Source organism: Falco cherrug, chromosome 3, assembly GCF_023634085.1.
Source record: "Falco cherrug isolate bFalChe1 chromosome 3, bFalChe1.pri, whole genome shotgun sequence".
Lineage (NCBI taxonomy): Eukaryota > Metazoa > Chordata > Aves > Falconiformes > Falconidae > Falco > Falco cherrug.
Genome location: NC_073699.1, coordinates 62,685,799 through 63,194,004, shown reverse-complemented (window position 1 = coordinate 63,194,004; position 508,206 = coordinate 62,685,799). Strand labels below are relative to the sequence as shown.

General features: G+C 40.1%; 8 protein-coding genes across 19 annotated transcripts in view; 3 read left to right on the top strand and 5 right to left on the bottom strand.

The window, feature by feature from the left end:
• SPIRE1 (spire type actin nucleation factor 1) overlaps positions 1–44,936 on the top strand; it is a 133,967-nt gene extending 89,031 nt beyond the window's left edge. The window contains exons 5-18 of one of the 4 annotated variants that reach the window (XM_055704648.1): positions 4,660–4,743; positions 5,817–5,981; positions 12,102–12,188; positions 12,574–12,703; positions 16,270–16,311; positions 23,400–23,563; positions 27,440–27,530; positions 28,418–28,560; positions 31,227–31,400; positions 34,755–34,892; positions 36,426–36,496; positions 37,228–37,255; positions 37,342–37,478; positions 38,354–44,936. In XM_055704648.1, the coding sequence (XP_055560623.1) occupies positions 4,660–4,743; positions 5,817–5,981; positions 12,102–12,188; positions 12,574–12,703; positions 16,270–16,311; positions 23,400–23,563; positions 27,440–27,530; positions 28,418–28,560; positions 31,227–31,400; positions 34,755–34,892; positions 36,426–36,496; positions 37,228–37,255; positions 37,342–37,478; positions 38,354–38,606 (1,707 nt within the window). In that variant the 3' untranslated portion in view covers positions 38,607–44,936. The remainder of the gene's footprint in view (positions 1–4,659; positions 4,744–5,816; positions 5,982–12,101; positions 12,189–12,573; positions 12,704–16,269; positions 16,312–23,399; positions 23,564–27,439; positions 27,531–28,417; positions 28,561–31,226; positions 31,401–34,754; positions 34,893–36,425; positions 36,497–37,227; positions 37,256–37,341; positions 37,479–38,353) is intronic. The other 3 variants (XM_055704650.1, XM_055704651.1, XM_055704652.1) reach the window with 3 other exon arrangements.
• A 3,492-nt stretch (positions 44,937–48,428) lies between these two features.
• On the bottom strand, positions 48,429–60,104 carry PRELID3A (PRELI domain containing 3A). The gene is made up of 6 exons (XM_055704653.1): positions 59,885–60,104; positions 57,084–57,252; positions 56,596–56,685; positions 55,781–55,851; positions 55,584–55,686; positions 48,429–50,084 (listed from the first exon to the last, which is right to left on the bottom strand). Exons 1-6 carry the CDS (start codon positions 59,914–59,916, stop codon positions 49,971–49,973), a joined length of 579 nt encoding a protein of 192 aa, XP_055560628.1. The 5' UTR covers positions 59,917–60,104; the 3' UTR covers positions 48,429–49,970.
• A 780-nt stretch (positions 60,105–60,884) lies between these two features.
• AFG3L2 (AFG3 like matrix AAA peptidase subunit 2) lies at positions 60,885–87,211 on the top strand. Of its 2 annotated transcripts, none has more exons than XM_055705069.1 (17): positions 60,885–61,072; positions 65,636–65,735; positions 66,202–66,270; positions 67,694–67,809; positions 68,772–68,924; positions 71,108–71,182; positions 72,720–72,841; positions 75,071–75,344; positions 75,915–76,052; positions 79,198–79,351; positions 79,865–79,972; positions 80,143–80,268; positions 81,312–81,422; positions 82,064–82,179; positions 83,128–83,328; positions 84,945–85,139; positions 86,206–87,211. In XM_055705069.1, the coding sequence occupies exons 1-17, from the start codon at positions 60,950–60,952 to the stop codon at positions 86,446–86,448; spliced, it is 2,424 nt and encodes an 807-aa protein (XP_055561044.1). In that variant the 5' UTR covers positions 60,885–60,949; the 3' UTR covers positions 86,449–87,211. The 2 variants fall into 2 exon arrangements, with proteins under 2 accessions (XP_055561044.1, XP_055561043.1); XM_055705068.1 differs by having other exon boundaries at positions 72,717–72,841.
• Positions 87,212–91,468: 4,257 nt separating this feature from the next.
• TUBB6 (tubulin beta 6 class V) lies at positions 91,469–100,123 on the bottom strand. The gene is made up of 4 exons (XM_055705466.1): positions 99,965–100,123; positions 99,269–99,377; positions 98,096–98,206; positions 91,469–93,249 (listed from the first exon to the last, which is right to left on the bottom strand). The coding sequence occupies exons 1-4, from the start codon at positions 100,019–100,021 to the stop codon at positions 92,186–92,188; spliced, it is 1,341 nt and encodes a 446-aa protein (XP_055561441.1). The 5' UTR covers positions 100,022–100,123; the 3' UTR covers positions 91,469–92,185.
• A 13,192-nt stretch (positions 100,124–113,315) lies between these two features.
• On the bottom strand, positions 113,316–127,784 carry CIDEA (cell death inducing DFFA like effector a). The gene is made up of 5 exons (XM_055705416.1): positions 127,665–127,784; positions 123,514–123,670; positions 123,181–123,327; positions 120,791–120,972; positions 113,316–117,612 (listed from the first exon to the last, which is right to left on the bottom strand). The coding sequence occupies exons 1-5, from the start codon at positions 127,700–127,702 to the stop codon at positions 117,477–117,479; spliced, it is 660 nt and encodes a 219-aa protein (XP_055561391.1). The 5' UTR covers positions 127,703–127,784; the 3' UTR covers positions 113,316–117,476.
• Positions 127,785–147,193: 19,409 nt separating this feature from the next.
• Positions 147,194–168,562, bottom strand: IMPA2 (inositol monophosphatase 2). 2 transcript variants are annotated; one of them, XM_055705107.1, is made up of 8 exons: positions 168,432–168,562; positions 162,295–162,428; positions 157,739–157,843; positions 156,339–156,384; positions 153,951–154,059; positions 150,312–150,420; positions 149,980–150,131; positions 147,194–149,166 (listed from the first exon to the last, which is right to left on the bottom strand). In XM_055705107.1, the coding sequence occupies exons 1-8, from the start codon at positions 168,549–168,551 to the stop codon at positions 149,051–149,053; spliced, it is 891 nt and encodes a 296-aa protein (XP_055561082.1). In that variant the 5' UTR covers positions 168,552–168,562; the 3' UTR covers positions 147,194–149,050. The 2 variants fall into 2 exon arrangements, with proteins under 2 accessions (XP_055561082.1, XP_055561081.1); XM_055705106.1 differs by lacking the exon at positions 153,951–154,059 and adding an exon at positions 151,130–151,247.
• Positions 168,563–168,643: 81 nt separating this feature from the next.
• Positions 168,644–201,259, top strand: MPPE1 (metallophosphoesterase 1). Of its 5 annotated transcripts, XM_055705102.1 has the most exons (14): positions 180,166–180,203; positions 182,107–182,197; positions 183,309–183,387; positions 184,171–184,268; positions 186,583–186,729; positions 191,647–192,032; positions 192,878–192,986; positions 194,433–194,536; positions 195,140–195,220; positions 197,108–197,216; positions 198,120–198,191; positions 198,302–198,424; positions 199,202–199,342; positions 200,786–201,259. In XM_055705102.1, the coding sequence occupies exons 6-14, from the start codon at positions 191,758–191,760 to the stop codon at positions 200,966–200,968; spliced, it is 1,197 nt and encodes a 398-aa protein (XP_055561077.1). In that variant the 5' UTR covers positions 180,166–180,203; positions 182,107–182,197; positions 183,309–183,387; positions 184,171–184,268; positions 186,583–186,729; positions 191,647–191,757; the 3' UTR covers positions 200,969–201,259. The 5 variants fall into 5 exon arrangements, with proteins under 5 accessions (XP_055561079.1, XP_055561078.1, XP_055561077.1 ...); XM_055705103.1 differs by lacking the exons at positions 183,309–183,387; positions 184,171–184,268 and having other exon boundaries at positions 180,160–180,203; XM_055705105.1 differs by lacking the exons at positions 180,166–180,203; positions 182,107–182,197; positions 183,309–183,387; positions 184,171–184,268 and adding an exon at positions 184,275–184,851.
• Positions 201,260–202,622: 1,363 nt separating this feature from the next.
• On the bottom strand, positions 202,623–398,396 carry GNAL (G protein subunit alpha L). Of its 3 annotated transcripts, none has more exons than XM_005432003.4 (12): positions 397,679–398,396; positions 325,152–325,224; positions 324,241–324,295; positions 323,938–324,057; positions 261,855–261,952; positions 216,551–216,605; positions 213,750–213,823; positions 212,868–212,926; positions 212,511–212,631; positions 211,120–211,250; positions 209,042–209,109; positions 202,623–204,549 (listed from the first exon to the last, which is right to left on the bottom strand). In XM_005432003.4, the coding sequence occupies exons 1-12, from the start codon at positions 398,124–398,126 to the stop codon at positions 204,403–204,405; spliced, it is 1,449 nt and encodes a 482-aa protein (XP_005432060.2). In that variant the 5' UTR covers positions 398,127–398,396; the 3' UTR covers positions 202,623–204,402. The 3 variants fall into 3 exon arrangements, with proteins under 3 accessions (XP_005432060.2, XP_005432059.1, XP_027654412.1); XM_005432002.4 differs by lacking the exon at positions 397,679–398,396 and adding an exon at positions 325,571–326,312; XM_027798611.2 differs by lacking the exon at positions 397,679–398,396 and adding an exon at positions 325,345–325,464.
• Positions 398,397–508,206: the final 109,810 nt, after the last annotated feature.

The following is a 508,206-nucleotide window of genomic DNA, read 5'->3' as shown; positions in this document are numbered from 1 at the left end:
ATTATCCACAGTATGCCTTGTAATTAAGTTTTTGGTAGAATACAGATAAAGCTCCCAATCTGTCATCTTTGTACTGTTCTTTTAAATCACGTTGCCTTTAATTTATGTTCTTTCTAATGTAAAAACATAATTCATTCAGTCTGCCTGGATATATTTCGGTCTGATCTGTATAAAAACATAAACATACAAATTCTAATTAAGTACATGAGTATAAATGAAATTTTCTTTCTTTTTTTCCTGGTTTCATGCCATGCAAAGACTCAATTGAAAAACAGTTAATTAAAAGTCAAGTGTTACTTTCCATTTAACATGGCTATATTGGTGTATTAAATGTAGAAAATATGATAATAGAGGTAGTTAATAGATACCTAAAAAATGTTAATGGCTAACTTATTTGGGAAATATGGTCATTAGCCAAATTACTCTTAATAGTCTTATGACTGTTAAAGCTGTTAAATGCCCTGCTGCTTGGATTTTCAGAAAGCACAGCTGAAGAAATAAATTGATTCACAAACTCTTCTGTTCATAGCTTCAGATTTGCCTACACTTCCAGGCTTCCAGTGACTCCACTTCTGCAACTGTGGTGTTGTCAAGTTTGCAGCCCCATCGTGATCTGTTTGATCCCTCAGTTTAGGAGCTTTAATAAGGGAAAAGGCTGCTGCTTTGGTTTTGTGGGAGTTTTGTGGTTGGTTGGTTGTGATTTTTTTAAAGGCGTTCTCACTCAAGAAGTGTTACATGCACTTGGTTTGAGGGTTTTTTGCCTCTTCTTAAACAGTTACGTTGAGCAGCATGGTGACTATTGGCCTTTCCAGGGCTGATCAAAGTGCATCGACTCACACCACCGCATAAGAAGAACTTTGGTATCCACTCGAGAGGTTTTCAGGGACCGATTTAACTGATCCTATTCCCATGTTTGAATCAAATGGGGTTTGGGTCTTTTCAAAGAACTAGAGTGATGCTGCTGGCTAAGCCCTTGGAATTTAAACCCAATTTGGATAGCTGAACATATGTAAAAGCAGTTTTCCCCCTGTGTGCAGGTTATATATTTTTAATTGAACCTAGATATACAAGAATATTTTATTAGTTTTGCAGACAGCAGCGTAAGAATTACTTGCATCAGTGAACAAATGATTCCTGATTAAGAATATAAACTAGAATGAGCAGTAGACTGTGTTCTGCAATTCGTGAAAGGCAAGTCCAGATCCAGATTCCTGAGAATAGTCTTCATTAAAACATTGCATTTTAAAGAGCATTTTGTGGAATCGAGTCTTTGACGCTGTGCTGACAAGTGTCTTATATAAACTCCCATCTGTCACCAAGCACAGGAGAGTGCATCTCAAATGTGGGACACGCAGCAGCAAATCAGCTGCCTGCTTTTAATAGTGCAGCAAGACGTTTGAAGACATTTGGTATTTTTATTACTAGCTTTTCTCACAAAATGCAGTTCTTTTTAAAAAAATGGCCAAATGCTGTAATGGTTTAAAAAAAGCCAAAGCCGTTGAAACTTCCTACACATCCAACCCTTATTTCCTGAATGAACACCCAGGCTGCATTAGGGGAATGGGGTCTGTGGTATGGGTCTGAGGTTCTAGGATCGTTTAGAAAAACCCTTTCAAAGACTCTTCTGCTTTCTGAAATGGAAATCCATTTAGGCCATGTATTTATTATACTGTATAATAGCTTTTCTTAAGCCGTTGTCCCAAGGGTAAGTACAAGTGGCAAGGCTACAGCAGCTGAGGTTGCTTGCAGGTTTTGGGTCACTGTTAAGTTCTGACAAATGGTCTATTGTATTTTAGATGTGTTGGTTTCTGCAGTTTACAGTTGAAACAGATGCTGAAACCCACTGATGCTGGCTGGGGGTGCTGGAGGGAAATTAAAAGATTTCATTTTGTCTAGAGGTCTAAACATAATCATTTGTCACAGTGAATTTATTCCTTCCTAAGTAGCACCTGACAGGTGGAGAAGAGCTTAAGAGGCCTTCCTAAGCACTGGCTGCAAGGATAAAGCACTTGCTGTTTTGTTTTCTCCCCAGACCTCCAAAGCTTTCTAACTTATATAGTGATGGACATTCCTTTCCTTTCTACTATTCTCCACTAACTGCATGATGAGCTGTGTTTAGAGGTCTGAGCTGGGTGCCAGGGAGGTGAATTAACTGTCCCTATGAAGTGGGTGCCTGTGTCAGTATGAGGGCAGCACCCAGAGTACTCAGCACTAGGATGAGGAGTAAAAGCAGCCTGTCTTTGCCAGTGGCCTGTGCTTGTATCAGCTTATTTTTATCATAAAACTGCACTTTGAGAGACATATCTCTTGGCTGGCAGGTTTTGCTCTTGTAACTCTCCAGTGCGTGGTAGCCAGCATCACTTACAGCTGTGCTTTCTCGGGTAGAAACTCCCCCTCTAGCTATGTTCCATGTTCCAGAGAAACTAATTAGATGATTGCCTTATTTGGAAGATCTTTCAGCTATTCAGGGTTGAGTTTTTTCCCCCCCTTCTTATTTTCTGCTGTTAAGAAAACCAGGTTGTAATCTTTATAGCTTCATGGAATATTTATGTCAGTCAAAGGCATCAGGCTTTGGGCGTAAACCAGCCCGGTAAACTGTATGGTAGGGACCATGCTTGCTGAGATGGGTAATTGCCGCAAATCTTACTGAACAGTCAAGTAAAAGTTAAGTAGCTGGAACACCTTAATTTTTTAAAAATTAATGTGTACCTTCTAGTGTGGAAAGGAAGAGCAAATCTGACAGTTGTGAGCACATTTACTGTTAGTGTTAGCTTTGTGATTACAAAAAGGAAAAGAAGAAAGTATAAGAATGGTTTTATATTTTGCAGTTTTTCAATAAATGTTAGCAGTTTGCAAGAAAGCAAGTAATTTACAGTTCACAGACACTGTATTTGAAATCATTACGTCAACTGTATGATACAGGAAAGAAGAAACCCTGGATGGCAACATACATATAAGCAAGGCCTTTATATTACTCGTTCTTACCGTTTTTCTGGGGTTTTTTTCCCTTGGAAAATAATGATTGCCTGTAAGTGTCAGACTGACTGCTGACCGCAGCGGCAGGACCAACACAAGTTTCCATAAAGACATTCTTTCCCAGTTGGGTATCCTGAGGTGATACTGCAAGTCATGCTAAAACATTTCTGCATTGTCCCATGGTGTATTTGCTTCTGTAGTGTGGGTGATCTATCGATTTTTTTAGGGTCTTCCTGTAAATTACGTATTTTATTTTTTATAGGGCAATGGTAGTATTTCTTGTTTGATATGAAAGCAAGTGTGTTACTTAAGACAATAAATAACCCGTCTGCTCTCTTTCCAAACCCTTTGTGGTAGCTGACTCGTATGTGCTGTCTCTGTGACCAGGTTTGGTCGGTACTTGCGGTCTGTTGAATGTGCAAGTTAAGCACTCTTCCAGTGCTTCCATTTCTTCCACTGAAATGTTAGTAGTTTTGGAACTATTTCAGGAAATCGTTTTTACAGAATACTATTTTTAAGTTTTCTGGGAAGCTCAAAAGCTAAATTGAGACTGATGGTTCAGTTCCTTTAAAGGAAGAGCTTGAGTGCTTAAAAGTGAAGAAAAGACTTTTGATAAATAAATAACACCTGTTAGACCTCTGATGTATTGCTTTTGTCTCATAAAATATCGGAGGATTTCATTATCCATTTTGAATACATTAGTGAGTATTAGAGAACAGATGAAATTAAACATTGTTAAAGATTTCCTGGAAAACTCTGTAAAAGTGGAATCGCATATTGAGAATTTGTTTGTACTGCTGATTTCAGAATATTTCAATACAGAAGTAAACAAAAAATAGCATTTTGAATATGCAGTAGTTTATGTGTAGAAGAACATGCCTGTAAAGCCACAGCCTTCTAAATCTTTCACTTGCATTTTTCTTTGTGCAGGCTTGCCTATTCTTTGTTCTGCTGTAACTTCATTTTTTCATATTCTTGTTAGTATAAAAGCTTTTTTTTGCCTCTTTGTAGACAATATTTTCCATATTTGCATCATCTGATTTTGTTCATAAATAGCAGGTTTTACCTTTGAAAGATCTGTTTCTCTTCCTTGCATGGTTTTGTTACTCAGATTTCAGAGTCTATAGCCACGTTACACAGACTTCTTAATTGCAATGTATATGCAAGTCTGTCATTACTTGATTTAGAGGGTTTCTTACAGTTTATTTCTCCTCACAACTGACTGTCTGGGAATTTCTTCTACAAAAATGAGCTGCCTTGAATTCAACAAATAATAGTAATTTTGGTATGAATGGGATCCTTACCAAGTCAGTAACATTTTCTGTGTTACAGCTTAACAGACCTGGTAGGTGGTTGGGGTTTTTTTCCTGTGCATAGCCCAATTTTAGGAATATTAAAATTTCTATGTATAGTTTTTCCTCTGGCATGCTATTATCTGAGGTACTTTCATACTCAAAAATTAAGGTTTTTTTCCCCCCAGCATTTAAAGTCCACCTTGTAATTAATGGAAATATATTCAAATAATATTTCAAGTTACTTTTACAGTATTACTATTCAAGTCATAGAACATAGAGTAGAATACCCAAACAACATTATTCAATAAATGTCAAAAAATAAGCTTCAGTTTTACTTGAGAGTAGCGCCAACATTCATTTATTGACTCAATTTTCTTTTCAATGGCAGAATTTGAAGAAGATTCAAGAAATGGACAAGGAGGCAAGTGATGAATCCAGCACAGATCTTGATGACTTAAAAAATGCTGACTGGGTAAGAAACAATGGAATAGTGATTCAGTATCATTACTAGTATTTTATATTTCTTCATAATGCTTACCTAAAGTTCTTTGTTTTATGTTACAATCAGCGTCTGGGATTTTTTACGTATGAATTAATAGTAACTCATGACAAGTTGGAAATAAATGGAGTCTCAACCTTTCTTTGCAGACACATGAAACAATACAAGTATCCAAGCATTACATTTTTTTCTTTAGACTGTTTTCATGGAGAACCTTTTGCAATTTAAAAAGACTGGACACTTAGACAGATATCATGCTGACTGCCTTTCAGACGGGCAGTCAGGCAGTAAGCAGAGTCTCCAACTGAGTTTCTCCAACGGTGAAAGAAAAACGTTACAGAAAAACTCTTAACAGAAACTAGCTTGGTTTATTTTCTAGTTACTATTCTTCCTAGTTCATAGAGGATTATTATGAGTTTCTTAGAAAGTACTTGATTTCAATCTCCCTATCTTCCATCCATCACCTTTTCTTCCTCCTCTTCAGCTATTCACTGCCCAGAAAATGAGAGGGAGGTGTTACTTACGTGGGGCTTTTACAGGCAGAGCAAGAGGAAGTTTAGTGCTGAGAAGATATTGCTAGACCTTAGGATTTGGAGTCTATTCCAAAACTTCTATTTGAAGGACAACTGCTGGGAAATTTTGCAAGAAAGTACTGGGCCTAAGGGAAACAAATTTTCGCATTCAATCGCTGTTTTAATTCACGTACTATTAGCTGTAAGTCTAGAACTTCCCTGACATGCTTGCAGTATACTTGAAATGGAAAAATGGTGTAGGAATTTCAGATGCTTTTTCTTTATTATCTTAGACATGAACATCACCTGAAGTGTGACTCTGCGCTCCTGATGAGTTGCAACAAAGTTTTGTTACATTCATGAGGGTTAAAAATAGGCTTATATAAAACAAAACAGGTTTTGGTTGATTTGTTAAAAATAAAATAGTACAGCTGTAGATATTTGGTGGTGTTCTGAAAGGGGAATGAACAACTTCGGTTTAATCAGAGTTGGTATTCAAGGATAAGGTATCAAATAAAATTCCTCTCTTTTCAGGCTCGTTTTTGGGTACAAGTGATGCGAGATTTACGGAATGGTGTTAAACTTAAGAAAGTTCAAGAGCGTCAGTATAACCCACTCCCAATAGAATATCAGCTCACACCCTATGAAATGCTGATGGATGATATTAGGTCCAAACGCTACACCTTAAGGAAAGTCATGGTAAGTCAGGAGAATCACTACAATCTGTCAAATCTGAAACGTTCTTTTTGGGTTTTATTTTCTTTTCTTCTCTTTTTTTCTGAGGACCTTGAAATTATGATTTCATGTAATGTTCGTGGGTTTTATATGGCATCTTGACATAGTACATTGAGGGGAAAAAAAGAAACCAACAAATGTTGTGTATTTTGTTTTCCATATGTCAGGCATTTAAAATTCTGAAAGACATACCTATATATCATATGCTTGAACAAATGACTTGTGTTCGTTTTATGATAACCTTAAGAGTCATATCAAAAGTCCTGTCACGCTTTCCACTGAGAGATTGTTTTAGGCTTTTCTTATTGGGGAGAACATTTATCTTGATTTACAACATAAATTTTGCAATTCCAGAATGGAAAGTGCTACTGTGTTGTTACATGAGTGAAACTGTGATGGGAAAGGAAAACCTACAGTGGTTGAAAACTTATATTACCTACTACCTATATTACAGTGGTTGAAAACTTACGTTAGTATGACCTGTTAGGAATTTTCAAGGAATACGCTATGTAAAAAATGTTAAATCTACAATTTGTAGAAGTTGAGCTTAATTGTTTTCAGCGTATCCTATCACTGCTTTCAAGTCAAGACAATATGCCAAATCAAGCTGGAGAGTGTTGATGGATCTCCTTCTCCTAGATACTCGTAAAGGTGCATGTAAAATTGACTTGAGGCATGCTTTTTGTCAGAACTCATTTGATATTTACTGGTGTCTCCCTGTTCTTTCTTTCCTTTTGGTGTATATTGTGTTCAACATTAAGATGTTCTTCCTGATAAGCTAGCAACTGATCTAAAGGGCTTCTTATCCCTAGTAGGACTTTTTAAACCCTTGTTAGAGACATGTGTTTGGTCAGTGTCAATATTTATACCTTGCACTTACTTATCTTTGCCTGGTTTTGGTTACAGTGGAAGTATTGTCTTAGAATATTCAGTGATCAAATGCATTTGAACAAAAGCAAATGTATTTGCTTTCCTGCCTAAACCTCACACAACCTTTGTTAGTGAGAAAGCCGTTGTTCCACCAGAAAAATTCAGAAATGGGTGTGTGGAGGGAGACAAGAGAGACAGAAAGCATGTAATTTATTCTATCAGAGATCATTAGCAAAAAGAATAAAAGAGGAAAAAATTGGAACAACTACATGGGGAGCAAAATGCCTTTTATATATGAGCTAAAAGTACTTTCCTAATCAAGATCTGGATTAGACTATCAGATTGTATTTGTTCTCTGTGGCAGATGTCGCTTAAATGTTGAATCAGTAGGGTAAAATGCATACCCAGGTAATGATGTTATGTCTTTCTACTAACAATTCAGAGAACTGTGCTGAGTGTTCCTACTACCCACTGCAAAAGAGGAACATTCTCCTGAGGATCTTGATTACTCTATGCGATCAGGATGGTAGTTTTGTTTGAATGGGAACCCCTAGGTCATCTAATTTTGCTTTTGTCAGACTAGCCTTTAATTCTTCTTCTACTGAGCAAGCTCCTGCCTCTTCAGAAGAGATTTTCTTCATTATATGGTAGGTCTTGGAGGCACAGCTGCTCCTGTGCTCATCCAGACTGTTGCTGTGTATGAAATGCCTGCAAGCATCTACTTTTGTGCTGCTATCTGGTCTACTAGGTAGATTGTCCAAAGTGACCTCTGGGCATAAATATGAATTTTGATTACTATCACCTGTGGGGCTGTCTGTGATGCAACTGCTGGTACAGCCTGACAACTGCTAATGATATTGTGTTAGAAAAATAAATTATTTCATATTAGAAACCTTAAATTCAGTAACTTGGATTCTGCTGCAGGGTTTGCTTGAAGAACATGCAAAGCATGCACAATGATAAGAGTCCAGCTTGACATGAAATGTGTGGAGCCTGAAGGATTCACATAGAATTACAAGTTCAATTAGACTGCATAAATACAGCATCTTCTAGCTGGCTGTCATGGGTCAAAGCTGATTGTATGTATTCCCATCAGAGAAAACTGTTGCAGTTGTTGAGAAGGACAAGAATCCTAAATCTGAATTTTAAGGCAACCTGGGAAAGATGGATTATGTTTCTTTCTTTCACTCAAAACAGATGTTTGGCAAAACTTTCCTTAAAAACATTTTTTGCTTTAAATTTATAGATACTATTTTTGGACTTGGTAGCTTGTGAAAATGCATTTGCTACTAATGGGAACAAGAGGTTAAACTTTTTAAGTAAATGGGATGCACCATGGAGTCTTTACTGTTCTTTTTATTAATATAATGCTATCTTACTAATACAAAGCAGAGCTGCCCCCCAGGTGGCTGGTGTGTGGGGCTGTCCCTCCCCAGGGGCAGGGCCCTGCACCCCCTTTGCTGAACTGCATTCGGTCCCCCCCGCCCAGCTCTCCAGCCTGCCCAGGCCTCGCTGAACGGCAGCGCAGCCGCTGGGGTACCAGCCACTCCTGCCAGGGCTGTGTCACTGCCAGCCTTGCTGAGGGCTCTGCCCCTTCACCCAGGGCGCTGGGGAGCCCGTTGGACAGGGCTGGGCCCAGCGCTGAGCCCTGGGGAACCCGCCAGCTACAGGCCTCCAGCTGGGCTCTGCGCTGCTGGTCACAGCCCCTGAGCTCTGCCATCAGCCAGCTCTCGATCCGCCTCACTGTCCCCTCATCCAGCCCGCACGGCCTGAGCTGACCTCCAGGGCTGTTATTGCTGCGGTCAAGGTGGGCAACGTCCACCGCTCTGCCCTCATCTACCCAGCCAGTCATTCCATCATGGAAGGCCATCAGGTTGGTCAGGCATGATTTCCCCTTGGTGAGTCTGCTTTGACTGCTCCTGATGACCTTCTTTTCCTCCACATGCTTCAAGACGACGCTGGTCCATCATCTTCCCAGGGATGGAGGGGAGGATGACCAGTCGATAGTTTCCTGTGTTATAATACTTTAAATCCACAACAGAACTTTATCATGAGCTGTTCTGAAAACGATTGTAGCATGCACCCCCAGTCTCAGTGTCAATGCAATTTAATTTTAAATGAAAATTTCTTCATAGAACAAAACAATGTCAGTTTCATGTTGCCTATTATTTAGAGATAGCATTCTCCTACTTAATGCTTCACCTTTTATAGTAAGACAAAGAAATGGCTGAGGAATTTGAAAGTCAATGATAAGTGCTGTATTTTTTGTGAAAGTCATGTGCTATGTACTTGTTTGGGATAACCATTTTTAAAGCTGGGTCTTCAGCCAAAGTTTACTAACTACCATTTGCAGTTGGTTTTTTAACTGCAAATCCATATTTATATATTAAAATGTGATAGTAGCAGGTTGTGAGTAGATGATTACATGGTAATTCTTCTGTGCTTTAGCTGTTTAGGTCTCTCAAATTTCTGGCTGATTTTTGTAATCATTGGTTATGCTTTCCCCACACTGCCAGTTTAAATGCATACTGCTGTACAAAAGCTGGTTTACATGAAGACTTAAGATGGTCTTACAGTGTTTGGAGATACTTACTGAAATACGAGTTTGCAGTTGGGGCCAATCTGGTATGTAAAAGAAAAAAACAAAAAGATTATTTTATTGGTTGGGTTTTTCCCCTCTGCATGTATCATGGCTACATCTGTACAATATAGCTATAATTTAGACTTTAATGAAGAGCCATGAATTTTAATTAATTAAAAGTAAGAGATGCATGTGAAATTGCTCATTACAGAGCAAGTTTGAGTAAAGAAATACATCTACTGTGGACAGAGAGGATGAAGCTTCCTTTTGGTGTTTCATATCGGTATTTTGTTTGGGCACAGAGTACAAGAAGGTAGGTTCTGCCTTCTGACACTCCTGCTCGTGGCTTGTTGGCTGTGAAACATCCGCTTGCTTTGCCACCAGCTCCCCATGTATCCTGTGGAAAATCACTTAAGCAAATCTTACATTTTTCCTTTTCCAATCAAATAGGAATACTAATACTAATTATACCCTGGTGGCATTAAGTCAGGGTGTAGAGTGCCCTGAGGTGAAAGGCTCAGAGCCATGTATTATTTATTTCCTATTGTCATGCAGAGGGTTGTTCCTAAAGGCTGGAACAGGGATTATCAGTTTACAAAATGGCTGTTCTGATGGTAATAACTCTCAGCTTCAACTATCAGCTTTGACATCTGAAGAACAGTAACTCAGAGAAGAGAGACTTCTCATTTCATTAACAATGCTGTAAAGCAGGCTGGCCTCAAAAAATTGCTTAGTCTTTAAACAGAAGAAATCAATCACACTACTTTGGAATAATTTCTCCTCATCATAAAATGTCAAAATACCATTTAATATAAACCTTTTCAATTTTAATTTTTCTGCAGTATTTTTAGAAAGGTGATGCATATTGCTGAGTTTAGCAGCTTGGTGTTTTCTGCCAAGCTATATGAAATTCATTCTAAGAAAGCTAAGGGGATGGGGGAACAAATAGAATCTGGACCGTGTCTGCGATAAGACACCTCCAGAAAGAGTCCCTGAGAAAGCAATGAAATGTTCCCCAGGAGGGACTCTGCGTCTGCCTCCTTATCAGGGAAGGGATGAATCCTCTCCGGGAAGCTGTCGTTCTGCCTCAGCCTGGAAACAGGGCATGTCTGAGGTGTGCAGAGCTTATATGGAAGCTGCATGGCATTAGTGAAGTTCAGTTAGTGATCATATTCAGGTGACCTTATAAGCATTTGAACCCATTTTTCTGACAGCAGCATTCATTCTGGTTAGCAAAGTGTACATGTGATTTGACAAACCAGAGCTGTGTCTTTATATATATTTTCTGGCTACAGAGATTGTATGAATAGAGTCTTCCAAAGAAAAATAAGCCAACTGACCCTTAAAAAAAAAGAAAAAAGAAAAAGAAAAAAAAAAGAATAAAGAAAGTCCTGAAATTTGGGACACTTAGGGCCTAAGAAAGATAGTGTCATGGGATTTTCTGTCAAACCGGAGGACAGGGCTGATAGCCAGCTACCCTGTAGTAACAGAAGTACCAGAAGGATGTGTGGCATAGGATGCTCTCTCATTCCTGACAGTGTGGTTGGTCACTGTAGTGTATGAAGACTGAACCCGACAGGTGGAATTTTTAAGAAAATCCATACACTTATTCCCATTTACAATTTATAAATTCTTCATATGATAGGAAAACTTCTATTAGCTTCTTTTATATTCTGCACATATAGTGAATTGCTGGCTCTTTCCTGTGTTGTCTTGTATATAGTCTTATGTTTAAATGGGTTATCAAAGAAACATACTGTGTCTCTGGAGAAAACCAGACAAACAAGCAAACAATTCTCACCCAGCCCTTAGATATATAAAGAAATACATGATTTACAGCGAGGAAATGCACCTCCTGTACTCCCAACAGCATGCCAGGGCATTCTAGTGATTTACTTTCTAGACATATTGACAAACTGGTTTACACTTGAGTAATCTTTCGAGCACAGGTGGAGAGGTAGCTATGAAATCATGCTCAGGGCTTCCCTCTCCTGCTGGAATTTACTCATGAGACCTCTTCATGGTCAGAGCAGCAGAAACAGGTGGTAAAGACAAAAGAACAAAGGGAACCAAGTTTTCACCTAGTGCTACAAGCAAATCATTGGTGATTGCGCCAGGTCTAGCTTTGCTTTCACATCAGTGCTTGGGAGATGGTAAGGAGATCAAGAAAAAAGAGCATCCATGTTTTCTCAGAGGCTAAGAAGAGAGTATTAGAGACTGTGTAATGGTTGGCAGTGACCCACGATTCAAATAGTTGTTCTTAAAAATGCCATTGGCAAGTTTTCTTCCAAGCAAGATATAGTCTTCATCTGCATTCTCCCATAGACACGATTGCAGCCTTGACATTTGATTTAATCATTTCAAAATCCTAAGTATTGCTGATTAAAGCTGCTGCAGTTGTGGTTATTCTGCAGCTATCTGCAAAGCTGAAAAGCTGTTATCTACATTTTTGCTTGCCTGTGCTCTGCATATGGATTGTTGCTCTGCTCAGGACTGGTGAGTTTTATGTCAGGTGCAGGTGTCAGAACACTGCAAGCTCTCTGTCAAGGTTGTGAGTTTTCAAATTTATCTCATCGTCTGTGTGAATATGAATGCAAAACATGGAAATATATATTTCACTTTCTCCTTTCCAGGTCAACGGTGATATTCCACCTCGATTAAAAAAGAGTGCCCATGAAATAATCCTGGATTTCATCCGATCACGACCTCCATTAAATCCTGTATGTAATCCAGTGGGCTTCATTCCTAAGAAAAATAGGGCTTTTTAAAGCATGTTTGGGTCCAGGGAATATGTTAAATATTATGTTTTCTGACATGGGCTTTCAAAAATACCATCTTCTGAATATAGAATTCAGTCTCTTAAAAGAACAGTGTGTAATACCTTGTACCTACCAATTAATAGCTGTTAAGACCAGCAGCACTTTATCTCTGGGAAATCATGATGAACAGGGGAAAAATACAATCCTCTTTCAAATTTATATGAGTTTTACAATTGAGTGCAAGTAAAATCACATCACAACATTCCACACTTTTTTCTAAAAAAGTGTGAAAACTACTTTCAAGAAGTACTGTTTTATGTAAATATGATTATCTTTATATCTCGAGGCCTCAGCAAGAAAACTTAAACCAACCCCACCACGGCCACGCAGCCTTCATGAAAGGATCCTGGAGGAAATCAAGGCAGAGAGGAAGCTACGTCCAGTCTCACCTGATGAGATAAGGCGTAGCAGGCTGGGTAAGCACATTGCTAGTTCTTATGTGCAGCATCCACAGAAAACTTCCCACATAAGAAGCAAAAATATTAGTGGTGTCTGTGCAGATATCATGGAAGGTAAAATTATTCTCATCCCTTCAGAAAAAGAAAGAACCTATAGGCTTTGCTAGGGCTATGCAATCTTTGTGCTAAGTTATATTTAAAAATAAGATACTCTATGGCTCAGCTTGATTCCCTTCAAGTTTTTAATGTAAATATTAGATAAATTTAATGGCATTATATTGCTTGTTGCACGTGACAGTTAACGTTATATTTGCTTGGAATGGAATAGGTATTGCTTCTCCCCAGTGCAATATTCTTACGTGTCTGCAGATGTTCTTTACATGTCTTTTTAGTTCATTTTATTCTGTTTCCTGTTGTTAGCATCATCAACTTCCTTAATTTAGAATATGTTTTTATTTCTTTGCTGAATCTATTGCTTTTATTTTGAATCTAAGTGCTTCATTTTCTAAGTTATGGTACATGTGTTTGTATATATTTTCAGTGGGTATAATTCAGACTTGCACTGCAAAGCATTTCATTTCTGCAGTGTATATTCAACAACCCACTATGAAATTATACAAATATTATGCCTTCCAGTGATCACCAAGTTGCATTAGTTCAATGGTTCTGAAGACAAAAGCATGACAAATACAGTCTTACATTGTGACTTACATCTCTTTAAGAGCACGGTATTTATCTGTATCAGAAAAACCGAGCTAGCTGGATTTTTGAAGAGCAAAAGTGGCATCTTATGGCTGATAAGCATGAAATAATCCACATATATACTCCCTGTTGTGGCTTTCTGCAAAATATTTGTGCTTGCCACATGTGCTTGAAGGCACTGCTCCAGATTCAAGTGGGTTGTGACAACCCATTGTCTCTGGAGAAAAACAATTTCATCAGTCTTGCTTTGTTGCATTGTTTTGGAAGTGCTCAGTAGAGTTTGGTGAATGCTTGGGTGCATTTTTAAAAGCATGGTGCTTTGAATATTGTTTCTTTCGGCCTTCCAGTTTCTGGTTTGGATTCAGTTTATGCTTGCTGTATCAATTAATGTTTCTAATAGGCCTAGACATTTTTCCAAATGCAGGATGCTTGTAAAAACATGGAATGATTCCTTACTTTTCTTTCAAGCATTCAGTTTCAGTATTTTAAATGTTCTTCATCTGGGAACTATCATGTCCTCTCAGGGCTTCAAATCTGATCTAAGAGACCTTTAAAATTTCTGATATAAATGACATTAAACCCATTTAGTAAACAGTTTCCAAAACCAAGGTTAAATTTTGGAGTATTGCTGGTTAGGACTTCCCGGGCTGATTTCAGGGCACAGCCTCTAATGAGGGATACCTGTCTTCCACCAATTCTGTGTTTTTGTTAAAGAATTAAATTTTTGAGTTTCAGAACTGTGGTAAATCTCCTTCAGTCCAGTGAATTGTTTAGATTAAATGTCATATTACTGGAAGTGTAAAAGAGGATGCATGCAAGTTTTATTTCCCAAGTGTTTGTTTGCTGCTGGCATGAAGATGAAAAAAGAGCAAAGGCCTTGAAGGTAGTTTTTTCTTATGTTGAAATATGAGGTTTTGTTCTTCCTCACATTGAAATGATTGTTATTTCCAAAGTTCCTTTTAGAATAAAGTGTGTTTGTGCAAAATTGGGAGTGGAGTAATGCTAGTGACATTCAATATGTTACAAATAGATCTGTTGTATAGTTTAAATGACCACTGAATGTAATCTAGTGTAACAACATGTAAGGTAATGAGGTTTAAGGATTATAAATCTAATTAGAAACACCATGTGGGACACATGCACCATCTGGACAGAAATATTTGTTGCTATTAAAAAGAAAAAGAAAAAAAGAGCATTAGAGTGAAATATTTGGGAGTATAAGGTACATTGAAAATGTCCCAGAGTTATTCTTTGTTGCTCAGTTTATATCAGTCAAGAGTATAACTACACTTGACTACTGGGGTGAGGGGGGCTGTACTCTTGCTGTTCCTCCTCTGCAATGTGGGTGGACCTATGGCACTTGTTCACCAGCAGCCACAGGCTTTGTCCCTCTGCTCTGTACAACACATGCGTACAGGTAAGATCTTTACCCTGAGCTGCCACCAAGAAGAGCCAGCCTGTGGCTGGCCACTCTCAATCTAAAACTTTGGGGTTTTTGGTAGCTTTTTCACAGAGGGAGAGGTTTGAGTCAAGGAACTGGAGTGAGCTTTCAAATGACCTCATTAAATTATTGATGTAAGCTACGGAGACAAACACAGCCTTGAGGTACATGTCCCATTAAAAGCATGGATTTGTGACTCAAGCAAGTTGAGCTAATGGAGCTTGGAAAAAACTTTGTTTTGTGTACATGTTTTATCAACCTTCAGTTAGAATTCAGCATTGGCTGGTAAATACCCTTATGCTTTAAAATGTATTTGCCTTTATGCTGAGTTTGGACAGGGATTTAGATACTCTTTCTGTAGCCGTTTTCTGTGGCTGATGTTGTCTGGTTAATGAACTGCAGGAAACTCCCAAATCTGTCTCTGAGTGAGCATTCTACTGTGTTCACCACGTAGATTTATTCTCATGAGCGAAAGTTGTCCCAGCACAACCTTTTTTTAAACATCTTTTAATGCAGTGGTATGTATGGGTGACAGGCCTTTCATACCAACTTGCATGATTATCACCTGTCAAGTAAGACAGATAAGCTGCTACCAGTTTTGACGTGTTCTTATACATTCTTGTTGCTGGGCTTGGCCTGCTTACGGGATTAGTGCACTAAAATTTTGTTTTCAGTTGAAAAATATTTTGAGTGTCCGCTCCCTGAATTACATTGTTTAATTGGTAATATAGGTAGGTCTTCCAGAAATAAAGAACATATGACCACTTTCTTGTCTAGGAATGAAATGGTTAGAGGCCCAGAAAAAAGAGGATAATATTATGGATAGATTTGAAAGGCTAAGTCCACCTAAGGTTTGCAAAAAGAACAAGAATCAGCACAAACCACACTGCGTTTGGCCTTTTCGATCCTCTTCAAGGAAACTACTGCTCAAGCTTAGCTTGAGTGTCTCTCTTTATTAGTTTAATTATAATCATTGGAGATTATGCTTTAAAAAAGTTAGAAATATCTTTATTTCAGGTCACTGAAACTTGTGTGAAATGTGGCTTTGTACTTTTGAGATTTTTTTTCAGCCCTCCCCCCCCCCCCCCCCCCCCCCCCGCTATTCCCTTTCTCTCTTTCATGGCATTTTAATTGAAAATATTCTGTTTTTAAGGTACTTGGCTCTTGTTTTGGTATTTGATTTATTGAATTCCAAAAATCTCATTCTACAACTATACAAATATATTTGTAATTGCTCTGTTTGCAAGTCCTGTTTACGCTACTGTAGTTTTCAGACTTTGAGCTTTACTACAGTAAAGCAATAGTATGTCTGACACATTTTGGATTTAGGCAACAGAATCCAAAATGTCTCAAATGGAGTAAATCTTTTGGTTTCATTACCCCTCTGCTTTTCTAATAGTTGAATCATTTTCTTTTTGTTGTTTTTGTTTCTTTTTTACAGCAATGCGGCCACTTAGCATGTCACACAGTTTTGACTTGTCAGGTAAAAGTTGCAACAATACCTGACGTGGTTATTGTGCTTATTGTGAATTTTGTTCCATCTGTTTGTTGAATTCCCATTTAAGAAAGAAACTTGAAGGGATTCTTCCAAGATATGGTCAGTTAAAATAAAAATTAAGATAAATTACTTATTAATACCTACATTTCCCTTGCCCCAAAAGGATGCCTCGATATAGGAAACAACTGTGTTTCACTTGAAATAGAGTGCTGGAATTCTGTTTAAATAAATAATCAAAATAAGGTGGCCCAGAGCTATTCCAAACTCTGAAAAAGATTGCAGAATACAGTGTCACCTTCAAGACCGATTTACTTACTTATTAATATGACCTTTGTGTCTTTACACTCACTTCTTGACTAGACCATCTTTTGTAGTACTTCATTTCTCACGAGGATCCAAAACCTAGTTTTGAACTTGTCTGCCTTTCTAGATGTAGTGAAATATACCTATGAATACTAATCTAGAAAGGAACTCAGTTCTACTGAGTGTCTTTACGGTCAATGCTTTGTGAGTCATGAAATCAAAGACATTCACTCAGAAGAGGCTAAACCTTCCTTCTTTACTGGTTAGCAAAAGAAGTTGCTAAGGTTTGCTGGTAATAGCTGATACAGCGGATTTGATAACTGACCCTTCATCAACCAGCTAATACAAAATCTAAACTTTCATCTTGGTGGGCCATTAATTAGGACGTTACAGCACTGAACGTTAGTAACTGAACGTGTTCTACTTCAGAGACAGCAATGTCAAGAGAGAGTGTGTGCCTACTAGCCAGAAAATAAATTAATTCCTCCCTCATTGTACACTAACTTTCCAGGATTCTCAGGCCCAAAGACTCCGTCATTGAGGTTGGAAATACTCTACATTAGCCTTAAAGGTTTGTCTGCTGAGGAGAGCTCTTATGCTAGCTGTTACCTAAGTTCCCCGAGGTGACTTCCAAGAAAACAGTCTCCAAATAAATCTATGCTCTCATTTTGTGAAGAAGCAGCAGGAGCTGTACCTTCCCCCCTTCTTTCCACTTGCACAGGAACATCTCATCCAGAACTTCTGCAGAGTTTTCATCCTCTGTGTTTCTCTATGTACCCATTAACCTCACGTGGTTATTTTCCCCATAGTAAGGCATAATCTGAGTGAAATGCTAGCATATTGTGAAGTAGAAAGACCGTATAGAACTTCTTCCATTACCATAATATAAAAAAATGCAGTAGTTTTTATAATACGGGAGCAGAGTTCACAAGTGACCTGTCTGTGAACATGGCTTCATGTTTTGGCTGAGCCAAGTAAACAGCTTGCCACTGTCAAGAGGCAAGGAGGGGCTCTCACTGCTGCCTCTCCTCCCCCAAGCTCCCGTGTAAGTCCCCCTTCTCCTTTGTGCCAGTCCTGCTCATTTATTCCCCAGATGATCTGGTTAAACTCATGTCACCCAGAAAAAAATACTTACATTTTTTTATTCAGGTTTGTTTTCTGCTTTTTTAGTGATTTAAACCTACTTACTATCTGATCAGATGATCAGAGAGCTGGCTGAGGGCCTGTGATCATCATGGGTGGATGGGGTAAAGGAAAAGGCTCTCTCCATCAGACGCGGTGGCAAGCTGTTAATCAAGCTCAAACCTTTTTGTGACACCTTATACATATGATGTATTGTACAGCTACTACAGCTGTCTGGTGGGATTCAAATTATATATGTATGTGGTATCATGTTTTACTCCACTGAAAGCTGAAGAGGGTCCCCAGGGGTTCAGATAACACCACAAACAGGCAAACTTCAGTTTTCAAAAAGTATTGCTACTTTCAGATATGCCAAAAGTTCCTTCAGTTTTAAGACTATAAAACTGAATGTGCCAGTGACCAACAAAAGGAGAGGTTCAGATCTGTCCTACATGTGTCTGCTTCTTCTTTTGCCTTTTATTTCTAAGAATCCTGAGACATCCTCATTTGTTAAAATCCAAACAGTATTTTGTAAAAGCTCCCTTCATAATCCATTGTTTCATCACCATGTTTTTATTTTAAAGAAATGGTTTCATAGCAATCTATATTGTACTTGGATTTGCTCTTTTTTGACTGACCTCTGAAGAACTCTTCCTGTTTTCTTTATCCATCTTCCAAATGTGATTGTTTTTATTTTTTCAAGTCATGTGGTTCTCAGCAAGTAGTATCATATGGCATGACTGAGTGATCTGATAAGTTGTCTTCAGAAGTAAATTCAGGATGATTAAAACATTCCAGTTAGGTGGATGTGAGACACCAAATGAGCAGTACAAATGAATTAGATGGGTTGGAATGTCGACAGTAAGCAGATAAGCAGTACTTCTGAATGTTGTTGCTTTGCGTGCTTTTCATTTTTCCATTATTTTGGAGGCAGGGAACTATACTGTGCTTTTATCACTGTTTCCACATACTTGCTTTTTCACTGCTTTCATTACTCTCTGCTTGATGGAATTGCTGTCACAAAAAAAACCACAAACCAGCTGAAAAACAGAAGCGTTTCCTGCTAAGTGCTAAAGAGTGGGGGCAGGCATATATTATGCTTGCTATCTGCGACTGAGAAGATGCAGACCAGTTCTGAGAAGACTTTTGCTGGCACCAAGCTGGTGTAGTTGATATGTCACTCTGGCTTGGCTCCTCATATCTGCCTGCTGTTACCCTGAAGAGAAGAGGAGGGGGGTGCCTGGGACCTCCTTCTACACTGCTGTTCTTACCGGTAGAATAGAAGGAGCAAGCAGTAGCCACCTGTAATGAGTAATCTGAGAGGTACTCCGATACCAACAAGGGACAAGGCAGGCAATTGCCCACTTCCTCAAATAGAAAAGCAGTTTAAAAGCAGCTTAATTTCGATGCACTGTGTTGAATGCAGGTCAAAAGATCTGTCATTCCCACTCAACACTCAAGCTCTTACCTCAAAGCTGTATGCATGGCTGCTTTGAAGTTGTTACTACAGAAACAGTTTGTACATTTGGGGAGCAGGGACCAGGGGTGTTGGGTGCAAGGAGAGAAGAAAAAGGAAAGTGAAACATTTAAACCCAAACTTTGCGGGGATTATTCCTGTTGTTCCCAACCCCTGTGAGGTGATGTGTATCTGTTGCCTTTACATGATCTGTGCCTCAGACCAGTGTGAGGAAAGAACTCCACCAGGTCCTGGTAATCTCTTGATTTAGGTAACGCAATAATAAATGTGATGTAAACACCAGCAAAACACCGGTGGTTTGCTGTGCTGATTTATTAGTTCTCAGGTTTGGCTTCAACATCTAAGTCCATTGAAAGGAACAGTATATCTCTGTTATCCTTATTCATTATGTAATCTTTCCCAGTGTATTATCATCACCATAACTACCAAAAAGTAAATCAATATTAACTCTGCAAATCGATTTTAGCCTTCTTTTAAACTCAGTCTAAAAATGATAAGGTTGAGGAGTACATTTGCTGTATAGAACAAAATTCGGGTTTCTGTTATTTTGTAAGGAGAGCTGGTTAGGAGGCAGACAGCATATGGTTACATGACTGCTGTGGTTTGCACATAATCCTACATGTAAATAAAGGCTCATTTCATCTTATCCTAGGGTGGGTTTCTTTTCTCTCCCCCTTCTTAAGGCTAGTCAGGGAAGACCAACACAAAGATCAAGTAATCAAAACAAGACATTCATTTGCCTGTTGTAATGATAGCTTAGAAGCTCAAAAGAAACCAAACATACTCATCCAGTTTGCAGGTAGTGTTCATTGTACTTGCTGCATGAAAACATGGGAGAAATGACACTCTCCTAGTGTGTCTGACTAATAAAATCTTAATCCCAGACTGTTGCTCACGCAAGCCTTTTTTTAATACCATTTGAATCATCTTCAAAACATTTAGATGTTCTATGAAACTAGAGATTGTAAACCACTATCTATTTAAAAAAATAGATTTAGGGTTTTGTTTCAAAGAATTGTCCATTAATTTCTTCTGCCATGCATTTTCATAAGCAGTAGTGTATTGGTTATTTCTGACTCATTTATTGTGATTAATTTTATTTATGATGATGTACAATTATTTGCACCCAGTACTGTTGCTGTTGTCTGAGTACATCACTAAAATAGCTTAAACAAGGTAGTAATTTTTTGGTCTGTATCTGCTAACAAATTCTGCTTTTAATTTTGGAACAAGTTATTTTTTTTTTGAAATCTTTTTGCTGAAACTGTACAATTTCATTATGCTTTCCTTAAATTATGGTAATCCATTTATTCATATGTATCCAGTACTGTTAAGTGCGGTAATGATAAACTGAACTTGAGCACTGTTGACAAAACAGATTTTATAAATGGGATGATTTCTTACTTTACTTTTTTGGGGGGCTTTATTCTTTAGTGCTTGCAAGTTGTAAAAACTCCCTATTTATTTTTTTTTCCTTTAGAGGAAAGAGTGTTGATAAATGACTTTTCCTACTGAGGAGTCCTTCAAAACAAATACTAGGTTGGATTGTCTTCTTGATTCACCTAATACTTCTCAGGTATTTCGAGAAGACTTATAAACCAACATAAGAACAACTCAACAATATGTATGAACAAGTCATACATGTGTGAATTTAAATAACAGTTTAGTCTTTGTAGATGGTGATTTACTACATCGGTTACCTCCAAAATGGGTCAGAAATTTCCATTCTGGGGCCTAAAGAAATATGGCCTAAATTCTTAGAAAACAAAACAAAAAAGCCCCAAAACAAACAAAACCAACAATAACAAACACAACCACCACTACCCCAAATAACACAAAAACAAAATAACAAAGCAAACAAACAAAACCAGGACAAAACAACAACAAAGCAACCTAACAACAGGAAACAATGTATGATGTACCCTGGATATCTGTTCCATCACCTCCCATAGTGCTAGGGGATGTCTTGTGGATGTTCCCTTCTCTGTCCTTTCCCCAGACTTATCAGGTGTTTTTTTATTTTGGAAGGAAGGCAATACTGTTGGCCATCCCATCATTTATTCTCCCAGCAAGTCCAGCAGTGCTTACAGGCCATTCTTCACCCTCCCTAGCATCAGGCAGGGGAGTCACCACTCAGGAAGTTTTTGGGAGAAGGGACACCACCTTTGGCTGTTGTGTTGGTGGTGCTGGAACTGCTTCATTGCGCAGTCTGTTCAGGAACCACCCTGTGCAATCAGAAGACAAATCAAAGGTTTTTCTGTTGCTCATTCGGGAAGCCCTGAGCTTCTTCAATCAACTGCATGCCAGCTAATTATGAGGTCTCAAGAAGTGGTATTGGCAGCAGGGAGGTGAGGCAGCTCGGGTTTTGTTTTCCTGCTGTTGCTTTCTGGGATTGTCTTGAGCAGCTGTTAGAGCAGGAATGCATTTGATGTGGAGGACGCCCATGCTGTACTCACAGAAATCTAGGAGGGGAAAAAAACCATGACCTATAAGCCATAGTGCTAGTCAGGACACCCATTAGCAAAGCCTTTGAAGATAGGAACTAAGGGTTAGAGAGTCTTTGATTGCAACTCTTTGTAGGGAGGACCTGAAGGCAGTAACACTGTAGTGCACAGATTCATAGGCTTGGAATGTCACCATGACTTTAACAGTCCAAATAATCACCTTTTCTTACGCTCCCAGTTAAAGGCATGATTTATAGAGGAACTATAATACATCCCCTCTACTTTCTAGCTCAGTTTCCAGCATTTAACAATAACCTAATTCTTTAAAATATATATTGATTTAACTTATTCCTTTTCTTAATTCCTTTTCAATAGCTGCTCCAGTGAGAATGTTGTAAAACACACCTACAACTGCAACTGGGGCTTTGTCTAGACTGTGTAGTTTTGGTAGTGCAGGAACAGCCTTTATCGGTGCAAATTTGTTGTAGCAGCTGTGACTCTGTCTGTTTATACCAGGGCAACTATGTAAGTAACTCCAAATGATGTGTGAGTGCTTACATTGTTGGCACCAGGAATATCAGGGTGATATCATTTCTCTGTCATAGTCCTCCTGATAACCTAAGGTACAAGTCATTTGACCTTCTGTGCCTCTTTTCACCACATATAAAAATGGGAATAATAACTCGTTGTTACCCTAGCCTTAAAATACCTGGAGGTACTTTGTTATTACAAGACTGGGGAAGGAGTCCTGTAATTACATGGGTAGAAAACCACATTTGTAGAAAGGCCAGATGCTTAGGCGTACATGCAAATGGGAGATTAAAAGCTTCTCTTCCTTTTCCCTCTGACATAATTTTCTTCAACTGGGATACTGCACTTTGTACTTTTACAGGGATAAAACTGATTTATCAGACCAAACTCTAAGCTCTCCTAAAATATCAAAGCCTAGGTCATTATCTTAATGTCTAAGCTAAGCTGGGCTAAGCACAGCAGACCCAATGCTTACATTATCCGAGATGCATCTTCATTGCACACTGGCAGAAATCCCAAATAATTTGCTCAGTGGAGTTACATCCTTGTAAAACTCAGGTAGATGAAAATAGAGCTTGAGCCTCATGTTTGTGCAATTACGTGAAGATTTGACATCACAGATGTATTTTTAATACAAATGACCTTGCAAGCCTAAGAACCGTGCATGTTTTTGATGAACACTAGTTGTTTAGCTCATTTTCATTACTTTTCCTTTACACTGCACAATGAAGTGTAATTCTGTCCTCACTGGAAAAACTAGGTGTACTCCTGCTAAACCTCCTAATTTCTGTGTGGTGTTGTCTTCAGATTCACTGGCAACCCACTTGTCCAGATATGGTTGTGCATTCTTCTGATACTTGTGATATAGTTAATTATAGACTATGAGTTGAAGAAATAATATTTTCAGGTTTAATACAGGATTTTTTAAAAAAAGTTGATTGATGTTGGTCTGAGGCTGGTTTTTAGTATTCTGCACTGTTGCTTTTTCCACTGCTTTCATTCTTTCATATCGCTTCTGTACCACAAACCATTGCCTGTACTTCTCTGAGCAATGTATTCCTAAAGTAAATTAATTGCACACGTATAACTACCACAATATTTTTTTTTCCTTTTGTGTGTATTTCCTTGACAGTAAGATTTGAGAAGGCAAAATAAAAACTAGGTCCAAACACCAATTGTTCTGTTTCTTTTGCTAGATGTATCTACACCAGAGGCTGGAAGAAAATTAGTGGATGCCTCTGTAGTGAACGGTGGCCTGGCACCACAAGGAAAGCAGAATGGGGCCACACAAGTGACAGTACAACGCAAGAGACTCCTTAAGGCTCCCACGCTGGCTGAACTCGACAGCTCAGATTCAGAGGTAAAAATTCAGCACACAACTTGCTTGTCTGTTTGTCAGAATTGTGTCTTAGTTCTTAATTTGCTGATCAGCTGAGAAGTGACTTTGCAGATTATCATCTGAATTTTCCATGACTGCCTTTTCAGCCCACAGAACTTTCAAAATATTAGATCATACCTCAAAAAGGAGAATATACTTTTAAAAGGTTAAATGCCAGTTTTGGCCTTAAACCCACTATTTACTTATTTTTCTAAATGCCCAGTATCTGTCCACTATGTGTATGTAGCAATTAGGCTTTTGGGAATGCAGGCAAATGTGTTGCACCCTTCTGGCACCCATGCAGGAGCTGTCACTAAAGGACTCAGATGTGAAGCCAGCCTCACTGTACCAGCTGTTAAATAAAGAGCATCAGCTGTGCCAGAGTATGGTGCAAATGTCAGTGCATGCATTCGCTATATAGGCTTGGGAAGTAACACCCAGCAAATGTTTCACAGATAGGGACAAGCAAATGCCACTTAGATGGGGAAACAACTTTGAATCCCAAATGGGGAGTTAAAAGATTAAAAAAAAACAAACCCAAAAACAAACAAACCATAAAAAAGAGAAAAGCTTAAAAGAGCTCCCCAGCTTAAAAGCTGCATCCTCAAGAAGTAGCACCAATACATCCTTAAGAATGAGCTCTGTCTTTTGGACCAGTAGTATTATTGAGTTTGGACCTTCCCGAAAGTTAATCTGTCTGGAAAGCACATGCAGGCAGGGTTTATTCACAGAGGCTAATTTTAGCCTGAGGAAAGCAGTCTTCCCTGACTCTTTCTCTCTAGTAAATAGGGAAGGAGGGGTTTCTTGACAGGGTGCTTACAAAGACATCTAAGCTGAAAGATAGGAAGCTGGGGAGAAATACATGTGGGGAGAAATTTATCTCTCTGCATACTTTCTTGATCTGTGAAAGATTGGCTCTCTTTATATTAGGGGTTATCCTGTGGGTGACTTGTGTGGGTGCATAATTCGGTGCATCTATTCTGAATGCAGAAGAGATTTGCATTCTGAAATCTCTCAGCAGTCTTTAAAATTACAATAGAGTCTATGTGAGGTTTTGTTAATATGGATGAAGCTGGGAAGGGTGCAGGAATATTAAGACCTGTCAATGACAGTTGGATCTTGAACTTACAGCTTCCCAGCTTATAGCTCTCTGCATCCCGAAGCTAATGCAGCATTATATTTCACATGGAAAAATAAGCAGAAGTCAGTAAAAGAAAATTCTGTAAAGGGAAACGTGAAGTGATTCGTGTAGGAGGGAAAAACAAGATGTCCGACTGTGACTATTGATTAGGGAGCGCTCTGTAGGCAAGCAATTCATATAGTATAAGCTCTGGAACATACAGCAAAAGATAAATTAAAAATAAAACAGCCATACTGAGCTATCACAGAGAACAGATGCTGCACTGGTTTGAGTCAACAGAAGTAGCTGGTGAAGCAATTAAGACGATTAAGATGCTCGATGGTGAAATTTTCTGAGCTGACGAAAGGAGTGGGACATAGAACATTTGAAGTAAGTGAAGATCGCTCTGTCAGTGTTTTATTTCTTTCCTTTTACTTTGTACGTAACACACAGAGGAGAGTATGTGTTGTCATCCTGATCGCCTATAAATGACTCGGCCACCCCTTTGCCTGCAATTTGAATTTGGCTTAACATATTTAGAGTTACTCCCTGGGTGTTAAGTTTTGACAGTGTTATGCCCTAAATTACAAGCTGCAAATACCTGCAGTGCTGAGCTCCAAACGAGCTATGAGGCAGATGCATTTTCTTCCCCCTGCATCCCCTTTGTTCTTCTCTCAGCTGTGTTGCGATGCAGCCTGTGCCCCAACATTAGGGGTGGAAGGCCTGATACAGCCCTGTGCCCATTTGCTGGCAAAGTTGAATATTGTACAAACCAGTCCTGCTTTCTGTCCTTGGTTTTTTCTGCATCTCCATTAGAATCACAGTTTCAAAGGGGAAGCAGGAAGTGCCATTTTACTTTGTGTGGGTAAGAGAAGTAGCAAACTAACTGATTTTTGCTGCAGATACAAAAATGGTATCTTCCTAATGAAGCTACAGCTATCTGGACAAAAATCATGTTACTAATATATTCAGATGTTTTAAGGTGATGCCTTTAAATTTGCAGCTTTCTCAGTACATGTACAATTCTAATTGTTTAGTCTGCTGTGGAAAAGTGCAGATTTTGGGTTGATCCAACCTCAAATGTAAAATGTCAGATAGTCTACTATTCATAAAAATGAGCAGCAGAGTGCCATGGTTATGTTTTTTTAATTGACAGCTTGCTTCATTCTTTGTCTTAGCTTGTTAGCATCTTTGGCAATGGAAGAGTTATCTTCCACTCTTCTACAAAGTGTGAAGTTCAGTAGTTCCCTTTGTACAGGGGTTATTCTTCTTCACAAAATTTAAATGTTTAACACTAGACTTGTGAACATTGTTGCACCCCTTAGAAGGGGTATCAATGTATCCATTGTCTTGCAAGTTCTCCAGTGGTCTCTTGAGGCAAACATGCAACATGAAAAGCAGTGATATGCAAAGCTATCTTACCTAGCTCTGTAGCTATACTGTACTGGTTTCTGTAAAAAAAACAGCTGATGTTAAATGTGCTGCTCAAACTTCCCTAGAAGCTTCCTGTCGCAACCGGTTTGCGGGGTCACACTTGGTACGTTAAAGTGAATGTGTTGTTTTGGGATCTAAGCTGGTTTGAGTCCCTTTGCAGAATGCTATGTTGTGGCATATACGTGGGAACAGTGTACATCACGGTGTCCTCGCATACAGTGCGTACCCTTGGGCTAAGTATAAAGACGGAGCTCCTGATGGGAGTTTGTAGAGGCCTCTCTCCTGTGATGCATGGTGCTCATTGAGATGATCCTGCCAGCTTTTCTCTTCCGACTTGCTGTTACAAAAGACAGCAATCTTTCAGCCAGTGGAGGTTTTTCTGCTTATGATTTATGTAACTAAGGAAATCTGAGAGAGAAGGTCAACCACTTGCTGGATTTTAGAGCAGGTCACTTGTTTGATCTGTTAATCTTAACAACTTAAATGATGTAAGTCTCCTTGGTTAAAAGCATTCACATTAGAGCTAAAGAGCATTCACACTCAGTCCTTCAACTCTGCTCCTTTGGGAGGCTCCTGTGATGACATGCATCTTGCTGGTATCTGGTGGCTGAAGACAGAGGTTTTAGGTGAAAGCAAAGGATTTAATAATTGGGGTGGCATAATGCTTTAGATAGCTGAAAGGTATTAGTCAAAGCCTGTTTCACTTTCATTCTTCTTGCAGGAATTGCTCTTGGCTGTTCTGATGAAACATGCTTATATAATGAATGAGATTTCTTTTAAATACAGAAGAAAGGAGAAAGGCACCATGGTTAGGGATTAGAGAACAGGACAGTGAAGATCAGATTAATTTCTCTTTACTTTGATCATGTGTATGAGTGGCTGTCATTCCTTTGAAGACCAGAGGAATCCAAGTGTTGATTCCTTGCTAGCGTGAGATGTACAGTTGAGTTAACATATCTCCTGTAGCTGCAAATCCTTAAAAGTCCTTTAATACAATGAGGAAGATCAACAAGTTGCAGTGGATTCATGCACCTCTCTTCTGATCTTGTTCTTTCACGCAGTAGTTAAATAGAGTGAATTCCAACCATGTACCATTTATTCCAATTTCTAAAAAAATGAGCATTGAAAATTCTATTTACTCAGTCCTGTGTAGAGTCAATGTTTTTCTCAGGACTTCTCCTAGGGCTTTCAGTGATTGAATGATGCAAAATACCTTTGATATTTGTTGTTTCTGCGTACTAAGAAGGAGTAAGAGAAGAAAAAACAATACTTGAGGAATTCTGTCTTTTCCTCTTGCCACACAGGAGGAATCAGTACACAAATCAGCAAGTAGCAGCAGCATCTCCCCCTCACAAGTGGAAGACCCCTTTCAAGAAGGCACCAGCAGCAGAAAGAGTGAGTTTTGATGAGAGAGCCCAGTGGGTACTTTTACACACTTCTGTTGTCTTCTGGTCTATGAACTTTGTCTGAAACTTCTCTAGAAAGCTTAAGCTGGGTGTTGTTAATGGAATAAATCGCTGAAGTTGAACACTAGAACCTGCTGAATAGGTCAAATGTGATTAATTATTGGAAGGCGTTAGCCTCCACTGTATGCGGATATATTTGTGAAACAGAAGATTTCAATACTTGAAGCTGATGTGGAACTGTAGAGGGTCACAAGTGAATGGGGGGTGGTTTAGTTATGCTCATCTCATAAAATAATTTGTTGCTGCAGAAACACATTTTGGCCTAAGACCAATTTAAGTGTTTTTTTGCATCTCTGTCACCGTGGCAGTGAATGTACTTGTTTGAAAGATGTGTAGCAATCACTGGTATTTTTCAGAAGTACTTCCTGGGAAGAGGCGAGGATCTCTTATTTTTCAGGCACAGTTTTGTTTTTTTTTTACAGACTTTACTGTGTAGCAATAATTTTCATTTTTTTCAAGGTGTTTCAGTTTCACTGGAAAGGTTTTGTAATGAAATTGTTATCTGTGCATGTATTTTCTATGCACGATGGTAAAATAAATAGAATAAGCAGTACCCTGAAACACTGAATTTATATACAATGGTAACTGCTAGTAGCAACCCTATATTTGCTAGTTTTATGAGTATTCCTGTTTTCTCAGTTTGGAAGATGTGATGAATGTGATATGTGTCTGGAAGGTGCTCTGAGTATGGATGTGTAACTTCAGCCACCCATAGTGGGAATTCTACCAAGTCAGTGGCTGGTTTAAGTACTGAGCAATGTTGTCCAACAGTCTGTCTTACAAGAACTAACTTTTTTACACTGGTTGAATCTTTAGTGCCTCCAAAGTTCTTGCCCATATCATCTACACCACAGCCCGAGAGACGGCAGCCACCTCAGAGACGACACTCCATTGAAAAGGAAACACCAACCAATGTGAGACAATTCCTACCACCTTCAAAACACAGCTCCAGATCACTTGTAAGTGGAGTGGGTGGTAGGAGAGACAAAAAGAAGCATGCTAAGAGTATAATGAAAATTAAAACTTGGCTTCAGTGTGATTAGAACTTGACCCAAAGAAAACTCCTCAGTTCAGAAACAGCTCTTGGCTACTAAAGACATTTTGAAATCAAGATTTGAACTTTGTCTCTCTAGGATATTTATTCAAAATCCCAGGTACAGGTGCCTCAGAAAACATTTGCACTTTGATTAGGACTCTGGGTAAAGCCACGTGTCTTGATTTTATTTCAGAATGTTACCAAAACAGATGAACTTCACCTTACTGATTTTTCCATTTGAATAGAGACAATTCCAAAGCAATGGATCTATTTTGGGATTTGGGGGATTTTTTTAGTTGTTGGAAGTATTTTAGTTAATGGCTGAATGAATGGAGTGTTTTCTTCCCACCTTAAGAACTTTTGTAGTAATGTTGATACATATGAAAGCTCTTTCAGTAATCCAAATCAAGGTTTGTATGTGTTACTTGGATGAAGTTACTGAGGCAAAAACCTGTATTACTGCTTGAAAAGAAAGTACAGTACATTTGATCAATTAGCTTTAATTGAGAGCTGTTTTCCAACAGAGTACAAACAGCAAAGGGTATGAAATCCTGGTTCATTTATGCTGACATACTGATTAGTGGTTTGTAACTTCATGCAGGATGTGTTCCTAGTCTCTTTTCCTACCAGCAGGGTTTTGAAGTATGCCCCATGAAGTGCTGGTGGACAGAGAAATCAATAAACACATCCTAGTTTTGAAAGAAAGGGAATATTCACTTGCCCAATCCTGTAGTGCGGTGGTATTAATGGGCTTTGAAGCGTGTTTTTGATGGCCCAAGAGATGGTGGCTGGGTTCCAAACCTATTAGATGATAAAGTTGAACAGTAACAAGAAAATAATCTCCAAATATTCCAAGCTTCTTCCTCTTCTTTTCAGAGGGTCTGCTGGATTTTGTTTATTACATCCTTCCAAATAGAAAGTAGTTTCTCACTCCGGGCGAAGGTCAGGTAGTAGCGTCTTGATAAATGCACAACACAGGTAGACTTCTTCTGCCAAAGTGGACCTGGAGCACAACATGTTGCAGCAGAACCAAGCCGGAGGGTTACTTCAGCATGCATTTGAAGACACTGTCCTATAAAATGGATTGCCCTGTTGTTGCCTGCTGCGCTCACTATATGTGGAAGCACAAGCTTTATTTTCTGATAGGCCCCGAGTCATTCACAGACATATTGTTTAAAGGGAGGAGGGGAGAAAGCATTATACTGAGACATTTGCTCCATCACTTTTTTAGTGTATCTAAATATGTTACATCATAACATTGATCTCATACATATTTGCGGGGATGATGCAACTTAAACATCTCATGTATGAGGCTGTTACTTTAAATAGGTTAACCAGTTTCTTAATAGGACCTTTTTGACCGCATACCTATTTTCGGTCTGTCAGTCTGTTCACTGACATACGACTAGAAAAACACAGAAATGGAAAATAAAACCATTTCAGAAAAACGAATGCAATTACTCCACTCCCCCTTAAAAATACTAAAGGAAAAAGGAGTCGAAGCTGTTAGATTAGTCAGGCTGATGTGGTGACACATGGGAAGGGTTTTACTAGTTTCTATTGTGCTTGAGGTTTTCTTGGTTTTGTTTTTTTAATCTTTAGAGAACTGTCACCTAGCTTGGTTTTGGCTGTGGAGTGAGAAAGAAGGAAAATCGGTAGTGAAATGATGTTCCCTTAATAAGAACCTCTTTTATTTGGTGCCTGGAGACCTAAGTCTTTAACTTGGCAATAGTGCCCTCTAGGGTGTGACAGGCAACTCCCACAATACTTTCGATTTTAGTTTGGTAGATGATTTCTGACGTGTGGGCACTGGCCCAGTTCCACACTGGAGCTTACTGCAAGCCTTTCCCCGTGCCCGGCGGGATGCCAGCTCCTTTCAGTGGCTGCGCCAGATGCTGCCTATGTAACGTTGCTGTTCCCGAAGTGAACGCTTCTCAGTTAAGTGCAGAATATTACTTACTTCTTATTTGACTTCACACTTCTTCATCCCTTCCTCCAGGATTGATGGAGTTTCATTTCTTATCACCTGCTCCCGTGACTGCAGTTTCTCTCCAAGGCGAAAGAGGCCTTGTCAATAAATAGCCCTCAATGCCAGTGAAAACAGGCAGGACTTTGCTACAGTCTCTTAGCAGGATTAGCAAAAAACTGGTCTGTCTTGCATACTAACGACGGTTTTGTGAACTGGCATCTCATCAGACAGAGGGATTTAGACCTGAGTAGGTGGGGAGGGGAAATGAACTTGGAAGAATGCCAAACACAGTCCTTTTGATACGCCACCCTACCAGTGCTACATGGAAGGGCAGGGCAGCTCAGTGGTTTTGGGTTGGGGGTCAGCCTTGCTGGTGTGCTTGCTGTAGTGAGCCGAGTTGGTTCTTTATCAGTGAGATGAAGCCAGTGTCCTGAGATGTACATATGGATGCCTTTGTAGTCTGATTTCTTTTTCAATTATTATTACTATTATTACCATTATTATTATTATTACCATTATTATTATTATTATTATCATTTTTTTTCTTGACCCAGAGGACCAAAGCTAATGGTTTCATTTATACACAGCATTTGCTTCTCTGCTTCCTATCTATTGTTCAGGTTCCTAGGATAACCAGTTTATTTCCAAGGATGACTTTCAGACCACTTTTTTCAACTATGCAAACAGCTTCTCTGCTCAGCTCTCATCCCATTGAAGCAGCCATGTGTGGGGTGGCAGGGGCTATGTACTATCTCTGTGAGAGAGCTTTTGCGAGCAGGTGGAAACCCACAAAGGTTTGCCTCTTTTTGCTGGCTTTGGAAATCACCTTCACCAGCATGTTCCCTCCTAGGGGAGCACTTCCTAAGCTGTGGCAAGAATTAAAGCTTAGACTGGGACATTGCACCTGATTGACATTGATTTCAATGTGTGTAGGGTATTTGTGTGTCTTCAATCACCTCATGGGGAAAAGAAATCAGTTCTGAAAGGACAGCAAACTAAAAATGCAACATCACAAGATTTTCAATGGGACAGACCTTAAATGTTACAGCACATGAAGATCCTGCAGCAAAAATCCAGCAAAACTATTGTAATCCTTGGACTATGTTGAAAAGAATAAGGTTTTATGTTTCTACCAAGTTACACTACGTAGAACGGAAGGGCATTTGCAATCTGTTTTACTTGAAAACCTATGTGTTGTTTCAGTCCTCAGCACGCTTACATATCAGAACTTGCAGAATAGCTAATAGCTAGTACCAGGGAAGACAAATCCACCGAAAACAAAAACTAATTCATTTACCCCTATGTAGAATTGAATATGAATAATTGATTTTTTTCCTGCTTTTTCTTGTCCCAAACGTTGAGTGAAAGCGTAAAACTTGTTGCAAGAGAGTTGATAGTTGAGATATCCAGCTGACTACTTAGAAATTATTAGTCTGCAAAATCAACAAGAATTTAGATTGCTTGACTAATTGTGAATTGCAGAATTTAGAGGCCATTCCAGCACTTGTTCATATTGCAATGTACTAGTGCAGCTCATTTGAACGCCTAGTGACATCCTTTAATGAGAAGTTTTACAAGGAATATATTAGTGTAAAAATGTGTTAGTCATAAGGACCTATTAGGTGTGCGTATGCTGCGAATGACCTACAAAGCACTTTATTTCACATTATGGATATGTAATTCTTACTATATGCTCTTCCTGCGTAAAAAAATTGCATGTATACACCTTAAGCTATTACGGTGTATACAAAATGATTGCACAAAGTGTTAAGCCAATTCTTATGAGGATCATGGAAACTTTTAAGTTCAAAATAGTATTTTTAAGTAAGATTTTTTTCCCTTTAAAAGTAAGAATACTGACTTGTCTTTAATATTAAAATAGTATTGAGTACAATTCCAGAGAATCAAGACTGTTCAAACCACATTTTGTCTTTAGTATGTTCTGTTGTATGTGAGTGTTGCAGAGCTGAAGTTCTCTCACTTGGAGCTGCCTAATTTGGGTGCAGATTATCGTTGGAAGTTTGAGCAATAATTCCAAAGCATCATTGTTTAATGAAGTTTAGCCAGTGCTTAGCATAATTTTAATTAATTTCAATGCCTTAGAGGTGGTGTAGAAACAAAAGATTTTCTTGTGTACTTATTTCTACTCCGAAAAGGAAGGAGGGGGGGAAATCAAGCTGTTTTCTGAAATCAGCATAATATTTATCTTTCATTTAATGTTGCATTAACATTTTGTTGTCCTTGTGTAACCTCTGGAATTAAAACATTAGCATTTAAACATGTGAACATTTTCTATGTTTCCCCTGTGCCTGCTAGCTATTTCTGTTTGCTGTAGTGATAATAATTTTCGATTGGTACAACAACAGGCCCACACTATTTCCCTAGTACCTGCTCTACACCTATAGCAGATCCGCAGACATTCTTCAAAGGAGCAGTATTCCCTGAAGTCATCGTTCTGTAAATTAAAGGAACGGGCATTCATGAGGGGGAAGGAAGAGCTTCAAGTAAGAAACGTATTTCTGAAGGACTTAAAGCTCTGATTGAGTACAAGCGTTCAGTCAGCCTCATTCACCTCAGACAGTTTCTCTCAGCCTCCCACGATGCAGAATCGAGGGGGTTTGCTGGCATTGTGTGCATCACACTTTCCCCCCCGCTTCCTCTCCCAGCTCACCCCAGCCTTCAGCCATGCCTTCTCCATAGCGAGGCAGTTGCTATGGGAAGAACCCAGAATGAAATGCTGATTGCTGCTAGTTAGCTGTAAAGTTGCTCATAAGGAACAGAAGTTATTTTGTCTTGGCTGTGCAGTTTTACACGTCAGAGCAAATTGCAGTCGCTTTTGATGTAGCTTGTTCTTTCCAGAAAGCTAGTGATTCTATACCCCAAAGATTTAGCTGGCAAATCTAACAAAGTTAACTCAATTCTAGTCTTTTGTGGGGTACCTTAAACAGAGTGAAGTTTCTTTGTGTTCCCTTTCTAGATAGGTAAGACAACAGTTTTTAAAAATGTGGTGGTTCCTAAATGCTAATGTTTGCCAGGTCTGCAACATAGAAGGATTTTCTTTTTAATCTAACGGAAAGACCGAACAGACCTCTGAGTTCATAGAAATGGAGCATTTCACTACTAATCCAATTCATCACTTCAATTTGTAAACGAGATCTCCAAACTGTCAGCCACGTCTTTGTATTTGCAGGAGAAATTTCCTTCACTTATTCAGAGAGCATTACATGTCATTGTCGTTACTGCACAGTAGCCCCTCTGGGCTGACTGAAAAGGTTCACTAAGCATAAAGCGATGGGAGTTCCCACAGAGGTTTCTGTCTTTCTGTTGGAAATGTATAATCAAGTACAGGGCTGGATTACAAATTGGGTTGGTGCTTTTTATTCTCTGGTACCCAATTCAGAAGTTCTCTACTCAATATTCTCCTAAATGCTGTAATACAGAGCAAGTGAAAAAATTTGTAAGTGGAAGGTTGTGTTGTTAGTCTCTATTTGAGCCTCTGCCATTAATAATGCAACATTGGGTAACCAGTTTGCCTGGTTTGTATTTGAAGTTTATTCTATAAAGCTTAAATTGCTGCTGTTACTTTCCTGGGGCAGAAAGGAGAACTTTTCTGCCTGAACTGATGTAACCTCTTGTAGTCTTGGTGGGATTCTGATCATGTAAGCACCAAGATGTGGTACCACTGAATAAAAATTTTTGCTAGAATGGGCTGCTAACAACTTTCCTTGGCCACTCTGGGCATCACAAAGTCTCAGAGAAACTGCGTGTCTTCAAACAGTATACTTAAAAGTAATGCCATCTGCCAAATTACCTTTCCCTTTCAAATTATAAGCCTGATGGTCAATCCGTTTGAAACAAATGTTCATAACAAAAGACAAATGGAGAGAAGGGTCAAGTGGTTTGAGGAGGGAGGATGAAGAAAACTGTCTTTGTTGTGAAGGCTGAACATCAGACAATTTAGATCACACTAACGCAGTCTCCTGACAGTTTGGAACTCATGTGATGCCCACGAATGAGCCAGTGCTATTCCAGTTTGAAGGGAGAAACCCTCCGTTTCTGGAGTTACTAACCAGGTGGCTGGTTGTCTAGGTTGAAATCTGGAAGAAGCCATTTGGCTTGGAAATAAAATGGGTTTTTTTGGCTTCCAGGAGGAGTTCTGTTACCCGGTGGAATGTCTGGCTCTGACGGTGGAAGAGGTCATGCACATCCGTCAGGTGCTGGTGAAGGCAGAGCTGGAAAAGTACCAGCAATATAAAGACGTCTACACTGCTCTCAAGAAAGGAAAGGTAGGACTGAGTCTGTGGAGGCTCCGAAGCTTACTGACAGGGTCCAGTCACACCAGCCTCCCATTTACACACTTGTTTCTTACCCTGTATTGGAGAGAAAGAGGAGATACCCGCCAAACATCCCCCTAAATGTGTAATGCGTGGGTCAGCTTCCTTGGATTATGTGCAGAAACATCAAAACTTTTCATGGGAATACCTTATTTGTTCAGATTGTCTATAAAAATGCAGTAGTGTTTGCAATTACCAGAGCGTATCTGTAAGTTTTGAACTCCGTTGACGGAAGCGATTTCTGTCCCCATGCCTTCTGCAGCATTGCTTAGCAGTTCTATTCCAGAAAATAGAATTACAGATAAGTGTACGAGCTACAAGTTTTTCATATGAATCCTTACTATCAAGCAAAGAGGGAATGAAAGCCTTCAGAGAAGTCAGACAACATGTGACCCCAGAAGGAGGTTTAATATTAGACAATCCGTTAACTAACGCATTTTTTTCTGTAAACTGCAGATTGGGAATTGGAATTTACCAGTAGAAGCAGTGTCATATTCTCCCACTTTTGACTTGTGTTTCTTGAACACCTCCAGCAAGTGTATTTTGACTTCACGGTGTATTTTACCTACAGGCCTACCTGTGTCTAGTATGCAGATTTAATATAAACATTTAATACACTGATAGGCGGAGGAATGAGAATCTTAAAATGTCATTCATTAGATTCGTCTCTTGGCTATTGTCTTGATATATAAAGCTTAGTAATGAGTTTTTATCAAATCTCAAAGTAAGTTGATGCTTTAATTAATTTACCCTGCTATTATAATCGTTCACTTTTATTTCTAACCAAATTTATGTAGCCTCACGTGAGTCTCTGGATCTCAGCATGTCATCTTTTGTTTCACTGCAAAACTTTTCATTGTTCAATGCCTTTCCTTCCTAGAAATATTCTTAAGCTGTGATCCCTATCTCCTTTGAATAAACTGAATACGCGGGATTTCTTATCTGGCTATAAAGCAGGTTTTCCTCAAGTAAGATTGCTATAATAGCTCTTTCCTGCACCTCCTCGAGTTTTCAAGAATGTAAGATTGGAAGAAAATAATCAAATGTTATCACAGGCAAAATCTTTTGTGTCCCAGACCTGGCCCAGGTGGTTAGGAACCATTTCCAGTCTGAATGTATTCATGGCTGAATTTGTGCCCATTTGTTCTTATGTTCTTCAGGTGTAACTGTTACCCTTCCTTACTGCTATTACTCTTATTTTCCTGTTTCTTTTTTGTGTAGCAATGATATAAACATCAGTGAAGGAGAAGTAAAAGAAGTTAATAAATAACTGACAATTATTTAATTTAGGTAAAAAAATAAAGGAGTGTTTATAAATATATGAATATACAGTTCTGGACCATTATTTTTAATGTCATTGTAGAAGTATGGACCCCAGGACTGGATGTAGTACTGCAGCTGTGCTCTCGCTGATAGCAGTTTGATAGATGAAGTCATTACTGTGTGGGACTTTGCCTAACATTGTGGACTCCTTTGTTCTTGTAGCTCTGCTTTTGCTGTCGAACAAGAAGGTTCTCTTTCTTTACCTGGTCTTACACTTGTCAGTTCTGTAAGAGGTAAATACTTAGTATCTGTTAATAAAGGGGTACCGTTTCAGAGGGGAAAATACTGATTTATACGTTAGAAACTCTCAGGTGTTTCCACTGCATACTGTTGATTGTTTCTATTTCTGTAACAGTTGATATTAAAAAAAATTATGCAAAACCAGTTCCTTCCTAAGTGACAGAATTGATTCCTTGGGCAGAAACTCTTGGCTTTAAGGTGAGAGGAATACTCATATGTTCTTTTGTGCTCATGGGAGAGTGAGGTGGAATTTACTCAGACTCCCCAGTCAACAGTTCCATAATCTCTGTTGTTGGGGAAAACATTTCAAGGCAATTTACCTTTTGGATTATGTTTGGAGTACTGATGGGGGGAGAAGGGAAAAGGAATCTTTTGCAGGCAAAATGAAAAATTTTAAGTTGAACAGTGAGACAGTAAGTCTGGAGATCTGTGGAATCACAGTTACTGTCTCACCAAAGGAGGTTTCTTTAGAGGAAAAACAGCTTTCTCCACCCCCCACACCCCCCCTCCTTTTTAATTTAGCTGTAGTTCTTGTTTAGCATTTCTCCTTGCTTTTAGCTTCATGCAGTGATTAAAGTTATTACGTTGAAGAAACTTGAAATATAAAAGTGTTTGTTTAAGGGGAGGATGGGGAGGATTCTCACTCCTGAAAACGTTTATCCCTTATTCTTGATTTAAATATTTTTCCTAATGAAATAATTTATGCCCTTGCTTTCTTACACAGGCCTGTATGCTCACAGTGTTGCAAAAAAGTAAGTAAGTAAACTTATGGTTAGATCAGCTAAAAAGCTGTAATGTTTGTCATGATACTTCATGTTCCTTCTGGTACTCTCAACAGATGCGGTTGCCATCAAAGCCATATTCTACTCTCCCCATCTTCTCACTGGGACCTTCAACCTTGCAAAGAGGAGAGAGCTTTATGAGGCCAGAGAAACCCTCTACCAGTCACCACCATTCATTGCGAAGCATGTCCAGGTGAGAAACACCCCTAGCTCACATGTGTCTATTTCAAATGCTTCCGAAGTGTTTCATATTGAGTTACCAATCATTAAGAAGATGCTGTCTACCTGTTTTGTAGTTGTCAATGTGTCTAATGCTTGTAGTAACTTTTCTGAGGCCTGAAAATCCATGTCTCTCCCACTTACTGCTTTGATTTACCAAAATAGAAATACCAACAGTGTGTCTCAAACCTTTTTCGCATTACAGGTGAAAAATAATATGAGTCAGCAATGGGATAACTGTATTTCCGTAGGACCTCTACAAAAATTTCCTTAGCTTGTCTTTTTCTGGTATGAATAGACTTTCCAGAGATAAATCTTGCAGGCCAGAATCACTCACTGAATGGGAATTCAATGACTTCTTGCAGAGATAGATCTTTTTTTTCCCCTAATTTTTCTAATTCTAATTTTCAATATTTTTTTCACTTTGGTATTGTCAAGTTACCTACTGATTCTATATCTTACACATAGATGGTTGTCAAAGCTAATGAAGAAATTAAATATAAAAAAAATGCTCCTTTTTGAGGGGATCTACTGTATAAACCCTCTGCATAAATAACTAGTGCTATGTTGCTGTGTCAATGAGCCAAACGCATTATTTATTTATAGTTATTAGTAAGGTTGGTTTTGCCAAGGTAAGTGTTACACACGCCCTCAGTTGGTGACCCTGCAATCTTGTCGAACCAGGCAGACGCTGTCCTCTCTGGTGCTAGGTCTCCCTAACATTTCTGGGGAAGGAGAAAGGAAGATTTAAATCAAGACCGTTCTGATGTGCTGCCTCCTGAAGGCGTCCCTTGATGCCCACTGCCATGCTGCTAAATAAGTGACAGGTCCTGCTCTTTTGCCTTTCAGGTTGACCTCAAGGTCCAAATCTGTGGATAAGTCACATGAAGAGTTTCCCAAAGAATTAATGGAGGACTGGAGCACGATGGAGGTGTGTGTGGACTGCAAGAAGTTTATTTCAGAAATCATCAATTCAAGCCGGCGCAGTCTGTCTCTGGCCAACAAGCGAGCCAGGTTAAAAAGGAAAACGCAGTCCTTCTACATGTCGTCACCGGGAACCTCTGAATACTGCCCCTCTGAAAGGACTATCAACGAGATCTGAGCCTTGTGCCTTTTTCTTTGCTTTTGTCTACATGAGGTCATCGTCCATGAGCAAGGTCACGGAAACTGGATTATCATTACGTTGCTTCATTTCACTTGACTGGCTTGAATTTGCATTAGATCACAGGATTTCCTACTCCAGTGGTTCCCAGAGACACAGAACGCTATGTTTAGTTCTGTGCAGAATGATATGCAACAGGTCAGCTGCTCGCACTGGAAGAAAATCAATAGTTTGAAATTGTTGCCTCTTTTGTGTGTGTGCATTGAAACTAGAAAGCCTTTTTCTTGCTTTCGATCTTTTTTTAACCATACTTTGAATCATTTTTCAGGAGATGAGCTGAAAACATATGTTTAAAGGAGAACCAAATCTAACAAAGTGTCAGTGTTAGCACAGTAGCAAACAGTAAGTCATATTGGCATTACCACCCTAGTAATGCTCATGTCCTAGTTAAAACAGCAAAAGGTCATACTGCACACCGGACACCCAGTGTGAACGACTGTGGTCAGAACCATCTTTCTTTGAACTGTTTCGGTTGCTCTGAGATCAGGGTTCGGCACGGGACCCCGCAGTGTCTGTGTCCTAGGGCAAAATACACGGCGAAGCTCTTCGCCCGTGTGTTTGGCCGTTCCCCTGAGCTGCTGTACTTTCGAAGCCTTAGTGTACTTCTAAGTGTCTCCTGAGCAGGTTTTAGTAGTTTACTTTCTATCTTGAATGTATCATGATGACTACTAGTAGCAGTGAATTTTAGTAGTAGACAGAGTTGTACAGTTTATGGGGAGGATGGGAAATAAGGGAGGCTTCTAATTTTAACTGAATACCTGTAAAGTTGTTCTTGTGGTTACTCAGAGAAAATGGTGGGTAAGGTGTACATTTGTATTATAATGGAGCACACAAATACTGCTATAGTTCTGTCTGACAGCATATCCACTGATAACCCCATTTTTTCTGGGGTTTATAACTTGGCTGTAAAAATTCGTGTTTCTGCTGAAATTTGGGACAGTGCTGTCTCAGATTGGGAGCAATCTCTCTTTTTTTTCTTTAATCTTTTTTCATTCTTTTTAACTTTTTAATTCACTCACGAAAGAGTGCTATACTAGTTGTTTAGAAGTTCCAACAATGTTAAAACGTTAACTGACATCTTATGCTTTTTTGCACTTTTTTTTATATTCAAAACACTTTTTTTTTTTTTTTTAAATTCAGGCATAGCCAGAGTTTACTCCGTAATTTGGGGCCAGATCATTTTGGTATTTAAAACCAAGCTAACATAGCCAAGTTATTAATACTTGAAAATCAACTACTGTAACTTTTTCATAATTTTTTAATACCCTGAGGCATATTTAATATCTATATAGCAGTGTATTATAGAATGACATAGCAGAAAAGTTTCAGATCTATTTATTAACATTTCTATACTTCAGATTAATGAGAGATACCTCAGAACTGCTCCAAAGTAGCTGGCACTGGATTTCTGTAACATGATTTTAAAGATGTATGAATCAAAACAGATTCTCCTGTCCAAATCTGGTGGATTGAAAAGCCCAGCAGAAGGCGGGCTGCCCCACCAGCCCTGGCACGGCGCGCTGGAGGCCGGCGCAGAGGCTGTGGGGCAGCAGGGCTGGGTGGGTTCCCCCCACAGCGGGCTGCCTCCTGCTGCCCAGGGGAACACGGCTTCCCCTTCAAAGGGTCTTTGCATGTTACACTGCAGCCTTTGGAGCAGCCACTCATATCATCTCTTTTCAGTTGATTTGAAAAGCACATGCAAAAGTCTCCTTAAACCTTTGCAGGGACTCATCCATCCTTATTTTTCTTTAAACGCCCCCTTGGAAAATGAGGATTTTTGCATATGCAGGGCTTACTGAAAATAATGGTTTGATTTTTTTCTGAACCAATGCAAACAGGAAAGCAGAGCTCAAGGCTAACTCCCCCTCGTAGCTGCCCCATGTAAGGTCAGGTGTCAAGGCCCTCTCCTCAGGGTACCTCTGGAAGAGTGTCCTGCATATTAAAGCATCTGGAGTACTGGCATGAGCTAGGGATGTAGGGGGTGAGCAGCACAGACAGGCTGATTGGAAAGGTCTGCTGCTGCTGCTGGAAGGGTCGCCTGATCTCCGTCACATCAGCACTTTTTCTTGTTTCTGTGCCAAAACCAGGCCATGTGCTTGCTGCACAGTGCGTCAGGAAAACCAGACCGATAGAAATGCAGGAAATCTCACTTTGCATCTCCCCTGTTGTTCTTACCATTTTCTCCTGGAAATGTCCCGGCCACGTTACAATCACCCTGTCTGTCCCCTGCTCGCAGCCCTCTTCCCTGGTATCCTCCAGCCACTGAGGTGCAGAGTATCGCACATTTATTTTCCCCTTTGAGAGGGATCTAGGACGTTGCAGAGCAGGCAGGATCAAGGACTAAATCCTGAGTGTGCAAAGGGAAATGAGCCCCTCACGGCACGCCTGTGCCCCCCCCCCCCCCCGGCCTTGGCAGGGCCTGGGGTGGCCCCGGGGAAGTGGCGCAGCCTCATCATCCAGCCTGCGCCTTCCTGGGGTGCCCCGCAGCCCTTGGCTCGGGCGGGCTCTGCTGCGCAGGGCAGGGCGCAGACACCAAACAGCAACGTGGTGGTTGCACAAAACCGCCACGGTGATGTGATTGAGCTCCGTGTCGCTCGCCCAGAGCTGCCGTGGGACAGGGCCTGGATAACCTCCCTTTTTCCCTGGGAAAAACCCTCCGGGCTGCTGATGCACGCTGTGGCAGGCTCCACAAAATGTGGGGTGCAGAGGGCTGCTTCTCCCCTTCCCTCCCATCCCTTCCTCTCTGGCACAGTTGCCCCACATTATCCTGGCATTTCACTCCGCAAAAGAAGCAGCAGCGAGCTGGTCTGTCACGCAGCGCCTGAAGGAGCACAGCTCGCTGCTTGCCCAGCTCTCTGCAGAACGGGCTATTTTTAGCTCTCCATCTCGCTGCTTGCGCTAGCATCCCAAATCCACTGCAACCATTTGCCTGTGTCCCCGCAGTGCTGTCCTATTTATGGTCTGATCTTCACATTAGCGTCAGAGGATGAAATCAGAAGCTTGTAAATATGTGTAATATATTTATTAATATTTAGGAAGTCTCCATCAATCATGCAATGGGAATTGACTTTCCCACGACATTTTAAAAAGGAAATTAGTCTTATTTTATGTGTGTTGGCTATTCTCTTTATTAGAGTTAACGCTTTAAGCCCCCTAATACAGTTTGCACTCCATAGGCATTTTAGAGTGGATCGCTGCTGACGAGAACATGGGACTAGCACAGTGGGCTCCCTTCCATTAATTTTTACAATATTTTAATTTTTTTAATGTATTAATATGCCCGAGATCTGTTTAAATATAATGTAGGAGACCCAAGGAGTTAAAAATGCCACCGGCAGCATCGGTCTTGTGGTCTTGTATGTGAACCCGGTTGTGGAGAATTCAAACCCGGCTCTGCCTCACAGCGGCAGCTCTCAGACCTGACCTTCCAAATGGCCACAGCGACAACAGTGCTTTGGGCGTTTGTGGTTTTTAACCTTTCCCCGTTACTTCCTTTATACAGGGAGAGGTGTCACCTGGCAAAAATAAAATGCCTTTCCATTATAGCCCTTGTCTGTGTTAATTATTCATGTGGAAGATGATTTAAGGTTTTGTCTCCTTTTCTTTTTCGTGCTTTTATACTTTTGTGAGATCAGTCAGAAATTTCTTTGGGCAAAGAATTGTTAATGAAAATGATTGAACAACAGCTGAACGCTGGCTGGGCTGCATGAAGTGACGGAAACATGTTGAAGTACTCTTAGAATAGCAATAAAGCTGCTTGTGTAACCCCAGTGCTGTGAGTAGCTCCCAGTTGTCATTTCCAGCCAGCTCCCCATTACTGGTGCGTTGCTGCTTCCGACACTGATGGTCTGTGGCCGAGTACAGGCTCTGGGAAATCTCCATCCCTCATCTTCAGGAGAGAAATGCTGGGAGTCTTTTGGAGAGGTTTTGGATTGGTTGCTTTTAGTTTTTAAACCAGAAGCGGAGAGAACGTTTTTATCACTATTACATTGTTCTCTTTCAAGCTCCCCTTTTTCTGCAGGCAAGTTCAGCGTCACCTTCCATGGTTTGTTACTGGCTGCATGCTCTGTAGGTTAAAACTGATTTAGAAGCTCCAACTTTAGCCTCTTGATTGCTACCTTCATGCTTCACCTCATCCAGCAGCTCTGTACATCTTTTAGGAATGTCTCTCTTAAGAGCTCAGTCTCATCTGTGAAACAGTGACAGCACATGGGCATGAGGCAAAGGTGCTGTGACTGTGCGCTCTGGTGCTACAGCGTATGGGTTATGTTAACGTTACCGTAAAATTTTGTAGTATTTCCGTGTTGATGACTTGGAGCTGCTCTGGTTTATTTCTTCTTCTTTTGTATGTATGTATCTTGAGGCCAATCTGAGAATGTTTATGAATATTGATTCCAGCTATAAAGACCTGTTCTGTTGTTTCTGATTTTTACTTCAGATTTTTTGGGTACCTGAAATCACTACTCAACAGGGTTTCCTGGTAGGAGAACCATGAGAGGGGCATTAGCTTAGTCTGACATGATACACAAAGACACAAACCAGTTTCCTGACTCATAAGCCTAAGTTCAGGAGCACTGTCCTCACGGCAACTCTATCCCAGCATCACAGCCCCGTCCCACTGGGAGGGCTGGTGCCAGCTACCGTGTGCAAAGGGTGGGCGCCAAGTAGCACCCACAAGCTCCAGCAGCCCAGAGCAGAGGGAGCCTGTGGCCCTCCCTGCGTTTTCAGCTTGATATCGTAAAATCCCAGAGCTGCTCTTGCTGCTCAGTTGACCTGGCACAAGCTGCAAGCCCTTCTGTGCCTCAGAGTCCCCATCTGCAAACACAGGGAGTGCAAAGCAGCTAAAACCGTTCAAGGAATTTTGAGAGCTGCTGGTAAAGAGATGAGTGCCCAGAGTCAGACCTAGTAGGATCCTGCACTGCAAGTTTCCATTGGCTTCCGGTACTTGAAAGCACTTAGCCCCACTTCCAGGTGCACTGAATTCCAGATAGTTGAACCTTTACAATATTTTGTCAAGCAAAGAATTGTGAATCAAATTTATCGTGGTAGTCTGCACTCAGCGGGTGTCATTGGGTGTAATCAGAAGATGGAGCTGAACAGCTGTCAGACAGGCACTGCAAATTTTATGTGGCAGTAGCTTTGCTTGTTTATTTGCACCGAACTGCAATTTGGTAACTTCAGTTTCTTCTGCGGGGCGCTGCCTTGCAGTGGCAGCACCTGGCTGAACCGAGTGTCAGATGCGCAGCTAGCCTGGGCTCCGTGTCCTGAAATAACGACAGAAGCACCGCAGTCTGCAAAGGTTGTCGAGAGGGGCTTTGTAGAACAGTTCTAGAGGAACCTGTTTGGAATAGACCTTTCTGTAGCTAATGAAAAAAATACATGTTTAAGCAGATAGTCTTTTGAGGTGCCAAGCTACTCAACGTATAGTCACAGCTGGAAAACACCGGTTTGATTATTAACCCATTTGATTAAAAAAAACCCTGCAAGTGAAAAACTTTATGAAAAACCACGGTTTTTGTGCCTCCCATGCAGTTATAGCCTTTACATTAAGCTACAGGCCCTCCCTGTGTTTCTCTAACCAGAGTCACATCAGGGCTTAACAGTGGGAGCCAGCAATGCTTTGGCTTCTGCTGGACGGGCTGTGGCCAAACACTGCAGTCTGGGATTGTTAAATTGGATTTCAGGGGCTGCTAAATCTAGAACTAAAGGACATGGGCATGAGCTGATGCAACTTCTGCAGGGGGTTGGCTTGCGAAGTTCGTTGAAAATAAGCACCAGTGAAGTTGACTTATATATGGGGAGGCTGTGGTCTCATGGCCCAGCTTACGGGACAGGCAGAGGCCAAGGCCCAGCTTTGGCTTACGGCATTTAAGACACATTTCTGCTGAAGGGGCTGGTGTTACATTACCTGTGAATTAGAAAGGAAAATGAAAATACAATGTGGAGTGTATTTGAGCTGTATTTCTGTTAAAGCTGGTTCCCCCTCCCCAAACCCCTCTTTTAATAAAGGAGAAAAAAAACCCCAAACAAACAAACAGGAGATGCACTTTTTGGATATGAACAGGCCCAGAGCACAAAGCTCCTCCCCTGCAAACTTCTGCTTCTGTGTTGTCACTGCGCATGTGCCGTCTGCGCAGCTTCAAGTACACCAGGGGCATCGCCTCTAACAGAGAAAGGCAACAGATTTGTCTTATGCTTGTTTTCATGTTACGTGGTACTGAAATTCAATTTCTTGTTTATGCGTTCCTAATAAAAAGTTCTTTAAAATGACACTGCATTGCTCTCACCTTCTTGAGCTAACTGTGATGACAGCAAGCATCATTTCTTACACCAAACAGCGGGGAAGGGCATGTTCCACGTGTGTGTGCGTGGCCAGGTAGAGCCCTGAACCTTAGCTGCTGCAGATTTTAGGTTAGGTTTAACTGGGTTAGAAACAAAATTATAGAAGGGTAAGAAGGACAAGTATTGTACCAGCAGGGTGTGTAATTAGGAGCCCTTACTGATGATTTTACTTGCAGGTGCCTTCCAATAAAATAAGAAGCATACCTCAGTCGCCTCAGCTGTGGAAAAATTAACAGGACAAGACTTGCACCTCACAAAAATGCCTTCTCGTTGAACAAATTGATAGTGAAAGCACAACCTGCTTCCTGGAGCTTCGATTAAAAGGCTAGCCCATAACCTGCGTGATTCTGACCGGTAGCAAGTAGTGTTGGTGGAGTAAAAAGATAGTTTATTACATAACTTTTAGATAATCAGATAAATAAAAGATATTACTTACAAGTCAAGGCTAATCCTTTTAGATGAGTCTTGCCTGGTTTACTGCAAAACGAAGCAGCTGCTAGCCCCACGTGCAGTTACCAGTTTAGGCACAGAGGACCCCCACAGAGCTTTTGGGCGGTACCGTGTGCGGCTTACAGGGAGCTCCAGGGAGGCTGGTACTGTGTCCTGCTGCCTACACAGCACAGACTAACATAAATAATTTTTCTGCAGCCTTCTCTGAAAGCCAACAGCCCATTTTATATTACAGCAGTTACACCCAGAAGTGTTTGTTTAAACTGAGGATGTTGTTTATTTAAGATAGCACCATAGTGTACATAGACACTTACAGAGTCCTGCCCTTCACAGCTTACAATCTAGGAAGATGCAACAACAGGAAAGGTGTTGCCCACTGCTCCACCTGAAAATTTAAATGGAAAGTGTCACATCAAGGAATGCCACCAGTCATCTTAGTGCTACTTTATTACATCATCAGATACATCAATGCCTGATATGTGCTATACGTTAATTCCTGATGCACGCTAAGTGCTGCAGTTCAGTGCCTTGTACTTGGGTTCAGCAAGTCTTTCAAGAACTCTGTAACTTACACTAGGATTGCCCATTTTCCCAACAAATACGACCCTTCCCCCATTGCGCCTGCTGACCTGATGGGCGAAAAGAAGTCAGAAGTATGGGGGAGCAAGGAGGACTCACACTGGCACAAAGGCAAGTCAGAATTAAAAAAAAAGGAAAAAAAAGGATGGTCTATGCAAAACCAATCACACACAAGACCACTTAATTACACTGTTGTAAGGTAATGCCTTTTGTTGCTAACGTGAGCCTGTCTGCACTAGCATGAAAACCAGACATCAACCAGCAACCCGAATTTACCTCAAGTTTGGTATCTTTAACATCTTAAAAATCTTTCTGGGCCAAGAGCTAACATGCCCAGTTTGCCATGCTCTGGGAACCACTGCTGCCGTCTCCCCTCACTGCTTCCCCTGCAGTCAGGAACCCGCCGTCCCCAGCCGCAGCCCTCCCACAGCCAGGGTGTGCGGCGCAGCTCTAGTTACTGGGCAGGGTGGGCAGCCACACTTGTAACCAACCCGGAGACCCCAGACACTGGCACTAAATTCTTAAACCACACACAGCCTGCTCCCTCTCCCTTGACCTGCAACCTAACGGCTGAGGAACACCAACCGCAAACCTCAGTGGCTTGAATAACGGCAGCAAACCACCTCCCTCCCCCAACACACAGAACTACTTCAATTATATTTTCAACTCTCAGTGTGCAGAATTCTTACTCCAAATGGCACTTGCTACCCACTAATCAGCATGGTTACAAGTACTGAGCTTTCTTCTGCTTGGTCCCCAGCCCATCAAGATCCTTCCAAGTTAATGAGTGTTGACTTAACACTATTTCTTCTTTATACAATTTTTCCTCCTCTGTACCTGGCTGTTTCTGCACCAGTGCAAAAAGCTACATCCCCTGCCCTGCAAGCAGCTGAGCACTTTCCCTGACATACAGCTTTTTGTCTTCAATAAGACACCTCAGTCAATGCACATGACATAAAATTGACTTCAGAAATACTTTCTAACCATTTCCAGTAAATAAAGAAAAGCTGGGGGAGTTTCCCTAGGGAAGGGCCAAGGTAAGCAATTCCAAGGTAGGGTGCTTTTTGCCCCAAGGGTCAACCCCAGACTGTAACTGTGACAGAACTGGAGTGGGAAATGGAGTGCTTCAAAAACAGAGTTACACACAGCAGAGCTGAACGTACAGTTACAGATCCCATGGAGGAAAGTTACATGGTCAAGGGAGAAGGGTGGGAGCTCCGTGTGCAGACTAGATGGGCAGAAAGCAGAAGAGTGGAAGTGTCCAGGAAAGCTTATGGGAAATTAAGCACCACTTCATCTGCTAAACACTAGAGCCTACTTGGTCCCGGTGTGACCACTGCCTGCAAGGTCCTTTGTATACACTGGCAAAATGAGCGACCACAGGAAGATCAATAAGCCCAGAGGTGCAGGAGTGTCACCTACCCCAAAGACAAGGCGAAAGGCAGCAGCAGTGTCCGGCAGCAGAGGCAGGCAGCTGGGTGACAGAACTGGCCTCTGGAAGAAATTAGGTTTTTTCCTAACCAAAGCTTCCCCGTTCCCATTTAGCCTAGAGAAAGGCAGAAGAGGACCGAGCGCAAGCAGGCAAAGTGCCGATCCATGGCAAGCGGAGCAGCAGACAGACTGAAACCCAAGCATCTAGTCATACAGTTCCCAAGTAGCACGAAACGCGGAACAGAAGCAGCCCCAAACGAGCAGGGAATGAAACAGAAACGAGATGCTGCAACACAAGCAGATCAAGGATTTGTTTCTGGAAGGAAACAAAGTGCGAAGTAAGTAATCCAGAAAACTGATGCGTAACTGGTACTGACACTAAGGTGTAGCAGAAGAGCTCAGCCCTAGACAGAGCCTGTGGTGACTTTTCTGGGACACCAGCTAGTGCCGGATGGTGCTACACACAAGTCAGTCAGCTTTAAGACAACACTGACAATTTCAAATCTGATGCAAGGAGCAGCTTTATACAATTCTTCCAAACTGAAGCAATACATGAACTTCTCCAAAGACTTTTCTACCCACCCACCCACCCCCAACAGTCAGGTTTTCATCATCTCCAGCAGGCATGTATGGAAATGCTGAAGTACCAGTTTCCACATGCACACACACTTACTCATCTTTTCCTTTCATTTGCAGAGCTCTGCCATAGCTGCACTTCCCTTCCTAGCAGAACACCACCATAAGCTAGAACATCTTCTGCTTTCTTTATCTGGGATGTGGCATCACTCCTCTGGTAAGTGGACAACTGACCTGCAGCAAAGCTATCCAGAGTATCTTCTGGAAAGGAGCTTTTATCAGCCTTTAAGCTCCAAGTTTCTGTTTCAAAATAAGAAAGGCTTTAGGTCCATACAAAAAGAGCAATGTTAGTATTAGCTCTCATTTAATTGCTTTCAACTACTGTATTTTTAAAAAAATTAAGTTTATTCATTAGGATCATGTAATTTAGTGAGACTGTAGTTACACCCAAATTAATGTTCACTTTCAAACTAACCAGAATATGAATGCTGAAATTTCCCTTAAGCTACAGACACACCAACATTTTGGTCTTCTAGTTTTTTAAAAGTTACTCATGCTCTTTAACAGCTCCCTAAATGCATGCTTGCTACTTGAACGAGTAAACATCCTCGCAACGTTTATTTCACTTTGTGCGCACACCAAAAAAAAGTTAAAATGCCCTAGCAGAGGGCTGTCTAAGAAACATACACTATACCTGGACCAAATATGAAAGTTCTGTGAACATCGGACAAGGCTCAGACTGTTACCAATATGTGTTTATGCACGTTTTATAGGAAGCGGTTTCTGCAGTTACTGCAGTATTTTTCCAAATAATGAAATTTACATTGATCCTAAAACCATTTTGTACCAATATGGAAAGTGTTGAAAAGATTCAGTTACACTAGTAGTCAGTAGTTAGTAGAAAGCATTCAAAAAGGAGGGTCCATTTGTTTTTCTTTACTCTTGTTTTCTCCATTCAGGGCATGAAAAATACATGTTCATGAAAACTTACCATTTGGATTTCAAATTTCCTGCTTACTTCTCATTTCAACTCTTCTGGTTATTGCATCAGTCTCTCCCTCAGTTAAGACATGATGTGAAGAGCAAGGACCAGTGGAACAGCACAGACTCTTCACTCAAGTAGCCTACAAGTACCCTTCTTAGAGATAAACATGAGAAGTATGTCCCAGCACCTTCCAGGAATTACTACTCCTCTCCTCATAGGAAGGGGAGGAACTAGGGCAAGTTAATAAATATGAAAATAAATTATATCCTTCTCCTCACCAAAAACACTGTTTTAAGCTATTAACATCAATAGAAATTTTATCTTTGTTTGGATACAAACATCTAAGAGGCTATATATTTGCGTGCCATGTTCAGGCAGCTCATTTAAACAACGTAAGAAAAGTTAGTACCACACGAGCTTTCCAGGATGATCTCCTAGATAGCTATCTAATTCTACAGCATCATGTTCTGACTCATCTAGTTCCCTTTAAATGGTCATAAGACACTATCAGATACCAAAACAGACAAAATTCAGTGCTCTAGTACCCATCAGCCCTTCACAGAACAGATGTTCACATGGAAAACCCTTAATACCACACATGCATTCTTTTCAAGTCTGAGTATGAAAAAACAAGATGATGTAAATATAACATACTCTCTGTCTTTGTTATAAAAGGCACATTTAGGCAGTTTTAAATGTGCTAAATGTTTTGTTTCCAGTGTTAAAAATTAATTGTTTAAATGAAAAGAGCATCTGCAGGAGGTCAATTTAATCATCAGTAGGCAATGGAAGCTGCTGTGGAGATGACGATGAGGTTACTTTTCCGGTGATCCAGTATTCTTATAAATATATAAAACCTCTGCAGATCAGCCTTGGAAGGGAGATCCACAAAGCAGTCTGCAGAATAAAACTTTTCTGTCAGTTACTTGGTATTTTTGGTTTTATTTTTCTGTTGATGCTGCTGCCATAGCTGGTTTCATGCCCTCACGTGTTGACTTCAGCTCCTCCAATTCTGTGTTTAGTTTGGTGATCACCCACTCCAGGGCATCCCGACCCTGCCAGGAAAATACTAGAATTTAGGATCAGAACAGATACACCACCATTGCTCATGTTCCTATAGTTTTTCCTCTGTCAGACATGAGACATTTTAAAATTAATGTCATGCCCCGCACAGTTTAATACCAGTTTATATTGATAATTTCTTAGCATCTTCTCATGGAAACTTCACTGCAAAGGCATTTGCTTACCCCGTAAGCAAGAAGTAAATGCAATATTCGTGTGAGCTCACAGTAGCATACCTAGGCAAAAAAAGCCTAATTCAGCAGCTTTCCCTGTCATTTTTACTCTTTGCTACTCCCATCACCCAAAGAATATCAGCAAATTTATGGCAAAGTCCAGATACTGTTCTCAGATTCATTAACCAAGTTATACGGACAGTTTTTGAGAAGATCCTGGACAAAGAAAGATAGTCTTCCAAGTGCTCTTTGAAGTAGCAACTAATTGATTTAGTATCTAGCAAGAGTTCAGAGGTGGACTTGCACTGAATTCTGATTCATGCACAGCAACTTTTCAGCACATAAACCAGACTAATTGGAAGACCACAGGCACATATTTTGTATCAAGGTACGGTCCTTCTCTGTTCAGTACTCAGAATGTGAGTGCCCCAAAGCTAGGCACTGACAGCCAATGCTTTGTTAAGAGCTGGGGAATCCAGCAAAATAAGCATGTCAAAACCCTTTAACCTTAAGAAGACACTGTAGCAGCTGCAACCCAATAACCCCAAGATGAGCACGCAGCCAGGCACACAATGAAGCCAATAAAATAAAGAGAAGCACTTTAACTAAATAAACGTGCAAGATTTTAGAGCTCCACAATCTCAGAATGATAGCTTTTGCCAAAACAAGCAGATGGGATCAGACCAGGAAAACACCTGGCCTTTTTTCACTTAAAGAGAAGCCAAGAGACATTCACCTCTATTACCCTACCAAGAAAAAGAAGTACAGAGCAGAGCAGTAACTGGGAGCCATATGGCTCTGGCCAAGTCTAGAGGAGTTCTGGAGATAAAGGGTCTGAACCCACAAAGTCCTAACCTTCAGGAAAGCCAGTGTCAGTGTTCAAGCCCTTTGCAGAGACTGAGGGAAAGGAGGGGAACACCCATCCACACACAGATAATTTTGTTCAGAACTATGATGTGCTGAGTTTTTTGTATGCATTATAGGTGATAAAGTGAACTAAAACCTCATCAAGTGTCCAGAACCTACTATCTTCCTTTATAAACCACTAAGCATGAACAAAAATCTGCATGAACAGCTTTGAAAACCTCCACAACAAAAACAATCAAAACAAAACCCACACATACTCTTGAAGGAATTTTATTTTTTTTTGAGGCTAGAAATATTAACAGCCCAGTTCCAGGCTGTGAAGGGTAACCTATTAAAAGAAATAAAGATGTACTATGAATAACAGTGTATTTATCTCAAGACCTTTACTAAGTTCACTGAAGGACTGGCTCCATTTCTATTCAGGTTTTTCATATTACAGGAACTTACAGAATAAACACTAATTGCTATATCTGCACTGGGAGGCAGTCCTTAAACGGAGAAGTCATCCACGTATAGGCAACAAAGCGTTCAGCTCTTGGTCAGAGCTCAGAAAGGGGGATTCTGCTCTACCCAGAATTACCTCAAGAACTAGTATGTTTATGTTAACTCAGTTCAAGATAACCCTTTCAGAAATACTAACAATATTCAAGAAAGCACGATTTACATTGTCCAGTTCAAGTATGGGTTGCTGAAAAAAGTCCTTAGGAGAGTATGATTTAACTTCCGAGTTCCTTCCATTTGAGCACCAAAAATCAACCATGCTTCAGCAGGTGATAACTTCCACCCTCCACATCCTTGCAAGACCTGGGAACACCAGCAAAGCATGCATAAAAGCACCCAGACAGGAGTAGGCTAGCATAGCAACAAGTTGTAACTAGCCACGAATGGAGTGCTCCTTAAAGAACAAAGTGGGGGGAGAGAGGGGGAATCATCTTACAGTAAGCACGCATTAGGATATTTGAAAGTCAAGCTAAAACGTCCTCTCTTAGGTGACACAGGCACAGAGAACTGGGTAAGACGGCAACAGCTTAGCTGTTATGTTTGTCTAATTGCACAAAGAAGATATGTCAGAAAGTCAAACACGGTTGATGTAGCAAATGCTCAGTGGAAAAATCAGTCCCTGACTACGAAACCACCAGGTCATAGAGTTTTAGTTGTTATAATTGTTGATAAGGTAAAAAAAATACAATCCATGACGTTCAACTGAAGCACCAAGATATTTCCTTCAGTTTTTGAGACTACATAGGTCTGCGTGTCTCCTTAGACCTGCATGTGCTATATGCTATATTTTGCAGCTATGAATAAACCTGTGATATTGGCAAGGAAGACTTCAGAAATATTCTGCACAGGAAATTAAGTTACAAATCTCAATCAGAGGCAAAGCCTCCAAGTACTGCAGAACTTCCCAGTTACCAGAAAAAATCTGACAGAGGATTGGTCTGTAAAGTTTCACACTGTATAACAAATTCTGTAGTAGTCATTAAGCAAGCACATTCATTACCAAGCATGCATATTATATTAGTCTTTATTGCATATGTTAGCAGTATGAGGTGTTTGGCAGACCAAAGGCTGCATATGAAGATTTGTTGGTAGAGCTTAAGTGACTGATAAATGCTGAGCCTTTGTAGTTGATGTTTTCCAGAAAAACAGCCATAAAAGCTTAGTGGAATGAGAACATAAAAGCAAACACTCATGGCATACACTGATCTCAAAGTAAGCAGTATAAAAACCCCTACATACTTAACTAGGAGAAGCAGCATAATGACTTTTTTTTTTAAGGAATCTTTTTAGTCGAAGCATAAGCCAATACAGGAATGACAGAGACAGGCTACACTGACTAGTGGAAGGAAAACAATCTGTACAGAGGTATCACAGAGGCAAGTACACTCTGTTCTCAACCTTGAAGTCAGATTTTTTCATAGTCACATCACTTAAGGGATACGTCACTACTGAAATGAATATAACTACAAGACCAATGAAAAACACGAACAATCTGGCGTTCTGACAGCTTCAAGCTTTGTATGGATTTCCACGGAAGTTCACAGAAGGGCATCAAAATTCCTCAGGCATAAGAAAAGCAAATACAATTTCACTATGCAAACAATTAACCCTGTCAGGCAATCTGTTTCAAGTGATCAATTTTATATCCTAAGAATACAATTCTGTTTCATTTTTATAATGCCAATTCCAGTCACTAACCAATTCATTAATTTCTTCAGGTACTACATACTGAAATCACAGAAACTAGGACCAGATCAAACGCTTGGTAGAGGGACTCACTGACAGGCCTAGTTATCTGCAGTCATTATTCCACTTTCAAACCACAAGCAATACTGTGTGGCACAAGACGTGGCTGCAGCAAGTTGGCTGTCCAGGTGGCATAAGCACAGGTTAGTTGATCCAGTCAAGATCTGACCTACTCTCACTTTCTGCAACTGCAGTGTAATGAACATGTTTGCCATTCCTGTATGCAATGTATATAAAACAAACATGCAGGTTAATTTACGAAATTCACACGACAACAATCCATGCACATATTTGCTAGAAAGCTGAAATGCTGTACCAAGAAGAAGAATGCTGGCATTACCACTAGTTAGTACAAACTGTAGATGTGGAGAACTGCTAGCTTAGAGCGCTTTCAGAATTTTGAATTATCCACTCAATAGCATCCCACCCCTGGAGTAACACAAAAAAGATTTACAACATATGGCAAATGAGTTTTCCATCATCATTGAAAATAATGCATCATCTGCCACCTCTACCTCAGAGCAAAATCTCAATAGTTACTTCCTATTTCTTCAGAATAAAAAAACATTTTCCAGCAACTTTCATGAAGTTTAAGATGGGTTCTAAGAGCACAGAGGCACAGCACAGCATGCAAGAGCTAGTTATAGCAGAGTAGGTTACTGGCTAGCAATGAAAGAGTGGGCAACAGCAAGTACAAATTCCTGCCAAATTCAAAATCTCTAGAGACTCTTCAGTGAAAAACAAAGGTCTTTTTTATTTGCAAGAAGCTTGTGAGCCAGTGTGTTCCTTGAAAATGGCAGAACAGAAGAACAATCTTTAAAAGAAATTAAGCTTCCACACAGGCAACACCTGAACAGGTACCAAGAAATATTTACACGCTTTCGCTAAGTTCAATAGAGACATGCAAATGTGACAGATGCCACAAGAGGAATTCAGCCAGCACTTTTAAGTGTGCCTAGTTGATCTGGCCGTTTCAACTAGCTAGAGCTTTGCTATCTCCAAGTCAGACTGAAGTTTGGTTGTGAGGCCGGGTTTGGATTCTTTTCAAGAACATATGCCCCACAGAGACTTTTAAATGGAAACTCAATCAAAATAGAATTGTAATTTATCTGAAATACATTGCAGTTATGACTTTCAAACAAACACAGTGAGCACTCAGCTAGTTACAGTAACACTTTGGTGTCTAGAAATTACCCATCACTTCTTCCTCATCCCATGATTTTAACCTGTTTTCCTCTCATTTTTGAAGAAACACACAGAAGAGAGGAAAAGGAGGCTTTCTCCTCTCTGACCTAGTTGGTCAATACCTCCTATCAAGTTGGCTTACACAGCCTTGGTCAAGCTACATATCAGGACAAAGGGCTGGCCAAAACAGAGGCTCTCTGGCATGGTAGGAGTTATCTAGGCCACATTCCCACTGTGCTGACCCTCTGAGCACAAACTCTGACTTCAGGTGCACTTATCCTGCTGTTTGGCAGTGATGCCTATGCTCCTCTAGCAAGTCCATTTCTTTCCCAACTTCCCCAAAGAAGAACAGGACAAAAGTGCCCAAGAACAATCATTCCCCAGCTCTGCCTGTGCTGAAGTGCAGCTCCATGGCTGCAAGCCAAGTAGAAAAAGCGAGCGCTAGACAGAGGAGTCAGTGTAGTGTTACCTACAAAAGCCAGCATAGCTTCACCTCTTCAAAGAATATGCCTCTGCTTACACTACATTACTTTCAGCCAAAGGCACGGAGGCAGCTCAATAACGGGTAGGAACTGGAACAACTGACAAAGCAGCATAAAAAATATGCTAGGATTAAGTGCTAAATCCGGATTATAAAGGCTGAAAAGAAAGTTATATTCACTACTAGCACTAACTCCTGGAAATAGGAGTTTAGTGTTTAAAAAGGTGCTTTGGAAAAAAAACCCAAAACCCAACTAATAATATGTATATGCTAGATGTAACTGTATCATACACACAGAAGTTTGTTTGTTCTTCTGTGCAATTCTAGTTGAAAAACAGATTTAGTTGTGAAACCTTTTCATGCTTTGGGAAATTTTATTCTACTTGCTGAGGTCCTACAAAAAAATCAGTTGAAACTCTGTGCACAAAGTTCTGAGAAACTAAATATAGTACTCAGCACACATGATTGACAATTACTATTTCAACAAAAAGAAAGGTAGGGGTGGAGGGAGAGAGGGAGAAAACAGAATAAAGATGTACCTTTCTGGCATTAGAAGATATTGTGTTTGCCATTAAGCTCTCCAGATAACTGCTCAAGCTAATGCCTTTAACAGTAATAATTGCTTCTTGAGTTAGTACAGTTCTGTAAGAGAACAAAGAAAGGTTAATATTTAAACTGAACTGGACTAACATAATGTTTCCTATATACAAAGAAGCATACAGATATCCTTACTTACTTTTCAGGGTTTTCAGGATGAGGTGTGTAAACCAGTCTCTCATCAACAGACACTAGGTTTGTGAGAGTAATCTTAAAAAGAGAAAAAAAAAGAGCTGAAATCCTTACTTCCTGCCTTTCATTTTTCTGTTATCAACAGTACTACTCAAAAGTAGAGTGCTCAATTTAATGTCAGAGACAAAGCAGCGTACACAGAATACAAAACCCAGAACACAGTCAATAAAAAGACCTATAAAGGGTGATGCAGCTTCTCCTATCCTCGATCTAATTACATCAATCTAAGTTCCTATCCACACTACAAAGAAGAAACAGCTTTCCATTTGTTTTCTCTGAATGTTGAGTCTTATATGATTTATGGCTTGGGATTCAGAGAGGCTCTCCAAGACCAAGATCACCATAACACTATTTGGACTATACAGAAAATTAATACTCACGAAAAGACAATGCCTCTTGTACAGAGACAAGGCTCTCCTACAGACAACTCCAATCTGATAGTTACAAGTTCCCAGGACACCAAAATACAGCATAAGACTTAATTTACATTTTGTAGAACAAGCTATTCATATAGAATTCAAACTATTTTACATGCATTCTGAGAAATAATCTTACATTAAAAACAGAATCACAGATGTTTGATCCCAAAGTATTTAAAATTTCCTTTTCGTGGGAAGATGGAGGGCAAAAAGAGAGACAACTAAGACATGGAACTTGCCGCCTCCCAATGGAAGACGCAAACACATTTCTAATCTAAATGTTAAGAGCAAAACACCTTATCTCCAGTACTAATCACCAGAAACTTCTTAAGCTATCACTCACATTAGTTGAGGAAAGCTCCATCTTTTTTTCCACTGGATCTACCACAGAATGTTCCTCAATGTAAGTCAGAGTTCTACTTGTTCCTAAAATCTGAAAGTGAAGAAACAAAAAAATTTAAAAATAACAAAGTTAAGCACTAAAAAAACTCCAAAAAACCAACAAAGCTGAAATGCATAAATGTCCTTAGTGACCCCAAATAAAGGCAAAGTAATTAATGGATACCAGAACACTGTGATCCGTGGCAAGACTACATCCTCATAGGTTGTATCAGCCATACAGCATGACACAGTCCAGTCTGTAAGGCATGTACAGACATACAAACAAAACATTGCAGGCATATTAAAGCCTACAACATATTCTCACTACTAAGTACACTAATTACAGCTTATGTGATATTTCCTATAAATTAAGCTTTTACTTTGAATTCAGCTCCAACTCAGATGACGACATAAAAATGCATCACACCCTTAAGAAACCATTAAGCGCACCGCTTTTACAATACTCGGCAGTCTCCACTCTGTGCTGAGAAGACGGTGACTATGCAGCCTCCCCTTGTTATCAAGGCTTCGGTCAAGGACATCTACTCCTACCACACATGGATTCATAGGGTTGGGGTACTTTCTCATAGCAGCTTTGATCACTGTATCCCAGGGGTGTCTGTAAAAAGAAGAGGAGACAATATTTATAACTATTTTGTATTTAATAAAGTATTCAGACAACACTACATCAGGGATCTAGCTTGTGTAACATGGCGCATGCTGAACAACTTCACAGCTCCCCATAGTCCCTTCAGAATACAGTAATGCTTGGAAAGGCAATAAGAAAGTATTGATACAAAAACACAAAACAAAAAATATTCCTTTCTTCAGAGTGAAGAAAGGAATTATTAAACCAAGACTAACAGAAAGGAGGGCAAGGGGCAACAGTCACAAATTGCTGCAAGTGACACTCCAATTAGCTGTACAAAAACTCCACAATGACAGGGTAGCTGTCCACAGAGACTGTCGAATCCTGATTCATTTCAGAACTAAACCAGAAAAGCAACTTGACCTAACATTTTAAGTTAGCCCTGCTTTAAGAAGGGAGCCGGTCTAGATGACCTCCAGAAGTCCACTACAACATAAATTCTTCCGTAATTCTAAGCACATCAAATAAACTAAATTAGAAATCATTAGCTTCTGTTCTTCCTATAGCAAAAAAGCAAAGTTAAATTCAACTAAAAAAATCCAAAAAACCAAACCCAGAAAGTTTAAAATAAAAACACAGATTTTTCAGAACCCATATCAGCTCACTGCCATAAGTCTGCATCTATACTACTGCTTCCAGCAGCTTGTTAGCATGAATTACACTTATACATACTCTTCTCAATACAGAACTGTTTTCATGAAACAAGTTTTGGTTAATGTGAAACTCCTGGGATCAGAGCAGCCCCACTACTGGAGGCCAGGCTGTCCACACAGCTCTTGTTGTGGGACTTCATTTATCATCTTCTGAAATGGAGGAGGCTAGAGAAACCATGGACTTGTTCCAATACAGAAATTCTGTCCCTAAGCAATGATTTCTGTATTCAGAATAACTGACAGATCTGGAACAAAAGGTTTATACCCTTTAAAGGTACTTTTAAAAATTCAGCTATTGATATCTAACATAAGAAGGCTTAGGAGTGTAAAGTTGTACATTGGAACTGCACTTAGAGCCCTAAATGGATTTGATTTTTAAGAACACTAGTTTTAGTCTTAAAATAGACTGGTACAGAAGGGCATCAACAGTACACCACTGCAAGAGCAAACAGAAGCTTGGAAAAATAAGGGTCTTTTTTCCAATAAGAATAATAACAAAAGGTCTTTCAGCTTCATTGGTGCAAGCAGGAGAAACAGAGCTTTCAATTCCTACATCAGAAGGAAGGCTGGAAGACCATTCCTTGTTATCTTCAGTGACTACACATCACAATCGGCAGAAGATACACAAACTAAAATGTCAAATTTCTGTTAAGTGTCCTTGAGGGGTTTTAAGACTCAGAAACTTGATAAGGCACAATATTTTATTAACCCCTGAAATGCACTATGTACACACCTGCTGTGTGTACACATTACACTGTAGGATGGGGGCGTTCCAATACAGATCTTGATGAGAAAATGCCAAATAAAAATCGATTTTGTGTTTCCCAGATGACAGATACTCCTCTCAAACTCAGAAGTAACGCCATACACAAGCAGCCTTTACTAGCCTCTGCCTGCCATTTCACAACAGAAGCTACTGTTTACTTATACTAGACGGATGTCAAAGTTGAACACCTAATACCTATGTCAGCATAATTAATTCAGTTGTGTTATTTAATTAAAGACATTTTAAATGGCATTGAAAAAACTGGGATATTTTGTAAATATTTTAGGAAATATCACACCTGGCACTCTCCAGTTTCAAGATTTTTAAGAGACCGGTAGCAGATGAAGTACTGGGGGCATTTTAAGAGCTGTGCTGGAACTGCTGGGTCTTCCACGTCGGCTCCCGGCTATGGCCTGTTACACACCTGTTGGTACTTTCACCTGTTGTTCCCTCACTACACAGAAGTGGAACTGGATGACCAGAACCACGTTCGAAATACGTTCAACGCAGAAAAGGCCTGGCAGTAAGAACAGCTATTGCTTAATGGCTACCTGTGAGGTGTCTCTGTGAAAGCCACGGCTAAGGCAAGCCACATAGTCACTCTGTCGTCCATGCCCTTGGAATGTATCATCGAGCACGTCCGTAGCGTGGGGTTTGGGTTGGGTTCTTGGGCTTTTTGAGAGCGTAAAAGTTCTTTTTCCCTAAATACCTACACCTTTATCAAGCCGTTACGCCGCCGGCCAGCTCTGCCGCTGCCCGGTGGGAACGGTACTTCCCTCCGCAAGCGGCAGGAGGTGGGAGAAACCCTCGCAAGGGTCCGAGCACGCAGGGAAGCTCAAGGTGATGAAGGCCCCGCAGCGTGGGGAGCGCTGCCGCACCGCCGGGGACCGGCCCCCGCCCACCCCCCGAGCCGGAGGGAGTTAAGGCCGCCAGAAGCCGGTGCCCAATCCCCGGCTGCCGGGCGAAGCTTCGTGCCGGCACAACCGGTCAGGAACCCCCGCCGCTCCCAGCCTCCCTCCTCCGGCCGCGCCCGCGGTTATTTCCTATTTCCTCCTGGCGGGGCCCGGCTTCCCCGCACGGCCCGGCCCGACCCCGTCAGGCGCCGGAGCGGCGGCCCGCCCGCGCAGCCGGTGGAAGGAGCCGCGCCGCCGTTCCGCGGCCGCCCCTCAGCCCGGCCCCTCACCCGAACACATGCTCCGAGCTCCAGATCTTCATGGCCGCCCTCGGTCTCTCCTCAGGGCCGGCGGGAAGGCGGGCGGGCGGCCGGCGGCAGTTCTCGCCTGACAGCCACACGCCGGCCGGCCGGCGAGCGCGAGCAGCCACGGGGGGCGGAGCTCCGCGTGCCGGCGCTGGGCGTGCCCAGCCGGCTCCTGCGTCACGCTCTGGCGTCACGCGGCTCCGTCACCGCCTCGCCCCCCCCGCTCCCCCCTCCTCCTCGCGTCAGTGGCACGGCGGCACCGCGCAGGCGCAGCGGCACGGGCGGGCCAGGCGCTCGCTGCGGGCCTGCCCGGGCGGCTCCGAACGGTTCTGGGCGCCGTTCCGCTCCGGTATTACTGGAGACGGAGCGAGCAGCCGGCTTTGCGCGTTGCTTACGTTGGAGTTCTGCTTTCAGGGCGCCGGCAGCCCAGGGCGGGACACTGGGTGCAGGGCGCGCTGCTGTGCCTGGGGGTGAAGGGATGGCGCTGAACGCCTTAGCTGCCCTGAAGGCCTCTGCACACAGTAAATTTTGTAGCGAAGATCTCGGTATAAAATCGTTACGTATGGGGGAAAAATAATAAAGGAGACAAGTTATTTCCCACCAGGCTCTGCTGAACGTTACCGCTGGGTTATTCGGAAACGCCGCGGAGGACCCGTCCCCCTGGGGAGCCGCGGGGAGAGGCGCTCCCCGGGCTCGCAGCCCGCCCGGCAGCGGGGATGCCCGCCCTCCTTAGCGGCATCGCGTCGCGCCGCGCCTGCCGCACGCCTCGACCGGGCTGCCGCGGCCTGCCGCCGTCCCGGCCGCCCCCTCAGCGCGGTGCCGCCGCGGCCATGCCGCTGGGGGGCGTGGCCAGGAGAAGCGAAGGGAGCTGCGCGAGGGCGGGCCGCCGCCGCGGGGCAGGGCCTGCGGGAGGGGGCGGGGCTCGGAGGGGTCCTTCGGGCGTTGAGGACGCGCACGCAGCAGCGTGATGACGTCAGACGTCGCAGGGGGGGGTGGGCTGACGGCGGCGCGGGGCAGTGGACGCGGTGGGCCGAAGCTGCCGCTTGGGCCATGGCGCACCGGTACCTGCTGCTGACGCGGGGCAGCTGCCGGCGCCGGGGCCTCCCCGGGGTCCTGCTGCAACAGCTGCTCTGCGGAAGGGGCTTGCTGGGGGCGAGGCCCTGCCTGGCGCAGGTGAGGAGCCGGGCGTAGGCCCTGCCGGCCGCCCCCCCGGCGGCTGGCCGCTGACACGGGGAGAGGGGGACGAGGGAGGGTCTCTGCTGCCGTGCTGACGCGCGGGGCCGCCCCGCCGCTGCCCGTGGCTCCAGGCCGGGGGAAGGCGCCCCGCTGCCCGGGGTCGAGGACCCCTCGCTGCTCCCCGCGGCCTTCCCCGGCTCGTTCTTATCCCCGTCGGCGGAGGCGGCCCCACGGGTGCCCGCCCTCCCGGGGAGCGAGCGCCGGCGGATGGGCGCGAGTGCGGCGCCTCCCGGGCTGGCCGCGGCAGCCGGGCGCCGTGCGGGAGCCCCGCGGGCACTGCGGGCTTCTTCGGCTGTGGCGGCACCCGATAGCCGCTGAAGCACCCCTCCGGTGTTGCCGGGTTCCCAGCCGGTTTGCAGGTGCCGGTTGCTCAGAAGCACCTCCGCTGCATTTCCAGGGTGACGGCCGGGGCAGGGCGGCCGTGGCGGCCGCAGACGGCGGCGGGGCTGTGGCCTGAGCGAGTGGTTTGGGAGTTTGGGTTGTCAGTGAGCGCAACGGTAACGTGCCGAGAAAGGGAAGGCGAGTGGTCGGTTGTTTGGATTCTGGGCTTGCGCGGTGCATTAGCGGTATGGATATGAACTTAATATTCTAGTATTAACTCATAAATCATGACGGCTGGTTATTCATTCTTAGTTAAATGGTTTAGACCAGCGGTCCTCAAACTTTTTAACCAGGGGGCCGGCACACGGATGAAGTGGCAGGCAGCCATCTGCGGCTGCTTGGTTTCCCCCCGCAACCCCCGGCGGGGTTCTGTAAATACCGGGGGCCATATTCAGCCCACGCGTGGGCTCTAGTTTGAGGACCCCTGGTTTAGACTGTCAGCTGTATGATGAGATGTGTATTACCTTTGTTGTCAACCCCAATATATCGGAGGTGTGACAGACGTATGCTATTGCTTGGGGAAAGGGAATTGTTTAATTCCTGCACCTCTCAATTGCATCATTTTTCTGTAGTTTTTGTGGTGAAGAATTGCGCCTTTGTAGGTATGACAGTGATCACTAGGATAGTGATAATTGTGAGATGAATACTTTTTAAGAATGCTAGTAACTTAGTCCTGAGTATAAACATGTGTTTTGTTTTTAATGATTAATTTGTAGGTTTGTTTGGTCGGAGATGAACATCATGACAACAATAACTAAAGCACGGTCAGAAGTACTGCTAATCTGTCATGAAGCTAATTCTCATTTCTGTCAAAATTTAAGCAGGTCTTATTTGAAATGGAATGTAGGAATTATGAAGGGAACTTTGTATTCATTGTAGCGTGGGGGGGGGTGTATAGGAAGCAAAACAAGGACCTTTGCTTCCATAAAAGCCTCTCTATTTTTTTCTTAAAAAAACACACACCTATGTGAGTAACTTGCATTTAGATTTCTTTATTGGCTTTCTGTCTTCAACCCCCAACATGCTCTTACTTAGTATTTTTGTGAGTGCTAGATAATTAAGACTTCTGGCTTCCTCTTATTTTATTTTGTTTGGAACTTCTTTATGGATAAACCCGTGAACTTGTAACTTTCTGGAATTAATGCATTCTTGGTCTTTTGCTTACACAATTAAGTGGATTTTCTGTTCTTGCCTTGTGTAGCCTCAGGTCTTAAAAATGGATTATGGTTACAAAGTTTTTGTAAAGTCAGTAGTTCTGCTTATTTAAAATCATCTGTTATATTTAATATTGGAATCATGGTGAACATGCTTCCTCTGTATTACAGATCCTGGGTTTATGCTACACTCTGGAGTAGTAACAGTTTCTGTGTTACTTTAACTGCAAAACTGACCTTTGTGTACTTTGCTTATCCTGAACTTGTATTTAAAAAGAAGTCTTGATTTTTAGGAAGCTGTCACAAGGTTTGCCTAAAAAAATAAAGAACTAGATAGGTTTTTTGCTTTATGTGCTGTGACAGTTCTTTCATCTCTGACAGAGAGAAGCTGGACAGAGTTTCTTGGTAGCTAACCTAAACCAGCATCCAGCAAAAATGTGCTTTGTTTGCTTTTCCCTCTGCTTAGGCAGTGGGTGTGCTAAAGCTTGCTGTGTCATTCCCATTGCCAGCTAACCTAGGGACAGGCCCTGTATCGGGATCAATATGATCAGTTTTCATGCTGGGGACTTAGAGTCCAAAAAATAAAAAAACTAACCCCAAGCAGTTGTTATCAGTGTAGTATGGTTCTAATAACTTTTGCATTTGTGGAATGCTATGGTGAAAAGAAGCTGTGTGTTTCAGTAGATTGACTCACCTAGATCTGTCGGCAGCATAAAAGCACACCTCCCAGCCTCAGGCAGGTGATTTATTGAGCCATGAAGTCAGTTCTTGTTTCTCATAAAGCAACTTTAAAACACTCAGCATTCTGCATGTTAACTTGACAAGTGACTGTCTTTATTCATGGATCTGTAGAGACAATCCAGCAACAAACCAGTTGTGTTATTCAGGTCTGCCGCAAAGCTTTATCTGCTTACCCTTCTCTCTGTTCTTCTCTGCCCTGCCCTTCCCCAGCCCAATTAAACTATAACTTAGTTCTGTAATAAACCCATGCTGGTCTAGCTGAGCCAGGCAATTGGATTTGGCTTACTTAAACTTTTATTTTAAATGTGAGCAGTTGCTTTATTTCAGTTGGAGCAAAGGTTTTTCAATATGCTTGCCCTTTAAAAATAAAAAAGGTAATCTGAGCTTGCTGAATAACTAACTCCCAAACTTCTTGGTGTTTAGGAGACCTGTGACGTAAAAGAGAAGCCGGTGTTACTGGATGTGTTTTTGAGCTTTATATGTTGATGCAGCGTTCATTACCTGTTTGTATTTAAATTACAGATGGGTTGTTGGTCTATGGCAAGCTCTTCTTGTTTTATTGCCCACATAAATGCATCCCACTTATCTTAAAAGCTGTTTCTAGGAGCACAGATGCAGTTGCTAGCGTTGGAAGTCAGCATACTGGACCTAGTAGCTATTCTCCAGGTTAACTGCTCTCCAGATTCTGCACTGCATATACTTTTTCATGATTGGTAAAATATATTCTTGGATTTTCAGTATCAGGCTTTGCTCATAGACATGCAGTGGCACAAAATAATGGCTTTATTGAGCAGCCTAATAATTCTCAGCTCGGTCTATAGCAAAAGCAAGCAAGGATGTTTTGGTATTCCTCTTGGTTCCAGTAGGTGGAACTAGATGCTTGCTCAGAATAAGTCTAATGTATTTCATCATTTGATAAGGGCTGAAAGGTGAAGCCCGGACAGAAGGCTTCAGGAGAGTTAGCATACAGTTACTGATATGTCAACATTCCTAGGGTAGTCTTAGCATGTAATCTAGTATCCTAAAGGTTTATGTAATATGCAAAAATAGGTTTTGTCTACAACCACTATAACGAAATTGCTATCAAGATGCTAACGTTGAGCTTTCTTTCACAGATAACAGTCCTAGATGCATGTTTGCTGTCTTGCATTGATACCTGGAGTTGTGTTTCCAGGGCCTGTTGTTTTCTGGTTTTCAGTTGTTTGGGGTGGTTTAGTTTTTTAACTATTTATCTGGCTTGTAAGGTAAATAGCTTCTACTCAAAATGAACAGAAGGAGATGGAGTGCCACTATGAGGCAAAAGGGAATGGAGGCAGAGAGTCAGTCAGTCAGTGGGGAAATCGTGGTTTTCTGTTTTTTTTCTTAGAAGCACTGGGAGAGCTTAGGAAGGGGATAAGTTGGGATTTTATCTAAAGTACATCCTTCTCAAAGAAAGGGGGTTTGATTTCTCTGTAATAAAATTGCAGTTTACTCTGTGTTTAGATATTCAGGTACGATACCAAGAGTTTTCTTAAGGGTTAATCTTATTTATATTTCCTTCATTGCATTTAAATGGCGAATAAAAGTAAACAACTAGCCTTAGAACAAGGTTCGATAGACTTGGCTTTGTGTTTTTTAACTGGATCTCTACCTATGTAGGGGTTTAGGTCTCCTTTTTGAACTGGCATTCCTCCTCTGTGTTGGTTTCTTAGCTGGATGTAAGCATTATCTGCTATATCACTTTCTTTTGGATTCAAGCAGACCTTTCATATTCAGAAGTTAAAGGTTCTTAACTATTTGGAAAAAGTTGCAGTTCTTTAATAAAACATAATTCAGTACTGTGTGGATCATGCTTATACAATCACAGTGTTGCACTTAAGTGTCATTCAGCTGGTATTATGAAATATTTCCCATAGGTTCGGTGCGTAGGTATTTAATGCTCATAGCTTGTAGTGTTTCCTGCTTTATTTTTCTATTTTAATAAAGAATGTTATGTTGGTATGTAAAATGAAATTCTGTTCTTGACAAATAGAATAAAAACTTCCTTACTGTAGAAATTACTCATTTGATTGAGACTTCCTTTTCCGTTGTTGTGTTATGCTCCGGTCCACAACAGTTACTATGAAGTCTGTTGTAAAGTTCCTGCTGTAAGGTAACTTCTAACTTGTTTCAGTTCAGGAGTGAGAGAGCCTGAAGATTTTTGTGGTACCTTCATGTTGTCTTATCTTTGTTTTTCATCTTTCAGCTCTGTGAAAAAGTTACCAGTGGCGTTTCTACTGACAGAAGTACTGTCTTGGCAAGTGTAATTGCAGCTTGCAGAAGGCTTTTCTCTCAGCCTCCCAAAGGTGATTATAACTTTGATCAGTGAAGCGAAGCAGACTGTGTACTCCTTGCTGAGGACTGCAATTGTGTGCCATTTAGCTCTGTTGTCTGTGGGGATGTAAGTTGTTGTACTAACCAGCCATTAATATTGAAGTGGAACATTGATTTATGGGATCTTTAGGCACTATTAAAGAACGGCTCTGGTTTGCTCAGCTTCAGGCTGTGCAGTGCAGTTTTCTGTTGAACTAAGTCTTTCTGGTTTAAAGGATGCCTTTACTTCAGGTTATTAAATACATTTGGTATTTTCTTGTCAACAGTAGTAGATTTATTTATGGAAACCTGGTAGAGCTCTTCAGCAAAACCAGTTTTGCAGTCTGTGTGTTGCTAGCTGCTGTGCTGTTGTATATGTTCAGTTTGTGACTACTGAAGTGTAACGACAGAATTGTAAACTAAAAAACAATTATGAGCTCTTTAACTTTTTCTTAATAGGATTTGAAAAATATTTTCCCAATGGGAAGAAAGCTAATGGAACTAAAAGTACAGCTGGAGAAACAAAAGGTACAAAAAGCTGCTTGGTTTCAGTTCTCTTTTGTGGAATGTGTATTCATTAAATTAGATTTTGGCATAACATTGTGGGTTTGTTTTTCAGGGAAGATGTTTCTGTACCAGATTAGTTCAAAATTGCAAATTTATAGCTTTTTGTTATTTTGCTTTCTATCATGTGTATCTTCTGGAATAACATTTTCTCTTGAGCTTCTGTTGGTATGCTGTCCTTAAATTCTTGTTTTAGTATTTCTTATCGGTTGACATCAGTCGTGCATTCAGGAATTCTCTGTTTATAGTTCTCAGCTTTTCCTATAGCAAGCTAAAATACGCATTTTGTTATGTGGAATAACCAAGCTGTCATTCTAGTTGAGGATCCAGAATGCACTTTTCAGCCAGAATCAACCATGGAGTCAGTCGGCTGCTTGAAAGAGGAGTTAGTAGTGGCAGTGCTGGGAGGGGTGGGAATCCGGAAATTATTAGCAAATAACAGCCACTCTGTTGTATCAGAAATCTATATGACACATCATCCAAGGAGAAGGAGGGGCAGCATCCCTGTGAGTCTCTTATGAGAGCAGTAATAGGAGCAGCCGTTCTCCTTTCACTAGGTCTCGAATGATAAAATCTAGTGTCACACCTGGATACCCAAACTACCAAGCTCTTGAAAGAGGCAGGGTTGGAAGGAGTGTTCGTTCGTGTTGTGCTCTGTCTTGCCCTTGAGTATGTTGACAAATGACATTATGCTACACCATGCAGGCATCTTGTGAGTTGGATGAATAGAAGAATGATTAAGATGAACTCCTCAGCTGTAGTTGGCTGTTGCTATGCTGTGCTTGTCTCTAGAACATTAAGAAGGGATGGCAACCTGTGATATTGATAAACCCTGAGCTTTGAGTGCCATAGTGTGACTGGAGGGGTGAATTATGGGAGAAGGAAATGTTACTTAGAGCTTATGGATTTCTTAAAAAACCAAAACACACACATCCCCCAAAACACCTGTGTGTGTGTGTGTGTGCACATACACCTCCTAACCAACAAAAAGCCCCACCAATCCCACCTTCCCAACTCCCAATAAAATGCTTAGAATAATCTTGCGTGTCTTGGATCAATGCAGCAGAAATAAGTTTCACGTGGTCTCCACAACAGGATTCTCTTTATATTTGGGACATTTTTCAGTTCTTGATGCCCAAATATCATCTGTTACATAATTAACTCTATTTTGGTCATACCTGCGTGAGATAGTTGTGTCTCTGTCAGTTAATGCACTATATATCTGTTTTTCTATGGAAAATGCAGTTTCTCATATCTTTTAATTATTGTAGCGTTGCAAATGAGTTCATTTTTCAGAACAAATCTTTAATTTTAGATCTAATAAAAATTAGCATAAGATTGGTGTAAGATGCAAAGATTTTGGGGTTTTTTGTTTTATTTCTGTTAGAAGCAAAGCAAGCTAGCGCCCGACAGCCTAGTGGGACTAGTAGCGGAGGAGGTGGCGGTGGTGGAAAAAAAGGTGGCAAGAAAGAAGAAACTAACTGGTGGACCAGATTACAGAAGGTGTGGATTTTAAAATATGTTTCTTTATGGTAGTAACTGTTACAGAATCATAGAACAGCCCAGGTTGCAAGGGACCTCAAAAGATCATCTGACTTGTCTTGTCCCCATAAAGTAACCTTGCATGATTTTTGCTTTTTAGGGCTATGTTCTGATTGCTTAAGTGCCCTTTAAGCCTCCTGTGCCTAGTATTTCATAGTAACTGGCTCTAGGTGGCTCCCAACTCAGTGCCTTTCATAAACAACTGTTTTCTATGTACCTTCAGAGGCATTCAGCTCTGGTTCAGGAAGATTAATGGCATTTTAAGTTATACGAATATGGTTACTAGTAGTTAGTATTCTTATAGTGGAACCTCAGACCTTTAAAGGCTTCGTATTTTGTTTCAGAATGTCAATTTGTAAAACTTGCTGACAACAGTGCTAGTTAAATGTAGTTTACTGTTAGCCATTCTGACCTTAATGGGATACTTATGTAAGTTTCATTTTGAAATTTGTATTTACTTATAGCACAAAGGTGATAGCACCTGGCAGTTCAAGAATAGAAAGAATATTTTTCTGGGTTTACTTGGTGTGCATTTTTTTCCTTCTTCCTGGGTTTTTCCTATTAGTTTTTTCCTTTATTTTTGCCAGTCTTGCATGTAGTGCTGGAGGGCAGTGAAAATTGTTTTGGAATGAAGGGAGAAAGCTCATATAACAGATAGCAAAACTTTTTAAAAAAAGTTCATAGATCAAAACTCTTCAATTCTTACTTGTGAAACACTTGAATATTTTCTATTAATGCTGTAATTCCTCAGTTACATCTGAAATTACTGAAGCATGTTCATACAACAAAATACTGCTTCATTTGACATGTTTTAACCTTGAAGGCAGGGAATAGAATCCAGAAATATATGCTAGAACCTGTTGTATGTTTACTGTGTTACATAATCTAAAACTATTTTTTTTTTTCCCCCCTCCATTTCCTAGGGTGACATTCCATGGGATGTCAGGGAGTTTCGGATGTATGTAGTGGGAAGTTCTTTTTTCTGGACAATGGTGGTATATTACTTCTTCTTCAGGGTCCCTGGGAGAGAAATCACCTGGAAAGACTTTGTCAATAACTACCTTTCTAAAGGAGTGGTGAGTAGTGAGGGGAATCAAAATGAAAAATCAGTGCACTGAAGACGCTTGTTTCTGCCTCCCTGCTTATGCTTGTATTCGTGTATCTGTGGAGTGAGAACTGGCTTGAGTAACTTTTGAAGGAGAAAGGGATTTGCTTCATCTTAATCAGTTCCTTGATCTAATGTTCTGGGTGGCTGTGTGAAGATTTATGTCATTTCAAGAGATGAAACGGAACAAGCAGCTCAGGATGGAGCTTCTTTTTGTATAGCTCGTGTAGATGTTTGAAGGGACAGTGTAACCACAGTTTTTCAGGATATGGTTTTATAGTACAGGTAAGCTGACCTAATGATTTAAGCAGGCATGCCAGCTGCCTTTAGAAGAAACTTAGACCTAACTTTAAGTACTTCCATGACCCCACCCCCCTGAAGAAGATGATAAAGTTTTCTGCATGTTTCATGCCTTAAATGAGTTCCTCAGCAAATCTGAGGAGCAGCAGTGTGAACAGAAATGTGGGGTTGGGGAATGGAAGAATTCCTTCAAGGACAGTAAATTGACATAACTGTGTTTTAAAATAGCCTCCTTTAAATGTTTTCTCCTCTTCTTCTGTTCTCCTTACCTGGAGCCACTACTGGAGCAATCAATTTTATCACTGATGTCCTATCTCTCTGTAGAACTTGGCAGCTTCCCAGACTTGGAGTAATAGGTTGGTGATGCCCTGAAGTTCAGGAGATCCAAGTGTCTTACACAGGCCTCTTCCACTTCAGGAGCCACTAGTTCTTGGCTCTGTTACCTCCCTGTTCATAGTCTTGCCTGCAGGTTAGGAAAACATCGGCTTGCTTCCTCCTTTGGGTTTCAGACCTGGGATTTTGTGTTAACAGCATGCTTCCCACCCCTCTGCTACTTAAATGGGTTGTTTCTTACCTTTCTTTGTCTTGTGGATCTATGCAGAGCTGCTCCGTATGCTTTTCCGCTTTTGCCTAGACTGTGTCTTACAGTCCTGTTCTTAATTGACAGTTATGCATACATAGTGTGAAAAAACCTTACTGGTTATATTTGTTGTGAAGCAGTAAGACACTAACTCAGTCAAAAGGTTAGTTTAGCTGTTACAGTGAACAAAGCCTGAAGTCTTGTTGCAGAAAGGCATTATGAAAGTGGGTTGTTGCACAAAACCAAGTCTCTTGGGTCTTTGTAATATGTATTCTGGATATTCAGATAAGCTAAATATGTAGCTATCAAATGGTGTTGGTTGCTGTGGTGGTGGCCAGTTAATGGGGAGCATTACTGGAGTGAGGTGCTTTTCAAAACAGAGATGTTCAGGTAGTTTTGCATGAAGTCAGGCTAGATCTATGGTTGCTTCTTAGCTCATGGTGTGCAGCAATTATGTCAGAAATGGCCACATGTAATGAGTTCAGGGAAACAACCTTACCAAGCCTGTGTACAACTCGGGCCCAACTTGTAGAGCCATAGGTAGTTTATTTAAAGACACTGAAACAAGTTATTTTATGGAAAGAAGAAAAAATGGAAAGAAACTCTAGTTCTCTTCTGAAGAGACCCAGTCAAATTCAAGAAACTAACCATTTGAGGAGACTTCTATCAAAAATACCCCAAAAACTTAATAGTATGTATCTGCAATCCTGCAGCTCAAGTCTTGATTTTAGTTTACATGGTATCTGTTACCTCAACTAAATTCTTCTTTATCTAATTGATGTTACTGTGTTTTATGTGGTAGCACAGGAAGTCTTTTATATTTGGGAAAACAATTGTAAGAACAGTTAAGATTTTCCTCATTTTGTTCACTTTGGTCTGTTTTGGAAGCTGCAATAAGAGTTTGAAGAGATGTGATCTGTTGCTTTTGGTGTTTGACCATTGAAATAGTTGAGTATTGTTTAACTATTTCACTGTACCTGTGATTTGAGCTGAGGTGTGCACTGGGTTTTTTCTTGAAGGGTATGAGGTTATCCTTTCAATCTAAATTCTAACGTGCCAATATTCCTTGCTTACTGATTACATACATGATGCCTCATGCCATTCCTAATGTCAAACTGTAGATTGTGGAACCATCCTGATCTACAACATTATTCTTATTCTCCTTACTGGAAAACAGAGTAGGTTTGTATTTGGTATATGTAGCTCTTGGCTGTGACAAAAGTGCAGTGACTATACTCTTAACGCATCACAAATTTTGTTCTTTCCTCCTACAGGTGGACAGACTTGAAGTGGTGAACAAGCGCTTTGTTAGAGTGATCTTTGTTTCAGGAAAATCCCCTCATGAATGGGTAAACACTTCTAATACATACATGTGAGACATTAGAAACAGCAAAGCAATCTTTTTATAAGTAAGGTTTGATGCATAAAACTTTGGTATGTAGCAAAAATCTTACTGTTATATTATCCTGTATTGTGTGGTTTTCACTTTTCTGTACCAATTGTTTTGCCACAGATATCTTTAAACTATGGCAAGTAGTTTGTTTCCAGCACTATGCTCTTAATACAGATAGGCAAACAGGAAGAGTGAGAAATTACTGAAGGTCCTGTATTTTTAACTCCTGTTTTCCAGCTACTCAAGAAAACCCAAGAGTTAACTGTACATACTTTTGGATCTTTTCTCTTCCAGACTGCTTTTAGCCAGTTATTTGAGAAAATCAAGATAAATGTTTAAATTTGTCTCTTTTTGATACTGTAGTCTCTAAAACCAAGCTGAGAGCTCTAATTCTTGAGAAAAGTACTTATTTCAGGGAGTTACTTTTCTAGCAGCACAGTGAGGAACAAACAGATGCAAGTGAAAGCTCTCCAAAGAATAATACTCAGTGGCAGGGACCTATTTTAAAAAACAAACAAAACCCATAAAACAACAACCACCAAAAAAGCTCACCCAAACAACAACAACAAAAAAAAACACCCCAAAACTTATATGTGGAAAATCTAGGAGAAGCATTAGAGAAACTTTACCAGGTTACCACTTCCTAGGTGGTGGAGTGGTGTTTTCGGTTTTTTTGGTGGTTTGTTTTTTTTTTTTAGCTGACTTTCTGAAACAAGGTCTGCAAGTCCCTCTGGGGTACAGTGAAATCTGCAGCAATTACTTCATCAGTGGGCTTCAGTGTGACTTATTTATACACCTACTCTTTAGCCCACATACCACTAGTTGCCATAGTTTCTCAATCAGCTAATACTTAGGACTACTTATGTTTTTTTCGTTTTTCAATGTTAGGGTAAGTAGGGGCAGGTCATGGTGCAAAAGGGGAGATGTTTTTGAAAAACTGAATCTTAGCACCGTTTGAAAGTAATGTCTGGATTTAAAGTAATGTCTGGATTTTTTTGTGGTGTATGATATAAGTTCATGCTGTCTTTTGTGAAGACAGCTAACTTTAAAGCTAACATGGACTCCAAAAGTCAAGAATAGCCTTAATCAGAAAAGCTGAGATCTTCAAGTAAAACAGTAAGTTGTATGGCTGCTGTGTTTGCTTGTTCAGTGGCCTGTATTATTCTGACTGCATGGTGTCCTTCTAAAGATGTGTTTACCTACTCCCCTTCTGTTTGTTCCTGGAGAAAATGCCAGGGTTTCAAGCTATTTAAAGTGCTCCAAAACTATTTGGTGTATGGTCTCTGTAGAAGCAATGACAGATAGTGTGTTCAGGTTGGTAGGCCTTACATTTATTGTGTGCATCTTACATCAGTTACACATTTACAAGACAACTTAAACGTGGTCTGAATCTATTCTGAGAATTGCTTGTGTATGTGTTAGAAGTTGGCTTGTAATGAAGCTGCAATAAGATAGGGCACTTTGTGGTGATCTCTGCTTTTTTTTTATAGCAGTACGTCTGGTTTAATATTGGTAGTGTGGACACTTTTGAACGGAATCTTGAATCTGTGCAGCAGGATCTGGGAATAGAAGTGGAGAACAGATTGCCTGTAGTCTACTCAACAGAGAGTGATGGGTAAGAAGTTGCTTTAAAAAAAGTCTGTTAAAAAATGTCTACAGTAGGAAAATAGACTTGTAATACATGCACCTTATGCTTCACTAGGTGGCAGCATTATCAGAATAACAATCATCTTGGCTTTGTTTTTGAATGTAACTGTAACAGGAGCTGTTCTGTACTCGCTCTGTGTAGAAATCCATATCCTCTTGCCCTAAATATAGCTGGTTATTACATAAATGTTTGTTTACAAGTTAGTCCTTCCTTCATTTAAGCCCTTCCTCCAAGTGACTTGTACTAGAGCAGGAGTCAGCCAGACAGTAGTAGAGTTCCAGGGATGGCACTCATGCAGACTTTTGAACAAACAAAATGTGTCATAGAACTACAGTATGTTGACTGAGATGTAACAGGCACTAATTTCTGCCCATAAATTCAGCAGAAGTCAAATTCTGTGGCCTTGCAAAAAGGCAAAAAATTGGTGGTTAAATAAATCACACTATCCTGCCTGTTAGCAGGAACTAAAGATGCATCATGCTTTTAATCTCTAATTGGCTAAGAAAAATAGTACTGATGTTGGATTTATGGCTTTGTTGCTTCTCTAGTAGAGAATAATGGCTACAGTTCTAGATTTGTGTTCTTTGTAGTAGTCTTTTGTAGCTGAGATTTATTGACCTGGATTCTAGAGGACAGTAGAAATGCTTCTCCGATGTCGTTTTCCAAATGGCTTAGAAGGCAGATGTAATCTTGTATCCCAAGAACAGATTTCTTCATCCAAGTAAGCAGTTGTAAAACTACTTCTGCTGGGTGTCTGTGAAATAGGTTTTTCTACCATCAGAAAATTCAGCTTTGGGTGTAGTAGTTCGTATAACTAATGAAAAAGGTTAATTGGCTGCCTCTCTTGTGTTTTCATTCTTGATACTGTGGTATGTGTTTCAGTTTTTGGGGATGGAGGGGAAAGTTTTGTTTTTCTGCCATGTCTTTTTTCCAAGCTGCTGCTGCCTGGGTTTTTTGGTGGCAGCAGGAAGAAGTAGCCTTAACTCTGGACCATCCTGCAACTTGAGATAGAGGTTTTCTGTTCCCTGTTCTTGTACAAACTCTCTGCCTTGATTCTCTGTTTCTGTCTAACAGGGCATGCTTTTAAGGATGGTCTGTCAATAAACCTGCTGAGCCCTTGTTTAAACAAATTTGGGGAAAAAAATTAGAGGACAGGGCAACACGATGCTTGTGCGAAGAGGCTGCATGTCAGCCTGAGGCTTCTCACAACAGAGTGGGGAAAGTATGTTAGTTCCTATGCCACCTTGAACCTCGTGCAAATCTCTTACTTGCTGAACCCCTTTCTGACCAGTCTCTGGCCTTTTCCTCCTCAGTGTCTGTTCTTCATATAATATGTTGCCTGTAACTTCTTGCTCTGCCCAAGAAATGCCACAGGAAGCAGAAGAGAGTAGCAGCAGGATAGGGGAAAATCCTTTTTACCTTCATTCCAGATGTGCAGAATATCAGTAAAGCCTGGAAATCCTGTGCTTGCTTACAGTAGTGCTTCTTTTCAGCATTTTGTTTTTGCTGAGTGCTGACAGAACCTCTTGTGAGCTGTTTGTTCCCTGAAGGTCTTGGCACAGATTTTCCTGAGCTGTGCTGAGATGCTATGATAATGAGGACTGCATTACTACTAGTGTTCTTGGCTTGTACAGAGCTGTGCTAGAAAGCTGGAAAACAACAAAAAGCCCATTCTGTAGCCTTGGGGAAGGTAAATAAAGACAATGAAAGAAGAAAATGTAAAAATTTAAAGACCTAAAGGAAGAAGAGTGAGTATGTATTTTTGGAGAGAAAATTCTGCTTGAAGTTGTAGATACATCAATTATATGCTTCCTAATGCAACTCATTTGGGGAATATAACCATTTGCATAACTAGTCCTATGGACTGTGAAGGGCACGGGAAATGAGCTACTTCTGTATACTAGGTAACGCAGTTTTCCTCTGTAAAACGAATAATTGCCACTTGATGTGATACGTTACTTGATGTAAACATTTGTCCTGGTTTCAGCTGGGATATAGTTAATTTTCTTCCTAGTAGCTGGTATAGTGCTGTGTTTTGGGTTTAGGGTCATTAATGTTAAACCATGACAACATTACAAGTTAATAGAGTTAGTCATCAGTGTGTTCACTTATGATGGAACCAACATTTTATACATGTGCAGTAGTGGATTCCTGTAATATATGTGGTTTTCTGCTTTGTTTGGTTTTTCCCCACAGATCGTTTCTCCTGAGTTTGCTGCCTACAATCCTGATTATTGGTTCTTTACTGTACACATTAAGAAGAGGTCCTGCAGGCTTAGGTCGAGCAGGGCGTGGAATGGGTGGACTTTTCAGTGTGGGTGAAACTACAGCCAAAGTCCTTAAGGATGAAATAGATGTTAAATTCAAAGATGTAGCTGGCTGTGAGGAGGCCAAATTAGAGATAATGGAGTTTGTTAATTTTCTGAAAAATCCCAAGCAATATGAGGATCTGGGAGCAAAAATTCCAAAGGTAAGGGAATGATGACTTAGCACGTAAAGTATTTATTCTTTTGGTAGACCTTAGTATTCTAAATTGTGCTAGGAATCTTTACATGTGCAATGCTTTCCAGCTGCTTTCTTCTGACCGTCAGGAAAAAAAAAAAAGGCATTAAGTGTCAACAGTGTAACTGTGGTGCCAGTTGCCTTGTGGAATACTTGATCTGTTCACATGGGTCAGAAATCATATGTAGTGTGCACGTGTACCATTGTTCTTACATTTAATTGTGACAAAATTGCCTTTTGGCAGTGCTGTTGTGGGAGCCCACCAGGTGACACCTTTTTTTTTTTTTTTTTGTGTCAGTCAGAGAAAACACTATTCCTATAAATCTAAGACAGCATGGCAATGTTGTATCTATTTTTTTTTCCCCTTTTTCTGGTTTAAATAAGAGATTAATCTTCAGTTTTCCTTGCACGATTTTGGCTGTGGTGGAGGAAGAGCCAGTGGGCTCAACATCATAACATGTAGATCTTTTAAGCAAGATATTTCATAGGCTTATATTACGTTTTCTTCATGAGGAAAATACACTTGTTTCTCTTGCAGGGTGCAATTCTGACAGGTCCTCCAGGTACTGGGAAAACACTTCTAGCTAAAGCTACAGCTGGAGAAGCTAATGTACCATTTATTACAGTCAACGGCTCAGAGTTCTTAGAGATGTTTGTTGGTGTGGGTCCAGCTCGAGTAAGTTTTTGGCCTTGCTTTTGTTGTTTCGGTGTTGGTTGTTGAAAGGACATTTGTCAGTGTTGGGAGGCAAACAGTTTGATTACAGCTGAAGTTCTTTCATCTATGCAGATTACTTACAAGTGATGCCAGAAACATGTCTAAACTCAAGAATCATAGATGCACCTTTCATAAAAAGAACTAATGTAGTTCAGTATCTGGTTGCAGGCCATTGGGACCCTAAGGGTTCACCTCTTTGCAGGAACTTAAGTAAACAGAACAGAGCTCTCCAAGCTTTTCTCTGAAGTACATTTACTAGCTGGGTCAGAAATACGTAGCTTATTTGACTACTGGCATGGAAAAGTCTCCTGCTCTAAACCATTCCTATTTCTTTGAAGAACTTTTATTCTTTTTGTAGTTTGAGTCTTAGACATAAATAGTTGTCTAGGACACTCAAATTTGTGGTTGAAATAGGCTTCCAAGGGTCATGGAACTAATTGATTTTCTTTTTTTTTTTTTTTTAGATCAGATGATTTAAATAACTAAATATGTCTGACATTATTTTTGTGCTTTTCTGCACTAACTCTCTGAAAATAGCTCATTAAAAACATACTAAGTGGTATAAACAAGTTATTGATAGTATTTTACAGACAAGGCAGGTAACAAAAAATGTTCTTCATAATGTCCAAACTTCTATGCCATTTCCACCAGCTCATACCTTTCCCAAACTCCAACCATCTTGTATTAAGCCTTAAAAAGTCTACTGCAAGGTGACACGGTTTTGGAAAACTGAAGATTTGTTTGCAACAGATGCTGTGAACAGACTTAATGAAGTGTACTGTCATTTTTACTTCTGTTTAAAAACTAATTCCGCTAGCATGAAATGGAAATGCTTCAGTGTCTCAATTTGGATTTGAAATTTCACAGGGAATGGCTTTTCCCAGATACACATGTGGGTTTATGTCCTGTGAAAATTCACAGGAAAACTAATTTTGACTGGAGTTCTTTAAAGCCCTGAAAAACAGCAGTTTCTGAATTTGTTAGAGGTTGTCATATAAACTTTCCAAGACTTGGTCCTTAGTTTCATAGCTGTGTGTGCATATGCCTCTTGCAAGCCTAAGTCATCATCTTTCTGATGGTCTTTTATGGGATTTCCAGTAATATAGGTAGGAAAAGATAAGTGAAGCCAGGTAATTTTGGGTCTTCTGAAAAGACAAAAGGGAAGGGGGGTGTGGGACACGCAGGTAGGCACAGGGCTTGGAACTGAGAAAATAACAGAAGCTGTTCAGAATGTTAAATGCAGAAGCTGGTTGAGAGTGGAGGCTTCAATGAGGATGCAGGGGGAGACAGGAAATGTGTAAGGAAGTTGGCAAAAGGAGCAGCTATGGAGGGGAGAGCGTATAGATGGAGAGTGGGGAAATAGATGCAGAAATGGGTAACAGGGTAAAAAAAACCAGGGATGGTGACTGAAAAAAGTGACTGTAAGCCAGAGGGTGTGGAGATGGTGGTCATGCATGTACCATCAGTGGGAGTTGAAAAAGGGAGCATGCAGTGTAGGAGGGACTTTACTGAGAAAGGGTAAGAAACAAAACTCATCCGATCCTCTGGGAAAGTGTTATATACCCTGAAATAATAATGGTACACGAACTACATTGTTGTTAGTTGTCAGTGCATACCTGAAATGCCCCATAGCAAAGTGACTTAACCTTTTCCTACTGCTCTATGTAGATGATTAGCAGCTTTTACTACCCAGTGAAATCTGTTGACATAACAGTTGCTGCTTTGGCTATGAATCGAAGTTTCAGCACAGTCAATTTCTGATGCCTGTAGAAAACATGAGTGCATTAGTTTCATTTCCTGTGAATTTAGTAAATAAGATAGTCGTTAATGATGCTAAAGAGATTATTTGTAAATTGGGATGTGCTAGAATTAAAACTGCTTACATAGCCTTGGTTCCTTTGGTGTGTTTTTTAGTGTATATGCATTACAGTAATTTTTAGTTCTGTTCCTTCTGAAAAATAGTTTATTTCTGGATCTCTGTCTCTTTCTGGTCAAAAGATAGTTCACTTTAAACATCTGACACACTTATGTATGTTAATGCTTTAGTCTCGGCACACAAATCAGAGTGACTGTAGTAGTGTACTGTCTGAAGTTTGCATCTCTTCACAGCTGCTGTATACATTGTCATCAGAGAAGCCTTCTCTGTTTCCATCTCTAACGTACAAATTAAAGCTCTGAGCTGCATATGATTCTCACTTGGGTCGAAATTCTTCCATAATGTTTCACTTCCTGTTTGCTCCAGTTAAGATTCCTCAGTTGGAGATCTGTTAGCTCACTGAACTGGTTTTAATGAGGTCCTTCTGATATATTTGCAAGCAGGGTAACATTGTAATGTTGCATCTTAAAGGCAATCACATCGTGCTATAACTTCTGTAGTAGAATTTAATAGGTAGTATCTTACTTAAAATCTGAAAGCCTAAAAACATTTTCAAGTGTTTGCTCATGTCTTGGCCATTTTTTCCCACAATTATAGAAGTTAATTTAACTTCTGAATAAATATCTGAAGTGAATTCAGTTTTCCTAGCCTGTGTAATGGAGAGACAGGGTGGCTAAGGGTCAATATTTATAACAGCATACTGTTCAATGGTAAGCACTTGTAAGTAGGTGTTAAGCTCACTGTAGCTGCTATATCACCCTGTTCTAACTGCAGAAAACAGATTTGTATTTCCTTGGTATGAAGAGCGACTGTGGTAGCATGCCAGTTCACATTCCAGTTCTGCTTGTAATACTGTGCATTAAAGAAAAGCTTAAAAGAGAAATCTTGCTTTAAATCTTTGAAGTTTGGAGGCTCTGAACTTGAAGATATAACCACTTTTCCTGAATAACTGAAATACTTCTTAAAGCTGTTGTTTAATGTTCTTCTTAATTTATGGCTTGAAAGGATTTGTGAGCCGATGGGCCTCTGCACTTGTGATTCTTGCTGAGCAGCAGCTACAGTGTAACTTACCATTGCCTTGAGAGCTGGCTGGAGGCTTTGGAACACCGATTAACCACCATACTCAATTATAGTGATAGTGTTACTGATGCACCTCTTCCCTCTCCTACCCACTTACCAACCTGAACAATTGCAAACCGATCTGATACATACTCTTTTTCTCCTGTTAAGGTGAGAGACTTATTTGCCCTTGCTCGTAAAAATGCCCCGTGCATTCTCTTCATTGATGAAATAGACGCAGTAGGAAGGAAGAGAGGAAGGGGCAACTTTGGAGGACAAAGTGAACAAGAGAACACACTTAATCAGCTTTTAGTAGAAATGGATGGTAAGTTTTCCATGTCTAAGATATGGTTTCTAGCTTAAACATAAATTGATTTTGTTTCTTTGCTTTCTAAAATGAAGAATGGTGACTCATTTTGTTGCAGCTTGGTGTTTTGCTAAAATTTATTCAGAAAAAAGAACAATCGTTCTGTGTCTGATAACTGTCATAGTTGGATAGGCCAAAAAAATTCTTTGCATGAGACTAGTCTGTCTGTAAAAAATAGAGCTGGCCATGCTGGTTCTGCAATTTCCTGAGCAGTTAATCTATTATTGCGTTTTGAAGATAAAGCAGGATTTGATATAGTACTTCACAAAGCAGAGCCCAAAGCCATTTTTTTGCTTGTTATGAAAAGCTGGACAATGCTCTAATAAATGGAAGTATTTTCAGCTTTAAGACCATTTGTTTGAACTGTCATTTCTTATGTGGCCCTGTAAAGTGGACAGGTTTTTTATTTCTATTTTATTTTTTCATGGAAATTGTTTACACAGATTTTCTTTATTACATTTTTTTCAACAGGTTTTAATACAACCACAAATGTAGTCATTTTGGCAGGTACTAACAGACCAGATATTTTAGACCCTGCTCTAATGAGACCAGGACGCTTTGACAGGCAGATTTACATAGGTAAGTTTTATCTGCATCGCTGTATACTTCTGCATTTGTAGAATACCACTGAGGTTACTGCAGATATTTACATATGTAACTTCTTTGCAGACATTCAATTAAAATAGATGTGTGTGTATATATATACATATGTGTGTGAAAAGTAAAAGCATACTACTTTCATTTTAAAGGACCCCCAGATATAAAAGGAAGAGCATCTATTTTCAAAGTTCACCTTAGACCTCTGAAATTAGACACTGTCTTAAATAAAGATAACCTAGCAAGAAAACTTGCATCACTAACACCTGGTTTTTCTGGTAAGTGATTCCTAACGCTACTGTTCTTCTCCATTTACTATATAAGATGTAGATATTTTATTTCCCTACTACTTCTGGTTTTCTTGCACTTGATGTTCTGGATGGCACTCCTACTTGATTTTATTGTATTTACTGGTACAGCATGAAATTCTCTTAGCCTGTTTAAGCAAGTAGGAGATATCTCTAAGTTTTGTCTGCCTCAATCAGGATGACATACCAGGCAGTTTTTTTCTGTTGTCAGCAAAAGCAATCCAGAGAGTTTTGATTGCTATCACTTGTTTGTGTATTCTTCCTTTTAATGCATTTGTTGCGTTCTTTGAACACTACTAGAGAAGACCTGGGTTTTATGTGCATATTCTGGAGTGGGATTTCTGTTTCCGCATGTAAAAACTTCTCCCTGGAAAATGTACTGTAACCATGTGTTGAATTAGGAACGGATGTGAGAACTTTGCTTACTGGCTTGTAATTTAATCCTTTCAAAATCCCAGCAGTTGAATTCCTCACGGCTTTCGTGGTCTATATAAAACTGGTTTTCTGAGGTCTGATTGTCAATGCTTCTGGCACCTACAGTGATGATGTCTAAACTAAGTTATCTCAGTATCATTGCTACAAATAATGCTAATAAGAAGTGGGTGGCTTGAAACCAGTAATGTCAAAGGATATCCTCTAGAGATACATCAAGGTCTGAGCTATACTGGACCCATATATAGGAAATTTGCTATTTTTGCTAAATATGTACTAGTTTAAATATAGTCTGTTGCAGACAGAAAACTTAGTAGGATATATCAAACAAGTACTTCACTGGTAACAAGCTGTTTGGTAGCTGTCTACCTGAGAAAAATCCTAAAGCCTGTAACCGTAGTATGTGTATTTGAATATCTATTAAAGAATTATGCTATGTCTAATAAATTATTTTAGAGCACATTACTCTTAATTTTCAACTCTGTAAGAATTGCAGAAAAGTAATACGAAGGCTATCGTCAAGCTAGACTGAGAGAAAATTGTTGAAAATTGTCAGTAATTCATGCCTTGTCTGCTTTTAGGTGCTGATATTGCTAATGTTTGTAATGAAGCTGCTTTAATTGCTGCAAGGCATCTCTCAGATGCTATAAACCAAAAGCATTTTGAGCAAGCAATTGAAAGAGTTATTGGAGGTAGGTAAATCACGTCAATTGTTTCTCAAAACTTTTAATATGTCGAGCAACTTCCTTTTCATATATATGTGTGTGTATACATATATATATATATATATATATATAAAAAAAATTCTCCATACTTGGAGTCTTTCTCCTGTTCTTCAAGGCTGTATTTTTCTTTTCTGTCCTAAAGACAGCCTAGACTTAGAAAAGTGATATCCTGTTTATGTTTCTGACTTCTGTAATGGAGAAAGGGGTACAGAAAGAAATTGCATCAGGATGCTTTTCTGATTTCTTCTAAATGGCAAGAGGAATAGCTGTTTGGATTTAGCAATGCTTCTAACTGCTGTTAGCCTGAAATAGTCTAGAACACTATTTTATTTTTTTAAAGTGCAAATGTTTTGTTTTGTTGTTTGAATATTCTTAAGAGCTTATACTCTAAAACCAGAAAATCTAATCAAGGACAAGGTTACAGTAAAACCTGGAATATACAGATTTCTAAAACTTGCAAGTTTTGGGTTGATTCTTTTTTTAAACTTTTTCAGTAGATGTATACATGGCATCTTAAGTATTGCTCACCATCTTTCTCAATGAGGTAAGGGATTTCAGTGGAGAAAGGTATGTCTGAAACTAGTAATAATCAAATTTATTTTATAAAGGTTTGGAAAAGAAAACTCAAGTACTGCAACCAGAGGAGAAAAAGACAGTAGCGTATCACGAGGCAGGGCATGCAGTTGCAGGATGGTTTTTGGAACATGCTGACCCACTCTTAAAGGTAAAGAAAACAAATTTGAACTAGTGATTTAACAGTAACATGGAGAGCATCTTTTCTCTTTTTTTTTTTCCTCTCCCTGAATGTTGAGAGTGTGTTAAAATATGTAATCTCGCAAAAGGTACTGTAAGCATATAAACTTTAAAGTGCTTTCTTGGTTCACTTCTAGCTTTCTTAATTGTTTCGAGTTAACTGTTAAAGGGTTTGTAGTATAAATGTTCTTGGAAAGGATCTTCCTATTGAGTCTGCTTGCCTTGATAGCTTTTTCCCTGAGGCTTTTAGTACAGATCAATGGCTTAAGTTAATCTTATCAGGTTATGCAGGTAGATGTCTCTTCAGGAATATAACTATAAAAATCATTATATAGAGGGCAATTTTAGTTTCAGTTTGCTTTTTGGATGCACAGCGTGACAAGCTGAAGATAAAGAAAAAAGCACCCCGATCTCCCAAACTTGCTTTAACATTCGTAATTTTGCTTGGCTGTGTTCATAATCTTGTGTGACTTTCAAGCTTAAAATTACTCTTGTGCAATTTACTGCTGGAAGGGCATTAATAAATGCAGAAACTCCTCCCAACTGTTCAGAATGCTAGAGATGGAGAAATGCTCTCTCTGTCTGTTACAGAATACTTTAAGCCCCTAATATATAACTCTGAAAATTGTGGGTTTTCATTAGAAAACTTAGAAAATACCATACAGTCTTGGGAAAAGGTATGTGGTCTTACCTTTCTTTTCCAGATATCCTAGTAGTTATTATATCAATTTAGAGCTAGCCAGGGCTTTTAAGGATAAATCACAATGAGGGAAAACTGTAAATGGCAATCTATACCACACTCACCCTTGAGGTTTAATTCAGACATCGTTTCCATGTTAAAGCATTCTTCAGTTTGACTTAATTTTTATGGTTTTTAACACTATGTATGTAGTTCTAGCATTCTTGATTTTGATTGCAGGTATCTATTATCCCACGTGGTAAAGGACTGGGTTATGCTCAGTATTTACCCAAAGAACAGTATCTTTATACCAAAGAGCAGCTACTTGACAGAATGTGCATGACTCTGGGAGGACGTGTATCTGAGCAAATCTTCTTTGGAAGAATTACAACTGGTGCCCAAGATGACTTGAAAAAGGTGACCCAGAGTGCATATGCTCAGGTATGTGCTCAAGTGAGACTTTTTCTTACAGTTTTATCTACTGTTTAACACTAATGTGGTGAAATAATGCAATTTGATCAGGTATGTCCCTCAAAAACCTATTTCAAAAAATATTGCATGAATAAACATTATGCTGCTGTTGTGTAGAGATGCGGAGGACTCCAGTATTTTCTTACAGTTTTACAACAGAAGTCTATGCATTAGGCTTTGATTACTGTCCTACATCTGCCCACAGGAACATGTATGCTTCAGATGGATTCAAATCCATGTGGAAATTGTATACTTTTAAAATGGAATTTAGTGCACGGATTTGATCAGCTGATCCTGCTTTTACAATTGCCCAGTTTGAAGACATAATCTGGATTAATATGTGTAACTAAATCCAGAAAACCTTGTGTTTAAGTGCTATTTGCTGTCAGTTTACGCTGCTGAAATGGAGACATTAGTTTGTGTTTGTATCATATTAACTAGTGTAGATGAGTAATTTGAATTCTTATCAAGGTAATGACTCAGCTAAATGTAGCTATGTGCTACACAGGGGTGCATTATTCCACTTCCTGCATCAACACAAAAGATGGCATTTTATAAGACACAAGAGATAGTTTAGAGCATGCTTCTCTTCCCCTACACCACACTTATCCCTGTCCCCAAACCACACCCACTTGCTGGTCTCTGGTGTGCTTCTTGCTGCCCCAGTCTGGAAGTACATGTGCGATTAAGTCTTGTTAATGTTCATTTTGTGGGATCTTCAGTCACCTTTTGTTCAATTTTAAAATAAAATAAAAAAAATTCACATTAACCAGACATACTGTCTCCAGAGAGAATTGGAAGCTTAAATAAAAGTATTGAACTTAAGAATTCTTAAGGAAGCAGATTAAGATGCTTGGTTGTAATGCTGAGATCTCTTTGAATTCTGAATATTCTTTCATACCTGTGTTGATCTTGCAAGACCAAGCAGAGAAGCACTGCTTTAGTAACCATCAAACCTGATAGTAGCCATGGAGAGAATAAATAAATAGTAGTTGGAACTTGGTTCTGCCTCTGCTGGAGTAAAATGCAACTTGAAACAGCCACACATGAACAACTAGAGGAGTCAATATTCAGTGAGTCAAGCAAGATAAGAATCATTGTCACCTTTGTAGGGGAGTGTATTGGGATGAAGTATAGCATATGATAGGATAAAAATCTTCAAGATCCTCTACTTTAATACTTGGGTCAATTTATCCATATGGAAGAGTGGAATATGCTAGACTTGGGATGCGTTTTGAATTGGAAAAAAGCTTTTATTTCTGGGAAAGGGAAAGAGGTTTACTGCTTAGTGAAGGGTGAAAAGTTTTTCTGTAGTATCTTAGTATTTCAAGCGCAAAGCATTATGTACATCACAAGTAACCACCTTTAAATGCTGGTATTTGTGTTCTTCAATTTAATAGTTAAAACGTGAAAGTAAACTAAGGTACTTTAGGTAGACTGAGTTTTCAGGGGAGAGTTGGTTTTACAGGAAAAGACTGGGTCATAGCAAAACTACTTTCTTTCAGTTTTGTTTACTGTATTTTACATCAGCATACCCTAAAAATCTTACTTTCTCTGCTTTGTTTGAATTTTTCTTTTTTCTTCAGATTGTTCAGTTTGGTATGAATGAAAAAGTAGGACAGATTTCCTTTGATCTGCCTCGTCAAGGAGACATGGTATTAGAGAAACCTTACAGTGAGGCAACTGCCAGATTGATAGATGAAGAAGTGCGGTCACTAATTAATATTGCTTATGACAGAACCTTAAGTCTTCTGACTGAGAAGAAAGCAGAAGTGGAGAAGGTGAGCGTTACAGTATTTTTAGTCACCAAGTTCCAGCTGGCAAGCCAGAATCTGAATTGAACGGAATAGATTAAAAACAGTGCCTATGTCAGTATATGAGGAAGTTTGCTCAAAAACTGTTCAATGTCGTCTTAAGAGTGTGTCACGAGACTTAAGTAAATAGAAATCTCCTTTTGTGTTGGAACACCTCTAAGGTTCTCGTGAATATGGTCTAACATCCTTCCCCCTTTATGTGGAAAATACTAATTTGGAAAGTTGGAACAAAGAGTCTGCCTACTAAAGCAGGCTCTAGTAGATGTAATAGACTAGTATTAAAAAAATCTAAACATGAAATACTAGGACTCCAATTCATTAGGCTAAAAGAAGCTCTCTAAGAAGAGAAGTAGATATAACTTTCCTTCTCTGAATTCCTTTTGAATGTCAAATAAAAATCTCTTTCTACCACCGTCCTTCCCTGCTCCCTGGCTACTTGTGATCTGCCTCACTGCAGCAGAGACTTACCCTTGTACATATTCTCTTCCTCTGTGCTAGAAGGCCTGATACAGAAAAAGGATAATTTTCTAGGGTAGGCATCTGATAAGTTTCCTGACAAGATGATGAGTTTGTATGGATTCTGTAAATGACAGTGTAGTAGGTCACCATCCCAAAAAAGATCACTGAATATGGTTTGTGCTGATCAATGTGCTCAGTGACCCAAGAAAGTTACTACACAAGTGTAGTTTTTGTATTGTAAGCATTGGTATTTTATGGTGCTCTTTAGCTTGTAACACAGCAACAGCCCTGTCGAACCACGTGGTTTGATGGGAAGGGAATGCTTGTTTTCATCTATGGCTTCGTGTCTTGCATCAAGAGCATTTTGGCCACAGTGAAAGACTGCTGTTCTGAAGCAACAGTAACAGCAGTAGTGGCACATAGGGGGGGCACTTTGCCAGATCTTTAAAGTAGGATTTAAAAAAAAAATTGTATTTTTGCTACCTAGATGCTCACAGGAGAGCAAAATCATGTATTAAGTGAACTCTGAGCAACCTGTTTGAATTTGTTGTGACATAAGTTACTGCTATTGCAGGTTGCCTTACGACTACTGGAGAAAGAAGTGCTTGATAAAAGTGATATGCTAGACCTGCTTGGCCCGAGACCGTTTGCAGAAAAGTCTACTTATGAGGAGTTTGTTGAAGGCACAGGAAGTTTGGATGAGGATACTTCACTACCAGAAGGCCTTAAAGACTGGAACAAAGAGCGTGAAAAAGAGAAAGAAGAGACAACAGATGAACAGGTTGCTAGGCAGATCAGAGGAGGGATGCCATTTTAACTGCAAAGTGTGTGGTGATGTTGACTTGCACTCTGGAAGAGAAACAAACTCACCTGGTTTGTACTTCAAATAAAAAAAAATATTTATTCAACCAAACTGTATTAGGGATGGGTGGAAGAGTGATCTCTTGTGATAAGGATATTCAGCTCCCAATTTACATATGTGATATCATCAGTTCACTGGTAAAAGGTGATCATCTTTCATTTGTCAACTGAAGAAACATACGTTGGATTTGAGCTGCAGTGGAATGCCAGAACCGAGCCTCTCAAACTTTGAAACACTTCAGATTCATGCATAAACTTTGTGGCACTAATCTCTTTTTTTAAAAAAAATGTATGTAAGCTTACAAAAATTAGAGGTTTTCTGATTATTCATCTAAAGTATACCTGTATGTGACCTGTTTCCAGAAAAAAACGCACAAAGTGCATTGTTGAATGCTTAGCCAAAAGTCTGGTCTTAAAAATTACTAGCTTTGCAAAACTATTGGCTCTTTCATCTGACCCTTTTCCCCTCCACTCTTCATTTTGATTTCTGGGAGGAGTTTTATCTACAGAGAACTTCCATGTAAGTTGACAGTGAAACTGGACACCCACTTAAGTATCTTAAAATGTACTCATGGTTCAGTGTCTTTAAGACTGAAACTCAGCTTGGCTCCTGCAGTTTCTTAGTCAGTTTTTTTACAGAGTTCTGTAAGATATTGAATGTATGAATGTGTTGTGTAAATACAGTTTGAGTCAATAAAATCAGTACTTTTCTGAACAAAGCTTGTCCTTCTTTTGGCTAGTTTCCTGGTATAGAATTCAGACCAATACAAAAATTTCTCTTAAGTGTAAGATTTTGTTAAATTAGGGTAGCAAGGTTGTGCTCAGAAATACCAAAGCCAGCAGCCAACTCCGAAGGTGCGAAGTCAGATTGTCAGTTTTATATTGGTTTGCCTAACCTTAAGCTTCCCCCTGGCCACCCTCACCCCTGCTTAGTTGAATACAGTTGTCGTAGTATAGTAATCTGCTTCTGCTTGTCTGAAGAAGAGAGGGAAGCATGGCTGGGGAGTGGGGTGGTGGTGGAGTAGGGAAGGAGAATCAACCAAGCTTCTCTGCTGGACAAGAAATCCTTCAAGACTTATGACTGAGAGGGCAGGTTAAGGGTATAACTAGTGATTGAGTCTATTTCTATGTTGCAACATACTAGAAAGAGTAGGAAGACAAAAGAAAAAGTTGTCTCTGAAAGATCAGACACAACCTGTTTGTTTTAATTACTTGAAGCTGTTATCAGAAAATTTTTTTGCAGATTTTTTTTTCTTTGTGATGAAGCTGTTGCCATCTGTGATGTTGCCTAGATTTAGAGTGAAGAACAAGGGACACAGAGCAGTATAGCAATTTAGGGCTTATTTGGCAGGCATTGTTAAACAATACTTCTGTGTATCCCTATTATAGGATTTGTTGTAGAATAGATGATGTCTAAAAAAGCATCCTAAAAACCCCTAATCTTCAGTTCCTTTTACTATTTGAGTCGGTTTAGAATAGTTTATTATAACTTGTTTTATAAAACTTGTATCTTGCACACATGGTGAAGTAGTGACTGATTCCTGTGCACATACTCTAGTGCTGTACCTCACATGTATTCTACGTTAATGCCTTGTTAGTTGTATTCTGCCCTATTTAGCTGAACACTTAGTGTTTGGAATAGGCACTTTGTAGCCAGTGCCGAGGTCTAAATGTGCTAATGTCACAAAGGTCAGAATTGTGCATTTCCTCATTCTTTAAAAAAAACCAAAGAAACCAAACCACCCCCCAAAAAAAAAACCTAACCTAACTTCACAATGGTACTACCAGATGGTGAGAAAAAAAAAAAAAAAAAAAAGAGAAAAAAAAATCTTCTCCAGGAAATACTTTCTCTTACTCCCTGTTTGTGCTGTCTGCTTTTCAATGCCACTCTTGTTTAGTTGCGGCATACAATTAATAATTGTGAAGTTACATATGAAGTTATATAATGTAAAGGCGAGGCAAGGCCCTTTGCCACTATTTTAGGAGCATTAACTTGCTTTGTGTAGTCCTACCTCGTTAAGTCTTAATATTTTGTGCCGAAAGTGGTAGAATTTTACTGTGTTGGGATTTTGGAATCAAAGATATGGAAAAACAAAAAATCTGTTTACTCAACCTGTTTCTTTAAAGAGTAGCTAGCTGCCTCCTACTCACAAATTTAAGACTTCAGGTGATTTAACATCAAGAAAATCAAGTTTAGGCCATGGTGTGGCTGCCAATAAGGCCAGATTAATTTTTGTTGCAAACATGTTGAGTGGTGCTGCTTTGACTAGTAGGGGCTTGTACTGCAACAAGGGAACTATAAATTCCCTGCTCCTCCCAGTGCTGGGAGAAGCAGCAGGTCTAGACACTTTCCCAACCTGACCCCATTCCCAGGAGGTGACCACTTTTTCCTAAGGAGATGCAAATGTAAGAGAAGAAATGGAGAGCAGAGAAATCAAGAGCCTGAGGTGGCTTTGTTAAGGTAGCATGTGCGGGGACTGCCACGTCTGTAAACGGAAGGTCTGCCCAATTCTTTGGTGGCTTTGATCAGAGTGACTTTGCAAAGGAGCTGGCCCCTTGGGTTAGATCCCTGTTTCTGTCCTGATACACCTCCTTCCCGTGGCAGGCTGTGCCCGCTCCCTGTTTTCAAGTGGTGTCACCAGTGTAGGTTGCCCCTTATTCCCCTCGTACTCGTGTTGGCAGAGGTGTTTGTGTCCGGGCAGTACTGGGAGCTGCACTTCCAGGTTTGGCTTGCCCCAGCAGCCTGCTTCTGTGTATTTACCTGTGTGCCAGGTGCAAGGCAGTAAAAAAGAGAGAAAAGGAAGGTGGGCTAGGCACAGAAGAAAAAGGTACAAGGGACTAGGCTGAAAAAATAGGGGGGAAATGAAAACCATATAGGTGAGGAATGTGACAAGAGGAACAAAGTTAGCTGGGTGGGACTCGGCAGAGACATTTCAAAGTAAAAGATAAGTCCCCAAGGGAAAAGTAGGAAGGTATTTGAAAGGAAGTGCAACTGGAGGAATCTTTCACCAAACCTGTTACTAGAACAATTTTCAGTTTTGTCAGGAAAGGAAGGGGTCTGGAGTTGGTTGACTGAAGGGGAACAGGAAGCATTTGTGCTTCCCATGGTTTCCTCACTGCTTACGTGCAAGCTGGTCCTCTGGTAATGGTCCTACTACAGGTTCCTGGGTTCCTTTCCGTGGGTTGGGTTTTTTCCCCTAAGATCAGATGGAAAATCTGTCTCCCTTTTTTTTCTAAAGAGGGTTTTAGTTTGCCTCCCCCTCCTCCACACATTCTAGAAATACATGCCAGACAGTTGCAAGTAAACACATGTGAAAGAACAGCTAGAAGTCAAAGCAGGATCAGAGGATGTTGTCAGGTCTGGATTCCACAGGCTCGGAGTCTGTATTCTGGATTTTGAATCAGAGTACAAAAAGCAATAAAGAACAGCCTGGTTCACCAAGTGAATAACTAATTCAGTTATTTAGGAACTCCAAGATTCCTGGGTATTTTTAAGTGTTAACAACTTTTTTTCACAGCAATGTCAGAATTTATGGCTGTGACCTAGTTACAAATTCTGTATTACACCAAAATGCAGTTCCACAAGCTGTAAGATGGCTGGTTCTACTTCATTCAGAAGAAGCTATGCTAGTGGTTTAACTGCAAAGTCTGTGCCGCAGCTATATGATGGCAGACTGAGCCTGGAACATGTTCTCCTCCCTCATGAAGCTAATAGCCTGCCATGTACAAAGCATCAACTAATTCTGTGTTTAATGGCTTTGTTCCCTGTAGATTTTGCTTTGTATTGCACCAAGTGTTAACTTCTCTTTAACGCAGCTCATGCCATGATAAATACATAGCCACAACATAGCACAACATTTATAAAATGCATATTTAAAGGTGCTTGATTTCTATTCATGAGTTCTTTGGGCATCACTAGCCATTTCAAAGAATGTGGCCACCGTGGATTTGCAGACTCCATCATGACCCTTCAGAAGAATCAGCCAGGCCCTCCCAGTCTCTGCCTAACACCTCTGCCAAGGCCAGTTTGGTTGGCGTTTCCAACAACTGTGCTTCAATCCATGAAGTCACTTTATATGAAAAACTTGTAATTTATTAAAAGTAGTTTAGTTCCATTCTGTGTAGGCTAAAATTGTGCAGACAGCTTCAGCTTATGATGTGGGTAACAGCTGCCTGGTTCATATACTTTATAAAATACTGTCTCATTCCCTGGATCCCAAACTAACATAACATCATCTTGTTAGGAGCAGTGGCTCTTTGGAAAATATACTATGTTTGCATAGTGCCTTTCTTTTTAAGAAGTATTGAGCAACACTCTTGCTTAGAAAGTGCTTCTGAAGGCGAGAAGAGAAAGAGCAAAGAGTTCCTGAAACACTTTTAGTTTGCATTTCCAGAGGTTTTCTCCTTTGCTTATTTTTGTTGCTTAGAAACTGACCTAAATAAGAGTCTCCACGTAGACAGTGTTCTCTGGTAAAGGCTCTCTAATGGAGAACGGTTGTTTAATTGATATAAGCAGAAACATAAAGCATGCACAGAGTGAATGCCCTGTAGTCACTTTGTCAAGGCAGCAAGTCAGCTGGACAAGACAGAGACTCTTCTGTTTCAGTTTTAGTGTAAGCAGATAAAGTCGTGCATCTTTCATTTTACCAGCTGTTTCAAATACTGTGGATAAATACTTTTATTTGTACTTTAACCTTAATCTGTCCAGCGATTATAACCCATCTTGGTAACAAGACATCCATAGCACCTATAGGTGTGGTGAACATACAAACCTAGGTAGTGAGATTTATTGACACACAGCCTATGTCCCCTCTCCCACCATGTTCTGTGGAGTATCTACATTTCGGCTGAATGGGCTAGGTGGAATGGAAAATTAGCATCAGTAACTAGCGATAACCAGAGAGATGGGGGACCAGCAAGATACTAGGGTGCCACTTCAAACCCTAAAGGTCCTTAAAGAACACATCACAAGTGGATAGATTTCATATATGTAATTTGTGATTATTCAGCTGCAAGCGATGAAGTCACATAGCATAAATCCAGCCTCTGGCCTGCAGCTCACTGGATATATATATATATATAGCATTGACTGCCCAAAACACTTTTGCTTGAGAGGATACTGATTTCTTTATTTTGTTTTTAGAGGACTAGAGTCAAGTATCACTGTTGACAGTTACTGTACAGAATAGCTAAAACCTTTGTCTTCTTTTTATTACAAATAAATTTTGTTCCTGGCAGTTCAGTATTACACATTCGGTACAGAATGAATACTTCAAACCTACAAGATTTTCTTACTCATAATTGAATTAAAATAGTGCAGCTCTATTTTGTAGATTTTTCATGCCTATTTTGTCTTCTCTTGTATAACTTTATGGATGACACACTTCGTTGGGAAAAAAAAAGATCCCAATCTAGCAATCGCTGTGTTCAGACTCTTAGACCAAAGTCTTCACTGAATGCCTTGTTTGTCTCATGAACAGAAATGACCCGATTTCCAGAAATGCTAATGCTGAATGTCCTCAGTTCTCGGTGACCTCAATGGACTCTGAAGAGCACCTCATAACATCTGAAACTCATGCTCCTTTTTTCCTTTTTTTTTTTTTTTTTTTTAAGCCCAAATACAGATTTGTAAGCCTAATTATTAGAAATCCATATCTGAGAATTTGGCCTGCGAAATAATGCACCCAATTTCTTTATTCATTGATTTCCTCTTCATCATCTTCAAATGCTTCCTCTCCATCATTTGCTGTTGCTTCTTGGTACTGCTGATACTCTGAAACCAGATCATTCATGTTGCTTTCCGCTTCTGTAAATTCCATTTCATCCATTCCTTCTCCTGTGAACCAGTGGAGGAAAGCCTTTCGCCTGAACATGGCTGAAAACTGCTCCGAGATCCTTTTGAAGAGCTCTTGAATAGCAGTACTGTTGCCAATGAATGTGGAAGCCATCTTGAGGCCACGAGGAGGTATGTCACACACTGCCACCTTGACATTGTTTGGGATCCACTCCACAAAGTAACTGCTGTTCTTGTTCTGGATGGCCAACATCTGCTCATCAACCTCCTTCATGGACATGGGACCACGGAAGACAGTAGCCACTGTCAGATATCGCCCGTGTCTTGGGTCACAGGCTGCCATCATATTTTTGGCATCAAACATCTGCTGGGTGAGCTCTGGAACAGTGAGTGCTCGATATTGTTGGCTGCCTCGAGCTGTCAAAGGAGCGAAGCCTGGCATGAAAAAGTGAAGGCGTGGGAAAGGGACCATATTTACTGCCAGCTTCCGGAGGTCAGCATTTAGTTGGCCTGGAAAACGCAGGGATGTAGTTACCCCGCTCATGGTAGCGGAAACCAAGTGGTTTAAATCACCGTACGTTGGAGTGGTGAGCTTCAGGGTACGGAAGCAAATGTCATACAAAGCTTCATTGTCAATGCAGTAGGTTTCATCTGTATTTTCAACCAGTTGGTGGACTGAGAGCGTAGCATTGTAAGGCTCCACCACTGTATCAGAAACCTTTGGGGAGGGCATGACACTAAAGGTATTCATTATCCTGTCTGGATATTCCTCTCGTATCTTGCTGATGAGTAGGGTTCCCATGCCAGACCCTGTCCCTCCTCCCAGGGAATGAGTGAGCTGAAATCCTTGCAAGCAATCACAGTGTTCGCACTCTTTTCTTACTACATCAAGTACAGAGTCAACCAACTCTGCCCCTTCTGTATAATGTCCTTTAGCCCAGTTGTTTCCTGCACCAGTTTGTCCTAAAATAACATACAATAGGGAAAGAAAATACACAAAATTATTGGTAAAGTTTGCTATTTGCATGCTAAATGGATACACATCTGTAACAATATCTGTCGGGTAGATACCTGTGCTCTTCCATTTTGCCTACAAATACCTTTGGAAGTACCAACATGAACTTTATATAGTCTTTTTTTGACTCAAATCCCTGGTATTCTTCGTTTGTGCCTTTGTGTGATTTTTTTTTTTTTCCTTTTTGTATTTAACCTGCCATGAATGCAAAGATGGCCTTGACTCCTTGTTTTGAAAGCTTTCACACTCCCAATCCCACTTATTCCATAAACACAAGATGGCTGTTTGATATTTAAATACTTTCTAAGGACCATGATGTATACAAAAGTAAAACACAGATACACATTTCTAAATGAAAGGTTCTTGGACCGTTCCCATGAGACACAGAGGCATTGTTGTCATTCAAGGATAAGGCTGGGCTTCAGAAGTCCTGTTTAACCTGTCATATCAGTAACTATAGCTTTTTAAATTCATGGTTACCTAGCCTGAATGAAAATACTTATCAACAGAAGCTCCAAGAATGTTATTTCAAGAACTTGGAAGTTATCCGGCACCTTTTAGTTTTTACTGGATTCTGTACAAACTCATTCTTCAGTATCTGCAAAACAACTTGCAAAACTGGATTACTGATGTTTCATGAGCCCCTTATTTTCTCCTCAAGGAAGGCTTCCATTTTCCATTTATGTGCCACTCAGTTTATTAGTATGGACAGTGCGGATCCTTTGCTATGTCACTGTTTTGTTATTACTTGGATAACGAGGAGGATTAAAGAGGGGACCATTTTTCTTAATACTCCTGTTCCTCACGGTGACTACTACACACATACATCGTGCCACTAGACTCACTTACTGGTACTTTTGTGAGTGGTATTCAGAAAAAGCAACAGTTTCAGAATTAGGTATAGAGCTGTCAACTACTGCATCATTCTCCACGACCTTCCCCTTCCTTCCTATTAACATGTCTTATTTCAATTCCCAGCACACTGTGCTAGTGCCAAACATAAGAATCAAGGAAACTGCTTGCTGGAATAATGTTTGATTACGATGCACTTTATTTTTACTGTATAAATGCTTTGTTTCCTCATGATGTATTTGATTAGTTAATGCATTGTTCTATATGTTGCTCTATTTTTCTCTCTTTGAACCTAGGGAGCTCAGCACTTCCTGTCCAGCTGGGCAAAACACTAAGTAATATCCTTCCAGAATTAAACATGTTTGCAACTATCTGCGGTCTGCTTGAGTAGATCCCCTACTACAGATAGTGCAGTACATCAGGATGCACACTAACAAGCAGACATCACTCCAAAATGCAGAAGGATCCTAACAGAGCTGAATTCTGAATTTAGGACTTTATTTTACAGATTTCCCCTTGAGTGAACATCATGATGTCTTTCTTTAGTGGACAATGAGATAAGGAGAGAATAGGAACAAAGGACAAGGTAAAAGGAGAGTGGCAATTACTCTCACAAGTGTGGAAATTACATTTTCATAGGGGGTGTGGGGAACAAGAATCAGTTGAGACTGATTTTACTTGCTTTTGCTCAGTTTGCAAATTGAGTTAGGAAATAAAATGCCTAACACTGAGGCAGACCCTGTCCTCCTTTGGGCCCTCCACTGCACTAGACCCCCTTAGCCTCAATCTCCGTCTCACATACTCCTGGATGCCCACACTACCACCACTTCCTCTCTCTATTGCACTAATACAACCTTTACATTTAAACTGCCTAGCGGAACTGTAGGAGTGGCTGCCTACACCAATACTAACGGCGTCCCTCCAGCTCACAGCTATTGGCTACTCCAGTGGTAACATGGCTCTTCATCCACTGGTCCGCCACCTACCTGCCCAGGGGCTCCGACATTCGAGATTTCCTGCTGTGTGCATATATATGCCCAGTAATCCAATACTTCCAGACCCACTGGCTCCATAGCACTGTAAGACCACCACCGCCACACAGAACACTTAAAATAAGCCCTAGAAGCTCCAGACTTCTTACTCGTGACAATACGGTATAGTCTGGAGGTGCCATGGCTCTGACAAGGCTGCCACGTATCTGGAAATCTTGATCATAATCCTGTGAAACCCTACTGGATGCCCTCCACTTATCAGATACCTACCAGACCTCTGAAGACAAACACATAAAATGATCAAATTCCATGAGGACTAAGTCTCTAGGTTGAAAATGAGCCTGTGTCCACAAAAATCAGGACTTGGCAGATATTTTGCCAATCCTGGAAGCTCTGCATTGTATGCAGCCAGTCTCTAGCATCCTGCCTCTGCGTTTTCTCACTGTGCATTTACAGAGCTCTAAAGGAAGTTTATGCAAAGCAATTCCACTACTTATCTGCACTCTTGGTATCTCTGGATCCTTCTGCCACTATTTTTTTCTCCAACACATTGTAGGGTTATCACACATTTAGGTTGAGCTGCATGTGCACAGAAGCCATTTGTCTAACAGTCAATTTATTTTTTAATCCCTAAAATGCTAACTATTTCCTGCAATTTTCTTTCACTCCTTTCCTCTCTTTGCTGTTTGAAATAAAAGACAAACCTGGGAAGAGAGCTCAGTAGCTTGCACACTAACACTTAGAAGCCTAGTGCGAACAACCTCGGTGATGAACACATGGTATGATTTAGGGAAGAAAGGACAGTTCCTTTGACTGGCTAATGGCCATTTTGTGGTTGCCCCTACCAGTTCAGACAAATTAAATAGATGTGGCATGTATGTAGCAAAGCTAGCAAGGGTGTACACAAGAGAATAATGACAAATGCAAAAATGTACAAATGAAAACTGCCTAACAAGAGGCGGTACATCATGGCTCACAGCCATCCCTGGTGGGCAGCCATATGCTGTTAGAAGGCCAGGAGACCTGCTGCTCTCATACAGTGAGATTATTCCGCCTGCACTTCACCCTTTATATCACTACCTTGTCAACACAATCACTGAAGCAAAAGGATTGTTTTGTGTCCATCTAAGTCTCCTGCAGTCTAAGCTAAAATTCCTGTATCTGGACTGTGTGATCACATATGCAGTATAGCCAAATGAAATCCTGACTGATGGTCTGTGGAATGGAATTACTTGCTATGGAAACATGGGCATATGCAGGTATATACAAGCATAGGCAGAAAACATCTCCATCAGAATGAGCCCTAACAGCCTGGGGTACAGCAAGCAAGGAACTGCCAGCTTCTGCCACAAAACCCTTTGTGGGCACAGGCCAGATTTTTAAAAGAGAAAACAAAATGCTTTGTTGGCTTTTGACACAAGATCATTACTTCAGCACTCAGCCATTCTACATTATTCAGCAGGTTGGGAGGACAGTGCCTGATGCTGGCAGGGGCCTCAGTCAGATACAAGTTGATCACATGCTGTTGGTTCATTGTTATCTTGGCAGGAAGGGAATACACTGAACTGGACTATTGTTGAAGACATTCTAAACTGATTTCGCTCTGGTTTTACTGGTGGTATGACAAACTGCAAAGCTCCTGTTCAGGTATTTCCATAGATCAGGTGAATTCACTTTCAGGGGGCTTGTGTGGTCCAGGCCAGAGAAAGGGAATGAAAGGAGAAACCTGAATATAGAAACATACTTTATAAAGTTGCCTACATCTATGGCTTTTCTCCCCACGCTTACTTTTACATGTCGTAACTTGATGCTCCTTCGAAAGAGATCCTTGACATCACTGCCATGAAGTATAAAGGACAACAGCGATATAGAATTAAGAGTTTTAAGTCAGTTAAAGACTTGAAGTGGCTCTGTATGGCTTCTTTACTCCCCACCTCAACAGCAACAACCCAGACTTCAGTTTGTTTTATACCACCCAAATAATGTTTATCTTTTCTCTGTCTGTCCCTGGCATTGCTCCTTCCTTATGTTAACACAACATACCAAACTAAGTTGCAACCTAAACTTGCCTTGGCAGGAGGAAATGTGTTTTGTGGCTAGTGCAGACTTGGAACCACAAGGACACAAGAGTTCTCATGGTAGCTTTCATTCAGACTTCCTGTTTCAGCACACGGATCACTTCAATTTCACATGCTATTTCACTTTTATTGCAAAGGGACTAATAATGCTTCTGTACTTCATAAGGATGCTATGAAATTTAATCCTAGAATGTGCATTTTTAAGCTTTATGGGGAAAGTACTACAAAAGTCCAAAGTATAACAGGAAACACCAAAACAACTCTCTGCAAGAACACTGCAAAAACAGAAGTTCCCCACGTACTCTCAGACTGTTCCTTGTTATGCTGGAAAATAACCCAGTAACTGGCTGCATATGACAGTGTTTTCCATATTACAGTTGGTCTTCCTCCACTGTTTACTATACTGTAAGGATCTGCTGGAAAAGTTGAATTACACAGCCTATAAACAATTCAGTACTCAAGCATTTAATATGAATTCAAGTAAAGAGTAGTCTGGTTGGCTTGTAGTTGAGATTTCCACCACCACCCCCTCTATTTTCTGCAGAATTTCCATGCATTTTGTTGTAAAGAAGTGGTCTTAAGATTTCTCTGAAGTTTGTATATATGGAAAGCAAATGTTCTTTATCCGAATACCATAGGAAACTTTCAGTAGTTTGCTAATTGAAGGAATGATTAACAGAACAATGACTTTGTTAGTTAACAGGATCTTTTAGCTGACTTACAGATAATTGCAATCACACTGTTAAGCTAGTAGGATTCCTCAGTACCAACAATCACTTTGGAATAGAGAGATTAAATGCTTTTTGACCATTCACTTGGTAATCAAACACCTGTTGTATTGCTTTGTTTTTGAAAAAGTTATGTGCACATACCAAAGATGAAATTATCAGGCCGAAAGAGCTGACCAAAAGGACCAGATCGCACGCTATCCATGGTTCCTGGTTCCAAGTCCACCAAGACTGCTCTTGGTACAAATTTCTGGGCTATAACAAAAAGTAAGCGCACCCTTAACATTCTGAAATAAGCTAACATGGGTATAGTTCTCAATACAGAAACATATGACGTCTCATTATTAGTCTACATATAACAAATATTTCCTATACAGGAAGTCATGGTGGCGAAAACCAATAGCAATCAGTTCCACTTGAAAAACAGACCTGACATCTTTGGGGGCCTACAGATGTTACATTTTGTAAGCTCTTTTTTAGCAATAAAAAGCATGTTCTTTACAAGAAAGAAATAATCTTTTCTGTGAATAATGGGGTGAGTGAAGGGTTTACGTTCAAATTACCCTAGTATGTCTCACAAGCTTTTGTGCTTGAAGCATTCACCTCCACTGAGAAGAACTACATGGTATGTAGCAAACAGTAGCAGTTCAACCACGAAGCACAAAAAGAATCTGCATCCATTTGAAATTGGTCAAGAAAACTCAGGTAAGTAATATGAATTAACCTGAGCTGGACAAAAGATGAAACATTCACACTTGCAAGTTCGTACTAGTACACCAAAGGACTCATGATCCTTATTTCACGCTGTTAACACCCTTCAACACCAGACTGACTCAGGGGATTTGAGCACCTTTGGCATCTTATTAATGAATCACCTTTGAGTTCTCCATTACCTGTGGCCCAACCCTCTCAGTTATGAAATGAGAGTACTAAAGATGCAGGCTCATATAACCAACAGTTTAATTTGGGGTAATTGATAAGACACATCTGAAGTAATCATAGGTTAAAAGAACAAACGCCTAGCGTAGCGTTAAAATAGTAAACAAACCTCCTCTTCCAGGCTCCAAGGACAGCCCCTTGTGCCACTTTTCTCTGCCTGGGGAGGTGACACCCAGTTGCCAGTTTATAAGAAAGTAGGTAACGTTGTCTGTGTATAATGGGGTGTGCCGGGATCGGCTGGGGGACTGAGGGCAGGCACTGGAGGAGTGTGACCAGCTGTGCAGTACAGCTTCAGACACCCGTTCTCTCCCAGATTTCCACGCCCCTTCCCACGGAGTCCCCCGTCCCGCACCCCTCCCCTCCCCATCCCACACTTACACGATGATTCATTATAGTAGACATTGATCCTTTCCAGCTGCAGCGCTGAGTCACCAACATAGCCTCCGGCCGGGTCAATGCCGTGCTCGTCGCTTATCACTTCCCAAAACTAAGGGAGGAAAACGAGAAGCGGGTCGGGAACTCCCCTGCGGAGCGCGGGGGGCCCTGCTCAGCGCCCGGGCCGGGGGCGGCGGCGGCCCCGCGGCAGCTGCCGGATTCCTGGCGTGCCCGGGACCGCCCTGCCCTGCCCTGCCCCGCCCGGGGCGGGACGCGGTGCCGGCACGAGCCAGGCAGGCACCGGGGGGGTTTAGCCCAGCGGCCGGGCGGCGGCCGCGCCGCTCCGAGCCCGCCCGGGCCGCGGCGTTCCAGCCTCCCGAGGGGCCGCTCGGGCTCCTGCCGCCCTCGAGCCGCGGCCCGGCCCGCTTAAACACAAAAGTATTTTTTTAAATAGTTTAAAAAAAAAAAGTTCCGTTGGGTTTCGGAACTTTCCCAAGCCTTCTGTGGCCGGGGGAGCGGCGAGATGCGCCGTGGCCCGCGCCCCCGGGCAGCGGCTGGCTGCGGGCGCGGGAGGGCGGCGGCCGGCGCGGCGCAGCCCAGCCCAGCCCCGCGGGGCCGAGCGGCCCAGAGCTGCGGCCGGACGCGTCCCCCGGGCGCCGAGAGGCTCCGCAAAGCGGCGGCGGCTCCCCTCAGGCTCACCTTGGTCCCGATCTGGTTTCCGCACTGGCCCGCCTGGATGTGCACGATCTCCCTCATGGCGAAGCCGCCCGCCGCCCAGCCCGGCTGTGGGCGGCCCCCGCCGACCGGGTGGCGCTTTATGGGCTGCGAGGCGGCGCGCGCCCACCCCCCCGCCGCTGCCGCTCGCCCAACGGCCGGCGCCCCGCGCGCGCCCCGCCAACGGCCGCCCCCGCTGGGGACCGCCCTCGCGCCGCGGGCGGCTGGGCCCCGCCGACGGGCCGGGAAGGGGCACGGCCGCCGCCCGCGCTTTCCTCACGGGCGAGGAGGGTCTCGGGGGGCTCTCCTGCCCCGGGGGTGGCTCCCGCCCGTGCTGCGCCCCTCACCGCGCCCGGCAAACGCGGCTGTGTCACCTTCACCCCCCGGGGGGCCCTGCCCGCGCTGTGGGCGGGCGGGCACCGCCGCGCTCTCCTGCCGCACCCGGGCCTGCTGCCCCACGGCCGGGCAGACGGCCCCCTTCGCTGGAGGGGCAGCGTCCAGAGAAACGGGGGGACCTTCACAATGCCCTGCCACCGGCCACCCTGGCGTGGCTGCCTGCTGGTGTGGCGCTGCCCGCAGGGTGACAAGCTGCTGCCTGAAAACTGCAACTGGGAAAGGCGAGCGGTCTCTGGGGCAGCTTTCCTGAAAGCTTGTGTCACCACCACACGGAGCATGGTCTGGAATACGCATCGTTTGAATAGCTTGACTTTTCATGAAAAAGCAGATTTTCTTTCCCCTCCAGAGAAGAAACAAGTTCCCACTGAATCTCCTTTATGATCCCTTTAGGTACCTGTTGCACAGTTTCCCAGCTAGAGGAAAGCTCCCTAGCTTGGCTGCCTGTTTCAAGGCCACTGTGACTTGTTCCATGCCACTGTGTGATGCCATTGTCCACGTAGCCTGTTCTTGTATATAGCCCTGGCTGGAGGCAGTCATCTGTCTATGCACATCTCTGCTGTTGTGCAGGAGCAGCCTTGAAGCCAAAGTAACAGAACATCATTATCTGCTTGCTTGATCAAAGGTGACCCAGCTGGGACTTTCCTGGAGAATAATCTTGGGTGCTCTCTACGGCTTGAACACAGTTAAGGTAACCCCCATCAATCGATAAATAACCCCCAAATAACCCAAAATCTGCACTTGGGCTGGGAAGTCACCTCCTACCTCCCTGCCCTTATGTTGCTGTGACGTGACAATGTTAGCTAGACTGTGTGCTCTGGGCTCCAACCTTGCTTTTCATAAATGTTTTTAAGCAGGGCCAGCAGCTTATTGCAGATGACCTCTGAGTAGCCCATACGCACCATGCCAGGCCGAGTCAAATGTCCTTCTGACATCAGTGAGGCAGCTGGGGGACTGCTGTGTTTGCCTTGCAAGCAGCCACCAGTGCAGGATTGGATACTACGTTCCTTTTTTTTCTGCTGAAGGACTCAAAATAAATGCCTTTCTCTGTGTGATCTGCATTTTTGGGAGAGATCCGTGATCAAGTCATTTGTTCAGTAGCCTGATTAGTGAGGTCATCTGGGGCTTTGCTTGAATCTATATGTCCTTGAGTATGTCTTCCAGGCCTGGCTTTCCCCACGCTTTGCAAATCCCTCCATTTACTGTTTATGGTTCATACTTGCCATCAACTTGCCTGTTACAATCATTTCTGCTGGTATGCTACTTTTTAAAATTCAATTAGTTCCCACATCCAGCTAGTGGTAGGCCTGATGGTGTATTCCCAATAGGTGCATGTACATGCACACGCATGCATATACATACACACATGGCTGGCCACACTGATTAACACAGGAAACACAGCACTCGTGCAAACACAAACAGCACTAATGGCCTCGTCCTGTTCCCCTCCCTGGCTGATCAGGACAGAAGCCCATTAATGGAAAACAAATATGTATTTGTATACATCTATACAATATGGACCCCTCCAGCAGCTTGTCTTAGACACTCATCCTAATCAGTAGCTGACCCCTGGATCTCAATTCCTGGCACCTGGAAATATTATCCCCAGAGGCTCACAGCTCCATTCCAGTTGCTGGTATTCAGACCTGCAAGACAGACACCAACTATGGCTCCCTCCTCCAGTAGCTGGTCTTAGGACACTCAGCTGATTCAATAGCTGGCTCCTGGATCTTCAGTAGCCTCACAGAGAGACACACACAGGCAAACAATTTTCTCAGGTAGACAGTCCAGACTTGTGACCTTAACAGTCGCTGACCCTCAGACCCCACCACAGTCCCTCCAGTAGGTGGCTTGGACCCCCGATTCCTCCAGTAGCCGCTTCACAGATCCTCTGGTCCCTTTACTCTCTTACCTGGACTTAGGGCTGCTCCAAAACTTAACTCCCCAGCTTTTTACCCTTCTCTCTAGCTAGCCTGGCTTGATATTTACTAGTGACTACACACTGACACACAGATCCACATAATGTGTGTGCACTATTGTTGCGATGGAGGGAAGACACAGTCACTCAACATGAGTGATCAGCAGACTTGGTTTATTGTCTCTTACAGTCACCTTTTATGCCTTCTTATAATTAGCTCATACATATTAAAAAAGTTAAGCTCATTATTGGTTAGTTGCCTAAATACCAAGCCCACCCCTAGTTTCTCTTCTGTAGTTTTCTGTTCCCACCTGCAACATTCTTTTCCCACCAAAATCTTCCTGTTATTGTGTAACAAGGACAGCCAAAGACAGTGTATTTTGCTTTACTTCAGATAAGCTGAGAGCGATGTGCATTTTTGTCCAGCCAGCTGGACTATGTCTATGTGACCCTTTTCAGCTAGTCAGTTATCCACACACTATGGTCTCCCCAGTTGCTCCATCACAGACACAGAGGCCCCTACAACTTGTGTCCCCCACCACCAATGGCTGGCACTCAGACCACCATACACACACATACACACAGGATATAGACACCCCAACACTCCCCACCCCTAGTAAAATAATTAAATACAGTTCAGTAAGACAAGATAGACTGAGGTGATCAGATAGGCATACTGGCCAGCAACCTGTTTACACCCAACCAGGCCATTTTATCCCTATATTCTTTTATTTTTCCATACCAAACCACCTTTATCCCAACTTCGATTCCTCCTCTAAACATCCCATAAGTCATCTTGTACAATCCCAAAGATGTTCTTCCCCTCCATCCCCTAAAGAGTCCCATACTGCTGCAGACATTAACCCCTCTCCATACAGTGATCCACGGAGCCTCTCCCATGGACTAGTGGTGATGGGTGTCACACCCGGCCCACAGGCTGATCCCTCTCTCGGAGCAGCTGGGGCATGGGGATCCTTTTCTCTAGGTATGTTATTGGGTTTCCCCCACCTGCTACTGTTCCACTGTGCTCTTTTGTGTTTGTAGAGATAAGACTTGAACCACGCAACCCAGCAGTAGATCAAACCCATTCAATGATCTGAATCAAATTATATCTTGAGAACAGAAGTAAGAAGTTAAAAATGGACATAGGGAGGTCACTGAGAGGGTAAAAGAAGCAATGAGAGTGTATAGTAGTAGAGCCTTTAGTCTATGTGCTTCCTGAGAAGCTGTAATGGTTGCGCTGCCAGTGTCTGTCTTCTTTGAAAGGATTGTTTGCTGTTTGGGAGCAGCAGTCAAACACCGTTTAGAGGCCAAAACTTCAGCCAGTTTCCCACACATACGAAGTAACCCACTGAAGTATGTGTAAGACTGTAGAACCATGCACGCGATGAAGGTGAGCAACAGTTTACCCAACAAATTTGCATCTTGCTTGTACACATTTTATAGCTACATAAGTACATATGTTCATATTCAGTCAGACCTGAATCAACCTGCAGCTTCTCCATGTTTTATTGCTAGTAATCTGAAAAGAAGCAACACTTGTTTGTTGGTCATGTACCTTCAAATCCTTTTAATCCATGCTTGCATTAATTTAGTGGTTCAGCTGACTTAGGAGTTGGAGGTGCCATTATAACCTGTGTCTACAAAAGCCTGCACGTTCTCTTTAAGTCTCCATAGGCTTGGTCTGGGATTTTAAAGGCATTTAGGTGTTTCAAAATCCTACTATGTACTTAACTGCTATGGATTACTTCTGGATGTATTTTAAAATCCTACTAAACACGTCTTGGAAATTTAAGGCACCTAAATGTCTTTAAAAGTTTCCTTCTAGGTGATTCCTCTGACCGAGTCCCTGAGATTCCATAAATAGATTAACATAGGAACACACCATAAATACTTTAAATCCATCAGTACAATGGATTTCACTTATTGTATTTGGCTGTCTAGTCCCTTTCTCAGATACCAATAATATATATTGACTTTTAACCTTCATAACTCAGAGTCCTTTTTTTTTTTTCCATTCACTAGGCTAATTCAATATTTAGAGTATGCCTTTTTTTACCATGCATGGAACAGGAAGAAAGCTTTCTTCAGATTTCACTTGCAGATTTACACCCTTCATTGTTTTTCCTTTTTTCCTTCCTTTTGCAATTTTGACTCCACTTCTGTTGTTAAAAAAAACCAAAACAAACCAGTTAATATACTCAGCCTAAAAAAATTAGTAACATGTTGTGATAGCTACAAACCCAATAGCCCAGCTTTGCAAACCCACTCTCCAGACAGCCTCTTGAACAATCAGTTTACACGACTTAAAAATCTCAAAATATCTCTTGCTCCCAGGTGTGGAAGCAAAAGATGAAATAGTAAAAGGTCCATTTTAGGGAGTGGCATGACCCTTTATGACAGACAGAACATAGATTAAGGAAGATCTGACTGCTAGGCTAAGTCTGGATTAGCCTGACGTTTCTAGCTGGCAAAAGCCTAGAACATTTCACTTCCACTGGACAACTCTTTGGTGCTCCAACATGATGGGCAGAGCCCATGTGGTTCTTTCTTCCTGTTAGTCAGCACTGGCAAGGGTATTGGCTGTTCAGTCTTAGCAGTTGTATCAGAGAGCGACGGCAAATGCAACACACGTATTGCTCCTGTGTGAGATACAGATGCCTTGAAAAAGCTGTGTAAGTTCATGGTCAAGAAAAACTGTTGGGGCCACGTGGGGTTTGCAGAGCCTCCAGTGTTCTTGACTTCAGCCTTTCTCACGTACTCCTTGCAATGGCTAAAATAGAAGTGGATACCTACAAGATGATTTATTTCACAAGGCAGGACAAAATGTGCAAAGTGCCCATGCTACAGAGTAAAAGGATTTTCCAGTAATAGCAGCCCAAGCAACAGTCATGTCCCACAGAGTCACATGGAAATTTTCTTTAGTGCCCTGGAAAAACCCCAGCAAAGTTCTTCTGTATTTAGCTAGTCATATGATATGATTGTTAAGCTGCTTCCTGCTTTTCAGGAAACACATTTGTGTTTATATCAGGGTTGTTGCTAGGACTATTTCTATTTACTGGAGTTTTTAAGGACTAGAGAGAAATTCATGTCATAGCAGAACAGTTAACATGATAGCTACTATTTTCTTTTTCTGAATGATAAATATGCTGTATTTTGATACCGAAGAATATCAGCAGGGACCATCCAGTGTTATAAAGCTCATTAACACTTACATTAACTACCAAAGCACAAAATATAATCCATGTGATGGACTCACTCTGACAGCTTGTAGCAGGCTAGTAAATGCTACTAAACCCATAGTCACCTTTAAGAGGAAGGTCCAAGGGTCTCTGTTGTTCTTTTCTTTCCTCTTTAGTCTGAATTTTTTTCACGCAAGCTAAGAAATAGGAAAAAAAGTCTTAAAATGGCTTGGCTTTGGGTTTTTCTGCCAGTCTTCCTGAGGAAACAAAGCGTAGGAAGTCATGTTCTGTTCAAGTACGGGCCCATGTACCTCTACCACCACCTCCTTTTCAGTTTGTCAGCCTCTTGTGACAAAATCTGCCACAGGCACGTGAGAGATGTTGCAGCTGCAGAAGAATCTAGAAACACCTCAAGAACCCAACAGCATGGTCAAACCTTTTAAAAGGGGAGGAGAGCAAGACACACACACACAGAGAAGCATACCGTCTAATAAGGCTAACACCAGCATATACATTTATCACAGATGTTTTGCAGCTGATATTTTGCCTAGAAAAGCCATTATATTTCATATGGTCCTCAAACAGTTATTGCTTTGCTTCTCTGCCAATAAGCTTATAGCTGTGGAAGCTATGGTGTCACTAATTGTCACCCAGGCTCAAACTTAGTACTCACGTGTTTGTTTTAATGCTGCTCACCTGTCTGCTTTGTAACTGTACCTGTCAATGGAGGTAATGCTGGTGTTTGTATTTTAGGCCACAGATGCAGTCTGAACTTTAATGTTAAAGCAGAGGTCACTACATGAGATAAGGGCTAATTATGTTTATGGATGAAATGTCTGAGAGACTGTGAAGCAACCCAGGAGGAATTCCACTATACTGTTAAAAGGAGTATCTACCTGCATTTTCACATGCTTTTCTCACTGTTTGACAAGATGAATGGAAAACCAGTATAACTCCAACCCTGAATATTAACGGGTTTGAGTTCAGTTGCCTTTGCACTTTCCAGCGCTTATTGTCTTTTCATTTGTAACGCATTTTCTGTCCTTTGGAATTGAGTATTTTCTTTCAGTCCTTTGTTTCTCCCTGTGCTTAGCCTCAATGCTAACAATAACTCATCCAGGACTTTTTGCAGAGTTGCTTGTAGTGATTTTTATGCAACAGCTGTAGCAGCTGGAGATGAGGGAGGCATATACCTGCCTGTTTTGTCAGGCTGAATGTGTGTTTGGTGTGGCTATGTTTCTAACTTCCATTCTAATGGGTCACTTAGCTACATAAACAAACAGAGCCAGAGAATGGGCTGCACTGTGTGTTCAACATAGTCAGTAAAATATTGTATTTTCTTATAGCTACCACTGAGAGTATAGGAATACAAAATTAAGGCAGGAATTTATCCACATTCAATTCTCCAGCCTCTCTGCACATCAGAGATTTTTGGGAACTGAGCTGTTTGAAGGAGAGAGTGAAAACAAATCTTAGCTGGAACGTGTACTCTTCATTATCTGTATCATGCAGTAAGAGAACGATGAATCTGAGATATTGATGAATTGCTTTCAGAGTTTAGTCAGCTCTGAATAGATGCCAATATAAGCAGATCTTATCAGTGTGTTTTGAGTGCAGGAGACATCAGAACGAGGACAAAATGGTCTATTAACCATAAGTCATGCTAAAGGCTGTCGGGAGAAAAAGCATGTTCTGATCATATGAGTACACTGACAGCAGCTGGCCTTGATTAGGTGGAACATCCATCTAATCTAGAATTACATCTCTGATGGTAGCCAGTGATGGGTGCTAGGGAAACAGTATGGTAATGTTTCACCCAAAATGCCCTTCTACATCCTGGCAATCAGTGATTAAGGCTTTGTTGAACCAAAGAATGGATCTGGAACATCATATTTAATAGACCTTTTGAAGCATCCATCAAGTTACATAATTGCTTTTTAACCCAGTTACACTTTCAGCCTCCAAAGTCTCCTATGGCGTTGCCTGCCACACAAAACTGAATTCCCTTCTGCAAAGTACTTCTTTCTGTTTTAAAGCTTATGCTTTAGTTTGGTTCGCCATAATTCTATTCTGAGAAACAGTGACTAACAGTTCTTAATGACCATTGTACCTGTGTGTTGTAAAGTGAAGGTTTTAGTATTTGTTTTGTATTAGTATTTCTTTCCCTATCTGTCCAACATTTTCTGAGCTGAAAGCATTAGCTGAATTAATCTGTTTGAGGGGAACATGTCACTCCTGTGATAGTCCTTGCTTATCACCCTTCTCTATGTGTACTAGCTCTGCTGCAGCCTCTGTGAAATGAGAGTGACGGTATTCAAATCATGGCCATTGATTTATGCAGTGATATAGGATGGTCCTGGTCTTTATTTTCTAGTAAGTCTTAATGTTGTGTTTGCCCTCTTGATTGCTGCTGAGCTTTTTTTTCATTGAACTATCCACACTACTTCCAAGATGTCTTTTGAGAGCAGTGACAGCTAAATCAGATCCCTTCACTGCAGCACAGAGTTGTTTTTCCCTGTGTTATGCAGTTATGGATATTACATTTCATCAGGTGATTTTTTATTCAAATCCCTATAATGAAATGCTTCTGAAACACAATCTGTTAGCAGTTTTGACTGTCCTGAAGATTTTTATGCAATCAGATTCAGCAGTTCATTACTTTTTTCCCCAGATCATTTAGAACTAAGTTGATCACGTCCAAGCACAACCAATAGATCTGATCAAGACTTTGTTTCCTGTCTTTTGTTGTTACAGCAGAAGAGCACTTACATTTTATCCCATCCAGCTCAGTCTCCCTAACACTCTTGAGTAAAACACCTTGCAGCAGAGATCTGTACTGCAGCATGTGGGAGGGGAAGAGGGAAAGGATAGGTGTAGGTTGTATTCCACAAACTAACTTTTTGTGGGTTTATTCCCTGAGAAAAAAGAAATAGACCTCTAAGACAAAGGGTTGGAGTTCTGTCTAGACTGTCAGCTTTTTAACACTAAGCAAAACATGTATTTGAGATGAAATGTGTAGCTTTCCAAGTAAAAGTGATTCATCTCACTGATAAAAACACTTGTTTGTAAGAGTAGTTTTGCAGCTAAAATAAATTATAAATTGCTCAGGTCAGGTCTTGGATTTCACAGGTGAGTCACAGTTTTCTTTCTTACCCTTTTTCTTGGGTGGTGAGTGGCTCCTGGCTGCCACCCTTCTCTCACCAGCGTAGGTCCTACTTGTATGTCACATATGTCCAAACCAAATCAGCACACCACTTCCAGCCTGCTTCATAAATGATTCTCTCAGATTACATTTGTAAGGTGAAGAGCACCATTCCTCACAAGTCCATCAGCCCCAGGATGAACAGTACAACAGAAGCCACGACTGGACAAAGCCTGGCTTATTTTTAACAGTGCAGTCTGCAATACTGTCAAGGGTGGGTGGGTACAGCCTCTGAAGGAATGTGGTCTGGTACTGAACGCACAAAAACAGCTGAAACATCCTCCTCCTCTGAGCAGGGTACTCTGAGAGCTACCAGTTGGGAATTAGGAGGGGAAGACAACATTTACACACAGAGAACTGATCTGTTTGTTGGTTTTTTTTAGAAAACCACTCTGCAGCAGTGAGACTGAGAGTGTACGCCTGGTTGCCTTGGACGGCAGCCTATTAGCAGCATTACCATATTAATGATTTAAAGGCTTATGAATGCTAAGAATGTAAGAGGTCAGTCTGGCCCATGGCCAGGACTCAACCCACTGCTCGCCCCTAGTGAATAATCCGTTTCACGGTCCACTTGTTAAACAGTGTACTAGAATGCATGAGGATATGGGGTTACAATATATGTTGACTGCACAATTGAATGCCTTTGCTTTGCGGGAAGGGTGTGGAGACACAGTTGTTGCCTGCGCATGGAAGATTTGCAGAAAGATACATCTCTGTTGTGTAAAATGATTTCATTGCGGTGTCTGTCCCTCCTTACTGAATAGGGACTTTATGTGGCCTCTATGATCTGTCAGGAACAGGGTGCAGCTCTAACTAATCAAAAGCTTTAATCTCAGGACCCCAGTTTGGTCACTGTGAAAGACAGTTATGCTAAAAATGCTACATAAACAAGGAGGCTGGCCATCTCTATGTAAAAAGACTTTATATGAACTACAGATAGAGCAAGACAGTTACATTTGCTTAAACACCTGCCTTCCCCCCTCCCCCACGGGTCATTTAAGTATTTTTAGTTTGAATGTGGCCAAAGGGAATCTGGAAAAGGTGATAGAAGGCCACAACTGGAACAATGTAACAGTTTGCATGTGTAAAGGGGTCACCAGAGCAAGGCACAGAAAAATCGCAGAAGAAACTGAGTGCTTGAAGCTGGTGGCACCTAGGTAATGCCTCCAGACACAGAGAATGGTTTAGATGAAAGCAAACAAAAGCAGTGCAAGAAGTGCTGGGAGCTTCTAAGTGAAAAGCAGAATGTAGCAGTTGGAATTTTCTGGGGAAAGAAATTAAAAAACAAACACCGAAACCAACCATGAAAAGAAAAAAAAACCAAACAAAAAAACCCAAACCCAAAAACCAACCCAAATACCCAACCCTTTGGAGAAGTAGAAGTCATGGAAACAAAACTGACTAATATCCATTAGATTACTACTTCCTTTAGTCATTGTTAATGCTGCTAGTGACAAAACCTGCTTTGTTTTCACTGATCACAACTCTTGTGAAAATTAAACACAGTATGATGTCAGGGCCAGGACATAGGAGGAATTAAGATAATTGTTTACTGAATTCAGTGGTCACAGAAGCAAGACTGTACTTTCCTTATCTAGATGAAATTCTGATCTCAATGTAGTTTGCAGAAAATGTTTATAATGGTGAAGAAAACCAGCTTGATCATCCCATCCAAAGATTAAGTGGCTTTTCTGGGAGACCAGAACAGCTAACTATTTGCAGCAACTGTTTAGCAATTTCTGATTTCAGATGAAATGGGGTTATTGTTGAATAATCAAGTGTCTCTGAAAACACATCAGTTATTCTGGAAGATAGTGACTTTTTTTTGAAAGCTTGATCACTCAGGGAGTCAAGAGCAGATTAGAACAATATTCTGCAACTGTTTAGGCAGCTTTTCTAGACAACTTCCCCAAGTGGGCACAAAAGCAGGAAAGCTGCACCTGGGAGAGGGCCTAAATTAAGCAAATTTGGTTTGGGAATCACTGAAATGATGCCATTTGCACTCTAGCTTTTCAGGAATAAAACAGAGAATGCTGTAGACTTCAGTTTGTCTAGCTCAGTAAAAAAAAATCATTAGCCCTTAAATAAGATTACTTATCATTTTCTTGCTTATTCTTTCCTGATTTTTGTGATGGGGAAGAGTATTTGAAAACACTACTTAATAGACAGCAGCATCAAACCAAGTCATGTACTTATGCATGGGAAGATACTTTGTAATTAGAAGTGCTTTTAACATAAAGGATTATGGACTCCACGGTTAATTACAAAATACATCAGAAATAATTATACCTAGCTTTAAGACTTTAAAGGACTTCTTAGATGTCTGAGATTTCTCTGGGTCTATAATAGACTACCTACATCATTAAGCTGCTGTTTTCTTAAATACAGTTGTCTGAGTATCTAAGCTTCTTTTTTTTAACCACACAACAGAACCACAACCAACACTTGACAATAGTTATATTACTCAAGAAAAAAAACCCCAAAACCTAATCTATACATAATGTATGCTAATTATTAAAGTAAACTTTGTATAAAACTGATGATGAATCAACTTTTTACGTTAGAACTGCATAGAATGCATTATCCTGATTCTAGGCTCTAGTAAGACATACTGTATTTCTAGCGTTGCATTTCATTAGCTGTTTTATAAAACAACGGTACTATTTCAAGTGAAATAGTTTCTCTTTCAAGTGACAATATTTATTAATAAATATTCCTAACCAAGTATATATTAGGAATGGGGCCTGCTATGAATGATTCAGACTGATGGGTGACCTTAAACAAACCGTGCTTAATATTGAGGTTAGTAAATAGTTTGTATCATGACAACTGAAAAGATGAACCTTGTCCTATGTATGACTGGATTTTGTCCCTGCAAACACAGCTGTGAAAAACCATTCAGAAAATACTCCAAAAGATTTTTTTCCAATTTTACTAGTCACCTATAACACAGACAGCTTATTTCTTGCTTATTTTTACTTTTAGTGTTTTGTGCTTGTGTTGGGTTAACCTTGGCTGGCTGCCAGGTGCCCACCAAGCCAATCTATTACTCTGTCACCTCAACAGGACAAGGAGAGAAAATAAGATGAAAAAGCTTGTGGGTTGAGATAAAGACAGGGAGATCACTCACCAGTTACCAACACCAGCAAGAGAGATCGTACTCAGGGAAGATCAGTTTAATTTATTGTCAATTAAAAATAACATAGGATAGCGAGAAACAAAGACAACACTAAAACCACCTTCCCCTCCCACTTCTTCCCAAGCTCAACTTCATTCCATCATTCCCAAATCTTCTACCTCCTTCTCCATGGCCCCAAGCAGCACAGGGGAATGATGGTCACAGTCAGTTCACAACAGTTCCTCTCTGCTGCTCTCCTCACACCTTTCCTCTGCTCTAGTGTGAACCCTTCCAACAGGACACAGTACTTCAGGAACTGCTCCAGTATGAGTCCTCTCCATGGAGTACAGCCCTTCAGCAGCAGACCCCTCCAGTGTGGGTCCCCCATGGGTAACAGGTCCTGCCAGAAAACCTGCTCCTGCATGGGCTTGTCTTGCCAGGAGTAGGGTCTCCATGGGCTGCAGTTTCCTTCAAGGCATGTCCATCTGCTGTAGCACGGGATGCTCCATGGCCTGTAGCATGGATATCTTCTCTGGTGTGGTCCTCTGTGGGCTGCAGGGGAGCAATGTGTTTCACAGTGGTCTTTACCACAGGCTGCAGGGGAAGCTCTGCTTTGGCACCTATAGCACCTCCTTCCCTTCCTTCTTTTTTGACCTTGTGTCTGCAGGGCTTTTTCACATTTTTCTCAGTCCTGTCTCACAGCTGCTGCACAGCATTTGGTTTTTTACCCTGTCTTAAATATGCTTCCACAGAGGCACCACCAACTTGGCTGAGGGGCTCTGCTTTGGGGAATGTGGAGCCTGCTGGAAGCAGCTCTGTACCATGCAGAGGCAGCACCTGGTCCCTACTCATAGAAACTACTCCCACAGCATCCCTCCACCCCTGCAACTGCCAACACCTTGCCACTAAACCCACTATGCTGCCATTTTGTGCTTTTCCACAGCAAGAAATCAGACCTTGGCTTTCCCACAAGAGGTAAAGTGCTCAGTACTCAAGTTCTGAAAAACTGTCCGTTAAGCCAAGTACAGGATGTACTTAGTAGCTAGAAATGCACTAGACTGAGCACACTGAAGACTAAGGTAATCCTGAACTAGACAAACCTAATATTTCACTAAAGTTGTATTTCCCTGCAATCAACTGCATACTACTGTCTCTGTAGGTAAATGACTGTAGGGAGTTTTCATGAGGCATTAGAAAGAGAGGTCCTTGATCCTTACAGTATTTGGTGAAAACCAGAGGTTGCTGAAGCCTTCTTTCTCCTGTACTCAGTAGTTTGTAGTCTTTTGCCATTTTGGTAAAAGATGGAAAGCATTCCTTTTGTAGGAAAGGAAACAGTTTGCAGGGTTTCTCTGAGGCCAGAAACTGAGTCAGCAGTAAAGAGTTAAGAGTTCAGAGCCATGTAATAGTATCCAGTTACTTCACTGCTGCAGTGCAGCATTTGGAAACTGTCTGTGCCAGACCATAGGTCCATCAGCATCTATGATTTCAGGAATAAGTTATTCAGGAAATTAACAGAGACAACATCCAAAGCCACTATTTGATTTTATTTATTCATTCATGGACAGTGTTTCTTATAATTGGCACCACACATCAGAAAAATATTGCCATCACTGACAATTCTCACCCATTTCAATTTTCATAGCAAGTTAAACAACTGATCTTGAAAATTATGAAGTGGTAAAATACTATCTTTTCCCTTAGCAAAACAGCAATCCTCATGTATATAAATGTCTTCACTGCATATATCGCAAGGTAAGGTAGAGAAAGCAGTGATTAACTCTAAACCCCTCAAGGATACTAATACATAACTGAAGCTGTTAATCACATTAATACCTTCAGCAAAACTTGAGGCATCAAGTAAAAAATATACTTTGGTTTTAAAGTTTTTTGTTTTTAAGGAAGCTTGTGCCTTTAGTTCAAGTCCTATCTCAGGAAGCAGCATGCTGAAATGATTTAGAGTTATAATTCTAGTCAGTTACAAGTGATCAAATGTAGTTTTATCTTCACAGTTAATATTCAGACTTACAAATATTTCCTAAGTTGTTAACACTTCTCTACTCACTGTACTGAAAAAAACTTTCAGCTCAAAGTCCCATTTTCCTTTCTTTACCCTTCCCTTCTCTGTAGGGAAGGTATTCAGGATGTTTCCTAGGGCATATTCTAAATTGTTTAAGGAATTCAGACCCTGCCTTTTCCTCTCCCTCTGTACAGAAAAGCTTTAATTCTATTCCTCCTGAAAGAATAGGAAGGTGCAAGAAAGCAACAGCTTTGTCGATTTATGAAAGGAAGGAAATGAAATAATGATAAATTGCAAACAAAAGCTACTAGATTCTTCATTCTAGTCATAAAGACAGCAACTTTGTTTTGCCTGCAAAGCATGAACTGTGCCTGAGTCAACAAGAGAGTACTTCAGTGAAAATTCCTTTTTTGGTAACTAGAGAGTATGACTTGGTGCATTGTTAGTAAGTGATGCAAAGCAACAGGCAAAAAGGGTCACCACTGCAAACCAGGAGGCAGTAAACATGTTTCACACCTTCAAGCAATCACTGCTACCAACTGACTGCAACAGTAACAAGTGCAGATTAACAGAGTTTACTGAAAAACAAATTAAAGCCGAAAATGTCAACTAGAAAAGTTAGCTTCTTCTCTACATACCTGCAGTTAAAAGCCTATGCTTTTAGTTTTTCCTGTGTCTTGCTAGATATTGTATGCTATTTTTATATAATTTTATGAAAGAGATAATGTTGAAGTTGTTCTTTTCTGTGTACCACATACAGCTGAAGTAAAAGCTATGCTTCCTAAGCAGTCTGTAAAAAAAAAAAAAGTCAAACTGGTTGCAACTCTGAGAGCGACAAACTCCACTAGTCTGACCCACAGCCAAAACTTTATCTCTGGAATGAAGCTGGTATAGTAGCAAATACCGCCCCCCCAAATACTGAGCCTGTGGCAAAGCCCCGATTCAGAAGCAATGAAACATTTGACACTTACAGCTTCCAAGACACTTCTCCCATTTTGAAAAAATATCAAAGCTGAGTTACTTTGTTTCACTGTTTGCATTTTGAATTAGAGGGAGATGCTCTGAGGCAGAGACCTTGCACCTCACATGTCCTTCAGCAGCTCAAGTGCTAAGCTGTTAAAGAAGCTGCCTAAAAACATTGCAAGTTCATACCAAGCTAGCATTTTAGATCACACCAGTTTCTCTGATAGGACCACTGGAAACCACGGAATGTTAGTTCTGTAACAATCGCCCCGGCTATAAAAGGCTGGAATTTGAGATCTGCATAGTTAAGACTTGCAAAAGCTTTTATATTATAGATGTTGAAGAGACAATTCACACAAAGTAATACTGAACTATGCAAGTTGTTTGTTGAGGTTTTTTAATGTTAGCAACATAAATATTTTTAGGACCATTACATGGAGTTGCTTTCATGAGGTGGGTTTGTTTTAACAGAATAAGTAGTCATTAAAAACTGAAAGAATTAATGACAAACTCCTTGCACTGCAACAGTTAAATGCAATTTCTTGATAGGAGCAGAAAGACTTTGGCCTACAGTTATCATGGCAAAAATAGAGGCGTGTGTGTAAGGTGTCAAGAACAATACAGATGAAGTATAAACCTTCCATTTTAATATAAACTCTCTCACTACTCACAAAATAGTTTTTCTTCTGAAGGAAACCTGACAGTTCTGCAAGCTACAGGCATTCTTTCCTGTGAGAAATTAGGAAAGAACCAGTCCTCCCCTTGTCTCAGGCAGCGTGCCCTCCCACCTTCTCCAGCAAACACTCAGAAGTAGATGGGAAACAACAGAAATCAGGAAAAAAAAAATCTAAGGGTTTTCTTAGCTGTCTACTTATTTTTAATACCATTACTGAAGAGACAGGCAGAGACCTACTGAATTTGTGTCCATCAGTCCCTTTAACACTGGGATTTGGGCTGCTTTTCATCACAAGAGTGATTTGAAAAATACAACACCAGCTGGCTAAGTCACATCCACAAAGAGAAGGTAAAAATAAGCACATGAAGGTAAAATTTGCAGATAAAAGCAAAACCAACATTGCCACATACTAGTGACATTTGAAGTGAACAGACCACCGACAGATCAGAATAATTCCCACTGACCATAACACTTGGTCTTTTCAGTCTACCTGTTTCTCTTTCAGCAGATTAGGTTTTCCTCCAACTGATCAGCGCAGTTGATGCACATAGCTAATGGATTCCCATCTCAGGAAAGGCATGGTAAGCACTGTGAAGTCCACACTGGTCTTTCCCTTTCATTCCCATTACTTTCTTCCCCTGCTCCACTTGTTCACTGGCACCAGAGCTTTTCCTCCTAGGTGACACCTGCTGTCAGGTCAGACACATTTACCTGTATCTGCCATCTCCTTAACAGCTTTCAGTCTTAAGCAAGACTAACAACTTACTAAAATTCTTCATGAGCAAACAAATGGAAACCTCAAAAGCCACACCTAGGAACAATCAAAGCCGGGCTTTTTCCCCTTCAGCAATGGGAGTTTGTATTTTGATGCAAGATGCCTAACACTGCTCATTTTCCAGTTTTCTACCCTATTGAACAAAGTTTACTGGAAGCTGGCCACACTAGCAGTTTGCTAAACTGTAGAAAACATTACAGACCATTCTACCTAAAGATTAAAAACTTTTCCCTTTAATATAGCTTGTCTTGGGAGACTATCAAAACACAGATACCCGGTTTAGAACATATGTATGTCACACAAGACTAGCTGGTGTCCTGCTGCTCTCCCCTGAACACAGGGGCATCAAAATCCAGCATCTCTTACATGTACCTCAAGTACAACTTGGGATGTAGTGTCATCTTGTGACTGAACAGTAAAAACCTCAAGAAGTTTAATCCCTGAAGGAAGCTTCAGCAGGTTGCTTGTAAGCCATATTAATGAAACTATGGCAAGTTATTCATTATTTCAGGCAGAACTGGACATGAGAGCCATTAAATATATCAGGTTCTTCAACTGGTATCAGCTACACTAACCTGAACTTTCTGTAGATTTGAAGAAAAATATAGAGATATAATGAAATGTTGTTAGTTGTTTTAAGGGAAACAAGGCTAAGTTTTAATCTTCTGCTTAGTAGTTGTACTTTCTCCAACCAGACTTCATGAAAGTAGTCAGTTACTGAACCAAGATTCAGTTGTATTGTGTAGTTCTATTATTAGCAGGAGTAAATAAGTACACTTCACCCTTCTGTACCCTAATACCAGTTGGGCACCAATACAAGCACTGTTAAGGATTAAAACAAAAAGCCCACAGTGCCTCCACCTTACAGCCCAGTCCATTCAGAAGGCAAGTAGACAGCCATGAAAAACACCCCAATCAAACTACGTTTTGATCAATGCAAGAAATATTCCACTGGTTACAAAGCATGCAAGTTTCTAAGTATACTTAGTCTCCATTTGGTGTTGCTGGGGCAAAAACCTGCCCTCTCTCCTTCTGCCAAATTCTCAGACATTAGGCACCCATCCTTTTGCTGTGTTAAGAGCCTGTGAACACCCAATACTTATTTTATGACTAAGGCCTACAAGCATTCCCAAATGGGAAAAATGTTAGTTCACATCAGTGGACATCCCCCTACTATAACATCATTACAATCAAAACTGGGCAAGAAAATGTCTAAGCAAAAGGATCCGGTATCAGAAGTGCAGCTGTGCTCACTACTGCCGCCTTGATGTTGTTGTACATGCACCATCTTCATCATATTCACCCATCAACTGCAACATATATGTTCCAGTATAGAGAAGAAACTGTCCAGTTATTTGTGCTGCATGGGACATCAGCTGAAGCATCTTCCTAGGAATAAAAAAAAACCAAACCAAAATCACTATCAGGATGACATTACCCCCCTTTCTCCCCACCCACATCACCTTTAGGATGAATTAGGTAGATATATTTAAAACTCTCATTCCTTCTCACTTCTCAGAAGCTAGTAATTTTTGTACCATCATTAGAAAAAAATACTTGTGGCCACTGATGAAAACCATTGACATGTTGGCAGAATCAGAAAACACATTTAACAGAGCAGGCTGTCATCTTGTTAGCCATTTACAGGCCTTCTGCAAAGACATCACTCAAACTACTAGAGCACCACTGAAGACAACTTTGCCTGACAGCCCAGCAGCATTCCTGCAGCATGAATCCACCTCATGTTTCACTTTTAGGCCATTTACTAATATAACACTGCCAGCATCCCCAAGCTACAGATCAAAGTTGATTAGATCTGAAGCTGAGCAATCACATTACAGTGGATGCCCAGCAGCAAAACAAGTGAAGCCAGGCAAATTAATGCTGTCCAAGCTGCAAGCCTTAAGAATTCTCAGTTCACAGCTATTCTATTTTTTTAAAGATTTAGTAAGTACCAGCATTCAAATACATAATACCATGTAAGAATCAGTACAGATCCATAAACTAAGATCAGGTTCTTACATCAGAGGTCTACCATATAAGCTGCAGATCACTGCAGGACTGTAGAGGAAAAGAGATCATTGTATTTGAATGGTCATTTATTCAACTTATAGCTGTGTCTTCCTCCCATTCCCCAAGAAACAACAGGGACATCAGTACCAAGAGCTATATATTCAAGCCTCATCCCCCAAAAGTTAAGTGGGCCCTCACAAGTATGAAGCTGAGACTTTGGGGAAGTGGCACAAGAACTGGAACCATTCCAAAAGTGGAAAGGGAACAGTTCCTGAAGATGCAGGAATCACACCAGCATTCCTCTTCTGCAAAAAAAGGGGGAAGATAATCTTAATTCTTGTCTGAGAAAACATGCAGCTGTGAACCCTCTGCTACTACTTACTTCTCCTTTGAGCTCTAACAGAGAAGGCAAAGTCTTCTTCTTAAACATTAATTACACCCCCCGTGATGAAAGAAGGTTTGCAGTCAAAATCTGATGCTTCAAAAGAGCAGAACACCTTGTACTCAGAGCCTGGGAAGCCTTTGAAAAGCACTGTACCCTTATTTGTGCTTCCCACACGTGCCATTTCAGTATGTCCTTTCCTCCACCAGATAGCACAGGCCAAAGAGCTTTACAGTTGTAAGGAAAGCTGCACCTGGTACCCAGCTTTTGAGCAGCTGCAGTGTGTCACTTGCACACCAGAGCAGTTGTCACTTAAGCCATGGAGCAAGTTATTTGTTGAACTGGACATTCAATCCTTCAGTTGGACACTACAGGGAGAAACCATTAGGGGAAATACACTAACCAGGATCTGGCAAGCTTTGAGCCCCTCCCACCAATGAACAACTGCAGTGTTTTACAGTCCCTTCCCTTCACACTCTGCAAGCAGGCTCAGGGAGAGGGCAGAGTTAATGTGGAACTCATTAGCAGAGGCACTACAAGAACCTAACATTGTCTCCAGTTTCAACAGCAAGTTGAGACAGGCCACCTCACTGTTGTGTTCAAGAGTACCCAAGGTTATCTCTTCTGTCACCCCTGTTCTTTCCTAGCTGACTATTTTCCCAACCTGACCCTGGCACTTCTCTTACAGCTCAACTCTAACATAACAGTGCTTCCAAAAGAACTCCACAGCTACTTCAGCTGTTTGCCAGCACCACTTCTTTCTCACCAGCTGCCCTGTGTTGGCAGGGAGACAGAACTGTCACTTCAAACTCTCCTTAGCAGTGCAAGTTACAGTGCTGATACTCATCTCCATAGTAGATAGCCAGAAATCAAAATTTGTTCTGGCCCAAGAGACCTGACAAACATAGGAACTAGATCAGTGCAGCTGTTCAAGGGTAAACCTTTGCTTTGAAGAAAGGCTAAGGAAGTCATTGGTACAGGAAGGCATAGTATATAGCTGGATAATCACTGCAGCACGAGTCTCATTTATGATCACACCAGCTGTAGCCTGAAAGATTAAGCAAGGGACCACCTAAGCAGAGCGGAAGAGGTCAGTCAGGCCAAAAGACAGGGAACAAGATTAGCATTACAATACTTAATACCTGCATCATGAGACAAGGGACTATTTGAAGACTTCAAACTAAAGACTACAAGTTGCTCAGAGGAAGTGAAAGCCTCACTTTTGGCATGTACATCTGTTCGTTCTGTACAGGCAGATCTGTTCCTCAAGTATTAAGATGCAGCAACACTACACTGTTGTGTCTCAACTAGAATTTGGAAGGTCGGAGAGAGAAATTCAGGGCTGCAGCTTAAACACTTGTCAACATATGGCACCTTTGGGAAGGTGTTTGAACTTACAAGTTTTCTTCAACCAGGGTAGGACACAGCTGGCTTTGACAAGGCACAGACTTTCAACACACTGTTGAAAGCAGTGGAAGGGACAGGTATTATTCTGCCCCTGCATAACACAGCATTTCCCAACAGCCAGTTCTATCAAACTCACAACGCACCACAGATTAGTCCTGCACGAGACAGTGGGCCTTGATAGGCTCTGTTAGTTTGCTTAGAGAACAGCTAGCTTGAAACAGTGACATCAGTCTTACTACAGACAACAAATTCACATTAAGACATTAGAGTATGTCATCTCTCTTCCATTTTCCTTTGCTTCCATGTAGCTCAGGTGGTGAATTTGGCAGCCAGGTATTGAAAAGCCTGAGCAAGCTTTAAGATCTCTTGGCATTAGATCTCAAATTCCTTTCATTTCATCCCTTTGAAGTCCCCCCTTCAAAGAGTCCAATGCTTCTTCCTCAGTTTCCTGCATTCTTCAAACGAGTCAGAGAAATCTGGGGAAATTCTCTCAGGAAAACAAAGACTGTACCTAAACCTCTGCAGTAAACACAATCTGACAAGATTTTTGCCTTGGAGAAAATTTAAGATTCCACCATAAAAAGCTATGGTAAGTTTTTTACAAATCAGCTATCCACACCTTACAAAGGAAGATTCAGCATATTAGCCAGTATGTAAGAATTAGTAAAAATACCAAGTTTATAAATACACCTGCTTCACAGAAGCAATAAGCAAACACAGATTTTATATTAATGCATACACCTGATCCGTAGTGGAAACACTTACCGCAATATGCTTTTTGCTCCCATACATTTGATATCATACGAGACAGAGTAAATCTCGTAAAAGGTTGCCTTGATGTTTAAGCAGCCAATAAAATCCTTAGGGTTCAGCTTGTACAGATCAAACGTGATGTTAGCTACTCCCATTTTCTTCTTTTGTCTCACAGCAGCAACTCCATTTCTTGTCTAATTTAAAAAGAGGGAATGACAGTTTTTACCATGAACCAAAGTGAAATTAAGTGAAACAATCATTAACAGTGCAGCTCTTTAGAAAGAGCTTGCTTATTCCAGTCTTGGGGCTAGCTCTTGATCAATTCTAAACCAAAATTAAAGAGCATTAGCACAGAGGAAAAAAAAGTGTACAGTTTATATAATTTTGTTCAAGTCTTGACCAGGCTTCTGAGGCTATTCCAAACAGACACAGAAGTTCTAGAGTGACATAGCACCTCCTGAATATTTCTTTCCTGAGTTCTTTCTTCAGATATACTGAAGCCACAGGTAATGTGTTCCTGCCATTTAAGTATCCTGGTATGTTCCAGTTGCCAGCTCACGTAGCACAGTTAATCTGTACTGAAACGGGCCACCAAACAACTAGGATGACATTAGGTTCCTCTGCTTAAAGGAATACAATACTGATGAGAACTCTTTAGAGACAGCTGCAAAGATGACACCTGTGAAAAGTCAGGTCCAGACTTCAAATCCTGGCTCTTAACATTTCTCTTTCTTCCTACTAAAGTAGTAAGATGGGGAGGGAACCACTACTGATTAGGCCTGGGGTTTAATACTGAGTTTAAGAGAAAAAGCAAAGGAAGAGGAACATGGAAAGTCATCTTCCACCTTAAATCCAAGCCTCCTTTATTGAAAGCAGCACTTGTCTGCTTCAGGGCTGACAGTGAGGCTTTCAGGATCACTTGCTTCAAGAAAATGGTAAAGACAAACCATATTTATAGAGACATCTAGTGGGTAGATGGGATACTCTGTCTGCTCAGCATGTTGTGCTCAAGGTTAACCACTTGGCAGCTGCCAAGCTGTTTTTTGCATGCTAAACGAAGCAATAAAGTTGTGTAAGACTTTTTGTACTTGTCACCCCAGCACTCAGACAGTGCCATGATAAGTCAGACCAAGTTAAACACTGTAGTATATCATTAGCCAGCAATTTTATGCCTGTTTTACTTTGATAGCCTCTGAGCTCCAGCAAAAGGGCCCCCTATCAACAACAGTTTTGGATATGTACAAGTAGCTGGCATTCTTGGTAGCATGTGTGTCATGTCCCTCCCATCCCACCCACCCCCACTAGCACCCAGAATATTTGGATAAAGCATGATAGCGCTTGTGCTACAACTTCAGATGATTTGTGAAGCTGCAGCAGTCCTCCTGCTGTCATTCAGCACAACCTGAAGAGGGGGCAACGTTCAAGCTTGTTCTGCTGCCATGTCAGACAGGACACAGGGCAGAGAGGAAAGGAGCAACGTGGAGTCATACTCTGGCTGCAACTTTTATTCTGGTTTTGGAGCTCATGGCCCAGATGCAGCAGGTTGATAAACCAGTGAGGTATCTTGGGGAAAAATATGCAAACTGCCCACACCACAGCAGGAAACTGTGAGAACAGGGCCACACAATTGAGCCATCTGTGTACAAACAGAAAAATGGTAGACCTGCTTACAGCTCCTCAGCTAGCTCTGCACCTGGTAGAAGAAATTTTAATGCTAGCTTTCTAGAAACAACTATCCTATGGAAAGACAATTAGGAATTTGACTATCTTATTAACATTAATAGATGGCTATTCCCCCCCCAGAACCACAAATTGAACACTAAGTTGATACAATCAGAAGGCTAAAGCTAGCCAGCCTTAATGGTTCTTAAAAATATCTTGAAGCATGTAGATTAACATCAGGTTTTAATGACATCTTTCAGCTGTTTCCAAGATTAAACACAGGCATTTTTCTAACCTTCACTAAATGATTACTGCATTCACAAGGCAAAACTTGTTTTACATGACTTAATTTTGGTATTTCCCCCCCCAAAAGCTAATCTTTAAAAGACATCGTGTTTTTTACTTCACGCAGTCGAAGTCCTTATTTTCTTTATGTTACAAAAAGGCTCAAAACCAATGTTATTTCTGAAGCTCTCCAAAAGCAGGGGATTTTCCTTGTTTTTCCATTGTAATGTTTCATTTCAATTCTTGGCAGATTTTTGCCAATAGTTCTATGTCCAAGCAAGGGACAATAAAAAAAGAACAACTTGATTTGTCCTCCAGGAAAGCTTAGCAAGGAGTTGACACCTTGCCTTCTTCAAGGGAAGTTTTTTTCCTCTTCCCTTTCCAACAATTACAGCGGCCACAGGCATTCTTCCATTCACTTCTATCTAAGTGAGAGAGAGGTAGTCAACACTTACTTGGGTCCATTTCTGTCCTTTTTCTAGAACCATGAAGTGTGTATTATCATCCAGGGACTTGAAGAACTCCTCTGTGTCCACAACTGTGCCATCTTCCTCCAGAACCAGAGTAACTATCCCAGCAGATATAAGGAAGGCATCTAAAGTCTGCAAAAAACCAGTAGACTTTAGCATTCAAAAAAGGGCCATCATTTCATATTAAGACTGGCTTATCTGACATCCTCCTGAACTTCCCAAGTAATGATTTTTAGAAGAACAAGAGTCTGTGTGTTGCCTTTCTGGGATACCGTACTTCACTATAAGTTTCATCCAGAGTAGGAATGTTTGCTATACCTTGCTGATGAGCTCTTGTAGACTGCTTGCAACAATTCCTTTCCGGCTGCTTCTGGAGGCATTTGATACACGGAAGGGTCGCCCTGCAGGCATGAGAGAAGGGAACAGGGTCTGTTTTGTTACTGCTCCCACAGATGCTCCCATGGATACCAAAGATCTACAACAAATAAAAATTCAGCATAGTTATAAAAATAGTCATGTCAAGTACTGTGAGAAGCAGGACTGTTGAGTTCATTGATGTAAGCACGTTATACAAGTAATTCACAGGTCACATTAGACTCATGGAACTTGCTTTCAAAGCTAAATACTACATAGCCCTACAGGCATGTCTCTAAACTTCCTTTTGCCAGTGACATTTGAAAACACTTCTAAAATTAAGAACGTTTCAAGCAGATGTGGGCTACCCCTAGCTCAACTGATGTCAAGGTCATGGTTACAGTGAGGCTGACAGGTTTTAACACTGAATTAGAAAGGCAGCAGCTCTTGCTGCATTCAGCCACTTAGGTCATTCTCTTTACCTGCAAGAGAAGCACTCAATGAGATAACACACAAGACTACTTTCAGCTAGTTGAAATGAGTTTGCTTTAGGAAACTGAACATATTACCCAAATTCAAACCACCTTGCATCAGAACACAAGCAGAGCTTTTTGATACAGTTATGCTTGACTTTCAAACAGCCAAGTTGTTTATCTTTTAAATAGTATCTACAGCCTATGAAGCTTCAACCAGTTTTGAAAAAAAATCACAAAATAAGACTTGTTTGTGCCCTAATGTACCAAAAGTAGTTAAATGAAATGAAAATTAAGATCAAAGTTCATAAATGCATTGTGTTGGAGCAGGCCACCAGAGAGGCTGGAAGAATTTAAACCACTTTCTAAAAGTGTTTGAAGTTTTCCTAGGCAATCACATCTTTTAATAGTGACTGTTTAGGTTCCTTTAGGTAAACTGAGTGCATAGTACTGGTAATTGCCTACTCCCACACCAAGATACAGACCTGCTCCCATCTACACCTAGCAACAGCTTTTTGCTGCCACATTACATTGGTTAATTCAATAGCCAGCTTGCCAAAAATCACCCTCCACACAACACCTGGAAAGGATTGATCTCCAAGAAGTCTTTTAAAAAGGGAGGCAATATTTTGTCTCCCACACTCCTGGACTTTACCACCTGTATACCTTTTGCTCCTTAATACCAAATGGCACAGGGGGTGGGAAAGGGATGCACCCCCATTTTGTTCTCCCAAATAGGTATAAAAGGTCAACTTTATGTAGTAAAGTCTACTCTCGGAGACTTTCACAGGGAGGGAGTGAAATGGCAGTTTCTTTCTGCAGCCAGAGAAAGAATACAGGGATTCCTAGAATAGTGATGAAATGGTATAAAGTTACTCAACTAATAACATCCCAGTCACACCTTTTGTGCAAGTCCACGTTAACTAGGGAGAATAACTATTTTTTCCAATCCTCTTCTCTGGTCTTTAGGCATATTCTTGGGATGCACAGAAAGTCATTTTTGTGACTGGTCAGATTGAAAGCAGGAAATAAATTAATTGCTGAAACTATCTGAACTGCCTTTCTACAGGGCTTTGAGCTATTGCCTTTCCTCTGTACACCAAAGCCTACCTTCTTCGGAAACTCCTCAGCATTATCGGACCTTTTATTTTTTTAAAGGAGGGGGATGTTCAACAGTTTTATTCTAGCTCAAGCTACTACTTTCTTGGTAGTACTGTCTAACCATTAGGTTCCAGGCTTTCAACAGTTTGCATATATATACATACAGCTGGCAGAAGTCTGTCCTTCTTGTAACAAAGCTGGCAATGATGAACAGTCAGTATGGTTTTCAGGACACAGGCACTGTTTCAAATTAAAGGGCTAACAAGCACTTTCCTCCTGGAGAAGGGCAAAGACCAGGGAGGAAGACAAGGTGACAGAGTAGCACTGACAAAGATATTGAAGCTTCACAAAAGGAAGGCATACTAGGACAGGGCATGTTTGTTAATCTCTTCACTGACTTAAGTCTCCCAATTACCCCACTGGTCTGTGGGCAGGTCCCGTTGTGAATCACTCAAGTCTTTTCCTTAGATACAAAGCCTGCTCATCTACCTTGGGGCTGGTGACTCCTCTTCACAGGGCACTCTGATGTTAGAAATCACAACACTCAGGATTCAAGAGACAATGTTTTCAGAGCTAGTTACCTGCTGTTCCCTCTCGCACACTTGAAAACTAGCACATAGAATAGCTACTTAAGTGGTATATGTGACAGTACTGCCAAGACAATTTTTTTTTTTTGTGAGGACAATAAAAGCCAGTCCTGTTGAACAGTTTTCTTTCCCATTCCTTAAGCCGAGTTGTCATTCACAAAACACAAAGCATAAGAAAAAAAAGCCAAAACATACATCCTGATACACAGCGTTAGGTGTACAACTCATGGGCAGGACCTGAGCCAACACAGTTCACCTCCAGCATTAGCACAGCCAACTATACAAGCCATGTTTTGCAGCTCTGAGCAGCATTTTCTGAAGAAAATTAAAGAAATTTAAAGGTGATTAAAGATCAATCACCTCACACTGCTACACAGCTCTATCAGATGTAAAAAGTCAGAAAAAAAACCCAAACCCAAAAAGAATAATAAAACAGGACTTCCATTAGCTCCACCAGACAGTCACTTAACAGAAGCCAAAGTCTCATTTAACAGTTATTTAACATTGATGCCATTTCACCTACATGTCAATAAAACTAATCAATATAATCTTTAAACCAAGTCTGTTTATGAAGCAAGTCTGGGCTCCAGTGCAGGTTGAGGTTTCAGTTAATGAGACTTACTAGGAAACAAAAGCCAGTGTGATTAAAAAAAGCCAGGTAAACAGAGTATAAACCCTTCAGTTTCTGATGCTATTGCTGAAAGCTTGTTTTTCCTTTATTCCCCCTCAAATGCCACAGACTCAAACAGGACAGCCTACATTCAGGGCTCCTAGAAAGATCCCTTTTTGCTGCAGTTGTCCTCAGAAACCAGTCAAGCCAATTCATGATGCAGGGAAATCCTCTGATAGATTGGAGTTACCAAAAAGAACTTCCTATTAAAAGACTATCAAAGTCAGGAAATAAGTGGTGGAAAGGAACATACTGAGGTACAGTCAGCTTTATTAGAAAGTTGAGTGACATGTTAGATAGAGACAACTCCACTCCTGTTTTACTATTCTTTGAAGCCAAAAGAGTCAATTCATAACTCTTCCCTAGAAGAGTGAAGGATGCTATGTCAGTGGAAAATGCAAAAATGTTTATAATTGAGAGAGCAAATATCTTCAAACTCTAGTGTGTTGTCCAGTTTGGTATAACTACAATATTGCTACAGGGATGCGCAGACACTGCCCTAGCCATTCAGCATATTTTCACAGCTGGTGGGAGAGAATTTTTTTGTTGTTGTTGAATCCAGGTATTAAAAGCCTCCCTTGAGCCCTGTACATACATTTCACTCTATCTTTGTTTGCAGTATGCCTCATATGTTTGCCTAAAAATGTGGTGCAACTATCTTCAGCCTCACTCAGAAAAATCAATGTTGCACAACCACGAGTGGCTTCAGAATATGGCACGGTTTGGTTTTGAGGTTAGAGTTCACAGGCAAATGACAACAGCAGTAACAGCAAAGCAAAAAAAAAGGAGTCAGAAATTAGTCAGACAGGGTCTGACCAGGCTGCAGACTCGGTTTCCCCGCTAAAACATTAGCTGCAGAGATACCAGAACTGCAGCTAGAAGTAGATTCATTTTTGAACGGCGTACAGAACTGTACTTCTATGGATGTGGTTAGCACGCGGTGCCCGCTGCCACCGAGTACAAGTGACAATACCAACTACACCGAGGCTCCGCACCTGACGCTCAGGCTCTTTGCGCACACCTGCCGAGAGGTGAACGCATCCCAGCAACCGCACCGGCGAAAGGAGCTCAAACCGCAACGCTTCTGCTTGCGCGTCCCTCGGCAGCCCTTCGTGCGGGGCTCGGAAGGCTGCGAGAGCTGCCCGCCCGCCTCTCCCACCCCGCGTCCATCAGGTTTACCCCCACCCTCCCGCGACCAGCCCTCACGCCCAGCCTGGAAAGCGCCCTTCGCTCCTGAACAGCCGGAGCCGGCTCTTCCCCGGCCCCGCCGCCCCCCGCACTCACCGCGCCAGCGAGCCCACGTACTCCCGCACCGCCTCCATGGCCGGCCCGGCCGCGGCGCAGCGCCGCCCGCGGCGCTTAAGTGGTGCGGGAGCGGCCCCGCCCCGCGGCGCCGGGAGCGGGCGGCGGGGCGGGGCGTGCGGGGCAGGGGGCGCCCCGCCCCCGGCAGCGGGTCACGGCGGCGTTGAGCCCCGGCTGGATTTACAGCTTGCCCCGGCACTGGGAGCGATGGCAGGTGCCGGACGGCGCGCTTAGGAAGGAACGTTTCTGTAGGTGCATTTTGCCCTATGATTTACCTGGCAAAGGAGCAAGGAGAACTGCGTTTGGTGTCCGAGTTACGTACCACGTATTAGCTAGTTACAGCTAGTACAGCGGCAGTGGAAGCCAATCTCTTCTGAAGCCTCTCAGCGTTAGGGCAAATCAACAGATTAAGTGTCTCTGCTTCTGATTTTAGAGCCTGTGAATAAGCTTATGGATTGGATTAATGTATACCATAGCTTCAGTGGAGGCATTTAGTGTTATTCCTACAGGCAGGGGAGCAGCAGCTTCTGTTTACCGAGCAGGTAAAAGGCAGCTTTCCTTTCCATGTATGCCTGTGGACACAAGTACAGTATTTTTTGGCTCTGAATCCAAGTTGTTTCTCAGAGCTGTCCAATCAGAAAACAGAGGAAAACCAGGGAAAACATAACCAAGAGCCTCAGAACCTGGCTCTTGGGCAACAGCCTGGCCCAGGAAACACGGTCACTTCGGACCAGGGAAAGACCCCAGAGGCCCCAGCACTCAGGTTACCCCCAGGGTCAGGAATATGTAGTTACCTGGATTGTTTTTCCTGTGCCAGCCTGTCAAGGGCTGGGAGCGCCACTCACAGTGTTTCTTTCTTTACTCTCCAGGCTTCTCTAGCAGGCAGGCTGACCCCTGCCAGATGCCTTCAGTCCTCAGCTTTAGGGCCCTTATAAGCCATTAAAAAACAAACAACTAACCTTTTAGTCCAGGGCAAATTGTTTTCTTGGATGCCATCTTTCACAGCCTAGTGGAGTAAATAGCTCCTTCCCTCAGAGCAAAGCTTAAACCAACGAACTTCCTACTGAGATGCTGAGCCCAGACTTTTATCTCTTCCTCCTCAGGCTACTTAGGGCTTGCAGGTGTGTGGGCATATACACCCCCCCCACACACACACCTCCCCACACCCACCTAATACATTAACCCTTTCTTTTCCTGTTTTCTATGACATTTAATTTTGTTACGGTTCTGCAATTTGTCCCTGACAATACATCATGGAGGGTGGTGAATGGGGAACAGTAAATAGTCCTCTGGGCGCTGAACTCCAAACTGCCTGTTTTCCCCTGGATTTGTGTCTTGTGGTTGATTGTGGGCCACAGGTGAAGTTACTTATGCAAAGTGGCATGTTTGTAAGGAATTCTTACCAAGTGTTTATCTAATGTTAAAAAACTTGTGTATACACTGCAGCTTTTACTGCTGTGGAGGTAGAAAATAGGGGAGAAGGAGAGGATGTTTTGTCAGATGGTCTGTCTCTTCCTACCCCTCTGTGTGGAAAAGAAGGGAGAGTACCCCCTGGAAACCATATGGAAATCATAGTAACTTTTTTTCTGAACAAGCCAGGTCACAAATGTCTGGAGGAGGTGGAAATTTTGGCCTTGCAGAAGCTTAGCTTTCCTCCAGTCGCATGCCTCTTCCCAGAGGTCTCTGCAGAGACATCCAACCAGTGCAGTCACTGCCAAGCAGCCCCCCACGATGACGTAGCCAGTGCAAGGGCTGCCACAGCTCTAAGGCAGGGACATGTTCCTCCAGCAGCACTACTACTTGTCATAACTTATACAAACACAGCTGTTGACTTAGGAGTAACAGGAAAAACATGTCCTTTTGAAGTCTTTTCTGATCTGTAAGGAGAGGAGGGTATTACCTGTGGTTTCACAAGCTACACTAGTGCTCCCTTTTTTTACTGAGCAAGCAGCAGTAAAACCATCAGATGGGTAAAATCACTGACCTAGGAGCTGGGCATCTCAGCAAAGGAGTGTCTTTAAACACCAGTAAGACGGCGTGCAAATAAGATGTGTGCAGAACCTACTGAGGAAGAGTATAAGACAGTAACACAAGCCAAGACCGGCAGGCCAAGGCAAAAAATGAGATCTCATTAAAAAGGGATGTGACAAGATAACATTCAGTATAAGGACACCAGCTGTAAGAGGCAGAATCATCCCACTCTCTTACAGGGAGGGGAAATGAACCGTAGGTTGAGGTGAGGAGGCCAGAATACTTAGCAACATTTTGCTTCAGTCATCACTGAAAACATTAATCATGCAGGGAACAAAGTACATGGCTGATGTTGAAGGGAGTGAACACTAGAGGTGGAGTTAAATAAGCAACTGTGTTAATCCCTCTTACTAAATTACTGTCTTGCTGCCCCTTTGCTGAGGTGCAGTGACTGACTGCATACGTGTTACTTGTCCACTGCAGTTCATGTTAAAAAAGTTTGCTTAAGTCACTCCTCACGGGGGTCACATTGCTATGAATAAAGTCTGCACATGGAATATTTAACAGGGAGGAGAAGGCACTTGAAATAGTTTTGCATGCAATTTCACATTGGTGAGTGCGCAGTATCAGACCAGATTTTCCTTACCATCCTTTAAGAAAAAAGTTGACAAATTGCAACAAACACAGAGGAAAGTGGGAATGATCGAGATCTGGAAAACATGGTATATGGGCTGTATAGTTTGGGAAATAGAAAGACTGAGTGGAGATGTGAATCATGGGCTGCAATGATTGTAGAGAACACTGTGAAGAAGAATAGAATTACTTTTTCTTTATGCCTACAGGGGCATATCCTGTAGGAAAGGAGAATTAAGCTGTTCATTAAGAAACATTTCAACTCTAAGGTAACTGTTAGGTGTTGGGATCAGTTGCCTGCTGAAGATGTGAAGTCAATTAGACACAGGCATTGCTTGGACCAGTATTCAAACTAAAGATAAATCAGGACACCACCAAGGATCTGTTTGGGTGTTCCTTCTGTTTCTCAAAGCTCTGACAAATTACATGAGTGAGATTAATGCAGAATAAATTGTTTCTGTACCTTGCTTCCCTTGATTTAAGAGGGAAGTGCAGAGGTACACCAGCCTTAGCAACAAAGGTAATAGATTACAAGGCTCAGCTTCGATTTGCAGAAGCTAACCTTCTGTTCAGTCTTTCTGCCCTTTCCTATTTTTGACTAAGGCTGATCCTGACTGCTGTTAGAACCACTCTTGTGACCACCCCTAAGTAAATTTAATTATTTTTTATGCCTTCCATAGCGACCCAACTTTCTATTCTTCACTGTGTCCTCAAAATAACAGTATTTTTTTCTGAACTGATTTTGCTGTTCAGCAGGTTTCTATCTCCACTGTCTCTGATTCTGCTTTATTTCTGTCAGGCTGTTCATGTTAAAAATTTGGTTGTTCATTCTTCATATTTATATTAAGTGCTACTATACCACCACTGAAAGTTTTTAAGAGCAAATTAGACAAGCATTTGTCACAGAAGGCTTAGATACAGCTGATTATTTTGAGATAAGACTGTGGAGTGAAAGATCTCATGAGGTTGATTTCTATAATTTTCCATCTATTTCAGATTCTTTGTTAATGAAACTATTATTTTATAATGCCTAACAGTTTTGCAGGAGTCACCAAATATTTTTATTAGCTTTATAAGAGGGAATGAGGCTCCTCCTAAAGGTGATCTTGCTGCTCCACAAGGCCATGCAGAAGATGCCAGGAACATTTTTTGGTACTAATTAAAATCCTCTGCAGTTGGCTGGAAATGGCTTTGTGGCAGGCAAAGTTCCCAAGCTGAAAGCCCTGATTGAACAAAAGACTAACTCTTCACTGCAGTGAGGTAACAGTCCCAGAAAAAGGTTCTTTTATATGAGATTTCATGGGTGGGTATTTTGTTTGTTTTGTTTTCTTCTTTTGGTTTTCAATAATTTTAACAATAAGATCAAGACAGTGTTGATGGATGGGCACATTTGTATACATGGGAAAAAATACCCTGCCAAGAGTATTTCAGTGGTGTGAAATTCTTGAACAGAAATCTAAATTTAGATGTTTTATAGTTAGACAGGATATTAAAATCAGAACTTCAGGCTTTGCCCTCATTTACCCTCTTTGCCATACTGTATGTTTGAATGAATTGCAGAAATTTGTGGGCAGCATTTAGATGAAAGCTGACTTATTGAGAGCTTCATTGTGACAGCAGTAATGAAAAGCAGAGATGTTGCCCATGAGATTCATTATTGAAGATAATATACTGGAAATTAATATTTCTTTATTCTGATCATGCCAAGGATAATCTGAACTCTTTTATTTTACATTTCAGGTTGCAACTTCAAAAATGTATAAGCTCCAAATAAAACTAAATCACTGTTGATTTTTTTTGCTTGTTTGTTTCTGACATTTTTACAATTTATTACTGTTTAGTGATGCTCCCTACAGGAAGAAAAGAAAATATTATTCAGAAAGAAATACAATTTTTTATTTTATAAGCATCTAAATTCTATTTCATGAGGCTTTTTGCCACAAAATGAGAAGCTATCAAGGGTGGAATTGTCCCATAACTGCACAGTGGTACATGTAACAACTTCTACAGCAGATCTTGAAGAGCTTCAGACTCCAGGCAACACTCCAGAAATACCAATCCCCAGACTGAACTGTGAGTTCACGCTTCTTTGGTAGCAGCACTAATTAACTAAAAAGGTAGATTTAAAAAATCTTCTTAGACAAGGAGTATCTCTAGCTTATGTCTTATGTGGCATGCTTTCATCATTTAATAAAAAATAACAATTATTGTGTTTTGGTTTTATCCAAAATATAAAGACTAAGGTAATAATAGTCAGACAGATTAATGAGCGACCTTCCTGAGGGCCCCACTGCATTTAAATCAATGAGTTTTAGCCCGTGATGTGTTGACCTATGAGCTTGATCAGTCATTTTCAAGGGGTGCACAAACAGGAACTAGATTCATAGGTGCTACACAGTAACCTATGTGGACGTGAAATTTCCAAAGCAACTCTACTAGGAAATTTTTAGGGATCGCATATTGAAACAGACCGACTTACTTGCTATGACTCACCACTTTTAAATTCTGCTCAGGTACTTTCACTCTGGATAAAAAGGCTCTTGTTAAGCTGTGAGACCTCTCAAAGTCAAGCCACTGTCAGAGCTAGTTTGGAGTCCAAGCCTGACTCAGGAGCTAAATGCCTTCTGACCAGAGCTGGCCTGCCTCTCTGCCCATTCCTGCAAAATATCCAGTCAGCTTTCAGACTCTAACAGTTCTTTTTTTATACTCTGACTATTTTCTTATGTGTGTAGCTGTCTTTTATAATCCCTTAGGAACAGTAGTAGTTGTTAGCCATTGGGTTGGTCTGTGGTGCAACCAACACCCACTGGTTTCCTTCAGGTGTGCCTTCAGGTGGGTCAGGCTGCAGGAGGGGAATGGGTTTACACTGTAAGGATGATATTTTCCAGAACTGAACAACTGGGCCTCACCGTTCAGCCCTCGCTTTCTACTACCACTTAACTGCAGCTTCCTGCCTGTGGTGGCCTTGGCTCCAAAGTCCTTGTCCTCTCCCACTCCATAACCTCAGACTTCTGTTTGTGCCTCCCCCACCGACCCGGTGTAGTTGTCTCCCGGCCTGTCTGCCCTTCAGCTTTGGCTTTTCTGGTTTTAACTCTGACCATTGGGTAATATGCCTGACAAACCCAATTAGTGTGGGTCAGACACTCCAGAACACAAAGTTATCACACCCTTTCACTTGTGGTGAGGCTAGAGCAGGTGAACATTGAGAATAAGTCTGGATGATTCTTGAGAAATCACGCCATTTATCACTTTGCTCCAACTGGGCATGTTTTCCTGGTGGTCTACCATCCAAGTAGCACCCAGCCTGATCTTGCTTAGTTTCTGAAATGGAGTGGAACACATTAAGGAGGATATGGGGCTGCCAGCCTTATCTCATGGTCACATTTGAGCCCTTCTCTTTCTGACAGGTACTAGGGGCATATTACTGCGACTGCAGACCTGATAAGAGAGCTCTTAAACACACCCAGAGCTGGAATATCAGCTGTCCTATTCACCCACACTCCCATGATGAGTGACTGAGAATGACTCTGTTTCTGTGACGCCTTATTGCAGAGTAACTTTGGAGCCAAAGGGCAGGCATGAGTCTGGATGTCAGTCATTCTGCTGGCTTCCACAAGGTTCAAAAACTCACAGTTACAGCTCCATTCACGCAGCAGCGATCACAAGTTTCTTCCACATGAGTCACCAAGGTTAAATACTTCATCATTGTTTTGTCACCTTTGGACATGTGTGTTATGTAAATTAGTCTCTTCTGAAATGCCACTGAACTTCTGTAAAGTTATATGAAATCTTCATTTTATCTGTAAAATATAGTATGCTGAAAAAATATAACTACTGCTTGGGTCTTTACAAATCTGAAATTAGGAAGGGATTTCTTTGGAGTCAGAGTCTGTAAAATCTTCTGGATGCTTTACAAAGGTACCCCAAAACATCCTGAGGGCCTCAAGTTGTATGTGTACTTATTGTTTGGGTGGCTAAACCCAACATAATTCCCTGGAATCTGAAGATCTGTTTATTACAGATCATCTTAGGTTGATCATGAATTGCGATGGCCTCAGGAAAACTTACTACAATTAGAAAGAGGCTATTTCATCCTAGGCGAAGGATAGTGCTCTCTTGCTACAGCACTCTCCAAACTAGCTGGCTGCAACAAGGCCTTTTACCACCTCATACCAGCATACTCTTCATGCCAGTCCCTCTGCTGCCTTCTGCTAGTCTCTCCTCACCCAGTGCACACGTTCTCTCTCTGCTTCTTCCTCAGCTGCTCTCTCTTCATTGACTCTCAACCACTTCACTTAACCAGCCACAGCTGCACCTTATCTACATCAGCCAACCCGCTGCCCCTGAAGCCAACCCACAGTTGTATATTATCAATATTGATTAACCCAGCTTCATTCCTCTACACTCTCTGATGGAAAACAATCCACTCTTGACCAACTGGTAGAGGGATTAATGTAAATATGGTTGAAGTAATCATCTCTAGAGGAAATCTGAAGAAGAGCTGTAACTTTTCTGTGTGGTATGATTGCCTGGCGAAGAGTTGCTGGGGAAGTTACATTTCCAGTTATTTTGCTAGGTTAGGAGCTTGATAAACAATTCTGTATTTGCAGTGAGCGCAAAAGTCTGAGGTGGTTTTACATACATATGTCCCACTGGCTTGGAGTCACTACACTTGCAGACTGTGCTGAGCATGCCGCTCCTTCCCATGGAAATAGATTTCACATCCCCTTTACAAGCAGCCAACTGTGTCCCTTCCTTCCCTCTGCAATGCTGACTGAACACTGATTTATCAGATTGTTGCTAAGCTTCTGTACTCTTGCTTATAGGTGGTTACTCTAAAAAGAGGATTTGTCCTCCTGTTAGAACAGATCTATTAATCTGGTCCTCTATAGCTTTTCTCATCTCCATGGTGTCATACCTTTTTCTCCCCCAGGTAGACATATACACATAACACTGTGTGAGATAGCATTAGATTCCTATAATCAGCTCCATGTCCGTATAGTTGGAGGGAGTTGAGCAATGACATGAAATGTTACCAATCTTTTATTAAAGGAAACTTAAACTTCTTTCTGCCCTCAAACCCAGATAATGTTATTGGCCCCTCTGAACACAACAGAAATCTTATAACATCTTTTTGAGGCTGAAGAAATTTACTTACTTTTATAACTTGCATGATACATGTACATACGTAACAGCTGTAGCCTCTTAATTTCATAAGTAATTTCAATTAATTTCATTATGAATTCCAATGAATTAATTTCATAAATTCATTCATTCAATTTCATAAAAACATTAATTTGTTGGAATTATGCAAGGAAACCTTCCACAGGGTCAATGGAGATAGTTCTTGTGGAAGGTGAGAAATGCAAATGGATAGTTCTTGTGGTAGTTAATTCTCTATTCATCTGACGGATTTTCTGTTCAGGCCCAGCTGAGTGGGTTAGCAAAACAAAGACAGATGGCAGCAGATTATTTCAAACGCTTCTTTGTTAGTGGGTAATCAGTACAGATTTCTCCCCCCTGCCCCCTTCAGTTAGGGCTCAATGTCCATTAAGTAAATGGAAAGACTCATATTGATTTTGATGGGCACTCAGCCAAGGCCTCTTGTCTCAACAACTTTCTCAGCTAAACTTTGGCCTACTCATCATTTTTGAATATTTTGGAATTGGGTTTTTTTTTTTGTTTTTAAAGAAAGAAGAAAGCAATGATGATGTTGTCACTCTTGGGGGACTACTGGGAGAAAGAACAAACTGTACTTTTATATGGACAATATACTGCCATAAGCATATCCAAGGTAAAAGATCATCCTGTTTTAAATCAAGGAGTTTTATGCCAATTAAGTTCAATTTTTAGGAAAAGCATAAGGATGAGGGATCTGGCTGAAAAGTGTGCTCTGGCTGCCTTCTGAGCTCCATCCCCTGGAAGAGGTCAATGAGCAAGCTGTGTTTGCGCTGAGTGCAGGCCTGGAAGCTTGGATCTGCTCAGACTGGATTCTCAAAGGCTCTTGGCTACAGATGTCTTGCAAAGGCTTTGGCCATCTCTGCTGAGATTTGCCAGATGCTGCCTACTTGCTTCCACTTTGAGACACACTTTATTAGGCCCATCTGTCATCTTGGTCTAAAACTTGTTGCTGTCCCTGGGAGAACCTTGTAGAGATTGGTTGTATTTCATGTTATTTTCACAGATCTAACTGAAGCACCGTACCCTGTTCCCACACATTAACTTTGTTCACATCTAATTGTCTTTTCTGCAAAGCACATTCCTTTTCTGTGATGCTGACTCTTCCCTATCAGTGTCAAATGTCCATTTTGCTTTTTACAGTGGGTACATGTAGATCTATGATCCCTTAGAAGGAATCCTGTCTCAGATTATGTGTTTAGCCCTTCCATCCTAAGGCACATACTCTTAACAGCCCAGAAGCATTAAGTATGCAGTGCCTGTGTATTGCTTGACAGAGGCTGCGTGGCTATGCAAGCATTAACCAGAGGTGTGTGCACAGAAATTAATTCCTCTCACGGAGCTCAAGGAGAGCCATAGGGCAAGGATTTACAGCGCTGCTCTCGTGCTTCTGTAGTGCAGCACATCGGCAGTGCCAGAGGTGCACAGCGAGGCCGGACTGGGATGGACGGGGAACGCCGGTAGGCATGCAGCGGGCGCCACGGGCACGCGTGGGTGCGAGGCAGCGAGGCCATCCCGGTGTAGGACTGCCCTCTGTTGGCGGCACGGCCGGCTGGGTGAGCGCCAGCGATGCGGGCTTGTGCCGGCGCAGGGCTCGCGGTCGGGCCAGTTACAGCTCCACCATCCCCGAGCTGCGGGGCGGTGCGGGGCGGTGCGGGGTGGCCGGGCAGCCAGGTGCAGCCCCAGGCAGCAGCCGCCTAGTCACACTGGAGACGTTTCAGGGCAGTAAGAGCGGAAAGGGAACAAATGTTGCCGGATCAGTAACCGCATCAGAATTTGTTAAACTGCTTCTGTACAACCCTGAGAAGGAAATACATAGATACCTAAGGGTCTCGTGTATGCACCCCGCTCGTTTCTTCATACAACTCTAAGCAGAAAGAAACAAACACAGTCTTCAGGATTTGCAGAAAATAATCTGGCTTTGCATGGCCTTAAGCCATCATATGTACTTGCCACCTAATACATCAGCACATGCACTGGCTGTTTGCTTTAAAAAGGGATTGAATGCAGGTGTTTTGTCATAGCCTCTCAGTTGCGCACAGGTGAAGGCATCTGAAATGTCCCCAGCTGCATGAGGCAGAACAGACTGAATAACCAGTCTGAAAACAGGCCAGTTTAAAACTTCCAGATTTAAGTCTTTTCAGAGCCAGCTGCTCCACTGAGCATTCTTGATCTGGACACTGGTCAGAGATACGCTGTATCATACTGTGCTGTTTGCCCTCTGCCTTTGACAGCCCATTTCACTACTGAACAGAATTGGGATGAACGGAAATTTGCCCACCTCTGAAATTGAAATCCAGAAGTGTTGGTAACTGCCAAAAGGCATCTCTCTCAAATGTCATGTGTAGTATCTGTGTGGGTTTACAAATGTTTAAAGATTCAACAGGGTTGCTGCATAGTTATGTTTGTTTTTAATGACCTGCTTTTTAACTTCTCTCCCTCAAAGCCTTTTATACAGATAAAGAACCAGAAAAAAATATTTGCCAAGATCTGTTGTTCTCTAAAAAACAGAGACAGCAGTCCAAATTCAACGTGGCTAGGAATAAAAGGTTTCTGTTGGTTAAAATTGACTTGCATATTGTCTATCCATTATTTTCTATATAGCAATATACTTGGCTGTCAGCAGGTGGCTCTGTGTTAAGAGCAAGCTCTGATCTTGACGCATGCACAGAACTGGAACTGTTTCAACCAACCTCTTATTTTTTAAGCCAACGGGAAAATAATAAAGGCTTATGATTTGTCAGTTAGAAATCTTGTTATTTCTAGATTTGTTACAGGAATATATTTGTTAGAGGAAAGGTAAGTAAATGAAAATCTCTTGCTTGAAGGGAACAGTGGCAGTGCTGACATTATGCTGCTAGAGGAAACATCCAGTCACTTTAAGAGTAGCCATGTCAGCTCTGCTAGATAGGCAACTAGGTTTTCAGGTATTACATCAAGGATTTTATTTCTGTTTGAGGGTTTGGGGTTTTGTTTTCTTTTTAAAATCCCTACTGCTTACATAAAGGACATGAGTCACTGAACGACAACAGTGTTAGTGGAAGCACTGAAAGTTAGGATCTTACCTATTTTACTGCAGTAAATGGGGATTCTTCCATTTCTTTCAGTGTGAGTAAGATTGGCTTCTTGGTGCCTCATAGGATCAGGCTGAGGGTTGCTGCAGTGGCTCTCTGGCAGGGCTGCAGATCAGATGGTGTCTGAAGCTAATCCAGCTGCAGCAACAGCTTAATGAATATATAACAATACGTCCTTGTTTGAAGTTGTTTGTGTAGCTATCAAAATGACATTCATGACCTAGCACAGCAAGCTTTGCAGCTACTGCAGGTAAAGGGCAACTCAGGGATCCCCTGCACCCTGAGTTGTGTATGTGACTTGTTTCCCAGTTTGACATTTTTCAGTCTTTCTTTGGAAACTGAAATTGTGTGCTGCTCTGCACATGTGTCTTGTCCAAAGAAAATGACAATTTAATTAGACAATCAATGTAACATGTACTGGATAAACAAGAGGAATGTGCTTTCCCAGTATTTCTGTTATCTTTGTTCTTATTTTAATGGTGGGCAGTAGCTGTCTTTCGTAAGCAGGTGAGAGGATCCTGTGCAGAAGTATATTTAAGAGCCTTTCTGAACATATGAAAATAGTGAATTTGAGTTAGGTTCTGCGCAAGACAACTGACTTATACTGGGTGACTGGGCTGTGGAGAGAGTAGAGTGTGTAAGGAGGGGGCACAAAAGGAATATTATGTTTGCCATAGCTAAATATTCCTGGCCATTTCCATAGTTCAGCATGAAGGTTGAATCAAATGTACTTACAGCACTTATGCTGAAGGTGTTTTGGTCTGTTTCATGAGATTCAGAAAGAAATTACATCCTTTTCTGAAATTCCATTCTGACACATCTTCCAGTCATACCAGTCCTGTTCTGTGACATTCTGCTTGACAGTTAATTATTTGTAATTAGAGCTTTACTTTCCATTTTTTTGGGGTGGTGATGGTGGGGGATTTTGGTTTGTTTTTAGTATTCTACTTCATGTAAGGTATTGGTTTACCTAAGGTAAACCTGAAGTGAGACTTTAAAGAAGCAAAGTAGTAAATCGGGTTCTTGAAGTTCTCTTTGTACCTTGCTTTTCAATATACCCTCGCAATGCCAGAGAGCTACTGCCCATCACATTACTGTCACACTGCATTGCAAAGAAGAGTTTTCCAGTCTTTTGGTTACGGACTGGTGCTTCCCAGTGCATGTTGTTCACTTTGCTCTTTTTAAACTTTAAAACAGTGGAGATCAGTTTAGATCTCTAGGTGTCCCAGGGGACAGCTGTTTACTGCTAACATCTGTATGCTGATGGTGCTTACTTTCTTTTTAGTTTGTGTCTTGGAAAAGATGTTGTCAAAGGGTCCTGTGACAGCCACTGAGGAGGACTTGCATAATCACAGAATTGCTGAGGCTGGAAGGCAGCTCTGGGGATTGCCTAGTCCAACCCACCTGCTCAAAGCACAATCAACTACAGCAGGTTGCTCAGGGCCATGTCCAGTAGGGTTTTGAATATCTCCAAGGATAAAGACTCCATAGTCTCTCAGGGCAATCTGTGCCAGTGCCCAGTTACCATTCAAATAAAAAGTAAACAAACTTTTTCTTATATTTAAACAAAATTCTTATATTTCACTTTGTGTCTGTTGCCTCTTGTTCTGTCACTGGACACCACTGAGAAGAGTCTAGCTCCATCTTCTTTACTGTCTCCTGCTAGGTATTTAAGTACTTTGATAAGATCCTCCTGAGCCTTCTCTGCTCAAGGCTAGACAATCCCAGCTCTCACAGCCTCTTCTCCTATGTCAGATGCTCCAAGCCCTTAATCATCTTAATGGCCCTTTGCTGGATTTGCTCCAGCATGCCTACCTCTCTCTTGCACTGGGGGGCCTAGAACTGGACCCAGCACTCCAGATGTGGCCTCACTAGGGCTGAGCAAAGGGGAAGGACCACCTCATTCCACCTGCTGGCAACACTTCTCCCAGCGCAGCCCAGGACGCAGTAAGGTTTCTTTATGACAAGGACACATTGCTGGCTCATGGTCAACTTGTTCACTAAGACTCCTGGGTCTTTTCTGCAAAGTTGCTTTCCAGCCAGTCAGCTCCTGAAGTGTTCAGTACTGGTGCATGGGGTTGTTCCTCCCTGTATGTAGGATTTGGCGTGTCCCTTTACTGAACATCTTGAAGTTCCTATTTGCCCATTTCTCCAACCTGTTGAGGTTCCCCTGAATGACATCAGAAATATCTGACCTAACAACCACTCCTCCCAGTTCTGTATCATCTACAAATTTGCTGAGGGTGCACTCTGTCCCATAGCCTAGCTCATTAATAGAGAGGTTAATTGGTACTGGGTGCAGTATCAACCCTTGGGATACGCCAGTAGTGACTGGTTTCTGCTGGACTTTGAGCCACTGATCACAACCCTCTGGGCCCAGTCGTTTAGCCAATTTCCAACCCACTTCATTGTCTACTTACCTTGCCTGTACCTGCTCAGTTTGTCTGTAAGAGTGTTACAGGAGACAGTGCTGAAAGCCTAACTGAAGCCAGGCTAAACATCAGCTCTCTCCCCCTATCACCAAGCCAGCCATCACACCACAGAAGGCTATCAGGTCAGTTAAGCATGATTTCCCTTTCACAAATTCATGCTGACTATTTCCAGTCACTTTCTTGTCCTTACTGTGTTTTGAAATGGTTTCCAGCATTATTTGCTCCACTACCTTCCCAGGGATTGAGGTGAGGCCGACTGGCCTGCTGTTCCCAGGGCCCTCCTTCTTGCCCTCCTTGAAGACAGGAGCGACATTTGTCTTTTCCCAGTGTTCTGGAACGTCCCCAGATCACCACAGCATTTCAAAGACAATCAAAAATGGCATCACAATGACATCAGGCAGTTCCCACTGCACTTGTACGTGCACTCCATCAGGTGCCATGATATGTGTCTGGTTCAAGAGTGAGAGCTTCAGCTTCAAAGCAGATCCCATGGGAAGAAGCCTCACTGTGGCTTTTTCCAGGTTTTTCTTCAAAACAGATCTTATCAGCTTATCTTGGATGTGGCCAGCTGAACTCCTGGGGCGGGGAAGTGTGCTCAGGGCCCTGACACTGAATTTGTGAGGCTGGATATTAGGATAAACTGTCTGATTTGCAGGAGGAGTAAATGGGAAGTGGAATTCAAAGGACCCAGCTCTGGGTTTTGCACTTCTGCCAATGGGGAGAAGAAGAAAGGAACTATGCAGAATTTACAGGTTTTAATGAAATTCCACTCTTCTATGGCTACTATGAGTCACTTCATATATCCTTCACCTGAGAATCCTTTTTGCATGTACAGTTTGACTATACTGCCTCCTGAATGGATTTACAACTTCTTGGTCTCTTCTTCAGGAATTGGAGAACTGAGAACAGAAATAGCTTGATTAAAGCTCACACGCTTATACAACTAGCTTAAACGTGTACAACATGAAAGCTGTTTACAGACAGAACACCACAGGCTTTCTTTCTTTCTTTTATTATTATTATTTTTGTATTGATAATGTATATTTGTACCTAAAAATGACAACTTCACCATACTTGAGATTTTTTCCAATTTGTACACTTGTCTATTGATTTATGTGAACATTGATTTCTAGCATTCATTACAAAATAATGACAAACTTTTTAAAACTACACTTATATAGTACAGTACAAAACCAATGCTAGTTTCCAAAGGACAAAGAATAATATTGCAAAAGAGAAACACAGGAATGCAACACAGACGTTTTTGAATTTTTAAAATGTGTTTTCATGATGAAATCTCTGTATGATGGAGATGAGCCTAAATTCAACTGATACCAGTGGGTGGAGAGCATTCATTTAAATTGCACATGCTTACATGAGGAATTAGTAAGGTCTTTGGTTTCTTGATCTGAAGTAGCTTATCAAATACATCATCTGTCTTTGCCTTGACTTTATAAAACATCAAAAGGTAATTATTCTTAGCTTCCAATATAATAATTACAGAAGGATGCCTTGGACAAAACTATGGGTAAGCAAAGTCTATATGAATTATTATAAGGTCTATATGAATTATAATGACTTTCATTGTCTTGTTGGCTATTTCCAGATGTACACTTACGTTCAGATTTACTACAGACTAGCAAATCTGTGGGGGATATACTGGTGTAAATAACTGGCCTTAATCTCTTCTGAAGTCAGGTTACATCTGTAAGACTAATTCTTCCTCCCACTGCTGTTTTATGCCTAAATTAAGTAGTGCAGTGATACAGTACATCTGAAAAAATCTCTAGTAAAATATAAACTACTTTCTCCTAAACTTTGGAAACTCGGTGTTAAAAACTGGTGAGTCATTGTATGTTGCATATTTATTTATACATTTGAAAACTGAATGTGAAATACTAACATTCCATTCAAGTAGCATGTCTCATCCCTTCTACAAATAGTATATGATTTTCTACATGTATGTATAATAATGAGTACATTTATATGAGTTTCTACATGTATGTATAATAATGAGTATATTTTACAGCGAAAGAATCATTAAAACATTTGCTGTCTGGTATGTTAAACGTGACCCTGAGGTGTGCTGAGCAACTGAAATAACACTTCAGAATTACCCAGCCCCTCCAGAAATCCTGACTACATGTCACCTGATGGATATAAGTACTTGTATCACAGAAGACTGTAAGCTGTTATTTCAGTACAAAGACAATTGATAGTTTTGCTGAGTTACGGTGATAGTCATGCTGTGTGTGCCCTGAGCTTCACAACACCGCCGAAGTTGTGCCCCCTTGTGCCAATAGAGGCTTTGGTCCCTGTTTTCTTAAGTTGGGTTCATCGGCATCATCTGGTGGTACTGCTCAACAAGAGCAACATTAAGCAATGCCTGGCAAGAAAGAATATCTGTGTTTCTCAGGAGAACAATGTGTCGCTTATTGCAACAGACAAACAAAAGTGATGGAATTCCAATTTTAGTTCCATGTTGTCTGACAGCTGGCTAATAACGCTTGAATTCATTTCAAAATAGAAAAAACAGTATTTTCACCATGAATATATCCAATTCATAGTCTTATAAGTGAACCTTAATGTCATAGTACTTTGAAGGACTGCTGCATCACTGATACAGCAACAGTGCACGTTCATATATAGTTCTGCTTTCTCAAACAGCCTTAAATTCAAATACCACCATTGCATATTTATGGCTAAAAGAAAAGCACTGTTAAAAGACGCAGACCTTTCATACCTCAAGAGCTTTTCAGCTTAATGTGATAAAGTTTATCCCTTCCCTACTGACCTCTTTAATACCTAACATAATCTTTCTGTGCGAATGATGTGTCTGCAAGCCTTTTTACCTTCGCAAACATGTGAATAGATGTTTTAATTTCTGCTGATTAATCCTTTGAATTTGATTGTGACAGGTGGCTGGAGATACAAACACTCAGAAATTTTAAGATAATTTTTGTGACACTTTGCATGGCTAATTTGTAAATAAAAATCCTATTCTGGTTTCAAGTTTCATCTATTATATGTATGTATATATAAATAAAACATTGTTCCACTGTTCAATTAATACTGAAAAATAAGACTGCATGGAAGTATATGAATAGTATTTTTTTCAGATAGTATTGGCACATATCCATTAACACTGGTTTTGACTAACTGCTAGGGTTTCCTCCCAGGAGGAGGAAAATACTCCTTTTGGAGCTGATTAACGTTCCACGCTGCAAACTGGGTGTTGCTGAGCTGGAGGAGGCTTTCCCTCCCTGAAATCAGATAGAAAGTTCTGCCTGTGAAAAATGGTGTTGGCTATTTTTTTCCTCCTGCAAACAGATGTAATTTCGCTGATTTATCCAATTCATCTCAGTAAGTGTTGGCAAGAAGACTCAGCCCTCAATGTGGAATCCTTTTGCTTCAGTGAATTGGGAAGCAATAGTTTAAATGGCTATATTACAAAAATCCTGAGTATTCACTAGAAGAATAACACCTTTTATTAAAACTGAAAGTCAGTAGCTAATTGAAGAAAGCATAGTGTATTGGGTGGTGACCTTAACAGAGCACACAGTGTAATATGCATAAAAGGTTGCAGAGAATGAATGTAGAAATGCTGTATGTTGGGGTGGGCACTGAAGTATGCAGCGTGATTGAACAGATTTCAGTAATTGTATAAAAGTGACTGCAATTAAAGAGCCTTCTGCACTTTAATTAATTCTCGCGCCACCTGTATGAGGTGGGTCTCTCTGTCTTGTTACCAGGCTGCGCTGCAGTACATTGTATGCATGGATTTCATAGCAGTACACAAGGGAAATAGCACACAATTTTTTTTGTAACAAAACCAGTAACATTTAGTATGCCAAGATACAGAATTCTCCTTCTCTGTGTTGTGAAGTACATACCTTCCCATTCTGTGACGAGGAAAGGCACACTTTGACCTCTGATCCATTTTACTCTAAAATTCACTGCATAAATATCATGGACTGTACAGTACAGAAGTACTAACCCACTATTGTATTTTAGAAGGAGCAAAACCCATGGAAATCCAGAGTTAGTGGCAACAGTTATTCCTCTTTTGAATAAAAGTCGTTCTTTTGGTACTTGAACACAACATGCATATAAAACACAGTATCCCATAGTGCTATCATCATGTCTGGTGCATGGATTAAAAGAAAATGGAAATTCCTCTTTACACTGTTGGTGAATTATTTGTTGCATTCCTTGGTGTTGGAGAGATGTTTTATGGAAGACTTAACTGTAACACACTGTACAATGGAAACTGTTGTAGGAACCGTAATTCTGACTTCTCTACTTTTTCAGTCTTGCTGATACAGCTCTGAGAGAGCACATTTTTGTGTACAGTTTCCCTACTGGCATAAAGGAAAAAAACAATTTAAAAATTGGCAGCTCTAGGAAGTTACCAGGAAAAAAGGTGTGGCCTGTTGTTAATTTGATATAGTGGCTTAAGTCTTACTTCATTATTCAGAGATCCACTTGCACATCTCCTGTGCATACACGGAACAGATCCAGCCCTGCTGAGGGAAGAGCACAGCTCTAATACTGACAGCAGAATGGCTGGTGGTAAGTTGTATTTTTATTGCTTTAATTGAAGCTATTGCCAATAGGAATCACAGTCTCGATGAAATATGGAGAATACTGCCTGTGGGCCCCTAGGCAAGTGCTCCAATACATGCAAATTTCTTTAATACGGTGAGATTAGCTAGTGTACTCAAGGGGAAAATACCAGTCCTTCAGCACATATGAAACATGCCGATACTTGTTCTGTAAAATCTGACAAGCTCAACAAAGACACACTGCAAAGGAGTCAGCCACCGACCATTTTCCTGGAGTTTACAGATATTTCTGCTCTTTATTCTACCAGAAATCACCATTTGAGACCAGGCCAGCAAGCCTGGAGGTATAAAATGTTCTCCACCAGTGAGCTGGTGAGGGATGCAGACACAAACTTTTTTTTTGCTTTCAGAGGAAGTACCTGCCTTTCAGAGCATAGGCATCTTTGTGCCGGTGTTCATAAAGAAAAATCTTCATTTGTCTCGGATGCCTAATTACAGATGCACTAATGTACTCTGTAATGTATGTAGTGGAAAATAATCAAAGCATTTTACAACAGCTGGTAGGGAAAAGAGTCTACGTTTTTCAGCATTTTGGGGGATTTAGGTTTCCGGCTGATGTGCTGCACTGTGTTACGAATGCTCGCACTCACATGGAGAGCTGCCAGACCACATGCTGAGTGAAGTTTCTTCTGGCTAGCAAGAAAAAAATGAAGGGAGGACAAACCACTCCAGTACATTTTGTTTCAGTCAGTATGTGTAGTCAAATAGTTTTAAGGCTACACTTAGATGAAAATTTTGGACGGGCGTAACGTGGCACTATCTGTGAACAGAGCCGTCCTGCCTGCCCCCTCGCTACCCACTTTGGTGGCTGAAGTCAGCTGTTCGTGGTGGCCAGGGGCTGAATTGGCTTGGGAAAATGATCTGTCTGTAAAATAAAACCTTTGTTTACTGGGGTACTTTACAGGCAGATCACTTCACTCATCTTGTCCACGGAAGGGTTCAGAAATGTTTGTACTGGCACATGGGCAGCAGAGGAGGTGGGGAGGCAGGGCTGCTGCTCCACATACACACTGCCAGTTTAACATACTTGAACTACAGCCCAAATAAAAACCCAAACCGCATCCTGGGCACAAATGAGAACTCGTGAATGGGTTTCTGCGCTCCCCCTGCCCACCGCTCTTGGCTCCCAGCTTCACAAATTGCTGGTGTTTGCCATTGAGGTCGATGCATAGATTTCCCTGCTTTGCCGAGCTCTAGGACACCAGCACACACCAGCCCTAACTAGGTCAGAGACTTTCTTTGTAGCAGCAGGCTGACCTGCTGGGAAACCTCGCTGGAGCTGTGCAGCAGCTTCTCACACATGCTCCTCTCCCACAGCAGTGCTGGGGGGACGGGGTTAGGAGTGGGAGCGGATGAAGTGGGGCTAAGCTTCCACCACACTTGATCCCCTGCCAGCATAAGCCTCCTTATGGGGCTTACAGCCACAGCACAATTCCGAGTAAAGCCCCGGCTGCTCCCATGGCTGCCAAGGCTAAGCACCCTGGGATCAGAGCAGTGTCACCAAGCCTGGCATGGGTCACCAAGCCTGGCATGGGTCACTCAGATCTCCACTGTGCTCAGAAAGTGGGGGAAGGGTGAATAAGAGACAAGTGAGCCTATTAGTATTTATTATTTGTATTATTATAGCACCTCAGTGCCTAGTCATGGACCAGAATTGCATCCTATTAGCACTGTGCAAACCCAGAGCCAAAGTACTACAGTCCCTGCCCCAGAGGGCTTACAATCTCCGTTTCCAAACAGGAGGGGTGGTGTACAAAGAAATGGTGGGGGGAAAAGGGAGCAGTGACAAAATGTTGATCACTGTGACAGACAGCATTGGTTTTCTGGTAAGAACCATCAGTTCTTAAACGCCTAGTTGGATTTAGACATTCTTCACACAGTCAATACTTTGAATTTCTTACGATAAAAAGCATCAAGAAAACCCACAGAATTTTATGTTATATTCACTGAAAAACATTTTTCATTGCAAGAAACACACGTAAGGTTGTTTTTAAAAAATATTGTTTAGTTTGTATGTTCTAAGCAGATATCTGAACACATTTACAAAGTCTACACATGCAGTGTATAAAGAAAGTTAAAAATTTTTAACCAACTTTTTTGGCTTATGCCTTCATTTAATTTGCGCTGTTGCAAAAAAGAGATACCTTCTAATTCTACTTTTAAAGAAAAAAATAGAAGTGATTTCATCTCAGCTACTTTTCTGGACACACTTATATTTTCCCTGTGCTTATGATTTAAAAAATAATCTAAATAGAAATTACCACCTTGGTGGAATTAAAACCAATGCTAGATACAAGGATAGAGAACAACTTTGTGTTTAGGAAATGTACGTAACTGATTTTACAGGTCTGTCTGATCAAAAGGTGCGATTACAACTTTGTGCGAGAAGGGCATGTGATTTATAACCTTTTGCAAGCATATCTTATGTTTATATTTTTAACAACTCGCCTGTAAGGGGCCAAATCCTGCTGTTCTGCTCAACATTTCTCTAATATCAACATCTTCCTGACACTGTGCTCTATTCCACTGGCCTCCTACAGTGTGCCATCGTTAATACTGCGAATAATTCAGTGGAGTTCAATATTACTGGTTTTAACTATAATTACTCTATGGCAGTAAGTGTTTGCAGGCTTGAGTATCTTACAGAGGCCTGTAGGACAGTATGATTTATCCCCATGTAGAGGGATGAAGGGAAACAAGAACTCGCTGGACAGTTTGTAAAATCATTAAACACCTTCCATGATCAGCTGTTACTTGCTGTTTGGATAGCCCTCACGGAAATACCTAAGTTAGATATACTCTTTACCCGAAAATAACTTCCCATATTAGCTTTCTTCTATGCATTCTCTAAATTGCTGTAAACATCCAGGATACCCATATATATGGGTATGTGTGTGTATACATGCATATACATGTATTAGGTATATATATAGGCACATACACACATACATATAGGTACACATACATATATATGGATATATAGCTATGACATAGTTAGGAAACAATAGTATCATTTTTATTGCATTCTTAAGTATCATAGAACAAGGGTATTATAGGCACACATCTTAACTACTTGTCCTTACTACAGTCCTAAAGCTCATTTACCTGAGATCTGCATCTGTAAAAATAAAGTCCCATTTTTAGCTGCATGTTACAAAAGACTAAGTATCAGCCCCACAGATATGAAATTACAACTTAATTTTGAGACTAATTTACTACGAGTAAAATATGCTATCTTATAAAAAAGATACTGCTGAAAGTGATACATATTAAAAAGGAAACACGAGTCTTAGAGGTTTAAAAATCTCCCTATGCCTTCCCACATTGTAATAAATTTATAAAAAATATTTGACACAGAGAATCTCCACGGAAAGCATCCTGCTGAAATCACATACCCTTAAGCCACCCATCTTGCAAAGGTTACATAGTTCAGGAGGGCAGACTCCACAAAGTATTTAATTTTCATCATCCCGTCTGTAGTGAATAGTTTGTATTTCCTGAGCTATGAACATAGCCATCTCCCTGGTGCCTGCAGCAATCACTCGGCAGGACATAAGATCCAGAGGTCCCCCTGAGGACAAGAGGATTAATGAGAACTGTCTTACACGATGTAAAAAGGCAGTGTATTCTTAAATACGAACTATGCTGTAATTAGGTTCAGAAACACTGAGACAGCTTCATACGTAGCTCCTTTTGGGGTGGGAAGGACAACCTAATTCAGCAACGCCTATCTGGAAATCGCTGGCAAAAAATGATTTAAGAAAATTCTAGATACAATACCAAAGTATGCAACAATAAATGCAATATTCCCTTCTTCTAGCAACAGGAAGGGATAGAACAGAAATCAGTTCGGTCAGCACACCCTTCTTCTTAAGCTACCGTATCTTTCCACAGTATCCACATATTGGTCACCAGTAAACCATTACTCTGAGATGTGTACCATCTAAATGTATAAAATAATAATCCGGAAAACGTGCTGTCCTTTACTCCCTCTGAGTAGTTCCTAGTCATACAGGTTCAGGCACGTACCCGAGAGCCCTCCTTTCCCGGGAGGCTGTCTCTGCCAAAGTCTGTTTGGAGTCTGAGTGTATCTACCAAACTCCTGGGCTAGTTCTTTACTGTAAATCTGACACTTTGAAGGAATTACTCAAAGCCATGGAAATACAATTTGACTCAGAAGACCTTTGATGTGATGAAACCCCAGGCTGGAATTACATCAGCGTGTTATGAATAAACCAGCCAGAGTCTAGTGGAATGTACAGACACCTCTACAGAATATTGCTAGAAATGAGATAGAGAAGAACTGTACCGAGGTAACACAAGTTGCCCCAAAATAGCCACTCAGTCCCCAAGAAGTCAATGAAAACAAGGAGATCTTACTCACCTGAAGTGTCTATCACAGTGCCACCTGCCTCTCTAATAATGACGGTAGCCGCTGCCAAGTCCCAGCAGTGTAACCCGAACTGGTAATAGGCATCCGCAGCACCGGCTGCCAAATGGCACAGCGCCAGGGTCGAGCTCCCAATGACACGGACCCTAAACCCCGTGAGAAGGGGACATGGTAACACAAGGCAGAAAATGCCTCTGATTTCAACCTATGTGTCAAAATCGCACAATGTGCAACGTACTTGCTTTGATTTTGGTTTTTGTTTGTTTTGTTTGGGTTTTAATGACTTTTGGTTACGAATGTGAGACATATATTGTAAAATATCTTACCCGTGTGCTTGGGCCTTGAGCAATCTCTCAATGTTACCAAGGAACAATTTCAAAGTTGCAGGGTCACGTTTTGGACCAATTTCTGTTAAAATTAAGGCCTTCGAGATATCTGCAATAGTAGGTAGTTGTTTCCATTAATTCAACAGTTTCCAGGTAGATTCTGGAAATTTGTTTTAAATTAAATTCTGACTTTTCACAGAAAAACAATTTTCATGTCCCTTTTTTTTTTACCCCAAACTCTTTCATAAGATACATCACAACTCTGCATAAAAATTCAAGCAAGACTGACTTTCCATATTAAATGGTCTGATCTAAACATACTTTAAAAAAAAAGAAAAGAATAGTAAGATTAAACCCAAGAATGTATTCTTATATTACTTCTCTTTCCATACATTGTTTTATTTCATTGACCGGTTAGCTTTTGGCAAATTCACTAACACTAGCAGTCAACTAAAAATCATCCAGTGATCTAGTAACTATTAATGATGCTAATTAATCATATTTTAAAACGGGATGGTTCTTCAATAGGGAACTTTAATTTGTTAACAAATTATAAGCAGTTGGGAATACAGTAAAAGGAAAGGAAACTTTCTACCTAAATCACCTGTTACCCAGTAACAGCTCTCTCTCATTCTGACATTTCAAAGACTGAAGACACCTTATGACTGAAAAAAACCCCCTTCTTATCACAAACTAAAGCAGTGTTTTAATTAATAATAATGTATGAAAGTTATATTTGCATTGTGTTCAGCAAGGGCAATTCTGACCTACAGCAGATGAGGATATCAGCCATGTGTACAGTCAAAGGTGAGACTCACAGTGACTTGAAGGTGTTGAAGCAGTCCTCATGTGAGATCTGAATATCGCTACTATATGACAAGCATATGCCAATGTGGGTGGAGGTGGTTGATCAAAAGCCTGCTTCTGCTGTGCCAGCTGAACTTGGAGGTGTTAAAGATATGACAAAACTCAACATTTAGCAGTTGATTACTTACTAACTAGGCTGTGCTCAAGTGCCAGGTGTCACCTTCTACCCTGGGTTAAAGGCAAGGCATTCATTCAGATAGGGAACGTCTACCTGGTTATTACAGCTAATTGCCTAAGTTGAAAATTCTTAGCAGAAGTAGCAAGCAGGCTTTCAAAAGCAAATTAGGCTGGAGTGAGACATCACTTCATAAAACAGGCTACCAATGATTTTAGTATTGCAGAGCAAGATTACGGATTCAAGCAATGCAGTAAATGGTTGGTGAGTAACAGGTATGTAATTAAATTAAAAGTTACAGGGTATCACAAAGCTTAACTGTAGGAACATAGATTTAACAACTGCTTTTTAAATTACTGCGTTAAAATATAGAAACACCAATCCAGGCACGCTGCAGGGTATTTGTTGTTTAGCCACCTCTGAGAACTCTGGATGGTGAAAGCATTCTGCCTTAGATCTTTTTGCATAACAGACCCAATTTATAATTACAAAACATTTAACGCACGCCTCATTGCTGAAATGCACCAAGCATTCACACCACACCAGTCATAGCTAGGTTATGACTAAGGCAGTTGTTCTTTTTAGTTATTAAATATATTTCTAATGCATAAATGGATCTCTTCAATGTTCATCAAGACTACAGGTAGAAATTGGATGAAGAGACTAAGGCAAGGAAGAGGGAGGTCTCTGCTTAGGAAAAGGATTTGGCTGATCACAAGAATCCATGGGGTTTCAAGAATTCAAGGTACAAGAGTAAATTTACTGACTACTTCTCACTCTGATAGAGGCCAGAGAAATAAGGAGGCTTGGTGGAAGATATTTAACAGTTATATGGATAGATTTATGAGGAAAAGACCAATTCTGTTGACCACAAAAGATTACAAAAAGAAAACACATTTACAGTATTAGCACATGTAAGGCCTGACCTAAACCTAAGCATGAGAAGAAAGTACCACTCAAGATCAAAGGGAAGATGGATCCTTCATTTAAGTGCATCCTGACTGCTTAGATTCCCATACAAGCCCTATATAAAATTTAATGTTGACAATGAACCGTGTTTGCCTGACTGTGATTTCAAATGATTAAATCTGAACAATTAATGTACAGTGTAGATCAGTGTTATACAACAGTCACATTTCCTGAAAACAAAAGGCATGAAGTAACATGACAGCCTAGATCTCCAACACATCAGGCACTGGTGAAGGCTACTTGAGTTCCAGTGGTAGGTACAGGGAAACACACTCTCTGTTTCAGGGTTCGTTTACTTCACTGAAGCCACAATCCTTTATAGGAAAAGAGCAACTGTGATCTTATACACTTAAAACATCAATAGAAGAGAGACTCAAGAAGATCCATCTTCACTGGTGAAATTGCCCACCACCAAATGATGTCTCTCAAAACAAAGGAAAATTTCAAAGCATTTGGAAGGGCAGAAGGTCCACTTCCCTTGCTATGTTCTAGACACCCACGTGGACTGAACGTCCAGAGAAAGAAGGACAAAAGTGGCATGTGCCAAAATTGTTCTTTGCCCAACTGGAAACTAGAACTCTATGACTGCAAAAGTGAGCGAGGCCATTTCAAGTGTGGCTCAGCCAGCCCAACAGGGAGCACCTCTAGTTTTTTTCCTCATAGTCTCTGCCAGCATGGGTTTTTGTGGAATACGTGATACTGGAGAACTGACAAAAATGTGATGTATAATCAAGGATTAAAATCTTAGGGGTCACTGACTTTACAATTTGCTCCGTCTCTCCAAATAGGGAGACCCCAGCTCACTATTAATTTAGGTGAACAGCCAAACTTCCCAGATTTGAGGGAAGTCTTGAGGCAGGGTCTGCCTGGAGCACTGCGACAAATCTGTATATTAAATTGCTCGAATTTACTGTGTTTCAAGTGCATTAGATCTCTTTTTGGGGTGAAATTTTTACCATCTCCTGTGGACAATGATGTACATTTTTGGCACATGTCTGCTTCTGTCTACAACTGAATGTTATGCTCTCCTCTGCATTTTGATTGATTAAAAGAAAACTTCTCTACTCACATCTGATTATTGTTACCTATTATCATTAGGTAAACAGACAGATCTATGACTTGGTTTACCAACAAAATAATTCCATTAAAGTGTTGACTAAGTCTTGCTAGCTATTTGTATGTTGAAACATACCTCACATACAAAAGCAAGCTGTTAAAGGACCCCTAAAAAAGCATGCATCCTTTAGTTTACGGTTAGCATGTATGCCTACAGACATAACACACTTTATGATGTACAAATTTATCGAAAAATAAGTCAATAATGGCCACCATAGTACTCTGAATTTGATTCACCATTCCCATTGCATCTTGCTCATAAACAGTTATGCCAGTGTACAGCTGGAATGAAACTGGTGAATCTACTCATTCTTCCTTATTTTAAACAATGGTTATGAAGCAAAATAATTTAGGATTATTTAAATAGCTTATATTCAGATGTATATCTTAAAAAGAAAATGAGGAAAGTTGTGGTTTTTCAGAAAAAAACAAACACACAGCAACAAAATTATCATGCAGGTGAAATACTTTCCATCAGGATAATGATGTTCATTATCCTAATGATGATTTGCAACAACTCTGAAACAAAATTAACATATTCCTTTTAGAGTTCTAACAAAATCTAGACCAACCTGTCTCTTTTGATACCTGAAGCCTTTTGTCATTACAAAATGCCCCTTGACCTCTTCTACCAGTGTATAATCGTTCTTCAGTGCAGTGGTAAATTACACCAAATTCAAGCTTTAAGATTTTGAAAAGGAAAGAAATGAATGCAACTCAAATTACTCATCATAAATATAAACAACTACTAATGGCAGAAAGATCAGCAATATCTTAATTGGTACATGTAATCAAAGATTATATTGATGCTAACAAACTGGATAATTCTACTTTTACTGTGATATTGAGATATAGGTCATATAAAATTCAGTTTATAAAGAGACGTTAATGCAATCTGTGATCTTCTGAACTCTTACTCGCAGCTTGTTAGTGTTCACATTAGAATGGATTAAATTCCAAGTTGATTTCAAATTCAGTTGTATGTTTTTGTTGAAAGTATGCAAGTCCTCTATGGCCAGATTCTGAATGCTTTGCTTTCACTGGTGAGCAGTTACACCTAGAAGTAATCCCACTGACTTCAGCTGGACCCCGAAGATTTGTAGCCCCAAATACACAGATATGATCAGTCAGGCATCCAAACTCAGAAGTCATGGCACACTGCTTATTAACAGTGGATGCTTTTATATGCACTTCACCTTTCATAATGCATTTAATTTGCCTGCCTTTTCAACCAAGATAGTACACTCCAATCACCTGTACAAATATTTCTCTGCAAAATCCATTTTGTTTACCCATAAAAGTGAGAATCTTGTGAAGTCACACGACTTCAAGAGAAGGAATTTGAAGAGAAATACCAAATACTGTGACCCTAAGAGAAAACTTGAGAATGAGCAACAAACGGAATTTTTGTGGGAGTATCTCTTCACCAATGAGAAGAGGGTCAGAATTTGACCCTTGCTTTAAACCCAAGGTATTTAATTTCTCCTTTCCTTTAATAGGTTTCACCAAAAGATTTTAAAGCAGTTTACAAACTTCAATGATCAGCTCCTAAAATCACCCCTAGACAAGTACTGTTAGCAATATTCTATTTAGGAGTGGACAGATACACAGAAATTAAATGACTTGTCCAAGGTCACAGAAGACGTTGGTAACAAGGTCAAACAAACGTCTCGGATGTTCTAGAATCCTGCTGCCCTTCTCCCTTCAATGCGAAAAATCACTGGTGTTCATGAGAGACAATTCAAAGGGAATAGACTGTCCTCACTCCCTACCCTGAGGTCCCATCTAAGCCAAGGGTTTTTTTGAGGAACACACTATTAATAGACTCTTTCCCTAAAGACATCTGCAGGATTTTCTTCAGTACTCTTCAAGGCTTACATTCAGGTCAGTTCCCCTGTGTGTACTTTGGCTACTTTTCAGTTTACTGCTTCTTTCTGCTTTTCCCATTTGTTTACTGAAGGAGATTTAGCATAATTCTTTATTTTTGTTTCAGCTTTGTTTAGTTTACATAACCCAAAATATGCAGCATCAAAATCATGATGGTGTTCTAGAAAACATAAATATTACAGAAAGCTGTCTGGTAATAACTTATAGTATTCAAAAGGACCTTTGGGAGTGAATAAACTTCAGAAAAGCATGGAAGTGTTTCTCTGCAGTTTCCATGTTTGAAAATTCTAGAGAAGTACACAACATTATTCTGTTTAAATCGGTAAGAGCCACTAGCACATCTGAAAACTATGCTGTTATTGCACAGAATTCTCACTGGCTTTGCTTACAGCTATACACGTATTTAAGACCATGGAATTAGGTTGAAAGAGGCACATTCCTTGGCAATTTGAATAGGTGGCAACATCTGGAGAGAAGGCACTAGCATGAACTAGTATACCTAGGTATCTCAAAATGGCACATGGGAAGACTAGGTGCCTTCTTCCCCCCTGTAATCAAGATCTCATGTGGGAAACAGTTATTTTACTATGTTAAGAAAACCACAAAGGCAGATTATTTAATCTAGACCCATAATTTTGCACTATTCATAGAAATCAATTCTGAATTGCCTCATAGCAGCAGTTAGCTTTCACAGGTACTGCTAGCAGTAAAGAAGCAATAATAATAGCATAAGAACACTGGGAGATATGTTTAAATTATGAATAGGCAGCACTATATTTAACTCATTATGGTTTTGTCTTACAAAACCTTGCTTACACCAGTACTCTTTTTTTTCACCCACATAAGTCCTACAATATTTATAATAATTTGCGAGAACTGTCTTGCAATTGCCAGTTTGCGTAAATAAGTTTTGCAGGACTACAATTTCAGACTAGATCAAATGCATTTAAAAAGCATAGAAAAACCTGAGTAGCAGCCGATTTTTTAAAAAACTGTTTTATTTAAAGTTCCCACATGGTTTTGAGACTTCTAACCAGCTCTCAGGTACCCATCTTAAAGAACATACTTCATACCTCTCTGTTAACAGCAAATCCTATGCTCACTGCCACTGTCGGAAATCTGTGAAAAATAAGAAATGGAGAATTATTGATAAAAAAAAATCTCTGAACTTACTCCTTATGCAACGGCCTTAGGCAACAAAACCCTACATGCAGCTCTGTGATTTCACTTGTGTCAAAACGCTCTTGACATTGTACTATTTCTCCTTTGTCAGCCTCCTTAACTTTGTCAGTTCCTTTAAAAATGTCATTTAATACTGGAGAAGGCAAGAAATAAACACATGAAGATACCAGGATTTTTCTTCCATACACATTGTATATTTAATGATCTTTTTGCTTTAGTGTAATTGAATTATCCAGTATAAAACCATTAATGTTGTTATAACAAGTCATCACTTTTAAGAGCACATTTTCTTCAAGTTCAAGCATCTAAACCAGCAATTAAGTAGCATGGAGATACATTGCTGCTGACATCAACGTAAGGAGAAACTAGTTCCTCTACCCTCTCTTTTGGCAAAGCGACGATCAAATATTTAATTTGGTCATTCTGACTGAAGTATAATTCTTGCATTTTAAACAATGAAATAAATTAATTTCTTAAAAACACGGCTGTAAAGGTCCAGAAAATATTGCCAGAAAGAGAAAATTTCAGATAATTGCATGAAACCCCAGCACATGACAGCCCCCACCGCCCCTTGAATTCTATGTAACTGCACCAAAAGTCAAGGAAATGCCTTTTTTTAAAACATATTATTAATAACTGCAGTTATGTTTAGTCATTAACTATAAGGCAGAACATATTTAAGGTCTTTAAGTATTATGAATAGTCATCAGTTTACAATTCCTAGCACTCAAATGATGAATTCAACTTTTGCATTTTTGTAGTAACGATCCCTACATTTCTTTTTGCAGAGAGGTATTATAGAAATTCAAAACCAGTGTCTACTATGTACAACTTAGTTTTCAGTTCTATGCAATGGTTGTTCTTCCGAGGAAAAATGAAGCATTTATATATTAAAGGGAGAAAACACCACTACTAAAAGGAATGTGTAACAACCACATAAGGCGTTAGGCCAAGTGCCATCATAGCACAGCGTTGTTCCTCCAGTTCAGCTCAAGTCTCTGCATGTTAATGTGTGGTTATATATAATTGAGCTGTGAGTCAAGAGCTTTGGGTCATTAAGCAACCAGCCGAAACTTTAGCTTACCTTTAGATAACAGTATAGAGCTCTCTCCAGGACAAACACACACTCCACCAGATAGAGGATACAGGTACAAAAAGATAAAGGGATGACTCCTACGTATGAGTCAAAGGAACAGATCTACCACAGTACAACACCTTTAAGTGGGAGGGAGGATTTGTCAGAAGCTACGTTTTGCTTTTTGATGTATTTCCCAGTTCACCGTCCACTTACCTGTGCACAAAGTTGCACGTTCCATCAACAGGGTCAATAATCCAGGTCGGACTGTCGGTGAGGACACATTTTGAACCAGCAGCAGTAGATTCTTCTGCAATAAACCTGCATTTGGTGTGGAGTAAAAGAAGTTTCCCAGAAAATTGGCTTAGATATGTGACTTGGAAAGTCAAACACCATCTTTCTGTTTCTGAAGAGATACTTAATTTTTATATATATGTATACACACACACAAATATTTTGTATAAATGTATATGTATGTATAAACACATATATTGCTTTTTTCATTTGGGCATGGGTAATTTTCATAGAAACTTTGAAGGAGAGTTCTCAAATTTATAGTATGCTATTTTACATGGTGAAAAAGAACTCCTTTTGTGCTCACTTTTCCAAAATATACCATTAAGAAAGTTATGAAAATGGATGCAGAAATGGATCTGAATTGGCATCTCTGGAACTCTAGAAGAATTTTTTTTTGTGCAGAATGTAATTTTATGGGTTAGGCCTGTCTCTTGCAGTAAGTAATATAAACTGCAAACTGTAGCTGCTTCTCTTTTGCAGTCAAATTCAGTCAGCTGGAAATAATGCACGCTTAGAAAATCCACAATCTCCCTCCTACTTGAATTTTTTTACAGTAATCTGACTCAGGAAATTAAAGGATCTACAAAAGTGAACCTTCTTTTTCCCATGACCCAGAAAAAATCAACAAATTAATTTTTTTTTGTTGGCTGTTTGGATGCACAAGGCACACATTGAAATCTGAGCTCATCTTCTGTTCTGTTCTATCTGTCCCAATTTTTTTAAGTGGATATGCTATTTCTTTTCCTCCTTTTTCCCTGGGAAACAGATATCCAGTTCTGGCATATTTCCTGCTGACCTTAATTATCCCCGCTCTCCCATAAACTCAGGGTCTGTTTCTCTAAGTGGTGTGCAGGTGCTACTCTCACAGATGTGAATAAAGTCCTGTATGTACAGGTGTAGAATCAGACTGCTAGTACTGAATCTTGCTTTTGGTTTCACATTTGAACAACTGGTAGTGGTATTCAGAGTTCCCGCAAATGCTTGAAGATGAAAAAGCTCTCGAAGAGGCAAAGAAAAAAAAATTGCATAAAGAGAAAATGTCTTTTTTCAGAAACAGTTGCTTCACTAGACCTAGGAGCAGCTATTTTCTTTTGTGCCCTCAACATGCACCGCATGATGCCACGTAATGCTTGCAACCATGAGTTTAAATGTTCCGCAGACAGCACAGGAGGAGGCTTCTTGAATTCTCCAAATGCTACTTTGCCTTTCCCTCAGTAGAAACTGACTACTTTGATGGCATTATGGGCCCCCAGTGGGTATGAAGGGGGAAGTAAGAAGTGTTTGCTGCTATTTTTATCTCCATTAAAGATAACAGCTGAAGGACGAAGTGTTAGCGTGCAACAGAGAAATGAGAAAGACTTGGAACAAGTGTTTGGAATTCTCAGTTAAACATAGCACTCTGCAGACTCCTTGCTCTAAATATTCCATTATTTTGTCTTTTTGGTGCTGCATCATTTGACTTTTGCTTTTACAAATCTTGTAATTAGCACCTAAACCCAACCACGCGCTTAGGCAGTGCTGCTTCTTGCAGATGGAGCACCTTACCTCCTATCTCAGATTTGCCATCTTCCCCATAAATTGTATCTCTGCTTCAACCCTCTGCCAGCTGCCCCAGCCAGGGCCTGAACTATAGCCGTTGTGTTGCCAGTCAGAGAGAGGTGAAATGGGAACCTTTTTAAAGACAAGAGCGTTTCTGCATAAGGTGCTTTGCCCTCAAGTACTGTAAGCCTGTCCCTTACGGCGGGGTGTGATGCCGCAGTCCTCACATACAGAAATGCTAACATGAAGCCTGGCCTGGGCACAGCAGCACCATTGATAAAGTCTTGATGTCCAAGGACAATTTTCCAAAATGGAGGTAGGACTAATTAGGGGCACATTTTATGAAATGTGGGCTGAGAGGTTAAAATAAGCCTCTTCCTGTTATACAATACTGGGAACTGTGACAGGCCCTCAAGGTCAACATCAGATGCGTTGCTCTATGGCTCTCTGTCCTGTAAAGACATGCAAACTAAGCAAAACATTCAGCCTGAAGTACTGCAAACCAGATTTTAGGAACAGCTTGAGAAGTGGGAGGGGTAGCTGTGTTATTACAGTAGTTAATTAAATACACCAGCCTGCCAGCTCTGTTGATCTCTCTTCAAATCTGGATTAAAGTTTTCCCCCACTGAAAATGAGTCCAGTAATTTTAGCCAAGCCTTAGCATACATCTGTGCATACCACAGTGCCACTCTGAAATTCATTGCTGGAAAAGCAGGGAGACTGTAGCACAGCGTAAACTGCAGCGGGAGTGATACCCAGTGGAGTGCAGGAGGTTCAACCCAGGGCTATCCCTCACCTACCCCTTATGGGGGTCTGAGGGCAGAAAGCCAGGAAGCTAGAGCTGGATGTCACCCTCCATAATGGCTGTGTCCTGGTTTTAATGTCTTACAAGATCAACGGCACAGTTAACACCAAAATGACAACTTGTGTAACAATAACAGGCAAACGGTACAACAGCCTTTTTCAACTAGTAGCCCCTGATTTCTGATAGATAGCCAAGATCTATCAGAAAAAATATCCCTTTGAAAAGACTCACTTGGAGGATGTCAGAGTACCAAAGAGGGGGCAAAGATGAAAACTTGGGTGAAGAATGAATGAGGATGATACATGTCACTTAGCCAAGGAGAAAGAAGAAAGAAACGTGGGACAGAATCACCTTTTAAATAGGTTTTCCTAATAGTTCTCTTTACTTCTGAATACATTTCCAGCCTCTCAAGACTCATCACTGCCACAATCCAAATGGCACAGATTCTAATGAGAGCCCTTTTTTCTAACCCCTAAGGTACATTTTTTGATTAAGAGAACATAAGAATCAAGATGATTTAAGAGAAAAAGTAGTAACAGAAATCTTCAGTGAAGCTTTCAACAGCCAGGTTATGGGAAAGACTGAACACAATTTAAATATATTTTAATATCTTTATTGCACTTTAATTTAAACTTTGATTGCTACTGTGGACTCCTCATTGCAAATGTTTTAATCTAGTCTAGTTAAACCTAGTTTTAATCTATTGTTTAATCTAAATGTATTCACAGTCTGAACAAATTCTAACCAAAACCAACAACTAATATCAGCAAAAAAGAATTGTCTTGAAGAAACAGCAATCCTTTCGTTTCCTTGTAAAGTCTGAAGTTAACTGTACAGAGTTAATGAAAGCAGGGATTTTTCAGTTCCTAGGTTGACACTGACCTTAGAACATTTGTTCCTATTCTGAGTAACCTGAGTGCTTCTGATGATTTTCATTTTATGTGAAATGCGTATGTTTTATGTTCTCTACTGGACTGTTCAAGGAAAAAAAAAACCAAACCACTGTAAGAGTGGAGACGAGAAAAGAGCACAGCCAGCAACAGTAGAAGGAAAATTACACAAATAATAGGCTTGTAAAGTCTGGCACTCTCTTGAGAATCACGGCCAAGAACCACACATTATACTGTACAGTACTGCTTCAATGTGTGATCACATACAACACGTATTTAGAAAGCCTTATTCAGTATGCAGTTTTCTTTCTGCTCCTTCTGACGGTGTTTGTTTTTTTTTTTTTCCAGCAGCATCACCGACAATCAGATTAGTAGCTGAGCCCTCCAGATTTTCATCTTAGTTCGTTTCTGCACAGTGCTAGAGTGCAAGGCTCATCTCCATGAGAGATGCACACAGTTAGAAGGAAGTCATACCGTATTTAAGGGATACACAGGCTCTGCACTGGCTCTGCAGGAAGATGAATTGTTTCTTTGTGGGCTGAAGTTAAACATGGAAATCAATTGCAGTGTCTCTGCATCAAACCAATCCTGGCCAACTAATACAAAACCTTTCCCCAGTCTTTGCATTTGCTAGTAGTTTCAAATTGAACATAATAATTCAAGAGGAGTGAACAATCTGATCTATTTTTAAAACCTTGGGTTGACACCCCATATAGTAATTTATAACCTGTTTATGTATATGTATCAAATGATGATAAACAACCCTGCTGCACACCAATTTTAGGATTCTGTACAACAGAAGGTAAATGTGAATAAATACAATACTTGTCCTGATCTGGCAAACGCATATGTATGACAGCAAAAGAAAGTGAAGGGAAGGTCTGCAGGACGGGACTTTTGCTATCATTTTCAGCTATATTTCAATAAATATTCTTAGCATAATCCTTATACAATAGAGAACAGATCACCAGTCTGAAAATCATGGCGGTCCATATGAAACCTTCATATATGATGTCCCTATAGGAGAAACATTACTATTAAATACATATATTAAGAACCACAACTATTAGAAAATGTGAAGTACTAAGTATAGGTGGTTGGTTTTTTTCAAAGTGTCCAACAGCAATAGGTTAATATGTAAGAGAGATATATAAACTTTAAAATTCCCTTCAAATGTCAGTCAGATATACAGGTCTTAAAGGAAAAAAGGTCATTGATAGTTTCTTTCCATAGGGACTCACCTGTGGGAGGGAAACTTCTCTTTCAGAACAGAAATAATTAAATTTTCCACAAAATGATCAGTTTCTGTCACAAGATCTGCTGCAGATGTCTTTGTGGACACTTGTTTTTCCTCTGTTAGAGCTTTCCTAATAATCTGAAACAGAAGTTCACAAACCAGATTTGTTGGCCATTCATCCTGTGCACACTAAAATAGTATATTTACTGAAAAATTACAGCTAATCCTGTAAAACAACTGTAGGCCTAATTCTACCACAGCCTGTTCTAATTCTTTGGACTAAAAATCCTTCTGAGCTAATGAGTAGTCTTTGGGAACACGGCACTTTGAATCACTCTAAAAGAACCTCTCATGACAGTTCAGAAAAGGATTGATGAATGGGATGCAACTAATGGAATAAAAGGATAATGGCAGTCATCATGATTTAGGACATTACAAGAAAATACACGTAAGAGAAGAAAGAGCCTTGAGGCTCAGGAATTTTTCATGGAAACCTCTTTTTCTTTTTCCTTTTTTAATTTACAGGACCAGTACCCTGCTGCTCTCCTACTTTAAAAAACATACAATAAGGCAAACCCCACTGATTTCTTTCTTTGCCAGCAAAGACACACAATGTTTAATTTGTCTTCTGCGTATGGGTTTTTGGAACTTCAAGTGCTGACCACCCACTAACTCCCAAAGAACTGCTATATATTTAACAGAAACAAAAATTTAGACTTTTCCCTAGATATGGAACCCTGTGATCTAACCCTGGATTCTCTTCTGGAAAAGTCTTTATCTCATTTTTAAGGGTTTTGCTGTTATGAACTGAACAAAACCACATCAAGTGCAAATACACATATGGGAAAACAGTTAATAAAAGCTTTTTGACAATTTTCCCATCTTCTTTCTGTTTTTTTTTCCACTCCATTAAAAAGAAAAATAAGGGGGTAGGATGCAAAAGGAGTTGATTTATTTTTTTAACCAGTGAAACTGATAAGCTATTTGAAATTAGGAAAACCAAAACTAAGCAAAAATTAAGCAGCACTTGTTTGTATAGAATTATATCAACTAAAACCAGCACTACCAAGACCAGTATTCCAAGCCCCTTCTAAAACTTATATATTTCAATTGTTTAACCAAATTTCCATGGACCAAAGTATTTTAAAACCATCAAGAAACACTTGATGACCAAAGAAAACAGTTCTGCTACATTATGCATGGGAAAGGAAACCAGCATCTCAAATTTTAGTCTCAGCTCTTGGTTTTAATATAAAATACAGCGTTTGAAGGGTGTGCTGATTGTTCTGACTGTTGCCTTAGTACAGAAGGTATCTGGACTACTGTTCCTGTTTTGTGAGCTGTAAAACATTAGTTACACCTATTAACTGAACTGGTGATAGTTGCTTAATATTTCTTGTTTGAGGTCTTGCTAAAGTTCATTAGTGTGTATCAAAATATTAGCCACATGTAATCTTTTTACTCCCTTTAATGCCCTGCATGGTTTTCTTGAAGGTTTTACCATAAAAGCATAAAAGTACAGCTCTAAGAAGGCACTTGGACTCCTCTTCGGTCCAAAGCAAAATCCTAAACACTCCAACCATCCCTGTTGTGCATTCTAAAAAACTGCTATGCTGATACCTTTTATTTTAATTGCTCTTCTTTACTTTTATATTGTCTATATATAAGCAAATGCCCTGCTCAGAACTGGGCTTAGAACTTTGCATAGTGAAACAGATGAGGAATACATTCCTCTTGACAGAGAAAATTTGAAGTTCTTCAAAGCAGTGCCATGTTCCTGACTTCTGTTCAGTTTTAACACATACCAGACTGAGGAGACACTTGCAGCCACTTAAATCAGGACATGCCACCCCTCAGCAGGGCAGTGAGATCACACCTGAGCCTTGCTGCAAAAAGAAGAGCGGAGGTGAAAGCTCTCCCCCGTGGATGTGCTCTGCAATCGGTTGCTTTTTGTCGTGTGCTCTGGCACCTGATCTCTCCTTCCTGAATACAATCCTTTGCACCTCTTAGCACTGAATTTAATATTTATAATTTCTCATCCTTTTTCCAGTTGTTCATGACCACTTTTAACTGTGTTTCTCTGGCTACCTGCACATGCCAGCCTGAGGCTCCAGTCACTTTGGAGGTGGGAACAGCCCAGGGTGTGACTCTGATATGAAGTCTCGCCCGTCTCCTCCTCCGCAGGCCCATGTCGAGGGGCCACATTACCCAGCCCCATGATGCTCCTCCCCACCTCCTGGGCAGCGGATGTGTTGAGGGGAGAGCAGGAGAGAAGTCACGATGCTGTGCTGAGGTCATCGGCCACAAACGGGCACCACATCTGTACGTGCTCACCCACGGTACCAGGTGACGCCAGGGGATGGACGGGTCCCTGCTAATTCTCTGCCAAAGGGACTCATACGCATTTGCAGCAGTTTATATGGGTATGCAATCCAAGCCAGAGCCCCAGACAAAGATCACATTCCCTGCATCATTGATGAAACAGCTTTTTTTCTTCAGAAATTTATCCAATAGATGAGTGGTCCAGAATTCAACTTATGTTGAATAAACCCTAAAAATCATCTGCCTACAAACAGTGTTACAGCCTGGTGCCTCAGAGTACTTTGAGAACATCACTCATCTGCTCTCATTGCGGAAGCCTTACAATAAGGTTTGCAGGTACCTACTGCAATTGCCTGGTCTTCCCAGCTGGGCATGGAGCTCCATAAAAGTCCCTCTCTAGGCAACAGGTAAGCAGAAGACCAAAGGAACTACAGGTTGATGAAATGAAAACAGCTAATTGCTCCTTATCGCTATCGTACAATGAAATTGGCAACCAAGGTGCTGTATTTTGCCTGTAAATGTATTTCACTAGGCTTTATTACTGCGGAACAGATTGTCCCTAGATTATAGAGATTTTACAGCCATTTCTAAGCAGCTGATTTTTGGAAGCGTGGATATTTAGAGCAGAGCCACTTAACACTTTCAGCCCATGCTGCCCCACCTCTAATAAAGAATTGGCTAGATGTTATCCTAATACCCTGCTTGGGAGCATTTGGGGGGTTATGCAAAGTGAGGGACGTTTACACCAGTACACACAGGAAGACCGCATCACAGAGCAAGACCCAGGCTGTCCCTGCTCCCTTCTTGCTTTCCCACAGAGCAGGAGAAATGGAGCCGCAAGGGCAGTGTACTCACCAAGTCCTGGAATCGTCCTTTCCTAACACCGTTGTGAAAAAAAGTCATACAAAGGAGAATGGAGAGGACAGAGGGCCAAGATGCCTTCTCCCCCAGTACCTGCCAGGAGAGCCACCTACAGGGAGGTGCTCACGTTAGATATTTAATCTCATCATACTGCCTGCACTCACCCCACACTTCTGGGAGCTCTAAGATGGATTTACTTGCTTGCAATATTGTCCTGAAATATTTGCTCACTGAAAAAATCAAACATCTAGATAAAAAGCACAACTACCTAAAACTATTTTTGGGGGAAAAAAATGAGAAAAAAGTAAAAAACGTAGTTTGTGTGGACTTCAACATGCTAGCTTCCAGTCTCGGTTTCTTACCCTTGTTTTCACCTGGATGTACATCCCCTCATTTTGGTGAGGTTTCTCCCACTGTAATTGCAGAGAACTGTGCAAATTACTCAGTACTTAATGGCATCAAAGATGCAGAGACTAGTCGTGCCTGCTTTTCTTTAGCAAAAAGTCACACTAAGCCAATGGGTGTACACTCAAGAACATAGTGAGCAGTTTACTCACAGAAAAAGCAGAGGAGAGGTTCAAACAAATGCAGTTATATGTGGCCTTATAGAGTGAACTAGACATAATTTTAATGCAGGTCAATTACAGATTACAAAACTATGGCCATTCTCATTACGAAATAGCCATATATATTAAACAAGAGCCTTTGATATTTCGTAAAAATAATGGAACTAAGTAACAGGATGGGCAAGAGAGGCAATGTTTTTAACGCGGGAATAGAAGTTACTCCAGCACCATCACTTTTGACACACATTCAAGTGATAATGTCTTTATTGGTCTTTTAAGTTTAGAAGAAACTATTCCAGAGCAGAGATGTCTATCTGTTGGAAGCAAGATCATTTTGTTTATACTCCTGAAGCATGATGCAATATAAATTAAACAGTCAAATAAGCCGAAAGGGGAGCCCAGGAAAATGTATTACTGGTTAACTTTTCCTAGAAAGCCAAAATCTTGACTTGCATGCCTTTCTTCAGGTTGGCCTCTGTGCCAAGACTCTTGTAGACAGTTTCTAATGATTCCAAGCCTTCCTAACCTGCCATGGTCCTGAGAAATGGAGGGCCTTAGAAGAAAGGCTAAAGTGGCAAAATTTCATCCAGGGATGGAAACAGGACTCAAAATCTAGGGAGACAGAGTGCAAGCAGATTTCTGGGGATGGAGGCAAAGGTGGAGAGGTCTGAGGGATGGGAGGAGAGGCAGAAGAAAAAGATGAACTTGACCAGTGGAACTGACTATGTTTGGAGATCAAAATAAAACTTGATTTTATCAGTCAGTTTTCAACAAAAATCCAGTCCTATCAAACCTACATTACACTGCATTTTGTGTCCTTATCTCTAGCTTCTTTTGGGAACAGCTGGGAGTAGATCGACACATAAATAAGATACAGCCCTACCTGCACCTTTTCTTCCACAAGGATCTCTGATGGTTTTTGTAACTAAAAAGACTCTTTAACATTACAAAGTTAGTAAAGCTCCTGTCCAGTTCCAAAGTCCTACTTAAACAACATCCTTGACTGGCTTAAATTTGGCCTGCCAAGGAATCAGCCATTTCCTGCCAGTTGCAAAGTAGCAATGGCAAACTGCGAAAAAGATGCAAGGAATAATCTTCTGGAATATCTATTTCTTCCAGGAAAAGACGCTCAGCTGTGATCTTCTGGATGATTAAAATGGCTGGAGATGGTCATAGCTGTTGTCACAAATTGATATTTTGAGAAATAAAGTGTGGATGCTTGAGCAAGTCATGAGAGGCTCTCTTGTGAAATGGCTGGCAGAAGGAGTATGCCGGAGAAACTCCTGTTGGGAGAGTCTGTGAGAGCACGACCTGTCATCCCAATTTGGATTATCCATTTATTCCCTGTACTACTAAAAGAAGTCTCCTCTCCCCTGGCATTCGGTTCATCTTTGTGTGTGTCTTCTACTATGGAGAAAATACATTTAATAACACATACTCAGGAAAAGTTACAGGTCCTGGACTCAACAGAACAGGGGGCTCCTTAATTCATAGCGTACAAGTACAAAGTGTGTTTCGAAATACAGCAGAATGGAAGCAGAAGGGAAATTCATGTTGCCGAGGTTTGAGTTTTGCCTAATTTCTCAAGTGAGCCATCTGCTGATTCCACTTCTTGGCACTGTTAGAGTCGGTGGAAGTTTTGCCCCTGCACGCAGAGGGGCCGGGATGTCTCCTGAGGTGACTAAGGCTCTGCTGTCTCAGGACGTGGATCTTAAAACAAGCTAGCATAGATCTTTGCAGAGCCACTGCCGATTTATCCCTAGCAAGTGAATTTTGGCCACTCGGGAGACACTGGTATATAGAACAAGAAGGCAAAACCTCCCTGACACGACTGTTTTTCTCCACACGAGCTGCTCGAAAACAAATGCCAGTCATGTAACGTGTAAATTCACAATAAGCTGGATAGATGTGCCACGGCATACACCCTTGGCTGTATGTAACAAATTCAGGTATAGCCACAGCGTGCTCCAAAACACCCCGGTACCAGTCAGTGCTTGGTGTATATTTGGAAAACTTACTAATGCACCCTCACGCCGACAAAAAAATTTCCACTTTTTTTTTTTTTAAATAAATAAAAATACTCCCGGTCACAAGATAAATCTGCTTTCACCTGAAGCGCCTCCTCGCCCCGCCGCGGGCAGCGGCCCCGCCGCCATCCCCCCGCCGCGGCGGGAAGCGGCCGCGGGCCCCGGCCCGGCTGAGCGGCTGCCGAGCGGCTGCCGGGCGCTGCCGCCCCCCCCAGCCCCGGCGCCCCGGCCGCACGGCCCCTCAGCCCGCCCGGGACCAGAGGCGCCCTCCCGCCGCGGGGCAGCCCGGCCCGCGCCCCCCGGGCGCCCCCGCCGCCAGCAGCGTCCCGCGGGCGGCGCAGGGCGGGCGGCGCAGCGGGTCTCACCTGCCCGGCGCGCAGCGCCAGCTGCACCGCCAGCTCCGCGCACTCCTTCCAGGGGTCCCCACCGCCGCCGGCCGCCGCCGCCCCCCCTTGCTCCTCCTCCTCCTCCTCGCACGGCTTCATAGCGGCGGCGGCGGCGGCTCCGCTGGCCGGAGCGGGGCCGGGGACGCGGCGGGCCCGGCTCCCCGCCCAGGAGCGGCCGCGGCGGAGGGTGAGCGGCGCGCACACTGCCGCTGTCACTCCGCGGCCCGGCGCCGCCCCGCCGAGGGGAGCGGCGCGCAGGGAGGCGGCGCGGCGCGGTCAGTGGGGAAGGCGGGCTGCGGCGCGGCGCCTGGCTGCTGGGCGCTGACTTTAGGTGAGCCCCGGGGGCGGAGAAGGGCCGGGAGAGGCGGAGGGTGCCACGGAGAGCAGCGCCGAGGCCGCGCCGCCGAGGGCAGGATGTGGCGGGGAGGCCGCTGGCACAGCCCCCCCCCGCGCCGCCGCCATCGCCGCGGCCGTGGCCCGGCCGCCCCCCTGACATGGCGCCGCGGCCGTTACCGCCGGCCGGGCCGGGCCCCCAGCCTGGGGCTGGGGCGTTACTTGTCCCCCGAGATAACGAGGCGCTGGCCCGAGCGGCCCCCCGGGGTCCCGCTGCCCCGCTCTCCGCCCGGGCGGTGCGTGCGGGGCGGCCCGGGGCCTGCCTGTGCCGCGGCGGCGGGCGGTGTGGCCGGGGGCCGCCCCTCAGCGCGGCCGGGGCTCGGGGGGAAAGGCTGAGGGCTGGCGGCGGCCATCGCGGGAATGAGGGGGAAAACTGCGGGAAAACCGGCCTCGGGAGTGGAGAAGCAGTTCAGGTTTTTAATGTCAGCAGCTTGCTCGTGCGGGAGAATTAAAGTGCACGGTAACAGTACATCGCCCTTCGGGTTTTTCACGTCTTTGTATGCCATCTGGGATTTGTCCGGGGTGGGGAGAAGAGAATTACGGGCCTGCTGTTCCAGGAACCGTCTAAGCCACACTGGCGTGCGCCTGAGCTGGCGGAGTAGGGGACTGGTGGCAGACAGCTGGGACACGCTAGGGCCACCGTGCAGAGGAAGGGTGGCCTGTGCTCAACGCGTGCTTAGGCGACAGAGCAGCCACCGCCGGTCTGTGATACTTCAGACGCTGCGTGAGCGCTGGGAACATGCACTTACACCTGCCAAAGGGAGGCTTTTCCAAATGGCTTGTTCTGATGCACACTTGGCGCAGAATGGGACAAAAGAGACTCCAGGGACCAAGTCTGTCAGCGTAGCTGTTTGGAAAAGGCGTTAAATACATCGAGTGTATGAAGTTTGTTATCGTCTTTCAGCACCAGCTTTGTGGTTGAGGGTTTCATTTCCAGTGACCTTTCAGGGCTAGAATAGAGATACTTTAGCAGTGACCACATCTGCATTAAGAAAATGGCATACCACCACCACTTACTGTCTTTGACATGAACACAAAATTAATTGTTAATTTTCTAGGGACTAGGCTAAGTTTAATTGGCTTGGGTATTCTATCTAACCTAACAGACCCTAAGCCTAGATCTATTTTCTTCTATTGTTTATCTTGTAGGACACAGATGACTTTGGGATGAGAGGGACATAACACTCCTGCCACATGTAGTTCACCAAAATAACAAACAATTTTTAAAATAAAAGGCTTGGACCTTTTCCTTCTAAAATAAGTGACAAAACTTCATGGATTAAAGTGCAAGTATTCAACTTTGTTCTTTAAATTTCTAAGCTGCACTGTGGCAGTGAATACCACAAAGACAGCAAGGCTGTCAGTCTACGTAGCAAAACATTTTGTAGTCCCCATTTTGAACTGAAGAAAACCAGTAACAAACCCTGAGAAGGTGAGTGGACTAATAACCAAGGTTTAAAAGTTTAAGTGTGAAATTATGAAATTTTGTCTGAAGAAGTCCTCACCGAATGTTTTATCAGTCCTTCTGCTGACTGATTGTTCTGTTCCCAAGTCACTTGTTTCCCAGCTGTTTTATCTGCTTTGTCCTCACATAAGATTAGTTTCCTTAAGTGCAATAACCCTACAAATATGTAATATAATTTGGAATACTATGGAACAGACTTGCTCTGGATTCTTCCTTAATCTCAGTTTCCTCCAGGTTTTAGAAATTTGTGCTTTTTATTGATGCCATGCTCAGCATAGCTTGAGGTGGCTGCAGAACCTTCCTTAGAGAGTTTCTGGGGCAGATGGGTAAACATATTTCCTGGTGAGTTGTACGTACTGATGAGATGCAGTAAAAACAGCTTTAACTTTGGCAAATAAGAAAACCTACAGCTAACCATGGCTTTGCATTCTAGGAAGCATCTCAGACCATGATAATAGTGTTTTCTGTGTTTTTCCTTGAAAGGTGAAGTTTCAGTTACTGAATTGGCCAACCGTAAAACAGTCTATACCTTTTGGTGAAACTGGCTCCATCCTTTTCTGACATAGAGCAGATGGTTTCCTCCCACGTGTCTTGGGCCTGGAGATTTGTTGTGATTGGGCTGCCACTGGGGCATTTGAAAGGTCTGTTTAGCTCATTTTTTAAAAACAGGGCAGTGTGAATGATGGTGTAGTAGGCAGGATGCAGAAATATCCTGCTGAAGGTAACTGTAGAAAATCATCATCACAGGGAAACACTGTTGCAAAGGGGGTGACGTGCTTTCCATATTTTTCTGAGCAGGAGTGTGTCCTCTTTCTAGGTAATGTCTGAGTGGCATTTGGAAAATAAGTGACTCGATTTGGCTCAGTGGAATTTCCCCAACCCTCTCTTTGTTCTGGTGGCAGAATATTATAAAAGGATCACCAAAAGCTGAACTTGAGAGGCTAAACTGTCAACTGAATGAACCCTTGGTTTTTACAGATTCATTCCAGCTATGCGGCTCATGCAGGTAGAAAATTTCAAGGAGAATGAAAAGGCCAGGAAAGAATACTTCTTAGTAAATCAGTGGCTGCAGCTTGTATTTTTAAGACCCTTCAAAATACTTTGCAAAAAACTTCACAGCTGCTCGTAAGGCTTATAAACAGATGGCAATATTTCTCTTCATCATTGTCCTAGCCTGTGACGGCTTGTTTTCTTATTAGTGTTCTGACGTTTTTTCAAGCCTGCCTTAGCCTAGACCTGCCAGGCAGCGTGAACTTCCTCCTGTGCGCTGCTGGGTGATTTTGAACATCCGTTCACCTCCGAGCATGTTGGGGCTGCTCTCTGCCTTGCTGGGTCAGACTCTTGGCTCATCTTTCATAACCGCCAAGGTCTTTCATAACCTCTGATCTTTCATAACCCCAAACGGTAGCCAGTTCCTCTCACATGCCTTTTGTAACCTACACACATGCCACGTGTTTAATCTCGTCCACTTGGAATAGGCCTGTCCTGGATGAACCTGAAATACTGGCGTTTCTTGGGTGCTTTGTCTGTCTGAATCCTCCTGAGCCCTGACCAGATTTGTGTAGAGATTGGCCTTCCTTCCCTGAGACAACAAATGCCCAGCAAAGGGAAAAAACCTGTTCCCTCTGACCTCAGAGCAGACAACAGAGCGTAGCTGTGGGTTTCCTTCTCTCCCGGGGTGTGAAGCCCTTATTGACTTAGGTGTGGCTCAGCTGGAGGTGGTAGGCTCCTTCAATTCCTGTCCTAAACTGCTGCACGGTGTTCATCAGCGCAGCTGCTCTGCGCGCCACCCAGAGATCCCCATTGCAGTCTGCTCAGTTTGTGGTACAAAAAGCAGGGTCACTCGGAGGGGAAGCTGCTGCAGCTGAAATTGGTTTAATAACGCCTCAGCCGACAGCTTGCCATTCTCTTCTTTGGCAGTAATTGCACGCTGCAGTGATACAATAAAATCAGTAGTTTTTGCAGAGAGAGGGTGACCTCTCTGTAGCTAGCTGGCTATCCATGTGGAATCTGCAGATGTCTTCTAGCGCAGATCCTTGTCACTTCACGTGTTTGATGGATGATCTCTTAATAGGGAATTAAATGGGAGAGCAAGTGGCTAACAGTATTAATAAAAACAGGAGAGGGGGGGAGGAGAAAAAGGAAGTAATCTTTTGGAATTATTAGCCTCAGTGCAAAAGAGCATTTCCTTAGCATGACAGCCAGAGGCTTGCTGCCCTGTTATTAAAGCACTTCAGTGGGAATCCATGCAGATGGTCTTTTTACCCAGTAAAGGATTATATTGGATTAGTCATACAAAATTGTTGTTTACTGTCTCTAGCCCTGTTCCCTGGAGCTTTTATCAGGATCTCACGAAGAATGAAGTTTTGAATCTGCCTTCAAGAGGTGACCCAGATGACAAGCTTTTTGTTTGTGCAAACTACTACAGCGTTGAAGTAGCTCAGTGCAATTGTAATGCTGCAGTGAGAGGTTTGATAGCTGATAAAAAAAGATTTTTGTTTTGCCTTTTGGGTGTACAGAAGGAAGGTAAATCATGAGGAGATGTTCTTTCTTCCTGCTGGACTCCATAGAAGGGCTGTGATGATCCCACTTTGCTTCATCAGAGACAAACAGGAATTCCTAACACTGGCACCATTTTTCATAATGCTCACTAATGACTCATTAATAACATAGCGCTTGATTAATGCACCATTCTAAGTAGTGTATTAGGTGTTTCTTGTGTTCCCGTTCTGTCATGTGGTCATATTCTGATCACCTTCTTTCTCTACGCCCAGAAGGCCCAGGCTTCGCTGCTTGGACACCCTCTGCATTTTTCCTCCTGCCACAAACTAACCAAAAGATAGTCTCGGACATACAGCATAGGATTCTCCCTTCAGATCTGTCCTGGGGGTTGGTTAACATGGAAATCAAGACTTTTCGGCTTCAAGATCTGACAGACAGCTCTATGGGTAAAATGGTGTCCTTCAGTGTTTTCTGGAGTTTTCCGGCTGGCTCTGTCATCCCAGGAAATCTTCCCTTCCCAGAGGTATGGCTGCAAGAGCTTTCCTGGGCTGCAAGCACCTTTGATTCTCCCCCGAGTGATGTTTTTGTTCTCTGGAGGGAGTTCTGTGGACAAAGCAGTACAGTCCCAAGCTGTTACTTTTTTTCTTAGGTCATGTCTGTGGGTGTAGAATAGTGTGTGGTAAAAGTCTTTTTACCCTGGCCTTGAAGGGGGAAGTGGCAGACTGTTTCTGCCACATGCATGCCACTACTGTTTTTTGAACATTATCCACTGAAAATACTAACAATATTTTCCCCCACCCCAAAACCAAACTATTATTATACCTAGATGTTTCTGTTGCTGAAGGTGATAGAGAACTTCCGTTGTGCTGTGGTAGGGATCCCTGTAGCCTAATTTGGTTTAATAATTACCTCTGTTTGGTTTTGTCAACTTTAAGATTAAATTGATTTCCTCTTATATATTAGGAGAGAAGATTTATTTTTTCTAATTCTGCAAGCAGCCTTAAATCCAATCAGGTATTTGTGCTTTTCCTCTTGATATGTGGGAAATGATGTTTTGAACTGAATTCTGAACTTTTGCTGTCCTCTGTGGTTGTGCCAAGGCTCGGGAAGGCCAGACTGCTTCTCCCTGTTTCAGGGAAGGCTCCTTAACACAAATGGGACTGTTACTTCCTAAGCAAAGCTCAAAACAAGATGGAGAAAGAGCCTCTTTCCCATGTTGGCCGTTGTGTTTGAGATTTTTCAACTGACGGTTGATTGAGTGGTTGGCAGCACTGATTGTGCCAAAGAATGTACCAGGCAGAAAGACTGTATGAGCCTTGCCATCATCCACCCTGAAGGCGACTCAGGAGTCATTGCTGACGCAGCTGATGGATGAAATAAGAGATTAATTTGGAGCAGGTGACAATTTTATGTTTTTACAAAAGCATGTAGATTTTCATAGTAGAATTTTAATTCCTGGAAAGTCTCATGAGGATGGTAGGTCTCTCTGAGGGTCAAAAGGGCACATCCGTGTGGAAAAAAGGCTACGCTTGGAGTTACTATAGGGTTGCATCAAGTAATCCCGTGCTCATATATTTTCTGACAAATTAAATCAATTATTTTGGTGCACATATAGCTGAAAAAGAGTGCAATGGGTCACATTCCTGCTGTTTGGCAGTAAGTAGTGACGGGCAGCACCACTGGAATTGATAACATTTTCATTTGTGTCTGCCAGCATGAAATGTGTCTCTGTCCATACCAAGCTAAGTCAGAAACAAAAATGCAAGGGAAAAAGAGTGTGTTTCAACAAACCAGCTGAATAATAATGTAGGAAAATGTTTCTGCTGTAATTGTTTACAGTGGAAATTGAATATCTTCGTGGCATGTCATACGTTTACTGCCACAGAGAAATTTTGAAAAAATCATGTATTGTTAGTATCTCTGGAAAATGAACATGTTTCCTAATCAAGTACACAAAAGTATTTTATCACTTGCATAAACTGTGGTTTGTGTACACATGCAGGCTAAAATTAACTTTTGATTTTTGGATGCTTCAAAATCTGATGTCCAGTGCTACCCAGCCTTGGGCCATTTTTATAGTTCTGTCGAGCATCTTTAATTTGGAAGAACGGATGCTCTTTTTGAAGTGGAGCCACTCAAAATCAGTGACCATTTTTGAAAATGTTTGATTGTAATGTATATGATAAAACCTACAAAAGCTTCAGCTGCAGCTTTTCCCAAGAGTTTGAAGATACAAGTAGGGGGTTTTTGGGTGTCGTTTGGATCAACACTTGTTTGATAAAATCTGAATCTTACACAAACTCCTTGCAGGTCTAGCTGCATAACTGAGAAAGCTGACTGTTGTCTGCTTCCTCCATCTGTCTTCGGTTCCCATGCCAGCTATGGAAAAGCAGGACAGAGGGAGGCTGCATGGCTGTTTCTAGGTCAGAAATCAGGAATTCTTGTTTATGTTTTAGCTCTATTGGCTCATTTCCCAACTTTTCTGTGTGTCATTTTTCAGCCTGTAAAATAGAGATGATGTTCTAAGGGTGACAATTTTTGTGTTCTGAAAATATTTGGGTCTTAAAAACTGTGCATAGCTGCTACATCGTTGTCAACTCCTGGGTAAGCAGGAGAGCAGCATTATGCCCAGAACTAGTTGTGTTTGTAGAAGAGCTAGGGCGACAGGATCTGCAGATTTCACATCTGAGAATGACCCAAGACATACTGTGGGCTTGTTTTCTCTGCTAATTCTGACTTGTCTAGGTTGTTCTCTGAGTGCTGCCCAGTGTTGCCCTTTCCATACCTGCTCTAGTTTTTGCAGAAGCCCTGAATTAATCCATCTGTGCTTCCTCCTGTTTTTGTTTTACTGCTCCACCCATAGTATTAAAAAAAAAAAAAACACCAACAAAAAAAACCCAGAACCAAACACCTGGTTACCGTAGGAATGTTAAGTCCTAGCAAGCCTTGCACATTCTTTATACTCTTCCTTCATATTCATGTGGCTTTGCCTTGTATGGTATTAAGCAATTTTGACTACTCCTGACATTTCTCATATTGAGGAAAAAGTTGTTACCCTACTCATACTGTCTACAGTGAGATACTGGTATGTAGGATATGCTGGATTTGACTGTGCTAATCTTTCTCCACTGTCTTATACTACAGCTTCCCTATGTCACTTGAAAAATTATTCTGAAGTAGTCATTTTACAAAGTGTTTCAAAATATCAGAATTACTATTATATCAGAGCATGTTCTCTTCTAAATTAATAGCACAGAATCACTGAAATGTTGGTCTAAAAGGGGTGTAAAATGATCATACATGCTGTATATCAGTATGCTGTGCATGTTAGATATACCTGTATCCAAACTCATACCTGACCATTCTCTGATCTGTTTGCTAAAACCTTTAGTGGGAAAAAGCTATGTGTATTTTTCTTCTTTGATATTAAAAACATTTTCCTGTCACCCAACAAATGATCTCTGTTGGAAAGTAACTTTATTTCTGCTCATCCTTCTCTACAGGACACAGGAAACAGCTATTACTGTCCTTTACAATAACCAAAGATAAAGTCAGTCAAAATGATTCTCAGCAGTCTCAGTTTTGTGGACTAAACAAACACCGTTATTTCAACTCTTCCTAATAAGCTGTATTTTCTTGCTCATATAATTTTTTTCCTGTTTTCTAGACTCCTCAGGACCTCACCTGAGGTTCTGTTTGTGCTGGATGAAACAGAATAGAACTGAGTAATTACATTTCAGGATATTGCTACTTCATCTGAAAAGGGGATTACCCTTTTCCTGCAGCACCATTGCATTGCTGGCTGGTGTTATACCTCCCAAATGTTGGGGGTTTTTTTTGTGTGTGTTTTTTGGGTTTTGGGTTTGTTTTTTTTTACGGCTACTCAAGCCAGTTTCATCCAGCTGTATTTTTTCAAGAAGCAACTTTCTGGGTTTTATACTATGAACTGTCAGTTACTAATTTATTCAGTGTTAACTGCTGGTTAAAGTATTTTGCCAGGCTATTTGGGGGCAAGGTGACTTATCACAAGCCCCAAGAATTAGCAGTGTTGTGTGGCTGCTTCTGCAGTTATGGAACCAATACAGAAAACTTCACGGACAGAGAGGATTTCTGGCAGCTGTTAACAGCATGAGCACGTTGTTCCCTCCCATGCGCTCTCGGGTTGTTAACAGCCTCACAGCTTGGATCTTCAGTATATTCAGCTCAGCCCAGTGGCTTTTGCCTTGCACTGTGACCCCTGTGCAAAGTGCAGGGAGTTGGCCAGATGGGTGATGGGCTTACCCGGGTTGATGGCAGAGGAGGGGAGATGCTGGGGTTGTGCCTTGGAGCTAGAGGTGTACGCCACCTCCCTTAATCTGATAGCGGTTACAGTTCCCACTTGCAGGCTAATGGGCCCCAAGCGCCCTGTACCATGTTTTTAGGTTAAGTTGCAGACCCACGGTAGGCAGTAGCGAGCTGTTTTCGTCTCCCCCCTCTCTTCCCAGGCATGAATGGTTCCTTGCAAAAATTGCCAGGCTGCAGTCAGGTGCGCTGCATGGTCAAGATGGACGGAGACACACACACACACATGATAGCAGCATGTGATGGGCTGTACGTAACAAGAGAGGCAACATTTTATACAAAGACAGGAGATGCAGAGAACAAAAGAAGACAGACTTGAGACCTAGAGAATAAGAGAGGAACAGGAAAGGTTTTGAACTGCCAACAACAAAGGGTACTGAGGCTGGCAGGTGATCATCACTGCTTTGGATCAGGCTTGCTGTGATGGGTGATCTCGTGGCTGGTGAGTGCCTTCTGCTGGTGTGTTACCTCTGAGGCCCAGTCTGTCTTGAGGGTGGCATGCTTTCGTCCTGCCTGTATGCCCTCCAGCCTGGTCTGCCAAAAATTCTTGCAAGATACAAAACCCAAAGGCGACCCCCAGCAAACAGTAGTAGTATCAAGTACCACAAATGCCAAGGATACACACACCCCCACCCCAGTGGGTAGCAACGTTACCAGACATGCTGTTACCTCCTGCCTTGGCAGGTGTTACTTGAACAGCCCGTACCGTGGCCTCTGTTGTTAGGGGGGTGGGAGATGCGGAATATGCTTTTGTAGAGATACATAACCGGGTGTGTGTTGATGTGCAAGCGTGTCGGTGCAGGTCTATAATCGGCAGTGTCTGCAATGCCATGCACTCAGTGTACGTTAATCACGGAAGATAAAATTGCGATTAAAACGCACGGCGATTTCAGAGAGGCCAGCTGAGACTGGGTGTTTTGGCGCTGGCTGCGGAGGCTGAGGTTCACAGCCACAGAAAACCCGGCTCCGGAGCTGGTGAGGGGTGCCGCTGTCACCGCCCGGCGCGGGCCGGGTGGCAGATCCGCGCCTCTCGGCGGCTCGGAGGCGCCGGGCGAGCTCCGGGGCTCGCCCCTCCCTGCCGCGGCAGTGCGGGCCCGGGGGCGCTGGCTGCTCCGGCGGCGCCGCTTCTGCCGCTGCCCCGGCAACGGGCGGGGTGCCCGCGTGCGGCCGAGGCCCTTGCCTGCCCGCGGTCGCTCGCCTGTGACGCGGGCTGCTCGCCGCTGCTGGGGGCCGAGCGGGGCGGCTTCGCTGCCGAGGCGCCTGCGTGAGGGCCGTGGGGCGGCCGTGGCGACGGGCGGTGACCGGGGCAGCCGTGCGGGGCCCTGCGGCGGCGCCGGCCCCGGCGCGGCGGGTGCGCTTGAAGGCGGGCGCGGGCGGACCGCGGCCCTCGGCGGCCGCCCTGCCCGAGGCGGGGCTCCGCGGCGCCATGGCCCTGCCCGCCGTCCACAAGTGCCTCCAAGTGAGTGGGGCCCCGGGCGGTGCCGGGCCGCGGGCTGGCCCCCCGCACGCTCCGGGGAGCTCGGCAGCCCCGCGGAACGCCCTAGCGGCCCGGCCCGGCCCGGCGAGAGCGCCCGGGGACGCACGGGCACGGCGACTCTGGGTCCCCCGGGTTTGCCTTTACCTCCAGGGGCTGAGCTCCCGCGTGCGGCAGCTGGCGGTTTCTCGTGGCCGGCCTTCCTTGTGTGGGCCGAGCATCGGCCGGGAGCACCGGTCCTACCGAGCAGCCTGTAGGTCGGGGCAATACCGTGACTTGCGGTGGGGTCGCCGGTGAAATGACACGCGTGACTGCGTGCTGCTGGGCGAGGCCCAGCAAAAGTGCGTGCGAGAAATTCTGCTGATGTGGCTGTCAGCTTTGGTGAGGTTAAAATAAGAACAGATGTGAGCTTACTCGCAGAGCTGATTTTTAGAAGTATAACTGAAAACGTGTATGTTTTGTCCCTTTGTGATTTATCTTTTTAAAATGCAAAACCAGTTTGCCTTATCATTCCCTAATGAATTAATGAAGTTACATTAAAAGTCTTAATATATGTGATAAAGATGCTGTGTTTTAGTCAATTCTTCATAGAGTTCGAAGCCCATTATTTTTCTTCCTATTTTGCTTTGTATAGTTTAAGATAAAAATAGCAAAACTTTTGGGAGAGAATTTTAATGTGAAATGTTATCAGCATAATTAATATTTGATCTGAAAATGTTGCTTCATTTTTCCTTTTTAATTCTCTTCCTTTTCAGCTCAGTGATGAAAATGAACAGTTAGTCAAGAAGTTGAAAAAACTACACATAAAAAATAAGGAGCTAGAAAAGAATCTGGGTCAGATCCAGGAAAAACTGTATCTGCAGCAGTTAATGCGTGACTATGGCACAAGCAGAGAGTAAGAATTGTCAAATGTTTCTTTTTGTGTCAAAAGAAGTGCATGTTGTAGTTTAACTTTTACCTTGATATTCTTCAGATGAACTAGGCCCTATATGATGTGCATATTTTGAGGGGCCCTCTGTGAACAGGGTGGTGGGGATGGAGAATGCTGCACGCCTGTAAGGGGATAAGGTATGGCTGGGGAAGGTAGTACAAAATTCATTGCTGTAGTGAAAGAAACAGTTTTATTATCAGTAAGTAATACTCCTGCTTAGGCAACATGCTAACTCTTAACTGCAAAGAGTTTTGGACTATTTTTCCACCAAACAGTAGTTAGATAGTTAAATTGCATCAGTACTGTTTAAAAGATTTGGAAACTGGGACCTTAGGACCTGAAAAATAACAGTGATAGTGGTCTGGAGAGTGTCTGCCAAGATTTAAGTACCTATTTGCAAACATTTTCAAGTTGAAACTTTGCTGTGTTTATGATCCTTCATGGAAACCTCTACTGTAAAATCAAACTGAAAAGTAACTTAGCTTTTTTTTCAGTTGCTTTGTTTGATCCAATTAAAATTGTAAAATCTAATTTTATTAAGCTGTTGTGTTTATTTCAATTAAGTGTTCAAGTTCAAACAGAAGCCCATTTATGGCGTAAGGGTGGATACAGCAAGGATCTTATTCTAGACGGTAACAGTGACAGGTGAGTTCTTGGGAAATGCTCCTTCACAGAATTAAATATCCTTCTCTGTAGTCTAGAATGTGCTGTTCATGATTAAGTCAGTTGATTTTTTTTTTAACTGTTGTGGAAGTGGCTTCCAGCATTTGAAATAATGGAAAATAGTATTTCTTTTAAAAATGTAAATAAAATTAAATCTTAGATTAAATTTGAAAATAGCACTAAACAAAGAACAAAATGGATTTCTTTTTCAGGTCTTTCACTAAGAAAAGTTGAATGAGCCAAGGAAGCTTATTCATGTGTGTGTGAACATGCATGATCTTTTTTGTAGATTTTAAACCTAGAATTATGTATTTTCATTTTCTGTTTTGTGGGAGCTTTCTTAGCTCATTTTTTCTAGGTCAGTTTCATGTGTATATAAAATTTATAGACTGGTACTGTTTTTCAAAATCGGCCAGACAAGTGATTCTACTTTTCAGTCTAACTGATTTTAGAAGTGAGCCGCTACTTACCAAAGGTTGCCAATTAATGCTAGAAATAAACTCTCGTAACTGCTTTTTTGATGCAAAAGATACATTTTTGCTTTCAGAGAATATATATTGAAACTTTTAACAACTAGGCATGTTACATAAAAGGTAGTTCCATCCCGGAATGCCTTGATTTTGAAATAAATAGGCTGCTCTGTTCTTTCAAAGGCTAAATTTTGTCTGCTTACAGAAATAGGCTGTGGAGCTTAAAAGGATAGAGGCAGACCATAGTGCTTTTGTTTTAAGCAACCTGTTTTTAGTGTTTCCTTTAGGTGTCTGTAAAAGGTTAATTTTTTTCCCTTCCCTTTTTTAAAAATACTTTTACAATGTACCAGACTGTTTTTGCAAACTAGATGGGAAGGCTGGGTGTCTAGCTCTGGGCTTGAATTGAGTACCTAATTAGATGCTTATCTGGAAGAAGTCCAAGTTACTCCTTGAATCTAGTGCTGGACCTGCTTGTGTTAGGTTGTACGTGGATAACCTGACAGCTTTTTTCCTAGCATCTATTTGTTTGTTATTTTACAAAGCTGTTCTGTACTGTAGTATTGCTCATCCTGCTTGTGGTGCGCAGTCATGAGTTAGTATGAGTGCCAGCTCTTACTTGAATTCCTAATAAAACAGGAAAAATGTCTGTTCATGTTCATCACTTACGTTATGGGCCTGATATATGTAGACTGAATGCTATGAAATATGGTAGGAAATTAGTGTAGCAGAACTTGATGCAAAACAGTGTCAAGGGGAAGGATCCCAAATCTGTTTATTTGACATTGATTTTTTTTTTTTTTTTTTACCCACTCACACTCATTTTCTCCTAGATTTCATTCACTCATATCCTCACACTCATGCACTCAGAAGCAATGAGAACCTGGTTTGTGCAACACATGGATGTTGTCTCACGAGTCCTCATATGTGTTCTTGATTGGTGGCAATAAACTAGTTTCTAGACAAATTTTTATATCCTTCAGGAGTGGTCTTTTGCTTTTCCTGTTGTGCTAATGGGGGTAGGAATGGTATATGTGACATGCTGCAAAGTCATTGCCACCCTCTTGTTGTTAGTGTATAGGTCTTCTATCAATAAGTTATTTGTACTGAGGTTTAATCAGAGTGTGGGTGTGTGGGCTGGACAACAGCAGGGTCCTCAGCCTGGCTGAGTGAAAGGGATTCTTTGCCATTGATACAGACCATTCTTCTAACTCTCACTTTGCTGCTTTTTCTGGTACTTTCTCTTTCTGTGTTGCCAGTCATTCATACCCATCTTAAATATTTCTGTTAGAAGTTTCTACAGTACAGCTACAGTCCAAGTGATCTCTATGGGGTGTCTGTAATACTTCTATCATAAAGGATGCACATTTTGCTGGCTTTCATGTTTTATTACAATCTATGCATTTCTTCTGTTTTAGACTCCTTGAGATGTATAATGAGCTGCAGAAAAGTTATGTTAAGGAAATAAAAACAAACCAGGAGCAAAGGGAAGCAATTAAAAATCTCACTGTAAGTAGAATTTGTAGGAGATGGTATCAAATAGCAAAACAGAAGCTTTTAGGGAGACTGTAAAGTAATTCTTACATTTGTAAAATGAAACCATGTTTTTCTTTTTATATTAATTTTTGTTTCCCATGCCATTGAGATAATGGAAAATAGTCTGTAGTTCCCTTTGAAAGTGAACTCTGTCACTGGTATGTCTGTAACTGAAAGCTGTCTTCCCTTTCCTTGCTTTTTAAATTTACTCACCTACCTACCCCTCCTTCCAACTTTATATGCATCTTCTGACCGCTCTTGCACCAGCCCAGATGTTTTCTGTATGTGTCATGAGCTGATTTAGTTCAGAAATCCAGCAGTAAGCTAATCAAATGAAGGCACATAGTCTTCTGGCATGTACCAAGATCTGTTGGCTTGCTGTGCAAAGAGGCTAGCACCATAGGAGTGGTTCAAGAAGCTTCAGGTGGGTGTTGCCTCTTTAGGCACTGATCAAGCATTACAGCTGACCAGTCTAATTAATTTCCTCTTAGGAGTCTGGGGCATGTGTTTTGTTTGTAAATTAATATTCATTATAATTTGGATTATATGTACTTTTTCTTAGAAGCTGGCAATTGCTGCCACAAAAATACGCTTTACTGTGTGGAAAGGTTTAGTATCTTTGTGCCTGCACATTTATATTGTCTTGAGAGCATGTGCTCAATAACAGTTTTTTAAAAAACACTTGATATATGCAAAACTTCACTTGCTGTATTTTTTCCTCCTTTCAGACCCTTTGGATAAATGTAGTTTTAAGTCAGCAATTGAAAGCTCTAGGTTTGCATTTAGGATGTGTTCCCAGTGGTATTCAGTTGAACTCTGTTTGTTCTATGCATTTTGAAAAATCTTTAGTTTCTTGACAGATGAAAATTTGTGAGCTAGAGCATAATCTTCAAGAGCAGAGGCAAAGAATCGAGCAACTGGAATGTAAAAAGATTTCTTGGAAAAGTAGTGCTGTTTTTGGAAAAAGAAGTCGAACCCCAGAGGAAAAAGTAACATCTCACAGGGACATTTCTAATAAGAAGCAATGCTGTTGCAGTAAATATTTAGGTAATGGTACAGTTAATTCTGATTCTGTTCTTTCCAGTATGCCCATTAGAGAGGATGCGTTTCATTAATGATCCAGAGGCACACTCCAGGTTTTATTTCTTCTACTTCAGCCAACGGTATCTAAAATGTTTTTAATTTTTGAAAACATGTTACGTAAAAACAGCATCTTGTAATCAATGCCCTGTCTGTGGATCCAGTCCTGCATTTGTTTGTGATAAAAACAAGTGCTGCTTTTCTCTGTTTCTGAAATTGGTATGTTGGTGTAATCATGGGTGGGAGTGCATGGCTGTATTTAGTACTATTTGTTATTCATTCTAGTAAGCTCTATCTGTGCAGCTCTCTGAGCTACAATGTTTGCTGCTCCATTCTTTGGTTTTCAGACACTGATATGCAAAAGAACCTGGTTTTAGCTTTAAAATATGGGACAAAGCAGTCAATACTGGCTTGTTCTTTCTCACATAAGTAAATCCACAAGTTAAGGTGCAATCTTGTTCCATTTCAAAGCATATGATCTCTTCAATATCTTTTTTATAATGTAGGCATAATTTTCAGGAAATGTGCTGTCAGCAAGGCTAATGTGACCCTCTTGCAAGTCAGAAAAAGGTAGTCAAGGCATGTGATGTATGTTTTATGGATTTTAAAGTAAAATAATCCTACATTATAAAAATCTGTTAGATTCAGATAATCCAGATGGCAGGTCCTGTGATCTTTGATAGTACCTGGCAGTGTGCTGGGCCGATTCTTAAGAATAAATCGCTTATGAAAAAGGTACTTTAAAAAGCTGAACCATAATTTTCTAATACCACAAAACGTAGGCAGCCCTTTAGCTGTAATATGATTCATATGAGGGGGAGGTTGACTGTAATGGTTGAAGTCTCTATTTTTTTATTTGAATATAGAGCTATTGTTGAAGGAGATTAAAAAGCTGAAGAAAGAAAATGAAAAGTTGTCTACAGAAAGGAGAGCACTAAAAAATGAATTAGCTGGATTAGACAAGGTAATTTATTTTAGGACAAGTTTAAGAATAGATGATTTTTGAAAAACTAACTTTTCTGCCTGAACTGAAACTTATCTTTAGGCTAAACATATGTTGTTATCAAGCAAAATACATAAACCCCCCATTTATAGCATTCTGAGAAAGAAAAGAAAATGAATGACTCCTTGAAACATTAATGTCCTGCAGTACTTCTGGGCTAAGGAAGAAGAATAATGCAATTTTAATTTAGTTTGGTTTGGGTTTTGGTTGTTGTTTTAAACAGCTGTGGATTTTTAAAAAATATTTGGTTTCCTTCATGAGAGATTATTTGCCTTATGTTGTTATGACATTAAAATTGTAACTGCTGGTAACAGTCTTAATTCCTTCCAACAGACATTTGCAGAGATAATAAAACCAGTTTTTTTTAATGATCACTTTTGAATGATCTACTGCTTCATGTCAGTGAGAGGAAAGCTATTTTCTCTTGAACTTAAACATATCAAAGTTAAGTCTCTGACAGAACTCCAAAGCCCTCCCTTCAGCCCTTCCTAAGCTTAAAGTTTTCATGATTGATAGGTGTAGAAAGTGAAAGTTAGAAAATTTGGTGAGTCTTGAAATTGTGTGAAGATGAGATCTTATCTATATATATAGGATTCAGTTTAATGTACTGACCTCAGATTTTATTTTCAGCAACGACCTTGTTTAAATTGTTTTTTGCTTATTCTTCATGTCTTGTGTTGGATTTATTATTTTTTTTTTGAGAATCTGTTTTCTTCCTTGCAATCCTTTCTCACAAGCTAAACAATATTATGCTAGCTTTCATTACAGGGGTAACAGTAAAATGTGGTGATATTTCATTAGGTGTGAAACTTGTAGAACGTTGAGCTAGGGTGAGTTCTAGATCCCCGTGTTTGGGAATTGGGGACAACTTATGGCTGAAAGTTTAATCTTTCAGAAGAGAAATATATAAATCTGCAGTTATTGCTTTTTATCAGTAACCGGTTTTTAGGTTTTTTAAGTCACTGAACGTTATTTCAGATGTATGTAGCTGTTTATTTAGAAAAGAAGTCAGAAGAATAGGCAGGAGAAATGTCAAATACAGATGGATAGAAGTAGATACAACGTGACTGTGATAGGTAGGAATTTCCAAGGCTGGTGAAGTTAAGTCTTGGGTGATTACACTCTGCTTGCTGTCCTTGTATTTCCCGACGACTTCTGACTTCACTTACAAAGGACTGGGATTGCTCAGTAGACTTGAATTGCATTTAAGCTATGGCCCATCGATATTTTTAATTAGTGGAAGTTTATTTCTATGAAGCTGAATTTATCTCCTAGTTGAATTGGGTATAGCTAGAACTAATTGTTAAGTTATGCATTCTGGGATAGTATCATTATGGAAGGATCAATATGAGAAAGTGAAACCATATAGGCTGACATTAAATAAGTTCAACAGGACTTGGTTTTTATGGCTTTCTCACTGGACTATCTACATTCTGTGTAGCCTTACATATTGCTGTTTTTCATTCCCTCCTTTGTTGTAAATTGCCTTTATCTGAGCCAGTTGAACCTGTTGGATAGCATTATCCCTTGTAGGCTCTGTCAAGTTTAATGCATTCTAAATCTTACCATTTTGAATATGAAAATCACTTTTTAACACAGTGTAGTCATAAATAATAGATCCTATTCTGAAATAGGATGCTCATTAACAAAGTGTAGTTATACTTAAAGTTCTAAATGGATACTAGCAGTTGAGGTCTAAAAATATTTTATAACTTTCTAGGTCTAAATATGGAATCCATTTGTCCATCTTAAACTCTTTAGTATTGTCTTCTTCAGATGCTACCATCCTCCTCCTTAGTTTACTCTCCTCATCCCTCTCCTTGCTTTTTGTCCCTTTTTTATAATCTTGCAACTTCCAGATCTTCAAAGTAAATGGTGAGTTATCTACTACTGGCTGACTTCAGCATGTATCGCTGTATTTTTGCATAGATGTGTTTGACGTTATTCCCTTGAAATTTTGGACTGTCATTTCGTAGCTTTCTGATAATCAACTTTTTTTTCCTTCTCCCAGTTCATCTTCCTATTACTATTCTGTATTTCAGGCTCTAACATAACTTGAATTCTACTTGTATTGTGTGTTCAGGGCAAAGTTTTAAATTATTACTTAAGGTTATAGTTGATTGCTGTACCTCAGCTTTGTTTGCATAGCTGCAGTATATATTAATAAAAATATGGAAAGTGTCTCTGAACTTGGGAACAACTGAAATGCTGATTAGCTCTTCCTGAGAATGTCTTTGAAAAAAACTTTAAGGTGAATATTTTTGGTTTTTTCTAGGATTTTTTTGAAGAGATAGAAGATCTAAAGCATGCTGTACAGGAATCTGTGAAACTGAATAATCAGTATGAAAAGTGTTTGAAACAAATAAGTGTAATGTATGGACTTCCTTTTACAACATCTTTGTAACCACTGATTAATTTAATGGCAAGTGGATTTTCCACATACTTTTTTATACTTCAACATTTAAACCTACCATGGCTTATGTAGTACCATATTTTGATAACATTATGAATTTAATTATATGATCTCAATATGACAACCTGCTTTGAAATATTTCTGTATTTTGTGCCTTTGCTTTTTGTTTACATGTTTTTCAAATAAACTGTGGTCTGTATAACATCAACTAACTTTCAATACCTCTCTCATACTTGTAAAATACATTCATTGCAGGGAGTGGTAGTGGGTGTTTATGGGAATATGATAAAATCTTTGTGTTTTAATTTGAAGAATTTCCCAATTTATCCTTTTCTGTGAACTAAGTAAATTCAAAGTAGATGTGCAGATTTGGCAGTCTTCATGAATTTCAGCCCTAAGAATGTACCAATACAGACAGAAATTAATTCCATCATTAAATTATTACAGATGGATTTCCTAAAAGAAAAATGCTAAATCCCTGCTCGGAGTTTTTCTTTAATCACAATATTTAATTAAAATTTGTGGGTGAAGGAAGGGTTTAGGTTTTAGAATTGGTAAGAGTGTGTTCAGAAAGATGGGTCAGAGTTGTCTTGTGGTATCAAAACAAGAATTCATCAGAAGCTCTTGTTTGATTGAAGAGTTGAGGTATTTGAAGTGCTGAGAGGAAGCCGGACTGTGGAGAGTCACAGTTCACGAGGCAGAAATGTTACATTGCTTCAGAGAGAGCGAGAGAGAGGGCTTGGAATAAGAGGCAGCTCCCAGTGACAGGTGTACCTTGCAGAAGGGAAAACTTGTGAGATTTGAACCTGAACTTGTTTGTAACTACAGTTCACAACAGTTTAACATAGTTACATTATAGAACTGTATTTGTCTGAAAGCTGCAAATCTGTACCTTTGTGACACTGTGATGGGAAAACTGAGTGAAAACTTTATTGCAAGGTTATAAATACTAAGCTTTCTCATAACCTAATGCAGTTTCTTTAACGTAATAAAAATACTTGCATGCTTGTTAGGGATAGGACTAGGAGCAGGATGAGCACTCTTGTATCCCACTTGGTTTGTTCGGACAGTTTTATGTAGTTGGAAATTAATAAATAAATTGGCCTCAAAGCGTATGAGCTGTTCAGATTTAATTATTCCCCAAGAGAAAGGGTAAAGCTCTAGAACTACTTGCTTCCTGGTCTGGCTATAGACCACTGCGTCAGGTTTCCCGTGTTCCGTTCTTGGCTCGCTTGTAAATGAAAGCTGGATAACGTCCTGAACAGAGATAGAAAAGGGAAAGAGGAGTGATGCGAGTCTGATGCCAGTAAACTTGGTAGATGAAAAGAACAACAGCATGTATGATGGAAATATTTTAAGTGAAAAAATGTATCTAATATTTGTTAGTAAGCAAAATAAACCTGAATACTGGGGAAGAAACGCATCAGACTTTTTTTTGAGCGCCAGTCACTTGAGCATTTTTCCACCCCACAGTTTTGTGGTATAAAGTTATACTTCCAGCATGTTTAAACTTTGGTGATGTTATTAAATGAATCTGTAACTGTCCTCATACACAGGCTGATTTTTAAATGTGCAGAACGATTCTTAGAACATGTAGATGAGGAAAAGTTCAAGGTTATTTTTCCCCTGCCTAAGGAATGTATACATTGACTGAATACAAAATTATCATGATTAGCAGAACTTTGCTGTTTGCCAGCTACTGAAGATCAGAGTTTTTCATTATAGAGTATGTCTCTGCCCAAACAATTGAAAAGAATTAATATGGTCAAAATACTGATCTCACCTTTATTATGAGCTTTTAAAACTTGTGTCAGGCCACTCCCATATATTTAGAACAAGAAACTGAGAAATCTTTTGGTCTTTTCTTTTAACTGAGATCCTCAGACTCTAGTAAGAAACCAGATTTTAGTCTAATCTTAATAACCAGCCAAGCAAGGAGTAGCAGCAGCAACCTGTTGTACAGCAACATGCTGAACCACAGCTCCATCTTGCAGTGTGCGCGCAGTCTGACAGCGTTATTTTTGACCTTGCCATCACGTGTGAGAGGCGGTGGGCCTCCAGTCGGTGGGTTACCCGTGTGTGAGGTTCAGGTTCCTACCGCATGTGCTTGGTTGCTGGTTAAACTGCCTTTACTTCGGCGTGCAGAGAAGCACAGCAGAGCTGAGCGAATGGTTCAGCTGGGATGTGAGCAGCCCTGGGCTGGCAGGTGGCAGAGCCAGGGATTTCTAGCAGCCAGCAGTAGGAGTTGGCTTTCAGCTCATTCTGCATCACTGACTTTCCTGTGATTTTCTTTTCTTTTTTTTTTTTCTTTCTTTTTTCTTTCACTATCAGGAAAGCCGGAAAAATAGGGTGCAGATGGGAGACCTCTGGCATCTTCCACACCTGCAGCACAAACTCCCCAAATAGTAACAGCTAGCAGCAGAGATGCTGGGGCAGGGAACGTGTGTAGAGATGGCCGGCACTGTGGTTTTCATTATGTCAGTTGCCATTTGTGACTTTTGAAAATGTCAGTTTTGCCTTGAAGATTTTTCTTTTCTAGTAATTGCAGGTTTGGTGTTTTTTCTATTTGATCATTTTTCTTCTGAAGATCTGATTTTTTTTTTTCCCCCAGTGATCTGTAATACTGGCTTTTTGCTGCAAGTCTAGCTGTTTCAACAGCTTCAAAAGAAATTTGGTGTGTGAAAAATAATGTAACGAAAAGCTTCTATAAAATGCGTAGATATTGGCAGCAAAATGGCAGGTTTTATTTGTTTTAGCCTTAGTGTAGGTTGCGAATAAGAATAGTCATAGAGGTTTCTTTTGTTGTTGTTGTTTTTGACAGACCTTATGCAAGTTAAGCAACTTGCTGGTATTTCCTGTTCAAATTAGTACTATTTTTCTTGGAAGAGGAGACTTATCTAGGAATACCAAAGTCTACTGTCAGATTCTGGGGTAGGTGCAGTTTGTGCAGGATAAGGCCATATGAATTTGTGCTTAGTTAAGAATTTACCTGTCTCTTGTCATTGTTGCTGAGTCTGTTGAACAGATGTTTCTGTTTTAATCTTTCCTTGTGAGATGTAAAAACAAGTTCTTGTTGATTTTTATTGCTAGTTAAAGTGCAGATGAGATGAACACTAAACAAGTTAATCACCCTTTATGTGTAGTTCCTCTGTATTGTGAAATTGCGATGTCTGGCCAGTAGTGGCTTTCTCCTGCTAAACTAAGTTTAGATAGAACTGGATTGCGTGCAGTTAAGTATTAGTCATGCTAAATAATGCATATTGGAAATGTTACATGAAGCAGCCTAATGGTTCTTTGTCTTGAATAAGTACTTTGTAGTGGTGATATGGGGAAGTTCGTGTTTGAAAATAAGTGGCTATTATCAAATAGAGGTTTTGGTTGGAAAAATAAGATAATTACACGACAGATTTGATTTCCATGAGACATCAATCAGATTGGCTAGGGCATAAGACAGTAAAGCAATTTAGGTTTTGTTTCGTGTCCTGCATGTGACTGAGACCAGGGTTTTAGAGAAGATAAACTGTAATTATTTGTGGTTCTGTAATTTTGTCCCAGTGTTACTATTTAGGGTCTAAATATTCAAAGATACTGAGTATTCCCAGTTCTAATTGGTTTTAGTGAATTCACCTGAATGTTGGCTCCTAATCACTGAGTGCTGTGTTCAGTAATTGCCAGTATCTGGACGTTTGTCCTATGTTAGAGTTTTTCTATTGTAGGAAGCAAAATTGCTGTCCCGTTCTTGAGTGGGGGACAAGACTTTTCTTCGTGGATTTCTCTAGAAGTTTGTTCATGAGCTTGTGAGGTAACGTGTTTATACCTCTCATGGAGGCCCTTTTACTGTGACCATACTACGCTGTTTACCTTTAAAAAGTGGGTCTTTCAGACATGCCCTACTCTTCAGACTGAAACCTTGAGGGTTGCACGTGGAACCTGGGTGATTTTACTTGAAAGTGAGGGCTAGTGTCTCTGTACTCTCAGGTGGGATACTTGTTTCTTGTGGGCACTTACAGTGGAGAAGTGTTTCTGCCAAGGACTGTAGAAGACAGAACTATGAAAGGCTGGGTATTTCCTCCTTACAGCAGCAATAACGAGTTTCTGTTAAATGCCTCCAAAGAAGTGAAACAGTCATTGAGCCCTATTACAATTGTGGCTTATCGAAGTGAAGACATGTGTTTTGTATTAGCCTTTCTAATAGCAGAAAATAATATTGTGGTTTCAGAAGGGGTGAGTTCCCTGTTTGGGTTACAGAATATCCGAGTTGGAAGAAATCAGTAAATACAGTAAACTTAGCAATTCAAGCTCATTTTCCCACATTTCTCATCAGCTGTAGCACAGTTCGTTTCTGAGGCTTGTTTTGTTGATGTTTCTTGTTTTCCCCTTGTTAGCAGCATTGGTTACCTAGTCACGTATCTGTGTTCCTGGAAAGCTCTGGTAAACTTGTTCAGGGATAGTAAATTGCTTTTGGTTCTTGGAGATTATAAAGTTGAGCTGTATTAAAGGTGGTAATTGCATTGATCTGGCATAGTCATGTTATGTGACTTGTGCCAGAAGGTGGTTGCATGTGGCGTTGCAGTGGCCAGGGTGATATGGATCCTAGTGGATTTTTTTTCTTCCTTCTGTTCAGGCTAAACTCCGTCTTTACTTACCTTTAACCCCTACTCACAGTGTTTTCACTGTATAGTTTTTAAAAAAGCACCATACACCAAGCTTTACGCTGGTTGCCTTGGTCCTGGTAGGAGAGAGTGCGGTTCTATGCTCAGCAGCATGGCTGTTTGCATTCCTGAAGGAGAAGACCAACTTTGCTTTTTAGGTCAATTAAATATTTCCAAATCTTTCAGGGTGACAAGAAGCTAACACTGTAGGCCTTACATGATAGCTTTTCACAAGGAATGCTGGCTTAATGAATATTTTGTATTTTCTCCACAGGGATTTGGTACTGATACAAAGCCCAACGCAATCCTTTGACCTAGCCCCTACTGACTTCGCCTGAGAGAGGAGAATTGAGCCATCGTGGAAGTGTCTGATGCTGGTACTGCAATGCTGAGTTCTAGCTCGACCACTGTGAAGAATCTTCCTTTGAAGAAGAGGCTCTGTTTCCTGCTGAAACTTGTGTGCTTTGTGACCTCGGTGTTAATATTTTGCGAATTTTTGATTTATTATGTGGTAATTTTTCAATGTCGATGGCCAGAAGTGAAAGGTGGAGCTCACATGGGTGGAAAAGAGACTTCGACTTCAGTCCTAAAAGCCATAATTTTAGCTGATACTCACCTACTTGGTGAAATCAAAGGACATTGGCTGGATAAGCTGAGAAGGTAATAATTTTTTTGAATAATCTCTTATCCTGGTTTTAGAGTTTTTAATAGTAGCTAATGGGAGAGGAGTGTAAAACCAATGTTGTACTTTTAAGAAGCACACATGCTGCCTCTGACTTGCCTGTCTGGATCTGTGCCGGGTAATAAAACAGTATTGAAAGGTTAAAGAATGGGACTTACTGAGGCAGTGCAGTCTTGAATGCTCAGGTACTATGTGGGTGTAGATGCCTGAGCATTTTTGGTGGGTCAGATAAGTCTTTTCTAGTATGTAATGATTTTATAGAATGCCTTAAAAATGAGCCAGATAACTTGGCTGTCCCAATAGTTAATATCTTTAATTACAGAGATGAGGAAGCTGGTAGTTTGTCTCTGTAGTAGAAGAATCGGAAGCAAAATCACATTTAAAGGCAAAGATAATTCAATCTTCTGCCTACAAAACCATATTTCTATTAGTCCAAAAGAAGAAAAATCAGAATGCTGAAAGTACCAATTCCGCCATGATACAAAAATCAGAAACTTTTGCTGCAGAAACAATAGTGTAGTAAAACATGCAATAATTCACCGTTCTAATTAATTACTGTTTAATGGAATTGTAATGAAAAATAAACAAGCTGGTTTTTCTTCTTGCATGAGTTGGTCCTGATTGTTTTGTGGTGGAATTACCCACCAGGTAAGATATACCTACTGTACTTAAACCTGATTTCTAGATATTTAATTTGAATTTCATATTAGTGCTTTCTGTGTGTTGGAGCCATCTTCCCATTCCTGCCAGGCTGTGTTTGTGTGTTCAGAGTTGAGGATTCAGAAGTTAGGCGGTGATGAATGAGTCTGTGTTTTCCTTTCAGGGAATGGCAAATGGAGAGATCTTTCCAAACTGCCGTATGGTTATTGCAGCCAGATATTGTTTTTATTCTGGGGGATGTCTTTGATGAAGGAAAATGGAGCTCACCTCAGGTATGGCATCAACAGCTCTTTTATTTCAAAAAATGAGGATTTGTTGAAGGAAATGGATGACAGAAGAAAGACTAGGTATGCAAGGCTTTGTTTAGTGTTACTACAGGTGTCATGCTGGTAGAAGTTTCTAGTGTTTTAGGTACAAATTTAAATGTTGTGGTTCTTCATTTTTGGTAGTATCTTGACACTTTTGCCCCTCATATAAAACTTAAAAAAATGTAAATGTCTCAGTCTGTGCTTCTGTATTATGTACTTGTGGTGGGTTGACCCTGGCTGGGTGCCAGGTGCCCACCAAAGCCGCTCTGTCACCCCGCTCCTCAGCTGGGCAGGGGAGGGAAGATGCAGTGACAGGCTCCTGGGTCGGGATAAGGACAGCGAGATCGCTCAGCAATTACCGTCACGGGCAAAACAGACCGGACTTGGGGAAATTAGTGTAGTTTATTACCAATCAAATCAGAGTAGGGTAATGAGAAATAAACCCAAATCTTAAAAGCACCTTCCCGCCACCCCTCCCTTCCCCCCAGGCTCAGCTTCACCCCCGATTTCTGTCCCCCCCCCCGCCCAGCAGCGCAGGGGGACGGGAGCGGGGGCTGCGGTCAGTCCATCACACGCTGTCTCTGCCGCTCCTGCCTCGCAGGGGGAGGCTCCTCACACTGCCCTGCTCCAGCCTGGGGTCCCTCCCGCGGGAGACAGTCCTCCATCAGCTGCTCCGGTGTCAGCCCTGCCCACGGGCTGCAGTTCTCCACAGCCTGCCCCAGCCTGGGTCCCCGCGGGGTCACAGGCGCTGCCAGGACCCTGCCCCAGCCTGGGCTCCTCTCCCCGCGGGGTCACAGGCGCTGCCAGGACCCTGCCCCAGCCCGGGCTCCTCTCCCCGCGGGGTCACAGGCCCTGCCAGGACCCTGCCCCAGCCTGGGCTTCCCACGGGGTCACAGCCTCCTTTGGGCACCCACCTGCTCCGGCGTGGGGTCCTCCACGGGCTGCAGGTGGGGATCTGCTCCACCACGGACCCCCACGGGCTGAGGGGCACAGCCTGCCCCACCGTGGGCTTCACCACGGGCTGCAGGGGAATCTCTGCTCCGGCGCCTGGAGCCCCCCTGCCCCTCCTGCACTGACCTGGGGGCTGCGGGGCTCTGCCTCTCACATAGTCTCACTCCTCTCTTCCACTGCAGTTGCTGTTGTGCAAGTTTCTTTCCCCTCTTTAAATGTGTTACCCCAGAGGCACCACCACCATCGCTGATGGACTCAGCCTCGGCCAGCAGCAGGTCCATCTCGAAGCCAGCTGGCATTGCCTCCATTGGACACAGGGGAAGCTTCTAGCAGCTTCTCACAGAAGCCACCCCAGCAGCGCCCCTGCTACCAAAGCCTTGCCATGCAAACCCATCACAATACCAGTCCCCTTTGATACTGTCAAACAGCATTAATTTCTCCATTTGTGTTCTCATGCAGGCATGGGCAGGTGATGTCAGGAGATTTCGGAAAATGTTTAAGTATCCAGTTTCTACTGAGCTAGTGGTTATTGTTGGGAATCATGACATTGGATTTCATTATGAGTAAGTCTTGTCTGTGAAAGTACGCAAGTGTCAAGAATGAAATGTCAGCATGCGTACAGTAACTGGTTTTCTGATTGACCTCTTGTGTGGTCACACAGAAAGTTTTTGATCATAACCAAATTAGAAGGGATTGTAATTTAGAGCAAGACCTTAAACGGTATCCATCTGCACACAGTGCACCCTAGGAATAAATTTTAGAGCAGGTTTCGGGATACTTTTATGCTTCTCTGAGCATATGTGAAGTTGTTCAGAGCTCATCTTTCTGCATTGGCAGGGAAGACTTGAAGCTGCTTTTCCTTGTGGTGGGCCTCCTTATCTGAAAAGCGTTTAGTCTGAGCATATTCCCTTTCCTGCTACCTCAGCACAAAAGAGTGTGAGTGCCCCCGCTCTGCTGTACTTCTGTAGGATGGTTGTGCTTACACTGGTGGCACTGGGTCAGAGTACACGATGGGTGTCAGAGCACCCCTGTGAGTTTGAATGGGTATGTGAGCTAGATAATGGAGCAGCAAGCTGCATGAATTGCCTGCAACCTGTAAAGCAACTGTGTCAGGTGATTTACAATGCCAATTTCTTACTTCAGTTGTATTTTTCCTCTTGACACAGAATGACTACTTACAAGGTAAATCGATTTGAGAAAGTTTTCAACTTTACTTCAGGAAAGCTGATAACTCGAAAAGGAATCAAGTGAGTATACTCGATCCCCCCCCAATGTTTACAGTAGTGATTACTGAGTTAGAAGACCAGAATAATGAAAACTGAGAACTGGAAGTGGAATTTCTAATGAAATATTATAGGAATGCTTAACTTAAAACATTTTTTTTAGATTTTTTTAATTTTTACTTTGTGTCTAGCTTATGATATGTTAAACACAAAACACTTTGTACAAACCTGTAGTTTGATATTGAGTGGGAGCTGTACTTTGAGCTAGGTAAATTGCAACAATTTCCTTTTAAATGGAAAAGTACTGTGGCGTCAGAATCAAATTCTCTGGTTTGCCTTTTTACTTCCTTGCAGCTGGTAATGACCCATGGCTGTAAACACAACAGAATAGGATTCAGTAAAGAAACACAAATCAACCCCCTCTGTGCTTACAAGTAAAGAGCTTAATTAATCTTAATAACTTTATTCTGCAGAACTTAACTCTTTTTTGAGGGATATGGGAACATAGCAGCTGCTTGTCCACAGTTTTCCACAGGGTGGGGTAATAATGCACAAGCAGGTTTTGGCTCAGAGTAGATCTTGTAGAGCTGTCCTCACAGTGGTGTGTGTCTGTAGCTGTCCTGCCGTGTACCCTTTCTGTTACTTTTAGATACCATGCAGGAACCCAATGAGGGAAAGTGATAGTGGGCTTGTGGCAAAGCATTTGTCTTTAAACCTCATATAAATGAAGGGAATACCTATTGCCACTCTGTTTGGCATGTATTCCATCAGGTTATAATCATTCATGTAAATGTAAGGTTCAAAACCTACAGGTTTGTGCTTGTTTCCTTTAATTAAGCAAACATTAAAAACATTCTGAACAGGTCTAGAAACGGTGTGTCTTTTTTAGGATGATTTACAAGCTTAATGAATGTTTAGTATAATGCTATTGTTTATCATGCAGACGTGGGGTCTTCTAGATATGTATTTCAGCTGCTTTAAAAAATAGTTATTAAGGAGTATCTCCATTTCCCCTTTGATAAAAAAAAGCACAGCAGAATTCTTGCATGCTGTTGCAGATTGTATGCCTGGTATCATATTCATTAACTGAAATGAGTTGCATTATTAATAAAACATTGCTAGATAAACTTATTTTACAACAAATCTGTAGTTTAAAACGCAGCTTAAAAAGAATTAATTTTTTTGTTGTTTGTTTTGATGAGTATCTCTTAAGTAGAGGCATTCAGCTCATTTCTGTCTGTAAAATGTACTGAATTGAACTGGGAATGTATCTCTTGAGTCCTGAATGAATGACTAAAATGGTATGAATCTTGTGACAGAAGTTCGAAGTTGATTTGAAATCTACCGGGAAATCTTTTTCTATTACAAATAAAATCCCATTTTCTGCATGAGAGATCGCAAAGTACAAAACTGTTTGTTCAGGGTAGCCAGCCAAATGCAATGCTGTTTTGCTTTTCAGTTGTTCTGAAGAAGCTGAATGTCTAAAATTATGTCTCTGAGGTTTAAAATGTGTTCAGGGAGAGAAGCAGGTTCTACTTTCAGTCAGAATTCAGCTTAGTGGGCTTCTAACATTCCACTAGAATACCACTTAATACTGCTATGATATACAAAAAATCTTGAAGTGTAAACATGAAGCATAGCATACGGTATATTGTGCAACCTGATTAACAACTGACTATAAAGGAGCCTACCAGGTAGAGAAACAGCTACACTATGGATACCCAGAAGAGGATTTTTAGAGCATGTGATTTCAGAAGCCGTTACATTCTGCTGTTTTGTTGAGTCTTTGGAAGACTTTGAAATACTTGGGCTTTATAAAATAAGGTTTATCCCACATGTGTGCACGAATAACAAGTTCTTTCCTGTCCTCCCCACTTCCCTTCTCTTTGCCCACTCCCTGGTATTTTCCAGCTTTGTCCTAGTGAACAGCGTAGCCCTGGAGGGTGATGGCTGTGCTGTCTGCCGTACCTCGGAGGCAAAGCTTGTGGCACTTTCTCACAAACTGAATTGCTCCCAGCAGGTGAGAGTTTATTAAAGATCCGATTATAGCCAGCAACTTGGCTGCTGCAATGGGAATACTGATACTGCAGTGACAGGATATAACTAAGGCTCTCCTGAAAAAGTCTGCTTCCAATTTCATATTGCAACTTGCTAGGAAATCTTCCTTCTCCTCGTTTGCCTCTTACCGTTTTACTTAACTGTTAACTGTGTTGCTTTGTGTGAATGGTGTTAACTTCCTCAGGCTGCCAACAGACAGAGGGTGTCATTTCCTCTGTTCCAAGGAACGGCAGAAGTTTCTGTAACCCTCCGTTTGACTTGAGATACATAATCCCTGCATTTATGCATATTGCTGGTCTATATCCTTCAAGCTAGCCTATTCTTGTAGTTTTCTGATTCTACTGGCGTCCTGTCTTGATAGCCTAGTAATGTTTTAGTTGTATTTTTTTCATCAAATCCAATTGCTTCTTGTATTTCATTTCATTCCTCTTTTTCATAGGCTGACTGGAAACATGGTAGGCAGCATGGCCAACTGGGTTGGCAGTCAATCAGGGAACCAGCTCCCAGTGGAAAAATCACCAGACTCTAACTGCTGTCTCTCGGGCTGCCCTAAATCTCTTTCTCTTGTTTGTGCAGTGAGATTCTGCTGTTGCTTTCGGCATTCAGGAAGAGTGCAACCGTATTTACAGCATATACAGAAAGGGGAATTAAGGCATTTCCCCTTCTATCCACAGCAGAGGCTCTTAAAAGTTAATACAGTGGACAGTATTTAAACTCTGTACTCGGAGCTGCTACCGCTTTTGACAAAGAAACCAAAACAACAACCCCCCCAACCCCTCAAAACCTAGCTATTGTTTAATTCCCTTCCCCACTCCTGTGGTACACATAGGTGAAGACAACATGTATGGGTTGATTTTATTCACAGAAACCAAGTTATTCCAACAAAAGATGCAGTGATGTGGAAAAGCTTCCAGCTTCAGAACCCATCCTTTTACAGGTGTGTTAGAGGTGGGGTAAGGCAACATGTTGACATGTTCTTAGAGTATTTGTTACTGTTCCAGAAAGGCTGGACATTAACAACTGATCCTTGCTTTGAATTTCTCACAGCATTACCCCCTCTATCGGAAAAGTGATGCTGAATGCACTGGAGAAGATTCTGCTCCTGTAGAGGAGAAGAACATCCCGTTTAAAGAAAAGTATGATGTACTGTCTCAAGAAGCATCACAAAAGGTTTGATTTATTGGGAACTTGAGTATCAGTGTGAGTGGGACACAAATGTAGATAGATATAGATTAAAAAAGATTTGGAAGGAGCGTTAGCTGAGACAAACAGACCACAGCTGCTCCCGCTTTAATGTGGCCTTTGAGATGCTGCTTGCTAGAGCTGCTCCCCTGAGGATCATCGCGATTACGGCCTTGCTGCTGCTGGGTTTCCCAGGTACAGGCCGCAAGTCCTGGCGCTCTTAAGTCTGCTGCAGTGCTGTTACCTCCAGTTTAGCATTTTGTAGCATTACATACCGTGTAGGTTACTGACAAACCTAGTAGAAAGCCATGATTTTCCAACACTTTGAAAGCACTGCTTTTGCTGACTTAGCAACTACAAGAAAATGTAAAGTCAAAGTATTCCGTAAAAATCTAATGGTCAGTATTTGTTTCCTTCTGCACAAATGTCCTCACTCAACACTGGCAGTGCAAAAGTCTCCCTCAGACAAGAAAACTGCATTGCTTTACTAAACCCAGGGTTTTTTCTATTTATGATGTCAACAGGATGCTATTGCCTTTATTTTTCTGATCCATATGGCCAAGAAAAAAAAAAAAAAAAAAGTCCAGTATTTGGGATGAGGGCCAAAGGGGTATAACTGTTACAGTATCAACTTGTCTTATGCTTTCGAAGGATATCAGAATCGTCATAATTTCATTCTGCTAGAAGGTGGGAAAAAAAGGGGTTTAAGCTCAAGTTCTTTCTAGTTATGACTTAATTTTTGCACCTCATCATTTTCTGTTCTAGCTGATATGGTGGTTTCATCCCCGTTTGATTCTCAGTGGGCATACGCATAGTGCTTGTGAAGTGCTGCACATGGGGAACATTCCAGAAATCAGTGTCCCGTCATTCAGTTGGAGGAATAGAAACAATCCTAGTTTCATCATGGTAAGTTTTTAATTTTTTTTATTTTTCTCAGATAACTTTCATAAATAAATCAACATGGCAGTCAGCTATATTTTAAAACTGATTCTACCTGTAAAAACAAAAAATAAAAAAATTGCCTACCCACCCAACCCACTCAGTACACTGCATCCACTTTATAAAGTACATCTGTGGGAGCCACATGTTCTGTGTGGTACAAAGCAATGCTGTTAAAACATCTGATTAGTATCTGGGTACAAGCATCTAACATTTTCTTATAAAGAGGGTGCATTGTAAACTATTGACTTGTAAAAATAATCAGTATTGTGCACTGAACAGTAGAAAGACTAGTTTGGCTTGGTTGATTTACCAACTATGAAAACAAGACTGTGTCCACCTCAAACTCTCTTGCATGGTGATCGTGGTTTTCAAACTTGTGCATTAACCCCTTCACACAGTGAAAACATTTGTCACATGCCAATAGTCTGCCGCCTCCTTTCCAATTCACATTTTATTCAGCGTGTTGGTTATGCTCTTGCAGGCAGTTCCAGTGCTCAGTATATCCTTAGAGGTAAATCAATTAGTTCCCCAGTTCAAAAATAAAACAGAACTCCTAGAAACTTGGAGTAAGAAGCAAAACCTACAATCTGTTTACAGAGTAGTCTGTGACTTGGGGGGCGGGGGGTGGGGCGGGGAATTCTTTCATGTATTTTTTACTGCTGTTGAGTTTAGGCTGCTTAATACACAGACAACCCCAAACTTCTAAATTCATTTTATGCAACTGTTAATATTTCTTGTTGAAAGTAGTTCTGTTTATTCCGTATTCCTGAGAGTAGCTGCCTTCAAACTACACATGCTCTCTGCACATGCCAGACAGTGCATCTTCACTGCAAAACAAGAGGTTGGCTAATTAAAGCTGCATCGTCTTCACTACTGTTTTAACTCAGCCTCGGTCCATTGTAAACTTTAATTTGAACTGCAAAGTCAAGCCAAAACCCAGTGAAGTTCTCTGCTGCTGAAGTTCACGTTCGTAATTTGGAGTAGCCAACGTGTTTTTTGCAGCATGTACTGGGTAGGAGGAGGGCTCGGGGGGAGGACGGGGCACATTCACAAAGCCTAACTTTAGCTTGGGAAGGCTCCTTCCGTGTGGATTTACAGCAGCTGAAGTTAGGCTTCTCTTGAAGGCAGATCAGATGAGGAGCCCAGCTCTCTGTTTACGCTAGATGGAACATAGGGAAGATTGGCCTCTGGGCTAACATTAGCCTGGTGAGTATTCCAGTTAGTGCCCAGCACTGCAAGGTTATGGACTCTTCGGCCCCCTGGAGAAGGCACTGGTACTAGGAAACTGGCCCCAACCCTTGCCACCCAACACAGAATTTAGAAATTGGAGATCTGACAGTTGTGGTGTTTACTCCTGATTCAGAACCCACTGTAACAGCAAAGTGACAGTCTTCATTTCTTTTCCAGGGCAGCATAACACCAGCTGACTTCTCCCTCCAAAAATGCTTCCTTCCGTACGAGAGCAGAGTCTTTACTATATACTGTGCAGCAGGTGCTCTGCTTGTAATCCTGATACTAGCTCATTTTCAGCTTCTCACTCCACCATTTTATTTTGCTCAGCGTTTAATCAGTAAGCATAAAGCAGTATGAAGAGCCAGACATCTGCATTCAGTCACTGAAATACCAAAGCTGAGAACAGTCAAACATCAGACTATATTCATGCCAGCAAATGACCTAATTTGATTGCTAGTCTGAAGGCAGGTTGCATTTACACATACCATAGAAGTCCTATACAGCTGATATGACTACTACAGGATAAATAATTAACTGAAATGAACGTTTCATGCTGTACAAAAATACTGTATTCGACAATCAAATGAGTCCTTTTCCTGCTATAATTTTTGTATCAAATACGTATATTAAAAGTGTAACTGTACATTATGTAAATCCTATAGCCTCATCACTTATCTGCACTAGTGTCTTACCCTGGCGGAGGCTCAGTCCTGCAAACTGGAAATGTTTCTCTGTTTTATTGCTGCATGGCCCTTCTAATGTCATACTTCTGTTTGTTAGGGTCAGGCAGAAACTAGATACATCAGCACTGACAGATGTGGATTTCCGTAACCTTTTTAGGATGCCATATGTAAGGGACTGTGGTTTGGGACAAGAAATCTTCCAGTTCCTGACACATTGAATCGTTAGCTGACTACAGTTTGCAGTTATCGTCTACCAGACAACAATGGGGAGAAGCTTGTGGATCCAGTTTGCTGATACACACTTGAAACCTGCTTAAAAAAAAAATAGGGCGACACCTCAAGCTGCTATTTTTAAAAAGATGTGCTATGATGAGCTTAAAAAAAGAGGGCCCTATTGCATCCCAGAGATCTGTGTGGTGAGGGGCCCTCCAGTTGCCGATCTTCTGCAAGAAGGAAGGTCAAATACAGCTGCAGTAACATTATCCTATGCCTTGGCCCTCAGTCTGCGGACAGAGAGGGACAGGAACGCGCCTTATTTCAGACTCCTGCAGGGCCACTGAGTTCTGTTAACTTTACTGTAGCGTCACATTCCGAGCTGCACTAGCTCCTCCGTGGGGAGGCGGAGGCTGCCAGCCACGTGGCGGTGCGCCCCGGAGCTGGGCCACAGGCACCCGCTGGGATGGCAGCACGGAGAACGTAAAGTCTGAGCTCAGCGTCCTCGTGTGCCATGTGTGAGGGAAGCTGTGACAAACCTACTGCTTCTCCGCACCTGCCCCCGAAAAACCAGAGGGACTATTCCACACCAGGACCAGTTTTCCTGCTGACATTCCTGCAGAGGCTGGGAGCTCCAACCGGAACTCCTGGGCTGGGGGTTGTTTTAAAGAAAAAAGACTTAGCTTTTGTTATTCGCTCTATTACTTTCTTTGGCATGGGAAGCAAGAGAATCTTTGCATTTGGGCATTTTGTGTATTATTAGCTTATTCCACCCAGCCTTTCACTTTCTGGGCAGTCTCTGATGACTAAATTGAACATACAGATCTCAAAGCAGACACATTTCTGGGAAGAGGAAATGGTCATATTATAGTATTGAAAATGGGATTGTTTACTGTCAAATAGACACAATTTCTCAATTAAGTCTGTAGATGACTGACTGGGGTTTAGAACCAATACCGATGCTTATAGTAAGAAGTTAATCACACTTGCTGATTTATATGCCAATGTGGGGAATGTGTTGGCTCTTAATCTCTCTTTAAATTTAAAATGAAGTGGGGGGAATGGCCCAAAGTGTGGTAAAACACTCTATAAAGTAATGTAGTCTAACGCTTCTCTAGGTTTCTGTTATTGCAACTGTAATTTTAGACATTTGTACAGGTTATCTTGGACACAGGAAAAGTATATAGTCACAGACATAAAACACCTATGTATAAAATATAAAGCAGTGTTATAGTTACTAAAAAGGACATGCCTTATTGCTACAGCAATTCTTGCTTTTTATATATTGTACTGTACCACAACTTCTTTTGAGAATGTCATTTGCATAAATTATTCAAGTTTGAGAAATATTCACACATTTTGATTCTACAATATTTAAAATAAAACAATTTTCTAATGTGTCTCTTTATTAAAAGAGAAATAAAAATGTCATCTTGTAATTCTCTTAGGCCAGACACAAGGGTTTTATACACCTTTTTTCTTGCTATTTACTTGCACAATGAAAGCCGCTGTTGGTACAAAGATTGAAGAGCTCTATATAATGGTGCTTTACACATTCACAATTGGTCTGTGCAATTGTGAAGTTCTATGAATGACCAAAGAATTACCAAACATATTTTCTAAATATAAAGGAAAAAGAAAAATAATCCTTGGTTCCCATTAAAACAACACCAGGTTGCAATTTGGACACTTGAATGAATTCCAATGTTTTAAAGCTGAGACTTCAAAAGAGAAAGGCATGTTTGCTGCAACATCCGGTGACTGTAATACCTTACTTGGAAAGGTAAGTGGTTAATTTGCATAATTTATAATTTTTATACTAAAGAGCATTTTTATATAAACCAGAAAAAAACCCCTAAACTCTACAGATAAAGTTCTTACCTCCAGTCACTGCTGCAGGTAAGGTTGACATCAAGCTGTACAGCGCAATCAAAAACATACTTACATCTTAGCTCATTTTACAGGTACAGCCATAATCAAGGCACAAAGATCTTCTACAAGTATTTTTCTTCAATAAAGTTGTACAAAATAATATTACATTTTACAGTCTGTACAATATAATAAACCAGCAGTAAAACAAAAAAATATATATAGGGAGAGGACTGTTGTCCAAGAATGATCTGAACTAAAAGGATCATTTGTGGACAGCACAAATAACGTAAGTGAGGGTGGTAGATTTTCTGCCTAGATGCAACAGGCTGAAAAGTAGCTGTAATTCAAATGCCTGAGGTGTGCAGAGACACTTAGCTCCAAAACCCCAGAAAAATTGCTTTGTCTTCACTGTTCCTCTCATTATCTACTCTACTTCCTGTGCCAGTAACGGCTTAAAAGAGGAGGTCACTTTATCAGTTGACCTGCAACTCAGAAACGCTAAAAACTGTGACAGAGTAATAAATATTGTGGTGCTGCTACATTGTGTGTCTACTTCCTCAACAGTATTTAATAACCTGATACAAAGTGCATTAATCTTTTTTTTCACCCATCAAGTACTCTTCAATGTCATGTTAAAAAGGAAACCCACACAGAGGGATAGGTATGACTTTAGTGTCATCCAGCTGACATACCAGTTTGAACTGACGTTAACCTGCTGGAAAAAATTTAGCAGGTCATGTTCAGTTAAAAAACCAAAACCTAAGGGAACAGAGGTAGCCAAAGGGCTTAGTGGAATGACGAAGAAGTGGCATGTCAAAATAAAGCACAAAAATAGTCCCAAAAAGCATGAAGGAAAAACAACCCAAACTTGCTTCAAATCAGCTTTAAGGTTAAATAATTAAAGTAAACAAAGTGAAGAGACTGACATTTCTATAGTATATTCTTCCACCCTGTGTGGGGTAGTATCACGAGAAAGAGTAAGGAGCAAAGAATTTAAAACCACAGGTTCCACGGTGATTCCCCTCACAAGAGTTCGTACTGGCGGAGATGCATCCTTTGAATGATGTCTCGACAGTCGTTGAACACTCTGCGGATATTTTCTGTGTCCACTGCACATGTAAAGTGTGGGTAGCAATAATGCCTGCCATCTCCGCTCGCTGTACTTATCCTCTGTGGAAAAAGCGAGGAAAAAACCCAAGGATCAGACACTCTGCCATGGGAAGTTTCACATCTCAGTGGTCTATAGACTTACGGAGTACCAAGAAACCTGGGAAAGTCTGCACATAGATCGCTAAAATAAATAAATAAAAACGGAAGTTCTGTGGTCTGGTCCAATATGAACTACAAATTAGAAATAAAGATTAAAAAAAGTCATGGATACTATTACAGGGTCACTATATTAGTACTATGTAAGAGCCACTGATGCTATCATCATTTGCACAAGCTATTATCATTTGCACATCACTGTGCAGCTCATCTGTGCTGCTGACAGCACTGCAGTCTGCCAGGCAGCTGTCCCACAAATTCTTACCTTCTTTTTTGGTGCCATCACATGGCAAATTTTTGAACTCTTTTTAAATCAGCAACACAAACCTGAAAACCTCCCAGTTGTGAAGCTAGGAGTGGCATGCAACAGCAGCCTACTGTACTTCTGCTTCTTGAAGCTGAAGGCCCCTGGAGTTACCTTTACTTAAGAGCACATATTAAGCCAGCTGAAGACTTGGTATCATTACCGAGACCAGAACATTGTGGAATTATCACCAGAGTGGCAGGGGTCCCATAGAATACTGAAACATGCACAAATCCAGTAAACATCAGACCACACAGAATTAAATTTTTGCAAGGCCACTGCACAGCTTTTTAGGTTGCTAACTTAAACTCCAGGATCTCTTCACCCATGGTTATCTTGTTAAAATTCCCCAGGATCTTAAAAAATATTTTCAAAAATCTTAATTTTGTTCTGTATTCCTATAGGATTGATAAATACAAATCCATTCTAGAGCATTATTTTGAAGAGTATATATGGAATGTCGTGAAAGCAGAAGGTCAGTTTTGGGGATAACAATTTTTATAAATATTTTCCAATTTTTAGTACAAATTATACTGGCTAAACAACGAAAGACATTTTCTTTCTCTCTGGCTACACTATGTATTTTTAATACAGCGATCTATTTTACAGGTAGGATTGACCTTGTAAATAGCTGCAGCTACAGATATGCATAACCATAGACATTTAGAAGCCATGATTTACATAAATAAATCAACAAGAAATGGCAGATTTTTGCAGGTAACTTGGGTAACATTAGATATTCAATGCTAATTGAACAGGGGGTGTTCTGTATGTATACTAAAAATGATTTGCTTCTTACTAAGCTACACTGAATACCTAGTTCAAAGCTTATCCTCATGAGAAGTATTAATTCAATAATGTATTCAATTGATGGGCAAATTGTTCAGACTGTGTTTGAACCATGAAATACACTGAACAATAATGAAACAAGGGAAAAATACAGATTACTGCAATGGTGGCAAAATGCTGAAACTCAATGAAAATGTAGACTGTATTTGTCTACCTGAATCTTCCAGAAGGGTTGAGGAAGACCTTTGTTGTTTCTCAAAGTCTGGGGGAAATCTGACACTTAGGAACCCAAGGGCTGAAAGGACAGCGGCATGCATGGATATTCAAGATGATACCAATTTTAAAACCGTAAAAAAAAATGCCATAGTGTGTCTATTTTTGATACAATCTCTACTCTGCATTTCTTTTTCCCCTGTACTATTTGACAGTAGTAATGCTGTCACTCAGATGCAGCAAGGAGAGACCAGTTACTAAACACTTTTTTTTAATTGGAGTTTAAAAAAAACCCAACATCAAAACTGTTCCCCAAAACACAGGCAACTCTGCCTTCCAACTACTGCTTGCTTTTTCATTCTTAACTCGGAAGCCTCAGAAGAGTTCAGCCTTTGCCTGCTGCTGGAGTCTGTGGCTCTTTCGCTCTGCGCTGTTTGAGACCTACGTCTGCATGTGCAGCCTCCAGCCATTGCCACCTCGCCCTCACCCCTTCCTGTGCGCTTCCCTTGAGCAGCACCATCTCAGCGCGCTGCAACAAGCACATTGATGTCTCCGTATGGTCTGCACACAGCACTTACATACTGTAATTAGGGATGTGAGAGGGCAATCAGACTTCCACTCTGATGTGCTCTTTCTAGGATGAAACGTTACATGTCAGTGGGAACAACGTACAAACATTTTCAGTTTCACCCAGATGCAGGCAGTAGGGAGCACACCACCCTACCAACCCAATGGTCAATCTTTTTCTTGTATTTTGGTAAAATAAGTGTTTTTTTCACTAAGTGTTTGCCAGGCACTGATTCCACTAATGTCTGTGGTAGTAAGCTGCCCACAACATTACTAGGTGTCACCAGAACATAAAGGCATGTCAAAGCATGTATTTTCAAAATGTTAGGTTTTTTTTTTTTTTTTTTTGGTCCCCTGACAGCTTTGTAGTTCTCTCATTTTAAGATAAATGCAGTATTTTCACCCCTACTCAAAACTAATTTTGAACAGTAGTGTGTTACTTAGCACCAGTTCAGAGGGGAAAAATAATATCCCCTGGGACAGCAATGAAAGAACATTTACTTTCTTATAACACAAATAAGAATATTTAATACTGGTTTCCCTACACTGTGGGGGTCAGGGTGACAGTTTTCAGCAAGGAGCCAAATGTGTGACTCGAGGGAGCCTGGTCTGTGTGTTTGAACAGCAGCTCCTTTACCTCCCAGTTTCAGATTTTTTAAGAACCAGCATGAACCGGTGTTTTAACAGGGGTTGCCTATACACTGGGGATGTATTTAAACAAAACATCAGCAGCTAGAGCACCCTGTGTACAAAACACCAAAATGGGGCTGGGGAGTAGCCTAAACAAAGAGCGCATGAGCACGCTGCCTCCATGAAGAGTTTGGGAGGAGAAAGGACATGCCTGAGACGAAGGAAGAAGAACTTCCTACAAAGTACATTTCTAGGACCGGGAGATGTCCTCCCCAGCCCAGCCATGCAGCACAGGCACTGGCTGTGTCTGTGTCTTGCAGCCCACACTCCTGGCTCCCCTGGCTACAGAGCAGCAGCGCTGGGCAGCCAGGCCTGCCGCCCAAGCCCCCAGAGGCCCCTGGCCCCTGCACCCATCCTGAAATCAGGAGCTGATGTATTTTGCCTTCCTAATGCTCATATAATACCCTGCAGAAATGTTGAAAATGTGTTTAGGTTTAACCTCCTCCTGAAATTCTTCGAATGACGTGATTTAAATTTGGCAGTACCAGTGCCTACAGGCACATGGATTTTTAAGGGGTGCAGCACCGTGGTGATTTTTACAGATATCCGTGCCTTACGCAGACCCATGACTGCAATAAAAATCACAATAAAGCTTATAAATTAATATAACCAGACTTCTCTGAATTGTGTCTGAAAATTTAACGGAGTGGGACAAGGAAAAGGTCATAAACGAAGAGACTTGGAAACAAATTTACAAAGCACAGCCGAGAAGGCCATAGATAGAAAATACACACGTTTCCTTCCTTCCATTTGGCTAAGGACATCAGACCCCTCCCCAGTCTGTATGCTGAGCTTATTTCCCCGTCCTCTTCATCCCCCTACCTTGGAAGCCTCAGCCTTTTATGCCTGACCTCACGAAGCTGGAAGTTGCTGTTTCTGCTCACCCTCCCCACTGGGCCCGTGCATGGCCTCCGTTACTTGGGGCACACACAGGCTGTTCAGACCATTAATGGGAGCAGAAACACCTCACTTGCAAGCCTTTCATTTCAAACAGGCCAAGAGTTTAAAGCACCTGTTCAAATGACTGCATCCCTCTGTCTCTTTACACTGAGAGACGAAGCACAAACCCAGGAGAGACACACGAACGTTGCTTACAGAGGAGATGCTCCCCGCCGAGCCTGCAGCAGTTGTGGGTGACGGGGGGGAGAGCTGTTTTGGCCCCATTTTGGCCCCATGCCTGAGCCCCGGGCACTGCCCAGCGGCTGGCGGGTGCCAGCCATGGCCCTAACACTTCTGTTCCCAGCACCTGTGGCCACAAAGGGCCTCTGCAGCCGCACAGCGGTTTTTTATGTGGTTGCAATGCCTATGCCCCCTCCCCTCCCGCCCTGCTTTGCCGGTGGCCTCTGTCAGTAACACCAGTGAATCACGGCAGGTATTTAAGCTTATTTGCTCAAACATGGATGGGACCGATACACAAAATAAACATTCAAGGCAACAACCAGTAGCGTCTCACAGGTAAAGGCAGCCATAGAAAACATCGCTAACTGGCAATGGAACTAGGGCTTGGCATTGCTCCCTGCACAGAGAGTGAGGGCTGCCGGCACCCACACTGAACCCAGAGACAAACAGGCAAGCACACAACCATTTTGTGCACTAGCACTTACGTGCTGTGTGACACTTTGCAGGGCAGGTGACTGTATAAAATGGGCATAAAAATGTGCAAGCACTGGGGAAGGTTCTGCAAGACGGGCAACTGAAAAGAATTAGGGAATCGCCAGACATTCTCCTCTCCTTCTAGCTTTCTGCAAAACCCCATCAGTTTTCCCTAAATAAACTACACCATCTGCCAGTTTTTCCTATGATAGAATCACACATAAGATCAAAATTACTCACTAAAAACTCATCCCGGATGAAGAACTTGGCTCTTGTGACTTTGGGGTCTTCTCCTGCATCTGGTGTTGCTGTTTAATTAAAAATAAATGGCATCAGAAACATGAAAAGCAAACAATCATCTACTTTTCATAATAAGAGATTTAATAAGGAGGAAGTAGTTCTTTAGTACAGAAATTAAAATGTTAAATACCCACAGGAGATTCCTGACAGGCAATTCTGAAATAGCAAGGTACTGTAAAACCTGACTACGCATTTAACATATTTTAAGAACCTGAAAATTGCTGAAATTGTTGCAATAATGTCATTGGTCATATCATAAAGAGGCTTACCCACATCCACAAGTTTGTTCATATAGATACAAAACAAGTGGGAGTTAGGTTTAACTTTTATCAGAAAACATGACTAGAAAAAGCAGCTGAGCTGTTCAGTTTCTCCAGCAGAACAGCGTCTCCTGAATAAAGCTTCTGCAGGCAGGAATTTGGGTTTAAAAATGGTTAGTCCAAGATTACATTTGAAAAAAATGATAGCATCAAGATATCTTTTAATGTATGTATTTTATTTCCAGGCCCCAAATCAACAGAATACTTAAGATACACTGCCTATCAAGGGGCCTTAGATGAAATTCTTGTTGAGCGGTCAGTACTAACTGTTGGCAGATGAAGTCATCTCTATCTAGACCACGTAACAACTATACTGACTGTAAGTATAAAAAACAATACAGTGAAGAGATAACCTATTCATTTCCCTTCAGTGTGATTTCTCCTCATCTAAGATACCAAATCAGATACTTACAAACATAATACGGTAAAGGGCAGAATTTAGCAGAATATGGAAAAATGTTTACTCTTATCTGTAGCACCAGGAGTAAAAACAGAGCAGCAGCACAATCAGCAGCACCTTAAGAGTTCGGTGCTGCTGTCCTTAAATAATGCTGGCTGAAATGAAAGAGTAAGTGAACAACTACAGGTTAAAAATAGAGAGATGTTTCATGTGTGAATATTCTGGATCACTCTGGATATCTGCTGTGAAATGCTGCTGAGAAATACCAAAAGCTACTTTATTCTGACAACTGGCTCACTAAAAAAAAATGTTGAAAATTTACCCAAACTCTGTATGTATGTAGAGTATGTTTGCGAGAGGCAAATTTGGGTGAAGGTGACAGAAGATTTCTTCTGAAAGCCCTTAGCATTCTAAAACTGGTGCCAGGTTAACTCAGTTAATTTATCCTCCCCATCTGAAACTCAGCATCACACTCCTGAAGTTCCAGACCTGAACGAAAGCTGAAAATAGCTCATTATTATCTTCACTTCTATAACCTAGGCTGTTGTTGACGGTTAGCAGAGAATGAAAACCTTTTCTGACAGATGACTGCAAGCACTATGCCAGGGGCATCACTCGGGTAAGGGAAAGGCTAGAGGTCAGGAAGTGCAAGTTTTAGAACTTTTGCTAGACACAGAGCTGTGATATTTGGGAAGCCCTCTGCCTGGTATAAAACTGGCATAATACCAGAGTTTGTTTATGCAATATGTTATTGTGGTGCAGGAACCACTGTACTTCTTGCAATGGTAAAAAAATCGAACCCATGCTTCATTGTCACAGCTCTTCATATTTATTGATGTGATCCTCCTCTGTAAAAGTTCCCTTGCTAGTCTGCTGAGCTTCCCGTCAGTATTTGCAAAGGCTGAAGTTTACGGTGTTGGAGGACGCAGAATGGCTGCAAAGTAAGTCTAATGAATCCCTAACAAAGCTCAGCACCACAGGAAGCCCAGGCAGAAGCATCTGGCAGGGGAGAGATATTTGGTTTCCTGGGACTGTGGGTTGCAGGGGAAGGCAGGCACTCTGGAGTAAGCCCCCTACAGTCCTCCTACACCCCTCCAGCAGCCAGGGCCCCTTCAGACCTTGCCCATGCTGGGGTACCTACGAGCTATGTGCTGCTGGCATGCTCCTTTACTGACCAACAGTTTGCGTGAGGAACGGTGCGTGCTTGTGAATTTGTGTGTGTGTGAGACACAGACAGAGACAAGAGACAGGAACTATAGACTGGGCTATGCCAGGCGGTCCAATCCAAGCAGCCTTACCATCCTCAGGTACAGTATAATGCGCGTATTCAGGAAAGTAATCTTCAATTTTTGATTTCCCTGCCAAGACTTTTTCAGCCAGCATGTCCTGTTTATTCAAGAACAAAATGATAGAAATGGTCCGCAACCACCTGTCAAAAACAAACCAAATGTTTGTTATCTCTGACACGTTACCCAAGGAAAACATATCACTTCAATTGAAAATTCACTGGCTGTCCCTGCACAGAGTGAAGTAGTGTGGAATGTGTTTCAACAGAAAAAAATAGCTGACCTAAATTATTGTTTCAATTAGGTTGCACCTGTGCTGGTGGGTATATTTATAGGATCTGTAAACACATTTATAAAAACTGCAGTAGACATTGCTGAAGGCAGCAGTCTTCAAATACTGTTTTCTAAATTATCCTTTTGATATTGAGTTGGGAAAATGATGACATTTCCTAAAAGTACCATAGTCCAAAACCAGACATTACTGTCTACTTTGTTTGGTTTTGCTGAAGCAAAAGAAAAAGGCTGGAAAGCTGCCTTCCCTCAGACTGCTCTGTCTTAACTGTTGCTCATCCACAGAGATATCCCACCGTTTAGGGTAGCCTGTATGACACCTGATGAATCAAAAGAAAATACTATCTTTTCTTCTCCAATTAATACCTAGCCATCACTGTGACGATGTCCCTTTGGGACCTGCTCTTAACATTTTTCCTCACTCTACTTTCAATCACTTCTCAGTGCAGAGCATCCTTGTAAGTATGGGCGGAAAACTTCATTGCCTTATTTTGTGGATTGTTTTTACTTATTCTCTACCAAGAACCTATTCATATTGCTATTTGGTTACATATCTGTAATTTACATGCACTGTGGCAGAACGTCAATTTAATGGCAGTTACAATTAGATTAGATCTGAAATATCGTCCCACATGGCAGAGAAACTGTGTGCTCTCAGAGACGAGTCTTATGAGCGTGGCTGCCCACGTAGGTATTGAGTGTGGTGCCAGCCAGTGAATAGAATACAACGCCAACAGCTACCTGCTCCTGCTGCTGCATTTGAGGAGGAGATAAAATGTAATTTGGAGGATGCTCTCAGTCTCGGCCAAGGAGCACAGTGACGCCAGGAAGGGGTCTCCCCTGCTTCCCTTCTGGCAGCTGGCACAGGGAGCTTGCCCTTCCCAAGTTGTCTCCACACCCTGCATCATTTTGGCACAGCAGCGAAATGCTGTGTGCACCGTTCCAGCGCCACAGCTCCCGACAGGGAGGGGTACGCACTGTGGGGGCACCCTGCGACCTGGCTCTACCTGGACATTTTCTGAATAAGCAATGAATGAGCATATAGTAAGGGGAGTCCTGTTTTAACTGTAGCTAAGTTGGGGAGGGTAAGTGGGAAACGAGGTATGTTTTACCTGTTATTCCAGATACTTTTGAAAAGGTCCAGGGATTCCCGTAGTCTGTTTGTGTTATTGTCTTCCCTTATTACCATATTGTAGCTGCTGCAAGCCACAACAAAGATGATAGCCGTGACATCTGGGCAGAGCACACAAAAGAAATAAAGGAGAGAGAAAAGAACATCTCTGTTATCCCAGCACATAGTCCTTGGGTTAACACTGCCATTACTCCCCAGACTGCCAAAAACACCCGAAGCAAATACCTGTGACACTGGACTCCAGTATTAGTGACATACTATGTGTGAATATGAATAGTAAGCTGCTCACACCTCAGAGAATAAATTCAAAATAAAAATGTGGATTATTTGTACTTACCATTAAAGCATTGGATCCATTTTCTTCTCTCATCTCTCTGGCCACCTACATCAAACATGCTGTTAAAAAGCCATAGGATGTTATATCACTTAGGTGCACTAGGAAAGTCACACAAAGCATGCAGCATGAGGATTCAGTTTAAAAATCTGACAGCCCCAAGGAGAGCAGCAGTAAAATACCGCCTGCAGGGGAGAGAGCTCTGCTGATGCCATGCTGCATGTCAGAAGGCTACTGAACCCATGAGAAATATACGCTTTTCCAGCCCACAGAAGCACATGTAGCATGTAAGGTTGGACTTCCTGCGCTATAAACAAGGATGGGTTTTGGCCATGGTGGGGAGAGTGTGCCTCTGTAAGAAGAAGGACACGGGGGCAGCTCTGCCCCACCAGCATTGCCACCTTTCTGGGCAAGAACCAGTGAGCGGAGGCAGCCCAACAGTGGGTGTTTTACAGAGTCGCGGTGTAAAACTTTGACAAACACAGAGCTTGCAGCCCTCCAGAAGAAGGGAGACATTTAACTCTCCTCATCCCACTGCACAAAGTCAGACTCATGGCAGCATTTACACCGACTTCTGCAAGGTCTTATCCCCAAAAGTATTTTATGAGTTTACAGTGCTCTACTAATGAACCAGTTAGTAAAACCAGCCACAGACAACCCCACAGTAGAGCATCACCAATACACATTAACTAGTATCAGCTCTTTTTGCAAAGCATGAAGCAATTTTTACTAGGACCTATGAAGAGCGAGCTAAAAACCAAACCAAACCCACACACACCAACTACCACCCTAAACCTACTATACCCAGCATACATGAGCACAGACATCTGAACTAAGTTGTTAAAAATTAGTATGATATTTATAAAATAATACTAACAGACTTACTGGAAATTTACTTTATCTACTTGAAATCTTGTTTCAAAAATTCCTGATGTCAACACTCTGCATCTTAACAGGTCCTGGAAACAAGAACACAGAAGCTGATTAGCACATTTTTTTTCTAACCTCATTTTGTTTTTAAAAGCATGGAATATTATTTTCCATGAAAAGTCTCAAATGTTCCATTTCATTAAAGTTCAATCAGACTTGTTGGTAAACTGTGTTTGTCCATATTGACACACTGGATATACACAAACATCATCTCTGCATTTGGCTGCGCACACTCAGAAAGCACGAGACCCTGTATACATTCTCCTTACTGCCCACTGAAACCTGTTATTGACGGTCACACAATTTTTTATGTGACATGGATAATGAATTCTGAAGTTACATAAAACTAAGAAAAATGTTATTCATGTTGTAAAGTCAAGTATTCAAATGTTAGAAAACTCCAGATTTACAGTTTCCCAGGCAACCTTAATTCTGCCCTCTTTTGTATTGAATGAGACAGGAATCCTATCGAAATAACAGCTTGTGACTGAACAATTAAAGCTCTATTACAGAGCACAGGGGAACAGAATTTAGGTTGTACATAAATCTGACATTTCTTTCTTATTTTTCAACCTAGCAGTACTTTACAACTTAAATAACATTCTTCTAATAATTAAAAAAATATTAATTTCCTAGCATCTCAAAGGAAGTAGGCAAAAGCAATTTATGATGCATACCTCAGGCAATTAGCTCACTGTCTGCCATTGTCATCACCAGCAGCATTTTTAACCTTGACTGTCCAGCACTGCTGCTTGGGCAGTGGGTGCAAACAGAATTGGAAACTGCAGAAAGCTGCTGGCTGCCTGATGGGGATGAATCCCTCTGAGCAGCCACCTCTCAGCACGGATGCCTGTCCAGGGAGCATTCCCTTCCCAAGGGAAGGGCCACTTGGTCTAGTTTAGCTCTCCCGGCCACGCAGCAGCTGTGAAAGTGGGGAGGGAAGGAGGCAGCCAGTGGTGCAGTGTCCGAGCGCAGCTTGCCTTTTTCCCCCACCCTACCATCTACGGATTCGAGTACTCTGGTAGCTGGCAAACCTTGTCTGTTTTGACAGTTGCATGAACTCATCTGAAGGCAAATAATTTAATTATTTTAAGTTTTCTATATATTACTGTCATTTTCTGTCACTTGCAGATTTTATTTGTTATTGGACTCAGTTGTTACTTTGGGTTGGTGCAAAAAAAATTTAAAGCAAGCAAGAGAAAAAAGGAAAGTCATAATTTTTACTAGTTAATTCAGCAGGACAACTGATAGAGCATAACAGGATGAAAAACCAAAAGCAAAAGACAATCCCTCCTTTAGAGCAAAAGCCTTCTGCCGGCCAAATACAAAGTCATCTTCTGATCCTTGGAGACGCAGGGCATTCCTCCTCAAAGAAAGTATCAGGAAAAATTTCTAGATGATGAATGACTGCTCCAGGTAGAGAAAGGCCTCCCAGGAACAAACAGGTCAACACTAACAGAAATAACGCAAGTAAAAATGAGGCTTTGCTTCATTGACTTTTCTCTCCAGCTGAGCGATATCAATGCTAAAGTTGGACCATGAGGTCTAGACACAGTGCTACTGCTTTGGTCTGAAAATGTCTTGAGGGCTTTAATAATTGATCCTGCGTTGGGCTGACCATACAGGTTTTGCCTTATAATACAATGCATACTACTTTTTACTGCCTTCTGTTTCAGGATACAGTCAGAGTAATGGGACAGGCTTGTGGTTACAGTCCTGAACCAGGTTGGAAGGAACAGGCTCTACTTTGCACACTTCCTTGTGTCATCTCTGGCGAGTCACTTCGTTTCTCTGAATTTCAGCCCCCGATTGCGCAATGAGATGTAGCAACTGTATTTTTTAACATTATACACCTTGCACAGTTAGACTGAATTACCCAGTGCAGGGATTCTCTTCTGCCACCTGTATTTGCAGTTTACGAAATGGCCCACAATCTTGGCTGAGACTACTAGATGACAGTGGGATACTAGCAGTGAAAAATAACAACCTCAGAACAAGTGTGCCAAAGAGACATCTGCCCAAGGAAACAACACAGCCTGAGCTCAGGGAAGGCATGCAAAGCTGTGCACCATGGTGAAACTCTTTTTTTACTTCAAGGTTGCACCACTTCAGTCTTAACTTTCCTGAATGTGTTTGTCATTAGAGCACCCTATCAAGATACATCATGACATCTGGGAAAAACAAAAAAAGTGTACTGTCCTGCAAATAAGGCTTAAATAGAAATTATGCTGCCCATAGGAGATGGAAAGAAGGTGTCTGCATGCCCGCAGAGAAGTTCATGAGGTCTGCTGCTGCTGCTCGTCCCTGCATTTGAACACAAGATCCACTGCAGGCTTCTGCCTCTGAAGGACCCATCTGATGGACATGGTAAGCCTCCCTCTGGGTCTCCATCACCTTCACCATTGAAATAAAACACTGCTTCTGTGTGGTGAAGGCGAGGGAAACTGTAGGCTTTTACATTTGTTTTCTGTTCCCTTTGCTTTGTTTGTGGGACACAGAATGGAGCAAGAAGAAATAACTAACAGATGTATTACAGGAATCGCCGACCTACATATAACAACAGTAAAAGACAAGCTTGCACCAGCAAAAAAGCCTCCTCTTCTTTAATATCCATTACTTAAACTGGTAGACTGTATTTTTATATTATGTGGTATGCCCTATTTCAGCTGCTGTTGGGACTAAAATAAATTACATAAAGAATTCATACAAATGGGAGTCTTGGTTCAGACCCTACCTACCCTGTTAGTTATACTAACCTGATCTGTGGGTGTGTAGTCATCCATGCTGACGCTGTCAATTCTTTCTAAAAAGCTACAAGAAAAACAAACATGCACTTAGATATGTAAAATACTGTTTAGTATAACACTTTTCACTACTTTTTCTGGTTTAGGCTCCTGCTGCAAAGTAAAACACAAGTCCAACAGGCAAAGGTACGAGCCCGATGATTTACTTACATTGATTGAGGTCACATTTTCTGAGCCGAACAACTTTTTACCCAGACTTCGTTCCAATATAGCACTTCTACACTTACCATTATGCAGTACCCACAAATGGTCCAAATGCAATTAAATGTTATAATTTTGTGAGGTCCACTAAAAAATACCAGACTAACCACGTGTCATAACATGATATGGTTGTTTAGACATAAAAAAGATCTTGGGTTTTAAAAAAGTAAACGGGGTGGAGGGTCGCCTTTATTTAGCATAATGCTAATCTAGCATAATGTTATTTAATTATGGTCTCAGTAATGTTAGCAGAAATGCTTGTTAATATAAAGGAATAGCTTCAGACTGACGTGCTGCCCTTGAACGTTGCAACTAAAGCACAAGAACTGGAGAGCAAATTGGACAAGAGGAGGAGGTTAACCAGTCTGACCCTTTATGTTGCCAACCCAGTTTCATACATAAAATGAAACAAAACCTTACGACTGCAGGGAGGGGCAAGAGAAAAGGGAACCAAAAAGACAAAGATGGAACCACATTCTCCAATTACTTAAAAAAATCTTTTCAAGCTTTAATTCTTTCCTAGAACATGTTACAATGGTAGTATTAAGGACATAAAAATGTGTTTTTATATGTATATATAAAATAGGCAGGTTCTCTTTCACTTTCACCCATTTCTTAGGTTTCATGTCAGCCTAGCTGGCTCATTTTCCCCAGATTGCCTATATGACTTAGAAGCTATCTGGAATTTCTGCACTGTTATTTGGTATTTGCCAGTGAATATCCCACCAGCTGACTCATCCTGCTACAATATGATCAAGATTTCTTTCTCAACTGGCAAGTTTTTTCCGATTTTACTTGGGTGTGCATGTGGAATCTGCTTAATTGTGGTGAGGAAAAAAAAAAGCCAGCAAACTCTTGACTTACAATGTGACTCACTGTTAACACAGAGGTCACACACACTGACCAGTTGAAAAGATGCCCCCCTAAAAGCCTGTTTGCAATTCTCATAGCACTTTCTCACGGATATGAAAGGACAAGAAAATATGCTGTGTATAAATTTATTTATACTATTTGTCCTTTTTGGACCTCCACTGTTATAATAGGGAAACAAAATATGGTATCTACAGTCAGAATACCCAGCTTTTCCTTCTGGATGATCAAGGTGTGATGGCTAAGCATATTGTTTAAAAAAATCACTGTTTAGCGTAACAGAATGGATGCCCGACAACAAAATTGAACTGAACAAACTCTAAAGAAAAAGCATCTTTTTACAAAACTTCGTCCCCATCCAAAAGCCACCATAAACATATACAAAGATGTAAAAGTACACTCTTATCAGCTGCAGTCACCATGAGAAAGCAGCTGTATACAGACTGAACCTTTTGGTCAGATGTTTTTCATCATCTTGAGAATATTGATTAAGCAAAGTTTAACTTCAGTTAGCCCTGCAGTTAATGCAAACACCAGAGCAGAGCAATGGCTGCTTTTTAAAGAAATGATGTTTATATCATTAAAGTTCACCTTAAGTGGCACACCTGTCATTAACACAACTTTCATCTCCTGCTTGCAGCACAGGAGTTGACAAAAGAAGGCAAAAAACTTCAAATCAAAAGTGCCTCCAGGCTGATTCTTTTCCTAAACACAGAGTAATTTTCCTTAACCCTGCTGTTCAGGCAGCGCTCCTGTATTTCCAAGTGCGTTTCAAAGTTTTCTTTCCAGTTTCTTAACAGTTTGATCTGACAGGCCCAGAAACAGACAGTTTTCATCAGGGTAAAAGGTTAGCAGAGGGGTAAATCCTGCTCTCTGAGCACAGTAAGATGGCAATGCCAGCAGGTTAAACAAACCTGCAGAAAATGGGCAGGAGCCTGAGGGACAGCTTGCAAGCTGCTGCAGGCAGTGCAGGTGCTTGCATAGCTCAGGATCAGTAAATGCAACAGAAGTCTGTGGAGAAAATGCCTCTCAACTACAGCTGACACATAAAGGGTTCTGCTTAAGAGTGTGGACAGAAGCAAGTATTTGTGCATAAATATGACTCCGTCACAAACCTCACAAGATGGAGTGAATTGGTGTTCTTCTGGCAGAAGCATTCCTTCTGGAGTTGATGTATAAATCAGAGACAATACACCTTGTTTCCCCAATAACAAAGTCATGTTGGCAGAATTTACCCAAAATGATTAAACATGGTATTTAGTACCAATCCACATCTCTCACCTATACAACAACAAGCACTTCAGAAGGTTATTAGTTGCTAGCATCTGCATGTTCAAAACAGGCAAATTATAGTGAGGAACAGAGGAGTGAGTAATGCTGAGTTACACTACAAATAATCCATAGCAGGGTTGAGAATGTGGTTAAGTCTCCTAATTACACGTCCTATGTATCAGCCCAAGAGGTCTTCCATTTAGAAATCATCATTAGAACCTCCTCCCAGTAAAAGGATCCATTTCAAATACTCTAAACTGCAACACTGCAGTTAAGAGAGAGTAAGCTCTGGCAAGTATCACGCGCTTAAGAAGTATCACTTGACATAGCCGCCGTAACATTTTATGCTTGTAAGGTTGCTGACCACATGTGACCTATATTGAAATAAATAATTTACAAGGTTTTAACTGCTACCCTGTTGTATCAAGCTGCAATGATATCACTAGCATCCAATAAATCCACATGCAACTCCTACTAGGATTTGGCTAAATTTCGTAGCTTCAGAGAAAATTAATCTTTTCAGTGTCTGATGGACAGACTTCCTAAGATTTCTTTTGCAACTACATTAAAAGTGCACTGAGATTTCTAGACAAGGCAACACAAAAAAGCTATACTCTTACTTTTTCAAAAGAAAATATATTCTTGAATATCCTTCATAACAGCTCCTTACTTGGCTAATTAGCACAGTACCAAAAAGTAGCTCTGACAGGCAAATACGTACGTAGGTACAAGTAACTCCAGATGAGGTAAGGAGTCAGTACTGCCTCATTACTAAATACAGCAACATCATTCTCATTACTGTATTAAAATGTGAAAACTAAAATAACTTTTCTAAACTGCTTTCTAAAGAGCGTTAATTTCTACTAATCCTAAATGTCTCTAATAATTATGTTCTGGCATAACATACATTCTTTTATACATATACATAATATACACCCCACCAAATTTTAAATGTACGTGACTAAAATTTCAATTTAAAGTGCTTAAAAACCAAAGGTACCTCCAAACTGTGGCAATGCTCATGTCTGCGCTCAAAGAATCAGTGTGAGGAAAACACAATAGCAGAAAAATGAGTAAAAATGGACACCAGCATCACTCATTCTCGCTTTTTAGATGCTGGGTTTTTTCAGCTCAGGGATAAAACTGTTTTCACAGAATTATGCTTTTTAAAAATACTGACAGGTCCTCTATTTATGCAGCTTCTATAGAAACCTATACTCAGGATTTATGTTAATTCCGCAGTGACTGCTTTGCATGTATGTGCAATGAACTTTAAACTCACACATTCAACTCAACTGTGAATAAAACTACAACATATGATATAATATTTATATTTCTACACCACAACTGCGGTTTTATCTATAAAGAATTCAGTCTGATAATTAGTATGATATTTAGGTTTTTCTTAATTTTACTTTAGGGTGTTTTATATTTCCTTACATGGAACAGCACAAACTACTTTTTTTTTTTTTCCTCCTCGAAATAAATTAAGCAATATATTGGAAGGAAGGTCTTCAGTGCTCTGTTTGGAAATGCAGTTTGGTTTGCCAACAAATTAAAGCAAAGAAAAAATGGACTGATACAGTAAAAAAAAAATAATCACGAGCTACTGACATTATTGTATCTATTATTAAGCTGATCTGTAGTTTTATAAATATCTTCGGTGAGTTTCCTAGGAAACTCAGCTGACACTTAGTTTGACAAGCAATCTCTAAATTTTATATTATGCAAGCTGCGAACACAAAAATACAGGTTTTAGATGTGCCTGCCAGTGCATGTGGGAACTATCAATAAGCATTATTCTCTTCAAAAACCATGGCAATTTGAGCAGCAGTAGCAGCCATATAAGAATTTCTGAAAAACGGAATCATAAATGCACAAATAAAGAGGAGGTAATTGTACATGAAAATCTGCTTCTCACAGGGTAAATCACTGTGTGGCTCTGTATAGATATTCTGACCCCACAAACAAAGTCACAATTGAAAGAAAAATCATGTCTTGAGAACAATACAATAGACAGAAATGCCATGCTATATTTGTAATTGTATTTCGACATCCAAAGAATTGGAAAGATGAAGTGCTAAACTGCAGATCAATATCACAGACTAAGCATTTTAGTAAATCCTTGTCTACTTCAAGCATTTTTTATTCTCTCACCCCAACATTTCAATGGCCTTCTATCAAAAAGTTGCTGTGGAAAACAAAAAACAACAACAACAACAATCAAACCCACATCAAAATGCTTGTCTCTGTAAAATGAAAAGGTAACGTGGCAAATCTTTAAGGCTGTGGCTTTAAGTTGTCAGAGTGAAGAATCCCAAATTTATCCTTAAGGAAGCTGTCGGGGTCAGCAAACCTTTGCATTTCTGATGGACCATCAAGAGCTTTCCAGACTCCTCAGCCAGGCTCAAAACCCAGCAGAAGACGTACTCCATGAAACCAGCCTCCACCAGGACCCACAATTCCACCCTCTGGACTAAGTCACAGGTGATGCAGACATTTCACAATGAGAACACCCACCAGGCCTCTACAGAGCTAAAATGGAAAAAAATACCTCTTTTTCTTTCTGTTGCTGTTATCAGGGACAGCATAAAGATTTGAACTTTTACTTTTTCTTCTTTCCTTTCCATAAAATCTTTTTTTTTTAATCACTTAAGGAATGACAACCCTGTTAATTCTTCATGCAAAGTTTAAATAGGAAACTACAGATTTATAGTTTCAAGAATAACTCTGGCTCCACAGTTGGGCTTCAAGCAAGCTCACATTATTCTGACACATTTCCCGGTAAAACATGAGAAAAACATAATGAGAACAGCCCCCAGTAATACTGTAATCCCTACAGGATTGATTTTCTCAAGTCATTTGCTGAGAATACAAGCAGAACCCCCTATGAAGACGCTGGTAAAATTTAACGGCTCGGGATGTTCCTGTCAGCTTTAAGCAGCCACTGTCTCACGCGCAGCCCGCTGCGGAGCGCAGTCTCGCCCCTCGCCCCCCTCCGCCCAGCACCGGGCGCGGCGGCGAAGGCGCCGGGCTCAGCCGCGCCGCTCCCCGCCCCGCGCAAAGCTGCTACGGAAGGAAATACCCGCCGCAACGCCCGGGGGCGCCACCGAGGCGCGAGTAGGTCTTTCAAAAGGATCAGAAACGGGCGCGTCGCCCCCGCCTGTCCCACGCTTCCGGCACCTGCCGAGCCCCCGGCCCTCCCTGCCGCTGCCGCCCGCTGGAAGGCGCCTCCTTCCCCGCCAGCGCGGCCCCGCCCCTCAGCCGCAGCTCCCCGCAGGGCGCCCGGCCCCGCGCGGCGCGGGCGGGCCTGCAGGGGGCGGCCTCGGCCCTGCCCGGCCCGGCCCGGCCCGGCCCTGCCTACCCTGCCCTGCCTACCCTGCCCGGCCCTGCCCTGCCCTGCCTACCCTGGCCGGCCCTGCCCTGCCCGGCCCTGCCCTGCCCGGCCTACCCTGCCCGGCCCTGCCCTGCCCGGCCTACCCTACCCTGCCCTGCCCTGCCTACCCTGCCCGGCCCTGCCTACCCTGCCCGGCCCTGCCCTGCCCGGCCTACCCTGCCCTGCCGGCCCTGCCCGGCCCTGCCTTGCTCGGCCCGGCCCTGCCCTGCCCGGCCTACCCTGCCTACCCTGCCCGGCCCTGCCCTGCCCGGCCTACCCTACCCTGCCCGGCCCTGCCTTGCCCGGCCCGGCCCTTCCCTGCCCGGCCTACCCTACCCTGCCCGGCCCTGCCCTGCCCGGCTCTACTCTACCCTGCCCGGCCCTGCCTTGCCCTGCCCTGCCCGGCCCTGCCCTGCCCGGCCTACCCTACCCTGCCTTGCCCTGCCCGGCCTACCCTACCCTGCCCAGCCTACCCTACCCTGCCCAGCCCTGCCTTGCCCGGCCCTGCCTGGCCCGGCCCTGCCTGGGCGGCTGCTCCGCCACCCCCCACCGTGACGCATCGGCAGGCTGAAGCGCCACGGGATCCCGCAGCAGCGTGCTGCTGAAATACAGGTGCAGCCAACAGAGATCTCCAGAACCCACCATGCCTCCCCGCAGGCCTCATGCCTTCTCACCCCGGGCTGGCAAAGGGCTGCTTGGAGGGTGCCAGAAACCCGCGGGATTTACCCACGGAAACACGCCCGCACCCCCCCTGAGGGCTCGCCAGCAAGGCAGCCGTCGATGAAAAGGTTAAACGGGAGGGAAAGAGGGAGAGCAAAGTACAGTCACGCCGGAAACCTGCCTGAAACCCGCTGGCTCATATACAGGCCAGGGAGGCTCTAGTATTTGTGGTTTACAGCGTCCGGCCAGCCCTCTGCCTGGGGCAAGGGGGGCCATGGCCAGTGGGCAGCTGGGGGTGGGTGACCCACCAGCCCCTGGGGAGCATGGACGAGTGATGCCTGCTGGGGTTGTACAGCTTGTGACAAAGCTTTGTGACTGGCCATGCTCCGTTTGCTTCATAGCGAGAGGGTCAACAAGACTGGGAAGGGTCTCTGGCTGCGGACTGCAGATCTCTCCTAGATACACAAGTGATGTCACCTGGTTGTCCCAGTGCCTGTACTGCCCACCGGTGGCACCAGCAGCATGACAGGGAGGCATACAACCCATCTTGTTTTGTTGTGCCAACCGTGGCTGCTGCTGGCTGTGGCCCTGGCCACCACAAACTCATCAAGAGCGAAGCCATCGTGGGACGCTTTATTGGTACCAGCAAACTCTACTCCCCTGTAATCCCATGAAGCAGGAAAATGCTATTTTAAACCCTATTTAAAGATGACGACTTTGGAAGAGACATTAGAAGCAAAGATAGATGACGACAGTGGCAACTGAGGGCTGGTATGCTATTCACCAGGTTACCCTTAGCCGCAAGGAGCCAGACAGCTGGCAGCAATTAGGAGCGCATTTGGTCAGGATAAAGATGGCTAAAATCCGTAGAGGAGCCTTCCTAGTCTATGGGCTCAGTTAAGAGTTTCCTAGCAGACATCCATTTTAATCTTTCTTCACCACCACTTTCTCAGTATGGACTGTAGAACATCTCTAAGCTTTGCAGGCTTTGGTATGTGTCCAGCTGTTAACCTAAACAAATGCACAAAAAGTTCAACTGCATTAAACGTTTCAGATATATGAGTAGTACCTCCTTTCTGCTTTAATAACAGCAATCACATTTTATTTTTTAAATTGAAAATACATGAACTAAGCTAAAAAATGAATAAACAGTATGACTTCCATAATTGCTTGCCCCCACTGGTTCCCTAAATTTGTTAAGAAGCAGTGTGAATTTTGGGAAATGCATTTCTTCCTTCTAAATTTAGCAAACTAACCACTTTTTGGCTTAGCAGATGTTTTTGCTTTCTGAGTGAGAGGCCTATGGGGATCATCATTAACCCTCTTCTTAACATAAACACTGACTAAGACTTAAATCTGGAAAACTGTCATTCACACAGAAAGGTTAACAGGCTCCAGCAAAAACGAGACTCATCATCTGCAACTTCTGCTATGTGTGATCTTAGAAAAGATGGAAGAAGTTGGGCAAAAAGAGAGAGGAAAGTTTATTTATTTATTTATTTTGAAAGGGATAATATTTTTCTACTGCATGTGATCAGATGTTTTATTCCCAGGGGGGCAACTGGCTGAGCTGCTGCAAAACACAGACTAAGAATAAAGCACTGATAAAATCTAAGGCTTAGACCAGCACATGCAGACCCTCCTTCTGACCACATTCACACCAGCTTGAATCCACTGACTTCAGTGAACTTTCTTCTTCCTTATGACTGGACGGTCCTAGAACCATAGAATGGTTTGGGTTGGAAGGGACCTTAAGGGTTATCTAGTTCCAAGCCCCTGCCATGGGCAGGGACACCTTCCACTAGACCCACTTTGCTCAAAGCCCCATCCTGCCTGGCCTTGAACACTTCCAGGGATGGGGCATCCGCAGCTTCTCTGGGCAACCTGGCCCAGTTCCTTACCACTCTCATAGTGAAGAATTTCTTCCTTATATCTAATCTAAGTCTGTCCTCTTTCAGTTTAAAGCCATTCTCCCTTGTCTTATCACTACGTGCCCTTGTAAGAAGTCCCTCTCCAGCTTTCTTGTAGGCCCCCTTCAGGTACTGGGAGGCCACTATAAGGTGTCCCCAGAGCCTTCTCTCCTCCAGGCTGAACAACCCCAACTCCCTCAGCCTGTCTTCACAGGAGAGGTGCTCCATCCCTCTGGTCATCCTCATGTCCCTCCTCTGGGCTCGCTCCAACAGGCCCATGTCTGTCTTGTGCTGGGAGCCCCAGAGCTGAATGCAGCACTCCAGGTAGGGTCTGATGAGCGCAGAGTAGAGGGGACAATCACCTCCCTTGACCTGCTGGTCACACTTCTTTTATTGAAGCCCAGGATTCCTGTGGCTCGCTGGGCTGCAAGTGCACACTGCTGGGCCATGTTGAGCTTCTTATCCACCAGCACCCCCAGGTCTTTTTCCTCAGGCTGCTCTCAATTGACTCCCTGCCCAGCCTCTATTTGTGCTTGGGATTGTCCTGACCCAGGTGCAGGACCTTGCACTTGGCCTTGTTGAACTTCATGAGTTTTGCACAGGCCTACCTCTCAAGCCTGTCAAGGTCCCTCTGGATGGCATCCCTTCCCTCCAGCGTGTTGACTGCACCACACAGCTTGGTGGTGTTGGCAAAATTCCTGAAGGTGCACTCAATCCCACTGTCCATGTCACAAACAAAGATGTTAAACAGCACCGGTCCCAGTACCGAACCATGCAGAATGCCACTTGTCACTGGTCTCCACTTGGACATGGAGTGTTGACTCTTTTGTGTGTGACCATTCAGCCATTCCTTAGCCACTAAGTGGTCCATCCATCAAATACATGTCTCTCCAGTTTAGAGACAAAGGATGTCATGTGAAATGCTTTGTACAAGTCAAGGCAGATGACATCAGTTGCTCTTCCCTCATCCACCAGTGCTGTAACCCCGTTGTAGAAGGCCACCAAATTTGTCAGGCACAATTTGCCCTTAGTGAAGCCATGCTGCCTGTCACCAATCACCTCCTTATTTTCCATGTGCCATAGCACAGTTTCCAGGAAGATCTGCTCCATGATCTTGCCGCACACAGAGGTCAGACTGGCAGGCAAGTAGTTCCATGGGTCTTCCTTATTTCCCTTTTAAAAAATGGCGGTTACATTTCCCCTTGCCCTAGTCCTAGGCAGATAAACACATGCATACTGATACACCATGGAGCGTTTTATATAGGCACCGATTTGAGTTCTGCAATGTAAAGGCTGTATAGAGCACATTCTCCAATTGTAAGTGGAATTTTGAACAGAGAACCAGAAGATTATAACCTGAAAATGGAAAGCTTCTATTGCATTATCCAGACAGATCTGGATCCTGACTGATTTGTGAGCTGATGTGTGGCAGGTCTCTTTATCTGCTGCCTGAATGAAACTGTTTAACATCTTCCAGCAACTAGACAGGCCAGCACTGGAAGGGAAGCAGAGAATACCTGAAACATCCGATGACACACATGGGCAGAATGCAACTGTCCCATCAGAACCTGGAGAACGTGTCTTTAGATAGAATGACGGGTCAAAATCTTGGTTTTATGTTCCACTAACTAAAATGCATAGAAGATCTCACCTCCACCTCTTCAAAGGTGAATTCTTCAAAAATAACTTGGTCTTTTATGTTCAGGAAAGCTGAACTGTGGGAAAAAACCTTGACAGCATTTGGAGCTGTAAATGCATCAGGTTTACAAGCACCAACTATATGCCACAAGGTTGCCAGGGGATGTCAAAAGTTAACAAAATGTATTTTCACTGGACATTGCAAATACAGCTTTTCCTGTTACTTGCAAGTTTATCTTGCTGTGATATGGAAAATTTATTTCAGTGCACCTCACATATTCTGGTTGATGGTTTTGTTTTCAACAGCTGTTGTGCTGTGGATATCCTCTTGGTGTACACAAAACCCAGCAAGTGCTGCAAGCCCTAAAGAATGCCAAATCCATGTTAGAAACGGCACCGGTTTTTGGAAATTAGAGATCACTTACTCCAGTGGAAGTGGTTTGGAACAGTAAGTCTGCTACGGTGATTGCCAGAAAGGAAAAACCAGTTTGACTGGAGTTTTCTATAGGAGGTTGATGAAAGAGAAAGCAGAAAATCTCCAAACAGGAGAAGCAAAGGTAACAAAACGCAGACTTGAAAGGAAGTCACGAGAAGTTTTTGTTTACCTGTGGCATCAGTCCAAGCTCAGTGCAAGAGAACTTGCTGCCAAGAGATTTCAGGTCTAAAAGTCAAACCAGATGATTCAAAAAAAGAGGATGCCAGTAGCCCCCAGAAAACCCAGATAAAGAAAAATGAACTCTTCAGGGTGGTAAACGCTCTTGACCAGGAAAAACACACATGCATGTTTGTTACTGTTTTCAGATCTATGCATTTTTTATAACATGTAAATGAAAGGAACAGCGTGTTAAAATCTTGAGCAAAATGAAAAGCATTATCTGTTTGCTTTCATCTACCACGTGTTTGTCAGGTGCTGACATGACCCAGAGAATTGACATGGCTGGAGTCCTGGTGAGTGTTGGGGCTAAACAGGAGGACTGGTGCTAGCTCCAAGGCTTAACATTTGGATCACAGGAACAGCTCTCACGAGGATGTCTTAGGAGGCTCCAAGACAGAAGTTAAAGAGTTCCATAGATACCCACCATTTGAGGAGTAAGGGCTCCTAACACACATCTTGCCAGGGAAGAAGCTTTCTAGGGCTGGATGTAAGACGTGAAGTACATCATCAGTGCAAACTTAGAAAAATTAAAAATTTGGTCTATGGAAAAGTGAGGAAGGTGACCAGGTTCCTACAGTGTGGGAACAGAGGAAATGTTAATGCAGACCTTGCAGAACACCTGGTAAAATTTCTTTTTCCTTACTGCAATTTATGAGGTGTGGTGGTAGATCATTTCTCTTCTGGACTCCTTAATCCTTGTCCCAGCTCTAACACTGCACTCTCATAACTTCACCTTGTGTGAAGGACATGTTTCACAAAAGGTAAAGGTCATGCTGTACACAAACTCTATGAGCAGCCCTTCAGTGTGCAGGGCTGCTGTGTGGTCCACCAGCATATTCTCAGATTCACTGGAACAGGATACTACCTTGTCAATGTTCAAGGCACAGAACTTACACAACAGGGCAAAAATTAATGGTGCAGGAGTTAAATGACAGAAGGATGATGAGGGCTGACTTCCTTGCAGCGTTTCCAGAGCATTTTACCCCCAAACAGACAACAGAACCACTTCACCCATCGTTCAGAGGTAGACTTGTTGCCTTCCCTTTATCAAAGTGAAGACACGGCAACCTTTCACCTTCGATGGGAAGGACTCAAAGCCTGTTCTTCCCCAACTTGTTCATACCATGCACCAGAATTTATTAGGGCTTCCCTACTTATAATCTAGAGCAGACGGGTTATCCTTCTTATTCCCATGCACAACACACTTTGGAGCTGTACATGAAAACAGTATCAGATTGAGTATCTGTGTGTGATCAGCTGCCTCAGTAATTACCAGGTGCAAATAAGAACAACATCAAGCAGAGGATTAGAGCAGTGTGGTACAAACATTAGACGTAACCATTAAGCTCCTAAGAAAATTCCTGTATCTTTACAAATGATACTGCTGAAATGTTTCCATCAAATCACCATTATCCTGCCCATTTTAGAACAGCATATATTTAGCCACTGAATGTATTCAGGCAATTGGCCGTAACACCTACTGCTTGGCTAAGTGATTGTCTCAGGTAGCTGGAGGAAGTCAGAGGGGTGAAGCTACGAGATGAATTGTTACTACAAAAATAGAAGGGAGAAGGATACAGTGACCATGTCCAACTTGCTAATAATTGGCCTAATTCCGTTTAATAGTTACAAGCTATTTGAACAAAAAAAGGGTCGTAAAACATAGTGTTCAAAACCAGCCCTACAACCCTACTACCTGTACATTTGACAGCAGGTCATGTTAACACTAATGTTTACTATTAATATGGCATTTTGTGAAAAGCATTCCTAACTCTGTACTCTCTGTACCTTTCCTTCCATTCCCATCAACCTTCATCAATCTTTTTCAGCGTCCAGTGCATTTGTACCATTAAAACAATACAATGAGTTGGGTTTGAGGAATGAGGAAAATAATTATGCAACAACCTGATTATGTCCTGCTGCAACTTACTTTAAAGAGAGATATGTTCTTAATCTCTCTACCCCATACCCAACAGGTGGCTGTCATTTCAGAGGTCTGGTTTATGAAAAGCTGGAGCAAGGGGGTCTTGGTTTGTGGATAACAGAAAATTTGGCACTGCAGGCAATCCTCGCTGCTCCCTGGCGTGGGCTTTGTGCTGGGACGCTCACTGCCAGAGCCAGCCCACCATCCATGGCCCGAGGCAGGAGAGCTAGGGAAGGAGGGGGCTGAGCAGCACTGTGCACGCTGTGCTGGTGCTGCAACACAGCCACAGCGCCCGAGCCAGCCTGAGCACCTGTGTGGAGCCACCTGGAAGCTTGGCAGCTCCTTGCAGGATTGCAGCCAACATCACCACCCCTTAGGGTGTATCATGGTGCTACTGTGAGAACAACTTTGGCCTTTACAGCTGAAGAGTCACCCTGCCACTTCGTAGGAGCTGTTTGTTTTGTACCATGTACACATCTGCAAGGAAGGGCAGAAGCTTGATAAAAGCTTACTTTATCAAAAAAATCCACTGAGGCCAATTTTAAATCCCAGACGACTTCTAAAGCTCCTAAAAACAAGCACAGAGAAGGAAGCTGAACTTCCGAATGTCTTCTTCACTCATACAATTAGAGGTAAAAATGTGGAAGATTTATGCAATAGCAGCTGGAGAAGGCTAAAAAGAAATACACAAATAAGGCATAAATGTCAGAACTCCAAAGCCACTTGTCAGTTTAGATCTCAAAATGTTGTTTTTTTCCCGAGGAAAGTCTGTATTAATATGTATATACATATAACATAAAAGTTCCTCGTACTGTCACTTGGGAGAGTGAGTGCCCTGCCCTCAGGAGGTGAAGCCAGAAGGATCTAAAGTAAGGTGTGAAGAAGAATGAAGATCTTTCACTTCAGCTTCTGGGATCTTGTCTCCTCAATGACATGAAACTCTCAGTCACACAGAGTTGCACATTTTTCAAACAATGAATCTGGGAAGCTCCACTAAGTGATACCAGACCTAAACTACAAAGTTACAGACGAAACCCCAGCCCTGTGCAAAGAAGTATCCCATAGAATTACTGTCTCTGCCCAGTACCTCAAAAAATTAATTTTTAAATTAATGGTGTAGTATTTTAAAAAATGCTCTTCCCTCCCCTACAAAAAAAAAAACAACCCACCAAAAAAACTTTCTCCCAAATGGCTTTCAATAATAAGGTGCATTGTAGTTCAGTGAAAATAGAGTGAAGATTAACTAGGGATGACACATTTTGTTAAAGACATCACAGAAACAGAATCAAACCACAAAGTTGTTTGTTTTCTACTCCCAATTAAATGGGATTTCTGATCCCAAATACCAGAGCACAGGTATGGCAGCCAAATCTGTGGGTATTTATTTTAATCAAATAAACACACAGATAATGGTTAATCTTATAATCTCTTCAAATTGTTAGTAACCTTCTTAATTAGATTACAAATAATCCAGTCCTAACACCAGCACTGTAAATACTGATCTCTTGCCCTTAACAAATGTCTGTCTTGCAACAGCATTTCACCCATTAGACTTCAAAGCACCCAAAGTTCACGCATCCTTCAGAAAAATAATTACTTTACTTTGTGGAGGGGCACATTGACAAAAAAATTAAGTAATCCAAAAAGCACAAGTTTACAACATAACTGTGAAAAAAACACCCTAACTCTGAAAGCAAAAGCCATTCCTTAATTTGGCAGGTGCTGATACTTTATCTGTATGCTTTTTTGAGAGTCTCAGTGCTACTCATATTCAAAAAGCAAAAAATAATACTCACACTTAAAGGAACCATTTCTGACTGCCGTTTTTAAATTTCAGTATTTTATCAAGTATTTCTAATACTTTCAGCACAAACCCTTGAAAACCCTACAACAAATGGAAAACAGATCCAGAAGCATAAGTAATAAACAACCACACATCTTTAAGACATACATCTTCATTTACTGGTTATGTGTCAGATTTGGGGCTGCTCTGTCCTAAATTCAGCTCAAGCACTGAGCAGATTCAGTGTCAAAACATTATGTGGACAAAAGCCAAATCACAGAAGTGAGGAAACGGGGCGTTTCCAACTGTTACTTATGCTTTTTGCTTGTGTTTCTTCCCATCTCAGCATTGAGAAACGGTACAATGGGCTCCACCATGACACTTTGTGGGTGCCCTGGGCCACCTCTGTCCCTCCAGACAAGATGTGGATGTTATGCAGGCAGACAGCTCGCTCCAATAGGAAAGAAATGATGACCAGAATTAACCTGAAGCACAATAAAGTGCACTGAAAAACTGCTGACCTATTCTTCAAAACTGACACCATTTTCAAGGTGAGTCATTTTCTCACAGAAGCTACAGGTAACTGGGAATTTTAATAACTGCAGGACAAATGTAGATAAACCAAAAACAAACAAATGGCAAGATATTTTGACTATGGGGCAGCTTTGTACTTTCCTGCACTCCTTTTTTTCTTTTGTCAGAATGATTAAATATTTCAGATACGCAAATGTACTTGGAGATTCAGTGCAAGAAAAGCTTGGATTCTACACAGATCACCCACATGCATAGTATTAAGGATATAAGTAACCCTACTGAATGCAACAAGACTTTGGAATTCAATGGGACTGCTCATATGTTTAGAAGATCAGTATGCAAAATGTGTGTGCAAAATTTTGGACATCTGGAGCCTGAATGAAGGTCTTTCCCTTAAAGCAAATGGAAAACCTGCTCTTTGCTTGTTGTAGCCCAACTCCAAACACTGTAGTTAGAACTATGGTCCAACAACATGTGACACTGCATGGTATGTTGTAGGTAGAGAGGTGGCATTTTATTCTGGGGAATGATCACACCTGTGTCATTCTCCACAAGTGCAATTATCTTGCTGTTAAGAATAATCTGTAAAGAGACTTTTCTAAAATCCAGCAGCTTCAGATACAGATCATTTGCCGTCTCTCATATCCTCCAAGTAGCATGCTTAACAGAGGATATAATAAATGTAATAAATAGCACTTTACCTGACAGTGGTTTTGCCAGCACCTGGCCTATGGGAACGGCCAGCATGCAGTGCAACACCAGCACTGACAGGCTCCTCCACAACCTCCATCAAGCCACCAGGAACAAGCCAGGAACAAGCCAGGCTCCAGATTTACCTCCCAGTGTGGAACATTATGTTTTAAATACTTAACACAACGTGGATGATCCTACGAGGACACTGGAACAAAGCCACAACCTAGCTCACTTTTATAGGAAGTGCCTGCTACTTGTCCAGCAGCTGCCACAGGCAGTATCGTCTGCCACACCAACCCAGGGGCTGCTCTGTATGCTGAGGGGGCCCCAGGCCACAGGCTGCTTCACAGTGCAAGACCTGCACATTGATTTGTTGAAACAACTAGGGAAACTAGTGTTAAGCCTAGGTCATAACTTGCCATCGTTAATGCCAAGTTGTCCTTTGAGAAGAACAGCCACACAAGTGCTACTAGCTATCTTCAATTATGCATGCAGAATTTGTTTTCCAACATAATTGATTTTCTTCAGCGGTTCACCTTAAAATGTTTTCTGTTCTGGCAAGGAATGCAACATCACGCAACACCCATGTCCTGCTTAATTACAGCAGGAGAGCAAAAAAAGGTCCAGAAAAGTGAATTAAGCTATAGGAACCCACTCCTTTACACTTTATGCTCCTTTACCCCACCTATACTCTTTTAAGAAGAGTTTTTTAGATAAAATTTGTTTGCATGGAGATTTTAAATGACTGTGGTCTTTATGGAACGTGAGAGACGTGCCTGGAAGCGGAACACAGGAGAACAGCATTGGTGACCCAACTAGACTTTTCTTACTTACTGCTTCGAACACAACTATATCGATTACCACCAGAAGTCTCGTAATAAGCTGGCTACTACTAAAATTTAACAGATATACCATATAGATACTGAATGTCAAGGACATACCAATGCATAACACTGAAAATATGATTCAATATGACAAGGGATTGGAAATAAAGTTTTAAAAAGGGAGTCAGTGCATTGTGGAGTTGTAATTTCTACTAAAATGTCGAATGTTACAAAATAAAACGAGTTAAGAATTGTTAAGGTAAGGAAGGGAATGCAAGACATAATGAGAAACCAACTGATTAATATTAATAAATAAAAATAATAATGTACAACGACAACCAACTGAGAAAATGAATTATGACATGACATGAAATACAGATGGAATATTTTGAAGGAAACAAAATGCATTTCACATAAACGTACAACCAACCATTTTTCAGGAGCGCATAAATTAATTACTCTACTCTTTATAAGGGCTAATGAAACTATTTACCTAGATTAGCACCAAACTATCTTTAAGATGGCAAGATGTATTTTATTCTAACTTTGCCCAGAATAAACATTCAAGTGATGAGGACTGCCCCACCTAGCCACACAGCATGTTTAGAGATATACATACACACACACCTGTATCAGCTTTGAAGAGCTTCATTCTGCTATTTACATCATCTACTGGGCATCTGAAGGAACATCTCTGAACCCAGCAGTACAAGGAAAATTGTGGAAGAAGCAATTCAGACAGAAATATACCAAATTGAAGCCATGAAAGAAGGAAAGGTTTGCTTATTCACACTGCAAAGAAAATCCACCTGGTTAGGCTGTGGGTCTTTTCTTGTAGAAACTAAAGAGGAAATCACTCCCCCCACCCCCAAGCAAGGCATTCTCATTTATGATGCTGAAAGTCTCATATCTGTAGATTTGTCTGCCATCAGTCGTTAATCAGCCTCATATCATTTTTTACAGGTAGAAGGGTATCTCCTGACAGATACAGAAAACAGATTTAGAACCAAAGTAGAAAATTTTATACAGATATATACATACACATTTTAGCACCCTGGAGTACATATCCAAAAATAAACTAGTCAAATGGGTATCTTCCTAAAAAAGCTGATTGCATAAGCATAATTACACTAAACACAAGTACCTGCACTGTCTCTCTGCACGTTATAAATAGTTCAAAGCTACATTACAGAGACTTATTCTAAAACACTCTCGCTCTAAGTTCACGCCTTCTCTCGCAATCCTTTTGGAAAAGGCTCCAGCCCTCAGCACTAGCCCAAGTACTATTTTCCTGATGTTCCTACAGAACTTCTTAGGATGCAAACATACCATTTCCTCCTTGCAACTCACACTGATTATCTGAAGAAAAGACTATTCCAGCAGCTAAAACAGTTGTCTGATTATATCACTCTTTCTCTATTAACTGCCAGGATCCCTCTGCTCGCTTGCAGAGTTGTGATTTTGTAACTCAGCAACTTTTTGTCATCTTGGAAGAACTGACTGAGAGGTGCGTATTTCAGGATGCAATTTATTAGTAACTCTGGGGCAAGAAACTCTTCAGAAACCTTAAGCTGAGACTGCTGAGCAGGATATTGAGTTGGATCCAAGGATCCAGAAAAACTTCCTGCCAAGCAGTAGCGGAGGGAAGCACTGCCTTCAAGATACACACAGAGGCAAGGACGCTGGGTTTTTTTCCTCCTCCTGTCTTGCTTTTTGACATAAAATCCAATTTACTGAATTTGTGCAAAAAGGACTGAATTTCATCTTAGCAACAAGCAGAAAGTGAGCATAAAAAACACTTCTGAAAAGAAAGGAGATGAACTGGCCATGCCAAGCATTAACATGTAGCACTGCTTCTCAGTGTCAAGGCACCACTCAAACAATGTAATTATTAAGTAGTTATATCCATCAGAGATAGGCAGCTGCCTGACAGAAATTCTAATTTTAATTCATCTGTCATTTAAGGGTTAAAATCAGAGGGCAAACTTAACCCTAAGGAGGAAGCCCTTGTGTCAGCAGGAGCAGTTCTGCTGTATGACACAAGCCTGACAATGCTGTGGGAGGGGATCCTCTGCACGACATTTTGCTGACAGCAAGGGCTTTGATTATAAACTGAGGGTACAGATGAGCTGAGGTTTGTACTGATGTTGATGAAAATCCAGATAACATCATCCGGCTCCACTTCTGCATGTTGTATGCACAGTACGCAAATCTTCCTATATGTGGTATATAACGATGAACATAACAATGAAAATCAGACCAGCTTACTTAAAGCTCCTGAAATAACTACGTATTTCTCAGAAAATGCAAAGGAGAAATAAACAAACAAAAGACAGTCCACAACAGCAGAAAAATACCTGCATGCTTTACTCATTATACTGCACACAAAATAAAGATCTTTCTGCTTCCTGTTGGGTATTTGTGACAAAAGTTTATTTGCTATTTAATCCCACAGAGAAAGATTACTTTTTGCCCTGCATCTACCTTCTGAAATGGGCGTCTACCCACATTTCAGATACCGGAGGAATTAAGTAAATATGAAGCTATGAGCTGATTCTACTTCCAGTGAAATCAATGCAGTAACCTCAGCTTCTTCCCTAGAACGAAATCAAGCACACTTTGCAATTTACCTTTAAAGATCAGCAAAGTGTGTGGAGGCTGCTAAATACATCACAGTTGTAGACTAAGTAAGAGGGGTTTTTCCAATGTGCTAAGAAACGGAAGGTATTCTTAAAATCCTGTATCATTATTTTGAATTATGAGAGTTGAGAATAATACTGCAAGATGTATCAGGCAGCTAGAAATGAAGAAAGAGATAAATATCAAAGAAAGGATGGTTCAGACAAGGAAGAAGAAATGCTGAAGTAGAACTTATGAAACTCACGTTACAGGAAAAATAAAAAGACACTCACAGGACAGGCATGTAACTATGGATAAGAGAAAACTGTAACCCAGACATCATTCTCATGGTGATCCACAGGCACCCAGAGATTTACTGCAGACATCTAGCGAAATTTAAATTAGCCAGCTGAATTACAGAGAGCAGTGTATCTGCTATGTCAAGGCTTGAGTGCGGAGCCCAGTTTAGAAACCTGGCTGTACTTAAGCTGCTGCTTTCTGCACAGGTACCCAGACTGGTTCGGTTAATGGCAGGCTGGGTGTGTCCAGATAGGCTGGGCTGCAATCACACCTACAGCCTGTGTCAGAAGATTCAAAGAGCCTGAAAGTGAGCTGGCAAAAAGAAGAAATCCAGAAAAAACTTGTGAAATACATACATCAGAAAAAAAGTTAAGACTTGTGTATAGCAGCTCCTTTACAAGAGATTGTGGAACAAGAAAATTACAGCTATTACAAGCTGGTTACAAATATTACATCCTTGAAAAGGTTTTGCAACTATGTATACTGCAGGTTTTGACCTACTTGTATTTAATATACTACATAATTCAAACAGTCCTATAAGCCAAAGTCAATTTAAGCAGTCATATGTTAACACAACATAATTTTCAAGAATTCTTCTTCCTTTTCAGTTATATTGCCATATGTTAATACGATAGCTTTTTATAGATTTTAAAATTTACATACATGTCATAACTGACCCGCTGAAAGATCAGTTTTCCTAATATATCCCAGTAAAGAAGCATCTGCTTCAAGTCTCCCTGTAGACAGCAGATTCACAGCAACTCTTATTCTTTTTAACTTGCCATTTTTTTGCACCACTAAGAGCTCGGTGCAATTATTGCCTAAGCCTGCCATCCAGGCATGCTCCATTCAGTAACAACCGTTTTATAGATGCCTTAATGGTGAGCCGAGCCACAGAAGCTATGATTTGTGAACTGGATTTGACGTGCAGCTTGGCTCTGTGATGCCTCGCAGGCACACCGTTTTATTTATTTTGCATATTGCTGATAACACCGAGGCGTGTGTTTGAAAGGCCGACATGGCACCCAGCGAGCAGAAGACTCCCCAGCCTGGCCGCCCGCTCCGGTTTCCTCCCAGGGCTGGGACAGGAAACGCGGTGGCTGCAGTGCACGCCGCTCCCCAGCCCTTTGTGAGCAGCATCAGCACTGCAAAGGCTACTTAAAAGTTTGGCCAAAAACATGTAGGTGATTACTAACTTCTGTGGAAGTCTAGCCAACGTGCTGAGAATAAACAGCAAGTTATTTGTTACAGAAAACAGATCATCATTTGCCAATATTGGTGAAATCATAATTAGCCCTCCAAATTCTGTTTTTCTGAGGCCTAAAACCACCACAAATATTCTAGCTGAAGACAAACTCCTTTCCTGTGATCTACAGTTACTTAAAATCAAAAGGTTTTCAGCTTATTTGTTTTCTGAAGTTACAATGGTAGCAGCCATTCGCATTGCAGTTTGCATTTTCAAGGTAAAGAGATGGCTATCGAGTAAGGACGCAGTGTATTCTGTGCAAACAGTGGGACAAGAAGCAAGCAGCAGATATCCAGGTGTTTACTCAGAGATATTCACGGCCATATCTTCTTCTTACATATCTTACAGTAAGGCAGCGCAGGACACTTTGATTTTCAACCCAAAAAGCAACTGTGGATTCTGAGTTCAGCCTGATACTCCTTTGATTTGGCTACAGACGTTTGAAACATTTATGTATTACCAACAGTAGAGCTGTGGGTTTTTATTTCTATATAAAGTAATAATTTCTATAAATCGTATCAAATACTTTTTCTATCTTTTCATACGAGAATGCTGAACACACTTAGAAAGGGACTCTGGCACATACACACAAAAAATCAAACCACTTTTCTTAAAAAACCAGAAAGGCTCATGTCCAAAAAGTTTACAAACACTCGACTCAGAGTCTGCGACTTTAGCATTATTGAATGAGTTAAGATGTGCATGCAACAATCTTTAACAATCTACTGTTTCTACTATTTTTTCTTAGCTTTTCCTACCCACAACATTACATTCTATTTTTTTTTTCTTTCTCCTGGCTGCAACTTGCCTAAAATATATTGGCTGAACAAAAATGTATAGCAAGTGGATCAGACAAGGTTACTGCTCCTCTTTGACACTGAAGTCTATTAAAACTCACAATTTCAAGAACCAAGATCCTTCCCCATACCTATACAGTACCCGTGCCATATGTGACATGCCTTAAAAGCTTACCCATATTGCTGTTCTTTCCAACCCCAGGTGCTAGCTTGAGTCACTCTTCCCCCATCCCAGGGGAAAAACCTGGTCAGAAGCAGCAGGGAGGCAACAAGAGGGACTCGTTGCACTCAAGAGCCCCATTGTACCAGTGCTGCCATAACTGGCACTGGTTTTTCCATTTGTCTTTTTGTGCCTATTGTCTATTAATCTCATCTAATGCTTTTCTGCATGGGCTGCTGTTGTAGGAAATCGTATTCTTCAGCTTTCTCAGGCTGACATCCTTTTTCCCAAGTCACTTTTTCCCAGCTTTGCATTTACTGTAAAAGCAGCAAACACTCTCCCATTCCCCAGGGTCCCAAAAGAGAACCCCTGTCAAAATCAAATCCTATAAATCATTAAAATACACACACCTGCAGGACCAACAGAGGATGCATCATGTGAACAGATGGTTTTCAGGAAGATGGGAAGCAGACTTTTTTTTTTTAACTATCAATTCAAATGAAAAATGTTGACACCTTTTTTAACCTTCATAAAGGTTGCATCTTCATAAAGGTTGCATCTCAACTGCTTGAGTAACAATAAATGGATGCTACTGACTGACTGTAGGCTTTCATGCCATGGGCTTGGCAAGTAATTTTAAGTAATAGGCAGTCTTGGAATTACTGAGCATGTGGACACATGGACACTAAAGTAAACACAAGTAAAAGTTGATCTTCGAAAGGTTCAGTGAGTATTTACTCAGGCTAACATATAATTTCAGAGGACAGAGGCATTTTATGCAAAAATCCACAAAATAATAAAAATACTGATTATGAATGGAAAACCTACCAGATGAATATGTGAATCCAATTCATGTGTAAAGAGTAAAGTATTAGCTCATATCACTCTTCTGCTTGCTGAAAAGCAACATCTCACATGCTGTAAAGCAGTGCTTTCACAGCAAGGACATCCCCTACACAGTGGCTCTACAAAGAGTTGCATCTGCTTTTGCTATGTTTATGTATCTTCAGACAACAATTACACTTGATAAAAGATACAGGCCGAAAAATAGATTTAAAAAAAAAATGCCCAGAGGTAAGGACTGCATCAAGTGAATAGTGGGACACCAGGAAATGCAGAATTCTTATTACACTCCTGTGTTTGCAAAATAGGAAAATCTCCTAAGAAACACAGTTGGTAAGTTGGTGCATTTGCTTCTTGCGTGAGGCTTTGATTTGGTTTTTTTGGGTACCTGAAGCTTGGTTTTTGACAGTGCCCTTGTTTTGTTTACAGCACATTGCTGGGATACTCCCTTTGATTCAGCCTGACACACGTGATGCTCTGCCAGCTTCTGTTCTGCAGTGCTGCTGCTGCTGCTGCTGCACTAAAAATAGCTACCGCTTGCTTTGGCTCTACATCTAATTTATGGAAACTCACAGAAAAGAAGGCCCCTGTTAGTGGGTGAACGACGTACGGTTTTGCAGCTTGTGCTGTTAATCTGACTTAGCCTCTTGAAATGCATCACCAAAAATGTAAAATTTAAGCCTGCAGTTAATGGCGGTTAGGGAGAAAGAAGATAATGCTTAATATGTTTCATTTATTTTTAAGGTGGTTAACACTAACTTAACTGAAAATGTAGCACAGTTTGACTAAGCTATGTAAAAATGCCTAGAATTTAGAACAGAAACATATAAAGGGCTACTAGCACCCACACTTCTTTAGGGCAAATGCCATAGGGATTTTCTTAATTAGTTTACAAATAAGTAAAATTACAAACCTCCCATTTGCTGTAACAGCTTTCAGATGTTCTATATAAACTTCCTCAATTGTGCCATCAAAGTCATCATGTAAGTATGTCCTTCAAGAAATGCTGATTTTACAAACTTTGCCACAAAACCTGCCTCTGTGTGAAACAGCATTTTGCATGCATATCTCAACACAAATCTGACATACATCTTTCTCTGAAAAAAAACCAAGTTTATATTAAAATTCAAACACCAAAGTAAGTTCAAGTAAGTGGTTATTTTTCTTTCTACAAAAGAAGGGGTTTTAATTTGCTGAAGTGGATTTTTTTAGATATTCATTCATAGCACCATGGCTAGGAGTGTCACCGGCTAAGCTGGAGCTAGTTACAAGTGAAAACTGAATCAGGAACAGGGATGGCCTAAGTCTGGTATCTGTATTAATGCACTATTTGTTTAATAGCTTAAATCTGTGAACACAGGAACACTGAAGTTATGAATAAAAATTCCAAAACTGAAAAGGAAGGCCCGTTTTTCTTTAACAATTTTTAGGGTGGGTAATAAAGACAATAAGGAAATTGGGATTCAGATTCTATTTCAGATACAAGCTTTTAAGTTAAAGAAACTTCAGATGGCAATCAGCAGCTTAAGCAGAGAGAGATTTCAAGGGTTTAATCTTGCAAAACCCAGCAAATACACTGGCTGGCTTTGTCCAGAAAGGCTCCCTGCATTTAAGGACTGGTATCTAAACTGTTATCCAAGTAGGGACATTACTTAGCGACTACCATGGCTAAAAAGGAATTTTCATAAGTCTCAAGAGAGGTTATGATTTATTGACCAAAAAACTCCAACGAAATCCCAAAACCAGTTTAAGCTGGCTACAGTTAGCTGCTTGTGAGTTACATGACTAATAGTCACAGTGAGTCTATATAAACCTATTTACAAAAACCACTGTGTTGTGTTACTGTTAAAATATCATTAATTGAACGGACAATTATTAACTTCCATACATCTTTTAGTCAAGCCCTTTTTTCACATCCCACCATGGGGAAAAGAAAAGGACAAACAAACCCCCGTCGTATGCATACTCATTCAGAGAAAGGGTATAGTCTAAGAGAAGAATGAAAAATAGCAGCTCTGCAGCAGTTTTTGTATGCAACTGTGTGTGATGGAGAGGAAGAGAGCGAGGAAATGGTATGATTTAATGCTTGCAGGAGTGTCATTTTCCTTTCTACCCTAACTGTTGCCTCCATTTATTTTCAAGGAGTTCAAACCAGAGCTTTAAAAAGCCTCCTTTTGTGTCTGGGGCATATAAACATGATATTCTGTTTACATTCTTAATTATAAACATGTATTGAAAAAACGCTGGTCTATCTCCAACCCTAAATCAGTTTGATAGCTTTCAAATCAATGTTTACAGTCTGGCACTTGTTGCCTTTGCAGCCTCAGCTCTGTGCCTCTACGCTGCTGATGTAAGTGTGAAGCATGAAGTCCTGCAGCCTTGCACTGTAATTGCTAGAAAGCAGAAGAGAGATGGGGTGTGTATCTGGAGCTCAGGAGAGGGGAGAGCAGAGGCAGCCATCACTTTAAACATCTTACACCCTGCTCTGTCCGTCTCTCCTATCGGTGCTAGGATAACAGCATGCGAATACAAAGCTTGGCCCTGCCTTAATATAATTCGGAACGTTACATAAGTGCTTGATAAACAAAGCAGGCAGCTAGAAATTAGATAACCTCGCCATGTGTGTATTCAGCTGACTACTTACTTAGATTCCGAGCTAGTATGCTGTGACTGATAAAGGGAAGGAAAATGACCGTAAATATCAACCTCTAAAGGCATTCTTGGTTCTTTTAAGATACCTCATTTTCTAACACCATGTGCAGGACAAACACGTCAATGTTTTAAATATGGCCAGATTACATTTTTTATTTCCTTTTTCCTCCCCTGCTTCTGAAGAATAAAATGGTTGGCAATACAGGAAGCTTTTCAAAACCATTTTCCTACCTACCCACAGCTACACAAGACAGGTCACACCTTTCACATGTGCCTCTAAAAATGCACTACAACCTAAATTATAATTCTCAGCTTTGAAAAGTTAATTCCCAACAATAATTAGGATGGATGTTGCCAGATGCACTATCTAAACTGTCCCAGTGCACTAAATACATGTACAACGCCACGAAAGATCCCAGGAAAACCAGACACAGTCTCTAATGCATACCTTTCCTGGTCAGGTGAGAAACATTTAAAGCAATGCTAATTGCATCTGTTGTCTTCTGGCTGAATGAAAAGAAAAGCATGAGGCTGTCAAAATACAGGCCATGAAAATAAAAGCTGGAAAGCAAACTGACCCAGCTTCACACGGATAAGCAATTATCGAACATAGCATGTTTTTAGTCAATTTAAAACCTACTTTTAAAAAAAAGTTTACAAATACCTTGAAACAAAAGCACGCTGCTCCAGAACAGCAGCTAGAAAAGCCAGGGAAAGGAAAGAAAGAATGCATGGGAAGCGCTGATAAAAAAAACCCAAACAAACTGAAACAAACCAAGAACCCCAAATGAGAGTTTAAACATAAGCTACACTCCAGAAACGTTATCTTAGCTGTACTAAAAATATACATCAAAATGCCCACTACTGCTATCTGAAGCTCCCTTCTGTTGGGCCCTCTTCCTTTAGAGCAAACAAAGTCATAGTAATAGCTAGCTTTCTTCCAGCTTCCCCTGCGAACAAGATCCACTGGTGGATGTAAGCGGTCAACCGCTGCCACCGTTCTACAAACTTCCATATTTCTCTAATCCTATTCATTGCCTTGCCTTATTATATTTCTAAGTGGTTTCACAGCACATGCCAGTGTTTCTCATAACTCCTTAGAGGGGTGGCTGTTACTTCTCACCCATCACCAGCTCAGGTCAGACAGGAGGCATCATCCAAAAGTTACACATTTCTTACAAAGTCCAGATGAAAAAGACAATCCTGATCTTCTATATTAAATGTGATCGGATTTGTACTTTCTCAAATACTACAACTTTTTTAGAACCACAATTTTTTGGCTGCCCTGCACTAAAAAAAGGGAAGCACATTCTCCCAGCTGCTAAGCAGTGTTTCTTGTAAAGACAGCTTCTCAGGGATTCTTTTATTTTGATTAGGAAAAAAATCAAATTTTTTATGCATATGTCCGTAACTGATGGAAGGAAATTGCTTGTCATAAGATTTATCTTGTAGCTACAAAGCACGTCCTGTGGCCATCTGGTCTTCTGCTGCAGAGCTGGGGTTGATGCAGCAAAGGGATACAGAGACATATCCAACTACCTCCTTCCTTCGGGGCCAAAAAAGACTTCACTGACTGCAAATCTATGCCTCAGTTTATCTCAGGCTCAAGTATGGCAAGAAACAGACCAAATCTACCTATGCATGCAATTTGAAAGGATTGCCACGAGTCTTCTAATCACTTGTGCCAGGATGGGTGAGGAATTGTTTTCAAAGTGATTTTAAGTTTCCTCAACAAAGAGAATGTTATTTTTTACTGTAGCTTTGGGATTAGGTGGCAGGGTCTGGTTCTGCCAGAGGCCCAGGGACCACTCCTCAGAACAAAAGGTGCAGCAGCAGCTACAACGTGGCCAGAGCTGGGCTGCAACAGCAGATGTGCCAGTCAGGCCTGAGGGCTTTCATTTCTGTGCCAGCTGCAGGGACGCCTTAAGTCCTGTCCCAAGTTCACATGTTGTAAGCAGTAAAATAAAAGCAAGCCAATGCAGCATGCACGGTGTAGCGTACCATGCTGTGAGATTAAAAATAAAGACATGGCATATTTGCGGATTACACCGATGTTGGTGGGTGCAGCTCTGTGCAATGTGCAATCAGTATCTCCTGTAAAGACTTACTGTGTAATGCAAACATACTACCATTTGTGCTATACCTTTTAACCCTCAGAACTTATCCTAGTAGAGTTACCTTTGAATTTCAGAAATGTGTTTGTTTAGGAGGGCTAACTGCCACACGTGCACAAAGCAGACAGTACACGGGCAGTGCCTCCAAATATCAGCTGGAAAATCCACAGTAAAAATAGCAAGGACGGTTGAAAATCTGGTGACAACTCTGGGAACTGCTCTAACATGAACCTTAAATACACATGTGATTTACGCTGGGACTACTCACTGCATGACAAAGAGAACAGTGTAAGCCTCATCACTGGAAAACAACTTTACATTAAGAGCTGTTAGCATTATTTATTGCTTTCCTTCCCAGTTCCATCGTATCACAAATAAAATATGTAGATCTTTCTCTAGCAGTTTTCAACTACCAACCTAGGCAACTGGAAGAAAATACTTATTTTAAGACAATAAAGCATTATACGACAGTGAACCCCTATGCTGCTTGCATTCTTACATCATAACAGATTCCCCTGTAAGAATCAAAGCCACTCAAAAGAGATTTTTAAAGTTCAGCTCACAAACAGACCTAATAAAAAAATAGAAAAGAAGAACAAGCCAGCTTAAAGAAAGGATATTTCTGAACTACGGAACAGTCTGTGCTTTAACGACAGGCTTTTTGATTCTTACGAAAAGTCCCTTTTTGTTCTGGAAGTCCTATCATCTCCTCTAACCGAAAGGTTTTGCTGTACCATTTGCAGTAGATGGGGCAAAAAGCTGGACACAGAGAGAGCAGCAGCACTGGGTACGTGGAGAGAGACTGCAAGGGGGCTGCTCCACTGCTAAGGATTCAAGAAATCCCCACCACAGCTTGTGGGTGGGGGAGATTACTGAGTGTGTTTCTCCCAGGCCTTGTCTGCACTAGAATAAGCCTTCCTGGGAAACCCTCTTAGGAAGAGGCTTTTTATCGATGCAGCCATATTGATTAAGGGTGCGATTCTTCTCATGCTCCTCTTCCAATAAAACCTTAGAGAAAAAGTCAAGCCTTTGTGTAAAGCACAATCTATCTAGGTCTATTGCTTAGCATGCCTAAAACAGACAGATGGCAGAAGAAATTGTAACGTAATTTAACCATCAGGAAGCCAAACAGCATATATAATCTTAGCAGTCAGTCCCACATAAGGACACTCCATTCAAACACTGCCTACCTGCACTGTATTTATTAAAAGAAAAGATGCCTTTCTGTATCTATTCTGAATGCAATAACCACAGATTATACAGTGTTATCCATTTTAGGGACAGATAATTGCATCTAACAATTCAGAGCCCTGAATGGTCACTTTCTCCCTAGGCTGCTGGATCACTGGAAACTGATGGCAAATAGCCCCCTGCATGAACTCTTCTAAGAGATACAGCGCTTACACTGGTCTGCTGCCTTCACTGATGCTTCTGAAATGCAGCCTCAACTAGCTACTGGGTAACCTTCTCAAGACAATATTCTCTGGCAAGTTAAACACACCTGGGTGCTTTCTTATCATCTAGCTTGGCTCCTCCCAAATCATCCTCCACAGAAGACGCTCTTTCTATTAAGAGGAGCAAAGAATCCTAACTTTGGCTGGCTGTACTGTGTTTGTTTTACACAAACGAAAGCAAACAAACCTCAAAGTCATTACTGGAAAATATCTACATAAATATCTACATTGTTCCCGACAGTCCTATAAGCATTAACATTAGTCATAGACATTTAAAAGCTCTTTGGTGTACATATTTCACAATGAACAACTCAGATTTCATCTACGCTTGGCACACAGTAAAAACACATTGACTACTGAACACAGTTTTACTGTTAGTATAGGTAGGGAAAATGGTACTAATGACGACTGAATTGGTCACAATTTACACAGCGGTCTTTGCGCACATTAAAGACAAAACTGTTGGCTAATGGTTTTCCAATGTAGTGTATTTTCCCAGTGTGGACAAATAGTTGAACTGGTCAGGGAAAAATGTTCCTCAATCACTTTCTGACTTTTCGCCTCCTGTTTAGGGATCTTGCAACAACCTGTGCATGCCAGGTTAGGTAAGATAGTTATGCTGCTTATGTCCTTCATTCTAGTGCAAATATTTCTCTAAAAACTTGAAAGCATCTGTTAATATTAAACAAAATAGAAAAATATTTAAATTATGAAGTGGAACTGAAAGATTTTGGCCACATTCATTTTACTTTCACTAAATCTGATTATTAGGATTCATATCCCAGTTCTTACAAACTTATAATTTGGTCTGATCTAAAGCTGTAGTAAAACAGAGCAGAGTTCATTTGATGTGCTGTACAAAGAGAATTGAGAAGGACCAGAACTGTATCTGTACTGCACCAAACACTTTCCAGGAAGTGATGAAGCTGTGCTGATACTTTCTAGACAGAATAACGATGTCTTTGGCAAAGAGTGGCAGTAACAATTATTTCACAGCAGTCAGAAAGACAAACCAATACCTATGACTGTATTGTACTGGAAAAGCCTGTGACTCCTCTGCAGAAACCTTTAATATCAAGCACAGTAACAGCTTTTACAAGGTCTTAAGGAAGGCACTATCCCTTTTTTTTAAATTTTTATTTTTTATTTCACAGACAGGTAAACTGAAACAGATGGATAAAGTACCCCTAGGCCAAATCAGGTAATGCATTCTCAAGTAAAGCTGCATCTTGAAGCTCTTTTTCCTGATCTAGTTAGCCCTTTGGCTTTCTCTATGTAAATAAGGAAGACAAAAGTCCTAAGAAACTGAAATAATACATAACAGATACCAAAAATCAGCATGCTACATGATTACAGCCTGCTGCGAGCAGCTCACAAATTAAGAATTCAAACAATAGCACGTTTGGTGATTTGGACATTGAGAATTCCCTTGACTCCTATTCCTGTGAGCAAGCTATTGAGAAACACCGACATTTGGGCAATAAAAAAAAACCAACAAAAAACCCCAACACACCAAGACAACACTGATTTCCCAATACAACTGCCATTGTAGCTTTCCTAGCTAGAAGCTGATTCCCCCCCCTCCATCTCCACTGCTGATGTGTCACAGCTTCTTTAACCAGTGGTGACAACAGGCCGTTCACATCACTGTGTACTGCATTGCAGTTTTGGACTGATCCTCAGAAAGGCAACTAACTATATCTCAAACTACCAACAAGGAAAACACAAAGCAACATGCCACGACTTTCAGAAGAGAGAGAGCTGGGGAGCGGGAAGGAAGAATGCCTCCAGTGTAGTCCCATCCTTCAAACAGAACAGAGTATTACGACTAGAATAGCCAAAAGATCCCCAAACCTGTATAATTTCGCTAAACGGGCTTACTAACAAGCCTGCTGTAAAAACCAACCATCAAATAAGATTAGTGAAAAAACAGCTTCCATACTGTTTTTTATCTTACCATAATCAGACAACTTACACCACCAGAGCAAAAATCAGCCTTCAGCTTTGTGAACAGAATACAATGCAACATGAGCACAGTCCTTCTAGGAAACCAAAGCTAATTTACCTCTAATTCAATCTTGCACAAGAACAGATCATGCAGTGACCTGGAAGGATTTTTGTTTTTAAAATGGAGAAACACTGCTGCTTGCGATATTCTAGGAATATGCACGATACTGGACCACCGTACTTTGTTTCACGGTCTGCAGAGTATCTCTGGCATTACCTGACTACAGTAAAAAGCTTCAGATTTGGCTCTATACCACATCTCATCATACTCCTCTGAAAGCCATCACCCCCAAATAATCTGTGAAATATTTAAGTGTTGGAAACTAAACGATGCCTCGGGGAGGGAATGCTACAGGGCACTGGAAGACAAGAAGAGAGACTAAGACCGCAGAGCCCCGTTTAGAGCAGCAGCAAGGCAGGGCGGAGGAAGGAAAGCAGCTTATTTTCAGACCCCCCTTACCTTCTCAAGTTGGTGGCATATCTGGAAGTCATGACTCTGGGGGAGAAATATTCTGTGTTACCTGCACATGTGTTAACACATGCACTGTTGCTCACACTACTGTATATATGGAAAAATATGGAATTTTCAATGAAGAAGATTGCAACTGGTAAGTCACTTCTAGCTCAGAGCACTGAACAAGGTATGCAGGTGAGCGAGTCACAGGTCTGAATGGATACCTGCGACTGTATCACATTTAACACAGAGAAGAGTTGCTTTGAAAAAGGTCTTGAGCTTAAACACGTGAGCAGCTCCAAGGCAGGCGTGCAAAACCCAACCTGTAGCCCCACCACAGAACAAAAAAGCCACAAACAAAGAGAAGCACCTCTTCTGCATGGCCAGTCATCCTTGTTGTGCCATGTCTTCCATGTTGAACAGTCTTCCACTGTTGATGGGAAGCATTTTTGTTGCTTTTACTGTATTAAGAGGGTTGAAAGTTAATGCAATTCTGTATATAGCGGCCTTCTAGTGTGTAAAGGGGGCCTACAAGAAAGGTGGAGAGGGACTTCTTACAAGGGCCTGTAGAGATAAGACAAGGGGGAACGGTTTTAAAGTGAGAGAGGATAGATTTAGATTAGATATAAGGAAGAAAATCTTTACTGTGAGGGTGGTGAGGCACTGGGCCAGGTTTCCCAGAGAAGCTGTGGATGCCCCATCCCTGGAAGTGTTCAAGGCCAGGCAGGATGGGGCTTTGAGAAACCTGGTCTAGTGGAAGGTGTCCCTGGCCATGGCAGGGGGCTTGGATCTTTTAAGGTCCTTCCAACCCAAACCATTCTATGATTCTATGATATTTTCTTTCCTTCATGCTCCTTTTTGGCCTCCAGTGCATAACAAAAACAAGATTAATTTCAGTGCCCTCTTCTACTTCCACTTTGCGAAACAATTAAGAGTTTGATTATTTCACCTCTTAGCAAGAGTGAAATAAAGGAGGAGTTTTCACTTTCCTCAAAAATGTGCTGAAGTGCTTCATCCAACTGGGCACTTTATGACTTAGGAATTTCAACTGAGGCTGTATAATTGGAAGAAAAATGCTCCTTTCAGTTGAAAAGGTAGTTTCTTAAGACAAAGTGTATTTCACATAAATAAATAAGGATTATGGTTCTAGGAAGTTTGTTTCCTGAAACCAGGTTCTATCTGTTACTTTATTTCTGCAAGGCTGTCATCATCTGAGAAGGAGGTATGTTACCTACCTACTTTTAAACTATATAAAAGCAGAAAAGCATATAAAACTTAATAATTGATTTGTCAATAGTTTGAATATTTATGCACGCTGTGCAAGATTTGGCAATTTCCAGCATATTTCAGTGGGAGTTTCTGATGATGAAAAAGATGGGCTCTTTTCACTTGAGTATTGTGAAGCAAGAATGGATTTAGTAAAAAATAAAAACATCTGTTCTGAAAGAAACGCCCATTTCTCCCCTTTTTTTCCTGTTGGTATGCTTTGTCTGATTACATCAAATGAGTGCATACCTTTGTAAGTGAAACGGTACCATACGTAAAGACTTTGGAGTCTTTTCTGCTGCTATGTTACGAACTGTCTTGTGGAAACAATTTGCAGTGTAGGTTGAGAGTGCCAAATGCACTGTTCTGAATCCTTGCAGGGATATGGTAAGGGTTTGCAAATGCCCACAACACTCACAAGTTTTCCCATCTGCCATTATTTCCCTACTGGATTTATAGCTGACTCCTAGCAGAAAGCAGAACCATTTCAAAACACATGGAGTACTGATTGCATTACTAAAGTTGGTCTAAAATGAGACGTTGTCTTTTCCCTTCTTTCCTCCCTTTTTTTCCCCCTAAAATCAATTCTGTTGTTCCTCTGGAAATGGTGCCCTCTCTGTTATGTGTGCCCAGATCTAGCACTTACCAAGCAAATAGCTACACATGATATTCTCCTCCTTCATGATAAAGTATGAAGAAGGAGCCAGATAGAACGGAATTCTAGAAAGTATATAATTATATACAATAAGAAGTATGCAGAAAAGACTCCTATCAAGGTATTTTTTACAGACAAATGAAAAGAGCCCCCAACTGTGTTATGAACAACAGAAAAATATAATCGCACTACACAATACAAACACTAAGGGTAATTTCAAAGTTAGGTCAGATGGGTCTGATAATGGTCTGTTCCCTAATAGGATGCAGTAAAAGAATCACATGTAAGAATTCTTCAATGTATAAATGCAAAGCCTTTAGTCCATTGAAAAATGCTACACTGCTCTCTAGTCTTTACAGATATGTGATAATGTCTGAATGAATAGCCTTGAATTCTGCCTATGTGGATTACATAAAATAGGAAAGTATGAAATCACAAAAGAAAAAAAAAAAAGTCAATGGAGGCTTGGGAGCTGTAGATAGAATAAGGCAACTTCACATATCCAAGCAGATATCCAAGTCACCTCACTGTTACTGACCAAGCTGACATACTACCCACCTCCAGAGCCCAGAGGCCTGTACAATAGCAAATGATCAATCTGTCAAGAAGAAAACGATGAACAAACAAAACAGGGTAAAGCAAAGAAACGGATCTGCAGATATTATTAGTAAGTGGAGAGAAGAAAGGGAAATACATCAGCCAACAAATTTCAATCAAGACCACAAGTCAGTCATAGGTCAGTGCACTGGAACAGAGGAAAAAGGACAATGCAAATAATATCCAAACATGTGGGATTCTGCTCAGAAGACTTCCAGCCAGTGTTGCAATAACTGTTGCACATGTGTAAGGTGAAAAAGCTCCAGAAAATAAGCAGCTTTTATGTTGAGATCTCTCAAAAACAGTGTGATAGCAAGATATACCTCTGTCTCCACTTTAAGGGACAAAATTGATAAAACATCAGCAGTTCTTAACATGTCGAGAGTTGGAGAAAGCCAGTGAGTCCTCTGAAAGTCATGGTCTCTTTCACAGGTTTTCAGGGACTTCTGTGGAAGTACACGGAGATACTGAGTGTTGTGCCTACAAAGCACTGTTCTTGTCCATCCTTTTTGTGGTGGGCTTATCCACTTTCCAGGCCAAGAGGACAGTGACACACCTGTTACAAGAGAAACCCCCAGCCCAGTGCTCTGAGGTCCACAGAAAACAGATAATGACAATCAAGCCTATTAGAGGCAGAATGAAACTGGGACTTTTCACTTGGAAAGCCTGTTCTATTTTTCCTCCAGAAAAAAGTGTAGTTGTGCTCTTAGCCTACTAGTGAAAAAGATACCCATCTACTGGAACAATGAGGCTAGATGAGATGAAGAAACCTGTCTTGCCTGTGGAGAAAGACACTTGTTTTAAGCTCATCACACAGGCTGAAGTGTTCAAAAGATTAAGTATTTTGGAACTGTTCTTCAATTACTCCCTTCCTAAAGAAATTAAGAGAATGTCTATAGAAGATTATTTTTTGCTGGATTATTTTTTTTTTTGTTGTTAAAGGCATTTCTTTCTGTATTTCACTTTTTGTGGTCATCATCTACAAATTTCTGGTAACTTCACAGTATCAATACTTATCTAATATTTGTTGTAACTGCCTTTTAGCCAGGCTAGCTAACTGCTTGGAATGCAGCCATGTATTTACTCATGTTTCTGAACATTCATCTGAGCTGTGCTCTTCATATGGTGTGGAAATAGAAGATCTCCCTAGCACAGTTTCTCTTTGGTTGTTTTCAGGACATTATGTGATGGTATTTTTTTCCCCCCATATCCATTCTGCTTGCTTCCATCAGGATGTAGGTTAACCCCCCTCAACACTGCGCAATCTCATACATTTATACATTTGCCTTCATTATGCAGACATCAGAGACTACCAGCCAAGTTTACTCGTTGGTCCAGTGCTTTAAGACTCTGCATTCCTGCCTAACAATACTTAGTGCTCTATTATCTTTGCTTCATTTGTAAACCCATATGTATCACCTTCACCCACCTACAATCTTCCCTTTCTTCTTTTCATTCTCAAAATAGGTGTAACTTGTTTATGAGCATTCCTAAAATCAGTTTTAATCTTCATATAATCATTCTTTCAACATACTGTATCTTATGATGAGCGCCCTGCCAGAGGTACAGAATTGCGTATTTATAAGTTAACCAATTTCCAAGAATAAGCTTTAATAGAGGACTCACCCTTGCGATTTTTAGATAACATAATTTGTTGATTATTACTTTTGAAGTACTGTCAGGAAAAATCCTAAACTTTTGACTGTGTTGATTGGCACTGACAGGAAGCGATGTGCACCACAACCTCCTCTGTAGAACCTCTCACCCTGATGTAAGACCCTACAGACATCAGCTGCTTACAAACGATGGAGGAAAGAGGTGAGTACCCGGTGCAATAACGCAAAGCAAAAAACCTGCAAAAACCCAAAAAAACAGAATAAAAAGGCTTCCATGTAGTTCTTAATAAAAAATGAAACTGAGGGAAAACTAGTGACCACATTGACCTGTGAATACTTCGTACCTGAGCCTGCCCGTTCTGTAGAGTGTAGCAAAATGTTTGTTCACTGGCATGTCTCTTTAAAGAAAAGCTTTTCAAAGTAGAATTCAGTCTTTTCATGGAGACAATCTAATTTATGGCAAACTTGCTGAAAAAAAGTTTCTAAGATCCTGACAATGTAAGGTAGTAGGCCAACCAACTCAATGAATATAAAAGTCATACCGGATAAATAAGTTCCTTTACCAGCAGAGCTTACATCTACATTCCCTGAACAGAATCAAGCCTAGTGGCAATAGCACTCTTTAACAAACTATTTTTTAATAATTGCTGCAGTAGTATTGGCAAGTACAGGTCTGACACAGTTGTGCCAATAGGTAAGTGGGGCCCAAGAAACTACACCCATGCTGATCATTAAACTTCTTCACAATGTGGTTGGAAAGAAACTTAATAAACAATAATTATCCAAAATCTGTACCACTGGACTTTCAGGATGCCAACATCCAGACTGCAGATATTCCCAGCCCCAAACACATTCTTCTAAACCAGAAGAAAGGCAGAGAAACCTTCTTTCACAAAGACAAAAACTGGGAAGGAGGCACACGCAGGGAGTCAAGAAACGTATCAGCAGGCTTCGGTCAGAAAAATGTAGTTAAATGTTATTTTGATATTCAGTCTAATTCATTTCTGTGATAAAGTATCTGAAAACCCCCAAACCATTCCCAATCTCCCCTGTAATGTTCATGAAAGAAAACTAAATCTGAAAACTATTCTCAAAAAACCTATAAAACTGGTTTCAAGAGTCACCTTTTCCTGCATTAGCAGTTAAGTATGATAATGTCTAAGATCATGTCTCTGTTTTGATTAAAAACAGAGCAATTGTCAGGGGAGCAGTAAAATGAGGAAAAACTAATTTCTGAACCGATTCTAGAACAAATGAACTTCCACAAATTTTATTCTGGAAGACAATTATTTGGAATGTCTATTAAACAGGAAGCCTACTGATATATTTTACATGTATTTTCTTTTCCACTACTTAATTTAGGGCCAAATTAAACTTTGTGTAAAAGCCCACCATTATAACAAACATTTCTAATGAAATCGGACAGAATACTTTTACAACAGACAAAACTGAAACAAGTTTCTCTAAAGTCAAATAAACTTTTAAAAAATTCTGGCAGCATCGTTGTTGTCTTGTATTAAAATGAACAACATTAGCTTTAACTTAATTACAAGAAGTAAAGAGACACCCTTAAACTGCTTAGCCTCCCAGTATGATTTACTTTAAAACTGGGATTACAACCAAACTGACAAATACCATGACTCTATTTAGTCTGAGGTGTAAAATTTCTTTTTCAAGCATAGGTGCTTAGCCTTTACATTTTTCCAACACAGTATAAGCTGTATTTTATTTTCTTAACTTCTGCATTCCACTATCTGTTTTTTTTTTTTTCCCCCCCAAATCTGTTGGTGCAGCTTTAATTTAGAAAAACACCACCACCCAAACCCTGGCTTCTTGTAGATCCTAACATAAACAAGGCTGTGTACATATATTAGTGTGGAGGAGCACATGTATACAGAGTCTGGCCAGTGAGTAGTTCCTTAAGGAAGACATAAGACTCTTGACCTTTCTTTATCCTGTGGCATGAAACGGTCTACTTGAAAAAAGACCATCTAAGTGAAAAAAATGCATTTGGCATTTAAGAAAAGTCAAAGCCCAAGTGTAAATAATTTAACAGTATCCCATACAACCTGCCATTAAATTTTCAGTGCTCTTGTTTCTTCTCTAAGCCTACAACTTAAAGGTATTATACAGTTGTATTATATTAAACTTATTACATAAACAAGTGTTTATGGCAAGGTGAGGTTTAAGGCAACAGAATATGGGATATACTTTTCTCTAAAGCATTCTAAAAATAAATCCCACAGAAAAAAAATTTAAATACATTTCTGTTACATAATGATACACTTATTAATAGGCTAATGTATTCTTTAACCAACTAATCCCTTCCACCAAGAACATGCACACATAAATGAACAGATTGAATTAAATTCTGTATCAATCTACATAAGCCGGAGAAGTGGAGTAAATGTAAGTGACTCTTAATGTTCCCTGCAATATAATGAAGCTGGCTTTGGTCATAGTTTACTCTTTCTCCCACGCATACACTAGATGAGCCCTAAACCAAGAACAGCATATAAATAACACCAGAACTGACAGCATGACCTACAGCTTCCTTCTGAAATCTACTTACAAATACTGCACGCAGATTCTAGATAACCAGCATCTGCAGTTTTAATTCGTTTGAAGATGTTTTGAGATGCTAACGCTGAGCAATGATTCATAATCAGGACTTCTGGAGTTAAGCAGTATCAGCATGATTACTGTAGGTAATGGTTTGTTTTACTCTTTTTTTGACTTGTTAGCTGGGAATACACAGGTTTTAAGTTCTCTTCACTGGCAGTTATCTGTACTCTAGATAGACATCAACTTCCAAGGCACCTTTCAAAGTCTGCTTATTAACTTTGTTATCTTCTGTTCATATATTTTAAAAAGACCTCCTATTACGTATAATACACAAAATGCAAACAAAATGCCCCTCAATGAAGTCCAGTCCTACAGAGAAGCCTTCCCTTCCCCCTGCTCAGTACCCCAGATTCTGGCCATCTTCACCAGTCACACACCCACTGTGCCAGTTCACTGACTCAGCCCTGTACCAGTACCTATTCACTTCTGCCCTTGCTGCTGTCATATAAAATAAACACAGCCTTTCTCTTTAATAATAAATGCAACAGAATGCTCTTTCTTTGTGTTAAAGGATATTAACGCTTTAAGAGCATGTATACTGAGGGTGATGATGAGTGTCTTGGTCCTTCAGCAAGCTTTTGCTCAGGCTCTAGAAGTGCTTGAAGTGCATATTGCAAATACAATTGCAACAGCCTCTGAAAGTCTGCAGCTTACCTCTGCAGAAGGCACATGGAAAAACTTATCTCCACATTAAATACAGGATACTAACACAGAAAACTAAATGCAGACAAGTTCAGCTGACAGACCTCTCTGCAATCCTCCAACTTGCTTAATGGATCGTATTTCCAAAACGGGGCTGAGTTGCTGTGTTACACTAACGTGTCCTGCACCTACTACTACACCACGTGTGCAAACAGTCAGGAAAAAATTAAGAAAAAAATTCATCAGGCATTCAGGAAAACCTGAAAAATTTGTTGACTAGGGAGGAAAGAACTCTTTCCTCAACAGACTGAAGTCAGCTTTGCTGTATTTTTCAAAGGAAACTAGGAATGTCTAATAAAACATCTTAAAAAGAGCCTAAGTGTACTTTCATGCACTTGTCATAGCTTTCATTAGTTCTTTAAATGCTATTACTACCTTAAATTAAGCTTAAGGAGTATTTTGTGGTTTTATGCCTTACATTTTCAACATTTTTGCTTGTTCTAAAAGTGCAGAACACAGACCATCATGCACATATATGTCTGTGGGAAAATGTATGTATGGTTCAATTTTATGTTTGAGCAACGCATCTAGGGTGAATTAAAGGATTCTCCATTGGTAACTAACTAATAGTAACAATATTTGTCATATTCATTTTTAAAAGACAGAGAGGGTGCTGTGTTTATAAACTATTTTCTCTCTTACTTTTTAATTGAGAAATATTATTGTCTTCTTTAGGTATGGAGAGCATTTGTGAACTCAAGTGGCTCAAACAGGCAGGTACATGCCCGTATGTTGTATTGGCTATTTGTGAATGGTACACTGCTACTGCCTCCAAACTGAAAATACAAAGGCATTTGAGGGTTTCTACAGCTGCTTCTATATTTTTTGTACTTCTAACTACTAGTACTATAACATCATGGTCACATTTTGATTACCAAAATTAAGATAACGAGCTGGTTATGTCTAATGATTTTTTTCGTGAGAGCAAGAAGGGGAACAACAACAAAAAATAATCACAGCAACAGATGAAAAGGTTATTTCAGAGAATTCCCAGTGCATATTTTAAGAAACCGCAATTCTGCTTCTCAAGAGTGTGGTCTACTAGTCAGTAAACAGTGAAAAATTTAAGCGTTACACACTGCAGAATGACTTTTGTCCTGTCTGGCATCCACCCCTGCTTAAGAAGACTCATCAGTAAGGCTAAAGTAATTAATCTATAATTATACCCCTTCTTTTTTTTTTTTTTTTTCTATCATTAAATAACAATTTACTGGTTGGTTAAGGTCTATAGTTTAATTCAGGGTAAGTGGAGAAAACCTGTACATGAATTAACTAAACAAAATTTTCTTCTAACTTATGGAATGAATTTTTAAAGTTTGAATGCATGAAACATCTTAAAAAGAAAATGCAGAAACTTTGTCCTCAACAGCAAGTTGTTCATTATGAATGAGAACAGAATTTTAGATGAAAGAAAATTATATTATTACAGTTTCCCTGTATCGCCATCAAAAATTTATTTCTTCAAATTTCATTAAACGAAACATTTATAATTAATACTTTTCCTCATCTAAGTAAAATGTATTTCTCCTCTATTTAATAAGCAGTTGCCAAGTTTAAAAAGAATCACTTTGAAAAATAATATTCTCTAGCTTATAATCAGTATGTTTACCTTAATTTATCACACATACATCCACATTCTATTCACCATCCATTATGATGAAAGAACATATCAACACACCAGACTGAAGTGCCACAGTAGACACAAGAAGCAGATAATGCCAAGGTAGGTTTTCTGACCTCAGATTTTAAGAAGGAATTGAGGGTTGACTATGTCCATGCTAATAATTAAACCTTACATCTAGAAGAGCACAAGGAAAGTCAGAAGTGCTGCTGTAGAGAAAAAAACATCTGTTTTCTCACATCTTGAAGTTGATGTGAACTGAATCTGTGAAAAACACCACAGAGAACTTTCTTTTTAATTACTCCACCTAATAGCAGGACAGATACCTCAGAAGCATGCTGAAACCCTTCTCCAAGATAGAATAACTGCGAAGAAAAAGAACTTGAGGTGTGCCTTTTCCATGGATATTAGCTCAGTTCTTTGGCCAAGCTCACATCCCTTGTGTTTGCTTTCCTGCGAACTTGCATAATCAAGTTTTATTAGCCCAAATATTTGCATAGAGAGCAATTTAGGCTTTCACACTTAAGTGTATCAGAAGTGGCATATTTTATCAGGGAAAGAAGAATGATATACGAACTTGGATAAAGTGCTGGCTGAGGGCAGGGCTCCCTCAAATCCTTGGTTTACTTCCTACACTGAGGAATTCAGTGAGCCGAAGTACAACCCTTCCAGCTAGGGCCACCTATGGACGCATGCACTGTTGTTTCGTGTGAATGCAATGGGAGACAGAATTCAACTCTGAAACCTTCCAATAGACCTGAACGTAGGTGGGGTTTTTTTTGGTTGTTTGGGTTTTTTTTCCCCCCTTCCCAACAACAATGCCTTAAGCATTCTGGAAAGATCTTCAACTTCACTGCTGTCTGTGGGCCCATGTGTCAGATTTCCAAGCAAAAAGTAACTTCAGTGGCTTTTCTGGGACTGCTAGAGCAGCCCCCAGTTAGCACATGGCTTGGTTTGCAGTGAAGAAAGTGGGCTTATAATACAGAAACCGTTTCACCTGCATTAGGGCGAAGTCAATACATACATAACACCGAACAGGTGGCTACAACCTGTAACTCTATCTCATGGTATGCTATTAGTTAAAAGGAAATGTTATACCTCTTCATTGCCAAATAAATTAATTTACTTAAATTTATGAAGAAACATAATCAACTCATCAATTCTTTTCCTGGGTCTTTTTTTAAAGGAAAGCCATCACACCTGGACTTTTTTTCATTTTGATCTGTTCTACATTCATAGAAGTTTGCTTTGCAGTTCCCTTCCACGGATACAATATAATTTGGGCATTTGGTAACTAGTACAAAGAAACTGAAATCTTACAGGAAACTATTTAGCTTTTAGAAAACTCCTGCTGCATCTTATAGGAAACTATTTAGCTTTTAGAAAACTCCTGCTGCATCTTATAGGAAACTATTTAGCTTTTAGAAAACTCCTAGAATTACAAGAATTTTTTTAATGAACATATTCTGGTCTATTATTTATATACTAGACAGTTCAATGCGAAGACAGCACTAGATCACAATCTGAAAGTCCGTTATAGACCTAGAATTTGCTGAATATAAACCATGTGAATATAGACATAATTACAGTTGTTCAAAGTAAGTTCAAGTTAACCAAAGTAAGGTGTAAGATTTATCATCATAAACAAAAGCAACCTGCTGAAATCTAGATAAGCCAAATGGGGACACAACTAAATCGAATCAACTTTTCAAATTAAATATATATTTTTTTAAATTAAACTTTAAATATAACTTAAAAGAAATATTAAATCAGGAGGCAGGGAAAACAATAACCTGCTGGTTTTATGATATTAATCTTGAAGAAATATATGAAGGTCACTAAGGAAAAAAATATGGCTGATGGCCATGCAACACTTTTCCCTCTAAGCCTTAGATAAGTATCTTTGTAGTTAGTGATAAAGAAAAATTCAGATCTTTGCTTATGACACATTTACCACTGTCAAACCGCAAGGTCTGACCTCTGACTTGGTCACAGATTCGTATTTGTTACAAATACCACACGATGTACCAATAAGACACTTAGAAGAAGTGCACATACATGGAGAGTCATATAAGAATATTAAAATGGTCTGGCAAGCAGGCCTTCACCCTCATTTCTGTGAAGGAACAGTACCCTGGTAATTTAAAAGAACATTAAAGATCAAGGAAAAGCAACTTTCAGGCCTAATGTAAATAAAACATTTGCCTTTGCATCTTTCTACTACCTCTATTTCCAGCCAAATATTTCTCCCACAGTAATAAAGAAAATTAGGTTAAGTTTTAAAAATACAGAAGCTCTGTACTGTAGCCAAATTAAACTATTCCAAAATACACTGTATTTGTAACTCACTTAACTGTCACCAAGTTTGGCTGCTGACATTATAATTTGCTAATAATGCTTTTCAGTATTTTAAGTCAGCCACCCAACTTGTAGCCCAATGATATTTTTAACACATGGGGAGTTTTTTGGTTTTGCTTTGTGGTATTTTTTTTAAGCAGAAAAATTAGTGGTGACCTACTGATAATGTTCTTTCTTCACTATCAAGTAAAAGATTAGGATTTAGCTGATGGCGTGGGATACTTTCTCCCAAAGCCAGTGTAATGAAAACACTGCAGATGTTTCAAAATCCCACAGTAAGCCTGCATATCTGCATTACACTCCTTCCCTTTTTTCCTTTACCAGTTCAAGATGATCATGGACAGGTTCTGAGAGAAATGCCATCCACCCCTGCTGAGCCAGAAAGGCAGCACCTCACAGCTAGTATTTTCCTAGCACATATAAGAAAATTTAAATGTGTATCGGAATTGTATTTCTAACTAGTCTCACAGGTTCTGTCAGTCACAAGGCGATGACCCCCCCACTCTGAATAAGGTCCATCCAGTGCTGGTACCGACATGTTCTTCAGGGTAACACAAGTACAGTTACTCTGCAATATATAAACACACGTGTGCAGCAAAGACGCAACAACTTTCAGATCTCCTTTTCATTGACTCTATTAGTACCATTTTAATTTTCAGGGAATGAGGGAGGGGCAGATAATAAAAGTTGGATATATTTTTAGCATCTTCGTTCTGTTAAGGTTACACTTCACTTTACACCATCAATACTTGTGGTGAGAAAAAGGCTGTTTGATCAGATCAATGACATGGCTGTTCCTGAGTTTCAAGCCTCTGCTCTAAGACTGAAGGCTTGTAAATGTGGATAACTCACTTAGCTGTTACATTTTCAGGTAAATCATGGAATGGAAAGCACCGATACACTCAAGGGGTATTTAAATATCAGATACTATTTCATAAATTGTCTTGAGGGTGAATAATTATGCAAATTTTGTATTCACTACTATAATAAATAATCTCAGAATAAAGAAAAAGGCAGCCAGTTAGAACATACAGAGGGGAGATACATAGAAAAAAGCCCAATAATCTTTCTTTTTTTAGGAAAAGAGGTAGTAGGATTTAGTTTTATGTTTCAGGACAGTGGACTTTATTCTAGATCCATTCTTTCCTCCATTTGTGTTTTGGTTTTGGACATAACATAAGACTTAAACATTCCTGTTCTCCTCAAAGCCAGGCATCATTTTTTTAAGGGAACACACAGGACCACTAATACTATAATTCAGTGTCTTCCTTTTTTGCCCGGCCCTCTCAGCACTGTTTTCTAAAGTAGGACTGGGAGACACATCACCCTTTACTGATCAGTAAAGTATGTTTTATATTAGTTTATTTCAAATACATGTCATTATTCTATTTTCTTGGTCAGATGTCTTCTTTGAGTGTATTAACAGATATCATAAACAGTCAGTCCGGACTTTTCAGCAAGCATAGATCACATCTGTATCATGGCAGGAGTGGTATGTGAGGGCAGAGGGGAAACCTAGGGATGACAATTCAGGACACCTTTCTCATTCTTTTTGTGTACAAACACCGCTTTAATTTCTACCCACTCTGAGCAAATGCCCCAGTTTTCATAAATCCAGCCCACTGAGGTCAAATGCATTTGTTCCTACACATAGCAATACTCCCTCACTTCCATGTGCTGCTGCTGCTGAATCATAACGGGATCCTTCTCTTTCCCAAAAGTGGTCTGGAAAGAGGGAAAAGGAACTATGACCCACAGCACTGAAATTCCCCATTGTGGCAGAAGCATGACAAGTCCTTCAGCGGCACGGCCCGTTTTCTCTGCTTCAGCATTGGCACCAAGAGCAGAGAACACAGAAAAACAAACCACTGAGTGCTACAACAGACTTGTGCCATTGCTGCTGACCATACTGCCAATTAGACAAATCATAACACACTGGAGTGTGTTCTCTGCAAACCCTAATCACATAGCAACGGTAAGAATATGGTTTTGCAATAGCAGCTGAATATCTATAATATAATATTCTGTAACATATACAATACACATGAAATGTATGTTTTTGATCAAAGTCTGATTCAGAGTTGGGTTATTACTAAGGATAGCTGAGTTTTGTAGCCATGGCATGTTAATGGACTATTTCCCGATGAATCTGTTTTTCATCAATGTACTATGTATTTATGATTTGTACCTTCACAATCTACTACACAACTCTTTTCAGAACAGTTCCAATCAGATGAAACAGTTCAAGGATTATGACTGTGTTACACGTACATGCACCACTTCTCTTGATGTTATATGAATACCAAATGTACTACTATCTTTAATTAAATACTGCTAACCATTTCCCCCCCCCCCCCAATATATTAGTAATGCAGGTTTGCATGCAGTTAGGTAATAATCTCAGATAATCTCAGAAGCTCTAATGGAATGTGAAAACTGAGCAATTTCAGTGCTATCTTGGTCTCAGAATTTAAAACAAAGCATTTTCCTTAGATTGGCTCTACATTTTTCAAACTTAATAGTTTCAATCAAAATGATTTTATATAAATCCATTTTGAATGGAATAAAGTTATTTAAAATTATTTAATTTGATGTTTTCATACTTTATTAGCTGTGAAATATTTGAGGCAGAGTATTTAGTTTTATAATAATGGCAAACTATGATAAAACAATCAATTACTTCTGCTATACATGCTCAGCCTATACAGAGAATAAAAACGTTAATCGCTGCACTGCAAAACTCTGAGATCTTGCTAACATAAATATATTTTCTAATTTGTTATATATGATTACATTGTTGGCTATTAAGTCCATAAAAAGAAATACTTACTACTGTGCACAGTCAATCAGCTGATATTCGTTTGACCTCTCGAAGCATGCCTTTACGCCTTCATCATCCCAGAGCTTTTTTGCATGTTCAAAGAATTCCTGAAAATAAGAAATGCAACTAGTAAGAGAACATTTCTCAATCTTTTCTATCCCCATCAGTATGTGTTACTCCTTTCCCACAACCTTCCTGTTTCATACCTTTGCAGAATGATAGATTATACCTTTAAAGAGGGAAAGCAATAAACATTCATTAGAAAAATTGTTGTAAAATATACTGAACATATGGCTGTGGACAGTTTTCAGTACATGACATGTAATGAAGTCTGTCTTCAAAATTCATGCTAGCCCACATATAAAATTTACTGCAAGTACAAATGTTACTTAGAAGTATGTTCACCTAATTGTCAACTGAATTTATGCTTCTGTCATGGAAGAGGTATAAAGGCGATGCAAAAAGCTGCTCAGCTTATAAACATTAGCTTCCTAGGGAAAGGGAAGCTTTCTCTAACTTTAAAAAGATTGGGTAATTTTTCCTGAAAAACACAACTTTCTGCTGCTTGGCATTTTCTCATACAATATAATAACTGGATTGCAAGACTTTCAGTCTTTGTTCAACACCACTGCCTCCAAGCAGCTGCCTGGCACAAAGTGCTTTTCCTAGCAGCTATCCCAGGCAATCCAGTCCAGAAATACCTGCCAGCAAGCTTATTTCAGAATTATTTGAAAGAGGCATCAAAGCCGTCCTTGGTGACAGTGAAGCCATAGACCTGTTGCATAAAATGCACATATGCAGATGGCAGGTCCGACCCTGCCTGCCAGCTCCTCTGCTCCTCCAGCCCCTGCTGCAGAGCTTCACATGCTCAAGCTTGTTTTAAAGCTGGGAGTCCGTTTTATGTTGTATCGTTACTGGTAAGTCAAACTGTAACTGAGTTTTTCCAGCTACAGCTTCTAAAATGAAATGAAGAATGGTTAGACAGATTACTATCTCCTTTACTATATGTCTGAGTCTTTCATCCTTCAAGATAAATTGTTGAAGTAGTACATCAACGTAAACACTGAAGTTGTGTGTCACCTCTTAACACTTCAACATGCTACTGCACCATCAGAGTCCTTTGGTCAGTCATAAATCTGTGAAACCTAACAAACTGCTTTTCCACAGCTCAGTTCGGCTGTGTAAAATGGGTGGAATACCACCATGCACTTCATGATCCCATCAAAATGTTGTGTAAATATCTGAATTCTGAAACTTTATGAAATTGTTTGCCAGTCCCTCCCATCTTTCTCGAGGATTAAAAGCGTCTCTCAAAAGACAAATTTTGTAACGGAAGATCTTGGCAGTACAACGAATTAACTTTTACTCTGTATGTGTTTCCTAACCCCACACACCACCCCCGTGAGGTGCCCCAAAAGGTGATACCCTGCTCCTCAGCAACTGCTTGTGACCTGCTGGCCATGTTTTCTGGGAGAGACAAAAAAGAAGACAAGACTTTCAGAACAAACTAGTACTGAAAATTACTTAGTTAAGCTTTGAACATGGCAATAGAGGTCCTGAGTAACCCCAGAAAGGCTTTTTTCTTTCAACTATATTGCACATGACGTATATATAGAGAAAAATCCATTCTTCAAGAAGTTTTAAAAACTTTAGAGAAAAGGAGATCTTAAAGCACACGTGAAAAACCTGCACAGCAAATCTCGAAAGAAGAGAGGAAGCAATACTAGAGATTGGCAGACACTTATACTGCCCATGGAATTTATTTCTTCACTGTTGTGAGGACATGTTTATTTTGTCTTTGTTATTTTATGACTTATGTAATGGTTATTTAAAACACTGCAGATCCACCTTTTGAAGTTATGCTACAGCTGTTATAAACTCTCTGTTCCAACACTAGAAGGAAAGAAAAAACAAGCTCAAGAAAGGGTAAGATATCAAACTAAATTAGTAGAAGGAGAAAGCAGACACACATAACAGAGAGCATGACTACAAGAAACAGAAAGAACTGGAAAAGTCAGAATGATATATACCAGAAAATATGGAATACTCAAGCTCGAAGCTTATGCTTGATGAATATTTAGGGCATCAGCTGAATGCACCTCACTCGGTGGCATCTTTGTCCAAAGAAATGCGTTGCCTTCTCAATGGAAAGAGCGAGCTCTGGGTAAGTGTCAGGGTCCCAATGCAAAAGGACGCAGCTCTCCCATCCCTTTGGAGGGTGCATGTACAGCAACGCACAACCTCAGCTGTTCCTCCTGCAGGCACTCGCTGCTACGAGTGTGGAGGCCGAGCACACCATGGCTGCCTTCCCTTTCCCACCACTGGTGGGTAGGAATTCCCACCCACCCAGAAAGCCATCTCTGAGGGGAACCTACATCTAAAAAATGGCCCCATTCAGCCCCACGGAGCCTACAGGAAGGGGACGGGAAGAGGAGAAGGATGTCAGTGTGAAAGCATCCTTTCCTGAGGGGCTGGCTGGATTGAGAGATGGCTGTAGATGTAAATAAGTAAGTAAATAAAATTGCATAGATACAGTAGTTTCTAACTTTACATCTGTTTTTACATCCTCTGTATAAGCTTTATTTACTCTTAAAGATCTCTTCTGGGAAAGAGGCAATCTTTTCAGCTCAGCTTCTGAGACCCTACAAATATGTTGTAAATACAGGGTTTCCATATTATATGCTTCAAATATTTCCACCTGACCATTATATCTCAAAGCGGTCTATTTAAAACGACTTCCAGACTTCTAGTCCAAAGCAAATCCTATAAAACAGAGCAAATATACTTACCTCATTAAAATGTACCGATCTACTGCAGAGGAGTACACTTGCCTGCAAATTGCCTCCCACACAGCTACCCGATCCTTCTTTCCCAGGTGACTAAAGCCTTCCAGAAAAATCCTGCTTCATTTCAAGACACCAGGTACCATGATCCAACTTTTCACACTTGGTTTTAACCCCTTTCTTGTCTGCTCTAAGTTCTTCACTGTTTTTCCTCCTCAGCTGCTGAAGGCTCCCACTGCCCACGGTCAAGCATAGAGAAGGATCCTGCTCATATATGCCAAACACGCCTGGATCCCAACCCACTCTCCACTGCAGGACAACATCAGCATCAGCCTCAGCCACCAAGCCCCTTCTGCCTGACCAGCCTTCCAGCAACTGCTCCCCAGTCCCCAGTCCCTGTGACTCACTCCTATAGACCCCAGTGCTTGTCACCTCTTCCTCAGGCCATGGCCACATCGTGGCCACCTTGTGTGCAAGCAGGCACTTGGTGGGCTAACCAAGGTGCGGGCTTTGGGCTGAGCCTGCACTGCAGCACCTGTCCTTGGGGCCGCAGCATCCTCGGGGCTGCAGCCACACCTGGCAGTGCCTGTCCTGGCGGAGAGACATGGTAATCCAAAGGGCAAAGAATTCAGATTTGCTCCAGCTGATAAAGGAAGATGGGCTAAAACTTTTCAGTTAATGTTTCTGGGGGGTGGGGAACTACATACAAAACATCACTTTAGGTCAGTCCAACACAAACGAGGTTGTACGAGTAAGTTGTGACCGTAGCAGCCTACGTTCTGAGATGGCCAAACTAAGATTTTCTTAAGGGTCTGACTTCTGGAAAGTAGCCTTTCAGAAGCTCTTAAAACTCACAAGCCAGGTCCCTTAAGAAACTTCCACTAGGACAGGAGAAAACAGGGACATGGAAAATCACTAGGAGCATCTGATGCACTTGGTTTGCAAGCACATGCAGCTGACCTCTATCTACCCGATGAATGTCACCAAAATCTACTAAAAATATTCAGTATACTGAAGAGAAATCAGGAATAACGTATTATGCCTGAAAGCAGAAAACCACCTACATCATGACACGCCTATAAACATTAAACAAACCAGAGCTGTTTCACCCAAACTCTTCCTTAGGGACAGAGGCATATAAATAGTGGCACCTATTAATATACATATAAAATAAAAAAATTAATATATTTTTGATGTAGTATTTTAATTAGAGCATTAGAGACGTAAATGACGATGCCTCAGGTCTCACGAGTTACAGGTCTCATGCATTACACACGTCAATTTACATCAGTTACCTAAGAATTTATAGCGATCATTAGACTATACAATACCAAAATTTTGATGTGATCAAAATGAAGATGTGACAGACAACATCTCAAATATTTATTAATATAAGATTATCTGGAAATTTTCCATTCTTCCAGAGATAATCCAAAAAACTCAGCTCTGGATTCCTGAGCCTCCTCTTCACTAGCAGGTAATTTTTGCTAAACATGAATATTCATTCATCATCTAAAAATCATGAAGTGACATAAGCAGGTTATGATTCCTTTTTTTTCCCCTGAACAAAGTAAGTTAAGATGTAATAAATGCAGAAACACCCTAAGCTGATATCACTGATGTAAACAGTACTGTATTTTCACTACATTTTAAAAAGGTCTTGTAGAAATATTTTTACTCACCTATTCCAAGGTAATATTTTTAGGTTGAAAAAAAAGGAGGGAATATATTCGTATACAAAACATTCCAAGAAACCTATACAGATAACAAACACAACTGCACTACAGCTAAGTCTCAAAGCACTGTTTTTCAACTTTGTCCTACTAGAAGTTACAGCATGTTCTTGAAATTTAATTTTCCCTATTTTGGAAATAAACTTATTTATTGGTAGGTTACCTTAGAAACCTCCTCCCCCTTATAACTCCTACAAAAAATTTTCAAGTAGCTAAACAATGGACTTGTTTCAGTTTTCAGCTGCCTAAACTGGGAATAAATATTAGTGATGATTAAACAATGACATATCTTCATGAACAAATCTTTATGCATTTTGGAAAAAGAACTTTTAATCTAATTGCTTTACAAACCACAAAAGTTCATGTTAGGCCAGGAACACAATTTTTATTCTATTAAGATTCCTCTCTGTCTTCCTTCCAGATGGAGCATACGTTTAATAGCTATCCTCATGTCACCTTTCAGTCTCCCAGAAACCAGGATGAGGAAGACTCCGCTGTATTTTCTATTCCACATATTTCTTCTGTTAATATATTGTAAACCTGGAAACAGTTGCTTAGAGCAATGTGAAATACGATGGATCTCCCTCAAGCCAAAATTCACCCTCTTATTCTCCGAAGCTTCAGGACTGTAAGACATTCTCATCTAAACCACCACAGATGAAACCTATCTGATCAGCCTGAAGTAGCACAGGTTACACATTTCCATAGTTCTGCCACTGTGGGTATGAAATGAAGCCATCACTTCTATTCTGAATTTCAGTTACTACTACTTCTCTCACTTACTTAACCAAATAAGAAGTAAATTGGACAATGGATTAAAAATCCCACCCTAACACCTTCCAAACTCCCAAGAATGACTGCAGTGCAAGATGATCCACAGAATTCATAAGGGAAGGGAGGTATGTGCCCCCCTACTGAGCGGGGTGCACCCCCCTTCCATGTACTTCCCCACGCACAGGGCAGAGGTACACAGGCAATCCGAGTTTCCCATCCACTCAACCATGGAAAAGTTTTGTGGAATAAAAGAGTAACAACTGATGGTTAACACTAAAAACGTAAGGATGATATCCAGCAGAGTCAAATTAAGGTTGCAGAGGCAAACCACCTTCAGGGTTTTTTAACTGTTACGTTTGGCTCTGCAATTCAAACAGCATCCTTTTAAACACCCTTTTCCGTGCACCACATTGGAGGTCAAAACTGAACTGGATCCATCAGCCTGCCGCCCAAGCTGCTGAGCGTTGGCAGCAACAGCAAGCAGCAGGATGTGCTGTTACAGGGGAGGGTGGGCAGCAACGTGGTCTGGGAGAGATGAGTAGGAGGAAGGACTCTGAACTTCCCAGAGAGCTGTGAGGAAGTCCTTTTCCATGTGATGCCTGGGGGATGACCAGAGGGGAATGGAAGCTTGGGTGAAGGGACGCTCAGCCAAGCTCCCCCGTCATGCTCCAGAAAGCTTTGCGGCCGCTGGGGGTGTCGGGGAGGGGAAGCATGGGGGGGGGGGCTGCTGCCATGCTGGCTGCAACAGATGCCACGAATGCGATTAGCGTATCAGTATTCCGTTGGGTTTTGCAGCATAAGCCATGTAAAGTAACAGAAGAATGACAATTTTAAAATGTTTATATTTCAGCCAATTAAACCCTGGAATTTACCAGGATAAAGCAAAAGCTACTTTTGCGGCTCCACAACTCCCTTGCAAGCCTCTAAAGTCTCTATTTGCTGCATCAGATTACGATTTGAGCAACTTAAATTTAAGAGTTGCACTCCTGTATCCATTAGGTTCTGTTTTTTTCTCAGTATTAATTTTCTCATTAATTTAAAACTTGTGCATTTGGAATCAGAGACAAAGTTTCCAAACACTGCTGTTGTGACTGGGTTCTTCTTTAACTTTCTTTACAAGAGAACTGCTAAGAATGAAGGGGGAAGAAAAAACCAACAGAGAAAAAACTCTGTGTTTCTAAACATAATGATATATAATAATAACAATATAATCTAATAATAGAGAACTACAAATCTGGTCAAAGGAAGAAAACCACTTTGCTCTGTGGAGGCTACTAACACATCCCAGTATATTGGGTATTTCTATGGTCTACCATCATTGCTTACCCTATATAAGCATCTCTGAATCTCCACACAGGATGGTACTGCTATACATAGTAGTTTCTCAATCTCTTGAAGCCTTTAAACCACATATGACTATCTTTCTATAAGATACGCATGGCATTTCAACATAATATAATCCAACCCCTAAGATTTTTTACTATGTAGCAAAGATCAAAAATCTGCTTTTTGTTTTAAGAGTCTATAGTAATACTATAAACAATGTAAAATGAAATTGATAATGCAAACTTGCTGAGTGAATAAACTTGAGGGAATAGTACCTGGGGCTTCAGGGTGAATGACGAGAATAAAAAAAAGGTACTTCTAACTATGCAACAAATCAGGTAGACAGTAGGGAGATGAATTCAAGTCAAACAACCGACCTTTTATTGCAACTTTTTGTATAGTATATATTTTCCATTGCGCAGACTTTTCTCTGCAATGCAAGATTCAGGGCTGCATAGAAAAAAGCTAAGAAGCTACCTGCATAGTCTTGTATATAGAGGGTCCGCACAGGCAATCTTAAATTTGAAAGCCTGTCTTTAAACTTGGATCTTAACCCAGTGTTGAAAGGAGGCAGTTGTAAGCTGATGTTACAAGAAATCCAACACAGACCCGTGAGCAACAACTTGCCTCAGTGCTTCCAATTATTACTGGTTTGCTTGTACCAAGTGTAGCAACTAAACTTCTATTAAAAATACTCGTCACCCCCAAACATCTATGAGTGCAACTGTAAACTGTAGTAATAAACATTTTTAAATGGATTTAATGCAGAAATTATGGAGTGAAGTACCAGGTAAGACCCAAGAGGGAAGGAAGCCTGCTCTGTTACCTCTTCCACAAACAAGTACAGTCTCTTGATAATCAGCCTGTTGTTTATGAGACAAAAGTGTCCCCTATGGCTCAGCCAGCTCCACTTCTTAATCCTTTATGAAATGTTGTGCCTAACAAGGGAGCTGTTTTGCTGTAGGTATAGCTGCCTAAACTCCTAGTGCCCGCAACAAAGATGGGCAAACAGAGTTACAATCTAAAAACAAAAACAGAACATGACTTGTATTTTTCCAACAGCAGTGGCATCAAAACCTTCATTAGCACCCAAGCAATAGCATGAGAAACACTGAAACCACGTAGGAGTGGTCAACTGGCATGCAAGGACCATGCTTAACAGTAGGGTTCAGATGTTTCTAATGCACCAGCACTTACAGTACATTAATTATACGGAAACCTTTAGGAAAAGTACAACCTCCACCCCGTGCAAGGTATTTTCTGTTGTAATTTGTGGGTGTGCAATAATCAATGCAATTACTTTGCTAGTTAGTGACTCATTCTGATAAGCAAAGTAGCAGTTTGGCCTCTAACCCTTCACTAAAACCTAACTTTGGATCTATCAAATAGAGTTAGAGTAATACATCCAGATTTACCTTTTCTCCCTGTTCATCGGGCTTGTTTTGCCTTTTTTAGGCTGGAGGCAACAGCCTCAATGGCATGATCAGTCTGCACCAAGTGTAACCTCAGTTCATTAGAACTGAACACAGGAGGATGGTAAATACCACCTTCACAGAACACACTTGTGTTGGGGTGTCTTATGCGCTGAGAAAACAGTTAGTTTGTTAACTCCTAGGAGAATCTTATCCAACTTGGAAGTGTAAGGAAAGAAGTTGGGGAAACAAACAGCATTTATAAAAGTATAAAATCACCATTTTTATGTAGCTACCGCATCTAGGCAAAACATACAAATTGTGGAGCTCGTTGAAAAACCAGAAGTGCAACCTGCACAGCACATTCTACGTCCCTTTCTTGAACTATTTTTGTGACTTGACTTTTAAGCTCTTACTCTACACTGCATTTCCAAGAAGTGTGTACAGTTATCAGCCTGATTGCCTTAGCAGTTCTGTTTCTGCCTGCTAGAAACATGTTCCATCTGCTGTCTTGTATTATTGAAATCAACAAGTTCACTTTCATAGACCACAGAACTCACCTACAAAGTCTGAGAAATATATTAATATATTTTTTAAACTCCTATGTGTCAAACACTAAAAAAAAAAGGCCTGAAAGTTCTTTAGATCATACCAGGAAAAAAAACCCAAACCAAAACCAACATAATTTTGTGCTCTCACAATATTTTGGGGTCAGCACTGTGGATAAGCTTTGAAGATAAAAATGCATTGTAAGTCAAAGAGCAGCTCCATATTTTTCTTCACTACTTATTAAAGAGTTGCTTCCCCCCCGATCTAGACAATGAAGCTGTTATTATACTTAAAACAAAAACCTCTGATTTAATTTTCAATTCTAGTTTCCATTTTAACTGCCTATTTCAACTTTTGGTCTGCCATCACATATCTCTGAATGCTGCTGCCTACCTGCTATTTTGAGGGGGCCATCTAGCTCTCTGCTAAAGAAAGCAGGAGAAATAACTTAAGCAAATTACTTAGTGTACAGAGTGCCTAAAAAAATGTGTTGTGCTGAGGATGCAAAGCTCACACACATTCTTTTCCTTGAAGGTATTTTGGTTTCGTCTATGTTAGGACCTCTCCCTGAATGCACATAAAGCTTTTCATTCAAAAAACCCCCCAAACTTCTCCAATTATTTGTGAAAGTGATTACAGGTGTGCTACACAACCCTGCAGCATTACTGCCCTTTGCATTTCTGCAATACTCGTGAAAAGAAAAAGGTAAGTACTGTTATAATTCTCTCAAGGAGAATGTTTTGGGGGCCTCAGATGATAGCAGAGCATGAGATGGTACTGACCAAATAGAAGAATCAGAAATATGTCACAACTTTTTGGTAGCAGGTGTTCTATCCCTGTGATCAAGATGCTGGTAACAGTTGTCTTTGTAGAGCACTGAGCTTTCAAACTAGAAAAAATACTGAAAAACACATAATCCAAGTGTCACCTGTACTAAGAGATGTTTGCTTGCTGTTTGTTTATTAAAAGCCATAATGGCACTGCAAAAGTGTACAGATTCTGTATGTCAAAATTTGAATCTTCATCTAATTAGGCAAGACTAGACAGAGCGGAGTCCATTCAGAGTAGAGGATGGCAAATCAACCCACAGCAGTTTCGTTACTGCTTCTGGTTCTGCAATTATTCAACTCCTGGGACTCCGTGTAACAAACTGCAATAAACATCATACTTCATTTTCTTATAAATCAATATAATGTCCAGTTAGTGAGTATGTTCAAACTACTCTGCAATCCCTGATGAAGGGACTGTTATGGGAGCGAGAAGTACTGCTATAGGACCTGTATCATGACTTGGTAAACTTCAGGCATTTCACAGCAGGAAAAATTACCAAGTCGTTTTTTTTTTTTTTTTTTCCAAAACACAAGCCAACAATAATAACTTACATGCTGTAACATGGCAGAGTTGGTTCTGAATCCCCTGCCATTTTAAATCTTGAGTAGTACTGTATCATGTCACATTTCTTATTGGCTGTAAGGCAGTCGTCTTTTACATGCCACAAATCAGTAAAAAAACCTGACATCCTTTGGTGGATTATTATTTCACTGGGTACTGAAAATCGTGTAGTTAATTCTTACCCACTGCTTTGAAGATATAGAGCTAAATGTGCACTTTGTCACCTTTTGATGATGAGAACTTGACCCCCTATGCAAGTTACTCCTGTGGTGCTCTCAGCCCTTCTGACAAGTCTGCCTCGGTTTTCGTTACTCAGATGGTGGGGATACCCCCTGCAAAGTCAGACCGGTGGAGTACAGAGCTGAGGGATGCAACTCTCCGCTGTCCCCAGGCAGCTCTCCTGCCCATAGGGAACCTTTGCCACTCTGTAAATGCAGTTTTATAGTGAAGACAACCGTACAGAGAGCTGAAAGTACACCAGCCTGCAGTCTGTAATTCTTCCAGTATGAAAAGTTTCTACTACTCACAGCTTCAACTGTTTTCCTTAAACCAGTTTTGAAGGTCATACATCAAGGAACTATTTCATGCTCTGGTATGCACTTTATTATTTGTAAGTGATTTCCTACCAGACAAGAGGTTTGCAAGGACAGAGAACTCTCATTTCCTTTTATAGATTTGATTCGGAAATAAATGCAGGCAACATCATGTGACTAACAGGCAGCATCCACAACTTAAGCAACTCTCATAATTAAATTGGAAAGTAATGGAAAAGTCAGCCTGCTGCTGCCAGATCTATTTAGCCTCCTACTCCTCTGCACAAGTTTTGTCTAATTCCTTCAGTTTTATCTCTCTTCTTTGACACTTTTTTCCTGTCCTCATCCATGTGCAAAACCTGAACTAGCTTCAACACAGTAACTTATTCATTCTGAAATATTTATAATAGTAGGAAAAGGAAATACAAATCTTTATTATACCTTTGTGACTAAACTGAGTTTTAGCAAACAAATTTTTGGAAATTAACAACCACAAATGTAGATATAAGTATATGAATAAGGATTCCAAAGGAGAAACTTTTTGTCTTCTCTATCTGATGGCTGTTGCCTTTAAGAGCTGTTCTGGGAAACGACTGTGGATAAACCTGCAGGAACTAGTAATTTTGACTATCTGAAAGTAATACACCTCCAAGAAACCCCATTTGTTTGAAGGCATGTGCTCACAACTTTTATAGATACAGAGCTACTTTATCTTATTATTAAGTAAGACTAAGGCATCTTAATAAAGCTCTGAAAAGTCCGCAGATTCTTAAGTAAATCTTGGCCATGTTTTATATATTCTCCTAGTTCTAGCCCCCATGAATCTAGTGCTGATGAGCCCCAGAAATCATTAGCTACTGACTTCAGAAAAGTAAGATTTTAATTCCTAGTGTTTAGTTCTTAATTTCCATTCTGCAAAGTACGTCATTTGGAAAAACAAAGATAATAACATCCTATTATATATAATATTAAAAGAATGTATATACAGAGTAACAAATGGAATTGCTGAGGCATCAGAACCCTGGTATTTTTTATTAGCCCATAAATATTCTCACAACTCAGAAACTGCCTAGAAGTCAACAGAAATCTCTATCTGTAGGAATAGAAATCGCTATTTTTATGAATATAGGTGACCAGAGACAATGAGCAATTTGTGGATGGGATATTCTGTTGGAATTTCAGAGCTGGAAGTTGTTAAGAGGGTCTGTCTGGCTTATTGGGATGCAGATGCTTCCAGAGCACCTGAAAAAAGCCTACTTTATACAGCTTGAGCTAGCTTTTTCCCAGTCTTGTATTTACTATTCGCTGCAGGATAATTTCTCACTTCAAATGTAATCTAACACGAAAGCTGCTGATCAATATTGTAAACAGATGATTGGTGTCTTGTGACTGCCAAAGAACTGTTAATGAATCTCAATACATGATGTTGAAGCAGGGACATGAGATAAAGTAATTGAATTGAGTGAAATAATAAAACCAGGTAATTCCCTCAGTTTAAAAGGCAAATATTTCCAGAGCTCCTAAAACAGAAGGAAATGATCCACGCTCATCTCAGAAATGGTAGGAAATAAATTTCTTTGGATTAATTAACATCAAACTGCTACCAGCTGAAGTATTGCCTACTGAGATAAAACACAGGACTAGTGAGTTTGAAGTCACTGGTACTGGGCACCCCTAGCCTGCAGCAACTGAGGCAAGACCACCATGGAAGTCCCCAAGGAGCCTCCCTGCACCTTCTCTCCCAGCTTCCTGCAGACACTACTCATGCCATAGAGCCTGGCAGAGCCACCACTGGGCCGTCGGCAACCTCCACACGAGATGGCTAGTTGTACATAAACAGAAATGAGCTACTGGACGTTATACCTGGCAGAAGAAAAATGTGAACTAACTCAGTTCAGTTGGATATGGAGAGAAAACCTCAGCCAGACAGGTGCAAATTGTGAGAAAGGCCTTGAAACAATGAGAAGACAATTCAGACAAAGACTTTTGTTGCCTTCTGCGACAAAACCCAACCAACTGACTCTAAAGTGAAACAGAGAAATAACTTCTTCCAGCAGCAATCATTCTAAATTTCTAGGGAAACACCATTCTGCAGTTTTTTCCAGATCTCTCGCTTCCTGTGAATGACTGAAAGAGAAGATATGGCTGGGCTACGGATACATACACGCTATTCCCGACTCTAAATGTCTCCTTGAAGGATCCTGTGAGTGCTGTGGAATATAGGCTTTAAGCAACCACAAACTTTCAAAAACTGAAGGTAGAAAATTACCAGTAGTTAGTTTTAATTAAACAAATACATACCAAACTTCCTCTCTACATGCCCACTGATCCATTGTTTATTGACCCATATTTTTTTTTAATTTTCCAAGTTAAAATGCATTTCACTAGCAAGGGAAAGAGCCTTCTTCATTATTTCCATCAAAGACTTTTTCTGCAGTTAAACCAGAAAATGTACCTAACCACCAAAAGTGAAATTCTTTATCAGTTGTAGCAAGTTCAAATCTTAACACTGTGAAATAGTTCAATATATCTGGAGAATATCTATATTTAAAGCAAAATAAAATTTTTTAAGCGTAAAAAGGAAAAGCTGTTTAATTTCCTGGAAAAATAGAACTGGTATTGATTTGGAGAATTTGAGACTCCAACCAGCTATTCGATCGGTCACGCTTTTGGTTAAAATAAATGTTTTCCTCATATAAAGTTGTTTCTGTTTTCAAGTTGTGGCTTTCTTATCTACCCTTTAAAGCTCAAGTTTTTACTTTTAATGCAATGTAATTTAATTAAACATCTGATACACAATTTTAAGCTATTTATACAGATAACCTCATGACATATTCAGTTTTTAAGTGTTGTGGTTTAAGCCCAGCTGGCGAGCTAAGCACCATGCAGCTGCTCCCTCCATGTGAGTGGACAGTAAGATGAGGAAATGCACTTGAAAACTTTGCTTTCAGGATTCGCTTTCTACAGGATCCCGCTTCGAAACTGTATTTATGTTGCACTTAAAATGGGAACTAAATAATAAAGCCTTCTGCCTACTATCCTTTTGTTAAGAGTGCTAATTTTTCACACAGGTTTCTTTACAAGAAACTATAAAAAAATGTGGATAAAGAGCAGTGATCTTCACATGAGAATGATGATCCACATAATGGAGTTTTGTGACTTTCCTATTCAAAAGTAAAGGACACCCACTTTCCCTATACAAACTATGATTTTTGTCACTCAGAAATAATTATCAAAATATAAGTTAATTCTCTAACACATTCACTGACTTTTTAGAAACTGTCATGAAATCTGATAGAGAATAAATAAGTATTTTAATTAATTGGATCTCCAATGCACTGTATTTATACTATTTCCAGTTTCTTAATGTTTACCCAGGCAGACTAGTATTTAGCTGTGTCCTTCAGCAACAGATGGCGTCCCCCACAAAAAGGCTCTGCACTGAGCACATACAGGCTGTATACCTGCAGCAAATCTCAGCAAGGTTAGAGGACATTTTGCTTTTGCATCCTCAGGCACCTGGTGCAATGGGACCCCAAAGTTAATTTGAACCTTCTGATGCTTTTATCACTTACGTACACAAACTAGAAGTCTCATGCAAGGCTCCAATAGCCATCAGCAACTCCAGACATCACAGATGAGGCAAGGCTTTTCAAGCACTGACTTGACCAACCAGGATAGGTTGGAGCCTAAATGCTGGTGCTGTGTCAAGGCTAATACAAACCAACGTCTTGAAACAGGCACTGGCCAAGTACCATCATTTGCTTTTGGTGAGCAGGTTGGCAGAACTGTCCTCTCAACACAGCCTGAGCATACTGCTGGTCTCCCCTGAACAATTATTAAAAACTTAGCAAAAACTCTTGCTCCTTAAAACAGCATTTTAGTGCAACAGCAGTCTTAAACTTCTGTTGATGGTGACTGCTGTGGACATCTATCAAACCCTTATTTATACATTTCTAGTAGAAACAAGAGAGCAATCATGCTGCCCCAGGTGATCACCAATAGCTACAGAATCCAGCATGCATAAAGAAAAAATGTAGGTGTGCAAGGAAAACTTAAAATAGCATATAGTTGTCTATTATCAACAATTGATCTATGATCACATCTGTTTATTATACGCTTATAAATGACAAGTCAACACCAACACTCCCTTAACACATAATTACTGTCTGGTTCATTACTAGATATACTTCTAATGGTATGAGCTGGTAAACTAAAAGATACATTATTATCAAGAGAACGCTGAAAAACTTTTCCCTTTAGAAGCAAGTGACAAGATAAACATATCTGCTTCTACTGGAGTAAACTGGCTAACAGGATTCAAGAGATGTGAAGTGTTTTTTGGTAAAGCAACAGACAACCAGGATATGTATTTTGTATTTGCTACATTTTAATTGTATAAATTACAAAGGTTCTTTCTAAAATAGATGCTAAAGATTAGATGGCTAACTGAACTAACTTAAATGAACATAACTGTTCATCAAAAATACCAAGTGGCTCCTATCAGCTGGCTTCAGGTATGCTGAATGAACTGAACATTTCCAAAAGGAAAACTGCATTAAGTTCCTAAAAAGACTAAGCCACAGAATTGCACAGAAAAATTTCATCTTCTTTATGGAGAAAAAGGACTACAAAGGTATGAAGGAGTATCAGTAAATAAATGCAATCTTTGAAGTAAAATAGGTAACTTTGTTAGGTAACAGCCACAAGAATAGAGTCTTTATTTATTAAAAAAACCAAGAATTTTTACAGCAAAGCTGTAAACGGTTGGTTGTGGGTTTTTTTTTTTTTCCCTGCTTGGAGGCAGGGAGGAATTGTATATCATGAAGTCTGGCCAGAATAATTACACCTGATTGGTGTGTGAGAAATTTGTACCTGTGAAATAACAGCAGTGTAGGAGCAAAAACTTAGTGTGAATGCAAGTATTTGATAGGACTGAGCTTCTGATAGCTTAACTGCATCATTCAAAAAAAAAGCATGATTATGATGTGGAAAAGCTACTTTGGTCAGAATACATAGCTATGGTACTTTGATCCATCAACACAGATACACTGGCAAGTATATATGAATTTAACTTAAGAGATATAATTCCACTGGTATCACAATTTCATAATTATGCTCCCTGTGACTAGAATAAAATGTTTATTAAACTTTTCAGTGAAATGGTGACATCTGTCAAGCTCCCTCATCAGTACATCTTGCAAGTTCTATTTTATATGTATATACTTTTTTTATATAGGCATATATAAAAATAATTGGTCCTTGTTAAATTTTAGTCCTCAAAATATATCTCTTTGCAGACATAATCCACAGTTACCGATTTTCAAATGTTACTGAACTTTATGTACTTGATCACTAATTTAAATCAAGAAATTCCAATAGCAACTTTAAGTACAATTAACACATCCTTCTGTATATATACATTTACTCTCCTTTAGTGCAGTATAAAATTGGTACATTCTAAAATGCAGTCTCAAACCATCACCTTGGAAATCTTCTGTTTGCAGATTTATAACCACATTAGCAACTCCCAAATGTAATTTACTGCTATATCACACTGTATTCTTGTGTAGCAACTGTAACGGTATCTGCTCATAATATTCTTAGCAAACTGAAAGATAAAATTACCAGGACCTAAGTTAGAAAACCCACAGATTATCTAACGCACCTCACAGAAAACAGCTGCTGTATGACTGTATCATTAGATTACATGTCATAAAACATGAAAGTATTCACATCCATCTTAGAGTTAGTTTGATAAAACATTAAGTAAAAATTGAAAATTTTCGTTCGTCTTTACTTTGCTACTCATCAGACTTTAATAAAAATCTAACAGAAATAAAACATATATTTAAAATTAGCACATGTATGATTAACACACTTATTTGCATATCAACATCCAATCTGCCCTTCCACAACCAGAGTACTTAGTGCCTGCACTAACATCATAAAAGTCTCAGAAGCAAAAGACGCACTTTATTTGTGGATGCCCTGACTTTTCCCTAATGGCTTGTAAAACAAACCAGGCACCTGTTGTCTCACCCAGGGCTCCCACGCTGTCATGCCAAACCACCAGAATGCCCGAGCCAGAGGACGACAGAGAGGCTACTCCTGGAGAAATTTCCCTGGAGACACACAACCACCACAAGGGGTGATTGCCCACATGCAGCAGGTCCCTGAAAATCCTAACCCCACCTTTCCAAGGGCCGCTGTCCCAGGGTAGGCAGTGATCTGCACAGACACCCTCGCTACCTGCCTCAGTCTTGGGGTGGCCCAGCTGGGGCCAGCATGAGAAGTAGGTGAGAGGTGGGAACACCACAGGGATGGGGTGTCCTGACCAAGTCTGGACACCGACAGTGCCTAAGGAAAACATAACTCGGTGCATCCGAACAGGCTACGTTTTACTTGATTCAGAGTCAAAACCTTTAACAAAGATAAATCAAATACAGCACTAAATAACGTAACAACTGATCCCATTCTCTCTGGCTTTACATAACAACTTGGACTTCTTAGGATGAAGAAAAAAAATTAATCTATTTTCAGTAAGTTATTTAAGCAGTAAGTTCTACACAGACATTCCATGGAAAACAACTGTTTTCCATAGCTTTTGCTAAGTATAAACTGCAAGAAAAACTTGCGTGCACTTCCAAAATGACTCTTAGGCACAGGTCACAAAGTACTTCACAAGCACGTCACAGCTGTATCCTAAATCATTACAATGACTTTTTGGATGGTTAAATTTATCTGGGATTATGTATCTTGCTTAAATCACTCAGAGAGCTAGGGCAAGCATATAACCAAGTCCCAATGCATCTTTGCCAGCATATAACTTAACTGTTTGCTGAAAGAGATATAGCATGTTTTTGACTTTTTTTTTCAAGAGTTTTATTTGCTCTGACTTTGAGGCTTCTGTTTATAAATTATTCTAAAAAATAAGCCGGTAACTATATCACCCCAGAAACGATAACAAGAGGGAAAACCCAGTATATTACTATCTATTTTATTAACTGTTCTATCAGCTGAAAACTATTAAATATTCTATCAGGGCAGTCAGTTCCAGTGCCCCACCTTACTTTTTCATTTAACTGAACAGTTTCAACCGTGCGCTCTATGAATTTGCCATACCATTGTTAGGATTTTTTTGAAAATGTTTTCTGTAACACCACATCTATTTTGGTATTCAACACAAATAACAGACTGCAAATTATGTTGCCAGAAGTACAGTACACTACTGGAAATGCCTGTTCATGAAGGCAATTTGGACTGAACAACTGGGTAACTCTTTGGACAGGAATTATACAAGTCCCTGTTGGTGTATTCAACATGAGTAGGTTAAGTATACTGCTGGCTTTTATGGTTTTTTTTGCAACTCAAGAACAGTACAAGTACGAACTGAGAATATTTCTGCCACATCCCTTGTCACTGACAAACTAGCCCCTGAACCTGCTTTCAAAATATGTATGTTTCTAAAACCAACAAACCACAAACAATACAAAAAACCCTTCCAAACCCAACCAACCAAAACAAACAAAATCTTTGGCTTTTCAATAGGGAGAGACTTTCACACTGACATGGTGTCCCATCATAGCTACACGGTCTCAAATGAGTACGAGAGGATCTCCAAGCAGATACAACAGTATTTGGAAGACAGACTTATATGTCAAGGAACAGAACAATTAGTAACATATTTAAGAGGCTGAAAGAAATAAGAGAAGTTAATTCTAAATAAAAACCACTAAAAAACTCCTTAGAATATCACCAAACCATAGTTACTTCATTAAGCTGGATTAATAGGCCTCAACATTTGAATTTATCCCAAGATGACTAACATGCAAATCTAAAAAGCAATTATAACCATATAAATTACGAGAAAAACACACAGTGCATGTGAGTTTGCTTGCAAATTTCCATGCAATAACCCTAACAAACTACCTAAGGAAGTTTCAAATGTAGCAATAATGGGTTTTGGAGATTGTTTGGAAAAACAAGTTCTGCTTATGAAATATTTTTGATATTAAACTTTATATATTTGAGCCAGATTCCCAAAACCACTGAAACTATGGGCAACAGGCTAATGAAGAGAGTCATAACACTTTGACTGTGGAGTACTATGACAAAAATAAATAGCTATTGCCAAGGACAGATCAGTTTTTCTGACAGAAACATCCCAGGGAGTGGAAGATTGCTTAACCGGGGATTCTGCCTGACAAAAGGCGCAGAAGCTGTAAAGTGAAGCTTCTTGCTGGCTACTTGATGAAAAGTGTAGCATGTGTGACAGAGAACAAAGAAACAGAAATAAGGCGGGCACTGTGGGGGCAAGATTTCTTTGTATCTGGAGGAGAAGCCACCAACAAGGAGAGCTGAAGGAGCAGCAAGAACCTTACAAGCATCTGACTTTGGCTCAGGAAATCCTCCAGAAGAGAGAAGAACCTGGGATGGGAACATGCTCACTACAATGACTGTTTTTGTCCAGGTTTGGTTTACTTTTTTTTTTTTTTTAAAAACTACAGTACAGGTTCTGGGGAAAAATCTTCCTAGATCTACATATGTGCCCTCTCTGAGAAATTTCCTGGAGAACATGACTGTACTCCAATTTGTATCAGACACAACATTCCCCCATCTTTAGAGAAGGGGCAATTTTTGAAACACTTCTCAGGAAAGCGTTTAGGTTTAGGTTCCACAGTTAAGCAGCACTGAAGTTTTGAATCAGTGGCGTATTTCAACCTCCAGAAAATTTCATTTCTCTCATATTGGTAAAGCCCCTATGATATGGATGAGATCTAGCCTTTTTAACAGTTATTTAACAGATCTGTTGTACCAGCTAGCAAGTAGGTTCATACTATCACCTAGCGTTAACTGCTATAGCTCCACAGGCTCATCTCAGGACTAGGGATGCTGATACAACCCATCTGATGCCCAAAGGGAGACGGACCAGGCAGACACAAGAAGCTGAGCAATGTGCTCTCCATGCAGACAGCACAAGTAAACCCATAATGGACTGATCAATGGTGCTGCCATAGCGTGTGGAGAACCAGGCAGGCTCTGCCACAGTGCCGCAGTTCGGGGTAGGGAGTCCCTGCAGCTCTGCACGGGAAGGCTACAATACACAACGACAGTGAGGACTCCAGGTGCAGATATAGGCATATTCCTGAGCAAAAGACTCTGACCTTCCAGTCAAGCTGTAGAAAATCACTAGAGGTCTTCTCAGGTGGGGAACTCCTTAACACGCTAGCTCTCAAGCAATACAGTTTTCAACATGATTTTACTTGATGCACTGTTAAAAAGCAGCTTCCTCTAACAAGAGGAATAGTGGAGACTTCTTTTTTTTTTTTAAAAAAAAAAACCCCAAACCACCTGGTTATCTTTTCCACTATACAGCTAGGAGGGGAGGGAGCAGGGAGAGGGAGTTTGGAGAGAAATAAAGCATTCCAAATAATCTGAGTAAGGTGGTGGTGGTGGTGGGAATATTCCTAACAGGAAATTAAGCATTCTTAAGAGGAACTTCTGAAACTTGAAGGAAAAAAGGTCAGCTTTAATAACTAATCTTTTCACTTGATAAGAATTTACAACCATCACAGCTGACCTGACCCTCTAGCAATTATTAAAATGCCCTGACTGATGCTGTTTTGTGACTTCTGCAGTATTTTGCAAAAAAGTATTACATAAAAGAGTGATTTTAAAATATTTTTTTTCTGGGATTCAAAAATATTTCTTTTCTTCATTCAATTTCTGAAATCATAAAGACCTCTCAATCAACGTAGAGTTTTAATGTGAAAAGTGTTTCACTTGAACCATATCAATGTGTACAACTCACTAAAAATCTGTAGCAGATAGTTTAAATAGCACCGTGACAAATAATCAAGTAACAAAACCTGGTATAAAACCAGGCTTATAAATAGGTTGAAATGGCTGTAAGACAATGAGAGCCCAATATCAAAGCCCAAGGAAATGCATTTTGATGTACGTTTCACAAAGTGATAAAGTAATTTAAGGAACATATTCTGATTACCCATTTCAATGGGGAGGGGGGAAACAAATGTACAAGTTTGGTTACAATGGTTTCTCTTCAGATTTTAACAATGCAAAGTGTCAAGGAGAAAACAAAAGAACAGTAAAAGACAAGTGAAAACTTCTCAGAATATGCTAGATTGAATGCAGTCACTGAAAACTTGTTTTCCTATTCCTTTGCAATTTTATGAACATCCAATTAACCTTGTACAGCATGTCACAACTCTGTTTTCTTGCTGATAAGGAAAGGAGCAAATCTGCAATAGCTAAAATAGAGAGAATAATACAGTAAAAAATTGGGCATTCCATGATTTCCAACATTCATCATGAAACTGAATCTTTGCTCTGTGAACCAGCCTCAGCGCCCACCCTAAGCATCACCCTTACAGTAACTAAGGGAGAAGAGTTCATAGGTGCCATCGGTCCTGTGGAATTGGCATGGCTGATAACATGAAAAAGGGTGTTGGATCTCAAGAGATCTAGCGCAAGAGTTACCCATCTTCATCTTTCCTCTATTGACATGGGGCAGAAAAAAAATGACATTAATGAAAGAGCTCTAGTTGCAAGCACCTGAAAGGTCTACATGCATTTCTGCCTATGACACTTATCAGTGCTCTCTGTGAAAAAAACCCCAACAAACCCAAACATTTGGTATCTGTAGTGTTCTGCTCTCCCTACACTATGGGTTTCTAGAGTAAGCTTTACCTTAGCTCACATATTATAGTGTAACTCCATTCAGTTGATTGGACTTTAAGGTATGCTTAGACTTTGTCTAAATAGACACTCCCTACTGTAACTTCCAATTTCATTAAAACTGTTCAAGGTAATCCTTCTTTCCTTCTTTCCAATTAATCAATAAAGCAAGAAAAAAAATAAAAATCTATTGACAACCTGTTGCAGAGATTGCTTATTGAAGTCTAGCAATACACTTGAACGGCTATTATCAGGATTCAGGTGTTTTTTAACATTTCTCTTCTTAACCAATGCATGCTGTATGTCTTCAAAAATAAGGGAAGATAAGAATGCATTGCAAAAGAAAAAAAACCCCGTAGCTGATAAGCAATATGTCTGGTGACAGTCACCTGAAGGTTCCCTTCACTGGTTCTGGAATAGTCTTATTCACTTACCAATTTGTATCATCATTAGTGAAATTAAAAAATGTTCCTCGATTTTGTAACACTAGAAATGACAAAGAATGACTGTACACAATAGTCTGTGTTACTAATGCTAAAAGCCAAAACATATATATTATGTTTTGTTCCTACTGCCAAACTTAATTTCATGTTTAAAATACGAATTAAAAAAATTCTGTAATTATTTACCATCAAATTATTCTTCCCCTTTTGACCTGCCACTTCAAAAGTCAGCTCTATTTAATACAATACAAAGCAAAATTCAGCTGCAGCTAAACCCCACATTTTTCTCAATTTAGCCACAGTACTACATGAGAAGAATGTAAGCTATATCTTTATTTCTATATATATGCTTGCACGAAGACAAGCCAAACATTTCGTAGAACTTTCACAGAACACTCAACCCAGGACTTACTTCTGCAATTCCTAATCATCCTAAATGAAACATACACATAACTGGAAAAATGCATTCAGTGGAATGTACACATGCTTACACAAGTAGATTATTATGAACACTATCAGTAAGAATGATAATTTGCAAATGATTAAACTGCGGAGAGAAGGTTGACTTTTATAACTCGATTCTGGCTTTGCCCAAAAGGATTGATGAGGAGTCGGGACAAATGTCAAATAAAGACACGAATCCTCATTTTAGGAATCTATTTATTTCAGCAAAATTCCTAAGAGATATTCCGTTTATAAGAATTAGTATTTTCTCTGGTCAAGTAATTTTGAAACTATTTTTTACATGGAATATAACATCTTTATTTTTACTCAGTTTCTCATACAAGAGTTACTTAAGACCTTATTTATGTGGTAGTTTTACTTAGGGCTATGTTTTCCTCAAGATTCAGAAACAGGAATGCTCTTATGTTCCTTCCTATTATCCTCTCAGCATATCCTAGAGACAACACTCATACCGTCATCCTGAGAAATGCATCACAATTATTCTGACATCACTGTATAGATGTTCTTTTGCTATTTTAATTCTCCAACTCCTCTTCTAAGAACCAAGTCCAGAACAGTGTTTTTTCTCTCTGCCCTTTACAAGTTGTTATGTTACTTAATATGTAGTACTTGTGCCTATGGAATTGCGTATGGAAGTATGCAGTACGTAAATGATTACACATCAGCACAGCACATCAACATGCAGCCATGCAACACGGCAGCCAAGATCCCACCCTTTCAAGACCGAAAGGTCCTGGCTGTGATTATGGAAGGAAACTAGCAGAAGGTGAAAGTGTTTTCTAGCAAGTGAAAGGGATGAAGAGCATAATATCTGACCTTGTTGTTTCCTGGTTATTGCTTTTTGTGCTGAGGGGATAGGCATTTTAGTAACATCACTCAATTGAGCTGAGACTGTCTGTTTTTAATGGATTTAGATGATTTTTCCCTATAGAGTGGCCTTCATTTTCTTTTTCAACAGTAAAATGACACAACACCAGGAACTGCTGCTGTGTTTGTTCACTGTTCCAGCAGGAAAGTTTTTTTAAGATACATGTGCTTAAAAACCAGTATGTATGTTTTATCTCAACATACATCAGAGTTAAGTCTACACTTACCACCCGAAACAGAAAGAGAATTCCTGCAAATCCAGTGACTTGCTGGTCCTGCGGGTCCTCTGGGAAAAGCAAGGTCTCGCTTTGCCCTCTGACTGTGAACCAGGCAGAGCAGAAACCTGAATTTCCCAGATGAGCGCTCTGACTGTCTGCCTTGGAAGCTCTCCCTGGCTGCGCATTTAGCCAGTTTTGTTAGGAAACACTCTTCCAGGTTTCCCTGGATTCTTAAAAACTTTTGGTTTCAATGATTCAGCATTTCCAGACGAAAGGCTGCTGCACTGGCGAACTGATGAGCAGCTGTATTTGTAACAACCACTGCGATTATATTTATCAATTCTGTACTTCTGACTGAACAGTTATCTGTGTATTTCTTGACTGCTAGAACATGCCCTCCTCCCTCCAAATCCATTTAGGATTTCAACCAGTAAGTTATTGAGAACTTTACAATTTTATTGATTCAAATAACTTTCATTTCAAGAATGAGTATCCTTATGATATTGATGTGTTTGTGCCATTACAGAAATGGGGAGTATTACAACTTAAGTAAGACATCTGTAATTTTCTCTTATGGAAATGGCTGCAAAATACAACCTCACAGAAGAAGATACCCCGGTGCAGTAAACAATTAAGGCGTATTTAGAATGACCAAGCTGTTCTCTTTCACGCTGTAACATTTAAATAAGGATAAACTGTAAGGCACTTAAATTATTAGAATGCTTCATTTAAAATATATATACTTCTTGTCGTTGTAAAAGAAGATCCACAAAAGAACCACTTACGAGTCCTTTCACTTTACAGTATAAAATGTTTATTCTGGATATGGTCAGCAGTATTTTCTCATCATTTCTCAAAGGTCTGCATAAATATTTAAGATTAAAACATGAATGTAAATTTTTGTGGACTTTGGAATGCCATTCATAACCTGGCAGAAGATCCCCTTGGACCGTATTAAGGCAGCCTCTGCCTTCTGCTGCTTTGAAGTCCCAAGCAAAAGCTCCCGTTTGCCTAGGCAAGAGGAGCAACGCACTGCCACTGTAGCTGGCAGGCAAGGATGGACACCTCCAAACATGAAATAACTCCACCTCTCTACACTCATAACGCATGAAAGCTACCACTTATGCCAGGACTAATTCAAGCAGAAAAAAAATTGGTTATTTCAAAACACCACTTCAAAATTGGTGATGGCTGGCATACAGATAAAACATAACACTACAGTCCCATCTACGCTGAATACATAGTAATCACCTGAAACTTGGTCAGTGCTTTAAGTGAAAAACACAGTAAGTCACGACTGTATTACTTTATTAGTATGCTATTGCTAAGATGGACATGGATAAGCACAATCCCTGGTAACTCGTAACTGAGTATTATACATGCATACTGATGTTACCATAGGAAACAGATTCCTTCAGTAGCAGTAATCCTTAGTGAATCACATTATAGTAGCTAAGTTAAGTGTAGCTTGTATCTCCAAAATATGTCATTACACAATTTAAAAAATATTTTTAAATTATATATAAAATCAAGACTATTCAGAAACATCAAATACACTGTTAGAAAAATAAAATCTGCCCACCACACTCCTATGAAAAAAGCCCTCTAAATACCAGTATTTCTTATCATGGTTCAGTTAATAGAAAAGAAAAAATTCTAATACTATATTGTGGCACATGGAAAATGTTGTCTGGCATCTTCCCATAAGACTGCCCTCTCAAGACAGCACAATGTTGCTTCAGCGGTTCAATTTTTGAAGCAAATGTAGGTACACAGAGCCACATTTTTTTACAAAGGTTTCCTTACTACCAAAATAGCGCACTGCAGTAAAATCATATTCAGGTTTCAATGTCGTTTTTCAACTGCAGTGGTACATACTGCTTTTCATGAAGTATTCTTGGAGCATGCACTGTCTGCAAAGCAATGTGTGATACCTAAATCTAAGTGACATCTAACCCTAAAAGGAATGCTCAGTACCCACACAGAAGTAATACCAGCTTACATGTTCTATTAAGAAAATAATGAAAAATCATTGAGAGAAGTACCATGGAAAAATCCAGTAGTTCCTCTCTCTCACACACACACACACACACACACACACACACACATATCTTGATAAGTCCGGTAGTTTTTCACATACACATACACAGAGAGAGATAAAGGACTTGATTTAGGTCAGAAAGACTCAACAGTATTTCTAAAAACTGCTTCCCATCCAATTCCTCATCTGGTCTGATACATGCAGGAGAAAAACAAGTACAAGTATGGTATTGCTTTCACTGATCTAACTGCAGTCAACAGACTGCAGACAGTAATTATTGTAATTGCTAATACTACAATGTTTTCTTTAGATCCCTAACACAGATTCCTTAATCAACATGAATACATCACATGATTTTCAAATAATCACACAGAACAATTCATCCACAGTACAGCATGGATTTCTGGGGAGAAGAGATGTTCTAAACAAGCCACATGACTTTCTTAAGTTTTCTACATCCTAGGTAAGTTAAACTTGCAAAAATTTATGCTCAGATCTTCATCTTTTCTTTTGCAACTTCCACAGCATAATCGTCCTGAGACTTACGTTCTGAAACAGTTTCATAGTTGATTACACCATACCTGGGCTTAGTATCTGCCACTAATGTTGCAACAAATAGAATGAAAGCAAAGAAAATGAAAAGACTTTCCATTTTAATGAGAAAGAAGACAAAGTTTTCCTTTACTTCCTTAAATCGAAACAGGATTTAAAAAAATGGGAAAAATACAAGATTTAAATTGTTGCTGGAGCATTAAATGATCAGTAAAAATTATTGTGCCCACGCAAACCACCAAAACAAACTTTTCCACAATCAAAATTAATGTTGGAGACTTATTTGGCACGATAAACAATGTGAAATAATCTATTTCAGGTGCATGCAAACAACTGTTTTCAAAGCCTAAGAAGAAAGGTTATGTTCAGGACATATGGAAACCGAAATGAAAAACTGTGTAACACTCTTGAAACTTAATTTGTAACAATTTCTAAAGAAGTCTACCTTTACTTGAAGGAAAAACCAATGAAGCAATCCCCCCAAACCAAGCACAATTTAGTGCTTTTGCAGATGACAAAACTGGCTAGCCAACTTCTAGACAAATTTTGAACACAGAGACACTGCTTGCCTCATGCTACAAATACTAGTGGTGAACTCTTGAAGCTGGAAGGAGCACAATTAGACCCATATCCATGAGATGGGCCTCAGCAAGTGATCACAGACATCCTAACGAGAAATGCTACCAAAACCTCTGCTCAACACAGTAAGGTGATTGCACACTCCTAGTACTCATGATTCCAACTCACTCTTACCCAATAGACTTGACTAGACTATCTTTTGCCACAACTGTAGCCCTTTTATCATGTACATGTCACAGACATGAGGGCCCACAGACTGATTTTTTATTAAGAAGGACCTACAGAAGACAGGGGAAAAGAATATAAATTCAAAAAACTGATGCAGTCTTGCATTTGCTGTGCTTTTCCCTGTGATTGTGCCTTTCAAAATAAACCTAAAAATTCTAATATCATAACAGCTTCTGTCATAATTAATATCTTCAGATACTATTTGTTCCACCTCACTCATAATCTTAGCTTTAAGAAAAGAGCATACATCAATGAAAATAAAAAATAACCATAAGGAAGCAGATGCTCATTTTCAAAATCTTAGCATTAATACAGAACAACCAGAAATGGTCTTCCAAAATCATCAAAACTCTTCTTACAAGTTTCTAATGAATTCTTAATTAAAATACACTAAATCAAGAAAACCTTTGTAAGAAAACCCAGCAAGCCCAGTTTATCATGCCTATACAGGAACAGACTGTAAGTATAGAAAATATCACTTGAGAGAGGGAAGTAAATAGTTCCTTTTTCTATGTAGGGAACAGCTATTACCTGGCTTTTAAGCAATGATATGCGATCTTAAGTTTCAGATCTTGAAAAGTACTTCACATGTCATTTTAGTGATCAAAAAACCTGCACATACATAAATTGCGAAGAAATTTGAGACAGTGCCCCGAAGACAGGCTAATAATCTTGAAAAGCATGCAAAACTTATCTTCCAATAGTAAAAAAACCCAACTTAAGACAGATTACCTTACTCTGAAGCAAGCTTGGAGAAAAAAACAACAGGTTTCTAAATTAACATGGTGACGTGAGCCAGCATTGTGCCCTTGCGGCAAAGGTGGCCAGTGGTGTCCTGGGCAGCACTAGGAGAAGTGTTTCCAGCAGGTCGAGGGAGGTGATCCTGCCCCTCTGCTCAGCACTGGTGAAGACACAGCTGGAGTGCTGGGTCCAGTTCAGGGGCTCCCCATTATGAGAGAGACATGGACATACTGGAGAGAGTGCAGTGAAGGGCCCCAAAGCTGCTGAAGGGACTGGAGCATCTCTCCTGCGAGGACAGGCTGAGAGAGCTGGGGCTGCTAAGCCTGGGGAAGCGAAGGCTCAGGGGGATCTTACCAGTGTACACAGATACCTGAAGGGAGGGCGCAAAGAGGGCAGGGCCAGGCTCTTTGTGGAGGTGCCCGGTGACAGGGCCAGAGGCAGTGGGCACACACTGCAACACAGGAGGTTCCCTCTGAACTTCAGGAAACACTTTTTTCCTGTGAGGGTGACGGAGCACTGGCACAGGTTGCCCAGGGAGGCTGTGGAGTCTCCATCCTTGGAGAAGCTGCCTGAAAACGGACTTGGGAAATTGGCCCTGGGTAGCCCTGCTTGAGCAGGGAGGCTCGACCAGATGACCTCCAGAGGTCCCTTCCAACCTTAACCATTCTGTGAGTCTGTGACATGCTGCAAGTGCACAATTTCAAACTCTACAGTTCAGGCTTGAGCCCAAAATAGAAATATATCTGTCAGAATATAAGGAAAGAAAATGGCGCTAAGATGGAGCAATTTAAAAACAGTAATCAAGTTGTCCAGCAATTAAATTTGCTTAATTCCTCACAATAACTGAAGTATGTCAGGAAATTCTTATTCTGGTTATGTTTGTATAATTACTATTTCTTTGAACTACTTTCTTTTCCTGGCTCTCCGATGGATAAAAGGAAAGGCAATAAAAGGCACATAAAAGACTTTGCCCCTGTTCTGTCAGGAATTCCAAAGAAACATCAGATCAACTGCCTCCCCAACCAAAGCAAAATCTGAGAGAATTTGCACCTTCCATGTTTGCAGAGAGGCGTGTATCAGACAACACAGCAACATCAACATCGTGTCTATTACTGATATGCAGATCTTGTGACTGCATATGAGGATGCTGTTGCATGCCTGCATGGCTGGTTCGCAAGACATAGATTATCGATTAGATCTCTTGCTGAGAGTGCTGTTTCCACCACAGCACCATCTGCTTGCACAGCTGAATGGGGGACACTCCTCCCTAACCACTTTAATCATGTATCACTATAATGGGGTTGCCCGCCACAGTCCGGATTATGCAATGGCAGAGACGAGGTAAAAAGTTTTGGCTTGGGAACACCTTGCTCTCAAGTCTCACAGAGCCTGAAGCGTCGTGGCACCAGGCATGAATGAAGTGACTTACTGATGCGGCTGGGGACCAACTGTGTCATTTTGGATCAAAGGAAGTGACCATCTGACTCTACTGCAACTCTCTCTCTAACTCTACAGTGGGACAGATGCAAAGTGCCATCGAAGTCCAAAAAATGTAACTTTTTATTAACAGAAATGTGTACCGTAAGAAATCTTTAGAAAACCTCCTCTTGAAGAGAATCTCTGCTTGGGCACAGAGCAGTGAGCCATGGGGGAAAAAAGAGGTTAGATCGGAGAGCAACTGTGTCTCCTTCCAAGCTATCCTTGACCCTCATTTCTGAGAAGGGAATACACAGTTGTCTTAGATGGTATTTAAGAAATCTGAGTCAGGAGCTTAAAACTATGACAACATGTAAAGGAATAATTATATATCTAGTGAGAAAGGAATGTATGAGGGAGGGATACTCTGTCCGGATGCCAGCACCAGCAAGTAACAGCAAATGGTTCAAACTGGAAGGGCCTTTCCCTTAAAGAACCAGTTGGTCTCCTTTGTTTGGAGGATCCCTGAGTATTTTGCAGGTTTTGGTCTCTGCAAGAATCTGCTGTGAGCTTTCTGTGGATGCTGCCTGATCCATTCTGATCCACTGGCTCCTGCCTGACACACTCCATTCTGGAGCTTTGAGATTTAAAGCTGGAAACGCCTCCAGTTTTTTTATACTTAGCTTTTTATACTCAGTAATCATCTCACAGAAATAAGGGGAAACTTCACAGGAGAATCCTGCTTTTTATTGAACTAAATGTACAAATGTACTGCCACGCATCTGCAAATTTTTTTACCTCACGTATCTTTACATCATTATACATCTTCATTATTCATAGCATCTGTAAGAGTTAAAAACCTCATATATGTTTAACCCTCATAAGAAATGGAAGTTTATCATAAAGATAAACATAATAAACTACTATAGTCAAAACTTTAACTAATCATCAGCACATTTTAACTTGCACTTACTTCCTATATGGAAGGATATGATTTTTAAAAAATGCATAGAGGCGGAATTTCTTTTCCCAACAGTTCACAGTGATAGCCTGATTACTGGTTCTGGACTTCAAATACTAAGGTCCTGTATACATAAAATGAAGTCCTGTAAACATAAAATGAAGTACAATCATGAAAAAGTAAACAAACAGAAACACTGTATATTTTCTGTGTTGCCTCTGATCCTTATACATTCCCTTTCCATCCGGGCACAGGCAAGAAATTCCTTTTCTTTTCCACAACTGCTAAATAATAATGGTCTTAGATTTTTAAAATCTTCTCCACTATGTTCAATTGTAGGTGATCACTGGTTCTTTAAGTTTTGCCTAAGCAACAGAGTCTCATGAGATACACATATGACCTGAAAGCAATGGGAATTTTTTTGGAGAAATTTATTTCAGATTCTGCTCAGAGTTTTCCTATGCGTTCAAAAAGCATCTGGGACCTGATTTTCTGCCTTCATGGGCACCTATTCTTTCAGTGGATAGAGACTCTAGATGGTTCCATTGTGCAACACTTTTCATTTTAGAATAGGAACTTCCTCTCTGAGAGCAAATAAAAAAATTGTGGTATACCCTCTTCATCCAGTTCAGATTACTCCCTGCAGCAGAAGACATCCTGAACACACTGAGATAAACTCATCGAGTTTGCTTTCCAACCATTTAACTTCAGGCAGGTATCGCATTTAACCTGCGCACCAGTCTTCACTCCAACTGCAGCAGTTGTAATGAGAGACTCTCTTGATCGCTGCTGCAGCCCTGTCTGGCCAAGTACTGCCTAACTACTTTTCATTATGTATGACTTTTTCTTTAGATGCTTTTGGTAATTTCTGATAGGTTTTTGCAAATAGCTTAATTTTGTGTCAAAAAAGCAGCAGCTAGACTAAGTACTACTAAGGTTGTTTTCTCCTCCCTCTAAATAGTACAGCTTTCTTTGATTCTACTCCACAATTCAACAACTTAAAAAATTACTTTAAATCGCAATCATCTTAGTCATTACCTTTTTCTCAGTTTTTGGTCTCATTTTGATCTCTTTAAATAAACTGTTACACACATCTTGAATTAGAAATAAATGGCCTCTGAAAAAATTTTTTTGCATGTCAACTCAGGAGAAGTTGTGTGTCTGTCCTTCCAGGCAAGAGTTCCTTTATTTCTATTCTGTCTGTTTCTGTTTTCTTTGTTGAAATAAGAAACCTTGGAAAAGAAAAAAAACCCACATCTTTCCTCAAACTCCCTGAGCTCTTCTTTTCTGTCTTCAGGAGAAAATGTTTCCATAAGAAAATGAACATTTGATTGTAATGGGCTATGTATGACAGGGCTGGATAACATAGGATTGGGGGAAAGAGAGAATTTAAATGGGACAATAGTATCCACTCCATATAACCTTTGCTTTTTCTTTCTCTCTGAAAAATGATTCAGGGGCTTCCAAATGGGACAGTTTGTAGCTATGAGACTATTCACAGTTACGTATCAAACTGAAGGCTGTCCGTTTGAGTGACACTAGAAAGACTTTTTTAGTATTCTTGCTTTTGTTATTTTCAATACTTTTGAGAACAAGGTGTAGAAATAGAACTTTAGGCATTCTTCCGAAATGTTAATATATTCTTAAATATCTGTTAACCTTATGGTCTCATTTTTTCTCAAGATTTTCTTTGCATTTGCTGTACAAATCATCTCCATCAACTGGAACTTCTTCCAAATATATTAGATTCTGGAAACTAAAATAACTTAGGCAAAAAGTGATGCCCAACAGAAAAAAAAAACCCACTGAAAACCACCACTCTTGTGACAAAAACCTTAGAGGAATCAGAAAAACCCAAAATACTTTGAGGGCATCTTGTGCAACAAGCCCACTATGTAAAAATGAGAGCACCAGCTAAGTTTGTTTTGCTCTGTTCTACAGAATTTGCATCTCTCTTTTCCCCTTGAAAACAGTATATAATGGGCTACCATAGCTTAAAGATTTGATACGTTTATGACCAATATTATTAATAAAAATATCTTCCTGTCCATGCCCTCTCCAAAGACTTCTCTACACAACGGTTTAAATTACAGTTTTTCACCTCTATCTCTGAACAGTCACACATATCAACTACAGCTGCACAGTGTGAAAGGACTCAAAACTAGTATACTCGTGTATGTGGTGTCATTTATCTGTTCTTACTACTTTTCCTACAGGTGCAGGAGTAAAAAAGAATGGTTTCCCTTGTTACTTAAGTTTCTTCAGAAATAAAAACGTGATTTTGGTGTTGAAAGGAGAACCTGGGATCGCCTTGGCTGGCAAACCCTGGAGATCCAACCTGACTCCACCTGATTTTCTTCCACTAATCCACGGAGTAGGGGAGGTCCTTCAAAGGGATGAGGGAAGCAGGACTTCTCCTTTTTTAGGCTTTCTGGTCTTTTAAGTTTGGACGGCTTTTGGTAGCATGCCACTGCTGCCTTCCCCCAGAGAAAGGAAAGTACTTCTAAGAGGTTGGGTTTTTTTTAATAAAGTTTTTTTGTTTGTTTGTTCGTTTGTTTTTTAAATGAGATAGAAGGATGTGGAAATTAGTTTGCTCTTCAGTCTAATGAGAAAACAGTTTCTCATGATGAGTTAACAGTTTTGGATGGAGTATCCTCATTTGTTCAAATCTCCTCAGTGGAACCCCTCAGATTTCTGTTTTCACATGCAGTGTGCAAGGATCCTTTCAGATAGACAGCCTTTTGGAGATCAATAATAAAAAAAGATAACCCTGTGCAGGGCTTTGTATTACCTCTACTACCTTCAAGAAAAAGAAGCAAATGCCCATTTATGAATGTGACAGATCTATGTGAAGAAGCGGATTCAGGAGATGCTGCTGACAAAACCTTTCACAAACAACACTTTGAGCTTTGTGCCCTCTGCTCAAAAGTTCTGAGAACTCAGCATTTTCAAAGAAGGGTTCCCCTTCAAGCCAGCCTGTGTATTTTGCAGAGGCCTCAGCTTTCAAACATAACAAGACACAAAAAGGGGCATAGCTCCTCACCCTTTAAAATCAGGCACAGGATTTCAGTAGCTGAAGAAAACACCTGAAACTATGCTCCTAACTTTCCTCTAGAAATAAAACCTCACGCTAACTTTAACGGATTAATCACTAAAACCAAAAATCTGCATTTAAAACAAAGGATACTTGAAGCTGAAGATTACAATTTAGAATCCTTATTTTTTGGTTTTTTTAATCCATTAGATGTTGTAGGAAGAAACCAATGAGGTTAGGGTCTTGTCTTCTTTTACAGCCTCAGGTTCAAAGTGTTTGGCAATAGTGAAAAGTAAGGCAAATATGTGAGTAAACGCATGGAAATGCAAACTGCTTTCAAAAGGCTCTGCAACTAGGATCATGGAGAAGACCTGCCAAGAAAAAAAAAAAGAAAAAAGAAAAAAGAAAAAGGAAAGAAAAGAAAGCACTAGCCTAGACACCAACTATTGGTTATCTGCATTGCTAACACAATAGGTCCAGTGTTTTCAGTGGACACTGTCAATGTTCTTAGTCTTAAATTAGAGTAAGCAGCTGTTTCAGTGTACAGCTGAGCGTGACTTAAGCCTGTGTAAACACTTTCCTCTGCCACATTCTTCTAAGTGGATGAGGGTTATACTTTTCCTCCCCTCATGTAGAATAATCCTCTTCTCCAAAAGTTCAAAGTAACTCTTAAATCACACTTCAGTTCTGCCACTAGAAAGCAACCAAAAGAGCAGGGGGACAGTATGATTCGTCAGGTGTGTGTGTGTGTATCATGCATCAAAATGTCTACTCTTAAGGCTAGCAACCTTGACAGCATTCCACAAACACATTATCTCTATTCCCTTGAGCCTATGCTTTCCAATGTCATCACGCCTGGCAGATTCCAAAGTCAGTTTTGATAGTAGTGACAGGAAATCCCTACTTCTGGTTCCTATGGGTTTAATACATAAAATACTCAAAGCGCAGTGGTATGTGTCTGTACCTACAAGGCAATATACTGCAAGAATCAACTGATTTGTTTCATAAAATTTCTTACTGTCCTCACATTTTCAGTGAACTCATTTACTGAAGATTTTTAAAATTGAAACTTTAAAATTGCATAACCAACACTGGCAAAATCTGAAAATCCTAGTAGAGTTTACAATAAACATCTCCCTCCCTTCTCCTCCACCCTTCAGTTTTCATATACTTTTTCGGGCATCTAGAGGTCAGGCAGAGAAACTTGAGAACATGCTGCAACAAATGAGCAGCAATCTCCACAGTACCAAAATTATTAAGTTGAAACCCTGACACTGATTCGCATGAAAAGGCAGCTGACCTCCATTTCATGACTTATTTTTAAACCAAATGAACTTTGAAGCTGACAGACAAAGGCAGATAAATCACCCTATCTTCCAATTTTCAGTGAAAGCCTGGGGAGATGGGAGAACTCACAGCAGAATTGCCTGTCTCCTTTTCTCTACTGTAGAGCAACAAAAACAGTGGCCGTGGACAACACCAGACAACAGAGAAGACCAAGAATTCCCAGAAAAGCTGCAGCAGAATTGACAGGTCACAGGGAAGATCCTTCCAATGAAGAAACTGTTAAAGCAGACAGTTTAAAGCTTGACTCTCATTCTTAAACTTTACATGCTACCTCTTTAAACACACTGTCCTTTGACGAAGACACCTGTAATTTCTGTGGCATGTGATTTCTCTATTGTTCTGGCCCTGTAAAACTGCATCTTACTTCTCAGTGAGTTGTCTTCAGCCTGTGAAGGATGGTGGCCAACAACTACACAATGGTGCAGATGACACTATAAACATGCTTGCAAGGGAAACCAGTTTCAGCTAGGCTACCAGAAACAAAGGAGCAACTCTGACACAAATTAATATAACCTTGGCTTTCCGTTAACATCTTACACTACCACCACCCTGGCCACTTCTTCATGGGTCTACTTGGCTCTTGGACAGCTGGGATCCACACAGCTGAGTTACAACAGTTCATCAGCTGCTTTTTGTTGATTCAATCTGTATAGCTTGAATGCTGTTTCACAAGGTGTTCTTTCTCTGTTGCCAAGTTCAAGAAAATTCATAAACCAAGAGTACAAACTCCATCTACAAGTTGTTCAAGCTGTAGAAACCTCTAAGTTTAGGTGAGAACAAAAAAATATATGCAGGCTGCTTATTGCTTTGAGATTCTTGATTCCGTTATATGCATTATATATAGCTGTATTTTCTTTTCAAGAAAGATGTTCATCAATCTCACTGGTTACAGGTGCAGCAAAGCCTGTCACCCTGCAAGGAGACATGTCTCCGTCACAAACAAGGTACAGGCATAGGATCACAGAAAAAATTATGTTTGAAGGGGTATCTGGATCGTCCAGTCCAACCTCCTGCTCAGAGCAGAGCTCATGTCACATTTACAGTGGGATGCTCAGGGCCTTGTCCAGCTGAGTTTGGAAAGTCTCCAAGGACGGGGATGCCACAGCCATTCCAGGCAACCTGCTCATGTCTGGCCACTGTGATTTTCTTTTTCATAATGTCTAATACAACCTTCCTTTGTTGCAAGTTGTCTGTTCTCTCATGACTGTCCACCTTTGACAGGGGTCATGCTGTAAAACCCCTCCTCCTTCAGGTGGGGGCCAACTGTCATTAAATTCTGCCTTAGCCTTCTCTTTTCCAGGCTAAACAACATCACATTCATCAGCCTCTCCTCACAAGCCATATGCGTCACCCCCCTAAACCTGTTAGTGGTTCCTCCACTGGCCTCACTGCAGTTTTCTGACGTTTCTGGATGGGTGCAGAACTGGACACACACCCTAGACACTGCCTCATGAATGCTGTATAGAGGGGCACGCTTCCTTCTCCTGACCAGTTGACACTCCTCCTAATGCAACTCGGTTAGGAAAATGCTGCTGACTCATGCTGAATGTCTCCGCCAGACCACGAAGATAATTTTTGATGGAGTTGCTACTTGGCCAGCTGGTCCCCTGTCCACACCGATGCTCAAGGTTGTTTTGTCCCAGGTGCTGGACATAGCACTTCTCTTCGTGGAAGTCTTTGAGGTTTCTGGCAGCCCAGCCCCACACAGCATGCCAAGGTCCTTGTGAACAGCAGTCCTGCCTCCAGCCAGCCAACTGCTTTCCCCAGTTTTGGAGAATGCCAAAGGTCCACTCCAGTCAGCTGGTTCATTCACCCTGCAGCTCCTGCAGTGAATTCGGCTCCTGTAGTCAACTTACCTGATTTTGGAAGGAGCCAAATTTTTGCAAAATACTGGTACAGCACAACTATGGTAGCACTGGGAATGAAGGAACACTACCATTGACCAGCATTTAGATTTAAGCCAGTAAACTCCCCAACAGAAGAATACCGGACACATAAGGGTTAGTTTGGACACTTCTGTATGAGGCACGTATTACGGTATAGGCAAAATCCTGAAGAACTGAAGAGCCATGAAAACCCTCACAAAAACAGATAGAAGCAAAAGGCTTATGAACTAGGAAGTGAAGTACTGAATTAAGAGAGACTAGAAAACAGTTTGTTTTGTAGCCATGAACCTCCTCTCCCATCTGGTATTTATGCTACACACACACACAGACACACAGATGCAAGTGCATGTATATATTACATATGTATTTCTACCCTCTGAATTTCAAGGCACACAGACAGTAACAATTAAGTCATCCAGATTTTAAAAGCAGATAAAATATTTCTTTAGACACTTTTTACGCATCTGCAGGCAGTTATTAGAGGAGGGTTTTTTTTTTTTTTTTAATTAAATTGTTTGCCTCAAGCATACACAGAAAAGTTTTACACACAAAAAAAAAGTCCCTTATGATGCAGAGAAGAACTGTTAAAAACAGTAGTAAAGAAGAGATTGCTCTGCCTGGTAAAACTAATGAACCTGCAGAACCGAGGATTGCTCAATGGGGCCAGCTACAGCACTACCTGCCAAGTCAGCCACTCTCACAGACTGGGAACTAGCAAGCGTGAGACACAGCCAGTTGGCTTTGGCGGAATATTTATGGAGGATGCAGAGGCTTATTTACTGAATAATCTGGAGACCATCTGGTGGTATCCAGTGACAAGAACACTGAGCTGAAAGTGGAAAAGCCTGAGCTCTATTTCTGGCTCTGCCAGCTATTCTCTGTGACCTCTGGTGGCTCAGTTTCCCCACATAAAAATTAGAAAAAAACCCTACTGTCATCTCTAGGAAATTTTGAGATACTTCAGGAAGAATCATAATTTATTACTATTTTAGGATACCACTAATCACTTCAGAGCTAATTGTTGGCATATTATTTTGAATCTGAGTTTTCCATCTGTATGAACAAAAAGATCATACCAATCTCAACGGTGGTAGTAGATAGTTCGGGGTTAAGGCGAAAGTTTTCTAAAGAATTTTGAAACAAGCCAGGCAGTTTTCTTAACTGTGACATTTCTAAAATAAAAAGGTCCTTTCTTCTTTAAAAGAAAATGCACACCAAACAGGAGAAGGGAAGTTCTATATATCTTATAGGATCTTCCACACACCCAGCCTTATGCTCACTACCATAAACTGAGCTGACAAAAGGATAATCTAACATACTCCTGAGCCCTGAACTTGTTAGCAACTTGCTGAACCTTTAAACTAACCATCTGTAAGGGACAGGGGCAACTGACTAACCAGATCAATATCCACGAGACATGCCGATTCCTTTCACCACCAAAGTACTCTCTTCAGAAGCCCACAGACTTTCTGACTGACAGCAGTCCCTGTAGGTGGGCCTTAGACATACTGCTGTATTTGCTTTCGTTTCTCCAAACTCCCATGGACAATTTAACATGGAGATAATGCAAAATCACCCCTATGGGGGAATAAGAAAAAAAATCTCACCAAGGAACAGTAACTCTTTGAGCAAATCTCTGGATGACTCAACTAGCATTAATCTGGATCCCAATTCAAGTCAAAAAGAAAACTTCTTTTTGTTGCAAACGAAACCCTGGTGTCTCTGTTGAAAGAGTTTTGTTGGATTATCCCATAGGTGATAGCACAGTGGAAGGAGAGAGTTTCTGCCTACCAGGAGGATTCCCACGCAAACAGAGCCCTGACGCCTCCCACTTTTTTCTCACAGAACTGGTCACCCTTGTCTAATCTCCTTAAGTCATCTGGTGTCTCACTGGGGAAGTGCTAACTAGGACAAAGAAATCTGTAGGGATGCTGGCAAGAGCGGAAGGTGAATCTTGTGACTGAGCGCACCAGGGTTGGGCTGCTCAGGAAAATGATAATGAAGCGGAGGAACTCTATTTTTAATGGGGGAGCAGGAAAGAGGAAGAAAGGTAGCAGGAGGACCAGACCTCCCTTGGTGGGGAGGGAGAGGAAGACAGAGAGGAAGGAAGAAATGCACTTCTCCTCACAGATACATGGTTCAATAACTAAACACGTAACAATGAAGTTTAAATTTAAACACCGAGTTACTTTTTCAACAATGCTCCTGTATCTGATGGTTCCAAACTACGACCTTTCTTTGCCGATGCTGGAAGAGATCCAAGGTATTTCAGGAAGAAGTTAGGTCTTCAGGTAAGTAGATTAACTTTTATGTAGTATGTAAGATTTTTCCAGACAATGTGTGGATTGGAAAAAGGCTTCTGTTGACATCCATGTTTCTTAGGAAGTGGAATAAAAATAGTTAAGAGGCTGTAGCAACTAAACTGGGTCCTGGAAAGTCAGCACTAGACTTCCAAAATAAAAATAAGGAATACTGTTTGGAAAGCATTTAAATGGGAGAATGATACGAATTAATAAAATGGAATCTCTTTTCTTGTACTGGATTCATGCTGCTTGCCGGAGCCTGCATAATACTACGTATTTGACAATGTTGCTATGTAAAATACATAAAAGTATTTATTTTACAATGAATCCCTGCAATCTTATGCATAATTAATAAAGCATGGCAGGATGTACTCACAAACTACTTGCGCAGCTCTACAGTTCAACCAACCCTGCTGACAGGGGAACAGGAAGGGAGAACGTCCTTTACTCACTCAGTAGACTGAAAATAAATCTGTATGAGCTAGAAGGAACATCATTAAGAGGTTAGTAGAGACAAGCAAAATTCTTTTAAGCCACCTGCTTGCCTGTATCCTTTTTCCAAAGGACTTTTACAATTCACATTTTTAAGTCTGTTTATCCTAAGGTATTTGTAGACATTGCACTAAGATCATGTTAAGGAAGATGACAGTCTTTAACCTATTGATTAGCAACTCTGCTAAACTAATCTTAGTGCAATGGACTTTTGTTGACTGGATGGTTGTGTAAATCCATCTCCACATCTTGTGCAATAATTCTGTACCATGAAAAAATAACACCACAAATCATTATCACTTACTGTTGATACAGTATAAAGGCCCAGACATAAAAAGCATACTTTTCCTTTTCCCACCTTAGTTCAGTTGAAATTTCAGCATCCACCTTGGAAAACTAAACCACTGCAAATATTCATGGGATTTTGGTAACGTTAATTACTGAATAAACACTCTTAGCTGTTATCTTCACGTTTTCTCACATTTAAGGTTTGCCCATAAGAAACTTAAGACTATGCTATGAAAATTGAAATTATACTTGCAGCTTTTAATGAAGAGCTGTCATGTTTGAAGAAAGCATACCTTCAAACTATCTAGCTGTGAACGGAATAATCTCATCTTGAAATTCATTAAGTGTTCAGTAATCTGAAAAGTACTACACTGCTCGTGTCTTATCTGCAGTAAGGAAAACCAGAGCTCTGTTGTAATTCACTGAACCTCAGTGATATCATATTACACTTACATTTGTAAAATGGCTATTTACTTTCACGTACAAAGAGTAATCTAATATTAAAAAGTGACATAAAAAAGTTATTGATGTAGTGAATCAGGCACCAAAACAAGTTTTTAAAGACTGTTCAATATACTAAAAATATCAAGCCCTCAGTTCCATACAGGATGGAAGTTTTAAAGCATTCCTACCATCAGGAACTCTCTTCCCTGTAAATTCCCCTCCAGCAACAACAACTTTCCCCTACTTTTAATAGCATAGTGTGAAAATAATGGCTATGTATTCTGTATCACCCACAGTAATTTTGGCCAGCCCAGGACAACGACAAATTCATACTATAAGAAACAGACCTATGGCAGTGTAGCTTTTCTTGGATGAAAATGGAGCTTGGGTATGTTGGAGTACATTGACTGGCTATTGATGCCACTGTCACTGGCAGTTTTGTCACTGGCTTCAGAAAAGCCAGCCTTCCAACTAAAAGACACGGAATAAATGAACTGCACCTCAGCTGAATAATTTTTCAAATAATAACTTGAAGCATGTCTGTTTAGCTGTTAAGCTCTGCCTAATTTAGAACAGCTATTGAAGGTTATTATTTCTGTTTTAACATACTGTTAGATGTCATTTTCCATATTTTGTAGTACAACTTTCCACAACAGCTATCTTCTTTTGCTGTTACATTCATTTTATGAATCACAAGAAAAAAGGGACACCAGACACTTCTAAACTAGCAGCACACACTCCAACTGTACATTTTATGCACACGTATGTGTCAAGAACTATCTTATTATGGACTTAACGATATGTAGTCAAAATCATAAACCTGGAAATGCTATCTAAGTTGCTACATGTTCTACAAGCTTTCATTTTTTACTATATGTTTAAAAGGGCTATCCAATTAAAATGTAGTAATTCATAAATTCATAAACCTGTTCAGAATGCTCCAATTTTTCCATTTTAAGTCATTCTTTTCTTTACTGACTGTATTCTAAAGGTGGTTTACTATTAATGAGACTTCACAACAGAGGCAATCACTCTACATCTCAATGGCACTGGTGATGCTACACACCAGCCCCAAACCATATGCTGTTCTCCAGCAAATCATACTCGTTTTGCTGAAGATAACTGCAGTTCTAAGACAGGATCTTTGGTAAGTTACAGCATACAAAATGTCTTCTACCACAGAATGCTCTGAGAAAGTATCTTCCGGGGCTAAAAAATAGTTACAAACTATTGCTACAGTTCTAAACTCCCTGCCCCTCCCCGCCACCCCCCCCCAAATGAACCGTGTAAAAATTGAATTTGCATATACTTCTGAAAATCAGCATTGCACACTGTGCACAATTAGAAGGACAGAAATCAGGTGTGTTATGCATGACTGAAGCAGGCTGGCAAAAAAGTCCATACAAAAAATGAAAGGACTGAAATGAAAGCATTACTAGTTGATAGAAACATCTTACAAGCTGCTGAAAAGAACAAAGAGATACATTAGCAAATATGACACATGATCCACTTTTATGCAGAACACTGTTCAGGAGACACTGTACATCTAGCCGAGACAGACTCAGGTAGCAACACACTGGGGCAATGTTGCACTCAACATCCTCCTGCACCTGGGTACAGCATCACACCAATGGGTTTACAAGAATTCATTTACTCAAAACTGTTTATGAGCAGCCTATCTTCCATTCTCCTTCAGAAGGAAAAATATTATGCAGCACTTTACCATTCTTAAAATGTGTATCATACCCAAGGAGAAAGGTTATCTGCAGCCGTAAGAATAAAATGTGACCATATGCATAAAAAGTAAATGTTACACTTAAATTTGTGTTGTAGCCTAACTTATTAAACTGTTTAAGCCTTACTGCAACATATGCTGTCTCTTTAGCTTGGTTGCCTAAGGGAAGGAGACTTATGCTGTCATATCATCTGCCTGACAATCAACCAAGCCTTGGACCTAACTATGCAACATATTGGCTAGTTCCAAGCAAATGCTGCAAAAAAGTGGAGGGCTCAAAAAAGGACTCAAAGTCTAACAAGACCTTTGTCGGCTGGAGGAAAGAGTTGGTTCAACACCTTCTTACTGAAGTGAAATTTTAGCGCGGTATCAACAAGTTACCTGGTTTTGCTGGGTTAGCTGCTGACCGACACGCATGGTCTGACCAGTCAGCCAGCACATAAAGGCACAGAAGGTGCCCTGACAAGCCCTGCCTCTTGCCCAGCTGGAAGGGCACTGCAACTACTCTGAGGAAAATCAAGCAACAGCAGAGCTGAAGGAGAAACAGGCTATTTATCGTCACTGGAGAAGTAGGCTGAGCATCTACAATACATCCATAGGCAACCAGAATGTATTAGCTCCATTATTTAGGGAACAAATTACAGTTTACAGGACTGAGAACAACACTTAGAGCTCCTGGTGAAGATCCAAAAGCACATTATGCCAGCACATACCCCACTCTGCTTTAGCTAAGAAAGGTAGGAGAAGGAATGGAAGAAACAGGATTAAGTTACTTGCTAGAACTGCACAAGAGATCAGGGCTGACTGCCAAAATATTCCTCTTTTGCCAGTTGGGGATTATCTACTGACTCAAAATGCCAGTACTACGTACCAAGAGTGGCAATATAACATTATGTTAGCTCATTTGTGTAATATTCATATACAGCTATATTGACTGACACTTTAATATTACATATAATATTATATAATATTTCACTTGCATACATATAAATATATATGCAATATATATAAATATATAAAACTTGCAGAACCCTTCCCCCAAACCTAAGAAATTCTTCCAATGACCCTCCTCATAATCATGCCATAAAACAAACTTAAGATACAAACCACAGCTTTGTTAGCAGCTTCAGAAACCTTGGAACACAGTAACTCTTTGGGCTGTCTATTTAAAAGAGACTTCTGTAATCAAAGACATAAACAATGTGACAATCCAAGACAAAGTCAAAATTAGATTTAAATTGGACTTCTAAACCAAAGTACCCACCAGAGATATACTAGATTTACTACTACATTGTAAAATGTTTTAAAACTGCTTTCATGGCACGAAACATTTATTAACTTGAGGGAAAATTCACATCCCATGAAAACAAGTCTTTGTTTTAGAGGGTGTTCATTTCAGAAGTCCAGAATACAATGTTCATTTCCAGCTTACCCTCAAAAGTCAATTCATACAGATAACCATAAACAGTCACAAGTAAAAACTTACTTGAGTCCTAATGAACATGGCTTGCTACTACCACTTGCTATCAGTCACTAAAATTTTCAAGATACATGGTGACTGAAGACCAAAAAGGTCAAAATAGGCAATGATAGAAAAAAAAGCTGTCTAATGTTCAAAATTATTAGCTGTCTGTAATCTACAACTGCATTTACAGGAAAGTTAAAGCCAGAAGTTACTCAGTTCCATACCACATATTTAAGGGCACCAGTTCATAGCAAACTTTTTTTTAGTGTTTTCTTTTTGGCACACAAGGTGCAAAACAGCATTTCTAGAATTCATCTACAAGAAAAGCGTAATTTCTTGACTCACTAAAAGCATGACTAGCTCTGTAAATTGGCGTGTTATTTTTTTTATAGTATCACTGCCTGTTGTTTGCTGGCTATTTAGCTCTTTATTGGTTTTTTTTTTATTCATTTTTATACTTCTACATAGACACAGGTGGTAGGTACCTCCAGCTCCTAAATGACCTGCAGTGCAATTTACCGTAGTGTGTACTGTACAAAGTTCTTCGGTATCCACAGGAACAGTTACCAACTGATGTGAACTTCCTTCCCTAAAGAGCTTGTTTTGAATAACAAACTACTCTAGGGGGAAATACATTATCTTGTCTAATCAAATGTTCAAGTGAGACTCATTTCATTCCAGGGTTTTACTATGTGTTGTGGAAATGTGTGTGACACTGACCTTTAATTCCATCTCAACCTTAAAGTAAGACAGTAAAAGCATAGCGGCCCAATCTGCACATATGATTTTACAACTACTTTTAAATTGTTTAGAGAATTAATCAAGATCATCAAGATCTCCTGTTTTTTAGTGAATGTGCTAAGATTTTTGCTTTTGCATAATCTGCACAAAAGGGTTTTCGTAAGCATCAGTAGTTATTTGTTCTTACTTTGTACAGTCAACTTTAAAATACAGATGTTAAGCATACCACCTGACATCCAGTTTGTACTATCAACATGCTTCCTTTTATCCAAGTGTATTTATTCAGTGTTTTTTCATTAGCTAAAAATGTTTGACACTGAGAAATACGTACTTTAGACAGAAAACAATTCAACAGGACAACATCACATACATGCAGGGCAAAAGTTCATTTTTTGCATCAGACAGCTTGTGTCAGGTAAAGAGGCTGAGTTGTCTCTTGTGACGTCTCCCCAGGTGACATGAAGCAGAAATAGCTAAGCCACACCAGAGAGGCCTTCTTCTGAGAAGACACCTTTGGGGGTGTCTCCTGCCCAGGTCCCACCGGGGAAGGAAAGGACAAGTCAAGGACAGGGAGGAAAGATGAGGAAACCAAGGGCGATATTGGGGTGCCTTCTTCAGTGCCCCCTTCCCTTTGCCTCGCCCATCCCACAGCAGATGTCCCTAGACTGAAGACAGAATCTAGCAAGCCCATGGAGAGTTAGGAAAGCAGAGAAGGAAAATCCTGCTGACACCGTGAAAAGCACTAATAAAGAAGGGAATATTCTGATGAATTATTCAGGTATGCAGTGCTGATTATGTGAGGAAAAAACCCACCTACATAATTCCTGTGGTTAAACATGTATCGATACTGCAATTTTTGGCACTTCTTTCAAGACAATAAACAACCCTATAAATTAAATAAGCACTATAATAAACAACATCTCAAAAACTGCTTCAATATTCAGGTGTTACTATACTTCTGCTGTACCAGTCAAAAACAGTTTTTATAGTCTTTACACATGCACACAAGGTATAAAGGTCTTGGTAAATCAGAATAAATCCATTAAATCCCAAACAAATACTCTGGGGTTTTTTGCAACTGATGCAAAACAGTTGTACTACATCCCTTGATCATTCTCTGCTTGTAAAGTGAAGAGTCACAAGTTTAAGATAGATCAGCTCTCCAGTGCACCAAAGCTGTATCTTTAAAAATCTCTGCATTTACAAAATACTTAAAAAACTATTCCTAATGATTCAGTTCTAAGCTTTATTGTGTTTGTTCTTGACATACTTTTGACACCCATTCATGTGAATGAGAAAACAAACTCGTTATTTCTCTTCCTCTCTTACTTACTGTTAATTTTCAGGTTTAGTTGGCTGCAGAGGTTAATTCTAAGTTGGCTGGCTTTAAATCACCTTTTCTATCTACCACTTTGCAAACCTTCTTGAAAACTTATTCTCATCTTAAAAACTGAAACCTGTAAGAAAACCTGCTTAAATTAAACCTTTAATTTTGAGTTAAATGTGAATTCTTTTTTTGGGTACTTATTTTGAAGAACAAAGTAACAATATTGGCTCCTATTGATATTCAAAAATGTGTTCAAAATTGGTACAGTTATATATTTATATTTTAGATAATTTGTGTTTAGACACAGATGAAGGATAACTTTATTCTAGTCTGAAGATGCTTGAATTTTTTTTATTTTAAACAAACCTGGTGACAAACATGCTCATGCCAATACTTTACTTCACATAATAATAATAAAAAAGGGAACTTCCTTTCCTCTGCCTCTTTACATGTTCAGGAAACATCACTGGGACATTTTCCTTGTGATAACAGAGCATTCAGATTGTAGAGAAGTGAAAACGGAAAGGAAGGTAAAGCATGGCAGTAACACAATTTAAAATTAGGAATATTGCTAGATGCAGAGAAGCGTATTAGCTAGCCTCCACACAGTACTTGTTATTCAAGTGTTCAGCTAAGATGGTATCTTAGCATTTTTGTAAAGATAGATATATTCTCTTTCCATTTTTTCATGTTACATGAATCTGGGTTGAAACGTGAAGGAGGTTTTATTTCTTCCTCTCCTTTTTTTCTCCACGAGAAAAGATATGAAATTTAATGCTTGAGCTAATACAGGCGCAGATACCAGAGATCATAATTTAACATTTTCAGCAGGAGTTGAAAATTTCAACTGAAAAGCTTCACTGGACTTTATGAAGACAAAACATTACAGCATATCATATTTGCTCTCGATTCATCTCCTAAACAACACAATTCAGCTTAGCTAAATTCTGAATTGACCTTCAGGCTTTTAAAATGTATACATTAGACACAAGTGTGCCCCTCCAATAGCACCTCAGAGCTTGTGAAACTTCAGAAGTTTCACTGCCGAGTATGTGTGAAATGGCTTTACTCTTTTTGAAACTCCTACTGACAGCAATTTCCCCTCTAGCCAGCCATAGGCTCTCTCATATTATCAGGTAAGAGCTCATACAAGGACAGGCCAACAGAAATGATCTGATGATTCTCTTTTTGTAGAAGTCTTTCCTAGCCTACAGAAAGAAAACCATCACGCATTCTGGCAAGAAAGGCAATGTGCTCTCTCACACTTGTTATGGTGCAACTGGAAAAATTAAATAATGGCTAACAGGGGAATCTTACTGTCACATAAAGCAAAACTTTCACCTGAACAACAGCTGAGTGTTTGGTTTTTTTAGTTTTATTTATTTAAAAAACAATCTGCATAGTGCTGATGGGGATATGTTGGAAAGTAAACAGTAATCCCTTCTGGAAATGACTTCTTAAACCTTAAATTAAGGCTTCTGCAGGGTTATACCAGAGGTCTTTCTAGCTCACTATCCTTTTACCAACAGTGGATGCCCAACAAGAGATGGGCAAGGACAGCACAAACATATGTAACAACACTTCTCCCCAGTCTTCCAAGACCCGTTTTCAGGAGCTTGAGCCAAACAGGGTTTCCACATACTCAGGAGCCCTCAGCTGACTTCTGCCTTATGAACTCATCCCATCTCCCCTGAAGGCTGCGCAAACTGCATAAAATAGCTTCAATTCTACATAACTGTCACTGACATGTCATGGTACGGCGTTCCACTCTTACTTTACATCCACAGCAACACTATTATGCGGGCTTATCCAATACTGTGGGAACATGTAAAAAGAACTTAAACATATATACCTATAGGTACCCTCCCCTGCCATGCCTTTTGTGGCTAAATGACCACTCACAGAATTTTTGCATGCCTATCCATCATGTTTTCAGTAAAGACAATGTAGTAATAGAGCAGAAGAGGCTTGCAGTTACACAACAAAGCCAAGTGAGAAGGCTTGTTACACTAGACTCAAGCAGCTATGAAGCCTTTTATATACTGGAATTCATGTGAGTCGATTGCTTTTGAAACGCATCAGACAAAGCCTTAAAGCTCCAGTCCACAAAGTTAAGTTTAGAAATAACTGCAGTGAACATAGCTGTGTTTACTTACCCAAAAGGGCAAGGGTTAGCAAGACGGACCTGTTCTTACACCACCTAACCTCTGCAAGAAATGTCAGACTTTGCATCAGAAGCAAAACCAACACACTGCACTGCGTTTCTTCTAACACACAGATTTCCAGTGGCTTTTGGTCTGACCATAAACTGTGACCCTCGATACAGAGGTGGAGGAAGTAAGCTGCTTGTTTAGATAGCCATCACCTTCCCATTATGTCCTACCACTTGTTCCCATCTCCGCTTCTTCTTCCCCATCTTGTGTCACCCGCCCTCAGTTAAAACCACGGAAATGATCCGCACTAAAAATAACCTCTCCCTCCACCTCATTTGGTCAGGCCAAACAAACAGCTTTACCAGGACACAGCTGAGGGCACAGTGCAGGCATAAAAATGAGAAAGCAGAGTGGATAGTGATGGGGGAGGGCTGGAGAAAGGACAACAATGGCTTAGCTTGGCAGCACTGCTGGAGCAAATACACATGAAACTACACAGCATGCACTCCTTAGCATGTGTGCTCAGAGCAGACACATGGTTCAAAGACTGATGACTTGCATAAAATATAAAACCTGAAGAGAAAAATAACTGATGTAGGGAGAAGAAAAAGTTCTCATATGCACGTAAGTATCTCAAAAAAGTAAATTAATTAGAATGTCAGTTGACCAGTAAAATGCCCTGCAGTTCTGAAACATCAGGTCCCAACAAGAGCCCACCCTTAACACTGGAAAAGCCTGCCCAGAAATAGTATACACTGACCCAACTCAGCCAGTCCGTAAGTACAGCAAACAAGGAGTGCTGAGAGCAAATGAGCTCTCCCGCTAGAAGCAAATGCCTGGAATTCCCCCAGCAGTCAAGCTGACTGTCAAGAGTCAGGATTTTCTCCTGATTACATCCTCAAATTCCATAGAGCAGCCCTTCACTGATCAACAAATGTTGGTATGTGACGGTAAAAGACCTTGTCGCAGCTAGCTAGTTTGGAGAGTGCTGTGACAAGTTACTTCTCCTACCTACAGAATTTACTATAATGAGCAAGAGAACTAATGAAACCTGATTTCCTATGAACTGTTTCCGCAGTTCCTTAAACCTCTCACTAGCAAAATCATCAGCTTTGCTGTAACTCTCCTCTCAAGCCCCTCTTAGGATGACAAACGCACTAGCACACATGTCCAAAAGCCTGCAGACTGCCAAGTGACGTCACTGGCCTCACACATGTACTTCCTTGCTGTGACAGCTGGGAGCTGTCACCAACACTTCAAAGGTACTCACCTGCCACCCTTCATTTGGGGAACTTTCCCTCTAATGCCACAAACTTGAGATAAACTTTGTTTTATTGTCCAAATCCGCCTTTCATTTCCATGTGCTTGAGGACCTACCGCTAAGAACCTAGGAACAGGATTCTTCTCCTCACCGTTAGCCACAAGATGTGCTAGTTCTTGAGCAGATTAGAAGCTTGTACAGAAATAGGAAGTGTCTTACACTTAAATGCATATATGTATGTCAGTGAATACATGTATGAATGCAAAACCTCCTCCTTGCTGCTTTTAACTGAAAGTACCTGAAGGCACGTCCTTTGCTTCTTTGAGCCTTTAGAGATAATACTCCCGACAGCATTACTTCCTCAACCATTTTTTTCTGCTTTTAGGAAAGAAAATATTAGGCCCTGTCTGATAAGGAGATGTGGATAAGTCTCCACCAGAAGAACAGAATCATTTGCATCTTGCCAGGATTTAGATTTAAAACAATCAATATGTGGAGGCACAATATAGTATTACATACTCTGTTATCGTCTGCTACACTGTCCAAATACCACTCTGTAAGAACATGTGCTATTTAAGAGAAATTTAAGAGAAATCATCACCATTTACACAAGACCATGACAAGTCAGGTAGATAACTAATGAAGTCTCTACTGAAGCTTTGGTTTTGGAAAAGAAGTCCCAGGAGCTTTCAACCAACATGCCCACAGGACCTCTGTGAACAGAAACAGTGGCAAATGTGAAAGACTAACTGATAGGATGTCTATCTTCCAAAGTTTTCCAGATTTTCCTATGTTTTTAACTTGAGCATGAGGTGATTCATGTCACTGAAAATACACCTTTAAATGCCTGAAACTGGGCAGTCACTTCTCAGTGTATTTGCAAGATTGTGATCTTTAAACTTACTGTTGTAGAGTATCCTGAACCATACAACCCAGAAGAGAGGAATTTTCTCCTCTCCTCAGGTTCATTTCCTCTGTCTGAAAAGACAGGCACAAGAATATGTTGTCACAGCTTTTTAAATGCTAAAATTTGTATTTGGCTCCCTTTCCCCTTCAACTTGCGAGCGTTCTCTTTTCAGGAGTAAACATACCCAGTTTTCTTTGTCTCCTCTTACTCTTGATGCTCTCCTCTGGACTCCATTTGTGTACTTTTTAAGTTCAGTTCCCAAAACTAGACACAATACCTCAGCTGAGGACTCACCAGTGCCAAAGCGAATGGCATAATTACTTCATGTCTTTTTGTAAAATAGTCTTGCTAATGCATCCCAGAATGAGTTAACTCATTGTTTGTGGTCCATTACTACAACAAAGAATTTTTCCTGCACTACAAGCAGGTTTTTTTTTTGCGTCCTGTATCCTCTTCCATTCCCTCCCTAGAGATTTTCTGTTTATTCCTGAGAGGCTGCCAGAAGGGTATGACTGGTTGACCTGTTGGAGACAACGATGTTTGACAGGCTTAAATGTATGGATTTAGTATTATCAAGAACCTACAGCAACTTGTTCTTAATTCTTTGTACTGATAAAAAAACTGAAAAGTGAAACAGAATGGAATGATTCTCTTTGAAGTGTACAGTCACAATTGAGAGAAAAAATAGGAGGAACCGAGGTAGAGGTTTAAAAATGAGGAAAAGCCAATCCAAAAAATATTTTAACAGTAAAAAGATGCCTTCTCTAGTAGCCACTCCTCACTATTTTTTCTCCTTTAATCATAATCTACAACTCATTTTCCCACAAACCACAAATGCTGAATCACCTAAGACCTAAATGGACATAAAAATTCTGCTGCTTGCAGCATTTCCTCAAGGGAGATCAAAAAGTTCAAAACATTTTCTCTTAGTAACATGCATTAGGAATTGCAAGGAAAAAAAAAAAGTGGCATTTTTAATCATTTTCTCTAATGAGAAGGGTTCCAAAGAATGGTCATCTTTTATGCTAAATCAGGCAAACTGTAACAAACAATTAAAGAACAATGTATCGCCTCTCCAAAATCAGACTGAAGACCGAGTTCTTCTTCATTTTAAGAACAAAAATAACATGTGTTCTCCTTTTGCACAGAAGAAATTATTAGTTACGGTAGATAATTTAAAATATACTTTTTCATAAGGGATATATGGCAGCATTAGCAAATGAGGAGACACGTCATTACACATGAAAATAAAAAAAATTAATGTAATCGATTTTTTGAACTAGTCAAAATGTATGACAGATCTGAAAATACCGATTAGAATAAGGATAACTGTCATTAACAGTACCCTTTGGGCTCTGCTAATGTTGGTACAGAGACCTTCATGCATATTCCTCCTACCTGAAATTGTGTTCAAATTCTCTTGGAATTATAAAATAATCTACTATAATTCCATAAAGATGTCAACTCAGTGTTCAAAAAACCCCAAACAATATAGGAATTATTAGAAAAAGATTAAAGAATGAAAAAGAAAACATAACGCTACTGTAAAAATCCCCAGTGTATCTACACCATGAGTACTGTGTGCAGCTCTGGTCTCTCATTGCCAACAAGGTCCACTAAAACTAGAAGATACATGGAAAGGCAACAAGAATGAGCAAAGATATGGAAGAAGCCCTGTGAGGGAACAAGTTAGATTCCTTAAGCAGAAAGACAAATATTTGGAGTGATACGATCCACAATGAAAAGGGCAATGTGGAAAAGATGTAATATTTCTAATAGACAAACTAGGGAAGATCGGTGGATAGCAGGCTTGGGGAGGGGGGGTGGAAACAAAAACAAAACCCAGAAAAATCAATCAAGTGGCACTTCCTCATACAATACATACTTAAACTGTAGAACTCACTGCCATAACTGAAAGTTCACACAGGTTGGAGGGGGGGTGGGGGGAAAACCACAAAAGAATTCCTGGAAGAAAAATGCACCAAAGTTATTAAACAGAGAAATACCACTCCCAGTCAAAAAATACTTCAGCCATCAATCTGTGGAGACTAGGACAATCAATGTGGGAAACATTACAATGTGCTTGCCCCGTTCTTAAACTCTTTTTCCAGCTTTGCTATCAGCCGTAGTCAGATACGAGATCTGGTGCTAAATGAACCCGTGATCTGAGCTGGTAGAGTTTTCTTATGGTTTTATTGAGCTGTGCAAATCAATTTAAGGTAAATTATCTGTGCCTGAAACCTTTCCTTCTGCACAGAAAGTTATGCCAGTGCAGCCTACTGTTCAGCAAGCCTTTTAAAGATATTATTATTAAAAAAAAACACAATATGAAAATGAATCACAGTGATTATTGAAAAGACCTACTGTTCACAGCTTAATAGCATCCAGAGAACTGTCACTTATCTGAAAAAGATTTTGCTTATTTCAAGTTTTGTGCCAATCTCTAACCTACACAACTTTTCCCACCCCCAAGAAAATCCATAAAAGTGCTCAGCGACCTCCCAAATGTAAATTTAACAAGAAGAAATGATTCGCTTGTTTTGTTTTTCAACTGAAAGTATTTGTGATTTTGATATTAATACCACTGTGCAACCGGAAGCTCAGCTATGAGCTCAACTGGAATGCTGTGCTAGCAGTACATTAAGGTTGACATATATCTGTATGTTTAAGCCTTTGCAAGATTAGAACCTAGGAAATACATTTGTTTAGGATGACTTCTGTATTTATGGAATATTATACTTCTTGCCAGGCTTTCGTTCATCAGTGAGAAGCATCAAAACCTGTTCTGTGGAACTGAAAGCCAAGAATGAAATTTAATCCCCTATTTCTTCAAAATAAAAGCGAAAATCCTCTGCAGTTTGAATGGCTGTATCTCAGAAACGTCAAAAGCCATCTTCCTCTACTAATGTGATGTTAAATCCATACAATTATTTTTTTAATTATGATGTCTCACTTATGTACTCCCTGACTAATTACTCTTTTGGTCCGTAATATACCATAAAAGCACGTTTAGTTTGCTGCTGTTAAAATCTACAAAGAAAATCAGCAGATAACAACAATGATTAAGCACGGTAACCCTAGGGGTGCAAAAATAAAGCTCTACTGTTACCCTAAATAAGCAAGTCTGCTCTTCCCAAAAGGAACAGGCAACACTGACAGCTTGAGAAGGAAGGACAAGCTAAAGTTCAAGTTAAGAGGACACCCGCCCACCAGAAAGAACATTCTCACTCAAACGATTCAGGCTATGGATCCTGCCCTGAAGCCTCACTCTTCCCATGATACCTGGTAATGAATGACATGGTTTCAGCAGCAAGTGAAGATAGCTGACCTCTCCCACTCTCAATGACAAAACAGAAGTGACTATATACTTGTTGCATAATGGTTTGGCTTTTTTTTCCCATTTACATTTCTCCTCCACCTTTTCTATTTGCCTAGGGTCGGAAACTCCTCAAGGCACACAGCCTGCACCAAAGGCAGCCTGGAGCTGGCTGACAACCATGTCCTGCTGCTATTCGTGGTCAGCTGTAGGAGTGCAGGCAAGGGGCAGTCAGCTGTCTGTACAGAGGGAAGTGAGGATACACTTTCCCCTATTTTACTGAACCATTCTTTGCCTTTTCTTGTTTTCCTACCTGACAGTTCTTAAATTTGATATTATTTAGCTCCTATGAAAGAAAGTATGTGGGTGCATGTTAAGAAAAGAATGATCTGCACAGCTCTGTCACTTAACATCCTATGGAAGTGAGGGTGGACGTGATCAAAAAACGTTCATCAAATTAACAGAGCTAAGAGGGCTTGCATATCTTTAGACTATTTTATCTTGCTAAACAATTTCACAGTTCAAGGCAGTGGGATAATTATTTGCATTAAAATATGTTTAAGTCCTACTGACAGCAATAAGAAAACTCAAATGGAATGAATTGGCAGAGGTATCAGAAAACGTTTACTTTTAAAACATTTAAAAGGCAAAGTTAATCTCTAATGTCGACATAACAGACAAATATTCCAATATTCTTCTTGCCTAAGGATAAATATCCTTTCAAAACATCCAGCATAGGTTTTTAAAACAAATGCTAGTAGATTAATTACAAGAGTGCAGTTTAAACCAACCAAAATTAATCTACTGATTTAAAGCAAAAAACCATAATCTGCATGCTTCAAGTGATAGCTGGCATGCTTACAGCCAGAGGTAGCTCTGTTCCAAGAAATTATTGCAAGAATTTCCAAAGTGAAAGACAATATAAACTTAAAACCACGTTGTACAAATTACATTCTCCTCCTGACTCCTTTTAAAGAGAATGTCCTGGAACTTGAATCAAAACTCTTCAGCTACAGAAAAGCAAATTATTACATGAAATAGGTGGCAGAACAAATCCATAAACATTTTACAGAAACTTTTAGCAGTTAAATGCAAATGTGCATTGTTCTTGCCTTTCATCTGCTTTAAAGTCCTATTTACATTTATTGTAAAGAGCTTTTTAGATACTCTGGGGAAAAAAAATTCATAGTAATTCTTGGGTTTCTACTTATTTACTTCACTGTATGCAAGGTATATAATACAATCTTCTGCTCACACTGTTTTAGCTTGTTCTCTATTATGCAGCTCAGGTTGCTACCTTCTGCAAACAAAATAACCCATCTGTTGATGCAGACTATATTGACTTTAAAAAAGATAATCCACTGTTGACAATAAGTACAAGCAATGGGTGAAGCTATGGATGTGGTTAAAAAAAAAAAAAAAGCAAAAGTCTAAGCTGGCAATGCTCAACACTGTTTTCTGAAACTGAAGCTAAAATCTCATCATGTGCTGAAGTAAGGGGACACAGCTCTTGCTGTTGTGCAGCTGAACACTCCTTTGAAACTCTAAATAATGATGCTATTACTATTTGAGTAGGTGATAACCCCTGTTCCATAGGTCTCCACTGGCTACAGTGACAATACACATGCATATGATTTTTCCCTGACCCCATTTTTATCATGGCCACTAAAATAAAAAAACAGACTCTCCCTCACTAGGAAACACACTACTTTTACAGACCACTCAAAAATAACAAAAGCAGTACATCAACCTGCTATCTTTGGCCTAAAAGATTAAAATAATTAATTAATAATGAGGACAATTGTGATGAAACATACTCTGCTATATTTACCTTTTCTCTGGCTGTGACGGAAAATCTTTTTAACGTAGTTTATAAATAATGACAATACATTAAATATTTCACTACCCTTCCTCTGAAAACTGTCACTTGTGAAAGTCTGAAATGTTATCATCCCCGGACTAATTGGACAGTGTGTCTTCATTAAAAGTGTGACTACCCTTTGCCTGTATTTACATTTACTTTCACTATAATTCAGTTTGATTTACACATGAGGGAACAAACAAGCAAAGTTCTTGCAAATGTTTTTAAGTGCATGTTAAATTTTAATAAACTACGTACTAATTCGTAATTAAATCTTCTAGAGATTTCAATGCAACTCAACATAAGTGCTAAAAATGGCAAGAATTTCTCTCCTGTTTCTTCCCTAAAGGAACACTAGGAACCAGGATCAGTTTGTTATTCTGGCCAGGCTACTACACTCCGTCAGGCACCAACCTTATGACCAATGCTACTCCGTCAGCTGTTTCTCTGAATCTTACCACCTGGGATGAAGAAGGACTGACGCCACCTGCACATCGCAGAACTGCTTTTGGAAGATACCCTGGCAGCAGCCACAAGTTGCAAAGGAATACAAAACCGCAGCCCCCCCTAAGCAACCACAGTTTTAAAAAAATGCTTCAGACACCCATGGCCAGTACAAAAATAAGGATAGTACGGGCTTTAATTTATTGCTTCTGCCTTTAATTTAAATTAGGGTATACACTGAAAATTACCTGATGAACAGAAGTATTCTAAAGCTCATAAATGATTCTTTAATACATTTGTGGTTCTGTGAGGAAAATCAGTCACTCCTACTTAAAATGATAATTCAAGTTATTAGTCTTCCCACTGAATCAAATCAAATATCCAGATTTAGATATAAAAATATTTTTATCCTTGTAAAGTACGATAGAAGTATATGAAATTTTCAGCTAAAATTGTAGCAAAATAAGGCAGAATGTGACATGTATTATTATTTATTTACAGTATTTGTCTGGACGCTAGCTTGACTTTCAAAAAAACTCCAACTACTTTGTATTCACAGGTACAAAACTCGAACTAGTATCAGTAAATGTCAACAATTTGGGAGACTATGGCAGTAATTTAAATTTTAGTTAGCAGTAATAGTAAATGACAATATGTCTCCAGTTTCACAGTGAAAGTCTCTGTGTTGTGTGATGATAATAAATAAGGTAGTCTGGATAAAGTGTGAATACCACTTTGCTATCTGGGAAATCAGATTCACATTATAAGATAGCAATCATTTAATTTGGTGTTACTATAATGATGCAATATTGAATGTAACACTGCACTTGATTCATAAGAAGCATTGTTCGTAAGACTTTCTCAAATAATTGTCTTTTCAGAATTAAATTCACTATTTTACACTGTAAGCTATGCAAAAGTATGTTCTAAAAGAGGCAAATGCACGTGGAAAAGGTGAACTTTTTCTGTATATTTCAAAGTTGAACCTGTCCTTAAAAATATTGAGATAGGAAGATCTAGAAACAAACACAAAATTTGATACCTGTTTCTTTTCATTTTTTTCTGAACACATATTACATTTCTTAACTGTGGATCATTTGTCATTAGGTACAGGACCTCCTATGGCTCCCAATCTCAGTATTTCTACTTTAATTGTTGGGGGCCTAAGTAGATCCCTGAGCTCCTTTCCTGGAACACAAATTTAATTATTTACTTATCATAAGTATGAACAGTTAACAGTTGTGGTTCAGTGAGCTTGGAACAAGGGGAGGAAGAAATATGTTGTTACACTTTTGTTAAACAGAGTAGTGTTTTACTACAGCAAAAACCCTACTTTATTTTTATGCTTGAACAGAAGGAATTCTTTCATCCTAAAACGCCCCCCCCCAACACAAACACAAACCATGTATTTTAAGAAAGAAATCCTGAGCCTCATAGAAGAGCTGTACTTTACGCAAACGACTCCAAGTTTAGCCCCAGTTGTGTTTTCAGTAAAATCAGAATATTTATTAAAGGATTAAAATAAAGGAATTCAAGAAAACCATGGTGGAATTTTACACTTCCATATACAGTGTAGTTCCAGCACATATTATCAATTTGAGAAGTTTGGGGATATGTTGGTTTAGGGTTTTTTTTTTTTCTTTTTTTTTCTTTTTCCCCAAATTTGCCCTATACTTGCTTGTAGGATGATCCCAGTTATAGTTCTGTATTTTTGAAACTCCACAGTTAAAGTAATGACTGATTATTTCTGAAAGCAGTACTGGATTGACTGATCCATCAACAGCAAACTTAATGCTTACAGAGAGTAAGAACAAAATAATACCGAACACTGAAGTATATTCTTAATCTCACATAAGAAATGTTTGCAATTTTCTATTTTAACATTGACTAATGAGAACACTGGGGACTTCACTTGCTGATTTAAGGAAAACCAGACATGCTTATGCTACATTTGTATGCAAGTAGGCATTTCATATGGAAGAAAAGGTATACTGGGCATCAGCAGAATCTGCTCTTAACATGAAAACAGCTCAACTTCAGTATCTGCTGTTAATTAATAGTTAGTATACAGCATAAGAACAAGTGCTATCACAAGAAAGAACTCTCACCTGTTACCTAATTCTCCCTAGTATCCACTACTTTTCTATATCAGTTCTATTGACAGTTTTAACCTTTGTGTGAAGACTGAGGAGTTGCCAACAACTACATTAGCATACGCAGCATTTTAAGCTGTCTTTCTCTGACAGCCTTCTCCATTAGTTTTTCAAGTGTTATTAATTCAGGGAAGTAATAATGTTGTTGGACCTATACAACTGAATCATTATCTGGCCTTCCAGATCCTTTCCATGTTTGTGAGAATAAGACCAAATGAAGAATTACCAGTGTGCATCTTAGACTACAACAAACGCAAATGAACTGATTTTTAAAAGTCTAATTGATTTTTAAAAGTTAATGTTGACTTGACACTGTAGTAATGTTAAGTATCACTATCACAGGTAATTATAAAAACTTGTGGCTGTTCAATCTACCAAAATGGTAAACAAAGGCCTGAAGTAAAAATCTAGATAGAAAGAAAAATCAAGTGAAGCCATTTGAGTGGCAGTATCACCGCATTGTCTTTTATTTGATGATGTTTTAATGTAAAACTTTGTATATTTTCACACTCCTGAGAAATGGAAATATTGCAAATTATTTGAAAATCCAAACATGTAAGATGATGCTACTTTGTAACTCCTTTGGGTTACATCAAGTACTTGTAACCAGGAAACTTAAACAATTTGTGATCAAATAGGATATTAAAGTCACAGCATTAACTGCATAACCCAAGCAAGTTTAACTATATATGAATCATTTTTATCATGTTTTTTATCTTTTATTTAAGTATTTATTCAGGATAAAGATTTTCTATAGCCCCATGACACACTTCACTTGAGCAAGATTTCCAGTTACTTCAAACATTGAGACACACTCTGTGAAAACTAGCCCTCACCAGTTGTCAACACCAGCTTGAATCTGAATATCAGGTCTAAGAAAAATGTGAAAAGCCTAACAGAAGTCTATGTAACTTCAAATTCTGACCAAAACCCAATTTTTCTCTCTTTCTATTCAAACAGTAAAGACACAAGAAAGTCCTGATTTTTAAGGAGAAAATGTGGAAGAAAATTAAAGTCATCAAATCGAACTCAAACTGCAGTATCTGAAAATGCAGAGCAAACCACATATCAGATTAATCTAAAGTAGTTTCCTTGTCAATGCCTACGTTAACATTTCACATTTAAAAGCTAAATTAAAGAGTTTGCCTAATAGATAAAATAGCTTTTAAAAATTATTTTCAAAACTCACATTTTAAAATCAGCACAAGGGACTACATTTGCACAATTCACTGTTTCATGAAGGTTCAAGAAAATACATTGCCTCTCTAAAACGTTCTTAGCAAAGGAAAAGTAATCTTCTGAAAATTCTCCCTTGTCTCCAAAACCTGGGTGAAGTGTTTAGATGTTCTCTATTAAGCAAATGATTTACGTTCATTGGTAACTGGTTTGTATAGTCAAACACTTGACTATGGAAGTGGTGGTAGCTAACTGACTACCTGCTATATACCTACAGGTAACTGATCAGATGAGCTCGATCCAAGACATATCTTATGAAAAGCAACTTAAATTAACTACATTTTTGGGGAAGACAAAGGGTAAAGGAATTACGTACCGAGTGGCTTTGTAGTGCCCACCAAATTCAAGTACTTTATAAATACAACTGAACTTGAGTAAACACACGCTTACATAATACACCATGTTTTTCCACAGCTACCAGCATAATATGCCCTTAATATGTTCACTCTGATTACAAAGGACAAAATAAATCCCCATCAATAAAGGATTAAAAATGGTGCATGTCAATTCCTGTTAACTTTAGCAAATATCAATCAACACTTTGCCAAAAATAATGAAACCTTTCAGTGTGCGTGCTTCCATTTCTGTTGTAAAGCCCTTCTGCTGATTCCAACCTGGAATATGGAATTCAGATAGCATCTAAACTAGTCATCAGATGAAAATTTACCTTGATTCCTTTCATGACTTCCACAAAGAAACTACAGTGGGTACTTGCTTTATTCACATTTATTAACTCTGTAAAAACTGTAGCGCTAATTTTTGCGATTTCTAGAATTAGACCACATCAGTCACCCAGGAATTTCTTCATAAAAATTTTGTAAAGTCTTTTAATAAAAGCCATGAAAGGCAACATGAAATTACAAAAGAAATCAGGAAACCTTTGATTTTGCTTTACATCAACTAGATAAATCATCAATGCAGCGCAACTAAATCAAATTAAAGAATAATTTTTTAAAAGTAAGTAAAACTATTGGGGGGGAACTCAGGCTTTTAAATGAATGTTAAAAGGCTGTAAAGAGAAAATAATTTGTTTTAAAATTTGTATCACTACTAAGTAAGATGTTCTGCTTACATTTTGTAGAAAGCTATGCAATTAAAAAAACAGCCAAGCAAAAACCCAAAATACATATCTGAGTCTAAACGTGAATCCCATCCTTACTCAAGTTCTTGGAATTTCAGTCATAAATTGCAATTAAGAGTATGATTTCACCCACAGGAAATCAGTATTTTCAAATCCACTTAAAGGACAATTTTCACAATTAAATGCATATTAGTTATTTTGTATGCAATTTAACAATGTCTATTCAAGCATACCAAATATGTCACAAATATAGTTAAATTAGTGCCTCATGAGTGTTGGTCATATTGTGCCATCAGTGAAGCTTTTGCATTTCATCAGGGATCTCTCTTTAAAGACTCATGATACAGTGCAGTCATTTTCCCCACACTCTGTGTGCAATGTATTTGAAATGCATCTTCAACTAAAATACATTGATTTTTATGATGAAGTTTACATGGCTAACATCATCCAAAAAACCCCACATCTGTAACTCATATTGCAACACCAAGGGCTATGTCTTTAACAGCTCATTACCATCCACATTGTTAAAAACCTTAAAATTGTCTCTTCCTTCATTCAAAGGAAGAAGGGTAACCCTTGTCACATTTTAGAATGTGCCAGAATTTACCCCAGAGGCAACACCTAAGCACTGCCAAAGTCAGCATTTTTTCCTTTACAACTGTTTTTCAGTAGGGACGATACAACTGCAAGTCTTGAATGTCTACTGATAAGTACTGTATTGGTTTCTCTGGCTCAGAAGGCCTTATTCTATACATCAGCTATCAATTAAGAGAAGCAGTAAAGCCTAGCAAAGGATTCGTTATTGATTACTACCCAAGTATTTATTTTTATATTTGTTCTTATCCAAAAATACTAAATGGGTCGAAAGTTATTTCAGCTGGAAACTTAGTTTTACTTTAATTTATCATTTACTTAAACTGGAGTAGAATCAAGCCCTGAAGCACGACAGCACCTTCCCCCCCCCCCCCCCCAAATCTGTCTTGCTCACGCATTTTCCTGGAGACAAGTAACATACCAAACCAACAACAACAAAAAATCAAAATTTAGCCAGACTATACATTTTATAAATATGAAACCTATCAATTGAGCAGAGAAGAAAACAGGAGGCAAAGATGAAAGTGATACACAAAGTATATTTACTTCTAAATGAGCACTGATTTTTCTTTTTATAAGCTTGTAACACCTTTTTTTTTTTTAAATTATGACTATTATTTGACACTACTTCAAAAAATGTGATGACAGTTTCAGAAATCCTACTCAATTAAAAAAGTTATTTTTTTAATTTTAAAACAAAATGAACTTTGAATTGAGATTTTAAAATTAATTATTACTTGTTTCACAGTCCACTGGGTCCTGTTCTTTTCCCCTCCAAGAGCAATAAGTTTTCCCCTCTATAATATATCAGTGAATCACATTTGGCTAGATACAGTCAGCTGCTGTGAAAAAGAAAAATTTTTGTAAACGATAAAATGAAAATAAAAAATAACTCCAGCCCTATGAAAAGTCCACTTCAGTTTTCTTTTATCCCAGAAACCCAAAACCCGAGATGTACTATTGAGAACTGCAAAGGATATATGCCACCTTCTTTTTACTCAAACAGAGGTCAAAATTCCACCAACATCATCCCCCCCCAGCCCCCCAGGAGCAACAAATGCCTCAGAAGTGCAATACCTGCGTTAAGACAAATATTTCATGTCAAACTTGCATTCCATTTCTAAAAAGAGTTTCTCATTTTCACTAACTTACATCTACCAGTTGAGCAATTATGCAGTATGTGGGTGTACCTTGCAGTGGCTTTCTTAACATCTGCATTCTGTGTTAAATTCTAACTGTACAAGATGTCTGATATTTTTTCTTTATCTTGAACCTTCAAAGTGGTAGGTTTACCAGAGGCAAAACCACACACCAGAGAATATGAGTCATATAATAAAGAAACGACTCTTTCCCCTTCTCCTCCTTCCACCCTGGGGCTACAATAACCTAAAGACACTCTATTGTAAATGGCTTCTTTGGTAATATTGATAGCATGAACAACTCGCAATCGTTTAGCCAATGAATGAAGATGTTTTTAGTCCTTGCTGTATCCATAACAAATTGCTCTCAATACCATTTTAAGGCAAATTAAAAATTGTCCTACTGCAAAACCAGAATTCCTTATAATATTCAGATTGTCTATGCACTTGCTTTCATGTCATGCATAAACCATAAAACATTCTATGCATGTTATTATAAATAATAATAACACAAAAAGATAAAAATAATCACATATAAGATGCCTATGCAAGTTAATCTGACCGGTACCTCTCATTTGTCTACAACAGAGTATCTTCTATACAGAAATACTTAATTTTCTAGTGATTCCATATCAAAAGATGGCAACATTTACATACAAGTAAACCACTGCTCATGCCAACTACAATAAATACATCAGGAAGCATACCACCTTACTGGACCACCTTTTATGTGAGCTTGCACTCCAAAGTGCAGTAAGCATGGTAAACAACACTGGAACCACTCTATCCCTTTATATCCTTTTCTGTTGGTCGACTGTAACTCCCCAGACTGACATCCTGCATCTAATTCCAGGCAGGAAACCAGCTTTCAGCAAAGTCTTATCTGACATGTCAATATGTATCATTATACCAGAAATTTTGAAGAGAAGAACTAAATGCACAAACAGCATTTACAAACAGCAGCAAATAAATCAGTAACAAGAAAACCTTGCACCACTAAAACAGGTGCAACCACCACAGTCTCGTAAGAAAGTTAACCCAGTGGCAGAGCAGGCATAAGCTCTTCCCGTGACCACCTTCCAAAAAGTTAAAAAACCACCGTTTCACTAAATCAAAGTGAAGCAGCATCTTCCCCCTTGAAGCACAATAAATCAGCAGTTTCTATTCTTACCTGTGTATAGTCAAAGTCAGAAAGAGGAGCTATACTCTTGATGTAGTCCATTCGAAATTGGTTTTCTGGGTTGGCCAATGGAACTGGGGGTATTAAAGTGCTCATAGCTGAAACTATAGTCTAGAATTGGATAAAACAAAAACAAACACATTAATCTGGATAAATCTAGGATACAGGATCAATAGAAGATAATCCAATCTGATCAGCAAAAAGGGATTTCTCTCAGCACAATCTTGGAGAGAACAATCCTTATCATTTCCAGTACACCCAAGCACTTAAGAACAGTATAAAGTATGTTCTTACCACAATCGCATCTTTAACATTTTTCCGAATATCCAGTATTTTCTGTTTCTTTTCTCTGCATTAAAACAGAAATATTAACACTTTGATTTTTTTCTTCCAAAGCAGTTCAGTCAGTTGCATTCAATCTTTTTTTTTTCACTGATCGCTTGTTTATCTGCTCTTCAATCATTACAACATACTAACTGAAAGGAACAGCAAGATAAATATATTTTTCTCCTTACCCCTTTTCTTGCATAGTATGAAGGGCAATGCACATTCATCCCTGAGATATTTTTTTTTAAACCAGACAATCACAGCCACATCTGCAAAGCCTTCCCTGATACAACTGGAAGTTATTCTTTCATTTCTACAGCATGCTGTAAACATGCTCTAAATTAACAACATGCAGTTGAAGGCCAACAGATATCTAAAATTAATGCTATGGATTAATAACAATTTCTGGCAAAGAGTTCTTCGGAGAGAAAATGCTGCAGCCTCAGAAAACAGCATGATTTCTAACAAACGTGTAAAATTGGTTTCAGTTTTACACTAACCCAAATACTGGAAAAACAGCAGCCACTGTCATCCTGAATATGACTTGACATGTATTTTTGTATTACAGACAGATGCAATATTTGGTTATTTGCTTCTATGTAAAAAGTAGTCGCCATGTTGTTGCTACACAGGGGCCTGTCAAGCGCTGCAGTAGCAACAGTGTAAAATACAGTAAAGGGGCCAGAAGGAGAAAATGCAAATATACAATAGCAGTAATTTCCTTATTCTCACTCCCCTTCCTCCCCTCCCTCCCCCAAAACGCAGTGTCAAGCCACCAAAACACTGGGGATGAGAGGAGAAATTCCCTAGCCTACTGTGTGTTAACCTGTCTCCAACATTTAATGAAAAATAAGTCACAAAGCGGCAGTCATTCTTACTCTGAATTAAATCCATTGACATGCAGGATTCGCATTTGTTTCACAATAGTGCTTTTTCCTGACTCACCAGCCCCTAAAAGAGAAAGAAGGAAAAGGAGAACATTGTGACACACGGTTCAGGCTGGGGGTTTGGGGTCGGGTTTTTTTTTTGGTGGGTTTTTTTTTTTTTTTTGGACGCGACAGCATCTCCCACCTCCGGCAGCGTTTCTGTATGTATGCATCCATGTGGCTCAGGCGCTGAGCTCAATCTGGGGACGTCTCGCATACTGCTCAACACACAACAGCCTACATTCTTCATACCTAAGGCACAGACATGTCCCCTCTCCGCTGCGCCCTGGCGCCCAGGCGGGCTGGGGCAGATGCCCCCATCCTCGTCCCCCTCTCCCCGTGTCCCCCACCTCTGCCCCCTTCCTCCTTACCCAGCAGGAGCAAGCGGTGTGTCGCTTTATAAGCCAGCCTCTCTTTCTGCAACTGCTTCTCTATTTTTTTGTTGGCTTCTCGCTGCGCTTTCTCATCGATACGCTGATCCTCCGTTTTGCTGTTGCCCAAACACCCCATAGCCGCTGCTTAGGATGGATGTCAAATCCTTGCCTTTACAGATTTAGTATTTACAAAGGGGGGTGGGGGGGCGGGGGGGGTGGGGGGTGGGGGTGTGGGGGAAGGCAGAAGACAAGTCTTTATATCCGTGTGTCCCTGCGACGGCTTCTCTTCTCTTCCTCCCCCCCGGCTTGCTCGCATAAAATGGTCTCTGGCCGCGCTCGGATCGCCGCGGAGTGGCTCGGCTGGCTCCCCCGGAGAGATGCGGGGAGCGGGCGGCGGAGGCGGCCGTGCCCCGGCACGGAGGGGGTGGGGGGAGAAATCTGTGCAAAAATGCCTAACATGCAACGAGAGGGAGAAAAGGGCTCCTCCTGGAAACCAGCCGGGTGCCGCTCTCCTCTCTCCCTCCCCACCGCGCGCACAATCCCTATATTTCTCTGTAAAGGTCTATTTTTGTCTCCCTAACTCAGCACTGCCTCTTTCTGCGAGACCAGGAAACAGCCCGGCTACCGGCCCTACGCGCAGCGAAGCCGAAGGAGAAAGGTAAAAGCCGGACCGATCTACCTGGATCCTGCGGGGCCGCGGCCAGGCGGTCCCTGCCGCCCCCCCGCCCCGGGCCGCCCCGCACCGCGCCGCCCCGCACCGCGCCCCTGCGCCGCCGCGCACGGCAGCCTCGGCCCCGCGGCCCGGCAGCGCTGCTGCCGCCAAAACCCGGAGCTGGCACCGCCGCGGCGGGACCCGCGGCCTCGGCCCTGCTGCCCCCCGCGGCCCTGCGGCGGGGCAAGGGGGCTCCGGGACGCGGCCCCCGGGGATCCGGGCTGTCCCGATATTTCCCCTCATTCCGCGGCGGTGCTGGACGGGCCTGGCGGCCGCCAGGACAAAGCCTGACGCTGCCAGGTCGGAAGCCCCGGCTGCCACAGGTGCTGCCTGCCACCCTCACCGGCCGCGGGCCGTGCCACCGGGTGTCCCCACCGGCAGGCGTACCTGCGCCTATAGAAAATGCACACATACGCACAAACACCGTGCCTTGGCTTGCTAATAAACAAAGTGGCCCTTTCCGTGAGCTGTCACAGCAGCACATAGGTGGCTTTTCTCCTCTGAATGCTCCACACTGTGTCAGCTGAACAAGAAAATGAAGCTGTCCCAATGGCTCACAGCAACGTTTACCCCAAACGTAGTCACACGCACACTACCACCACCACCACCACAAATCTCAACGAGAAACCCCTGTGTTTCTTCTTTCATTTACCACCCAGAAAACTGCAGGTACTCCTTCTTGCTTCCCATCTCCCACCTTGCAACCCAGCACCTCAGTGCAAAAGCAGCGGTACAGCATCCGGCTCTTCCTGAACTTCCACTGCGGAGAAACCACCAGCACTACTCAAACGTGATCCCCAATTCACTGGGGCACAAAAGCACTAAAAGAAGGATGGAAATGACACCTCTAAAGTCTGAAAATAGTTTCAGCATTTCTCTCCAAATATTATTATTCCCCCAGACTTACGAAAATGGATTACTGAAAAATTAGTATTTTGATAGCTACATACGTGTGCGAAATTCTGGCCCTGACTAAAATCAAAGAGAGACTGCCATCAACTTCAAACAAAGTATCATTTTTATCAAATGATACTCTCAAAGTCTTGAGATGCATGTGGCAAAAAGAAACTAGATTTTATGAGCAGAAGGATCTCCCTCCTCCCCCCCGCCCCCCCAATTGCTCCCTCACTCTGGTGGGAAACACTAGGTCAAGGAAGAGGAACTGGTACTGTCTACTTGGAGCACACATCATAGGAAGGTGAAAAGGGCTGGATCCAGAAAAGAAACAGGTACTGCTCCAGCTGTGGTTGGGTACATGGAGTTTTCAGAGATGGCTGAATTCAACTGCCAGATACGTGTTTTTATGGTACTGCTTGATCTAGACTCTGGAAGCTGTTTTATCTTCCTTCTTACATAGGCGGTGTGGGGGGGTGGACAGACACGCTACAGATAACGAAGGATCTGCCAGGCTGAAATAGGCATTTTTAAGCATTACTGGACTGCATTTTTCAGAATAGACTACTTTTTTCCTAACTGGAGGGCAAACGCCACCTCAGATACAGGTAGGTTTGGAAGCACAGTTCAGGGTTACCGCTGTTTTTTGGAGGCTGTCAGGCACAGGATACATGATGAATGGCTTTTGTGAAGAGCAGTCATGTTTGCTCTCTGGTGAGGCCCTTTGAGGGCTCAAAACCGAACAGGATTGCCTAGAAATCACTAACTGGGTCTGGATTTTCATAGTTCTTAAGTGTCAAAATTGTACTTTATGATGCACAAGGTGTGCATAACCTTATTTATTTCCTATGTAAATAACTCAGTTTGGGACCTAAATCCCAAATCTGGCTAGTGTCAGTTGGTCCTAGGAGCTAAATCTGCCTTGTTTCTTTCCCTCCTCTCCTCAGCAGTTTTCTTTCTGCACGTACTAAAGTTGGGATTTTTGGTGCAGATTTGTTCTCAGCTTTGAAAAGGCTCAGTGCCAATAAATAGGATTTGACAGGATCCTGGTATATCCTGCTTTTACCTTTCTCCAAAAGAGAGAAAGTGTTTCTCATTTCCTCTCTCCCCCTCGAAAAACCCCATGACCCTTTTGGGTCTCTTCCTCCTGAGAAAAGATCACAGAGTTCAAGAATGACACGCGCAAGCAACCTGTGCCCAGAAAAAACTTTTGGCTGCAATTATATTCCCAACCCTCACTTTGCTTTTCCCAAATACAGCACTTATCCTGACACATTCGAAACTACAAAATCCTAGAAACAATAATAAACACAAGGGAAGCTTTCACCCCTTTAGACACAGCATTCCACCCCCCCACCCCCCGACAGAAATCACAGCTATCACATGAATATATGACTCCTCTGCATGCAGACCAACCTAAACAGTGAGCATAATCCAAATACCTGTCTCTATAAAAGGTTTCAGCATCCTGCTTTACCAAAACAGCTTCTAGTACAAATTGTACATGTGAATAAAAACAAAATCCCAGGCAAGGGAAAGGAGATTCTTCCTGCTCTTCCACTCTCTTCCCAGGCAACCAACATGGCATCCCCCTCAAGTTCCTCGTCCTCGTGAGAATGAAGACTTTCACATTGCTTCTGCCACATCAGATCAGGCAACATATGTATACATATGTATACATTTATATATGCACATATATATAAATATAAATACACACTGAGTATGTACAAAAATAACATTCATCTTATGCTTTGTGCTCAAACTTGGTGTTGTCCCATTGTGAAACCAGGCAATACAGCATAAGCCCTCCTGGGGGGAAACCAAAGACACCTTTATTTCCTGCTTTGCTTCGCAAGTTCCCACCTCAGGCTGCATTATTTGTGAGTCTCAGGCTGAATGTTGGGGAGCCCAAGTTGCTTCCTTGAGGCCACGTTTGCATTCTTGAACAGAAAAGAATTGACAAACCAGTTGAAGCTAAGTTCGAGGAAACAGACATACTGGGTGGGGTGGCCACCCCTGCCACAAAGCCACGGTCTTGTGTCTCATGTCCATCCTGTTTGAGCTAAAGAGGAACAGAACCCCAGTGAGAAATAATGGGGAGTTCCTACAGATGCAGCTCAAGAGACCCAGTTGTTCCTTGACCCTCTAAATCCAGAGCAGTATTGATGCAGAGCTTTTCCTTGCAAACATTAGGTAGGGGTGGAGAAAGTTTCTCTACAGAAACCCTGCAGACCCTTTGCAGACCATCTTCCCTTTACACAGCCTCTATGGTGGCTTTGGTTCTGTTTCTCAAAAAAAGAGCAAATGGAAAGACAGATGAAAACAAAAGCTTATGGGGGGAGCTAAGCAACTGGGAGAGATTCTTCCTGCTTGTCACTCTTCCTGCCTCAGCTTGCACATGAGTCTCTGAACTATTTGCATCCCTGCCCTCAAGTATGGACACTACACTAGGCGGGTAACGCTGTGGTGACCTGACCTGCTTCTCCTCACTGACCTCTCTTTTTTCAGGTAGCCCATCACTACATGTCAGGATATGCAGATATCCTAGTACCCATGTTTTTTACTCCACCTTATTGTCAAAGCATGGTCTGAAAAGAGGAAAACAGATCAGTATTTGCATAGGTATTCAAGAAAAATAATTCTCTCTTTCTGGTAATAAATTCTCGGTAAGTTTGTCTCTCTGCAGATGTCAATATTAACACAAAAGTACACACTCCCTGCAAGGCCACACTTGGATTTTTGTAACATCCGTGAACCATGAACCAACAAAAATTACGACTCTTACTGCATTAAAAACACGAAGGGTCTAGAAAATACACAGTACGTGCTTTACAGAGAAGTGAATGTCACACGAAGAATTCTAACCTTTATCCTTTAGTTTAAATCAATGACCTCAAAAAAGTCATCAAAAGAATTTTGAGAGGAGCTTTTCTGTTTTAAGAAGCAGGATGGGAGAGATGCCTGAGAAGGTGATGTATGCATTTTCACAGTGATTGTGGACCTGAGCCTGAATTGACTTCACGTCTGTGGATAAAGGACAAACTCACCGATGCAGGAGAGTCAGGAAATGCTGAGGGGCATGGCAATGGTCTGAGTAGTTCCCTGGCTCCCTGACCCAGTTTGCTGTCCTCATTCCCATGCCATACTCCTTTTATTTGGCAGCTGTCATCATGTAACTCACCTGTCAGACCAACTTACCCCTTGCCTGCTCCTCTCCCAGAAACCACAATCCACCCCAACTCTGCAAGGCATAGGCAAGCAGTGAAAGGGAGAAAGCAGATGAAGTGATGCGGTAGAAGACTACGGACTAAAGGTAATAGAGTACAAAGAAAAAGAAAAGTTTTCCAAAGAAAAACTGCAGGCAGCAGCCCACAGAAATCACGATAGCCTTTTGCCCTGAGAAAGCATTTGTGAAGGGGAAGATTAGCTCCAATAAGGAGCCAGATGCTCCTGGAAGCCTGCATGGAAAAGTATCAGGTGAAAAGCAGATTTGCAGAATGATTGTGTTAAAGAGGACAATCCTCTTTCATTCAAGCTACTTATTCCTTATCCAAGCTAGTTATTCCTCATCCATGTCCTGCAAGGAAGCAGAGGTAAAGGGGAATTTCTGCTTTGGCCATCCCCATCAGCTCAGGGTTTCAATTTAGATCCTTGTTGGTAAGGAAAATCCCTTTCTATGAAGAGACTTGTGTGGCAGCAGTGCACACACATCCATCTGTCAGTACCAGAGGCAGAAGTTACTGACTGAAACTAGCGTAAATCCACCAAGGTCCTAATAATGTTTCAAGACTAAGTAACCTCGTGAGATTTAAATATTCCTACAATCAAGTAACACTTTTAAATAAAGTGACACGGATGCTTTTGCAATAAGCAAAAGGACAATTTCTCATCTGATGAATTTGTGAGATTATGAGATACGTTATGCTGTTAGCAAAACAGGAGGCACTTCTCTGCCAGTATCCCAGTTTATGGAGAGTTTCACTTGGCTGGACATGCAAAGGACATGGACATACCCCCTGCCCTCTTAAACTGAATATACAAAGTAATACATTTACATTTAAGGCAATGGAAAATTAGATCTAATCAGTTGTTTAGAAGAGTCCTTGAGATTAAATACATTTAAATAAAGCCAGGCAAAACATGCTAGTATCACCCCAATTTAGAAGTGAATTCATCAATAAAGAAAGAAGTCAGCTAGAATTATAGATGGAGTTGCTACTTTTAAAAACAAGGGGAAAAATCTATACAGGAGACATCTGCATTCTCTGCAACATGCTGACCAACATCTTGCACAGCTGTAACAGTGAAGCCAAATCATTTATCTGCAGTTTATAAAGGGTTTTATATGTCATACAGAATTTTGAACTTAATAGTAAATGCTCAGGTCGACCATCACAATCTCCCTATTTGGACGGGAATGAAAAACTGGGGGGAAACCCCTGTAAGGCACCAAACATATGTGAGATGTGCCTTAACCTTACCTTTAACTCTGAGGCACATGCCTCAGCATAACACTTGCCGTCACAGCATGTTTGCCTCCACCCCCACACATTAGACAACATTCTGCTGAGCTAGATAGTCTCTACATTCACCACAGACACACCTGACCCGTGATTTGCTTGTGCCTTTATCACCCTTCTGTCTTGATATAAATGTAGAGATACTCTTCAGTTTTTTCACTGTTGTTTAACTCCTCTGCTTGATAAATTTTTAGCTATCCCCACAAATGTCTGATTTTCAAATAAAGGAAGTCTCTGCATAGTTAAGTTACTGGCATTCAAATTCAAAATTATATTCTAATTCTTCTGAGTGCCTGCAGTAATCGTCAATGGTGAATCAATGGTGTCCCTCGACAGAAAAAATTTACAAATAAACACAATCTTTGCATACAACTACCTTAACATGAATCAAGGAATTCTATAACTGCAGCCACTGAGTGCATATTAATGCAATTCCAATACCCAGAAGCACTGGTAAGGTCGTAGGAACTAAGTCTGTTTCCTAACCTTGTTTAAGGATCCCAACATGTAACTACACACAAGAGTCATCAGTAAAAATTGGCTTCGAGAAATAATGTTGCCAAGATGTGTATAGCCTCACACACTCACACTCTGATTTCTATCAATATTTATTGCAGAAATACAGCTTTTTCCTGACTGCATCAGTCTGGACTAGCAAGTCCAGATAAAACATCAGAACTTACAGAATAACCAACCACACAGTGTTTTCCTCCTCATCCATCTCTTTTCTTAACCTATACATCTGGTTGTAACAAGTATTTGTTGAGTCACATTCCTCTTAGCCTTCTGTAGTACAGATCTTAAGTTTCCTATACGTATTTTTGCTCATAATTGAAGAGACATGACTTGATGACCCACGTAGTCCTTCCAAAACCAGGTGTATGTTGCAATTAAATTTCTATGCTTTCGTGACATTACATTATTTATTTCTCTGGACAGATAAAGCAGTAGATATGAAGACTAAGCAGATAAATTACTTACCTAGATGACTATTCTATCTGCATACCTATGTGGGAGAGGGCAAAAACAATTGTAAACATACTGTGACCATTTCCTGGGAAATAAGTCTACTTACTCTATTCTCTTTCTCTTCTATTCCCTTATTCCCTGCTAGTCTCAAAATTACAATGCTATTCTGATGGAACCTTTATAGCATGAGTTAATGGAATTCAAATGCATATGATTTTATTCATCCTATTTTTACTAAAAAGCAAAAGTTTTTTTTTCCAGCAGCCACTGGGCTGTTTGTATAACATCAGTTAGATTCTTAGGAGCAAAGATTTGTTTAATTTATACTAAGGATCCAGAATATGGATGAAATCTCACAGGATCACTTTGCTTGGGATGAAAGGTGATAAAAACTTCAGTGTGTGCATGAAGGAGAAGGGAGAAAGGTTGAAAAGTCCAGAAAACTTGCAGTCAAGGAGTAAGTCGCTTAATAATAAGGTACTGAGGAATCTGTGTTTTCTCACACACTTTGGGAAAGAAAAATTTGTTTCTAAAATACAAATGTATAATGTGAGAAAACTTCCTAAAACATGGCAACATTTTCTCTGGGTGTAAAGTTTCAGGTCGATCAACAATGGTGTCATGCTTCCATACCAATCTGCTTAATTACAGGTACATTTGTTTTAGTTTTGTGTTTGTTTTTTTTTTTTAAACAGAACCATTCTAGCTTAACGCCTTCCAACCTCCTTGAAATTGTAAATCATAGCTTAAGTCCAAATGATGCAGTGCAATGCTATGCAGAATTATCACAGCAGCATCTGAGGTTAGCCATAGTACAAATGCAAAAATGGTCTAATCCAGCAATCTAAACTCACGCAGCTGTTCAGACACTGCACTGTATCTTTTAAAACACTCAGAGGGTTTTAAAAAGCATATAGCTGCTTGGAGTATTTAACAACTTACAACACCATTCACCTAGCCAACCAATTTGCCTACCAATCCTAAAACATTTGAAGGCCTTTAAACCTACCCATATGCAAGCTCTTCCTGCTCAGAATCAGCTACAGCGATCTGCCACCCACATCACTAAACACAATGACAAGATTGTGCTTCCATGTCTTTGCAGCCTATTCTTCGTAATATGCAAATCTTCAGGAACTGCATTCTGATCCTGATGCAACAGCACAAAAGCAATTGTCGTAAGAAACGGCTTAACCTGTCAGCAACACTGTCACCACAATTACTACCACTAATAAAGATATGATCATAATCTGCCACTAAAGGATCATTAGATACATTATGACTATTGTATTCTTTTACATAGTTCTTTTACATGGACGCTGACTGAGAACACTTGATCTAAATAAAAATAACCACTATAAACTTTCATTGACAAATCTGTTCTTAACCTTTAGACAGCTTAGGATGCTGCCTGCTCACGTAGGGAAAACCAGTTATTAATAGGTCAGCCCTGTGAAACATTTACCAGAAATACAAACTAGCATAAAACTGTATACAAAGACGAGAGCTTGGAAGAATACACACAAGGATTCTCTGTCTGAACATGTAAATGACAGATTAAAACTTCTCTGTACCATTCAAACGTTTGTGGTCCATATGATTTATAGTGTGTTTGTGAAGGGACAGCTAGCTGTACATTCAGAAAGACTCAAGAATTACATCTGTAAAAGGCACACAATACATGACATAAGTTTATTCTATGTCATTCATTGTTATATAATTTTATTGAGACTGCAGAAGCAAATGATGAAAGAAATAGCAAACTGCCAAATTTGAGTTGCTTGTGCATCTCAGATGCTGCTCCTCTGCACGTGTATACCATCACAGAGCCCTTCCCTTTGAAAGCTGACTTTCTGGATGTATTTCACCTCAGAATAACCATGAGCTGTCAGAGTGAACATTAAAAAAATAAAGCAAGCAAAACAAAAGAAAAAAAACCCCAAACCCCCCAAAATGGAGACCCAGAACATCTCAAAGAAGGTATTCGTCATATAGAGAAAAATAAGTGTTATAATTACAGGAATTAATGGAAAAACATGAACAATATTGGTCACTTCCACTCAAAAAAAATGATCACAAACTGGCAGAAGTACAGAGGGATGAAGATGGTAAGAAAGGACAGCTGGTATCAGAGAAGTAGATGAGGAACAACAGGGTTTATTAGACCAGGGATCCCTGTGGTTGCCTGCAATGATCAGGTGAAGCACGCAGCACACTGTGGCCTGCCTTGTCACCCTGGGCCACGAGGGCTGCAGCTTTCTGCCACAGCCAGCACACTGCAAGGACCACCGGGGCAATGTTTTACCCAGAACCACAGGTCCAGGCCGCTGGTTTTGCCTGTCAGACACCAAAAGCATACCATCACTTTCCAGAGGAGTACCAGAGAGCTCGCCCATGACTAGAGAAAAGTATTTAATATACTACAATCTGAGCTGTTTCACCTAATTTAATCTGTCCTGAGATGCAGCGAGCCATGTGCAAATGATAGGAAAAATCAGTTTCAAGCCGCCAGAAAAGTCCGGCTCTCTAAGAGCACGACTGCAGAAAACAGCAGCGATACCCAGATGGGTCTGGCTCAGGGAGCAACACAACCGCCCCGGGGACAGAGGGGAGGTCCTGTCCCTCATCCCTCATGCTTCTGCCTTGTCATGGCAGGCTGCTGTTTCTGCCCTGGATGTCCGTCCAGGGGAGGGAAAGGAGGCTGGAGATGGCAGGCGTCCACACACCTTTCTGAGCCTGTTCCTTCTATTGTGTCAGCAAACAATAGCCTCCCGCCTAATCTGTGAATCTCCTCAGGCTGCCTTCATGCCTTTACCATACTGCTTCCCCAGCCCAAGTCACCTTCTCTGCTATTTACAGCTCTCTGAATGGTCAGATTATTCCTCTGTATGCCCCGCAAGAAGGTAAGCAGAAAGGAGAAGATTAGGCACTCAGTCAAGTGCCTAAATTTTCAAGTTTAACTTGGTTACTTTCCATATGTTGACTCCAAAATTTTGTGTGATTTACAGCATGAGCTGATGGCTGTCTTCTGTAAACCACACACAGCACAGAGCCAAAAATTAACACAAAAAACTGATGCTGTGGCAAAATACTTCCAATACTGCCAAATTCTGTTTTTCCTTTCCTGTGGACTGTTAGTAATTTCAACTGCCTATGGAAATCTGAATGAGTGTTGGTATACAACTTACGTTACATGTTTAGAGTTCACATTTACAGCCACGTCATCGCCATGAACTTCTTGAATGTGTAGTAATCCTTCTTTTCTGTGCCTTTTTGGAATATACTGAATAGACAGGCTGCACTTCAAAAATTCAGAATATTGACAGACATAAAAATACAGATGCTACATACCCTTTAAGTGACTTTTTTTTTTGTTGTTCTGAATTTACTATCAGATTTTAAGAACTAGATCTTAGCAGGTGACTGTTCTAATTATTTGTTATTGAAATCATGATGACAACCTAAAAAGTCATTCTTTACACTGACCAATACTCTGGAAGTATTTGGATTACCTATAAGCTAAGCAAATCCATGCTATAGTACCTATGTATAATACTAAAATAATGTCTTTTTTTTTTACAGCTTGCTCTATTCCAAATGTACACTATGGCAGGTTTTTAATTTTTTTTTTTTTTACTTGGCACACAAAAACCTTGACACCAGATTAAAATATTATTATTACATATGCCAAAATTTATGCTTGGAATCTGCTCACTTGAAAATTTTGTCAGTTAATATCATATCAATGATAATAAGAGAAACCTTTGATACAGGCCACACAGAAAATCTGCTATAATCATGCATAGCAAAGACACGATGTTACATCCAGTAAGGGTTAAAACCATACACATTATGCAAAGCTCTATTATCAATAACAGTTTTAGCCAACCGCAGTGAAAACAATGGACTCTTATAATATAATAAATCAAACGTGGGGTGCAGTGTATCTCATGCTAATGCAGTTGTTTAAAATCTAAGAACTAGAAAAAATATTCTATTATTATCTAATCAATTCCTCCCTTGAAATGCCTATTTCTCTTCACAAACTATAAATGGATTCAAGGTGAATTCATCTAGAGATCTAATAGTCAGTGCTCAGAAATCACTGTGAAATGGAAATAAAGGTTACTAGCAGGAAATTCAGCTAAGCAACTGCACTGCATGGCAGCAAGCCAGAATGAGTGTATTCGCAGTGATGTGTTAACTTGGAAAGTAAAGGCACAGAGCTGGTGACCAGCAAATATGACTTGCTGGTCACCAGCAAGTGAAAGAGCTTTTGCACACAGTTTAGCACCTCTGCTCATGACCAATCATTTTTAGGGGCATTAATGAATCCACTTTTTTTTCATAAGAAGGTAACGGTAATACATTTTAATGCTCTTCTTCACTTCAGCAGGAATAGTTCTTTCAATACAATGCTGTTCAACTTGGTCAGTAAGCCATCTGATGACCTCAGGCAATGAGAAATTCCACGTGGTCAAGGAACTCACATCCTCAAATCTCATGAAACAACCCCAGCTTCAGTGCTGCTTCACAAAGGTGTAGAGAGCCCCTGGAAGAAAAATGCTTCAACTGCAAATGACCCTGTATCTATTTACTACAAGGATTGTGACAATAAACTATTTTTTTCAAAAGCTGGCATCTTGACGTTTTAGAGTGACATGATTCTTCCCCCCCTAGATTTTACCACAACTACAAGTTAATACAATTTGAATACAATGCTTTATATGCACTGATGCCAATACATATGATAATTAGCATTTACCTATCAACACCGTCCAGTAAGCCTGAATTTTTCTTAAAATAAAATAAAAATCAAGCAGCAGATAATAACTGATCCTTTCTCCATGTAGAATTACGCAAGTAAAAATCCAAGGTAATAGGTATGTTGTTGGTTTGTTACTGACAACACACATATGCACAAGAATTTTCTGCCTTTTGGTATGAATTTACCTCTTATGGCTCTATTTCCTATACTTTTAGGATTATTCTTTCTTTCTGTCAAGCCCTTCACCTCCTCTCTCCCCCAAAAGAATACCTCATCAATAATAAACCTTTGCTCCATCCATGCACCTGCCCCATGTCTGAATGAATGTTTCTCCACCACATCAATGGCATATACTGCATCCAAGTTCAGAAGTAATCACCTCATGAGTTTTAAATTTAGAAATTAAAAGATCAGATGAAAACTAAGCCTTTAAAAGTTTTACTTTATCAGAAAACTAAGCTATACACAGTTCTCTGGACTGACCTGGAAGGGTAAATGAGAGATTAGCCCTGTTGTTACTGCCCTGGGCTCTGGCAGTGCAGCAGGACCACTCATCCAGCCCAAAGTTGCAGCACTGCTTTTTAGGAGGGAAACTCAGGAATGGGGTATTTTGATGATGGCAACAGCCTGCTACTGGTTACCAGCTCTTCTGGTAGCCTGGCAATGTTCGAGAGAATTCATTTAAAGTAAGAGTCATAACTAATCCATCAACTTTATCATGGACTCACCACTACTCAAATGCTGATAGAGTACTTACCTTGACTGGTTGAGTTTTTGTGAAGTCTGATGAACGTACCAGAAATTGCCTTAGGATCCAAGGCCTATAAAATTTGCTTGTTCATAATTAAGACTTTTTTCTCTAAATGACCAAATCTTTCATCAAAATGCAAGACAGAGAATATTCAGTCTGTACATATTTCTATAAAGCAAACAAGACAATGTATATGCCCAAGCATATATTTTAGATAAACTTCAGCTTGAAACTTTAAGAAGCTCACTGTAAAGTACTGCAGTTAATTTACAATAGACACTATCAAAGTACCTAAAAGGCACTAACCTGAGTATCTGAGATGTTGGAAAATAAACAATTAAAATATTTGTAGATGATCATTGTATGCATCCAGTAACTGTTAAGTCTTTTGAGTTCAGTTTCAATTTAAAATAAGGATGGGGCCATTAAAAATATGGTAATTAGTTGCTCAGAACAAATCAGGAAAGAGCAGTCAATTGGTAGGACAGTCATGTATCTGTGGGTACTTCATATCTACAGCAGGACACTTTCAGGTAAAGCTTTCTGCAGTGCTCTTTCTAAAGATACATTCAAGAGTTTCACAGAACTTTATAAGAACCAAAACCTAAATTCTAGTCAGTTTTGAGCAAGTTTTTATAGGCGACATTATGTTTGAAACCCAGAAGTCATACACTAAAATCGTTCAATAAAATATATCTGCAAACACCACAAGGCCTTCAGTTTTCACAGTGTTCCAGTATAAGGGAAGCCAAATTTGTTATCTGTGAGAATCCTGTGGAACCCTGCAACCTTGTCCGGATACTCCACTGGCAATATCTGTTCATTAACTCATAGTCCACAATGGATCTTTCTGATGTCTGGCACCAGCTCAAGCCACAGGCTTGTTCTACGTGTTTCTCTCTTGCACTGCTTCCACATAAATTCACACTTACCTTGGTGGAAACAAAATTTTAATTCTCAACGAGTTATCCCTCAATACAATCATTTATTTTACTAGCACAGGTTTTTAACTGTGCATGGCACACTTTCCACTTCGAATTTCTGGGCATGTGTATTATGCTTTTTCTATGGCAAAATACATTTTCTTATGCCAAGAGCCAAGCTACCATTCTGCAGCTCTACCTCCATTTTAATTTGCATTTTTGTTACTTTTATTTTCCCAGCTACTTTTTGAGATCATCTTCACTGTTGATCCCAACTTCCATAGCTTGCTGTATTAACAGTTGTCTGCATACCGACCCACTTACAGAGCAGACAGACATCCTCAAAAATCCTGCAAGACAGACAGACTTTTAAAGAGTACCCAGACCTACGATAACACACAAGGAACCACTTTCAAACACAAAATCAAGACGTTAAGTCCACAGAATCTATTAATGTGTTTGAAGTTATTGGAATCCACCTGCAACCACTGTGGCTTTTGTCATACAGTTTCAGTGTGCAAGATGGACTTCACTCCTTGAATACTTCCTTTTTTGGGGGAAAGAGAGTGGCACAAAAAGGAGTATCTGGTTTTTTCTACATAAAAATGCCAGAAAACCTAAGCACAAGCTACTCAGAACTGGCATGACTTTAGCAAGACCAGTTAAGCTGTAAAATGACAGCTCAGTGATTAGATGGCCTGCACAGAGAAGCTGTTACCTCACAGGGCTGCTTGCTGGAACAGCAGCTGCACTGCAGTTTTTAATCCTTAGCTCCTGATGGGCTGGACAGCCCAAAATATGAATTATTCCAGCGTGAGCATCCATGTGGTTCTGAGAAGCACAGCAGAGCTGGGCACACAAAACAGTTTTGCTTTGAGCTTGAAAAATCTGCAGCAAACAGTGTTCAGTACAATAGCCCACAAAACCTACAGAGACAGCCCTATAGAGATGGGCATCCCTATAACTTTCCACAGCAGCCCAGAGAAAGTGCTGATCGCAACATGGCTTGTTGCATTGCAGTCAACAGCTAGGCAAGGTCAAGCAGCTGGAGCGAACTGAAAACATCCTGGTCTACAATTACTCCATAATACCACTGACATTTTTATCTAGATAGCTATCTTTAGAGTAGGAAGTAAGCACATTAAGCAATACTATCTCCCTTTTCTTAATGCACCCTGATCTCCTTTACTTGCTTTCTAAGTCTAATTGTCAGGACTAACCTATCATTTTATGACAGATTACATTCTCTAATTCTTATAGATGCCTTTTTTGATAAATTTCTCACTTTAAAAAAAACCAAACCCACCACTCTGCTCTTCCTACTTTCTTACTTGGGGCCTCTTCAATACCTGCTATCCACTGCAATAATCAATGCCCACATCGCCAGTTTTGCAGGAAATCATACAGATGATCTCACGCAGCTGTATAACAACTCATAACCATCATAAAAGAACAATATAAACTTTAAAACCCCCTCTCTCCCAATTTTCATGCTCATGAGGTAAGAGCTGTCAGCAGCAGTCTTGTTTCCTTTTTGACACAGATGATACATGTTTCAGAAGATTGCACTGCATATGTAATTACCTAAAGATAGGAACTAGCCCTTTGAAACTCTCCTTCCTGATTTACGGGGCATAAAAATCTCACTCGTTCAAAAGCGGCAGTAAGAAAGACTTCTGTTTCCTGAAAAAATTATGTTCATAGATCAGTATATAAAAATCCTAAAGAGCAACTCCATTTCTCAGTGCACCTTTTAAGAGGCAAATTAGATTTTGAATGATCTTGAATAAAAGAAAACCAGACACACCCTACCCTCAAACATACTTGTCAAGAAAAGCTTGATTAAAGCTGCTGTAGAAAGAACTTGGGACATTCTGAACAGAAAAAAAGGTGTACTGTGCAAGCCTGACATTGGTAGACAGAGCGTGTTGTCAGATGTCTACTGTTCCCGAAAAATCAGATGTGAAAACATTGAAAGCAAAGCATGCTGGTATTTTTCACAAACAAAAATACATATCAATTTAAAAAACCTTCCCTATCGGTCAGTACCTTATCTTTATCTTAGAAATAGATGTAAATATCATAAACAATGATAATCAGTGCATTTCTGTTGGAGTGCAGAATGAGTAACCTTCAACCTAAGGCTGAAGGCCAGGTGACTAACCTTAGAGATACATTTACATTGTTACTTTAAAAATACACTTTATGCCACATATTTAATTAAAAAATCTTAGATTTCAAGTGCATAACAGGGAAATAAATTAAACATAATAAATGTGACTTACGGAGATGACCTCAGAGTTAGAGCATAGGAGGGACTTGGCTGTGGAACAAACAACTTCTGGAGACGTTCCAGGACAACAAACTCCCTTTTTTTCAATTAGATGATCTAACAGACCCCGTGATGATCCAGTACAACAAACAAATTGTCTGAGGACATGCCAAATAGTAAAAAATAAACAGTAAAACATGATTTTTGGCTCTTAGCACTAGGAACTTACTCTCATTAAAAGGGGGCTCTTCTGCAAATAAAATCCAGGAATGTAATACAAAGTACTGGATTCCACCTTTATGATTATAATAAGATCCTCTTATCTTAAAAAAACTGAAAAAGTTTGCTGCAGGACATCAAGTAGTTTAATATAGGGACCACCCTTCAACACAGTGAACTGGTTAGCATGCTTCTAAGTCAGTCACAATTCAGTGTTTAGGAAGAAGACAGTTTGAAATCAAAATCAAAACAAAACCAAACCCTAAACAGGATGGTCGAAGGACTCATCACTATGTAAAAAAAATATCTCATATGTTTGATCTTCAGTCATGACAACATACTACAGAAACCTGAAGGAAAAAAGAAGGGTGCACATTTATACGTGCACACATATATATGTGCACACACACAAACACTTTTCAGGCACATAAACACACGCAGACTTTAAAACAATGAAAATATCCAGCCCAGACATAAAGTAAAAGGTGAAAGGACCTCACAATATATGTAATTCATGAAAAAAGCAACAGCAGTTTAATAGTGAGAAAGCAGTGCTACTTAGCTGGCTGCTTGTCTCCTGGTGTGCCCCAGTGCACAACTCGTGTTTGGAGTGCATTTTCCCCCACTCACTTTCTCAGCTGAAAAGCTAATGAAGTCTCAACAAACAGACTTAAGTTCAAACATCATTAGTTCTGCTATTAAGGTATATCACTGAGAGGTTCTCCCACTTATATAGTTATCAAGTGCTTGGCAACAAGGACATTTATAATTCATTTCTCTAAAGAAGGAAAGAAAGACCTGAATTTTATTGCAGATCACTAGCTGTGTCATTCTTTACAGTTTCAAGCCCCAGAACGGGCAGCAAGACGACGGCAAAAAACCCTAAACAAGTGTATGATAAGCTACTGCCAAAATGGCATCAACAATTATGCTACAGGTCTGTCAAACAATGCATCAACCAATCTATCAAAGCACTACTGATAAAAATTAATAGGGGCCTTCAGACTAGCGTAACATCAGACACCACTACAGCTGTCTTAAAAATAAAGGCTTCAGTGAAGCCATCCTCATCAACGTGAGTATGGTTGCTGAATCATAGGCAAAGCACAGCAAAGGGGTGTCTCCTCTAAAAGCCAGGTTCAAGACATCAGAAGGCATCAGCTCTGAAGCCCTACCCTCTCTTCCTCTACGTGGGAGAAAGGAGTGGATCAGAGAGGACCTGCTCCCATCACCCCGTCTGTGCAGTCCTCTCCCTTCTTCCTCCACAGCGACTTCACTGCCGCGTGCAGTACAGGGTCTAAAAACATTCCTCTGCCCATATGTTTGGCACGCTCCAGCTACAGGACAGCAAGCTGTTCCATAACCAGTATGAGATGCAGGAGTCTGCATTTTGGCCACAGAAGATACATGCCTGGTCATTTGGTGGGAAGGGATTACAATGCACAAGACTCTTCCACAGGCACGTGAGGACATGTGGCCTGCTCCAGCTGGAAGATGAGCATCACCATTCACAGTAGCGTGGTTTCTGCAGAACACATGGAAGTGGCTTCGAACTGTAGGTCACGTTAAAAAAACCCTGGGATCTCATGTCTCTCAAGTCGCATGCAATGTTTTTGTCTTCTTGTTTAATTTACTTCTGTTTAAAAGCAACTTCTTCAATGACAATAGTAAAGCACAATACCATGCAAAGAACTGGAGAGCAGCAGATCATTGCTCTGAGGTGCCAATAAGCTATTAGTGCTGTCCATTGTGGTCTCAAATGCAAAAAAGAGACTGGTTTCCACAACAGTTGCTCCCTAAGCCCAAATTAAAGGCAAAAATAATAATCTGTTAGTTTTGGGGATTTAGCCACCACATTTAGTGCAAGGTGATGCCAAATACGCAATAAGGTTGAAGAATGCAACACTGTACAGTGTGAGGATTGTAACTGATAATCTTGGAGCTGTATTTACACATTCAAACTGTTTTCAGCCAAGAAGGCTTTCACAGTGTAAGCAGGAGATCACACTGTGAGGAAGAACTCAACAGCCTACTTCAGAAATGACAAGACTTTGGAGCACTTGATGCTGAACATTTAGTTAGTATGGTCATCTAGATAAAACAGTGGCAGCTGAAGTTCTGGTGTGAATAAGCCAAGGCATTTAACCTTAAGACAACGACTTCCATGAATACAGACCTCACCCACTAAACCTCAGTATGTTCGAACTTGTGGAAAGCAGTAGCTCACTACCTAACCGTACATTCATTACATACATATGCAGAACTGGTAGGTGTCCCCATTATCCTTGCTGTGTCACCACTGCAGCCACAAACATACATCTTAAGGAGGGTTCTTACCACCCACCCCTGCTGCTGTTTCTCCATTTCCAGTTTCTTTCTTCTGCTTTCCACCGAAGCCCTCCAACCCCAACATCAACCCATTCACCTCTCACAGATCCATCTCCTGCCCAGTATATCTATCATCAAAACATTTCCAACTACATGCTGCACATCTTAGGGTGAAATCCTTTATCTCCAGTATCACCTGAGACTCCAATGATGCCAGTGATTTGGCAAACTGGGGCATGAGAGGTGGGTATAGGCTTCATGTTATGAAGACAAATATGGTTCATTTAATTGTTTCAAATTTAGTCAGCTCCTCTTTCATTCTGCAAAGTAATTTTTCTGTGATTGAAAAAGCCCAAACGCTCCAAATAAACAAACATGGTAATTTTCTCAAGCAACGTTCAGCTACAAAATGGGTTGGATTCACTGCTCCAGGTGACTTCCTCCCAAACAACAGAGTATTAAAAAGCATGAGATTGCAGAAGGGGAAAGTGCTGATGGACCAGAGCCGACTTAAAGCAGCATATGAAGAAGCTCAAGCAGACCTGAGGAGCACAAGTTAATATAAACATGGATACATTAATATGCAGATATGAAATACATCTCTCTTTCCTCTCTCTTTTTAACACATAACTACCCCCCCTACAAATTTATTTTGAAACTGTATTTGCAGTACTTAGTAAATTATGCAATTCTCACTAAGATCTGAATTGAAAAAGAGGAAAGATAAATTAGGTCATAACAAGACAACCAACATCACAATCAATCAAGCTTTCGTATTTTTTTGAAAATGAAATAATTCATCAGCAACCAATTTTTTCTAAGTCTCTAAAGAATACCTGACAACCACTGAGGTTGGAGGTGGCAGAATTTTTCCTAGATACCTCCTGATTTCATTAATATTTAATTTCAACAGTCCTTTGATCCCCTCTCCCAAAATAGTCTCTACAAATACCATCTCTAGAATCTCTAATACTGACATCAAAGGAAGGCTCTACATCTTCTCTCTAAATCTATGGATGCGTATGCATTGAATTTTAAACTACTGACATTTTAAGAGGCATCTCTATTTACTGATTCTTTGTTTTAGCTCTAGCTTGCATGTTACTCAAGAGCACAGGTAGGAAGGCAACTGTTAATAAAACTTAGAGTATTTAAAGCAAAATTTTAATCCCCAAAAAGCTTTGGTAGATAACGAGAAGCAGATTACAGAGATAACAGTGAGATGGAGGGAGGTTTAATGCAATACATCAAGAGAAACAGGGACTGAAGGAATATATACCTGGCCAGACCTCACAACTGTGTTAATGGGGGAAGAAGTGCAACAAGTGATATGCTGAACAGGGACAAGCAGTGGAGTGTGGAGACTATCGTGAGTGAGTAGCTGAAATGTTATTTGCCACACATCACAGTTAAAACTGTTCAAATGACGATCAGCAAAGACAAACAAGTCTGAGATCTGTTGAAAGCAAACCTACAGACAGCTGTAAAAAACAAATGGAGATCTTGTGAGGAGAGCTTAAAATGTGATCACAGCTATTTAAACTGCTTTTGGAAGTAAAAAAAAATACTTGGTATTTTAAAAAATATAAGCAAGTATTGTACTTTATGTCTCAAAAGCAAAAAAGAAATCTCTATTTTCTGTAACTGTGCCAAAATTATAGGCTCTCCGATGACATAAATGCAGAAATCTTCCAGCTCATTCCCCTAGCTTGGTCCCTTTCCAAGCTCCTCAGCCTTTTCTTGATTTGAGTAGCCAAAATATCTCCTTTGCTTACTGACAGATATATAAAGACATAAAACTTTCTCGTAAATCCATTGTTAAAACAGACAAAACACTAGTATCGTGAGAATACTCTGCCACTCTCTGCATGACCATTTCAGTTCTTTAGCTGACCCCCCTGATGAAACTTGTGAAAGACCTTTTATATGAGAAATTGCCTGATTGTTTTTGCTTCACTACTCTCCAAACACATTCAGATAATTCTAGATGAGTGAGACACTATTTCCCTTTGCAGAAACTGTGCTGCCAAGATGAGTCTTTACCTCTTCCAGAGGAGCAGACTAGCTCACCCAAGCACGCCATTTGGGGGTCTGTCATAGCACATTTTTATGAACTGTAAGTTTTATAGGTGAACTGCTTGACGAGAAAGAGCAAAATCATCACTAATGCTGTTACACAAAGAGAAACTTTGGAGATTCTTCTTGGTTAGAACTAAGAATGTTTTTACACACTTAGCAACTGCCAACCCCTGAAAATGAAAAACTGCCTCCTCATTATGTCTGCAAAGTCAAATTTCTCCTGTGATACATAAACAGATAACGCCCTCCTATGTAAAAGGATACTTTTCCAATAGATCAGGAAACAAAACAAAATATATTGGCCTTTTTTTGGATTGCCCCAAAGTTTGGCACATATATTGGGGACTGGGGCAAGGGGAGGGAGAGGAATCTGGTAACATTAATGTTGCTAACTTGAGCATCTGTAATTAAATGCATATGAAATGCTGAGATACAGCTAACTTTTTTTCTTTCTCCTCCCAAATTTAACTCTTCTAAACGTTGCTATTCTTTTCTTGTAGTATGAAGGTGACAGATCAAACCATGGCTCAGACTGCAAATATGTTCTCTATCTCAACACTTTCCCCCATCTTTAGAGCATGGCACTCACTGTACAGTCAAAAAACCAAAAAGAAAGCAAGATTTAGAGTCCAAATGTTATCCCAGGCACACGCTTTATACTCATGAGATAGTGCAGCTGCAAAAACTATATATCCAAATTAATTTCTAGCTTATCAGTTTTTGCCTGAGCAGTGTGGATGGAAGAGACAGGCTAAGCACTGAATTTGAACTGTGCTCTAACAGTATCAGTTTGCATAACATGACTGGCAGAAATTTGAAAAATATGGTAAAAGAAATGCTACAATTGGCATTTGTAGACTTTTTTTTATTATTTTGAAGAAATGTTAGCAGAGTATAGCAAAATTCTGTAGAATTAAAATAATTTTGGAAAGACAAACTGCATATATGAATGCATGCTTGCAGGGCTGAGAAAATTAAAGAATGAAGAAAAGAGCTAACAAGAAAGGGAAATGAAGCTATAGTGAAAAATTCTGGGAATAAAAGGGCGATGCTCAGCAGCAGTAAAATTTAGCGCAGGTGGAGGGAAGAAAGGAGAAGAGAGAAGATCCTGATCCAGATGCAGAGAATCCAGATGACAAAGAAATAATATAGGTATTTGACAGAAGAGGGAAATTAGTGGGAGGAATGCTTGTCAGCTCCACATTCCCTTCCCTTGCATGAAGGATCAGAGTAACCCTTTCCTTTTAGTTTCCTTTCAAGTTTCTTTAAGGCAATCTCCCTGCTCCCCAAATATGAGTAGCATGCTCTTTGTTTCTGGTAAAACCAGGGAAGGAAGCAGAGCTTGTGGCTGTGGTGGGGAGAGGAAATATAAGGGATTTTGCTATTCTTTAGAAAAGCCTCGACCCTTACGTAGTTTCAACCCCTTCCCTGACCAACGTGTGTTTCATGATCTAGGGCAAACCTACAGAAAATCCTGGCGCTAGAGTCCTGATACTCAGGGATTACCAATCTAAATGCTGTCAAATACATACTGTGTTCTTTCCTGTAGAATGAAATACCTGCCAAGTTTCACAGTTTCTTCACTCTTATGCCACTAACAATACACTTTTCACTAACATCTCACCAAGCCTACAAACCATGATTCACCTCCCTTTCACTGCTGACAGATTTATGAAATCACCTCTTTTTTATAATGTGTGCATGATCTTCTGCATCACATTACAATTCCAGCTCTGCCAACTTACTCCAGTTGTGCCCTATACCATTCAGCAGAGCTGGAGGGTGGCTGCAGTGTTCCCGCAAAGATGTCCAGACTGCTGCTAGTACTTACTAGGGACAGAGCAAAGATAGCATGTGTGTATGTCTCCCATTTCTCACTGAATTTTGTAAAACTTACAACTCTGGAAGACCATGAACTACCATCACAAATCATCTGAATGCACCACATCTGGACTGCAAATACTGGGCTGCTTCCTAACATCATCTCATTACAGCTGCCAGATCTGAAAGAGGCGTAGACTCTTGAGATTTGTCTACAGTTACATTAAAGGTACCTAAAACATTCTAATCAGTAATTTGCAAACCGACCCCAAAGAGGCAAGATCTGATGTGGATTGTGAGCATCACATGTAATAAATGTATGAATGGCAACTTGATATGAACTAAATTAAGGACCATATCAATTCCAATTATATGTGCATGTATACTTTCTGCCAAATTTGTTTCTCACAGATTGAGAATTTTCCTAAATTCTAAAAGATGTGGAAAAGAAAAGGATGTAGTTATCTTCTTCCACAACAACAGCCCCTGAATTCCTAATGCAGTAATCTGAATAGAATTCCTGTCCCCACTATATGCATGAATTACATAAATACAATGTATTGCACAAATTATATAAACTGTACATATATAAATACAAAATATTATACAAATCATTGAACTGTCCAGCTAGGAGCATTAGTGAATCAGCAAAGATGATGCTTTAAGTCACTAGTGATTCAGTGCTTCAGCAGACTGCTGTGAGAACTGCCCTGTTGAAAACCTTGGTATTTTGGAGTGGGGGCAGGGTGAGAAGAGAAATAAGGATGAGGGAAGAAGAAGCAGGTTAAGCTAAAGAATGAAAAGAAATATAATATATACTGCAAAGACCCTACCTACAGAAAATTCAGTCTAGATTTTGGGAGGGAGACAGTGTTCGTTCCAGACAAAAATCTTCATCTAGCAATTATACTCTCCTTAGTTTTCACCTCTGAGTGAGCACTTATTCTTCTGTTTCTCCTATCAAAAATAAGCCAAATAACCCTGCCACATTTCAGCAGTGAGCAATATCAATATATTTCCCTCCAAAAAACCTCTCATGACTTATATTTGTGATCTCACATTATACTCATTAATACTGTCTTGAAACAGTATTTTAATATTTATGATAAAATCAGAACTTCTCTTAGAAAAGCATATGGAATAAGTTATACAATATCTTTTTTAAGATTAGGAAATATTAATGCTTTGCTCAGTATTGGAAACAAAGAAAATGAAGAAAGTAATGCCAAGATGGTGCCTTAAGTCAAGTTCAGAATCACTTACAACACTTAACTGGATGAATCAAAGCCTGGAGATGAGCTTAAATTTCTGACAAAGTTTAGCTCATTCCAAGCAACTCCACTGTTCTGAATTGTTTTAGTTTTTCTAAACAAATCAGAACAGCAAGTGCTATTGGAGGCATAAACAGATTTCCTATTTAAAATGCTCAACTTTAAGGCTATTGACCACATTCCCTCCCTTCCTGTCCCAATTTAAACTTGGCTTTCACAGCTCCTGCTGAAACCTGAGGTGAGCCAACTTTGAACCAAATTTAGTTTTGTCTGCTTTTAATTTGATTGGACTGGCTTTCAAAACAAACCAAGCAAACCCTCACAACATGGGGATTTCAAGTTGCTGAACTTGTTTTGCATAATCTCCCCCTTTTTATCCTAACATTACCCCTTATTCAGGGCTGAGAAAATATGAAAAATGCATTTTCAAAAGGAGTTTTTCTGTAGAGGCTAGAAACTGCTTAGTAAAATGAAGGACAAGAATTGAAAATTAAATCAATATGCTCATCAACACTTTTAAGTAACACTTAGTATGTATAGAGGACGTGCAGAAAACATGGCCCAAAGCTAGAATAGTAAAAAGAAACATAAACAACCCTCATTGATAGTGGAAATAACCTCAATCAGGCAGCTTTTAAAAGCATCAGTATGAAAAAGGTCCTTTTTACCACAGGCCAACTAGAAGGCATGTTCTCACAACCCGGCAATTTAGAAAGTGCATACATTGCCTTACTGACAGCCCTGCTCTTGGATGCCCCCACTGATCTATCCTGCTCCTGGCAAAGTTTAATAAATCCTGTTAAAAATAGCCCAGTATGATTATTAAGCAGAAGTTGGGCAGCTAGAATACTCCTATTTCTGTGAGAAATTCAAACCAATTCCTCCTGAAAGAAATCAGTCTTACCCAGTACACACTGTTGTTACAACAGATGCCCTCGCACAGTATGGACTAACCGTCTGAACATCAGTTTCCTGCCTTCCTTGGCATGAAGTTGTGTAAGTTTAAAATATAAAGGAATGACCTACTACATGATACTTGTTACCAGTGGAAAAAATTCTTAAATCATTGACGACTGAATTCTTACTCATCTCTCATAACCCTCAGGAAGCTTTTTCTGTAACAATCCTGTTCTCCTACATCACAGGAAGAATTCAGAAGAACAAGGAGAGTAACTATTCCTGTCAAGAAAAGTTAGAAAATGGACTCTCCAGTCAATCTCTCCCTCAGCTTGTTTAGATTTATCTTATGCTTGGATAAATATGATGTATACCTCAAGCCAAGCAAAAGCTTCTACTGATCACAACGTGCCCAAGATTTTACTCTTACTACTCATCTATGTAGAAAACAAGGAGAAAATAGTATGTTTTGAAAATTAAGTTTTAACTTATCGGACTCTTGACTGAGTATCTAAAGGTAATCCAAGCAAAGCAGCAGCTTGCATCTCAAGCTATTACTTTAAGTGATAGGCTAATTATGTAGTTTTAATGTGTTGTGTCCCACATGCAGGTAATAGAATAGCTATATATATACCTGGGCTAGCAGTAAAGATATTACAAATATTTGCTTTGTTATATTATTCATAATATACTTAACTGATCCGGCAGCAGTGTGTTAAAATCAGGCAAATGGCAAACCAGTTAAAGATTAATCCCTGCTATTTCCACTATTGCCAATGTCTCAACCGTGGAATACCACCAGCACTCCTGCAGAAGCAACACTTAGTACAGCTAGTACTTTTAAAGCTCCTACTTCCTCCAAGTGATTTTTTTCCTAAAGCCCAATCTCTTTAAGATCTTAGCTACTAGTGTTCTCCAAAGCTGCTTCTTGCAGGTTCTAGTTTCCCCAGGTAAAAGTATGGCTGTAAGGTTTTTCTGCACTACCCTCTGTAAAATATATTTTTTTTAACTTCTACAGGTTCAGCGTACTTTTGTTATTTCTTTCCCATACACTTCACACAGGAACAGCTTCCAGCACCAAAATAGCTCTTCCACCACTGGGAAAAGAGAAAGTAGACCCATTTTCCTGTACACTTCTTGAAATGGTCTTCTTGCCAAGCATTGTTTCTCATGTGTTGTGGAACATGACACCCTATTTAAATGTCAACATGAGTTCAGCTCGGGCAAGCAGAGTATTTTTGAAGTGGCTCTACTCCGAGCTTCTTTCCTACTACTGGTAGGTTACTAAGACACCATGTTTACAGTCTCTGGATTAATAATAATCCTAATGTGCATGCTATTGTAACCTTTATATACACCAAAATTAGAGAAACTGTTAAATTAGAGAATTTTTCATCTGTGCACAGCAGTTGGTACTCTGCCATATACACGCAGCACTGCACTTCTAAAGCCACCATCACCAAATAACTCAGTGGTCTGTGAGCTAAAACAGAGTCCTGCGGGCATCTGTGCCATGGCTAGCGTAGAATCACTTAAAAAGTGAAGGGTTCTAACACAAAAGCCTGAATCTGAAGTGGCAAGGCTCCAAATGTGTATTACGAATGTTAAAGAATGAAAAATTTACATTAAAAGCAATATACAAAAAAGTGTTGTTTAGGTAGTCACTAAGGAACTACACACTTAGGAATTTCACACCACCAGAAGTGTAATAAACCCTCATTTAATAAAAATAGAATAATACTTGAATATTACTGATTCATTTAGTCTAACATTTATTTGAATGCTTGCTCAAGTGGTCACAGCTGATTATTTTAATAAGGTGTACATTTTCATATTTTAAGAAAGTTACACTCTAACAAACATAATTCTTAAAAATTAGTTGTAAAGGACTTTAAAATTCTTAAATCCTCAAGCTCTTTGGTTAGTTTCCAAGAAAAAGGCAAAACATATAAACACACATAAAACCCCCAAATAATGTGTGTAATTAGCACAGCATTTTAACACAGCTTCAGAAAAAAAATACCTATTTAAGATCCCCAAATACCTTGCCTTTACCTGTTCTGGTTTTCTGCTTTTGTATCATAACTTCCAAAAGTCAACAGTTGAGAGGAAAATCAAAAATAGGTTAGTTGGTTGGTTGGTTTGGTTTTGGAGTTTCTCTGCCTAAGGAAGTACTGCTTTCAGTGAATACACTGATGTTCTTGAAGTAAAAGATCAACTGCATGGCAATTGATAGTTGCCACAAAATAGTTGTTACAAAGATAAAAAAAGATTCACCACACCAAGGGTCAGCTTCTACTGCCATTTCAGTATATCCCAGAGGCATTTTTGAGAAGATTTTCTGTTGCCCAAGCACACAGTCAAGAAGAGTCAGGCTCTAGGGAAAAGTTTCTCAGGAGATCTCAAGGTACAGTCAGTCCTTGGTCACAGAAAAGACACTGACACACCATCAGCTGCAAGCAAGCCCAACTCTTACAAGCTGAAGGATTTTCTACACTGAAATCTCAGGATTTTGGTACCAGTGCAAGTTGTCAGGTAGTTATTTTTCAGATAGTGTTGATAATGCCTACTTTTGTTTCAAAGCTACCTTTGGATATCTTTATTATGAAATCATATAGCTAAAACTCACTGGGGTATTCTTCCTACATGCTCCAAAGCTTGTTGCACAACAGATGCTAGAAGACTTATCTTCCAAAGAAGATATATATACCTCTAAATCAAGAATGCATAATGGAAAAAAAAAAAACCAACTTAGTTGAGAGTATACAATACCTTAGGAGAAATACAAAGGTTTAATGGGAGGGCAATGTACTGAAATAATCCAATTTACTTGACAGTCAAAGGTGCTAGATTAGGAAGAAAACAGTCTAAACCAGCCAATACAAAGTGGAATGAGAGACCAGTACTTCCCACAAGGTGCTTTCGGGTCTTAACAAAAGCTAAACTTCTGAAAATCTCTGCAATTCATGGCTGACAAAACCAGAACAACATAACTGATAAAAAACTGTGTACCTAGAAACTTTGATACAGTACAGTAACTTACAATTTGTGCAAACTCTTCCATTTTTCTCAGGAATTGTTCAATTTGTTGTCCCAAGAAAAAACAGTCTTTGGTCATCATAGATGACTATTAAATTACAAGAACTATGCTCAGATAATAACTACAAACTCTGCTAAACAAAGCAGTAACAAATAAGGATTATAAAAACAAAAACGATGCCGAAACAATCTTATTTTGGTCCTTTGTGTAGACAGGAAGATCTAAGACTGTAATTGAAGATTGGTGTATCAGCGTTTCCATAGGCCACCTAACTTCCCTCAGTGAGCAAGCCAGCTGCATTCAGCATGATTCAGGGAAAAGTTGAAGACTTTTTTTCGGAGTCCTGTTCATCCTCACAGAAGCTGTGTGGAAGTGCATCCACACAATACAAGGACAGCAGTAAGGAAAACACTACAAAGCAAGTTCCTGGTCAAATATTATGAGCAAACAGGTGGACAAGAGGAGGACTGTGGACAGATAAAACAGCGTCTCTTATTTCAAATATTTGACCATTGTTTCGGAAAGCTGGAGTCTACCCTCATCTCTAGATCCCATTTTAAGTTTGCCATTTGATGGATGTCTGATTTGAAGAAACAGTGATGTTTAGATAAAAAGAGGCTGACTAAATACCTGTTTGGTTAGTTTTTTAGAAATAGCGTCTAAATATTTGCTCTATTACTAAAATAGTGTAAATTTGCCAACAAAATTAGCAATCATTTATTCTTGTATTATACAACCACCTCCTGGCTCTGTAACACTATGTACTAGAAACCTCTTCCCTGGATATTAGCTCTAATTAAACCCTAAAACATTTCATTCGTGAAAAAATGGAAATGCAAGTAAAACCTCAAGTAAGGTTACGCATCATACACACAGTGTAATTTCTTTTAAACTCCACTTCTTTTGCATTGTGTGTCACTAAAACCACAATGATATTAGAAATTGTTTTACAAATTTCTGAAAAAAAGCACAGCAGAACTTGACTCATGTCTCCTAAGAACACTTAAGTTACCAGGTTTTGAAATGAATGTTAACTCATCATCAAGAACTGTGAACTTTGTATTAAATTGTTCCACATCCATTTCACTCATATTCAAGGTCCAAATTATTTCTCCCCCCATCTCTCAAAAGCTTTAGTTAAATTCTTTACAAAACCACCTTTCACTGGCTTCCATTTGTAGACCTAATATTGCAGAATGCTTTAACATAAATAAATGTACATAGTCAGCAGAAACTGGTGCCTGATCTGCAGGAACAGCAAGCGTTTACAGCTACAAGCAAAGCCAAGGGAAGGGGTGGATGGAGGGAGGGAAAGCTGGCTGAGGGGGCAGGGAAGGAAGCTGTGCTCTGAAGATATGGTAGAAATTTTGTAATTGTTTAAAATGTGGCAAACAACAAACATCTGGCAACCTCCACAGCAGCAGGTTCTGAGTCCTGTCTATATTTTGGGCCTTATGCAATGCAGCAGCAAGACAGTCATTCATTCAATATAGCCTGAAATCAGATTTCATTTTAGTAGTAATAGCTAATAACAACTCCTCCACTTCCCAGGCAAGGAGAAACCAAGCCTAAATATACAAGCAAATCAGTTTTTCTAGCTTCTGTGCCAACATGGAAAAACCAGGCTCAAAGAGCCTCACGAAACTCAAGAGAATAGATACATGGGTAAACTACGTCTCTCTCCTGCATGTTTAATGAATATTTATTTTTATGAACAGAGATTTGAAGAGTATCTTTTTCTCCTTGGAATCCCATCTCCAAGGAATTTTGGTCTGCTTAAGCTTTGCTTTCCACATTTTTCTACTAATTTAGAAACCATATATACAGTTGATAAATATAACAAGCCACGTAAAGCATGAGGCATGCCAAACTAGCTTCTCTTTTCAGTATTTTTAGATTTGGCTTAATATATTAACATGGTTAGACCACGGTTAGGTAAGGCTGGCTCTCACTGCAATAAAAAGGGCAAGGTTTAACTTAAGCTGTAGGTAGTGTGGAGGTTTGCGTCCTCTATAAAAAGAAGTTACCCAATTTAGCATTTTATACTTAAATATGGAGTTTGAACTCTATTTTAGGGCTGTTTTCAGACTTGAATGGGCAAATACTTGATCTGAAGTCCTTGGAACTTTAGAACACTTTCAAGAGTAATTTTCTTTAGTGAAAAAATATATTTCTCATTTAAGAAATTATATTAAAAATGTCTCTGATGTCACAGCCTTCACACAAAACTTCTCTCATCGATTTTCACTCTAAGAATAGAGTATTTTTCAAAAGATTTCAATCAAGGTGCGCTTCTCTGTCCTAAGACTTTCTTGAGAAAATTTGTTCACCATCTTCTCTTGATTTGATGCTAATGGGCTGGAAAATTTAAGGAGGCATGAATGTTATCTGGGGGATGGGGAAAGAAAATACTGGGCTGTGGTGGAAGGAAAGACAGAAAATACTACTCACCACTCCTCCGAGAAAGTGACAGACTGAAGAGCACACTGAGAACAATTTTATCATGTAGAAATATTATTCTGCTATTCGCTTAATCTAATTTTATTCTGTCAGCAGAAAACGTGAGAGCGCTTGCCTTTCTGGCTTTCTTTAAAGAAAGAGTCTTCCTCTTGTCACAGTTAGAGCAGGCGAGGCTATCTTCAAACCCAGGCCTCAACCAACCAACTTGCTGAGGGTTTCCCCACTCACCAAAACTCATCTAATTCCAGGTAAATGCCTGGTCCCTGCTTTCATGGTATATTTCAAATGTCCATTTTCAATGTAGTTTCAAACTTTTTTTTCTAAAGTCTGTTTCCTTGAAGGTACATGGATCACTTCATGCTGAATGACATGGTGAGTGAGACACGGTGACACAGTGATGTCTTGTGACACATATTTGCCAAGTATTTGTTGTAAAAAACAAGGAAACAAAACCCACAAAAATAAAAACAGGTTGTGTACACCATGCAGCAAATGCAGCATTATTTCCTTACCTTCTACAAAGAAAAAGAGAAATAAACACAGTCCTCCACAATTTAAACAAGTTAGCAGGTGAAATAACTTCAGCTTAACGTAGTCCTTTTCCATCTAGTGCTAAATACTCACATTCACCACCATGTCATTTTAAGCGCTCACCCACCCGGTGGCCCAGAGGGCTGCCTGGCGGTGCCCTGTGCTGCGCTACCTGCCCCGTGTCAGCAGCGCAGGTGCTGAGCCGGTGCTGCGCCTCCCGGGCTTGGCCTAATACAGGAACAGCCAGACAAGAATGGCTGTTTGGCCAACCAAAGCTTCCTGCTCTCAGCAGCTGCCCCATGTCTGTGGGTGCCCGCAGCCACCAGGCCAGGCCACCTGGGACCTGCACTTCTGACGTGGCAGATGGGAGGAAGCCACCACGGGGTATAGGCAGTGCTATAGAGCATGGGGCTGTGCCACGGGTTAACGCATTGTGTTGGTTTGCCCATCAGTGGGTAGGAGCAGCACAGGAGAGCAGAGTGGGTGTGTGGGGGGCAGATGTGGATTAGATGGGAGCAGGAAAGGGAAAGAGGAGTGAGTGCAGGATTGTGTTTTGTTTCGGAAAGAGCAAGACCTGCAGTTGGGAGGGAGAGAGCACAAGGTTAGACTGGCACATGTGACAGAGCACAGGCTGGGGTTCAGATCTGGAGAAGTCTGAGGCAGTAAAGCATGGGGCTCAGGATGCTGGAATGCGTGCCCCAGATCAGGTTGATGAATGGGATCCTAAGGAGAATTCGTGTCTACTTTGGAAGACAGAGGCTGCATGAGCATGCTGGGCTACCATCTTTGTCTGGGACTTCCAGGACAGGAATAAATGCACATGGCCTTTCCTTCTCTGCTGCTCTTACTGCAGCTGTACCACACAGCTCATTTACACCCATGCACAGAAATGCCTGGCATTTTTCAGTTTATGGCAGTCTGATTAGAGGTACTGTAAAGCAGCTTGAACAAGCTTCCAAAAGTTTGGAAATCCTTAAGGGAAATGTAGAGCCTGCTTAATGCCTGAAGATGTCCCAGTCAAGCATGAATGAATAGCTGTTGCTGAGCAAACTCCGTTGAAAAATTTCTCATCCATCCTTTAGCCCAAAGACATAATTTCTACATGGCTAAGACTTAGAGGAAGATGACAATACCAGGCATGTTAACATAATTACACAGCAAAGCCTTCAATTGAAGAGCAAGCAACTGCTGCCTGACCATCCAGCCCCAGAACACACGCAGAGGACAGATGAAATGTCTCCTACAGCAAACAGGGCTTCACATTATCCCTGAAGTGATTTAGATCCCCTCAGAGTATCAGCAGCTGCCAAAAATCTATTCTTAGTTATTTGAAAAAGTTACAGCATGTCTGAAGATGGGATCCTTCTCTTGTTCATAAACATCATTTTTATTTTAGAGGAGAATTATGTAAAGTGCATTATTGTAAGCCATATTTAGTAAATCTCTACGGTAGAGACGCAAATCCATTCCATACCACACCAGAACTTATTTAATACAATGAGTTTAGAAAACATAAAGGTACAGTTTAAACTTAAAATCCTAACACTTTTTTTGCAGGCCAATCCATACAGATTTCAATTTCCTGCCTAACATGAATAAAAGACCTCTCCCACCACACACCAAAAAAAAAAGGAGGAGTGGGTGGGAGGAACATTTAAAAGATTCTGCTACAGCAGCCACATCCTTTGTGATATGGTTTCGCCTTTGTTTGAGATACAGTGATCTAATAAAACCAGATATGGCCATCATTTTTTTGTTATGCACACTCCTAAATGCAAGTTATGACACAGTTCCAATCCTTACTCAAAACTTCAAGACACTATCAGAAATAACTGAGATAAACATACACCAAGTGAAATCTAGGAAAAAAAAATATTGGATGCCAATGATGATAATGCAAAAAGTCATCTTAAGCCTCAGGTGTGAGCAAAACTTCCTTGAAAAAGGAAACATGATGCCTTGTAAAGGTAAAAGTGGCACAGTAAGCACTTTACAAAATACAAACGTATGATTATTAGTTCACAGGATTTAATGGAAGGTACTGCTGTACATCTCATAAAACTGAAGCCATCTGTTTCAAAGATCTACAATGGAAAACACAGATGAGAAAAAAGATCCAACATCAAAATGTTTCATGCAATTGCATAGCTGAAAGTAGAATAACTTTAAAAGCTTTCTTTTTGCAGCCAACAGTATTGATGGTGATTTTGGTTGTGTTGTAACACAGCTAGCACACTGCTTAAAATAGGTTAGGGAACACTATATAAGAAAAATGACCACACATCTATTGATTACAGTAATAGGAAATCAAATTATATACACAGTTTGGCTGAGGAAGGGTCCTAACTTCAGACCAGTTGGCAGAACTATTCTGGCATTCAGTGTATGTGATGATTCTTACAACCACAGGATCAGGTTGAAAAAGACTATTAAGATCACTAAGTCCAATCATAAACCAATGTTTGTCTTGAAACAAAAAGGACTGTGCCAGACATCTTACTACTGGGAGGGATGGGGGAGAAATGACACAGACACAGACACAGAGACACACAGAGACAGAGACAGACACACAGACAGACAGACAGACACACACACGCGCGCGCGCGCACACACGACACACACACACACACACACAAAAGACACACACAAAAGACAACCTCCCACCCTATAATCCTATGGCCATCAGCTGAATTACTCTACACTAGAAATTTAACAAAGCCCCTAAATGTGCAGTGAATGTCTGTAGCCCCTCTGTGCTTTTTAGAAAGGTCCATTAAGAGATATCAGATAAATGAATCAGTTCAATAGTTCTGGGACATAAGAGTCTTCCTCTTTCCAGGGGCGGGGCGGGAACCCATAATACAATCTTGTCCAGTTAAGTATCTAGCATGTCAGCAAGTTTGTAAATACTGCCTTGGCATCTGTATAGTGCAAAACAAAAGGTCTGGGGACGTGAGGTCAATTTCCTTAAAAGCCAATTCAAGGAATTAGGGATGGCAAGTTTAACTGACCTTCCCTATGTTCCTTCTCTTGTCAGGAAAAAGTGAAGTCTCTCCTGGGGCAATGCAGAAGGGCAAAGAGGGACACAGGAAAATTAAACTTCTATTGCTGAAACACTTGCTGCTTTGAGGGATCTACTTCGGCGGCTTTCTACAATCATTGTCTTATGGTGGAGATAGTTATATTTTAAAATCCTAAAATTGGGCATTATGAATACCTTTAAGATTTTACTGATAACCAGGCAAAACTAGTTCTATTAATTTAATACATTTATAGTAGTTTTTGAGATGGATAACTATGCAATGTTCTACTAATTTCTTTTTCTTGTCCTGCTGAAGTACTGGTTCAACCATCTGCTGTAGGTGGTCTTCAGTAGAAAATTCACTGTATTTAATATTCAGGTTCTTCTTTCCTAGAGAGTTTACTATCATTTATTATTATTTTTTTAATATCAAATACCTGCCCAACTTGACATGAGTACATTTTGAGGATTATATCTGTTTTGGATACTAAAAGAACTCCTCAAGTCTGTTAGATTGTGATGCTGTAACAAAATAGTTATGGAGACTGTCCTGCCTCTTAATAATGCATCTTAAAAGAGGTTAAACTCATTTAACCTCACAAATGTGAAGTATCTTAGAAACTAGAACTAAGATTTCTTACTCTAACATAGTCTGAGTTTTTTATCCCTAGTTTTATATAGTAATTTCTTAGGTTGTAAATAGTTGGTATCATGATAATCTTGTATTCAGAAATTAAAATTGTGAAATACTTAAAACTGACTCCCAGTTTTAATTCCCTCTTACAATAGTTTTGTTCCATTGAAAAGTAATTTTGAACAGAAAAGCAGACAAATAGCCGTTTGCTAATAATCCAAACATTATAGTTATATATTTTGCCATACATGCATTGATACTCCTAATTTTTTTAACTATGGATTTTAATTTTAAAGGGTTGTAAGAACGGGTAAGTTACCCTGATGAGTAAGACGTCTATACTTACTAGGCTTGCTGAGGAACTGATTCCCTAGAGTTCTGGCATACTATTTCACTTCAGAGTTTGGTTCAAGCAAAATAAAATTTTCACCAAGTTATTCATTGTTTGGAAAAATAACTAGAAAGGACTTTTAGTGTTATCTACTTTAAGGAGTTTAGCATGCTTCTGTACTGATTTAGTATGTCCTTGTATATATCTTTTCAGGCTCCCTTTTTACCATATGCTGAATACATTAAAAACCTATTATACATACTCAGTATTTCCTCATTGTGATATTTTGACATGATTATAGCTTCTTTTAAAAATAGTCAAAAACATGTTTAATGTTTTTCCCCAAATTAAAAGAAAACATCAAAAAAAAATCTCTTCTAAAGCCACATGATCTTCCAAAAGAATTACAGCAAGCAAGGACAGAAACCTTTCAAAGTCTAGTAGTCTCTTCAAGACAGACATTAACACTGTAAATACAGTCTGAACTGAAATAGATTTGAAAGGTCTAACTAAGAACAGCCTATTCTGTATTTGATTTTACTTTTTAAATGATTTCAGTCTAAAACTGGAGTGCTACAATATCTTTTATAAATTCACACATCTTACTAGAAAGTACAGTTCACATTACATTCAGGAATCCAAATACAATGTGTTGTTTTGGTTTTTTATTTAACTCAGCATCAGTATTCATTTTGAAAGTGGGAGACATTGCAGGAAAGAGAAAAAAACCAAATATTTAAATATGGTTATATACTTCTGCACAATTTATTAGTGTTACGCAAGGGCAGCACTGATCCATTTGCAATAAGAATGCACGTTTGTTGTTTCACAGTATGTAAAATTAGAACACTACATATATGTGGACCTATACGTTTAATGACTTCTGTGGTTTTTTGAAATTTAGTAAGACCTTCCATGGTAATTTAGAATATGTGCTTTCTAAAAGCGTGCTATGTAAATAAGGTCTAGTAATACATGACTGAAGGCAAAAGGTCAGAAGATAACTATGCATTAAAATACCTAAAGCTACAACACATATACCTGATAATTTCTGATATTTGGAATCTCAAGATGTGGCACTGCTACAGAAGGACCATACTATGTTTTTATGGTCTAAACAGTTAGTATCTAAAGCAGACTGTGGACTTCAGTCCTCTGAATGACACTTCAGTGCTCTGCATCACCAGTTGGAGGGAAAAAGGTTTTCAAGGAATATGAAGAAGGGAACAATCCTGAGTTCCTAAGAAGTTTGAAGCAGCTGCTATGGATAGGCTTCTGAGTGTTGCTTTGTGAAACAAGTTCATCCACAAAGGAAGTCACCGCGCAGTTAAAGAAAACAACTTACACCTTGCTTGTGCATAGATGTGGACTGCTTCCATTTCAGATAGAACATTAAAACAATATTGAAAGTACCAGATTCATGTTAGTTTTTTCTGGTGTTTTTTTCTTTGTGCTTGCGTGAACTAGTGGTATATCAAAAATATTCTGAAGTCAGTAACTTTTCAAGACATAGAGAAATAGCAGGTGAAGAAACAAGTGCTTCTAAGGGAAAAAAAAAGAAAAAAGGTACAGCTCCAAAAGAAAACAAAAATCCAGATAAAACCACATACAGGGACAATTCAAGATGGAAGGTTAGACAGAATTTGATGCTGTCTCAGGGAGCAGAGGACTGCAAGACACAAAGTTACCAGCTCATGCAATCACAGACAATCATTCAATAAACAACTAGTTCAGTAGAGTGTAGAGTACACTAGTAGTACTTGCTGTGCTCCATAAGTCATAAACATGACATGCTGATCTATGTGAGCGTGTCAGAAAAGAGCAAAAGTCGTAACTCTAAATTATCGCAGGAAGAACACCAAGGTCAAGGGCAATGCCAGTGGCTGAGGTTCCTGCAATGGCAGGAAATGTGTTGATGAACTTGCAAGCAGCATACACCAGCTGGGTACCTAGAGTAAGGCAATGCACCACAAACAGCAGCATATTAGACATTTATATTTCATCTCCAACCAATTCTTCTGCATAATCACGAATACTTCCTTAAAAGACAAAATTACATGCCTGAACTCCAATTACTCAGTAAGTATAATGAAAAAAAGGAAAGAGAAGTTCCCCATGATACCCTACAGAGTCAGGAATACTGAGACTGAATTAATATCAGATAAATATAAAGAATCTGAGGTAAATAAATGAACAGTCTTGCTGCCTTTTAAAACACACTGGATATGTCAACACAGATAAGGATCCGTATCACAGATCAGGTTTTTTTTCTCCTAGCAATTTCCTAAATCCATCATAAAGTGTTTTTTGCAAGCTTGATAACATGAAGTAATTCAAGCTCACTGCAAACTAGAAGGCTATTCCCATCAACACTGTTCAGATGTGTAAGCAGCTTTCAGTTTCTATCCTGCATTTACTTGTGACCAGCCCATTTACAACTTGTCTAACATGTTAAGTCAAAAACGGAGAGCCACAATATCCAGAGGTCAAACCACTGTTTACATAGCATTTGGATGATCTAGGTAATACTGAAGTAGTAGTGTTATTCCTTGGTCACTACCCCACCTGTTACTACAGTGTTTTAATCCCGATTGTTGAATATAGATTTTCAACAGAAAGGAGTAAATTCTGGTATTTGGGTAGAAGCCAGATTCTTTTAATACACCTTACAAGAAATTACGAATAAGAACTGATGGAATTTTCTCAAATCAATACTGGAATACAGTGTCCAAAAACTTTAGGATGTATAAAAAACCTTACCTGTGAAGAAAGACTGAAAGAATTGTGTTTAACATAGAAGAGATTAACTTGAAAGAAATATAAAATACTTTTTAAGATGCAGGAGACTACTGCAAAGACGTTCATCAGTTTAGTCACAGAGAACAGGAAATATTCAGCTGAATTTATAGCAAGACAGTTCAACTTGATACCAGGAAAAGGCTTAATTACAAGAGTCAAATAAGCACTGCAACAGGGTAATTCAGGAGATCACAAAATCTTTTAACACTAGAGAATTTTCAAGAACAAGTTGGATATATGTCTGTCAGGTAGAGCTTAAATATACCACATTATCAGGGAAGCATCTATCTGAAAGGTCTTCTCTAACCCTCTATTTTTATCATTTTAAGGTACACCCTATTTTACCCGAAGTCCAACCATGGCAAAATCAAATGTCTTTGCAAAGCATACTCTGATTTTCATAATAGTATATGGAATATGTCAACAAAATGGAACTTTTCAACAGTTAATCAAGAAAGCTCATCATCATAAGCCTAATTTGCACTGCTCCAACAACAAACCTGACCTTTCTTTTGCTTTGATGGATGTAAGCTCAGGTTTAAATTTATTATTATGATTATTATTTTAAACAATGACAAACACCTGAAATTATCCAAGACCAAATTTCCCTGCAGACAGGAAGCACGTACTTGGTTATCCATTGACTTTCCTGGCTTAAAACAGCTCAAACTGTGGTTCCCAGATGAAGGAGGATATGCAGGCTGTCAGCATCATTGAGAAGTTACAGATGACATCTCAACCCAAACAGTCTCTGCTTTTTAATCCAGACTTCCTAACAGTACTGCATGAAACACATTCATCACCAAACTACAAAAAACAATTTTAAAATATCAGTGGACTGCCTAATAGCAGACATTTAAAAGTAGCTCCTAAAATTTTCAGTCCTTAATCTATCAATAAGACCTTACCAATGCTGAAGGTCTTTAAAAAAAAATAAAGAAAATGGAAAAATGCATTAAACATCCCATACTGCTGCTTAAGCAACATATCCATGTAATGCAGTGACTATCATCAATAACTAGCTACCTAAGTTTTACAGAAAAGCCTTTATTGTTCAATTCATGTTTGTGTATGATTAAAAACCAATTGTACTTGTGCCTTCAAGAAATCAAAGCTATGTACATCTCACAACTCTTAAATACAAGGTATATCAGCATGATAAGCTAAAGAAGAGAGGTTCACTTGCCCAAAAATCAAAGTAGTAAGTTACTTACTTTATTATAATAAATAAAATTATTTAATTACCTTTTATTTGACTACAGAAGCGTTAGTTCATAGGAGTTACAAAGCTGAAGACTTCCACAAAAAGAAAGAGGCTGGCAACTTTTCCACAAGACTCTTCCTTTTATAGTCAACTGTAAGATGGCAGCGTGCGCTCGAGGACAGAGGGGATATTCATATTCCCTCCTTACACTGCAGCTTTCTCTACCAGTGCGTTAATTGGCACTGAATCTACAGTAAATCCAAACTCCTTTTTTTCAACTTGCTAATAGTGCAAACTTGGATTAATTTATTTGCAGCCTTGAATTCTGAGTAAGTTCCACATCTAGAATCAAAGGTGCAGTAGCTGTATTGTAACAGTTTCTTATACCTTACACCTTTCTTCTTACTCAGAATACATTTGTGTTGTGGAATCAGATTGGTTTAGAGTAAAATCCAGCTGTTGGGGCAGAAAAGAAAACAACTGGGTGCCTCAAAAAAAAAAAGAAAAAAAGAAAAAAAAAGAAGTCACTAGATGGATCAGCCACAGTGCTTCCAAGCTTGCCTATTAATAAAATTGTCTGACAACTTCCATTATAAGAGTCTGCTTTCAACTGATCATGACTTCACCAAATGTTGGCTGCTGTGCAGAAAGTTTTCATGCTGGGAGTCATGTCAGACTGAACTTTTAAGAAAATTTATCCAAAATAGCTCATTTTTGTGAACAGAGTCAAATATATTACTTTGCCTAGTTTAATATACTCTGATGACATTTTAAAAATAAAAAAAAAGCTCACAAACATCACAACCAAGTCTGAGCATCGATATGTTTTGAGTCAAGATCTGGAAGTCTGCAGGGCAATGTAAACTCTAAGATAATGGGACCCATCTGATATCCAGGTGAAAATCTACCAAAATCAGTCAATTTTCCAGGCCTTTTCTTTTTGAAGTGGAATCAAGGAGAAGGAGAATATTGCACCTGCTTGGTACATGCTTGCTTTCCCTAGCTGAAATGCTTCAACCCACAAGAAATTCTTTATTCCCAAAACTGCAGTTGCCCTTGATTTGGGACCAGGAAAGTCTAGAACAGAGATATGCTCCCATTGTCTCCTGTGCAAGGTTCAAGCATCGTGGAGTTAGAAGTAGCATTGTCAAAATGCAGAACAGGAGCAGGGTCTGCTAAAAGAGAAGTTACTGGGACTTTAGACTAGTTGAACAGGGTAGAGGGAACCCAGAACTGCTAACTGTGGAGAACAGATCTGCTAGGTGTGGTATCTGACACCTGAGAACTAGGTCAAAGAAAAACTCAAACGATTTCTGGAAGGAGACTAAGGAAAAAGTGAGTGGAAATGAACATGACAAACTACGGACCTGACACTGAGGAGTATCTTGATAAGCATTGAACACCATCTCAGAGAGGTCCTGTGCAAATGAATCCATTTGTGGGATTCACAAATATTGTCATGGTAGGAGTTAGAGGAGTGGAAACAAAATGCATTTCAATCACACTGACATGACTGCTTGAGATCAGGATGGGACAGAAATAAGACTGAAATGTGGATAAACTGGGAAAGCAGCAGAGGAAGACAATGGAGGAATCACGTGAAAGTGCCTATGCTCATTGCCATCTACCTTAATGGACACACAACTTGGCACTCCTCCACAGCTAACACAAAGTATCTTCTCTGCACCCCCAAGTGCTGAACTACAGAGAGGGTGACATGCCACCTCTAGCGTCAATTTAGATGTTCAAGTGTGCATTCTGTGCACGGTAGATCCAGAACTTTTCTGATGGCTTATTTTAAAAACAAACCTAGGAACACCATCAACAAGAAAATATACATAAAACAAGCCACACACAAGAACTGAGAAAGATGCAAAAGCTAAGCACGCTTCTAAACAAAGGATACCTGTGCAACTTTAATTCTCTTTGTACCATCATCCCCCATGAGTCTGTTTTATGATGCAACTTCCAATTAAATGACAATGCACTGTTTTTCCCAGCAGGATTCCTTCCTCATGCTAAGCACAAAACTGACTTCCTCTGGGAACAAACAAGTGTTACACTGTAAGGGATACTTGTTTTCTAGGACTCTTGACTCCTCTCTTGCAAAGCTGTAGTGAATGAGTTCATGAACTGCAAAACTTGTTAGAGCAGTTGAACGTTTCTTGAAAACATAACAGAACATAAAAAACATTCTCTCTTCTGATTTCACAGGACTTCACTGTGGATTTAGGCAAGTAGTTTAAATCAAGCGTTCATCTGCAGCAATTTCTTTTTGTTTTCCAGATGCTGGACTTGGCACCTACACCTGTAATACGAGGGTATCATGCTCAGCACATAAACGGTAATGCAAAATTCAAAAGTGCTTACCAGAAAGCATGGAAACAAGTCTCAGGTGCCCTGAACTAGATAAATATCCCTGCATCCCTCTGAAAACCCAACCCAAACAACAAACAGTTGATAATTAGAGAACAGATGCTTTTTTAAAGGCTGTGAGACTCAGTTTCCAGGTGCCTATACTACTAAAATCTCCTCTCAATTAGGTTTTATGCGTATCAGTTTATCGGTACTTGTAAAATCCACATACGTGGTCATAGTGAGTGCTGCAAGTAGCCTCACAACTACAGTTCAGCCTTCAAAGCACTGCTTAAATGGTTCATAGCATGGTACCCCAGCCTTCCAATCAGGAAGGTCACGTAACACCTTTCCTCACCATGTAACTAGCATTACTGCATACGTTCATCACCTTTCACCTGTAAAATCTGCACAAACAGTGGTGTGTGAAGTCAGAGAAGAGCTTGTCTGAAGTCAGCCCTGGTTCACACCAATGATCCCCCCTCAAAAGATGACGCCTGAGGAACAGACTGCCAGAACCAGAGTGATTTAGAGAGCCTGTAAGGAGCTTCCTATTCAAAGGGCAGCCCAGAGTGGGCAGGCCCGCTGGCTGCTTATCCCAATAAATAAAACAGGTGTCCTTACAGAGATCAACCAGGAAAACAAAAAGAACAGTCTTTATGTATTTTTAAGTGAGCACTTGTTCTGTGCTCACAACATTAACAGTTATGAATGATGTAACACTTCACTTATGCTTTAGAGAAAGTGTCATTAACTTCAATTCATGATTGTGAAAATGAGTTAGGAAGAGCTTATCATTGCCCCGAGTATTCACAGCAGCATACTGGCATTCTTCAGATAGAGATATGCTGCCTTTCAGGCAGGTATTTCTCATGTTTATGTTCATTTGACTCTTCAGATTAGAACAATTTTACTTATTTCTGTTCATGAAAGTTAGCTTATTAAAGCAAAAATGATTAAAGAAAGACTTCAAGGATGTTAAGTTGTTAATTAACATGTGAGTTATGACAGCCCATATAAACCTCTTCTAAAGCAATCTTTGGGAATTGTTAAAACACATTTCCAACTTTTGACAAAAATAGCTTTCAGACCAGTGATATTTCCTAAAATACATGCAAATCTACTGCATTAATATTATGAAACAAAGAATCCAAACTCGAGACTTCTTTGATAACTTAGACACAAAAACGTGAGATACCCAGTCCACAGAATAAATCCAACAGTCTGCCTTGCAAACCCAAACTGCAATCTAATCAATAGCACGGGACTATCAATCGGTCACATCAGGTCAGATCCCAGGATCTGACAATTTCATTTCCCTTTCTCTCTTCGCTGTTCTCTAACAGAGATTTCCACAGCTCTGTAAAACAAGTGCATGTGATGCTCCGTGAATTCTAAAACATTTAATGAAACATTACACAAGCATTCAGAATGACAAGTTAAGTAACCTTAACTGAAAGCAGACCTTGAGCTATGGCACATCAGAAATATATTTAGCTTTTGCAGCAGGTTGATTTATCATTTGAAAAACAAAACAGTTTTAAAATGGGTGTTTTGCTAGGTCAGGAATTAACTTCCAATGATACGAAAGTATATTGTTATAGCACTCATTTCCATTTGCCTTTTCTTCCATCCTCATGTGAGTTCACATTTTACTAAAGAAGCACTGAACCCTGAGACCTAAAAATGAGTTCTTTAAAGTGGGGACTAATTTCCAGCTGCATGAACATAGCTGCCTTACTTTTCCTACACTTCACCACTTCAAAGAAATTTCTCATGTTTCAAATAAAGGCAAACATGGCACAGTATATGAGAACAGTCCTGGTGTTCAAAGATGGTTAGCAGAAACACATCTAGAAACATAAAACATGAGCTTGGTTTTTCTGGTTTTTTGGTCAAAGAGAAGTAAAGAAAAAAACCTACTTTTTGTAGGAAATTTGTTAAAAATTGGTGGTGTGTTTGGATGGTTTGCTATAGCTGCAGAAGATGAGTTAACACAACCACTGGCTAAACCTTGCACTGAACCTTCAACGTGCTCTAAGAAGCAGGAAGGTATAACAGGTGGCTTAAATATATTATTTGTTAGGTAACATTCTAACATACTTGGCCATCAGCTCTGAGCATACCACTGTCAAGGTTCACTGTACCCTGTAAAACAACAACCAATCTTCTCTAGGAACTTTTTTTTTTGTTACAAACTGACTACGTAAGAAAAAAAAAAGGGGGGGGATTAAAAATTAAAAAGATCTAGTATTTTTTAATCCAGATTTATTTTCTTTAAACATGTTTTAAGAGAAAAGAATGCTTGAGTTCATTCCAAGTCACATTAATAAAAACATTAAAGTAGAACAGATTTCCCGCACCCAGGATAAGTAATTGAGGATCACAAGGTCAGGAGTTCATGACTTAAATCCTCTTTTGGATGCAAAGACCAGCATTTCATCATGTTTCCTTCTTAGCTCCTTACTATTCCCTTATGGAATTCACAGTCTAAGCAAGAAAGAACTTTGGCTCTTATGAAAATAAATCTGTGCCATTAAAAAATACACATTAACACCAGCTATTAACTTGGAGGACTATTAGCAACTTCTCCCTTGCAAAATATGACCGTAAGGCTTGAAATTATTAATCCTTTATATATATTATTGCTTTTTTAAGTGCCACTCTGTAAGACTGAGAAGATGGATCTGTCACAGTAGAAATGTATACCAAAGAAAATTTTCTTTCCTATTGAAAAGGCATACTATCCATGACCAATACCATACATTTGAAAACTGACAGAAACATAGCACTTGACATATTACATACTTACACAGGGCCCTGCAAACACACAGTATTTCCCAAAGAAGCAAAACCCTGTTTTCATAATACTAATTTTCATTCTATTTCCATGAGAGATTTTCAGCCACTTTTTCAAAATATGGTAAAAGATCAGTATGTGAGAAGTGTCCCTCATCAACAGAAAATTTACCATCATGCTGCTAACTGGACATGGCTCCTAGACTTATTTTCAAAACTTGAATTCAGCAACAGCACCAATAATATCTTTCTCATGTAATTCATGGAAGGATACCACCCCAATTCCACATATTCTGCAAATGCATAGCCATTCATTGAAAGTTACAATACTAATTTGTAGCAGAACTGAAATATTCTCAAGTGGCCAAAAAGTCTTCATTTCAGTAAAACTTTAAAGCTTAATTACAGACCAGTATTCCCAAACCATGGTATATGTCATGTAGCATAATGTAAGCTAGTTTTCTAGCTGTTACATGCCTTGGCACAGGCAATAGATGGTCTCCAGCCAGTGCCTTTCTTAGAGATAGTTTGGAAGTTTCAATGCCCAGCCCTCCTGACAGCGAGGCACCTCATAAAAAATTTATGAAATCCTGATACAGATGACTTGCTGCCATCTTTTGTTGTTTCCCCCTCCCCCAAGGCAATTACAGGCAAGAGTTATTAATTACCAAAGCATGGGAACAACTTTGCTGTTAACAGCCCATCGCGAACTCTTCCAGGGAACCTGGGGTAGAAGGTAGAGCAGTTAAGAAAGCTGTCGCATGCACTAGTTTAATGGGGGGGTTCTCAGCAGTCCTCATTCACTCTTTCTTGATGGGCTGCCTCAGGTCTCCCACGACCTTTTACAAATCCTCTTAATACCTACCCATACGTACTATTCCCGCCAAGGCTGTTGCAATCCTTAAGCCCTCAGTTTTGCATCACTGGTGCCGGGTGCTCCAGAAAATGAAATTATTTCAGGGCCTTCTTGCGATATTTGATTTATTCTTATAAATAGACCTAATTCTTTAGCTGCAAGACTGTCGTCAAGCTTACTAAGAATCATCACGCCAGTTCCCCTGCAGCAGTGAATGCCAGAAGATCCTAGAGATACAAATGAAACCTTGTTCTGGAAATCCCTTTTTATATACCTGAGGTGTGCTGTATTAGTGGAGAAAGGGAGGTAAGATGGTATGGGAGTATATTTAAAAGAAGGGGGTGTACACACACACACACACACACACAAAAAAAAAAAAGCACAACAACCTGCAGCTATGATAAGACACTGCTAAGATTTCGGGAAAGTGCACTTAACTGTCATTAAGTCTGTTAGGGAAAACTGATCTACAGTCTGAATTCCCACAGGGCTGGTTAAAACACTACCCTTGTTACTAAAAACACACTCTGCTCAGCTTTGTATGACAGGAGGAAGAAGTTGGGTAACGCCACCTGCATTCACTGGCATGGGTTTTAATGAAGGGAAGCATTATAAACTGCACCTTTTTGAATGTTCACAAACAGGCTGTAGCACATACTATTCTCCCAAAGGTCCTCAGTAGGCAGGATTTCACCTGACTAGTTGATTAAAGAGATTAGTTCACTTAGTCACGTCATTAGAATGAGTGTCACATTTCTAGCAAGCATAAGAAAAGGCCCTGGCTGTAGGAGAAAAAGAGCTCGCTTTACCATCACCAGTGAAGAGGTTTTCTATCAACTACAGTAAATTCAAGGGTTGCTAATGAAATTTTTTTTAAAAAAAATAATTTTTAGACATAAGAGACTTTTCCGGATATGGTTCACCTCCTTCTCGTTATGTGAAGAAACAGAAACAAAGCACATACTTAGCAAAACCCTGGCAACAAGGCAAGATTGGTTTTTTTTCTGGTTTTAATATTACCTATGCTGCTCTCAGTTCACTGTTCCCTTTACCATCACGTTTTATTTACTGTGCATTCTGGGTCCTTTCAAGACCAAAAAAAGAAGCACCCCATCAACCAACTGAAGAAACACTGCTGTCTCCTACATCCCCAGGTGCTCGTTGGACATCCTCCTCTTCCCCACCTCCCCCCGCTCCCAGCCATCCATGCTAAATTTGGTCTTACACATTTTTTTACTGCTACAGCCCCATGACAAGAAATCAGTAACTGGGAAATATTTCACCGCTGCTACCCTGATGAAGCTGAAGACAGCTATAACAAATAATTGTAAAGGGGATTTTATGTTTTAAATTGTATAATATCTACCTTATGAAGGCGTTTTTACTGAAGATTGACAAGTGTGGGAAGTGTGAATTGTGCAAGTGTTCACAAATTATAAGGATCCAAAAAAAGTTGAAATGCATGTGTTATAATATTGGGGAGAGGGGAAGAGAGTGGAGGTGTCAAAAAAAAAAAAAAAAAAGAAAAAAAAGGGAGGCATTTTGTGAAAAATTTACCTAGAAAAATTAAAATGGAACCACTTCTTCACAGAGTTTCACATTTTGCCAAACCCCACCTCCAGTGCTTTTCATCTATTTATTTGAACGTATATTCTACAGATAACTCTTTAAAAATACCTTTTCATAACAAGCACTAATAGCATTTTCACAATTACATAATAAAAATACAGCACTCTTCTAACACATACAGTTTATCTAACACATTTATCTGAGGTCTATAACCACATAAATTAAAAATTAATTCACCTACCTCACGCTTTCTTTGGAAAGTGAAAAATCCTAGGAAATTCTAAATAAACAACTGTTATTCAAATGTATGACTCAACGTTAATGAGAAATACAACCAGACTGACTGGCTGCTGTAGATCTGTCGTAACCAAAAAACACTAAACCACAACATTTTTAGGAACAGTGCACATAATCCCCTAAAAGGTAAACCTTCTTTAAATTTAGATGGATTACTGAAATCGTCCCGTGTAGCTGATTCTACTGATCTAGCTTACAGCCTCTTACGCTCTAATGCTGTAGTCTGTTCACGAGACCACCAAAATGGCTTACTAAACACAAATACTCAAACACAGGTGAAGGAGTGCCAAGGAAGCTGCAGAGTTCAGTAAACCCCTGCACTATCTCCAGCAAAGCACAACGCGGATCTGTGAAAGGCACTGTTCCAAAAAAAAAAAAAATTAGAAAGCACAGTCTGGAGTTGAGAAGCTCCTCTGCAGGAAAACTGACACAGAAAAACAGCGTGATGCGTGTTGATTTTAAAAAACACTCAACAGACTAACATGGAAGAAGAGGGCTGTAAAGGAACACTTGTGATTTCTCCAATCCAGAAAAAGAGAGAAGCAGACTTGCAGGTATATTCATGGTTTTAAAAAGACATTCTTCAAAATGTTTAGGTTTTTTTTTTTTTTTTTTTCTTTTTAACAGACAATGCTGTGCCTTAGAAAGACTCTTCAGTCAGGGTTTAGTAATCCTCTTTCTTCTACAAGGAACATAGTCTCAAAAATCTGGATGCAAGACAGACATGTTAAAAGAGTTGCAGTTTATAGATCCAGCATTTAAACTTGTGGAGAAATGACCAATCCCTCCTGGAACCAAATGGATGACTGGAGCTCATGAGGGAATGATTAACAAAAAGGAAGGGGAAAGGACATGAGCTCAGTGACTGTGACACAGATAACCTAAAACAGATTTCTTAATATTAGTCTCTATTTTTTTTGTCCTTCGCAAATGATGCAGATAGATGGCCTTTTAAGGATTTGGTTACATTTTTAAACAGAAATTAATTTACTATATCCAATACACTTAAATATATACATATTTTATGCATATACAAACAGAATTTATCAGTATCATAGATTAAAATATCCTACTCCAATTCTGAACTGCGACCACTCCCAGCTAATAAAAATATTTTCATTTCTTGCACTAAGGTCCTGACTTATACTTCAAAGAATCTTAAAGACACAGAAGACCATATGTTTTTAAAAGGATTTCAAAATAGTTTGCTTACTTACTCATAAACTCACCCTCTCCAAAGCAACAGCCTAAGTGATACAGATCTTTAGGTAGACTATACGTGCTGTCAAATGGCTACATATAAGCATTTTCTACTTACTGAAGGACACACTGCATGAGGATGTGGTTTAGATCTTTATTCTGCAAAACTCAATAGCTGAACAGCAGAAGGAAGTTCAACAGATTCCCTCCCCACGCAACATGGTATAGGAAAGGATAACACGTTCAAATACTTATTTTTTGGACACGGCTAGACTCCATAAAGTAAAAAGTGTCCGTATTTGCTTTACTGTATAGTAACAAAGTGGGGAATCACTGGATTTGCCCTTAAGTCTTTGGTAATGTACTGTGTAAGTGATGGAAGACATAGTATCATATGCCAATTAATATGGATTTGCTTACTAAGTCTGGAAAGCAAATCTTGCCAGTCTCAGTTGCCAACATTTTGTACAGATCTTTTTGACCCCACCCACAAGCAATATTAGTTTTTGAATGTTGCCAATACCACTGAAACACTGTGGTTTGAAAACCACAAAGTTTTAAATGCAAAATATGTAACAGATGACGCAACCAGCCTGTTTCTTAAGCAATTATTCTTTGTGTAGCATACACCTACTGAACATGGGAATTACATCTTACATGATCCGTGTTACAAATACTGTGAATTAGTGTCATCCAACAATGAGCAGTTACATATGTTGCACAGCCTTAAAATAAAAGTATAAAAGGGCAATAAAGTCACTTTTTGATGTAAGCTAGTCAACAGAAGTATGCCACAATACAAAAGACTGAATTGCTATGGCCCATCAATTCTCTGCGGAAACCATACAGTTTCCAAAGACCATATAAGCACAAGTACCTATAACCAACTGCAGCAATTAGATCTTATTTTCTGTACCTTTCAATTTTGCATGCAGCATCAATCATGCATTAAAAACCAACTATTTGACAAATGCGTAGTGTGCTGGACTAGTTTTAATGAATCACCGATACTCACAAGTGTACACCATTCCCTACAAAGCAGTAGCCCCTTCTTCAGAACAAGAAAGACATTACGGTATATGTAAAAGCGCTTCACCGAGAAGTAAATTCTCCTCAAATTCAAGAACTAATTACTTTCCTGAATTCCTATGTCTTGTCCATTTTCTCTCTGAATTTTCAGCCTAGGACACTGCATGTCACAGAGTCCTTGGACACAGCATTTTCTTGAAGATCTGTTCTTGAACACAAATTTAATTTGCTGTGCAGGTAGGACAACCCTACCTTTTCAAAACTCTCAGCAAAACAAATCACATGCACAAAGAAAAAAAATCCCAAATAATCAAATAATCCCTCTTTCCTGATTATACAGAAACAACCATGCTCTTGCATTCTCTAAAAGGTGGTTCAGCTTTTGCAATACATTGGGTTGCAAAAGGAAAGCAATGCTCTTGACCATAAAATACACAAAACCTTATGTACACAATAGTTTGCCCACTTCCAACTATACTGATGGGTTTAATGTAAGCTCTCTTCCCACAAACTTGCTTTATGCTGTGTAATTAACTGGACGAACAAAGGAAAAGAATATCCATCTCAGTTACCAAGAAGGAAAGAGGACTTTATTTGTACTCTGTTCCATAACCACACCGCATCAAATAGTGCTTTTTCAGCAATGACGGTCAGTAGACTGGTACTATATTTATATGTACATGAAAGGGCAATCCCATCATTAACACTTATAATACAAGTAGCAATTTGGGGAATGGAAGTTCATATATCTACCACATTTAACAACATAAACCAAGGCTTATTGAGCTTCAAAATTTCCTTGGACGAGATGGTGGCAAGAAGGAAAAATAAGTATTATGAAAAAGGAAAGGAGATCTGCCAGTTGTTGAATAACACTGTAGTTTTAAGATTTAACACTGTAATTTTCAGGAGATTTGCTGGTTTAGATCTTAAACTTGCACAACTGCAGTGAAAAGCTGCACACATCAGACTGTCCTCTTCCAAATGTCTGAGCTCATATACACGTTATGTCCTTGTTTAGTTAAGTTGGGCTTGATGCATGTTCCTTGTAAGACCAATATGAATATGGAGAATATAAAGTTCTTTCTCCTCGTGGTATTTTAATGCTCTTTACAGAATGAGAAGTGAAAAAAACTCCTCTTGATTCTCATACAGTAACAATTTATCCTGGTCCTGTAACTAGTTCTGCAGTTTTCTATCTTGAGCTCTCAAATTTATTTGAAAAAAGTTTTCAAACAATAAAGACCCAAAGGCAAACGAGCAGATGTCTAGAGGCACAATAGTTTACCCCTTCAATTTTTATTACTTTTTAAATGCATTTTATCCTAGGCAGCTCAAGAAGGTAGAGCCATTAAATTGGCCTTTTAGCCCACTTCTGAGACGGAGGAAACAGCCTCATACATGTATTTCTTACTCATTTTCCACCTCGAGTCTTCTAATTGGAATACAGTACAGAGACAGACTTCTTTGCCTGAGTGTGCCTGAGTATCTTCATCTTTGCCTGAGTGAGGGACACCTAAACTAGTTTTCAACAAATTAAGCTCAGATACCAGTAGCCCTGCAAAAAATGCGCACAGACTGCATTTACCTGTTTTCTATATGAACTGCTGTTTGCTTTCCTATCTTATTTCCTTCTTCTTGATATTTTATGAATTTCAACAATATTGGCTTCAGTTTTAATAATTTGGTGTATGATGAGATCTTCACAGTAGGCCAATGAAACACAGAAGACAGAACAAACAACTGACAACTTCAGGCAGGGGAAGAAGATCAGAAGAAACTGATGTGTGATTCTGAGGTCAGAGAAGTGACATGAAGTGAACCTCATCCCTGCCGGCTTACAAACCAACACTACTACCCTGAAATAACTGTTCATGCACACATGAACAAAGAAAAGGCTGTTTCAGATACTTAAAATTAGTTCTAGCTCCCTTCTTTAGTTAGCTTTAATAAACAGTATTAAATCTGCAGCCAACTTTTTAACGTATTAGTAATTTCTCTTTTTGGTTAGAGTTATCAGCACCGTATTACTAACATTCAGTACTTCTTTCTTTCCCTGCGTTGATAGGTTTCACTGGATTCTAGGCCTGATGCTATAAACTTGACAACAGTTATGCACCATCAGTCATTCAGGTTGATACTGTCTCTCTGCTTCCAACCAGCGTAAGATAGACCCTGACAGACCCTGACTTTGTATGCGAACTGTTGTCTTTAGGAAAGACTACGGTAGTGTGGGTCTAGAACAACAGAGTGCCTGTACCTGTGCTGTGGTTAACAAAAAACCCCCACAGTTCAACAACTAAAATAGCTTCTGGACAACATTTTGGACAACTGAAACTCTAACCCTGCCATGTAAGTTTTCGCAACTAATGCTACCTTTACCTGCTGGTGTGGGGGCGGGGAGGAATTCTCCCAACTAAATGGCTCGTAGCAGTTCATGCAAACTTAAGTCACAGATGATGAAGTTCTGGAGCTGAAGTTTACCTTCTGTTTTTGAGCTGCCCTAATAGAAACAAAAACTAAAAATGTAAATATGAGCATGTTCGTCTTAACTGTAATTAAAATACAGATCATCTGCACTAGGTTACCTTCTTTTCTCTTCATATTTGCTGCCACCATGAGGATTAAAGATACAATGCAATGAATACACTAATTCATCAAGAAGAACCCATGGTGAAGCGTAACACCCAATTGCAAACCTTTCTCTGGTCAGTTCCACTTCTGGGTTTGTTACCCCATTCAAGACTATGGCTCCTAGTCCCCTCTGAAAGCCTTGAAAGGGTGAAACTAGGGAGAAGTCAGTGTCAAGTCAAGCAGGAAAACTCTTCAAACTGGCCAAGATATCCTAAGCTGAGAGTCTACAACTGAGATTCTACACAGTTCTCACTCCTCCTGCCATATTTATACACTATGCATCCAAGTTTTATTGAAGAAGGTGGCCCCCTTCTGATCATCTTAGTAGTCCATTTAAGTCATACAACCATGCAAAAGTCCAGTATCACTGGTGACAGTAGTTATCAGTTCATTAACACCATACCATTACAACGCCATGCTTGCTTCTCTGATAAATATAATTGCAAATCTAAAAAAAAGAAGTCTCAAGTAGTTAATTAGCTTTTCCAAAATGTAACAGGACAATCACATTTAACTTTTTTACATCAGAATAAGAATGCACTGGTAAATTTATGGATTATCAGATGGATAGACCTTTCTTGAATTATTCAGCTATAGCTTTTCCTAGCCTTAAAGAGAGTTTGGTAGAAGACTAAGCCTGCATCAGGACGTTATTTATAGCATTGGTAAGCTGATACACACAAAATGGTAGTAGTCAAGGATGTATTGTCCTTTGAGAAGCCAAAACCTTGCAATTACTGAATATTCATTCAATCATAAAAATACCAAGGTGGATCACTTCTTTTCTAACATATTTAAGCGGATGTGATACTTCCCTAAAGATCTGTATTTGAACCTTCCTAATCCAAGTATCAGGTATAATATGCTATTCCTTCTGCATCAGAAAAAAAGGGAAAGGTTCCTCAGCTTTTTCTCTTAAAACTTGACATCACTTGTTTAGTTTGAGTCATGTTTAAGGAGAACTCTTTTGGGAGATTTCACAGTGGTGGGAACATCCCTATCTTACTAAAGATCTTTGAGTTTATTATTTATACATTACTAATTAGTTTCAAATGGCTGAAGTCTGCAGTTAATATGCACACCAGTACTGTAAATTTGCACATCATACTGCTCAAAAACAATGAGCAGGAGCCTATGGGAACACTTGTATTTGAGCCTTCCTCAAGCTCAGCACATGAATATATACAGAAGAGCAAATCCAGTAACACTGCAAAGCAAATGTGCACATAGGGAGAAACAATGACTGAGACATCACAAAAAGAAGGGAAGGTGAACAGAAGAAGGTTTAGAGGCAGGAGACATCCAGCTGATCTACACATAGTAACTTGTCTTTCTGCCAATTAGCTGGTTTTTCTACTTGTAAGCCGCAAGTGAGACTTCAGGGATAGTAAGAAGATGGACAGGGGAAATAATTGTAAAACGAACAATTCTACTGATTCTTATAAGGTACTTGACTCAGAAGATCAGCCCATCAGAAGATGAGACACAAAGCTCTGCTCAGTTCTTCTACTAAAAATTCAGTGCCCTGAAGCAGAACAAACTGCGGAGTTGTCTGGAAACCCATCACAAAGGATAATCACTTCCTGGCAAAGGAGACTTGAGTTTGTGCTTGCTGTCTTGCGGCTGTGACACATCATGGTTGAGATGTCCATCGTCACTTCGATGCACAGATCTCCTGTGGTAGGTCGCAACATTTTGTGTGGCCTTTGAAAGGCTAATGAAGCTGGTGTGAAGGTTCAGTTCTTCCCACGATTATAATCTCTGCTTAACAAAACTGCTTAAGTGAGCTCCACACTCAGAAGAGGGTGTACCTGTTGAACACCAACAGGATTGTTTCATAGTTTGATGAACAATTACTGGGAGAAAATCCATTGAATGCACATACCAGTCACATCAGAAACCATCTAACCTCTGTCCTCCCTCCTTTTCTGCCAGCACAATGACTGGCATAGAGCATCATGAAGTCTTGTGTCTTGAAAAGGCTAGATGGGATTTCAGTATCACATCTATCACATCTTGACCAAGAGATTTATCGCATAATAAAGTTTAACAGATGGGAATCTCTCCATCTCTAAAGAATGGATAATTCCTTCAGTGGATTCCATGGCTTATAAAGGTATAAGGTTCAGATCAAGATGTCAGAAAGGAAGCTCAGGCTCAAGCCAGCAAAAGGGTCTGTTTGCTTGATCAACTAATTTTCTAGATGAGTAAAGGTGGTCTCACCTATACAACCAACACATATAGCAACCCAAAAGTTGTGGAAGGCTCAAGGGATGAAGGTGAACAGCTCATGACAGAGGAATCAGACACACCTTGAATAAACACAATCTTGTCTGAGAAGAAAAAGTTGGCCAGACTTACTACTTTATGTAGAGTAAAGCAGTTATAGACCTGAGTAACTTTGGATACTACCACCATCTGAATTTGAACCATTTCTACCAGAAAATTGAAAGCATTTGCTAAGCCAAGGACAGCCACCATTCTTCCTTCCTTCCAATATGGCTTCAGGAACAGCAGTTGTACATAAGGTGAAGGGTCCATGAACTGGTTTTAAAGCTCTCAGTTACTTCAATATAATTCTTTAACCAGAGTAGGTTCTCTGTAAGAGTGGTTGCTAAAAAATGGACAAGTTGGGAAACTTGAGACAGCAAGGAAATAATTGAATTGCATGGCTGTTACCTACTACCCAAGCATCTAATACAATTTCACAATACAGAAGTATTTGCATTTCATCCCAAATACGGTATAAGCTGAGGGGAGGAAGGGGACAACACAACAAGAGAAAAGTAAATCACAAGCTGTAATAAACTTTGACAATTATCTTCAGAGATGCTGTTTCCATGTCTACAGTTGACCAGTTATCACTGGTGAACTACAAGGCCTGAATGCAACCTATAGCTGTAGAATACATCTCCATTGAGACTGTTCACAGTGGCTTTCACAATATCTGTTTTGGTGGCAACAGGTTTATCTGCAACTTGAGTTTTTGATGTGAGAGAGCAATCTTCCTTGTATAATATCATAGAATAGCTCAAGAAACATTTAAAGGAGTTAAAAATCAATGTGTGAGGATTGCACAGTAACATATCATCAAATGTAAGGTCCTAGACTTATGCCTTCACATCTCTGAATTTATGAATATCGCATCTGCCTTTCTGATGGAACACCACAATGTTCCATCTGCTGCATTTATTGTAACCTGGTGTGATGCATCAGCGCCAGTCCAGCGCATTTCACTCCACCAAGGTGCTCTTTGAGACCACCTGGCTTTCCAAAAGGAACTACTCCCTACAGTCAGTAGGGAGAATGTCTTGCAGAAGAGTTTTAACTCAAATCTGGCAGAAGTGACTGAAAATACATGGGCCTGAAAAATAAACAACCAGAAACAAAAGCTAAGTTGGGGATATTCCCATCCATAGGCAAGATGTGGAAACTGATCGAGAACATCCACAAGGCCACGTGAAGGTTGCAACTATTTATTAAGGAACCATCAGGAAGCTGAGAACTTACTTCAGTAGGAACTAAGAAGAATAGTTACCATTATTATAATGTTTGTCTTGTACAGAAGTTTCACCAGAAGATGATCTTTCATGAGCAGATCTTGAAATTAACCACCGTGCTCTCCTTGTGTTAAAAAAAACAACCAAAGCAAGAAACCCCAAGCTGCCTTTTCCTTTAAAATAAAATTAACATAAAAATGAAGTTTTCTTTTCAAATTTACTTTCAATTCACAAAATTGCAAAGACAGCATTAACAGTTTTAGTTATGCTGTAGGACAAGCCACAGAAGCTTTGCTACAGAGTCCTGCTTCATGCAGTACAAAGCAAATGGCGAGTAAAGAACAAATCAAGGTGATACAGCAAATGGCAGTGGTACCTGTAAACTGGTGAAACTGGTGTAAAGACAGATGTTTGGCACAACAAACAGGCTGTTATAGTTTTCCTTAAGGAAGAGGAACCATAGCCTGCCTTTGCCACAGAGAGGCTTGCTTCACTGCACATTTGATTGCATAGCAGGTCACACACAAGTGCCTTTGTACCCAGTGGCACCATTCTTCATACCTGAACTGGCAGGTAACGGGGAACACAGGATAAAGCTCTGAGTGCTATCACAGAAGTCATTTGACACCTTAGGTATACAGATGCAGGTCTTCCACTCTAGTTGCAATCAAGTCACAGCTTCTTTTGGCTACACATCCGCTTAGACAGTCATTCAAATTCTGCCTAAGTTTATTCCACACCTGTGGACAAATGGTTGAACTTTCTTCATAGTCCCTCTGGCCATTTTAGAGCAACCAGAAACACACAGAAGTTGCAACAGTCAGAAACCAGCTCTGCAACTCGGTTATTTCTTAATTACTGACATGGTTTATCCAACACTGATTTCAGCTTAGGTAAGATCCCACGGGATTTATTAGTTCAGGCATAGTACCACATATACAAAGCAAGCCCTGAGCAACAGAACAGATGTGGGATCTAAAACAGTAAGATACAGTTCCATCATGTTTTGAATGGGATTTGGATCCCAGTTTGTTTCAATTAAGGAATGCAGAATTTCCAATCTCCATTGCTATCAAGCTGACTGACAACATGTTCGATAACTTACACAGCTCTCAGAACTATTTGTGAAGTGTAAATTTTATAGTCATGCATATTAGGTCTGCCATTTTTCCTTAGAAATAATTATACAGAAGCTCTATACTAAAACCTGTACCACTACGTGAACAGTTTTATTACCAGAGGTGGTAAACCACAGCAGTATTATGAAGCAGCTTGACCATACAAGAAAATCCTGGTAACATCCAATTCATTAACTACTAGTCTGCTTCAGCTTGGGGTAAATCAGGTTACTGACTGCAAGAACAAGCTGTTTGTTTGTGTGTGTGGGGGGGAGTTGTTTGTTTTTCCCTCCAGGCTCTCTTGTCAAGCATTAGTAGCAAGGGGTAGGGACAAAGCTTTCCCTCACAAGAATATGACTGTACATCTATCTAGGCTCAGAGATCTTTTCTTACTGCAGCAAGCTGTTCCCACTATTCTTTGCTTATCCTCTTGCTCCCAAAGCTGGTCAGATGGAGACTTTTCAGTTATCAAAATCTGCAGCAGCAATGCAGTCCAATAACCCTTACAACATGGAGTGGTTTTCCCAATACGGCATGCTGCTGCCAAGACACCCTCCACTAATTGCATCTTATGCTTATCTGAAGTAAGGCAAAAGGGTATCAGCAGTTACTACAAGTCATCATTCTTCACTGGACTAGAAATAGGAGATCACACACAGGAAAGCCAGGAATAGTATGCTTTTTAAGACTTGAAGAGTTTATCATGCTGTCATGACAGGGAACCTGTCCGACCACCATCTGAGAGGCCCAGGTCATTAAACTGGTATTGGGACATAAAAACAGTACCAGAAGGTTCAGTTTCTTCTCAGCTGAGCTCTCACATCTTGGATGCATAGCCATCAGAGCAGGTCATACAGCTGCAGCATTATTAAGTTTCCCCACACTCAAGAGTATTTAATTTGAGAAGTAGTTTTCAGAAATTCTAGCGAACATTAACATAGTAATTTGGACACCAAAGGTAGTAGCTTTTTGTGCCAGCTCTCTAAAATAATTTTAGAGGTAGGCCAGCTGTAGAAATCAAAACTAATTATTAAAATTTACATTATGTGTAAGTTTGAGCAAGTTCCATTTCTACCTAGGTTTTCCATCTGTACAACAGGAAACATATCTATGGTTCACTCCTTAGAAAAAACCACGAGTCACCAAAGATTTCTGTACATAGTGCAAGAATTGTGCCACTAAAAAAAATGAAAATTACATGCAGTCAACATATCATATTCAGTTATTATTTATTCTATTACTGTATTCTATATACCATACTTGATGGTAGGCACAGACCTATGAGGAACACAGAAAGGAAGCACAGACAGTCATGTCAAAAAAAGGATAACACATGTTGACATAAAGCATATAAACCAAAGTTTGAACAGATACCCTTCACGCTGGAAATGCCTAACCTTTGCATGTGTTTGACAGTTTAACTGTAGCTGAGTCTTCCTAATGATTTTCATTACATGACACCATTCAGCTGATTTTATTAAGTTTTAAACTCAGCCTGAAGTTTTCCATGACAAATATTAATGGACATTTACGATCAGAAGGAAAAAAAAAAAAAGCAAACACCCAAGCAAATAAGTCTTTCTGTTAATATTTTAAGAAGTCTGCTGTTCTGAATCTATGTCAATTTTTTCAGCATCCTGCTATTGAGTTGGGGGTTGCAGACTGCATTTCATGGGCTCCATAAAAGAAACTGCATTTTCAGTTTTAAGTCTCAGAATAAAAGCTCCTTTTAAAAAAAAAATCAATTATATTTTAAATGAATGAATTCTCACCATCACTTCTATATATATACCCAATAACTGAACTGGGTAAAGTGACAAAAATAACATTAAAACAAAAATTAAGAACATTCTTCTTGAAGGAATTGATATATTCAGAGTATGCAACACAACGCTTTTGTGTTTAATTCCTCCTCAACGCTGACCATTTAACTCTGGCTGAAGACAAAACTGCTCAGTACTTTTGAAGCATTTCTGATGACATGTACCATACCCAAGCTGAAAAATAAGAAATTCAGAGACAACATTAATGGAAATAATTTTCTGCCATTCCTCTGGGTCTCAGCTCCCTCTTCCAACTCCAGCTGTAAATTCCAGACTGATGACACTGCAGAGTTCAGCTCACATCTGGGATTCTTGCAGCCACAGGAATACTTACTATCCTTTCAATGTAAGTATTCATTTTACATACTTGCACATTACACTGACTTACAAATTCAGATCTTTACATACTACACAAGAATCAGTAACACAACTGCTCCTGTACTTAAAATTATTTTTCCTCCTCCACAGTTTATGCTTGCAATCTATTTTGGAAGCTCTTTTTAAAGAAAATGCATGTTTCCTCCACAGGAAGGGTCCCTGTGTGGAGAGTTAATTAAAATGCTAGAACAGGGGTCCTCAAACTATGGCCCGTGGGCTGGATATGGCCCCCCAGGGTCCTCAATCCGGCCCCCAGTATTTACACACACACACACCCCCCGGGGTTGGGGGGGTGGGAAACCAAGCAGCTGCAGATGACTGCCTGACACTTCATCCACGCGCCGGCCCCCTGGTTAAAAAGTTTGAGAGCCCCTGTTCTAGAAGACCTGGCACCCACTAGAAGACCCACAGGGAAAGGGCTATCATTTGAAACGTTAAATACATTGTCAGCCATGGATGGGAGTCAAGAAAGTGTTTCAAGCCATTTGGTGCTCTGAAAAAATGTATACACCTGAGAAGAAAAAAAAAAAAGAAAAAAGAAAAAAAAAAAGACTTTCCGTAGAGGAATTATAGAGGAATGAAGCTGGGTTAATTAACATTGATAATATACAGCTGTGGGCTGGCTTCAGGGCCGGTGGGTTGGCAGATGTGGATAATGCACAGCTGTGGCTGGGTCCTGCTAAGTACTTAAATAGCTCTAAGGGGTGTGAAAGAGGAGCCCTGGAAGAAGCAGAGGGAGAAGAGAGAGCATCCTGGATGTAGGAGAGGCCCTGGGGAGAAGGGGGCCTAGAGGTGGATGCAAGAGGCAAGAAGCAGGGTGGACTGGCCTGAAGAAACAGCACGGACAGTAGATGAACTGTTGAAACCTTGTGGGGGACTGGTGGCCGTGCTAGGGCAAGGCATGGGAACTACCTATTGAGGTTAACCTGGAATGGGATGGTAAAAGTCTTGTTGCAGCTGGCTAGTTTGGATACTGCTGTGACAACTTTCTATGATGACAGGATGAAAGACTCTGTCAAGTATTTAATAAATTAAAATAATTGTTAGTGTGCATTTAGGATGAGTTAAAGAATGAGAATACCCAAACATGTTCACAGAGACTTAATTCTTTACTCAAATACCTATGAAGAAGATTATGAAGGTAAGAATTTTATCTTTGTGTAAGTAAAGGGCTGATTTCCAACATGTAACATATACAACAATTCTGACATCAAGCAGTTTTTGTAACAGGTAGCAATTATCTTTCTTAACTGCTACCAAAAAAACCCTGACCTAGAACAAAACTCTTAATTTACTAAGTGCTTTGATTTTTAGAGGTTTACATTTTGAGTTGGGACTCTTTCATGGTAAAGATGACTTCTAAACCTGAATGATCAGTTATTTCCCAGCCATAAAGGCAGCAAAAAGTAACAGGAGTCAGCTGATTTGAAAGATATTGTTCATAAAAGGCCCAAGCAACTGCTTGCAAGATCTAATGTAGCACAGAAGACAAAAGAGAAATAAAAAACAGTATCATGAGATTACTTTTTTTTTCTCTCTGGTCTGTAGTAGCAGCAAATATTCAATTGGCTTATTTCATCCTGACAAAGTATTTTCAGCTTGTTGAAAGTATCAATTTAAATAAGTAGCTTGCCTCTTCTTGAAGGAAGTGAGAGGCAAGTGGACAGTTTGAACCACCCTGAATATACTATACTAGAGATGGAACAGACCAAGCAAAACAGTTTCCAAACTATCTCTTCAAGTTAATGAAATGATTTCTTTTGCTAGAAATCACAAGAGCAGCATGTTCTTCTAGACCAGGCTAGACCAAGATGTGGATAACCAGCCTCATTGTTTAATGGCAACATTCACCCAGAAATGTCAGGTTATGTTCTTTACCTTGAAAAAGTAACAGCAAATAATGCTCTGTATGTCAACACAAGTAATTCTTTAAACATATGTTCCTGCCCTCTTTCTTTACAAGGTGATCTAAACAGTTCTTAATATTTACAGGAATCCTTACAGGAAAGATCACAAGTATGCTCTACAAATCACCAGAGATAAACATTTACTGTTACACACAAAATAACCTCAGGGTCTTAGAATAGCAAGTTTTTCAGGTATGAGATCCTGTTATTTAGATCACACACAGTTTCAGAAAAAAAATCACATTTCATACTGATTTATTGACCTCAGATGGTAGATACCAGTCCTGTACTTGATAAGTTATTTGCTTAATTAAAAAAATATTTGAGGATATTGATAACACACACAGTTGATTAAGTTAAAGGCTTATGTCAATATAAGACATTTGATATTATAAATAACCAGCACATGCATGCCTGATGTTATTCTACAAATGATTAATACAACACATTAAGTGCATGAGGAATCAACTAATAGATGGATTTCAAGAACTGTGAATCATCAACTAGTTGCAGTATTGCTAATAAGGTAATAACATCCTCACAGGATCAGTAAACTTTTAGTCACTGATTAAAAGACACCACTGTGAATAATGCTAGCTTATCAAAAGACTGAAGCGTGGATGAGCAATAATGCTGGAGAACAACTCCCTAATAAGCATGGTCCAGTCAAATAATACTCTTCAATGAGCCACTGCAAGGTCACGTTTCTAGAAGCAGAGCACAAAGATTTTTATAGGCCAGTTTCAGAAAGACTTGGATGTACACTACTACTGAATTATCTGATGAACGAAGTAGAGAAAAAAAAAAGCCACCACAACAAGTGACAAAACAATTAATCCCAATGCTTCATCCAGGAAATATACACAAAAACACCATTAGAAGCTGGCACTGCCCACTTTGAGATGTTGGAAAGACAGCTCAGATAAGAGCAACAGGTGAAGAGCACAGTCAGCTTTTAAGGAATATTTTCCAGCCTGTCATCTTTCAAGTAATGGAATAACTACATGAGTTACAGCTACAAGCAAGCTGGAGAAAGCAAGGGTAATATGAATTCCATCCAAGCAGGAGCTGAAGCTGGTGGGTGGGACAGAGTGCATGTCCTATTCAGAACTGAAATATGGTCCTAAACAATAGCGTTGCTTGAACATTTGATACGGAGATTACCTTACCAACAGTCATGTTGAAATTCAAGAAATTTATTAGTTTAGAGCACAGAGACTACATAGATAGTCTAATGGAAAAAACTTAGTGGTCACTTTGCACTTTCAGTCTACATATTCATAAATTCCTTAAGTCTGGTCCACTGTCTGGTTGCTTACCTCATGCTGATGAAGCAGCTACCAATACTAAAGTCTTTATCAGTTTAACTTTAGAGAGAACTTCATTAGGGGATAAAGGACTGAACTCAAAAGATGCTGTATATTCTTTTATTTGTCTGGGGGGTGGGTGTATTATTGTTTTGCTTTTTACATAGGATTGAGATTAATTCAGCATTTTTTTTGCATGTCAAGTAAACAGCCAGTTCAAATAAGTTTCTAATTACTCCTTTACCAGGGGTATCAGGATACAGAACACAAAGAGGGGAGGAAACAGCAGCAGAAATTCTTACTTTCACTTAAGTTTACCTGACCTGTAAAGAAACTCAGAAGTGAGGTATTACAGGGAGGTTTTGCAGTCCCTTTAAAAGGACATCAAAGGAGGGGAGGAAAAAACCCAGCCATAAACCAGAAGAAAACTTTTGCTCTCAAACTCTTACTCCTTTAGCCATCCTAATCTTAGAGAAACCCTGTCATTAAGAAAAGGTGACATTTCAGTGGCAGTCAACATGGTAGGATGTACTGATGTTACGCTGTTTAAGCTTGAGAAGGTTATATGTTTGTTTTGCCCTGCACCTAATCTACATGTACTAGAACACCAGGTGCTGGAGAAGCTTGGCAGGCTGTGCCATTTCTCACACAGTCAATGCACAAAACCTCATGAAAACTGGTTGGTATTAAGGTGATTTGTCTCCCCTAAGAGCAGAACCAGGTATTAACATATGCCTGTTCTTAAGTGTTGTATAGGAAGGCAGACAATGTGTGAAATATCTGCTTGTTCTCAGAGCATCTGCTGGACCAGGAACACTAGCAGCGGCACTGGGCATAGCATGAAGCAGCATGAAAGACAGTCCCACCTCACCCCTGCCCACCCCCCAAACTCTTCCGTAACACGGTTATCTGAAAGGCTGTTTGACCTTTTACTACACTGCTTGAACTTTTCCTGACGTGTTAGAAAGTATTATTCGGTCTGGCAGATAGAACACGTATCTGTGAATACCTTTTAACCAAACAAGGACTATTGCTGAAACGGTCTTTGGAGTGGATTACTCTTGAGGTGATCCTCTCTACATTAAATTGCAAGAAGCTTCAAGTATCAGTGAACTATTACTTCCTTTTCAGCTTTTCCATGAAACAGTTTTCCTTCTACCTCTGGTAGGTCAGAGACATAGTTGACATACATCTGGAGCCAGAATCCACTGACAGAAGACAGTTCTGCATATAACAAGCCAAACACCATTGCAGGCATTTTTGTACTTCCCCACAGACTGATTCAGCATTCTCACCTCTATATATAGAGTTAAGAGGTAGAAGACCCTAGGAGTGAGTACATTGCCTCTGTAATTATTACTGTAATCTCCCCATTAAAAAAAAAAAAGCCAAAACAAAACCAACAACACACCAGCTGTACTGCTTCACTATTATTCAGGTTGGAAAGACACTACAGAACAAACAAGCTCATGAATCCAGATGTCACTGAGTAAAATAACAAAACCCGACAGAGCAGCGATGACATTTGGAACAGCCTTATACACCCTGGGTGTACCTGGAAACTCACAGAGGCATCAGAGGGATTGCTACAGCCACTTATCTGAAAAGAAGGCATCAAGGAAGCACTAAATCAAGTGCAACTCTACGTTTCTGTATCAGTCTTTCATTAAGAGACAGTAAATGCTTCAGAGCACTGAAGAAATCACAGAAAGTGTAAGACTGTTCAAAATATTCTTAAAAGTGAGAAGAAAAATGTATTTACTAAAAGGAACACTGGGTGGCAATTATTTAAATGCAGTTTGTTATGCAGTCTTTCAAGTGCCAAAAGCTTGTGTTTCCCCTCCCAGTGCTATTTCATCTATAGGGACAATCTACATCAGTATGAACTTGAAGTTCAGTTCTGTTAAACAAACAAAAGCCATCAGAATTTACATGAAAAAAGGATGGTTGGTTGTTTTTTTGTGCTCCCCCTCCACCCTAAAAGGTTTTGAGATTTCTATGTTTCTTTCAAATGTTAAGTCAAAGAAAGATCAACTATACAATCTGAACCAGAATTACTGTCTTGTAGTTCCCATCTGTTTTCCTTCATGGAAATATTTTCAAAGGATAAAAGCAAAACAGTTTCAATAGCTACTGTTCTGCATTAAGTCATACTCACAGGCCAGTAGACTCAATGAATAAAAGGATCTGAAAGTCATCTTAAGTTACAGTTGATCCTTAACAGAATTTTCCTGCTTGTTTATACAACAGTGACTAGGTTGCACAGCATCACGTGTAACAGTAGTGTACAAGGTTCTTAAGTTTTTCTCCTTCAGCTGTGCTTATCTTGTACACATCAAGGATTTTCTTAGTTCAGTTTTAATATTAGGCAATTAAATGATTGGGGAAAGCAGACAATAAGAGACATAAATACTTTTCAGAGCATCTTCCCATTTAGAAAGCAGAAGACTTTTTTTTTTGTTAAAGAAACCCCACCAAAAACTCTTTAACCATACCTTCATAGATTATGAACAGGTTATTTTTGTCCTTTATATAAATTATTATGTTCTTCTGCATCTTAGGTTCATAGTTCGTATAAGACGACAAAAAAAGAAGTTTATCTTTGCAAAGGCTGGTGTATGTTAGAAGTGCTTAATATCTTGTTCATCTCTCTCTCCTAGAGAATGAATTGGACAAATACAGCAAGCTCAGAACAGGCAGAAGATAACACCAGAAGTCTGTGTTGTAATTCAAACATCCAGTGAGTCAAAGGATGACAAAACCCCAATCTTGTTACAGAATTCATTAGACTCGCCCTGTTCTTATGAATCTTTAAGCCCATGAGATGTGCCAGGATATAATCCAACCACAAACTCTTGAAGGCTGGTTTAACTCGCCTAGACTTTCCATGGCAACCTATTGCACTTTACAAGAACATCAGTGGTCATGTGTGCACACAGACACATGCATACACCTATCTGAAAAAGCATCATTTAGAATAGAAAAGTATTCTTTCATCAACATGAAATGAATTCAAATGTGAAATATGCATGAGCGCTCTATTTCAAGAAAAAAAACCACAACTTGTTTGTGTTGTAGCTTAGTCTTCCATATGTAAGTTCAAGAAAACAAAGACGATTATGAAGGCACTGCCTAACACCATGCAGTGCATTCTGCATTTTTTTCAAGATCCAGAATGACCAGCTCTCCATAATTAACAGAACTGTAGCATAAGAGTTGGTAACATCTCCAGCAACATTCATGACAGTTTTTAATAAAAGGTTAGAGTTGCTTAATATAAATTACACTTGCACAGAAGAATAAAGATCCATGATCATCAACACTTTTGACACACTAACATAGCCTTCATTCTTCATGATGCAGAATCCTTTTTAATCCACACATGACAAGTTAAATACAGAGCATATTACATGTATCAAAAATTAATTGTTTTCAAATAATTAAAAAAAAAAAAAAAGAGGCCTTGAGGGTGGGGAAATGACACCCACAGAAAGCAAGGGCTCAATTTATTGTCAGATTTTTATTACAGATGTTTTTCAGCCTGTTCCTTACCTCCATTGCATATACTAACCCAAGGCACAGAAAGAACTTTCTCCTTTTCTGCAGCTTCTGAAGACCAACTAGATGATTTGCTTGAACTGATTGCTGAGAAAAGCTTCATTTTTGCCCTTTCTAAGAATGAAGTCATCCTAAAAAAACAGCCAAAATTGTATTGCCTATCATTGATAAAACAAAAGGCCTTTAAGGTTTTTTTGCTTATTTTAAATACTTGGGGAGGAAAAAAACATCCCACCCTTCCTATTTTTAAACAGCTTTATAACCTCCAAAATGCATGTTGTTCCCACGTGGTGTAAATTCTTGGCTAAAAGTTAAGAATAACAGCATAGAAATTAAAATACAACCTGGATTTGACTTGCTAAGTAATGGTATTTTAGGAAAGACTTGATTTATTATTCTTGAAACCTAACATTAAATTCTTTATATAAACACTTTTATTTATAATTCTTCAAACTTAAGTTTAAGAATAAACAAATGTAAAATGAGAAAGCAATTCAAGTTTGACTTCAAAAAGACATCAGTTAAGATCTTCCACTACAGGTGACTGATGTTATGCCTTATGTTACCGACATTAATTGGCAGTTTTTTTTCAGTCTTTTGCATGTCAACACAGAAAAAGAAAAAAAAAAATCTATTCTAGTCCCAAACAGCATGTCCTTCCTTCTTCATACAGCTTATCTAGTGAGGCTTTGAGTCCTTAAACTTTTAATTAATATTCATGTGCAGACAAATCACGAGAGACAGGAGTTTCACATAGAGCTACGCAGTGCTACAGAGATAATATGAAATACTGCTGGTCAGTATTTACCTAACATGCTCATCCACTTTTGGAAAAGGCATAAATACAACATGCACAGGCCAGGTATGAGGCTGCCTTTCTTCCAGACCCTGCACTCCTGCGTATTTTAAAAGCAAACAAACCAACCACCCAGCCTTATTGTTTTATGATATCATCAATCAGAAGAAAACATGCAAAGTGTTAAAAAAACTAAACCAGTTGTAAGACAAAGCTTATGCCCATAAAGTGAAAGATGTGTTGATGACTGTAGCACAACAAACACCTCACAGGGTGGAACAACTATGCAAGGCTGTAAATCTTAACCACAACTGGATGATTTTAACTATCTACAGAAGCCTGGTTTTATTAAGAACATAGTAAGTAATAACTATTGGTATTTTCTATCTCTAAAAATAGATCTGCATCTTCAGTGAAAGACAGCTTTAAATCTCTCCGGGACCATGGTGACAGTCAATGGGCTGAACAACATCTGCTCTGTTTTACTAACCTGTTCAATTCATTAAGTGTCTACTCAAAGAAGAGCCTCTTACTAGACATTACGAAAGATCCAAACCACACAGAACTTAAGAAATTACTGAAAGGTATAGTGGTCAAGACTTCCCCAATGCAAAATAGTAACTCAGAAGTTTCTATCCATTCTAGCAGAGGGTAAGCGACAGCTCTGTTATCTTACTTGCATCATTTTGTTTCTCTACTATTATTCAGAGGTTCGTGGAGAAGAACCATTTTTTCACCTTTCAGCAAGAGCACAAAGTTTCTAGAACAGTCTATCAAATAAGTTAAAGTAAGCAGAGTGAGGGCCAGGTTCCCCCACCCCCAGCTCAGCCACACTGTTGGATTAAAAAGAAAAGAAGATAGATTTTTTTAAAAAAATTAATTCAACTTTCTAAGCTCAATTGGTATCCAACTTGAAAAGTAAGTTGAAGGAAGCCATGATTTCAGGGGAAAAAAACCCCAACCAACAACAAAAACACCCCCACCCCCAGTATGTATTTCCCCAAATTTGTATAGCTTCACTGTGTCAAAGATGCTAAAATGAAAAAAAACCAAAAAGGCAACAACCAGACAAACAAAAAAACCCACCACAATGTAACTATGATTTATACAATTATCTTGGAGGTTGAAAAAAATATCCTAAGATTCTGTTAAGGAATGCCAAAGGGCTGGCAACGTAAGAAACACTGGGTGTGGGGCTGGCCAGTGGAAAGGGATGAACATGGAAACAAAGTTTCAAAATGTACTTCTAAACTGGGAAAAGAAAAGGCATGGAGAAAGGGAAAACAAATGTGCAAATCTGGAAGTTTTACGTGCTCTTCAAAATTTCTGCAGTTGAGAAGTTGTAATGGTAATGGAAGCTTAAAATGACAAAGATACTAGCATAGCTTGCTTAATTAAGACACTATGTTACAATAAGCATTTGTGGAATACACACCAATATATAAAACTTGCCTAATAACTGAAAGTTCATATTGCCTAAGTAACAGCTGCAGAACCCATCCTTGCACAGCAGTTGGAGTGTCCCAGCACTGCTACACTAATAAAAAGTGTATTTTTTCTAAAATATTTATTAAAAAAATAAGCAAAATTAATCAAAGAAAGGAAAGTAGTTAGAACAGCTAAATGTGGGCTAAATGCAATGTCGGCAATCTACAGAATGAAGAAGAGCTAAGTGTTTTAAATCAGGGATTGCTTTCAGTACACTTAAAAAACACCCCAAAGTTAAGAACTAATTCTAATAGGTCCTGATGACTTCTGTCTACTGGTTTCCTTATTTGTAAGGAGTACATATACCACTTCATACAATGCCATAAGCTACAACAAAAGCAGAAGACTGTTTGGAAAGATACACAAATGATGCAAAGGATTAGGGATTATAAAACCCATTTACTTTATTACATTGGTCAGTATTTGCAGCCCATTATTTCAAACTCCTGAAAATATCGGATTCTACCAATTATATATCCATTACCTACACGCTAGAACTACCTGGCTGTGCGGGATCCTAAATCCATCAGCACAAACCAACAAGTTTTTCTGTAACAACGGGATAGGCATATACCGGATGCGACACCCTGGAATACAAGCGAAGGTTACAGACCAGGGAGAGCATCACCTCTGATGCTAACAGAAATACACCCCAAGCACACAGCCTTATGCAGGCACATGGGAAGTATCAGCACATCAAGCTAAACTAAATTTGGGTATTTATCAATAAGCATGAGTTGGCACTATATAAAAATTAAAATTGAAGTTATTTCTTAAATAAAATATATTCAGTTTAGTTTTAATACTAGAAATTGGTTTGAGGATGAAAAACTTATGGCTTTACTGATACAGCACAGAGACTGCAATTTTAGTCTAAATGCCACTGTCAGAGCAGAAGTCTTTTTTGCAACAGTTTAATCCTGACAATGGTCAACAGGCATGTAGTTAAGAAAATAAAACCACGGTAAAGCATTACTTCTGTTATACTCCTCTGAGCTTTCAGGGGTCTACTGCTTAGGAACTCCCCAAGCTTGACAAGGCATCTTTGTATCCGATTTCCATGAATTCAGGGAAGCTATGTTTCTTCTTATGTTTTATACGCTTTTGTACATAAACATAACCAAACATGTCTAAATTTCACTATCAAGTCAATACTTAATATCATGCAAGCAGCTACAGTACCTTTTAAGTGAAGAAAATCACTATCTCCCTATTTTCTCTCCTTCAATCCCTATATCATTACTTTCAGTTTCTGTTGAACAGGAAAGCTTTCACGCCCAGTACTTTCAGTTTCAGCTTAGCAGGGAAGTACATAAGAATGAGTTATACTTGAGAGTTATCTGAAGTTAGGATAGCAACCAGGAGTCTGGGGAAATGGAAAAAACCAGGAGGCAGGGGAGAGTAGAAGACAACAGCTGTCTAGGAAAAAAGATTATGTCTATCTATGACTTCAACATTACATGAGCCTTAATTACACCACAATGGTTAGCACTTTTTTTAAGCCAATCCCACTTCCCCCCACTGACTCCCAAAATACGAGCTTAATATATGAGACTGGAAATGAGCATTTAAATTGCTTCTGTAAAGTGATTTGCAATGTTTGTACAGTTTCTAGGAAATAAGCATCTAAAACAGTCTTGTAGAAGACTGTGTTTGCAGTTCCCTGGAAAAAGAAAAACAAAAACAAAAAGACCAAACAGGAAACAATACAGAAACCAAAGCTACAAGACTGACCAAGCCCTGTAAATCTGTGCAATAAATATGTATGCTTAAAAACAGCATTTAAAATTTTTTCTCATTTCAGGCTCAGCAAAAGCATCCTAAGAACTCTGCACAGATTAACATTGTCGCTTATAAAAGTAAAAGATTTTTTTAAAAAAATGCAAATAATAACAGAGCACAGTAATCAATCCAAGGTTTCCAGTCCTTTCTGCCCTTTTTGAAGTGGACATTAAGCAAGAAACAGGCAATTGCAGTGGAAAGCAAGTTTCCATTTTATATAAGTTCATAAGAGGAAAAACAAACCCTAACTGTGTCTGCTGTTATTCCAGCGTACCATTAAAGCCCCTACATGACAGTTACAGCCACCTGATACAGATACACGTATTTATGTGGGAGGCACACACAGAGAACTGATCCCAAGGACTTACTGCACACCCCCTTTCTCACAATTACTGGTTATGACAAAACACATTAAGTGTTTCCAAATGTAGGCTAGGGGGAGTGTCAAAACATCATGTGCACCGGGAGACATTAGTTGGGGGAAAGCTGTGACAGGCAAGAACATGTTCTTAGAGAGTATTTACCAACATACACTAAAAAAAGCCTTAGAGACTTTATAATATTTTGGTAACTTACATGCACAGCTCATCACAAAGCTAATTGTTTTCATTTGACATAATAAAAGGAGAATTGGTGTGCTTTTAAGGAAAGGTCATTTTCCAACATTTATAGAAGCTTCTCTTCTAATACACTACTTATTTAGAGACTCTAGAGATTATATTAGTGTTCTTATACTTGTGTATTTGTTTGTATACCCTTTGATATCTAATAGTAGCTCTTTAAAACGTACACTGTGTTTTCCTCTAAAAATTTCTACAATACCCTCTAAACTTGCCCCAGTTCATGTACCAGACATACAAGGACAAACCAAAATTAAGCTATTATTTACAGACTTGTATTTAAAAGAACAAACAAAGCCTACATCAATGCTGTTGCTCAACTTTGTTTATTATGTTGACTGTGTTCTGCTGTCACTGTATTCACCATTTCCCCTCTGCTATGCATTTCCTCCATGTTGATCTACAAAAATATCCCTCCTCTCTCTAGCAAAGGTATGCTTTTTAGTTGCACTCTCTAAGGAAGACCTTAGGAACAGTGATACAGTTATTTACCATCAGAAATCCTATAAAATATCAAGCTGATAATATTCTTTATTCTAAAGGACCTTTGTATACATCCTAAATCTTTTCCTCTATGCAAGACTGAAACAGACTACGTTGTACAATGCAGTTTTGCTTTACTCATCTGACAAACCCTTCCCCATTCTAAATATTATTCTTTTATTTAGAGCAGCATTTCCACTTCTTTGCAAACAGCATCACAAAGCACCTGCAGCTCTTCCTACATGCAAATCAAACATTAATGTCAGGCCCTGATCTGCCAGGGCTGAAACAATAATCCAGCGTTTCCTCCCTGCGATATGGGGATCAAGAGAGTATTCTGTGATCAGGACACAGATTTAATACAAAATTCAATGCAGAGGGTCTTAGGAGTTTTGAGTTTCTTTCAGATGCCAAGGGTCAGAGACGGTTTATTTTTCAAATTGTATTTTTTCTGAACAGATGTTTACTGCTCTGGTTTGCTATGACAACCACCCATGTTATAGACTACACACAGTATCTATTTGTTAGGATCCTTTTGTTCAAGCAATTACATCGCTCTCTAGAGGAAGACTACCAACCAGTATCTTTGCTTTCTTGTAGCCATACTGGTCAAAACACACTTTCAGAGGTTACAGGAAGAAAAACCTTTTTAAAATATGCTTTTTTAATGGAATATTACTGTAACAGTTGAAGTATCAGAAGCAATGTTTTACAAAGAATATTACTAATTCCATGGACTAGGAATTACATCTTCTTCCTCTTACTGGCCCTACTGGTATCCTACAGGCCGGTATTTCATGGGAAATAATAAAGCCCATAATTTGTTTTTTAGACTTGGAGCACTACAGTTCTGGCAAACATTGCTTAGACCTTTTGTGCACTGCCATATTTCGTATTTTCTCCTCCCCTCACCTACCAACAGGAATGAAGGAATCCAATAGCATGGAAATACAGCTTTATAAAGACAGACGTAGGACTGCCTGAAACCTGGAAGGCACGGAGATACCCACCAAAACTCCACACCATGCAACTTTCTGAAAAAACTCAAAGCAATCTAATGCAAAAGCAAATCAGTATTTTCACACTAACAGAACACAGAGATTATGACCATTTCACTAAGAGGCCAAATAAGCCCTCTGCTCAGACCATAAAAAAAAAAAAAAAAAAAAAAAAAAAAAAAAGCCCTGCAGTATGACTGTTCTGTTTCCTGCAGGAAATGAGATGCTTGTATTAGATACCCCTGTGGTTTTCATACTGTAAATGTATCAGCTGGTACAAATCCTCCGAGAGGACTATTAACTAATGCTTAGAAGGAGCAGTGGCAACAGCAGACCACACGTAGCACCTCAGAGAAGAGGGGACAAAAGCTGACAAGCCATCCCTAAAAAATTCGAGGGCCAGCAGCTGAAAAACACATCTTCTAGTAGAGGCGATGTCTGCAAGGAACAGACATACCCACACCCGCTTTATTTCCCCTTACACCGCTCACTCCTTTCTTAAATAAGGAGCCTATTGCTCATCAACACTCCTCACTCGGGAGCCACAAGCCCATACTACCGCCGCTCATTAAACCACCCCTGGTTAAGCACGGCAGCGGTGGATCATCCACCGGCTAACACATCTTATGCATGGCCATTTTCCCTCCTTTCTACTATGGTTTTGTTTGCTGGGTTTTTTTGTTGTTGTTGTTGTTGTTGTTGTTGGTTTTTTTTAACGTTTCCGAGTCGCTCGGGCGCTAACACCCCCCGGCCGAGGCGGCCCCCGCTCGGGGCCCAGCGCCTCGCCCCCGGAAGACCCCGCTGCTCCCCCACCGCACCGCTCCCGCCCGGCGGCCTGGGTGGAGCCGCTCGCCCTCGCAGGACAAGCGCCGATGGCGTTCTCCATTGCAAACCCACTGCTAGGGCCAGAAGGGGGAAGGAGAGAAGAAGGGGAGGAGGAAGGGAAAGAAGGTGTAAACCTGTCTGGGAAGAGCCCGGGGACGGAGGCGGCCGGGGGCGGGAGGGCAGCCCGGGGGGCGCAGCGGAGAGACAAAGGAGGGATGGAGGGCGCCCAAGAAAAACGGGGGAAGCCGGGGAGGGGGCGCTGCACGGGAGCCCCGCGGCACCTGCCCGCCCCGGCACACGCCCCGCGCACACACACGGCTCCGTGCACACACACGTACCCAGCAGCAGCAGGCGGTGCGTCTGCTTGTACTCCCGCTTCTGCTCCTTGAGCGCCCGGTCGATGCTCTTGCTGACTTTCCTCGCCTCCTTCTCCGCCTCCCGCTCCTCCAGGCGCAGCTTCTCCCAGGTTCTCTGCAGCGCCGGCGGCTGGTGCAGCGCCTGCTGTCGCGCCGCCTTCCCCCCGCCGCCCGGGCCGCCGGCCTTGGGCAGCGGCGGCCGCTCGGGGGCCGCCCCGTTACCGCCGCCGTTCTGCAGGAGCAGCGGCGGCCCGTCCGCCTCCCCGCCGGGTTTACTGCCGGGCCGGAGCGGGGCGCCGAGCGGCTGCGGGGCGGCGTGAGGCTCCGCCGGCGCTTCGGGCTCCGAGGCGGCGCCGGCGCTGGAGATGGAGCCGCCGCCACCGCCGGCGTCGCCGAAGAGCCGCGGGCGCAGGCTGTAGCAGAGCCCCATGGCTCGGTGCCCCCGCCGGGGACGGGCTCTGGCGCGGCGGGGTTGGCCTCAGCGCTTCCCGCCGGCCCTACGCGCCGGGAAGGCGGCGGCGGGCGGGGAAGGGGCGCCGCGGAGCCCCTCACGGCCCCGCTGGGCCATCTTGCATTTTCCTCCCCGGGCGGCGGCAACGGCTCCTCAGCGCCGATCACCTGACACCGAGCTGCCACCGCCGGGTCCACTTTACCGTAAATACCCCAGCGCCAGCCCACCGCGCAGCGCCGGGCGCCGGCGGGGGAAGGGCGGGGGCACGCCGCCCGCCCCGCCACACAGGCGCACGCACGTTCGCAGCTCCCTCCCCACAACCGGCTCCGCCGTCCCCTCACGCCACCCCGCCCGGTGGGCGCCTGCCCGCGTCGGAGGGGCGAGCGTGTCCCGGGCTGTGGCGGAGCGGGCAGGTTCCCGCGCCGCGCGCAGGCGGGGAGACCCTCGCCCCCCCGCTGCCCGCACCACCCGCCCGCCTCGCCTCCTCCCTGCAGGGGCCGCCGGGCCGCCTGCGTGAGGCGCGGGAGCTGCGCACCAAGCCCCGGCGGCACGGGGTGGCCGCCCGCGGAGGGGCAGCCCAGGCCTAAGCCCCCGACGGGCAGCCTTTACCCCGGCACCCTCGGGGAGAAGCCGAGGCCTCGGCCTCTCGCAGAGGGGACCCCTGAGGGTGGCGGCAGCCCGGGGAGAGGCCGAGGCAGCCCCCGCCAGCCTGCCGTCCTCACAGCTACAACAGGGATTTCAGCCCCTGTACACACAGGCGGCTCCTCGCCCACATGCTGACTAACGGTGCTGTGGGAGGAATGCTTTGGGTGCAACGGCAGGAGAAAATGACAGGCGATGCTGGGGTTTGCTGGCTCTCAGCGTTGGCAACACTAGTACTCCGGCAGCGCGCTGCTGTGGGCCATGGAGGGAAGGCTGGTGCTTGGAGTCAGCCTGTTCAGAGGCAGCGGCAGCCCGCCCTCCTCACAAGAGGTCCTGGACAAATTCAGGCTACTCTGAATGTGTCTCGAATGGGCTCTCCTGCTTCATCCATCTCCATGTTCTTCATCATCTCAGCAGTCTTTTTTGGGGGGGCATGTGGCTGCTGGATGAAACGGTGTGTCCTTCAGTCTTAAAGCAAAGGTTGTGCCATATGTTCACAGTTATGATTGACGTATACCTTAGCATAGTTTAGAGTCTTACTTCAGTAATATCCACTGCATTCATCAACCTCTTTATTCACGCAGCGTCTCTTCAGATTCTGCAATGACCCTGTTGTATTAGGTCGTTGGTTTTGTCTCCCAGGTTTTTCCAGTGACCAGTACTATATTAATAGATGCTGCTATTTATACACCGCTGTATGAAGAAATGAAGGGAGGTGCAAGTCCTATGTTTCTTTATGGTGAATGAATTAAAGCAAATTTGCCACAGTTTTTAGTTTCTGGATGTGGGAACCAGAATTGGTTTTGTGACAGATCTATTCATGTCAAATGCTTTAGCGAATGTCCTTTAAAATATGTGTTTACCAGGCAGTGAGTTGTGCACTAACATTCACTGGGAAAGAAACCTAACACCCTGCATTAGCATGAAATAAATAGATGCCTTTTAACTGAAAGCATCAACTGTCTGTGATTGCACCGCACAAAGGAAATTTTGCCAGTGAAAATACTAGCAGGATCCAGCACACTGTAGATGTTGTTCACTTATACTCTTCAAAACGCTTACCAACTATTTGGACAGATGCCTTGGCTCCGAGAAGAGCATCCAATAGCTGTTGCTTCACTGTATGGTTTAATACATGATTATATAGTGTCCTGGTTGCAACGTTCTTGCAAAATGTATAAGCAGTTGCATCACAGCAGAGGATGTTTCACCACATTTGCAGCACTGCTGTGTCTTGACTGAAAGCTTTTATGGGTGATGAGGATATACCATCTCTTCGGTTGTGAGTGAACAATTTGAACTTTCAGCTGAAAACAGAGCAGGAATTTGGATAAGCAGAATCTAAATGTTCAATCTGGACTGAATAGCCGAGATCACGGGATTAGTGGCTGTACACTTTTCAGTGTAATTGTATCTTGTAAGAGAATTTGCTACTCATTCAACAATTACAGTAAAAAACATGAAAAAAATACCAAAGTAATGGTGAAAGTTAGGAAGTTACTATTTGGGGCCCAAATGTCAATGCGCATACTTAGTTTTGTGAAGGTGTTTCTTAGAGCTCGGTACACACAACAACATTTGCAGAATCATGAGCTGCTATCCAAATAGTAAGAGAAATGCCGTAAGATGGCCAAATTAGTTCAGATTACATAAAATATCTCCTAATAAAGTGTTCCTGGGCATGTAAAGCATATGCTTAGTGAGTAACAAGGAAGGTGAGTGATATATTCAGGGTTACAGAGGAGGCCTGGCAGAATATGCACTGTAAAATGACATGCTTTATGAATAACTTTGAAATAGCAGCCAATGTAATAACAACTATGGATAGGTATCATCCCTGAAAAACAGACCACTCAGCCAAACACCGATGTAGATACTCTACCTTATAAAATGCCAAACCAAGTATGTCCATTGAACGATCCTTCAGTGACCTACAAGAGCAAATTTGGACTTGAGGGAGAAGTATTTTTACTTTTGGTTTTATAACTTCTAATAAAGAACAATAAGCAGCCTGTCTTCTTTCTTTCCCCAGAGAAATTGTGATCATCACTACTTCTGGATTGCTGTGGACTGGGATTTTCAAGAATCTAAAGTGAGAAAGTCAGTATGATGCAGTTTTCTGATACAAATACTCCTTGGAGAATCTTTCATGGAACAGTGTTCAACATTTTCTAAGGTTAGTCATCCAAATCAGAGCTTAACGACTGGCTTATTTTTTCCATGATACAAATGATGAAACCTATGATTCTCATTATGTTAGCTGAAATTAGAATCATAGAATCATAGAACAGCCCGTGTTCATAGAACAACTGATGATAAAAGACCCTGAAAGATATCCCTTGAAAGATCATTTGGTCCAACCTTTCATGAGAAAGGTAGCCTAGATGATATTATCTAGCACCTTGTCCATTTGCATCTTGAAAACCTCCAGCAATGGGGACTCTGCCACGTTCTTGGGGAAATTGTTCTAGTGAATGATTGCTCTCACTGTAAAAAATGTTTCTTATATCAAGATGAAATCTCTTCTGGTACAATTTGCACTCGCAGCCCCTTGTCTTCTCCATGTAGTTCCTTGTGGTTCTCTTCCTCTTTGTATCTGCCCTTTAAGTACAAGAATACTGTCATGAGGTCCCTCTCAAGCCTTCTCTTCTCCAGGGAGAAGAGAAGGTGCCTCCTGAGCCTTCCCCATGGAGAAGAGACCTCCTTCAAACTCCTCATGGGCCAGGTTCTTCAGCCCTTTGGTCATCTTTGTCGCCCTCTTTTGGACCTTATTCAGTCTGTCCACATCTTTTTTGAATTTAAGCTGGTTTTTGATTCTTGCTTTTGATGTATAGTTCCACCTAAGAAATAAGGAATTCGATGTGGTTTCCAATCATATGCAGCAGCTAGGTATGCCCACAAGATGGCTCTACTTACTTCAAGGAGTAATACAATTTAATAAGTAAATCTATAAATATTTTTGCTATGAAGAAGCGTTTTTACTGTTTGAATTTTATGCATTTCTTGAAGACTTATATGCAAATACTTTGTAATCTTTTTCTGGTCTTATAATAATTTTGATTTAACAATAGACTCCTATACTATGTAGCTTTTTGAGATTCATAGTGTTCCAAATTTTAACCAAGAGATGAGTGTTTGTGAGCAAACTCAAACAAATGTAGTAACTGCAGTTGCCTTGAAAATGTAACTGTGTGGATGAAAGAGACCCTAGTTAAATGGATATGTAAGAAGTTTGATTAAGCAAGAATCTTAAAGGCAAGGAGATTTCCTGGGGCTGGACATCTGTTTGTCTTCTTGTTGTTCTGATTAATCCCTGTAATAAGGTGAATAAGTTTATCCATATTCTGACTACAGGTTTGCTTTATTGTTTTTCTGTATCTTGGTCAGAATAATACTATGAATTCAGAAACTATAAATTCAGAGCCGACACTGGAATATTTCACCATCCCTGGAGCTGTTTAAAAAACATGTAGATGTGGTGCTTAGCGACATAGTTTAGTGGTGGACTTGGCAGTCCTGGGTTAACAGTCGGACTTGATGATCTCAAAAGTCTTTTCCAACCTAAATAACTCTATGAGTCTATGATTCTATATTAGTTCTAAATGATTTTGATATTTTTTTCCTCAAGATTTTTCAGGACCTCAGTGAGGGTTAGTGAAAATGTTACAAGGTTTTTGGGCGTATTAAGGAGGAAAGCAACACAATAGAAGAAAAAAAAAACCCAACAACAAAAATCCCCACCAGAGAAATGTTCTGTGTCAAACACTAGGTATTTGCAAAACTTCTGAGGTTAATTTTCGTCGTGGATAAACGGTCTAGGATGTACTCAGCTTCCATCAGATGATGAACATCTCTTACCTTCTTTGAAAGGCATTTGTCAAAACCTATTTGCTTCTTGTGGGATGAATACTATTATTTTTGTTCTTAAGGTTTATAATAAGCACTAAACTGTATACATAGTGTGCCTTTACCTCCCTAGTGTATCACTGCTGGTACGTGGGAAAAGGAAAATACTGTTCTTTGATACATGCTTTGCTCCCTAGAGGCTGGAATCTATGTTGCTGATAGAAAGCCTACCAGTAGGCTCAGCTACACTAACAAATCTTGTCTGTGTGAAATGCATGGAGATTAAATCAGCCTCCTGACTTCCTGAATATCTCAGGAAGTCCAAAGACAGAAGACTAGAATAAAACTGTATCTTTTTCCTTGGTCTTGTCTTTGATAGATACCCTAAACCTGCAGTGTAGTTTCCTTCCTTGGGGCTTGAAAAGCTTTGTATTTCTGTATTGTGTGTGAATGCACTAGCTGCCTTTCCTCTCCAAGCAATTTACAGCATACCCCAGGATTTATAACTTCTCCATCCTATAGTGTCTCCTTCCCAACAAAATCTACAGAGCTATGATCTCCAGAAGGAAAAATTAGCTTCACAATTTACCTTGATATTAGTATTTTAAATACTACTAGTTTAGGGAGTCAATTTTAACTGGTAAATTGATGCACTCACCTGGTGCTTCCTAGACCTGTGGAAATCTCAGCTACATGAATCCCACAAATTATTTTAAGCTCATTCTTTACAGCTTCTGCTTTGTTTCACTGATAGATAAATAAATAAAAAAACATATAGGCAAATTATTGTGGAGTACAGTGAGCCCCTTCTGTAACACACAGAGACACAATAAATATAATATAATGCCTCTGTTTTCACAGAATAACTCCAACCTTCACCACCAATTTTATATGCCACTTTTACTAGTTGCTTGAAGATTCTTAAAGTGGGACCAAAATAAGGCTTACAGTGGGAATTCAGTTGCAAATGTAATAGTTGTAGAACAACAGTTATCCAGATCTAATTTTATCAAATCATCTATCACTCATCACCATGGTATTATTTTGTGCCTTGTCATATCTGTTGGTGATAACAGTAAAACAATTTGCCACTTCTTTTTGGAGAGCCTCTTTCATATAAATACTGTAAACAATTTGGCAGCTCTTAAAGCGAGATTTTTATTTGTTACCGATGATAAAAGAATGAAGGATTTAGGTTTTTTAAAAGTGGGATCATTAATGCAACCTGTATTAAAGTTGCCTTGTATGTCCTATTATTAGACTACTTTACATTAGACTATTTTTCTTTCCTTAAAACTGTACAAAATGGGATTTGGGCAAAATTTCATCTGCTAAAGTCTGTTTTTGTTTGTTTTAACTTCCAAAACACCGTAGTCATTTTCACAAGGAATTTAGTGAGAAATATACTATTGCAATGTAAAAACCTCTTGTTGACTTTCAGAAGAACTAATAGTTTCTCATTCTCGCATCAGTTATGATAGATTATTTTGCTTTAAGAGTGATTACCAGTATATAGAAGACATTTTAAGCAATGTCAGAGTAGACAAGCTTAAGGGAATTTACTGCAAGTACCAAAATAAGATAAAGTAGGTCAGCTTGCTTGAAAACTAGGTTCTTAGCAAATGAAGTAGGAGAACATTTAGAAAGAGATTTAAAATGCAAATTGTGGGATAAGGTAATTTTCTGAGGTACTGTATAAAACAGGGCAGGGTAGAAGCAAAGCAAAGCAAATTGGAGTTTTTGTATGCTTATCAGATAACATATTGCGCTATTGTCAGAGGCATAACTGTTGATTTCTCTGTAGCCTTTAGTTTGTTGCTACCTTTAAAGGAAGGAATTGAATGATAAATTTACAAGGCTTCTGGTGATCTCTTCTAAATATCTTTGTAAAGAACTCTCTAAAAAGTCTGTTGAGCTGTGTTTGAATCAGGGATTTGTAATATTTTTTGTTTTATGAATATGGTTTTTGCTCTGATAAAATCTGATTGAATCTGACCAAATTGTAACACCTTAAAAACTGTAACTTGCACAATCTGAAACACAGAGCAGAAAGTCATCACAGCTTTCTTCTACGATGAGGAACAGTCCTACATGTTAACAGACCTGATCTAGGTGGAGGGAAAGAATGTGGCTTCAGGAACACTTCTATTAAAAGACTCTGATCCTGTTTTGCATGTGAATAATGTATGTATCTATCGTGTACCAATTTCTTTTAAGTCAGGGAAGCGTGCTTTATCTGTGCAACCTCATTTCATTCCCATATAAATATTCATCATGATGCAGTCTTCACCTTCACACAAACAACTTCTCCAGACTAAGCGGTTTGTTTTGGGGACTCTGCTCTTGATGTGAACTGCCAGCAGAGCTGTAAAAGAAGTCTCAGCTAGCTATAGGGACTTCCGGAACTTTCTGAGTAACTGGAAAAAAATCTTTTATTTTAGAAGATATTTTTAGGTCTGTGCTTTAATATAAAAACTAAAGTAAAGCAAGAGAACAGAAAACTGAAATAAGCTGATGCATAAATGGAGCTCATCATACAAACTTAACTTTCATTTTAATACTAAACAAATTAGCCTTTCCATTTGAACTAAGAATCAACTTAAACAATATATTGAATAACAGAATCAGAGAGAAGTCTTGTTTAGAAGGGAACTCTGGGTGTCATAGTTCAAATTTGCTTTTTGGAGGCTAAGAAAAAGAGGGGACTGCAATATAAGCAGGAATAGACAATAAAATTTGTTTCATAAAATAATTCGTTCCTGCAATACATTTTTTTTCAGTTAAAACTGACAAAATTGTTAAAATCAGAATATTCAATAAAAAAATTAAATTAGGCTAAATCAGGATTGACAGTTCCTTCCAAGACTAACCACTTAACAAGGCTGAAAGAGCTTGCACTAGGGAAACCAATGAAAATAGGAAATAATTAATCAATGCTTATTGTAGAAATCAAGTTGAAAGAGCAGGAAGGAATATGAAATGAAGAGCAGCATTTATAAAAATATTTTTAATTTTGATGTTTGTCTTAGGATATAAGTATTGAAGTAGTTTTAACAGAAGATGAGATAAATATTCATTGATCTTTATGGCTAGAAAAATTAGTTGTTGTATCTTTTTACTGAGAAATCCACTCAATGGTGGAAATCCCAGAGCAATTTTTATAACTGTTATAGTAATTTCTTAGTCCTGTGTTTTCTAGATTCCCGGTACTAATTTAGTTTAATTGGCCTGTGCATTAACATGGAAGAAGCTTTCCCATTCCTTTTTTTCCCTTGTCTTACTCTTTTTCGTTTCTTGATTCATTATCAAGGAAATAAATTAGGAACCTGAATTCCCAGCAGCCTTCCCACACTTCTCAGTATTGGCACAGCAGAAAAGTTTGAATACCTCAAGAAGCGTGGCCTCTTCTGCATTTCTCATTGCTGGGAGATGCTGTCCCTTACAAGCAGCTTTATGCCAAACCCAAGATCTAGACCAATACAAGCTTTCCTCTCCTCACAGAATGTAAACAGAGAGGATCATCTGCTTTCCTCATCTTCTGCTTTGCATTCCTTTTCAACCTTCATTTGTTTCTTTGAATAGAAGTACCAGGCAGCTTTCGAGAATAAAAATGTTTAAAGTCAACGTACTACTAAAAATAGCCTGTAAATAGTCATATTGTCTTGTTAATCCTTTGTGCATGCCTGGTTGTTCCTCGGGACAACATACTTTAGCACTGGATTTCTCCAGTTTCTCATGAGGGACAAATATTCAGCCTTACAGAAGATGTCACACAAATTAAATCCTTTAAGTGACAGTTGTTAGTAGCTCTTTTACAGCAAGCTAGAATGAAGCCTTTAATCTTTCAAGTTCTTATCTTAAAGAGGTTCTACCCAGGTGATACAATGGACATATGAAAAGGTTTGGTAGTTAAATCTTCATACTTGTTATTAAATACTTCTGCAACACAAAAGTGCTGTAGAGTCCCTTGTTTCTCTTGAATAGAGTCCCAGTTTCTCTTGAATAGATACCTGCTTATGGCTGAAGTTCATTAGCACAAACTTACATAGCTATTAGTTAATTTTTTTTTTATGTTCTAGTAGCAGAGATGCTGTGAAAATACGGGACATTATTAAGAATATACAAAGGGAGTTTATATTTAGAAAAGAGTAAGAAAATGACAAAACCCCCAAATACACATAAGCAATGTCAGAGGAGCATTTAAGTCCCAACAGACAGTAAATATCATCAATATATAATTGAAAAAACATACATATTTCTACCCTTAAAGATGGCTTTTACACCTTAGTTTTACTTTGCTTTAACTGACAGCATCACTAATTTCTATCTGATTTCTCTTAAGGTATATTAAAAAACTGTGCAGTGACAGACAGAGCTTCTTGGCTGTATAGCAATGGACTTCTGCTATTTGTATAGTAGTTTTTCTCCAGTAGCTGTTATGAGCAATTACAGGTCCAATCTGAGACAGATTTAATTGAACATTAGTTAGATCAGGTCTTACAGTAATACATTGCAAAAAATTGTACCTTTATTCATGCCTCTACTCTTAGAGGGACATGTTTTCGTTCTTAATGTAGAGTGCATAGGTTTCAGCGCTGTTTTCTTGCCCCAGATTATGCAGTTCATCAGGCTAGCAAGACCCTGAAACCAGGGTGTACAGAGAGAAGGTGGTTGAAAAGCATGGTACTTGCGTTGTACAGGCAGGAGTCACCCTTGTATTTCTTTCATTGTGGCTTTCGCAGCCATACTATGCTATCACAGACCTTTTCTCTTCTTTAGTAGTGGTGGGTGGCAAAACTAACATTGGAAGGTGTCTTAGACATTTTTAATTGCGAACACTATAGCCAGGAAAAAAAAAAGAAAAAAAAAAAGAAAAAAAAAAAGAGAGGTGCTAGAAACTCTAGGAGGTTCATCAGGCTATGATTCCTCTCCCCTGATAACGCTTAGTAACTTCTTGTGATGTTAGTGAAGGAATTGCATCTATCACTTCAAGTGGAATGTACTCCCTCTGAGTCATTTATTTTCTTTATTATTAATTTATGCTGATTGAAAAAAATAAAGTTTTGATTACTACTGTTTTTTTCTTTAGGAAGAGTGGTGGCAAGGTAAAATCAGGCTGTTAAAAACACAATTAGGGAACAAAGCATCCACCACCTGCTGTCTGGATTCTGTAGGCAGAGGTGGATCCTAGGGCTTTTCTACCACTTGTGCCTCTGAACAATTTATGAAGCTACCCAGCTGCTTGTATAGATGGTGTGCTTTGGCCAGGCTTGTTTGACATTTGTTCTTGGTTGTGCTTGGGCATGAGGGTGAGATCTGAAGGACAAAACAAGTTAACTATTCCCAGTGCCTGTAGTGCCACCATTCATGGGCCAGACTAGATCTTGTAACAGTGTCTCATATTTGGGATAGACTTCTTCCTGTAGCTGGAGAGATACTGTGCACTCGCTGATCCCTGTCATCAACAATTTTGGTTAAAATCATGTCAGTCTTCTTTTGGAACTGGAAACTACAGGCATCAAGGGTTTTAGGAGTGTTGATGTGTGGAAAGTGCTCTAATTCACTCTCCTGACTTCTGGGAAAAACAACTGGCTGTAGCCTCCAGAGGAGCTACCCAGAGCTCTTTTGCCTTCTTTCTCCATCGTTTTGGGAGTCTGGTGATGCTTGTGGGAAGAGAGTAGCTGAGACTATTTCTATAAGAGACAAGAAGTTCAAGATCCATAAGAAAGACGCAAGAGCATGGGAGAACTCTGCTTTCTCCTGCTCTTTTATGAAAGACAGGCTCATTCTTCCCCCATTTTTTATCCAATATAGTTACTCCAGGCTTCATTGAATTAACCCTTTACTTTGCCCTGCAAAGAACTTTACCTTTAAAGAAGCTGAGATACATGCAAGCTATCAGTACATAGGAGCTGTCAAAAAGTACTGCTCAATTAGATTTTGGATACTGAATGAAGGAGGTGACTATCAGAGTATTTGGCTCCAGATGACTACTCCAAAACACAGGGCCAAAGGAAGAGGAAAGAAAATAGTATATGGAAAGCAAAAGTATCCCGGAAGGTTGTGTGGGTACAGTGGTTTGGGAGGCTGGAATAGATGTGAGGGCTTTGAAAACTGTAAAACTAGTGTTGGCTGTGTAGGTCTCAAGACTAAAGTTATGTCACTCACTGTAAACTTGTAGTGCTATCATATACATACATTGGATATGTTTCTGGAGAGTTAGGAGAGAGCTCAAAATCCCTAGTTTAAAAAATCCTGGGTTTTTAAAGTCCTTTTTACTGGGCTATTGTAAAGCTTGTTGGATGTAATTTGAATCCCGATTGTCAAAGCCAGAATCTTCCATGTGTGATTTTGGTGGGGCAGGGATTTCTAAAATTGCATCATGCTAAGCGGCTGTCCTGGTTTTGGCTGGGATAGAGTTACTTTTCTTCTTTATAGCTGGTACAATGCTGCGTTTTGGATTTAGTGTGAGAATAATGTTGATAACACACTGATGTTGCTAAGTAGCGCTTACTCTAAATCAAAGACTTTTCAGTTTTCCATGCTCTGCCAGTGAGCAGGTGCACAAGAATCTGGGAGGGAGCAGAGCCAGGACAGCTGACCTGAACTAGTTAAAAGGATATTCCACACCACAGCACATCATGCTCAGTATATAAACTGGGGGGAGTCGGCTGGGGCCTGCCGATCACTGCTCGGGGACTGGCTGGGCATTGGTCAGTAGGTGGTGAGCAGCTGTATTGTGCATCAATTCCCCCTGCCGCCCCCCCCCCCCCCCCCCCCCCCCCAGCCCCCTGCCGCCCCCCTTGGGTTCTGGTCTTCTCTTACTCCTTTTCATTACAATTGTTGTTGTAATAATAATAATAAAAATTACAACAACAACAGCAACAATAATATTTTATTTTGTTTCAGTTATGTTGTGGTTTAACCCCAGCCTGCAATCAAGCACCATGCAGCTGTTCACGCACTCCCCCCTCACCCGGAGGGATGGGGAGGAGAATCGGAAAGGAATGTAAAACTCAGGGGTCGAGATAAGAACTATTTAATAGGTAAAGCAAAAGGCTGTGCATGCAAGCAAAGCAAAGCAAGGAATTCATTCACCACTTCCAATGGGCAGGCAGGTGATCAGCCATCCCCAGGAAAGCCGGGCTCCATGATGTGTAACAGTTACTCGAGAAGACAAATGCCATAATGCTGGATGTCCCCCGCTTCCTTCTTCTTCCCCCAGTTTATACACTCAGCATGACATCATATGGTATGGGATACCTCTTTGGCTAGTTCGGGTCACCTGTCCTGGCTGTGTCCCCTCCCAGTTTCCCATGCCCCTCCAGCCCTCTCACTGACAGGGCCCAAGAAACCAAAAAGTCCTTGACTTAGTGTAAACACTACTCAGCAACAGCTAAAACCATCAGTGTGCTATCAACATTGTTCTCATATCAAATCCAAAACACAGCACTGCACCAGATACTAAGAAGGTAATTAACTCTATCCCAGCTGAAACCAGTGATTAAATTGTTCATAACTCAACCCATGATTTTTACCTTTTTTCTGATTCTCCTCCTCATCCTGCTGGGGGAGAGCGGCTGTGTGGTACTTAGTTGCTTGGTGGGGTTAAAGCATGACACTGGCAATAACTACTTTCTATGCTGTTTGTAGTGGTTTCTTCTATTAAATAGTATCAATTCAGAGAAAAGCCTTGTAAAATGGAGGTAGGACTATACATGTGCATTTTTCTGCAGTGGGCTGGTGACTAAGTACAGCACATGCCAGCCAGTGCAAGCTGCAAATGGCAAGGAAAGTAATTTCTTCAGGAGGGTGCTATGATCCTAGTTGAAATACTTGCATAGACCTTATACTTACTTGTGAATTATCCTCTGTCTGAAGCAATGAATCCCTTTTCTTCAAAACTGCCATGCTATTATTGTCTTTCTTATTTCTTTTGATGCATAAAAATTTACATTACAGAGTGAAAGTGCCATCTGTGAGATATTTTCAAAAACATCTACAGAATGTCCCTTCATGTTCACACTTTTCTTTCATTTTGATTGCATATCTTATGTATCGTGCTGTACAAGACAGATACACAGCCTTTTCCAGAAATATGCCTATGTACACTGTATAACTATAATGCCATATTGCATTTTTTCATTGTGCTAGTTAGAATTTAGTCTATTTAGATGAATTAATGGATTGCTGAATTTCTCAGCAAGCACCTCTTCTTGGCAAGTGCATTTACAAGGTAACTCTTGGGATAACAGGAGATTCTGTACAGGATGTTTCTGAAACACCATCGTGATGTAAGTAAAGGCAAAAGTTTCTTTGGATCTATCAATATCCCTAAAATAAGGGGGAAGAGGTCAGTTTATCCAGGATCCACTGTCACTTTGAAGTGACCGCTTATTGTCAGAAGTCCAATAAGTGTTAATCTTATTCGTATGTCTGTGTAAAGGAGCGTTGTTGTACTGTATCCTTCCATGCACCTTTGTATGAAATGCAGCAAATAGTCTGTGAAGGAAGTTCACAACAAAGTATGAATATTTCTCAAGTTCATGACTAAAACCACCATGCCACTTGAGAACTTATTGATTTGTACTGGGTTTAGCCAAGCATGGAAATAATATTAACTGCCTGTTTGGTAAATGTCACTTTTAAACAAGGCCAAGTGAAATTTAGCATCTCCAGAGTAGGAGCTGAATTGATCGGTTGGATTAAATGTGGTAATAAGGAGGGAGCTGAACCTGAATAACTCATGAAAGTTTGATCTGGACCATAAAATAAAGATGGGGCATTTGGTGCTGGCTTTCCTTTCATGAAGGCTAGCTAGTGATGTTGAAGGTACATGAGAAGCAGGGTCCAATGGCCAGGCAGAACCAGCCAGTCTCAGCTGAACTTGCAGGAGAAGAGAAAGCTGATGGCAATGGGTGGATGTGCAGTTGTTGCTGGTCATTTCTGTCAAACTTTCTTTTTGTAAACCTTTGTGAACTGCGCCATTTACTTTGCGTTCAAAGGCTTCTGCAAGGAAAGAACTGTATCTGCTTAAGCCCTGTGGGCCAGTTAGCATTGATGACATAAAGGAATGCTAGATGATACTTCTGGGGCAAATCAGGTAGACAGCAGAATGGGGAGCACACCTAAACACACCAACCAAAGAGAAAGCTTATGAGAGGTGAGAGAATCTTGTTAAAAAAGACCTCCATCATCCATATCTTCTTAGACACGGTATGTCATTTTGTGGATGGAGCCTCTCATAAATGAAACTCAACCAACAGCTACCAAGGTAGAGAACACAAGACAGTTTCTTCTTCTGTTCTCCTTGCAGCTAAATTTTTTTGTTGCAGAGGACAAGGCTGCCACAGGGGACTATAACACATATCTCCCTGTTCCTGTGTCAGTGAGGTGGCTTCTTCGCCTCTAATCACTGCTCAGGATTGAATCTTCTCTCTGGATGTTCAATGTGCAACCATGCCATGAGTGTGAGTGTACCAGGTCACAGGCAACAGCCCCTGGGGTGTCAACTGCTGCTGGAGTAATGATGTTCTAATCTGCTAATCTAGTCTCTGCTTTGGAGTGGAGCCGTAACACCAGTGGGATTGCTTTTGGCCATTCCTGTATTCAAATAAGACACAGAAAGCATGCCCTACATTCTCTGGGCTGTCTTTGGTCAGCTTCAGGGAAAATAATTATAGGTTGTAATTTATGCAAGGCATCTGGGGAGAATTTCAACTAACAGTGGAAAACCTATTAAAAACAAATGCCATTTTGTATGTAACACATTTGTGGTAAAAATGTCTGTGCATGGCACCTGTGGACACTATGAAGATTTCGGGCCCACTTCTCAGTTACTCCTATCATGTGTTTAACATGCAGCAAAATGAAAAGATTAATAGTGTTCTCTTTTGCCTTTTTTTGTATTATGTGGCAAATCTAGCTCAGCTATTTAGGCGTTGTCAGGATACAGTACCATATAATTTATAATGACATTAAAGAATGAACAGTTTTGAAATATGTAATTTAAAAAACCTTACAACATAAACCCCCATTACTTCAATCAAGAAGTAGTATTAATATTTTTAAACTTATTAATCATGCAATTATACATTATAATATATAATATGATGCAATATAGTGATTAATTATGACTATCATTAGTACAGACATTTGATATATTCATATTTAATAACTGAAATATTACTGGTTTAAATATTATAAGAAATCAAATATTTACTTCAGCTTGATGTCACATTTTATTTCTTCTTGTTGCTATGTTGTGCAAGAAATAACCATTAAGCCAGGTTTTGATTTCATCAGTTTCAAACAGATATGCAAGGATAAGACACGCCAACATTCACTGCAGAAGGGAGCGGAGTAGGATAGCTGCAGGTTTTCAAACCTTGTACGTGCTGACAGGTTGCTGAAAGTTGGTATCAGAAAAAGTGTTTATTTTATTTTAGAGAGGGAACTTAAAAAAATCATTCCACGTTATGCTTTGGCACTTTGTCTGTCTCAGAACTGATGGAGCAGCAGGCACCCTACAGTCTTCCTGGTGCAGCAGCAGAGCTCTGAAGTGTGGGGCGCGATCGTACACAGAAAATTGCTGCTGGGATTCTGCTTGGGCTTGTTTTAGTCTTGCTCCCTTCTCTCCCTAGCTCACCCAGAGTGGGAGTTCTGTGTCAGAGAGAAAAAAATATGTTGTTTTGGGAGGTGCTGTTTGGACACATAGAATCATAAAATCATTTAGATTGGAGAAGACCTTTAAGATGTTCAAGTTCAACCATTAACCCAGGACTGCCAAGTCTACCACTAAAGCATGCCTCTAAGCACCACATCTACATATTTTTTTAACACTTCGAGTGGCGGTGATTCCACCACCTCTTTGGGCAGCCTCTTCCAATGCTTGACCACTCTTTCAGTGAAGAAATTTTTCCTAATATCCAATCTAACCTCTCCTGGAAATGACTGGCTGTGAGGCCTGGGTTCTGTACTCTGCTCCAGCAGACATACAGGCGATGCAGTTTCTCTATCCGAGCTTCCTTACAACACTGAGTATCTCATCTTTTTTGAATAGTCAACTTAGTGGTACAGGTCTGTCCACCTCAGCTCTTGAGGTTATATGGTGCACCACTTAGTGTTGTCAGAGGACAAACCCTATATGCCATATAACAGCGTCTTACCTTGATAACCACTCTGTTACTGCAATGAAAGAACAAGGTTAAGTGCACACGTCATTGCCCCAGTTGCTTCTTAATTGACTGAAATAATCAATTTCCATTTGTCACATGTATTTATTCTTTACAACTCATTGATTATATCATGCACAGCATTTTGTTCTGTTTCTGTTTTAAAATGACGTATTTTCCTTGGTGCTTTGTAGCTTCAGCAGTAACTGATACTCTGACTTACACCTAGGTCTAAGAATAGAACATACAAAACCTTGTGCTTTATCAACTCAGGGGTCTACACTGCATTCAGGTAGTGTATGTTCTTCTTCAGTATGTTCTTTCACTTGCTGATACAGTATGTTAAAAAATAGCAATTATGCTGAAGAAAGCTGTGTAAGACACCACAAAAAATATTCAGCCTGACCGACTACAGAATCTACTAGACACACATGCAAAATTTATAATCCACAGTTTAAACTAGGTGATTACCTGATTTTTTTGTTATAGTTTAGGCAATTTAGCACTGCATGCTCACATACATCTAACATCCGTTTTGTGATGACAGTCTTCTGCATGTGCTAGTTACAAGGTTGTGAGAGTTTCTCAGTAATACCCATGTGATTTAAAAGTAGTCTTTGACTTCCATTTCCACCATGTGCCTTTAGGGATTTCAGCAATGTGATGGAGGATCTAAGCATCAAAAGAGTAGGAAACTATGCAGGAGGGATATTGGAAGAGTGGACTGGGAGCTGTTATTATTAAAGAAGAAGTGGAGAGAAGTAATTGTTTAGACACATTATGCCTAGTGATATGACTCAGGCAGTAGGATTAAAACATACTCCCAAATAAAAGTAATTGTGTACTTATTCACTGGATCAACTTTATTCATCCAAATTGTCAATATTAACATGCTGTGAATGTTACATATCTTTGAGGGTGCCCAAATATAGACTAGGAAAAGGAAATAAGGTATCAATACATTTATAATAAAAGCACATTGAACCCTTTCGCTTTGTGGATTTGGGAAAAAATATTTGCTATTGGACTCTAGGTGAGTTACTAGATTTTTAAATTATGGAAGTGACCACCAGGCAACTTTACATGACATTTTGAATGCATATTAGAATGCCCTGGTTTTTAGAGGTGTTATAAACATTCAGATTTCTCCCATGTATTGTGAATATAAAATGGTATCTAATTCTCTGTCTGGGTTGGGCTAATACTCCAGGTGGAAAATGTTTTGGTCCTAGTTTTCCTACTTACACAGATGGAAATATATCAATAACTACACCAACTGAAATTATTTGAGATACAGAAAGTTTTAACCCATTGAGATCAGAACTGGAGGAACCTACTATTGATAGATAAATTAAAATCCACATAAGCAGGATGTTCAAATTTTATTAAAAATAACCCAACAACATTCAGTTGATGACTTCATCAACCTCTTAGAAGAAAGCCAATGACTTTCTTCAGTTCATTGAATTTTCTCTCTTGTTCTTACTTCAGCAGTCTAGTTCATCTAGAGGAGCATTAGTTTTATTCTTTTTTGTTCCCAGTGAGATAGAGTCCCTTTCTTAGGAAGTTTGCAGACAAGTTTTCTACAAGGAAAAAAGTGGAAAAAAAGTGGTCAGAAACATTGACATTTTAATAGCTGGTGTATTATCATAATTATTATTAGTAGTAGTAGTACTGAAGCAACATCTTTTTATTATTTTGAAATATTTATAGACAATTTTTTTTTGGTGAAATGACATTTGATACATTTGATATTGGAGAATTTGAGCCTGGTGTGCTTTTTTTATGTGGTATACCAAGAGGCAAGAAATCAAGATTTCTCTTGTAGATGGTAACCTAGCTTCAGCTGTCATTACCCAATAGGAAAATATTACTTCCAGATTAGCCAGCCCTTTCTGTTACTACCATGAAATTTCAAAAAGCTTGATGAGTATTTTTCTTTTCGTGTTCAAACACCACCTTTGTGGACTCCTATTGTTGTTTCTCCATATTCTTTACATAGGTCATTTGCTAGTGGACTTTAGAGATATACAGAAAAATGTAGGGAGAGAAACCATTTTTTGTGCAATTCGTCTCTGAGGGCAGAATATTTTTGATCTTGAAAGGGAATAAATGTTGATGAGAAGGAAATTTTGTTTTAAAATTTCTGACTGGGAAATTAAAATGGGAAACAAGTCCTAAAAAATAACTACTTCAAGTATTTGTTAACAACAGAATAAGGCAAAAAGGTCGTTGTTCACCTTGCAGCAGTGTTAATAAGCCAAAACCCCCAGAAACTTCTGAATTGGGAAGTTACATGTCTTGGCCCCTTTATAGCAGAAGGGGGCAATGTTGGCCTTAGAAAGAGAATTTTTCTCTTGCCTGTTAGTCTAACTGAATGACATACCTAATGCTAGAAGCAGCATTGAATTCAGAGACAGCAAAGAATTGCCGTTTCGTAGAGCTTCTTCACAGAAGGGATGACTTTTCTTCAATTTACCTAACTAAAGTTGTGACATTGTCAGGTGGTATATAATGAATTTTTGATCCTGATTCTAACCCAGTAAAAGTTCTTATTTTCTACACAAATGTCATAGCTTTTATAAACATCAGAAGTGGTATAGGAAGAGATTTTTGAGCTTTATACCAGCTATTGGGTCACACTTTTTATGCATTATAATTTATAGTGTCCATTTCAATCCAGGACTCAATGCAATATAAACCTTTTCTCCCTGAATTGCTAGCATTCCTGCTAAGAAAAAAAAAATCTTCATTTTTTCCACAATTTTATGCATATATAGGAGACATTTGGACCAACCCGCGACAACCATTTGACATAAACCCCCCTATGTTTGACTATATTAAAAAAAAGCCACTCCAGTTCTCAGGAAACGTGCTGTTTCCATGATTTGAATGGACTCAAATCAATGTAATGCCACCAAGCTGACTGACAGAAAACAGCTGAGAGAATAAAAATGTAAAATAAATAAAACATAATAATTTGTAAATAAAAATAAAAGAATAAACCTAAATAGCAGAGAAAAAAATAGTGTTTGTTAAACTAATTTTGCACTGCAAAAACTACAAAAAAAGAGGCAGGGCTAGCCAAAACCTACTGAGATTAATAGACAAAAATATTTTTCCCTTTTTGTATTAGTTAATGTGTGTTAAACCAAGGATGCTGTGCTGAAGAGGTGCACATCATTATGTGTGAGTAGAAATAAGTTTTGCAATATAATTTTATAAATGAAAGTGTACCATTGTACTTCATCTATTAGAATTTTTAGTCTGACAATATTCTGAATAATGTGTAAAAAAATCAGTGCTGTGAAAATAATGGCTACCATATATGAGTAGTTAGTGGAATTAACTTCTACAATAGAAGTTTGTTATCCTCCACATGTAATGAAAAAGATTTCTTCAGTTTTGTAATTTCTGGATTCATTTGACATATTCACATATACTTTCTGAAAACAGAGAGATGGATATTCATTGTATCACTGGGAATATTCAGTACAGTTTTTAAATCAAATTATGTGTTTTTCTTGAAGTTTTATTGATTGAATAAGTCTCATTTATGAAATTATTTGAAAACCCTGGTAGTGCCTCAGCCAGTTTTACAGCTGCCTGCTCCATGCTAGTGACACACAGAGCAAAGAAAAGGAAAAGAAGGAAGTAGTCACACCTTCCTCTAGCTCTTGGCGCTAGCCCAATATAAAAGCTGCTAGAAAATGATCCTTTTGAAAGAGGAGATACAAAAACGCAGTGACAGTGCATGAGTGTGAGAAATCCAAAGGGAACTGATTCCAAGAGAAACCATTCCAAGAAGTGGTATGTAGAGAAGGTGAGGGAGGTTTCCACTTCACCTGCAGAGGAAGGGAAGCCCGGGAAGAGGGAGCGCAGAGGGGTCAGCATTAGGAAGGGCTGATAGGGAAGCAAGAGAAAAAAAAGGAATAAGTGGAATCACAGGAAATGGAAAAAACTGAGCTCATTGAATTGATTTTTTTATTTTTATTGTTAAGCTGCAATGTTGACAGTGGGATCTGGAGGTTCTCTCAAAGCAGTATCCTGTTGAGATTCTCATGTAGTATAATATTATGAGGACAGGCAACGAACCATCTGTGATTTTTGTTGTTTACTGTGAGCAGAAAACCTGAACATTAGCCTGATTACTTAGTTTTCAAGCTTCTGTTTTATATTACAATAAAAAGAACCCAGAATATACCAAAGTGAAGACAAATCACCATGAGACGTGGTGGTCCTCTTCCCTAGGAAACCATATTTTCCTTTTTTTTTGCGTCTTCGGTGTTGCTGCCTGCTCCTTCCCTTTGAAGGAAAGGATGACACCTCAGCTCTTTGGCAGTGCTGGGAGGGTGCTTCCATGGGGATGGTGGCTCTCTTCCCTCTGAGCCTGCCACAGCTCTACACTGAGCAGAATGCTGCTGTGGGAAGTGCTGTGTGTTGGAAGATGTTTTAAAACCAAGGTCTCACTTCTGTGCCTCTTTTCATGCCACTGGGTGTTAAATCTGTAAACTGACCAAATTCATATTTAAATAATTATACTCTGCCTTATGCAGAACACGTTCCAGGTAGTTCAGATTGGAAAATACTTTTCTGCTTTGTTTTATTAAATTGCGGTTTCTAAAACAGCCTTGTAAAAATGATTGTAAAAAATCTGTTCTAGCACAGTTCCTTTCACATGTTGGTGATGGGTAAATGACCAGTCTCAGCTGTCTTTTATACCATTATTGAAATGCTTTTGATGAAATTGTTTTTAATTCTAGTTTTCCTTATGCTCCTCAAATATGCCCTGAATTAGTCCTAAATTATGGTTTATGGGCAATATGGAATTGGTCAAAATCAAAACTAGAAAATGCAATTAACTTAATAAATGCATTCAAATCTATAATATTCAAGAAAACTGGGAATAAGTCAATATATATGTTATAAAATTACATAAGGGAATCCAGTGGAAATTTTGTTTGAGCAGAGACTTCAGGACTTGACCTCTTTTTATTAGTTTCAACAGCACTGTCAGGTTGTCTTGCACTTTTCATACAAAAAATACATCTTTGTCTCTTGGACCTAAACCAATTTTGTTTTAACATGAGTGCTATTACATCTCAGGATATGCCTGAAATAAATTATAGTAATTTCTGGAAACAAAATACCACCTACACCATAAGCGTCTCAGGGTTTTCCAGTTTTAAAACAATTTGCCAATTGTGTCCACATGTTCTTTGAATGGAGATAACATTTAACAAAGATGTGTGAAATAGAGTAAGGTTAAGTCTGCAGTGTCTTTTGATAGTGTATTTGAGGCTGAAGACAAGGCTTATAACAAACTAGTCTGCAGACTATCTGTTCTGCTTTTTTGTTGGGGTATCTCTTAGCAAGCCAGCTAGTTCACTTAGGGGAAAAGCCTCCAGCACATCTGTACTTTGCTTGGGCTAGAACACTTGCAGTCTGGACGGGCTCTGGCTTTCCATGCCTGCTGAGCTGTTTTCTTGTGTGGCTTTGTGCTGGTGTCTGACAGTGCTAGAAGACTGATGTCAGGTAGACAGGTGATCCAGCACCGTTTCTTGAAGGCCTGTAGTGTTCAGGAAAGGAAAATAGACACCCTGCAAGCAGACTGAACCAGGCTGGCTACTAGCAAATAAGAACTTGGAAGCAGCATTTTGGGAATGCTGCTTTTTAGGTCCCTCCTGGCAGCTACCAGAGCAAGTAGAGTATAGCTGTAGGCTGGGAAGTTATAATGCAGCTTTCACAAGTAGGATTTTTGTCCACACTGAAGATTTTTCTCACTGTGCCATAGAAGCCTCTTGGGAAGTAATGCATATAATCCTGCTTTCTATTTCTACTTGTTGTTCTCTTAATAACTGGAAAATGTACAGCATTTGCTTGTTGATGCAGTGGTAGTTTGACTTTCAAAAAAATAGTTACAGTGAGCTCAGAAGGCATTATCTAGTCCAGCTTTCTACATGTTACAGCTTCTGGGAATTTAGTCACAGTTGGTTTTGTAATCTTCCCCCAAAAATGACTAGACCACTTCCTCAGTCCCTTAAACTTGAACTTTTAGAAGCTGTGTGAACCTTAGAAAGTCTAATAAAAAACCACTTTACGTTGCCCTTTAAAAATGTAATTTTAGCCATTGTATGGTCTATACCTGTGCATATCTGCTAATGAACTGAGCTAAAATTTGGCAATATGTACATGGCCTCTTCTAAAAGGATTGGCTTGCTCAACTGAAAGTAATTAGTAAAATAGTACAGCTGAAATTTTGCTTTAAAAAAATATTATTTTGCTTATAACGTGCATGGGACAAAATTGCATCATGGCCTTTATGCTTAATAAAGAACAAAAAGAAGAAAGATATTCAATTAAGAAGGATTTTAAGAAATGTGTTTAAATGTGAAGTCTAAATAAATGGTGTGATTTTTCAGAAACATGGGACAGTAATAAAAATATTTTCTAAATTTAGGCCATTCATTTGCATATTTAAATATAGGAATTCCCTTTAGCAGGAAGGCTTTAACAATTTAAATATTCAGGTCTGCTATGCCTACCTGTCAGGGACTGTTCTTTTATTACGTGCCAGTGTACAAACAGCAACTGATTTGAGGCTTCAGTTGATGGTCAGTACAGTCTCCCCAATTAGTAATGCATAAAACTAGTCATATAACTCCTGGTACTGTCATGCTGTGGCAAAAAGAAATAGGGATAGAGTTGACAGGTACTATAATAGAGAGGAAAGTACACTAGCAGGTATGTGAGATGGCATATTTAAGTGGATGAATGTGTATTGGGTTTACAATTAGGTTAGCCAAGGCATGTGCTGGACCACAGCAGCCCCAGTTTTGGAGGCAGAAGTCTTCTCTGACGAGTGGAGGAGGATGGGCTGGTGTCCTCACTGCAATCTCTGAGCAGCAGCTCGAGGTGTACTAGTCCTGAGCCGTGGGCAGGAGCCACACAGGGGAGGATGGCTACACACCTGACATCTCTGCTCTCGTCTGAAACTGCGGAGGTGCTAGGGTTGTAACTGCTGTTTGCAACTTAATGACTAAGCATGGGTAGCCTATGTTTATGAACTTGTCTTAAAAATCTCTTAAGCCTTGTATGTTTCTCGCTCTACAGCTTCACCTGTGCAACACACTCAAGTTTGTCAGTTTTTCTGAAAAGCAAAGGCCCTCCATTTCAGGAACATCAATGAGTCCTTATCTCTTTTTTGCCCCTTGTCAGTACATTATGCTCAGTAGACTCAGGAGAAGGTGTGTTATCACCCAGAGCTTTCTGCTCTTTCCCAGGCTGTTGAAAACAACATTTGCCAAGCAAGATTTTGTAGGCAATGGGATCACAACTGTGGGTTAAAGGGCTAAGTAATAAGGTTTATATTATTTCTTTTTAGCTCATTGTACATGCACAGCACAGGTGGCCTGCAGATGTGTAGTAAATCTGATCCTTCAGTGACATGCTAGATTTAGTGTTCATGCTCAGGCGATGTGAGTACAGTAAGTCCAGTGCTTCCGAGACCATGCGTGGTGTGCAGACATGTTGTAACTCTGAGGTTTCCTGAACAAATTGCGTTTACGGAGTCTGTGCAATATAACTGCAATATAACCCTAGTTATGCCACAATGTAGAGTAACAGGTAGGAGTTACTGGGCTTACCTACTGATCCAATTAGGCTATGACATGTAAGGAAGGTCTTGACAAATGAAGAAAACATTAAGAACCTTTTAGATAAAATTTACAAGGTTCCATCCAAGAAAATAATGCAAGAAAATCCCCTGCAGAGACCACATTGAGAATCATCATGTATCCTTTAGTACTTTCTGTTTCATGTTCAAAATAATTTGCAATTAGCAAAACCTAAGATACACACCGATTAAAAGAAATCCATCCTAGTTTTTTGTTTTGGAGTAAGAAAAGAAAAAGAACATGATCTTCCTTGTTATGTCACGTGTTGTGCTTTTTGGAAGGAGCTCTGCTATAACTGTCATAGGTGTTGGATGTGGGATGAAGTAGAACGCAAGTCTACTCAGCAAGTGCTTGAAACATTGCATTTATGTGTGTGTATGCATTAATGAGGATGTAAAATAACCTTGAAAATGGTAATAAGGATCAGGAAGAGAGGATATGCAGATCTTATTTTTGTTTCTGATGGGTTTGTACCTCCAGTGTTGCTTGCCTATTTGGGAGCTCCGAATCTCTGCAAAGCCATCATGGTTTGCATGTATTTAATTCTAAACAAAGCTCCTTCCCAGCAGAAGGCAAAAGGTCCTTTCCTTCAAATTCCATTTTAGGATGTATTTCTTCCATCAGCACTCTTTATCTGCTTCTGCACTTCCTTCCTCAATAGCAGCTGTCTTGAAATAAGCTTTGAATTAACTCACAATTTGAAAAGTACCCAAGGAGGCCCTTTGTTCCCAAGGCATGCATGAATCTGTATGCTGACAGCCTTTTATGCAGAGACTCATAAGGGTGCCCCACAGGCAGATTTTGAACTTGACTCCCTCCTTCTTTGCCACTGACGGATATATCACATGTAAAACATACAGATTGTGATGATTTATTTGGCATTTATATTGCAGCTGTACCAAGGGTCATTGACCAGGTCAAGACTCTCTAATGTAGTACAAAGATGCAGTGAAAGAAAGTTGTGTCCCCAAAAAGCATCTATGTCCACTAAAATAATCCCAAATTGTTCCTGAGGAAGCATGGTAACCCTGTATTTTAGCAAACTTATTTGACTTATTTGGATTCTTGGAGCATGCATGTGTGTCATACATAGTTAATGCATAACTTAATGAATCTTCATTGTGTAAACATTTCTTCTCTTTCTATCCCCAGTGGGACAGTGTTTTGTAGCACTGTGCTGAAATAGTTTCAAACAGATTGTGGTCACTGGTCTTCTTTCCAGCCTTTTTGAGCTTATTATCCTTAAATCCACTGCTGCCACCAGAGAAGTGAGACTTGGCAGTGCTGAAGTGCGCAGTGCCAATTGGAATTTGCCAGTGCGATACAGGAGGATGACAAACTGGCTCAGCAAATGTGAGTGCTATGCCTGTGTGTCAAAAGCCAATATCCACTAGACACAAAACCATTAAGTTGGTTAAGAAATATTGTCAAACCAAATAGTTTCTGGGTTTGCTTTAACCCTGATTGCTTTAACACGGCCCATGGAATCTTTTGCAGTCTACTGAGGTTGTCTCAAACTAGTTGAAGAGGAAGTTTTAACCACATTGCTTTAATTTCTTTTACTTTGACTTTTTAGGCTAACATTTGCAAATGTGCTTTTGGAATCTTCACACATACACTTGGGAGATCACATTTCCTAGGAAAATCTTTAGGGTCAAATGAATTTTCCATATGGGGATTCTAGCCCCTAGAACCAGCCCAAGAAATAAGAGCTATCAAGCTAAAGAAGCTGTGTACATTTAAATAAATATTTTCTCACTTAAGAAGTAAACAAGTTCTACTTCCCGACAGTGCCTTGCATGTTGAACATATGCTGTGTTTGTCCTGAATTCTATTAAATTTAATCAGTTGAGCAGTTTCTGGTACAGAAAGGTTTGGTTTCAAGCTTCCTTAAAGGTATCGATAAAGTTTGCTGTAAAAGCCATGATAAAGTCTTGGCTCTAGAGACAAAGACAGTATGTCTGGAAAAGCGTCAAGAAAACCCAAATTGTAAGATTTGTGGAAACCAGCCTTCAGTCACTTCTTCACAGCTTTCTCTTACACCCTGCCATAGAAGTGGCACCAGGTACTTCCAAGTTCAATACTATCTTAATGGTTAAAATGACAATAATATGTTCTTTTTTCCAGCCATAAAAGTGGATACACTGTTAAAAAGGGAAATTGACTCCATACAGGGAAGTACTTTTGTCTTTGTTTAGCTTTCCTGGATTTTGGTGTGGTGTCCTCAGAATGGTGACACGGACAGAAAGACAGATAGGCAGAAAGCCCTCCCATTTCAGTCCTTAGATCCTTGCAGTGCTGGCTATGTATCAGACATGCATTTCTATGCTCTAGACAACATCTGATCTACTTGCCTGGACTCTGCAGACAAGAGAGAGGAATAATAGTTTTGAGGGGGGCAATTGTCTTATACAAACATTCTAACAGACCAGAATAAATCTTGTTCTAGAATTTAGTATTAGTTTTCATTGATGATCAAATTAGACATCTAGCTGAGAAGGAAATGTTTATACTACAGAGGTTTAAAATTAGGTGCAATGAAATCTCATTCTAGGAATTGCAATAGGATTATAGGAACTAATATGCTAACAACTGACCTTTCCTAGTAAACATGTAAACATTATCAGGACAGGGACTGAAAAGTGGTAATTTTGGCATAAGTTTTGGTGGTGACTATAACAGGATTTGTTTTTTACTTTTCCTCATTTCTCCTACCAGAAGATTTCTAAAAGAGTAATAATTTCAATGAAAAGAACCTGCTAGTCTTTATTTAAAATATTTTCATGGATGGCTTATTATGCACTTTTTCTTGGACAAAATTTTTCTTTATCAAAGTATCTTCTTTCTTGTATTTAACGTCTTTCCACTCCCTTTGTCTTTTTCTATTTACTGTCAGCCTTTGTTTTTCTGGACTAATCAAACTAAACTCTTTTTGTAGTTGTTCTGGTATACTGCAATCCCTGATCTCCCTAACGAGCCTTTCTGATTCAAACAGCTATCCTGATGTTGGATACTGAGTGGATCCAATGGATCTTCCTCTATTGTGCTTTTTCCAGGTGATGAGATCTTATTTCATAACGCAGATGGGTGTTGCTATTTACTAAATTGTATTGAATTTCTACAACTTAATTTTTCAAACACATTTTTCTATCATTTTGCAGTCCTGCCTTATGTTTGCACTGAATTATAACTTTGCTATGAGTGGGTTTAACTAGCTATTTTATATTTCTAGGCCAGAATGATTACTGCAGATATGAAATAGTCAGCTCAAGAAGGCCGTTTTTAGTGTCCTCCCATTTTAATAGGTTTTGCTTTCAGCACAGTTCGTTGCTCTTTTCCCTTTAATTATTTTCAAATGCATCCCAAGTGCTATTAACTCTTACCTTTTATACTGTTTGTTAGCTGTAGAACCAAATTTTCTCTGCCTTATCAAGTACAGTTATCACACTAGTTTTACAGTTATAGTTCACTCAGTTTTTCTTTTTTCCATATTTTTATTGCATTTCTCTTCTGCACACATATTATGTTCCACTGGCAGGCCTGCAAATGAAATGATACAATCTTTCCTTTTTTTTTTTTTTTTTTTTTTTTCTCAGTAGAGGCAGTATGTTTACATGAGTATTTTAATTCCTTCTTGAGATTTCATGGTTCTTAGGAAGATATTAACTTGTAACAGTATCATAACTAACCTGCAACAATGGAAAATTAAGGGAGAGAAGCAAAGGATAACTTGTGAAGCTGCCTATTGTACAGGGCCAGTGAATCAGCTCCTTAAAACCCCCATTTGTATGAAATGAAACTCTTCTGTTAGTGTTTGTGTTCCAATGTTTTCAAGTATTTGTCAGCTCTCTGACACAGGTTCATGTCATGAATGTATAGAGGGATTTTTTACTTTTTTTTTAAGGGGTATGATTGCTTGGATTTACTATCTAGTTCAAGCTGTTCTTCATCCATCTTAGTGGCTGTGCCGTTATCTAATATGCAAAACTGTTCTTTTTGATGTCGGTGAAAGTGCCTGGTATGGTGTAAAGTGGTGTGAGACCATTAAATGCAGCTTCACAACATGGTGTTATATTTATGAGCAAGCCAAATTATTCTCCATAGAGTTTTACTGCAGAACAATTATATTTATACAGTATAAAAATATGTATCACTGCAGCCTGGCTTTTGCTTCCAATTCTTAAAAATGAAATTGCATCGAATGTCGGAAAGAGCTAGATTTTTTCTTTCCACCTTCAGTCACTTTCTCCAACGAGTTGGATGAGTACTTTGTAACTGGACTCTTTTGGCTTCTTTTACAATTGAACTAAAGCTAGATCTATGAATTAATTCAGCTTTTGCCTCTTTTAAAATAGATGAAATCTCAACAAAAGTCCCTTAGCATAATATTATTTTGTAAATAGCAGATTTAGAGGCAATATAAATGCAATTATTTGGATGATTACATCTCTTCTTGGTAATGGAATAGAAAATGTGTTAAAGTGAATCACTAGCTGCCCTTGACAATTTTCTGTGTAGAGACCATTGTTAATAGTCAATGACACTTGGAAAGACAGCAGAGTTGGATAAATATCAGCAATAAAATATAAAAGCTCTTTGAGTAGACTCATCATTCACCAGTTAAAACCAATTAGAAAAAGACAAAAATGCCTCCTAGTAATAATGCTTAACTTTATCTTTAATGTGGTAGTCTTTGATTAACCTAACCCATGCAATAAGACCATTCAGGAAAATCCCATATACTTGAAGTATAATGGAATAAAGTAGATTGGAATAGAATAAATTATCAAACTGCTTTCAAGGACTGGTGCCCTCACATTTAAAGCTATTTGGAAGATATATTAAACCAAAGGGTATGGTGCATATAACTCCTCCAGTAACTTGTGAGCATACGGAGATACAAACAGGTGAATGAAATAGCTCTACCTAAATTACTTTGATTCTTTATGCAATTTAGATGAAATTTCCTTGTAGTGCCATAACTTACTCATTCTGCTCTGGAATACTGTATCAATTATGATCTGATTAATATTATTATTTTTTTAAATGGATGGCAACTAACTATGAAAACTAACGTTAAAAACAAGTTCACTAGTTCCCTGTAACTTGACTTACCATTTAGCATGTAATTGACTGTATACTGACTTGTTTTGTAGTCAACACTGGAGCCTTGCTGAACTGCTGTGATGAATTTCAGCTAACACTGGTTTTGATGCTATTATTTCATGCTGAGTATTATATTGTTATTTGAGCAGTCAATTCACTGTTAGTGATTTCAGAAATAATGTATGTATTTTTTTTGGATGAATGTTTGGCTTCAAGTGAGTGTTGTAAGTTATTTAAAAGCCCATTAGCCATAGCCATAAGGCCTTACTTTGAAACTTCCAATAAGTATGTGCTTGAATAAAAATACCAATATAGAACCTTTTTTTTTTAAAAAAAAAATAATCTGAATAAACAATGAGTTAAACAAATGATGTTATGCTGCTGAAAGTGTTAGTTGCAGGATACTGCTTAACCATACATACACTCCTTATGACAGTGTTTTCAGAATCTTACTGCAAAAGGTGTTTAACACTAATTTAAATTTCTGTCTAGACCAATGTGCATAGCCCAAAATGGAAGGGACAGTCTACCCACAGTCCTTGGTCTCGTAATGGGTGCTTCAGTCTTGCGGTTTGAGTATCAGGCAGGGAAGCTGTTGTATCTATTTCTTGAAGCTCTTCTTTTCCATGTGCTTCTGATACTAGATATGGCTTTCTCAGCCTGCAGACAGTCTTCCTGTGCTGGCACTACTGAGACAGGATAAGAACTTGATGTCTCAAGCCTCTCCTCAGTAGTTCCTTTTTTTCCTGATATTGCGAGGTTGTTCTCTGAATTTCAATTGCTTTGTCCGGGACAATATAGAAGTTCAGGGGATAGGATGCCAGTGTTGCCTTTGGGAGGCTGTTTCACCCCTTTGGACAGCATCTTGTCAAGACCATTGCCCCCAGTTTTCCTCCATCTTGATTTCTAATTGTTCTTACGTACACCTCACAAAATAAATGATTCTCCTCAAAGACAGTTATTCCTTTTACATATTAGTAATTTACACTTAGATAACCTAATTGCATCTTTTTTCTTTTCCTTGTCCTTTTTTAGTCATACTACATGAATTTTTCTACTTGATCTTGTTTTTGTATATTAAACAACTCTATCCTTCCATCACCTTTTCAAAATTTCTCTAATTCTGCCCAAATTTCTGGTGTTTTTCTAGTTAAAAGCCATTTAAGTCTGAAAATTATTTACCAGAATCTCAGACAGAGTGAGAGAGGAAGACGAAAAGTAAATGTATAGACCACAGGAAGCTTCTGTACAGAGCTGACTGAAATGATTTTCTGTTACCTTATTTCGTTATGAATTCACGTCTGATTTACTAATTTGTTGACTCCTCTATAATTGTTTTGTAGTTTTAAAAAAATTTTCTCTTTTTCATTGAATATCTTTGTTTCAGGTAGGATTATTTTCCCCTGATAATGTTACATACGTGTATACATATACTTATTTCCATGTTAAAATTTTCCTTTGCTTGTTCCACCCCACCCCTGCAAAGTTTATATAGACCCCACTTCTCTTACACACTTTAAGGAAACAAAGACCAGAAAGTTTTAACATTGTCAGTGGTAACCACTTAAAACAAGCACAAGAAGACAGAAGGATCCGTGGTTCTGTTTAAATTAAGGCAGAGATGATCTGGATTTCAAACAGGAACAGTCTCCAGTCAATCACCAAAATGAAAGCCTGGTTACTGGCCAGCTTAAGCACAAAGGAGGGTTTCATAATAGCACAAACAACTGCTAGTAGGAAATAAAAAAGTATATTTAAGGTGTTTTTCCATTGATTTGAGTCTGAAGAGGATTAAGTCCTCAAATTATTGTGTTTCATTTCAGGTCTTTCCTTTGCAGTTTGCTCCCTTGTGAGTTGGGAACTACTTAGATGGTGCCATACTGGACTTGAAGGTTCATATAGTCTTTCCCTCATTGGCCCCATCTTGTACTATTCTAGGTGAAATCACTCATGTTTTTCACAGAAACAGCAGGTTTTGTTCCCTTTTCAGAAGGGAGGGAATATTTCACAAAATAGTTGATCCATACAGGGCAAAAATGCATTTTCTTTATAATGTCATTTTAAGCTTGACTTATCCCTGCAGCAATGAGAGGTTTCATTTTACATGCATATTGGCTTTGAGAAACTATGTAATTTGGATTCCATTAATTCTGAATGTATTTTTTAACTGATTGTAGAGCTTTGAGTTTGGGATTTAGAGTGAACTGTGCCTGAATTGGATGATACAACTTTAATAAAGGGAAATACAGTCAAGCTACATGAGAACAACTTTAACACATCCATTATGTTCCTGAGACTTGAAAAAGAACACCCAGGAGACTTCACAAGTTAGGAACTGAGCTAACTTATTTAAAAGTTCCTTGCCTGTGTTACTATGCTTGTTTAACTATAGTATTGAAATCTGGACTGTGTGAAAAGAGGTTTTTATACTTGTAAGTCTAAAAATAACATTAAATATGAGTGAAAAGTTAGCTTTCTTTCAAACTTCTTTCTTTAGTCATCAATAAACCTGGCTAATTCCCGTTGGTCCTCCTTACAGGCTTTGAGCAATGAAGGAAGTTGCTATCTCTCAGGCTAGTGAGATTTACACAGAGTAAAGGGTGTGTGTTTTATAGCGGTGAGATCAATTTCACCTCCAAAATTACTAAATGCTTGAAATGTTTGGTTTAAAGCCTATTTAGGAGCATGTTCTATTATTTTATCTAATTAAGATTCTTAATAGATGGGCATGGGCTCAACATTGAAGATAAAGAAACAGAATAATAGTGGTTAACGGTTTATTTTGTTATTTATAACAAATGAAGATAAAGATAAACATAGAGTGTGAACAATAAGTGACATGTCAGAAATAGTGTGACCAGTAGGACTAGGGAAATAAATGTCCCCCTATACTCAGTGCTTGTGAGGCTGCACCTTGAAGACTGGGTTCAGTTTTGGGCCCCTTCAAGAAACACATTGAGGTGCTGGAGCGTGTCCTGTCCAGAAAAGGGCAATGAAGCTGGTGAAGGGTCTAGAGAACCAGTCTCATTAGGAGAAGCTGGGGGAACTTGGGTTGTTTAGCCTGGAGAAAAGGAGGCTCAGGGCAGACCTTATTGCTCTCTACAGTATCTGAAAGGAGGCTGTAGCGAGGTGGATGTCTGTCTCTTCTCCCAAGTTAACAAGTGATAGGACAAGAGGAAACAGCCACAAGTGGCATCAGGGGAGGTTTAGTTTGGATGTTAGGAAAAGAATTTTCATCCAAAGATGTACCAAGCATTGGAACATGCTGCCCAGGGGCATGGCTGAGTCACCATTCTTGGAGGTATTTAAAAGATGTGTAGACGTGGTGTTTAGGGACAGGATTTAGTGGTGGACTTGGCAGTGGTAGGTTTACGGTTGGACTCAATGGTCTTAAAGGTTTTTTCCAACCTAAACAATTCTATGATTCTATGATTCTAAGGAATAGCTACATTACTGGCATTTTTTTTTTTCTATAACTCCCTGGGGAGATCTTGCAATAGAAATTATATATGAAATAAACCCAAACTCCATGTGGTCAATTAAATTTAAAGTATTTTTGCAAAATTTAATGCTGGATGACCCTATCTCGTCATAACTTAGGGGTCTAGGAATTAGGGCTACAGGAGTACATGGTAAGGGAATTTTGTTTTATGGAGATAACCCAATCAGTTTACAAAAGTTTGGAAGTGACAGACTTTAAAGATCTGAAACTTCTGTTAGTTACTAAAACCTATATAAGGAACAGTGTTTAAACAGGGTATGTATTGAATCTGAAGCATGCTAAACTCAGATTTGACTGTACTGTTTTCTACCCCTTATCTAAGAATATGTAGTCTAAACAAGCAAGTATTTAACAGGAAAATGTCAGTATTCCATAAAAAAGATTTTACACCCCCCCTCCCACTTCCCCCGAAATAATTTTATTAGAAATTATCTCCATTTAACAATGCTTTTAAGATTCTGAGGGACTGAAGATGGTGGCTTCTTGGTGCAATATCATAACTTCGCTGATCTCTTGTATTGTTGCTGTTTTAGAAATAAGATGGACAGATTGAGCTAAATACTGAGGATAAGGCATCCAGAAGTGCTAAAGATGCACAGGTGTCCAAAGAAATGCACACATTTTTCTTTCCATCACTTAATCCAGGAGGATTAAAATATGAGATGATCTCAATATTCATTGATTCAATGTTGATAGGTTGTCTTGCTACTCTAAATGCATCTTTGGCTAAATATGAATCTTAAATTCATATGAGAAGTGACTGTTTAAGGAACACTTTTTCAGTAAACGATCTGAAAGTTTCAGTGGTTTATTCTCTGGATCAGTCAGCATCACCATACTGTTTTGAAAAGAGCAAAATCAGGTTGAGGGAGGTGATTCTGCCCCTCTACTTAGCTCTGGTGAGACCCCACCTAGAGTCCTGCATCCAGCTCTGGGCTCCCCAGCATAAGAATGACATGGACCTGTTAGAGGGGTTCCAGAGGAGGGCCACAGAAATGGTTAGATGGCTGGCGTACCTCTCCTGTGAAGAAAGACTGAGACAATTGGGCTGTTTAGCCTGGAAAAGAGAAGGCTCTGGGGAGACCTTATAGGCACTTCTAGCACTTTAAAGGGGGCCTACAGGAAAGATGGGGAGGGATCCTTTATCAGGGAGTGCAGTGACAGGACAAGGGGTAACGGTTTCAAAGAGAAGGAGGGTAGATTGAGATTAAACATTAGGAAGACATTCTTTGCTGTGAGGGGGATGAGGCACTGGACCAGGCTGCCCAGAAAAGTTGTGGATGCCCCATGCCTAGGCATGTTCACAGCTGGCTTGGATGAGGCTTTGACCAACCTGGTGTAGTGGAAGGTGTCCCTGCACATGGCAGGGGGCTTGGAACTAGATGATCTTTGAGGTTGCTTCCAACCCAAACTGTTCTATGATTCTGTGATCCTATGAACTTTCATGTTCCCCTTCAAGCTCAATTTTCTATGGCTCTTAAATTTTACTACTGACTGGATATTTTTATGCTTTTGTAGAACAATATTTTATACAGAGTTTCAGTTGTCCTTTATTCAGCTTATTTTAAAAAATACTTCTGTAGTTCCATCAAAAATTTGCTTCCAGATGACTCCAGACATTCCTCTTTCCTATAACTACAGAATGCATCTTTGAAAGTCTTTAAACTTGAATGGCTGTAAAATAAATTATTGCCTCATCTGTCTTGCTCTGGATATTAACCTTTTCCCAGAAGATGTAGTGTAAGTTAAACATTCATGGATAAGCAGTTCCCCAGTAAATTTTAGATTGATTTAGATACTTTTACAGTGCAAAATTATTATGGAATAATTTGATATAGCCCTGAACTTTGGTATGTCAACATCTTGAAAGGAGGCTTCAGCGGTTTTAGTAATTTGTAATACAAAGGTTTTTAGGAAATGCTCAGTAGTGAAGGTATTATTATTAAATCTTAGAAGAGCATTTTGGAGTCTTTATGAAGTCAATAATTTTTGAAAAGGATTGCTTGAGAATAAGTTTTGAGGTATAAAATGAAAGCTTTTCCTTTGAAAAGATGACAGAGATCGCTTATGACTTGTTGAATGTCCTAGAATCTTAGTGAATGCTAACTGCATTGTAGTCACTGCATTGTAATACATAGTGTAATTGATAGACAATAACTTTATATTTTTTTGCATAAATTTATCTCTTTCTAAAATGTAAAACAAATATCTTACATATCATGCAAATGGAAGTATCTTTCTGCTTTGACATCATGAGTTGTTGTACTTTCATCTTCTGACTGAATGGATTTGCCACATATGTATGTGGCCCTGATTAGTCATTTAGTAGTTTAACAATCGGCGACTAAAGGCTTTTATCAGATATTCTCTGTGAAGCATGAAAAACAGTTACTAATGTTTTACATATAACTGTATATCTTGTTCAAAGCCACAATACAAAACTCAATGGAGTAGAATGCTAAAATGAAATTTAAAAAACAAATTAAAAAATTTAATCACAGAATTTGAATAAAATCTTTTAAAGCAGCAAAAATGTTTTTATTGTTAAGTAGGTGACCTTCTCTTCCATAATTAAGGTCTCGATAATAGACTTATCAAATCAGAGATTTCCTGCTAGTTTTTTTCAGTTAAGATTAATTTTCCCTGTAATTTGATATAAAATATATAAATATGTGAACAATAATATTTTCTTTTTTTTTTTTTCCCTCCAAATGATGAACACAAATTCAAGGCTTTAAAATATAAATTAGATGGCATTTTCACGTATGAAGACTGATCAGCTTCCTGGCCCCATGCTTACTCTTCTGTAGAACCTGCATCTAAGACAGCAGCAATCACTGATGGGGCTTTTTCAAACTGTGAGTTTAATTTTCTTTTGTAAACTGTGTTTCACAAATGGTTTCTAACTGGATGAAAATGACATAATGGACCAAGTTCTGTGCAATAATAGCTTACTCGTGTCCATGGAGCAATAAAATACTTCCATTTTATGCTACAGGCCTGGTTCAGTGCTTTGGGAAGAACTCTGAAGGATACTTCAACCTTTTTCTTCTGGACGAAGGAGACTGTAAAAAATATGCTCTACTTCCTAAAACTATATATTATTCATATATAATATATATATTTAAATGTAATTTTGATAGTATTTTACTTCTGTATAGTTTCAAAGACATTCTTTAGATAAACATGCACCTTAATGATCTTGGAGAAATTTCAGGGGGGATTATCCAATTGCCTGGACTCATGCTCTCCGTGCTGCTATTAAACAACATCTGCTGTGAGGTTTGTTTCTCCTGGGTCCTTTCAGAGCACCTTTGGGAAAACAGTGTGGCAAGTGAATTTGCCATCTTTTAGTGTTAGACTTAGTTTTTTACTGACATCATGAGAATAGAATCCATCTATAAACTTTCTGAGACCTTGATTTGTTAGAGCAGCAGATGAAGATGATCAGAATTGTTTGTTCTTGCTTGCTCAGTATTTCTTTACATGAAGCTTCTAATGAATGGAACCGGTAGCTATCAGAAAATATATTATTTAACTATACTCAACACATTGAGAAACCAAACTAAAAAAATTCAAACTAAAAAAAAATATTTTTGTACTTAGCATAGTGGAACACATTATTCTACTGTGCAGTTCAAATCTGAAGAAATACCTCTTATTTGCACTCATATGAGAAATGTGAAATCAATCTCTCTGCTGTCTATGAAGAGCAACGCAATGGAAGAAACCAGTGTCTCTACCAAGAAGCTTAATGTGTGGCCAAATGTTAAATGGGTTTGAAATCTGAATATTTTTTAGCAACAGTGGCAGTGTCTCCTAAACAAAGCTAAATTAATGTCTGCTAGGCGGCCTGGAGACAAATACTACAGTGTTGCCCATTCTGTACCTGCTCTAGCAATAACATGGGGAGTCACTTCCCAAATATGTCAACTAGTACCACATTAACTAGTCAGCAAAAAAAAACAAAGATTGAGACAAATACAATCTGTAGGAGCCATGTTATGTTTTAAACTGTTTCCAGGATGATTCAAGAAGAATAATAAAAATTGCTTATTTGATAACAGATGTGTTATAACAGCTTTTCTTCTGTTACTTCTGTTACTGCTGGATTTGGATGATTCCCTTTTTCTGTGTTCTGAGGTCTCATGACTTCAAAAGAAATCAAGTTCATCTTTTCTGAAACAATTCTTATATACATATACCAGACTGTATAGAGATTACAGAGGACCCTTGACTGTATCACAGCTACCTGGCTGTGATACAACTGACTTCAGCATATATTTTTTGGCTAAAGATAGGAAGTTAAATATCTTCCATACCGTGGAATCAGGTGAAAAGACTAGCAGCTTTCCTAAACTCTCCAGAATAACAGGTATATGTCAAGGCTAATCAAAGAGGACCTCCCTAACAGTAAATCTATCTATTTTTCTGCTGATAGTATATTTTTCAATATTTAAATATTAATGCCCTTTGGCAAGTGCATTAGGACTCAAGTGATAAATCTAAAACATATAGTTGCTTATCTCAAACATTAAAGTTAGGCTGATGGTCTCCTGAGTATTGAGGATTGACCATATATACATTATTCATCCAAGGTGGTTACATGTCATTAAACCCAGACTCATTTTCATTTTACTTCCTCGTGTGCTGCAGGCAGCAAGGCTAGGCATATATTGACATTTGCAAAGTATATTGCAGATCAATACGATACACTTTAAGGTAATTGTCCATACAGAAGGTAGTCACAAACTTGTGAGAAGAAGCTGCCTCTCATGAAGTAGAAGGTTAATTCTAGCATTTTACCTACATATATGCTCTGAATTCTGCCCTATCTGTTACAAAATAAGCTACTCTCATTTCAAGGCTGTCTGTTCTGAAAGGATGTATTAAATCATTTTTATTTCTCAAATGTTTCTCCTGTTGTGGATAGCAGCCCCTTTGGGCTTTCTGAAAATGTTTTGCCTACAGGAATTAGATTGTGCTGCTTTGGTGCAGCTCATCAGTTTGTTATTGTATCAATCTGCATATCTGTTGTATGTTCCACCAGTGGCACCTGCTGGAGCAGAAGGTCAAGGTGTGCTTTGCATTAACTTTCTGGTTCTAGTCTTTAATGTAACACTTAGCAGTAAGTTTAATATGGTACCTTCTGTAAGAACAGTAAATAAACACAGCTGCTATACCTGTAATGTAATGCAACCCACACAAGAACGTCAATCTCACCTTTGGGTGCAACTGCATTGAACTGTGCAAAGTGAATGTCACATGCTTGATGACTCCTTTCTTATTCTGAGGTGTAGGACAGCAGAATCAGAAAGCACTACATGCAAAAATTTCCAAGAGTGCATCAGGTGGTTTAGGTTTTGCTGTGTCATTGACCTGCCATAAAGGGAACCTGCCAGGCTAGAAAGTTTGGCACAGGATGGTTCATAAAGCTCCTCAGCTTCTATATACCCCTGCATGTTCATGTCCTTATTTTCTTTAGAAAATGACTGTATGCTAAGTGTCTCAGAGCATGTAAACATACTTTACCTGCAACAGAAACAGAAAGGAAATTTAAGCTTATTTATATGTTTGCATGTTTGAACTATGACTAAGGAATACAAAGTTATGTTTCTTTGCCGTTCAGATATTTTTTAAAACTATCTTTTTTTTTTTTTTTTTAAGCTTGTACAAGAAAAATTATCATTATAAATGATATGAAAATTCTGCCAGGCAATTTCTCCCTGCTTGGAACTAGGGATCTCTTATGTGACTGTAATGATCATACGCAGGAAGTTGTGATGTTAACATTTGGTCTATAAAGGAAATACAGTTCCTGGGTCTGCTCTCAGGTAGCTTAGTACGTGATTGACTTGCTATCAACATGTGGAGGAGAAGGGTTGGGTTGAAATTCTCACAACAGAAAATATGTGACATCTCCTTTGTATTTCTGTATTTTCTATTTCTGTATTTCTATTTCTGACAGGTAGTCAAGACGTAAATTTTTGGTGTTAGATGAAGAATGCTTTTGTTTATAAGACTGTCAAAACAATTTCCAAGCAATATGTTCTGATTTTATTATTTATGATTTGTATTATAAGTCCTGCTGGAAGCCTCTATAAAGATCTGGAGTTATGAATGCATATTAACAGTCCCTGCTCCACACAATTAAAAATCTAATGAGATAACACAGATGGTGAATGTGGAGAATGGGAGGAATGAGAAATGAAGGTGTTCTTTCACCATAACCTTCCAGTTGATTAATAATGCTGGAAATGGAACCCAAAAGTCCAGTTGTGCCACCTTGGAGCAGCAGAACCCCACCAAATCTTGCCACTGGTCTCTCTCTGCATCTTGATTCATTCAGTTCAAATGCCTGAACTCTACAGGCATCACTTTTGTTTCTATACTAAAAGCCCTCCAAGAGAAAGGCTATTGGTATTGATTATTTCTGCAGAACACGTTCTGCCTCTCCCGACTGGGGGATTCACCCATGCAGCAAAAGTTCTTGTATCTGTAGGACATCTTGTAAGAATCATCCAACTGCCAAAGTGCAGGAGATAATGAAGGAATTGTTTTAGAAATAGTTTAAAAAACCCTCAAACAAATGCTTTTATAATTTTCCTCCAGTTATAACTCGTGCTATGTTACTGGAGAGCCACAGCTGAAAAATGTGTAGTAATTACATCTATGGGAAAAGCTCCACAATTTTTGATGATTTTTATTAAGAACTAATAGAAAAACAGATTGCTTGGCTTTAACAAAGGGCTTTTAGAATGGACCCTGAGGATATGTGCTATACAGAAGTCAGATAGTTTATCCAACTTTCAAAGGGAAATGATGAATAAGTATGATTTAATAATTGTAACAAGATTAGGTGGGATACTCATTAACACTGATAAAGACTTAGGGGACAGAATTAGATGACTGAACAAGTAATGAGCATCTCAAATCTGTAAGTTCCTCTGGTGATACGATATTGGGGTTATGCACTAGGCTACGGACCATTTTCCATGCTAAAAGGTTCATTGGCCTTGAGGCCATAAACTATGACCACTTCTTCTAAGTGTGTACAGTCCGTTATGTCATAATGTACATGGGACTCTCATCATGTGAATAATATTCTAGTTAAATATAATATAAATCATTTTTTTAAGTCCCTGAACACCAGTTTACATGACATTTTGTAAAGGCTCCAAAAGAACCTCTTTCTGAATTGTTACAGTCAATTGGACTCTTAACTGGTGTAGTAAGGAGCTGAGAATCTGGGAATTAAACTGCTCCCAATTAGGCTGTAAAAAGTGTTTTATAAATGAGAAACACACTAGTGATTTGAAGCCAACTTAGAAACAGAGCACTACTGTTTCATGTACAGGACTGAGATGGGAGGGTAAAGGGCAATTTCAAGAATAGCAACTTCATACTTCGTATGGTTCTATGTCAAAATAAGCCATTATGTTATTTAAAATCCACTATAATGATTATATTTGAATGGGGTAAGAACACGACAATCCACTTTTAATCAGGTGTCTGTGTCTGATTTCTTTTACTTTCGAAAAATGGGCTGAGAAATATTTTTTCAAGCAGCAGTAGAGATGTTTATTATTCATTAAAATATTCAAATATTAGATAAACATCCTTTCTTTTCACATTGTGCTTGGGAATACTGCTAAGTAGAATAGCAAGTAAAAAACCAAAGCCTAAATTTTCTGTAGAAATTTGAAAAACACAACAGATTCCCAGATTTGGAGGAATGGAAAATAGGACTTCCCAAAAGATTAATACCTTTCTGTTTTACAGTAGAGTAGATATTCTGATTTGGCTGTAATGATTTAAGTGATTTAGATCATAAAGACAAATGCTTTGATACCACAGAGAGAGGTGCATTAGTAATACCTCTGTATAACTGTATTGTTTCAGTAGCAGTCGCTGGACTATTGACATCTTTTTGGCAAGACCAGTGCTAATGCAATGTATTGCAAAAATACCCCAAACTTTTTTTGACTCTTCGGCATCAATGGCAAGCTGAAAGAGGCATCTGTTTACAATAAAGGAAATATAAGGACATCTAATGACCCTGACATCATTTTTCAAGTCTTCTGATGGAACTAGCCACTTCATGGAGGTTTGCCTAGAAATTTTGTGCTTAAAACTGGCTCTGTGGCCCCACAGGAAAGTCCATGGTGACATGTATCCACCAGTGCCATAATAGCAACATCTTGTTCCCTAAGACCAGGCTGAGGTGAGGTAACGGAACAGTAAAGACCGTTCTACCGCCACCCTCTTTCTAGTCTGTGACCATTACAGCATAGCAGCCTCATGTTAGTGCAGAGCCTTTCACTATCATAGCACAAAACACAATCAATTCTGAATGCTTGCATTAAATACTTCTAGACATTGTTCTCTTGCAGGGAATGTAGAAATCAGCTTGGGGTAACAATAGTCATGTGTGAAAGGTATGGCTTTTTGGGGAATTACACATGAAATGTTCAACTAGTATTATCAGCAGTCAAAAAAACCCCAAAACGTTTCAGCTGATAAAAATATTTAACTCTTACCTGCATACAATTATTGTAACAAGAGATCACACTCAGTGTGAATCAATGTGCATTCTGCAGTGAAATCATTAACCAATATTTGTTCTTACACTTGTGCTTGTTGACCAGAGAATTCTCTACTCTGGAAATCTTGTTTATGTGTTGGGGGAGCTCTGTGATCTCTGTCTAAAGTGATCACACCGTACAAACCTAAGAAGTGACTAAACTGATGTTTTGCAACCATCCCACTACCTGATCTGGGAAATAGATGGCAGGTGAATTGTCTCCTGCCCAGGGATTTAGCGCAGCTCAAGAAAACAAGTGACCTTTCAGTTTCTCCATCCAACTGAATAAATTAGTTATTAACACAAATTTAATTAAAAGATTAAATTTGTGAGCCCAGAACATTTTTACATTTTTTCTGTTTTGTTTTCCTCTTTCTTCAAATTTCCAAAACTACATTCTATTTACATATAAATGCTATGTGTGTGTATATATATGTATACATACAGAGCAATGAGTATATGTAAAAGTAATTGAACTTTACTTCTAGATCTTTTCTTTTAAAAGAAAGCTATCTCTGAATCATACATAGTGATTTTTATGGTTCTATACTTGGGATGTACTTGAATGTAAAATATTTACTCATTAATTGAATTAAAAGTGATTTGCAATCTGTATGAGCTGCCATTTACAGAAAAACTCTACTTCTACTGAATTTGTCTCTGGGTTACAGCAATGCAGTAATACCTCGAGAAGGACTCAGATGTTTCTGATAAAGAAAAAGATGAGGCAGGTGCTTTTGATCCCACTGATTTTTTTTTTTTTTCCAGCTGGTCTAAGATTTGTCCCAGAAATTGTGCAGGAAATTCTTGAGGGCATCTTTTTATATAGGCCTTACTACTATAGATTCTGATCTATAACAGAAGTGTTTCTCTTGGAGTAGGGAGAATTTTCAGGGACATTATCCCTGTGGCTTTCTCCTACTTTCTCTCCAGCATTTTTTTTAAAGTTGAACCTCCAGTTATGACAACTGAATGATTAAAACTACCCTGACTGATAAAACATAAACCCTAAGTGAATCAGCATAATTGTACCACTTAGCTTCTCATTATAAGTTAATTTGCATTTTATCTATGACTTGAAAAGTCTGAGAGTATACTAAGTTAACTGGAAGTAATAAAATTGTTAGTAAATCCTTATGGTAAAATAGACTAATTGAAATATTTTTTTAATTATTATTCATTGAAACATGAATAACAATGTTAGAAACTGTTATTGAAATAATATTTTTCCATATCTTTGAAATCAGATGTTATTTCCACATTAGATGTTTGATAGTTTGTTTCCTTTTGACTTTAAAGTAAAACACACTTTAAATGTAGTTTTAAATGGAGATGTATTAGAAAAGCAGATATTAAATTTCACATATTGTTCTATTTCCTTAAAATTTGTTGTTTGTCTTTCTAGACAGCCAGTGCATGACAGCTGAAGGTAAGGATGAGGGGCAGATAAATCTATTTCATAGCGGTTGAGCTTTTCACTGAAATGTTGTTTGCCTGTGTTTATGGTTATGGAAATGGATTTTTCACTCTACAACTTTAGGGAGTAAAAAAATTATTGGATAAGACCAAATCTTTCAAAAAGATGTGTCTCCATCATTTTATGGAGACACCTTGTCTCTTAGGAGACCCAACCAGTAGCTATTTCAAAGCTGCTTGAGCTCATTGACTGACACTTTTGTTGCTTTCCCCAGACCCCTGCTAACTGGGCTGGGCTCCAAACATCTGTCCAGCTGAGGAGCTGTGCAGGGTGCTGCCTGGGGGAGTGGGATGCCCAGGGAAGCGGGATGGCAGCCGGGGGGCAGGCTGCCCACGGGGCCCCTGCTGAGCACCACAAGAGGGTGCGAGCACCCTGCATGGCCACCCCACCGTGAAGAACATTTGTTTTCCTGAATGACGTTAGCAGAGAGAGAGTTTTCTGTAATATCAAGAGCAGAGTGACTAAGGACCAAGGAAAAGAATTAAATTAGAGGGTCAAAGCCCCAGCTTGTTTCTCCATTGTTGACCAGCCAAGGCCGGTCAGCACCGGCCACAGGCTGTTCCTGCATGCATGAGTAAGTCCTCAAGGGAGGAGGTCTATTTCTGGATTTTGTAACCCAGCCCATTACAAGGAGGCAGTGGGAAACCCCCTGAAGCTTAGCAAATCACTGGGAATAGGAAAAATGTCTTGAACTGAATGCCTTTCTAGGACTTTCTCATACTGGAGGAAGTACCTAGCGGGTGTGTAAATGTCTAGGAAGTAAATTTCAACTTGCAGTAGGTCAAGGAGAGCTATCTTCTTGTCAGACAGCAAAAGGTACCAGTGATGGCAAAAATCTTTCTTACTCAAGAGCTGAACAGTTTCTCAGTTATTCCTCAGTGGTTTCTGTTCCTTATGTCACAGCAGTTAGTTAGAAGTGACATCCAAGCTGAAAGGCGTTATTTAAACACTGTGTGCTTTTCAGCTGCTTGCTCTTCAGGGCACCCAAACCTGATAAACTTGAAAATTTTTCAAGAGAAAGGCTATGAGTGGAAGAAAAAGTGATCCAGGTGACTTGGATGACTGAATTTAGAGAAGTCAGACATCTAGGAACAAGGAATTCTGGCTTAACTACAGACAAAAAAGGAGGGAAGATGGAAGTGGTGGTAAGAGCGGGATCAAAAAACTGGAGCTTGTGGTGAGTAAGCAGCTCCTGGAGCACTGCAGTGGAGAAATGATTAATGTAATCTTTAGATGCATAGGCAGATGAATAATATAGCAATTGGGATGCTTTTTGGCTTATATTTGTCTTTTACCTTAGCATAACTGGCATTCTATCTCTGGTTTTGATAGCCATGTTCAAAGGCAGCCACTGGTAACTGAGGAAAACCATAAGAATTATTAAAAAAATTGAAAAACATGCTTTATAATAGCAAGTTTAGGATAAGTCTGCTTGTCAAGCTGTTCTTTCTCACTGAGAGAAAAAAATAATAAACTAAACTAAAAAAAAACCCCAGATATAAAGGGAAGATTTTGGAAAGTATATGGGGAATAGAAATTTAACAGTGGTCTCTTCAGTCTAGCAGTTCAAACTCCAACAAGATCCAGCAGCTGGAAGATGGAAGTAGACTAATTCAAAGCAGAATTAAATGTTATACATAGTGAACAGTTAAAACCACTTGAAGTGGTCCACACTTTGATTGCTTGTACAAGACAAAATTTCATAGTCAGTATACCACCAACATATTCAACAGTACTACAGTTTTCTACGGGGCCCCAGAGTTTTGAAGAGCGCGGGGGCATGCCCAGAATAGTCCTAGAAGCTCACTCCACTGCCTCTTGAACTGGTGGTGGCTGCAGTTGCTTATGGGCCTTTGGAGCAGACCGTGCTTGGCAATCTTCCCTTATTCCAACTTCATTTCTATCAGTGAAGTTGACAGCTTCTCAGAGGTGGCCACTCTGAGGCGACAGCTTGATAAAATTGTTATGAAAGACCTACCTCCTGTTTTAAAATTAACATGTGCTCTATCTCTGCCTCATTGGACTTCATTTACTATAGCTGTAATTTCTCAGGCTTTCGAAAAAGCAAAAATACTTTATACAAAAGAATTATTAATTTGGAAAAGGAAGTAAACTCAGAGACATTTTCCTTGTAATTCAGAACATTTGCTAAAATTTAAAACCTGCTTTGAATGAAACAAGGACTTTATACTAGCTCCTCAACAGTTATTTGGCACAGAGATATGGCTCAGGAGACAGTTCATGTATATGTTACGATTGAGGGAATATGCTTTTGGAAGCCACAAAAGGCAGAAACAGGCTGATTAAACAAGTGGAAATAGAATCCAGAAACAAGCAAAGAGAAAATGAAGAAATGCATCCTGAAAAAGTTTTATTTCCTGAACTCCTACGTAAAAAGAAAGCTAAAATCTTTACCCTGCGGTCTGATCAGTATGGGCATGACTTCAATAAATATTTCAATAGCTATGGGTGACAGCCCCCATTTTATGTAATTTTGCACAATGAAATAGCAAGATCCACTAAGTTACGATGAAATTGTTGATGAAAGCAGTGGCAGTTTCATAGAAGCAAGGCAAATAACTTGTGTTCTGAAAAGCTTCAGGACTATGAATTTAGGAATTGTTCTCAAGAGACTCCAGCCTCCATTGAGGCTTACAAGAACTTAGAGCACTCATCAACTTGTGGTAGGTTGTCAACATTATACAAATCACTGAAATGGTTTACACAGCAAGAAATACTAAGGGTTTTTTTGGTGAGTAGTGAAATAAACCACCATCTTCTTAAATCTTTCAAAATTTTTAAAGAAGTGCACTATGAGAGAATATGTTACAATTTACCGCAACATACTATTGTCTTACCTATAAGGAAGGATATTAACAAAGCATGCAAAAAAAAAGACCTGTATTATATGCACTTGGTGGTATTCCTTGCATTTGGTACATTTGAACGTTCACTGAGGATATTCAATATTTTGACCATGAGGATGCTTCCTTAGGAAACATCTGGTGCTAACTACAACTGGAAACAGCTTTCTAGAACAGATAGACCACTGGTCTAGTACAATGATGTCTTTGTTCTCAGTGAGTAAATTTAGGCAGATGAAGAGGAAGGAAAAAAAGTACACACAGAGCGAGGTCAGAAGGCAGCATGTCTCAGAAAAGTGTCCGCTTGCCAAACAGAAAATTGCTATTGCAAGATATGAATAAAGATAAATGAAAACAAGTAGAGAGAAACAATCTCCAGTGTTGTACTAACACTGTGAACAAAATGATTCCCATGCTGTTTTTGTGGATCCCCATCATCCGCTTTGCAGGGGATGATGCAAAGTTCTGTCCCTGGTTTTCTTCCTGACACAGAATCTAGTCCCATCTGCAACCAGGAGTTCAACTACCATCTCTTTGTGGAAAACTTTTGGGCATACCTCTGTGCTACAGTCTTGTCATTGTCAATCTTCATGTATTTCTCCACCTCCACTGGTAGTTTTGTTGTCAGTCTGAGATCAGCATGACTAAAGCAGGGCTCTCAGTCCTACCCTAGACATATCTAATACACTTGTAAGGCCCTTGTCATCTCAGCTACGGTCAGGGTTTTGTCCCCTCAGGCTTTGGCTACGGAATTGAGCAGCATTCCTACTCATTTGTGGTGTTGCAGCCCTAGGCAGATCATGAGCTTTGTGTTAACTTGGGCATGCTATCAGTCTGGCCCAATTCACAGTTTATGGGGAGATGCAGGGAGCTGTTTTAATCTAGCAGCCTTAATCTGAGGGAACATTTTAGCTTGTTACTACCCTTTGACCTTAGCTGCTGTCTTCCCTGGGACCATAAACCAGAACCTGCTGCAAATGTGTTCGATTTACATTATATAAAAATGTATGTAATACCTGGAGAATTTCAAAAGGTGTTGCAGGTTGAAAAAATGTTGATTGAACTGTGTTCTGCTGTTAAAGGGGGTTCAAAAGACAATCGTGAGATGCTTATTTTTTTCCTGAGCCTCTGCTACAAACACAGTGTTCTTGGCTAGTGACTAGTGAAAAATCTAGATCTGACCTTAGAACTGTTACAGACCGTTGTTATATTAACATACTGAGCAAACATCAGAGAAAAGAGCTTCTACAAGAGAGGAGAGGCCTCTGTATTTAAATACATGTGCTAGTCTGAGCTTGTGTTCAGTGGGTCTAAGATTTCCACTTTCAAAAGGCCAGTTGCTGTTGCTTTACATTTTTGAAAAGTGCAGTATTGAATATTTCTCAGTCAGTCTCCTTTACAACTTGGATCTTAAAATCTCAGGGTTTACTCTTTACACAGTTCTCCTTGGTCCTTTCTCTGCTGCTGTTTAATCCACCGGTTAATCCGTGGCCTGCTTTTTTTTCTGACCTTTTAGGCAAAATAAAAAACAGTTGTGGTCTTTCTTTTGTGGGAGAGGTTGTTGTGCCTCCCACTGTACTAAACTGCTGTTCTTTAATTTAAGGAGCAAGGAACAGCTTCATAAGAAATTACCACTTTTTGGTGCTAATCTGCAATGGCATAGATGTACTTTATATGCAAAAACTTTAGCTCAAGTGATTTTTTTTCTTACAATATATTTCAGTCATTTCTTATAAAAAAGGGACTTGGGGAAAATGTTTGATACTTCTGTTTTCAACTCCAGTGACCATATATGTAATCAAATAGTCTCATTCTAAGACTTACACTAAACATTTCAGAAAAAATAGTGCAGTGGCAAATGAAGATCTTGATTCTGTAGCTGTTTTAACTGTCCATTCAACAACTTAACACATACCTGAGGCTGCATATTCAGCAGTTGTACTGAGTTAATTCTGTTAATTATTAGCAGTTAATTCTGTTGCTAATTATTGAGAATACAGAACCTGTTTGTAATTTTCCCCACATATAGACATGGAATTTATGCCATGGTTGGACCAAAGATCTGACATAGCTAGATTACATTATAAATTTTTCTGTTTGGCATTTTCTGGGGTTTTTGAGCATATTTATGTATAGAATATCTTGCTCTGATCTTTGTTCTACCTGTACAGGGTTTTGTCCTTTTACAAAATACACTCAGTGACATTTAAGGGGGGGATTCAGTTCTGCTAACATTATACTGTACATGTCTAGTTCTGAGAATACCTTCTAGATTTCCAAGATGAAGTGAACAAACTGTCTTAATTCATGTAACCACTTAAAATATCTACTTTAAGACAATATAGTATGTCTAGAAGTACCTGTCTTTGAGATGTCTACTTTTGAGCAGATTAATCTTACTCTTAACATCTGACATTTTCATCAGCAGAAAGGCTATTTTGTGAAACAACTACATACCTTATCTCTTGGGGGACTTTTTTCTTTACATTCAGCTTGTGAGGAGGAGCAATTTCTTTGCTATATGCTGTGGCGGGTTGACCCAGGCTGGAGGCCAGGTGCCCACCAAAGCTGCTCTATCACTCCCTTCCTCAGCTGGAAAGGGGACAGAAAATATTATGAAAAGATTGTGGGTCAAGATAAGGACAGGGAGATCACTCAGCAGCTCCTGTCATGGGCAAAAATGACTCTACTCGGGGAAACAAATGAGTTTAATTTATTACCAATCAAATCAGAGTAGGGTAATGAGAAATAAACCCAAATCTTAAAAGCACCTTCCCGCCACCCCTCCCTTCCCCCCAGGCTCAGCTTCACCCCCGATTTCTGTCCCCCCCCCGCCCAGCAGCGCAGGGGGACGGGAGCGGGGGCTGTGGTCAGTCCATCACACGCTGTCTCTGCCGCTCCTGCCTCGCAGCGGGAGGCTCCTCACACTGCCCTGCTCCAGCCTGGGGTCCCTCCCGCGGGAGACAGTCCTCCATCAGCTGCTCCGGTGTCAGCCCTGCCCACGGGCTGCAGTTCTCCACAGCCTGCCCCAGCCTGGGTCCCCGCGGGGTCACAGGCGCTGCCAGGACCCTGCCCCAGCCTGGGCTCCTCTCCCCGCGGGGTCACAGGCGCTGCCAGGACCCTGCCCCAGCCTGGGCTCCTCTCCCCGCGGGGTCACAGGCGCTGCCAGGACCCTGCCCCAGCCTGGGCTCCTCTCCCCGCGGGGTCACAGGCGCTGCCAGGACCCTGCCCCAGCCTGGGTCCCCGCGGGGTCACAGGCGCTGCCAGGACCCTGCCCCAGCCTGGGCTCCTCTCCCCGCGGGGTCACAGGCCCTGCCAGGACCCTGCCCCAGCCTGGGCTCCTCTCCCCGCGGGGTCACAGGCGCTGCCAGGACCCTGCCCCAGCCTGGGCATCCCACGGGGTCACAGGCCCTGCCAGGACCCTGCCCCAGCCTGGGCTTCCCACGGGGTCGCAGCCTCCTTTGGGCACCCACCTGCTCCGGCGTGGGGTCCTCCACGGGCTGCGGGTGGGGATCTGCTCCACCATGGACCCCCAGGGGCTGCAGGTGGGGATCTGCTCCACCATGGACCTCCACGGGCTGCGGGTGGGGATCTGCTCCACCACGGACCCCCACGGGCTGAGGGGCACAGCCTGCCCCACCGTGGGCTTCACCACGGGCTGCAGGGGAATCTCTGCTCCGGCGCCTGGAGCCCCCCTGCCCCTCCTGCACTGACCTGGGGGGCTGCGGAGATGCTGCTCTCACTTAGTCTCACTCCTCTCTCTGGCTGCCGTTGCTGAGGTTTCCCCCTCCTTGCTTCTTAAATATGTTACCCCAGAGGTTCTGCCACTGTTGCTGGTGGGCTTAGCTTTAGCAAGCGGTGGTTCCGTCTTGGAGCCGGCTGGCATTGCTTGCATCGGACATGGGGGAAGCTTCTAGCAGCTTCTCACAGAATCCACTTCTGTAGCCCCCCCGCTACCAAAATTTTGCCATGCAAGCCCAATACCTATACTTTGAGTTTTACCTCACTATGTTCAACTAGATATTTCTTCAAACTTGCTATTGTATCTTCAGGTGTCACATAGATCATGCGTAAGTGACCAGCTTCTAGGTTATTTTTGTTCAAGCTAATATTCCAGTCACTAGATGTAGCTGTCACTGTGCAGTGCCTGTGACAACAAAATCTTCTCAGTTTTTTATCATCTCTGTGCAAAGTGCTGTGTAGTAATTTGCATTGTACAGAATTCCTATATTTTTTCCCTTATTAAATACAACCTGTGCTTTTCCGCAGGTTTTTGCAGAAAGGTTTTGCACTGTTAAAATATAATAGCTGTGTTCCAAATCAGGACACTGCTTATACTTGCATGACTGTAAAATCCTCCAGTGCTAGTTCATCCTAGGTTTTGTTTACAGAATCCTCTATAAAACTTTCATTTTTATCTGCTCTGGCATCTGTGCTTTTTTGTCCTAGGTGCATAAGACATTGTTTTGTTTTGCCTCAAAATACTTCAGAGTGATCTAGTTATGTTCTGAAGTTTGGTAAGTTTTAGTCATGTTTCTTAAATGAGAATTATCATCTTTTTAAGCAGTTATTTCTTCAGCAAGGCTTTTCTGATCTCCATTACAATCTTGCCTTGAGTGACACATGCTACACTTCCTCCAAAACTTCATGCCACACTTGGCAATCTCAGATCTGTTAGAAAAATCTCAAAAGTATCTCTTTGTTAGATGCTCATATAAAATTGGCATGGCTCAGAAGTTTCACTCTTTCTAACCATGCAATATTCCTGATACTTTTAAGCACATTAATGTAACTGTCTTTTCTTTTGCACTTAACAGTACATTAGTAAACAAATACAGTAGTGCAATATTAAAAAGCCCCACTTTTGTTCATTATTTTGTTCAGAAGAGTTCTGCTTGCTCTGCAAATAAATCAGATTGGTTTTGGAAAATTTTGCATTTCTCCAGTACTTATCTAGAGAGTTATAGCTGCAGCAGTAGCCTTAGCTGTATTTCACTTCTTGCGTTGTCTTGGATCTTGGTTTCTATACATATTTATTCTTTTTGTTTTTCCACTGACTTCCCACTCACGTAGGATTCTCTGATGCCAGCTAATGAGAAATTTCACATTACTTCTAATAATATAGAACCTTTAATATTCTACCAGGTAGGCTAACAAACGTTAAAGCGAAGGACCTGGGAAAGAGTGGTCATGACCTTTTCTGTGTAATGATACTAAATGGAAAAAAACTTGACTGGTTTGAACTAGGGTATTTCAGTGGGTGACACGTTTCAGCCTGGTAGGTACTGGCTACCCAGCTTTTAAAAGTAGTACAATGTCCTTCAAGGGATAGACTGTGAATAAACCCCAAACATGTTAAAATGTCCCTAAAAGATGTAATGAACATTTGGAACAGAACTGAGGGGTGTTCAGATTTTGATACGTAACTAGGCTCCAGCTAAGCTGCTTCATTCCAATGGATCCTGGTACTATCCTGCTTAGGCAGTTTTTAGATGCCTAGATGTTTGGAAATCTGACCCATTTCACTAAATTTTCACCTGCAGAAAGAGCTGAATGGGTGAAACCTGAAATTTCATAGGAGTGAGAGGTAGGAGAGCCTGCGCTGCCACAGGGCAATACAGCTGTCTGTTTGATGTTAAGTTGTAATTTTAATGGTAGTTTCTAATTTTGAAAAATCCTTTGCAAATTCAAGAGGCTACAGGATGGCTTCACAACTGGAGTGGGAAACAGGTAGGCCAGAACTTCCTCAGAGTCCTTTACATTGCAAGACTTATTTTCAGCCCATAGCCAGGAACTGAAGCTGGGAGAAGGAAAGGAAGAACAAGTATAACAGTAGTGGGAAAAAATAGGCACTGATATTAAAAATGAGTAGGAAATAGTTTCTAAATCTTTTATTCTTCTGTATGTACAAAGGAAAAGTCTTCAGCAACAAAACATCCCTTCACAAATTATTTTAGTGTAGGTATTTTAGCAATCTTGCATAACATTGCAAGGAACATCACCATTTTCTAGTGACTGTCCTTGGCTTTCATGCCGTACAATTCAGACTGATTACTCAAAAATGTTAGTACAATACATCAGAAATAAGTATATGGTTTGACTATACGGAGTAGGAAAGCCTCATGAGCCATCGAATTCTTAGGTGATACAGCCTCATGAAGGTCCTGTCAGGGCTGAGGAGACTACTGATGGGCATTGACGATTGCCTGGGCAGGGGCCTCCACTGTGTCTCTTGCATCAGGTCCCCTTTCAACCATTGTTCACAAACGTGCTGCAGGTAATATTCTCACAATGGAACTTCATAAATATTTGAAGGAAAAAAGTCAACGTCATTGTGTGCAGTTCCTCTTCGTTGGTGACAGAAACTTTCAACTGATACTTAATTAATTTTCAGACTCCCACGTTTCAGGTACTACGTGAAACTCATTTTGCAGCAAGTCGTTCCAAGTATCGCATTGCTGAAGTCACCGTGAGTTTCAGTTTCTTCTACAAGAGTTAAGTTTGGTCTTCCTGTTGTCCTACGTTTTTAACCTTTCAAATTTTCTCTCGTTATTTTTATGTATATTATCAAACTATGTGAAAAAGAATGTACATTCCAATACCAGTCCCAGAACTACATGGTCTAATTTTGAAGCCATAAAATTTACTATCTCAGTGATTCCATTAGGCACAGCTGCCATTAAGGAACGGAGACTCATCATGCCAAATTTTGTTTAAATGAACATAAATCCTAGCTGTAATAAATAACTTCTTCTGAAAGTCATTCTGTTCACTAGTCATATTCCCTTCTTGCCACAACAAAATGGAGTAGATCAGAGCACTCAATCTTTAATAATGCTGAGCAAGGTGGAGCTATCATTACAGTGCTCAATAAGATGGGAAAAATGTACAGTATTTTGTTACTGCTATCACCTTTTCTGAACTAGTATATTGCATACCTTGATTAGATCATGTTGGCATTTTTAGCTCACATAGTCTTATCAACAGAGGTATGGAAATGATAGTCCGTTCATGATCTCACATTTTAGAAGGCACTTCATTGCTATCAAAGCAAACTGGGGAATAGTTTTTATAGTAAACTTCCAAGGTAGCAGAGGAATGAAAGCTTAAAACATAAGGATGGTTACCAATCCTGCATACCCACTAATAATTTGCTTCTTAATTAGCTGTTAATATCAAGGTACGTTTCTGATTTTGTTTTTAACTTGTGGGATTTCCTCCATTCCCAGGGTGGTTGCTGACTTCTGCATGGTAGATGAAAGGCAGCTCTGAGTCTTTGGTTATGCTGTGTCTTCCCAGCTAGGTATATTTCTTAGTCTAAGAAAACTTCCCATGGTAGTTGAAGACCTCTGGTTAGAGCATGACTGAAAATCAGGTTTCTTCCTAGAGTAGATAGCATGCAATTAGTAAACCTTTCGGGATGTCAGAACCACTACTTCTACTTTGACTGTATATTGTGTATTAAAGAATTAGAAAATACCCAGCTACATCCCTTTAGCACTTTTAAATCTATCTTTTGTGTTCTTGCTGCGCAACTTAACTCATGGATTTTACATTTACATACGTAGTTCTCAATTTCCAACTTCATCAGATGCCTAATAGTACCCAGACTCAAGGCTTCATAGTGATTAACAGCATTAATTAGTACAACTCCTATGAAACCGGAGGTCTTTTGGACAAGAGGTAAGACTCCCAAAACGAGCTTAGCTGTTGCAAGGGCATAGTCAGCAGAACATGATTTTTAGATTTCACATGCATGATATTCAAAGCTAAAGCAAAGGAAATTGTGTACTAAAAATAGCTCCATGGCTAATATTGCAGCTGTATTAGTGCTGTGCTGTTTGACCAGACCTGATCTACTATTTCAAGAAATTCCCTATTACATGGCTTTTGTAGGCAGGAATAGGAAAGAAAGAAATATGTTCACCGAAGTGGGAATTAATATAGGGTATCTTGTTAGTTTTATTAGATGTTATATGTATTATTGAAAAAAACCTCTAGGGGTCACCTGAAGTGGAATTTTCTGCTCTTTAATATCCTGCTGCAGGGTCCCTGGGCTCTGGCAGGAAAAGGCTTGTCACAGAAGGGACTTGTTCATTAGAATTTCATATTTTATTGTCCTGAAGGAGCTGGAAACTTTTCCCTTTAAGCAGGATCCCTTCATCCCTTCATTGTTGCAGGGACCAATACTATTTAATATCTTGATTAATAATGTAGACAGTGGGATTGCATGCAACCTCAGGAAGTTTGCAGTTGACACCAAGCTGAATGTCAAGCGGTTGATTCGCTTGAGGGAAGGGATGCCATCCAGAGAGACCTTGACAGGCTTGAGGAGTAGGCCCATGCGAACCTCACAAGTTCAACGAGGCCAAGTGCAAGGTCCTGCACCTGCGTTGGGGCAATCCCAAACATGGATGTGGGCTGAGGGGTGAAGGGGTTGAGAGCAGACCTGTGGAGAAGGACTTAGAGGTAGGGGTGGATGAAAAACTGAATATGAGCTGGCAAGGTAGGCTCACAGCCGAGAAACCACCCATATCCTGGGCTGCATCAAAAGCGGTGTGGCCAGCAGTTTGAGGGAGGAGATTCTGCCCCTCTACTCAGCTCTGGTGAGACCCCACCTGGAGTCCTGCATTCAGCTCTGGTGTCTCCAGCTAAGAAAGACATGGGCCTGTTGGCGCAAGTCCAGAGGAGGGACAGGAAAATGGTCAGAGGGTTGGAGCACCTCTTCTGTGAAGAAAGGCTGAGTGGGCTGAGGCTGTTCAGACTGGAGAAGTGAAATCTCCATGGACACCTTATAGTAGCCTTTTAATATATAAAGGGGGCTTATAAGAAAGAGAAATACTCTTTACCAGAGCCTGTAGTGACAGGACAAGGGGCAACAGTTTTAAACAGAAAGAGGGTAGATTTAAACTGGGAATAAGGAAGAATTTTTTTACAATCAGGGTGGTGAGCAGGTTGCCCCAAGAAGCTGTGGATACCCCATCTCTGGAATTGTTCAAAGTCAGGTTGGACAGGGCTCTGAACAACCTGATCTAATGGAAGGTGTCCCTGCCCGTGGCAGCGGGTTTGGACTAGGTGATCTTTAAGTTCCTTCCAACCCAGACCATTCTGTGGTTCTATGATCAAGGCAGGTGCCCATCTCTTCCCACTCTGATTTTCTGTGTAATCAGAATGAATGGGTCAAAGGAAGTCTAAGGACAAATCCTGCATGAACACAAGAATGGGTGAGAGACAAAGGCAGGAATGTCTTTTTCTGGGAATGGCAATGCAAAATCCCGTTTGCTTTTATAGTTCTTGTTTCTTTCACCTTCTTTCAGAGTGTTTCTGCCTGTAGGAATGGGATTGGCTATTCAAAGGAAAGTTTTTGGACTTTTGTGGAGGGGAAACATATAGATGGGCATGTTTGGAGAGTAGAAACAAGGAACATTGAATGGCTCCCACCTTCCTTGTTTCCACAGTCTCTTTATCTGTTTCCTTTCTGCATCCCCTTTCTGTTGATACATTCCTCCTGCACAAGAACAAAGGGCTTGTGGAGCTCAACCTTCTTCACATGTTTTTTTCAGCTTACTTTATCTTGGGGATTCAAGAAAGCCCCAGAGCTGTCTGTCCCCAGCCTCCTCATGCTTCTCTGCTAATGCCTCCTCTCATCCCATCAGCTCAGCCAACAACAGCAAAGAAATGGGGAGCCGAGAAGGTGAGGAATAGGCTGAAGCTCACAGCATAAGAACAGGAAACAGTGCCACACAGAGGAAAGCTGCTTGTGAAGCTGGACTGACAAGGGTTTGTGCAGGGAAATCTCACTGAATTGTCTAGGTGTGGGGAAGGACAAAATAATTATTTGGTATTTCTTTATTGGATTTTTATTAGGCATAGCTAGCAACAAAAATTGAGGAGGGAAGGAAATAGAAATGAAAGGTAATAATTTTTTCCATCGTCCTTCATTCCTTTATCTCACACAAATCTGCTTGATATTTTCCAAAATTTTTATCCTTCACTCTATTCTTCCCTGCTCTGATAACCTTCCTCTTTTGTGTGTGATAGGTTATACGGCAGAGCAGTCTCCCAAATGTTTGAAAAGAAGTGCTTTTCCTTGAGTCTTGCTGCCAGTCTCTTGAGTATGAGACCCCTGGATTTACATCCACACTGCACATGTTTCTTTTTTAAAACTTCTTTGCAATTAAAAAAAAAAAAAAAGTTGATTTACAATTAGTAACTTTACTGTTAGCATACAGCTTGAATTCCCATTCTCCATCTAAAAAAGTCAATTAAGCTGTCAGTTACCACTTCTCAGACAAAATGGCAGGAGTTCAATTTCTTCAGGTCTGGGGAATATGCAATAGCTGTAATTACTGGCTACAAGTGTTTGCATCAGCCAAAGAACTATTAGCCTCCTCTAATTGCTGGTAGCAACTCAGTTTCCCCATTGCAGACAATTAATACAGTCTGTTCTCACCCCATAGCAGTCTGTGACCTGCTTTGAACTTTTTCATGGGCCCTGAGGGGCCGTGTTTGTGAAACAGAGAGATTGAAAGAAGTTGAAGTGGTATTATGGAACAGAAAAGAAAATGCTCTACAGTGTGCTCATGCAAGGAAAGAGGGATCCCAAACTGCTGCAACGCTTGCCTCATTTTCACTAGCTAGAATTAGGACAGTCCAAATAGGAGCATCAAAATCTTCTCCCCAGGTGTGAGTAGAGAAACCAGGACCACGTGCGGTTTGTCAGAACTTCTTTTTCCTCAGCTGTCATGCTGACACCACCAGTCATTGTATTTGTATGATATTCTGTGGTGAAATACATTGCTGCTGCTTCTTTTTTTTGTGGGTTTTTTTTTTGTTTGTTTGTTTGGGTTTTTTTGTTTTGTTTTGTTCTTTTCTTGACTGTGTTGTCTGGACTGGGATACTTTGCAAATTGTGATGTAATCCGATAGCCAGTGGTGACAGGATGATGTAGGTGAAAGTTCTGGTCCCATCAACATATATTTGACTTATGTGAGTATGCTGGTGGAGAGGGAGTGAAGTCAAACAGACTTTAATGTTATTTCCTTCAGTCATTTAGCTGGTGTCTGTCAGTAGGCTGTCCTCTGTAACATCCCAGCATCAGCAACATACTAGGCTCGACCTCTTCTTTCCCAGACTGTGAAGTACTTTTGTACAGACTGCATGGATGCCTTTTTTATCTGGAGTAGGGCACAAACTAAAATTGGGCATTTATGATCCACAATCACAAATTGTGGATATTGTACTGTGATTATTTATTGCTCTTTAATGCCATTTTGGAGAGCAATGGAGGTAATGGGTATATACTGTGTGTTTTTTTTAATGACAATTTGGTGAATTGGAATGAGCTTCTAATTTCCAGTCCTTTTTCAAATTAGCTTTAGTTTGCTGAGGCCTGTTTAAAAGTAATGGATATAAATGCAAAACAATACCCATGTTCTTCTATATCTTATCCTGTCAGAGGCAGAAATCAATCTCTGGTTCTTATTTCAAACCTTTGATAATAATGCAACATAGACATAGAAGTGGCTTGATCTCTTACTGCTTTCCCGTCTCTGTCTAGCTTTCCAGCTGGAAGGTGATTTAGTAATTTTCAAAAGAGTTGTTGAAAGTCTCCCTTGATTCCCTTCTACAAGTGAGAGAACTTAAAGATGACCTTGTCAGACTGAAGTATCCTGGTGCTGCTATCAAAAAACCTCATCTGATGCAGCAAAGTGCCAAAGTCTTTTGGCTACACATTGGGAGAAGCTTTTGTTTTTCTTGTGAGTGTAAAAGGGTTTATTGGTCCAGACTTGAAAACCTGGCTTGGAGAATTTCTATATTCTGGATAAATGTCAAAATATAAGCAAATCCCCATACATCATGCTGTAGATTCCTGGTTACTCTTGCTGGCTGCTACTGAAGCTCATTTTATTTCACTATGACCTAGAAATGATTCCAGCAATAATCTAATACCTCCTTCCCCACCATACAATATCCACCCTGGAACTCAAAGCAAATGATTTGCTTTCTTTGACAGTACATAGAGACTATTTCCTATAGGCTTGAACTATTGCATACCCTTCTATGTAATGGTCTGTGATACATTAATCAGATCCTGAGTGAGAGAAATCACCAATGCAAATTAATTTCAAAATGGACATTTATATTCAATTTTGAAATTCCTGCTTAATGTTTATGTATTTGAGTTACTGTATTGTGATAAATTAAACCAGAATTTTATCTTCCAGGGCAGGTTCTTCCTCATCCTGAAATCAAAAGTTCCAAAATCAGTTGGCTTAAAGCTTATGAATTATAATGAATTATAAAATTCCTCTTTGCTGCTTTGAAATGAAAAAAAAAAAATCTATGTGTGTGGTGAACAAAGAAGCCTTCCTTTAATTCTAAACTTTATATTCAATTTTATGGACCCTTGCTGTTCCCCAAAAAGCAACCAAGGCTTATCAGAGCAACGAAGCCTCTTCTGAAAAGATATAGAGGATGGGCAGGCGTGGTAAAGGTGGCAGAATCAGGCTAATAACAATGTACTGGTGGGGTCCCTGGAAACCACTTAGTCTGCAGTTCAGTAACCAGGAGACGGTTCTCAGCATTAATCTAAAGGCTATAAGGCCAAGATGTTGAGCACTGTGGAAGTTTTCAAGTAGCAACAGCGAGGTGGAAATGGGTATGATGCTTTGTTGTGTGGAACTGGAAAGATCAGCTAAGTTTTAGAAGTTTCCCCATATAAAAGTTCACAAAGAAATGAAGCATCTCCTAGGATGCTAAAAGGCTAGAAGCAGTTTCTCTCAACTTCAGCACTGAAAGCATAGCAGAGTTCAGATACGAACCCTAAACCAAAAGTGAAAAGCTTATGAGTAACATCGAGCTGGGTTTCTTATATGGACTTGCACTGTGTGCCAGAGCTCACTGGGTATCTGTCATCACGATGTGGTGTTTTAATGTGGGATAATAGTAAAGGTCTTGAAAATATGAGCTGAAGTTGGAAACAGGTCTCAAGAGTATAAGGAACTCACTGGTAGTCAAATACTGGACACTGAAGAGTATCCTTAGGAGCTAGAAGATGACAAAGGAAAGAAGCATCAGTGAAGCAAGAAAGCATAGCTGAGGATTTGGACAAGGCACCTGATGCAGCCTGGGGAAGTAACACTTAAATATTCAGGCAGCACATAGATGAGGGGATGGAAGTAGCTAGAAGCTCAAATGTCTTGGGAAAAGCATCAAATGTGGATGGGAGGTGGGGAAATGTTTCTGCTTCAGCTGTCTAGAGCTACTTGGTGGAGTGGGCTGCCTACTCTCTCAGCCGGCTTCTAGGTCTCCTTCTGTTTGCCTGGCCACCCCAAGAACCCTGACTCTTCAAGGACCATTTTGACCTGCCAGCTAATCTTTTCAGGCTGTGTACAACAGCAGGACGATATACCTGCATGTGTGTTTTTTCCCACAGATTCTGCTCTGCAATACTCTAACCCCTCAATGAGCATTGCTGCATATAAACTTCATTTTACTGGTTAGTGTTAACTGTGTTTTGGGACTGAATGTTAAGTCTGTACAAGGGAAATCACAATGGCGATAATATGTGCATAGTACTATTGAAAACACTGTATCTACTGTACATTTTCTCCCTTTTGTTTTAATAAACTCTGAGGGCGTGCCTCTGCCGCTATGAAAATGGCAATCCTAAGAGGCTGATTCTAAATAATCCTGCCAATGCCATCAGCTCTGCAAGCTTCACCCTGAACATTCATTTGGTTAAGTCTGAAAAAGATCAGCATTGTCAAGAAAGACAATACCACTACACATATTTATGCAAAGCTTGTCTAATTTTCAGTAGGGCTGCTCTGGTTTTCTTCTTTTGTCTTCACTCTTTTCACGTTTTGTGTAGATAAATGCAGGAGGCAGGAGATGTTAGACTACTTTAGATGTCTGCATATGAACATTTGGAACCCAAATTGAAAATAATTTGACCTATCTTTTCTGGGCATGCTATTAATTTATATTTTTTATCCCTTTTTTATGTTGTAAAGTATCATTGCTAATTTTTGCTTGATTTTATTTTTTGGTGTTTTGTTTTACTTGTGCCACTATCCAGCAGTATCTAATTAAAATCAGTGCTTACACAGGAAAAGTATCTCTGAGTCTCCTAAAAGGAATTCTGTATTCTGAGACACCAGACAGTTTTGGAACCACAAGTTTTTAAGCAAAATGAGATTTGAAAATAAGGCATTTGTACAAATGAGACAAAACCTTCAAGTTTGAGACATCAGTTTCATAAGGAAGTGCTTTAAAATAAATTGTTAAAAATAATACATTGTTCTAAAACTTTCGTAAGAGTGGAAACAGTTTGGTTGGCTGCAATGCGAATAATTAGTATCTGACTGCTTCTTCAGTGGCTGTGAACAGTGGGCATTTTTCCAGGTGGACAATATAGCAGATTTGGCATGTCTGTAATAAAAGGAAGTAGTGAATAAATCTGAATAGCAGTTGTGGTAGAAGTCTAAAGAGCAGGAAGGATAAGTTTATTAATAGTTTCAGTTCACAGTTAAAAAAATTTGTAAATTGGACAAAGGATTTGCTTTCCAGTAATGTCCTATGTGCTAACAGTGGCCACCTCTGTTCACATTTTAACAAAATGCCAAGGAACTTCAAAATTTTTTTCCATCTTTTTGTCAGTAACAGGTTCTATTATTTTATTAGAAACTAAGACTTTACCTCCCTTAGGCTCCTGGATAAGTCTGGATAAGGTTTGGATCAGGCAGATGACTAATCCTCATTTGTAGCATTCTTGTGATTATAAAGGCACAACTAAGTGCTCCACCATTCAAGATCAGACAAAAAAACTATTTATGTAGATCTTCTAGTTCTATAACGTACCATTTCAAAATATTTTCTATTGTTCCATTCCTGCTGGAAAACCTTTATGTAGGTGATAACACTACATAAAGAAATCTGGTTTTGCTTCCAGAGTTAGTTACTTGGCTGATAATGAAAGGCATATGTACGTAATGAAGATTATTTTTTGCTTTAAGAAGTTAACATGACATTTGTGTCATATATAATAAGCTTTGTACCTAATTGTTTTGAATTTCATTCAGCCATTTTCATGCTATGTGGCTTGTTGGCAGAGAGCTTAAGCAATGTGGTAAAACAATCATGTTCAATACCTAGGTACCAAAATTGGAGAAGTGCAGTCCAAATTTCTTATGTTCAAGGATGGAAAAAGTGTGTGGCATCATATACTGGGGTGTCTTCTACCATGACTGTGGTTTGGCTTCTAGTTTCCCACCATTGCTGGCTCAGTCTTCTGAGTTTAAGATTTTATTTAAAAATAGTTTTTACTATATTTTAATTAGGTTGTTTAAACATGTTTTTACTTTGTGCTTGAACTTTTAGGTGGGCTTGTTTTATAATAATTTTATATTTTAGTTTCTCAGGATTTATTTTAGCCAGCGTACTACTAAGAATGCCGGTTTCCAGCAGCCAGGCCAAGTTTCCAGAAGTGTTCAATAGTTTCATGTGACACAATTTTTGGGTGACCTATCTGAGATACTTTGTTCTCAGAAACGTTTAGGAACCTTACTTGCTATTGAAACCAAGTATTAGGGAAGTGTGTTAGACACAAGTGTGTCAGCTCACTCTGGATGTCAGAGGGGTTCCTTTAATGTGTTGCTAAACACTAATCCTGCTCCTGACTGTGTGACATTTTTTGAAAAATTGTGATAATATTTGACTACTTATGCAGCTCCTGAGAGTTTGGTCATACATCAATGGATTGTCTCAGCAAATACAGAAGACTCATCGGTTTGTTCCTCATCATTTATTTTTCTTTCATGTGTACACATACTCACACCTGCATGCATATCTATTAGAGATCAGCAGACACTGAACTATTAACTGTTACTTAGATTATGGAACAGTCACTTGCTTTTAGAATTCATTGCCAGTAGAAGTAAGGAATGTGCCAACATTGGGGACTTTAAAATCTAAATTTAGAAGCTACTTATTTCATTCACCATTTTTAAAATATTTGTTTTGGGTCTAGTCTGTGGCTTGGCAGTTGTATGTGGCATGCTTCAGTGTGAGGAAATCAGATTTCAGAAAGACTAAAATTTACTGGATCACCAGAATTCAGTTTGAGAACTGAACTTGGGTTCTAATTTAGAATCCTCAGCTTGCTCTTTTCTTGGATTGCACGGAGCCTATGTAAGCCTGGGGTCTGAGGACAGCCCTGGAGAATGGGAGAACCCTTCTCCCCTGAAATAAGCAATGCATTTCCAGAGTGTGTTACCTGTGGTCATTTTTTGCTTAATAACACACTGAATAAGTAGCTAGCTCTTGAGTAACTTGGACTGAATATACAAAAGAAGGGGGAGGGAGGGGAAAGATGGAAAACTACCTTTTAGCTAGTTCAGAAACAAATGAACCTTCATACACCAACCAACCTTTATTGTGAGCAGCTGCTGCATTAAGAAAAGTGATGTGGAAAAGGGACACTGTAAAAGTAAACGTGAAGGCTGTGTTAATAAGCTATTAGAGTACATACGATAATGATAACAAAAGGGCAAGATATTTAAGTTAAATGTTTCTAAGTAACACTGAAACAGCAACACTAAACCTCCTGCCTGTCTCTTTATATATATTTAATGCTATAAAGAGTAATAGATATGATGTCATAAATACATTTAACTTTAAAACCAAGTAACGTTCATCATATCTGAATTAATATTACTATTAAATATTGAAATTGTAATACAATCCTAACTGGCATAAACTCTGTTCTTCCTCCATTGACTTTTCTTTTAATCCCTTTCTCTCCTAGCCTTTTAGAAGTCAGTTCAATATGCTGGCTTATATGCTTGTCTGCGGCTTTCCTGAGCAGTTGCAGTAAGGTGGTGGTATGGCCCTTTGAATGCTGTCGTGAGTCCCCAGTATATTTAGCTGTCCAGTGAAGATAAGGTAGTGATCATAGGTGGGTAGCACAACGGTGTCCGTACATCATGGCAGAAGCCAAAATAGCCCAAGAAATAAAAGCGATTATCAAAGTTTCAAAATGATGTAATGCTTTTTGTATTTTGTACAATGTCCATTGTACGATTCTGTACAATGGTTTTGTAATGTTTAGCACATGTTCTGTGATCAGCTGCATCCACATCAGAGTGTATCTTTGGCGAGGAGGAAGCACATGCTTGTTTTCATTAGGCTTTGAAATGGTTTATTCCCAGCGTGCTGTCAGGTTCTAATACAATGAAAAAGTAACAGTCAGCTCTCCTGGGACACGCTGATCTCTTAGGTGAAAACAGGACATCTGGAGGGAGAATATCTGAGCAAGGGGCAGATGGTATTTAGCTGATGCAGCAGGATTTTACTAGTCAATAGAAGCCTTGACACACTTCCCTCCTGGGCTGTTGGGTTATAGCCTTGCTGCCGGATACCACCAGATAACGTCACTCTTGGCTCTAGCTGGAGATAAGAGTAAGAAGTCGGTCTGACAAAATCCAGGAGGAACTGGGTGCATGAGGGGGAGGGGAAGGTATGACCAACCAGGTTACATTAACCACAATACTTTAAAATAAGAAACAAATTAAAAAAAGATCTTCATGGAGGAAAGCATGATTATCACTTTCTTAGATTCATGGTCTGTGAATCTGTAATATTCAAAGGCATGGAATTAATTGCTTGATATTTTTCACTGAGGACATGTTCATGTACTCCTGGAATTTTTATTTTTCTTTTAAAAAATCTACTCTTTGATAGCTGTGGTTTTCTAAAGAGAGTCATATTGAAAACTGAATTGACAGGTCTTCATTCTCTTCCTGAAGTCATCACCCATGTTGCAGAGGGAATTTCTACAGTTTGGCCAAACATTAGACATTAAATATTTAATGTAGAAGAGAAGCAATTCAGAAATACTTGGAAACAGTCTTGTTCCTTATGGCAATTATGATCTCCCTGAGCTACCCTTAAACAAAGAGCTTTGTTCTTTTAAAGCAATTACCAGAAGTTTTTTAAAAAAACAAAACCAACAGAAAAAAACACTGCAACACACAGCTCAAACCTTCTAATGCCAGTAAAATTTAAAAGGACACTTCTATCCAGAAAGCAGTTTCTGTTGTAGGCACTATGCAAAGAGCTGGTTATCTTACATGTGCTTCACATTACAAAAGGAATATCCCTTACTCAAACAGTTTTCTTGAACTTATAAAAAAATATTTTTCTCTCACATTTGCAGTAACACAGGAAAAATAAAATTATACATGAACACCATTTTTTTGTTCTGAAATAGAAAACATCTTAGGTGTTTTTGTTGTCCACTGGATGCTTATCTTGTACTTTGTTTAAATGCTGTGACTTGAACAGTGATTTTTATGTCCGCATATGCAAAAAGCTGAGACAGTTTTACAGGTGAGGTCAGCTTAGGTGTTCTTTCTTATTTTCTGTTTCTCTTACTCTTTATGCTATAGACTAAATTTTTGAGCCCATAGCTTTTTAGGGCCTGACAACATTGACCAGAATAAATGTACTTTAGTTCCAAGCTGTTCTTTAAATGCCAGTAACTTTCAAGGATAAGCACTAAGGCATGTGATTAACTTCATATGAGTTTCTTTACACTCCAGTGTTAACACAGAAGAAAGTTCTGTGCTGAGTTGGCTGCAGTTTAGTACGGTGTTGGTGATAAGGCAGTTGCAGGCAGTATGTCTAATTAGTTGGTGTAATCATCCCATGAAGCCGAATGGCATTGTAATGTACTCCTGAGCAAAAGAAATCCATATAATGTTTCCTCAAGCTAGGACAAGCATCAGGCGCCCTATTGAAGTATGAGCTGTTTGACCACATGGAATGGCAGGCTCATAGGCCTATGATTGTAGATACATTGGGTTATCACCTGTTACTCTATGGATATTTAGACTCAGTTTTCCCTGAAGTAATAACCAATTATCGGGTGAACCATCATCTTCATTTCTGAAAGACACAACCACTACTAGATATTTTTTAAAGCACTGAGTTTCTTTGCATGTTAAAACTTTTAGTGCTCATATTCTGCCAGAGCATATCACCCCTCAAATCTGTCTTTGTTTCCCAGGAACTCATTTCTCAGCTCTTATTTTGGCATCTTCTGGGAGAAATCTAGGAGTATCAAGTATCCCCTGCATCCAGTAAGGTATATCACCTTGATTTCTCTCAACACCCATTTCTTCAAGAAGGAACATCAGTCCATGCTGTTCTGTCAGCTCCATTCCCAGCTTTCTTCCCTTTGATGCTGATTTTGTTTGTCACTCAAACCCCTTGTGTTCCTTCTACCCTCATTACACAAGGAAATCAGCACACAATTTTGCTAGATCTTCAGAATATACAGGGCAAACTTAGACTTACTCACAGTCAGTGAACCCAGGAGGCCAGGCCACATGCAGGAAGCTGTTCTTCATGTATGTACTGTGCAATATAGAACAAAAAGAGAAGCCTGGCCTGAAACATCTACCAGCTTAGACTAAGATAAGAGTCACCTGACATTCACAGAAATGAAAAGGTGGAAAGAGGGACCACACAATAAGCCAGCCGTGTGATACTACTAATCACTCCAAAGAGCGGGGTAGCAACACACATGTTTTCTGCCCCTTTCCAAAATTTTGACAACGTTGTGGGGAGAGATAGGTTTTGGAAGGAACATTTTTTGGGAGAGACCTGAATGGCAATTAGCAAATGTTAACACAGGGTGTTCCCCTAACATGAAGCTGAAAGCACTGAAGATCAGCTCCGTGGACAGGTGTCTACTTTTGGTACTAAATCAGAGATGGAGAAGGAACAGACTGTAAATCTACGTGGAGTGAAATCACTGACAGCTGAAGCAGCAGAAAAGGAGTGTGTCAGTGAAGAGAAGCAAAGGGAGAGCTGACATAGTTAAAGCTAAGAAAGCGAACATTGCAGCTGTAACAGCCATTGCATGAGGTTTTACATTTGGTCAGGAAAGACAGAGCTGCAGAAGGGGTCTGAGAGTCAAGTACGGATAAATTTCTACTTGAATTTGTGGTTGTAAATCTTTGCAAGATCAGGACCTTAATGGTTTCTATATGAAACAGATTGCTAATTTGCTTAAAGTACACATCTGATCATTGAAGTTCCTTTAGAAAATTAAATTTATATCACTTGGCTTATGTTGTTAGACTCAGAGGTGTATATATATATTTATCCAAACCCTGGTGTTTCTAAAGTTATAGTCTAGCAGTATTTATGAAATGAACATCCAAAATGTGTTATTAGGAAGCAAACAGATCAACTCTACTGTTTTGTGGGGGTGGATGGCTTATTATTCAGGTTTATTAAATAGTCTTGTTGACTTTTCCATGGTATAAAAGTTATTGGTTTTCAGTTTTGGATCATTTTTGTTTATATAAGCAAGCATAATTCATTATGTAGAAGCATTAACTTTTACAATGTTGACAGTGCAAGTTGAATTCACACCTTACATTGCAATATTATCTCCATATTCTATATCATTCTCTTATGCTTTCTAACCTGCTTAGCACTCCCTCTCATTTATTTGACGATGAGGTAGCTATCCTGCATTTAAAATGAGGTGTCAGGCATGCTGATAAGAGATACGCAGAATCATACAGAGAATAGAGGGAAAAAAAATTGAGGCAATGTGAGGGAAAACCAATCATAAAATGATAAAAAAAACCATTTTGTGAGACCATGCAGTTGATTGCAGGGAAAACCTATCTACTCCTTCACCGTTATGATCTCTTGGCCTGGATTTTGTAGAATGGCTCAGCAGACCAAATCTAAACTGACTTTACCTCTTTGAGAGAGGAAGAAAATTTGACTAGAGCAGTAACTTTTACCTGCAGGATGGACATGGTTCCCTTTTGGGGATTTAGTAAAGAGAAACTGTATTGAATATGGCATTTACAGTCAGAAGTCTCTATGAGACTTTAACACTGACAGTTTCCCTGTAAGTGGTTACCAAATTATTATCTGCTTAAAGTCACCTCCAGGGGGACAGAAGTATTATGATTGAGATTACCTCCCTGTGTCAGAATCAAGGACTCATCATTGCAAGGTAAGCTAAAGAGAGATAGACTGTGAACTTCAAAAAGTAGTAGGTATCCCTGAACAACACCCTTTTTAGATAAGCCTTATGAAATATTACACTATTAATTTATTATTGCAAAGAAGTGTGGCAACTTTGTTGGAATGGCTGAGCTGTGGTGCAATTGCTCTTGCACTATATAAATATGGGATTAAACAAGTTGTGTATGAACCTAAAAGGGAGACAGTCAATCCAAATTAAGAAAACAGCAGCAAATCAATTTTTTTCAAAAAGTGTTTCAGTGATATTCACAGGTAACTTTTCCCAGAAAATATAAATCATTGCTGTGAAGGAGCAATAGTAACTTCCAATAGCATGTTGCTGGCACAGCTTTACTATATTCTGATCTTATACGTACAGCACGTTTCATCTTCATTTCAAAAACCCATTATGCCCACTGGGGGAGAGGGTCAGGACAAGTGAATAATGAGACACTAGTGATTTTCCTGTTATGCCTGTAAGTATGCTTTGAAACAAAACACTTGAAAACTTTCATCACTTTCTTATAATAAAACCAAAAACATTTCTACTTTAAACTTGCCAGAAAAAATGTGGGGAAAAAGCATTCTCATCAGTATCAAAACCTGAAATGTCCACATTTGTGCTATATCCCAATGCTCATGACAAGAAATGTGGGACCAAGGCACTGACTGATAAAAGCAATAATTAAATTTCTCAGGTAGAAGAGAATGGATTTCCTAAAGTGGGTGAGCTTAACAGCTAGAGAGGTACTTGTTCTGGATCTGACTAGGATGGAGTTAATTTTCTTCACAGAAACACATATGGTGCTGTGTTTCGGATTTGTGGCTAAAGCAGTGTTGATAGCACACCGGTGTTTTGGCTATTGCTGAGCACTATACAGCATCACGGTTTCTCTCCTTTTCCCCACTCTGCTTCTCTAAGGATTAGGCTAGGGGTGGGAAAGAAACTGGAAGGGGACACAGCTGGGACAGCTGACCCAAACGGACCAAAGGGCTATTCCATGCCATATAACGCCATGCTCAGCAATAAAAACTCAGGGGCGGTGGCTTTGGGGGAGGTAGCCATTGCTTTGAGACTGGCTGAGCATTGGTCTACTTGTGGGACGTGGTGAGTGATTGCCTTTGCCTCATTTTTCTTCCCCTTTATCTTTCCTTCACTTAGTAAACTGTTCTTATCTCATCCCATGAGTTTCCTTGCTTTTGCTGTTGTTATTCTCTCCCCCTGCCTGCCGGGTGACTGAACTATTGTCTAAAAGCAGCTGTGCTACCTCTATGATCTTAAATGTCCTGAGTGCAAAAAGGAGCCTTTCAGGAGACAACACTACTCCTTTGTAGCATTTTTGTCTTTATGCAAAGTAATTTGTCAGGAGCATCATATATCTTGAACTGTCAGTTACTGGACTGAGTAAGACCTTCCAGGTATGGGTAGGCTGTGTGTCTTCCTTTCAGAAATGAGTTTTAATAGTTAGTTTCCCTACTGACTTGCTAGCTCTCACTTGCAAATTTAAACTTGTCCAACTGTATTCAAGATGCATCCCATTTACACAGGGTCTGGAGCCATCTTTGTAACTGGAATATCAACACAGATTCCCAGGGTGGATTAGTGCATGCCCACCATGTGTTTTTAGTGGTCTCACTTTCTCACAGACCAGAAGTGGGTGCTGCACAGTGCTTTGTTTGCCAGGTGTGAAATGTCAGCATACTTCAGGGTATAGGCCATGCCCAGCTCTATACTTCCTTCACATGCACTCAGTATATTATTCAGCTTGTCCAATTGCCTAAGACAATTAGCTGTATGAAAAGCCTATCTCAAATAAACCAGGGAAGGCAATGTTATACGAGTTATTATAAAAATCATATGCAACCTGTTAAGAGTCTGTTCTGCTGGATTACTCTCAAACTAAAGCCAATTAAATAATTTTTTTTTTTAATGTGGAATTGTGGGACCTGTCATGAAAACTTTAATCCTGAATTTGTAAACCTTTTATGGTTAAATTGAATTACAATTCTGTCATTTTTTGGACCACTGAACCTGGGGTTTCTAGTACTCTTCTGTTGCGAATTATACAGGCAATCCTCATTACAATGATGTTTTTTTAAAAAAATATTTTTAACAGAGTCATTAAAAAAGTGAACTACTTTTATGGAAAAAGCCATCAAACAATTTATATGTTATAAAGAAATAGAAATGTTACACGGTGCCTACATGTTCCATATGTTATAACCTGGCTCTTAAAAAAACCCCAAAACACACACAGGCACCAAAGTTTTATGTTTAAATTTAATGTTTAAATTACTATGTCCTGTGAATGCTAGAAATAATAAGTTTTCTAATAACCTTTTCACTACCACATTTTGACCCAGCCATGGCGAGCTTTAATACTTTCACTGTATCTTAAAATCAGAAAATCAAACAAAACCCTTATTTAAACTACATTTTGTCACCAGGTCCTGTTTTTGGAAAGCATGTTATCTTACATTCTGCTCCATGCCTGTCATCAGAGTACTTATCCTTTATATGTTAACTCAGTTCTAGTCACAAGATTTTTGTAGATTATCTTATCAATACAAGAGTTTTCCAGATACTGTGTAATAGCCTTGTTTCTGGCATTCATGACATAATCCTTGAAAAAAATTGCCTGGATGTGGAACTGAATGAATGGATTTTGTATGGAGGGAAAAACAGATGTGATAATAACAAACTTAGTGCAATAATTTGTTGTCCAATATTTGAGGCATTCTGGGAACATAAATGCTATTTCATATTTGCAAAGTGCAAATATAATTCAGCATGCCAGCAGAGTGCCCAGAATGTCTGAGTTCTTCATTCACCCCTTGATAATGGTATGTAACACCAAGAAAATTATAACCTCAAAACCAGAAGTGGACTTGGGTTTGAGCTTCAAATTCTAATTTTCCAATTGTCAGTGTGATACTGGATAGAAAGCTACAAGCTGACTGACAGAACCTCGTCCTCTGTGAGAAACAGGTGGCTGACATGCAGCTATGCCTCTTGCTGTCACACCCTGCTCCTGCCAGAGGAGCTGTGGTGGCTAGCCTTGATCAGTGCATCTAATACTTCCTGATGTAACAGGTTAGAAACAAAGTTTCACTGTAGTACTTTCTCTTTGCACACTTTCCATGTCAAATTGTCAATCCTGTCTTGAAACAGATCTTATCCTTGTGAATGTTCTTCAGTGAGATTTTCAACGAAATACCTCACCTTCTGTGTTATATCTAGGAATGGTCAATTAGTGTTCAGCCAAAAACTAATTCAACTAGTTCATGTTCCACCATAAACCCTGAAGCTTATGCTTTTGGTCTTCAAATGTAATGTTTTTCAATTTAACGCAAAAGAAGGAGTAGTATTTTATTGACATATTCTTTATGAGGATTGCCTCTGAAATGGCTACTGTCTGTGGGAAAAAAACAGGTTCAGCAGCATGATTGAAATTGATTTTTTCTACTCATGTAGAGCCCCAGAAACATGTGTTACTCTGATAACATTCAGTAATGTCCATTTTCCTCCTGTGCCTGTGACTCTGTACCTTGTGGCAAAGACCTGTTTCTGTATTCTGAATAGTTTGAACACTTAAGTATAAATACTTTTTGTTAGGAAGAAAAAGAGATCATGATAGTAAAAGCAGTGCAAATAATAAGCGAAGATAATTATAGTGAATGTCTCCATGTATAAAATATACACCAATAATGTAACCATCTCCTAATTTCATTTAAAAATATGTTACTTTTAATTTAACATTAGGACTTCAGTCCTGTCATTTTTAGCAAATTTAATGCCCATTTGTCCTTTGAAAGAACTTTAACATCCTTTAAAACTGTCCATTAACATTTGAATCCAAACTAACCTTTGTGAATATGCTCATTACTTTGCTAAAAAACGGAACCCCAATAGGTAGAATTTCAAGAACTTGGCAATGATAAGGACAATGGTGGGTGTTAGAAGGAAAAAAACTAGCTCTATGTGAAGCCGATGGTATAACAGGGCATGCCAATCAAGACAACCGAGTTATGGGAAACAGAATTTGGAAGACCCTTTTCATCTGACTGAGGCAGTTTATATGCTTGTGTAAATATGCATTGGAGAGAAGAGCTTACAAGTCTGCACACCCTGTCATATTTTATATCAGCTCATATTATGTTGGAACATCCCTTAATCTCAGTTTAGTAAAATGATTTTCCTATAATAATCGTGCCTCATAATCATGCTATCCAGTCATGCTTAAATAGCTTTGAAGAATTTTAAGGATTCAGCATTGTCCACCTATCAGGGGCTAGAAGCATTTTCTTGGCAGAAATTAACAGAAATATTTCATATAATTCTTAGTCATTGTTTTTCAAAGCTGAAGTGTCCTCATCTCATTTTGTATGAAAGCTGTACTATTCACATAATTCTTAATCAAATATTCTCTATATTTCTGCTATCCATTATGTGCTTCCTTAGACCAATTGTGACTGGTATTCAAGAAGTAGGTAGACTTGTTTTCTTAGTAGCATGAAGAGGTTTTCTGTTTGCTTTTCTAATTGCTTATTAAATGTTCTTGACCACTGCTGAGCAGGGAGGTGCAGTTTTCAGTTTGCTTAAAAATGTCTATTCCTAAACTGCAGTACTAATTTAGAACTCATAATCTTAATCTATTTAGAAATACTTTTCTCTTGTGCAATACTTTGCACTTATCAACACTGAATTCCACCTACCTTTTTATCTTCTGGTCACTCATTACAAAGAGGGCCTCTGCAACTTCTCAGTTTTTTGACTATCCTGAGTAAGTTTGTATCAATCACCAGGAAACCGTGTTGCTTTTCTATTCATCCTCTTGTTCAGGGCATTCAGGAAAACTGAATCCTCAATATAGGCAAATGCGTTTGGTAATTGAACACTGAACTATTTTTGGTCAAGAGCATTTATTGTTGAATCTACAATTTATTGGAAGTCAGCCGTTTTTGGAATACAAAGATACAGTAAGTATCAGAGTATACTCAGATCCTTTCCCTTCCTGGATCTTCTTGACTATGGGAGCAGAACTGGAACAGAGTATGCCTGCTGATCGGGAAATGCACAGAGATTTCTCTTACAGACTTAGATTCTAATTTCATTTCTAATTTGGAATGGCTCCCAGCGCTTTGCAAGGCTTGTCTAAATGACTAGAAGGTAAGTCTTTAAAATAATAAACCAAATTAGAGATTTAATAGTCTAAGATGTTAACTTTGGAATGACAGCTGTGATTACTCCTTAGAGGCATTGCATGGGATATTGTCTGCATCACAGTGAGAAGGAAATTGCTAAGGTAACTCGCTGCATTCCTGGAAACTTTAAGGAATACTTTGCCAATTTTGCCTGCAAACTGTGGGTCAAAGCAGTCTTTGCAGCAGCCCCTTGACCCAGATAATAATGATTTGTGGCTCTGGTTGAAATTGACCAAACATGTTTCATAGCTGAGGAAGGCCACAGATGTGTCTGTTCTGAGATTGGGATTTTTTTGTTCCTACAGCATCCCAATTCCAGACAAATATTTTTAAGTTGGTTTGTTTTTTTGTTTGTTTTTTGGGGTTTTTTTTTCCTCTTGTAGGCAAGTCTCTTCTTTCCCTAAGGGATAATTTGCATGCCAAGCCAGCCCAAGTCTTATGGTGTGTTCAAGCCAATCTGCATAATCATGTATGCTGTAGGTAAACATGTCCTTCTCAGCTGATTCTGTCCCATGGATGTTGAGGATCAATGATACCTCAGACATCAGAACTCTGAAGTTCCCAGGTCTTAGTGGCACGCTTGTGTTGTTCACCCAGTCATCAAATACAAGATCAGGAACACAAGGTTTTGTGTATAACACAGTGATGAATTTGTGAGAGTGAAGGCAGGTCTACATTAAGGCTTTTGTAGGATAAGCATGATTTTGAGGCAAACAGCAAGACTGTCCCCTTTGCTATGTTATGGTTTGCACTGTGGAATGATCTCAAAGCAACCAGCTGGATTGCTTTTGAATGAAGTTAAACTAGAAGGTATGTTTCAGGAGTGAATATGATGTGTTCCAGCTGTTAATAATAGTTCAGTTGTTTAGAACTAATCTGATGTAAAATCCCTGAAATATGTATAGAGTAGATGTTGGGTACTCAGCACCAGCTATTTCACATCACAGATCTACTTCTGTTACACTGTACTACTTGCTCATACAGACATATGCCTACTACTCACAGGTTTAAAGGAGCTGTTACGAAACTGGCTTTTTAGGTTTTGGAGTAGTTGTGAAGAGAATAGAGAGAAGTTAGGTCTGACTAACACAAATGAATCAATCTGCATAGACTGCTTTCTCAGTGAAAGGGACTACTAGATACTAGATACTTACTATAGATATGCACTAAACCCCCTCTTTAAAGTAGTTGAGGATGCTGTAGCTACTATTCAAAGTGTCAAGGCATTAAGTTTGAAAGTTAATGGATGGTCAGTGAAAATCACATCTCTGGTCAGTAAGACTCTGTATTGCATCTTTCTCCCTGCCATTCCCTGCCCCCCCCCCCCCCCCCCCTTTCTTATTTACTTTTTGAAAAACATTCAAAATTCATTTTGCAATTTAGCTTGGAAGGACTGTGAGATATGAGTTTGGTAATTGGATCAGCCACTTTCCTCCTCTGTGATTTGTTCATTCATCTGTGAAATGAGAATGTTACTTTATAAAGGCATCATGAAGATGAATTTAGTTAATTTATTGTGAAGCACTCAGATGTAGAGCCCCTGGCTACGTTGTTCCACTCATCTTTTACCTCTCCACTAGCAGGTTTTCTTTTTATGTCCATTTCCCCCCTACTAATATTAAAGAGCTACCTTTTCTGTTTCTAATAGTGTAGCTTACCCTAATTCAAATAATCTAAAATACGGCTTATTTATCTTATTTATTTACTTGTCAGATAGTCTTGCCTATCTTGTTTCACTCTATGTGGACATTGCTTTAATAAGTTTCTGTTCTCTTGACTGTCTGCCTGAATTTCTTTTATGAAAAGTCATATCTGGCACATCTGACACATTGTCCTTGACTAATCAATGAATTTGAGGACTAAAGATCATTATATAATGTGTTAAGAACTGCATATTCAGGCTGAGGTCCTCACTTTGCATCCAAGTTTTTTCTGAATGCTTCATGTACTTTAAACTATGCAGGTACAGACTTTTCCTAGTCTTGCATTTTACTGGGCTCATTGATCTGGTTAGATTGTACTTTGCAGATAGCTGAATCAGCAAAACTGGAAGTGCAGCAAACTGCATAAATATTGAGATAGTTTTGCCACCAGAGAGATCATAAAATGCTATTGTGTTTCCTGTCAGATTGGCGGTTTTAAATCTGCATTCAGACTATTTTAGGGCTGACACTCTCTTCAACAATCTAAAATAAACTGTGGATTGTCTCCGTGTAAAACAAAAGCAAGAAAACACCATAAGCTGTTTCTGTAGGAAGATTCTGTGTAATGAATAAAAAGGTGACAGGAAAAGGGTAAGGTGGCACATAAAGCAATTTCAAACAGACAACATAGCATTCTTAGTGGGGTACCTGGTATACCAAGACACTGTGTCTTGTATAAAAGAAAAGTCTGTGGAGATTGAAAATAGAATAAAAACAACTCCTTCCCTCTCGAATGAGATGAAGAAACAAAACCAATACTTCCTGGATTTAATGTTTAAGGCCTCTCTCAGAGTTTATTTGGTAAATTAATTTTATTTTTCACACCTATTTTTAACACCTATTAAGTCCCACTGAATCCCTTGGCATTAACAAGGTATGTTGCAAATAAACAAGATATTTAATAATAGGATTCCAAATTGATCATTGTGTTTGTTAAGTCTCACATTTTCACATTAAGTTAAAGAGTCCTATGAAGAAAATGAGGAACATTTTTAAAGAAAAAAAATGGAAAGAGTAAAAGAATCTAATGTAGCTGAAAAGATTTTATATATTTAGAGCCATATATATTTGCACATTTCTAACCACACTAATTTCATAGTTTTTTTGAACAATTTATGGTTGTGTATCTGCCTCTTATAATAGATGTTTTGGGATTTCAGTTGTCTAGAATGAGTTATGCAAGCATTTAGGCAACAGCTTTCCTCGATGTGCAGTAAATAGTACAACAATGAATTACTCAACAGTGTATGTTTTAGCAATCTAAACGCTCAAAACCATAAATCAGATCCTAGAAGCCCTGAGGTTGGCCCAATTTTTTTGGGGAGAAAGATTATACTGTACTCTGTTGTCTTTTCAATGACTTCTATCTCTCAAATGTTATGTGTCTGAACACAGAGCTGTATTTTACCGCTGGCATTGCCCTGTTCCTATGGGGTTGGCATATTTCTTCTGACATCCTGTAAATAAAAAGCTTCATTTTCCAGGTGTCCTCTGTCAGCCTGGAACATCCTGCAGGGCATTAGTGGCTGCTGGAAGGGACTCAGTTCTCCAAGGGGTGACAACATGCTGGGCTGATAAAGCTGAGAGCATACGTTAGAGCATAACAAGAGGGTGTCTTGCAGTGAATGTCCCCCCTCCTCATTGTTTCTGTTCTTTTTTTATGTCTCTGGTAAACTGTGCCCTATGTTTACCTGTGTTAGGGTTGTCTCCTAGTTGCCTCAACAGATGCAGTTCCCCTAAATTTACATTTTCCCTGTCAGCCTTCCAGTTAGCCAGACTTGACCAACAGGTTATGTGAGCTCTCAGACCACACCTCAGTCCAATTTCTTGTATTTTTGGAAAATGCTCTACAAGGCTTTAGGGAAATGAAGCAGCCCTGTGGTATCCTGCCTAGGTTTTAACCCTAGGCTGGGTTAAATCTGTCCAGAAGCTCCTATTTTGGAGGCAGGCTGGATATTAAAGGAAGAACTTAGGACCTAACTAATTCCTAAAAGAAAAGGAGAGGCAAAAGAGGAAGAGAAGCTGCCTGAACTGCTCATGTTGTTCTGTAACTCATTTAATGAAGAAGTGTGGGAATGCTCAGATGTGAAGGTGGAGGAGCCCTGATGACTTCTGGTGGCCCCACATTTTTGGTCTCTGTCTCAGATGTAAGTGAGCATGACAGGCAGTTGTGTGTGTGTGTGTGGGTGGATTTTGTAAGAGACTGTTGCAAAGCTGGCTCCAGATCTAACCAAACTTGGATCACATTCGAGAAGAGATCTCAAGAGCTGGCAACACTCAACATACGTTAAGCCTTTGGCAGAGGTTTTCAGAAAAAGGACTACCTCTCCTGCTTCTGGGAAGGCAAACTGTACGTTCTGATAAATAAATATCACAAAAGATGAGCATCTGCAACCAAGGGGGGGTTTACCCTTCTCTTCTAAAGGGAAGCAAAGCCTTATGGAAGATAAATCATCACTATATCAAAATATTCTCACAGTACACTCATCATTTTCATTTGTGTGAGGGTGTAAACACCTCTTGCAGGTGTGCACCTCCCTCTTCTGCGTGTTAACAGATTCAGAAAAATACTTGGTGTCTACTGGGACTGTGAAAAAATGGCAGCCTGAAGTAAAAACTCTATATGGGATGGAACTGAAACTGTGAGATGGTAACACTCCATTTGTGATGTCCAGCTACACACAATATGGAGCTTTGCTTACATAAATTAAGTGGAAAAGAACATCTGTGTAATTTCATATCAAAAAGGGTTATGTTAAAGGTATATTTAGGTTCTGTAGTCCGACACAAATATCAGAAAATACTAATTGCAAAGTTCTATTCAAAAACTTGTCTGTTTTCTAGTGTTTTTTTTTACTTCAGTTAATCATACTGTTACAAGGTTAAGCTTTACTTCCAGAAGACCACAGTAAATAGGATCGCTGAAATGGAATATCCTATGTGTGGTAAAATTGCAGTTTTTTATAACTCTTATAATATATAATACATATTATATAAATATACAAGTATAATATACTAGTGACTGAGACTATGGCCATGGTAAAGGAACTTGGCTGTAATAATTCACTTTGTATATTCTAAAGTGGCTTGTGCTTTTCTAGTATTAAATCAGAAATTTCAAATAGATTTTTCAATTATATGAAAGCATAAAAGTATTGCTGGGCTAGCCAGGAAGAAATTTTCTTCTCAGAGGATGCTTAGTCTTTTATATAGGACAAATTTTTATTTATTTTATCCTCTAGAATGTGAAACATGACCAGTTTTCCCAAAGAGACAGGAAGGCAGAAATAAAAGAAGGGAATAAAGTAAAGAATATTGTGCATTGATTACTTGGTGTTTACTTCTGTTTTCAGCCATGCTCAGACATGTTGACTGTAAAAGCCATAAACAGATACTTGAAAAATCCCACTGTTACATATGAAAAGAAAACAAAGAGCTCTTTAACTTATAGTATTCTCACATAAGTTTTAAAAGCAATAGGGCTTTTTAGTACTGACATTATGAGTTTTGTTTTCAAAACAGAGTCCCAAAAGAACTGTGAAACTCTCACAGTAGCTTTCCTTCCATAAAGCTTTAAATGTTTTTTTCTCAGACGTATACCTTCTACTGGCAAGTTCTTGTGTTTTATCAGAGGCACAGTCAGGCATCTGTGAATTTTGTTGGGTTTTCTTAGCCAAGCTTTTAAAGACATAGAGAATTAACTCTATTCCACTGCTCACACTTCTGCTTTATGAAGAAACCATCCCTCTGAAACACAGTAATCTCTACTGCTGTGTCCTTCATCCCACTGTTTCCTAAGAGAAAGATGACATCCATCATGAATTTTAGCCGTTTAACCATTTGTAGCCATCATTTTAGCCTTAATAATGAATGCTTTGGATCCAAAAAAATTCTGTACTGAAACAGTTTTACGTGAAACAGTAAAATGAGTGTAAACCCTATAGCAAAGATGCATCAACATCCATATAAAACTGTTAGGACAATTTAAAGGGTTTTGTTTGTTAATAAAATATCCAGTAGTTAATATTTTCCTCTTAGTACGTGGGAAAATTTTTCAAAGTATATCTCTATATCTCTGATATCTCCTCAGATCTTTGCCTTCTTAGTTTCTCCAGTGATGGACTAGTATTTCAGCAGGACCAAAGAGATTATGCTTACTCCTGTCCTGGGAAAATTTAATGATGCACATATGCAAATAATTTTATGTAATCTTTGTTAAAGACCTTTGTTTCTAGTTTTTAAAGCCCTTTTATTTTTGGAATAAGACCAGACCTCATCCATTAAAAGATTTCCTTAAAACCTGCTAATGATTTGTATGACAATGATAATGGTTGTTTCTGCTTCAGTTTCAGCTGGTAGCCGAGCTCCCTCATTATCCACTGCACAATATGTGTAGGCATTATTCTTGGTTGCCACCTAAAAACTAGGTAGTATTGCTGATATTCAGTTTTGTTTTGCATACTTACACATTATTTCCTGTTGGATCAAATGAGACACATAAAAGTGAATGGTTACATTACTGATATTTGCTGTAAGCAGAATCTTTTTTTAGAATCAGAGTTGGGAAGAATGACCTTCTTTTTCCTCACCAGTCCCTCTGTTTCACCTGTACATATTTTAGGCAGAAAATGTGTGTAGAAACTGGAATTAAGACATTTTGCATGTGCTCATGGAAATACAACACAGAATGTATTCCATTCTAGAGACAGCTAATTTTCTACAATAAAGAAGTTAATGCTGTACAGCAGGGCGCCCTTTCAGATAAGACATGCTGCATAAATAACATATTTAATGCAGAATAAACAATGCAGGAAGAATGGAACATGTTTACTCGCTCCCCATTGTGAAAGGCACAACAAATTCCATTAAAATAAATAGAGAAGAGATTACTGAATTATTTGGAATCATAAGGTTTACTGCAGAGAGATAATGTTTAAAGTATACTTTCATACCCAATTACCCTGTCTATATGTTTCCTTTCCAAGATACTTGAGCTCCTACTGACATAGGAATCTCTAGTGTCATTAATTTTTGTGGAGAGGGCTCAAAAAGTAGTATTCAAGAAATAGAATATAAAATTAATTGGAAATAGCAGCAGGATTGTGTGGTTCACAGAACAAATAGCTGTGATAAATATCAGAAGGTTAGAAGGTTTTTGTTATTATTCACTAAGGTCTGCAAACTAGCATTTGTATTCCTATACTCTCAACAACTTCCACAAAGGCAAATCACCCACAGACCTGTATCAAAACTGTTGCCTTTAAGCCACAATGCTTTTTACACCATGGCAGGTTAGATAACTTTGCTTCTCTCTAGTCCCCTTTAATTACCCATCTTGCAGCTGTTAAGCCTTGTGTCTATAACTGTATGGATAGATAATAGAGATAGATAATATGCTCAGGGGGGAAGATTTTGGTTACAAGGTGAAATTATTTTTTGTTTTTACTTTCTGTTTTGGATGCCTGAATTAAATTTAATTTCAAATCTTCTTGAGGAAAATAAATAACATATTTTTTTCCATTTTAAGATTTCACCTGACATGAAAATTTTGCTTGGGAATTCTGACTATGTTCGAAAGGAATTCTGACAGTTCCTAGAGAACAGTGGTAATATAATAGTTTGAAAAAAGGTTTCAAGAAAGAACTCGGAAACATTTAAATCTTTCTACAAATACCTCATCACCCCTATTTTCTTCATTAAATGGTTGGTGCATTCTATCTATACTTACAAACAAAGCCTCTCCAGAGAATTTTCACTTTTAAGTGCATGAAGAATCAAGAAACAAAAATCCAGTGCCCCTCATTTAACTTCCTACCTCCTTTATACTGATCGCTGTTGTCCTCTAACTTTCAGGAGATGTGCTTTAACTTCTAGGAATAACTGCAGTGCTGTGGGAGGCTGTCTGGTCAAAGTGTTCTTTAATTCTAATGGAAACAGAGTGGTTTGTAGGAGGAGGATTTTTTAGAACTGTTAAACATTTAGAAGTCAGTAGCCCTTCCACTGTATTGGAGCCATGTGTGTCCTTGGTGATGCCATTCCCACTAAGCATTTATTTGACATCTGTCATTGCCTCTGATAGAAAGTGTCACCTTTAACTGAACACAAGGGGTTTTTTTCTGTTTTTCCCAGTGTTGGCTAAAAAATTGAATGATGCATGCTCTCAGTCTGAAAGCTTGGACTGTAGTGTGTGTTCATTGTTCCTAGTTGCGGTATTTTCTCCTAACTTCATTCAAATGTTTCTTCAGAGTTATCTTTTCTAAAATCATTGTCTGCCAAACCTACCCTGCAGGCCTAACTGTAAAATAACTAGTATGAGGAGTAAATGTTCAAGCTGCTGAGACTGAAGAAGGTAAAACAGGCTTAAATGTCCAAACTGGGTGCTGATTTACAGCCCCCCAGGCAGCTGTAGGCTTGTGCAGGATGTTAATTACTGTAGCATTTGGCAGTCTTGCTGTGAAAAAACATGTTTTGTTATCACTCCTCATTTCAGGTCTTTCAGCATTGGGCAGTGAAACATTTTACGTTATTTTTGCAGTGTATTGGAGATCAGACCAACACAGTAATGAATCTTACAGCCTGCTGCTGGGCTGGCGGGACTAGCTTGAGCTTTGTGATTTATGATTTGATTTACATGGTCCATGATAACGCTTTATATTGTATTGATAAAACAAACATTTGTTTCTTCTACATTACCATTATGCACTTAAATATCGAGACATTATTGAATGCTTTCAGGTTTCCCCTCAGCGGCCCAACAAATCGAAAGTCTGATAGTGTAATGACTCAAAACATTTCGTTATGCCTCTTAATGCAGTTTAAAATGTCCACGGTAAGATACAATTGAAGGAATTATATTTTTAAACCTTTTTGGGCCCTGGGTCATACAGCTGGGCCACGCAGGCATACTGGCAGTGACAGCCATGTAGCTGCACCCAGAAGCTGGTGTCCCTCCACAGGGTCACTCTCTCTGGCCCAGAGCTTTCACCCACAGCTAACACTCAAGGCTTTTTCAGCTCTATTCCTGCTTTTTTATTTCCTAATTGCTCAACTAGATTTGCACATACAAGGTGTGGTGTGTAAAATACCCACTAATCCTTTCAAGGATCTGTATGGAGAGCAGAAAATGAAGGGGTGAGCTCTGACTGCCCCTGCCCAGCTACACGGGGGTCTCCTCTCAGGCGCTGGGAGCACCCCCTCTCCCTCCTCCTCCTCTGCCTTTGGTGTCTGCAGGGCTGTTTCTCACACTTCTCCCCCTTATTCCTCACTCCCAGACAGTGTTTTGCCCTTTCTCTGAATATGTTTTCTGGAGGCAACCATATTGGCTGAGGGGCCCAGCCGTGTCCTGCAGTGAGTCTGTTGGAACCAGCTGAGACCGGCTGGAACTGACTGGAACCGACTTGGGGCTGCCCCGGCCTCTCCTCACAGGGGCTGCCCCTGCAGTGCCCCACTGCCAGCGCTGGGGCACCTGTGCCCAGTACAAAAAAAGACAATACTGGCGAAGGAAGATGCCGTCACTTTGACCTGTAAGTAATATAAGTAATAGGACAGAAAAAATGTGTTGCTGAGCTCTCCTGACAACCTGAGCAGGCGGGAGCGACCGACCCCAGTGATCTTTTGCCATGTCACTGGCAGTAGGCTCTCTCTGACAGGGGTGACAGTTGGGTGCCTTACTGATATTAATGAACCAACAGTCTCATCAGCTTCAGTGAGAAAGAAAAAAATCAGTTTGGTCTGTTTGAGCTAACAAACCCTTGGGTTTTTTGGTACTGTTGTTTGGTTCAGCATCATGATTAAAAAAACCCCAAAACTGAAGTGTGCAGTTTTAGCAGTAAAAGCTCTACAGTAAATGTGCTTCAGAATGATAAAGGCCCTTTAAAACACTTTGAAGATTTCTCCTTCCCATATAGGATTGAATACTGTCTTTTTATACTGGTGGATCTTGTACATCCAAAACCAAGATCTTGCACTAAACTATTAGTTTACTTTTGTCTGGAGTGAGACCTGAACTGTACTGGTGTGTGGGATAGTGCCATGTTCTCTGCTGGAATATAAGGTTGGGGTTTTTGCCAACACTGGTATCTGGCTATTTAGCAGATCCTATTTAGCTTGTTCCTCCAGCAGCTCAGGAACAAGGACAGCAAATGGACAGCATGTCCAGGTAGTCTACAATGATAAGCTTAAAAAGAACTAGGAAAAGGTGAAATGTTATTACTGTAACTATGCCCGAAATATTTTCATAGTGTGCTCATTGGTGCAGAAGCGATTGCAAGAAATGTAGAATGCACTCAACAGTGGCTGGCACTGTTGTATCATTCCTGTAATTTTAAATCATCATTCCTGATGCTGTAATATTTAGGGATGGGTGAGCTGGTTAAGACCACATTAGCATTTAACCTAAACATTTGAGGTTTGAAATCTTTTGGTTAGCTTCCCAGCTCCACTCCCAGTTTTCATATGCTCCAGCACTTCCTTGTTGGGACAAATCCAGCAGGCGAAATATCAAAATACCATGAGAGAGGCTGTTCTCTGAAAGTTGGTGGCTCCATGCCAGTGACCTGTTAACCTAGCAGCCAGATGAGCCATGGTCATAGGTAATGCATCAGTACAATCCACAATGCACACCTTGTTTTACGGCTCTGCCTGTTTTTTCTACAGTGTGCAACAGTTGGGACTTAGAGATGGGGCTTAGAAAATTTTCCTGAAATCTCAAATAGCAAAATGTGTACTTTAAAGTAATAGGTGTGATATTATTATAGAAAAATCTAGAGCTGAAAACTAGAGAGAATGAAAGTTATCACCCAGAATGCAAATATATCTATATTTGTCAGAGGCAAACACTTGAGGTATCAAGAAAAGTATGTTTCATTCTTCGAAATGAATTACTTTTTATTAAAGACACATGATGGAAAATTTAAGCATTTTCTTAGCTGTTTTGGGGAGCTGGACCACTGATAGAACAAACCAAGGTGACTTAAAGATTGTTATCCAATAACTCCTGATAAAACAAATCCATAAATTAGCATTGGAACAAAGAGAATTCTCAGAAGAACAGTTTATTTTATAGGTTATAAAGCAGAACACCACTGAAGTACCTTGCTTAATCTGGTATTTAGAAAAGGTAAGTTAGAATAAACACTACTCATAACCACATACTTTATCACAAGTCATCTATATAGTTGTATGTCTATCTCTGTACACATGAATATATGGAGAACATCAAATGCTCAATAAAATTTTATATGGTTGTAAAGAACAAGTGATGAACTTGTCACAGTTTTGGTAATGCTTTGTTACTGCTTTTTTTCTTTCTTTCTTTCTCTCTCTTTTTTTTAATAGACATAATTTTTCCACTGTGTCAGTAAAAGGTGGCACCACGGAACTTTTGCTTAAACCTAATTAATTTCTTTGCTGTTGTCTTCAGGATTCTGAAAGTTTTGTGGGTTTTGCTTAGTAGAAAGTCTCTAGATCCTTCTGGTAAAGCTATGTGTCTTTTCATGCCTGATTTTGTGTGTGATATCACTGTTAATCAACTAGGTTGGGTGTAACAAAAGATCTGGGTAATTTGTAACGTCCACATTGCAGAGCAACAGCTCCCATTTCCTAACAGAGAGGTGAGGATGAGAAATTGTAGGATCTTACACCACTGTCATTAACTAAGAGCTGGAGAAGTTCCTGCAACACTTGAGAGTGATTCACACTTGTCACTTGTGGTATTTTTTTCTCTTACTCTTGTCTCTAGGCTTGTCTGTTTTGTTAGAACTTCTGTCCGATTTGTTCTAAAATGTATGTATTGCTTTGCTAGAGAAGGCACTTTTATAAAAGTCATACTTTGTATGTGGGTGAAAGGTTTGTGATGTTCCTCAGTTCTGTCATTTAAATACTAGTAGTTATTGCTGCTCTATAGCAATGCAGGATCACGAATGATCACACTTCAGTTTTCCAGAGAACGGGATAGGAGCTGGGAGCGGAGTGTGTCTCCAAATGGAGTGATGAACAGGAGAGAAAAAATAGAGAAGATGAGGAAACATCCTTGTCTTCAGTACACCTCAGGGCAGAAAAGAGTGCTTTCTAAAAGTCAGAAGCTTGAAACCTGAAAAGCAAAAGTGTCCTAGTGTTTCCATTGCATATAGAAAGCAGAACTGGGAAATCATGGTCCTTTATCATATAGTCCAAGGCTGATATGTTCTAACCACACATGTCTAGAATTAAGCATCTAAATGCATGAATATGCAACAGATTTAAATTGAAGTTGCAAAATCATCACTTGCAAAAGTCAGTCATTTTGGAAAGAACATAAATGGAAGGTGTAGACGCTCAGCATTTTACAAAAAAAAAAAGTAATTCTGGAGAGGTCTAACTTGGGTCCAAATTCCATCCTTGTTTTTTTACCCTGTCCTCACAAAAAATAGAGGTATCCTAGGGGTGGGGATGGTTATGATTACTTTCTACTTTTTTTCCCTGAAACTTCTTTCATAACTAGGAACTCATTATGTCTTCTGTTTACGCTTTCTGGTCCCTCTGAAACTAAATATCTAACTGGAGGCGAAAGCCAAAATGAAAACTGTCTTAATACTTGCTTATGTTTTCCTTTTATCTGTTCCTTCTGCCTTCATCTACTAAGTTTAGAAATCCTTAGATGAGGTCATCTGTCAATTGTTATCCTTGTTCCCATTCTATAGGCCTCATATTTGATCTAAAGTTATTGCTCAGTTCATGAAAAAGCTTGTTGTTTGCTGTGAAAAAAAATAATAAATTGAACTTGTGGTTACAGGATTTTCATTACTTTCCAGGGGTGCATATTTGGAACAGATGTGAATGGGCAGTCAGCCAGGTCTTGTCACCTGAGACATGGCACATGGGCACTTTTTGGTACAAACTCTTTTTGAAATGTAAAATCATCCTGGCAGCAAACCAGGTTGACTCATGCTACAAAATGACCTTTTAAAAAGACTCTCGTCCATTACAAAACTATACCATTGTTGGAGGTTAATCCTGATAGGCAGCTAAGCACCACATAGCTACCCGCTCATACTCCCTCACTCCTCCTTCAGTGGGAGAAGGGTAGAGGAAAGGAAAAGCAAAAGCAAGAAAACTCATGGGTCAGGATAAAAATTGTTTAATAAGTAAAGGAGAATTGGAAGAAGAGAGAAAGAAAACAAAACAAGTGGTACAAAGGCAATAGCTCACCAACTATTAATAGCCCAGCCAGTTCCCCCCAAAAAGATAGCTGACCTACATACATCCTGCTCCTCTCTATTTTATTGCTGAGCATGATGTCATCAGTTCAGGCCAGCTGTCCCAGCTGTGTCTCCTCCCAGCTTCTTGGGCATCCCCAGCCTACTTGCTGGTGGGGCAGCATGACAAACAGAGAAGGCCTTGATGCTGTTCAGAAATAGCCAAAACACTGGTGTGTTACCAACACTGTTGGGATCACAAATACAAGTCACAGCACCATATTAACTACGCTGAAGAAAATTAACTCCATCCCAGCAAGACCCAGGACAGTTGTTTTGCACATCTCTATGATCAGACCTAAAAATGTTTCCTTTGCTATTTACCTGAGAAATATGGAGCATGGGGGCATTTCAGGCCACTGCCCTTTTAACAGCATTTCTAATCTTTATTGAATCTGAAGACTGATATTTCATTTTTCTTCCCCTGGGTAAAATTGTATGAGGATTATAAATTTCTTGTGTATTTCCTGATGTGTTTCTTTTTTTCAGAAAAATGGTATGCTGCTACTGAAAAAAAAAAAAAAATCACCATATTATAATATCTAACATACTTTGCATTGTTAATTAGGGTTAAGAGATCTTTCTTAGGCAGCAGTGTGCCAGTAATGTTTGATAATGGATTCCCATACTGAATATATCATTAATCAAGGTAGGATGCCTATGTCCTAGTGGTTTATGTGCTGCAGGGAAGGTGGATGACAGATTTGTTTTTTAAAAAAAGCTGTTAATTTTCTTTAAAGGTTTCTCAGTGTCTTCTTTTAGTTTTATAAAAATGAGAGGCTTTTACCTGATACCCCAGTGTAAATGGATTCTTTATACTTGATACAAAAGCATATTGAAAACCATGTCTTGCTGGAAACTGTAATACTTCATTTCCAAAATGCCCCGCCCTCTGTCTTCTTGTTCAAAAATCAGTTCAATAGACAACTTCTCTTGTTACAAAATAGCAAAGAATATCTCAAAACAGGATATTGAAATATATCCTAAGATTGCTTTGGAATGTGGAGTTCCTGTTATTTGTAATCCAGTATACATTTATATATGATAATTCCTTCATAAATACTGTCAATAGAATTACCCCACCCCCCAAAAAAACACCACCAAAACCCAAACCCCAAATAAAGACCCTTCTAGACCCCTGAAAAATCTATTTGTGCTTTAAACTTAATATCTTTTTTTTATTTAAGATACTGTGAGCTGTATATTTGTTGTTGATATGTCAAAATATGTCAGCGTTACTGCTTAATTTCAATATTGTTGTTTATTTAGTTTGTAGTACTATGCATTTTAATGTATGTATATATGTATGTTTTACCTTCCATTCATTTTTAACAGCACTTCATTATCTAATTATCCACTACCAATGTGTAATCTAAAAGCTTTTCATAGTTATCTGTATTTTATCTGTATTGTGCTGTAACATAAAATGAACAAGGAATCTGGTTTAAAAAAATTGATTTCATGCATCTGCACAGGTACATCTCACAGAGATAGAAACAGATTTGAAAGATTTTTGTTGATTGCATGTTAGATATAAATTTAGATTTTTTTTTTAAAAACCCCATAAAATCCAACAAAAACCACCTATGATAAAATCGTAAGTCTGACAGAAATATTTACATTCCTTCATATAAGAATTCCAATAAAAAGAGTTTTTTATGCTAAGCAAGCATGGACAACCAGGAAGTAAAAGTGAGTGCATACTGAGGAGAATGTTTTCATTATTTAGGTTTTGGGAAATGTCAAGAGTAGGCAAACAATATAAGAAATGATAGGTATACTGAAAGTTTAAGCCTGGACTTTTAAGTTCCCTTAACTGTTCTCTTCCATTAACTAAATAGATAAGATATTAATTGTTTTGATGATTGTCTGTATGTAGTGAGCCCACATCTTCCTACATGATTGTATTCACAGTGTATAAAGAAACTTAGTCCTGAGACCTTTAAGTTTATTTAATTTTGAGTTATTTTTAAGTAAGACTTTCCAGAATGCAATTCCCAATTAATTATTAAGCTAATTGACTGGGAACATTCTCAACATTTTCACGTCAATCCTTCTGTCAGCTCATAACTCCTACAGTACATTAGCTGGAGTTTTATCTAACCTACTTTTCTTATCCAAAGGAAGAAGACTGACTCTTCATTTAATTCATCCCCATTCAACCACACTTTTCTTTTTAATCATACCTTTTCATTGTTCCATTGTGTCTGCTTAATAACTGTACTACTCCGTTTGCTTGATATTACATTGCTTCTTTTCTTAAACAAGTTAAGAAAAGGGAGGTGTCTTCAGTATTTTCTGCTTTCTTTTTCTAACCTTACCTCTTGCACCCATCAAAGTCACTGTGCACAGTTCATGATGTAGTTGTCTTCGCTGTTCACCGCCAGGTCTTCTTTTTTTATGTTTTTGTACCACTAAGCTATTTTTCCTTCTACTCCCACTGTGCCTTGAGGTACATATTCTTGAACATTTAAGCAGAGATATGTCTTCCTCTCTTTTTCCTCACATTTGTGTGGGACTTAGCCCATCTGCCATTAATTGCAATGGGGATTGCATGACTGAAAGTGCTGTAGAAATGCTGAGGTTAATGGCAATCAGGCTATAAGAAGATGCCTCTAGCCAAGCACGACATTATAAAAGACCAAGTTCCCTTTATGTAGCATGGTGAATAAGCATTAGCACAAACCAAACTTGTTTAACTCAGTTTAGCAACTGGAAAAACTTAGCACTTGGCAAATCAGCAGTTTGTCTCAGTACTCCAGTGCCAGGGCACTTGCACACCCAGGCCCCTTTCTTCTCAGACAGCATGTAGCTCCCCATCTAATCTTGGGGACCTTGTCTCCCTTCAGCGTGGTCCTGTTGGTCCCAAGTGCTTGCAGAGATTAATGGCAGTTGACCTGTTCAAGCTAAAACAGACTAGAACCCTCTGACTTAGACCTTTCCTGGTTGTATTTTTTGTTTGTTTGCCTTTTTCATGGTAGTCTGCAGCCCAAATGCCAGCCAAGTTGTAATTCAAATAAAAAGTTGACTTAAAAGTTCTGCCTGCCATAAATGCTATAGAGGTTTGCTGAAAATGACAAAGAAAAATAAATGCAAGGGCCTAGTGCATTACCTAATTCACAGTGAGTACCAATTTGTATGCAAGTTTATGTGGAAGAAGGCATAACTAGTGCTGAGCTAACAGTATGTGCGTATAAAATATTTTGCCTTAAAATTAGAGAAGGAGGCATGATCTTGCTAACTGCTAGGCTGAAGTTATTTTCCTTAGAAGTACAATTCATTAATTAATAATAATTAAATGCCATTGTGAGGTAGGGTTGTACAGGTTTGTAGACCGAACGGGACCTTGATGATCAACTCAACTAAATTTTACATATCATATAGTGAAGTGACAGCTTGCGCTGTGCAATGGTAACAGTCTGATGCTGCTGCCAAGATTTACGGTACATATGAGTATATTAGAATATCTATTTTTTCATACAAATTAAATAGGAGATAAAACGAATGGTAAATTTTGGCAACAAACCCAAAGCATTCATAACATAGCAAAGCATTCATTTGACAGAACCAGAGGCAATGAGCACACACTAAAATACAGGAGGATCCCTCTGAACATTAGGAAACACTTTTTTACTGTTAGGGTGACCAAGCACTGGCACAGTCTGCAGAGTCTCCATCCCTGGAGATATTCAAGAGCCATGGCCCTGGACTACCAGCTGTGGGTGGCCCTGCTTGAGCAGGGGGGTTGGACAAGATGACCTCCAGAGGTCCTGTCCAGCCTCAGCTGTTCTGTGGGCCTGTGATAAGGTATACATAGCTAATGGCAGCAGCACAGTCTACTGTTGTATATGCTACATATAGTCCTGGTGAGGTATATTGATGCATTCTTATTGCAAAGCATAACCTCTTTTGAGCAATGAAGGATTATTTAATCACATAGAGCAAATGTTAATTTACTTATCATTTAGAGAAGATATCCACACTGCTTTTATGAATTTATTTCTGAATAAATTTTCTTGTTTGGAAGCTTTTTCAGCTTTTCATGTATTTTAGTGGAGAGTAACTATATGATGGTTCAAGAAAAGAAATGCTTGAGTCTAAAATTTAACACTAAAGAAGGACATTGAGATATTCAGTTCATTATTGTGTAAGCTAGATGTAACACTGGAATTTGGATCCCTCTTGTATTAGCTTTGTCACGGCAATGTACATTTACCTTTACTACTAACATGGTGGCACCTTACACCTTAGGACCCTCTACTTGTCTTGTGCTTGTTGTGCATTATTATAACCTTTTGGAGTGTCAGCGGGATCAAGGAATGTTTGGCTTCTCCCCTGAACTGGAAAGCACAAAATCTGCTGAGTAAGATTACATGGATATTTTGTCTGAATTTGCATTTTCTGCTGGCATAGCGTTTGCCTACACTTAAACAGACATTGCAGGCAGTGGGCAAGACACGTGGATATACTAGTAATTAGCACACCGTTACAAAGTCATTGATGATATCTGGCTTCTGTGCTTCCATTAACTGCTTTGTGCACAGATAGCTGACTGAGTTCAAAGGATCAGTTATCCTTTGTGGAAGGGGACAGTATGGATGGCAGCAGCAGCAAACTTTCTTCATAATTGTTGGAGTACTAACATTCATTATATTAATGAAAAAAAAGAATTTTCTGTTCTCTCAGAATAGGTCATTAAAAAGTATTCAGTATGGATTTTAGGGCACAGATCAGACATTACTAGAAGCAGCCAGTGAGTAGAGGTCAGATCAAATGCTAGATTCAAGGGGGAATAGGAAACGCTGTTTATAAATAGGAAGCAGAGAAAGTCCTTATGAGTATCCTATCCTCACAAGAGTGATCCCAACCTAGGGGTCGCCTCCAGAGGTTGGTTAATCAGCTCAATCTGGATGCTTCCAAAGTTAGCCTTTGGAAGAGTGTCTCTTTGCCAATGGAATACAGGAGAAATCCAGAGAAAGTAGCACCCTGTGCCATTACATTGTAGGTTGTAGCATAACACCTGACACCAATGTACTTTACATTTAATGTTTATAAGGTACTTCCTGTAGGACATACCATAATTTTGGTTTATTTTTTCCTGAAAACTTAATTTAAATGCAGAGAATAATGCTGCCATTTTCTTCCTACTCAGGCAACAAAACCACTGGACTTTGTACCAAAATCTAATATTGTGTCATATCCCAGATGGGCATTAGGAGAAGTGTTTTAGTATTACTTGCTAATTCCCTTGTCTTAGTGTGTGCTGGTAGACAATGTTTAACTATTAGAATTCCTGTTTGAGCATTTATCTACTTTCCATTCATTTTGTAGAAATGCTGAATCAGGGTTTGGGTACACCTTAGTTGGAGAACTAAGAGTCCTGCCAGGGTAAATATGATAAGGTCAGTATTATTTTGAGTCAATGTGCAGGAGAAATGGGCTTTAATGGTTTAGTGTGAATCTAGACTATTTCAAATACCCTCATTGCTGATCTTCCAGTAATCCTTTTTTTTGTTTGCATTGTGCTATAGTGCTTTCTAAAGCAATCTAATTGCCAAATTCCTTCTCACTTTCCTTTAGTGACTCCACCAGGGTGTACAGGTTGGTTTTTCCTGACTTCATTATCACTGACTCTTTGAACTCTGTTAGCAATCCAGTCATCTGCTAGTTAAGGATCTAGAGTTTCAGCTGCGACAAACTTATTTTCATTAATTAGGTACTTGCAAATCACATTACAGCCCAATGTATACAGTGGATTCCCTTCAGTCTGTATCTGGATGAAAAAATACTTGAACTTTTGAGGCCACCTAGAACAGAAAATGGCTGTGTCAGCTGCTTGTCACGCATACAATGTAAACACACAGAGTGAAGCAGATTCCTTCATGAAATGTAAGAGTTATCAGGTTCTGCCCAGACACCAGCCAGACTATGACCAAATTTTCAAGCAATACTTCTTTTATCGTTCTTTTGGGTGAAGTATTTCAGCAGGTTTGTGCCCCAAGCCAAAAAAGATTTTGTAGGGTAGTCCCACCTGCTATTCACTGGGAAAACTTATATTTAAACTGTTTCCATGAAGTATGCCTGGTATGGGATCAGACTTTACAAGCTGAATGAGGGTTCTGCTGGATACATATGCAGTACAGTGCCTCAGTGTGTGCACCGGAAAAGGTTCAATGCTGGACTCTTTCCCTCTACACCTCATTTTTAAACTGTTAACTCTAAGCTCTCATGGTAGCAACACTACATCTGTACCTCAGGGGCCACTTTCAGGTGCCAGTAACCTCCTAAAAAGTAGCCTTTGTGTACATTCCTTATATAGAAGTTCTCAGGCCAGAAGTGATACGTCATGGAAGGTTCTTGATACTGTACTTCTAGATTGTCTACTCTATGAAAGTGTTAAAATGTTATGGAGACATTTTATAGAAAGTATAATCGTTCTTTTTGTGATAAGATGACTTAACAATGATGTATTAAGGATTTCCAACTTGTCTCTGACTTATTTGTCAATAAAGATAAGTGTCTTTTGACTTGAGAAATTGATGTATTTTAAAAATCAATTACAATAAAGCTTGTGATCCTTTACAGAGAACAGGCTTTCTAAATTATGAACTGAATCATAAAAGAATTGTGAGAACATATATTTTTATTCTTGGGAAAATACTTATTTACAGGGTGTCAGCATGATTTGCACAAAGGTTTCACCAATGGTTTCATCCAATCACAATAAAGTCATGGACTAAAAAAAAAATATGTCAAAATGGTTCTTAAATTTTTTTCTTTGGTAACATTAGTTCCACTATGATTTTCTGCTAGTTTTGTACTGTTTGGTAGAGAATATTTTATTCCCCTTACAAAAAGGCTATTTTGCACAATGGTAGGAGATCTTCCCCATGTTCTGTTTATTTTACACTCCTTTTTTGGCTTTGATTTTCAGGGTGTGCTCCATGACACTATTTAGTATGTATATTGCTGTTGCATGTTTCATATTGGGAATACAATCAGCTAAGCAAATAAATATGTGAAATAATCTCTAGAACTGTATTCTAAATTGTGTAGCATTCTTGTCTGCAATTCCCAAGAAAACAGCATACCCTTTTCTCCTTTATGGTTTTCTTAAGCAGTTTTGTATTTGCTGTTTGTATTGTGGTTATTAATGCTAAAGCCCATGTCTCAAAGAGTACAGTAATGCTATGGTATCTGAAAAGCAGGCTATGAAGGTTTGTGTTTTCAAGTTTATTGCTTTATGTTTTTAATGTCTTTTGCATTTTCATTAATAAGAACTGCTACTTAACGCTGGGGGGCTGTGAAATCTATCCTACTGTGATAATTACAGAAATTAGGTTTCTTTGTTTCAAAATTAGCAGGTATTTTCAGTCTGGTGTCTCTCTGTATGTATCACTGGCAGGTTTTTTTGCATACCTTCATTATTATGCCTGCAAGCAGACATTGCCTGTTTGCAAAAATGTGAATTTCTTCTGAGTTGCTATTTTTTTAGTATAGTTTGAAGTTACTGTAAGCTCCAAGACTTCACAGTTATAGCATACTGCTGAAAGAATGGTATTATTCAAGTGCTGAACCTGTAGCTTAAATTCATACAGTCTGAAAGCCTTCTCTCATTCCAGGCAAAACATGGAGGTGGTATGACAGCCATTCAAACTTGGGTGGCCCTTAGGATTTCAGATTGTATTGTTTGGGCGAGTGCTGAATGTACTAGGGTGTATTCCTGAGGGCTCTGTGGCATAAAATTCTAAGTGTTAGAAAAATGCAATGGAAATTTGTAATGTAATAAGGTGCTCATATGTGTATCTGGGATTCTGCTTGTATACATCTGGAACTCTGCTCTCTGGAATAAACACAGCTGCATTTATTTGAATGTGTGAAACAGATTTATATACACAGGAGAATAAATCTTGTATTGCACACTCAATTACACTTGAGTACAAAATTTTAGTTGGCTGTGTATCACTGTTGTGAACTTTAGCTTTTTCTGTCTTTTCTTTTAATTACATGAGAATTACTTCAAAATTTGTCCTCTGATTTCACGTTCAGAATTTAAATAATAAAAATCTAGGTGATTTAGCTATATACCTCTCCAAACAATTGTTCTAGGCCACTGTCTTTATAAGATTGCAGAGACTAATGGCACTTATTCTTAGGTTTAGCCACTGCTGTGTATGAATGAAAATATTGCAATGGTACAAATCAACTTGGGATCTAAATTTAAATTAAAAAAAAAGTTGTCATTTCAGTGTGATATGAATTTTAATCTGATCTGATTAGAACCGAGTTGCAGGTATTATACCTGCCTCTGTGCCTCCCCTTACTAGTCTTACAACTGTATTTCCAAGTATAAGCATTTATCTATTTACTCTTACTTTGAAATAACAGTGCAGTATCAGGATTAGCTCTGCATTAGGAGTGAGTATTAGGTGCTGTGAATGAGTTTTATCTGCACTTCCTTCAGCTTAGAACTCTTTGTTCTGAGGTCAACCAGGAAAGCAAAGGGCGAGTGCCCCTCCTTCCTCCCAGACAGAAACATGGAGACAGGATGAGTATCCCCACAGGGACAGAGTACAGATGTGGGTTTGCTGTCACTGCATAGGAAGCAGCTGGTGACAGTAGTTCTGTCAAGAACTTGTTAAAACTTGTTAAAACTCTCAAAACCATTTCATTTAATAAGGCACATGAAGAGGGAATACAAAGCAAAAACACCAGAGAACACATCTTCACATTTATTTTCTAGGAGACAGCCTGAATCACAACATTTCCTAAGTGTGGCTGTGGATCCACAATGAAAGATGAATAAATCAACATCATCCTTTAAATAGATTAACACTTCCTATACAAAACCCAGTGCTGCGTCCTGCCTGAAAATGGGCACATGTGCATTAGATCAGAGTGTCAATGTCTTGTGTAGTGGATGTAAAGGAAGTATGCTTCTTTTCCAAGAGCACTTCCTTTCCTTTCTTGGGTAATTAGTCTACAATGTAACAGCCCATATGCAGGAACCTGATCCAAAAAAACCCTTGTCTGTGCCCAGGCAGACCTGTCTTCCCCGAGAGGGCAGAAAATAACTGATCTTTCTGAGTCAACCCAGAAATGTTTCCCAGCTTTTCATGCCACTGGTTCTGTTTTCTCACATTAGGAAAGCACATTGTATGTGCCAACTGCCCCCTGTTTCACTTGCTCCTACACAGACAGCCCCTAAGATACTGTTCCACAGTGTCTGCTAAACTGCAGTAAAACTTTTTCCTGAGAGTAGAGCTACCTGCCTCAGAGACTCTGCTATTCCACATGTAATTTTGAAGTTATTCTTGTTTCAGACTGTCCAGTAGGTTCCCCCAAAATCACGCCAGTTGCCTTTAGTATCACTCATCCGAAGCAGCCTTAGACACCTCATTGCAGACCCAGGAGGCTTGTTAGCACTGCCACTTTACGCGAGTCTGCAGGCATTCAGCTCTCACAGGCCTTGGCAGTCAGAGGATGCAGCTACTAGTAGTGATGCCATGTATTTATTGCAGTTATGAAGTGGTGAAGCCTAGCCATAACTAAGCTGACTTGTTCTCTATATCGAGGTCAGATAATAACCTGAAGAGCACCGAATTCTTCCACATGTTCACATGATTTCAACTTCACTAGAAAATTACAGGTGTAGGTGTGATGTTAGCAGAAGGAATCCATCTTAAGGCTGCTCTGGGGAAAATGTTATGGGAAAATGGAGATGCAGGATGCTGCCCAACACTAGCAGGCATACCCCGCTCAGGCCAAGTGGATGAAAGGCCCAAGTAATAGTATTACAGTAACTGTAGTCCACAACGGACAGATAAACATGTACTTTGGTATAAGGATTCACAATTTGTTTATAACTGAACTGCAAGGATCTGAAAAACTCCAGCCTGGAACTGATGTTTCTAGGTAGTGACAAAAGTGACTTGCTCAGAGGTAGCCCGTTTCATCTGAGGGAAGAAAAAGAACTGAGAAAAAAATATTTTGGTATCAAGTTTGCATTAATTTCATTAAAAAAAAATATGTATATGAGCTTGGTAGCTTGACTCCTTTGCTCAGGAGCTATTTCTTTCCCACATTAAAAAAAGGGACATATGTAGACATCTGTGTGACAGAAAAAGGAGGGGAGATAAAATGCTCCGAAGAACTGAAACTTCTGAAGTAAGGATAGAGACCATTCACAGGAAGAAGTAAGGTGGAGTTTTTGGCTTTAAAGAACATAATGTTTTCTCTTGGACAGGCTGTCCTACTATATATAAAGCTAGTATTAGCTCTATGAGACTTACTGGAGGCACTCAGGTACCTTATGTGCCATTAGGTCTGAGTTAATAGGGAGGAGATTCTGCAGCAGAGCATACAGGACCAGTGAGAAATGTGTTTAGTGGATCATGACTAATTGAAAAAAAAAAAAAAAAAAAAAAAAAAAAAAGTTGGATGTTCCAAATCCATATTTACTACAATTACTGGATGACTAAACTGATATTCCACAGTCCACAGAGAAGGAAATTCCTCCATCCGTTAGGGAGTGTCTGTGACTTATCCAGACTAATTATTTTCGGTCCAGACTTCTTTATGTGACTGGAATAAGAACACTTCCTTGCTGTACTTGTCAGAGCAAGACTTTAGCTTCTCAGACTTCTCTTTTAGAGAAATAGCTTGCAAGATGCTGAGATGATGATCCCTACTTTTTGAGGCTGGCCAGACTGCTACAGACCAGCTTGTAAAGTCCTGTAGCAAAAATGTAAAAGACCTTCCTAATATTCATCTATTTGTTGCTGTCATACTGAGGTGGAGACTTTCTTGAGAAGTCCTTGTGTTGTTCTGCTGCCTGTGAGCAACAGTCTGTGCTAGTGGAGTTCTGAAGATACTCAGTAATTAAAATCACATCTGCCAATCTATTTTTCCTGTACCTAAGATGCCATATTATCATAGTATTTGAGGATGTCTAATAATAGATTTTGAGCAGAATGTCTCATATAAACCAAGTGAAAATATGATTATATTAAAATATTTAGAAACTATTGCTGACTAGGTCTGGAATTAAACATTAGAGTACAATTTATTTTTTTTTTAATTTGTATTCCTCTTTTCCCATCATGGTTACCTATAGCAGTACCAAGTGTTCTGTATATGTTGATTTAGAAACAAAGTTTGCTTTTATGTACTTGCATCTCTCTTGGACTTGCTGCCTCAGGAAAGTTCTGACAAACAGGCAGTTGGCAGGAAAGCTGCCAGCCCAGATTACTTTATTCTGCCCTGTTGCTGTTAATTTCAGTGGTCTGGTGGTTTCAATAGCAAGAATGAAATCTATTAACTGTCTTTGTACTGGTCACATTTATGTTCCAGTTATACATCATGGCAACTGATCCAAAATACTTGGGTTTAGAGCAGCATTTTGCCTCGTACATGCACCAGAATGAACAAATAGTGTCTCCATTAGCAATTGGCATTTCCTGGCTTTACAGGCAGTATATTTTTTGCTTCTTTGGTAATGTTCTTCTGTGGCCCACAGTCTCAGAGAGAACAGATTAGCCACAGCTTTTTTCATGCTCAGTGAGCAAGACCTATGGCTGATTTAGATCAGTGACATATACATTTTCATTCCTGAATATCTGGTCATTGTGTGATGTTCAGGAAAAAAACAATTATCTTGGAGGCCTTAGGGCAGGTTTCTTAGCTGGAAATACAGGACATGTGCAGAAAGATCAGTTTTGTCAGTTCGTATGCTATCATAGAACCATAGAATGGTTTGAGTTGGAAGCAGCCTCAAAGATCAACTAGTTCCAGCCTCCCTGCCACAGGCAGGAACACCTTCCACTAAACCAGGTTGCTCAAAGGCCCATCTTACCTGGCCTTGAACATGCCCAGGGATGGTGTATCCGTGACTTCTCTGGGCAACTTGTTCCAGTGCCTCATCACCCTCACAGTAAACAGTTTCTTCCTAATATCTGATCTAAATCTACCCTCTTTCTGTTTAAAACCATTACCCTTGTTCTATCACTGCACTCCCTGATAAAGAATCTCTACCCATCTTTCTTGTCGGCCCCCTTTAGGTACTGAAAGGCTGCCATGAGATCTCCCTGGAGGCTTCTCTTCTCTAGAATGAACAATCCTAACTCCCTCAGCCTGTCTTCATAGGAGAGGTGCTCCAGTCCTCTGATCATGTCCGTGGCCCTCCTCTGGGCTCGCTCCAACAGGTCCATGTCCTTCTTATGCTGGGGGCCCCAGAACTGAATGCAGCACTCCAGGTGGGATCTGATGAGAGTGGAGTAAATGGGGAGAATCTCCTCCCTCAACCTGTTGTCCACGCTTCTTTTGATGCAGCCCAGGATAAAGCTGGCTTTCTGGGCTTCAAGCACACATTACTGGTTCATATTCACTTTTTCATCCACCCCCACCCCCAAGTCTTTCTCTGCAGGGCTGCTCTCAATCCCTTTATCCTCATGCTTGGGATTGCCCTGACCCAGGTGTGGGACCTTGCACTTGGCCTTGTTGAACTTCATGAGGTTTACACTGGCCCACTCCTTAAGTCTGTCTAGGTCTTTCTGGATGTCATCCCTTCCCTCTAGAGTATCAGCCACAACACTCAGCTTGGTGTCATTGGCAAACTTCCTGAAGGTGCACTCAATCCCACTGTCCATGTCCCTGACAATGATGTTAAATAATACTGGTTCCAATATGGACCACTGCAGGACACCACTTGCCACTGGTCTTCACCTGGACATTGAGCCACTGACTGCAACTCTTTGAGTGAAACCAATGCCAGTTGTAAAGCCACTCCACATGAAGACATCTTATATCCTTTCTAGTTTGAATTTGCAGGACACACAAAATCTGTGTGATTTTTTTCACTCCATGATCATCAGGGTGATAGAGAAAATGAATTTCAGCATGACAGACGGAGAAATGTAGCATAACTGTTGAGATGCTATTCTATTTCATAGTGCTAAGTAAAAGCAAGAATAGGTCTCACATACTTGGTTCTATGTTGAAAGGTCTAACCATTATTTTGCCTGTGCTTTTTTAGTCTTTCCACCTGAGGAAAGAGAAGAACGTAGAATTCTGTGTGTCCCCAGGGGTGCTAAACGCATTGGCACTGGATGAAGGCTAGGTTGGCTAGGTGTGTGGAGGAAAGCACTTATCAGCTTCTCAGGGGATGGTGGAAAGCATCCCAGTCCATCAGACAGCTTGACACAAGGGTGTACAAACTTCTTGCTAAGCTCTTTTTACAACAGTATAAGTATGCTGCTGTTTGTGTGCTGCATGCAGCAATTTAGATCTAAAAACATTGTACGGCAAATGAACACCACAGAAAGCCATCAAACCATTTCAGCTAGGTCCTCTTTTTGTAATAAACTAAATGGTGTGCTGATAAATTTCGATTTCTTTGTCCATAGGTAGCACCATTCACCAATGTATCTCTAGTATGTTATTTCCTAGATACCAGAAGTAGCTTGATACAAAATTATCATGTATCATAAATCTAACTCTGGCACTTGATGACAGTTCAGATTTAATAATAAAACACGAGGAAAGACAACAGATACTGAAAAAATCATCTGTCAAATTTTGGTATTTGTTTTGACAGGTGTTTTTTGGGTGAGAAGCTATTTATGACTGTCAAGACAATGCCATTTGCACATAAATAGCTAGTAGCTGGTCCTCATGCACTCTGAGAAGCTTCTTTGTTCACAATATTTGATGATATTGTGAAGAACTCTTAGAAGCCTTAAAAATATGAATTTAAAAATTTGAATTTGGCTTCTGTTAATGAACTTATATTGACAAGCAGGGCAAATAATATTTCCTTTGATGAATTAGCTGAAGTTTACAGTGTTTGGATTTGAATAATTTGTAATACGACTTGATTTTTACTTACAATGAAAAATATAGTTCACTAGAGTGGATTTTTTTCCAATGAGTAAACTGACCTGGTAAATGCATTTTTGTGTTAATAGCTGTTTTAAACAGCAAGAGCCACAGATATTCAACTATAGCTGTCATACAAAGCACTGCACCTTTGAAGAGAATGCAGATTGCAAATGATTATTCTCCTGGTTAGTTAGGCCTTTATAATCTAGCTTTGATTTGAACAAATTACTTACTCTACGGTATTTTTTTCATTCTTTTTCTTTTTTAAAAAGCAGTTTTTATTAAAGAATAAACAATATTAGTCAAGAGCATTTCTTAGGTGCATAAGGAAAAATGGGAGTTTTAGGAAAAAGTTCTCATTTTTTTTGTGTTGTTCCTATAAAGTTTTATTCATCTGAAGCAACAGAAACAAGTGTATTTGTACCTATGCATGCACTAGGAAAGCAAATGTTCTGATCTGAGTGTTCAAACTTTTAGAATATATAACAATAGACTAAAAGTCCTATTAGAAAAAATACTTCTAACTTCATTGTTTGGATATCAATAATATCACAAACTTGATTCTCTCAAAGTATAATTTTAAATTCATACCATCAGTGGATACAAAAGACTCCTTTTATCAACAAGCTGTGTTTTCTAAAAATAGCTAGCACTTTAACATTAATAAATAATATACAAAGCCTCTACCAAAAGATGGAACAGTATGGCCTCCTTTATCCAAAGCATGCTATTGTTCTGCCTCAAAATCTGGCTAGTTTCCTTGTGTGACTGTCTTACAAGAAAACAAATGAATTTTTTTACCACAGTGTTATTCATGGCTTTTTAAATGTCTGAAGTTAACATGACTGGAAGACTGATGAACTTGAATAATGAGAAAAATAGGAGAAGACGTGAACAGAATAGCCTAACACTCAACCATGGGTATCTTAGGCAGGGAAAGTTACTTTACCTTATGGTTAACGTTGTGTATATCTGTTTACATGGCATGTGAAATGGGAGAAGGAACTTTCATTGTCACCTTGGTAGTCTGACATAAACCAGTGAACATATACCTGAACTAAAGACGCAAGAATTGTCTGTGGGACTGAAAAGTGTACTGTGTATAGAGTTGAAGGGAAGCTGAAAAAGGGAAGCTGAAGGGAAAGCTCTACAGAGGGATCTGGACAGGCTGGACCGATGGGTCAGAGGCCAACTGTGTGAGGTTCAACAAGGCTCAGTGCCGGGCCCTGCACTTGGGGCACAACAACCCCACACAATACTACAGGGGTGGGGAAGAGTGGCTGGAAAGCTGCCTGGTGGGAAAGGACCTGGGGGTGCTGGTTGACGGCTGGCTGAATGTGAGCCAGCAGTGTGCCCAGGTGGCCAAGAAGGCCAACAACATTCTGGCTTGTATCAGAAGCAGTGTGGCCAGCAGGACTAGGGCAGTGATTGTCCCCCTGTACTCAGCACTGGTGAGGCTCCACCTCAAATACTGTGTTCAGTTTTGGGTCCCTCACTTCAAGAGGGACGTTGAGGTGCTGGAGCATGTCCAGGCTGGTGCAGGGTCTGGAGCACAATTCTTATGAGGAGTGGTTGAGGGAACTGGCATTTGGCCTGGGGAAAAGGAGACCTGGGGAGGACCTTACTGCTCTTCACAGCTACCTGAAAGGAAGTTATAAAAAGGTGGGGGTAGGTCTCTTCTCCCAGATAAGTGACAGGAAAAGAAGAAATGGCCTCAAGTTATGCCAGGAGAAGTTTAAATTGGATATTAGGAAAACTTTCTTCACTGTAGGGTGGTCAAGCATTGGAACAGGCTGCCCAGGGAGATGATGGAGTCACCATCCCTGGAGGTATTTAAAAAATGCATAGCTGCAGTGCTTAGGGACATGGTTTAGTGGTGGACTTGGCAGTCCTGGGTTAATGGTTGGACTTGATGATCTCGAAGGTCTTTTCCAACCTAAACAATTCTATGATTCTATGATGGCAGTGAAGTGCCTGTAGATTCAGAAGTTCACCTGTTGCTAAAACTTATTCTAGGCTGTAAATATCCTTTCTGTCCTGTTTCCATCAGGGGGAGAGTAAAGGTCATTCACAGGGTATGACTGGAGGAACACTGAATAAAGAAAGGAGGTTTCCCTATGTTTTTATATAAATAAAATAGTACTGGACAGTGTGCATTACAGCAGAGCTTCATGGTTTTACAGTTCCAGAGCTATAAAGTATTTTAATACCTCAAGACTGTTTTTAAAGACTATTTCTCAAGACTGTGTTTGCAGTGTTAACCAATATGCATTTCCCCTTACAGCTTATAAAAAAAAAATCAAATATATCAAAATAACAAAAAATAACAGCTTATCAAAACCTGTTATTATCACTGTTCTTTCTGACCTATTGGGCACATAATGACATTTCATGGCCTCTTGAAAGTGAGAAGTTTGACATTTGTTTAAAATATGTATTAAGGAAATGAGTTGTAATTCTGATTCGTATTTTTTCATCAAAATGGGTCATCAGTTTTTCAGATCTCTTTGAGTTTTAGGGATGCCAGGCAGTGGAAGTCTCAGAGTGCTGCAAACATGAACATAGCTCCAGATAAGTGGGAGGCTAGGTAGGAAGGAGGAGGAGAGGGGTTGTTATTTCAGCTAAAAAGCTCTGGTTATGTGACTTGCTAAAAGACATGCTAGAAATCAGCAGCATATCTGGAAACAGAATACAGTTACATTGCTTTCCAGTCTGAATACTATCTACTCCTGTCACTGTAAATCTTTCACTTGAGACTATGTAAATGGTTGTGTTCATACAACAGACTAATTTTGCTTTTGCAATGTTATTCCTGTTCTATTTGTTATTTTGATTGTAGGATATTTGGATTACAGTTTATCAAAATCTTAATTGTTGTTGTGATTCTGAATAGGATTAAAATAAATTTTGTCAATGCACACATTTTTGTAGCATAGATTGTGAGATAAACAGACAATAATTACTGTTAGCTGTCCCTCTGTTTAAAATTATGAAAGAAAAAAAATACGTCATTTTCTATCCCATTTCCTTTTCCTTTTTCTATCCTACTCAACCTGTTCCACTTACTAACATTTGCAATATGCAGACGTTTTGTACATATAACTGGAAACTGGTAGCTATTATACATTGACTAATGCTGTTACAAAATTGTGTTGAGAGCAACAGCTTAACAGGAATCTGTGAATCCACCCCAGAAAAGGAATGATTAGTGACAGCTGGTGAACTTAGTTAGCCAACATAATTGTATTTAGAGGAAGGCAGAGGAAGGCAACTAATTTAACAGACCCACCTGCTGGCAGAGCTCATCTGAACTGGAAGCGTGACTAGAAAAGCATGTGTAGGTCAGCAGCCTAGGTCTAATAGGATTAGAGCCAGGAGTTCTTTTCACTCTTTTACAATGAGAAGAAAGTAATGTCCACAAAAAGGTCAAGCTGAATTTTCATATTTTTCTGACTGCATGGAGAAAGCTCCTGTGGAGAAATCCTTGGTCACAGGACGCTGAAAGAAGAAATATCTTGGAAGAGAGGCTCAGATGTCACACTGGGAAACAATGCTTAGCATGGTAGTGTTTTAGACTGTGTGGTTTGGCCTCTGATGAACAATTCTTGCTGTAGAATGGGAAGTGCTATATGAATTGTGCTCAGCGCGCTGGCTTGCAGAAGAGCTGTGCTGAAGCTAACAGCATCACTTGTTGATGTCAACCATCTGTTGTTATGCTCTTAACCCAATGAACTGTACCACCAAGGCAACTGTTACAGACATGCTTTGTGTTGCATCTCCAGCCACTGTAGACTAATGGTATATATAACAATAGTAATGGGTTGAGAGTATAAACCAGGCTGTAAATAATGGTATCAGTGCTAGAAAGAAACTTATTTTGGGGGATGGTCTTCCAGTATTGTGTCCTGTGGAATTTATTACTCCTTTCTCTCAAATGTCTGGTACTGGTCATAGCTGGAGGGCAGTACTGGAGCCAGCTACTAATCTGATCCAGTGTAGTTGTTCTGTAGTCTTACTGAGAATAAGCTGATGCACTATGAGCAACTTACTGTAATGTAGTTTTTATATTATTCCTAACTTTATAACATAATCCATTGTACTTAAAACACTGATCTTTCTAGTACCACTGTTCAAATGAAGCTCAGCTGAAAATACACAGGGGCTCAACAGCATTATGAACAGAGCTTGACATAAATTAGGGAGTTCAGTAAAATTCTTGAACTGTATTGATTGACTTTACGGCAGGTATTTGTTCTCTGTGCTCCCAAAACCTAACTCTGCCCATAAAGGAAGTTCTATCTAGTAATAGGAATTCTTCAATACTGCAGCATAATTAGCACTGTTTCTACTGTAACACCTTTCTCACTTCCTAAAACAGATATTTCTCTTCAAGTGATGCAACATTTTCTTGATGGTTACACGCCCATCTTCGTTGTGCTGATAGCCCATTTTCCTGTTTTCCCTGGTGCTGCCTTCATGTTGGTTCTCATCTAACCCCATGCATTTCTGCTGTACTCTGGCTCCAGGTATGAGCTGTTGTGTCAAAAAAATGGGAATTGGCATGGAGATCTTGTGGGAATTGCAAACTGGTAATCAAGGAGTATATTCCATTTATGAAAAGGTATTTAGGGTAGTGAGTATCACCCCTGCGTAGCTGGAAGTTCCAGTATTTACCTGTTGATTGAGCCTAAAGGCCTCCAAATCTGTTCTGCATGGGGCTGGGGAGTTGAGGTGAAAGAGAGTGCAGGTTTTTTTCTGGATCTCAACAAGAAAGGCCCAACAACAAATGCCTTAATACCTGCTTTAATAAGACAGAATAAGAAAAGGAATATAGACGGCAAGTAGATCTTACACCCCTTCAGATACTGGGCACTCCCTGTTTGTGCAGCATCACATGGAGCTCAGATGAATTTTCTGCTGGTGTGTTGCACAGAGCAGTTCAGCTCTGTCTGTGGGGAGAACCTGTCCTTCTTGGTGCTTCAAGCGAGTAAGTAATTTCCTTACAAGGAAACCACTTTCTTTCTAAAGGGTGTTATCACGAGAACTTCTTGCCATGCTTTCAGATAAAGCAAGGCCACCCAGGTAGTGTAATAGCTGGTATCAAGTGGGAGCTACCTGCAGGCTCCTCTGTTAAAATTAGCTGGGTGAGTTTACCCTGCAGCCAAGGAATCTGGGCAGCACAGCACAGGCCTACACCCACTCAAGTTAACTGTTCTGTGGATTGCTAACTCCTAAAAGTGCAACGGTTTCTCAGTCAGGATCAATACAAAGACCTACAGTAAGAATCAAAGAAGGAGATGTTACATGATGAATTCTGGGGTTTGGTTGCTCAGTTGCTCAATACCGAGCACACGATTTCTCTGTGACAGCTCCCACATCAGTGCCAGCTTGTGTGCTAGAACTGACGGGTGAGGGCACTGATGCCCAGTCTTTCACAGGCCTAGACCCTCAGCTGTCTTTCCTGTCTCCGGGCTGCAAAGTAATCTCCACAGGTTCTGAGCACCCCATACTTCCATCTTCTGATAGCTGTGCAGAGGGATTTGTCTCTGTTGCTCCCTTTTCAGTTTTCCCTGTATTTCCTCTCCTGGTACTTCAAGAGGCTCTGAGCAGATTCTTACCTTTATCTCAGTCTCAAAAATTCTGTAGAAAACCACTGCAGGGGAAGCTCACTGTTTTAATGTCTTGCTTGCTCCATGTTTCAAGGAACCAAAACTTTTCTCAACAGACCAAGAAAATCATGGCCAAATATTTTCCTTGGAACATCATGGCAACAGGCTTGTCACACTGGGAATCTGATATTGCCTGTACCTGCCAAGAGTATGTAATGGATCGAGAGATAGTGCACAGACATCTCAGATGTATCTGTCTTTCCTGCTGCCCTATGCCTCAGTTCTGATGGATGCACTTCTGCCAAATGGTTACCACCTAATTTGTTTGCTAGAAACAGGCAGGGAGAAATATGGGTCAAACTGGGAGTTCTCACTGTCTACCTGGAAGGGTAACCATGGAGGAGGAACTTGTTAGTGAATATGGAACATGAGGTTATATCAGCTGACAGTAATCCATAAGACTACTCATTTCTGGACAATTAAGCTCAGTTTGTGAAAGCATAGGGTGGCAGAAAGGGCCCTGCTTTATTTTTAGATGAAGAAGAGGTGATCTGAGAGCATTTTGGGTAGGGTGAGGTCACTTATTTTCAGTAACTCAGATAAGTTGGGACTCTCAAAGTGTGATTCTGCCCGGCAAGGGTTACACATATTATTGAGGAGACAGTCATGTGATTCCATCTTGTGAGTCTTGAACTGAAAATGCCTTTAAATAGCGAATATGTCTCTGTTTAATGTGGTTTTGCATTGTTAGACTTGACATACAAACAATGAAATGAGAAGAGTATTAAATATAACTCAGTGCTTAGAACGCCATGCTTATGCAAGAAACCACACCAAACTGTGAGGGAAACAAGAAGAAAAAAAAGTCACAAGTATTAGTGGGAAACAAATGTGCTTTGGGGTTGCCAGACAAAGCACACAGGGCTAATAAAACAAAAGGGATTTTGGAAAGGGAAAAAAGGCAGAGCTGAAACTGGGAGTCTCTTCTCTTGTTTCCCTCACCTCTCATTATAGGTGTAGAACAATGTAATATTCATGTCTGAAATGCCTCACAGATGTTCTGCGGGTGGAATGGGATGGGCATGTGTCAAGAGCAAAGTCCACATCCTGTTTATGCTCTCACTGCTTTCTGCCTTAAAGGCTTTCTGTGGCCTTAAGACAGCAACAAGACTCAACTCCAAGTTGAGTTCTTTCTACAATGTATTAGCATATTGATATTTAATTAGGAATGGAAGTGCCCTAAATGTGTTGGTTTCACTACAGCATGTACAACTCATCACAAATATTTACCTAGCTATTGGGTACTTTAAGAAGACCTCTTTCAATCTCTTCCTTCTGCTGTGTACTTAGAAGTAACATACCCTTTTTATAGCAAATGTGGTAATACTCTAGTTTTTTTCATCCTAAATGTTCACCTCTGTGATTAAGGTCCTTCTAACCAGGGGCAGCCCTTGCCCTGGGAATAGTGGGATCTGTTCACACTAGGGGTTTATAACCCATGATAAAATGCTGAGAATCATTTCCTTGTGCTACACCAAGCCCAGCACCACAACACACAGGAAAAGGCAGTATGCTGCTGTACCTGTGCAGCAGCCCTCGGTGGGTATTTTCCCAGCTATTCCCAAAGCTGCAGGAGCTGCAGTAGACTAAGTGTGAGAAGTGACATGTGGGGGTAGTATCCTGGAGTTTGTTCATGAGACAAGTGGTGATAATTTATTGTATAGTCCTTTGTTTCAGCCTTCCATTTAAAAATGATGTTGCACTAAGTTATTTTTGCATTACAGAGTCCTCATGCATTTGTACATTGGCGCAAAAGACCTCAGTGGGTTTTTCGAGGGCTATATGCAAGCTACCATGCGCAGCAACTTAGGCTAAGTGTGAAAGGGGACACACAGGAGAAAGATGCAAAGGAGTGGCCATTTATCCTGTTTTCCACTACATAGACAGCTAGTGTTCTTGCCTCATTAGTATTATCTTGATAATGAATAACCTATGCCATTCTGGCTTTTAAAGTGTTTTTCTCAAATTTCCATTATTTTGTGTGCAGACAGGAACACGCATCTACTGTAAAGTTTTTGAGAAGACATCCACCAGCTGTAAAAGATTATAGCTGCCACTGTTTTTAACTATTTATTTAGCAGCATTTAATTGGTAGAAAAAATTTTCTCTGATTGCACTTAACAATGATGAAATGCTTATTAGATTCCCTCTAACAACATTTTACATAGGAAAAAAACCCACTGCCCACACATGTTCTAACAAGGAGCATCCACTGTGTTTAATTAAATCACATAAATGAAAGTCCTGTTCTTAACCTACACAGCCTGCCCCTTCTTAAGCACCAGAAGAACTCAGTTTTAATGAATCTCTTACAAATTAATACATTCAGGCTGTGACGACTGAAGTTGAGAAAAGTGTCAGGGACTTTCAGAGAAACTGTCCTGGCAGAAAACTCTTTTCCTTAAATTCAAGTGGCTGCACATGATGCATGGTGAACTCATTTGGCTGCTGTCAATGAATAGTACTAGAAGCAGCCACAAATAATATTGAGGATGAGGGTTGTTTTGTCTTTTTATTTCATTCCATTTGTTTTACATTATGCCATGACTTCTGAGGAGGAGTGATGTAATACACCTTCTGTCCCCTGTCACATATGGAGAAATTTGTGAAAGAAACAGACTGCCATTGCACACAGGTAGTGGGAATCTGTTTTGGGTTTGATCCATGCTTCTGTAATGTTGGGAGAGAAATAATGAGGAATGTTTTTCCTTCAAGTAATATGTTTTGGAGAGAAGGTGGAATGACATATAAGGCTTTAATGGTTTCTGGAAAGCAACTGCTCTGTCAAGAGGAAAAAATGGTTAGAAACACCGCAGGGTATGAAGCACTACTCTAGATCTTCACTTTTGTGCCTTTGCAGACCTGGAATAGATTGGTTTCCAGAAAGAGGGGCACAGTTAGATCCTTATTTTCAGGGATCAGGTGTTCTGGTTGAAGCATATCCTTTCTGGTAAAATTTAGAGACATCTTTAACTCTGTGAACTTTTATCCGAGTTGAGTGGGAGCCATGGCCATGAAGTGACAGTATTCAGGAGAGAAATTTTGTCATTGGTCTTCAAATTTTTCCTTTCTATGAGCTCTCCTGTTTTCTACTCAGGAGTGTAACTTTCTGAGCCAAGTAATGATCTGTGCAGCTCTGTTACCAAAGAAATGTCCAAAGCAGACCGTACCATGAAAGATGCATAAAAGATGCAGAGTTGACAGATTTGCACACAATTTCAGTGTTTCTTTACTATGACCAGAAACGGTAAGTACCTGTATCTAGAGACTTTGTCCTTGTAAAGAAGAATCATTGGGGATGGAAGAAACACATCTAGTCTAACACCCCCGCTCCAATTAGAGTAGGTTGCTTAGGGCCTTCTTCAGTTGGGTTTTGGTTATTTCCAAGCATGGAGACTCCACAACCTCTCTAAGTAACCCGTTCCAGTCATCAACCACCCTTGCAGTAAAAAAGGTTGTGTTTAAGTATAATTTCCTGGATTTCATTTTGTGCTGATTGCCTCTTGTCCTGTTACTGGGCCCCATGGAGAAGAGTCTAGCTCTGTCGTCTTTACTCTTTCCCATCAGGTATTTATACACATAGATGAGATCCCCCCTGAGCCTTCTGCTTTCCAGGCTAAGCAGTCTCAGGTCTCTCCTTATATGTCAGATCCTCCAAGTCGCTTCACCCCTTAACCATATTTATAACCCTTTGCTGAACTGAATCCAGCATGCCCATCTCTCTCTTGTACTGGGGACCCCAGAACTGTACCCAGCCACTCCAGATGCGGTCTCACAAAAGGCTGAGGGAAAGGATTACATCCCTCAACCTTCTGGCAATGCTCTTCCTACTGCAGCCCAGGATGCCATTGGGATTCTTTGCTGCAACAGGGCATTTTGCAGGCTTGTTGGCCACTCACATGTCCTTTTGTGCAAAGTTGGTGTCCAGCCAGGCAGCCCCCAACTTGTACTGGTTCATGGGGTTATATCTCCAAAGGTGCAGGGCTTTGTACTTTCCATTGTTGAACTTCATGAGATTCCTGTTGGCCTGTTTGTCCAGCCTGTCAAAGATCCTCTGAATGGCAACACAACCTTTTAGTGTATGAGCAGTTCCTCCCAGTTTTGTCTGCAAATTTGCTAAGAATGTACTCTGTACCATTGTCTAAGACATTAATGGAGAGGTTGAACAGTACTGGCACCAGTAGTGATCCTGGAGGTGCACCACTTGTGACTGGCCTCCTGCTGGGCTTCATGTTGCCAATCACAACCCTGTAAGTCTGGTAGTTCAGCCAGTTTTCAGTCCATGTCACCATCCACTGATCTAGTCTGTATTTTATCAGTTTTTCATCTTATGAAGATGTTATGGGAGACAGTGTCAACAGCCTTTCTAAAGTCAAGATGAGAAATGTCCACTGCTCTCCCCTCATCCATGAAACTACTCATCACATTGCAGAAGACTAATAGTTTTCTCAGTCATGATTTACCTTTCATAAATCCATGCTGACTAGTCTCAGTTGCTTTCTTGTTGTTAGCACATTTTGAAATTGTTGCCAGGACTACTTGTTCCATCGCTTTTGTAGGCACTGAGGTGAAACTGGCCAGTTTATAGCTCCTCACATCCTGCTGCTTGCCTTTCTTGAAGACAGCAGTGATGGTTGCTTTCTGCCAGTCCTCAGGAACCTCCCCCAGTTGCCATGACCTTTCAAAGATAATCAAGAGTGTCCTTGATGACAGGAAAAATAGGAAAATTAATCTAGCTGCTTTGGTTATGTGTTATCTATCTACCTGCTTGTCTTGTACAGCTATTTCAAACATAATCACTTGATTTTAAAGACACAGCTTTTGTATGAAGTTTTCAAGATAGGTTATTCACTTGTGTTAAAATGTGATGTGGCTGAATGTGACACTGCCTCTAAGATCAGATTCTTGCTGGTGCTGATCAGTATTGTCTACAATGGCATTACACAAATAAGAACACGATATAGGGGACAGCTATTTATGTGACTATATTCACTGTAGATATTTTTGATTCTCTGGCAACATGCGAAACCAATCATCTGTTTCTTTCTCTGCAGTTGCATAAACACTGAACATCTTGACCCTTCTTTGTGAGAAAAGTGATGTCATGAAAATAGCCATCTGTAATATTAATGCTCAGCAGCTGTGATCTTTTTATGTACAAATAAAAATTAGTGTGTCCATCCATGATATCTGTGATATTTCTGGTACCTGGTTCTTTCAACAAGACTGTATCATGGGAATCTAAGAAACTCAGTTTCTTCCCAGCTTCAGCAGGCATCACATTTTTAAATTTAAATGACTTCTATTTTCCCTTAACAGCCTTGTCTCCCCCAACCTGGGAAGTTAAATAATTAAAAAAAAAATGCATAAGAGTTCTATTTTTAGTTCTCATATAAGCTTTTAAGCCCATTATAGTTAAATACAAACTTATAAATTGTTTTGGGGAGTGTTAAGCATCTACAGCTTCATCATAGAATCATAGAATGGTTTGAGTTGGACGCAACCTCAAAGATCATCTAGTTCCAACATGCTGCCGTGGGCAAGAGCATCTTCTGTTAGATCAGATTGCTCAAAGTCCCATTCAGCCCAGACTTGAGTATTTCCAGGGATGGGGCAGCCACAACCTCTCTGGGCAACTTGTTCCGGTACCTCACCACCCTCATTTCTTTCTAATGCCTAATCTAAATCTACCCTCTTTCTGTTTAAAGCCATTACTCCATTTCCTATCACTACGATTGCTGATAAAAAGTCCCTCTCCATCTTTCTTTTAGGCCCCCTTTGGGTACTGGAAGGCTCCTGTAAGGTGTCCCTGGAGCCTTCTCTTCTCCAGGCTGAACAACCCCAACTCCCTCAGCCTGTCTTCATAGGAGAGGTGCTCCAGTCCTCTGATCATGTCCGTGGCCCTCGTCTGGACTTGCTCCAACAGGTCCATGTCCTTCTTATGCTGGGGGCCCCAGAACTGAATGCAGCACTCCAGGTGGGGTCTCATGAGAGGGGAGTAAACGGGGAGAATCTCCTCCCTTAACCTGTTGTCCATGCTTCTTTTGATGCAGCCCAGGATAAAGTTGACTTTATGGGCTTCAAGCACACTTTGCCAGGTCGTGTTGGGCTTCTCACCAACCAACACCCCCAAGTCTTTCTCCTCAGGGCTCCTCTCAATCCATTCTCTGCCCAGCCTCTATCTGTGCTTGGGATTACGCTGACCCACATGTAGAACCTTGCACTTGGCCTTGTTGAATTTAATGAGGTTTGCATGGGCCCACTCTTCAAGCCTGTTGAGGTCCCTCTGGATGGCATCCCTTCCCTCCAGCACGTCAACTGCACCACACAGCTTTGTGTCATTGGAAAAATTCCTGAAGGTGCACTCAATCTCACCGTCCATGTCACTAACAAAGGTGTTAAACAAGTCTGGTCCCAGTACCAGCCTCTGAGGAACACC

What these genes read in the sequence shown, in the direction of transcription:
- PRELID3A (XM_055704653.1), bottom strand. Translation starts at nt 59,916, where the DNA reads ATGAAGATCTGGAGCTCGGAGCATGTGTTCGG. An exon ending in AGCTCGGAGCATGTGTTCGG is followed by an intron (nt 57,253 to 59,884) that starts GTGAGGGGCCGG and finishes TTCTTTTTACAG; the next exon opens with ACACCCCTGGGATACAGTGA. An exon ending in TATCTTCTAATGCCAGAAAG is followed by an intron (nt 50,085 to 55,583) that starts GTACATCTTTAT and finishes TTTTCCTGGCAG; the next exon opens with GGTCGGGATGCCCTGGAGTG.
- AFG3L2 (XM_055705068.1), top strand. Translation starts at nt 60,950, where the DNA reads ATGGCGCACCGGTACCTGCTGCTGACGCGGGGCAGCTGCCGGCGCCGG. An exon ending in GCTTTTAGTAGAAATGGATG is followed by an intron (nt 79,352 to 79,864) that starts GTAAGTTTTCCA and finishes TTTTTTCAACAG; the next exon opens with GTTTTAATACAACCACAAAT. An exon ending in AATTGAAAGAGTTATTGGAG is followed by an intron (nt 81,423 to 82,063) that starts GTAGGTAAATCA and finishes TATTTTATAAAG; the next exon opens with GTTTGGAAAAGAAAACTCAA.
- TUBB6 (XM_055705466.1), bottom strand. Translation starts at nt 100,021, where the DNA reads ATGAGGGAGATCGTGCACATCCAGGCGGGCCAGTGCGGAAACCAGATC. An exon ending in GAAACCAGATCGGGACCAAG is followed by an intron (nt 99,378 to 99,964) that starts GTGAGCCTGAGG and finishes TTCCTCCCTTAG; the next exon opens with TTTTGGGAAGTGATAAGCGA. An exon ending in CTACTATAATGAATCATCGT is followed by an intron (nt 98,207 to 99,268) that starts GTAAGTGTGGGA and finishes TTTTTGTTATAG; the next exon opens with CCCAGAAATTTGTACCAAGA.
- CIDEA (XM_055705416.1), bottom strand. Translation starts at nt 127,702, where the DNA reads ATGGAGGCGGTGCGGGAGTACGTGGGCTCGCTGGCGCG. An exon ending in TACGTGGGCTCGCTGGCGCG is followed by an intron (nt 123,671 to 127,664) that starts GTGAGTGCGGGG and finishes TATTTGTTGTAG; the next exon opens with ATCTTTGGTATCCATGGGAG. An exon ending in AAGGACAGAAATGGACCCAA is followed by an intron (nt 120,973 to 123,180) that starts GTAAGTGTTGAC and finishes TTTTTAAATTAG; the next exon opens with ACAAGAAATGGAGTTGCTGC.
- IMPA2 (XM_055705106.1), bottom strand. Translation starts at nt 168,551, where the DNA reads ATGAAGCCGTGCGAGGAGGAGGAGGAGGAGCAAGGGGGGGCGGCGGCG. An exon ending in TGGCGCTGCGCGCCGGGCAG is followed by an intron (nt 162,429 to 168,431) that starts GTGAGACCCGCT and finishes CTTCTGTTTCAG; the next exon opens with ATTATTAGGAAAGCTCTAAC. An exon ending in GAGAAGTTTCCCTCCCACAG is followed by an intron (nt 157,844 to 162,294) that starts GTGAGTCCCTAT and finishes CACCAAATGCAG; the next exon opens with GTTTATTGCAGAAGAATCTA.
- MPPE1 (XM_055705104.1), top strand. Translation starts at nt 191,758, where the DNA reads ATGCTGAGTTCTAGCTCGACCACTGTGAAGAATCTTCCTTTGAAGAAG. An exon ending in GAAAATGGAGCTCACCTCAG is followed by an intron (nt 192,987 to 194,432) that starts GTATGGCATCAA and finishes GTTCTCATGCAG; the next exon opens with GCATGGGCAGGTGATGTCAG. An exon ending in GACATTGGATTTCATTATGA is followed by an intron (nt 194,537 to 195,139) that starts GTAAGTCTTGTC and finishes CTCTTGACACAG; the next exon opens with AATGACTACTTACAAGGTAA.
- GNAL (XM_005432003.4), bottom strand. Translation starts at nt 398,126, where the DNA reads ATGGGGCTCTGCTACAGCCTGCGCCCGCGGCTCTTCGGCGACGCCGGC. An exon ending in GTCAATGGATTTAATTCAGA is followed by an intron (nt 324,296 to 325,151) that starts GTAAGAATGACT and finishes GTTTTAATGCAG; the next exon opens with AGAAAAGAAACAGAAAATAC. An exon ending in ATGGATCCAATGCTTTAATG is followed by an intron (nt 212,632 to 212,867) that starts GTAAGTACAAAT and finishes TGCTCTGCCCAG; the next exon opens with ATGTCACGGCTATCATCTTT.